Raw genomic sequence first — 576,716 nt, forward strand, 5'->3', positions numbered from 1 at the left:
GGTGCCTAGCAACCGGATGACGGTTGTTTTGTAATCAGATGATGCTCCTCTCGAATACAGTATGAACATTGATACGAGAAACGAACGGACCTCAATTGAAATACGTAATAGCCGGCGCCGGTGGTGTAGTGGTAAGCGTGACTGTTTTCTCACCCCAACAGCCGAGGTCGGTGAAATTTTTCTGAGGCATAAAAATCTCTGGTCATGTCTTCCTTCGGAAGGGAAGTAAAGCCGTTGGTCTCGGCCCATGTGTGTTGAAAATGGATGCGATATCCTACGCAGGTGTGGAAGAGCTGCCTTCCTGCACATTAGATTGCCGTAAATGGATGGCAATCGATGTCCGTCGGTGATTGGCACTAGATTGTGGAATAGAGACCGACGTTAAATAATAGAAATAAGAAGAAGAACTACGTAATACCAACAATCAATACGAAACTAACGATTTTAAATTGGCTCACTACTTGACTAGCCTATTGGTCCCAAGCAAACGATTAACGTACCCTATTCTAGTCGAAATTCTAGTACTACGCAATGTTTGTTTTGATTCGCTATGAAAGTTTGACAGATAAAATGAGGGGTTATTGGTTTTTCCTATGTTTCGAGGGGTGAATCATTAGCTTGGGACCGAAGAGAGTACCAGAGCTGAGCCAAAAAGTTGAGCACGTTATTTTGGGACCTTCTAGTCTTAGAGTTAACTCTATGGTAATACCATAGAGGTAACTCTAAGACCACTGGGTCCCGAAGAAAATCATTATTATTTTTGGCTCACTCAGTACCAGAACAACGGTCCCAAGCAGTCCCAAGCTATTTCACTCACCCCTGCATGTTCTGCATGAATCCACACACCCCTGATGTTATCTGTCAAACTTTCATAGCGAATCAAAACAAACATAGTGTAGTAATAGAATTTCAACTAGAATAGGGTACGTTAATCGTTTGCTTGGGACCAATAGGCTACTAAAGTGGTGAGCCAATTTAAAATCGTTAGTTTCGTATTGATTGTTGGTATAATTGCACTTGCCAGACAATAATACCAATGCAAAAATAGTACAGGCATCGAAAGCTCTCAATTAATAACTGTGGAAGTGCATGTAGAACACTAAGTTGAGAGCACCCAATAAGCTAATATGCGATATGCAATAAGCTTGACATGCGAAGAAGAAGAAGAAGAATTGAAAAAATTGATACCAAATTTTGTTTTCATTTTGCTGTACATTTGCTCTTCAGAAATATTTTGTTGCGGGTTTGTTTTCATTGCCTTAGCATAACAATAAATAGAATACTTGTTTTGTTATCAACAGGATAAATTGATATCAAATTTAGTTTTCAGTTAGCAGAAATAGTTTTCAATGTGATGTCACAAGAAGATGTTTTTGCTCTCAATTTTGATATTTTAACCGTTAAAACGACCAAAACGACAGCAACCTGAGTAATCATTAGCAGCGAAGTCACAACATCAAATTTAGATTTCAAATTCATCTCAGACTTCGCTCGGGTATTTATACCCTTTGTCAGTCAAAATTGGATTCCTAAGCAACAAAATTAAGCAATGACACCGATAATGACCATGCATCAGAATCCTAGTATTAACCACTTCAAACTATGGAACAACGAATAGAAGATTAGAAATCACATAGATGAAGACTAAAGGCCCAAACGCAATGTGGACGGAAGCGGAAAGGAAACGGAAAGTTTGACAGTTGTCACAAATGACTTCAAGATGCCTAACCGAAGTCGATTTTGTTCCAACAAGTTTTCAATCCGACAAGTTGGCTTACTCAGATCGGGCTTTTCCGCTGCCGTTGCCGTTCCGCTTCCGCTGTCATTGCGCTTGGGCCTTAACTAATTTTTCCTTGTTTCAAGATCATCCTCGGTGAACAAAGCCGATTCTTGTCACTATAAACAAGGCATACAAAGTATCAAGGACTAAGATGTGTTTCTTTGGTTGCTGAAAAATCCTGTCCCCCTAGTTTGAAGTAGTCAGGACAAGGAATCGGTGGTAGATCTTACATCCCGTAACGTACCACGAAATGGTGATCTACCCACGTTACGGGGTACCAAGTCTTACAATAGAAGGTTTTAAAATCCTAAAAAAATGCGTACATCATAATTACATGACCCCATACCGATAGAAAGACGTTGTAACTGATACATGAATCACGATAGCCTCACAATTTAAACTCGAAAGCTGAGCCTCATAATCAAAGGTATCAGTAGTCGTTATAAAAAAAGAAATTCAAGGAATTCACGTGAGAAAGGACAAAGTCATGTTAACCAAAAGAGTTGAATTCGACAGCGATGCGTATTTTCAAATGGATGACGCAGAAGATAATAATATTATTATTATTAACTGCGCTTAGGTTCCGGTAGTAAAGATTTGTTCAATGACTTACTCATCAACCAATCATTGCCTGTCTTCTAATGCAGTTTCTGGTTCATATCTGTATAGAAAATAAGTGAAAATTAAGTGAACAATCAACAAGGTATCGTTCATAGTCCGTAGAAGAGCCAATCTGCTACGCATAATAATTCTGTGCCTTAATGGCTCCATATTTCGCTATATTTTTAATATTGTTAATCTAAAAAAAGGCTGCTAAACATTGACGTTCGATTTACCGATTACAACCTACAGTTACAAAGAAGACCTAGAAAACACTATTCGCTAATCAGGTTTCTGTATCGATTCGCTAATTAAGTTCTAGGCAGTTCGTAATGTCGTTTTATGTTCAAATAAAGATAATTCACTCGGGACTCGGGATTTGAAACCATTGGAAGGAATATCCGCAACCTCGGTACAGTGTAGTCATTGGCAATAGGTTGACTCAAAGCAAACTTCCCACGTAGGCAAAGTCAGTTAAAGCTTCCTTTTTGTGTGTGTGTATGTGTGTTTCTTACGTTTGTCTAATTTCGATAAGATGGTGGAGGAACGAAGCATTGTGTGGTGCATGAGTTGGTGTGTGGACGATGTATGTGCGGACTAGATGTGAATGAGAAAAAGGGAAATAAAGAAAACTAAGCGGCTTAATAGTACGATAAAATTGCATTCCATTTTTATTAGTTCGAAAAAACATGAAATAATGATCACAAAACAAGTAGCAGTGTAGATGTATGCACTTTCTTAGCTGAACTCAAAGAACGCAGGAGTTGTACACCGAAAAGAATATGAAGTAAAATTTTGCTGATTTGCTTGCTTTCGCTTTTTAAAGTAGGAGGATAAATAAATAAATAAAAAATTTAATATCATAACCGTGGCCTGATTGAAACGCGAAAATACAGACTTAAACGTATGCGTTAAGGATGCTAGTTTGTGTTCGGTTGATCTTTTTTGAAAAGAGAACCCGATGGCTAGTTTGTGTAGATTTCTCTTTTTGTTCTGGTACGTTTTTTACGTTTTTTGCTTCAACGCGTGGGTGGAAGCAGATCGACAGATGTTACTTTTTTTTTGTTTTTGCTTGTTGTATGTAGAAGTAGTTGTTGTAGTAATAGTAGTAATAGTAGTAGTAGTTGGCGTCACTTAAGAAGAAAGTTATTCAAAATAAGGAGTACGTAGTTCGATTTTTTAAACCAAACATGTTTTCTTTTTTTAAAGGTGAACACTTTTTTGAAAAGCGATTACGTTACTTTTTTTTTCTATCTCTCTTTTCTCTTCTTGTATGTTACTTAAACATGCGCGTTTGCGTGTGTACCTAAATGAGTTTCGTTTCTAAACATAGTAAGAGGCATTTTGAATGCCAGTTGTTTTGTCGTGGCAAATAGATCAAGGAAACAAAAGTAAAAAGTAAAAAAAATGTACAATGTTGATGTCCTGCCTAATAATCTGCAGAAAACTGATGCGGGTGTGTTTGTATGAATAATTTATGCACAGAAAAAAAAATGATAATATGTACTTGGTATCGTTGAAGACATAACAGGTAGGAGGCAATTACATGAGTGTGTATGTAGTAGATGAGAGGTGAGTTTGACTGACCACTAGGAAAAAAAAAGTTGTTTGAAAAGAACACAAAACTTGCTTTCGACGGTAAGTTTTCTTTTTACTGCTGACTATTTACATTTAGAGTGGGGGCGTTTCGCTACTGGTAGAACGATCTGTTTAAAATAAAGTTAATCTTTATACAAGACACTACGCAAGACTTTGAAAACCACTTAGTGGTTAAGAATAATATTTTTGAGTTCTTCTTAATCGGTTCTTCTATCCATATAATTTCTTGCAAGTGTTATTTTTTCGTTTCGACATTGTGTTAGTTTTTTTGTTTCGCTTTGCTTTTTTTTCGACATGACTAACGTATGTTTGTTTTTGTTTATTTTTTTCTTAACACAATAGTCTTTCACTTTTAGCTCTTTTTGTTTGTTTTTGCTTATTTTTTGAGTTGGTTACCTTCTCAACGAACAACTACATTAAATTATGAATGTAAATCGATTTCTCAGCGAATAAGAATTTGTAAACCTCTTACATTTTGTTTTGCGTTTGCTCTTCAAATTTGTATCAGTTGCTTTTTTGCTTTGTAATTTCTTTGTTTGTTGGCTTACGGTATGGCCTTACGATCTAGTTTTATAATGGTTTGTTTTTCGCCTAAAAATAAACAAACAGAAATTATTTGGTGGGAAAAATATCGACAATGAAGCTTAAAAATTTCTACTTTACAATGCACGTTCGCGATCACCGGGAAGGTGATCGAACCTAAAACAAAGTTTGAGTACGGATTGAACTGGCGCTTTGATGCGTTTCACCGTCAGCGCCACAGTGCTCGGTATCTCGAAACATCAACCTGCGTGTTGGGAGACGACGTAGCACTGTTTCTCGACGTGATTGATCGCATCTCTGACGAAAACGAAACGCGAGAGAGTTTGTCCGTGCTCTCAATCTCTACGTATCACCCTTTTTATCAAAGGTAGATGATGAACTATCAGTTATTAGCACTTTTGATGATCTCCTTGCTGGTGGCGGCGATGCAGGCAGGCTTGCTACTGCCGGAGCCGTTTTCCAGCACCACTGAGCTGGCTGATGGCGAATTCGTAGACGCATTGGATGCCGTTGAAGCCGCTGACGCTGGTCTGGAAGGAGGTCGTGGCGATGGTGACGCTATCACTCCTGTGACGCCATTGGCCGACGGAGAATCTAGCGGTTGCTGCTGCAGTTTGTCATCATCTTCATCCATTGCGGATGGGTCCGATTTTATACTGGTAGCACTAATTGACAGACTGGCTGGAATCAACGAAGGAGGTGGCGGTGGAGGAGGTGGTGGTGAATGAAGCATCAGCACAGAATCATCCGGACTTCGGCGGAGGCATTTCTTCAATGGTTTCATGATGTAATCGGTTTTCTGCGGAAAACTGTTCCGCCGTTCGATTTTCTCAATCACGATTTGGCTGTTGCTGCTGTTGGAAGCTAACGAGAGAGGTGAGGGTGGTGTCGATGACGGAGCGGAACCGCTGGCCACGGCAGCCGCACTGGCAACAGCGGCCAGTTCCTGCTGGTGCTGCTGCTGCATCTGCAGGGCATTGGCCTCCGAGGTGGCTATTTTAATGAGAGATCGATTCAGCTGCTGCTGGAGGTGATGCACTTGCTGTTGCAAACTGTCTTTATCCCGCTGCAGCTCCACTATTAAGTCCTCCTTCTGTTTGTGATCCTGTAGTAACCGTATCTGGTCGTTTCGGATTTGTGCCGTTTCCTGAATGAGTAGTTTGAAAATGTGCAATATCTGGTCTCGCGTTTCATGTGCAACGTCTTTCATCACCTCTCCGATGATTTCCAGTGGAGGCATCGAGTTATTGCTACTGTCCGGTTCACCAGCTAAGCTGTCATCATCGGTATCGGTGGACAGCTCAAACTCGGGATTGCCTATGATGGGCGCACCTGGTAGCCCTAGCGGAATAGCTCCGTTCTTCAGGATAACGGCCGGCGGTGGATGAGATCGATGATGAAGCATATCCTCGTTCAGAATAGGCGTCCTTCGCGGCGATGGAGGACTGATCTGCTCTTTAACCAGCAGCTTTGGTTTCTCTGAGATGCAACCGTTCATAATGGTCATATTGACCGCAGGAGGTACAGGTGAGGTGGATGAAGTAATTTCGTTTGACCCGGAGTGGTGCACGTCCGTCACTGGACTGTATGGCATTGGAACGGATTTGATCGGTCCTCCCAGTAGAGGACCACCCACTGGCGGAAGCGATGGAGACCTCGACAAAGAAGGTACTCGAAGCCCAGGGGACATTTCAAGCGGTGGCGTCGAGGGTCGTTCCTGTTTGATCTTCACATCGCACTTTATCACCGACCGTGGTATCACTTCCGCTGGAGGTGTCGGAGGACTCTCCTGCTTAATTTGTACATCACACTTAATTACCGATCGTTCCTTCTCCCGTTCCCGTTCCCGTTCCCGATCTCTTTCCCGTTCCTTACAGAGTATCGTCTTCCGTGGCGCTAGTGCCACATTTGGCTGGAAACTTCTTTCGAATTTGTCGCTCTCCGATAACCGTACAACACTTTCCGGGTTCTGTAACACCGGAGGCTCCTGACTCAGTCCGAGAATTCCACCGGACGAGCCGGTTCCTCCGATCACCCCTCCACCGTTGAGCATTCCGTTTCCATTGAACGCCATGGCGTGCTGTAGTAGCAACTGCTGTTGTGCGTACTTTTGTGCTTTTTGCGTCCACGGCCGAAATGCTGAACTGGGCTGGCGGCTGCTGTGGTACAGACTGGCATCGTTGAGTAGCTTTGGTTTCTTGAGTGGAATGTCACTGAGCGGTTCCGTCTTGATCGTCACCAGTGGGTTGCCGTCGTCGATGCCCTGGAATAGGAGAAAGATATGGGTACGTTAGTTGGTTGAGGCTACAGGGTTGAAATATAGGTTGAAAAGGCATTAAATGTTGTTTGGAGTATTGACATAACAGTATACTGCCTATAAAAGCATAACTGTTCCATTTTTGCTTGAAATTTTTGTAAAAAAATAAAAATTGGAATTCATATGGGACAGTTATGCTTCTATGAGCAGTATTGGTACTTCATACATTGTTCGCTTTCATAAGGTTTAGGGCTTGAAGGTCTTTCTGCATTTGGATGGAACAGTACAATTAAGCATTTAGGAAGTCCGCCATGGATAAAGAAACCAGAGATCCTTCCATGGCACATCAAAAGAACACAGGTAACCGTAAATGATTTGAAAGATAGGCCATGACATGTCCAGAGAAACTCCAGGGTCAATGACCCTGAGGTCAGATCTAGTAAGTCTCGTGATTTAGTATTGTAGATTTGGAGGCAAATCCAGAGGTGCCCGAGAACTTCTAAGAAGATCAAGTGATTCGAATTATAAATCAAAATTGTTCCGATTTGCCTTTAAACAAACTGCATTACAGCGACTGCTCTTGATGTTTCCCAGATAATCTGCGTAGTACCGTGAACCCACCTCATATTACATCAAAGACGGTCTTCAGGCTCTCCAGTGTAATCATGCAACGACAGTAGCTACTAAATTCTCAAATCCATGCATGTATTCCATGATATCCAAAACAAACAGCATAAAAACTGATCAAAAGAGGTTCTGTTTATGTTGAGAGGGATATGCACAAAGAGAAGACAGAATGACTTTCAAACAGATTAGCTTGGGACCGAAGAGAGTACCAGAGCTGAGCCAAAAACTTGGGCACGTTTCTTCGGGACCTTCTGGTTTTAGAGTTACCACTATGATAATAGCATAGAGGTAACTCTAAGACCAGAAGGTCCCGAAGAAAGGTGCCCAACTTTTTGGCTCAGCTCTGGTACTCTCTGGGGATTATGAATAGAACCAGAGGCGAACCAGCCAAAGGCTAAAAGCCTCTTTAATAAAGAAAACTAAACTAAACTAAACTATTATGAATAGAATTACAAGGAACTCTAAAGCAAACTGGAAGGAATTTCAAGGAACATTCTAAGGGAATTCTGAGGAGGTTTTAATGTGAATCAACCCTACGGCAAACTTTATGATGATAGGGCTACAAAAAACTAAACCTCATGTTGTACGTTAGCACACTCAATAGTTGTCTTGAAGACCGATTCCAGTTTGACAGTATCTACATTTATTTTTATAAAGCGTTCAACAAGGTACCGCAAGAGTTGACTCTAAAAAAAGTTGGAACGATTAGGATTTCCTGGTTGGCTGGTGGACTGGTTCGCTCCTATTTCCACGGAAGATCTACCTACGTTAAGCTTGAATTCATGTGTTCAGGAAGCTACGAGATGCCATCTGGTGTACCGCAAGGAAGCCATCTTGGTCCGTTAATTTTTATTCACTTCGTTAATGATTTATGTCACCGGTTACAATCGCATTGGTTCATGTACGCCAAGAGTACCTTAGAGTTTTCAGAATCAACCGGTGTATGGCTGATTGCGTTGCTCTTCATCAAGACCTTTAAACTGTAACTGGTGCCTTTGAATGGGATGGAGATGAACGCTATAAAATCCAAAATTCAGTAGAGGCAGTAGGGTGGTTGTTGCGTGCTGTACCATCTTCAGCATTGTTGACGGTTACTTCTATTCAATTTTCATACTGTCGGACTCTAACGGAACTATCCACCTACCCTCTTCTAAAGATCATTCTCTAGCTAATAAATTATCACACTAAAGCTTCATGTTAGCATTTCCAACCAACTCTACTTTTATTTATTTTCTGTACTGCGCTAAATCAATCGAGTAGAAATAAGAAAGGATGTCGGTTCCGCGCTCGATTAATCGTTAATCGATTAATTTGACTTTTAGGCATCCCTAGAAAATAGTGTAATTTCATGTTTTTTTGGTGGTCCTTCGAAAATGTCGAACAGCAGAATGGCAACCAGCAAGTGTAACCCAAAAACCAAAAGCATGGCGATGCTTTTTTTCATTGCTGTGACGACGACTGAATTAAGGGGCTTAGAAGCAGAGGGGTGAAAGTCAATTCTTTTCATCGATTTTCTCTTTTGATGACCATGGCTTCACTAACCTATTTCGCACTATTTCTGCTATGCTCTTCTATCATCCAGAACAACAAACGTATCAATGAATGTGTTTGCCGTCGAGTTAGTAACGAAACAGAAAGTCGATGAAGAGAATCGATCAAAATCACTTGCACAGCTGCTTCCAAGTTTGGTTACAAGATTACAACTCTGGAGAGCATTTTGTGTAGACCTGTGCGCCGATCAAAATATTTTCGGTGGTGGCGTGATATGTTGTTTTCTGTCGGCGGCGGCGTGGCGGCGTTGGTCGGCGTGAGATTATTTTTAATGATTTAGAAAAAATACTATCCAAACCAATGGACGAAAAATGCTACCCACATTTAAGTTCAGATTACTCACAATCGCTAAAACGTAGGTCACTCATAGTATGAGTAAATTTTCCGACACTTTCCTGAGGAAAACTTCTCGAATATAGGGAAAATTTAAGAAAATTGTACACAGGTCAGAAGTGTAATAGTAGACAGACTAAAACCACAATCAGTTTTCCTCATATTCGAGAAGTTTGCCTTGGAAAAGCATCGGAAAATTTACTCGTTCTATGAGTGACCTACGTTTTCGCGAATTTGAGTAACCTGTACTCAAATATGAGTAACTCTTACTCAATTTTAAGCCGTTCTCATTGGGCGTGCATGCGGAATTTGTTAGGAAAGGATGTAAAGTGCTTGTTAACAGGGGGTGGAGTCGTATGGCAAAATGTGACAACCCTTTAATTAAGTATAAGAAAAGTACGTTATGTAGGGGTGGATAGTATTTAAAAGCAAGCAATCTGATCCAATACGCAAAATTTTATTGGGCCCTAGGAATTCTTCATTCAGCATTACACGTTATTAATATGTTGATAGCGATAAATTATATGCTTTTATTACTCTGATACATATTTGAATCTACAGGCTTGGTAGTCATATAACTTTTTGTTTAAGTACTTGAAGATGACGTCTTTCGGATATACGTAGAATCCCGCACAAGATTAAAAAAGGTCAAATATCAACGTGCTGTTAATAATAGTCACTTATTCACATTTATGTAAATCTGATCCTCGTCAGTAACCCACTGCTTACTGCAAAACTTTATTTTTGCAAATGCTGTTATTGTCATGAATAAAGATTGTTTTATCGACATTGTTAGGGTGGATGCTTGACCGACGTCCAGATACGGTCAGCCCAGCTATGTTAAAAACTCGTTCACTTGGCTGCCAACCAAGGATACTGCAGCTTTCTAATTTTCCAAAAGCATAGAATATCTCCATCTACAACGATGTTCGGGTATGACGTAATGTGCAGGATCTATAGGTGAGGCAGAAGGAAACTCTACTTCACTGTTTCATTCATCCGGTGTTTTCGTCGGATCGAGAGAAAGAAAAAGTCAGCTAGTTTCCTTCTGCCTCACCTAAAGGTCTCGCTCATCGAGACGAAACCACTAAACTGAGTTTTTTGACATTTGCTCAGCGCACCAAAACACTATCTCGAACAAGTGCGAAGAGGAGGAAAAATAATAATTCATCCACGGGACAGACGTCAAATGTTTCCTCTAAAGCTGGGTTTAGACAGGGCAACTCAATTTATCAAGTCAGTTGAATTCAACTGATTTGAACGCGAATTGAACCTGTAAACCATGATATTCAACTGACTTGATCAACTTACTTGAATTGAAAAAAAGTTTAACCAGGCTCAACTTTTCAAGCCAATTGAATTCAACTGAGTTGATCATTTGACTTGCCTAGTCCAAACCCAGCTTAAGGGATTTCACAAATTTACTTATTAACTGGTCTATAAATGTATAGCCCACAACATACTTGAACAACACATACGAACTTTTGCGGCTGTATTGCATATTTTATAGCTGTCACTTACACCGCATGTGTTTGTTTTGCGTTGGTTGTAAGTGTGTGAGTGAAACATAGTAGACAACAGAAAAATGCTGGCTCAGCAGCCACTTGGATACATCCCTGTGTGCTAGATAGAGAAAGTGCAACCAAACGTCAAAAAACTAAATGACAATCACTGCCTCATGCACGCTCCTTTGAAGTTACTCAAGAATGAGTCAGACGTACTCATTTTCATAACTCCTTTTGAAGTGTCAAGTCACGAGTAGTTGTGATTTGTGAATTTGAGTAACATTGACTCAACAATAAATACATAAAGGTGCATCTCAATTTTGAGTTTTCAGTCCATTTGTTGACTCAAAAAAAAAAAAAAAAATGTAAAATCACGAAGTTTGCCTTTCTGTCGTGGAAAATTGTTTCGAAAGAATTCATCCGAAAATGGAGCAAATTTCAGCCGCCGTGGATGCGGAAACGTACCGTACATTGAGAGGTAATTGTTTTGCATTGTGTTTGCTATAAAATAAAATGCTTGATTAAAATATTTTTCAGTTTTTGGTTTATTAATCCTAAAGAAAAAAAGAAAAGAAACGAAATGTTTGCCCATCTGTGTGTTTTTGACTCATTTCCCTATATTTTGGATATTATGGGAATAAGTAGAAATACCTCATCAACAAATACCTAGCCGTTTTACTCAAAATTCAGTTCTGGCTATTTAGAGTAGATCTGGTTTTAGTTAAATTGAGTGGTTTTTCACTCAATTTTGAGTAGCCACGAACGAGCGTGCACACAAGTTCTAATTTCAACGCGTTCAAGATGCAATTTACCTAAAAGATGTTAGGGATTCTTCATCGGCGTGACATAAATTTATTCGGCGGCGTGAACCGTTTTACTGCGGCAGCGCGCCGGCTCAATTTCATCGGCGGCGGCGGCGTATGAAAATCATCGGTGGCTGCGGCTCGGTGTACAGGTCTAATTTTGTGTGGTCTTTTGGAGCGTGTGCTTCTGAATATTGCGATGAGTGTGGAAAATGTTACGCAATTGAATCCTCCTTATTCGCACACGCCCGAAGATCGGAGGCGAATGCCACTTCGAATCGTTTCGTCTACTAACGACTCTCTGATGACAGTGTTGAAGAAGCTTGAATACTACATCGACATGTTTCGTCTAGAAACGATTGCAATGCTATCGATGCGTAGAAATATTTCTGATCGATTGGTGATAAAATTATTGAAATTGATCCAGGGGCAGCTGAGTTATTAACGTTAAAAATCTTTCATAATTTCGTTACATGTTCAATTTTCGGTTTTCACAAAGTGTACCCCATATAGAAATCACAGACGTAGACCTAAGTCAAAAAAAAAAATCCCGATTGTTTTCAAATCCCGGTTCATTCCCGGTGCTCCCTGTTTTCCCCAGTGGCCACCCTGCAAGAAGATCTGTAGCCCTCTAATCGGTATTGTTTTCAAAGAGTTTCCAGAACTGTCTTCAAAGACATTCAGAACCATACTCGGATTTCTTTTTATTTAGCCAGGAATTCCATTGGACGTTCTTTTGAAGTCTTCTGAACTCGTCGGTGTTTGAGTGGTAAGCGTGAAGGCTTTGTCAGCCCTGGTGGGTCTGAGTTCAAGCCCAGAAAAATCTCTGGGCACGTCATCCTTCGGAATATCCTACTCGGAAAAAAATCCGTTCCTATATTCTTGAACGGCAGCCGTGAACTATACTTCACGGTCCGCGCGTGAAAGGAAATGTACACCGTGAACTATAGTTCACGAATATGGGGACAGATTTTTTGCGAGTCTAAATAGCGTTGGCTTGAACAACACAATCAGTCAGCCGACGGAATCCGCTGATTAATTCCTGGCTAAAACGGATCCCATTTAGTGATAGAAAGGAAACGTTCCTGGTTTAGATAGTTTTACTATACTCAAGGCATCTAGTACTACACAAATTCCTGAGGGCACGTCCCTTCCTCCGGAACCCACACCACACCGAACTGCAGGGCAAACCTTCAACCGTATATCGTTGATAATGACCGTCCGATAGAACCAGTTCAATTATCGAGATCATTGCGCTCGTCCTCCTTCCTGATTATAAAAAAGCGATGACGAATGCTGAACGGGATGCTTCGTTCTGCTGTTGGTTGGGAATCCTCCTCGGATGCATCCATGGCGGATCACACATCATCACCATTCACCACAATGAGAGATGAAATAAATAAGACGTGCACACATCTACAGGGAACGGGAAGGCATTTCCCGTTGTTCATACCTACTGCCAAATGGCGGCGCGGGGCAATGATGTGCGAGTTGTGTATATTTGTATGATGGCCGGTGATAAATGGTTCAGTTCCCTTTCTTGCAGCAATCATCGCCACCGCCACCGTCGTCCGGTCCAACTATCCGCACTGCACATCACAGACAGAGAACTTGAACCGGCGCGGACAATCCATTCCGGATGATAATGGGTGCGCACATTTCTCGGTGCATCGAGTGTTCGTTTGAGGGAAAAATTGTGACCATTGCGCGCTTTTGAACCACATCTTATGGAAGCAGCAGCAGCATGATTGGCGTTGTCGTCGTCGTCGTCGTCGTCGTGATGTTGAGCAAGATGGCGATGGGTGATTACAGAAATACCTTCAGATGGATAACAAGAGAGGAAACTCGTTGTGATAACTCAATTTGTGAAATTACTGTTCCCTTTCCGGGGAACCGGGTACACTAAAGACCACAGGTGAGCGATTCGTTTCGCAGCTCTACATCGTGGTGGAAGGAGGTGTGCACCTGAAAAGATTCCCGGTTCGGCCGAGGTATTTCCTCCTTATTTGGCGCGAGTTGGCAATGACCGATAAATTAGCGGTGTCGATTGTGCTGTTGCACTCGGTCATATGGCCATTCGGAGCACATGTGAAGAATTTCACGGAATGATGACCGGTGATTGGACGAATGATATCTATTTATCTTGGTTCACTCAAATTGCAGGCTGGCCGGATTAAATTCAGGCATTGAATCTAATAAATGCACTAATCAACAACAAGCGTCTTCGTTAAAAACTAACATGATTGTACCGTTTAAATCAGAAATATTTAATAATTTTTAATTTGGTCGACACACACACACAAATTGTACAACTCAAATACTTGCAAATACTTTCTAAAGAAGCATAGACCATGAACCATATTGGTAACACTGTATCTCTTAAGAATCTTAAGCTATCATTAAATAAAAAAAAAATGCAAGCATGTTGCAACATCTAGCAAGGACACGCAAAACCAACATTACAAAACCATATCGCATACTAATCATTAGCAACAAACTTGTACAGAGCGGTTTCACCTCGCAAACACAAATAGATTCCAAAACAAATTGATAATCATCAAGATTTAAAAAGCACGATAATGATAACGAAATCAAAAATCCATAAGAAGTAAATCGACACGTATACATATTCCATCGGACGCTAATGATACAGTCCGTGTACCATTTTCGTATCGTTCCGACTTTTTCTCACGCAATACGATCGTAAAGACCGACACTACCCCTCCCCTCCTACTCGTTCTCTTCTATGCGGAATCATTATCCACGTCTTGAGCTTATACAAAGTTGCAAACGGTGCTGTCCCCGCTGATTAAAAGTGTCCATTATCAACCTGCACCTAATTGCCGTTGAATGTGTCGTCATTGGCGTGTGTTGCATCGCCTTTCTGCATCTCTTTTCATGTTCCTGCTCGGAGCCGACACCGTCCTTCCCTGCTGCAGCATATTATGGGCGCGTCAGTCACACGTGGATTCCGAACATGCCTCTCGATCTCCTGCTATAAAAGCTTCCTCCCTGCATTTTTATGAGAGGAAGGAATATTTGCATACAGCGCTTAAAGTGCGCTTTACCACCCCACCCATTCCAAGCGATAGTCCCTCAAACCAGTTGAAATGCAATTTAATTAACGACAGTGTAAAATGTGTTTAAAATTGATTCCGATGGACATAAGTTAACCGATTCGATTGGTGCTATTTTAAATTGCCACATTCAGCCTGGGCATAGGAGTCAGTGGGTGAGAATCAGTCGGTGGAGGGGTGGGGATAATTTGCAACATTTTATCGGTCGTATCACAGCTCGTTCAAGTGTCTCTGATGGGCTAGCGAGATGTTTGGTAGGTTTTTTATATTATTAAGCCGTTTCCGTTGTGGTTTTGTATGTTGAACATTCTTGTTTGCTGATTTAGGATAAAGAGAACACTGTTGCTCGGTGCGTCGTTGATCTCAATCTATCAAATTAGATCAGACTGATTCATGGATTGAGCTCACATCGATAGCTTTTAGTCGTGCTATTTAAACAAGTTACGCAAAAAAGAAGCTTATATTAAGTTAAGAAAGTTTGAATGGCTGCTCTATCAGGAAAATCAGCAACACCAGGAAAAAGTCAGGAATGGATCATATCATTCAAGTAGTTTGAAATGACGTTTCCCACCACTCGAACTTTATTGTGTAACAAAATTTTGATAGTTTTTCTTCTATTTACAACCTCGAGAAAATAAGGTCTTATTTATGCAAAGTTAGAAAAATCTGGAATTTATTGCTTAATTTCTCTAAATCGCTGGAAAAAGGTCGTCCCAAAACTGCTCGACAGTACATATTATTAATTTCAAAAATTCATAAAATATTTTAAATGGATTAAAAAGCTTTAAATGACGTTTCTTACCCCTTGAACTTAACCATGGAGCAATATGTAGAGACTTTTTCTTCTAGAACTTCAAGAGGGTTTTGTTAATGATAGGCCTAAACTTATAGCCTCATTTCCTTAAAATCACTGGAAGAAGAACGTGCAAGAACTGCTCGACTATATCAGGCGTAATATTTGAAAATGCTTTTGTAACCAAAACTTTTAAGGCAAGTTCCATACGAACCGAAAAACGCCCACGCAAACCAATACCACTATCGAAAAGGGGAGAATTTCCTCTAACTGATGAAGTTGTTGGTTTGTGTGGGCGTACTTCGGTGTAAAGGACATACAACTTTTGTTAACAAAAGGTTTTGTGCCGTTTTAAAATGTTATGCGAGGTATGATTAATTAGATTCGTTGAGACAGGTAGCATGACATCTCCAAAATAATTCCAATTTTCTAATTTGCGTTTTCAAAATGCAGAAAATGAAGATAAATTTTACATCTCAGCCATACATATTTACACCTTGTTGCAGCAAATTTGTTGTTAGATGCAATTCCCCCTTGAAACGAGAGTTAAATAATTGCATTATTTATAAATATTTTAATATCCAAGTTTCAAATAAATTTCGAAATATTCCTATTAACCCAAATGTACGCTTTATGTATAAATGTAGACCATTATCTTTTATGTATACCAGCGTCATGGTGCGGGTTTGAATCAAGCGCCAGGTTTCAAAATAGCGGCAGATAACGGCTCCCAGACATGTGACAGATTCTGACAGTGTCCTTATAGGCTCCCGGAGGAGACCGAAATTATTTGGCACCCTTGGGTCCAAGCCATAAACGACATAATGGGACAGGATACTACCATCGTATGGGTATCCGGCCATTGCAGAATAACAGGTAATGAAGAGGCTCACCAGCTTGCCAACCTGGGAAGAAACTCTTCATTGACCACTTGCAAAGTTCATGCTTCAGATAAAAAAAACTGTAGCTAAAGAATACTCTCTGGAATACATGGGCTATTGAATGGTAGCAGACGGGGCAATACTTCCTCTGCAAATAAAACCCGACCTGAATAACTGGAAGGACCAGAGAATTTTGTCCAGACTCAGACTCAGGACCGGACACACCAGAGCAACCCACGACTTGGCAGTACGAACCGACTACCACAAACAATGTGATTTTGGAAATCTTGGGTGCGTTACGCAAACATAGCTCATGACATCATGAATATTATTCATGGTGTATTTTCATAACATGAAAATACCATATTTTCATGAAATCATGAGTCAAAGGTATCAAAAGTTCTGAATTTTAACCATCGAGTAAATCTCCCCTCGTTTAATATTGAGCTATAATTGGCATAAAGAGCGATATTGTTTACAAGCCTGTATACAAGATGGCAGATTTATGCGATATTTTGCTTAAATCTACATTAAATATCGTGTAAATTTACGCCAAATCTAGCGTTAATTTCGTGTGCGTTATATATCGCAGTGATTTACATGAAATTTTCATACGGTGTAGCCCATCAAATGAGCAACAACCCCGTAATCTAAAATGCGTGCAAAATGTACAACATATCAGTAAAACCAAATAATGTATGCCAGAGACCTACACTTATATCACACGCGATGATATGATTGAAATCGTGTCACACGATCTTACACGCCTTTTCTCATGATATGAAATCCAGTCTACATACAGCTTTTATTGCTGATGTTAACTCTCCAGCAGGACTGTTTTCAATATTCTCGGCTTCAGCTCCAGATCATCAGCTCAGATCCGGATCTGGAGCTGAACCGTGAAGAATACAGGGGGCGACCCCGATGTAGTGGTAAGCATCCATACCATTCACGTCAAAGTCACGAGTTCAAATCTCACCCCCGGACAAGACACGAATGATCCAAGAGCGTTAAAGTGACTAAAATAATAAGATGTGAAGAGCTGGTAGGCTCCGAGAGCTGGACGGGTCCGAGAGCTGGATGGGTCCGAGAGCTATCATCCTAAACAGCTTCCAGTGAATCTTCCGGTCGATGATTCGGATCCGGAGCTGAGCTATGAGGTGGAGAGCTGCATTTCGTTTTTCGGTTGTTTGCTTATGTGCGGATCTTCCGCTACCCCAGAGAATGATGGGAGGAGAGTTGAGAGCACCTAGGCTGGAGAAATAACATCAGCAATAAGAGCCGGGTACGTAAATACATTGGATACTACCAGTAGAAATTTAACATCGTGTAACACATGTACGTATATGTCTCTCTCTCATATAGCCGCTTGGAAGTTTGCTTTTAGCGTGTATGCTATTGATCAGAAGGCACATCTTGTATTACGCACGCATCTTGGTTTAAGTGGTGGCTGGTCAACTAAGTATGTGGAGTAAGTGGAGTAAAGAGTTGTTTTTTTTTAAAGTTCCGCTATAAGTGATGCATTGAATGGTTTAGACTTGTGATATCAATGAGCTGATGAGCTGCGGTTTCTAAAAAATGAACCGCGGGTCATCTGCTCACTGTAGTGAATCGGGTCTTTAGAACAGCTTGGGAGCGGATCACCCATCTCTACTATGCGCCGCGGTTCACGGCAGTGCTCCCAGCGGCAACAGTATTGCTCACACTTAGAAAAATTGCTGTAAATTTAGGTGCTCTGAGACTGACGTATACGGGCGACATAAAATTGAGTCATAATAGACAGCTTAATCAAACGTACTTTCGAACTTTTCATCCTCGGAGCACTTAATTTTACATTACATGTTTGTTTACGTCTCATCCTTCATGTCAAAGATGTATTCCGTCACGTGTAAAATTAGTTATTTCTAAATGTGAGTCATAAGATTATCAATCTCTTAAACAATTAATAACTATTTAATTTGACGTTTGGCTGAAAACCGATCTTCCAAAAAGATGTAGCGTTATAATTTACCATAAGAATAGCTATAGAACCTGTTAACAGTACAATATGGAAAAAGGCTAGAAGACAATGAACAACAAGTTTGGATTTCCCATAGTAATTTCCATATACACTTCAAATAGTTTGTGTCAAGTCAGTTTCTTACCAAATTAGTTTCAATTTTTTGAGGCTAATCAGAACCCGATTTGGAACCGGTTAAGCACAGCTCCGAAAAAAAAAAATTACGTTTTGATTTTTCTAAAAATATTGAAAAAAAGTATCAAAAATCTAAAAAATCACATTTTTTCTAATTTTTTAAAGAAAATTCACGTGCAAAAACATGTTTTATAAGTCATTATGGCATAAAGTTGGACTCAAAAAACCACAAAACATCAACTTTTCGGTTTTTCTGAGAGTCCAATTTTTTTTCATGATGGGATAGAAAAAAAATTTTTGCATGTAATTTTTGACAAAAATCTAAGGAAGAAATTGATTTTCTTGGATTTTTGATAATTTTTCCCAATATTTTTAGAAAAATAAAAACGTACCGAAAATATTTTTTTATTTTTGGGCCGATGAGCTTCCCCTTAAAGGGCCAAGTCAAACCCTGGCACTATTTCGTCTCACAATTTCAACCCAATCCAGTACATTCCTCAAAGACATATTAAAAAAAAAATTCAAAACGATTGCAGACCTAACAAAGTGAACGTTATTGGTATTTATTGATCGTTTATTTTCCAAAAGTTACCTAGAACCGACAAACACTAAAACTTCTTTTAAATCAAAAAAAAATGAATTCAACATCGGTGAAATTTCAATAAAATATCTAAATGCCTAAATGTCCTACACTCGCCAAAATGTCTCATATACCTTTTATACGTTGAAATGATAAAAATGCCCTGGAATCGCTAACATGAATTTCAAAACGCTGCAATCGCCAATATGAACTTTTGAAAACTTCAAAATAGCGCGTAATTTAAAAAACGCCAAAAATAACCTACAAAACGCCAGTACATCAAAAAATTACGTTGTAATTAGTAAATCAAGTCATAAGCTTATGAATTTTGGTTCAAACCTTTGTATGACTAAGAGGTGGAACCATCATAATCGTAAATAATTTCGAAGCACGAATATTTAAGGTTAATCGAGAAACAATAATTACTCATCCCATTCCAAAAGCTCATTTTGAAGGATTCATTTTAAGAAAATTTAAATTGTTTCGATCAATTTTGTTGAAAATTTATTTTAACTTTTTTTTTTAAATCATATAGCCACTTTAAAGCTCTTGGGTCATTCGTGACTTATCAGGGAATTAGATTTGAACTCGCTACTTTTTTCATGCTACAGTAGTAACCCGATTGTGCCAGCCCTATTTTTGAAAATATTTTCCAATGTTCTACGAAATCCATGCGCGTTTCCAGTAGTTTGATTGCACCGAAGTATAACTTTAAAGTCCTTCTTGAAGATGAATGAGAAAGATTTAGAATTACGGTTATGTGAAATTATTGAAAAATAAAAATCTAATGAGCGGAGAGTCTAACAAAATCGGATCATTACTGTATTAAATTTAAATTGTTATAAACAAATAGGCATATTCTATATTAGATATTCTATGTAATATTATAGGCATACACTAAAAAATCAAAAAATCCAAAGATTAAATTAAAGATTGTACGTATGATTGGGGCCTTAGATAGCATAATCAGTGAAGGCACCCCGAGCAGGAGAAAATAACTAATGAATACCTAATTCTGATCTGATACCAAAATTTGGTATTGGCCAGCATGACAAAATACCAAAGAATAATACCAAAAAATTGCACGAAAAATACTTTATAAATAACAAAAATCGATATTTGAATACCAAAATAATAACTGTGTGGTATTGTTTTGGTATTGCATTATCATAATTTGGTATTGGAATGGTATTGTGGGAACATTTTTTTTGGTATTATTTTTTGGTATTTTACCTCTTATGTCAGGCTCATCCATACCAATTTAAGCTATCGAGATATTCGTTCCTGCTCGGGACGATATTACCATGCCATGTTCGATTCTCAGTCCAGTCTAGGACAACTTTCGGATTGGAAATGTACTCGATGCCCCTGGACATAGAATATAATTGTGCTTGCCACACAACGTACAAATTCATGCATTGATTGGCATAGAAACCTCTCAATTAATATCTGTGGAAGTACCACTATGTTGAGAGCTGCCAAAATGCTCGCTACAGAAACGTTAAAAGCCTAGAAGCAGAAGAAGAAGGCGCTAATATGCTGACTTAATTTTTTCCCTCAAATGATGAAGTTGCATTGAAATAGAGATGAACTAGCCAACGGCTAAAAATCGCTCTAATAAAGTTTAAAAAAAAAAGTTGCATTGAAAATGTATGAAAATTTTGTTCATCTACAACTTAAAAAAAAAACTTAAAACTAAAATCTAATATAGCATATCAAAATTCATCCCCTAATATCGATTTAACCGTTATGAGCATGACAGTTTACCCGGCAACCCAGCTCCTATTTGACGGTGCAGAAAAGTGATTCCTCACGCACATAATAGTTAAGGATAAACAAAAGTACGCAACAATGTCACACGACTGACAGTATTTGCGTCGCATCACTTTGGCATCATTGTACCCAAACAAGAAAGGGGAATATTTACCGCACAACGGATCATCCATCGAAGACATTGATTAATTCATATACATTAGAAAAATCTTTTATTCCTCATCGCTACAAGAAGGGTTTTGATGCTCAGTCTCATCAAGCAGCACAATATCTGCCTCGCTTCTTGGGGTGCACGTTTATCCTCGAATCTGCCAGTTTCAATTTACCTTATCCCTCTTTAGGGTTATGATGGGGAAAAGAACAGAAATCATTTGAACATTGTTGCTGCCCGGTGCTATTTTTATTTAATTCTATTCTTCTGGTGATCACAGGAATTATCGAAATTGGATAAGCTGCCGCTGGTCGTTGCTTTTTAGTTTCTTCAGACAAAAGACACAAGAACAATTTCTTCAGACAATATCGCTGTCGCCAGACGCTTCCCCCTTCCCTCCTCAAGAGATGATGTAAGTTATACCATTTTAAGATAACACAAAGAATAAGATCGTGCTCTTGTACCTTGTTCTGCGCACGGCATTCGCGGAGCTCATTTTGGGCTAGAAGGTAGGGTTGTTTACCAGTAAATTTCCTGCTGTTCGAACATTTTATTTTAAGATCAAATCTCAAATCTCTTCAACATCCAAATGTGTGATTGATATAAAAATAAAACTTCTGTTTTGCTTCAAATTCGAGAGCTCACGAACTCCATTTACGACCCAATTACCGACATTGCCGGATTCCGCATTCGCAAATTCGCAACTAACCTGACCCAATTTACATATAGCTTACTTTATCTATCACTTTAAACCACATTTGGACGAATAAAACTTTTCATATTTGTTTTTAAAATAAAAAAAATACCGGTAAGCAACCCTACTGGCAGGCAACCACAAAATACTACAACAGGTACGTGAAACCGAAGCATAATTAATGTCGAACATAACATTGGCCCTTCCTTACAATGTAATACAAAATTGCACAAAGGGCATGCTTCTCCTTCTTGAACTCACTGAAGAGGCTGCGACGCGTGAAAAGTAAAACGGGCGAAACGAAAACGGAAAAAAATATACATAGGTACCGGGGCAACATGTTCGATGTTCCTGGAGCCATGACTGAGCGGCGTAGGTCAACCCTGTGTTTGGAGCAGAAATTTTAACAAGACACATTGAAGCTGCTCTCCGTTCCGAATTCAAAAGTGTGCATTATTTAATGGGGGTTTGCAAGATAAATTGCATATTTATTGGCCGTACGCGGGTATTAGAAGAAGGGAGCCAAAGGAGTACGTAGCACACGGGTGCGAGAGCGATACAGTCAGACATGGGTTATTGGAACACGTTCCAAAACAGAAACAGAGCGAACGTGGCGACGGTTCGGTCTATATCAGTGCTTCGTATCTATCTACAACGACACGACCATTAGTAGTTCGGAGGGATCGCTGAACACATGTAACTTGAGCGCGATAAGAACCCTCAAGTCCGATCCGGACGTCGCAGGGAAGGAAGGCATATGGTTCCTATGTGTCCCGGGAGCTCGAGTCGTGGTGTCGCGGAAGAAAGACACCGATTATATCTATACTAAATCTTCCTAATTAGGGCTCGCCGATGCCACAGAGATCCCCATACTTTGGCGCGAGGGGTGGAGCGCTGGCTGAAGGGTATCGTTAATTTATCACTTTAATGTGAATTTTTCGCGACAAAATGTTGCCTGACTTTGCGTCGTGTGCCCACTAGAGGCGAAGAAATGGGATAGAAGAAGAACCGAAGGAAATTTTTGTCATTCTTGTCTTGCCGGTTCTGGCGGAACATGCGTTTTTATGAAGCTATTGTTAATCGGTTGACATTTGCGTTTGGTTTTATAATTTACCACGAATTTCAAAGACTTTGTTATTGAATTGGGTTTTGGAACTTTTTGACAATGGGCTTACTAGATAATTTACCGCTGTGGAGGAAGATGTTTTAAAAATGTCACGACATTTGGTAAGGTAAGGTAAGGTACATCTTCTGTAATGGTTTGGAGGACTTCAAGGTCTAGTGGACTTTAAGGACACACACTTAGAAATACCTAAATTTACACGTGACGGAATCTATCTTTGACATAAAGGATGAGACGTAAACAAACATGTCATGTAAAATTAAGTGCTCCAAGACTGAAAAGTTCGGTACTCGACGAAAAGAACGTTTGATTGAGCTGAGTTTTGCGTCTATTACGACTCAATTTTATGTCAAAAATGACGCTCGTATATGTCAGTCTCAGAGCACCTAAATTTACATGAATTTTTTTAAGTGTGCAGGAGCGGATAACTTTAGGATAACAAGGATAAGCTCAGTGTATTTCAACTATAGCACCAGAGAGCTGTTTCAGGGACTGGTCTGTTGAATTTTCTTGTTTTGCTTGACGGCGATTGCCATGCGTGTAGCCATCAGTCTTTTACATTAATAGCATACAAGCCACATGATTTGATCCATAACTTATGATCCATGTTTCACTGAAACAGTATCCCGAGCGTCGTTTCAGGAAACAGCAGAGCACGTAGATGTGATGAACTAGCCCACGCAGTTAAAATTATTTTGTAATTTTACACGAATTTCCATGCACATAAAAAGAGCATGCATATTCATGTAAAATTAAATTGGTTATTTAATTTACACGACTTAAAATTTATATGCATGTAAAATTAAACGTCACTTGAATTTTACATGGATGGCTTTAGATGGGCTCACTTTGTAACTCTACAGGACATTTAGAATTACTCGCATTCGGCTTTTTTAACGAATTTGCATAAAATCGAACTGACTGTCAAGTACGCGGAACAATCTTCCACGTAAAATAACCCGCCTTCACGGCACAGTACATACCCCACATTTCCACCGCTGCATCAAATCGATCAGTCAGGAGAAAAAGGAACCACGAGCGCATTTTTGAATGTTTTTCTTTTTTTTCCATATCCAAATTTTTGATTTTCTGCACGAACTAAAAGTGCTCTCTGTATAAAACCGCTTTAATCAATATTTTGTCTGTCATCCATTTTCTATTTGTGGACGAACGTATGCACGATAAATCGTTCCACATAACCAAAACTGAGCGCACAAAACAAAACAAACCGAGTGGAGAAAAAACTGATCGAATAATCGGTCCGTCCGCCATATTAGCTTTCTCAATGTTTGTTGATTTAAATTTACACGAGCATGTAAATTTATAGGTTTTATCGTTGAAAATCCGATGTTCTTTGATAAGTTTTTAAACCACGTGGTGATATTACACTGCAGGAGAAAATTAATCAAATAAACGTGTAATTTTATGAGTTTTAACATGATTTTATTATGTGCATAATTGTTAATGTAAAATTAAATTAAAACGTAGTTTAAAGCGATGTAATTTAAAAATGGTTTTGGTTTACATGTCATGCAATATTCCTTATTTTTTGCTGTGCACGGCTAAAAATCACGGTAATAATAAAGAAGAAAAAGCAGGGAGTCCTGCTACACGGCCAATGAGATCAACCCAAATTTGAGTACAGTTTACTCATAATCGCAAAAAGTGCAGGAACTCAGCGATGAGTAAATTGGTCTGATGTTTTCCTGTGGAAAACTTAAAAAATATGCCGGAAAATTAGGAAAATTGACGAAAATTTGTCTCAGTCTACATGGCGAATGAAAACGACCCAAATTTAAATTGAGTTCACTCATAATCGCCAAAAGTGCTGAAATTCAGCGATGAGAAAATTTACCTCATGGTTTCCTGTGGAAAAGCTTAAAAATCTGCCGAAAAATGAGGAAAATTAACGAACATTTAGGAGCAGTACCAATAGACTGAGTGAATCCAATCTTTACTTTTCTTATTTTCGGAAAGTTTTTCCTGGACAAACTTGGAAAAACCTGGAAAAACATGAGGCAAATTTACTCATCACTGAGTTCTTGCACATTTTGCGATTTATGATTATACTGAACTCAAATTTGGGCTGATCTCATTGGCCGTGTACATTGAACGGCCGTGGCATTTCTAAAGGCATAAGGTATTTCTTAAAAATCGTTCGAACACCCCAAACTTATCCCGTAAGGCCTGCAAAGTTGACCGAAACGAATTCTATACAGATAAAAAAGTGAATTTTATTTGTTGCGTAAAATCTTCCCTCGTTTAATGTTAAGGTTCCAGGTTATTTGTCCGAATGCCGTTTGATTGGATGCAAATTGATAAACAAAATTTAAATTAAATCTGGCCTGTAGTGCTGGGACAGTGTGGAACACTTAACCACTAAAAATTCCTTACTTGCCTCTAGCATTGCGTATTATGGACATCCCCAAAAGGCTACTCATATTTAAAAGAACAAAGAATCTCCGAAATTTATTAAATTTCAATTTTTGAAAATTTTATGGTAAGTTACATTTGCTGTGCTAAAAATAACTAGAACATCAAACTCCAAAGAACTGCACATGTATAAAACAAAGAAAATCTCTTAAAATTTTAAACCTTAATTTGTCTTAATTTGATCACACGCTGCATTTGCTGGGCACAAAAATAACTAAAACATCAAAACTACAGAGAACTACTTACGTTTAAAAGGGTGTCCGGGTAAAAATCATGCAAATTACATAATTAAAAATACCAGCTCATGGTTAAAAGTATAATGAATCCATCGAAAATATAAAATTTATATTTTATACAATATACAATTTTGAAAATTTTCATATTTTCATAAACTAAAAAAAGCTGAATTGTGGAGAGTCTTAAGACATAAGAATACCCGGCTTGTAAAATTATACTAAGCGTGAGATCTAGGAACATAAAATTAGAAGTTTACGATTTTCAGATTTAGGAGAAAATGCTATACTAATATCACCATAAAAAGTGCGATAATTTATTTCCTAGAGAAGTTCTGAAGAGGATAGATTGATAGTTACGCTAGAGTACGGCAGTGTGAAAATTGAACAGAAGATGAAATTGAGCGAAGGACCATTAATGCGACAATACTAATCAAACGCGTACATTTTTGTTTTTGAGTTTAATTTTTTAGAAGTTATCAAGTTTTGGGTTTTCGCTCAATACTCCTTTGCGACTAGATTACCATGAGTCTCCATTGATTTATACCGACTGTAACATGGTCACGACGCATGGTAGTCTAGTCGCATAGGAGTATTGAGCGAAAACCCAAAACTTGATAACTTCAAAGAGAATAACTCAAAAACGAAAAAAAAAACACATTGCTGATTTTTTTATATGTTGTGTAAAAAAGCTTGAATGTTAAAGGAAAAATACAAAAAAAAACATATTGCACCCTCTGTCTGCAAACCATGAAAACCATAAAAAAACAAATACAATAATTTTTATTCAATACAAAATCCCAATTTTTAACAAGATTATATTTTTTTCTAAAAAGTATTTTTAATAACCTTTCATTTGATACTTGAATCTTTGTAATCGGCCGAGTGATTCAAAAGTTATGAAAAAAGCCAGTTTGGAAAAAAATCGGTTTTTGGACCACCCTAACTTGGAAATGATCACCCCAAGACAACATAAAAAATACGGGTCTAATATTTGCGATAAGGTCCAAAACTACAAATTTTTACGAAATTCTGAAAACCACTAAATTGTTTTGCTATGGAATGGCCGAATACATCATTATTTAACAGTTATTTATATTATAGTGCATTGCGCTTTTGGTGTCTTAGTCGTACTTTTTCTTTGGGTCATAGAGAAAAAAGTGCACAGAAGATACGAATACGATACAGCATAAAAACGAGCCTTTGAGAAGTCCAGTTAGAAATACAAAATACAATATTTTTTTATGATATAGCTTGGGCTGAGCAAAGCTGAAGATCAAATTGAAATCAAGATTTGCTGTTATGATGTAACTTATTTTGAATACTCCAGTTGATATCATTTAGGTTGACTTAACGGTTAACACAGCAAACATGAGAGCAACATTTACACTGTCGAATCAAACGGAAAACTAATCCTGCTTTCAATTAAATCAATTTGATTACTGATTTTGCATTAATAATGTATAACTGAATACGAGCCTGGAGTAAATGGTTAGCATCCATGGTTCTCCCGCTGGAAGACTTGAGCTTAAATCTCACCCCGGGCAAGTCACGAATGACCTAAAATGTGTTAAACAAAATAAATGAACAGATGAACTTAATTTAAATGTTAAGCAAGACGTTAACAGCAGAACATCAAATTAAGTTTCTTTCATTTAAAAAGTCTTGACTGCATTATGAAAGCACACTATGATATCAGACTTCTGTTGCGACCATTTAAATCAAAATGAGTTTTCATTATGATAGGAACTGCAAAGTTTAATATCGATTTGCTTTAATTTTGTTAACCGACTTTGCTCGGGATAGCAACTGAGTACCAATTTTTGGCAACAATATTTGGTGAGATTAGCTGCTTGTTCATCCCATTTATTTATTTATTTATTTCGTCAAGCCAGTGTAGACTACATACAAAGATTATTACAATGTTTACTTACAATGCTATGCATTAATTCTATTCTTGTTCATACAAAACGGCATGTTAAGCTTTAAATTTGTAAATCTAATAAATCTTTTGCCCATGTCCATAACATTCACGTTTCATTTAATACTTTGCTTACAAATAGTTATTACACTTGGTAAGGTCTAAGCTACATCAACTGTTAAAACAATCAACCGAGAATCACAAATCTTGTTTTCATTGATGGCCATAGATTATGATATATTTTTTTTCTAAATCTACTTATTTCTTGTTTTCGAGTCTTGCTTCAGTAATGGAATCTTTTGTTTGACCATTTTTTGTTTTTTTGGCTATTTTTTTAATTAATTAACTTAATATTTTTATGAAATATAAAGTTAATATAAGGCATCCAAACATTTATATCATTTATATATCATGACTTGTGTTAATGACTTGGGATGTGCTATGATGACTCAATCATTGCGGATGCACAACTTATAGATGAAATATTGCACATTTCCTAATTATAAGTAGCATTTTACCAAAAAATACCCGGTAAATGACGACCGTAATTCCAATGTCCAAATCTCTCCATTTCATCACGATCTAGAACGTTTACCGTTGAACAGTCACAGCTCAATACATCCGTGATGTAATCATCCACCTTTCAGAGCAAATAAAAAACAGCTCCATCTGAAGTTCACGCTTCGGAAGGATGATTGGATTTCAAGTGTCTTGTTTGCATACGCCACTGACCTCATCCTGAATCTGCCGCCTTCCTCTTTAGGCTTTCGCGGGTCGGCGGTGAGATCCCAAGCGCGGTTACATCGCAGACTGAAACGATGTCTTTGTACAGGTACTGACTGCTGCTGCAGCAAGGGATTCCCCTGATCATTTGTAATAAATATTTGCATTATCATGACAATTAACACGTTTTTTTTATTAGATTAGAGCTGTCACTTGGTCGTGAGTTAGGTCGGTCGGTGGGTCGCTCGGTCTCGCTAGCTAGTGAGAGTGAGTACGCTCAACAAGCCGGAGCGTGCAGCGTAAATATGGTAATGATGGGGTTCTTTCAAGTCAACACCAACGGTTCTATTGGAAACAAAGAAGGCATTCACAGGTGAACTTAACAGACAAATGTAGATTTTTCATCTAGTCAGTGCAGTCATTGGTCGATACTGGGAGAGACAGCTGAATGACTGTGGTTGCCATCCATCAATCGAATCACAGACACACAGCAGAGGATTAGTGTGTGCAATTGATTCGTTTGAATAGTCAATGAGGGTTGTTTGTTGTGAAATTATTAATTATGCGGCGGGATGCAATTTGTTCCAATCATTAATCTTGCCATCATGCCACGCCGTGTCATCATGGGTGAAGGAAAAGCCAATGATGACGATAATGAAGCACAACCAGCAGAAACTAATTGCAATCGATTGCGGTGACAAAAAGCATGTTTATCTCTCGCTGACGGTAATTGGGATTGGTTCTTTGGTTTCCTGGAAGCATCTTCAATGAGATGGGGTCACATTATGAAAAAGGGACAAACGGGGAAGATGTAGAAAGGGGGTAAAAAAAATTAGAAATGGAGCAATTTCCTTCGCGTAGTGCAATCAACTGGGTGCAATACGACGCCAGTATAGTTATACTGTACATGATGCATCACATCACCATTAGCACATTAGCGCCAGAGAAAACAAACAGAGTGTGCCCTATTTAGTTCCACCCATTTGGCACATGGCTCTTTGTCGATTTTATCCATCCTTCAAATGGGAAAGGATTTGAACTATTTTGCGGTGGTTGAGTTGTTGGATTGAATTCAACAAAACTGAAATTGAACCTTTTCAAATTGATACTTGGATTTCCACTACAAGCGGTCTGCAAATTTTGTTTTGACTTGTCCGGGGATAAGATTTGAGGGCGTGACTTGACGTGAGAGGTTTGTTAAAATTAGCATGATGAGTCGGATGTTTTGGTGAGAAAGTCCACAGATGTCACGAATTCTTCCTCTCCTTCTTCTTTTTGGCTGGAGAAGCATTTACATTCATTTAGTGCATTCATTTACATTCATTTGCCTCTAACTTTTTTCATAAACAAAATTCCGTAAAATGAACTCAAATAACTCAAAAAATGAACGTGAATAACTCAAATTTATATCTCTAATGCATGGCAAACTAGAGCGGGCAGAACTTGTAATTGTTTTTCAGTGAATGTAATTTACATTCACTGAAATACAATGATCGGCTCTGTTCGCTCTGGTGCATCATGCATAAGAAATACGGGTTTTAGTATATAAAAGTTGTTGCTAATATCGAAACCTACAACATTTTAATAGGGGAATTTACGTATTCTCGGCAACCTAAGCAGCGACCTTCTTTCTATAGCCTTTTTCTCTAAGGAACGCACACATATGCAGTATTGGTTTGTTTACAATCTTTTGCTGTCAGCTGCTCTAACAATTTCAGTCGAAAGAATTGTCAAAAACTGTTTTGAAACGCTTTTACAAAGCTCCAATCTTCTCTAGTGAGAGCGAGTATTGTCGGCAACCAGTTTTTCTTCGGCAACCGTTCCATTTGAACTGCATGTAAATCTGCTGTTCTATTATCGGCAACTCGAAATCAGCTACAATTTGTAGTGCGTGTGTTGCATTTCAAGAAAACCTTGCTAGATTGCTTTTTCTCAGTGGTAAAAATATAATCAAATTGAAGCTGAAAGCCTAAAGAACCGTTCGAATGCATTCAGCAAAGTGTTTACGTAAAAAAATCCAGTGAAATTAGCGTTTCAATAAGGGTTGCCGAAAATAGTCTGTCATGCCGAAGCCGTCATTTCCCCTACATCATTTTACGGAATTCTGTTCATGACAAAAGTTAGAGGCAAATGAAGGTAAATGATGTTCCAGTCTGTAGTGGGGTACTTTGTGGCTGATGTGCTCATTAGGGTGGATAAAGTTTGCATTGTGGATCGCAACTCCCTGTTCTCTCTCGATTTGTATAGAGGTCACCAATAACTGTGCCAACTTTGAACAGATTCGATTACGATCTGAATGTGCGGTTTAATTTTAAAGTTAACATGGAGAAATGTATGGGAAACAGAACAAAACTATTGATTCAAAATTTCATACATTGCTAAATATTGCCCATACCTGAGACGTCGGCTGAACAAAATATGCAGAGCAACTTTGTCAAAGATCGCAAATCGATTTTACTTCTGTGCAAAAAGTAAGAGGTTGTATCCAAGACACGACCGTAGATTTGACGAAGGATTATGTGCTCGGTATCAATATTCTTCGACTGTGTACAGGAAACCACTTTTTCCCATCACGGAAACGCCTCGTTTTCTGATGACAAAATTACGTATTTTCGTGCACAAAACGCACGGAAATTTCGGTTTATTCAATTGATAATCAAAAACAGCAAACATTGATTGGAGGAACTTCTTGCTAAAATTTTCCAATCGCGAGATATTCGCGATCAACCATATAAATTCGAGATTTTTTTCCTTTTTATAGCGTCCTGGAGAAAACTTTACCTTAATTCGAAGTTTTTCAGGTTAATTGACAAGGTCATGTGGTATTCGGTCATTGCGAGAATTTTTATGTTGACGAACCAGCCTAAGGCACTGCTGCTGCTGCTTCTGCTGATGACGACCGACCATACACTACCACACATGGTGATTGAATAAGCACCGTTCGGTGAGATCGGGTGGGATTCGATTTTGAAATCTGTGTTAGGGAAAGCGCTTTTAACAGGAAATCGGTGATAATTTTGCACAGTTGGACTTTTGTTTAATTTTCAATAGTGACCTATTGAAAATTGATAAAGTGTTCATTTTTTTAATCTACTGGCTTGTTTAGAATTAAAATCCATCCGCTATTGACAGAGTTTTAGGTAGTCAAAACCTGACCACTTTTCGCAACGCGGCTGATTTTGGTTTTTTGAAATTGCACCTCCAATATGTTGCCGAAAGACGTAATCCTACGTCAAAAGTTAGTACCCCTTTACTGTAGATCAAGTGTAGACCCTAGTGCTCGTTATCATTGCTCAATCGGTTATGAATGTTTGGTATTTTCAGCATTCAGTCTTGCCTCTATTCGATCGTCACCGACTACGTTTCGGTTTTTTATGAGACCTTTCTCAGTACCGAAACGTCGGAGATGATTGAGTAGAAGTCAACGCAATTTATATAAGCCTGAATGCCAAAAATACCATGTTCATAATACCTATGCAAACTGCTAGTTCCTGAAGTTAACTTGTATTATTGGCTACCGGCGAATCGGCAAACATCTGTTGCCTTGGGAATTTCCAGGAAATATTCGGGAAATATTTCTAGCGTTAAGAATCATAATGGAACTGATTCGATTCGCTTAATCGAGTTTCTCTTTTGTTAATAACTCGGTTGGTTTAACATTTCTCGGTGCGTTTGATTTTGCTTTTGCTAGGTAATTTAACCTTCCACTACTCTGTATCGACAATCAAAAATTGGAAATTTTGTTCACCCAACTGTGCAAAGAGAAAATAGATTCATTGCCCTTATGATTCTGCATACATTTTAATGTTCAGCTATACATTTTAAATAATGTTCAATTCTTAACTTTTTTACTGTCCCTAGGCTAAACCATTGATTAGTTATAACTGGTTTTAAATACCTAACACTTCGGGATTTTTTCCCAGAGCAGAGAGGCTTTTGCATTTTCATATTTGAATTCCCGGTTTTCCCGGTACAAATCTAACAAATTACTCGGTTGACAATTTTTTGTAACAAATGAATGATTTCAAATGATTCCAGTATCACATTATTTTCGAGGTACGTACAATCAATTTGAATAACATTTTTAGACTCGTCTTCTGATTGTAAAGCACCAGAATATACAAAGTACCAGAGGTAAGAATTATTTTTACGGCTGCATAGCCGAACACCATCGAGCTGAATGGATCAATATACCGAATTTTAGAGGGAGAGATTAAATAGAGACATTGTTTTAGAAATCTTGAACTTAAAACAAAGATCTCGGAGTCAAACAATGTTTTACGCATCATGACCTGTACTAATAGAAATTAAAAAATTAAAATAAGAAAATTGCTGAGATTCTGAGGTTTTGCTTAGAGTCTTAGGATATGACATTTTTTGAGATTTGTAACTATCCTAGATTTAAACGAAAAAAAAACAGGATTAGATTTTTCCAACAATATGTGACTAAGAAATATAATCAAAATGTGGGATTTTGATAAATTTACTAGATCGTAAATATGAAAAAAAAACAAGATCCCAGATTTGGAAAAAATACAGTGCCAGGAAAATTTTGAATGCTTGGAAAAATGTTTAGGATTCTAATAATATTAAGATTTTGACAAGAATCCAAAATTAAATCTGATAAAGACTGGAACGCGCAAAAATTTGTCGACAAAAAATCGTTTCTTTCAGTCAAAATTCATATCACAAAAATATTCTTATTTTTCTTTTGGTAGTTCAATTCATATATTTAAAGGAAAAAATGTTCGTTTATTCTTTTGGTTTGCCAAATCCGAACTGCCGTGCCTTCCGCTTAACCCCTTCCATTAAATGTTGCACAGTGGTCTCATCGACCTTATTCGCCGCCGAACGCCAGTTAGATTTAAACTGAGCTTCCGTTTGACCAAGGCTAAATACCGTTCGATAGAGCGGAGTTCTGGGCTGTTGGGAGGGTTGTGGTCTTTGGGTACCACAACCACGTTGTTCGCATCGTACCACTCGATTGCCTTTTTCCCATAGTGGCAGCTCTCCAAGTCCGACCAGAAGAGCACAGGTCTATTATGTTGCTTTAGGAATGGTAGCAGTCACTTTTCCAGGCACTCCTGGACGTAGATCTCTTGATGGTTCCCGTAGTAATGAAAATGCCACTTTTTAGACCACACGTGCATATGCCCTGCCAGACGAGATATTTTTTCGGAAACTTTGATAGTTTGATGGTTTTGAAAATTTCAGCCACCTTCCCTTTTCCTGTTGCGGTATAAAACTCCTGTCCGGAAGCTGCTTGAAATCTGCCTTCACATAAGTTTCGTCGTCCATGGCGACACAGTCGAATTTTGGAGCAGATTCGTATACAGCTTTCGGGACCGCTGCTTTGCCGACGTGTTTTATTCGTAATCTCGGTTCGCCACCTTCACCTTCTTAAACGTCGACAACCCGGCTCGTTTCTTGGCCCGCTACACAGTAGTATGGGAGACATTTAGCTTGCCAGCGACGTCCCGGATGGAGAGGTTAGGATTCCGCTTATATTTCACCGCCACCTTCTTCGTCGTCGCTGCCGCGTTCTGAGATTAATTTTAAAATGACATTCATAAGAAAGTATCAAGAAAATTCAGAAGAGATTTCCAATGTATTCTGAGAGGATAATTCCACATTTCTAAGGAGAGTTTAGCGTAAGCCAAAACAAAATGAAAATAATGTCAATGGTTTAAGATGCTTAAGAGCTGAATAAGCCATTTGTAAGATGAAGATACATATGTTTGCTTAATCAAGCTCTTATTCAACTTTCAAATTGTATTGGAAGATGTTAAGGTTTAGTGGTTCTCCCGTCAAACTCCCGTATTTTTTCCGGTTTTCCCGGCTTCTTTTCAAATTCCCAATTTTCCAGGTTTTTCCGGTTCACTGGAAGACCCTGTTTCGTCGACCCAAAATTCTCACAGAAGTCTTTTCCAACTTTATAAGGAAGTTTCACCTGATTTTCGCCCGAAAGCTTCTTGCGACTTCCGCCGGATGCTGAAAATCTCCTTAATAAAGACAACCAACCAACCAACCTTCCGCCGGAAGTTTATGCCAATTTTCCCTGGATGTTTCTTTCGACTTCTCTCATAAGTCCTTTTGGCTTCCTCTGAAAATATATTCCTATTTCCCACGAAGGTATTTTTGGGCTCCATCAAAAAGTTTATCTGGCTCCCTCGGAAGATTTTTTCGACTGCTCCTTTCGATTTTCCTTAGAAAACCTTCTGGAAGTATCGTTCAAGATTTGGAAAGTGCGTTGAATTTCCTATAAGAATTGATCAAGAGTTTCTGATTTTAGTTGCTCAAAATGTTTTGGTGTGTAGTTGTTGAGCAGTGTAGTTGAGAAGTGCCAAACGTTGTAAATCATTTTAAGCTACTCAAATCATAAACTCTTGAAAAAATTTTTTATGGAATTTATCACTCTTTCCAAATTCGCAATTTTAATTTTTTTCAGTTACAATACAAAAACTGACAAAAATCGGGCAAAAACGTTGATACATTCTGGTACAATGTGTCATTGGTAATTATTTAAAGCATCTTTAGTCCGGGAGTTAGAAGGTGATAGATCTATTCATGGTGACCAACAAACCTCGCTTAAGAATTCCCCGTTTTTCCCCATTTTTTTTGCCGGAATTTCGGGGATTTTTCTAGTTATGCGATACCGTAATGCACTGAATACCGGACGGTTCATTAATCCGAAGATTTATTTGCAACTATGTGCAATGGTTCTTAATTATACTTAAAGTCAATGTTAAAATTTACGTGCTATTTTGAGCATAACTGACAGTGATAATCAACTATTAAAAGTTTGAGGATATAAGGACTGAGTGTCCGGATTTCGAGCCTTCATGGTATTCATTTAAATTAAGCATAACACCGAATGTAATTGAGCCGAAGGCATCACTAGGTTTATAACTAAGACAGCCAAATTTTTCCTGGATCTTTGGTTCTGCGTTTGAAGTCCTCAACATTAGTTTATGTGGGATAGGTGTTCCAGTAAAAGTGGTGTACCTATAGTTGCGATATGGGGGTTGCACCGGAATGGTGAGAAAAACCCGGATAAGATTATTAATATTTCAAATTTCAAATTAGCCCAAAAACGACGGACAACGATTAATGTTCCTTAATATTTTGACTCCTTTGCACCCATAGTTGCGGTAGTGTTCCTATAATAGTGGAATCTATAAGAAATGAATGCATTCCATTATTATAGGAACCAAAGTTAGCAACTACCACAACTACTGGAACAATGTTCCTATTAATGGAGAATGAGTTTGATAAAAATGTATGCAATTTTATTACATTGTAATATTTTTCTAGCAAAATAAAAAATATGAAAAAAATGCCTTAATTCCTCCACTACTGGCTCACCTACCCTATGTGAGTTTTGAAATGTTCCCAAGAATTTCCTATAGAATAATTTCCTTTAAAAAGTTATTTTCAAAATTCTTCTAAGATGCATTTTAGATTCTCTCTTAGAGTCCCTTATCAATTTTTTATAATATTCGAGAAACTCTTTTCAAAACATAGAAGTGAAGAACTTCTAAAATAGGAAGGCACCATCACCACCACCACCTGAGGAAGGAACTAAAAAGTGCTGAAACGTTGGGATGAATAACAGTCGTGTCATTCTAAATCAGAGAAATTAACTGCTAAGCGAAATACGATCATCTCAGAATTACTTTGTGATTGTATTCTCAAAATTCGATTCTCTTGGTATTTTTCACAAATCTTGAAGTCCTCTTCACAATCGTCATAAAAATTTACTCTGAATTGACACACAATTGAATTGGAATTCTAGTCAAAACTCTCTTAAAGTTCTTTACAACACTCCATAAAAAAAATTCTCTGAAATACCTTGATAGCATCTATAAAATTTATTCTAAAATCTTCTCAAAATTTTACTAGAAAAAATCTAATATTCTCTTTATATATCTTCGAAGTGGCTGTATCCTGAAAATCTAGTCCAGTCCAAGGATCTTGAAATTTGTACAATAAACTAAACCTATTTTTTTTCGACGAGAGGCAGAGGAAGAAGTATATGTTTCCCAATTTGTCATAAAAATTCACGGGTTCTTCCGATTAATTGGTCACCCTGTATATTGCAGAACGAGTTATTCATCCACTACCATAAACACAACGGATAAACTGACGCGATTGATCAAAGTGACGATGGATCGAGTGGTGTGCGTTGTTCGAGTACCGGGGACACTCTCGAGTCCCTTTGAATCTCGAAGGGGGTTACGGCAAGGTGATGGACTTTCGTGTCTGCTATTCAACATCGCGTTAGAAGGTGTGCTGGGATAGAAACGAATGGCACGATCTTCAGGAAGTCCATCCAGCTTCTTGGCTTCGCCGATGACATTGACATCATGGCACGGAACTTTGAGACGATGGCGGAAACGTACATCAGACTGAAGGCTGAAGCTAAGCGGATTGGACTTGCCATCAACGCATCAAAGACAAAATACATGAAAGGAAGAGGTTCTAGGGAAGACAATGTTAGCCTCCCACCCCTAGTTCAGATTGACGGTGACGAAATCGAGGTGGTCTATAAGTTCGTATATTTGGGCTCACAGGTGACCGCCGAAAATGATACCAGCAGAGAAATTCAAAGACGAATTATGGCAGGGAATCGTGTCTACTTTGGACTCCGGAGGACGCTCCGGTCGAATAAAATTCGCCGCCGCACGAAGTTGACTGTCTACAAGACGCTGATTAGGCCGGTGGTCCTCTACGGCCACGAGACCTGAACTATGCTCGTAGAGGACCAACGCGCCATTGGTGTTTTCGAGCGGAAGGTGTTGCGTACCATCTACGGTGGAGTGCAGATGAAAGACGGAACGTGGAGGAGGCGAATGAACCACGAATAGCACCAGCTGCTGGGAGAACCATCCATCGTCCATATTGCAAAAATTGGGCGACTACGGTGGGCACGTCTACGCTGGGCACGTTGTAAGAATGCCGCACGACGACCCAGTGAAAATGGTTCTAGAAAGCGACCCAACAGGAACAAGAAGAAGAGGCGTGCAGCGGGCAAGGTGGATCGACCAAGTAGAAGGCGACCTGTGGACCCTTCGCAGACTACGAGGCTGGCGAAGTGTGGCTATGGATCGAGTAGACTGGAGACGACTTCTTCAGAGCCTGATGGAATTGAAAAAAACCATAAACACAAAAAGAGGAAGCAAAATAATCTCAAATATACGGGCTCTGTGGAATCCAACGTTGTTATTTATGTAAACCATAAAAAATGTCCTTATAAGATTTACACTTAAGTAGTGGCAGGACCTCCACCCGAATTACCATGATGAATTAAAGTTATGACATCGAGTGCACATAAGACTATTAGCTACAAAACCCAGCGCGCGTCTTTCAATCAGAGAAGCACAAATAAAGATTTTATGTAATTTTTCATACTCTCCCGCAGTCTCATAAAAGTCAAAGCGTCATAATTTTCACGCTATGTCCGCGCCGGCGGGCAATAAATATGTCATAAGTGCATGCTGATGGTGTTTCGCCGGTCAATAAATTTTATAACGCGTTATAGTTTTCCTGCGGATGACCATACTACTAGGTCACCTAAGAAGATTCTTCCATGATCTGACGTCTTGCAATTAGTTATCGAAATTATAATAAAAATTTACCAACAATAATCTTGACATCATCGGCAGCATATAATACCAATTTCATCATGCAATTTGACCACCGTTGCACCGCAAGCGACGATCACGTCACGACAGATATGCGCCCTAGCCGTCGTACGGGTGTAAAAGTAGCTGATTAATCAGAGAATTTATTATTGTATGCGGATAGTGTAAAGTCATTCGCCATTAACCGCATCTCCTGCTGCCACGAAGTCATGTGCCGGTCCTCCATCGTCATCATCCTGACACACGGGACTGCGCTGCAGCAGTGGCATCGGTCGTGGTCGATCTCATTTCTGACGTCGACGTCGTCGTAGTCGACGTTGCATCCTCTTGTCTGCGCGCATAACGGAAATGGTTAATAGATTTTTTACTGCCGCAATCACCTTGCTCTCGAATGGTGGAAAAAATGGATGGATCAGAACAGGCCGGCCAGGCCCAGAGGAGATCCCTGAGGGGTTCGGCAGCAGCGGAAAGCGGTAGGGAACTAAATCATTTATTAACCATGTTTTTACGGCTCTCCAGTGCCGTGCCATGGGCGGAATGAGGTGGTAAAATTGCAACGTGTGTCCACCACCACTGCGCCACCTCCTGCTGCTGCAGAACACGATTCCCGGATGGTGGCGGTGGTGGTATAACTAATAGGTTTGAAAAGTGTGGCGCTCTGATCTTGTACGAATTGGCATATGAAAAGAAGGCAAACTCAGGGAAGATGTAGATTGCAGCGCGTGAGTCGGTCATCATCATAAAAAAAAAACCCAGCATGATGCTGGACATGGATGATGGTGAACCTTTTCTCGCTTCACAGGAATCTACAAGACTAGATTGGATCAACCCGGTTGAGTATGTCGTAAATTCCTGTTGAAATGTTTAATCAAGAGTAATCGCAGTTCGGTAGAAATTGAACAAAATCAAATCGTTGTATCTGTGATAGAGATACAAGCCTACATTTACCTAAGTCTCCTGGAATTGAGTGCCACTAGAATTAGAAACATCCGAACTCAATGTTTACCTGAAACGAGAAAAAGAGAAATGGTTTTTCATTAGATCGCTTGTCGTATTCCTCAAGAACAACAATTCTTATAATCCATCTCACACAAAATGTCAAACTGACCTTCAAATAAAAAAAACGTCCCACAAAGAACAGGGAAATCAAAACAAAAACTTGGATCAAAAACAACACTCCCATTTTTCCCACACAAACAGAACAAGTCCAACATTTCAGCGCAGCATCTTCCCGGTGATTTATTATCCTGGCGTCGCCGTCGTCGTCGGCGCTTCCGGCTACATGCTGACGGCGCGGCGCAACGTTGTTTTTTCATTGTTCTTCCATACTTTTCACTCCAACCTACCTAGAACTAGGACTGCACCGAAAAGTGGAAAACTTTTTCCCATGCACCAAGATGCACTTCTTTCTTTCAAAGAGTGAAAAAAAAAATCCCCCTAGTTTCCCAGTCTTGGATTGTGTAAAGTTTTCTGACGCGTACTATATTAATCACCGAGAAGGAGTAGTGTTTCTTCCTTCCGGAGTTGGGTTGGCGAAAAAAAAAACGTGTGCCAAAAACCAACTGGAAAAGGGGTGGTTGGTTTAAGTTGCATGGGGGAACAAAGTGCAATCGATTACCCCGTCGTCGTTAGATCTAGGGTAAGGAGTAGGGGGTTAGTTGAAAGCAGTTGCTGATCTTTTCCCCTTGGTGCTGCAGGTTGTTAAAAAGTTTTCCGACTGCGATGCAGGAGTTTTCTAAATGTGGAGTGATTGAATTGTAGAACTTGATCGAGAAAGTTTGGAACATCTCCAGGATTGAATGTTCAACTATGAATAAGCACTTCGTCACTTTATTCAATGATTTGATATATGGGATCACCAATTGAAAGCCAGTTCAATTAGTCTTTGAAATGGAAGTTATTGCAGCGTACTTCGTTTTAGAACTGGCAGACTTCCATTGTGACTTTTTTTTGGTTTTTAGATCTCTACGCGAGAGGGATGCAATCGAACCATTTCAACGACTTCAATTTGGCTAATTGTAATGCACTATAAGAACAATACTGCTCTGAGATCTAGTCGAACACTTCTCACCATCATTGACAACAAGTCCAAATTGTTGGAAGTCAAATTTTCAATTCCAACGTGAAATCTGTGCCTTAGGCGCCTGTCAAGTCAACCGGTGCGACAGGTCTTAATCAACCGGTGTCTGCTGTATATTATTCGTGTCTAACGGTCTAGAATCTGGAATGCTGAGCTCTACTGTCAATGTCATCAGAAGCTGATATAAACAGAAATGCGAGAACGTAAGTGGAGGTGGTGGATCCGACCTGGGCTCGCATCAAGGCGAAAACAAGCAATCTCAGAGCAGGGCAGAAGTTTTTTTTTTTTTTTTTTTTAATACTTTATTATAGAGATTTTTAGCCATAGGCTAGTTCATCTCTTAAAGGGCAGAAGTGCTCTGGATGAGTGAGTAAGATCTGGAGCTGGAAAACTAATTCTGCTTTCAATGAAATCAATTTGATTACTGATTTTGCATTCATACTATTAACAGAATACGGGCGTGGCGCAAATGGTTACCCGAGCAAAGTCTGTTAAAAAATTGAAAGCAAATCGATATTAAAGATTGCAGTTCCTTTCATAATGAAAACTCATTTTGATTTCAGTTGTCACGACATAAGTCTGATATTATATTGTGCTTTCATTATGCAGTAAAAGCATTTTAATTGAAAGCAACTTAACTTGAATTCTGCTGTTAAAGTCTTGTTTACATTTTAATTTAAGATCATCTGTTGTTGAACTAATCATTATTGATTATTTGTTTTCTTTAACACATTTTAGGCCATTCTTGACTTGTCCGGGGTGAGAGCTCAAGTCTTTCTGCGTGAGAAGCATGCATTCTAACCATTTACGTCAGGCCCGTATTCAGTTAAACAGTATGAATGCAAAATCAGTAATCAAATTGATTTCTTTGAAAGCAGGATTAGTTTTCCGTTTGATTCAACAGTGTAAAATTTTGCTCTCATTTTTGCTGTGTTAACCGTTAAGTCAACCAAAATAACATCAACTGGAGTATTCAAAATAAGTTACATCATAACAGCAAATTATGATTTCAATTTGATCTCCAGCTTTGCTCGGGTAGCATGTTTATCACGTTGAAAGACTTGAGTTCAAATCTCACCCCCGACTAGCCACGAATGACCGTTATCTTATTTCTTAATCTGGGGTCTTCTAATGCTTTTGCAAATCTAGGACACCAAACTACACTGGATTCGGATTTTACGCGGGAGACATATGCCGTGCAAAAAAAAAACACTGCGTCATTTCCAAAAACCGCGTAAATTTCGAAATCCGTGTAAAAAACGTGAAAAAAAACCTGGATGTTATTTAATAGACGTGTTTCTGATAAAATCTAAGCGAATAAAGACCCCACTAAAATTTCAAATCTGTGTAAATTCCAAGATTCGCGTGAAAAAAACATGTCAATCCCAAAAAAAAACCGCTATGACCTCACAGCAAAAAATTAATTTTGATATCACATCAAAGTGGATGCACTTCAATCGTGTCAAAACTATGGTGTAATGTTACTTGCCAACAAAATTATCATTAATAGAGTGCATAAACTGACATTAAATTGCTTTTACTGCATTTATTTATTTTTATGGCCATAAAAATTACATGAGATTTTCGACATGATTGAAGTGCATCCTCTTGGATGTAATATTAAAATTTATTTTTTGCTGTGCTGCGTAAAAAACCAGTGTAATGGCTTAGTCCAAAATCTCGCAAAATATCCTTAGACTAACGAAGTCCGGGAATAGTCAAATTGTTTGGAAGTATTTTTGTAAACAGTTACGTTAATTTTTCGGAACAACTAGCTCACCCACGCAAGCTAATCCCTCCATCAGGTTGGGTAAATTTGCGCTCTCATAATGTCAAAGAGATTTGAAATGCCAACTCGATCTGAAAACTGTCAAAACAGTGTAAACAATGTCAAAATAACCTTATAACCGTCAAAACAAATAAATTCCAAAATTATCTGATACTACCAAAATGGTTCGAAACGGTAATCCAGGCCTCCGTTGTTCGGACATTTTTGAACTACCACTGAATTCAAGAAATTAAATTCCCGGTTTTTTCGGGTGACCAACATACTTTGTCGGTTTCTTATAAACTGCTAAACATGATTAAAAAGGATTACCGGCATGATTTGTTTCAGAAATTTATGTCATGTCATTGGAAAAAAGTTACATATGAATTTTAGAGCTCTCAGTCAAAAAAAAACATTGGTTTGATTTTAGGATTCTGACAATGAAACATTGGCTAGAGAACTATGATGAGAATGCCAAATGAGTTACGAGGAGAATTGTTGAGGAATTCTATTGATTATAAGGATAGGAATTCTGGTGAGTGAAAATCTAACTAGAAATTTCAGATAATTTTGAGAAGTCTTTCAAGAAAATTTTAAGGAGAACTACAATAAGAAGATTCTCATGAAATTTTCAAAGGAATTCTAAGGAGAGATTCAAGAGAACTCTAAGAGATCTTTCTCAGCAGCATTTTGAGAAGCATTTCAAGGAATTTTCTAATGTATTCTGAGGGTAAATTTCTATGGCAATCCGAGGGAAATTTTGCGAAAATACTTTTTCAAATTCTAAATGGCATATCAAGAGATTTGTATGAAAATTGCAAGCGAATTTTAAAGAATACAATGCAGTGAAATTAGTGTTACTTCTTGTTAGAATTTTTAAGGAAGATAAATGTAAATATAGTGAATTTAGATACATGTATAGCAAATAAAGAGTGATCGAAGTAGGCCGCGCTGCGAAAATGACGTGTTTTTGTTTTGCTGCGTCGTTTTCCTTCTAGTGAAAATGTTATAAATTTACAATTTCATTTTAAAAAGTGTTAATTTGAAAGTACAGAAGTGATGTTGAAATGTGCATTAGGTGAAAATTTTCAAATTCCTATCTGTTGCATGTGGTGTCGACTGTTCTAACCTACGCGTAGCTACGCTCAGCTAAGTTTATTTACCTTTTCGTTCCTCTGTCCTCGATAGGAAATATCCATCTTATTCAAGACGATTATTTCAAAACTTACTAAATACGTGTCAATCAAGTATTGCACTACTGCCTGATTAAAAGTTTCAGTACATTTTCAATGGTTTATATTTGCATCGATAATGTATTGGAGCGGGGTTTATCATGTGTGAAATAGCTTCGGAATGCTTGCGTTCTTGAAATGGGCTATTGTAGCTGCGATAGAGTTGTCACCATCTAACTCCCGGTTTCAAGCTTCTTTGCATTCATAAGAAATGATTGCAAGCAGATTTTATCCATAATACCAGTGCCAGACAGTGGGAGTTAGGTCAAGGGCGAATCTTCATTCTAATCTACGATTCCACATACTATTAATAACCTTTTACACATCAGAATGAATTGTGCATATGTTTAGGATCAACAAACATTTTCAGGCGCAAAGGAGCAACATGATCGAGCTGATAACGTTTCTTAATTCCAAAATCTGAAGACTGTTTTGAATAATATGTTTAGGTAATGGGCAGCAACAACGGACAGATAAACTACTTACAGCTTCTATTTATTAAATGCTTGATATAACGATTGCCAGCAACGCTGGCTGGGCGTATCCTATGGCTTACCCTCCCTACTAACAAAAATCCATCCTTCCCGTGACACTTATGAGGGGTCATAGAGTTCTCTGCATCTCTCTGAAGCAAGTGTTGGACTAACATTCCTCCCCTTTCTCCACCAGATGCAACGACGTGGCCAGGACAGCTCTGGTCTGTTGGAGGGAGACACATCCTTTATCTAAGAGGTAGTAATTAATCACAAATTCAGTGGCGTCTCGTCCATATGTGCACCTCGTGCACTGCACAGTCTCAAATTTTCAAAAAGTAAAATTTATATTTCATAAAAATTAAGAGGCAAAAATTTAATACTCAATTAAAACCATTTTTGTCCGCCCTATTTATTGGTTTCATATGGATAGTAACTGAATTTTCCACCACATCACTGGATAGTAGCTGAATTGTTTACCACATCGCTGCTCAACCTCCGTTTTACCCACCACTGAAAGAAATGTACGTAAAACAGAAGCGAGACATAGCGATCTTGTTTTCACGTACGGGAACGCTGGGATTTTACCACGTGCAGACAACCAGTGGTGGCACAAGTCCTGGAGTTTAACATTTTTTCCTTAACATTTGATACTTTTTGCGATAACCATTGTGACGACACACAAAATCAAACTGGCAAGCGGCAAAAATGTCATGACATTTATAAACTGTTTTCTGCCAGCGACAGAACATTTTCGCACAAAGAAGCAGACAAGACCGGCGGCGCGCGCGACATAAATTTATGTCGTGTAGAATTTTGCTGATTTCTGGCTAATTACTGCATTTATTTGATGTTTATTGCATGGAATTAAAAGATAAGAATGAAGACTGACCACTCATAAGCATTGATGTTAAAATTATGCGTAAATAAGGGAGTTAGTAATTTACTGTCACACGCAAGCCTGCAGCTAAAATTTCATTACAATAAACAGTTTGGAAAAATCAGGCTGCGAGATTTTATTTATTCTCTATCTCCGCTGTTCGCTTGGAATGTAGTTATACACGGTCGCCCGTGTGCTGGCTGTTTTGTTTCGGTCTGGACGATGGTTTTTCAAAAAATGTACTGTTGCCACCTCTGCAGACAACACTCTTTTTGGGCTTCTATGGCGAATGAGCGACACAAAACAAGCAAGGAAAATATGCCTTCGTTCTACCAAAGCCACCGCATGCTAAGTTCTCCCAGTCTGAGCACTTATGCTTGTGCACCAGAAACGCTCGTATTTACAACCAGATCAGTTGTATATGTATTGAAGTCCCGTAAGCATAATTGCCGCTGTGTTAGTGTTTATTTTGTGCACTTCTATCTTTGCACAGTTTAAAGAGAAGAGAATAAATTGGCACGTATAGGCTACGTCGCATTTGAGTTTCTCTCTGAATTGATTGAATCTTGGAGAGCCGTCATTCGTTGTATGCCTACCTACACGCACACATCGAATTTTTAAATTTTTAAATTTTCTCACTACCATGTCTGCATTTCATTCAGTAGCCTCAGAGCATTGATGGAATATTGTTCATAGCATAGTGCAAAATTAAATAGGAATCATGGAACAGGATATTGTTGATGACCTCCTGAAAAGACCGTTTGCCAGAAGGTGAGTAACGATGACAAATATCATAAACATGAGACTTAAAAAGAAAATCAATGTTTCTATGCAAGAGTAAGCAAACTGGTAGCAGAACTGTTTCCCATCATCATTTCGTTTATTTTTTATGCAGGTACCCCCGTCGGAAGATTTGTATCCCATTTTTTTATTATGCATCAGAATTGGCTTCTACTGTTACAGACAAAATATAAATAAAATAGGTGCACAACTAGTCAATTTTCTCACGTGACGCCACTGCACAAATTATTATCTAACAGCAACGGATGAAGGTGGGTCTCCTTCTTAACAACAGTTTGGAGCTCGTACCACCTACGACATTGTGCAACCTGGTTTATGCTATGCTATGTATAGTGAATTAAGAGTCACAGAATTCGATTCCCGGGCCTGTCGGGGAATTTATCGGCTTGGAAAATTTCTCGACTTTTCTGGATGTAGAGTATATGATTGTACTTGCCACACAACAATTTTTACTAATGCAAAAATGGTACAGGCATCAAAAGCTCTCAATTAATAACTGTGGAAGTGAATCTAGAAAAATAAGTTGAGAGCATGCAATAAGTTTATATGCAATAAGCAATAAGCTTGAAATGCGTAAAAGAAAAGATGATCATATTCTGAGATTATTTAAAACAATGTTAAGTTAAAAAAAATCTTTGGAGAATTTGGAGAATTTTGAGGGAGTTCTGAAAAGACCTCCGAAATTTTTCTGAGAAGAATTTTGACTAGAATTCAATATTTAAGAGAATTTCAAAGCGATATACTCAGGATTTTTTCAAAGGAATTCTAAGAACGATTCCGTGGAAATTCTTAGGAGAATTTCAAGGGAATTCCAAAGCGAATTACAAGATATTACGAGAAGAGTTTTCTATTAGTTTAACAAGATCGTCATGATAATTATGAGCATAATTCACGGAAATTCTGGGATTAATACCATGGGAATTCTAATAGGAATACTGAAACCATAAAAAATCAACAACACGTATCTATTTTTCAAAGTCCTGCATCTTGAATATTTAACTTTAAGACTAATGCACATTATATCCAGATTGGAGTATGGACGAAAGATCAATTTGCAATATTATAATTAATAACTGATGCCAATTATGCAGCAAAATAACCAATTTATTATTTGGTAAAGACTAATTGTTTCTGAAAATCTGGCGTAAAAATTTGACCATATGTTAAGGTTTATTGATTTTTGCGGGTGTCCAATCAAAGTCCCGAGCTTTTCCCATATTTCCCAGCTAATTTTCAGTTTTCTGGTTTTCCCGGTTCGTTGGACACCCTGATATTACTGAAACTGCAATTGTTCAAGCTCGAACTCTAGAAAAAATTGATGTTCAAAAATCAGTATGCAGTGTAAGGAAAGTAATTTACAAATCACATTAACACACCGAACACGTTGCCTCTGGTAAAATGTGTAACGACAAACTAGTAATGTTTGAAAAATCAAATCACAGGTATTTACTGATGAATTTCAAATTTATTGGCACCATTTGAAACTACAGACTTTGAAGATTTATTCGGTATCAATGGATTTTTAATGTATCGATTAATTGCTGAGCAATGGTTTGTCAAACCAATTGCCAATTTTCCGTTACACATTTTACCGGAGGCATCGTATTCGGAGTGTTAATTGAGTTCTCCTGAGCAGGACTGCAAAATATTGACTATGCACGGCGATATTGACAAACAGATGTCGTCATTCACTCGAGCTGAAGAGCACCATCAAGGGGATCATGTCAATTGTCAGTGACAAAACAGTGACGAACATGCGCAGTTTTTTATCGCCTATATTTGTAACTAGGTATAAAAATCCACAGAACCATCAAAGCGAACTAGCATCTATGTTCAGAACTGTCTAGATAACAATAATATTAAAGAGATTGCACGAAATTACAATTATTGTTACGAGGTGAATCTTTGTCATTGACGCAAAAAATACTGATTTTTTGACTAAGGTTTATGACAGAGTGAGTTCTTCCAGTGACCATGTCAAAACTAACTCTGACAATATCGCGTGAAAATCATTCAATGAAAATGACAATTCTCAGCCCTGTTCCTGAGGAAAGATTACCTCACGTGCGAAACTGGAAATCTAACACTTGTCATGTTCTAATAGATTCTCATTCATTTAAGCGCATTCACAACTCAAAAAATATAGCAATTCCACAGTTGTTAATTGAGAGCTTTCTAAGTATGTACAATTTTTGCATTAATATATTGTGTGGAAAGTACAATCATACTTTATGACCAAGCATCGAACCCAGCCGCCTCCAGGCCCCAAATGCTATACCGCTAGAAAACGAAATTAAACGCTCATGTTTCTCGGAAACCTGCAGTGGACACAACAACCACCAAATAGAAGGTGGGTCTCATTGAATGCTATTACTTTTTTTAAATCGGTCGGCCGGTTCCGGAGGTAAGGCCGGAACAAATTCAGATGAATAGTGGTCTTAAGACTATAAGGGATCGGAATTGTGCCAAACCCATCATGCGACATATAATATCACCTGAAATTTTGGAACAAGTTCAATGAAAACCATAAAGAATATCCTGGACCATAATGGCCACATCCGGCCATATTCCGAGAAGCGACCAATTAAAAAAAAAATCCAGGTACAGTGCCTAGCCGTTTTTGACAACGAGATGAGGCCCTTGCATGGCAATTTTATCATCCTTAGAAGTTCTTTTCTAACTGTTTCCGAATTCAACGCTAGGGGCAGAAATTCGCCCAGTTCTCTTACATCTTACATATGAAGCACTTGTCTTTAATCCCATTATAATGTTATCTCTTGACCCACCTCCATAAGAATATTATTAAGCAACAATAATTCGCGACCGGAGAAATTCCTGTGGGAAATCGAAAAAATAGCGCTTTCACTTCCAAAATTCTGTATGTTAATTTCATCTCAACCCAAGTAGCCAATATGCCGAATAATTGCCCCTATTTGCCTTATACGAGCCTCATCATAACTTACAAACACTGGTATAGCCGTTGTTCTGCTGTATATAGTCAAAAAGGCGAAGTAACGTGATTGTTACTTGGAAATTGCAATAGCAGCAACATCACACTACTAAAACTACACTGACTAGCTAATTTTCCGAGCTATCCAGGTTGACAATGAAGACCAAGAATACTCTATATAGCCACTCTATGCTGTCAAGGCAATGCTTGTCCAGTACCAGCAGGACCAGTAGGAGCTGAATATATATTAGGCTCAGCATAATCGAAATGCCCTTTTATTTGAGTAATTTTTGCTCAACTAGCAAAAATAGTTTGCTCAACTAGCAAAAATAGTTACAACACAAGTTCGCAACTCTATTTAAAATTTGAAATGAACAACCAGCCTCAAAGTTCATCGGGTAATTAATTTGTTTGAAACTTACGAAGTCACTTATAAAAAAGTTTCTGTGATTAAGTAATATTTCCGTGAATTTGAATTAAATTACCCAAGATTTCTTGACTTTTCAGGTTCAAAAATGAATTCCCTGATATTCTATGATTTTCTAGGTTTTTACAGGTAGTCAACACCCTGTGTCGACACGCCTCTCCGCCCTCCATACATTACGTAATTTGTGCCCAAAGCCCGAGCTGTGTATCAAAATAAACCTTGACCGGACCGGGAATCAAACCCGCCTCATCCTGCAACCCGGCCACACATTTAATAGCCAAGCCAAGGAAGGGGCCCAATACCTTATTCCAAACGATTAAAAAATCAGCCCTGTCCGGCGCTCAGTATATTCAACCGACCTATCCCACACCACATCAAGGAACGAACACCTCATTCGTTCAATCCAAATGTGTAACTTCAGAAACGAACGAGCCAATGGCACATTTTTATTGTCCTTGTGCAAGTGGGATATCGAACTCGGCTAAGCACTCTCAACTTTTCCCGCATCCCTCCCCTCATAGTCGGATCAGAAAACCAAACACCGAAAAGTGTTTCTGGCTCCGACTGGAAAAGTGATGGGTCTTAAGAGGATTACCCGGCCCGAGACCGAGACCGATATGAGTCGAGTGAGTAGTGCAGCGCTAGAACTTGAAATGCTGGACGCGAACGGCATTGGACATGGACATCATTGTTAGCGAATCCCATGCGCTCCGTTTGTTCGTTCGTTAATGGCTCCAACAGACACAATGGGGAGTGACAAAAACGCATTTGGACTCTGGAGTATTGAATGTAGCTCACTTTATTACCAATCCAGGGTAGTAAAATTTCATTTCGCTCTGTTTGGTTATCTAAAGGCGAACAATATTGGAACCATTGTTCACAAGAACATTGTGGATCGAATAGAGAATCAAGTGAGTGCTGTACTGGCAGTTTGTTTCCAATGCTCTTTTAGTGACAGTATTTCGGAAATGACGTCACTTCGAGGTTATTATGGGTGGATTAAAGAGTATTTGATGTGTCAGTGATTAAAATTCAAGTAAAGGGAACTCAAAAATCATTCAATCCATGATGTAAAGCGGTAAACTTCGAATGAATGAGCCATATTTTACTTTGACAGTGGCTGCAAAATTTTATGAACTATTCGAAACAATACACATTGTCATACCAAAACGCAGGAGGATATCGACCCACACGTATAATCTAAATGGGCAGAGTTGTAGTTATAGTCTGCTCCTCAATTGGCGAACACAATTTCCTCCTGCCGGTAGCTTATGATTGACATCACCCATGTTCGTACACAAAGTGCACCCTGGTCACTTAGCTAACGACGCACAGCACAAATCCAGCAGAAATTTTTCATCGAACTATAAATAATGAGAAAATTTATGTGTCATCCAGGCCGCAAAGCGCTCCGCCACGATGTCGCGTCTGAACAAACACTGCTGCTGCTGACAACGACGGAACGAGACCAGCTCTCGTCACTTGCCATGCGAGTCCTCCCGGGTAGAGCAAAAACGGTTTCCATGCGGATCCACTCGAAACCGTCGCCTCCCAACGACCAAGCTAACGACAAACAAGACGCGGAAGATCATCGCCGGCAACAAAATTCTTAGCGGGAGACGAAATATGGCTTTCTAAAATTAATTTACTCTCCTCGTCGGTCCGTCGGTCGGTCGATTCCGTTCCAACTTTGAACGTAACTACGTCCGATTCCTCCTACATGGGCCGCGCATGTACGTGGATGCACATACATGCCACCACTTTTCCCAGCCAGTAAAATCTTGCCACTCGGTGGTCACCATCAGGCGAAAAAGATCAACGATTACCTACACAGAAATTGTTATTACAGCTGTCATTGATTTCCATCCGCGTACGATGACGACGACGATGGAAAGGATTTGCACCACCTTCGCGTCAAACTGCAGTTGCAGTTTGCAACCACAGCTCGTACGGTGGCGTGGTGGCGGCGGTTGTTGGTCGGTTGGTCACCATTTAGAGCCGGAATAATCCCGCGCAATGTACACGCGTTCGGTCGGTCGCACCATGGGGACAATCATAATTTATGAGACGATTCTTGAAAGAAACCAGCCAGTAATTGATGGACACAATTATCCTGCTCAATGGCGAATAAATTGTGGAATAATCTTCCACCAATGCACGCGGTCGTTCCGCGATACGTTGTGGGGGAAGTTCCAATGTCTTCGTTTGGCATTGCATTGTTGGCCCACGGGAGGATAACGGTCAGGGTTTTGATAGTTGCACAAACAGAATGACACATTGTTTAGCGTGAAAAATGTGCTTCAATTAGGATGCGACGATGAGCTGATTTGCGGTAATTGGTGCATAAAGCGTGTTTTAGATTTAATATGCATTCATATTACCAAGCAGGAAGATTATTTCTATACCACCTAAATTGATCACCTAATATACCGCTTCGCATCGACTTATAGTCGAATATAGCTGTTTTAGCTGGTCAGCATTGATTTAAAAAAAAATGGCTTTGAAAGGTCGGAATTATCATAAAAACGCTAAAACAGTTTTAAAACGTAAAAATGGTCCAAACCAGCGTTTCCCAATTTATTGGTCGCGACCCACCGTTGGGTTGCAGAAATTCAGATAATTCGATAATTTTTTAAAAATTTCGTGTTCTCTGGACTATCAATTTGGTTACCAATAATTTCAGGACTAGTCAATCGTTTTCAAGCTATTTTGGCGAAATCAGTATCATATAGCCAGTTTGGATATTCTAAGCCATATTTAACTTTTTTCGGGCCATTTTTGGCGTTTTAGGACTATTTTGACATTTAGGATATCATTTTAAAAATTGTTATAAGAGTTGTATGACCATTTTAGAGATATAAAGAACAAACTATTCTAGGCCATTTTATTGTTTTGATGCCATTTGGTTATTGAAGGCTAGTTTAGTTATTTTGTGGATTAATTCAGATCACCGAAGTCGGTTAAATTTTACCGGGTTTTGAACAGCTGAAAAAGTCGATAATATATCAAATTGCCATTGCACATAAGAAATCAAAAAAAAAATTATCATTAAATAAATGGGGTTAACTGTACAAAGTCTGTACAAGTTTTTTTTTACTGATTTTTAAACTTTTTCCAAAGGATTCAGTTCAAATTATCGAAAAGTGGAGACTTGGATTAGAGTGTAAAGTTATTTTAGCGTTTACGAGATTGTTTTCAGGACCAAAAACGCTTTGCGGCCATTAGGCTATGTTTTATCTTTGCAAGGTCATTTTGGCGTTAAAAGTTGGCCCGGAGTTAGTTTTCTCAACCCATTTCATTGATTTGAGATACTTTTCTATTTAGTTGTAATACTTCTTATCGCTTAGTTGTGTTCAAACCATTATGGCATTTTGGATTCAAAACAAGAAAGACTAGATTATTTAAACAAGGCTGACAGTATATGGGTCATTCCAGCTCAAGTGGGTACAAAATTAAAAAAAGTTGTGGTCGATGTCACCGATTTGAGCTAATCTAGGCCAAAACGCTTATTTTGGCATTTTGAACAAACGTTTTTTTTATTTTGCTCTAATGTGCCTAATCCTTCTGGGATACAACCCTGGATTTTCGAGATTTAAAAAAAAATTCAACTTTCAGAAGAGATTGCTCCACAACCAAATAAGCTATTCATGATCTTAGAACGTCAATTTGAGGGTTTTTTAACGTAGATTCTTATAAATGTACAAACATTTTGTTTTTTAATAGTAACTACAGTAAACAGACTGATTACCAGCAGGTATCAAAATTACTCAAATAAGAGTACTATTCTAGTAGCAGCTGTCATCCATAACTGAAATTTTGTATACCTACTAATCTATCTGTTTTCATAGTTTTGGCTGTATCCCATAGGAACGTATTTTTCATTTGTAGGACCACAATTAAATTATAGACAAAAGTAAATAAATGTGATAGTTATGATTTCATATAATAAGAATCCAGCCCATAACATGCGAAAAATAACATAAAAAATATTATTGTGCCATCAGCGTGAAGGAATTCAAGAAAAAATAAAAATATATTAACTAGCATTGATTTTTCATCAGAAAAGCTCAAAACTACCTCATCTGGTCATATCTAAAACACTATTTGTCCAAATCATTTGGAAACACATCAAGTACAAGAGTGGTGAAAATTTGAGCCCAAAATATTAAGAAATAAAAAATCCCGCCCATGGTGAAAATAGGCCATTTTTTGTCAATATTAATACCTGCCGGTAATCAGCTTGTTTACTGTAGTTACTATAACAAAAACAAAATGTGTGTACATTTATAAGAATCTACATTAAAAAACCTTCAAATCGACGTTCTAAGATTACGAATAGCTTATTTGGTTGTAGAGTAATCTCTTCTGAAAGTTGAAATTTAAAAAATCTTGAAAATCCAGGGTTGTAGCGCAGAAGGATCTAGGCACTTTAGAGCAAAAAAAAGTGTTTGTTCAGAATGCCAAAATAAGCGTTTTGGCCACGTTTTGCTCAAATCAGTGACATCGACCACAGGTGGTGTACCCACTTAAGCTGGACTGACCCATATTGAAATTAAAATTTAGTGAAACAACTTTTGAAATTTGGGTCAAAGTTTTAGCTGTTTTGAAAAAGTGGTAAAAAGTGACTGAAGTCGATAATATTTTTTAAGTGTGTAGCAAGTGAGTTTTACTGATAATTCCTAGAGAACTTTAACGAGAATTGAAAGAGACATTTGACGAGATTTCAAAAAGTTTCTTAAAACTTTCCCAAAATCTAATTTGCGCAAACATATTTTGAAGATTTAAAATTCATATAAATTGAAGATATAATTAGGGATCCTTAACCCTCTTCAACCCAGTTTTTTTTATTCTACTTGTATTGTATTGCTGTATGAAAAAATCTGGAGGTAATTATTTTGATTAGATAAAAAAAAATTGATTACCAACTAGACTACTAAAACTAGAACTCACGAGCAAATTCAGGCCCAAATTTCAGAAAAATCTGTTCAGATTAAAGTCGTTTCGATTGAATTTACTTTTGCATTTAAGCTCATTTATTCAATAAAATAATAATTTACTGAACATCATAGAAAATAGGGTTAAGATCTAATTTCCGTCAAACTCAGAAGGCAGACTTGGGAAGACGAAGTTTTTTTAGAATCAGAAGGAATTGCAATTTCACTCTTACTTTATACTACTATTTTTACTGTATCTATGACATCGTGCAAGCAATTACAAAACTATGTGTTTTGCAGAAGAAGCATTTTAACGTATTTTGAGTGAATTAGAGTGAATGCAGTGGCGTCCCGTAACCTTACTTTTTACCTGTGGAACAACTTTCAAAATCAGATTTATATCCATACTCGAATCGAATACACTTGATCTTCTAGTTTACTCGATATCTATCCATTGAAAGCAATATTTTGATAATTGTTTATGTTTTGAGAGTTGGTGCACAGGTAGATTGAGGTTAAGGAAACGCCACTGACTGAATGCAATTATGGGCAAATTGATTAACTCGGACGAGCAGCAAAATATATTATCAAGAAAGTTGAATATGTGTTAGTTCTACCAAGCAGATGCACATAGCCTGGGGGCTGACAACAGGTGAACGAAGTATGCGAGAAACTGAAAGAATTTGAAAAACTTTCTCAACGAGTGCAAACTCGAAAATTATAGTTTGAAGACTGAACGATATACATCAAATCAGCAAGTGACGTTCAGATTCTACCCATTTGGAATAATTTTATTTGCTTAATCATTTCTTATCTCCATAACACTCCATACCAATATCACAACTGTGTGCAGGATGAAATTTTTTTTATAAAGATTCGTTCTGCAAAGGCACATATTACAAATAAATGTACTAGCAAACGATTCAGCAATTAGTCACGACATACTCAGCCGTCAATGTTTGCTTTATTCTGTGATCAACGAGTCACGTTGCTACTATAGCTGAATCATACGTCCAATTGATTCGGAATAACGGTTGATACAACATATATTTCCTAATGCTAATGTTCAAACGAAATTATTAGTTTTAGTCTGCTAACATTTATAAACGATGACATCGGATTTATCAAAACATGTACCATCTATGTATGTGAAATGCAAACAGCATTGACACATCTTTTCTCGTTTTTCCCCGGTTTTTTCCGGGAGAAGCCACCCTGTTCTATGTCTACCAAGCACATTGACACTCTATGTCCAGGGAAGTCGAGGAAATTTCCAACCCGAAAGATTGTCTTGATCGAAGCGGGGAATCAACTTGGTAATACCGTGTCTCAGATAACTGTTCTGATAAATGTTACTATCCTGAGTCTTGGAGATCTCGAGATCCCAGCCTTAAAAAAAATGTCCAATAATGCTTGTCAAATTTGTTGTGATCTTGAAGCTTAAAAAAAAATAAGGCTTAAAAAACGATTCAACGAGTATCACCGTCAGATGCAAGCTGACTACAATGTCAAAAAATAACGCTTCCATTGCACCAAGTCACTGTTGCTGTGTAACATCCACCCCCGAAGGCGACAAATTCAACATTTTTCTGCATTTCCAGTTTTTAACCACTTCAAGTGACATGCACCGCACTCAGTGTAGTTCAGGCAAACGAATTTCAAACCAAACTATAAGTAGGTAGGCATCTGAGAAAATCAACCGGTTGAAATGGTAATCGGACGGACAGAAACGGACAGACTAAATAAAATATCCCTTCCGGGCATCATCATCATCATCTCCTCTCCGCACTACATTCAAAGTTACACGTATGGAATAAAGACCGCGATGGACGGACGAATTCATCTGGGTGCCTGAATCCGACGTCCCACCCGCGAGAAGCTACCCTGATTTGGTTCGCGATTCCGCGTGTTGGGTGTAATTTGTATCATTCTTGAAACGAGTCTACTGAACATGAACAAACTTTTCCGGGGGCCCTGATCTTTTCGGAGCTCCTGTCAGTCAGTTGCTGCAGTCTGAGACCACATGATCCCGGGAACTGGTTTCAAGGGTGGCGGACCAAGCGCGAGCAGAAAAGTCTGACGATTTTGCAACATTGTTGCAAGGTACTTACCTCAGATTAGCGCAGTACGACATCGAGCACCGAGTTCAGGGATCGTCTTATTCGCCCATTAATTTCGTGCTTTGTAATGTAAATTAAATCAAACGGAACGAGGGAACCTCGCGGAACGTGAAGCAAAAGGGTGAAGTTAATAGAAATGAAGCATTTGTTGAGGATTAAGATTTGGTTGAATTGCATTTATTTTGCAAAACACTGGCACATTATCTAGAAGTAATGATTTTAATATTACAACTTAGGTATTCGATTTAGAATAACTGATGAAAAAGCAATGTTTGAACCGGTATTTGCTCCAAGAAAATAATACTGAATTAGAATCTATAAAAACATGTTCAAAATTGTTAGACAAATCCACTCCACGAGTAGCCCTATCAAATGCTGCGTTATTCTCATTCTGAGTCAATGGCAAACTAAACATTGTTCGTTCCGTTCCGTGTACGGCACAGCTTCCCTTACTGCCTTCAGTGTCCACTTCAATGTCCATGTACCAGGACCGGTTCTACACTCTTTTCCACGTTCACGCCATTTATTTGTAAAAGAAATTACAATTTAAAATGTAGTACCCATTATTATCCCTCCACCTGGGGTATCATTTCGCCTCCCCTCCCGGAGAAGGTAAACGTAAAACGCCCATTTTCCAGGGTCTTTGAGTTGACTCGAAAGTGCGTGCAAATCTCGCGACCAATCGGACTGGTGGCATTCTGGTGTCTATCAAGTAGATACGACGTGCTCAGGCCGAGTGCTACCAACATCTGAATATGTGCGTGTGGAAAATTACACCACATTATGTGAACTTCGCGCGACCCACCTCTAGGACTGACAAAACGTCACCCTTTTCCATCGCGATTCAACAATAGCAACAACAACAAAATGACTGGTAACCAAATGCAAATAGTCGCGAATTGAGCCGTGAAAGGGGGAAGAATTGATCCCTTATAGCTGTCAATCTTGTACCTACCTATCGCGTACACGCAAACCAAATGGCAAATACTTTCAACAACGAACTGTACCAAACAAGCAACTTTTTTCGTAATAAATTAGCAAACAATAATTTTATAAAATTCATTGAAAGTTCAGAATATATGGTGCATTTTAATCATATCTTACATTTCCCGGATGGGTGTAGCGTAATATCTGGTGCTTTGTGGTCCACGACAACGACGAGAAGAAGATGTGACAATAAGTAGGACATCTCTTGAGAGTCCCGATTTAGGTGATTTCGCCGTCTTCTTCGTCTTCTTCTGCATACCTCCTCGCCGAGGAAGTGTCGGAAGAAAATTTATGCAGATATTTACATTGGGTCAGCAAACAAAAGGAAACATGATCTTCATTCATATGCCGGCGAACCGGTCCAGGACCGATATCGGAACCGCTTGTGAACGCAAATGATTTTTTTTTGTTTCGTTTCGCGGGTTCGGGACAACTTGAGGCTTCCGCAGGCCAAGATCGGCATAAACATAGATGTCGCCGTGGCGTGAGCAATTGCTAGTAGCCAGGCTTAAAATGCGCATAAATTAGCTCAACCGTCAATCAGCAGCTCTCGCCATTGTTCGTGCCAACAACAGAAGGTATACAGATGCGCGGTTGCTGCTTTGTTTGCTAATCCTGCTGGAATATGCTCAGGGACAACAGCCACAGTGACGACGGAGAGATGTTTGCTAAAAAAAATGTAAACAACGAGTGAGATGGGAACGATCTTGCGAAATGTTTGGCGTATTTTGTTGTTTGTCAAGGTCAGTACAATTTATGCGTTGGCATGTGGAAGGTAGCACAAAAGGATGAAATCGTGAGCGATTACGGTATCACGCATCGGAAGCCATATTGCATTCATACAGGAGACTGGCTACTAAATTGCAATTATAGATTTGTTGATACAATTTCATGAAATCTGATGACGTTTGCTACTTTCCACGACAAACATGCATTTCTGTGACTTCCTTAAAATTGCTTCTCTGTTCTTCATTTCAAGAATTCAAATTGCATTACGATTAAATTATCCCACTCCTAAACTATTTAAGCTTTAATCGGGCCACGAAACTAAACTATTTTGATGGATTCATGATGTTGAAAGTGTTTATCTTAATTTGAAATTTTGATGGAAAATTAATTAGTTTTTATTCATAGGTTTATTGATGTCACAAGGAGACAGGTTTTGCGTAGATTTCCGTAAATTTCATATTATTTTCAATTGAATCGGTCCCTGAAATCAGTATTATAAATGTCTGAAAGCCTATAAAATTTTTGATGGAGACCGAATTCCGAACTGACCTGTTCGCCATCCATTAGGCATTACCCATCTGAACAACTTTGTTGAAGACCACAACATCTGATACAAAATCTGACATATCTTCAATGGTGAAGCAATTGGCTATGTTGTGTGAGTGACACCATTGTACGATTTAAGCGATATCTCAAATACATACGCGCAGGGCTCCGTATGCTGCCCATGCTAATAGTGACGTCACTATTTGTGTTTACAATATTTTCGCGTTACTTATTCAAATGCATTTGACGATCTGCATCTTTCTGTACCTCCTCATTTCAAGACAACAACGATTAGGGTAAATTATGGCTTCGGCACCCATTGACTGTTTTCGGCAACCGAAATTGAAACTTTTATTTCACTGTATTTTCCCATCAAAACTCTTCGCTGAATGTATTAAGCCGATTCCTTACCTTTTCAGCTTCAATCTGATTACATTTTTACGACTGTGAATTCCTGTTATACCATATTTTTCTTTAAATGAAATATACATACTACAAAATACGGCTGATTTCGAGTTGCCGATAATAGAACAGCTGGTTAACACGCAGTTCAAATGGAAAGGGTGCCGAAGAAAAAGAGACTGCCGACAATAGTCACTCTCACCTGAGAAGTTTGGAGCGTTGTAAAAACATGTTCAACCCGTTTTGATCAATTCTGTCGATTGGAATTGGTAGAACAGCAAGCAGCAGATAAATGTCAACAAACAAACCTGTCATGTATGTGTGTGACGCTGAGAAATCGCTAATAGAAGTTCGGACGCTGCTTAGATTGACGAGAATACGTAAATTCCCCTATATAAATCACAGTAGGCACTTTGACCTTGCGTCTGAACTTAAGAGATAACATCATACGAAAAAATTGCTGATTTTTGTGGTTCTTTAGTCCAACGACATCTTGTTTCAATATTTTTTTTTTAAATCAAAACGTATTTTTACGTTTAAAAAAAAAACATGAAAAATGAAAAAAAAATCAAATTTTCACCGATGAAATATTTTAAATCTTACAGAATCTTACAGAAACTAGAGGTCCCAAACTATCATCTAGTGAAATAAAATTTTAGGTACATTCACTTTGAATAAAAGTCGCCTTTAAACATAGCGTGCAGCAGTTAGAAACCGAGAATGTTTTTGCATTTCCACATCATGTTTTCATGGGACGGGAATTTAAGTTAGTGGAAAAGGTAGCAAATCAGGATTCACCATGGTAAGTGACGTGATCGCCTGTTTGCATTACGATGCATAATACGAAAGAGCATGGGTGACCACTAGGCCACCGAGCACCTAATTATCGTTCAATGCTGGCAGTGGCTTCAACGTCGACGATAACGAATGTCATGCGAAATTAAACATTAGTAGGAAAACTACAGCATCCTTCCTGGAAGGATTCAATCATGATTTCAAAGCAGTACTCTTTCCATTGAACTGCGAATATCATTGTACCAGTTCCGACTGAACACTGTTAGGTTTTTTTTTATTTAATTTCCTTCCTATTAGAAGGAACCCGAAGTCAGACATCAAAATATTATCAAAATGATATTAAACTATGTGTTTGAAAACATGCTGATAACTTTTTTCGATATTATTTTATTTTTAACGAGTATGAAATCATACATATTTTGATATCATTTTGGTATTATTAAAAATGTGAATTGAAAACATAATATGATATTTGAGAAAAAAAGTGCAAGCAGCTAAAAGATCCTTTTTAAAATGAAATAGGGTGTCGCTAAATGGGATCCAATAAGCAGCCACAAATTGAGTTATTAATAATATAACTAAAAACTGATGGAAACAAATAATAATAAACCTACAGGCGATATTTTACTACAAACACACAGGCCAATACACTGAAGTCTTTTTTTACGCGGTTTTTTTACACGGTTAGTGCCGCTGAGTCACAATTTACGCGGTACGTTTTAACGATTTCTCGACAACGATACAACCTATCGACTTAATTCCAATCACGCTATCCGTTTCAAGCTATAGGTAAATGGCATACTTTAAAAAAAATCACAATTTTTGGTGTAAATACAGAATTTTTTAAATATGTCTATATGGACCATAGCATGCTACAATTACGAATGGCATCAAAATCCGATTTATAAAAAAATATTTAAGCATGTGAAAAATCAAAATCTCGGTAGTTTTTTTTTTACGCGGCACTGATCCCCCGCATAAAAAGCGACTCCAGTGTATAAGCTTAGCATTTGAACAACAATTGGGCACGATAAACAACTGATAAACTTACAATTATCACATGAGAACTTTACAGGTGAATGGATGTAATATCGACCTATGTATGGTCGATAAAGTCATTGATCTTTTCAAAATCACTTTGCTTCATTTGAATAGAAGCTTCATATGTTTTTAAATCGAAAATAGCAGGAAATGTACTGAATTCGTCTCATATATAAGTGATTCGATTGTGCATCCCAATTTTCAGTGAGCTGTTGAATAAAAATTGTGAATAATGGTTGAAAAATTATTTCCTGATGATCCTTAATAAGCCGACTTGAGGGGGTAGACCTAAAATACAACCTGTAACCTTACCTAGTGAATTCTAATATTCTAAAGATAATCTAGAGAATTTTAGTTAAATACTAATTGAGGGGTCAGAAGAAAAGGGTTTTAAGTGACAAACAGAACCTTTCTTCCCTTTTCTATGGACAGCCCTCAATGTGAAAGGCGGTTGTAACAAGTTGCTCAAAGTTGATTACTAAATTAGATATAAAACATTTTATATCGTGCTATATTTGAAATATTAAAGTGACAACAAACTTTGATTGTACCAAAAACTGAAATGTTTCTATCAAAGATGAGTTCTAGCTCATTCTAGATTATCTGGTCAAGCAAAATAAATTTAGAAAAACCAATGAAGTTTCAATGCGTTAGGACGGAATTGAAACACGTAGAACGAATTTGGTATCATATGTTAGATATATGTTAAATTTCTAACAATATCTCAATAATGTGTGACTCTTTATATTTTTCAAATCCAATGGTACTTATAAAAAGGTAAATAAATTTGGAAGTCATCTATGATAGAATCACACCAGTTTTGGGTTCATATTCGATCGAAAAAGAGAGGTTAAGTGCGGGTTGTGCATTCAAGTAGCACGGAAATTAGATTAAAAACCCTATATAAAGTGCTACAAATTGTTCTTATTTCATTAAAAACATATAACTGCTTCTTGATTCAAAACTCATCCTATGAATTGAAATTCCATCCTAACGCATTGAAAAATAATTTTCACGGCGAAGGTACAAGTAGGAAACATTGATTTGTTTGATATTTTCTAATCGATAGTACGGAAACAGGTAATTACACCGAAGTAGCGCTATACCCTATATATTATTTAATGTTAAGAAGAAAAGCGATGCAGTACAGATTCTATAATGCAAAGAATTGATCATGAACATGAGCATGATTGACCGCCAGCGGTTGCAATTTCGTTAGTTCCAGATCACCTGTAATTAACACAGGGATCCAATAGGTGATGCTTGGGACCTAGAATTCATCCTTAATGTGTAAAAACTGGTGATCTCATACCTTACTAAAAGTAATACCAGCGCCGACCGCGTCCGAATGCAGGTCAATTTAGGAATGGGTAGGAATATGATGACATGATACTCGCTTTGGTGAAAGCCAAAAAATCCCCTGCACTTGCATGAGAAATCACTGGGATGTTAGATAAAAAGGTTGGGTTTGCAGAGGAGATTTTGGTCATAAATGGTAGACTGAATTGAAGTAGTTTGTTATGAAACAACGTGATTTACGAATATTGAAAATGAAAGGCATGAGAATGAACTCACTGAGCAGAAGCCGTAAACAAAAGCGGTCGCTCTAAAGCCACCGAGCCCCTCATATTATAATACATTACTTATAACCGAGTTGTTGCTGTATCTATTCAATCCTGGTGACGGCGCCAACGACGGCAAGCAATGTGACTCTGAATCTCTTTAATTTGAAAGGGTTTGGGATTGAACTCAAGATTTTCTGCCACGTAAGCAAAAATAGCCGCTCTAAGGAAAACAATCCGCACAAAGAATCAAATTAACAGGGCTTGGGATTAGCAATGCACCCACAGTGCGCAAACTCCGGGGAATCAATACTTTTAAGATCAATGTGGGCGCTGCCCACGTTATTACGGACATCCGGACATAAAGAAGTCTGGGATTGAACCCACAATTTTCTGCTCAGCACTAGGCCTTAAGCCCCTCTTATCGCAGCACACTTCTTATGATCAAGTTGATGATATTATTATTTAGATCCGGCAGCGATGACGCTGGCGGTAACTGTTACACAACACGAAGTATCAACAATAAAGCTTCCTCGGATAAATAGAATCCGAGATAAATTATTTAAAAAAAAAAGCATCATTTCCAGTTTGAGTCCCGAAGAGTTGAGCTGCTGTGTAAACACATTACAGAGACAAATAACAAGCTAAATCTTGCAAGCTTTTAAGTCACAGATCAGCTTCTTTTAAAATTGCATTTAATCGTTAATCCATTGGAGCATGCAAGTGGCACGTAGATGACGCATATAAAATTTAACTGCTATTTTCTCACCGCCATTGTAATCAATTAAAGTCATTGATGGCTTTATTCAATTTGTGATCACGGTTTTCCGCGATTTACACGGTACGTTTTTAACGATTTCTCGACAACGATACAACCTATCGACTTGATTCCAAATACATTATCCGTTTCAAGCTATAGGTAATCGAATGGCATACTTAAAAATAAAATCACAATTTTTGGTGTGAATACAGAAATTTTTAAAATACGACTATATGGATCATAGCTTGCTATAATTACAAATGGCATCAATATCTGATTTTTTTTAAACATTTAAGCATGTGAAAAATCAAATTTCGGTAGGTTTTTTTTTTACACGGTACATATCCCCCGTGTAAAAAAAGACCTGAGTGTACTTCATAAAAAAAAAATTGTCTGGAAAGCACGAGAACAAATCTGGAGAATTTAACTGCTGATAAGGTCGTGTTGCCAACAACGGAAAGGCACTGTACCAGCTATATCTCAAAAATACTGATAGCAAAAATTCATGGGAGCGTTCCATCTTTACGACTGTTTCCTTTAGTGGTAGTTACCCACCCTGTATAGGTAATACGTTCGAAAAAAAAGGTTAAACATGTTTTCCAATAGGAAAACAAGATCAAAGTATTCTTTTCTGCGACGGTCTTTCCAACATTCCTCTGGCGATGTCCTCCATCGTGTAGTGGAAAATTATACACCTAACAGTATGTCATTGTAACAAGCTAGAAAGACGCTACCATCACAAACGCTTTTCCTTAGGGACGCTTATTGGAGTGTCGTGAAAATCAGCAAGAATGTAGCTCACAACCCTTGTCAAGTGTAGATTTTACGTTTCGTTTCGTTCACTGTCCGTTCAACTATATCGTTGTTAGCTTTTGAGAGCAACGGACGGTCCTCATGGTGTTGGCACCATTTCACCTAGTTAGTTCGTAATTGCTGTTATGAAACATTCCATGGAATACTTTTTTTTTGTTTAACTATGCTATTTTTTTTCATTTATTTTTTTCAAAGAATGAAAGTCTATGAAGAAAGGTATGGCGTATAACAGTCAACTCTACGGTTCTCATTAAAACGAAGGGGGTCGTTTTTAAAGTCCCTCCCCGCTCTTATTTTTGCTGATTTGGGGGAAAAAAATCAGTGCTCTGCAATCAAATGTCAACATTAATTGTGTTAGAAGAAAAGCCAGGGAACTTTGAAGGCCAGTGGAGAAATCAAAAGAATTTTGAAACATACCCATAAAAATTACACGTAATTTAAGATGACTGGAAAGTGATTTCTTGGCCTTTTTTCTTTAACAACATAATTGCTTGCACATTGCAAGATTGTATCCAATTCGATTAACCGTATTTTTAACCTATCTACACTTGAGTATATTCGTCAAAGTATTTTATATGCGACGATTTTAAAGGCATTAATTCATGAAATCTACCATAAACTGATGGTCCTCCGAGCAGCAGTAACTTCCTCCCTTTATGGGATATTTATTCGGATTGTTGGTGCTGTCGGGAATGAACAATCATGGTGGTGGTGGTGGCTAGCCGATGGACTTCCAATGGTAATAAAATCTGCAGTTCTCGACCATGTCACCATTGCACGCGAGTGCAACTCAACCAAGAAAGAGTAAAGCACCTATCCTGCCTCATCCGAACACCTACAAGTCAGCCACATGCAATCCTCAGTGAAATAAAAAATCTAAATAAATTTTTCATAAATTTTCCCGTAATTGCCATTTTATGGTTATTTTTTGTTTCATTCCACATCGTCACGGGCCAACCAACCAGTCAGCCAGCCGGCAGCAGTTTAAATCCCCATCTGGCCATGGTACGCTGCTGGTTGATCATCAAATTGAATTAAATCGGATCCTTTCGTCCCGTCCAGCCCAGCCCGTTGTTGCTCGATAGTAAGGGGTCGGTGATGGGGGTAGAAAGGGACATCGATGGATCACCGTAGTACTAACACCTCTCCCCAGTGGTGTCCCAGGTCTGGATCGGGAGCAATGGACAACCGCTGCGGAGCAAACCAGTCATCGCAATTGTCCATAAAAACGCATGCAACGTTTATGTGAAAATTTTATGTGACATTTTAACTCGCAGTTGGTTTTTGTATCGATTTTAGTGAGCTGTGGTTGGTTTGGGACGGTCATTGTGAGTCGAAGTGCTTTGAGGAGTGATACTTTCCAGGAACCGTGTGTTATTGTTTATGGATTTTTATAACAGTTGGAATAAGTTTCAAACAAAACTGAATGGAATAATCCATTGTGGAACTATATTTACTCAAAATAAAACAATTAATATTCACAGTTCGAAAAAGTAGTGTAAATTTCTGTTCAATATGATGCACATAAATAGAGCGTCACATATTATATATTATGTAAAGTTCTGACACATTTCATGCAATGTAGCAAATATTGTATACAAAAGCCCATCTTTGTAAACAACATTGTTTATTAGTTGCTAGAAATGAAATGAAATGAATGAATGTTTACATCACAAGTAAAATTCAGAATTTTTATCTGTGTTGCATCACATCTTTTATAATATTATTTCTTTTGCCATTCAGCTCTTGAATGCTATGCGAAATTTTAAATCTATTATCCCAGCATTACTTTTGGTATGTTTTATAATCCTTTCCAAATATTTTGAAACCGATATACTCAATTAGATTCAAATATTTGATTTATTTATTGTTTATGGGAAGCTTAAGAACTTCTATAAAAATGCTACATCAGGGTGATCAGACGAAGTTTTGAATCCACTCGGAATGTTCGTTGTTCGTTGAGTGTATATCAAAATGAAAAAAAATAATAACAGTGTCGAAAAGTACTACTTTTCAGCATCTCATTGCATTGTATGCAACTCGTTGCAAAATTCGTATTTTTTTCAGCACTCGTCGTAACTACCCAACTCGGCAAATCTCGTAGGATAAACTACGACTCGTATTGACAAAATCTTCTTGAAATAGCTATTTCTATCGCTTGTCTCTCTTTCACCCGTCGCGTCGCTTCATTGGTCTTTCGTTTAAGCTTCGGTGAAGATTACTTGACTTTGAGAGTTTCGTCTTTCATGAAACACATCAACAGAGGTTTCATGACGTGGCTCTAATATTGGCCTATGGATCTAAGATTGGGCCCATCGCTAAAAATATGCTATTTATCAATTTTATCTAGATGAACGCGTCATTGGGATGGTACTAATGGATATTTTTGGTCGCTATTGAAAATTTAGTCGATATCTAAATTTATGTATGCGCCCAAATTAGGAGCATTTAGGCCGACATTACATCCATTTCCCCTATATGACGGAAAAATATATTTTAAAGCTTTTCTCACGTGAAAACACTTAAAGATTACTCGTACTATGTTTGATTTATCTTCCATCCACATAGCGGAAATGGATGTAATGTCGGCCTATATGCCCCTAATTTGAGACCATGCATAAATTCAAAAATCGACTAAATTTTCAATAGCGACCAAAATATCCATTAGTACCGTCCCAATGACGCGTTCATCTAGATAAAATTGATAAATAGCAGATTTTTAGCGATGGGCCCAATCTTAGATCCATAGGCCAACATTAGAGCCATTTTCCCTATTTATCTAAAAAAAAGTAACGAAAACCGGACATAACGCATATGGCGGTGTGTCGGCGAAAGGGATTGAAAGCCATAAGAAGGTTTCGTTTCATCTCTATAATCGACGTTTCATTGAAAGTGATAAGCAAAACAACGACGAGAAAATCCAGAGCCAGCCTTTTGTTCTAAGCGTGCTTCTTTTTCATTTTCGTTTCGTGCTAATAATCTAGCTAGGTGTTATAGAAATGATGCGTTGAGGATACGTTGCAGGAAAGACTCGAGTTCATTTGGGAGCTTCGAAAATGCAGAGCCCTGATCACAAGGCTCTAGGACAGTTTGACCACTTTCACAGTCGTTCCGGATTGTACGGAGAACTAGGGTATGGCTAATTCAACCCAAAATATTGCTTCCATTGATTTTAAGCAAGTTAGGGGAAAAATTGGGGCTTTACAGTTTAGTATAACAGCTTTTACGATCAATAATTCTCTGGTAAATACACATTGATCTCGTGATTCTGAGCACTATAGACAAAAATCGCAAGGTGCTAGGACAACTTTTATGATTTTGCCACTTTCACGGTCATTACGGATTCTCCGTTGGGTCAGTGCCCGAGCAGGAGAAAATAACTTATGAATACTAAATTCAGGTATTAAAATAACATAACTGGCAACCTAAATATGGTATTGACGAACCTGACATAATAGGTGATGAGGTGAAAATGTTCTACGAATAACGAACTAATAAATAATTTAGTTATTATAATAGCTGACGGATAATCAACGCTCTTTTTGATGCCAGAAAACCATGAATAGTAATTTAAAAGGTCTTTTAAAATGGGTATATTTATTTTTCTCTTAAGGAATTATTGTCTAAAAACTGAAACATCACCTTTAGTTATTTTGGTATACAGGGGAAATGGATGTAATATCGGCCTAAATGCCCCTAATTTGTCCCATACATAAATTCAGCAATCGACAAAATTTTCAATAGCGACCAAAAATATCCATTGGTACCGCCCCAATGACGCGTTCATCTAGATAAATTGATAAATAGCATATTTTTAGCGATGGGCCCAATATTAGATCCATAGCCAACATTAGAGCCATTTCCCCTATTTGTTTTTTTATACCTCATTAAGATATTCATATGACATCAGTTTTTTTCTCGGGTAGAGGTTGCCTCAGGAACATACACTGCATATCCTTTGTATTATAGACTTTCTGTAAAATACTCAAAGTTACATGAACACTTGTCGCAAAACAGTTGAAGAAACTTCTATTTACTTATTTAAGTAGCAATCAAGTTGCTGCAACTGTTTGTGACTGCAGTGTGCTACTTAGGAGTAATGTTGTACATTCACTTGTCCACATCGGGCATTGCGTAAGGGGCACATTTGAGTTCCCTTGGGTGACGATATATTCCCAAATAGAATTTTTGCAGTGCTTTGTGGCCTATATGATGTGGTTTTCAATTTTGCGTGACAGTCGTTGTCACCGAATTTAACTAACGATCAAGTTTTCGAGCGGCCATAGTGATTTGTACGTAGTGATATGAGAGGCTCGGTGACCTAGTGACAACCATGTTGCTTACTGAGTAGAAGATCATAGATTCAATCTCAGGTTTTTTTTTACATCGACGAGGTGCTTCCTCTACTATTTCGAATGACGCGCACATGGATTAAACAAATCAATACCATTTGAATAGCTTCGTGTCACCGTCGTTCACAATAGTTTGTTGTTATGTAAGGAGCTCGGTAGGGTAGTAGTAACCATTTCCGCTTACTGAGTAAATGATCGGTGGTTAAATCCTGGGAGGGAGACACAGATAGCACACACGAAATGCATTTCATTGTTTGTTGTTCTTGTTAAGAAAACATTAGCCATATGAATTACATAAATAAAAATAAGCGTAGAAAGATTCACTGTTTTGCTTTGAATGTTTCGTGATCGTTTGACGTTGTTCGGTGTACCGTAAATGTATCTTTCTGTTTTGCAATTTATTATGCCACTAAAGACTATGACAAAAACTTAGATTAATGGTCTCTTTCTTGCAATGAATCAATGAATCTTAAAAATTGTGTTCCATTGATTAATATAGCTCAAAACGACAATATGCAATAAATTACTTTACAGAAGATACTAATACCTAATGAATTCTTATACAACTACACGGAAATAAATCTACTTCCATTTCCATGAATAAAAAATCACGAAATAAAAAAACTTTCCATCTCATGAAATTATGACCATGATTCACGATTTCATAATAGAATTTCATGATTTCACAATGCAGATAATTACCGCTACAAACGTTAAATGTACTGATAGTCTAGTGGTCAAAGTGTGCGTTTAATGATATCGAGGCTCTTGATTCGAATTCTGTCTGAAGCTTTATTTAATTGTATTTTATACATTTGGTTTAAAATCTAATAGCAAAATTAATTAATTAAGTCATGAATCATTTTTCTCATTGCGAAGATTGGATTTATTCCCGTGTATAAGAACAACATCATAAAACTGTTTGGCTCCCGATAACAGTTCATGATAATATGTTATTGGCTCCTTCTGACGTTTGTATATTTCGAGTCTGGATCTTCATCCCACGTTAAATTCCAGACTGCCTACTATAATGGATATTTATGTAGAAGGACATGCTGAGAATATCATTCCATTTTATTAGCTTCATGTCACCGGGCTTGAACAATCGTCGTTCGTAATGGCTTGTTGTGATGATCGGTTGCTTAGTGGTGATCGTTTTTGCTTACTAAGCATTAGATCACGGGTGATATTTTTATTGGGAAAACATAGTTAACTTTTTTATTTATATAGCCTAATCAGTGACATTAAGGATGATACTCTATACCGAGCGAAGTTTATAAACTAGCCGACTAGAAAAAAATCCTATACCCTCGCCAGCATGGTCTTAAAGCTGCGCTTTTACCACTGAACAGAATTGGGCACAAAAAACGCCAAATGAAAAGCACATAGAATGCTATTGGAAATTTTTAGAATCTATCAACTGATCCTAAGCCGAACTGAAACATGTCAAACACAAATGGAAGTCATGTTGAAAGCCTAAGGCCACATTGGCCACATCCGGACATGTTCCGCGCGCACCCGGGGAAGTGGACAGGTTCTGACTTGAAACAACACCCATCATGCAACCCTTCAAATCACATGAGACTTCAAAACCAAATTCAATGTGGCCATATTGGCCACACCTGGTCATGTTCCGGGTACCGCCGGAGAAGTGGCCAGTTTCTGAATGGGATAAAAACCATCATGCAATACATCAAATAACATGAGAATTCTAAAACAAATTCAACGGTAGTCATATCGAGCTCCCAGGACCACATTGGTCACATTTAGACATGTTCCAGATACCTCCAAGGAAGTGGCCTGTTTCTGACTTGTGTGTGTGTGTGTGTGTGTTCAATCTAACCCCCACTGGCCGGCAGTGGTATTATGGAAGAAATTTGCTTACAACAATCCTTGATGTAGTAATTTAAAGCAAGTTTAGTCCGGGAGTTAGAAGGCGATAGCTCTACTGCAGATTCAGCAACCCATTTCAGAATGCCTGGTAATTCACGTCCATTCCGAGGTTACTTTCACATACAGTAAGCCCCGCATGTAAACACTACCGTTATCATATGAATAATGGTACTGCAAACACACTTCCAGATTTCGAAATGTGATGTTTCGAAATCTGGCGCGTATTTAGTAATATATGGAAATATGCATTTATGATTGATTATAAATCAGATGGATCTCACCAAATTCTGCCACCGAAAAAGCACCGGTTTGTTCACTCGCGGTAATCGAAAAAATCTTCCGCGTTGTTTTTACAACCGAAGACGACATTTTGAATCACATGCGAAGTTTTTCATTTGCACCGAATTTTTGCCTGACACCTCATTCGCGTGCATCATCCGGAAGGCAGAACGCCATGACCAAGAAAAGAAAAAAAACCGGTAAAACTCTTCTTAGGAGGGAGGCAAAGCACCAAAAAGCAAGCGAAAAAAAACGACCAACGCGACACCACAGCAACACAGCTACTCGAAACAAAATCTTGTCCCAGATTTTTCACGTTAATTACAATATCACTAAAAAAAAACTAAAAAAAACTTCTTAAAATGTGATAGATCTTAATTTACACTTATCCACACGTGAAAACTAATACTTTTTTGATTTGGTACAATTAAAAAATATACGGAAAACAGGTGAAATCAGCGCCAGCGAAAACCTATAGGGCTTGAAACTATCTATTAGGTTAAACTCCGTTCAAATTTTCCTCTGAATTTGCTATCATTAGTGATTATTTTCTTAAGATATCAAATAGCCCCACTTTCCCCTAATAAGTGGCCTGTTTCTGACTTGGTCCAAAATCTATAATCCAGCACCTCATATCGCATGAGAATCCAACACATGGTGACAAGCAAATTCCCATCCAGTTCATGCACTGTATTAATGATAATTTTGTCCTTTTTGGTAAGTAATATTGCATGTATATCGTACAACTGGCATAATTAGAAAAAAAAATCGGGAAAAAAACCGTTTGTTTCTGCGTTTAAAGTCGTCAACATTTGTTTTCAAAACACAAATTCAATCGTAGTCATATCTAGTGCCCAGGGCTACATTGGACGTATCCAAGCATGTTCCGGGTATCCCAGGATAAGTGGCCAGTTTCTGATTAGCTCCAAAACCCGTCATACCATGAATCACATTAGAATTCATTTATCGCATCACATCACATTAGCATTTTTGTTGGAATTTTCTAGTAGTAAGATCTCACCATCTTCTGCTTCTTCTTCGCATTTCAAGGTTATTGCTTATAGCATATTAGCTTAAAGTCTGGAACGCGCAATTTGAAATTGGTGTATTTCTGTTAAAAATGCATTAAAAAAACTGAAATGCTGCATTTTAAAGTTGACGTTCTCACACGCTAAGTTGGAAAAATTGCTGGATGTGGCCAAATCGATCGTGACCAGCGAATCCAAACAGATAAAGTAACCAACGATATAGACAAAACGGTTGCTATGGCTACCATGACAATCTCGCTCTGTAACATAGCTCGATCGGAGTGATTGAAGGATAATGATATATTGCTTGCCTGCTTTGTTGCAATATACAAGAATCGAGAAGAGACATAACAAAAATAAAAAAAATCCCACTAACACACGTGTATCATCTTCGGTTGTAGTGAAGTAGCTTGCCAACAATTTGCTCGTTTCCTTCTACCGCCCCGAGTGATCTGAGTTGCACGGGCTGCTTGTCATGAAAAAAAGAAGGAGATTATATCATTATTGCTTTCTACTTCTGACATAGCGTTATCATTCGGTTCTTTGATCGCTTGTCATTTTGTCATTAGGATATATTTTTGATTCTTTGACCGTGACAAACGTTTTAAAAGTGTTCGGGGAGCGTCTGTCGACCGCCAGGAACCGTGGAAGAGGTTGCAATCGTAATCCGGAAGTGGCAGCTACGACAAAGAAGATCCTAATCTTTCCATCCAGGACGTCGCTGACAAGCTTAATATCTCCCATATTATTGTGCAGCGGGCCAAGAAACTCGCCGGGTTGTCGACGTTTAAGAAGGTGAAGGTGGCGAACCCAGATTACAAACAAAACACGTCGGCAAAGCAGCGGTCCCGAAAGCTGTATAAAAATCTGCTCACAAAGTTCAACTGTGTCGTCATGGACGACGAAACTTATGTGAAGGCGGATTTCAAGCAGCTTCCGGACAGGAGATTTATACCGCATCCGGAAAAAGGAAGGTGGCTGAAATTTTCAAAACCATCAAACTATCGAAGTTCCCGAAGAAATATCTCGTCTGACAGGCCATATGCACGTGTTTTCTAAAAATCGGTATTTTCATTACTACGGAATCATCAAGAGATCTACGTCCAGGAGTGCCTGGAAAAGCGGCTGCTACATTCCTAAGGCAACATAATAGACCTGTGCTGTTCTGACCGGACTTGGCAAGCTGCCACTATGGGAAAAAGGCAATCGAGTGGTACGATGCGAACAACGTGGTTGTGGTACCCAAAGACCACAACCCTCCCAACAGCCCAGAACTCCGCCCTATCGAACGGTATTGGGTCATACGGAATCTAAAAAAAAACTATTAAATCCATGGAGAACGAGCAGCAGTTTAAATCTAACTGGCGTTCGGCGGCGAATAAGGTCGATGAGACCACTGTGCAAAATTTAATGGAAGGGGTTAAGCGGAAGGCACGGCAGTTCGGATTTAGCATACCAAAAGAATAAACGAACATTTTTTCTTTTAAATATATGAATTGAACTACCAAAAGAAAAATAAGAAGATTTTTGTGATATGAACTTTGACTGAAAGATTTTTTTTGTCGACCAATTTTTGCGCGTTCCAGTCTTTATTGCGTGCTCTCAACTTAGTGTTCTAGATGTACTGCCACAGTTATTTATTGAGAGCTTTCGATGCCTGTACCATTTTCGAATTAGTATAATTGGGAGAGAAGTACAATCATACTCTATGCCCAGGGAAGTCGAGAAATTTTCCAATCCGAAAAATTCCTAGACCGGACCGGGAATCGAACCCAGCCATAGGTGCGTTAATTCAGGTTTTTTTTTTCAGGTAAACAAAAATCAAGCTCTGGAACTTCGTTTTCCAATGCCTAAGAACTTTGAGAATTTCCAAATTTAAGGGCTGTATTAGGCAATCAATTTGAAATATCTGCAAAACTTTCAGAGCTAAAAATGAAATTCCTAGAATTTCTAAAAGAAATCCCAGAACCTCTTTGAAAATTCTTCAGCTCTTGAAGCACTTCCCAAAACTTTTAAAGAATTCAATCGAAAGCATGAACCAATAACCGGAGGAAAATATCAGCTGCTGAATACCTTCTCCAAACACTCATTCCAGGATTCCATGAACTCAAAATCCTTTACCGTTGAATTATGCAATCATAAATACTTCGATTCACCACACAACCGGTCATCAACCCGACCCACGGCACATCGTACAGATAAATCTTCTCTAAATCACTTCATTCCACTCGCTTTCGGTCCCCAGGGGCGAAGACGATTCTCGCCGCAGCCGCCACCACCGCCATAACAACTGCGAATAGATTTCAATCGAAATATAGTCGTTAAATCGTGAATTTTATCGGCGACTAAATTGAACAATGGAATTGAACAAATGTCGTACCCTGCTCCTCCGGGCATAATCGTAACTAAAGTGTCATTTTTCGTTCATGTACCTACACCGAGCTTGTAAACAGTGTGTTCCCTTCCACCACCCGTTTTCCTCGCCTGGAAGTATCCATGAACTTGAACAGCCCCGTACCGATCAACGCGTTTGAACTCCAAAGTCCGACCGAGCAACATTTTTCACGCAAGTCGTGTGTCGGGGTGCTCCTGCTGCTTCTTGTTCCTTTCGAATCACACGCATCGGTGAACGCCTACGACAAGTGATTGCTGAATCGGCTTTCGAGAAGTCTTCAATATGCATACAGTATTACGGCTCGGACAGTGATTTTATTTTTGCGGCGACACTTCCTCGACACGATCACCAGGTGGCCTGGCCCGGCAGGCAGTTCGTCAGGTAATAAACTTCGATCTTCACGAGTATCGACAGCTCACTGACTCTAATTGAAGTTTAGCGCGTTCGATTCGGCGACCGGGCGAGCTCCCGCCGCGTGTGTAGGAGGCCTACATGACTACGCCAACGACGACGACGATGGAGGCAATGTTCATGCAGGTGGTGTTCGCGTTCGTTGAGCGAGATGTGTAAATTGCAATAAACGCTTCTACTGGTCTGAACTGGTTAGTTGGTTTATTTTCCCGTTTCACTATCGATTTGTTTTGGTTTTGCGGAAGCCCACCCTCAGTATAATTGGAATTTAAATCTACCAACGAAGTTCTAGTATTGTTCTTTATCTTAAGTGTAGTCCAGTATCATAATTTGAGGCCCATTTTGGGAACGGTGAGGGTATAAATGACCCCATTAAATAAAATAGTTGCATCCTTTTCAATTGAAATGTGCGTGGTCAATGGTCAAATTAAGACATCTATATTGAAACGCTTCTTGTTGGACTTGTGAGTCAGCAAATGGCCATAATAAATTTAGGATGCTTGCATTTCGACAGCAAACAATGAGTAGAGCAAAGTAGCTTCAACCGAGAACTGGTCAAATCCACCAGAACATCCGGAGCCAAACCGGACTCGAGGAGACTACACCTGAAAACTCCTATCTGGATTTCCAGTAAAACCTATGGCAGGCGCTGTGAGACAAATTCTAACAATAAGAATCAATTCTGCACAACACAGAAGCACCTTAATTGAACATTCCTGTCTGGATGTTTCCCCACCGTATGCCATCTTCACCCACATTCCATTATCCAACTTCGCCACCACCCGTGTTCGGTCGTTTGCGAAAAGGGTTCACCTCCACCATTCTTGCCAGTAATCGTCCCTGCACGGCTCGGTCCCGGTCGTCAACCAACCAGCCACAGCAGCCGGAGCCAGCTCGTGAGTCTTGCCTGCAGATGTATAACAATAATAAAATAAATTACACGATCAAGCATTCACCTGCACACCGCTCGACTTTTTCGGTACATATCTCCTTCTCTTTCTCCCCTGGCTCCCATTCTGGTTTATGTGTGTGCTGCTGTTGCTGCTGAGGCTGGTTCATGGTGCGGTTTGGTCCAAGCGAATGATGCTGATGCACCTCGCGCCATTTCACCACCAGATCCTACCCTGCTTTGAGGGATCTACATGTCAGTCAGTCAGTCAGTCAGGATCAGCAGCAACGAAGCTGCTGTTGCTGCTGCTGTTGCCGTTCCGTGAGGTGGCATTCAACTCGTTGGCCGTTGCTTCTGCTGCTGGTGCTGCTGCGTCAAGAGTTCAATGTGCCCCTCACTCATCAACTCCGATGGCAAGAATGCTGTAATCTGTTGGCGGCAAGTTATGTAACATGTGTGCGCACACAGCAGATCTACGGTCGACGGTGGTGAGCGGTTTTCAAATTTATGGTACCTGTCAGAGCGGGGAACTTGCAGATTTAAGACCTTCAAGGTTTCATAATAACCATCAAGTTGTTGGATTTGTTTACGTGCACAACGATGTGCACGTCTGTGTAACAACGGGGTTAGAAGGACGATCGTTTCAGTTCGATTCGATGGGAGACTGGCAACTGGCGACTCATCTCCCCAGCTAGAACAAACAAAATGTCATTACCGATAGTTTTCCATTTTGCGTTTGTTTTCGTTCATTCCCGGGTAGCCAGCGGCGGGGTGCGAAGCATCGGCGGAGATATCCGGCAGGCGGACGAACGGACGCAATTCCAGATGATCGATTGTTTGCATCGAGAATGTTATCAATTACACCCCTTCTTCCGATTGGGAGCTTCTTCCAGTGGAAAGTGCAATTTTATTGCCCTCCTCGTCAGCGGCGCCAGCAGTTGCTCCGGAATAACAAAGAACCAGAAGGAAGTTTGTGTTTGCATCTTTAGGACGGGATTGAATTTCGTTTCGAACAGAGCTTTTATGGCAGTAGCTTGCTAAGTGACATAACTATTTTCGGAGTCTTTCTCAAGGATTTGCTGGTAATTTCTAACCTTTTAGTGAAGACAACACATCAAGAAGACTGGTCATTTTCATGCTTTGTTACACAAGCTCTAAGATTCCGGACAAACAGAGAACTCTTCATCTTTGATAATCGTACACGTATTTGTTCAATTTAAACTATTCTTGTTCCGACATTTCTATAAAATCTATTTTCTTTAATTCAATCAAAGTGTGTTGTTACTTCGTACGTGAAGTTTACGGTTTCCAGAGTTGGGAGGAATGCTATACCGATATCAAAATGATGCTTTAGTGCGATAATTTATTAGCTAGAGAAAGTTCTGAAGAGGATAAATAGTTCTGTTAGAGTACGGCTGTGTGAAAATTGAACAGAAGTTGAAATTGAGCTAATGCGACAATATCAATCAAACGCGCACTCTCTTACCTAACTCATACATTGTTGGATGAGGGCATTTCCCGAGCAAAGCTGAAGATCAAATTGAAATCAAAATTTGCTGTTATGATGTAACTTATTTTGAATACTCCAGTTGATCTCATTTTGGTTGACTTAACGGTTAACACAGCAAAAATGAGAGCAAAATTTTACACTGTTGAAGCAAACGGAAAACTAATCCTGCTTTCAATGAAATCAATTTGATTACTGATTTTGCATTCATAATGTTTAACTGAATACGGGCCTAGAGTAAATGGTTACCATTCATGTTTCTCAAGCTGAAAGACTTAGGCTCCAATCTCACCGCGGGCAAGTCACGAATGACCTAAAATGTGTTAAACAAATCAGATAAACGATAATCATTAGTTCAACGACAGATGAATTTCAATTAAATTTTAAACAAGACGTAAACAGCAGAACTTCAAGTTAAGTTGCTTTCATTTAAAACGTCTTGACTACATAATGAAAGCACAATATGATATCAGACTTATGTCGCAACATTTGAAATCAAAATGAGTTTTCATTATGATAGGAACTGCACACTTTAATATCGATTTGCTTTCATTTTGTTAACCGACTTTGCTCGGGTTGGCTGCACGTTTGACTTGCTCATTTACGTCTGCGGCTGTGGAATAGTTTTAGCGATGTTTATCAATGTATGAGTTAGGTAAGAGAGTGCGCGGTTGCACGACAATTGCATAACAATCCGAACTCTCACTACAAACCAGTGGAAAGATTTAAAATTTGTCCATGAAAATTCACTCAAAAGGTAACAGGATTTTACTTGATTGTTCTCAAGCATTTCCTTTATAAGAATTTCCCTTCACAGATTTGTTTTCAGAATTCTTCCAAAGTAAATTTGAGATTCACTCTGGGAGTCCCTTGAAACTGACTTTCACAGTCCAGGCATTCTCTGCAAAACACTCCAAAAAGTTCATGAAATTCGTCCTTAGATTCTCTTTGAATTTTAAACTTATTCTAAAAGTTCACTTAATTTGCTTGAATCCTCCATAGAATTTTCCTGCGATTGACCTCAGAATGTCTTAAAATATTGCTCAGAATTATCTTGAAGCTCTCCTCTTAATTCTTCATAAAAATCACCAGGAATTTTCTATAAAATTATCTAGAAATTCCTTTCGAGATGCATTTGATATTATCCTCGGAATTTCCTTAAAACTTGTCGTATTGTTATTGTACCCTCAAATATTAAATAATTATACAATTTTTGTATTTTTCATGAATCAAGGAATTCTCTTCACAATCGTCATGTATTTTTTTATAGAGCTTAACTCACACAATTGCCATGGAATTCAATTCAAAACTCTCTTAGAGCTCATTTCAAAACTTCCTACACACTTAATTTTATTTTCCAAGATTTGGCAAATATATTTTGCCGAGATCTCAACAAAAGTGACGTTTGGCTGAGTCTCGGAATATGTTTGGCTGAATCTCAGCAAGCAAACATTATGTTTACTGAGATCTCAGTAAGACTGATTGCCGAGCACTCGGCTGTGCCAATCTCGACAAAAATTGCTGAGACTCGGCAAGTAAAACTAAGTGTGTAGGACATTTTCTCTGAAATGCCTCACAGTTATCACTAGAATTCATTCTAAAACCTGCTCAAAATAGGTTTAGAAAAAAAACTAGAATCCTCTATATAATTCTTCCAAGTGACTGTATCCTATCTATTAGTCCAGTTCAATGGTCTTGAATTGTATTTCAAGGTCCAACATTTTATTTTTTTTTAAGAGAGGATTAAGTACCTATATTTGTTCCCGATTTGTCATGGAAATTCCTGGCTTTGCCTGGTGACTTCAAATTCCCGTCTTTTTCCCGGTGCAATGGTCACCCTTGATTTTCCTCCACCGTGAAAAATATCGTTGAAAAAATTATATAATGTATAATGTCGCATGGCTGGTTTTAATTAAACCATTATTAAAATTTAATAAATAAAAGACTGGCCACTTTTTCTGAGGTTTCCTAAACATGTTACGACCAATCGGGTGACCATGGTTACTCCAATCAGTTGTCACATAGTCTTTAATGAATTATATAAGAAATTCAAAACACGTTTTCTGAACTGTCCAGGGGAAAATGGGTGCTCGATCTTGATATTTATTTCTCTTTTCTCGACCATCAACCGCCTACCTGTATCGTGGTAGTCATGGGTACTTTGGAACCCCGTCCTAGTTCATCGTTAAGTAGAACCATCGCGCACATCAAATGGTTAAGATTTTGTACCTGTGAAAGAAACAGAAATGGTGACCTTAATAAAAAATCATAATTTGAATACGTTCAAATTGTTTTAAACATCATGACTAATGAGATTTTTTAGTATTTTCATGTTAAGTGCAGAGTTTCTCAATCTATGGGACGCAAAACACTGGTGGGTCACAGGCACAGATGATTTTAAAATACAATGCATTTAATTATTGGAGGATTGAGCTGCTAGTTCAATTTATTTTCAATTAATAAAAAGTTGCTGAGAATTAAAGTAGGTTTACTTTGATTGTAAATATTACAATTTTCTTAAATTATTTAGTAGTTTAGAACGTTTAGTTTACGTGGAGCTTGTGGGAAAGACACTTCAGGATTTCAAGGGAATTTTGATAATTTTCAGAATTTCAGTTTATGTCAAGGTGGTTTTAGTTTTTGCATGGTTATGCTAAGATTTTTCGAAATGTTTTAGCAATTTCAAAAGGCATTTTGGCCGTTTCAAAGGTATTTTGACGTTTTAAAGTAATTTGTTCGTGTACCCCCATGTTCTTCTTTTGCATCAGTATGTCGCTTAGTTCAAGATCAAGAGCACATTGCTCTCCACATTGCTTGCTTGCTACTTTGAGTGTTTCCATGCCGTTTTGGCGATTTAATGGTTGTAATTATTATTTTTTAGAGCTATTTACGAGACTTAGTTTTCCCGGTTTGTTTTGGGAAGCTACAGGTATTTTTGGTGTTTTTTTTTAATATTTTCAGCGTGTTTATATTTTTAAATGAGGAGTACGGATTTCGAATCAATTTTCAGGTGTACGCACGGTACTGAAGTTTAACTTTTGATATAGAAAAATGATAAAAAATCATAACTACGTCATTTGTAAACCGGTTGTGGATTTTGACATCCATGTTTCGATGAGTTCCAGAAAAATTTAATGTAGACAGCTAGTCGCGCATAATGAACTGAATCTATTTATTTATGAAAAAAAAAATTACCTAGGGGCGAATATGACCATAACTTTTTCGATTTTCTAGAACCCCTTCCTCCGATGTTTCATGCTTTGCCCCATTGTATGAACTCGTGTAGCTCAAGAAAGTCTTTGAAAACATGTACATCATCGAATGCGGGAACGGCCCAGGCGTAGTGGTTACCTTCCATATCTCTCACGCCAAAGTCACGAGTTCAAATCTCATCCCAGACAAGTCATCAAAAAAATCATCTCATGGCATCAATAAGATATTTAAGGCTCTCCAAATTATTCTGGAGTCAAGATCTTGAAATTCTACAGGCTCAATGAAGTCACGCTTTGCCCCATTCCTATTACACGTATTGTCACACATTCTAGGACACCCTCCCGCCTCAAGAATCAGAACTTTCAACCACAACTCAGGTCACATTCTCTCTGATAGAACATGAGTATGTGACACTTCAATTGAAGCATATTTTCAATGGCGAGTACGTAGAAGTATCAGAAATCATCATCCGGATCTTCTGGAAACCGGTTTCGAGGATCTTGTTTTTCATATCATGGAACATGATCATCATCATCATCTTCTTCTTCTTCCTCCTCGCATTTCAAGCTTATTGCTTATCGCATATTAGCTGATTGCGTGCACTTTCACAGTTATTAATTGAAAGCTTTCGATGCCTGCACCATTTTTTGCATTAGTATAATTGTGTGGCAAGTACAATCATACTCTATGCCCAGGGAAGATGAGAAATTATCCAATCCGAAAAATTCCTACAACGAACCGGGAATCGAACCCAGCTACCTCCAGCATGGTCTTGCATTGTTGCTGCGCATTTACCGACTGAGCTAAGGGAGGCCCCATGAAACAAGGCCATGCGACAAACCAATTCAAACTAATTTTCAACGGTGAGCACGATCGAGTCCAAGAGATTTCTTTAAGTTTTAGGCTGAGCACAGTGGTCAGTATTAGTGCATATTGAATTACTGAAGCTTCATAGGAATTGCTTGTAATTTCAAATCCTATGTTGCTGGCAAGGGATCTTTCTTAAATATACAGTCACTCTATTTTTTTTACGTATATCTTGAACGCAAGACGTCAGAATGACAAAAGACAGCACACGTTCGAAATGTAATTTTAGTAAAAAAATTACCATGGACCACTACACACCGAAAGAACGCGATGAAATTCGAGAACTTTATTTCCAAAACAACTCTTCAATTATAAAAACGCAACGTGCGTACTGGAACAAATATCACGGTAGTAGAGTGCCAACGCCTAATACCATTCGTCGTCTATTGGCTAAATTTAGTGAAAGTAGGTGTTTGGCAACATCTAAGCTTAAGATTAAAACACGTCCGCGTCGAAGTGGTGAGGTTATTGATGCCGTAAGAACCAATGTTGACAAGAACCCCGGAACATCATATCGCCGACGAGCTCAGCAATTTGGCCTCTCTCAGTCGACCTTATGGACGATTTTAGAGGCTGATTTGCATCTTTTCCCTTACAAGATGCAACTGACACAACAACTGAAGCCAGAAGACAAGCCTCGTCGTATTCAATATGCCGTAAACACGCAGAACATTCCTGTTGGTGAACCAGATTTTTGGAGCCGTGCGATTATGACCAATGAAGCTCATTTTACGCTTTGTCATTTTACAAAATGTTCAATATTGTGGCCTGACAAATCCAGAATTGATCCATAAAGAGTCTTTATGCGGTATTTGCGCAGAAAGGGCCATTGGACCGTATTTTTTGAAGATGACGAAGGAAAGACAGTGACGTGAATGGAGAGCCATTTTTTTTTCCCTTGATTTGTTTTCCGTGCTGAGCACCAGTGCTAAGCCAGGGAGGCAGCTCCCACACCTGGACCCTACCTATCGACCCATCAACTCGTGAACCGGGGACCAACGGCTTTACTTCCCTTCCGAAGAAAGGCGTGATCAGAGATGTTATGCCTCAAAGCAGCCCGGCGGCGCCGACTGGGATTGAACCCAGGCCTGCTAGGATGAGAGGTAATTACGCTTACCACTACACCACCGGCGCCGCTAATGGAATGTGACATTGGGCAATGATTCGCGACTTTTTGGCAAATGAGGGGGCTAAAAATGGTATAGATGACTACTGGTTTCAGCAGGACGGCGCAACATGCCACACCGCACGCGAAACAATGGATTTGTTAAAGGAAATGTTTCCACAACGCTTGATCTCGAAAAACGGCGATTTTGACTAGCCACCACGTTCTCCGGATTTGTCGCCGCCTGACTTCTTCTTGTGGGGATCCTTAAAAAGCAAGGTTTATTCCAACAAACTAGACTCTCTCGAACAACTTAAGGGGAAGCTCACCAACCCAAAAATAAAAAATAAATTTCGGTACGTTTTTATTTTTCTAAAAATATTGGGAAAAATTATCAAAAATCCAAGAAAATCAGTTTCTTCCTTAGATTTTTGTCAAAAATTACATGCAAAATTTTTTTTTCTATCCCATCATGAAAAAAAATTGGACTCTCAGAAAAACCGAAAAGTTCATGTTTTGTGGTTTTTTGAGTCCAACTTTATGCCATAATGACTTATAAAACATGTTTTTGCACGTGAATTTTCTTTAAAAAATTAGAAAAAATGTGGTTTTTTTAGATTTTTGATACTTTTTTTCAATATTTTTAGAAAAATCAAAACGTAATTTTTTTTTCGGAGCGGTCTGCTTCCCCTTAAGGCCACCGTACGCCACGAAATCGCCCAATTTACACCTGAAATGCTTCATAGAGTGATAATAAATGCCGAAAAAAGGGCCGACCTGTTGATAGCAGCTGATGGCGGCCACTTGCCGGATATTTTTTTCAAGTAGTGACCAAGCAAATTGTTTAAGGCCAAACTTACCGATGATAAACGAATAGTAACACATTTAGCGTATTGTATTCATTTAATTAAAAAATAAATAGGGCACCACAAAAAAATTACCGTGTACAACCATTTCATAAAATCATTGAAAGTATGCATTCTACCAATCCGATTGGACTCTGACTCTCCATAACCATCCCGCCAATGACCGACCGCCCGGATCCCTGCGGTGATCTTGGGGCGAGGCAGATTTTTATCAACGCATACACGCGCGCCATTCCCGTTGACTGCTATCGCGCTGCCACACCAAAGTCCTTACGGCTGGCGAGGTGAGAAAAATAGACATCATAAATTTAGCGCTCATTGCACACTGCACAGTCTCTCTGGTTGGGTAGCCAGCCAGCATGTCAATAATGGTCTGGTGCCACACGCCATCATCCTGGAAGCCGTGTGCAGTAGCCAATCTTCGCGGCTTGTAAGTAACCAAGACCGGTAGTTTTCGGAAAAATTTATGATAAATATGCTTAATTGCACGCGGCTGATAAATGGAATTTTATTGGGAAATAAATTCACTAGTTGGTGCAAATCTTGCTCGACTGGAATTTGCATCTCTTAGGGGTGCTGCACCTGTCTCGAAACGTAAGGGGTGTGTTCGTGTGTATGGGACATGGGTTCAAGAAATAACGTTTCCCAATCGTAAATAGTGTTTGCATGGCAGCTCAGCTCCGGTGTTGCTTTGTGCTTTGGAAGGTGGAAATTAAGTTACAAATGAAAAAGAAATATCGTGAATTAAATTTATTGCTGCTAATTAGTGGGTATCACACGAGATAATTCCGTATGTAAATAGCCTCCGCATACGTATAGGATTAATTGGCTGGTAAGTACGAAGAATGGCCGGACATTAGATTGCCATTTGGACGTTCGATTCTTGAAGGTGTATTGAATGTTAGTTTCTGATTTTAACTCATGTAGTACAAAGTATGCATACTTGACATATTCGATTCCATTCCAAGCTACATTAATCGACTGACATTCATTCTTTCCAAACAAGCTCGTCGTTCACCGTCACCGATGAAGTCTCATAATTTTCCATTGTAATGTCAACGCGAGTGTCACACCTAATGCCACCGCAAACAATCAACAAACCCGACAGACACATATCTATTATGTCCCGATCGCGCGATCAACGTGACTTCAAGTCACACAGATTATAATCTCTGTCCCATAAATTACGAACCACTAATACCTATCTGTGGTAGCACTTTCCTTTCACATTTAAATGCTCTGTTGTGGGTACTACATTGTAGCGCTGCTGCCACCGAGTGACTTTCTTAGCTTAAGAACTCCCAGTAGGTGGCAGCATATATTTCGACGATGACTACGACACGGACGGGTTGGCGGGCAAATGAAAAGTATCAAATCTTAAATTGCATCACATAGATTTTTCCGTTCTTATCTCGTTCGGACTCGACCTGCACTACACTGCTGGGTCGGTAGTGAAATAATAAATAATTGTGTTTATCTCTACTGTGCACAGGCAAGCGAGTAAGGCGGATTTGAGCAATAATTTAGGGGAAGCAAAAACCAATATCGGAGGCGGTGACGGTCCTAGAGATGTTGGAGGGGAGGTTTTATGGTTGGTAATATGAAATTTCCAGACCAGTGGTCCTAAAGCCGAATTTAGGAAGACAACAATGTTTGCGCTTAAACCATTAATTTTAGGTAAATGGTTTCTCGGAAAAGTTTCTACAGGTTTTTAGCGAATCTTTTGACGTGATTGAAGATAGGGTGGTCCCTATGGTTAGTGAGTTCAAAATACCAACTTTGAGGTTAATCAGGGTGGTCAGTGGATTTTCATTTTGAAATTCCCGGTTTTCGTTCAAATCTCAAAAAATCCCGGGAATATTAATTCAGTAAAAAACGACAGTATTCAATGATTTTTTATTAAACGTGAACAAGTACAAATTTTCGATGATAATTGTAGGTGAATTCTAGACTAACATTTGAAACGGGCGTAGCTATAAAATGACCATATCGAGAAAATCGCATCCGAATTTTGATGACCTAAAAATTAATCCTATTTCACGACTTTCCATTTTCTGGATAATTTTAGATGCTTTACATATAATTAATAGTGTAATCTTTCATCATGCATTACTAAAAACCCAAGAAAAGTTTTCTTTGTCGTGAAATTGAGAATAAAACATCATACGCCTTGATAATTTCTTACATGTTGTTACCCCCGGATCTTCCACCTTTTGAACTGCCAACACTGGTGATACGCCGTGGAAATAAACCCTCGGGATTTTTTGTTTGTTGTTCCGCCTTGGTTCTTCGGTCGCAAATTTTGTGAGAGCAATTCCACCCGAAGATTTTGTGGTCTTCTTTTTGTTCGTTGTTTACACGTGAAATATCAATCGGATGCATTTCAAATGATTCGGGCGTGACTAGATACTACATAATAAGTACGTTTGGCATATTAAAACAATATAATTCGTAGTTCTGGTGCAAGGCGTAATAGCCAGATGCATCATAGAGTTGAAAGTTGGAAATACGTCATGTGAGAAGAAACGTTTTTGATGGGTTGAAGTGATATTTTCTTTTACTTTTTCGTGTTTATCGAGTAGTTTGTGAACTGTTCCCTCTATATGTAGCAAAATATTGTTTGTTTACATTTTGGAGTTAGGCCTTTTTCAAATGTTAGTCTAGAATTATCTTCAATAGCAAATCTACAGGAATAATTCTTCAAAGCTGAAAGTATAATTCAGTTAAGCCTTGCTTGATATATTAAAAAATAAACGATAATCTTTACGATGTTTTGATCCATTACACATCCGTTTTACAGTCATCCCACAATTATGGGGAAGTTAATACTTATTATGAATCTATCAATCCAGTGTGTAAGTCAACTGGAGGTGATCCTCAAATGTGGAGTGATTGAATGAAAAATATCAAGTATCAAGTTTAAGATTTCTTTCACAATTTCTTAATTCAATCTCTCACTCTTTACAATTCAATCAAATGATCATTCAGCTCACCAGAGTTCAGGCTAGCGACCATAAAAATATTATATGACTCAATTGCTTAGTATGTTTTCGGGCTTTGCATACATAAGAGGTCTCAAACTTAGAAAGTGCTGCAAATTGATTTTTCTTAGTAGGTATCTATCTCCATTCAGGTTCAGCTATAATTTTCAAGACACATACATTATTAAATTATTATATACTACATACGTAAGACCTATTCTGGAATCCGTACATTGCCGTACACGATGAACGAATAGAATCTGTCCAAAAACAATTCCTTTTATATGCCCTTCGCAAATTGAATTGGACCGCATTTCCTCTTCCATCATATGAAGCACGCTGCATGCTCATCAACTTACAAACACTCAAAGAACAGCGCGAATTTGCAATGCTTTTCTTCATCAACGACATTATTTCACATCGCATAGAATCATCAGAATTACTTTCACAGTTAAACTTCTACACACCCTGTTGGCATTTAAGAACACGAAAATTATTCTCAGAAAAATCTCACAGAACAAATTACGCAAAAAATGGCCCCTTCAATCGCATGATGCGACAGTAAAATCTACACTGTGAAGTCATTAGCACCACTATGTCAAAAGCAGAAATTAAAACCCGACTAAAACATAATAGAAGCCTGTGGACTTGGAGACATACTTCAAGTCCCCGCGTACATCGTACGGGTTAGGCAAAAATGTGCGTCTATCTTGAAAAACTGACGCATTAATGGCCCTTCGCTCATTTTCAACTTCTATTCAATTTTCATACTGCCGTACTCTAACGGAACTATCCACCTACCCTCTTCTAAAGATCATTCTCTAGCTAATAAATCATCACACTAAAGCTTCATGTTAGCATTTCCAACCAACTCTGATAATAGAAATACTGCATAGTAAGTAAAGCATTGTAACCATTGTATATAGTCTACTTTTGCTTGACTAAATTAATAAATATGTAAATTTGTTGAATGGGTCATTAGATATAATTGTAAAGAGTGTGGGATTGAAGTAAGAAATTGTTTAAGAAATCTTTAACTTGCTACAAACGTTTGTCTGTACTAACAGAAATCTTAAACAATAGGATTAAGATAATTTCCAAGTTGAAGCTCTGAAGCTTTGAGATTTGTTAGGAGCATTAAACTAGGATTGTTTTTTTAATTTGTTGGGTAATGGAAATTTTATTTTTGTTTAATGCATCCCCCCTGTAAAAAAAATACAAAATATTGAAGGGGCAAACACAAATTCAGCCCAATTCAAAATTATCATTCTCTCTGCTCTTTCCAAAAAAACTACCCAATTTTTTTTTTAAATATTTAATTAGTTATTAATTAAATACCTATTTATTTTTTTCCATCCATTGTTATTTAGTTTTTGCACTCTCCCTTCTCGACCTATTTGAGTGATATCGGACATAACATTAAAGTTTTTTTTTTAAATCTTTATTAACACTCCGAACACGATGCCTCCGGTAAAATGTGTAACGGCAAACTTGCAATGTTTGAAAAATGCGAGGGCCCGACGATGCAGGAAAAATGTGTTTTTCAGTAGTAAGCTACGCGCACCCTGAGTAGATAGAAAGAAGATTGATGGCGATTCTGAATATTTCTTACAAAAATGCAAGATAATGCACGATGCAAGTAGATGCGAGAAATTAATGAAGATTTTTCGAAGATTTATTTGCTAGTGTGAGATTTGTTGAGTGCCTAGAATTGAGATTTAGATGTGTCGCCCCCTCGGAAAAATCATAGCTCAGCCATTTATTGATGAAATTCGAATCTATTGGCACCATTTTAAACGACATACTTTAAAGATTTATTCGGTTTCAATAGATTTAAAATCTATAGATAAATTGCGGGGCAATGTTTTTTCAAACATTGCCAATTTGTCGTTACACATTTTACCGGAGGTATCGTGTTCGGAATGTCAAGGAGATTTTGTGTTAATAACATTAAAGTAATATTTGTATAAACCTTATTAATTTATATAAAACTTCAAAGTCTTACATCCAGAAAAAAAATATTATTTCTTTTAAAATATGGACAGGCCCTGCAACTTGGAAGAATTCTCAGGGTTCCAGCAAATAAAATATAAAATTCTGAGGAGACTGGGAGAAAATTTTTAGGAGAAAAACTGTGTTAATGCTGGGAATTAAGAGAAATACTGAGAATAATAACTACAAAACTCTGGTTAACATCCTAAGAGAGTTCTGACCAAGATTCGAAGATAATTCTGAGGTAAGGTCCTAAAGAATTCTGAGGTGAGTTACAAAGAATTTATGGGGAGAAAATTTTGAATATTATTCCTAGTTAGTTCATGGGAAATGCGAAAAAAAAAATCAAAAATCAGATTGACCGCCCACGGTTGCTGCTCTGTTATTACCAGATCAGCTGCAATTACACAGAGAACCAACAGATGATGTTTGGGACTAACATTCATCCTCAATGTGTAAGAACTGGAGATCTAATATTTAGCAATACCAGCGCCGGCCGTGTCCGAATGCAGGTCAACTAGGGAATGGGAAGGAATGTGTTGACGTGGTACTCGCTGTGAAGGAAACCGAGAAATCCTCTGCGCTTCCACGAGAAATCACTGGGATGTTGGATGTGGGGAAAGGTTGCACACGCACAACGCAGGGATCGTTTTTTGGTAGAGCGATTATAATACACAAACACACACACGCGCGCGCACTCATCCAATTTCTATTTTTAGATCAGGACCCACACTGTGGTAAGTGATGCAATCGGTGTTAAAGAAGAATTTGTTTTCATTAAAATCTAGTGGGTATAGAATAAGGCAAAGTGAAAAATTGCAAGGAAGGGGACGGGCCTGGGGATTGAACTCCCGACCTTCTGCTCAGTAAGCAGAAACGGTAACCACTGAGCTACCGAGCCTCGTCTGTTAGTTCATGGGAAATGCGAAAAGAAAATTAAGTAGAATTGCTAGATGATTCTGAGTAGAATTTTAGGGAGATCTTGAGGAGAATAGCAAGTGAATTTTAAGTATGAGTCCAAGAGAATTTTGGCGAGAATTCAAAGACAATTATTAACAAAACTTATAGGGTGTTCTGATGATAAATTCAAAATAAACAGACTCAGGATGATTGCTAAAGAGAGTTTTTTAGCCTGAGCCTAGTCTAGTATATTCTACACTACTGGGGTTCTCAAGGAGAGTTTTGATTAAAAGTTTGAGAATATTTTCAATGGAATTGAATTCTCAGTATAATATTAAAGCAATTAAATGGAGGATTTTTAAGGAATTTTCAAGGGAATTCCGAAAAGAATTCCAAGGACCGAGAAGAATTCGAAGGTTATTTTCTTGTTAGTTTAAGAAAAATCCCATGCGTATTCAGATTAGATTCAGAATAGGTCAATATTAAACCATTTTGGAAAGTAACACATAAGTTTATAAAGTTGAAATCTGCATGACTCAAAGATCATTTCGATTTCAGAATTTTATTATTCACAAACTTAAAATTTGAACAGATATATCACCAGGTACAATGAATTCCCGGGTTTTCCCAGGTATTTTTCAAATTTTCGGGTATTTACAGATTTTCCCAGATCGGTGGCCACCCTGTATGTTCTATAAAGTTAAATAACAATTTATGTTAAGCAACTGTTCTGAAGAAATAAATGTTGAATCTCTAATCTGAGGATGTAATCTAATATATAATTTTAACAAGCAAGCTAAGGTGGCTCGTACAAAATCTGTTTATAATAAATACAGTTTTACATATTAATTGCTCGGAAATCGTTTATTCATTTAGAACTTTTGATGGCACACATTTTTGCTCAAACAACCAAATTGTTATACCTTTCGGTTAAAACTACAAATACTCAGAGGGTTTCTAGTTGGAACGTTATAAATTGATTTGTATGATGTTTATTCATGATTTAAAAAAAATCTATGAAAGCCTTATTGTTTAACTCATTAACTTCTCCAAGAAAAAGTCACTCAATAAAATTGGAACGATTTCAATATCGTTGTCTGGGTATTGCTCTCGGCTGTATGCACTCAACGCATAATATGAGTCTCGAGGTTCTGACAGGAGTAACAGCTCTCCAGAACCGTTTCTGGGAGCTCTCTATCAGAATACTAATCAAATGCTGGGTTACGAACATGCCTATAATTGCAAACACACAATTTCGATTTATTAGAATTTACCACCACTACATATCGTCTTCCTTGTTATACTCCAGACCGCACTCACTTCTCCAATCGCAGTTTCTCAATTGAATATAGTCTGACCATGAATCAAGCAACACATGGGATTCCCGATCAACTTACAAACAATGAATAATGAATTATAGGCTCCGTAAAGCTAATGCGATTGAGCCTTAAAAATAAACAAACTAGGGGCTGTTCATTAACTACGTGGGAGTTTTTTAGGATACCCCCTGCCCCTGCGTAGACAATTGTCCATATTTCTCTCAAGGGCATTTTGAGAAGAAATGTAACAGAATCCGGATGCTCATAGAATTCTGAGGTTTAAGCCATAGAAATTTAGAAGAATACTTTCTGAATTCCTAAGAATATACCAAAATATTTTAGGAGAATATATTCCAAGGGGATTTTGAAGAAAATTATGGAGAGAAATTTAGGAAAATCTTTACAAGAACAATTAAAAATACGAAGATAAATATAGAGAAAAACTTCCAGAGTTTGGTGCACATAGTTCCAAGACTGTTATGGAGAAAAGCGGAGAGAATCCTGAAAGTAACTCTGATCATAACGATAATCCATAATACATTTCCAATTTTTTTTTTCAAAACAATCGTTTAGTTAAATTAGACATAGCTAATTTTTCATGTTTCCGTACACATAAATTAACGATCCAGGATTGAATTTTTTTTTTCGAGATTATGGTGCTAAAAATTTTTGAAACGTGTATTAATTAAATAGAACCATAGTCTGAAAAGTGTAACAGTGGGATGTGTGAGATGCCAAACTTGGAAAAATCCTCTGAACACGCACATTCAATATCCCAGATTATGTTACAAACATGTTCAAGGTTCTACAATAAAAAAAAAGATATTCAAAATGTCGGATATCGGACATCAAAAAAATTTTGAGACTGCAAAGTTAACAAAAACTTACTTTTCTAATTGTTAAGGAAAATTATCACGATTTGACAAATTTGCGAAACTCTGAGACATTGCTAATTTGTTCAAATCTCCGACTTAATCTTGTGTATTCCATACGACGGAAAAGATAAAAATTCTGAACTTGAGGAAATATTCAAGATTCTAAAATAAGTATTCGAGACATCAGGCATTCATTATTATAAACAGAATTGGATCAATATAGGTATAAATATGTTGAAGTTAATCAAATTCCTGGTTGTTTTCCGATTGTTTTAGATACCTGGTTACTTCCTGGTTCAACGACCACTCTGTTAAACGTAGTTCCCGTCCACCGACCGTTTCGATAAATCATCCTCCGAACGAGCACCATCCCGTTTCGGTTAAGACTGAATTTCATCATCGCCACGTGAGTCAACACTTGACCAGTTGGTCCGATTTGGAGCTCCCGATATTGGCCTAGACCAGGCATGGCAAATCATTTACATTCATTTACATTCATTTGCCTCTAACTTTTTTCATCAACAGAATTCCATGAAATGATGTATCAAGCTTTTGTAGGTTTTGATATAAGCTACAACCTTTTTCCATAACTCAAATCTGTATATCTTATGCATGATGAACTGGGGCGAACAGAACTTACCTATGTTTTTCAGTGAATGTTAATTGCATTCACTGAAAAATAGTAATAAGTTCTGCCCGCTCTAGTTCGTCATCCATAAGAGATACAGATTTGAGTATTTGACAAAAGTTGTAGTTAATATCTAAACCTACAAATGTTCCATACATCATTTAACGGAATTCTGTTGATGGAAAAAGTTAGAGTCAAATGAATACCTTATACCTTACCGAATACCTTACCAAACCTCGATAAATTCGCTGCAAATGAGGCCACCGGACATCTCAGTGCAAGCGTTGGTTTTAAATATATAATTCAGAACAAAAAAACACAAACTGTGGTAGGTTGCGTGTTTTGAAAATCCTGATTCTGGAGCTTTTCCAAAAGCGGACCTATTATCGGATTATGAACCCTTTACTGACTACTCCACTGGCAACCCATTCCGCTGCACCAACCAACAACTACCGGCGATCAACTGCGATGGAGGTAGATTAGCATTGAATTCATTTGCGCGGAAAACGACGAGATTTGCCCAAGAAAGCAGCAGCAGTAGTCGATTGTGAAACGCCCATTTGGCCGCAGGCAGACTCCTGGATTTACCCCTTATACTCTACATTCAGTTCAGTCAGACGCTTATTAGAATTTTAATCTCCGAATGCGATCTAAAAGGTAATTATCTCAGCGATTGGCTTTATTAACCCGAACAGGGTAACTTAATTAAGATGATTGAGAGATTCTTGTCCTAGTACTAGCGAGCGTGGGCTTGGCAACGACGACAACGACGACGACGACCACGACGGCGGCTTCGTAGCTCTCTTCTGGGAGGTCTCCCTAACTAATGAAATGCACGAAAAAGGTCGCTTCGAGGCGGTTGTTTGTTCCGTGCAAAAACCAAAACGTTTCAGGTGGGGTTACCGACATGATAAGTGACTCATTGAACTACCCTCCCTTCGCTGCTCGAGCGCTCTTGAAGGATGAAGCTGCGCTGTTGGAAAGTAATGCACTGCTTGTGCACCCTTGCGAGCCGAGACGGGGCGGTTCTCGTTTGCCGTTCCCGCCGTCTCCGCTGTGGTGGTACTGATGATGATTAAGTGCGAGGCGTGCTCGTCATCATCACTGGGCGACAGGCGGCGGGAGTGAACGAATTGTGTCGTCAGGGTCATTGGCCATTATTGGGTAAAGGGTTGCTGCTAGTGGGGGAAACCGCCCGGATTTGCAAAGCAATGCAAGACAGGTCAAGATGATGGATGATTGTTTGCATTACCTCGGCTGCAATTGCGATTTGCAGTAAATTATCTTGAGTGGGAGAAATTATTAGCGAGCTGGTTCTTGTTGGGTGGCGTGAAAAAGGAAAAATGCATTCTATTTGTCAACAGAATCGGTGAGTGATCGCACGGTGAAATGTTCAAACGCTTGCGGTCAGTGTATTTACCTTATACCTTTACATATAGGCCAGCCTCATGATGAACATACCTGTAATGAAAAAAAAAGTAAAGTCAGTAAAATTATTCCGAAACAAATCCATCCGAAAGTAACTCAAAGTGGGGGAGATTACCCTCAGAAACAGAGCTAATCCCCAACAGCAATAAATATCCATCATCACTACATCCACGGAAAAGTAAATGGCCACACGAAAAGGAAACCTCTGTGAGCTGCCCCCACATGAACTCCTTCCCTTGAGAAACATTTTTCCACAACCTTGAACTTTGCTACCGTTTGAGTGGGTAGTAACGATGACAGTCAGAGCGTTGAACCCATAGACAGCTACCCCATCATACGTTTGGTATTCGATGGTTTGGATAAGCTGATCGCAAAGTGAATGCAATTTTTTCTAATTAGTTGCCGCCTCAAACTATTTTCTCGTGAAAAGAGATTGAAGGAAACCAACTCCGATTCGTATTGCTGATGCCATATGACTTGAATTAGCAAGTAGCTATTGTCTTTGGCGTCCCTTGGCAACAACAACAACAGAGCAGCCAGTCAGTGACGATATGAACGGTAGTGGTGGTCCCGCCGTAATTTATGTTTTATGGAGCATTTAATGGCCAACTTTGGCACGGATTCCGGGCCAAGATAGTGCCAAACGAAACAAACCAAGGTGTGGCGTCCAACAACGACTATGACGACGACGACGACGACGTGCTCGCGATTTCGATACACAGAATGCAACTGCCGCTGACTGTTGGCGGTGGTGCGCTGCACAATGCTGCGCGGCAGGAGACAAAGTCATTATAAGTATATACGCAGTGTCCAATTTGCATGCTTAAGTACACACGGAACGGACGTAATCTTAACGATGCCCGGTGTGAAATGAGTGCGTTTAGAAGATGTAAATTTATAATGAAAGTTGAAGTAATGGCACTGTTACGGTAGTTTCTTTGTTCCAATGTTTGAACTGATCTGAAAAGTGACAGCGCTTGAACAGCATCCATAAATAAAAGATTGTATATTTTAATAAGAATTCTTAAACTATTTAAACTATCCCAGAATATGTATGCCAATGCACAGATACTTAGGTTGAATATAGTAGAAAACCAGAACAAAAGAATATCAAATTTTACCATCAATATCTTATTATGTTATTGATAAGTTCTGTGCCATAAAGGGTTGATAGCTTGTTCTGCTATCAAATCATAATTTGCTATTGTTATAATATTTTGGCATCATGAATTCAAGAGCTAATTGATATGTTATTAAATTGGTTAATTTAAATAACATACCAATAGTTTGATGAGAAATAATAGCAGATTGTGATTTTAATTTGTTATGATTATTGATATTCTTGAGGTATGGCTGCAACTGACTTTCTTATTAATCAGTCAATCCCATAGATTTTCAATCAAACTAATAGAAATTTTTGATTTTCTGTTTCCCAATTTGAATAGTTGCTATTGATTTGATATTCTCGTCTACACGGGAGAGGCGGAATAGTGATGTTTCAGTGCCATTAGTAAAATTTCGTCGAGTAGGTGTGATTGTATGTATCACACCTTATGGTATTGATAGATAGCGATTTTCACCATATGGAACCATATCTCAGTATTGGATTCAAAGTACCCACATGGATTTAAAACTTTTTGAGTTTCATTTGGCCATATTTTATCTAGCAGATGTGATTTGATGTGGTATGGTTATGATAGATAACCAATTTGGTTATCCGAAACTGATCCTTTATCTAAGAGGTAGTAATTTACCACAAATTACTATCTTACAGCAACGGATGAAGGTGGGTCTCCTTCTTATCAACAGTTTGGAGCTAGGACACCTAGGACATTGTGAAACCTGGTTTATGCTATCCTACGCTATGCTATGAGACCATTATCCGAAACATCCGGACCCAGATCTTCGATGTCCATATGACTCTATCGTTAATGTTTGAAGTGCCAATAGACTTATTTCGTCGAGTGTATGTGATTTGGATGTATCATGATCTAATTAAGATAGATGCCATTTCCTTATTACCTACAATTTCATCTCAGATATAATATTGATGAGATAAGAAAGATTTTCTGAAAAAAATAAATGGATACACCTTTATTATACTCTTGAGGAAAATAATGATATTTAAATGAAAAATGCAACCCTGGGTAGTTATCAACATATAAGCAAAAATTCACTTAAATCCGAAACAATCATATCCAATCGGTTTGCAATTTGGCAAGAAAATGCTCTATGGAGCCATTTGCCTTAGATTGTGGAACGAATATATTGTTGACAACAGTATGTTTTCCCTCCCTTAGACTTTCTGTTAGCAAGCATGGAAATTCTAAATAACTTTTTGGATTTTCAAGCAGAGTGTATACAATTTTCACAGCTCAAGTGTGAATAAGTAGAATCGAATCGGTGCTGTTTCTCTTGATTTTTTGTTCAGCTTGACATGAATTTGAGAACTCGCTTGATCCCCCAAGGTTTACACACACTTAAACCTGATATATGAATGTAAAAAATAAAACTCTGGCCGGCCTGATTCTCCAGAACTTTCACACATTCGACCTTAGGATGCATGTAAAGATTAATATTAAAAAATTATCGAGGGAAGACCTTTAGGTTCAATTTACTAAACTTGGTGAGTTCGTTCCATTTTTATCTTTTCAAACCAGTAACGCTGGTAGATAACCTTTTCGTGGTGCGTTATGATTTTTTTTTGTAAATTTTAAATCTTTTTCCATTTGTCTAATAGGGGACGTTTTTCCTCCACAATCAGACGTAATGCTACGTAGTATTCAAAAATAAAAAATCAAATTGATTCACATTCCTGGAATTTGGCTACTATTTATTGAAACGCAAGCAGCTTTTCTTCTGATCAAAAAGTCTTTTATAAACTAAACAATCTGAACCGCATTTAGCATGGTTGACATCCAAGTTCATTTTACGTTATTTATTCATTTTCAAACAATTAACACATTTCAATACAGTTGTTGGCTGCACCTAGAGCATCTCTCACTATTTTCCCAATCCATGCTCTTGTGACCAAATTCTCCACACTTGGAACATCTCTATACATTAATCGCGGGAACTATCGAGCATCGATCAAATCCTACATTTACTTGGATTTGCTTAGATTATATATTCAAATACATATAATAAAAGGGAGGATCAAGTGTATGTGTGTCCCCCATTCTCAAAATTGCGTTTTCTGAAAAATTTACATTTACGAGAATTGAAAAAAATCCTATGAAAAGACCCAGAGTCCGCTATCCTTTAAAACAATGCATGTCATCAAAGGGGGATCAAGTCTGCCCCGATTTTTCAAAATACGCTTTTAGACATTTTCAGAAAAAAACGTAGTATTGGGAATTTACACATAATTTTGGAGTATTTATAAACCTGTGAGCCTGTGCGAAAACCGTATCAAGTTTCGATTTTTTCGCTGAGATATATTCAAAATAAAAACAGGAGATCAAGTGTGTCCACTCTTAAGTGTGTAAAAAGTTAGAGCAATTTTATAAAAAAAAATTAAAAGCACATATTCTTAAAATAAAATGAACTAAATTTTTTGAAAATTTGCTCATTTTTAGTCATAAAATAGATCTTGAATATACCGCTAACTTTAATAAAATCCGTCCACTACGATAAACCATGCTTTGGTAGGGAACATAGGACTATGTGCGATTAAATTTCGATAAATTTTATTCAAGATCATTATGTGTTTTGGTTCCAAACCGGTTTTGGCCATTTACCCCTGGGAATCTGACTGGCTGGAACACATTTGAATGACACAAATAAAACTCGGAAAGTTGAGTATTATTGACTATTTGGATAGGATATCGTGAAATGTTTACTTTTTTGAAAGATTTGTTGTTCTATTAAGAACCGAAGATGTTCCAGCCAGATTTCCGGAACCGGTTGACCAATCCCTAAAAACAATCAATAGCGGTCTATGGGACCAAAGTCGTTTTCTTTTGGCGCTGGGTTTGTTAAATTTGGTGCACGGAAATTCCAGCACTGCAGACCTGCACCACGATCGATCTGCCCAATTGTGGCAAGTGAAGGAAGTGATTGACTTCCACATTACTAAACCCTGATGTTGAAATTGGCTGGGCCCATGCTGAAAAAATTATGGGATGCCACTGTATCGCTTTGTCGAAGTACTTAGCCCGTATCCTTACAGTAATTCCAGGATGATTAACACAAGTGATCTCCAGAATAGAGATTAACAACGAAATCGAACGGATTAATCATCTCTCATGTGCATCGCGGCTTTCAATCCAAAAATTATTATGGACGATTCTATGCACAGGGGAAGTAGGAGGGGACGAAGAACCTCTTTTAAATTGTCTACGTAGTTTGTGAGCAGACCGTAACCACGTTCGTTTCTAACTAGGTTTTCCGTAATTGAAGGTATTTAGGCGTACTGAATCTGTTATGGATTACGTCACCGGTTGGGATAAACCTATTCACGACAAAGTCTTAATGACAATTATTGACGGATTAAACAAAATGGTTCCGTTGGAATCCCGCAGGTCTGTGATTTGTTTGCACCTTTCATTGTAAATCAGCGGTTTAATTGGTATTTTAAATCACTAAGGGAGCATCCATTAAGTATGTTACGCTCTAAGGTGCAGAGGGGGAGTTTACAAATGTGACAATCAATGCATTAGGTATAGGAAAAATGAAATTTTCCCTCGACTTTCCGAGACGTACTTAAAGCACGCTCCTTAAATGAATATTAGGTTAGGCTTCTTTTTTATAGAGACTCCCTAAATATATTTAATACTGATTGATTAGTATCAAATCTCATAACTTTTTGAAATATAGCAATTGCAGAACTAGCTGCGTAGTTTGGGAGACTTCTGCCACTTTTGGATGGCCTTTAGTACCGAATTCTACCGTTTTACCGAGCTCAACTGTGAGAAGACAAAAAATTTCATAGAATTAGTAAAATAGCTTAATAACTCAGGAAGATGACAATATGAACTAAAAATACAAATAAATAAAGGATCGATGAACTGCCTATCCTATTATGTGCGACTCATTTTAATTTTGCAAACATGAAAACGCAGACTACGTACGCACTTAATTCAGATAACCCAAGTCGGTAGAATTTTACTTGATTTTTGAACATCAGTCGGTAAAAAAATCAAATGACCGTTTCACTTCTTTCTTCTTCTTCTTCGCATTTCAAGCTTATTGCATATCGCATATTAGCTTATTGCGTGCTCTCAACTTAGTGTTCTAGATGCACTTCCACAGTTATTAATTGAGAGCTTTCGATGTCTGTACCATTTTTGCATTGGTATTATTGTCTGGCAAGTGCAATTATACCCTATGCCCAGAGAAGTCGAGAAATTTTCCAACCCGAAAAATTCCTAGACCGGACCGGGAAATGAATCCAGCATGGTCTTGCTTTGCAGCTGCGCCTTTACCGACTGAGCTAAGGGAGGACCGTTTCACGTGAGGAATCAATAAAATTTACAAATTTATTTATTTTTTATAGATAAATGGAATAAACTGAAAAAAAAAGTCTGTACAACTTCGAAATAAATTAACTAGTTTCAATACAAACAGTTCTTGGTTCAACATTTACCGAATTGCCTCGATTAGTGTGTACCTTTGTTTTTCATTTCTTCTCCAATAAGTTTCATATCCATTTTTAGGCTCCAGAGGTTTTGCGAGTTGCTTCCAAAAGGAGACCAAACATCGCAGTAGTGCCCTTCAACCAGCCATGACTTGCTGTAGCTGCAATGATTCAGGCCACTGAAACACAAGGACAGCAACAATGTTTTAACGGCCAAAACATGCCTACATATTCAATAATGCTTATTACTACAGGACAAACATGCCTTGCGTGGGAACAAGACATGGCACGCGACAAGCCCGATTCCCAGTAGAGATTGCACAGACTGGCGCTCTACGAACGGAGTCGCATGCTGCGAAATCTTCGCTCCAAACTATATAATCGATTCCAATCTGATCGCTGTATTGTTGTAATTGCGTGTTCGCCCGTGGTCGGCAAAACCAAAAGCTCCACTTTTTAAAGCCCACAACTTCCCTAATCTGTCTGGTGACCTTTGTGCGGCGGCGGCAGTGACGACGCCGCTGGTACCTAGTGTGACACTCTGTTGCAACTTCCTGCCAATAATGGGTTTCCCTTTACTCTGCAGTGATGATTCAGACGACTGCCATTGCATTTAGAGCGCAAGCATTCAAATTGTTTTAATCGATTACAGCACACGCGACCCGATCGGGCGCAAGGGGCGCACACCAAAACCACTCCTCCGTTCTGTTCTCCGTTGCTCTGCGCGAATGACCTGCATTCGTGCTATGAATAATGCACTGGTCACAAATATCGCCATCGTTGCACAATTCCTATTAACATTCTAGCGTAATTCTTCGGCTAAACAGTTCGCATATCTGCCCCCTCATAGGTTGAGCCCTTCCTAGCGCGGTTTCTACCAACGATGCATAATGTGCTGTCGATTGTGGTAGGATAGAGTCAATATGGCAATCTTATGCATGCGCTCGGTGTGTGTCGTTGCAGCAGTAGCAGCAGCAGCCGTGGTGCAATGAAAATCACTCATTTCGACCAAAAGACCAGAAGACCAAAAGAGACGGTATGACACCAGGCCAACCCAGACCAGCTTAGACCAACCCAGTAGTGACCGGCGGCGGCGGCGAACGCGACGCGTTCGAGTCAAATCCCTTCCTGCATGCGAGATTAGGCTCGTGGAGTGCTTGAATGGATATCCGCATAGCGCCGCTGTTTTGGATTATATGTGCGAATGGAATGTGCAGTGGGCAGTGTTGCTGGTGCTTCTTAAGGGGACCGTGGGAACAAGCAATAAAAATTAATTAAGACCAGCAATCACGGGTCAAGGGACGAATTTTGATTTGATGTTATCGTGCGTGTGCCTACATTGTCTGATAAAATGTAATTTATATTTTTTTTTAAATAATTTATGATTAATGGATCTGGTGGAAGAGCCTCTCACACCCTAGAAGTGGCAACCTTAAAGAGTAGCGCTAGTATCCTGATTACATTGTTGAATGTAATAAAATTAGACAATTAATTTTGTTGATCAATGCCTAGTAATGTGGAAATAAATGCAACTTAGGGTGATTGAGAAACACGAACTGATTTCGTTTAATCTGTGTGGAAATGTTGTGGAGAAAATTTCAAGGGAATTCCAGAGGAATTTCTTGAACTTAATTTTTTGTTAACATCATGTCATCTTCTTACGTATTTTTTTCCCTTGAGGTTAGAGAGGTATACATTGTCGAAGGATAGGATCAGGAGAGGATCTTGGGGTGAGGTTTCGTTGTCTCATCAGAGCATTGTCGCTAGTATGAACGGTAATGCGGTTCTAGATTAATCTGGAGTTCATGATGACTCATCGAGACGGGGAGACAAGACAAACAAAAAAATAATAAATATAGACAAAATAAAAAGTAATTAACTTCTTAAACTAGACATTTGCAGGTACACATAAATATACTTCTAGGATATTCAAAAGTAGAATCAGATTTATTTTTTTAAGAAACTGGGGTTGAGAAAAATACTCAAAATGTGGCATTTTGGAAAAAAAAAATTCCTTGATTCTAAGATTAGAATAAAAAATACAATCCCTGATTCGAATTTACGATAACGATTAGGGATTCAAAACTTTAAGAAGTTCTGACCAGAATTCCAAGATAATTCTGAGATAGTCTTGAGAAATTTTTGCATAATATGTCGGGAGAAGAATAAAAGTTCTGAATGGAATCCCTAGGTTATTCTTAGAAGAATTCCACGGGAGCTGTGAGGATTTCAAGGAGAATTGTTTGTTGATTTTGAGAAGAATTGTATGTGGATCGTGAAGAGAATTGCTTGTTGATTTTGAGAAGAATTGTATGGGGATCGTGACGAGAATAACAGGCTAATTTTAATGAGCATTCCAAGAGTTATGCTGAGAATTGAAAAAAAATATTACACACCGAATTTAAAGAGTGTTAAAAAAATAATTTCATTAGAATAGTTTGGGAGATTCATAACTTCAAGTGTATTTCGAGAAAAAATACCCAAAGAATCGTATTCTGAGGTAAACTAAAAAAATGGAAAAAGTTCAAAACAAATTCTAAGGTATGTTTCAAGAAAATTCAGAAGAGAATTCCAACGATTTATGTGGAAAATTTTAAGGGATTTCTAATTAGAATTCAGAACAAACTCAGATCAGACATATGACTAGACTAAGAGTTCAAAGAAAATATTGAAAATTTAAATAATCGAGTTCTCAGGATAGTTCAAAAGGTTTCTAAAAGAGATTCCAAGAGTATTCTTAGCAGAGCTTTAAAGGAATTCCAAGAAGATTTCCAAGGTAACATCGAGGAGAGCTTTCTGGTATCATTAAAACATAGCATGATAGTTCTGAGCAGAAATCCAAGGTAGTTTTGGGTTTAATACTATGGGGAATCTGAAATTAACTGAAAAGAATTTTTAATTAAGATTTACTTAGTTTGCACATTTTTTTTTCAAATGTCCGACATCACGAATAGTTATCATGCCCATGACGTCAAAATTGGCACAGAGGCGAAAAATGAGTAATTAAATCAAAAAACAGATGACTAACAAACGGAAAATATGCACCAAAAAGAGAAAGTCTTTTTTTGGCAAAAACTCACTCTGTTTCACTAGTGGGTTTTAAAACTCTGGCGTATAAAAATCACCGCTAAGATTTATTGATTTATCCCGGTTCTTCTGTTGAATTCTCGAGTTTTTCCTGGTTTCGAATTCCCGGTTATTCCTAGGTTTACACGGTTTTTTCGGCTCGCTGGCCACTCTGTTTATGGTAACTTTAAGGAAAATTCTGTAATATTCTGAAAATGTAATATCAAATAATCATCGAAGATCAGACAATCATGCACATAAAAAAAATAAAATAAAAATACAACCTTGACCGTATGTTGGACTTATTGATTTTTCCCGGTTCTCCCAACGAATTCCCGGTAATTTTTCCAATTCCCGGAAATTTCCCGATTATATAGGTTTTTACTGTTCGCTGGTCACCCTGAATAATAAAATTTACCAGTAAGTAAGAATAAACCCTTTCAAACTGAAGTTAATAAAATCCTTCCAGCTGGGAAATGTAAGATTTGCATAAAAGGTATAAAGAATTTGTATTGTTTCACCGCATGAACAGTTTCTGTAATGTGGTCTTCGGTAGGTTTTTAATTTTTTTATTTAATGATAGCTAAATCTTACAGTAAAGCTTGTTTCCTCAAATGCACGAAGCTATTTATTCCGGAAAAACTTGCTTGTAAGCTACAGTCCATTGTAATAACCAGGCATGGACAATCATTTGCATTCATTTCATACATTCATTTACATTCATTCGCCTCTAACTTTTTTATTCAACAGCATTCCGCAAAATAATGTAAAAAGCTTTTGTAGGTTTTGTTATTAACTACAACTTTTGTTAACAAGTCAAATCCTTATCTCTTATTCATGACGAACTAGAGCGAACAGAAGCCACTACTGTTTTTCAGTGAATGTATTTTACATTCACTGAAAAACAGTAACAAGTTCTGCCCGCTATAGTTCGTGATGCATAAGAGATAAAGATTTGAGTTGACCAAAAGTTGTAGCTAATAACAAAACCTACAATTATTTTGCGGAATGCTGTTGGTGAAAAAAGTTAGAGGCAAATGAATGTAAATGAATGTATGAAATGAATGCAAATGATTGTCCATGCCTGGTAATAACTGCCATAATATTTGTTATAGAGGATATAAGAAATACACACATACATACAAATGAATTGGATAAGTGGCCAGAATATAACTTTGGCCAAAACCCATAAAATAACATAAGAAAATAAGGTAAGGTTTCTTTATCGAGGAGGCTATCAGCCATAAGAATTCAAGAAAAATATTAAGTATTAGAGGGTTTAATTTTCATCTCTTCTAATTTCCAGTTGTTATTCTCGGAAAAATGAGTTGTCCAAAAAGTTATCCACGTTGCTCTATTGGCATACTAAGACATCTACTCTGTTGACGCTATACAGTACCTCCCCAAACAGTCCAACCTAATGTATAATTCCCGTTGATGAATTATTGCCGGTGAGCTTTTCACAAACATGCGTTCACTGATGTAGTCTGCGGATAACCAGAGGAGAAAAAAAGCCAGCTGCATTTTGTAACAACATCTCCGGCGAATGTTGGACGTAGGACGGCACCTTACCGTCAACGATAGACGGCCCGCTTCCAGCCCAATGATGAATAATGGCTGTTATAATATACGCTAACAGATCAGGGGAAACATGTGAGAAGGGTCTAACTCGAAACGTAAACAATGACTTTGAACGTCCATTTCTCATGAATGACCACACACCAACGGAATCTAACTGCACCACATCATAGAACAAACATTGCTCTGGTGGTTTAGATGGTTTGAGTGGGTATGTTGTCATTCGTAAGAAACCGACGAGCCAAGTCATTGTTTACGTTTCGAGTTAGGCCCTTCTAAATTGTTTCCCCTGAGATTTAATAGGCAATATGTATTGCTTTTAGCTGGTCGACTATCTGTCTGTCTGCTGTGGTGGCACGAGAACCAAACCTGCTTCCTGTATATGTATGGCAAGCTGGTTGGGCTGCAGTACTTCAGGTCGATTAAAGAATACAAGGAAAAGTTGGCACAAGAACTCCATCACGTATCGATTTTCCTCTCCGCACACTTTTAGCGTGCGATGATAAATTACTATTGAAAGTGCATAAATAATCTATGGATAATATTTAATTTGTTGCTTTACTACCCTAACCTTATAATTCACATCCAATTACCTATTCTCTCTGGGCGCACGTCTCGATTCGGTTTGGTGGCAAATACACAACGACGATGACGGCGACAGCGGCAGCCACTCCAGACTCGAGGCCTTGGATCGTAATCGTGGAACCGACTGTACGGTTGATACGTAGGACATAACTGAGACGACGTTGGGGTGGAACAGATATTACCCAGCCCAGATTGGGTTTCATATTTCACCAGACTCCCAGTCGGCAGTCAATAGCGCGAACCGAGGAACCTGTAGGCAAATGCGGCATGTTCAAATCCTTCGGAACGCTTCACTTGGGACTACTCTCTCGGCCTAGCCACTTGGTGGAACCGTAATTTGTATGATTAATTATTTTCTGCTAAATTGTGTCTGAAATGATGCAACAAAGTCATGCCTTGCCCGTCGCTTAGTTAAGCTGCTGGAGCAGCTCGTTAATTGTAAGTTTACGCGAGCGTAACATAATTTGCAAACCTCCGCCATCGTCGTCGTCGTCGGCGTCAGAGTCACGGTTAAAGCGATACACCCACTCCGAAATTGGTCGTGTAATTCATGTAAATGAGCTTCTTAATAAGCGCACAGAATCTTTCGGAATAAAGACGCCATTCAGCCGTCACCGGAAAATAATACAGCACACAAATCTCCACTCCGCCGTATCGAAGAAGGTCATCGTTGCGCTGTTCAGTTTGACAGATTTTAAGGTTCAGTCAGGCATTCATCCACATACACACGACACACACGCGCTCGCCGTTGCACATCTTTTGCAATATCGAACGTTCGGTGTTCTCGACATCATTAGAAAACGAGCACTATTTTGCATCCCACCAGGTTAGTACCACCGTGCGGTGCGAGATCTTGACTTGAGATAGATTGAATTTACGCCGAGCTAATAAAGCTGCAGACATGTGTTCCTGGTGGCTGCATTCTGTGTGACGTCGACTGACTGCCGGCCTGGTTAGGCACACAGATCCGCCGAAATCAACCCCGCAACGACCACGCGCAACCGCAACGATCTCTGTGTCCAAAGGAAAGGAAAATTGACTTATGAATGCAATTATTTCAAACGCTCAACAACAATTATGTGCGGCGGTGCAGCAACGGCGACGCAGACGACGACGACGACGACGACGCCGAGAATGGGATAAAAACTATTATTGCTATCTTATTACTTTTTGGGTGTGCGCGCGTGATATTGTCCTGAATTATGGGTTCATTATATTGATCGCGGGAATGGTGACCGCGCTTGCCCGTAGGTTTATTTAAGTTTTTATAGCTTTCCAAATTGTTGAAGTCTATTATATTTATCTGAAGCACTTTGGTAGCGCAAATTGTTTGGATAATATTCCCAACGCTCGAAAGGGTGCGAATCGTTCCATTCGAACACGTAGGATTTTTTTATTCGTTTATTTTTTAAGGCTCAACAGTCTTAACCAAACTTTATGGAACCGACAGTTTTTAAAAAAACAAATCTAAAATCAATAACGAAACAATATTTCGAAGCATTGTCGTAGGGTACCCGTGATGAGTTCTAATGTTTTCTGATTGGTGACCAGGAATGAAAAATCATCAACAAAATTCCGAAAAATGATGTATGAACCACCACCTGGATCCTACCTATCGACCCATCAACTCATGGACAGGGGACCAACGGCTTTACTTCCCTTCCGAAGGAATGCGTGATCAGAAATTTTATGCCTCAGAAAATCCCGGCGGCGTCAACTGGGATTGAACCCAGGCCTTTTGGGGTGAGAGGCAATCACGCTTACCACTACACCACCGGCACCACTGTGTATGAAGTTTTAGTAGATTTTGATAGTAGTTACAGCTTTTGTGAATAACTCAAATCTGTATCTCTTATGCATGACGAACTAGAGCGGACAGAACTTATTATTGTTATTCAATCTACATTCACTGAAATACAATGGTTGGTTATGAACGCTCTAGTCATGCATAAGATTTACAGATTTGAGTTATTCGCAAAAGTTGCACAATATGCTCAATACATAATTTTATGGAATTCTATTGATAAAACAAGTTAGAAGCAAATCAATGTATATGAATGCACGAAATGAACGTAAATGATTTTCCAGGCATTTTGGTGACCTGGTGTCTGCATGTCCTTCAAATTCATTCAACCGTTGTTTCTTTATACTCTCCGTTCAATCTACTTCCAAGCCAAACTCGAAGAAGTATCCCGGTTCCTTGAATACCTGCTGGGCATCGTTTCCATTCTCTTCACAGTTTTCCTCGGTGTCCAAAGTCATCACGTTCATTTTCCCTGCATCCTCCCCAAGCACGGCCAGCTCCTTGTCCTACACCTTGTCACCCAACGATGTAACTCCCGTATGTACTGCCAAAGCTGTGCTCTTCGTTCTGTTTTTGTTTTAACTTTTCCGGCTGCTTCCGGATCAATCTTGTCCAAGAAACACTTGTTCTTGATCCTGTTTTACATCCGATTGAGGAAATGCTAGATCGTGATCCGGAACCTCAGACATATTAAATTTTGCCCTCCGCAGACGACATGCGTACATCCCCTGCATTTCCTTCAGCATAACGAAAATTAAATGAACCGGCAGCAATGATTGAATTGATTTTTCCGTTCTGAACTTAATGAAGATCGCCTTCTTCTCCGCAATCTCTTAAGATGCTTCCATCAAAAAGGGATTCGCATCCAGTATTTTCACAAAACTGTCAATTTCACCCTTGGTGGGCTACGCACTTCCATTGGGAAAGTCAAACCAATTGTGTCCTGACTCCTGACAATAAAAGGTACGGACCGAGACACGACACACAATAGTAAGCGATCAGGAAGCGTAGCCCCAAGCAAACACTACCGCACCCTTTGTTCTCCTGTAGGGAGCTGATCTAAAGATTGCTGTAGCTACAAATATTACTAGCGCTCTGAGAGTTCGTGCAAATTGTAATGTTCCGGGGGTGAAAAAGCTCTTTTAAATAATTGAAGAATATATGAAGTTCAAAAACAGGAATTTTTGAAGCTCCAAGAGTTTTAAGGATTGATGAAGATCTAAAATTCCGGATGTGTTCCCAGTTCAAAAAGTTGTAAAAGCTCTCGAAGCGGAATTCCAATGGTTTTCGGATCAGTAGATGTTTCGAGAGTCGTATTTTTTTTCCTTGATTTGTTTTTCGTCAATCTTGTTTTCCGTGCTGAGCACCAATGCTACCGATGCCAGGAAGGCAGCTCCCACACCTGGACCCTACCTATCCACAACAACTCATGTCTCGGGACCAACGGCTTTACTTCCCTTCCGAAGGAAGGCGTGATCAGAGATTTTATGCCTCAGAACATCCCGATGGCGCCGACTGGAATTGATCCCAGGCCTGCTGGGGTGAGAGGTAATGACGTTTACCACTACACCACCAGCGCCGCTTCGTATGAAGAGAGTGATTATATATAAAAGATACAAGAAGTAAATGTTATTTTCAAAATACTTAGAAAAGACAGTTTGTATCAATTTTTATAAGCTTCAGATCTCATAATTCAAAGGTCCAGAATTTACAGAGAATCAGAGACATTTTTTCAAACACTATCGGGTAGGGTGCCAATAAAATGTGTGGGAAAAAATAAACCATAGATTTTTTAAAAATCTAATAGAAAAATAAAAATAGAAATTGCCTCGATAAAAGACCCTATGCAAAATTTGAACACGATCGGAGATGATTTAGGGTACATGAATTTTCGAAAAATGGAAACTTTTTGTTTATGCAAAATAATTTAAAATTTCAAGAAGCGTCGAGATCTATTGTTAAATCGATTTTTATTGTTCGGAAATCGACTTTCTAGGAATTGATGAACTATCGGAAATTATTTTTTTTTATTTTTTTATGCCAAATTACTTAAAAATGCATGAATCGTCGAGTGTTATCTATAAAAAAAAACTCTTTTATCCTAAATTTACCTTCTGGAACATCGATTTCTTTCATGAATCTTCGAAAAAAAAGTGCATAGTTGCAGAAAGTTGATTTTTGCTAACATAACAAATTTCGAGTTAAAAATTTTCAGATGAAAAAAGTCATGTCCGATTGAGTCCAAATTTATCATAGGGGCTTTTTGCGAGGCAATGAACATTTTGTAAACGGTCCGTTAAAAAAAAATCATTCACCCCCTACTATCGGATCATTAGACCAAATTATAAGCAGTGAAACATTGGATTAAAAATTGTTTTAGAAATCTTGGATTTGCAGACCTCGAAGCATTTTGGAATTTAGGTAAATTTATAGATTATGAGGCCTTGACATTCGATTTAGAGTCTTTTGGCTATGACGTTTTTTTGAGATTTGTGACTCATCAAAATCTTGGTGATCCTACATTCAGAAAAAAATGGAAATGTTTTCATCAATCTAATGAACACTGAAAAAAGTACTGAAAATGTGAGGTTATTAAAAATTACCAAGGCTTTAGGATTTTGAAAAGTTTTCAAGGTTCTCAAACATTTAAGAACTATTTTATTGAATACTGCCGATAAAACATAATTATTAAAAAATATATATATAAAAATTTATAAGGAATCAAAGTGTTGATTCCAAAGGAATTCTGAGAAAGATTTCTCAAAAATATATGTGAAAAGTTCTTAAGGATTTGTCACCATCATTCCAAAGTCCTGATGAACTTCCGTCATATTGGATTTGAACAGAAAAACGTATTTTCCGGTATGAGGTCACCATCTGAAAGCTGAGAAAAAATGCTAAATGCGTGGAATATTGTGAACCTCAATATTGAAAAATTCTTGTTTCCTAGTGTTTATGTCATTGCTCACCTAATCTGTTGAGTGTATCAGATAGCATTTTTTCGCAGCTTTCTGATAGAGACCTCAAAATAAAAATCGGTGGTTGCAAACATAGTGAAAATACGTTTTTCTGATAAAATTCAATATGGCGGCCAATTCCAAGATGGCTGCCCTAAAATTTACATTCTGAATGAAAGCCCTATCCTTTCTTTTCATATTAAAATGTTGTTTGCAGAAGGGTTCCATATAAAATTTCAAAGATTTAACGTGATAAATATGTCAAGAATTGCAAGAAATTCAACTTTTTTGAAAACTGTAAGGACCCTTGGTGAACGAGGGGTCCATGAATTTGGGCTAAGGAAAGTGGCAATCTCATTGTTTCATCAGGTTCAACCAATCAAGCAGATATATTTAAATATTTAAAAACCATGTCCTTATCGCGCCGTGGTTTCAACGAGAGCTTAAGTAAACTTAACTGTCAAAATATCGAGTTCGATATTATGAAAGTCGTGTGCTGACTGTTCCGTTGTCAAAAGTTAGTTTGTTTGAATCAAATTCTTAATATAAGCGGGTTTGGCCGGTCATTTTTAGCATATTTACAAAGCAACTCTTGTTAGTGTTCCAGGAGAATCTGAAGAAATATAAAAAAATCTAATGAGAGAAATTCTCAAGGAAATGTTTATGTAATTCTGAACTCTCCAAGGAAATTTTGTGATAAAACTTTTCTGAATTCTAAATGGCATATCAAAAGATTTCCAGGAACATTTCAAGTGAATTGTAAATAATATAATGAAGAAAAACTAAAGCACATTTACGCGAGAATTTTCAATAACACAAAGATAAATGAAGAGTGAATTCCAATACTTTATTCTGGAGGGAATTCCTAAAGCGTTTTGCACAGAATTGCACGTCTTTTATGGAGAATAGGGGATATTCCCGATATTAAAAAAAAAATCATGAGATTATTGAGGGGAGTTTTGAAAGTAAAAGTAATTCTGATGACATTCTGAAATTATTTCAAGAAAATCCTTGATAAATTTGCAAAAATATCCTGAGATAAGTTCCAAAGAAATAATTAAGTTTAGTTTTAGATGCCGTGTACAGAAATTATAGATATAGCATTAACATAAATTTTCAATATTCAGATATTACGGAAGAGGACAAATTTCAAGATCCTGGTATTAGAAAAATGTTCAAGATTATAAGATTAGGTTCTCTTTATTAGCGAGACTTTCAGCCAGAGGCTGGTTCATCTCTTCCGAGATTATAAAAAAATATCACAAAATTTATTTTTTAAATACCCCAATACTATCCAGAAAAAAAGTATTTTCCCAGTTTTATCCTCAAATAACGCCATAGGCCATCTCAAGAAAAACATATGTTACTTCGGTTTTGGGATAGTGTAAAAAATTACGCCCATGTTCGTCCTATCGAGCAGAAAACATCAAATATATCTACGATTTCGGCGTTCACGATTGAATTATACGTTTGGTAGGATTTCTTTTCCTTAATGTGTTTTCCGTCGATCTTGTTTTCCGTGCTAAGCACCAATGCTACCGACGCCAGGGAGGCAGCTCACACACCTGCACCCTACCTATCGACCCATCAACTCATGAACCGGGGACCAACGACTTTACTTCCCTTCGAAGGAAGGCGTGATCAGAGATGTTAAGCCTCAAAACATCCCGGTGGCAACGACTGGGATTGAACCCAGGCCACGCTTACCACTACACCACCGGTGCCGCTTTGCTTGGTAAGATACTTTAGTTCAAAAGGAACAACACAAAGCCAGATTGCAAAGTAAAGTCCTGCTAATTTAGAATCGGTACGCTTTCCAATCGGATCTATCTCAGAATCAGTTTGGATTAGAATAAAACGTTATTAGATGAAAATGTTATGTATTTATTGTAGTTTAAAGATACAATAGCTTTGATGATACCACAATATATTTCGATTGGGCGGAAATCCGGACAGTTTAGGGGGTTCATCCGTTTCTCAATGACGTCTACTCCATTTTCGCGATACCACTGTTGCGCATTATTATATCAACTCGACAAGTCTGGCCAAAACTTGATGGGGCCCGATGGGACCTAATGAACGGCAATACACGTTTTTCAAGGCATTTTTTGATGTATAACTGTCCGTTATACATATGGGTTGTTATGGAAATCGAAGTCTTTTGGTCACAGCTGCAGATTCCCTGCCAGATCATCAGCTTACAAGAAAACTTGTCCGCAAAAACAAATTTATATTTCTTGGGAACATCATCTTTTGTCCCGGAAGTTGTTTGAAGTCCAATTTGACATACGTTTTTTCTTCCATGATGATGCATCCGTTGAATTTGGTTAGCACCTGATCATACAGCTTTCGGGCCCGCATTTTGAGCGTAATGTTTTGCTTTACGGTCCGGTTAGGTTGCTTAATAGCCCGATACTTGAAGAAACCTTCCCGAATGCGTATATTCTGAACTGTACGTACCCGACCATGTCGGATTTTCATATTGTGTGCAGAATTAATTATTTTGCTTTTTTTTTCATCGCGTGGCAATTCAAGAAAACATAAACTTAAAAAAAATTGCGCGTGATTTCAAGAGAAAGTTAACAAATTTCTGTCAAAAGATTCGAGAACCGACCACTAGGAGCGCTGTATCGGACAAAAAGAAGCGTACCGATACCAAATTGGCTGGGCTTAAAAACAAAAGAAGCATTCCAAGCGCATACATCATTCCGTATTTGCCTTCATCCATATGAAGAAGTCAATCCAATGATGTTCCTATGTTTTTGTATGAAATTGAAACCAGTAGACCGAATTTGAAATCAAGACGCAGTGTCGAATTTTTAACAAAATAAAAACAATCGAATTTTTAACAAAATAAACAAAGAAAGTGTCTCTTCAGCAAATGCATCGGTACATATGGAAAGATAAATACATTTAGAAGTCATTCTGCTCAGAAACATTCCATTTTGTGAAAATACACGTTCGAAAAAAAGAGGTAAAGTAGGGGAAATGTTGGCTTCAAGATTTCACCTATTATCGTCAGGGGGTAAAAAAAGTCCTAGAGCACTCAAATTTGGCCAATAGTTGCTCTGAAACACAATGCATCCACATGCCAAAATTGAGCTCTCAAGGACGTTGTTTACCCTCCTGACGATAATAGGTTAAGGTATTGCCGAAGCCAAATTTTCCCCTACGTATTTTGCTTAATACACATTTAAAAAAAATCATGTAAATTTAGGTGCTCTGAGACTGACATATACGAGCGTCATTTTTGACATAAAATTGAGTCGTAATAGACGCAAAACTCAGCTCAATCAAACGTACTTTTCGTCGAGTACCGAACTTTTCAGTCACGGAGCACTTAATTTTACATGATATGTTTGTTTACGTCTCATCCTTTATGTCAAAGATGGATTCCGTCACGTGTAAAATTAGGTATTTCTAAGTGTGTAGGTATAAAATTTGATCTAAACCCTTTTATCATTTAAAGACTACATTACATAATCTGTAAAAGCGATGATTTATTAAATATTTCGCATGGCTTTTATACAAAACTGTGAGAGAATGATCCATTTCCCTGTTGGGTGTAGAAGATAATCAAGCTGCACCCGTAAACATGACCCAGTTTTGCGCGCAAAACACCCGCAATCAACCGTTTACAGCTCTTTCAAAACTGCCTTGCTATGGCATAGCCAAATGGTGGCCTTTCTGGTGCAATTACTGCAACTCCTGTCCTAGGCACACCGAGTAACCAACCGAGATGGAGTGGTCCAGCACTTGTGATCGATCGATTGGTTGGAAAGATATTTTAATTATCCAGTAATAAATTCTAGTGTCACTATTTTATGACAGCGATCGGTTAATTTCAGCTCTCTTTGTGCGGACGCTTGCTCATTTCTCACTGTAGTATGGCCGTCCGGCGTCGGTCTGCTGGTCGGTTGTCGTCATAAACCGTTCAGATCTCGATAGTTCTTGACCAACAATAAACGATGAATGGGACAGATCACTGACGACGACGACGGTGTGGTTGGAGGGTGACTGACAGGAGTTCCTCTAGCATTTAGCTTCCAGCGGGTTCTCTGGCCAGGGTTATGCAACTCATTGTTCTATAGCGTGGGGTGTTTGTGGAGGATCTTTCGTAGCATGAAAGCAATAATCTAAAGGATTCTTCGATATTAATGTTAATGATCCAGTTAAAATGTATAGTTGTTGCACAAATGTATAACAATGTATACCATGAACATGAGTTCTATCAATTTCTAATTATATCTAATAGACGATTTATCACCTAATAGCACGCAAGCCTCAAGCATTCCAATTGGACACATTTGTTGCAAAGCTACTAGCATACATGCCGTTTTACGGATGTACCCGGTCAAATACCGATCTTGCTAAACACGCCGCCTAGAATTTCTGATCGGCTTGCTACATTCCCCTAGCTTGTTAGTGTACGAAGACAAGTTCCGTTCTGGCTCATTAAGCAGCGAATACATGTTCTGTGGTTTCCTGTGGTTTCCTGTGGTTAATGGCCCGTGTAACATTTGAGTCCAGGTTATCTGAACTGAAGAAAACTCGCTGACAAGTCCTGTTGTACCGAACCGCCCCCTAAAATGAAATTAAACCTTTTTTAATTGTTTAATCAGTTCTCTTTTCAACGGCACGCATCGCACCGTCCGCTGCCCGGTTGACTACTTCCCATATCTCCTAGCGGTCGCTGATTTAAAACGAAAAAAAAAATTTGCCGGTGCCGCAGGGCTCAACATAGCAAAAACGCGTCAGCGCGTAAAATTAGCCACGTGATATGCGCCGATCCACCAGCAGCATGCCGTAATTGCTTACCCAGTATGTGTGGGATTTTGCTGATAGGCTTTTGAGCGGGCCGCGGTGAGGCGGCCCGGAGGTTTTGATGAGAACCGAACATTAGAAATCAATTAATCGCTAATAAATCATGTTTTTAATATGTGATTAAACACCATTTACATCGGTTTCGATCAGATGAACCATGTGTGTGCTTGTGGTGAAGGATGGCAGGTAGCATTGGACAGCAAGGGGTGAAATCATGCACGGATGTACATTTGCCTCGATACGATGCGGTATGTTATAGATTGCACACCGGGTTGACGGGAGTGTCAAAATAGTTGTTTAGTTTAGTTTGGTTTCACACGAACAATTACGCCAGGCCAACTATCAACGGATGATGGATCGCTTGACGTTAAAGCGTTATTAGCGGTTAATGTTACGAAAACTGCCAGGGCGTATAAAATAGATACGGCATACTAATATAGTTTAACAAAGAATCAATTAAGTATACCAATCATGGGTCAAGGGATGCATGTTCTTCAGCTTTTATCGTGAGTGTGTATTATGAAAACATGTCGAATTGTTTAATTTATATATTGTTTAATTGCTTTTCATTTGTGGAAGACTACGGACAGTCAGTGCTGGTCAGAGGCTCACAACCTATAGGTTGCAACCTTCAAGAGTGACGCTAATATCCTGATCAAGTTTTTAAAAGCAATTAATAAAGACATTTCATTTAGCTAATAATGTGGATATGGATGCAAATATCAGAAACTTATAGTGCTTTTCAATGCTCTGATTGAGACAATCGAATGGATTCCTTGAACTGAACTTTCAAGATTTCTACGATACGATAAAAGGGAGTTACTAAACATTCAATGTAATTTTGATCCAAGCAGGTGAGGGTCAAGCAAGAGCTGATGAAATTGTCGAGTGTTGAAAAGAAGCTAATAAAAAGTTACAAGAACACCTGTTGAACTTTCACAAGTCATAGCAGATTCGTTCTGTATTATGCAAGGGTTTTTTTTCCAAAGGAAGTCCATAGTGTAATTCTAAAAATCGTCTGCTGGCACAATCAAAAGTCAGCAATGCATTCACTCGATTCCAAATCCAGCAATTCGGCAACAAATCTAACATTCAAGCTGCCACGATAGTCCCTGTTGTATAAAGCTGTTGAAAGACGAGTAAGCGCAGTGTCAATATTCCTGACACCATATCTCACACGTGAGGTACCATCTGAACAAGACTCCTGGTGTGTATGGGGAGAAGCACCCCTGGTGTGTCCTATGCGGATTCCTGTCCCTTTTGAAGTCAGTAGCGCAAGAAGCGAGATGATATTTTATGATTGCATATTGCAGCAGCCCATCAGTATTAGGTAGGTTCAGAGAATGTATGGCGGTCGCGGCGGCAACTCTGCGGTTACGCAACCTTGTCGATAGTCAATTTTCCACGCGAGTGATGTGTGAATCTCTGGTACTCTGGCACCCGCCGTAATAAAAGCTGCTCTGCCGTCGTCGTCGTCGCCATCGTTTGACAGCTACCGTGAGATGTGGGCAGAGCGCGTAGATTAATGCGGTTAGATTATACGGATTGGCTTGGGTGCAAATATGTACGGCCGGAGTGCAACGGAATTACGACACACCGTAATGCATTGCATCTCTTTATTGAAGTCAAGGTCTTCTGGTTTACTCCGGAGGGAGGGTTTTGTTTAGGATGATTTCATGTAAACTGTGGTAGCAACGATTATTACGTTGAATTTGCTTCCTGAAAACTCCTTCTTTTTATAACTCATTGCCTTCTTCCTCAACCACAAGAACTATTAGTAACACGTCCACAGCTCACTTTCAAATTCCACCATCGCCAGAACCGCACCGCCACATACGAGAGTGCAACTCGCATAAGTCATTATTTTTCCCAACACCCTTTCCAAAGCATTATTTATTATTCACCGCATAAAACTTTGCAATCCACTACTGACCGAGTTCAATATCGATTGCATCACATATTCTGCTTTGTGTGTTATATTGCCACCCCATTGTACCGTACACCACGTACCTACTACCTATGGCACCTATGACTTCAAGCAGTTGTGCCCATATCCATCGGGCGAACCCTCAAGTGAAGAATCGCACCACTGGTGCTGCTTCTGGTACAATCCTTCCTTTAAGGGTGCATGCATTTCTTCACGTCAAGCTCCCGTGGGCATTATTGACAATCGATTAGTTTGGTGGTGGCGCATTGTTGTGCCGCAATATCAGCAGCAGATCGAGCCGAGCGACGACGTCGGTCATATACATTACTCAGCTGTTGTAGCCCGAGTGAAGCAATCACCACCCAATCGACGGTCGCTTGTCGGGAAAGAGACCGGCGTGTTTACAGGACGAATTATGTCCCAACAGGTCACGTTTCTCCAATTTAAAGCCGGCTATGGTCATATTACTTAAATTGCACCGCACGCCGCTCTCTCTCTCTCTCTCTTCTCCTTTCAACAATCTCCAGCGACGACGATGGCCGGCTCTTGCGGAGCAATGCAATAGGCTGGTGACTGGCCAGCGATCTTGAAATCTTTCCGTATTGGCTCATATCATTCATTCGTCCATAAATATAAAACTGATTTGCATATTTTATGCCCTCTCGATTCAACCTCGTTGCCATTCTCAATCGCTTCCTTGGCTTGAGCAGGAATTGTGGTCCATGGAGGTTTCGTGTGCCGTTTGATAGATTTGCTTGGCGATGGCGACGAAGATTGTCAGGATCTTATGGGAATTGATTTTGTTAATACCGGTTTATGCGTTAATATAGCAAAAAATAGAGATTTCGGGCTGTACACAAACTACGTAGACAGTGAACATTGGTCCAAGATGGGAATGTAGTGGTTTTGTATTTTTCTCGAATTTCAAAAAACAAGATACAGTGGACTCTCCATAGCCAATGGCCAGTAAATTACTGGGCCGATTTCAAAGATCAAAATATCAAATGAGAGGTAATTAAAAATACTTTTTAGAAAAAAATACATATAAATATAAATATCTATAAAATGGGATTTTATATTGAAAAACATTGATTGTAGATAATATGTACAGATTATGTGACTATGTTAGCTATGTATCAAAGAAAACTCATGGTAGTCTAGTCGCATAGGAGTATTGAGCGAAACCCCAAAATTTGATAACTTCAAAAAAATATAACTCAGAAACGAAAAAAAAACACATCGCTGATTTTTGATATGTTGTGTTTTTTTTTCGTCATGGAACGTTTGCAGCCATTTCTGAACCAAGTGGGTGTAGAGGTGGTGCAGTTTGAATTCACTGGAAGTTTTAAAACACTCTTGTCCTGCGAGTTTAGCTAGCCCTCACCTCGAGTGAGTGGCGGCAGGAATATGGAAGAAGTAAACAAAAACTCCTCGAGAGAGAGAGGGAAAGTGAACTTCAGCGCGGGGATGATTTGACGTGAGGTGCGCTTTTCGAGACTCCGGATGATTTTTTTGTTCGACGCAAGAAGCTAAGAGTTCACCCAGAGTGAGAGTAAGAGCGTGTGATAGAAAACATGAACATGAATGTCAGCAAACCTCACTGTCATTTTATCCCCCTTCACTCACAACCTCTGAAGCTCAGTGGAATGATTTGGCAGTAGGCATTATACTTCTCAGAAAAATGCTACGCTCAGCTCATTTCAAACTCTCGAGTTAGGCTCCATCAAGCATGGTTTTGATTTATCTATGACGCGGGACATTCTGCAAAGTTTGGCCAAGTTGATTCCGCAAGATCGTTCTTCACAGATGGATCATTAATAGAGGCGTCCGCTGGCTTTGGTATTTATAACGAATTTTATAGCGCCTTTCGAATGCTTCAAGATCCCTGTTCCGTATATATTGCTGAGCTGGCGACAATATACTATACGCTAGAAACGATCGCCTCACTTCCACCAGATCACTATTTTATTTTTACGGATAGTCTCAGTTCTGTCGGGGCTATTCGCTCCATGAGGCCAATATCGTTCGGGATATTTTGGGTAGACGCGATTTGGAATTTATGAAACTTATATGTTTTCTTTAAGAATATTAACCTTAGATTGTAAGTTTGACTAACCTTGTGTTTAGTTTTTGTTTTGTTCGTGTGGGTTTTTTTAAATGTTTATTTCTGTAATAATTGTATAACGACACAACTGATACCAAATTGAATAGGAATAAGTTCATGTTTTAGGAATAATTAAATATTTGTATCGTAAATCATATCTCAGACCTCCTTCTCATGAAAATACGAGAGCTTCTAAGTGCTTTATCTTTAAGATCTTTTGTCATCACCTTTGCATGGGTTCCATCTCATTGCTCGATTCCGGGCAATGAGATGGCGGACGCACTTGCTAAGGAAGGCGATATTTACGAACGACAAATCGCCTATAATGATTTTTTCTTCATTTATCGTCAACAGTCACTCGTCAGCTGGCAAAATAAATGGAGCGAATGTAGTTTGGTACGATGGCTATATTCGATCATCCCTAAGGTGTCGAAGAGTCATTGGTTCAAGGGGTTGGATGTGGGTCGAGACTTCATTCATATCATGCCTCGCCTCATGTCCAATCACTACTCGTTAAACGCTCACTTGTTCCGTATTGGGCTGGGGGACAGCAATCTCTGTTACCAGGACAAGGTTACCAGGACGCAGATCACATTAGTTGGTCATGTGCTGAGCACCTTGGAGTCAGATCAGAGCTGTAAGATTCCCTTCGGGCTCGAGGTAGACAACCTAATGTTCCAGTTCGGGATATTTTGGGTAGACGCGATTTGGAATTTATGAAACTTATATGTTTTCTTTAAGAATATTAACCTTAGATTGTAAGTTTGAGTAACCTTGTGTTTAGTTTTTGTTTTGTTCGTGTGGGTTTTTTTAAATGTTTATTTCTGTAATAATTGTATAACGACACAACTGATACCAAATTGAATAGGAATAAGTTCATGTTTTAGGAATAATTAAATATTTGTATCGTAAATCATATCTCAGACCTCCTTCTCCCTCTCCCCATCCATAACACTGCAAATGTCTACTAACCTCGAGATGACCGCGAGTAATCGGTTCAATTCCTTTAACTCTAGATTTAAGACATGAATTATGTAAAACGCTAATGATAACTTGGCTCTGTAAAGTTTATTCGATTGAGCGTGTACAAATAAATTAATGCAAAAAAAAAATGGCGCAGTTAGTTTGCGTAGACGTATTGTGATTCATGAGCAATCGAGTAAAGTCATTATTTACATTCGGTTCATAGAACGTTATCACATGTTGCTCTAGAAGTAATAATCTGAAGGGCCTAATCGAAGGCCGTGTGCCTTATGAAGTTAAATAATATTTCTGAAACATAATGATTAATTCTAAATCTTATAAAATTTTGAAAATATCTTTCCTTTCGATTAATATTCATTTTTGAAACAAACATCAATGTTACTGTTACCCAGTGAGTGGCAATTATAAGAGGGAAATGGATTAGTATGTTTTAACAACAGGATAATGTTGATGTAAAAGTTCATTAATGAATTGAAAAAAAAATCAGTTCATCAGGAATGTCTCGTGAAATGATGTTTCTCCCCAAAACCTATTAACAGAATCATATTTCAGTTATTTAGCAAAACATTGCAACACTTCCTACAGTGTATTTTAGCAATTCTTAGTTAGCTTGTAGCATATACCAAAATTTCATTCATTAGTTGGTCATGTTTATTGTGTCGCCAGCTTCGGACGGAAGACTCGATCAGCTGCATGCATGCATACATGACGAGTGTAAACATTCGTGTTAGCTATAAATGGCAAAGTTTTTTACTAACTGAATGTTTTGTATTTCTAATCATGAGAAGCATTTCTTAATACTAATAAACAATAACTCAACTGTTGGGTAGTTTTGTTTTTTCGTGTACACCCTTTTAGAAAACTAGTTCACTTACGGACAAGGAATTTTCACGCAAAGATTGACACTTTGCGACCGAATAAGAAAAAAGGCGCCATGTTTCACGCATCCAGTGACGTTTGCTTATCGGATTTCCCCATATGAGTAAAGAGCTACAGAAGCTTTGTAGACGCGAATTTACGTACCGTTTCGACCCGTTTTGCCTTCGGGACTTTTCAGTGGAGTGAAAAGGTAAAAGGAAACGCTATGTTTCTCGAAACTGACATTTTCCTACAGAAGTAAGGAGTTGCAGACTCGTCGTCAACGGCAAATGGTTTCACCAATACCAATTTAAAGTCATCATATAAATTTCGTAGGCCATAATTAAAAACACGTCTCAAAATGACGTCCCTAAAGTTCGGCCCATAGTTTCTAAATTAACAATACAAGTGAAAAATGTGATAGTCATTTATTAGGCTAACATGTTAAAAAAAGGCAAGTCCTTTCAATTCAAGAAATTATCAAGTTTTTCGATGATCACCACAGTGTAAATTTTCGTTAGTGCAATAATGGCAGATCACGGCGCCTAGAAATCGAAAAATATAAAAAATTTACTCAATTTTTTCTTTAAAAAAAAGAGCAATAAATGCTCAAATTGTGTCCCAAACATAGGCAATTCATTTACGAATTACAATTTTACAGCAGATGTGATATTACTTTTCCATTAATATTCTGTATTATTGCTGAATAAATTAGTCATTTGCTTGATATGCCGAAGTGAGGGGCTAGGCTGACATTACATCCAGTAACCCTAGGGGAAATTGCTCTAATGTTGGCCTATGGATCTAATATTGGACCCATCGCTAAAAATCTGCTATTTATCAATTTTATCTAGATGAACGCGTCATTGGGACGGTACTAATGGATATTTTTGGACACTATTGAAAATTTAGTCGATTGTTGAATTTATGCATGGGCCCAAATTAGGAGCATTTAGTCCGACATTACATCCACTTCCCCTATTAATTGATTTCGAAGTTAATAACTTTCTGTTGTGATTAATCGACTGATTTCTGCAACACTGCATCTTGCACTTGTGACATACTAGCCTGGTTTTTTGCCCTTTGAGCAGTTGATGGAGCATGTCAAAAGAACATCATATTCGTAATCAATTAACAATTAATAACTCTGACGTTCAATTCAAATGCGGTCTTCAGCATAGTTGTAGCTGGAAGCATTTCACATTAGTACACATAGTAACCTTTTTCGTAAATCATTACAGCAAATGAATAGAACGATGAGAACATAAAGTGCACTTTTCCCATAGTAATTCTCCTATAAACTACTATGAGTGCAGCACGAGTTCACATCCAAACGAGCTCAATTTTGAGAGATTTACCAAGACCTGATTTGAAATCGCTTAAGCATGGTGGAAAAAATCGATATGTTGAACCACTCCAATAGCCACCCACCATGCAGTAGTGCTGCGAAGACTTATCCGCTCGTCTGTAACTATCGAATTACTATCAATTTAATATTCCAAGATCTACAGTTCCTAGGAAAAACGTGGAACGAGTCTGTACGTCTCGCACTCATACCTATCATACACAAGTACATTTGAGGGGGAGACACAGGATCAACGTACAAGTGAGCCCCGACTACGTACTAATCAAGACACCTATCATAAGCGTTAATTTGCCAGCGAGCAGTCAGTAGTAGCGGGCTATTCAGAACAGATATTGATTTAGCCGTCGTTTTTGTTAAATGCAGTTACCATGGACGAACGGGCCTCCCGCGTAGATGTGATCTATCTGAGAGCGTTCGTCGATGTATGCAGGCAAGTGATTGGTTTACTCATATTCCAGTTTTACCTGCCCGAAGGGATAATGAATGACGTCGCAGCAGTTGCTGCTCGGATCGAACAAAGCAATAATACGAGAAACGCTCCCGTGTACGGTAGGGCTTGCGATCGAAATAATTACTTCTCGATTGATTGTCTTACGCGCAGGGAACAACGTCTCTATAGAAGTTGCTAAAGATAGAGACTGCCGATGTGCGGAGTCCGACGACGGCGTGGCACTCAATCTGGATGCAGCATTTATTCGAACAAATTACAATTATAATTACAGTAATCGTCCGTTCCGTTCCGCGGATGAAATAATGAAAAATTAATATCAATCAATACCAGTTGACGGGTTTATCAAGATCCAACTTGAACTGGTTATGCGGAAATATTCATTTCCCGCACAGAACTAAATCGATCGTTGAAAGTAATAATCATTAATCAGAAATTCGACAGCGACTAAGGAGAATAGTTTCCCGGTATATCGTTCAGGAAACTAATTTCGAAAGAAAAACAGCGACTCTTTCCCGCCGATCTCCAGTGTGACAGAAGGGAAAAGTTTTCCCCAATCATATAGGTACTGCACTGTTTTAACGTGTGACCACCGTCGATGATTTATGAACCCCACACGTAAAGTGGTGAGACCACTGCTGCCGGCCACCGCCGCGATGTTGGGTGTGTCGTTTGCTAACCGCGGACAAGAAGTGTGTTGATATTGTACGCCCTGGAAACGATTGCGGTTTCTCGGTTGATGAATGATGAGAAACTATGGCAATGTAACTTTATAGGAATGCTATGCATATGGAAATGACTCGTGCTTATTCGAGTCGTTCTTTATAAACTTTAATGGTGGTTTTTAACATCGCTGGATATCAGTTAACGGTAATTCACATGATTTGATGAGGTCACACGAAGCTCTACGAAAATCAGTACTAAAGAGTTTATTAAGTTTGTATTAAGTCAAGATCTAGACTTCAGGATAATTACTTGAAATACTTTACATTAAAAGTAGTACCCCACATGATAATATGAGATGTCACGGAGCTGGGTTCATATAAAAAATCAGGACCTTTAACAAGATCTAGATGAACAAGAAGAACATCAAAATCCAAACTTCAGGATAATTTGGAGAACCTTATAAACTTTGTCATTTCATGTATAAGTATATATCACATAATAACTCCATTAGCTAACTGCACTCTCTAGAATTGCTCGTAACATCGCGGTGCTTACCGGATCCATAATCTCACTGGCATAGAGTCTATCCAGAGAAACCTTTTGGAAAATACGGTAGGATTATTCTCTTGTAGTAGACGCATACAGCGAACACAACCTTGCAGTTTCAACCTTGGAATGGACATCGGTTTAAGCGACGCCACCTTGGTTTAACCGAAAATCAAAGCTCATCCGGGTGCTCCATCTCCTACGGTTGTTCGACTGCACTTGAGTAAGCAAACTCGACTTCACGGTTAATATGAACTCGATCATCCTCGTCCAGCAATCGTAGTGTTAGAATTTTCTTCTTCTTTTTCATCGCATTTCAAGCTTATTTCGTGCTCTCGATTTAGTGTTCTAGATGCACTTCGACAGTTATTAATTGAGAGGTTTTGATGCTTGTACCATTTTTGCATTAGTATAATTGTGTCGCAAGTACGAGAAATTTTCCAACCCGAGAAATTCCTAGACAGGACCGGAAATCTAACCCAGGCACCTCCAGCATGGTCTTGTTGCATCTTTACCGGCTGAGCTAAGGGAGGCCCTTCGATTTGTTTTCCTATGTTCGGTACCTAACACCACTGCGACCAGTAATTTGATCAATTTTAGTACATCCCGTGTCCTTAGTTTAGTGCATGTCGTATTATTCCATCACTATTGAGAAATGATGAAGTATTCGATTTTTTTTACAGTTGCCACTCTTGCATTTATCGCAAGGATCCGACTCTAATTGAAAGGTTCCGCTATTTATACCCTTCGGAGTGTTGAAACAACCTCGAAAGGCGCGCCCCTTTGTCAGTCAAAATTGGATTCCGTAGCAACAAAATTAAGGTATGACACCGATAATGACCATGCATCAGAACCCTAGTCTTAACCACTTCAAACTAGGGAACAACGAATAGAAGATTAGGAATCACATAGATGAAGACCAGCTAACTCATTTTTTCTTTGTTTAAAGATCATCCTCGGTGCACAAAGCCGAGTCTTGTCAATATCAACAAGGCATAAAAAGTAACAAGGACTAAGATGTGTTCCTTTGATTACTGGAAAATTGTGTTCCCCTAGTTTGAAGTAGTCAGGACTAGGGATCTGTGGTAGAACTTACATCCCGTAACGTACCACGAAAAGATCTACCTACTTACGTTACGGGGCAGGCTTTTCGATTACTTATTTGCTCATAAAAGCATAACTTTCCCAGCTCTGCTTGATTTCCTATTCATATGGGACAGTTATGCTTTTATGCGCACTTATCACATTATCACCTTAACTAAGTGTGCCGATGCAAATAAAGATTTTTTTTAGCGGCTTCCCATTTAAAATTTTCCACAATATTTGTTCATTCATTATTTAAAAACTACCACCTCTCCGTGATAATCTACTCAGTACTCTGCTCGGATAATTTACGGACACACCCTGTGGCATTTCTCCTAGTATTCAACAGATTTGAACTCGTGACTTCAGCGTAAAAGGTATGGATGTTAACCACTATGCTACACTAAAGGGTGATACGGTCAAAATTTGGTCAATATCAACTTGACGTACATCTTTCAATTTTGCATTTAAAAAACCTGAACACCCCTCATTTTGAAGGTGTGTGTGTGTAGAATGTTGCTTCTATTTTGATTTTGGAATTCACTCTTCAGTTGTCAAAATGCCGTCCAAGCAAGAAGAGCAGCGTATCAAAATTTTGCTCGCGCATCGCGAAAATCCGAGCTACTCGCACGCAAAGTTGGCAAAATCGCTAAAAGTTGCCAAATCAACCGTTACAAATGTAATTAAAGTGTTTGGGGAACGTTTGTCGACAGCCAGGAAGTCTGGATCGGGGGGAAATCGAAAACCGGAAGCCGCTGAGACGACAAAGAGAGTTGCCGGTAGTTTCAAGCGAAACCCTAACCTCTCTCTCCGAGATGCCGCAAATAAGCTGGGTGTATCGTCTACAACCGTGCATCGAGCCAAAAAACGAGCCGGACTATCGACTTACAAGAAGGTAGTGACTCCAAATCGCGATGATAAACAAAATACGACGGCCAAAGCGCGATCCCGGAGGCTGTACACGACGATGCTGACGAAGTTTGACTGCGTGGTAATGGACGACGAAACCTACGTCAAAGCCGACTACAAGCAGCTTCCGGGACAGGAGTTTTATACGGCAAAAGGAAGGGGAAAGGTAGCAGATGTTTTCAAGCACATGAAACTGTCAAAGTTCGCAAAGAAATATCTGGTTTGGCAAGCCATCTGTACCTGTGGCTTGAAAAGCAGCATTATCATAGCTTCCGGGACTGTCAACCAAGAAATTTACGTGAAAGAGTGTTTGAATAAACGTCTGCTGCCTTTCCTGAAGAAACACGGTTGTTCCGTACTGTTTTGGCCGGATTTGGCATCTTGCCATTACGGTAAAAAGGCCATGGAGTGGTACGCCGCCAACAACGTGCAGGTGGTTCCCAAGGACAAGAACCCTCCCAACACGCCAGAGCTCCGCCCAATTGAGAAATACTGGGCTATTGTCAAGCGGAACCTAAAGAAGACCAAAAAAACTGCTAAGGGCGAGCAGCAGTTCAAGGCAAACTGGCTTTCTGCGGCGAAGAAGGTGGACAAGGTGGCTGTACAAAATCTGATGGCAGGGGTCAAGCGTAAGGCCCGGCAATTCGGATTTGGAAAAGCGGAAGCCTAACTGAATATTTTTCCTGAATTTTATACTAATTGAACTTGAAAAAGAAATTTAATTTGATTTTTTAAATAAACGATTTCACCGATTTACACGCGTTTTCCCTTGACCAAATTTTGACCGTATCACCCTTTACACTACACTTCCATATAGAATTATTATACTACAACCTACATTATAAACAACACCAGAAGTCTGGAAACAATATCTGCTGCCACTTCTCCGCCATTGTCGGGGCCGACATTAGTTGCCCTGTCACTCGACAGGGTTTACATGTTCTCGCCGCCACCGTCACCACATTGCATATCGTGTATTATTTTGAAAAACAACTTTCGTCGGTCGTCTGCTCGTTCCGCTTACATTTGCACATATGTATGTATGCCTGTAACGTTTGACCACCGCTGCCTGTGCACAGCCAGAGGAAAAAGCAGGGAATATGGGAATGTCCCCATTTTAAAACCACCACCAAGTGGAAATGTTTTTAATCACTTTGTCAACATGCTTGTTTGTGTTTAGAGCTTCGTTTACTTGTCGGTGGTCATGGACATTTTGCAATAAATAATCCACCGTTATTCCGCGACACTCGTTGATACTGCTTGATTGAACGGTTCCAGTAAGGTTTGAGGAATCTGGGTCCAATTTTAATTATTCACCACATTGAATCTGCCGGAGCGACATTCACGACGGAAACAAGTTTGCTGAAGTCCCTGTCTGATCCTTAGAAGTAGAAATGCAAAAGAAAGCGCGCCTCAAAGTATGCAGTTGACATTGTTTTCTACGTGACCCTCTCCTCCTCCACCACACACCTTACCAGAATAATCCCTTTGACATCATTCGCAGCCGCAGTTCTTGGAATCCGTCGCGACCTAGCTTTTTTCCGTACTTCAAGAGAAGTGTTACACCTTTCAAGAAGCACTGTTCTATCCAAACGTCGTGGTTGTAGCAGCCGTTCGCATTTGTTTTTTTTTTCATCCCCTAGCACCATCATTAGCAACTACATGTTCTGAAGGAATGCATCATGGAAGGCAACACAAAAGCAACTGCACATCCACTCCGTTTCCTTTGGGTTAGGTAATCTTCGAAGCTTTCGGTTGGTGTACTTCGCTCCTTTTGCCCCATTTTTCCCATCGTCCATTCTTCAAGCCTGCTAGAGGCGCTAGCACCCGTATGGCAGTTGGAAAAGTAAAAGGAAAATGAAAGAAACTTTCCGTTCCATTCGAGGGGGTGTCCGCCAAGAGGGCTCTAGCCAACCGACGATGACGACGACGACAGGGGCCAGCATTCCCATCGGCACATCTCTGGCGTGGCTTGAAAGGATCTCCTATGACTGTGTGATTTTGTGATATGCGATGCAATAGGCTACCAAGCTGAGCAAATTGCAAACGTCGAATGGATGCAGCGAGCGATACATTCTATATAGCTTTGAAGGGTTTTAGGTAAGCTTTCTAGAAGGAGAAAAAAACGGCGTCGATGACGACGTGTGGAATGTAACGAAAGGTTCTGGTGTTGTTTGGGTTGGTTTTTGACCTAGTTTTTTTTTGCGATGGAACACACCACATGTAGAAAAAATTTAGCTATCAAAGAGATAGACTAGTATTATTTGTAATTGGCTATTATATGCTACTATCTCATTTCATCGATACATCTACACGCAAACTAAATGGCATATGCAATTAATGTAATAATGGATTTCTTACATAATTTGTACATTACAAGGAATGTAGTGTTAGTTCTTATAGCAAATAAGCAACTATTTCAAAAATCAATATTTCCCTACAAAATTGTCACAAGATGAATCTTAAAGTTTAGTATATTTGTGGAATTCAAGTTGATTCGTGAAAATTAGTTAGCATAGCTAGGATAGTGAAATATGTTAATTTTCCACGAAGACCTTGTCCACCGGTACATCTTGGCTGAAGATATCCAAAGTCAAGGTCAGAATTTCGACTTATCAAATTAAATGGGATAAAATTACTGTTACTGTTACTGACTCCGCCTACCTCTCACAACCGTGATCATATCCATCGTAATTCTAGGCCATCCAAAATTCTACCATTTTGGATGTTGTCCTTTTTATTTTAAATGGCGTCTTTGTAAATTTTCAATAACGTTACTTCTGATCGAAATGACGTCCGAGACAAATTTGTGGAGAAAAATAAAGTCTTTCTGGGAAAAATATAAATGCTAAAATTTTGGAATTTTGAGTAACAATATTTGAGTATACCTTCAATATTTAAGTTTAAAAAAAAAGCTCACAAAAATGCAAACTTTTGGAATATTTAAAACCATGAAACTTGAATTGGTTTTAAATACTCCTAAAGTTTGCATTTACCATGAGCTTTATTTAAAATTGTAAATATTGAAGATATACTTTTTTGAGATATTTCAGTTGTTTTTTCGAATTTTTACTCAAAAATTACTGTATATACTTTGACTATATATTTTTAGTATTACTTCTACGTGAAGTCAACGATTTACATAGTTGAAGATGCTAATTTCAAATAACAGACTGTAGTGGTAATTTTTATACGATAGATGGAGTAGATAGACTCTATGCTTTCATCTACTCCATCTATCGTATAAAAATTACCACTACAGTCTGTTATTTGAAATTAGCATCTTCAACTATACCGTATATATTTTTTACCCGAAAGACTTTACTTTTGTTAACAACTTTGTCTCAGATGTCATTTCGATCAGAAGTGACGTTTTAGTGCTTTAATGTATTGAAAAAGGTCAAAGGCTATTTTGTAAATAATTACAAGAGCCGAATTTTAGCAAAAATTTGAATGATTGCCCATAACACATAATTAAGTCTTAATTTTTATTTTATTTACTATTTGGCCTGTAACTGGTCTAAAACAGCTCTGAGCATTTTCTCACCCTATGATACATACCCCATTATATTAATAACACCTAGATTTATCATTCAAGAGGTATCCTCATGAACATTGAATATTCTAAGTCTTATAGTTCATATAAGAGTTCAGATAACGTCATCTACAAGATCAATCAAGGGCTTGCACGATGTCCTCTGCAACTAAGCATACTCAAAGGCATTAAACGACAGCTTTCATGAATAAAAAAATCTAGAGTCTCCAAATCGTACTAGAGTTCACATCATTCGATCCACACGACCAACCAAGAGTGAGACAATGTTCATAGCAGCGTAACAAATTTAAACTGATTAATAGATTATATGCACATCAATTACGATCCATTTCTTTTGAATATAAGATAGAGAAACGTAGTTCTCCAAATTATCATGGAGTTCAGATATCATTACATGCATTACATCACTACATCAACCACGATTAGTACACTGTCATTAAAATCGAAACATTTTCCCATAGAGTCTACAAACGTAATTTACGATTTCGATATGCATATTATATGTTTAATTTTCTCGAAATCGTGATGGAAATGAGATCATTCGATCAAATAAATCAACCACATTTGGGATAATGTTTCTAGCAGCAAAATATATTCAAATAATTTTATAAAGTCTGTGCGTTTCAATTGAGAACCATTTCCATTTGTGAATTCTAGGTGTTGTTTTACCAATATAGTTAAAGATTTGCTCTCCAAGAGAGTTTGGATGGCCTAGCCAGAACATCCCGCATTTTTTGGTCAGTATTTTGATGATTTTAAATTTAAAAAAACACCGACAACGAATACGTATTCGAAATGTTTAAAATAAAAATTGACCTCGCAGGCGTTAAAGAGTTCTTAGATTGGGATTGGAAACTACATTTGTTTTTCAATATTGAAACAATGCTCCTTAACCTTCTTTGGGCGTTGACAATTTGTAACGGATAAGGTGTTAGCGGGTCATATTGACCCGGATTTAAAACTAAATATGAACAAGGTTTTCGTCATCAAACACATATTTTTTATATTCAAATCAAATTGTTTGACAGTCTTAGTTTTAATTTCTGGTATATAGAACAGGTTTTGACGCCATTAGCCATTAGGTGACAAATGAATTTTCATTTTAAATTCCCAGTTTTTTCCCGGTTTTCCCGGTTCAAATCTTAAAAAAAAACCGGGTTGTTAAATGATGATGATGATGGTCCCACCTCTTACCCCTACAAAGGTTTGAGCTGGACGAGTTATCTTTAAGATAATTAAATATAAACATTTTAACCAGGTTTGCAAACAAAATCGAGCTGGTTACAATTACAGATATAAATGTCCTGTTAAATATGCTATAGGCATCAACCAAAAACATTCAAAGGTGTAACTAGTTATCAAAAGTCCAAGTATAGTCCTCGACAATACTTCCATTTACACGTGACCTGGGATTTACACGTTTAAGCTTCCGCAGTGCCAGGACTATATCCAAGGAAACGACTTCCAGCCAACCCTTTACTAATTCAAGGCTTTTGCCACAATTTCCACGTATTAGTCATTTATACCTGTATTCCGCGCGCGAGGCTCAAACCATCGTAGACTACTCAAAGCTATTTTTACTATTACTACTACAAAATCAAAAAACTAAAAATCCATCATCACCATCGAGGCAAACAATGTAGTTTTTTGTATATGCTACACCAATTACTAAAATGTCTATATGACAGTCTCCATACAAAATAATCCGTTAGAGATAACTTTGTCAAGATACATTATTTATCCATTCATAAAAATTTAACTGCTCAATAAACAGCTTTTACATGTGAAATGCAGCGTCTCTTGAATTCTGTAAGTGTAGTTGCACGCTTGATGTGTCTAGGCATCGAATTGAAAACATTTATACCTTTGAAAAATAATGAATTTTGTGAAGCATTATTCAAAAGATGTGGTGTTCTTACTTCATCCGCGTTTCTAGTGTTATATCTATGAAAATCACTTCCTCTTTCAATCCGATCACACAAATATCGAGGCAGCAAACCGTTAACTACTTTAAAAATGAACACCATAGTCAAAAACACAATTCTTTGCTTCACTGACAGCCATTGCAAAGCGTCCAGCATAAAAGTTGAGGAAGTGAATCTATTACATCTTAAAATCAAACGCATTACTTTATTCTGCAAACGCTGTAATCTCGATATTTGTGTTTCATTGGCCAAAAATAAAATGGAAGGGCAAAAGTCTAGATGAGGGGAGATGATTGATTTGTATAACTGTATTTTACTACCAATAGTTAAATCGTTTTTCAAGCGACATAGGATTCCATACTTCTTGGCAATTTTCTTGATGACATTGTCAATATGAGAATTGAACTTGAGTTTGTCATCAATAATCACGCCAAGATATTTAATTTCCTGAACGCGATCAAGTGTCTCATCATCAATAACAACACAGACATCATCATCTACACGATTCCGCGAAATTACCATGAATTTAGTTTTACTTATATTCAATTTCAATTGTTTATACTTCAACCATCTACTTAGAGAACGCAAATCTTCATTCAAGCGTGAAACGGCTTCTTCTAAATCTTTAGCTGCAATGAATAACACAGTATCGTCAGCAAAAAGATTAATATCACAAAACCGTAAAACTCGTCGCATGTCATTAATATACATAATAAATAAAAGGGGCCCTAATACACTTCCCTGAGGCACTCCAAGGTCATTGTCAACGGGACAAGATACAAAATCATTAAAAACAGTCCTTTGTGTTCTGTCAGATAAATAGCTTTCAAACCATTTGTATGCAGAACCCGAAATTCCAAAGCGCTTGATTGTTCTCAACAATAAGGGCCTAGAAATTGTCTCAAAAGCGCGTTTTAGATCCAAAAACACAGCAACAATCGTATCTTTATGCTCCAAATTTTCTTTCCATTTAGCTAACACTAAGTTTAACGCGGTTTCACAAGAATGGCCTTCCCGGTATCCCGATTGTTCCGGTATCAACAAACAGTTACTATTTAAATATTCTAACAGCTGGCCTTTTACAACAAGTTCCAAAATTTTCTCTAATGTGTGCAACATGTTGATGGGACGAAACTCTTCGGCTTTAATCGTCCCAGCAACTTTTTGTATAGGAACAACTAAAGATTCTTTCCAAATATGCGGCACGTGCCCAGATTGCAATGATTGATTAATAAGGTCCCGCAGAGTGTGTCGAATGACATGAAAGCAATCTTGAATAACTCTAGCATTAACATTATCTACTCCAGCCGTTTTTCCTAATGAAAAGCAAATATTTTTAAGTTCATCTAATGTAATTGGGTGAAAACCATTAAATCTACAATTACTATTAATCGGCTGTTTTATTTCGTCCGGTTCATTGATCAGTTCAATAGATTGATTGATCAGTGAAACGCTCTCGACGAAATAGTCATTAAACTTAGAAGCAATTACTTGTTCTGACCGTTCTAATATGCCATCAAAAGTTATGGTCCGCGATTTACAATTACTAGGCTTCATCAAAGATTTCAAAATTTTCCATAACTCTTTGCTGTTGTTTTGATGCTGATCAATTTTCCTCTGAATATATTCACATCGAGTTTTCTTAATCGATTGTGAATATTTATTACGCACGACCGTGTACCTATTCCAATGATTATCACTATTAGATCTACAAAACTTGTTGTACCATTTGTCCCTCTTACGTTTAAGACGCAAAAGATCCAAATTGTACCAGCTGTTCGAGTTTTTCAAAGAAACAAACTTTTGTTCAACTAATTTATTGGTAAAAGTTTTCAAAACGTTAGTAAGAACAGCTGCATCTTCATCTAAAGTTCCGGTAACTAATGGAAAATCCACGCTTCTCTCAACAAGATTCGAAACAGCTTGCTTCGAATATTTCCTCCAGCACTTCAATTTTACAAAATTATCGTTATCGTTAACACTGTCTAAGAAATTAATTACTAAAGTTTCATGATCGGTTATTTTCAAATCAGCTTGAGTAACTGAACTGACAGAATCAAAATTAGAATAAACATGGTCAATCAAAGTTCTACTGTGCCGGGAAATACGCGTGCATTCACTTACTAATTGTTTTAAATTAAAGAAATCAGCTAATTGCTTCAGATGGATCGAATTGCTAGTATCATGCCAATTAATGTTAAAATCACCCGCAAGTATATTTAATTTACTAGAATCTAAAAATGTCTCGAACCAGTTCTCTAAAATTTCAATAAAACGCTGATTACTTGAACTGGGAGAATGATACAAAACACCATAATTACCCATCTTCATGCCACGTTCAACTGTAATGCCTAAGAACCAATTGCCATCAATAACTTCGTTTTGGCGAATATTGAATTGAACTGATTCTTTGACATAAATAGCAACACCGCCAGTGTGCTTCGAATGTGACAAACAAGCAGCAGCTTTATATCCCGGAATGCTATACTGATCAAAAGATTCAATTTCTACAATATGTGTTTCTGCTAACAAAACCAAAAGTGGACGATTTTCTTCTACAATCTGACGTAATGTTACGTAGTTTGTAGATAACCCCGCAATATTCAAATATAAAATCTCTAATTTACTCACATTACTACTGGAACTTGGTTGCTATTTATTGAAATGTAAGCTGCTTTTTTTCTGATCATATAGTTTTTTATAAACAAAACAATTAGAACTAAATGCTGCGTGGTTGACGTCCAGATTTAATTTACGCTCCTTATTTGTTTTTAAACAATTAACGCATTTCAATACAGTTGACGTACACTTAGAGGTGCTATGTTGTTTGCTGCATCTAGAGCATCGTTCGCAATTTTTGCAATCCGTGCTTTTGTGCCCAAATTCTCCACATCTGAAGCATCGCAAAACATTAATCGCGGGAACTATCGAGCACCGATCAAACCCTACATTTACTTTTTTCGCACATAACAAACATTTATACGTCTCGATATCGACTTCAATCACAACACTAAACTTGTTGTAAGTGAAGCGTGGATTTTCAAACATGTTAACTACTTTTACATCATTAATTGCGATGTCTTCATTTTGACTTTTTAAGAAGTCAATGAAGACATCGGAGGAATACTGATCGCTCATGCCCACCACTTTTAACATTGGCACCGATGTGGGAACAACAGCGTTGTAGTTTTCACCCAAATTGCTTTCAATGCCCTTTTTCACCTCATTTACATTGTATCCTGTTGCACACTCAACAATAATGGAGCCATCTTTCCCGTTTCTAAAGTTACTGATTTTGTGTGTTTTTGGATCCAGGTTTGTTTTCAAAAACTTGCGAGTTTCCTCGCAGTCTTGTTTGGACTCTTTAGGTTTAATCACAATGACCGGGCGAGCCTTACGGTTGTTCAGTTTTTTACTTTCAAACTTACTTTTATCATTTTCAACTTTATTTTTACTGATATCCTTACTTTTACTGTCCCCTTGTCCGTTTTTCAAAGCATCAGCGAAACTACATTTAACTTTATCATTAGTAGAATTCTCTTTGTCATGACTATTACTATTACCATCGGGGATTTGACCCGCTTCAGAGGGAATCGGTCCAGATCCACTGCTATTATTCATTGCAACTAAATTTTTGTCCGCAATAATTCTCGAAAATGAACTAGTCATATTTTCCAATTTTTCATTTAATAATATTTCAAGTCCGCCAACGGCTTCCTTCAGGGTACCATTTACATTTAAACGGATAGCTTCCATACCGGTCTTCAACGCTTTATCAATTTGAGCAGCAATCTGATCTCGCATGTTTGTGATCGAGGCCGAAATAGAAGATATTCTTTTCACTTCTTCCTCAATATTTCTAACATGCGAGATCGAATCACTCGGCTCGTCACAACTAGACAGACAATCGTCACACTTGTATAGGAGATTAACATTCTCCATGACAACCTTTGCCGTACTCCTAGTAAGTGTAGTGCATCTCATGTGGAACACACGAGAACACTTACCACTACAGGTTAACGGCAGATCGCTTGCCATTACCCCCGACTCGCATTTTGGACATTCCATTTCTACCTAAACACAGTCAACAGACGCTGCATGCAACAATACACAGGGTAAAGAAGAGACAATTAAATATCGATTTCACCGCCGCAGCTACTATAAGAAAGCAATTGCTTCCTTTCAGTGCGCCGGGGGGATCGAAGAATAAGCAATATTTTACGAGAACGGCTACTTTTGTAACCTGTTCTCCTACTTATCCTGTTATCAAATACAATTGGGCACGCGTTGTAATTAATCAATCGCGGCACACAACACAATTTCACACGTAATTAAAAATATTTTTTTCACTGCACAACAAATTGAACTACACTGTTTGCCATCACACAGAGCAATGATGACCTAATATTCAACAAAAAACGAAAATGAACGCATTTTTCAAAAGGCGGTCAACTGTAAATTTTCAGAGCTATTTTTGGGAAAAATAAAAGCAAAATTACAGAAAGTATTTTTTAAAGCTGAAAGTATAAATTGAGCTCTATGAGTCGCTTAATGTATTCAAAACAAATCATTGATCTTTCGAGATACTTTGAAAGCTCAGTTTCAATCACTTTTTTTTAATTTGATACATCTTATGATTTCAAAGCCCTAGAATTTATTGAGTAACAGAGATAAAGGTCACTAGGCCAAATGCTATCTGAATGAGTAGGTTATAAGACAGAATTGTGCAGAATAAAAGATTTAATTAAAACAATGTTTCAGAAAAAATGAACTTGATACAAATGAGAATTAGAAGAAATTGTTAGGGATATCTGATAAAGAAAATGTGTCTTCACTGCTGACTCGCGCTGATGTAAAAAGTTAAACACGAAAATAAATATGTAAAACCTACTGACGTTGGAACTCGCTCAACGTGAAACTAAACATGGTTCATGAAATTTAATACCCTTTACCCCCATGTTTGTCTTTTTCATCTGAGTGTCGCTTAGTTCGAGATCAAGAGAACATTGCTCTCCAAACCTTGTGTTCACAATCCCTACCTGCCATCCATTTGTTACAATTTGTTACCCATAACCTCGAGATAGCCGCGAGTAATCGGCCCCCGCTTTACTAACATTAGTTTTAAGTAATTTTGTAATCTAATCAATGAATATTGGCTCCGCAAAGCTACACCAAATAAGCCTGGAAAAATAAACGCATTATATGTATAAAAAAAAGAAATTTAATACCCACATCCAATAGACCAATACTTGAAGAATATTACTGAAAGGATAAAAAAAAAGTGATTTACGAAGATTCCCAAGATTCTGGGGCTTTGATATTTGTGTAGAGTCTGAAACTAGAACTTTTCTTTAAAAATTTTGTGATGCAAGATTTGGAGAAAAAATAATTAAAATGTGAGATTTTGCAAATTTTTCAAGACCGTAGATTTGAAAAAAAAAACATATTTATCATATTGAAGTCATAATTGTCAAGGCTCTGAGATTAGGAAGCATTTGAAGGGTTATAACAAATAAAAGAACAATGTATAGAATCTTGCGGACAAACCCCGGAATTTCTAGAAAAATTTAAAAATAGTCAAAGTATTGATTTCAAACAAATATTGAGGAGGAATCCCACATAATTTTCGAAGGAGAAGTTCTGAGCAGAATTCCAAAACTATTCTGACATGGGGGAGGTAGCTCATCGATTCTTCCGGTTCGCCTCCTAGCATCGTGCTATAAGGTACCAGGCGATAACCAGGGTAGTTGATCGATAGCTCGATGACGTCATTTCGTTGGCGTCTGCAATGGGAAATTTTCATAGCAGGCGTTGACGATGGGACGTTGTCGAGTTGTTGAATAGCAACTATCGTGGTAACTCACCGATTACCTGTCGATCTACCAAATTTGGAAAGACGTCTGCATTGAATTGTCTCATATAATAATATTCCGCCCACTATATCACAAGAAATTGCGAGTAGCTGAGTGGAATGGAGATAAGTTAAGCATTGGGTACAGGACCAAGTCTCCCCTGGGTGGTGCCAGAAGATGAGCGCAATAGAATCATCAAGTTGCCATAAGGCACGGAATGAGACTATTGCATGGCTGGGTAGTCAAAGTCTTCCATTCGTTAGTCATTTCAGGTGGATTAGAACAGGTTTAGGTTTAGGATGGGCGTTGGCCAGATTTGGATTTTTCAGATATAATCCTAAATAGAACCTAGATTATTTAATAAACTAGTAACCTAAACTTCTGTCACAATGTTTCATTGTGACTAATCAACACTCAATGGGTAGAATATCAAATTTGCGGTAAATTTGAAAAAAAATAGAACTTGGAGTGTATAGCGCACTGCCCACTGGACGATTCTGAAGCCTGACCAAGTGAGTGGGTTACGAGTTTATTTGATTGTACGTCATTTCCAAGTTATATATAGATACATTCATACCATTGGCATTTTGTATTTGAGATAAGACAGAGACAGGATGCGGAGGGCCCGCTTATGGGGAGCGTAACCCATGTTATGGCTTCCATTTATTAAATAGTTCAGATAGGCTGGAAATGATAGGTTCATGGTGAGAAAATGTACCATATGGTGCCCGTTCACTGATCAAAATTAAATTAGATTCAAATCGTCAGGCCCTGCCCTGGAATAAGGGGATTGACGATGATTTGTCAAGTTTCATTTTGCATTTGCATATAATTGTAAGTTTAGGTTTGCTTTTGTAATTGTAAGATAGATAGTTTGCCTCAATTGAAACATTTAGTTGTATAAACTTGACGAATCATACCTCTAAAATAGTAGTAGTTACAGTGCCGCATTATCTAACAACCACTGCCTGCAACTAATGTTGGAGGGGTCGGCAGGGCAGATTACGGATCAAAACTAACATAACTCTAACACTGAAATGATCCCGAAACTAACGCTCATTCATTGCACTTTGAGTCATAAAGTAGTTTTATTTATTTTCCTACTAATCTATCTACACACTTAGTTTTTTCTACCGAGCTCGGCTGTGCGGCTCTCGGCGGGGAGGGTTTCGCTGAGATCTCGGCGGAAGTGACATTTGATTGAGGTCTCGGATAATGCCTTTTCTAATAATCTGCCTACGTTTCTTTTCTTTGTTATCTACTTTATCCCCTTTTTATTTTTCTGCTCTTCTTTCCTCTTCTCTTCTTTTGTTTTGTTTGTTTACATATAACTAATACTAATACTCAAGTTATAAAAATGAACATCTTCTATTATACATTTATACATATTGTAAAATAAACGTATAAGATTAACACATTTATCACAAATTTAACACTAACTAGAATCACAACGTACTCCTCTTTTTATATATGGCTTTAAAATGCAGTATTGTATTCTCTATAAGGGTAAGTCAAATATATATATATATATATTCTATAAAATTACTCACTATAAATTTCATGCATTGTTTCTTCTCATTGTAGACAGCGAATAACGAATAGCGAGCAAGGGCGCTATAACCTAGGCGAATACAGCATTCCCTCCGTATAGGTTACGTCCGCACACCGCTCTCTGTTGTCCTTCGACTGAGGTCGGCTGGATCGATTGAGGGATGGCAGTGGGTGGGCGGTGCCGTCCACGCTTGTACGGAGGGAGGACTGTACGCTCGAACACAAGGGGTAAATACCTGTGTTCCATCCCAGGAGATCGGACAACCAAGGAGTGTACATTAACTTTCTTAGCTCTGTCACTCCCAGCGATTTATATAGCCTATTTTCAAATCCTGCATACGGAGCGGTTGGTACGGTATGTCCCCGCTCTTTGATTACCTGTGGATTAAATGTTAACCACTGTCTATACTTATTAAGTAGACATGGTAAACATTCACTTCCACAAAAATTAACTAAACGCTACACAGTAGGCCTGGCCGCTTTATTGTTTGTTTTACATCCTTGATGTGCAGCAGGCATTAATAATGACAAGAAAATGATAGATGTATTTCTATCATTTCCAGGATTCTTTCAAGTACTGGCTGTGTATGTGTAGACTAGACTAGACTAGACTAGACTAGAATTCCAAAACTATTCTGACATGAAGTCATTAGAAATTGTTAGATGAATTTGGAGGGATTTCTGTGGAGAAGGATGCAGATTCAAAATTCTTAGGTAATTTTGGAAGAAAGAAAACTTTAAGGAAAATTCCTACGTGATTCTGAGAAGATTTGTATGGGGATGGTGAGGAAAATGACAGATACATTTCAAGAAGAATTCCAATAGAATTATGATGAGAATTAAACAAGAAACAGAGTTCTAAGAGTGTTGTGGATAATTTCAACCCCAGTGCAAAAGATTTATCACAGAGCTCCAACAAAATTGATTGCAAAAAAAAATGCTGATAATTAGAAAGAAATTCTTTAAAATACTCCAAGGGGTTTCTAAATAAAATTTCGAAAGATTTCTGCTGTTTTGAAAAGAATTAAAATAAAATTTCGAAAAGAATTTCAAAGGAATCAAAGTCTCCGAATAGATTCAAGGGAATTCTAAGAAGGATTTCAATCAAATTCTTAGAAGGGCTTTCAAGAAAATTCCAAAAAGAATTCATCAAGAATTATTAAGCGGAGTGTTTTCTGGTTAATTTCAGAATTTGTTTTATGATATTTCAGGGTAGGATTTCAAGTTAATTCAATTCTGGAATTCATTTCATGAGAATCTGAATAAAATTGCATAGTTCTTTTGATTTCGAATTGAAAACGAAAAATTTAAATCTTGGAAAAGGATAGTTTAGATTCAGCTTTTACAAATATTTGTTTCCAAAGTCGAGCTTCTTCAATATTTTCTTTTAATGCCCATGCACTTTACATCTAAAATTGAAACGACAAAAATATATTTGAAATATAGCTGAGTGATTAAATTCTAAAAAACAATAAGGCGGGAAACTATGCAGCAAATAGAGCTAGACATTAATTTGGTAAAGAATCACTCTGTTTTAATGGTTTGTTCTGAAATTCTGGTATAAAAAAATTGTTCCTATGGTACGGTAAATTTATTTTTTCCGTTCTGCCGAATTCCCGGATTTTTCCCGGTTACTTTTCAAATTCCCGGATATTTCTCGGTATTCCCGGTTTTCCCAGTTCGCTGACCACCTTTCTGATCAATAATCTAAAATATTTTAGAAAATAGACCCTAGATGCATCAAAATAGTAAAATCAATACCTTACTGAGGACCATTGATGGTTTCTTGCTTCATGTAACCTAGTCCGGATGTTCCGGAATTCGGTTCCGGTGTCCACTATCAACTTTTTCGTAAGAATGGTCATGCGACACATCAAAACACATCAAATTGAGGTTTGGAAAAAAGTGGGACACCCTCGAAAGTCACAGCAGTTGAATGAAACATGCAAGAAACTGAAATAATATGAAAAACGATCTCTGCCGAGTGCAAACCCGAAAGAAAGCGTAAAACCGAAACAAAAAAGATCTAGGTATCAAAGAGTGAGTCGTTTTTGGCTCTGTAAAGCCACACAACATTTCGTGGCAGGATTGCGGAGCATCATTTTCGTAGCAGTTTTGGCTGCATTGGTTGTAATACCTGTAAATAGACAGAAAAAATAAATAAATAAGATTAGTTGTTGAATTAAAAACAAATTATGATAAAATCAATTCACAAACGATCAGGTTCTTATAACAATAGGGTGGGGCTTATTTTTAAAAATCGTTCGGGGACATGTTTTCCCATGTGGAAAATGATTATTGGGACTAATTATGTAACATATCAAAATTTGAGTTATTTTCGTTGACATTTAGAGTCTAAGGGGTTTAGGTCCAAAATAACGAACGGTGAGCTTATTAAAAAAAAACATATGCTTCTATAAGTAAACACGTTGTTTTTTTAACCTTAAGGTGAATCGCTGTGACATCCTTAGTCTCGGAGCCACGTCGAAACTGTAAGTGCACAAATATCAGTTTCTACGACACGTGCAACATTGAAATAGTTACTTCACGTTTACTGCACTGCAGCACATGAAGTAGCAATTGTATGTGAAATGGGGCTCAGATACTTTGTAAAATTAAAGACATTTTCCGACCTCGTCTAGCTGACCCAAATAATAAATGATCGCCGATTTGCTCATGAGCAATTCTCTACAGATTGACGAATTTTTTAATTTTTTTTTAATTTGTCGGCTCCGATTTTGATGAAAATTTGCACAGTTGTTCTTTTTTAGTAAAGATGCCAATTTGTGTTATCAGTTCTTCAAATTGAATCACCACTACTTTTCTAACAGGGCCTGTGTAAAAATAGTACTAATGAGTTAAAAAATTTATATTGCTGAATCGCTTTGTTCGATTAATTTGGTGTCTTGAGCAAAGTTGTAGATATTATTTTGGCAATAATGTTAAAAATATACACTGTAAAAAAATTTGTTTGTTTCAATGAAAAAAAAATATTTCTTATTAAAAAAATTAATTTCTCAAAAAGTACATTTTTGCTTCAATGAGGCTTAAAACGAAAATTTTCAAAAATGTACTTTTTAAGAAATTAACTTTTTTAATAATAAATATCATTTTTTTCAATGATACAAACGAAATTTTTTACAGTGTATATTTTTTACACAATTGCCAAAATAATATCTACAACTTTGCTCTAGACCCCAAATCAATCGAACAAAGCGTTTCGGCAATATATATTTTTAAACTCATTAGTACTATTTTTACACAGGCCCTTTTCAAAAAGTAGTCGTAATTCAATATGAAAAACTGAGAGCACAAAATGGCGCCTTTACTAAAAAGGAACAACTGTGCAAAGTTTCAGCGTAATTGTAAATGATCGGTCAGGTAGAGCTGGGAAAAGGGCCTTACAGTTTTTGTAAACAATGTCTTCACTCGATGGTTTCTAGGAATGCAAGACTTACCCACGTAAACCAACATCACCATCCGGTTGGGGAAGACTTCATCATCGAGAGAAGTCATTGTTTACAAAAGCTGTTAGACCCTTTTTACAGCTCTGTATTGATTTATCTAAACTCATCATATCACTTTGTATAGGCGTAACATAGTTTATGAATGTTGTAAATATATGCATATTCATGAAAAATCCCACACACAAAATTCCAAATTATGATGACATAAAATTGACATCGGGAAGACACTGATTAAATTTGAGTACAAAATTGGAGAATTCCTTAAAAAACATTGAAAAATTTACATTTTGATTAGATATTAAAATATATTGAGCTATTGAGATTTCTGCAAAGCATGGAACATTTCCTCAAGATTTGAAACTTTCTTAATTTCCCCAAAAATCCGTGGTCCACCCTAGTGTTCATATACCACCAGCACAACCGAAAACTTCAGACACCAAATCAGCAGTATCGTCTGCCATTGTAACTGCTCCATTTTCAACATCCCCTCTCCTCCTTCCTCTGATATGTCACTCCCCGAACTGAGGACACTAATGAAACGTTGTACCACCAAGCCAGTACAGAAACTATATTGTTCGAGACGTGTCTGTTCTTCCTCGAGGCGAGGCACTCTATTAGAGCTGACAGTTTTTGCTTTTGCTTCTGCTGCAAAGTTGTTGAGTGAAGTACCGTCGACTGCTGAATGGGAATGACAGAAAAACGCAGCTCCCTGCTGTTGCTGCACACTACCCTCTAGAGACAAAGGAGATCTTCAACTAGCATAGAATGTACTACTGACTGGAGGGGGATCTACAGGGAACCTGGTTGGATAATGGATAACAAGAAGTAAATAATGAATAAGGTCATCGTGAACGATTCTAGAGCGCGTCTAAAAATGCACGTGCACTAGGTACGTTCAATCAGTCACCGAATTTCCTGCTGATCGCTGGCAATCAAAATGCAAACATCTGTTTGATCTTGTCCGCCAACGACATCGTCTTCGTCTTCGCTAGCTAGCGACGACACCGGTAATTACGTATTCAACCATCGAAGAAGCGCATCGGAACACAATCGGTGGTTCTTTTCTAACGCCTGTTTAGTGCACTGCGTGGGTGGTACATGCCCGTTGCACCTGTCGGTGTCGTGTCCCTCAGCAACAGCCTGCCATCGGGAGTCGGAGCCGGATGGACGGCTTGTGTTGACGTTTGTCACCGTCGTCGTGGTCGTCGTCGCTGTCTGTCCGGCCTACATTTCATCACAGATCTATCATTTCACAGTTTGTTGCTATTTATGACTGTGAACTGAGGAGAAGAGTGAGGAACATGGGAATGAATGCATCACGATGAAGACGATGGCAAAAGTTGTAACCGTCGCATGTGGGTGGTCACGTACAAGTGCGGCTTCATTTAAGCCAAATTACGAGACGCGTCGTTGCAAGTGTTTTTTTTTTATAGAATTGAGCCAGGTAGTTAATTAAAGGGAATAATTATGTTGTAGTTGAACGTTTTTAAAATCGCAACAAAATATATTCAGTTTTGTCAAGCCAAAATCTAGACACTAATAAAATCTACAAATATTCAGTTGAGAGACTTACGTAATATTAAATTGCACTTCAACTATTTTTTATTTATTGCAAGTTCACAAGATTGTTTTAGAATTTTGGTATTGACTCATAACTTAGGGCGAAATGCAAATTTAAAATAAATTGAATTCTAAATATTTCAGATGCGTTTTTCAAGATCTGCCCTAAAATTGATTAACGATGTACTTAAATCTGGTCTTAACTTGAAGCTAACTTAAGGAGCTTTTACATTCCATGAACCGATCAAGCATGTGGCACATTTGTATGATTTCACATGGAGAACTTCCAATAGCAAACAACACCTTCATCTGGGTCAATTATGTCCATCCTTCCACCACATGCACTAGACGGGTTAGTGAGGTGAGGTGAATGCATATCGAGCTCCCAAGCAATAATGACCTTCGCTTTAAGCACGGTCTCATTTGCAATCGCTCCCTATGACTGGTGCATCGAGCGGTTGTCCGTTAAAAGGGAAATAATTCCTGCTTGGTTATGGTATCGTTGGGTCTATCGAAACGGTTGCTTCTCTTCGGTGCCAATCGTGGGGGAGGGGTTAAATACCTACTATGGGGAGTAAAGAAGGGAATCTACAAGGTCACCACCGCCCTGTACTCGAGTACAGTGTATCCTATGTACGTGTGGTTACTTTATCGGATTCCACCGTCGTTGTAAATAGCAACTATGTTACTCGTTTGAGGACTTAGAGTAGGGTAATTGGAATTGACGATGAAACGGAAAGTACATGTCGTTATGAAAGCATCATATGATAGCTTCCGAATGCATAATCTTCTATCCCCGGGTGATAAACCTCAGTCAATTTTAATTCATTCATTAAACGCACATCCAAGGCTTCCTTCATCCCCCCCCCCCATCCCACATATTGTTTACGTCTGATTTGCTGCATATCAGTGCTAAATCAATCATCCGTCCACAGCTCAAGTTACCCTCGAAACCACTCTACTAGCCATTGCAACCGCGCATACACATATTCAAGCACTCCACTCTACAAACCTCCGAAAAACACGATAAGTAAATCCGATTGCTTCCTTTCCCCTTCACACAGTTGCGGCCACCGTGTCCAGTCTCAAGTAGTAGTCAAGTGAATGACCACCCCACCCCGCGCAGCCCATCCAGCCAGCGTCGCCGTTTGTCACGATCAGACGCAACTCTCAGTTGTTACTGCCGCCGTTCGGAAAAGTGCGAAACGTGACCAAAGTTGAATGACTTCCAAAATGAAAACAGCCTCGCTCGTACAATATCCATCCGAAGTTCAGTCGGCCTGTGTTGATGATACCTTGCCACATTGTTGTGAGATTCGCGCACAAACATCGAGAAGCACCGCAGTAGCAAGCTTACGACCACTAGCAGTCAGTTCAGGTTCATGTGCTCGCTCGCGTCTCATTGAGTAGTGTTGTTGACGTTGAATCGCGCACGCACTGCTTGACGGACAGTAATTTGGGTGTCACACTCACACACAACGCGTTTCTTCAATGAAACTTGACGTCAAATTTTAGCATTCCTAGAGCCGTTCGGTGAGGTATGCAAAACGGATTTGTTTGTTTACATTTTCGTCGATTTCAAATTTAAAGCGGTAGGTGTGTGTGCGCAGATTGCTACTAAATCGGTGGAATCAAGACAGTAAAAAATCGAGGTCAAATTGGCGCAGAATAGTAAATGTTTCGCAAACTTTGATTTGTGCGCATTTTTTGCACATATTGGTACTGATTAATTAAAATTTAAACGGATGGATTAGCGGATTTCGTCAGAGTCAATGTAGTTAACAAAATGCACATCTGACACAATGACTTTCCGATTTTTTCAGACCTCTTTTCAAATACATTTTATTATCTTCTTACATGCGCTCATTCAGTGTTCTTATCGTCACATTAATCGTTGGTACTGATTAATTAAAATTTAAACGGATGGATTAGCGGATTTCGTCAGAGTCAATGTTGTTAACACAATGCACATCTGACACAATGACTTTTCGATTTTTTCAGACCTCTTATCAAATACATTTTTATTATCTTCTTACATGCGCTCATTCAGTGTTCTTATCGTCACAAGCCCTAGGTTCTGTAGAGTCGATCTTGATCATATTTTGAGTCCAAATGCGTGTGGAACTTCCGTTCAAAGAAGGGGTTGGGGGGGGGACGGTATAATCAGGGTGTCGACTTAATGAGGCTAACCAAATCCCCCAGTCGTTTCTAAAAAAAAAAATTCCAGGTAATTTCTTAATTCACAAGTGACAAGCGTCAGAAAATCAGTTCAAGCAGTCAGTGGCGTCGCGTAACCTCTCTTTTTACCTGTTCACCAACTTTCAAAAACAGATTTAATCCAATATTCATACTCGAATCCGTTGAAAACTACACTTTATCTTTTAGTTAACTCGATATCTATCCATTGCAAGCAATATTTTGATAATTGTTTATGTTTTGAGAGTTGGTGCACAGGTAGATTGAGGTTCAGGCAACGCCACTGCAAGCAGTAACTACTAACCAGTGTTACTATAATTCATAGCAATGTGTGAAAAAACTGTAACCATAACCATCTTGATATCAATAGGCAAAAACGACCGTAATGTTTTCATCATGTTCATGATCCGTTTCATAACTCGATTTACTCCATGTTACGAGGAGAGGTAGGGGTACTGGGGGTAAGACGGACACCCTAAGGATTTGCTCAGTTTTATCTACGCTGAATGCAATATTTTGCCTGCAATCTCAGTATTCTGTAGGTTAAACGTATGCTTTGAGAAACTACATGCCTTAATTTATTTGAAGTTACGAAATTTAATGATTAATTTTGAAATTAAAAATAGTGTAATAACTCATAATTTGAGTTAGGTGTGGGTAAAACGGACAGGTGGTGGGGGTAAAATGGACAGGTGGTGGGGGTAAAATGGACAGGTAGTGGGGGTAAAATGGACAGGTGGCGGGGGTAAAATGGACAGTCTTGTAAATTTAATTTTTCTCTATTTTAAAAATTATGCAATGCATTCTCTGAATGTGACACATTTAAAGAAAGATGGTTTTTACGATGATGGTGTTTATTGCTCTCCTTACAGTAATTATTCTTATGACATTACAGAACGGTAGTGCTCTAAAAATAGCGATAAAGTTAAATGCTTAGGTACAGGTATAATGGATTAATTTTCACATTGTATGTACATGTCATGTAAATATAACAATAACATACTAAAAAGGAACCTTATGAACTTGTTTAGGTGCAGGAGGGACAAATAGTATCAACCTTACTGTAGCATTGAGCATGGAACCACTTCAAGCACTTCAGGCATTTGTTCCAGCCTTGCCCTTCAACTGATCCAGAAAAACAAAACCCACATAGTTCGCATAGAACATCTTCAGGATGGCTGTCCACTTTTTGACGTTTAGTAGACGATTGTTTCTGGCCCTTTTTGATTGATTTAATTTCCTTCAAAGCCTCAGCTGTTGCTAGACCTTGGCGATAATGTCCAGAAGTGATTTCTACCGCTTTTTCTGATTTGCGTTTTCTCTTTGATGCTCTTGGTACTGCCATTTTTGGTAGCGGACGAATCTGCGACGGTGACACCTCGAACGAAGATTTCGGAGGAGTTTCAGAAACTTGACTCAGGGCGTTATTTCTGTTTTCGGGATTACCTGAAGAAGTACCAACTGTATATGGTTGTTCTTCGGCCGAGTCGTTCAACACGACGATAGCCGAGTTTTGCATAGGCGTACCACAATGTTGCACATCCGTTGAATCAGTTGCTTCAGGCTGGTCGGTCACTTCGGATGGCGCGAAGGCTTCGTCTGGAAATACTGTTCGATCTGCCGGCCATATTCCGGACTTTTTGAAACCGTTGATGGCCACGCTTGTAGTGGCGGCTTTTACAAACGCAGTGCCCATCAATTCGGCTACGTCATATTGACCGATGTTACGTCCCGGATATTTCCGCATGAAGGCTTCTGCTGCACTCGCGTAGTGGATTTTAAACGGCCCCATGAAAGAGATGTCGAGTGGCTGCATTTTATTGCTGCAGTGTGGTGGTAAAACCAACACTGTTACAAAATTCGCTCGAGCTCTTTCTGCGAACGCCAAGTTCTTCGTATGCGAACTATGACCGTCTATGATCAAAAGAACGGGATTGCTCACAGTTGGGTGCACATTTTCCAGGAAGTGCTCAAACCAATCCAGGAAGATATCTGCGGTCATGTATCCAGAAGGGTTACAAGAGAACTTGGTTCCACTTGGCGCTCCCTTTTTTAACGATTCGTGCATCCGTGCCCTAGCAAATATAACGTAGGGTGGCAGGTGATGACCAGCCGCAGACATGCACATAACTACTGATGTCGTGTCTCCTCTATCTGCCGACGTGATGGAACCCACCTGTTTCTTCCCCTTTTTTGCTGCTATTTTCTGTTTCTTGGGAGGGACCTAAAATATTACAGTAAGTGTAAGTTTCAATTATAAGAAAATTGTAAAAGAGCTTACGGTACTGATCCCGGTTTCATCTGCGTTGTATATACGCGAAGGCGGGAACCCTTTGTCGGTCAATGTTGCTTCCAGCATATCAAAAAAAGCATTCACAGAGGGTTTATTGAACCCTCTGGCACGTGCCGTAGATGTCGCTTCTGGTTTGCGGAAGGATAGAGTTGGATTCCGCTTTAAAAATCCGTGAAGTCAGTCTCGTCCCGCTAGCTGCTTCTTTCTGTTGAACGAATGGGGTATCCCATTCTTTTCCGCCAACTCATACGCGAGCTTCTGCACGTCCGTCATATTAATTCCGTAGAACCGCGATTCCAGATCATGCAGGTGCCGAACAAGTTCCTGTTCTTGCTCAAGCGTGAAAACAGTAGATTTCGGTCCCATCTTCTTGGGCACATCTGGTGAGGCGATCCGCCGGATGAGAGTACTTCGTGGAATCTGATACTTCGCAGAAGCTCCATACACGGACATGCCACAATCGATGGCATGCCTAGCTGTAGCTAATTGCGCTTCTGTCCAGGACTTCCGGCTTGTTTTACGCTTGTATACACGCGGCATCTATAAAAAAATTAAACCACTGTAATATAAACTGCGTATTATAAGATATCAGCACTGTTCGTCTTGCCCCGGGAGAGACTGTCCGAATCACCCCACTGGTAAGTTATTTATGAAAGTGCCAGTGCACGCACTCCAGATAACAAAATTTACCTACTTACTTCATCCAACAAAACAACCGGAATTGAACCAGGAACAGAATGACAACACGTTTTTTATGTATTTGACTGTTTATAAGCAGAAAAACCTTAAAAATTCAACACCGAAATTAACATCGCTGCGTTGCGCGAGCAAGCTAGATTTGTTTTTGTTTATATTTTTACATTTGACAGTTCCTGCACATAGCAGGGTGTCTCGAAAGGCATTCAATGTTGTGAATGAAGGGTGGGTGTGATAATTTTTCAAAAAATCAAAAGATTAACATGCAAACAAGCAACTGTCCGTCTTACCCCCACTGTCCGTCTTACCCCCAGTACCCCTACTTGGCATGGCAATTTTCTCATCCCTAGAAGTTACTTTTCTGACTGTTTCCGGACTTTAGGCTAAGGGCAGAAATTTATCTGGTTCCCCTCCATCTAGCATTTCTTTAATCTCGATATAAAATTTATTCCTTGAGCACATGTCGAGACCCAGCTCAGCAAGAAAATCCTTCGGGCTAGTACGCTAGTTCGCGACCAGGTTCCGCTGATTTAAAATCGTACACAGAAAATTGGTTCGCCGAATTTCGGCAAACCAATTGCCGATATTTTCACCGCCATGTGCTCAGCAACCATATCGGCAAAAGATAAGCTTGCTGGGGAATTCGATAATCCTAAAGCAGACAGTAGTAAATTTGTACAAATTATTGTTTTGCTTCTCTTGACAGACAGCATTCAAAGTTGATTGAAATTGCAGCTACGATTAACCCGTAAACCAAATTGTTGTATTGCAAGCACGCGATTTTAGAAACGGTTAACCAAGTGGTGAACATTATTTAGAGGAGAATAAAAGCTAGTAGATCGCCTATTTCTACTAAAATCATCAACTTATTCCGGGCAAGATATAATTCACCCTCCCGGAACTCATCTCCTACCATCACTATTTGTAAACTGAAAACATAATTAAAGGTATTTTCATATGAGAAATGGAACACTCCGGATTTTACATTGTTTGCCCCATGAACAGGACTAATTTTCTGTTCATCCTTATCGTTAATCATTTTATATCCGGAACAGATCTTTATTTGTAAAAAAATCATGACTGCGCAGCTCTAAGAAGTTCAAACTCGTCCATTATAGAAACATAATTAAATCCAAAAATCATCACAATGCAATGCAGACTTGCAATTAACTTCATGAACATTAAAGGAACTTAACAGAAATTCCAAAAATCCATACCTCTCACGATGAAGTTACAAGTTCAGATCTCACCCCGGACAAGTCACGAACGACCCAAGAGCGTTAAAGTGACTATAATAAAAAAAAAAGTTCCGAGAAACTCCGGGAATTTCCTGAAACATCAGCAAATTTCCAACAACTTCATGGAATGTCAGCGTTTAAATTTTTTTAAGCAGTTTCATTATTTTCACGGATGTTCCAAGTATTTCGAGGAAGATCAGAGATCTTCAGAGTAGTTCCATTAATTGATTGCTGGATCTTTTAAGAAGTTCCGAAGTATTATGGAATATTCCGACAATTTTAGGAATGTTCTGACAAATTCTGTAAATATGTGGGGTCTTCAGGTAAGTTCCATGAATATCAGAAAAACGGTTGAAACGCTAAAGAATACCCAACAAACAGTTTGAACTGATTAAAAGATGAATAAGCCATTTTCTAGCTCAAGAAGCATATTTTTGCCTGAATAAGTTCCTATTCAGCATGCAATGTTTGTTGAGTAGGCCTATTCTGAGCAGCGTCGAAAAGTTCTTTGAAATTTAGGAAACTTCAGGAAAGTTTAGCGATTTTAAAGGAAGTTCCGTGAGCTTCAAGGAATTTGATTGATTTATCTTTATTAGGGAGGCTTTCAGCCTGGGGCTGGTTTGCCTCCAATGCTTCAAGGAAGTACTGAAATATCAGAACAATTTTGGGAGCTTCAGGCTGGATCAAAGAACTTCAGGGCAGTTCAATTATCTCCAGGAAAATTTCGGAAACATGTCGAATATAAAACATCCTAGCGTATTGATCCACCGTTAAACTGAAACAACAGTTCTCAGAACTATAAAATGCACAACTTTGCCGAATAAACCATCTTTCAAGGACCTTTTGTTTAAAAAATATATTAACACCAAAAGTTGTCCCTGAGCAACTTTGTAGGTTCACTGCCCCACTGTCACAGTTTTAGGGACCTCAATACAAATCGAAACAGCAATGAAAACCAGTGGGTTGTAATCTTTCATAAAAATTTTACCCACCGTACTGTTCCCATCTGTGTACTTTGCATGTCTTTTGATTGCTCTCTCCATCCAAGTCAAATTTCAAAGTCTTGAGTTTAAGACCTTATTCATTCATTTTTAAATCGCTCCCAATTACATCGCTCAGTTATCAGTTGATATATTTCTTCGATAGAAAAAAAAAAACTATATGCTAACTGTACTATTTTCACCATTCCAATACTCCATTCGTTGCACACCAGCTGATACACAGAGGAAAACTGCTACCGGCAGCCGGCTTCTTCTGGTTTCGATCGGACACCTAAGTAGAGCCATTTTCCACGGAGACGCCCACAAGACATTTCCGACACACGACGTGCAAAAGAACGCAAGCAACGCATTTCGCGAGATGAGCCATCGTCCTCGCCCCAGCACCACCAGCAGCAGCAGCCCAACGGCACAAAACCTTAATTTATGCAAATGATTTACGCAGAAGATTGACTTTCGTGGAAGCATCCATCCCCCTGCGCCACTCATTCGTCCTGGTATTGTTCTACGGCAAATTGGAACGGTTCAACTTGTTTTGGTTGCCGTTTGCAAGTTTCGCGCTGGCAGTTTGATTGCAATTTAGAGTGTAGTGCAGTGAGAGGCAAGAAGACATCGAAGACCCGCTAGGAGGCAGTTAATGAGATTTTCATGGAAAGTGGTAATGATATATAAGTCGTTTCTTGGGACCGAAGGGCAAGACATTCTCGTTAGGCGAAGCTCTGTTCTGGTGCTAAGGGCTTTCCATCTTGGACCAAGGAATACGAAAATTCCGTTGGATCAGTAGAGCGGAAAATTTTGACGCAGGAGTTCCAGTTTAAGTAGGGGAATTATATTAAGCATTAACTGCAGTTAGTAGCAGAGGTAGTTGGTTGCGGAAAAAATGGCTTACCCATCGCCGTAAAGTGTTGCTGTACAAAGAGAATTTTTCGAGGCAACCTAAAGGGAAAAATGCAACTAGCCTGAACCGGTAGCATAAAGCAATTAAAATAGCTTTTGCAGAGGTGTTGAATGCAGCTCGAAATCGGACCACTTTGGTCTCAAAGTTCTTATGTAGTTCAAGACTTACGCGAGCGGTACATTCCGAATGCTCACCTCGACAGGAATCTGAAAAATTTCGTAATATCACCAACGGCTATCACTCTCTTGGCCTGGCTTTGTCCGGGGTGTCTTGTGAGCACTCCACCAGCAGCGCGCTACTGCACTTTGCACCATCAGGTTGAAATAGATTTGTTTAACTTTTTAATTGGATTGTTGCAGAACACGACTATGCCGGCCTACCGGCCTTTATAGTTATGGTGCGCAAACACAAGAGATAGAGACCCATAGACGAACGATAAATTCATCTGCATTACGCCTCTTACGCCCAGGCTGGGCTGGGCAAGGACCGACTCGGTGCATGGTGCACTTGTGCGATTCCAATCGAGAGCACCTTTCCCTGTTGCAGATCAAGTTCAATGCTGATGGCTCTGTAGACTCCTTTCGCTTCCTCTACACACCGATCGTCGTCGTCGTCGTCGTCGGTCTACTGGTCGCTATAGGCCCGGGGGCTTTTTTATGACGAGAGATTGAGACAGCAATCGCTGATTGGGCACACCGACCGGGTGCTACCAGCTAGATGGGGACGAAAATAGGCTAGTCACTGCACAGTGCTACCGAAGGCAAGATATTGGATCTCAAAGTGTAATGGATTGCAGGGGGAAAAATTGTACTTCTTGAAGGGTGCCCTCGGATGATGTAATTAGATGTTTTTCCTGGTCATCCTTTCATTTTTCATTTTGCAGCGTTTGGTGGGGCAATGGGAGCGCAAGTCAATCCAAAGCCGAGGATAAAGGACGGGTAATGGCTGAATAGTCTATGCGGACCACTTGAACGCCATGGGAAAAGGAAGAGATTGAAGAGGCCGGTTATTGGGGGGTTTTGAGGAAATGACACATAGTGATGCTAAATGTAAAGAAACCGAAAATCCATCTCCCACTGATTCATCCTTTCACATATATACCAAATTGATATTTTAAAGCAATAATCAAAATAAACAGACAATACATGAAAAGGCTAGTTGCCAGTTGCTTTAAAGGCTAGTTGCCTCCCTAAGCGAACCCTCCGCATCCTAACTCTTCTGTTAATCCACTTAATGCTACTAGGCTGTTTAAATTTTCTTATTTAAGTTCGTTTGATGATTATGATATCTCTAGTCTAATTTAATAAATAATTGAAATCTCTAATCTACCAACCATGCTTTATTAAGTACCTGCACTTGTGAATGTAATCTAAAATTTAACGTGTTTCAAGTTGTTTCTGACTTTGACCTATATTTAATATATATTAGTTCGTCCCAGGTGACACCTTCAAGTGACTCAAATGCTTCACTTTGAAGTTAGTTTCGTAGACGATTTCTAAATTACACAGGGTATATGCTCCAACTACACTCACACGTTTCCACTATGTCGCATCACAAAAATACGTATGGTTATGTCACAATAGAAGCACGGCACAGTGGAAATCCCGAGCCATAGTTCAAACACTTATCCCAAATCAGAATGAAGCACATATAAGATTAGTTGCAATACCATGTACAAAAATGGTGTTTAACATTGTTCCCTGAGTAATACCTCAATGAAAACAACAACGAAAGCTTGTCACGCAAGTAGAAGAAGCACTGTTGGACACTTTCTGAAATATTTCAATAGTATAATTTCCTTGCAAACCCAAATAAATCTATCTGCATAAAAATAAATAAAATAAGAGTGATTTGCGGCAAAACCCGCCAGTATCGCACCCAACGTCAGTGCCTATACGTAAGCGTACTACAACGCGGCTTTCAAATAAAGGAGTAACAAGTGTGATACTATCACTTCAGGCTAGATCTTTGGTTCTCTTATGCAATGGTTCATCAGAGAGGGGAAGCTCAGTAATCCTCATCGCATGCTCATGACGCTATTCTGTCACGGCATGAGCCAACGATGCCGGACCTTAACCAACCGTCTCCAATGCTCCACTATGAAGCATAAGATTAGGCCCGCCCACCAACGTCCAGGTTAAAAAACTAGCCAAGGGGAGGGAATTAGATGTTTTTCCTGGTCATCCTGGTCAATATTTAGAAAATTTCGCAGTTGTATAAATCATCTGATTATATAGCTATAGCCAACAATTGAAAATTTGTTATAGCAATCTTTGAATACTTATATCAAATTTGATTTTTAAATTTGATGGAATTTTAATAATAAGAGATAAACACAATTTTTTTTTTAGATTTAAAAAACAACGCTGAGCTGGTGTAATAAGCTTGACAAACCACGGCAATTTATAGAACCGCGTTAAATTTTGAAATTACTGTATGAATGTATTTATATAGCCATTCCATAGCAAAACGATATAGTGGTTCTCAGAATTTCGTAAAAATTTGTAGTTTTGTTCCTTATCGCAAAATATTAGTCCCTTATATTTTTATGTTGTCATTAGGGTGACCATTTTTTATGTTAAGGTGACCCTTTTTTTCAAAAATGACCTTTTATGAAATCATTATATTCATCCTGAAAATTATTATTGATATATTGATATATATTGATATTTGAAATTGGCCCAGGGGTTTAAAAGTTATGAATTTTTGAAAAAGTCATTGTTGAAAAACATCCATTTTTTGGACCACCCTAACATGGAAATAGTCAGCCGAAATTCAAAATAAAAATATGGATCTAATATTTTGCGATAAGGAACGAAACTACCAATTTTTACGAAATTCTGAGAACCACCATATCGTTTTGCTTTTTTTCAGTTAAGGGAAAGTACATTCATTATGTCACGCAAATTTGGCCCATTTTCAACCCCCCTCCCCCCTTTGTCACATTTTTTGTATGGACCTTAATTTTTTTTGTATGGCTCGTCACACTTTCCGAACACCCCCCCCCCCATTCCAATTAATGGATGACCCCTAATGTAATTTTCATTCATTGAAAAACAATGTTGGGTTCTGTTCCATCTGGTTCATCATGCATAAGAGATGCAGATTTGAGTTATTCACAAAAGTTGTAGCTAATTTCAAAACCTACAAAAGCTTCATGCATCATTTTACGGAATTTTGTTGATGATATCAGTTGTGAAGTCACGATCAGAGCTGGTAGCGGCTATGTGATGTAATAGTAGTGACTATATTGACTAAAATAACAAAAATAGTGACCAAATAGTGATTTTTAAACAATAAAAAAGTGACCAACAGTGACATTTTTTGATCGTAAAGATATATTTCCAATCTGATGGCGATTGCACTTCGACAAATTTGATAAACTCACAAACCCAGCATGCGCCGCTTTCATGCTTCTTAAAAATAAAACAAATGGTTTAAGGATCACATCATTTCTTCTCGAAAAATAATTATGAATTTAATAAAAATTTAATAATTTAATAATGATTCAATTTTTACTCTACATTTACTAGCTCTGTACTCTTTCTTCTACTTCAATTTTTTTAATGCACAATTCACGAAGTTGATATTAGATGCATATCGTGAATTGGTGATTAGATCGAAAAATTGAGGCACAGAGAATATATTCAAATTCCCGGATTTAGACTAAATTTGACAATTTTAGAACAGTCAGTTTAAAAGATCTAATATGTAGATGAAGCGACTGCAGTAATTTAGATCTGCCATAAGGGGCTGTCCATAAACTACGCAGACAGTTTGGGGGGGGGGGTTGACAATTATTCACGACCCATACAAATTTAAAAAAAAATGTATGGACAATTGTCTACGCAGGGGGAGGAGGGGGGTGTCAATCCCAAAAAACTGTCTACGTAGTTTATGAACAACCCCTAAGTATTTTAATAAAAAGATCGTTCTCTTCTTTGTAGTCTCTATAACGGACTGGTCGATCTTTTTACTTTGCTCCATTCTTCCAAAGAATAGCTTATTCTGTAGCACTTCAAATATAGCAAAATTTTCATAACTCTGGGACCTAGACAGCTTTTCTCCAATCTCATTATTATGGAACAAGGAAAATAAATAAATAAAAATTTGGATGCGTCTTGATCGTGAAAAAATTAGGTATTTATATAGGGAAAATTTTTAGGGTTTTGAACCATTTTGTTTTATTGCTGGGACTTCAAATTCGAGATTTCTAAGGCAAACCAATTAAGAAAACTGTGCAGAGTCTGAGAAATGCTCTATATTTTGAACATATAGAATATAAGTTCACAGTCGTTGAACAATTTAAATGCTCCTGAAAAATAGAAAACATTGTATAATCATGGACATATTTTTTTTTTCTAAGACTTTATCGTGAATTTTTTTGATTCCGTATTTCCGGATTATTAGTAAGGAAAAAATACCATTTAATGGACAGGAGCTCAAGATTCTGTGACATGATTTTTTTTTCGACACCTGGACCCATCAACTCATGAACTGGGGACCAACGACTTTACTTCCCTTCAGAGATGTTACTGGGATTGAACCCAGGCCTGCTGGGGTTTAAGAGTGTCTTGTTGTAGCTAATTTTAAAACACACGAAAGCTATATATATATATATCATTTTATGGAATTTTGTTGATGAAAAAAGTTAGAGGCAAATGAATGTAAATGAAGTCAAAAAATAATAATATGCAGATGATTTTCCACGCCTGCTTCACAATAGTTTGGAGGTCATAAAATATCTTATTTCATGATGTGCATGTTGTCAAATAGCTCCTGTGAACTTCCCGGACTCATAAAGGACATTGTTCAAGACTTCATTTAGCCTGTCAATCTTCAAAATCTGAAGTTCAGAATATAATATATTTTTTTAACACCGTCATGAGGCTCTATGAAACGGGTTGGGTTAAAAAAAGTTTGATGATACATCGTACAAGACACTGTTCAGCCTGTAGAACTTGAAGAGGTAAACTTCAGGATGATGTGTAGGACCAGAGATATGTTGTGAACATAACTATGGATCCTACAGATTTCTATTGGGTTCAATGAAGTTCAATGACATCATTTAATACTTTGTTGAACCTGTAGAACTTCAGGATCGAATCTCCAAGATGATCTGGATAACTTTTATTATCATGTTTCATGTTTTTTTTTTCCTTGATTTGTTTTCCGTCGATCTTGTTTTCCGTGCTGAGCACCAATGCTACCGACGCCAGGGAGGCAACTCCCACACCTGTACCCTACATATCGACTCATCAACTCATGAACCGGGGACCAACGGCTTTACTTCCCTTCCGAAGGAAGGCGTGATCAGAGATGTTATGCCTCAGAACATCCCGGCGGCGCCGACTGGGATTGAACCCAGACCTGCTGGGGTGAGAGGTATTCACGCTTACCACTACACCACCGGCGCAGCTATCATGTTTCATTGCCCTGCTTATGTTTCTTGTATTGAGATTTGTATTTTGTATCATACTGATACACAATATAGACACGTTATTTAAAGAAAACTGAAGAAAATGTGTGCAGGTTTATTATTTCATGAGGTTTTGAAGGTCCAGGTCATCAAAGCGTTCATGAAAATCCCATTTTGTGTTTTTTTTCTACATAATTGAAAAATTGTTGAACAATATCGTCGTTGGATCGAATCGGTTAGTAAAAAATTAACGACCAACTTTCTCCAAAAATAAAGAAGTTTCAAAGAGTTGATACCTGCAGGTGGGGAAACAATGGGGATACACTTCTTGCTACAATCAACAGAAGATGTTTCAATGTATATTTTATGGTGAAAATGATAGCGTAATAGTGCGAAGTAAATACATTTATATTTATGTTAATAAACAAAGCTTTTTTTTTTACGAAAATCGGTTATAGCTTTCCAACGAACAGAGATAGCGAACTGATTACACCAGCAAAAAAAAATCAAAATTTCTGAAAGAGTCTAGAATATATGATATTCTAAGACGTTACAAACTGCACATAAAAGTGACCTGCAAACTCAAAATTATCAGAATTCTCGCGTCACTTTTCAAAAGGTCCTAAGTAACAAATGTAAACAAATCGAGTTAAGCGATACAAACTATTGCTCTTCTATCATTGTATGTGATACAAAAACACCCATCCAAATTTACTTTCATTTAGTTAAGATAATCATAGGTCGAAAATTGTCCAATGTTGAGTTTGATATGACGGGTAGATGATTGTTACTTCGGTCATTCCGACTGCCTAACTTGATTGGTGCTCATTTTCCAAAGGCGGGGCCAATCTAAAGTTAGATACTCTACTTTGAAATCTGTGGAAGGGAATCTAGTATCATGTACACAAAACGTTCAATGTAACACTCATTTATTATGTCATTGAGAAAAATCGTCCAATGTAACAAGTCCGATGTATAACATGACTTGTCAAAACGTCCTATGTGTTTTTTTTTCTATATTGTAGCATGAAATTCAAAGTAAAATTGTGATTTAACCGTTTCTACTGAATTTTAAACGTTATTATTCACTGACTACACTAAACATAGTATTGCAAAATGTATTGTTTCTAAACAGTTAAAATAATAATCTGTCGAACTTCAACTTCGATTTTCTCAAAATGGTGGATATGTTACATTGGTCTATTTGAAAAGTGACGCGAGAATTAATAACACAGTTTAAATCGTTCCATATGGGGACTAATCAAATTGCGCTTGATCAAAATTGATAATCGTAATAAGCCTTTTCGAACACTCACAATTTATTATTCTCATTGCGAGAATTTCTTGGACTTTTGAATAATTATAAATAAATTAGGCCTGGAATAAAGAACACCCAAAAATCAATCACAATTTTCGCTCCCAAACCCAGCTCTGATTATTTTTAGAGCCCACAATCGCTCCCCCAGAAATACCGTTCACCAATTCTCACAAGGCTTCCGAAAAACAAAAAATCCATCCAAACAATGTCTACTGTGCGATTTATATCTCTCGCATCTCTCCATCATCGGATGGTCCTAGAAGAGTGGCCGGGGCCGGGGCCGTTCTGACTATCGTCTGCAACGAAGTGTGCGCGGCAAAACAATTGCCACGTTGAACAACGAAAACATTGTCTCTAGCAGCAGCAGTGTGGCACTACTGGGGAGAAGCAGACGGAAAACCAAGCCAAACACCAATACCAACGAACCCAATGCGGCGGGTGATGGCGTCGGCGGTGGATGACCGGGAGGGAGAATCGAGCGACTACCCTGGTTGTCCTAGTTTTTCCAACTCCCGTTCCCGGTTGCTTTCCTAGACACAGCGCACCACGTGTGGGGTGGTAGTGCAAGAACACGGAGAAAGTTCTACGCAATCTGGGTGGTAAGCGGTGGGTGGGTGGTCAGGCGGTTCGTTGTATAGGATGGGGTGGTAGACGGTGGTGGTTTGGTGCGACGTGGGTGTCTGGCTGGAGCGACAACGACGACGATCACGACGTCGACACCAACAACAACAACAACAACAACATACATAACAGCAGGGTGTATACAGGCGCCCAACACTCACACAGATACAGTGTATCCCAAAATTGAGCGTACAGCTATCTTTAAATTGTAGAAGAAAAACAAAACAGCTGTACGAGAACATTTAAAAAAGATAGATTTCTAAAAAATTTCTTTTTCGGTACAGTATTGGACTTATTTGGTTCAGTGTGTAGGAAGTAAGAGCTATTTTAGAAAAAAAACATATTTTGCTAAAAAACACACATTTTCAATTTGATGAACCAAACTTATTGACATTCTCCATATTTATAATTCACTAGAAAGAAAAGAGCATTTTACTAAAATTACTCAAACTTCATGAGGCTTAATAAATTCCATAACAATTCACCGGGGCTTCCCTTAGCTCAGTCGGTAAAGGCGCAGCTACGAAGCAAGACCTTGCTGGAGGTGTCTAGATTAGATTCCCGGTCCGGTCTAGGAATTTTTCGGATTGGAAAATTTCTCCACTTCCCTGGACATAGAATATGGTTGTACTTGCCACACAATTATACTAATGCATAAATGGTACAGGCATCAAAAGCTGTCAATTAAAAAGATGAAGAAGAAGAATAAATTCAATATAGTCCAAAACTATACCCATAAATCATCGAATAGATGTTGATCCATCAGCCACGATTTTAAAAATATATCTATTCACAGTGTTTCAAAAAATTGTCCATTCCGGTGTACGCTCAATTTTGAGACACACTGTAGATACCGAGTGATGCAATGTGCGCTGTTGATGATGGTCGGGCAAAGGAGAACGGGGACTGTTCCAGACTTCGTCAACATGAGCCACCATGCGGTGGTTGTGCGTCATAAGGGTGGAAAACGATTCCTATCGCGCTGTGATGTCGTAGGAGTATTTGGTGGGGCGTTGAGTGCGCGGTGCAAAGACAAATTTGTGTATGTGAGAGAGAAATGGCGAAATCGAGAGCGAGAGGGAGAAAATGCTTCTGTGTGTGGGAGACTGAGCGAGAGAAATGGGGGAGAGAGAGAGAGAGTTGGGAAACGGTAGTTCTAAATATAAGCTGTTTGTGAGTGGGCCAGTGTGGTGTGCCTCGCTTATAAGGGTGGAAAATTCGAGCGGGAAAGGGTGTGAAAAATCCGATTGCAGTCGAGATCGGGGGATTGCACGATGGTTGTTAAAATCTTATATTTTCAAAATTTTAGAGCGATGAAAAAAAAATCAATCGATCTTCTTTCTGGAACTTATATAAGTGAACTTGAACGGTTTCAAATCCGGTATGTTTGTAGCTTTTTATCAAATCCCAGATCCAGAAATCGCTAATAATGTAGTAAGAGTTCGTGAATAGGGTAAACAGAAAACATCAAAAATATCAATGGTTTCAACATAAACAATATGATATGAATGTTAACACACAACATCAAGAAGTTGTGCAGATCTTAAAATGGATCTTGGTGCATGATTCTCTGCAGCAAACACTTAGATACATTCTGAACTTTGTACATTAAGTTGATGTGGGCCCGTAGAAATGCGAAATTGTATGAAAAAATGATTCCGTCCTTGAATGCCAAAAAGAACATTAAATGGAATAAGCGAAAAACGTCAACTTAATTTTTTTAAATTTTTACTTTTTACAATTCTTACAATTCTTATTTTACAATCGTAAATCGTCTTGAAAAAAAAAAACGCTAAAATTGGCTTAACACGTTGACACGAAACGTGCTATGCAAACACAAAAATCCGGAGTGATTTGAGATTTGTGCGTAATTGCATTTGTAAACGAACACGTCAATCGGCGATTTCTCGCTCAAAAACTTGAAAAACTTAAAGGAGGAACTCCATAAAATAGCACGGGAAATGCTAAAATGGAGTAAAAAACACCAAACGAGCCTTAAGCCCGCTAAAGAGGACAAACGGCCATGAGACGCTAAAACTTTCATCAGTTGTAGATTTGAAGGTTTTCACCCAATTACATTAGATGAACTTATTTATAGTTTGCTTTTCATTAGGAAAATCGGGTGGAGTAGACAATGTTAATGCTAGAGTTATTCAAGATTGCTTTTATGCCATTGGCCACATCTTGCTGGATCTTATTAATGAATGATTGCAAACTAGACATGTGCCACAAATTTGGAAGGAATCCTTAGTGGTCCCTATTCAAAAACTTTCTGGAACGATTAAAGCCGACGTGTTTCGTCTCATCAACATGTTGCACACATCAGAGAAAATTTTAGAACTTGTTGTTAAAGGCCAGCTGTTGGAGTATTTAAATAGTAATAGTTGGTTGATACCAGAACAATCGGGATATCGGAAATATCATTCTTTTGAAACTGCGTTGAATTTGGTATTAGCGAGATGGAAAGATAAATAGGAGCGTAAAGATACTATTTTTGCTGTTTTGAAATATTTAAAACGCGCTTTTGAAACAATTTCCAATTATTGTTAAGATCAATCAAGCGCTTTGGAATTACGAGTATATGTGGTACGAAAGCTATTTGTCTGACAGAACTCAATGGAGTGTTTTTAATGATAATGTTTCCAGTCCCGTGGGGAATAACCTTGGAGTGCCCCAGGGAAGTGTATTAATCTATATTAATGACATGCGACGTGTTTTACGATTTTGCGACATTAATCTTTTTTACAGATTACACTGTGTTATTCCTTGCAGCTACGGATTTACATGATGCCGTTTTACACTTGAATGAAGATTTGCGTTCTCTAAGTAGATGGTTGAAGTATAAGCAGTTGAAATTGAGTACAAGTAAACCTAAATTTATGGTAATTTCGCGGAATCGAGAACGGCTCTGTTGTAATTGATAATGAGACCATTTATCGCGTTCGGGAGATTGAATATCTTGGCGTGATTATTGGTGACACACTTAAGTTCAACTCTCACATTGACAATGTCATCAAGAAAATTGCCAAGAAGTATGAAATTGAATGTCAATTGAAAAACAATTTAACTATTGCCAGTAAAATACAGCTATACAAATCAATTATCTCTCCTCACTTTTGCCCTTCCATTTTATGTCTAGCCAATGAAACACAAATATCGAGATTACAGCGCTTGCAGAATAAAATAATGCGTTTGATTTTGAGATGTAATAGATTCACTTCCTCAACTTTGATGCTAGACGCCTTACAATGGTTGTCGGTGAAGCAAAGAATTGTATATTTGATTATGGTGTTCATTTTTAAAGTAGTTAACGGTTTGCTGCCTCGATATTTGTGTGATTGAATTCAAAGAGGAAGTGACTTTCATAGATATAATACTAGAAACGCGGATGAAATAAGTACACCACATTTCATGACCTGTGCTTCACTGAATTCATTGTTTTTTAAAGGAACAACTGGTTTCAATTCGATGTCTAGACGTATAAAACGTTCAGCAACAGTGATTTTTTTTTATGAATTGACAGATTATGTATCTTGACAAAGTTTGTAAAGGATTATTTTGTATGGATAACTAACATCCTCACTCTTTAATAATAATTGTAGCACTGGAAAAACTTCGTTCACCATGATGGTATAGATCAGTACAATGTTCCTGGAGAAGTTGGATGGATCTCTCGAGAGAAGCTAGAATAAATTTCCCGAAGAGTTCAGAAAATTTCATGGAAATTCGGAAAAGATTTCCATTCTTCGTCTTCTTATTCGCATTTCAAGCTTATTGCTTAGTGCATATTAGCTTATTGCGTGCCCTCAACTTAGTGTTCTAAATGCAGTTCCACAGTTATTAATTGAGAGCTTTCGATGCCAATACCATTGCATGAATTTGTATATTGTGAAGCAAGCACAATGATACTCTATGTCCAGGGAAGTCGAGAAAATTTCCAACCCAAAAGATTCCCTCGACCGGACCGGGAATCGCCGCCTCCGGCTTGGAAATAGCGTGCCTTTACTGACTAGGCTATAAGACCCCAAAGAAAAGATTTCCAGGGAATGCCAGAATGCTCTACGTTGAATTTCCCACTAGATGTCAGGAAAAATCTTAGGGGAAAGTCAGGAGAAAATTCCAGAGGATATCTTTTAAAAAAATGGTGTGGAAATTAGAAGAATATTCCTTGCGAAGCTGGACAGCACTACTCGCGGTAGTTTGGAATATACTTCTGGAGATCTTCAGAAGAATCTTCCGGAAGGAAGTCAATATAAAGTTGGAAGATACTTCTGGGACAAGCCAGAATGATATCGATGTGATGTATAATGAAACTTCCGAGGGAAATAGGAAAGAATTTTCTGGACGAAGTCAGTAGAACTTTCCGGTAAAAGTCAGAAAGACCTCCGGGGGAAATGGGACATAACTGGTGGATGTTGGAAGAAACCTCCTGGATTAGTTCGAATCTTCCGCTGGATGCCAGAAAAGTTTCCGAAAAAACATCTAGGAGAAGTCGGAAGAACCTTACGAAAGAATGTGAAAACAAAGTTGGAACACAGCCACGTGGGTTTTTATAGAGATGTCGGACGAAACTTCCAGGGAAACGGAAGAATATTCCAAGGAAAATTGGAATACACTTCAGAGAGAAGGCGGAAGAATTTTCCGGGTGACGCACGAGGAACAAGAACAAAATCCTGGCTAAAAGTCAACTTTTTTTTTGATTTTCTATGTTACTTATACATGCAGTCAGGGCTGTCATCTGATCACTCAATGCGCGCAATGTACTGATTTTCTGAAATATACAAAATGAGAATCAATCAAACACAAAGTTGGCTTGTTTTTCACCGTGTGCAAGTGTAAAGCAGCGGAGAAGAGAAGACAGACACACACCCATAAATAACGAAAGCAATGTGTAGCCATCGCTCCGACAGGTCCGACGCAAAGAGCGCCACTGAGTGTACGGTTGCAAATGGGAAACCCAGCAAACAGACAATACTATGCATGCAGTCGTGGTACGCAAAGTCTGCAAAAAAATTAAAGAAGACATTAGCGCTTGTTGTATTATATTCGCTCCCTGCGCCGCACGGAGTGTACCGCTCATTGTGTGGATCGCTTTCTCACAGATTAGTTGGAAAAGAGTGTGTGAAGTAAATGGGAGAACCACACACTCTTTGTCGAGTGTTGTGAGATGTATGCACAAAGTTGCTTTGCTAACGCTCGGAGGTGCTTTTCAGCCCTGCATGCAGCACAAAGTGGCAACGGATAAAACACGTGATATTATGTTCACACATTTTTGGAAGAGCTTAAAAATTCGTATAATTTAGAGCTTTATTTAAAATTTAATGTTTTAGCTTGTTTTTAATGTATTTAAATGTGATTTTGCATGTATTTTTGTTATTTGTAGCTGGAAGACGATGCACTTCAACAGTTATTAATTGAGAGCTTTCGATGCCAGTACCATTTTTGCATTAGTATAATTGTGTGGCAAGTACAATCAATACAAAATGCTCCCACCCTAAAAATCCGTAAACCGAATCAGGAATCGAACCCAGCTTTGTAGCTGCGCCTTTACCGACTGCGCTAAGGGAGGCCCCAGGTGTCGAATCTTGCGAGATCCGATTATATAATATATGGACGAATGAAACTTCAAGTTGTTATGATCACATAAGTTGAGAGAACTCATCCGGAATCATCCGGACCGGCATTTGTGAGACTATTGAAAACTGTATGTTTTCCGTCATTTTAGAGCAAATTTTGGACCAAACATTTTCTTTTTTCATTTTGTTTAAATTTAATTCGAAGTCAATTATTACTTCTTTTTACATTATATCAATGCAAAATGTCATTCAAAATAGCAGTACAGATTAATTTTCTAGTTACTCCTCTGTGCGGAGTCAAACGACAGAATCCAGAAAGACTGCTCGTAGAAACTTGTGCAGGAAAATGGATGAAATTAAAAAAAAAAATAATCCGAAAAACCTTTGGGATGTAATATCCGGAGTAAGTTACACCAAAACTTCCGAAAGAAGTCGGAAGAAACCAAATAAATTCTGAAGAAATTTCTGAGCAAGACAATTCCAGGAGAAACTAGAAGTCGGAAGATATCTCCGACAAAAGCCACAGTGCCTTCTTGATGGAATTTCCGGGGAAATATGAAGAAGCTTCTGAGAGAGGTCTGAAGAATCTTCTATGAGAAGTGAAAATATTCAAACTACAACCATGCAAAAATGACCAAGAATTTCATCAAAACTCAAATCGATGCATCCCTCGTCCCGGCGTCAACAACGACGACGACGTCGACGGTAGCATGTGTCGCGTTTACGGCTCGTTACAGCAAATCTGCTGGTGGTGATGGGGGTGGGTGGTAGGAATGCCGAAAAAAAAAATCAAGTCGAGGTCACACGAGGGACTCGAACGCTAGACGCTCTCGCACACAACATGACGAGAAGGCAGTGCTGCGGCGCGGTCGGTGTGGCGCGTCGCCGTCGTCAACGGAAGGCTGACAAAATTTATATTTATACATATATGGCACAAAGTCACACGAGCGGGAGCAAGAGCACACTAACCTACCGAAGGATTACGTGAGCTCGAGAGAGATATGAACCACGCCACAGCCCAAGGCTCTTCGCTCACCGGCGCGGTGATGAATGAGTGAGAAGGAATTTCTACTCTGGCAGACAGGCAGAACCCGACGGCTACGAGACGACGACAAGTGGCGACGGTGGCGGCGGCGTCGAGAAACCTAAAACGATGTCGTCGGGACGAGCTGGCGCGATTATGTGTTTGCGCGTAAAATCAATATTCGACGACGACGACTCGCCCTCTAGGCGCCTGATGTACTATGGTTGCTGGTGGTGGCCTGTCTGTGATGGTCCTTGCGCTCGCTCACTCCGCTTTCTCTCGATTCCAACCCTAAATCATCTTTCTCTTTCACGTCCACTCTCGTCGTGATCTTGGTTAGGTACCAAAACACCCAGCTCAACCTCCAACCCTCCCGAGGCCGCCTCAAGTGCCCTTCCCTTCTGAGCTGCTATCGATAATGCGATGGAAATGGAAATGAAAAGCGCAGAGTCAGATACTTTGTAAATAAGGGAAAAATGTGGTTCACCTCCCAGAACAAGTGCAGGGAAAAAAATAACCCCAAAGAGATACCATAAAAATGTATTATTTTTCCTTCCTCCGCATTCTATCAACCACAACGGGTAGATTGGTGGAGGCATTTCATAATTACTCCGGGGAGTCCCACCCCCACCTGCTTCGGCCATGCGCCATTCAGGCATTGCGCGCATTTAGGAAACCCATTTCGAAAGTTGATTGAAACATCCCTAGCCCCGAAAGGCTAGTCGTTGGTGTAATAATAACTCACGCCAATTCATGACCCACCCCTACACGGAAGGTAACGAGTCACACATTTTACTATGCGGCAGGGGCTGACTTGCAATTTGACGTCCATCAAATGGGGTTAGGACTTTTGTTGTGAAGGATTCAATCAGGTGAAATTATTCCGGCCTGATTGGCAACAGGCAACCTGGCGGTAGGGGACTGCGGTGCTGAGGGAGTGTTGTTGATCAATTTTTAAACATGGTTTGTGAGCGGTATGGTATGGAACGGCGAGGTTCGCTGCTCCCTTCGTGGTTCTTAATTTCCAGGAAATGTGTGTCCCTGCTGTCGTTGGTGCTGCCGCAGCACTGTCAGGGTGTTTTGCAGTAAAACAGTTTGACCTATATTTTCGGACAGCAGCGTAGGGTTGTCGATTGTTTTTTATGTGTGCCAGTGGGACTTTTTCTTGCTGCCTGATGAATGGAATTACACGGAAACGAGAATAAAAATCGATATTCGAAACTTTGTATCGATACTGCTTGGGGGGTCAAATGTGTAATATTGAGCACTTGAGAAGATAAAACGACTAAAAAATATGGGTCATTAAGCAGAATGAGGGAAAGTGAAAGAGTGAACTTATAAATAGTTTCGATGAAAAAAAAAATCTGACAGATTTTGAAAAAGATTTTATTAGTACAAAGAAAAAAAAATCTGAATTTTAACTGTGGAGTAAAATCTCCTCTCGTTTCATTTTGAGCTATAGTTCGCGTAAACCTCAAAATTGTTGGAAATATGAAATATTGCGATTAAATTTAAATGAAATATCGTGTAAATTTACGCCAAATCTAGCGTTAATCACGTGTGCGCTATATATCGCAGAAATTTACATGAATTTTTCATACGGGCTAGGTAAGGATCTTTGCATCAGAATTCACCACGATAAGTGATGTGATGGTTGTGATATAATTTATTGTTTATCAAAATTCACGCGAATGTGGTATATTAGATCGTCTCTTGACTGATGACTTTCAATTCAGTAATGAGCAGTTTCACACCAAATAAAGAAATCGATCTGATACGACCATCTGCTATTTGCATGTAATATGGCATAATTGTTTGTTGAGATCAACCGTTCTCATTTGAACTAAAATTCGGACTTTTTTTTCGCAAAAAAAAAAAAACTTCAAAATAGCGTATCCGAAACTTTTCAACAAATCATAACTTGAAAACGACACTTCCAATCAAAATGACGTCTGAGACAAAGTTATAGGAAAAAAATAATTTCATCTCAGGAAAAAAAAATACAACTAAAATTCCCCCTCTTCAATTTTGATTTATATTTTTAATTGAACGGCTTATGAAACATGCTTTCTTCTGAAATTTTCCAGTTTCCAGTTCAATTTCATCTATTTCATAAGCTTTTTAATGAAACAAATTAAAACATATTGAAGATGGCAATTTTTTGTTGTATAAGTTTTAAATGCTTTTTGAATTGTATAACCAAAATTACTTGTATTTTTTACCGTGTAAATTTTTCTAGAAAAAGAATGGTCTTTTTCCTAAAACTTTATCTCAGATATCATTTCGATTAGAAGCGATGTTTCCGAGATATGATTTGTTGAAAAATATTGAATACGTCATTTTGAAGGTTTTTTTGAGAGATTCAAAATGGCCGAATTTTAGCTCAAATGTGAATTATTGACCATAACAAACAATTATGAAAATCGGAAAAGGTCGATTCAGAAATTGAATTTTTTACTATGTGACCTGGTAATGCTATAATGTAAAGGAGCCTGGAATAATGATCAGTAAGCAAAAATAAGGTCACTACTAAGCCTCCGAACCCCATACTTCAATACAAAGCATTACACAGGACAATCGATCAAGACCGTCGGATGAAGCTTATTATTCTTACATGAGCTTGTGCCTACTCTCAACTTTGTGATCTTTGAAGCCCTTCCACAGTTATTAATTGAGAGTTTTCTATGGCAATTTATGTATAAATTTTGTAGGAAAAATGGATGTAATGTCGGCCTAAATGCCCATAATTTTAGCCCATACATAAATTCAGCAATCGACTAAATTTTCAATAGCGACCAAAAATATCAATTAGTACCGTCCCAATGACGCGTTCATCTAGATAAAATTGACAAATAGCAGATTTTTAGAGATGGATCCATAGGCCAACATTAGAGCCATTTTCCCTACATCTATCGCAAGCACAATGATACTCTTCACCCAGGAAAGATGAGAAAATTAACCTATTCAAATGGAATGGTGTTCCCGGCAGAACTCAAATATGCTGGAAACTCGTATCAAGCATAATCATATTTTATCAAAAACACCACTTTGTACTCGAACAAGATTCTCTGTTCATGAGCATGAGCATGATTGACCACCCACGTTTGCTACTTTGTTATTGTCATATCATCACTTAAATGGAAGCCGAGATAACTCGAGCGGAATGGTACGGAAACAGTAATATGTTACGAAAAATATTACGCACCCTTGATCCGATTTGGAAAACATTGTGAATTGCTTTCGGGGACGTTATTTCATTTGAAAAGCTTCTTGTCCCGGGTATGAACGATAGTCGGTTGTGATGTAAGGGGCTCGATGGCCTTAAAGCGACCGTTTTTGTTTACTGAGCTAAAGATCGTGGATTAGAACCCAAGCCCCTTTACCAGTGCCGTTTCCTTAACCTCAATTTACCTGTACACCAACTCCCAAAACATAAATAATTATCAAAATATTGCTTGCAATGGATAGATATCGAGTAAACTAGAAGATAAAGAGTATTAAGGGTATCAAAATGAAAATGACGCAACGCGATTTCTAATTATTTGTATTTAGTTCACTTCAAGTCTAGTGAACTATGCAATCTTAAGGCCTTAGAAAAAGCTAGCCTTATACTTCATGTCCGAGTGAAATGGGAACACTTCAGGATGATTGGAGGAAATTTCCAATACCTCACCCACTGCCGCAAGTGCCAGGGATGGGGTCACGGAACAAAAAATTGCTACATGCCTGTTAAATGCATGAATTGTGATGATTTTACTCACGCAAGGACGACTGTCCTGTGAAGGATGATTCTAAGAAATTTAAATGTTCAAATTGTGGTGAAAACCACAAATCCAATTGTTGGGAATGTAAGACTCGCAAAGCGATCCTACAATCTCGTATTAAGCGACAAGTAGGAAACGCTCCTCGTTCCGACCGGGTACAAATTGCTCTGCCGTTAACAACGATCAGCGAGGATCAAATTCTACATTCGTACCCGTAGGTACAAATATCACCCCTATTTCAAATGATTCATCTATACCTGCTCCCCTAGCTGCGAAAAATGTTCAGCGACCTAAGCTGCTAACTGGTAGAAATCAAAATACTAACCAACGTAATTCTAATGGCAATTTTGAAAATTTTGACTTAGGAAGCATTACTGCTCCTAAAATGGATTTTATACAGAAATCATTAATTGAAATGATAACTGATATGCTAAAAACTAGCTCCATGTTTGATGCTATTCAAACTGGATTAAAATTTTCGAACAATATCGTCATAACTTTGAAATTCAGTAATGGATTTTAAATCATTAAATATTTTGAATTGGAATGCTCGATCTATTAAAGATTATGAAGACGAGCTATTTAACTTTTCGAGAGTTCATAACGTGCATATTGAAACGTTCCTTAAACCTGACCATAAGGTTAAAAGGGACGCAAATTATTTCATTTATAGAAATGATCGTCTTGATGGACCCTGTGGTGGCGTTGCCATCATTGTTCATAGACGTATCAACACAAAATTCTTTGTTCATTTGAAACCAAAGTTTTTGTAACTTTGGGAGTTTCTGTTGAAGCATAATTTTGACAACTTACGTTTATAGCTGCCTATTTACCATTCCAATGCGTAGGCCAGCAAAAGAATTTTCTCAAGGGTGACCTTCAGAAACTTACCCGTCATAGGTCTCAATTCTTCATTATTGGTGATTTTAGTGCTATGGAATAATGCTCAAAGCAATTCCAATGGTAATATTCTGTTTGATGATTGTTCTGCAGGTTATTAAACTATTTAATATCCAAACAGCCCAACATGATTTTCTTCAGCAAGAAATCCCTCAACTATTGATTTGGTCAACTTTGTAGCCAATTGGTTACCCATGCTGACTTCGGTTCTGATCACCTTCCAGTACCATTTGAAATACCCCAACAGCTCTACTTTCAATTGCCATAGAGCAATATCGAACATTTATGGAATATAAATTCGATCCAAACATTCCTTTGCAAACTAAAGATGAAATTAATTATGCTCTTGAATCTCTGACTACTTCGCAGTGCTGCAAAATTTCGACACTAAAAACTGATAATAACAAAACAACCCTGGTCACTCATTTCAGCAGAGAGTCACCATCAGTAGCAATCAATATCAATTGTCAGTGATATTACTATCAGTGACGACGATGTGCAGTTTTTTCATTTGCTGAATTACTATCGAAATCAAATTAATTTAGTAAAACAGTTACATAGAACCATCAAACTGAATACGAATCATCATCATTATCAGCCTGGAGAACAATAATGTGACACAGAATGCGCAAATTCACAGTTTTTTCACCAGGGGAATCTTTGTCACTGACAAAGAAAAGAGTGAGATTTTGACAAAGGAAATTTTGATTTTCAGTTCTATCAGTGAAATGAATTTTGTCTATATCCACTGAAGTTTTCTCAATGAAAATGACAAATCGCAGCACTGCTACTTCGATTTGCAAACACAAATTAAAAAGCGATTCTCTGCCCTGAGGAACAAAAGTTTTGAAAATATTTTTTTGAAATTAGACCCTGGTTCCAGACTCTTTTGGAAACTCACAAAAAATTTGAAAAAACCTCAAAAGCCAATTCCAGCGCTTAAAGAAGGTGCTAAAAATTTGCTAAGCAATTCGAGAGTTCCCATAATTTCAGCACTTATTAGTCCTATTGCGAATCTGGATGCTCAGGATTATCTGAATATTTTCTCTCGGGCAAATATTTTTGATGATTCCTGGGGGAATGATTTGGACGAATTAAGATCTATAAAAAAAAATCAAAATATGAAAGCTCCAGGTGATGATTGAATTTTCTATATCCTCATAAAAACAGGGAGTACCTTGTCTTTCTTTGTAAAATTATTTAACAGATGTTTCCATTTGGCATACTTTCCTGATAAATAGAAAATTCAAAAATTGTTCCTATTTTGAAATTGGATAAAAATCCAGCTAAATTTTCTAGCTACCGTCCAATAAGTTTGCTTTTATCAATAAGTAAACTGTTTGAAAAGATAACTTTAAATAGAATGATGCTTCACATCAATACGAACTCAATTTTTGCAGATGAGGCGTTTGGATTTCGCCATGGACATTCAACTACTCATCAACTCAAAATTCCAAATCTGATCGACTACCTGTTAGAGCTGGAGTAGCCTTCATGGGCCTATATACATTTTCACTTAGGACCTTCCTGATTTGCCTCAGGGTTGCCACAAATCTTTGTTCGCCAATGACACAGGCATTTCTCCTAAAGGAAGAAGTCTTCTTGTTATTTGGAGTCTGCAGAAAAGTTTAGATATTTTCTCTTCTTATTTACAAAAATGGAAGATTTCTCCCAACGCTTTCAAAACTCAACCTATAATAATTCCACATAAGCCAAGAGCTTCTTTTTTGAAACCTTGTAGTAGTCACTTAGTCACTATGAACGGAGTTCCTATTTAATGGTCAAACCAAGTGAAATATCTTGGATTAGTACTTGGATACTAGAATAAACTTCTAATATTTAAACAAATTTTGAGACCGGCCATGTTTTACGCTGTGCCAATATGGTCTAGTTGTTGCACGACCAGAAAACAAAACACTTCAAAGGATTCAGAACAAAGTTCTGAAGATGATTTTGATGTTTCCCCTTGGTACAGTACTACCGGGGTACATAGAGTTTTGAATGTTGAGACTTTAGAACAAATGTCCAATGAAATAATTAATAATTTCAGGCAAAAATCGTTGCAATCCTCAACTGCAACAATTAATTCCCATTATACTTAGATAATATTTAGCCTTTAGCCACACCTGGACCGTATCTATCTATCGACCCATCAGCTCATGAACCGGGGACCAACGGGTGTTCTTTCCTTCCGAAGGGAAGATGTTGTGTCTCAGAACATCCCAGCGGCGCCGACTGGGATTGAACCCAGGCCTGCTGGGGTGAGAGATAATCACGCTTACCACTGCACCACCAGCGCCGCTGATAATTTGGTACTGGAATGGTATTGTGGGAATATTTTTTTGGTTTTATTGTTTGGTATTTAACCTCCTATGTCAGGCTAATCCATACCAATTTAAGGTATCGAGATATTCGTTCCAGCTCGGGCTACGAAGTCTGCCAACGTACTTTAAAAGATAAAAATGCTCCTCAATTTCAATATTACTTTAAGATAAATAACATGGCTTTAAAAACCACAATTGAATCGTGCCACAGTTTTCCAAAATGGGTTAAACAATGAGAAGAATTATCCAAACTGACACACTTACCCTACGATAATTTCACGTGCAGAGTCCTGCATAACGGAGTGTTGTCCAACCCTATCCAGGTAGTAGCTGGCGGTCGTGAGCCAAGCCGGAGTAGCCTCTACAAATAAATCAAGCATGTCGACAGAACACCTGCATCCAAGAAATATTTCCCGTTGGCCATACGTATCATTGGAGGTGCTCAGGATACCTGAATGAAAGAGTTAATGACCATTTGCTGGCGTCTGAACCATAATTCAAATGGTCTTTAAGTTATCTAAATCATTGTATAGGAAAACTCGTAATAGACGACCGCTGAAACAGAATCTGAATGGTACATTCATTGGAAGTTTATTTACAATGTTGACAGCTACATTTCAAAATTATCTTGATCATTCTGTGGTTCTATGAAATCGACCTCCGCAAGTCAATGGAGACGCATGGTTAGCAACAACGTTCATTATTTGTGCAGGATCTCGCATTCATTAGTTGCTGTGCTGGTGAAGACAGTGGAAATTTTTTGATTGGAAGCTAATTGTCTGTTTTTGTTGGGAACATTGAAGATCTATGTATTTGCATTGAGCTACATTGCTTGCTATTTACCGAACCATACTTCTAGGAAACCTAAATGCTAAGGTTTACTTCCCCGTTTGTTGCAGAGGAAAGTAAACCAAAACACACAGGATTCCCTCGATTTTCCTGCAAACTTTTGTTTTTACTGAAAACAGAAGCCTACCATCGAATAAATATTGACATTTCGCCAAATTGAGAGCAGATCTGAGTGTGACATGGGAGAGAAAACGAAACTGGAACATGCTCCCAAACTGGTACAGTCCAAGTAACACACTGTTACATTGTGTAACAAAGGAAGCCGCCAGGATCATCATAAAGGCTGAGTATGAAACATGCTCTCGTTCTCTCTTTCTCTCTCTTTTGGCTAGTGCAGCGTTTTTCAACCGGTGGGGAATTCCCCCCTCCCCAAGTAGTGAGTAGATGCGAGCATTTTTGGTAAAGAGGGGGGGGGGATGGAATGGAAAAGGTTGAAAACCACTGGGCTAGTGAGTAAAATGTAATGCGCCATAGCGGGCGCACATGGGTTCACACAAATACATCCTCACCGATTCGGTGGAGTCTGGGAAAATTGGTTTGCGGTACGGTGGGGTCGGACGGGTGAGGAAAACAGCCTCGCCAGTCAGTCAACCAGTCAGTGGCACCAGCAACGACGAGCGATGCCCGGGAAATGGGCGATGGGGAAGAGGGTTGGGAAAATTCTCCGAAATTGGAGCTTCGCTAGACAGACCATCGTAAATATAGCACCACCATCAGGATACACGACGACGACGACGTCGACGTGGAGGACGTGCAATGGATGTGGTGGATGATGGGAATATTCAGAGAATTCAAGATACAAGACTGGCACGACGACGAGGACGACGGTCGGATTGGTTGTGGTGGAAAGCGAGCAAAAGTGCGTATCATCATGCGTTCTCGTAAGGGACGATCTATAAATGACGTAGTATTTTAAGAAGGGAGGGGGGGAAGAAGTCTTGACTCATAATATATTGATAATATAAAAAAATACGCTACGAGTGATGAGAGGGCGGGTCTAAACTAAGTCAAACATATACTACGTCATTTATGCACGATCTCCAAATGGAGAAAAGCTCTTGCCGTTGTAGGCCATTTCCCAGGAATTATGTTTCCCGTTTTTCGTTTAGGGCGGCGGCCACCGGTAGAAGGTTCTGGGTCGAGGTATCCGGGGAGTGTCTGGAAGCCAACCGACAACGACGACCGTCCAGAGAGCTGGAAAACATGAACGATGAGTGTTCGTGACTAACGCGCTCTGCTTGGATGGCTCGTAATTTATTGCGTAGTTTTGGTTTCGTTGTAAGGGAATGATGGGGGGGAAATGTGTATTTCACTGGACTGTGTGATGGGCTGCTGGTTGGCAGCGAAAGGAAAACTCCATAGGCACGTCCAAGGGCAAAGCTTAATGCGGATAGCAAACGACAGGCAGACCTGGACTGGTGTTGAGCCATTGCTGTTACTTTGTGTGTCGAAACGGAGAACGATGTTTCATTTCAGCAGAAATGGATGAGAAAAGGTGTATTCAGGGAGTTGGATGGAAATTTCCAATGTGGGTCAATTATCAGTACGTTGCTTAAATTATCAATTGAAATTAAGAACCACGGTTGTGATCTTACATGTTTAATTGTTTAACCAACATGAATAACGTTTTTTTGGAGTTGTGAGTCATAGTTTATTTTGAAACTTGATCATAAAACAACCAGAGTTTCTCAAAACAAAGTAATGGGCTGCAGCTGAACAGCTACCACACAGCAAAAAAATAATTTTGATATCACGTCAAAGTGGATGCACTACAATCATGTCGAAAATATGGTGTAATATTACTTGCTAAAAAGGACAAAATTATCATTAATACAATGCATGAACTGACATTACGCTGCTTTTACTGCATTTGTTTATTTATGTGGTCATACAAATTACATGAAATTTTCGACATGATTGTAGTGCATCCACTTTGATGTGATATCAAAATTATTTTTTTGCTGTGCAAGAATAAGATGAAAATACGAGTAAACTGTGTTACATGGGCGTAGCCCGGTTTAAAAATAGAGGGAGCAAAACATTGTTTTTCTTTAGCAATAATTAAGCCGACACAACTTTTTCAGAAAAAAAGGATCTCTAGGATTGGTTTTATTTATTGGACTCTTTCTGGATTCTGGATCTGGATCTGAGAACTGAAATATTTGAAATTTAATTTCTAGGATGAAAATCATGAACTCAGACTAGGATGAGAATCTCCAGACCCTTCCGGAATGTAAGGTAAAATAGGTGAAGGTATCAAAACTTCAGGATCAGAGATCAAAGCTCTTTAGAATTTCTCTGTGGGGTTTCGAAAGTTATTTTTGTTTCGAATGTTTCGAATTAATTTAGATCTGACACATTCAAAAGTTGTTGGTGTGACTGGCAATAACCACCATAACCACCAACCGAGAGACAGCAGGTTGAAAAGATAAAAGGTCGAAAAGTCAAAGGAAAAACATAATTTATTGGGTGTTTTCTTTTCTTTTAATGATGATGATTAGTTTAGCTACTGTGATTGAAATTTGCATTTAAGGCTCTGAGATTTTAAAATGTATACTTCGAACTTTGGAAAACTTGCGAGTTCTAGGATTTGCAAAATAGACGAGATATTAAAATCTAATATTTTTACTTGATTTTTCCTTCTTTTATACATGATCAGTTCTTTCGAGAAATTTAGAGAAAATAAGATGAGAAATGAGAAATTTAATATTTTTCAGAACTTTTTCCTTCTTTTATACGTGAGCAGTGCTTTAAATGCTATAAATAAATGTTTTGGGAAGACGATCTTTTGTATATTGGACTTTTTGACCCTATCGACCTTATATCCTTGCGACCTTTTGTCATTCAATCTTTTATTTTTCGACCTTTTGTCATATATTCATCGCCTCCTAGAACTTCCCGTAGAAATCTCATAGAACTACCTGCAGGAAGTTCCCGCAGGATGTTCCATGAACTTCCCGTAGGATGGTGGAAAAATTTCCCGTAGGGTGCTCGGAAAACTTCCCGTAGGATGCTCCTAGAACTTCCCGTACAATGTTCATAAATCTTCTCGTAGGAAGTTCATAAAGTTTCCCATAGGATGCTCCAAGAACTTTCCGTGGAGTGCTCAAAAAACCTCCCGTAGGATGCTCCATGAACTTCCCGCAGGATGCTCGAAAAACTTCCCAAAGGATGGTGGAGGAAGGGTTCTCGAAAAACTTCCCGTAGGATGCTCGATGAAGTTCCCGTGAGATTTTCCAAGAACTTCCCGTATGATGCTCGAAGAACTTTCCGTATGATGCTCGAAGAACTTCCCGTAGGATGCCCGAAGAACTTTTTATTTATTTATTTATTTATTTATTTGTAGTTTGTTACAGTCAACAGGTTAAAATACCCAAATGACAATTAAAACTTAGAACTATCGCACTATTGCTACTGTGACATAAATCTCAAGAAATTCTGCCTATTGGAAGCACGTGAAAAACTAAAGTCAAATACATGTTGACAATGATTGAACACACGGCACATGCTACGAACTGGCTCATTCAAACCATAATTTGTCCTGGAAGTATCGATGAACAAAAAGGCGTGTGTACGTAGCTGACGTCTCCTAATGTTTATGTTTAGCTGTGTAAGTAGCGAAGGGCAGTCGATGAGAGACGTTAACAGATCACTGACAAAGCAAGCTTTTGCAACATCACGTCTAACACTGAGTAGGTCCAGATGAATGAGTTTGCAACGACTCTCGTAACTAGGAAGATCCAGACGGTCAGTCCAGGGAAGGTGTCGTAGAGCATAACGGATGAATTTCCGTTGAATCTTCTCAACGCGTTGAATTCCATTTTGGTAGTATGGACTCCAAACAACGGAGGAGTATTCAAGTATGGGTCGCACCAAGCTGCAGTACAAGGCCTTTAAGCAGTATACATCTTTGAAGTGCTTGGCAAAGCGAAATATGAAGCCTAGCTGGGAAGATGCTTTCGAGATGATGTATGTCAGATGAGCGTTAAACGTTAGCTTCGAGTCCAAAAGCACTCCCAGGTCTTTAACCAAGGATTCTCGTGCTAGAGACACTCCGGACAAGCTGTAGTTATGGATGAGCGGTGAACGTTTGCGTAGGATGCTTCAATAACTTCCCGTAGGATGCTCGAATAACCTCCCGTAGGATGTTCGATGAATTTCCCATAGGATGCTCGAAGAACTTCCCTTGGAATACTCCAAGAACTTGCCGTAGGATGCTCGAAAAACCACCCGTAGGATGCACGAAGATCTTACCGTGGGGTGCTTCAAGAACTTCCCGTATGATGCTCGAAGAACGTCCCGTAGGAAGTTCCTAGGACATCCAGGTCAAGAAACTTCCTACCGGAAGTTCAAGAATTTCTCAGATAATTCCTGATATTCTTGTATTTTTTTCAGAAAAACAATTCACATTTTTCTAAATTCATAGGTTTAAGACATGGTATGAGCCAGGTAATCAGTTAAAGCAAGTAACCGAGATGTTAATTTGATTGATAACTATGAATGAAACTGCAACTAGTGCTTCCATTTCTTGGCCAACTATGAAAACCTGGGAATCAGAAAACAGCTGATGGCTATTCCCATATATAAGTTTTAATAGTTATTTATAAGAATTTTAACTTCTGCTGGTCGACTTATGAAACATTAAACATCTTACAATACATTTTGATATTTTGTTTTTACCAGGAGGATTTTTCCGACAACTTCTGGATGGGTCTCCCAACTACAACTTTGAAGATTTTGATCGGCTTAGTCGGAAAGTTACAATCAAAAACAAAAGAAGAATAATCCACCTTTTCCCGAAAGTTTCTTCCACATTTCTCCGAAAATTTCTTCCATCATTCTACGGAAGTTGCTTCAAACAATCCGTTTCAATCATATGTTCTGACTTCCTTCACAAATCCTACTGACTTCATTTGCTACTAATCCTGTGGAAGCGGGCATTATTCCACATTTCATCCTGACACTCCTGACTTCCCATGGAAAACTGTTCTGAATTTACCTGAAACTTTCTCTTTGACTGCCTTTGCTTGTGTCTTCGGGCTCCCAGAAATTCTTTCCATCTTTTCTTGGAAGTCTCTAACAATTTTGCTTGGAAGATTCTTCGCCCGGATTTTCCCCAAAAGTTTTTCCAAATTTTTCCGGAAGCTTCTTCCACCTTCCCCTTCGGTAGTGTATTTCTACATCTTCGGATTATTTTTTTACTTATTCTTCCTGCGGGACGGGAACTCTTTTAATTTTGATAAGTCTTTAGTGAGATTGACACTGATGAAGACTGCACATTGTACTCGAAATATCTGTAATGGATACACAAAATAATTGAGTGAAATTAAATGAAAGATAACCTCTGCTTACTGTTTTTTTTTTTAGCATTCCACTAACAACCCGACTTCATTACTTCATTGCTTCATTACGAAGTTTCTTCTGCCCCCGCACGACTCTTCCAACTTCACCTCGAAGATTCTGCCAAACTCCTTCTCCTGGTAGCCAATTCGGATTTACACAGGAAGTTTTTTCAGAGTTCCTCTTTAAATCGCTTTTGCATTTTTCCGGCAGTTTCTTCCAACGGCCTCCAAAAGTGTGCCCCAGTTTCTACTGCCTCCTGTGGTTAGGTTCTTGCAATCTCCACAAGTAAATTAAATTAGTAAATTTTCTGGGTTGTGTGGTCATTTTAAGTAAAAAATATGTTTATCGTTAGAAATAAATTCTTTAAAATACTCCTAAGGGTTTCTAAATAAAATGTCGAACAATTTCTGCTGTTTTGAATAGAGTTAAAATTAATTTTTGAACAGATTTTCAAAGGAATCGAAGTCTCCGGATAGGCTCAAGGGAATAGGCCTTTTTAATGCACCACCAATGTAGAGTGCGTCAAGCGAATTGGAGAGGAAACGTCAGCCAAACCGTTTTTACATCAGAATGAGGATTTTTCACAAAGCAAATAAGAGCATTTTTCATTCAACATCTTGCCAATTTCCATCAGTAATTTCCATATTTAACGATTTTTCACAGATCTGAACTGATTTGAGCCTGAACTATTCACACACATGCCCACTAAGGCACTTTTATAATTTTCCATTTTTCTCCCAAAAATATTCCTGGGCACTAGCAGGATCCTTGCAAAAACGATACAGAATTAAATTTTTCAACTGTAAATCAAGTTTTGGAGCATCTCAGATGAATCAATTTATCAGGAACAGTAAAAAATGTTCCGCTTTCTATGTCTCACGGCATATTTCTGCTCACAACACTCTTTTTGACGTTCTGAGTTCAATATTCAATCATAACCTGCTACTCCAAGCAACCAAAAATTCTTCCATACAAGCAGGATCATAATTATAAATTTCCATTGGAAAGCTTAATGTCTGAACATATCTGAAAATGAGGAACTAGAATTACAAGTATTCAGAAATTCAACGGCGCCGGTGATGTAGTGGTAAGCGTGATTACCTCTCACCCCAGCAGGCCTGGGTTCAATCAAAGTCGGCGCCGCCGGGATGTTCTGAGGCATAACATCTCTGATCACGCCTTCCTTCGGTTGGGAAGTAAAGCCGTTGGTCCCCGGTTCATGAGTTGATGGGTAGATAGGTAGGGTCCAGGTGTGGGAGCTGCCTTCCTGGCACGTCGGTAGCATTGGTGCTCAGCATGGGAAACAAGATCAACGGAAAAAATAAACCAAAGGAAAAAAAAAAGTATTCAGATATATGCTTTTACTATATATAAGCCTAGTGAGTAAATAAGAATGTCAAAAATGGTTTTCTCTGAAACATCTCTACAGATTGAAAAAATCTCTCGTCGTTCAGCGCGAAGTAACAAAAGGAAAACATCAAAGAGAGCTTTTTGCAATCTGATGTGATGTCTCAGAGAAAACCATTTTTGAAATTTGTTATTTCTGACTAGGTCACTTTCACCTAAAGGCTTATATTTCTGAATACTTGAAGTTCCAGTTCCGGCAACAACTCCTATTCGAGAGTCATGACTTGCAGAGCCATAATATATTAATTTGAAGCTTATGGTATCCGAGTACCGACATATTTTTCCCGCAAACAAAAAAGTAGTCTACCGCTCGAAACACAAGTTCATTTCACCGTACAGTACGCAGTTAGTAACAACCCATCCACTCGTTTCCCAGGTGCGATTTACACATCCCACCTTATTTATGGCGACAGAGCTGACACACCCAAAATGTGCCACCGAAAAGAAAGGCGCCATGTTTTTCGACCACCCACCCTCGCCTGCCTCTTTGCTTTTTTTTTCTCCACCGGGCTGGAATTTACCTTGATCGTTTGTGTAGATACACGTTGCTGTGCTGTGTTATCCTTGGAAAACAGCTCGAGATCAACTTTGAGCGCCGAATGTCGTACCTGCAACAACAAGAAAACAAACAAAAAACGTATGAATAAAACATCCTAAGCTTGCTGATTGAGAGGATGGTCTGGTAAATGGAAAATCTGAAAAGATAAAGGTGGTGTGGTTGGGTGTGCTTGTTTCCAAACCGTTAGCGAACAACAGCCGAAAATCAAACTTAATTATCGAAAATTGGATTAGCTACATTTCCCTTCTGTTTGACGCGGTAGGATTGTATTTTTCTTTTTGGTGCGAAGGATCCAAACATTTCAGCCTTTGGAGCCGTCAAATAACAAAGATCCAGGCGTTCGAATAAAGTGCTTGGAAATTCTGTTTCTGTACTTTTACCTATCGCACGTGCTACGTTTATTTTTGAATAACCTTTAATCCACTGATTCAATGCGCTTATTTTCCTGGGAATCAATGAACTCGAAAGCTGACTGGGACTCACATGAAGAGTACACTCTGCATGTCTAAACATCAAAATAAGCTAGAAAATATCACAGGTAAAGTGAAAATTCCCACTCATATCTGCTGCTATCTGAAATACGGCGCAGGTGGGCGAAACACGTGCGTGGTATGCTGGAAGTTTTATGATTTTGAAAGCGATTTACGTAGGAAGTAGAACCCCGGGTAGAGAGAAATAACAAAATCATAGCAAAATAAATCTCAAATTTAATGATCATATCTTTTCAAGTTATTGGTGAGTTGTGTGCTATTATCATGTTAATACAGTGCGAGAAATTCTTTAAGTGCGTATATTACGGGGATTATGAGTAGTAAATATTCAAGCAAACTCAAAAGCAAATTGGAAGGAATTTAAAGGAGCATTCCAAGAAAATTCGGAAGGAAATTCAACAAAGTGAAATAAGCATGATGATATGACTACAATCCTGAAACTTCTTTTTCTTCTTCTTCGCATTTCAAGCTTTAGCATTAGCTTATTGTGTGTTCTCAACTTAGTGTTCTAGATGCACTTCCGCAGTTATTAATTGAGAGCTTTCGATGCCTGTACCATTTCTGCATTAGTATAATCATACTCATTGTCCAGAGAAGTCGAGAAATTTCAAATCCGAAAAATTCCTCGGCCGGACCGGTAATTGAACCCAGCCACCTCCAGCATTGTCTTGCTATGTAGCTGCACCTTAATTGACTGAGCTAAGCGCATGAAACTACACCTAACGATCACCTACGGCTGAAAATTTCTTAAATGTTGATCGACCGATTAATCAAAGAGACATTCTGAAGAGAGCTGCACTGAAATTTGGATAATAATTCTAAGGGAATCTAACTCTTAATATAGCCAACAAAAAATCTTTGCAGTTTGAAGATAATTTCAAGAGCATTTCAAATGCAATTTATTATAATTTGGAATATATACGGTCAATTTCCCTAATGTCGGCCTAAGTTTCCCTAATATTGGGCCCATGCATACATTTCGGAGGAAAGCATTAGCAACCCATTATTTGTTGTGTCCAGATGATGCATTGTTCTAAGAAAATATAAAAACAAGAGATTTTTATCATTGCACACTGGGCCAGGAACCGAAATTAGCAAGACAAAACCTCTAGCGCATTGGGTTTGCATTATATTGCACTGGTGTCTTTGGCAAAGTTTCTCGGTTTAACATGCGCCTTCATCTGGTCATAAAAATTAGTTCAAATTTTCTCTGCATAGATGGTGCTGCGATACTAACTTTCTTATTTCGCATGATAGAGGTTTGCTGTCTTGGGCAAAGTTGTAGAACATAAAATAATGTATAAAAATGCCGAAGGACTCAAAGTCTTCAAATAACAAAAATATAGGGAATATTGTAAAATTTACCTGAAATTTACGTTTTTTGTACTATTTTCCATACAAACGAGAAATCCTTCATTTTTAACGCCGTGTATCTTTTAAGTCGAATAATTTGCAAGTTTTGAGAAAGAATTCCCAATACTTAGGGTCGATACAAGTGAAATATTAGCCAAAATAGTGAAAATTACCATGATTTTCATAATCCGGTTTCTCGAAAAGTAGCAAGTATTAGCAAAAAGTTGTTTACTTTCTGAAATGTACAATTTATCATCAATCAAAGGTGAAAGTTTGCCGGACATATAATTTTATATATTAGAGATATCTGAATTCATAGACTACAATGTTTATTCAAGCAGCGTTCGCCAACGCACGGCTTGCTGGTTGCATGCAATAGAAACGATGGAATATGTTTCTTATGCTTTGCTAGCTGCACCTTGACGAACGCTGTACTAATGTATTCACAAAGCTTCTTCATGTATATTCTCGAACATGTGTGCTTGTGACAAATGTTGATGAGATATCTAGATTCATAGTATTTTTTTTAATTCTTACAACTACCTGTTCTCTTGCAATGTCGATTATTGCAACAGCATTTGCAACCTCTATCATGCCATGCGAAATAAGAAAGTTAGTATCGCAGCACCATCTATGCGGAGAAAATTTGAACTAATTTTTATGACCAGATGAAGGCGCATGTTAAACCGAGAAACTATGCCAAAGGCACTAATTCAATATAATGCAAACCCAATGCGCTAGAGGTTTTGTCTTGCTAATTTCGGTTCCTGGCCCAGTGTACATTGGGCCCAATCTGAAGATCAATAGGCCAGCATTAGAGCCATTCGCTCTATTAAAAAGTTTGGAAGGATTAAGCTGGACATTTTAAGCATATTTCCAAGAAACTCTGAGGAATGTTCCAAGAGATTTTGAAGAAATTTCCAATGAAATTTTAAGGAGAGTTTTAAGAGAATTCCAAGAGATAAGGATCTCTTAGAGTGGGAACTAACCGGGAATCAAAAACAACCGTGAATTTGATTGGAACTGATTTGTTTTCCGTCAATCTTGTTTTCCATGCTGAGCACCAATGCTACCGACGCCAGGGAGGCAGCGCCCACAGCTGGACCCTACCTATCGACCCATTAACTCATGAACAGGGGACCAACGGCATTACGTCCCTTCCGGATGAAGACGTGATCAGAGATGTTATGCCTCAGAACATTCCGGTGGCACCGACTGCGATTGAACCCAGGCCTGCTGGGGTGAGCATCAACCAAACTTAAAACTAATTTCATCCGGATTCATTTTGATGTTCTGTTTTCCAATGTTAATAGTAAAATTTGCTTTTGATTTGATATTCTTGTCTAATCGGGCTGTGTTGACCAGTCCTTAAGAGCTTTTGGCCAATTATTCTGAATTTCAATGAAATGTGTGTGATCACAACACAACTATTTTTAATACGATTATACAGATTTCATCGTGGGCTTTCAGAGAATTCCTTCAATTTATATATGTGACAACAACGGTCCAACAGCTTCAACAACAATCAAGCGAAGAAAACACATCCTCCAGTTCTTCACGTCATTCACACGTCCATCAGTTGAATCATGCGATGTGCACCCAAGTCGACACAAAAAACCGACTTGCAACAACACCAAACTGACGTCTTCGTCTCCGCGGTCAGGTTTCAAGTGCTAATAATCAATTCGAGTGCCACCGGGTACTGGCAAATTCACGCTTTGAATGATAACCGGTAGGATACCGGTCCATTTTCATGGCTGGACGAGCTGGGTTGGATCCAGCTCATTTTCTCTGATGAAGCGCAACTTGATTGACAGAAGCAGATTGCTATCGACAGCGCTACATACGATGCACTGTACTGACGCCACTGCCGCGCCGACCGATACGAGACGATGATGTTAGAGAGGTGCGTGTTATAATTACGGACAATTAGGCTCGATAATTACTGGCTGTCAGTGTGGTTTGATGCGCTCAACAGGGGAAAATAGTGTGGTAGGACGTTTTGCAAAAGGTAGTGTTTCCAGCTGCAACACATGCTAGCAGTAATTTGCCTCCCATCGGTAAATATTTGATTTAGTGAATCTCGTTACTACGGCAATATTGGCGTTTCAGTGGGAAATTTTACGTGTAGGGTGCCTGACCTTGCACGCTTATTTTAGGTTTCTTAAACGTTATTAGTAGGACCTCCCGTTAGTCTACACACAACATGCAAATGAAAGATTTTATTCCAAATTCGTAAGATTCTGCTACCTTTTTTCCTATTGTTTTGCTTTTATTTAATGTAAGACTCTGTTCCGCAATCCAGTGCCAATTGGTGATTAATCACTGACGGAAATCAAGTGACAGGGAGGCTACTTCCACACCTCGGGCCTATCGAACCTATCAACACATGGACCGGGACCAATGGCTTTACTTCCCTTCCGAAGGAAGACGTGACCAGAGATTCTTTCGCCTCAGAAAAATCCCAACGACCTTGGCTTGGATTTGAACCCTAGACGGTTTTGGACGAGAAGAACGCAGCGCGGGCGAGGATGCTACACCAAGGAACCCGTCAAAATGTGGAGCGATGCAAACAGAAGTGAAGACAGCAAAACCATCTTTCCCGTGATAAGAAGCGCCGCCTGGAAGAGTTGGAGTGCGAAGAAATGCAGCAGCTGTATCGTTCTAACGAAACGCGTAAGTTCTACGAGAAACTACGTGCCGCGAGCCGAAATGTGTCGGGATATATTGACGGAAGAACGTGAGGTGATTGAAAGGTGGAAGCAGCACTACGATGAACATCTGAATGGTGCAGAGGCAGAGGACCAAGGCAGCAGGAGGAATGGCTTCGTCGGTACAGCGGATGAGGGGGGCATGCCAGCTCCCACGATAGGTGAAGTTAAGGATGCTATCCGAAAGCTTAAGAACAACAAAGCAGCTGGTAAAGATGGTATCGGAGCGGAACTTATTAAAATGGGCCCGGATAAGTTGGCCACTTGTCTGCAACGACTGATAGTCAGGATCTGGGATACAGAACAGCTACTGGAGGAGTGGAAGGAGGGAGGATACTATTGACCGTGAAGAGCTATGGGAGATTATAAACGAGAAAGGTTTTCCCGGGAAGCTGACCAGACTGATCAGGGCTACGAAGGATGGTACAGTGCTGCGTGAAGATATCGGGTGCGTTATCGGACCCTTTTGAAACTCGCAAAGGACTTAGACAAGGCCTCCTGTTCAACATTGCGCTAGAAGGTGTTATGAAACGTGCGGACTTTAACATGCGGGGCACGATCTACAATAAGTCCAGCCAATTCATCTGCTTCGCTGACGACGTGGACATTGTCGGAAGAACGTTTCGGGCCATGGCGGAGCAATACACCAGGCTGAAACGTGAAGCAGAGAAGGTTGGATTAAAGGTGAATACGTCAAAGACAAAGTATCTGTTAGCTGGAGGAACCGAACGCATTGGACTCGCATTGGCAGAAGCGTGACAATCGACGGAGATGAGTTCGAGATGGTGGATGAATGTGTGTACCTCAGATCATTGGTGACGTCAGATAACAACTGCATAAGAGAAATTCGTAGACGCATAATTGCCGGAAGCCGTGCTCACTACGGACTCCACAAGACCCTGAGGTCGGATAAACTTCACCCCCTTACTAAATGTACCATGTGCAAGACGCTGATAAGACCGGTAGTTCTTTACGGGCACGAGACGTGGACGATACTCGAGAAAGACCTTCAAGCACTGGGTATTTTCGAACGACGAGTGCTTAGGACCATCTTTGGCGGGGTATGTGAGAACGGTGTATGGAGGAGAAGGATGAACCCCAAGCTGGCGCAACTCTATGGCAAACCCAGTATCCAGAAAGTCACGAATGCTGGACGGGTACGATGAGTGGGACACGTTGTAAGAATGCCGCACAACAATCTCTTAAAAATGGTGTTTGCCTCGAATCCGGCCGGTACAAGACGCAGAGGAGCACAGCGAGCAAGGTGGTTAGACCAAGTGGAGCAAGATCTAGAAAGTGTGAGACAGTCAAGTAACATTGTGACGCAGGTGCAATCCTGAGGGATGTCGGACCAGGAAACGTAAGAAAGCATTTTTTGAGAAAATTCATTCTGATATACATGTATTTTTCAAATAGCACACAGCAAAAAAATAATTTTGATATCACGTCAAAGTGGATGCACTACAATCATGTCGAAAATATGGTGTAATATTACTTGCTAAAAAGAACAAAATTATCATTAATACAATGCATGAACCGACATTACGCTGCTTTTACTGCATTTGTTTATTTATGTGCTCATAAAAATTACATTAAATTTTCGACATGATTGTAGTGCATCCACTTTGATGTGATATCAAAATTATTTTTTTGCTGTGCATGTAATATTTGTTTTTAAGTATTCTAAAAATAATAGTTTTTCTTTTGAAAAACATTGAGTTGACCAGTACGGATCGACGAAAAATGATAAAAGTATTCTTTTGAAAGAATATCAAAATATATGTGTTTCTAAAAACGTAATTTTCTAACAATTTTTTACAAAACTTGTTAAACCCAGTTATTTGAAGATGTACAGTAGGGTGGGCAGCTTAACAACCCCTACTCCCTACAGCTCTTTCGATTCGTATTGAGGTCTCCAACAATTGTGCCAAATTTGAACGAATTTGGTTACGATCTGCACTTGCGGGAGAGCTTTATAATTTGTATTGGAAAACCTATGGAAAACGTTCCAAAACTGTTCAATTTCTTGTCAAACATTAAAAAATCACTCAATTTTACCAAACCTGGGCCTAAGATTAAGAAAACTAAATAAAACAACTTTGTTGAAGACCGTAAATTCATTCGACTTCTATGCAACAAGTTATTATTTTTAATTTAAGACCATTTATTCCGCGCATACCTACTGGGGTACATATACAGTGTATCTCAAAATTGAGCGTACATATGTCCTAATTTTTTTTTGGAAAAACAGCTTTAAAAGCACAATTTAAAGATACACGTTTCTGAATTTCTGGCTACTGAATCATCATAAATCTTTCAATTATTGGTACAGAGTTGGGCTGATTTGGTTGCGTTTATTAAAAGAAAGAGCTATTTGAGGAAAACGCCTTCTCCCTGAAAAACCATAATACATAGAATTATAATGAACTAAACTTCTTTTTTTTTTTAATTTGGCTCATTTTTAGTCATAATAAAGATCATTCATATTCCACTAATTGTACTACAATTCGTCAACAATTTGAAAATCGAGCGTTTTACTAAAATAAAGCAGGATCTTCCAATAAAATCTATAACTAAAGCGATAAATTAATAAACATATGTTTAACAACTAGCCAAGATTTTTTTAAATATATCTATTCACAATATTTCAAAAAATGTTCCACTATAGTGTACACACTTAATCTAGCTCGGTAAAATCTCCAACAGCCGATTACCTCGGCATTTACTTTTGCTGATATCTCTGCAAAATATCTGTTTGTTAGCTGATAACTCAGCAAATAGTTATTTGTCAGCTGAGTCTCGGCAATTGTTTTACTGAATCTCAGCAAAATAAATTGCAGAACTACTCGGCTGTTGGAATCTCGGTGAAAAAATTTAAGTGTGTATGCTCAATTTTGCGATACACTGTAAGTTTTAAAGTATGCGCGGAACACCAGGGCGAAAGTAAATAGGAGAAATGGCTCTAATGTTGGCCGACATTACATCCATTTTCCCTATATAATAACTTTTTGCACCGAAGTCTTCGAAGAAGTTAATCTGTATAGTTTTCTCAATATAACTCTCTGGTTTGGTAAAAATTGAGCGATTTTGTCAAACAAATAAATCGATTTATTCCGTTTCCCCTACATTTTCCCATGCACATTTTAAAGCTCTCCGACAAATCCAGATCATAACCGAATACATTTAAATTTGCCGTAGTTGCTGGGGATCCCAATATAAATCGATAGAGCCGGGGGTTGTGATCCGCCATATAAAGTTGACAAACTCTAATGTACAGCTTTCATGTCTTTTACAACTTTTTTTAAAATTTTACGTGCTACAACTTTGCCCAAGACAGCAAACCCTTGAAAAGTAAAAAAAAAATGTATCGCTGCGAAAATTACAACTATTTTTATCCACCAAATTGTAGTCCCAACTAAGCCAAGAAACTTTGCGGAAGTCAACCCAATCGGATGCGATCCCAGAGCATTATTTTGTTTATTCCCGGCCCACTAAGCATTGTGTTATATGTAAGTGAAACTTATTTTATGACGGCAATAAGTGCATCATATGTAAACTGCAGGATGGATTCCTACTACAAGAGGAAAAACCCGGCAACAACCATTTAAAACTTTCGGAGATAGTAGGTGGATGACCAAAGGTCCCTCCCATCTACCTTGATGGGGCTGCCATCTCACTAATCATCCTTCCCAAAATTTTCCATGTACCATGCCAACTCGGTCCTTTCATTCGATTTCATCAATATGTCATCCAAAAACCAGTTCCAATGAAAGTGCTATCCCACTGACTAACCGTAGGAAACACACACGCACACACACACACAGATCCTATACTAACTGTGTGATCGTGGGGTCACCGAAACCGAAAGTGAAACTCAACACAAAGGCAGTCAATCAGATAGATACCTACTGTCGTCTAACGTTTTTGTGTGTTCGGGAGCAACGCTCGATTTCTCAGTATCTCACATTATCACTGTATCAACGAATAAGTGCCATGCCGTCGTTCGAAAATGACACCGCATCCTTTCTCTTTATCATGCATCAGAAGATACGCGGAGATGACAATAGTAGTTGGGTAATATTCTGTGATCTGCTTTTCTCCTCGCTCAATGCTAATGGCACACATTTTGTACGGGGTTTGATGCGTATCACAGTTCAACGACGGATGACAACTCGGCAACAATGTCCGTCGTTGCTCAAAAGGGATAGATTTCCACATTCATGTAGCTTTTCCGCTTTTGTTGTGATAGCCCCAAAATCAAGGGAATGACGGACACTTGATGTTGAGTGCCAGCGCTGATGCCATCGGTCAGCTTTATGGTCGACAGGGTATAGGAAACTCACGTCCCAAACAAGTAGGGGAGAGTTGACACACTTGATTGCCTGTTTTTATTTTGGAAAAAATAAAATTTGATGCAGTTTTCACAGATTCTTTGAGAAATATCTTATGTAACTTTATGAATACTTTAAAACCTTCAAAGTGGCATATAAGTTTACAAAACAAAATATGAACGATGTCTAAAATGGCTTTTTGAAAAATTGGTAATGACTCAATCCCCTTTTGATGACATTTAATCCCTGGTATGCATTTGAATATTGATTTTTACACACATTCTGGGATGGAATGTGTGAAAACTCCGGGTGTTCAAGTATCCCCAGAAAGAGTTTTATTTGATTTACACTCATATTTTAGTGAGTGTGTACAATCCTTGGAGGATCAAATGTCCCTTAACTGAGTTTTCAACTTCAAATCAAACTGGTTAGAAGATCAAAAGAAACAGCACCAATCCAATGATTATAATTGATTCCACTTATTCAAATCTATTAGCTGTAAAAATTTGTAGCGTTTTAGATAAACATCAAAAAAGTTTTAAAATTTGTACACTGTCTAAAAAATAAGGTGTTAGGGAGTGAAAACATAAGAACTGTTTGGATTTCTAGAAAACAGTAGAGGGGGAACAAGTGTCCCCAAGAATGAAGTGTGTTCAATCTCCCCTACAGATTGTTATCACCATTTACATATTTCAAATCCTGATGGTCAAAGTATGAGATTCGGTCCTCGAACCACGTGACCGAATCAACGACTTGGCGCCGTAACAATGGGTAAATTATCCTATTATCCCAAGTTGTTATTTTCGATCAGTGATGGATTTCTACGAAAATCTAATAATGGTGGGCTACTGGATGGCTTCAAATGTTGTCATTTTGTTTTCAACTAGTCCGAAGGGTGGAAATGTACATTAAATGGCAATGCGCTGTAGTAGGCGGTGTGTCTTCATCGTAGTCTTCTTTTCAAGCTGTAGACCATTCTATTCCATTTACATGTAATTTAATGCAAAAGATTTACGGCCATCGTAGCAAGTTCGTTGCATTGTGATTGCTTCACCCAGAGAAATAAAAAAATAAAACTACCCACTTACCAGACTGATCCCAGACGAAGTCACGAATCGAAAAACGGGTAAAATCCTGTCCTGGAGAACAAAGAACCAGTATCGCGGCAACTTTCTGTTTCAAACTTGTAGCGGAGAAAGCAAACAAACACAGCAGTCAAACAGTCATACACCGAAAGAGGGTGAAATTTTATTACAATTTATACATGCATCCATGCAAGCAATATGCCACCAAACCCTCCTCCGATTGTCGTCGTCAACCCGAACCCTCGCAACTTGGGGTTGAAAATGTTGTCGTTGCACTTTTCATATTTCCCACCATCGTCGTCGTCGTCTTTAACCATATCCAAGTGATGGTGACTAAATTGTCCTTTGTTCGTGGCGAATATTTGATGCGTTCAACCAGCAGCATACGTACATAGTCGCTGCCTAGATTGCAGTAAAGTAGTACAGTCGCGCACGAGAGGACGCTTCAAGGACATACCACCCTATGATGTGCGGCGCGAGCGAACTGAAAAGTGGTGTAGCCCATTTTCCCCCTCATCCCACAGAGACGCGGAGACGAGGAGTTTGGACAGCTCCCTCAATCTCGCGCTTTGTCCTATGTTCACAATTAACTCAATTGAGTGTGAAAGTTATCCCATTTCAGGTTACTGGACCGGTCTTCGCGTGGCGAGGGTAATGGACGACGGCGCTAATACGAATAGAAGTTCAAATTGTTGAAAAACTGGAGGGTGGGAAGGGGTCATGGACATTCAATTTCATTTTGATTTCGGAGAATGGAGTCAAACAAGCGGAAAGCGTAGAAGAGGATTCAACTAGGAGGGTTTGTTTTCGGGATGGGCAACCCAAATGGATTGCGAATCTGACCCGTTCAGCTCACTAAGGTGAGCCGGTTATTATGAGCAGCTCTTCAGCTCATTTTAAATTAAAGAAGTACTGACACACTCAAAATCAAAAGTGAAAATTCAGAAAATAAATCTGTGGTTTTGGTTACCCTAGCTGGTTAAAACTGCATCAAAATGAGAGATTACATAGTCGAAACAATTAAACCATAAAATCCGTAGCTCACAGCGTGGCTCAACGACCACCGCGTAAACCAAAATGTGCGTGTAATACAAAACGTACCTACTGATCGATAGCATCATTTGTAAAAGCAAACTTCTAAAAGGCATGAAAACAGAGAGCAACTGGCAAGAACTGAATGCGAACGAGCTGTAGCTACGTTACACGATGTTGCACTTTTTCTCGTGCAGTTCAATCCAGCAGATTTGCTCTCGTTATTCTCTGAGATGTTGAAAATCCACTCAAAAGCAAACAGCCGATGGCCCGTACAAAAATTGAATTGCAGCTCCAGCTCACTAGCTTAGATCTAGAGTCGAATCGTACGAAGAATCAAGGGAAAAATATCCGATGAGCTTGACGAGTCTGAGAGCTGAAAGAATCGCTTGCTCTCACACCCAGTGAACCATTCGGGTCAACAATTTGGCTCCGAAGCAGAGCTGATGAGCTGGAGCTGGAGAGCGATAATTTGCTTTTCGTACGGGTCATAGGTTGTTTACTTTTGTGTGGATCTTCCCCTTCCCAGAGAATAGTGAGAGGTGATAGCACATATGCTGGAAGAATAATATCAGTAATACAAGCTACGTATGTAACTAGAACTAGATTGGATTGTACGAATATAAATTTAACGTTTGACCAGTTCCAGGCCAAATAGGATAACAACATACAAATTTTGACTCGACCTTCTCCGATTTGCATCTATCTTTGCATAATTGTGTGTTATGGGCAATCATTCACATTTTTGCAAAAGTTCGGCCATTTTTGATCTTCTATTTTTTTTATATGGCGATATTGACATTTTTGAATAAAGTGTAGCACGAAAACGTAATATCTGATAGAAATGACGTCTGAGACAAAGTTGAAAAATGTCTTTCTGAGAAAAACATACACGGTAATGTTTTTTAAGCAATTTTGAGTAAAAATTATAATTTTACAAATAGTATATCTTCAATATTTATAATTTATTAATTAAATAAAGCTCATAGAATATGCAGCTTTTGGAGTAATTAAAACCATGGACACTTAAAAATTAACAAAAATCGTAAAACATCATGTTTTGATCAGATTTTTAAACTTCTTGTTAACAAGCTTTTTTATATAATTTGTGCATGAATAACGATTTAAACTATCTCAATTATTTTTTTCTGTATATAAATTACATAAAACAGCATAATATCAAAAAGTTCAAAAATTTTACAAGAAGTTCTTGTTTATCGATTTGTGTCCATAGATTGTTTAAATTCCAACAGTTTGCATGTTTTATGAGCTTTTTTGAAAAATAAAAATAAATTTTCGCACGGGTCATCGGAAAGTTTGAGTTTTAAAAACTTTATTGGAATGTTTACCTAAAACTACAAAACAATATGTATGTGTAGATTTAATTTGTCTCTATAAATTTGTCTCAGACGTCATTTCTATCAGAAGTGACGTTTTTGTGGTACAATTTAGTGAAAATGGTAAAGACGCCATTTTGAAAAAAAATACAACATCCAATATGGCCGAATTTTTGAATTTTTTTAATGATTACCCATAACACAAAATTAGGCAAATTTTAATGCAAATCGGAGAAGGTTGAGTGTTTCCGATTAGCGGCGCCGGTGGTCTGCAGGCCTGGGTTCAATCCCAGTCGGTGCCACCGGGATGTTCTGGAGATAACATCTCTGATCACGTCTTTGGTCCCCGGTTCATGAGTTGATGGTTCAATAGGTAGGGTCCAGGTGTAGAAGCTGCCTTCCTGGCGTCGGTAGCATTGTTGCTCAGCACGGAAAACAAGATCGACGGAAAACAAATCAAGGAAAAAAAGTTTTTCCGATTCGTCATTCGGCGTGGAACCACCGACGAACCGACATGCCACAGGAGCATTTCGTTTTCCCACAATTCGAGGTGTCAAACGAGCGATTCGAACTTTCAAACGGGCGATCAGATCTGTCAAACGAGTTGAGACGCAAACCAAGGGAATATAAATTATCTTGCTCATGGTATGACTTAATCGGATGAGTAGATGTCGGTAGTGTTTAACGTATTTTAAATATGGTGTCTTGGGCACGAATTTAAAAGTAGCTTATATGAGCAGTCACGTCGGTTCGTCGGTGGTGGAACTGCTCATCTTGTGAGATACTTGAACTATCTCAGATACAGTTTTTCTCAGCCGCTCTCTGGTTCCATGCCGTTTGGAAGTATGCTTTTACTAATGATGCTATCGATTACTAGGCAATTTTGTATAACGCGCGCATTCTGGTTTACGTGGTGCCTGTTCAAAATGCGTCGGCGTCTTTCAAATGACGCATATAATGGCTTAAACTTGTGAGGGGCTGTTAATAAACTATGTAGACCCTTTGGGGTTGATCATATCTATGGTTCATACGAATTTCAAAAAAAAAAACAGTATGGACAATTGTCAACGCGGGGGAAGGGGGTGGTTCTAAAACCTCTAAAAATCGGTCTACGTAGTTTATGAACAGCGAGTGAGCTGATGAGCTGCAAATTCTACAAAATGAACCGTGGGTCGTATCTTTTGAACAGCTCGTGAGCGGATCGCCCATCTCTAGTTGGATTGTCGCGGATATTTGGTTGTTTTTGGGCATGAAATTTCCGTGTATATCTTTCAATCGCTTCAGGGTGAAAATGGAGTACAAACGGTTCTTGGGAAAAATAAAATCTTTCAGGGTAATTTTTTAAAACTTTTGAAGTATTGAAAACTGTGGACACTTAAAAATTGTCAAAAATCGAAAAATAATACTTTTTAGTAAAATTTTCGACCTTTTTTTCTGGATCGATTACTGCCATTTCTGAATCAAGAGCAATTTGAATTCATAATGTATAAATCCACACCATTGGACAACGATCATGGTTGGATTTGGCGAGTTTGGTGGTTTGAAATCTTAAAATTTCGATTTGAAGGGTGTTCAGGTTATCTCCTTAATTAAGGCCTAAATCGCGATTGTTTTTATATAGAAATAACGTCGCGATAAAGTTACATTTTTTAATATGTGTATATATATTTTTAGCGGTGAACTTGGAAGAGCGATTGATGTTAAGTTTATTAAACATGGAGGGCCGCTAATTACTGAACATTCAGATGAGATCCTTTCCAGTTATTTATATAAATTTAATTCAATCTTCACCAAAAAACGTCTCAAAAATTTATTAAGGAGCTCGGCTAGCTTGATGGCTGCGACTTTTGCTTACTGCACGTCTGTTCAAGACGTTTTGATCGGAAATCCTTATGAAATCCTTCTCAAGTTGTTGTCGTTGTCTGTGAGGTCTAGGGAAATCTAGTAACAGCAAGTTGAACGGGAACTTTATTGTTTTTTTTTTTTTTTTTTTTTTATTATAGTCACTTTAACACTCTTGGGTCATTCGTGACTTGTCCGGGGGTGAGATTTGAACTCGTGACTTTGGCGTGAGAGGTATGGATAGGAAACTTTATTGTAATTTTTTGTGATATAAGGAGTTCGGTGGCCTAGTGGCGACCGATTATGCGTATTGAGCAGTTGGGTTCAATCTCAAGCTCCTTCTTTTTTTTTTTTTTTTAAATGTGTTTATTTTTCCCGGCTCATTTGCCGTAGCTTTGCGGAGCCGATATTCATTGTTTGGATGACAAAATTTCTTAAAACTAACGTTAGTAAAGCGGGGGCCGATTACTCGCGGCTATCTCGAGGTTAGGGGTAACAAATTGTAACAAATGGATGGCAGGGTAGGGATTGAGAACACAAGGTTTGGAGAGCAATGTGCTTTTTATCTCGAACTAAGCGACCAACTGACGAAAAAGACAAACATGGGGGTACACCGATGGGCAGCTAACAACTTGGGGGAACACAAGATGACACTAACTACTAAATCCTCAGATCGATCCGTTTTAAAAACACATAAATTAAAATAAAATATTCGAGATCTCGGCTCGCCAAGATGTCTCTAACGGGCCGCATAGGTTGTTTTCCTCGGGCCCTGAGGGATGCGGATAACTCGGATCTAGCAACACAATGTAGGGTGCATGACCAAAGCACGTGGTCGATATCGTGATAGCCACTACCACAAGCGCACAAATTGCTGCCTGCGAGCCCGATTCGGAAGAAATGCGAGTCTAACGAGTAGTGATTGGACATGAGCCTTGATATGACACGTATAAAGTCACGGCTCATGTCCAATCCTTTGAACCATGGCTTGTTCGACACCTGTGGGAGAATAGAATGTAACCATCTTCCCAGATCACTCTCATTCCATTTTTGTTGCCAGTTGGTGAGGACGTGCTGACGGGTAATTGAGAAAAATTCCGCAAAGGCGATTTGTCGATCAAAAATATCGCCTTCCATAGCGCCCACCTTAGCTAGCGAGTCCGCTTTCTCATTACCCGGAATTGAGCAATGAGATGGGACCCAAGCTAAGGTGATAGTATAGGAGCAGTTAGATAAAGTACTCAATTTTGCTCGGATTTCGGTCAGGAAATACGAGGAGTGCTTCATCGGCCTCATTGATCGAATAGCCTCCAACGAGCTAAGGCTATCAGTAAAAATAAAATAGTGATCAGATGGTAGTGAGGCAATTTGCTCTACTGCGTAAAATATGGCTGCTAGTTCCGCAACGTATACGGAACAGGGTTTTTTCAGTTGATATGAGGCGCTATGAAATTCGTTGAATAAGCTCCTTCATATTGTAGAGTTTTAGTGTTAATCGGATTTATTCTTATTATAACATAAAGCGTATTGAAATTCGGTTGGAGGAACGAGTAAGCAAAAGAAATAATATTTAAGTTTTAGGAAAGACGGAAAGATCGGAATTCTAAAACAAATCCTTGTAAAGAGTAGTTTTTATCGTAATAACAGCAAATTGAACAGGAACTTGGTCGTAATTTTTATGTGAAATAAGGAGCTCGATGGTCTTGTGATGATGATGATGGGTCCACTTCTTACCCCTAAAAATGTTTGAGATGGACGATTTATCTTTAAGATAATTAAATGTAAACATTTTAACCAGGTTAGCAAAAAAAACGAACTAATTACAGTTACAGATATAAATTCCCTCTAGAGTTTACACTTGCTTCACAGCGATATAAATGTGAAAAAGCACAGAAAGCATGAAAAAGCTCGCCTTTTTGTTCACCTAAAATATTCATAAGTATTACATGCAATCAAGAGCTACTGAACAATCAACAAAGCATCCTATTACACTTGCAATCCCGCAATCTGATGCTATTTTAATTTTCAGCAATGTCAGGAATGCTCACGAGCCCCTGACATTCAGCGAGAAAACTTACTATTAACTCGAGGTATCTTCCAAATAAGCTTCAAAGTTGCATTTTATTACAAATATTATTATCCGTAATACGTGCGCGAGGCTCAAACCAACCTGTGCGACCGATTCTGCTTACTGAGTAGAAAATCATGGGTTCAATCCCAATCTCCTGGCTACGCAAAAAAAGTAATTTTTGAGTTTCATGAAAGACGTGTTAGCGTTAGCCTAAGCGTTGTTATGATATACTTCGTAGATTGAATACTAGCGACACTCACGATTCTTTTGAAATTCTCAGTCAGACTACTTTCAGGAATAATGCTGGGGAGTAAACATTAATTACAATCTAAACAAGAATTCCAGAAGCATGACTGTCGCTATTTCCGGTCATCTTTACCATAACTAGGGATTGGGAAGGAAATGTTGATGTATTTCTTACTTAACGAAAGGCCACCGACTTAGTGACACGCTCATAAGTGCTACGGAGTTGGAGGTTTGGGTAGACTATACAACCAAGAGTATATATTGTTTATGTGTTGCTCATTTAATCTCTCGATAGCCGACAATCGAAAGAAAATATTCATTTTCTTTAGTGATAATGCATTTTAAGAGTCATGGCGGAAATTCATATCAAATCCTTGTCAAGAGCAGTTGTTGTCGTCGTCGGTGAGGTTACCGCCGGGATAACAAGTTGAACGGAAACTTGATCGTAAGTGTTTTGTGATAAAGGCGCTCGGTGGCTTAGTGGCGACCAATTTTACTTACTGAGCAGAAGACCGTTCAATTGAAGATGATTGCTAGTCCCATACAACGTCTATTGGTTGTCTGTGTAATTACAGCTGATCTGGCAATAACGGAGTTGGGTAATAATGCTCATCCTCAGAATACGGTTTTAAAGATCTCAAATATTGTTTTCTGTCAAAAAAAATACCAAAAAAGCGTACCAACACAATGTTAAAAAAAAAGTACCAAATGTTCTTGGTTTACGGTTTTTCTCATTTTTTAAGTAGGTATCCAAGGTTTTAAATATTTGAAAATTAACCATTTTTCATAAGCTGTTCTAAAAACAAATATAAATATTGAACAGCGGCAACGGTGGTGTAGTGGTAAGCGTGATTGTCTCTCACGCTAAAGGGCCTGGGTTCAATCCCCGTGGGCACCGCCGGGATGTTCTGAGGCATAAAATCTCTGAACACGCCTTCCTTCGGAAGGGAAGTAAAGCCGTTGGTCCCCAGTCCATGAGTTGATGGGTCGATAGGTAGGGTTCAAGTGTGGGAGTTGCCTCCCTGGCGACGGTAGCATTGGTACTCAGTACGGAAACATGATCAACAGAAAACAAATCAAGAAAAAATAAATAAATATTTAGCACGAACACTTTGTCTTAGAAGTCATTTCGAATAGAAGTGTCATGTTCAACCAACGATTTATTGCGGGCATGAGATAGAACCCACGATCATCTGCTCAGAAAGCAAAAACGGTAGCCGGTTTATTGGCCAAGCCAATTCGTTTATTTTACAAAACTCAAGAAGACGTTCCTGATGTTACTGCTCGTTACTAGCTCCTCAATATACTAAAAAAGTAAAAGTTATTGAAAATCAATTTCCCGTTTTCAGGGAGACAACAAACATTCCAAGCGCACCCGAGAAAAACAACAGCTAAAATATACGATTCGTAATCCCAATTCGTTTTGCTCCAATTCAAACCGGGTGCTCATGAGTTATGACAAATAATCTGTGTGAATTTATTTATCAGGATAACAACGCCCCATTCTCGCTTCCCACGTCTACTATAAATCTGGTTCAACACCGAAGAAGACACCAACCAGCATTTTTGTTCCTCCGAATCGAATCGATGCCATCGATTCAAAGTTGTACGGATCCCGGGTATCGTGTTGATGATACGTTGAGGAGGTAACTATCACCCAACGAACCCCCAAAACACTCCGTGTCACAGAAAACCATCATCATCATTCTGCCGCAGCAGAACAACAAGACTCCTTTGGGAGAGAAAATATTTGCTTTGAACTGTCGAAGAAAAATAAAACCAAAAATGGACTTGAATGGGACATGAATCCCCATGAAAGCTGCCACTGTCACGCTGACGCGCTGCTTTTTATGTTTGTTGAAAGCCTTCCATCGGCTCCTGTGGGCTGGTACGTGGGCGTCGTTGTCGTCGTCGTCATCGTCGTAGTCAGTGTTAAAGGATGCGTTGCCGACGACTCTACCTACCTATTTTAGGACACGCATTCGCTATCAACTTGGGACCCCCAACACAAGCATCAAGGGAAAAGTGCGTAGGAACAGAAACCGAAAGCATGCTTTTCCGTCCGTGGGTTTATGTGCGAAGCGAAGCTCTGGTACATAATGTAGGTATATAGGAATTGGGAAATTTTCAGACAGTCTATCGTCAGGAGCTCTGCAAACATGGAAAGCTTAGGTCGTAGCTGCCGTCAGCTCCATTGTTACTTCCATGTTTTGTGCCCTCATTTTCCCTTGACTGCCTTCGCTCAGGGCTCACATTCAATATGGGCCAGATATTGATTTTTCCCTTTCGAGCATATCCCAAATCTCTACGTCGCAAATGTCGAACTTGAAACCGGGCGAACCAATCGAAAGCTCGTTGTGCTCAACCCGCCGTCGCCGTCGCCTCCCAAACGAACAACAAAAGCGGAGCTGCTGGAATAGGACATGGGGTTTGAACTATTTTGCTTTGTTCATTCGGGATGGGTGACGACGGCCTCGGTCGCGGAATCACGCTGCTAGTGTGGTAATATCCTAGTTGCTACAGCTAGACGCAACAACATTCACGCAGACGGCCGGCGCCGTGGATATCACCTTCTTGTTGCCAAGAATCCTGGCCCCTCGCAATGTGGTGCCACGTTTGCGGGAGATGAAGGATACGCACACTAAGATTTAATCGATTGAACGGAAATCGACAACATCGGCCAGCAATGGCGGCTGAGCAGCGCTGATGGTGTGAGAATGGCAATGGACTGGATGCCGGAGCGGAGCTTGCCACCGTCGTCGGTGGGAATTGGTTCAGAGTGACGACGCCGTTGAAGCCGAACAGCTAAATTTACGAAAGTTTTCGGTTCATCGAGCGTTATGTCGGTTCGAGTCCTAAACGATGGAAGGTGAAAGTACGTTCAAACTGCGTTGGATAAACAGTCCAACAGCAGAACAAACAAAAATATTAACGGGAAGTAGGCAATGCTGGGACAGCAAATTTCCAAAATGGTTTTCCGCAAACGGAAGGGAATCGAACTGAATGAAGCCAATTTCCGTAGAAAATTTATCTGTTTACAATATCCTTAGGGTTTCTTTTTCCGGGAGCCAGGAAGCAGCATCTAGTCATCGCGATAGAGAGCGGGAGGTCAATCCCTTCGCAGTAGGAAAAAGGAAGGACATTGTCTACGTTATTGCCACCGTTATCTCCGTCGCCACTGCTTCCGGTGACGTTGTCCGGCGCCGCCACCATGGATAACTCCAGCCAGCACCATAAATGCCGCCACGCATTTGGGTTTGACGAACACATTGGCGCCTAAATTTCTTATCGTCAAAAATTTCCGTATTTGCTTTTGCTGTTGAATTTTAGTTTTCCATTGTTTCCCGTTTTATTTGGATCACACAACAACAATAGTTCGTCAGTTGAGTTGAGCCGAAGAAGCCGGTAAGAATTTAGTCATTTTTCCTAGATGGCTCCGGCGACTTCTCCTTCCTCTAGGCAAATTTAGGACAGTAGAAACTGTAGATGGGTGATTTGGCGAGACAGACAGTTCATGCCATCAGTACCGTGGTGGGGTGCGTATTTCCCACCGCCCATTATGCTACCCTATCTGTAAGATGGAAACGGGTGGCGCCCGGATTGGCGGTGTGTTTTGTTGCGTATTTTTATGCAAACGATCGATGTGAGTAGCCCAAAATTGAGTCGAATTCAACTCAAAAATGAATAAAGTGGAGTTACTCAATGAGTTGATAAAATTTCTAACTTCTTGTATATGAAGAAAATCGAAAAATATATCAATCTACTCCAAGACTGGGTAAAATTTTCGATGATTGTCCTCATATTCAAGCAGTTTTTCCTAGAAAAGCGAGGAAAATTTTACCCGCTTACTGAGTAACCACGTTTTGCAATGTTGAGTCCAATTCACTGAGCTATTCTCATACGCTTTGTATTATTGTACACGTACATCAGTGGCACCACCATTGAATTGAGTGGTTTAAGTTGGCAATTGTTGGACAGATATATCTAGCCGCAACCGGATATGGATGAAAAAAAAAAACGAAAGATAAAAAATAAGGAAAAACGGAACGTCATCGCCACCAAAAAATGACGCAGTTTTCGATTTTTCTTTCGGAGCAGCATGAATGTTTGCTTGAAATGAATAATTTGTGCTTTTTCTTTAATGATAACGCAAAAGAGCAAAGGGGTGCTGCTAAGGAAATGCTCGGTATGTTACGAGATATTCAGGAGAAACTCATCTTCATGTACCGATTTTGCAACATAAATAGAATCTGGAAAATGTGACTAGTTCCAGGCCAAATAGGATAAAAAATAAAAGTTTAAGACCCGACCCGACAGATTTACATGAAACTTTTTGCATTATTATGTGTTACGGACTTTCAATCACATTTTTGCAAAGATTCGGCCATTTTGGATCTTTTTTTTCAAAATGGTGTCTTTGACATTTTTCAATAAATTGTAGCACTAAAATGGCACTTTTGATCAAAATGACGTCTGAAGTTGTTTATAAAGGTAAAGTAATTCTGAGCACGATATTTTTTTTTATCAATAAAGTAAAAATTCAAAAAAGCGTTAAAACTGAAATATTTTAAAAACACAAACTTCAATATTTATTATTAAAATAAAGCTAATGAAAAATTAAAACTTTAGCAGTATTTAAATCCATGGACACTTGAACATTGTCAAAAAACGTAATACATCAACTTTTGATCATATTTTAAACTTCTTGTTAACTAGCTACTATGCTATTTTGACACCGATAACGATTTAGAATGTCTCAAATAATTTTTCTGTGTAGAAATTATGTAAAAAAGCGTACTAATAAAAAGTTCAAATATTTGACCAAAAGTTTTTGTTACTTATTAAAAACCTTATTAATATATCGTTAAAAATAAATCTTCAGCAAATTTGTTTCAAATAACAAGTACTACAACTTTGTCGATCATCTATCTTGAATAACTAAAAAAACATATTAGTAATTTATTATAACTCATCAACCATAGGGGAATTTACGTATTCTCGTCAATCTAAGCAGCGTCCGAACTTCTATTAGCGATTTCTCAGCGTCACACACATGCATGACAGGTTTGTTTGTTGACATTTATCTGCTGCTTGCTGTTCTACCAATTCCAATCGACAGAATTGATCAAAACGGGTTGAACATGTTTTTACAACGATCCAAACTTCTCAGGTGAGTGTGACTATTGTCGGCAGTCTCTTTTTCTTCGGCACCCTTTCCATTTGAACTGCGTGTTAACCAGCTGTTCTATTATCGGCAACTCGAAATTAGCCGTATTTTGTAGTGTGTATGTTTAATTTAAAGAAAAATATGGCATAACAGGATTGCACAGTCGTAAAAATGTAATCAGATTGAAGCTGAAAAGGTAAGGAATCGGCTTAATACATTCAGCGAAGAGTTTTGATGGGAAAATACAGTGAAATTAACGTTTCAATTTCGGTTGCCGAAAATAGACAATGGGTGCCGAAGCCATAATTTACCCTATATAAAATATGAAACTAATGAGCAGTTCCAGGCAAAATAGCGAAAACAATTAAATATTGAATCGACCTTCTCAGATTTGTATGAAACTTTGCATAATTATTTGTTATGAGCAATGATTGACATTTTTGCTAACATTCAGCCATTTTGTTTCTTGTAGAATTTTCAAAATACCTACAAAATTAGAAATAATTATCGACTTCGGCCACTGCAACATATTGAAGCGATCTTAAATTTGGAAGAATCTCTTTAAATGTATTTATACATATTTCAGTATAAATTATTAATAGTTCCCTGACTTCTAGTTCGGTTAAACCAATTTTGGAAAAGTGCATTTAAGGACCTTTTGTGGCACTTACGGGGAAAATGAATGCTTTTCTGTTGATACAAATGACACCCAAATTCAAAATGCACCAATACCAACAAGTATTGCAAATTAGCAAAATGGGAAGTATTGAAATTTTGACCATGTTTGTAAATACAATATCATTGTATAAACATAATAATTCTACTACTGAAATGACAACTTCAATTCCCAGATTCCAATTTCAGGGAAGGCCTGCCGAAGGACAGAAAAGTCCTACTAAAGTTCAGGGAAGTCTTGCCATAGTTCAGGGAAGGCCTGTCGAACTTCAGGGAAGTCTTGATGAAGTTCAGGGAAGTACTGATGAAGTTCAGGGAAGTCCTGCTGAAAGTTCTGCCGAATTTCAGGGAAGTCCTGCCAAATTCAGGGAAGTCCTGCCAAATTCAGGGACGTCCTGCCAGAGTTTAGGAAAGTCCTACCGAAGTTCAGAGAAGTCCTGCCGTAGTTCAGGGAAGTCCTACCGAAGTACAGGGAAGTCTTGCGGTGGATAATGGAAGGCCTGCCGAAGTTCAGGAAAGTCCTGCCATTGCATTTATCCATATTTTTTTTATCAATGGAAATAGTTCAATTTATCTAAATATCTTTAAAAATACCAAGACATATCAGAATATTTTCATCAAAAAGGCTGAAATATTCGCAGAATATCCTCAAATACTTGTGAAACAACTTGTGAAATTGGGGATCAATTTGGTTTAAAAAATATTTGATTTATCAATGGCAAAGGTGAATGATTTCTACAATATTTGCATATATAGTTCAATTTATCTTATTACACTAAAGGGTGATACGGTCAAAATTTGGTCAAGGGAAAACGCGTGTAAATCGGTGAAATCGTTTATTTAAAAAATCAAATTAAATTTCTTTTTCAAGTTCAATTAGTATAAAATTCAGGAAAAATATTCAGTTAGGCTTCCACTTTTCCAAATCCGAATTGCCGGGCCTTACGCTTGACCCCTGCCATCAGATTTTGTACAGCCACCTTGTCCACCTTCTTCGCCGCAGAAAGCCAGTTTGCCTTGAACTGCTGCTCGGCCTTAGCAGTTTTTTTGGTCTTCTTTAGGTTCCGCTTGACAATAGCCCAGTATTTCTCAATTGGGCGGAGCTCTGGCGTGTTGGGAGGGTTCTTGTCCTTGGGAACCACCTGCACGTTGTTGGCGGCGTACCACTCCATGACCTTTTTACCGTAATGGCAAGATGCCAAATCCGGCCAAAACAGTACGGAACAACCGTGTTTCTTCAGGAAAGGCAGCAGACGTTTATTCAAACATTCTTTCACGTAAATTTCTTGGTTGACAGTCCCGGAAGCTATGAAAATGCTGCTTTTCAAGCCACAGGTACAGATGGCTTGCCAAACCTGATATTTCTTTGCGAACTTTGACAGTTTCATGTGCTTGAAAACATCTGCTACCTTTCCCCTTCCTTTTGCCGTATAAAACTCCTGTCCCGGAAGCTGCTTGTAGTCGGCTTTGACGTAGGTTTCGTCGTCCATTACCACGCAGTCAAACTTCGTCAGCATCGTCGTGTACAGCCTCCGGGATCGCGCTTTGGCCGTCGTATTTTGTTTATCATCGCGATTTGGAGTCACTACCTTCTTGTAAGTCGATAGTCCGGCTCGTTTTTTGGCTCGATGCACGGTTGTAGACGATACACCCAGCTTATTTGCGGCATCTCGGAGAGAGAGGTTAGGGTTTCGCTTGAAACTACCGGCAACTCTCTTTGTCGTCTCAGCGGCTTCCGGTTTTCGATTTCCCCCCGATCCAGACTTCCTGGCTGTCGACAAACGTTCCCCAAACACTTTAATTACATTTGTAACGGTTGATTTGGCAACTTTTAGCGATTTTGCCAACTTTGCGTGCGAGTAGCTCGGATTTTCGCGATGCGCGAGCAAAATTTTGATACGCTGCTCTTCTTGCTTGGACGGCATTTTGACAACTGAAGAGTGAATTCCAAAATCAAAATAGGAGCAACATTCTACACACACACACCTTCAAAATGAGGGGTGTTCAGGTTTTTTAAATGCAAAATTGAAAGAAATACGTCAAGTTGATATTGACCAAATTTTGACCGTATCACCCTTTAGTTAACAAATAAAAGTTTAAAAAAAATGAACTTCAATGTTTGATCTATGACAAGTGCGCAAAATAGTCAGGCTCAATGAGTAATTTTCATATGAATATGAACAGCTATCCGCCTCATAATTTACTCCTTCGTGAGAGTCTGAATGATTGGAAGGTAAACAAGTCACTGACAGACGAGCTCTCAGTCGGTAGCTCAGTCAGCACGTTTGTTCTTCAGTGCTTCAGCTCTGCCTATGACCTATGAATCCAAAAAAGTAGTCAAAACATCACAGTAGGATAATTTTCTAGAGACAGATAAAAAATGATGTTTCACTTAAAAAAAAGTATGCTTACTAAAATACGAATATCTCCGACTGTAATAAAGCACGGTTTTTTACACGGTTTTTTACGCGGATTTCGGAATTTATACGGTTTTTTTTTTACGTGGATTTCGGAATTTACACGGTTTTTTTACGCGGATTTCGGATTTTTTTACGGGGATTTCGGATTTTTTACGCGGGTTTCAGAATTTACGCGGTTTATCGTTATACACTGGAGTCGCTTTTTACGCGGTTTTTTACACAGTTTTTCACACGGTTTTTACGCAGATTTCGGAATTTACGCGGTTTTTTTACGCAGATTTCGGAATTTACGCGGTTTTTTTACGCTGCACGTATCACCCGCGTGAAAAGCGACTCCAGTGTATATCAATTATTTAACTGCCAAATTAAAGATGAACATCATCTCTCAGTTAGATCAGTGGTATTGTTGTAAATTATATATATATATATATAAATATTTTTTTAAATATTTTTTGCATATTTCCAAGAAAAAATTTATTTCAGCAAAGATTTTAAAGGGTGTCCACGATGAAATTGCCACACACAAAATTGATTCGCAAAATTCGAGTTTTCATCCGATTGCCATCAAATTTTCAGGGATTGAGAAATAACTATTAAACTTCATTTTACCATTTTACTCGTATTTTATTTACAGTCCATACGCAAATGCCCGCACCTTGGCCTTAACCCCGGCCATAAGATTCTGCACAACCTGTGAATCAACCGTTTTTTGCATGTAAACCCATACTTTCTTCAGTTCCTCGACTGTCTTCACTACCTTAGGTCGTTTAAGAAGGTGCTGCTTCATAATCGCCCAGTACTTCTCGATGGGGCGGAGCTCCGGAGTGTTGGGAGGGTTGAACATTTTCGGCACGAAATTGACCTTATTGTCCGCATACCACTTCAGCACGTCCTTGGAGTAGTGGCATGAGGCCAAATCCGGCCAGAAGATTGTTGGGACGTTGTGGGCCTTCAGGAGAGGAAGCAGCCGCTCCAGAAGGAGGCACTCTTTTATGTACACCTGTCCGTTCATCGTGTCCTGGGTCACGAAAGGTGCACTCCGCTTCCCGCACGTGCAGATGGCTTGCCAAACCAGGAATTTCTTAGCAAATTTGGACATCTTCTGAGTGCGGACATACTCCGGAACGCTAAACTTATCCTTGGCCGTGAAAAACAGGTTGCCGGGGATCTGTTTGAAGTCGGCCTTCACATATGTTTCGTCGTCCATGATGCAGCATTCAACTTTCGTCAGCATGTTGAGGTACAACTTCCTGGCACGGGTTTTGGCGGACTTGTTCTGCTTCTCGTCGCGATTAGGGGCCTTTTGTACCTTGAACGTTCGAAGCCCAGCCTTAGTTTTGGCCTTCTGGACAAAACTTCGGCTTAGGTGCAGCTTCTTAGCCACATCCCTAACGGAGGCGTTCGGATTTCGGTTGAAGGCCCCAACTACGCGGTTGTGATTTTTGGTGTTGTACGGAATACTTTTTCCTTCACTTCTGGGCTTCCGATCGGTGGTGAACCGTTCCTCGAACCGCTTAATCACTCGCGACACCGTGGAATTCGCGATTCCCAACGTTTTAGCGATGGAACGATGCGAGAGATCCTTGTTCTCGTGATGAATGCGCAAGATTTTATCACGCACGAGCTGTTCTTTCGACTCCATTTCCGCGAGTTTTGATCACAGGACTTTAAATAATGCACTATGAACTAAATCCACCCAAATTTTCATTAAATTCTACCCAACGGTTAAAAAGTTAGAGCAATTTCATAGTGTGGCAATTTCATCGTGGACACCCTTTAAGCAGGGTGATTTTTTTTGTAGTTGCTGTGTCAACAATACAACTAATCTAACTGGAAAATGATCTCCAGTTTTTCGCAAGCAAATTTTCTTACCTTTTTTTACCTGGCGTTAAAATAATGTATATATCTTCATTACATTATATTATTATATTTGTATTTTAGTAAACAAAACATTTTTGACTAGCTGTAGCTAGAAAACTATCCTACTGAGATTTTTTCTTATTACATTTTTGAATTGAGCAAATGATTTAAGCGGCTCCGGTGGTGTAGTGGTAAGCGTGATTACCTCTCACCCCAGCAGGCCAGTTCAATCCCAGTCGGCACCGCCGGGAAGTTTTGAGGCATAACATCTCTGATCACGCCTTCCTTCGGAAGGGAAGTAAAATCCGTTGGTCCCCCGATTCATGAGTTGATGGTTCGATAGGTAGGGTACTCGAGCAAAGTCCAGCATCAAAATGACAGCAAATTGAAATCAAGTTTTGATATCAACATCAAACTGAAATCCTAATTTGATTTCAGTTTATGCAATTGATAAATTTCGTTTTCATTTTGCTGTACATTTGCTCTACAAAAATATGTTGTTGTGGGTTTGTTTTCATTGCCTTAGCATAACATCAAATGTATTACTTGTTTTGTTATCAACAGGAAAAATTGATATCAAATTGAGTTTTCAGTTTGCTCTCACTGATAGCAGAAATAGTTTTCAATGTGATGTCACAGGAACATTTTTTTGCTCTCAATTTTGATATTTTAACCGTTAAAACGACCAAAACGACAGCAACCTGAGTAATCATTATCAGCGAAATCACAACATCAAATTTAGATTTCCATTTGATCTCAGACTTTGCTCGGGTAGGGTCTATGTGTGGGAGCTGCCTCCCTGGCGACGGTAGCATTGGTGCTCAGCACGGGAAACAAGATCAACGGAAAACAAATCAACAAAGTTCAAATATGCTGTAAACTAGTGTTATCTTTAAAAATACCAAGGTATACTAGAATACCTCCCATCCCCCATCCTCGAATACTTGTGAAACAACTTGTGACAATTGGGGGGAATACTCTCAATTTAGCATTATTTTTACTATTTATTTTCAAGCGAAGAATATTTCGAAATGAAATACCAAACGATATCTTACAATATTCATCAATTATTGCGAACGAAAAATGTCACGCACGAGCTTGATCATGCTCTCGGTTCTGATGGTTTTTCTTGCTTATCATTCATGGATCGCTCCATCGTGTGACTTTTTTTTTGTTCTTCCACCTGGCGACTGCTTACGCACAGATACATGCAAAAACCAGTTGATTACTAAGGGACACGAAATCTAATGCTCAAGGTGATACTCTAAGGAAGCCTTAGCGTGAAACTTTAAAGGCACAAATGTCAGCTTCCACAAAACATACACATTTGAAATTGCTACTCCATGTTTGCTGTGCTTCTACAAACAGAGAGTAGCAATGTCAAATTTGTATGTTTTGTGGAAGCTGACATTTGTGCCTTTAAAGTTTCACGCTAAGGCTTCCTTAGAGTATCACCTTAAGGTTACGTTACAAAAAAAATGGTTTGTATTGAAATTATGCATTTACAGGTACATTTTTTCCCTTGATTTGTTTTCATTCGATCTTGTTTTCCGTGCTGAGCACCAATGTCCTTTTTTTTTAGAAATCTCAACAGGTGTCCCCCCTTAATGGATTGAAAAGCTTTGTGAAATACTTTCTTTTCAATTCTTCAGTTTCAAAGTATTCAAAGCTTGTCGGCTAACGATTCTTTATAAAATGTCTCAAACTGAATTTTTCACGACGTTTTATAAAATATTTAAAAATCATTGCTCGTTGACAGTACTATTAAAAATGCATGAACAATGTATCACTTTTCAAATTACCAGTACTGAAAATATCGGTATTTTCCCATGTCAGTACCGGTATTTTGGTGCCAGAAAATCCAATCCGGTTCCACAACCCTACCAGCGGCCAGTGATACCACATATACAGATTTATCTGTAATCATACAGATTTTTTCAATATTAGAGATTTTTTTAAAATATACAGATTTTTTTTTCAAATAAAGGGAATATTTTTGATATTATTTTTTTATATTTATTAATTCCGACAAATAATCGTTTCTTCCTTTTGAGCAGTTTGAATTCAATCTGAGTATCAAACCAAAATCGCAAATTTTCACTAAATCTTTCGAATGGACTTCTGATGATCAGATGTTTTGATTTCTCGTTGGAAGAGATATCAGTTTTCCTTTCTTTTTGTTTAATTAACCTCGTAATTAGCTATGTCACATGATGACAGATACGAAGGTAATTACAGAAATAAAGAATATTGCATGCAATTCGACTAAACTTCCAGTAAAAGTTCTGTGTTACATACAATGTATAGAGTTTTCGTAACCTCAGACATAAAATAAATCAAATTCTAGGGAATAGTGACTGTAGAAGCGGTACAAAACACTTTGAAAAATCAAGATAGTAGGATTTCAAGATTTTTAAAATACCAAGATAAATTCTATAAAACACAAACTTTAGTCATTTTTCATGATTCTAAACTTTGAACAAACTCCTTCTGAATTTGCTTAATAGAGATTTACTTAAATCCGCACTGAGACCGTAATACAGCAATTATACAGACTTTTTTTTACAAATTTTTGTCAGCCAGATACAGATTAAAAAGTTTTTTTTGCGATGAAAACACAGATTTAAATACGAAAAAATGTGGCATCACTGCCAGCGCCATGCATAAAACGCTTTAGACGAAGATGGGTTTTGCACTACTGGACAACAATGTAGCAGAAATGTGAAAAACTACTTGCTAGTAGAGAGCCAGAGCAGAGCTGCAAAAGTCAGTATCGCTCGTGCAGCATCAGGTAGTGGGGAATTACATTAATTGATTTCTCATACCTATAGCTGCCGAGCGAGCTGCAGCACAACACAGCCGTTCGACGAGAGACGATCAGTCTAGTCGGTCCGACAAAGTTCCATCCCGTAGGCAGCTGAGCAGCAGACGCAACAGCAAGTGCAACTTTGTGCTGAGTCCATGCAGTTGTCTCCCGTGATTGATGGAATGGTTAAATATACAATCACGATTCCACTTTGACGAACCTAATTGGCTAATGCGTGTGTGTTGCAACGATCAATTCCAGATGGGGTGAGTAATAGTTGATGTCTTCGGGACGATTTGTGAAATAAAAATTCATAATCGTTTCCATGAGGTCTGATTTATGCAAACCCATTACGGAATTTAATTGCCATTCGTGTAAGAAATGAAATAAAGCCGAGCCCGGTACATGTTCCTCGGAGTTGCGTCGTGTGATTGTGTGAATGGAAATGTGACATTTTATTAGTTTCTATCATTTCTGGAGAAGCTATGCGTGCGTATACTTCCAGTCGATGATGGGTGCCTTGCTTTTTTTCATAAACATATTCAACAGAACGAAGTTATGAATTCTTCTTTTGTAATACAAATAGACACGCGTTAAAATTTCGCTGTCAGGCAGCTAATATCTTAATGCCCATGCTGGATCGTAAAAAAAGGTCGTTCTCTTCGCACAACTAGCAACTTGTGCGTGCGTCTACATATGAGCATCCGAGTTTGGGATAAATAGGATGAGCGTAGCAACCATCATCTAGCAACAGCAGCAGCAGCATCAGCCGAGGTGAAAGAAACATATTTTATGACTTTTTTGGATTCACCCTTCTGTCCCAGAACCGACGACGATGACGATCCATGACGATGAGTAGTTGAGCGTACACAAAGTGACGCTCAACTACGCATTAAAATTCAAACTTTGAAGCTTGGTTTTATTGGTGCGAATGAATACGTGTATTACCATAATGATGGGGTAATTTATGGGATCACTGCAGATGCCGATTTACCTACCCCGTGTGGAGTTTGCGCTCGCGCGCGCTGGCTTAGTGGCCCGATTAAAGTAGAAGCGGAAGGTCTTCGACGGGTTGTGACAGCACCCGACAGAGGCACCCCACAAGGGTTACCTCGAAAGTAAATATCATTCTTCGTCGAGGGACAATACGCCTGTTTGTATGTATTAGACTGGTGAGTGGCATCCATGATGTGCGGTGGGTAAATCCTGCATCAAGGACAATTGCTACCAAAGCAGTGACGTTCTTTGTATTCAAGTGCTATTTCGCGCATCGGCAGGGGATGTTTCACCGTAGGGGAGTTGCACTTGTGGAAAAGATTTTTTCATGACTCTTGAAACGGCGAGCGGATGCCAGCCTAAAGGAGCAACTAATTGTTGCCTGCAGCATGGAGTTCAAAGTTTAGCTACCAACTACGTCGTGGAAATAAGTGCTGGTTCCTTTGCTAAAAGTAAAGTAAAGTAGAAACATGCTGCTGGCGGCTTAAGCGCACACCACCTACATGTCCTAGGATCCCATGATTATAAACACTTTAAGCTAAAATTAAACATTTAAAATTTCAAAATTTATATAATGCATTTAAAGTTTAAAATTCCCGATTAGATTACTTTGACTATATGTTTTTAGTATTACTTCTACGTGAAGTCAACGATTTACATAGTTGAAGATGCTAATTTCAAATAACAGACTGTAGTGGTAATTTTTATACGATAGATGGAGTAGATGAAAGCATAGAGTTGATAGTTCCGTTAGAGTACGGCAGTGTGAAGATTGTATATAGATATTAGAATAGCGAACTAGGACAACTTTTAAGGAAGGTACAAATCGGTTTTTTCATCTCTCTTTACCAAACTCCCCCTTTGGAGAGGGATGGTGAGGGGTGTCCCCCCCCCCCGCCACCACTGGCAAAAAGAGATGAAAACCGACCCGTTCAAGTACCAACTCTCTTTTTGCCAGTGGTGGCGGGGGGGGGGGACACCCCTCACCATCCCTCTCCAAAGGGGGAGTTTGGTAAAGAGAGATGAAAAAACCGATTTGTACCTTCCTTAAAAGTTGTCCTAGTTCGCTATTCTAATATCTATATACAATCTTCACACTGCCGTACTCTAACGGAACTATCAACTCTATGCTTTCATCTACTCCATCTATCGTATAAAAATTACCACTACAGTCTGTTATTTGAAATTAGCATCTTCAACTATGTAAATCGTTGACTTCACGTAGAAGTAATACTAAAAACATATAGTCAAAGTAATCTAAATTTACCATTTAACATTATGTAAAGTTTGTGGTTGATTTGATTCTTCGTCTTCTTTACTCCGCCAAATGAGAAATTGTCTGAGGATCTGTAATAAAGTTTTCCTCAAAAATCTGCTCGAATTTGACGAAAATAGAGAAAAAAAATTACCCAGTCTTCACGGTCGCTAAAAGTAGTTCAATACTTATGTCGAATTTAACTCAAAATTGAATTCCATTGCGTATCCTCTTTTTTAATTGAAAATCGAGGAAAAACTTACTTATTCACTGTGTAACTCCATTGTTTGCTATTTTGAGTCAAATTCGACTCAATCGTTGAGTTACTCTCATTGGCCGTTTACTAATATCCTCATCGATTTAAAAGACCTAACATTATTATTATATTGCAGCAGATTTTTGAGGAAAAATTAGGACAATTCTACTCACTCAGTGATTAACTCCACTTTCTACTATTTCGAGAAAATTCCTTCTCAATTTTCAGTAAGGCTCATCGGCCGTGTACGACGTCTAACGATGTGACAACAACCGCCACATCCACAGATAAACTGAAACAAAACGCACAGGTAAGCAGGGTGCTTTCCATTCATTTTAACTAAACAAATGTTTTAGGAGAAATTGATGTAATGTCGGCCTAAATGCCGCTAATTTGGGCCCATACATAAATTCAGTAATCGACTAAATTTTCAATAGCGACCAGAAATATCCATTAGTAACGTCCCAATGACGCGTTCATCTAGATAAAATTAATAAATCCCAGATTTTTAGCGATGGGCTTAATCTTAGATCCATAGGCCAACATTAGAGCATGACATTATGGAATAATATGATATTATGATAGTATTTGGCTTGTGTAAGGAACAAGAAAAGATTTGCAGTTTTTGTTTGACGCATAATACCTGCCAATTTTGGTACATGCGAGTCGCAATAAGCGATTTTCGCTCATCGTGACTCTGTCAAAGCTAAATTTGCAGGTTTCAAAAATAATGTTGACCAAAAAATAATAAAACGTAGCAGACTGGAACAGAACCATGGACGTTGAAATTATGGGGTCTGTGTCGTGGCCACACGTTTGTCGATGCTAAAGAAGACGAAATGGCTTAAGTCGTGCTTATGAAATTTACAGGTGTGGTTCATAAGTCGAACCTTATGAAATTCTTAAGTTTATTTGCCTCAGTGTAGCAAGCTAGCACGTGATTGGTTGATGCGGCCAAAAAGTTTTATCAATTTTCAATACTTTATTAATGATAAATCTGAATCAAATGGTGTGAAAAGAATTGAAATCCATCGAAAAAATAAAAATATTTCCGCACACACACTAGTATTGTCTACAAAGACGAAGTCCTACATTAAAAGTTATCTGAAGTGTGTGATTTGAACAGTTTGTTCCAATTTTGAAGCTAACTAAATTAATAAAATCTTCCTCCGCTGCCCCTTCTGTCGATACGGTATGTTTTGGAAATTTTACATCATCAGTTTCATTAAAGGATCTTAGACACAAATATTTGGAAGAACCATGGAATAATTTATGAAATTTCAATCAAATGAAAGAAGATAAACTATATAAGGACTGTTCACATGACACTCGCCACCTTATCTTCTCTTAAACTATCCACGAAGTATATAGTAGTTCTACGTTAGCATGGCGACCGTGTTTCGAACACAACTACTGATTTTTTGACGTAGGATTACGTCTTTCGGCAACATATTGGGGCAATTTAAAAGAAAAACAAAATTGACCGGATTACGAAAAGTGGTCAGATTTTGACCACATATAACTCTGTCAGTAGCGGATGGATTTTAATTCTAAACAAACCAATCGATTAGAAATTTTCTACGACTCTTCTAAATTGAACACTATATTAATTTTCAATAGGTCACTATTCAAAATTACACAAATGTCTAACTGTTGCAATAGTGATCAAAATTATCACCGATTGCCTGCAAAAACCGCTTCCCCTAACACAGATTTCAAAATCGAATTCCATCCGGTCTCACTGAACGGTGCTTATTCAATCACCGTGTGTGGTTTCCGATCGGTCGTCAGGAGCAGCAGCAGTGCTTTCGGTACGTGGCGTTGAACATTGTACACAACGAAAGGCTGCCTGCAAGCAGCGAGCTGCAGCCCACATGAGCGTCCATTCAGGAGGAAGAAGCCTCACCGCTACTGATCGGAATCCATCTTTGTGAGTTGCTGTGGGCCATCTATGCCAAGCGCGTCACTATCGTTTCAAACAGCACACCAGCCTCATCTACGTTGAACATCCTAATAGCTCAACATTACTCAACCATCACGACAAAACGGTCCTTTTCAGGACCACCATAAATTTGTTAAATAGTATGTATGTCTAATGTATAATAGTATGTCTTTGGATGCAAATTTAATCTTGCTGAATTCTCTTATTAGAAGAGGCTTGAAATTTGCATCAAAAAGCATAAACGTAGGTACCGTCCGGTTTGCTCAGATTCTGTGATTGATGTATTTTTCCTAATACATATTTTATTTTCGCACTGCTATCATTTCCACAGCATTGTTTTCAACTGGTTTCCAAGCTTCCAACCCATCGGTCCTTTTCAGGACCACAAATGACTGATAAAAGAGTTAACTAAATAGTAAGAGCTTATATCCAAGACATATCGTCCAGGATTGGCTTGTACTACATGGACACAGGGCACCTCAAAAACAGAACTCTCAAATTGCTTCCGAATTTCAACCTAGTTAAGAAATCAATTAAATATTTATTATACTTTTGCTGCAACATCGAAACTACCTTTCGTAATACTACGTCAAATCTAAGGTCGTGTCTTGGATACAACCTCTTACTTTTGTCTGATTGGTACATCGACAGTTTATCAGAAGAATGGTTTGCTTATTCATGGGCGCATTTGAATAGTTCCACGCCAACTGATGAATCGATTTTATTTTTCCCTCTCCGAATTCCACGCAACTTCGCCTTATTGTTAAGTAGGGACAATAAACCAAGTTTGTGCTAGAGCTCGGCCATTTTGACTCATGCATAATTTTTCAAAATGGCGTTTTGGATATTTTTCAATAAATCATAGCACGAAAATGGCTCATCTAATCGAGGCAATCGGATTGCCTTGTTAGAAAAAATAACGCTTGAAATAAAAACACGAAGCTTCTTAAAAATGCTAACTTTTCTGTAATGGATACAATGGAGACTTCAAAAGCGTAGAATATTAACTATAAGTACACATTTTGAACTTTTTTCCACAAATAATTTTAATTATGTTTTTTATGCAGAAAACATATTGTTTAGTCCAGAAAATCGTTTCCTATGCACAAATCACATAAATTTGCGTTAGTTTGATAATCTTAAATTTTTTTTTGTTATTACAGTTTTTAGCAGTTTTGGTTATTTTTTGACGAAAAATTCTATTTTTTTTACATTGTGTATTTTTTATTTTTATGAAAAGGCAATCCAGTTTCCTACAACTTTGTCTCAGGCATCATTTCATTAGATGAGCCGTGTTCGTGCTATGGTTTAAACAAAAATATCGTAAACGTCATTTGGAAAAATTAACCATGAGTCAAAATGGCCGATTTCCAACACAAACTTGTTTCATTGCCCCAGCGAAAAATTATGCGCAATTTCACGAAATTCTGAACGGCATTTGTTTTTTTTTCGCCTGGAACTGCTTATTTCTATTTCCGTTGCTCCACACAAATGTGTCTGTTTTTAAGACAATGTTGATGGTATTTTGAATATTAATAACACACCTATCATGTTTAACGAAATCCCCACATTAATTCCCTCGTTTCATGCTGGCAACTTTTGGGCGATTTTTATCTAATTCCAAAATTTTCTCCATTTACACCGATGTCACACATTGTTGAAAACGGCGCCTATTCGTGATTCAATCGCAATTTCAGAAAACATTTACGGCAACCGGAAAGATGTCCTGGAAAGGCAAACACAATTTGCAGATGAATTGAAATAAATTGTTTTGCCCAGAACAAACTAATCAAGTTAGTTCTCATAATCCTGTATTGACATTCTTTCCTTGTCTGCCTAGCCGAGATTGAAATCCATGCAAACCCACAATCCAAATGTCTACAACTTTCAAGCTCACAGTAGCCGATCAACAGCTGTTATAATGCTTTCGAACTGACACGATGATGGAAATTCTCTTCCAAGCGCCAGGTTGTCTGCAATGATGAAATGCAATCTTTTACATGACGCAAGGTTGCCAGTTTCGTCCCAGCACCTGTGCACCGCAAAGAAAAAAAATCTACCCTTCTGCTAAGGTAAACCAACAAACGCTCCCTCCATCCAGTCAGCTCAGCTCAGCTATCCACTGAAAATGCTAATTGATTTACGATGCTAAAAATAATCCTGACCCAAGTCGTTGCTGTCTGCTGCTGCACCCCTGTGTTCTAGAGTGCAGTCGATGCAATGGTAGTTAGTCAGGTGAATCATCTTGCTCCTGATTCCCTAGCAACAACACAAATTGCCAAAGGGGAGCAGCTGTGCGGGAAGAAGAAGGTTCTAGTTCTACAACAGTAGCTCACCGTAGGCACCGTACCTGCAAGTAGAGAAACGAGAACGAGAAAATTCAATTAATATCTAGGTCAAAATGAGGCCAAATTTGATATTTTTTATGACAGAAGAAAGCATGAACTGATTGCTCCTGTTGCAGCACCGTCCATCCATTGTTCGCCACCACCCGGTGCGAGTTTTTTTCTTTGCTGAACATAAGCGATTTCGTTCGCTGTGGTGCTTTGCACTTTCGCTGGTCCGCTGAAAATGGCCGAAAGCAAACCTAGCCAATAGATATAGATAGAATTAAATTGATTCAATAAAACATACAGAATGGCAGCCTGTATGAAGGTAGGCTGGATCCGCAAAAAAAACAAGCAGGAGAAGAAAAACCACAAACCACTCAAAGACTGCGGTAAGCCAGCAGCAGCGGTGTATATCACACGAGGTAAATTAGCATAAATTTATGCACATATGAGAACGACGAACACGGGACTCGAAATTCGTTTTGACTGATTTTTTTTCCGCTGCGTGCGGGACCTTGAAGTGACTTTCTATATAGTGAATGTGTGAAGTGTGAAGAGGATGAAAAGCGAACTGAACTTTGCTGCTGCTGCTGATGTGACGGTTAAGGTCGTTAAAACTACTAACTACTAACTATTGCTCTGGGAATGCCATAGCCGCTTTTTCGGTGAACAAAAGATCAACTAAGTTCAATTGAGATCGGTATGCGATAGGCGACGGGATTTGATGGCACTGGAAGATGGGTTCAAAGTTTGTGGAACAGATTTGAGATGGAGATATTGATGCTGAGACGTGATTTTTTCGAAATGGATTGACCAACAGAGATGATGCAATCAGAAGGGCGATGTATTCGATCTTATTTCGAAGATAAAATGCAATAAAATCACGTCGAAATAACTCAAATTCATATATGTATACATCTAAATATGATATGAAAAGTTTGCACAACCAGTCTCGAACCTGGAATTTACACTATTCCTTACCAGCACCTTGACTGGTGCACAACTTTAGCCCACTTTTGCAAACTCGATCAAAAATATTGTTCAGCTGAACAGATTTATGGCTAAAAAAAATTTTAGCCACAAGGGATTTTTTTGTATTTCGGGGATTGCAGAAATTTCCGTATTTGGAAATTTTTTGAGGTCTCAGACGTGAAAAACTAATAAAAAACATCTACTTATTTATTATCTTATGCTAACGTAGAACATGTACTTTAAAAAATGTGTTAAATTCTGAGGCTCACAATTTTTTGAATATATTTAATTATGAAAAAAAAAATCCTATTCCTGAAACTATGAAATTTTTATTTATGATTCTAAGACTTCAAGATCTTAAGTAGGATAAGGTAATTTTGCTGAATTCCGGACTTAACACTGATTTAAATAATTTTCAAATTTCGAACAATGTTTTGCATGTTTTAGGTAGCAGTAGCACATGCATACTGTAAAACAAGAGAAAGTTAATTAGTCTAGTCTTTCTCACCGAGTGTCTGTCCACCATGGAGGTGCGGTTCATACAGCGTCTGACTGGCATCCAGCGATTGAAATAGAAATGCTTAACACCAGGCAGCGTTTCGCAATCTCACAGGTTGATCGCGGGCTAGGGGTTTCGGATAATTTGGCCGAATGCCATTTGGTCGAATGGGTCGTTTGGACGAATGCCGTTTTTCCGAATGCCGAACAACAAAACTCCAAAGACTGCTCATGCTTGAAAGAAATAAAAATATCATTTTTTTTAATTCTGATTTGCCTAAATTTTATGACTAGCTGCGTTTACTGTACAAATAATAACTACAACAAAAATCTCATGTTTGAAAGAAGGAAAAATATCTTAAAATAATAAGATCATCAAAGCTCCAAAGAACTGATGATGTTAAAAAGGGTGACTAAAAATACCAATAATATAACTAAAAGCTTATCTTTAAAAGAATAATGAATTCATCGACAATATAAAATTTCAGATTTATACAATACACAATTTAACAAAACATCCCATTTTATAATTTCAAAAAAACCAGAATTGTGGAAAGTAAAAAAAAAGTCTACAGGGCTGCCATTTATGAATCTGGTAGAGTTCAAAAGTTAGATATCGCTTTTCAAGTATTCGACCAAACGGCATTCGGTCAAATGACCGGACACACACTTCCATGGGTAGCATAAATGCATAAAACTTGTTCAACTGTTTTTAAACTTCCTAAAGCATAAAAAATAAAACAGCAAAAAAGGTTATCTTCCATTTAATTCCACTTAAAAAAAATTGTAGTCATGACACGTATATCATCAGTGTCCAAAATTAATTAAGAGGAATTAAATGGAAGATCGACCTTTTTTGCTGTTTTATTTAAGCATTCCACTAACAACCCAATTTCATTACTTTATTACTTCTCATGCATTAGGAAAAATTTACGCAGTGTTTTTTTTTTCAGGCCAAAAATGACCCCAATTCACAAGGATGGTTAAAATTGTGGAAAGTTTATCTGAATTTAGGATTATGTTAGGATAACCAAAATTGAGCTACAATAAGAACCCATTAGTATTCCCTTTTTTGATAGTTAAAACGACTTTGAATTTCTAATCATTCAAAATTTGTGAAAATTTCAACAAAATTGATAGCAGCACACAAATTTAAATCTCCTAACAGAATACTTTCTAAAACATTTTAATGTTTCAAAAATTGTTGCGTTGGTTGTAATTGCTATCTAACATGAAGCTTTAGTGTGATAATTTATTAACTAGGGAATGGTGTAAGAAGAGGGTAGGTAGATACCCAAACAACAATTTTTGTTTTATTGAAGTTTTATAGCAGTTGATATAACCAAATTATAAAACCTTCACTGACGACCACATTGCTTTAACAACCTCCTGACAACCGCTATAAAGTCATGTCATGGCCATTTGGCTCAGTTTTAATGCAATGTTGTAAATTGCTCCTGTAGAAGTTGATAGAACAAGTTACGCAAAACATTTTGACAACCTTGAAGGTTTTAAGTTGGGTTTTTTGGATGACAGTTAATATTGAGAAATATTTTATTGTGGTTTTATTCTTTCGATGTTTGATGTGAAATCATGATCCTTGTCAGTTTGTAATAATAGCTGATATTATTGTATATTGAAAATAAGACGAATTTACTACAATTTGGGACCAATCCGTATATGCTTCAGAGCATGCCGTGCAATATTTATGGTGATTATTATACCAAATAGGAGCATAAATTCAGTGCGCTATATGAATACTACAATAGAGGGATATTTTTAATATGTCTACTAGACTGGTCCACAAAAATAAAAGTTCTAATTTTCCACGGGCCAAACCCTAGATTTGTGCCATTAGGTGAGAAAACCACTATCTGAAAATTTCAGCTCATTCGGATGTAACACGAGCTGGCGCTTTTGATTTCAAATTTGTATGAACTGATGGAAATCTTCGTCAACATGACCGATGCTCTTCGTAAGTGCCGCAATAAGCCCGAGCAGATTCAAGTCCTCGGTAAGTTCCGCTAACTATCATCACCTGGAATGCTTGCTCTGTAAGAGCTAACCAGATTGAACTTGCCGACTTCCTCCGCAAGCACAGCATCGATGTGGGCCTTCTAACCGAGACCCATCTAAAGGCCGGCGACAGCTTCTGGTTGCCTGAACACAACATTATTCGGTTTGATCGCACTAGCTCCAGAGGGGGTGGTGTTGCGGTCGTCGTCAAGAAAGGGATAAAATACCACACTCTGTCCCATATCCGCACCTCTATCATCGAGGCCCTTGGTGTGGTTGTGGAGTCGTCGACTGGACACGTCCAGTTCATCGCCGTCTACTGCCCTCGACAGTGTGCCGCCAGCAGTGGACTAGCGGCTAAATTCAAGAAGGACCTGTCCGCCATCACCCAAAACCGTTTTCCGCTTCGTAGTTATTAAAAGTTCCCTAAATTCTAGTTCGGGTAGGTATATTTTGAAAGTTTAAATGCATATAAATTGAAGTCACAATGAGGTCATTTACGAGCCACTTCAGTAGAATGAGAAGGTATTATGACTTTCATTCTTACTTTAAATTATTAAATTAAAATTTTTACTGTTTCTATGACAGTTGTGACAACAATTGCAAAAAATTGTGTTTTAGCAGAAATAGCATGTTGACCATATTGGAGTGATTCAATTATAGGAAAATTAATTAATTCAAGCAAACAGTAAAATAGCCATGGTTGAAAGCTAAACAAAAGTTAAATAAGTGTTAATTCTACCAATCAGATTATTGCACATTAGACTGATGCAAAATTTGAAATTTTCGCTCCACAGTGCTCAAACGGTTCCAAATTGGGCCCTAATTAGCCTCCCAAAATTTGAACTCATTTAGTGAGAAACTGACTTAGCACAAACCAGTTGAAGTTTATATGGGAATTACTATGGAGAAACCATAATTTTGGTTCATATCTATCTCAAAATTCACCAGTTCACTCTACTTTAGAAAATGATAACTGAGCTTGTTTAAAATTTTCTCAGCTACAACTTTGTTGAAAGCTACTTTTCAATCAAATGTAAGGAACAAAAATTATAATGATTCAAATCACTGATGTCTTACGATTATGCTCAATCAACTGTTCAGCAGGTAACATTGGTGTTTATAGCGCGTAGAATAGAGGGAAAAAATCATGGCTACTATGTCACATTGCACAATACAGTGTTGCCCACAATACAGTTGCCCAATCTTGCCATAAGATTATTAATCTCTTAAACAATTAATAACTAAAGGGTGTCCACGATGAAATTGCCACACTATGAAATTGCTCTAACTTTTTAACCGTTGGGTAGAATTTAATGAAAATTTGGGTGGATTTAGTTCATAGTGCATTATTTACATCCTGCAAGTTTTAAAGTCCTGTGATCAAAACTCGCGGAAATGGAGTCGAAAGAACAGCTCGTGCGTGATAAAATCTTGCGCATTCATCACGAGAACAAGGATCTCTCGCATCGTTCCATCGCTAAAACGTTGGGAATCGCGAATTCCACGGTGTCGCGAGTGATTAAGCGGTTCGAGGAACGGTTGACCACCGATCGGAAGCCCAGAAGTGGAGGAAAAAGTATTCCGTACAACACCAAAAATCACAACCGCGTAGTTGGGGCCTTCAACCGAAATCCGAACGCCTCCGTTAGGGATGTGGCTAAGAAGCTGCACCTAAGCCGAAGTTTTGTCCAGAAGGCCAAAACTAAGGCTGGGCTTCGAACGTTCAAGGTACAAAAGGCCCCTAATCGCGACGAGAAGCAGAACAAGTCCGCCAAAACCCGTGCCAGGAAGTTGTACCTCAACATGCTGACGAAAGTTGAATGCTGCATCATGGACGACGAAACATATGTGAAGGCCGACTTCAAACAGATCCCCGGCAACCTGTTTTTCACGGCCAAGGATAAGTTCAGCGTTCCGGAGCATGTCCGCACTCAGAAGATGTCCAAATTTGCGAAGAAATTCCTGGTTTGGCAAGCCATCTGCACGTGCGGGAAGCGGAGTGCACCTTTCGTGACCCAGGACACGATGAACGGACAGGTGTACATAAAAGAGTGCCTCCAGAAGCGGCTGCTCCCTCTCCTGAAGGCCCACAACGTCCCAACAATCTTCTGGCCGGATTTGGCCTCATGCCACTACTCCAAGGACGTGCTGAAGTGGTATGCGGACAATAAGGTCAATTTCGTGCCGAAAATGTTCAACCCTCCCAACACTCCGGAGCTCCGCCCCATCGAGAAGTACTGGGCGATTATGAAGCAGCACCTTCTTAAACGACCTAAGGTAGTGAAGACAGTCGAGGAACTGAAGAAAGTATGGGTTTACATGCAAAAAACGGTTGATTCACAGGTTGTGCAGAATCTTATGGCCGGGGTTAAGGCCAAGGTGCGGGCATTTGCGTATGGACTGTAAATAAAATACGAGTAAAATGGTAAAATGAAGTTTAATAGTTATTTCTCAATCCCTGAAAATTTGATGGCAATCGGATGAAAACTCGAATTTTGCGAATCAATTTTGTGTGTGGCAATTTCATCGTGGACACCCTTTATTTAATTTGATGTTTGGCTGAACAATGAATTTCTACAAAGTTGTAGCTGTTAAAAATTAACATAAGAATAGCAATATAATTTGTTAACAGTACAATAAAAAAAAAGGCTAGAAGACCATGAACAAAAAGTTTGGTTTTCCCATAGTAATTTCCATTTTAACTTCAAATGGTTTGTGCCAAGTCAGTTGCTTATAAAATGAGTTTAAACTTTCGGAGGCTAATCAGGACCCCATTTGAAACCGTTTGAACACTGTGGAGCGAAAATTTCAAATTTTGCATCAGTCTATTGCACATAGGGTAACTGATGATGGTTGGACCTATTTAGGCCAGTTTCGCACGACGCCAACATTCATGTCGTATTTTTTTATGAAATCAACATATGATTATGAAAAATGCGTGATTAGGGGAAAAATCTACCTTTCTTTATTCTAATAATAACATAAAAAGTTAAATATTATGAACAAATGATTTTATAAAACGTTTTTATTCAGCAAAGAATTATGATGTTGGTTGGACTTATACTGATCTTGGTTGGACCTAAAAAATGATGATGGTTGGACCCTTTTTTTGCAAATGCTAGTTTAGCCCATATTTATTCAAAAACTTTGTTTAGAGCTTATTGACATCATGAAAAAAAACCCTTTTTATACAGTTTTTATGAGTTTACTATTTAAAAAAAATCAAGAAATTTGAGTTTAACTTCGTTTTTAAAAAAATTCACTTTCCACGCATTAGCTATTCATCATGGCTCATTTTCTCGGAAATCATTGACCCTATTTGGAAAATTTATAACGTCAAACTATAGGTATTGTGGTCCCATTGAAAGCTATCTAATATTTTTGGAATCGGTCAACTGGTTCCGAAGATATGGCCGGAACAAGTTCCAGGGTATATGGAACATGGACCTAATTGGAAGGAATAAAACCTATCATGCGACACTTCACATTACTTCCAAATTCGATAACACGATCAATAACAAAATTAAATGCCTTGGACCACATTGGCCACTTCCGGGCATGTTCTGGGTGCCCCGGGGAATTGAGGGACTTAAAATCACAGAATATCAGAACTTAATTCTGGTTTTATAGTTTTTTTTTCGGAAATAAGTTTCAGTTAGCAATTTTTAGTTTGCTAACATTTTATTTCAAGTTAATTCACACACAGAAGGTGTATGAGAAGTGCTTAATGTAAATTAATATCAACAGATTCTTTCGGCGCTTTCGTGGTAGTTCGGAAATCGGTGGTTACCCTTTCAGCCAACCTGACGATGGAATTCCTCCTTTAAATTTACGCCCAACTAGTGACGCAAGGTCTTTAGCAGCTTCCAAGATCTTTTTGGCCGTCTTGGGACTGCCAGAAGCAGCGCACATACAAACCCAATCCCCTAGCTGGTTCTCCAAATCAACACTCAACACTATTTCCTTTCCATCGTCGTTTTCGGAATATTGTACCTTTTCTGTGCCTGATACGCGGTAAGTGATTTATTTCTTACTAAAAGAACAGCCTCTTGAAGATTTTCGACCGTATAACTCTTTTCTTTAGCCATTTTTCAATCGAAGAAACTGATCACTCGGCCAAAACGAAATCGAATTTCAAATCAGCTGCGCATGAAGGATGTAGACAAACCGAAGCGCACCTAGCGGCCGTCTTAGGAAACACATACACACACACACACCATCATCATGCGTAGGTCCAACCATGATCATATTTATCTATTCGAATTTCGTCAATTATTCAAACATTTTAGTGAAACCAATGGATAAATGGCGTACTAACGTGTTGTTTACACCTTAAAGCAGTATTTTACTGCATGAAAATAAAAATAAATGTAAAAAAATTCCCTTTTTGTATATTTGAAAGTAAGGCATGATGACGAGCTAATGCGTGGAAAGTGAACTGTTTTGAAAACACAATTGTTTTGAAGTGTTTTCAATAAAACACCCATGCAAATTGAAGAAAAAGAATTTTTTATGATAGTAAAGTGATCTTTGAAAATAAAAAAATAGCGAAGATTGACTAAACTAGCGATTGAAAAAATAGGTCCAACCATCATCAGTTTTTCGATAGGTCCAACCAGAATCAATTACCCTATACTCATAATTGACAGCAAAAGAACGAATCATGCAAGGAACTGAAAGAATATGAAAAACATTCTCACCTAGTACAAAGTTGAAAATCATATATTAAGGGCTGAACTGAGCTGGATGTCCGACTGAAGGTATAAAATCAACGAGAAATAAATTTTGACTAAGAAAACATAGCTTAACTGGGAACTATTGTTGTCAAATCCAATTAATTACTTAACTTTTTTGTTCATCTTGCAGCAAATTTGAAGTTGTGTAGAAGTTTAAGCTTGAACGTAATGAGCAGTTACAGGCAAAACAGCGTAATGAAATTGAATTTTTTAATCGACCACCTTCGATTTGTATGAAACTTTGCATATTTTTCTTCTTCTTATGGGCAATGATTCACATTTTGGCTAAAATACTGCCATCTCGACCCGTGTAAACTTTTCAAAATGGTGCCTTTGAATATTTTTTAAAAAAATGTAAAAGACGCTACTTTTTAAAATTTTAGCAAAAATTTGAATTATTACCCACAACAAACAATTATCCACAGTTTCATGCAAATCGGAGACGGTCGATTTTTTCGTTATTTGGCGTTGAACTGCTCAGAAGACAAGAGGACAAAACGAAATGGACAAATGGTCGAATGAAATCAAACATAAATAAACAAAAGGTCAAATGAAACTTTAACTGTTCTTAATAACGCTTTGAAAACGTGTACCAATCAACTAGTTGAGCAAAAGTTTGTTTCTTTGAAAAACTCGAACAGCAACATGGTACAAAATGTTTTGTAGATCAAATAATGACAATCATTGGATTAGGTACACAATCGCGCGTAATAAGTATTCACAATCGATAAAGAAAACACGTTGTGAATATGTTTAAAGGAAGGATGATCAGCATCAAAACAACAGCAAAGAGTTATGGAAAATTTTGAAATTAATTTATTAAAACTTTATTAAAACCTAGTAATTGCAAACCGCGGTCCATAACTTTTAATGGCAAATTAGAACAGTCAGAACAAGTAATTGCAGTTAAGTTTAATGAAAATGACAGCTAAGTTTAATGAAAATAGACAGTGTTTCATTGATTAATCAATCCATTGAATTGGTCGATGAACCTGACGAAATAAAACAGCCAGTTAATAGTAGTTGTAGATTTGAAGTTTTTCACCCAATTACATTAGATGAACTTAGAGATATTTGTTTTTCATTAGGAAAATCGGCTGGAGTTGATAATTTTAATGCTAGAGTAATTCAAGATTGCTTTCATGTCATTGGCCACATCTTGCTGGACCTTATTAATGAATGATTGCAAACTGGACATGTGCCACAAATTTGGAAGGAATCCTTAGTGGTTCCTATTCAAAAAGTTGCTGGAACAATTAAAGCCGAAGAGTTTCGTCCATCAACATGTTGCACACATTATAGAAAATTTTAAAACTTTCCAGCTGTTGAAGGCCAGCTGTTGGAGTATTTAAATAGTAATAGTTTGTTGAAACCAGAACAATCGGGACCATCATCATCATCATCATCACTTCAAAAACACAACGTCAAAATCGATTATACATCGACCTTTCATCCATTCAACTTTTTGTCCATTTGACTTTTTGTACTTTCGACCAGTTGTCCCTCAACATTTTGTTCTACGCTCTTCTAAAAATTTTGCAATATTTTTATTTTACAACTCCATAGAATGAATCTCATTTCAAGACTCAGAATCGTTTTAAATCCCAGATCATCTTATAACATTCTTAGAGATCTCAAAAATGTTCAGGATGTACATGTTTTCTTAGTAAATTTCGTCCATTTTTTTGTCATTTTAAGAGCCACCCTTACTAGTATTGTTTAAAACCGACATGCTGTTTTGCCTTGGGTGGTGGTTCTCTTGTTATTCTAGAGGTGCTTCTTTTTTGCAAGGTACTAATATTTGCTATTTTTGGATGTTCTTTTTCAAAGAAAAAATCTCATATTACATGTGTGCGACGGACGGCAGCAGCAGCAGCAGCAGCAGCGAATTTGATTAAGGAATTTAGGTAGATCCTGTTTACATTAAGCGTTTTCGCTGTCATGTCTTTTTTCACTCCACTGTTGATGAGAGCCGGTCAATCGGTTATGAGGTCGTTTTGTTTTTTCCGGTGTTCTGGGAATTTTCTAATTTTGAACTTTTTATGTGCGAATACACCAGACTACTAGTGAGCATAAATAGAAACTGTTTCGGCTATTCTCTCGCCTAACATGTGACCTGAGCACGGAGAGACGCGTGATTACATGGAGCTTCAGTGAGTTTGTGAAGCTTGTGACGTCTGTCACTCGGGGAATGTTTCACCTAATCCCGAAATCTGCTGCACTTAACGTCAAAGCGAGTCGCGCCGGATCGCAGCCGTGAAACACGAAACCGTCTCCACCCGATGTTAATGGTCTTCGTCAAAATGCGTCGTAAATTGGTGGGAATTTAGTAGCTTCAAAGTCTCGTGTCAAACGTGGCGCGCTCGAGATGGGCAATTGCCAAACACGGCCCGCAAAGTCGGTTGCCTCTTGTTTGATGGTACCTACGCTGATGTTTCGACTTTGTCACGATGAAAATGAGCCATATAGATCCGAGCTTCGTTCAGAATGTTCGTTTCTCTGATGCGATTTTCCTTTCCAAATGTTAGGGACAAACTAAAAACTCAGTTAATGGTCGAAAACAAGGCCGAGTCGGTTCCGTGAAGTCGTCGCTTTGTTGTTGTTGTTTGGAACATCACCGATGGACAGACTTGGGAACACGCATATGGCGTGGCACTGTTGAAAGTAGAGTTCCACATCGTAGACGGTGCCAACCGCTTGACTACCTCACTTAATGGGAGGTTGATAAATCAATTAGCTCAATCGTTACTCGTGAAGCTATTTCAGAGCTAGGAAGAGAAATTGAGAACCTAACATTGTTGATTTCATGAGTGCGTGTTGACGGCTGTTTGATCCAATGGTAAAATTATCACGTGTCTGACTTTACTTCCAGGACATTGCAAGCGTCAAAAACATCTATCTTTATATCGCGTTCGGTGAAAACCTTGGACCATGTCGTCTTTAGTCCTAGCCGGCAACAGTGGCGGCGGCGACGCGTCGCCATCACGGTCACGCCGCAGGAGGAAACGAAAACGAGAGCAACAAAAATCCGCGCACCCGTTCCCCTGCGTGATTCCAAAGCCATCATCACCATCTTCAGCATCACCAGCAGCCCCACCTCGTCTTTTGTATCACAACATAACCACCAACCGATGAGCATGGGCACACATACGATCGTCGTTGCCAGCGCCGTTATTTCAAAATATCATAAATAAAATTTGCACTACACACACACACACATACCATCTCTGTAGCTCCAGCAGCGGCAGCATCGTCGTCGTCGTCGTCGTCGACGTTATGTATTGTATAGTGCTGCTTTCGTTGTCGCCATCGTCGTCAAACTGTTCACTATTGTCGCCGTCCCCGTGGCGCTGCAAGCATGCGAATCGGTCGCCAACTCCTCCTCCATACGGTCGGTGTGGTTTGCAATGGTGTAGGGAGCATTGCTAGGGTAGATAACCAAACTTTGAACTGATTGGAAAGGGATGCTAAGACGATAATATCAAGATCTCGGAAAGTTTTTATTTTCATCAGATACCTATAAAAATAACTATTTTGAGTAACTGGAGCAGAAATTATAGAAGTAACAGTCAGGAATAGTGAAGTGCGAGTGGTCTGACGTACATGTTACACTCACTCACTAATGTATATTGCACACCACCCCCTTTGCCAACGTGAAAGATCATCCTGGACAACTACTCGCTTTTGCCTTGACCTGGACCCAGGTCAGATTCCTGTCGAGTTTGTTTATTTCGTTGTTGAGGCTCTGCCACCATGAGCCCGTGGGTCTGTCTCTGCTGCAATATTCTGGCGGGTTCCAATCCAGTGCATGCTCACTTTTTTGTGATACCTCCGTTTCTTAATCATTGCGCAACAGAAACACTTGAGAAAACAACCACACATCCAAGCTCATGACGGGTTTGTAATATGTGTTGCTTTCGAGTGAAAGAGTTACCAATATCATCACCGGTATCAGTAAGATCCAAATCTCCAATAGTAATTGATGATTTGCGAAGTTGTTGCTCAAAATAATCTTTATAAGAATAGAAGTTATCATGGAAAAAATAATCCCTCTTGCTAAAGAATTAATCCAACACCTCAACCACTGAAAATGCAACGTATTGTAATCATTGCTAAAGAAACGTAATAAAATATCCCGTCTTGGTCAACGCAGCACGAATACTATTAAAAAAATTATGTTCGAATCATGATTACTTTCCTATTTTATAACGTAGGAAGGTAATTTGACAACACCGGTGAAAGCAAACGCAAACGGAAGCTGCCGAAGCTGAATGAAGACAATGAGTGATGACACCGCTTCGTGTTTTGATTTTTATTCCAACGCTGCAGTTCAACGTTGTCTCGTCACAAACCGTTTGGCGCTGTTAACTGTCTCTATAAATTCCAAACAGTGACGGGGGTCTGCTGCAACCCTTCATAGTGTGTGGCGGACCCACCTTCACTTACGTTCTCGAATTTCTATTGATATCGGCTTCTGATGACATCGACGATAGAGCTCAGCATTCGAGATCCAGTTGTGCAGCCACTATACACGAATTACATTCCGCAGGCATCGGTCGATGAAGACCTGCAGCTTTTGAGTGTTCTCTGGCAATAGTTAAATCGTTTTTCAGTCGACATTTTTTTTCCTTGATTTGTTTTCCGTCGATCTTGTTTTCCGTGCTGAGCACCAATGCTACCGACGCCAGGAAGGCAGCTTCCACAGCCAGACCCTTCTTATCGACCCATCAACTCATGAACCGGGGACCAACGGCTTTGCTTCCCTTCCGAAGGAAGGCGTGATAAGAGATGTTATGCCTAAGAACATCTCAGCGGCGCCGACTGGAATTGAACTCAGGCCTGCTGGGGTGAGAGGTTATCACGCTTACCACTACACCACCGGCACCGCTTTTTCAGTCGACATAGAATTCCATAATTCTTGGCAATTTTCTTGTTGACATTTTCAATGTGAGTGATGAACTTAAGTGTGTCATCAATAAACAATAAACAAATATCAATAAAGAAAAAAAAGAAAACTCATGGAATTCCATGGAGGTGAAGTGCATATAATTTGTTTATGAGAATACTTTCTAAATTCTAAGGGATATACCAAAAGATTTCGAGAATTTTGAAGAAAATTATGGAAAGCAATTTAAGTATATTCTTACGAGAATCATTAAGAATACGAAGATAAATATAGCATAAATTTCCAAAGTTTTCTGTAGGGAATTTAGATAGTATCCTGCAAATAGTTCCAAGACTGTCATGAAGAATAGTGGAGAGAATCATAAGGGAAGATACATAAAATACGTAGCAATTTAGTATGACCAACCATGTAGAAATATACGGGGCCAAAGTTGGCATTTCGGCTCCACAAAGCTACAGCAAATGAGCCTGGAAAAATAAACGCATTATATAAAAAAAAAGTTGGCATTGACGTAAATAAGGGAGGGGACCTTCTCCAGACCTAGAGCTGGCCCACCCCAGATGATTTAAGAAATAAATACCGGAGCAATCTATTTTTGCACTGCATGGTGGAAATGCGATATTTTTCCAGATTATCTAAAATAAACTCTGCTGCGACTCTGAATGTCTTAATTTATTGCCTATTCACGGCTGATGCTTTTGAAAACATTTGAAGTTCTGTTATCCACAGAATAATGCTGAATAAACCTTTTAATATTTCAAGTCTTTTAAAAACTTCCAACAAAATTGATTGAAATCATAAATACTTATACGAAGTTTCCTGTACTTCTACAAAATTTCTTTAATTCAATTTCATGGAATCAAATAAAGCTCCTTGAACTTTTTTCCAATCCATTTAACTTATCCCTGAGCTTCTATGAAGTTCCCTAAATTTGTGGAAAGTCATGCGACTTGCTGGAAAGTTATGTCCATTTCTACGAAGTTTTTTGAAGTTATTCTAAATGTTTATAGCTTGCACAAACTAAAACTAAATTTTTACAAACATTTCAGAACATGCAAATATTTCCTATGTCAGTTCCCGGACTTTGACAAAAATCTCAGAACATCAGGTTAAATTTCTACAATATTCCCAGCTACAAAACTCGCTGAATTCCTTGAAATTATTGAAAATCTAGCCAAAATGAAGTTCCCTGAATTTCTACATCATTCCTTGCTCCTCAGAGAAGTTCTGCGCAGTTACTCGATTTTCTATTTAATTTGCTCAACTTGAACAAAGATTGCTGAACAAGTATAAATTCACTGCCCTTCTACGAAGCTTTCCGAATGTTTTAAGAATTTCGTTTATTTTCTGTTTCCTATAGTTCTATAAAAAGAGGAAATTCTATGCCATTCCCTAAACCATTCCAATTTTTTAAAGAAGTGCTGAAGTCCTAAGTTTGATAAAACAATTTATAAATTTTCGAATTTTTGGCAAGGAAATGAATAGTTTTGTTCCGTTCCCCATGCATTTTCCCATACAAATTTTAAAGTTCTCCTGCTGTTTCTGATCATTGCCAAATTCATTCAAATTGGGCACAGTTGTTGGTGACCTTAATACCTTAATCAAAAATAGTATGGATTAAGGGGGTGTGATCCACCATATAAACTTGACATAACATAAACATAATTATATTATTGTTAAAATATTAATATATTGTTTGATTCAAATCCAGATGTCTCAAATATATCTCAATACAGCCCTGAGATATTTTGAGGAATAAAAGTTTATTTTATGTTCATTTTGAACAACTGATAACATTTTGCGCTCACTTGCGCTTTTTCGAGAAAAAATATTCAGAAAATCATGTATTTTTTTTTCAAATTTTATGCGATATTTACTTTTTAGTACTCTGAACATAAAAAAAATTATTGTTTTGGAAACTATTCACTGGATCAAAACCGATCGACAAAAAATAATAAAAGCATTCACTTGAAGATGTTTATAAAACTTAATACTATAAACGTGAATGTCAGAATTTTTTTACAAAACATTGTACATTTCGGTTGTTTGAAGATCTACAGCTTTTATGTCTTGAGTAAATTTTCATATAATATTACGCAATATTACGCTCTTCAACTTTGCTCAAGATAACCAACCTCTAACATGCGAAATAAAAAAGTTGGTATCGCTATGCCCTCTTTGCGGCAAAAACTTGAACTATTTCTATCCACCAACTCATAGTACTAGCTAACTCAAGAAACTTTGCTGAACTCAACTTAATTGGATGCAATCCCAAAGCGTTATTATTTTTTTCTTGCTAGATTTCATTCCTGGCACACTGTGAAATGAAGGTAAAGAAAAATGCCAAAACTTTATAACTTCCCCAAATTTCTACAAATTTCTATTAAGTTTGATGAAGTTCTACTAATTTCACGAAATTCACTGCAGTTTTACGAAGTTCACTGGATTGCTATGAAATTCGCTGAGCTTTAACACTGAACTCCAATACAATTTGTTGTAATTCTATAAAATCTTCAGAACTTCTATAATGTTGTGCTATACAATTTCTGAAGTTTCTTGAAGTTGTATAATATTCCCTACACTTCAAAAAAGTTTCCCCTAAATTTACGAAGTTCCGTGCAATCAATGTCTGAAGCCATAAAATCTTCAGATGATATCGAGGATTATGGCATCTTTAACGTCACAGCATATTTTACCAGCGTACCGGTCAAGGAAGCGATCAACCATTTGGAGGACTGGCTATTAACACACCTAGAGGATGCAGCATGGAGGAACAAGGTTCGGACGTACCTTAAGCTACAAAATTGATGAAAAAATGATTTTTTCAATGATTTTCTAGCAAAAATTGAAGCTAATCAGAAATTATTACAAATAATTTTGAGATACTGGAAAATGTATGAACAGAATTTGTAGAAGATCAACTTTCATTGAATTTTTCAAAGTCAATGTTTTAAAATTAGAAAATAAATTCTAAAAATATGATTTTTATCTCTCTACAAGCTATATGAAAACATGTTTGTCATGTTGTACTATCGGTGGATTATGTTTTTGAGCAAGGGAATTGAATTTATAACGATTTGTACCTTTGCACCTTCAACTTTTAATATGTAAAAAATTATGAACTGAATAAAAAAATCGCAACTCATGAATCTCTAAGCCATATCACCGTGGTCACTAGCACATGAACCGTGTTTGTGATTAATTCTTCAGTGATGTACCAGAGTCTAGCAAAAACAAAACATAATCAGAAGAATAGACATGCTTTTATCTCCCAGCAGCAGCAGCAGACGATGAGCAGACGAGGCAAGTTTTACAACCTTTGAAAAAAAAAATGTGATCTAACTGCTGGGTGCTCTCCTGCTTGGCGGTTGGTTTAAGGGTAGGAGGAATTGGTGAAAATAACATCGAGCGAAAGTGAAAAACAACATTTTATAAATAGCTACGCCGCAAAAAAAAAGAAGTTTCAATGAAAGACATGCTTGCAAGTGTGGTGTTTTTGTTCTACTGGGTGTTGTTGAAAGGAAGGATTGTCAGTGATGAATGTTTCGTTTCAATGTTCTTTAATATGTCATCAAAATCGCTAACAAAACTCTGCCACATCAAACGAACGCAAATACAAGCAGAAGTTTAAGTTTCCAGCAACGCGTTTCAAAACACTCTTTTCTAAAAATACATGAACCTGATTCAATCAACAGGCAACAACGTCCAGAAGTAAATAGGTATGCTCTTTCTGTCGCGTCGTTTAGTGCCGCTTGTAAACGTCTCAACTATTTAATGGATCATAAAAACGGAACTTCGCCTCCCACTGTCGTCGTCACGCGGGCTGAAGCAACCCGGCAAACAAATTTTTAATGGGAAACGAATTTGGATGCACTGGCGACGACGACAACGACGACCATATACCACATTTATGTGAGAAGTTCGTGGACTCTTATGATGCTGTTCTCCCACATCTTTTATTATTAGTGCGTTATCTATAGCTGAAGATCAAGATCTCCATCTTTTACCGAGTGTTGATTAATGTTTGTTGTTGTTGTTTTCTTCTAGGGAAGCACCCATAACATACACACTCGAACAAGTGAACGAAGACTAATGTGTTGGGGGTTTTACTTATAATTTAACGTTAATGGAAGCTTCCAGGCTGGTACCTTCGGTACCTATCAAGACATTCATCCAAAGCCACCTGAAATGCTTATATGAAGCAAATTGCGCATTTTCGCCTCATCGATCTCGTCTGTAGCGCTGACAACCGATACTTATCCTAAAAGTGTTGCACTCACGCTATCACACGCCAAAAGGCGCTTGTGCATAAGTACAAGCGGGATCAGTTTTAACTCGATTTCACAGCTATTTAGCCGCATGACTAGGAATCAAAAAGCGCGCCAACAAGAAACCGAATCTGAACTGAACGCTTTCAAGTTCGTACTAGGAGCCAGGTGGGTAGGTGGCCGCAGTCAGACACGAAAGCCTGCTAGTAGCTATACCGCTGTGCCGCATTGGAGGGTGCTTCATAAATTCACAGCTAACCTACGCTGGGCTGACTGCTAACTGCTGCTGGCTGGCATGGCACAGTGAAATGTGTGTATGTAAATAGTTTGCCATAATTAAACAATTATCACCACAAACGTTGATCGCGATGCAACGCCACGGAGCTGAGGGGATTCCCATGCGGGGTAGGGTTTTGCATTGGATCATAAAAATATCAAATGAAACTCAACATTGCGAGCAGCAGTTTCAGCAACTAGACCGAGAGTTGTTTTGCGATAGGCCTACCGAGAAAACGTCGTCGATAGAGTTGGCGGATTGTTATGGATTGGTCCAGATCATGCAATCCTCGGTCAGCGGCTGCTGACAGTTATTGAAGCTTACCTGCAAGAGGAAACAGAAAGATAAATCATTAGATGGATTCGAGAAAATACGATAAGATTTTGAATTATTTGGTAAATTGAATCTTCCTTGAACGGCTGATCATAAAAATATATCATTGCGAATAAAGTCTGGTACGAAACCTGCCCAGTCCTAGCAACCGCTTTACTTATGGCGAATTATTAATATGCAAATCAGAATGGGTTTCCTATGTCGGGTGCGGACGCGGATGGAAAAACCTATACCTGGGCACCTTTCGGCGCGGCAGAGTAGTCGTAAAATTTGTCCACACCAATAAAGAACCCTAATCGTTCCAGCAGTAACCAGTGGGCAGGCATTCCAATCTATATGAAAATTAATCGAGCCAGAACCGGCTGAACCGATGACTGCCTCGAGGCAGGGGGTTCTCTATATGGAGCTAGCAAGTCTACGGCCGTACCCAGAAGAGTCAGGCGCAGCTGTCCAGGTGATGATATACCTACGAAAGGTGTGTTTTTTCTAGTTTAATTTGCCGAAGACAAATCGATTTCAAACTTAGCAGCGATACTTCCTGCGTTTGTGATATAGCTTCTAATTTTAGGAAGGTATAGGAATGGCGCGACCAAACATCAACTATCAAGCAATTGATTCACTTGCAATTCAGGCATTTCACGGTCACAACATGATCGTAGCTGCTCTTCGGAGTTTTCACAGATATGATATAACTGACCCACTTAAAAAATCAATAACCCTGATCGGAAGGGCCCACAATAGTCGACATAGTTCTATCACAGGACAATACTTGCTACACACATGTTCTAAAATCGATCAACACAACACAACACAATCATACACAATATTTTTTTTATAGAAAATGAGAATAATTATTACACTTTTTCATATGCACAGAATGGGAATCAATTTCTGCGATTTTTGCTATGAACCACTTTTCGTTCAACCCTGTTGTATGAAAAATATTGATGACATGTTTTTATGTTCAAGATCCCCCATGAAAATTTTATGTAGAAGTAGGGGAATTTACGTATTCTCGTCAATCTAAGCAGCGTCCGAACTTCTATTAGCGATTTCTCAGCGTCACACACATACATGACAGGTTTGTTTGTTGAAATTTATCTGCTGTTTGCTGTTCTACCAATTCCAATCGACAGAATTGATCAAAACGGGTTGAACATGTTTTTACAACGCTCCAAACTTCTCAGGTGAGAGTGACTATTGTCGGCAGTCTCTTTTTCTTCGGCACCCTTTCCATTTGAACTGCGTGTTAACCAGCTGTTCTATTATCGGCAACTCGAAATCAGCCGTATTTTGTAGTATGTATATTTCATTTAAAGAAAAATATGGTATAACAGGAATTCACAGTCGTAAAAATGTAATCAGATTGAAGCTGAAAAAGTAAGGAATCGGCTTAATACATTCAGCGAAGAGTTTTGATGGGAAAATACAGTGAAATAAACGTTTCAATTTCGGTTGCCGAAAACAGTCAATGGGTGCCGAAGCCATAATTTACCCTATCAAATGCAGGGCAAAGTGTTTTCTTTTAAAACGTAGAGATTTTGGAATTCAAATATCTAGTATTTGATTCATTATAACGAGCGCCCGATGGGATGATTTTAGCCGAAGGAAAATCAACTGAGAAATAGTTTTCACCATCAAATCCCACAGATGTCGCCCCGCCAGTTTTGAGATATGGAGATTTTCTAAAAATCGTTGATCTCTTCAAACTTTGAGAAAATTTCTACATTTCATACATAGTGACTTGTAGAAATAATATATCGGACAAATTGCACCACTTATCATATTTTCAATTAAACGTGAATTTCAGCATACATTTTCAAGTCGATTTTCTATCAGCCCATGCGATTGAAGCCTGACCATCTTCTAATAATTAACTTCTGTACAACTAAATTCCCTCAAGTATTAAATAAATTTAACATTTTATTTTAATATTTCGATTTACCCTGGAAGCCCATTTGAATTCCCCTAAAAGTTTTGTCCAACATATCTGGAAGTCTACAAGTTTCATATGTTAAATCCAACTACACCAGGAAGTGTCATCCGACTTACCCAAGTAACCATAGGCATGTTATTTCGCCTTTTTGGCTATATACAGCTGAACAACGGCTATTCCAGTGTTTGAGGCCCGATGATCCGATTTCTTCAGGAGTTTAGTCTAAGTACTTCCAAAAGTTTCTTTTGATTTCTTTGAAGATTCTTCAGACGTCATAAGCATGTTTTTTTTTTTAACTTTCTCCGGAAGATTCTTCCAACTGATCCTGATAGTTTATTTTCTAAATTCCCCTAAAAGAATCCTAATTCTACTTCTGAAAATACATTCTACCTTTCTTGGAATGTTTACCTTAACTTTCCTCCGTCTTTCCGCTTGTTCCTGTTTTATTAACTTTCCGAATACGATGCCTCTGAAAAACGCGTAACGGCAAGTTTGCAATGGCATAGCTTAGCCATATCTTGATAAATTAAAAAAATTGTGGTGCTTATAGAATTCCTAGAATCTGTAGATTATTTTGATTGTAAAAAGATTGAAAATAGGGTCGTCTACTTTTCTTAAAAGCGAAAAGAGTCGTTACACATTTTCATGGTTTGTATATATGGATCCTGGAGACAACAGAACAATCCTCCGGAAGATCCGGAACATCCGAAAAAGTGGTCAATCCACGAAACTGATCCTAAAGCTCCGCGGATTTTTTGAAATCAGTAGGATCTGTGAAATAAAAAAGAATTTGGGGTCGTGACGAAACACGGACCCAGATGGCCATGGGACCGTCCTCGGGGAGATCCAGAACATCCCTAAAAGTGGTCAATCCATGAAACTGATCCTAGAGCTCCACGATTTATTTTCGAAAACACTTGGAACTGTGTTATAAGAAAGAATTTGGGATTGTGACATAAACATGGACTCGGATCTCTATGAAACCGTCATCCAGAAGACTCGGAGCATCCTTAAAAATGGTTTATCCATCAAACTTATACCACAGTTCCAAGATTTTTCGAAAAAAAACGCAGTTTTTTCACAGTTTCATAGATGAACCACTTTCACGGATGATCCAGATCTTCCAAAGGACGGTCCAATGGCCGTCCAGGTCTATGTTTATGTTGCGACCCAAGATTCTTTCATGTATCAGAGTTCGAAGTGTTTTCAAAAAAACCGCGGAGCTCTTGAATCAGTATCATGAATGGCCACTTTTACGGATCTCACGGAGAACGGTTCCTTGGTCATTAGGGTCCATGTTTATGTTACGCCCCAAATTCTAATATCACAGTTCCACGTGTTTTCGGAAAAGAGGTGGAACTCTTGGATCAGTTTCATATATTGACAAGTTTACGGATGTTCCAGATCATCCAGACGACGGTTCCATGTCCATACAGGTACATGTTTATGTTACGACCCAAAATTATTTTATATATAACAGTTCCAAGCGTTTTCGAAAAAAAAACCGCGGAGCTCTAGGATCAGTTTAATTCTATCATCATAGTTCGTAGTGTTTTTCAAAAACGGCGGAGCCCTAGGATCAGTTTAATGAATTGACCACTTTTACGAATGTTCTGGATATTTCGGAGGACAGTATCATGGCCATCCAGGTGCATGTGTATGTCACGACCCTAAATTCTTTCTTATATCACAGTTCCAAGTGTTTTTGAAAAAAAATCGCGGGACTCTAGAATCAGTTTCATGGATTGACCACTTTTAAGGATGCTCCAGATCTTTCGAGGACCATTCCGTTGTCCCCAGGATTCATATATAGGAACCATGGCTGCTCATTATGAACATTTGTGCCCATTAATCTAAATTATAGACCTTAAGCCTCTTACAAAACCCGTGAACACACCTTTGAAAAAAAACGCGGGACTCTAGAATCAGTTTCAGGGATTGACCACTTTTAAGGATGCTCCAGATCTTTCGAGGACCATTCCGTTGTCCCCAGGATTCATATATAGAAACCATGGCTGCTCATTATGAACATTTGTGCCCATCAATCTAAATTATAGACCTTAAGCCTTTTACAAAACCCGTGAACACACCTTTGGAAAAAAACGACTCTTTTCGCTTTTAAAAAAAAGCGTAAATTTGTTTACTCACCGTATTCGGAGTGTTAAGATGTTTGTTACGACTTCCACCACTGCAACTTCTCCTGGAAGATAATTCCGGTTTTTCAAGACTTGATTTGGAAGTTTCTTCTGACTGACATTGACCAATTTTAATGATTTATCTTGAAAGCCTGGAAATGTTTGCCGGCTTCTTCTGGAAGTTTCTCTAAACTTTTTCTGAAAGTTTCTTCCGACTTGGCCCGGAAACTTCTTCCATCTTGGATGCCGGGAGTCTGTCAGCATCCTCTGGAAGATTCTTCTAATTTTCTCCGTAAGTTTTTTCTGACTGCTCTGGATGCTCTTTCCATCCTCTCTAAAAAGTTTCCATCAGCATCCATTCGAAATTTCTGTTATTTTATTGATTGTTCTTCACATAGTTAATTTCCCGAGAATCTTATATTTATAACTTATCCCGAAAGAATGTATATTTAGCATGCTGTTTTAACGTAGACTGCGTCTTACGGGAAATTACAGGGGGTAAACCGAAAATCTAAAATTGCGGACGTCACGAAAATGCGTTAGGTTTTGAACGCTTATAACTTTGTCATTTATAGATATAATTAAAATCCAAATACAGCAATCGATAGGAAATACCTCTACAAATCTGCTAAAATAAATACTTTTCTAATACACAGTTCCACGTGTTTTCGGAAAAGAGGTGGAACTCTTGGATCAGTTTCATATATTGACAAGTTTACGGATGTTCCAGATCATCCAGACGACGGTTCCATGTCCATACAAGGTACATGTTTATGTTACGACCCAAAATTATTTTATATATAACAGTTCCAAGCGTTTTCGAAAAAAAAACCGCGGAGCTCTAGGATCAGTTTAATTCTATCATCATAGTTCGTAGTGTTTTTCAAAAACGGCGGAGCCCTAGGATCAATTTAATGAATTGACCACTTTTACGAATGTTCTGGATATTTCGGAGGACAGTATCATGGCCATCCAGGTGCATGTGTATGTCACGACCCTAAATTCTTTCTTATATCACAGTTCAAAGTGTTTTTGAAAAAAAATCGCGTGACTCTAGAATCAGTTTCATGGATTGACCACTTTTAAGGATGCTCCAGATCTTTCGAGGACCATTTCGTTGTCCCCAGGATTCATATATAGGAACCATGGCTGCTCATTATGAACATTTGTGCCCATTAATCTAAATTATAGACCTTAAGCCTCTTACAAAACCCGTGAACACACCTTTGAAAAAAAAAACGCGGGACTCTAGAATCAGTTTCATGGATTGACCACTTTTAAGGATGCTCCAGATCTTTCGAGGACCATTCCGTTGTCCCCAGGATTCATATATAGAAACCATGGCTGCTCATTATGAACATTTGTGCCCATTAATCTAAATTATAGACCTTAAGCCTCTTACAAAACCCGTGAACACACCTTTGAAAAAAAACGACTCTTTTCGCTTTTAAAAAAAGCGTAAATTTGTTTACTCACCGTATTCGGAGTGTTAAGATGTTTGTTACGACTTCCACCACTGCAACTTCTCCTGGAAGATAATTCCGGTTTTTCAAGACTTGATTTGGAAGTTTCTTCTGACTGACATTGACCAATTTTAATGATTTATCTAAAAAGCCTGGAAATGTTTGCCGACTTCTTTTGGAAGCTTCTCAATTTTTTTTTTTTTTTTTTTTTTATTCTAGTCACTTTAACACTCTTGGGTCATCCGTGACTTGTCCGGGGGTGAGACTTGAACTCGTGACTTTGGCGTGAGAGGTATGGATGTTAACCACTACGCCGGGGTCACGCCCATATTTCTCTAAACTTTTTCTGAAAGTTTCTTCCGACTTGGCCCGGAAATTTCTTCCATTTTGGATGCCGGGAGTCTGTCAGCATCCTCTGGAAGATTCTTCTAATTTTCTCCGTAAGTTTTTTCTGACTGCTCTGGATGCTCTTTCCATCCTCTCTAAAAAGTTTCCATCAGCATCCATTCGAAATTTCTGTTATTTTATTGATTGTTCTTCACATAGTTAATTTCCCGAGAATCTTATATTTATAACTTATCCCGAAAGAATGTATATTTAGCATGCTGTTTTAACGTAGACTGCGTCTTACGGGAAATTACAGGGGGTAAACCGAAAATCTAAAATTGCGGACGTCACGAAAATGCGTTAGGTTTTGAACGCTTATAACTTTGTCATTTATAGATATAATTAAAATCCAAATACAGCAATCGATAGGAAATACCTCTACAAATCTGCTAAAATAAATACTTTTCTAATTTTCCATAAAAACACTTTTGAAAAATGTATAAATAAAAAGTGATAATTTTATCACTGTTTTCATGAAATAAACCTTCTCCCCAAACCCAATCGTCAAAATCGAGTACCACTTGGATGCACATCGCTCTGTTTGAACCTGAAAAGTTTAAAAACCGCGCTGCTGTCGTGCCGCTCATTATCGCTCCGGACGTAACGTAACGTGGAATGTCATTTTTATAAAACACGCACTCTCCTACCTATTTTCACTTACAAATTATGAACTAACCCCCGCCCCCTCTTCACTGCTTTCTACCATTTCCATTTAGTGCTATATTACTCATATTGCCTTTACCTTTGTAGGGGTAAGAGGTGGGACGATCAGCATCATCATCAGGAGTGCTTGTGTGATCAATAAGTAAAATAAGAAGTAAAATAAGGGACAGTCCATAAATTACGTAGAATTTTGTTTACCAATTATTGACCCCCCTCCCACTTCAAATTCTTAGTCATTTATGCATGTTCCCTAAGCGATTACTGAGAAATTGTTCCTCAGTGAAAATCAATGCTATATCTCACCATTTATGATCCTGTTTTAATATTCAGGCAAGGCTTTCTTCAGAACGCTATAAAGAATACACAAAAAACACATTTTATGCGAAATTTTGTAATTGATCCAGTTTTTTTAGTGCTAGGTACTGGAATTTGTAATCAGGGAAATATTTTATTTTCCCACAGAAACGTTCCACATTCTATTCATAATGATGCATATGCGTCCACAAAACGCAAGAATCTAAAAAAACAGTAATATTTAGTAAATTTTGTTTGCTCAATCAGTAAGTAAAAGATGTACCGCGAATTGATTGTAGGATTTATGGCGAATCGAGATATTCGCCATCATTTACGATATGCCGCATAAAATAGATGCAAAATTGAGCACCCGTTTTAGTGTGTGCATATTTTTTAGCGTTCTAAAGGTGAATCGCTATGGAAACATTAGTTCTGATCAATCTCATTACCTCCTCAAAATTTTAATAGCACAAATATCAGCTCTCACAAAACATACACAAATGAAACTGGAACTGCAGTGCAGTGCACAAGGAGTTCCAATTTCATGAGTGATGTCACAACAGCTTCCAAACTTTTTGCTCTAGAAATCTTGAAGTGATAGGGAATATCAGCCATCATGACGGCCATTGTTGGACGCTTAAATGAATCACCTGAAGAAAACCCTACCTTCACATCTAAGTGCAATTTAGAAACCATATGTAATAGAATATGTATGCGCATTTTTATGAGGTCCTGAAATTAACCAAGTTTTACTAAGTATGAAATCCGAAATATGTATATAGGACTGAAATCATAGGTTACTTCTACTGTATTTTAAATCAATATCAAGAAAAATGCACGAGAATTTTACTAAACAGCTTCCATAGAATTTGATGAAATTAGTGGAAATTGATTCCCACTGGTACTTCAATAAAAATAGCTTTTTTTAACTATGTCATTTTTACAACCACCCAGACAGAAATCTTGAATGCTCCACTGTGAGGTTTTGCGATACACATTTAAATTAAGCATACAACCAAATGCGATTGAGCTGAAAAGATCACTGGGTTGAATGGGTAATACTAAGACAGCAGCATTTTTCCTAGAACTTGGTTCCTCGATCGGTTTTTAGACAGAATTAGTCAGCGAAAATTCCTTTAGAATTATTTCCCTTCACAGAGTTCTTTTCAGAATTCTTCTAAGATTAAATTGAGATTCTCGCTGGGAGTCCCTTGATTTTTTTTTAAACAGTACAGAAATTCTCTACAGAGCACTCCAAAAACATCATAAAATTCGTCCATATTCTCTTCGATTTTTATTTTGTTTTTCAGAGAATTCACTGAAGATTCCATAATATTTTTTTTTAATTTGCTTGATTTCTTCTTAGAATTCCCAACAGCATTGTCTTACAATTTTGTTCCGAATTATCTTGGAGTTCTCCTCTACATTCTTCTGAAAATTTACATAGAATTTTTCTGAAAATTATCTATAATTTATAGTCGATGTCAGTCGGAATAAAGTTAAAAATCTTCTCAACATTATTCTACACAATTGGGAATTGTATCTTAAAAATTCGATTCCCTTGGTACTTTTCACGGATATTAGAATCACCATGGAATTTTCCACAGAGCTACTTCAGAAATTTACTCAGAGCTCACACAATTGGCTTGGAGTTCTAGTCAAAACTCACTTGTAATACATCCCAAAGCACCCTATGAAAAAGCTTGGTCTTATCTTTGGAATTGATTCTAAAATCGGCTCAAAACTGCATTGGAAAAACATTCAAAATTATCTTAATAATTCTTCAAAGTGACTGTATCCTGAAAATCTAGGCCAGTCTAGGGTCTTGAAATTTTTCCAACGCCCAAAATCATATTTATAAGCTGCCAAGAGCATTTTTTATTGTGAATTTCCCGATCTTTCGGGAAAACAAATTGTTGGAACTGGAGAACCGCGAAATACATTCGAAAGTGGCCAAAAACTACCAACATTTAAAAAAAATCTACGTTCAAACCACTACATCTCTAAAACGATGCTACTTAGCAAAATTTTATCCAGATGGTTTTTTATTGAAAATTTCGTGTACTATCAATATATCAAGTCGAAAAAATAATTTGACCAAATTTTGGATATTTTTCTAAAAACTTGAGTTTTTTCAAAAATCATAACTTGTTTGTCCATCATTTCTCCATCATGACCTATAATGCAATAGGTGCCATTCATTGTCCCCTAAGACATGTAAAAAATAAACAAATACAAAAAAATAATTTTTGAGAAAAACGTTTTATAAGTTTTCATTTTAAATTTTTTTAAATAGTAAAACAAATTTTAGAACTCAATTTTTTTCAAATAATTTTTGGGGTTCCCTACAACATTGCCGAAGGTACCGATTAAACAAAAATCTTTCGAGTAAAAGTTTTCTGAAGATAAGCGTAAAACTTTCCTTAGACCCTTATCAAAATTAAGACTCGATTTAAAATGGTGATCTGAAGATGCAAAGTGGCATTTTTGGTCATGAGGAACGTTTCTGAAAATATTCAACAAAATAAAAAAATACGAGAATTTATGGATTTGCTAATTCGTCTGGAATCGCTCTAGTATATTCCATCCCTCCACCAGCGTCAATACGAATGTTTAAACGTTTGAATGAATTATAAACATTGTAACCGCCCTTCTTCTTCTTGTTCGCATTTCAAGCTTATTGCTTAGCGCATATTAGCTCATTGCGTGCTCTCAACTTAGTGTTTTAAATGCACTTCCGCAGTTATTAATTGAGAGCTTTCGATGCCAATACCAATGCATGAATTTGTATATTGTGTGGCAAGTAAAACGATACTCTATGCCCAGGGAAGTCGAGAAAATTTCCAACCCGAAAGATTCTCTCGACCGGACTGGGAATCGAACCCGCCGCCTCCGACTTGGTAATACCGTGCCTTTACTGACTAGGCTATGAGGCCCTCCGTACGAAATTTTAAGCACTCTTTAAACATACACACTTAGAAAAATTCATGTAAATTTAGGTGCTCTGAGACTGACATATACGAGCGTCAATTTTGACATAAAATTGAGTCATAATAGACGTGAAATTCAGCTGATTCAAACGTACTTTTCGTCGAGTAATGAACTTTTCAGTCTCGGAGCACTTAATTTTACATGACATCTTAATTTACGTCTCATCCTTTCTGTCAAAGATGGATTCCGTCACGTGTAAAATTAGGTATTTCTAAGTGTGTAGGAAATACCATACAAACATTCATCGCCATTGCGGCAGCGCTAATTATCAACCAATTTTGCAAATTTTCAAAGAAAACACTTTTTTCAGCCAGTTCAAGGATATTAGAATTGCATGCGTCCAGTCGACTGACTAGAACATTTTGCATCAATCTGCACGAAAGGTGATAATGTTGTCCTACTTTCCGGTATTCCGGTACACCTTAGGCTTTGCTCCCTAAGCATGCATAACACGCAAGGCTGCAAGCCACAAATCTCTACCCCCTTTTTACGAACAAATTGCTTCACGGTTCACAGCCATTGTTGTCGCATAAGCAGTATTTCTTTAAGTGCCTCCTCAGGAAAATAATCGTCGCCGTCGTCGTCAGCGTCGTATACTGCATCCCTTAACAAAATCCCTCTTGATGGGAGGTTAAACAATCGCTAAGAAGGCACGCACATTACGCAAAAATCTCCATACCATATTAGCACATCCGCACCTTCAAAGGAATGGGACCTCTGTAGCTGCTGCACGTGCTATGCGTGAACATACATACATTTTATGCGTGCTGCAGCAAACAATTGCACCTTTCACCACATACACATTCGTACACGCACTTGCCGGCATCGGTCGGACGGAAGCACTGAGGCGAATCTTGCGCCAATTGTCGACAAGGATCCACCTCCAGCGGTAGAACCGAAGCAGGAGGTGCACCTCGATGTTTCGCTCTCATCTAATAACTCATCCATCTTGGTGGAAACTTGCAGAAAGGGTACATCGTTGCAGAGTTGTTGTGAATGCATGCTCTACATAAAGATCGAGAAGGGACTCGCTTTTTTCTTTAACAGCATGTTCCTCACAAGCCCTGTGCTTCAGATTATTAAAAATTATTTATAACACTGCTAACATTCATAATATGCACTCACGGGCTCAGATTGATGCTGCATAGAGACTACTGCACATAGGCCTATTGTATGCACTTTCCGTGGCTCCGTGGAGATTGGAAGAACGTACAGAATAAACTATGACTATATATGTGAACATCTACAAAGGGAAGGAAAAAGTTGAGGGTTCTTTGGCGTAGACTTGGATATTTTTTTGTTTTTTTGTTCTTCGCGCTGAAACACATAGCGTTTGATGATGGGCATTTCTTTTCCCTTCTTCGGCGCCGGTACCTTCATTCTTGGAGTGCCCATATAGTTGCATTGTGTGTAAGTACCTACGGCAATCGTCCGCCTGGTGCAGTGCTCCATCCAAACGGTATGCTTACCTACAATATTTTCTCTCGCTGCTGCAGACAGCAGTGTGATTATTATCGTCGTCGCATCAGGCCATGAACAAGATGCATAAAATCAACGTGGTGAATGTGATGTTTTGAACCAAATTATGTGAATACGCTTGAGTGGAGAATCTGTCCGCTGCTGGGCTGGGTTTGGGTTTGGGTTACCACAGGAGGACGAGGAGGAGGTGGGGTTGTTAAACTTGTTCACGATGTGAGGTGACCGCTCTCCGCACCGTTGTTCTTATGCTGCAGCAATTTTTATTAGATATCATGCCAATGTGGTACACCTTACCAGTCATCGTAATAAGTTCCTCGATATTTAAAGTAAAATATACCTGAAACAAAATTTGCAAATTCAGCTGTATGTCATATAGAAAGTAAACAGAACTGAATTTTAAAACAGGGTGTCTACTCATTTTGCTAATTAAAATTCCTAGAGTTTTCCAGGCATTTACAGAACTATTTACGAAATTTTCAGGTTTATAAGAAAGCTATTTTAAATGCATTAAAAATATGCACTTCTTGGTAAATAAAAAACCAGTATAAGATCTCTAAGAAATTCAGGTTTAGAATTACAAGAATAAGTTCAAGATCAATGCTCATAAGTGCCAGAATTTAAAAAATAATGTCTCAGGCATTTGATTCATTTCATGTTTGCAATCCTTTTCACAAAACTTGTTGTGGTTCGGTATTTAGAATATTTTTTTAAAGGGTGTCCACAGTTAAATTGTATCACTTAGAAGTACCCGCAAAAAATAAGTCTCTCAACCGATTGTCATGAAATTTTCAGGGAATGTAATACTATGTACAAGCTTCGTTTACGTATCTTTATTTCACTCTATTTCTTCACCAAATCCAAAATACCCTAACTTTCTTCTTAATTCCACCCATAAGGTTTTGAACAACGGTTAAATCGACTATTTTCTGGTTTCAACCATGATTTCAACATTTCCTGCTCCGTAGTGACAACTTTAGGATGCTTAGGGAGTTCGTGCTTCGTTATAACCCAGTAACTCCGTTGTGTTTGGGGGATTGAGATCCTTCGGCACGAAATTGACCCCAATCGTCTTGTACCACTCCAGAACGTCCTTGGAGTCGTGACAAGAGGCTAGATCCGGCCAAAACATTGTAGGATCGTTGTGTGATTTGAGAAACGGAAGCAATCGTTTCTTCATTGACTCATTCATGTTGACTTGGTCATTTACGGTTATAGTTGTTACGAAAGGCTCCGTTACCAAATCGCCTGCCAAATCCCGAATTTCTTGGGGAACTTCGACACTTACTGTTTCCTGAGAAACTCTGAAACATCGAATTTGTCTTTCGCAGTCACATACTGGTTTCCCGGAATTTGGTTGAAGTCCACTTTTACGCATCATCGTCCGTGATACAGCAGTGTGGTTTTGTCAACATTTGTGTGTAAAGTCCAGAGCAAAGTCGGTTAGGGCCTGTTCATAAACTACGTAGACAGTTTTTTGGGATTCTTGATCCCCCCCTCCCCCTGCGTAGACAATTTTCCATACAAAATTTTTAAAATTTGTATGGGCCGTGGATAATTGTCAACCCCCCCCCCCCCCCCCTAAACTGTCTACGTAGTTTATGGACAGCCCCTTAACAAAATGAAAGCAAATCGATATTGAAGTTTGCAGTTCCTATCATAATGAAAACTCATTTTGATTTCAATAATCACAACATAAGTCTGATATCATATTGTGCTTTCATTATGCAGTCAAAAATTTTTAAATGAAAGCAACTTAACTTGAAGTTTTGCTGTTAACGTCTTATTTAAAATTTAATTTAAGTTCATCTGTCGTTGAACTAATGATTATTGTTTATTTGTTTTGTTTAACATATTTTAGGTCATTCATGACTTGCCCGGGGTGAGATTTGAGCTCAACTCTTTCAGCGTGATACTAACCATTTACGCCACGCCCGTATTCAGTTAATTTCATTGAAAGCAAGATTAGTTTTCCGTTTGATTGAACAGTGTAAAATTTTGCTGTCATTTTTGCTGTATTAACCGTTAAGTCAACAAAAATGAGATCAACTGTAGTATTCAAAATAAGTTCCATCATAACAGCAAATTTTGATTTCAATTTGATCTCCAGCTTTGCTCGGGTTACATACCCGCTTTCTAGCTGTCCTATTTTGTCGTTCATTGCGGTTTGGTGCTTTCTGAACATTGAATGAACGTAATCCTGCTTGTTTCTTGGATTTCTGCACGATTTTTTTATCAGGTACAGTATTTTCGCGACATCCATAACGTAATAGTTGGGTTTGCGTTTAAAGGCAGCAAACACTAGCTTGTGATCTTAAACGCAGTACGGAACACTTTTTCTTGAACTCACTTGTTTCCGATCGACAGTTAAACGTTCTCCGAAACGTGTTATGACACGAGAAACAGTAAGTTTTTGGATTCCCAACATCTTTCCGATGGCTGGGTGCAAAAGATGTGGGTTTTTGAGGTGAGTGTGCAAAATTTTCTCGCGCACGCGCTGTTCCTTCGACTCCATTCTCAAAACAGCTAGAAATTCACAATGAAACTCACGCAGTGTAAACAATACACGCTGAGGCCGTTTCCAACAAAATTCCATTAAAATTAACACAAAGGGCAAAATGTTACAGCTTTTTGAAAGTGATGCAATTTAAGTGTGGACACCTTTTAGTTTAGGATATTGCAAATTGCGCATGCTTTGAATCATGTGACACCCTTGGAACTATACATATTTTTTATAGTATCCTCTGAATTTTAAATCTTTCCATAATATCCTCAGAGCTCACCTTAGACCTCTTTCTCCTTATAATTTTCTGCCCAATACTACTGAAAATCTTCTTTAGAACACTATTCGAATTCACTCTGCAATGCTCTTAAAATAATTAATAATTCTTGCTGTTCTTCCTTGGCACGACTGAGGGAATCCCGACTGTCTAATTAAAACAAAGCATTGTGAATGGTGGTGACACAATGTGATTTCTGCCCAGTGCTCTGAATATCAACGGGAAGAAATTCAAGCAAGTGCGGGTAAGCGACTGAGCGCCGCCTACAAGGTACTCTCCCAAATTCTATGCCGCCGCCTGTCACCAGTTCGTGGGGCATTCATGGGTGCCCGCGCTACCACGGACCAAATTTTCGCGATTCAGCAGGTTCTGAAGAAATGCCGCGAATACAACGTGCCCACGCATCATTTGTTCATCGATTTCAAATCCGCATACGACACAATCGATCGAGATCAGCTATGGCAGATTATGCACGAGTACGGTTTTCCGGATAAACTGACGCGATTGGTCAAGGCGACGATGGATCGAGTGATGTGCGTTGTTCGATTATCGGGGACACTCTTGAGTCCCTTTGAATCTCGAAGAGGGTTACGGCAAGGTGACTTTCGTGTCTGCTATTCAACATCGCGTTAGAAGGTGTGATCAGAAGAGCTGGGATAGACCCGAGTGGCACGATGTTCAGGAAGTTCATCAAGCTTCTTGGCACATCATGGCACGATACTTCGAGACGATGGCGGAAACGTACATCAGACTCAAGGCTGAAGCTAGGCGGATTGGACTTGCCATCAACGCATCAAAGACAAAATACATGAAAGGAAGAGGTTCTAGGGAAGACAATGTTAGCCTCCCACCCCGAGTTCAGATTGACGATGACGAAATCGAGGTGGTCGATGAGTTCGTGTATTTGGGCTCACTGGTGACCGCCGAAAATGATACCAGCAGAGAAATTCAAAGACGCATTATGGCAGGGAAGCGTGCCTACTTTGGACTCCGGAGGACATTCCGGTCGAATAAAATTCACCGCCGCACGAAATAAACTGTCTACAAGACGCTGATTAGACCGGTGGTCCTATACGGCCACGAGACCTGGACTATGCTCGTAGAGGGCCAACGCGCCCTTGGTGTTTTCGAACGGAAAGTGTTGCGTACCATCTACGGTGGAGTGCAGATGGATGACGGAACGTGGAGGAGGCGAATGAACCACGAATTGCACCAGCTGCTGGGAGAACCATCCATCGTCCACATTGCAAAAATTGGGCGACTACGGTGGGCTGGGCACTTCTATAAAGCGATCAAACAGGAACAAGAAGAAGAGGTGCGCAGCGGGCAAGGTGGATCGACCAAGTAGAAGGCAACCTGCGGACCCTTTGCAGACTACGAGGCTGGTGAAGTGTGGCCATGGATCGAGTAAAGTGGAGACGACTTCTTCGGACAGCAGAGGACAACAAGGCCTTAGCCTTATTGGTAAGGTAAGTAATCGGGTAAGCGGCGGGAGTGACTATGACTCTTAGACAGTCCCCGAAGAATTCTCCTGATAACTCACTTGGAGTTCACCCCAGCATTCAGTTAGCAGTCTCCCGGAATTCACATGGAATTATTTTAGGAATTCCCGAAAATTCTTTGAAATGCTGCCTCAATGGAACTCTAATCTACGTTGAATTATCAAAACCATTATCACTGGAATACCCTTGAAATTTTCCTCGTAATTCTCAAGAAGTACTCATACCTTTCGAATTATTCTCGGAATTGTCATTGAATTTTGCTTCTTCCCTTGGAATTCAACTCACGACTTTGAAATTCACCTAAGAAATTACGTTCTCCTCACAAATTCTTTAGATTTCTACTCAAAATTTGTCAAAGTTCTCTTGAAATTCTTGCCCAAATTCCTTTGAGGTTCTCCAGGAATTATTCTCGGATTTCATTGCAATCCTTCTTAACATCCCCCTATGAGTTCTCCGATAATTCCCATAGATCCTTTTCTCCCAGAATGTTCTTGGAATTATCCTATGAATGTCCTTAGATTTCTCTTTTGTATAACCTTGTAGTTCTCCTCAGAATTATCATGGTATAATCTTCTTTTGAATCCTATTCAGAGTTGCCTTGGAATTTTACTTAAATCTACCTTGCTATCCTCCTCAGAATTCACATGGAATATGTAGTGAAAACTACAACGGAAGCCGATTTCACGTCATAGTTCCTTCCTTGGAATGCGTTCTTTAGAAATTCTCATCAAATTACATGAACCTTGAAAATTTGCCAAGATCCCTAATCTTGATTTTTAAATCTTTGATCCTCAAAAATGTTCTGATCGACACACAGTGAGACCATTCTGAAAAAAAGACGGTCCAAATCCTTTTATCGCTTTTCTTGACGCTAACCGCTTAAGGTTTAAATGTTGAAGTAATGAAATTGGGTTGTTAGCGGAATGCTTAAATAAATCAGCAAAAAAGGGTTATCTTCCATTTAATTCCACTTAATTAATGTTGGTATCCATGACACATACGTATTTCGACTACAATGTGCAGTCTTCATCAGTGTCATTCCCACAAAAGAACTTATCAAAATCTAACCCCCTTACACGGGAAAAAATCCGATCTCCGACAAATGACTCATGATTTCATGAACACAGCGTATTTTAATGTTATGAAAATACACCATGAATAATATTCATGATATCATGAGCAACTTTTGCGTAACGCAGCAAACATTCCCAAAATAATGAATCACCCGAGTTGAAATCATGAGCTAAATGGGTTTAACTTTTAACCAAAAAATGCAAAAAGAATAAAATAAAGCATCAGACTGGATTCGAACCAAGAACCTTGAGATCATTAAACCCATACTTTGACCACTAGACTATCAGTACTTGTATAAGATGGAAGACAAAAGGCGTATAACAGATACCTATGTAGTGCGGTTTATGAACACGGTTTGCCAAGTACGTGTAACGCTTGTAGCGGTCTTGATTCCACTGCATTATGAAATCATGAATTTCCTGGACGAAATCATGAATCATTGTTACAATTTCATTGGATGGCAAGTTTTTTCATTTCATGATTTTTTATTCATGAAAATGGAATCGGATTTGTTTTCGTGTAAGTACTCATCTCCTAGGTAAAAAAGTCAAGATCACAGGTATAAAAATGAAACTACAATGTGTTGAATCGGAACCTACCTAACTAATAAAAACCAAAGATTTAAGTAAAGTAAAGGAGAAAAAATCTATACAACAACAATCCCAAAGGCTTGGTAGCCATCATAATGAAGTAATGAAATTGGGTTGTTAGCGGAATGCTTAAATAAAACAGCAAAAAGGGTCATCTTCCATTTAATTCGACTACATTGTGCAGTCTTCATCAGTGTCATTCCCACTAAAGAACTTATCAAAATCTAACCCCCTTAAGATTTGACCCCCTGCACATTGTAGTCGAAATACGTATCTGTCATGGATAGCAACATTAATTAAGTGGAATTAAATGGAAGATAACCCTTTTTGCTGTTTTGTTTAAATGTTATTTGAATACCCATATACATTTTTATGAAGGTAGTATTACACTAAGAAAAACAAACTTTTTGTAATCACAAGATAATATGTTTATGTCTTCGGCAAAGTTGTAGAACAATGAATTTGTGCTCAAGGCATGTCGACGATAATGATTATATAGACGGCTGCTTATGACGTCGGATCCTTCATTGCAAGTATGAGACGACCAACTCTGAAAAAGACTATGCAAATGTTGCTAGCAGCCAGTGATGGTTCGCTCTTTTGTGACTTTTTCATTACTTTTCAATATACCCACCAAAAAAATCCATTTATATGTTTATATCTAAAAATGAGAAAATTTATTTGGAACTTGTATAGACTTGTTCTGTTGACTCCATTTAATGATAGAAAATAAAATTTGTCTACTTAATTGATTCCTTACGGATAACGGTCATTTGAATTTTTACCAACTTTTTCAGCAATTTAAAAACCTAGTAAAAAATACTGACTCCTGTAAAATAATCTAAGTGTGAAGCAACTTTGTGTCTTCAGAAAAGTTTCATGAAATGTATAGTTCCAAAACTTTGCTGAATTTATAATTGTAATTGTGATCACAAAAAAAAAGTTTATCTAAGTGTACCTTAATAAAATGTATATGAACAATTCAAAGATGCAGAATATCATTTCAAGAAACTTTCTAGAAGACACCTAGATGGTGAGAAAAGAGTTTCGACCTTCTTTTTTGGTCAGAATTACCCCACCGTGCGACATCATGAATATTTACCTTTGTTACTGTTTTTAAGTAAAGCCCGTTACTGTTTTAAGCAGTTGCACCAAATCACCGAAAAATTAGCGGTATATTTGTAAACGAATTTAAAAGAAAATTTTACTCGAATTGATTCGCGTTTTAATTATATTTCAATGTCAACTCTTTTTCTTTCTAAAGATTTTTTAAATATCCAAGGAAATTTTTGATAAAATTCATGCAAGCTGGAAGTTTAATGAAGATAAATCTACATCTGCTCTGGATCTATTATGTTCAATAAGTGAAAGAAAATAACGAGGAAAATAAAATGATTACATTATAACACTAATTATTAAAAAAAAAGTCTCCAGAAAGAAAAAATAAAAATTACCTAAGTAATGATGAACTTCCCTGAGAATTCTATTTTTATTCAGGAATAGTTAAATTCTCGGTTTTCCAGGTAGCAGATATACCCTGTTAGATAAGTGTTGATTTACGGGATGACTGATATATATTTGTCAAAGCTACACCCAACCGGGAAATGTAAGATTCTATTACAGATTTGCATGAAAAGATGTAGTTGCCGGAAAGTCTTTAAACTAATTTTGTAATCTTATTGATAGCTCTAATTTTTCGAACAAAGTTTGATTCGTCGAATACATTGCGTGTAGAAAATCATCTCGTGAAGGTTTTATACAAAAATATGCATTCTGGAAAAACTTTCTTATACGCTGCAGTCCATTGCAAGAACTGCCATTACATTTGTTGTATGACACGTATGCAGATGATGTAATAAATCCAACCTTACATTAGGTCTAAGAGAAATTTGTTTTGCGTGTATTTACAATTATTAAACATGCATTTTTTATAACTATTAACATACGAAATATTAAATTACTCTTATCAATAATATTTCATTGCTTTCTAAATCTGACGCTATTTCTTACCTACCTACTACTGCTTCATCATAATCCCTTGCCTATCATTTGAAAGACATGTATTGATGCCTTTGTTTTCTTTCGTACAGCGACGCATATATGTATTCGTCGCACAGAAGTCCACATTCAAGGATTTCAAGAGTACATAATTGCGATGCACGCCTGGAAGCGAAGGGGATGTAGCCTTCTAATTATCGACATCCAAGTCAAACCTTACGCAGCTGAAAATTAATCCAAGTTGTTTGGATTACACTTGAGAAGTACAGCAGAGGAGGGTTACACCAAGCGCATTTCTTACTATAACCCCTTTGATGGAATAACGCAACGCAAAAATCCTGCAGTTTCAAAGTTGATGAGCTCCTTTCATCATCGGAGTCTTCCGGGGTTGGTGAACCATGTGGAAGATGAATAAATTATGCGTATCGTCAGTCGTACATCTCAGAGTTAGCGAATACTCTCACCCAAGGGCTGTAATTTAAGATAAGGATATCTATTCAATAGAACGCGCTAACGAGTCCGAAAGCATAGGGGTTTGTACTATGCGAAAAAGGTGAATATGTTACTGTTTTAAGCTCGGGTTAGGTGAGACAAGTCAGTTACTCGAATTCAATTGCATGCACCACGATTTTATCACGTAGATCTTGCCATTCATTGATCCAGAACAGTTACAATTGTAAAAAAAAACGTTGTTGATTTATATTGAAACATTTATTTGGGGAACAGTTTCCAATTTTTTATAATAGAAATGGCTCTAATGTTGGCCTACGGAAGGCGTGATCAGAGATTGTATGCCTCAGAAAATCTCAGCGGCGCCGACTGGGATTGAACCCAGGCACTTTGGGGTGAAAGGGAATCACGCTTACCACTACACCACCGGTGCCACTGTCTCACTCTTCATTTCGATTGGAAATTATGTTTTCGAGTTATGATCTCGTTTTTGGCAACACGACACTAAGGTCTTCGAACTTAAAATACACAACGCTGTCTAATTCAATTTAGTGCCTCTTATTTTTGTAACTCCATAGCAGGCTAAGGCTTGAAAAATCCTAACAAATTTCTAGAAAATTTATAAGTTTGAAATTTTTTTGAAAATTTTGAACCAAAAATCTTCCAATTACATATTGTAGATATCTTAATTTTTCATACAAATTCAATTTCAAAGAGAATTGGTTGTAACCGCTGCATTATTTGCAAGTTCTGGCATGATGTAAACAAGAATGTGCTAAAGGCAAGCCTATCCAGCCTTTGTTGCTGTTGGAATAACACAAACTAAATCACCCGGAATCAGCGGCTTCCCTTTGATGATGTGATGCGTGTTCATGCTAAACGTTATGAATCCCTTGCAATGCAAAACCCACTGCGGTACCGCAAATGAATCTTAATGACAAACTGCAAAGAGGACATCATTCGCGCTACTAAAGCCAGTAAGCTGCGGTGATTCTAATTCTTCTTAGATCATTTCGACGACCACCTTCGTCGTCACAGCAGTCGATGTTGGGCAGCGACGACGTTGACACAGACATGACATCTGTAATGTTTGCATAGCGAACAATGCATGGCCGCACAGTTTTCGTTCGTCCATCTCTCGGCTGAAATCATCATACACATATCTCTTTTGTGTGCCGAAAGCGACGAGCGAGATCGGTGTTGCGAAGAATATGATTCCATTCGCATTTTGTTAGGGAGGTCGGGAACGGTGCCATTTAGGCATAGCTTCCCACACAACACGGGCGGCGGTAGTGAGGCAGAGAGATAACTTGAGGCTCGGTCGCCGGCCATCATCGTTGCTAGCAGCTGCCTCTAGTGTTCTGTCATGTTGAAGCTGACATGACTAACAGCCGGTCAGCGCGCGCAACTACCACAACAACGACGACGCCGACGACCCTACAAGTCAGAGCCACTAAATGCGCGGGAGGGGGAAGTGAAGGTTCGCGCGCGCACAAGACCGCATTGTGCACTATTTCAAATATGACAAATTGCATATGATGAACATGGACGTGAGGAGGCGTTGCTCCCCGTGAATGCTAATTGTTCATTTCCCAGAACTGGTGAACCATGTGGAATAAAACCCATCTTGGGCAGCCTCAAAGCAACATTTTTTTCTCTCTCTACTTGGCTCGCTCGACCTTGAATTCAAACTGCAACACAGACAATCTAACCTAACGTGATCTTTAGTCATTTTCGTCCAAACGACACCTGCTGTTGTATGACTGGGAGGAGATAGGCACGGAATGATCTTGATGACAGTGGCATAAATTTCCGTTCAATCGGAAACAGATGGTTAATAGTTGTTTGCGACAGCAATTTTTTTTTTTCGATTGCGGAATGTTCGAAATCAGCTTGGAATTCAAATGCGCTCAAGGGCGAGTTTCGAAACAGAGTGAACACAATTTGTTTGGAGATGGTTCCTTAGGTCGAATGCCATTAAGGCGAACGAATGGGTCATTTGGATGAGATTATAAAAAAAATCATGCATACATCGTCCTACATCAACATATTTAACTAAAAGAAAAGCAAGTCTTCTTTGAAAAATCATGTCCATGTGCCAGAATCTTGAAATACTTAAAATTGGGGCAATTTTTTTTTTAAGTCTGCGATCTCGAAAATCAGTCCTTGAAAGTCGAAATTTGTCCAAGTTCCAGAATTTGGAACGATTTTCTTAGTTCGCGATCTGGCAAGAATATCTTGGTCTGGGATCTTAAAAAATTAGCTTAGCTTGAAATCTCAAATGTATTTCACAGTGGCGTTTCCTTAACCTCAATCTACCTGTGCACCAACTTTCAAAACATAAACAATTATCAAAATATTGCTTTCAATGGATAGATATTGAGTAAACTAGAAAATTGAGTGTATTTTTCAACCGATTCGAGTATGAATATGGCATTAAATCTGGTTTTGGAAGTTGGTGCACAGGTAAAAAGTGAGGTTACCGGACGCCACTGGTATTTCAAAATCCCAGATTTTTAAAAAAAGACCTTGAATTTTCTAGTTGCTCCCCGTGATTGATCAGAGACAGGGTTACTTCCACTCACTTGCTATAAAAAAATGTTTTTCTGAATTTTGAAATCCTGATACAGTATAATACTAATTAGTACTTGTAAGTTACTAGATGAGGACATGAAATATGTGTTTGACGCATAAAATCTGTCAATATTGCTTTCAGTGCGTCACAATAAGTGATTTTACGACTCATATCATATCATATCATAAGATCGCTTATTGTGACGCTCTGAAAGCAAAATTGACAGGTTTTATGAGTCAAACACATTCTTTAAACCCTCTTCTCGTTAATTACAAGTACAACATATCATTTTATCATCTAATGATTGCATAATTCCGAAAAATATGTTTTTATAGCAAGTGAGTGGAAGCAACCCTGATCAGAGATGATGCACTTTTTTTTTTTTCCTCTGTTCGGGACATAAAACCACTGCGACAGATGATGCACTTGCACAGAAAACTATTTAGATGGAGCTTGGGATTAGCTTTCCATCTTTAGTGTTCATTTATAGACCAATAAAAGCGCCGGCCACGTGCTCATGGTCTTTTGGGAAAGAAAGGATCATCGTTGTTACTAGAAATCGAGTAAACCTCTACATTTCCACGGCGGTCATGGGAACGATATTTGTGTTAATTTTAGATCACGTTGTACTGCGCGATTAGATCAGTAAAGGTGAATCGCTGTGATATCTTTATTCTCGGAACCACTTCGAAACTTTAAGTGCACAAATTACAGCTTCTACGACACGTGCAACATTTAAATTATTACTCCACGTTTGCTGCACTACAGCATACATGAAGTAGCAGTTTCAGGTAAAATGGGGCACCGATTTCCGAGATTTGTGTAATTGAAAATTCGAAGTAGAAGTGTATGTATAGCCTACGTGGCGGCCATTTGTGGACTCTACAAGGAACACCCTTAAAGCAGATTATTGTTTTTGTCATTAAATCCATTGGTAACGAATAAGGCACAATGACAAATGTGAGGAAGGGGTCGGGCCTGGGATTGAACTCTCGACCTTATGCTCAGTAAGCAGAACCGGTAACTATTAAGCTACCGAGGCTCGTCTGTTTTTCTAATTCCCAGAACGTTGAGAATTGATTAACTTATTCACACTAAATTTATAGCCATAATTCTCTCAAACGTTCCATTGTAATATTAAACTTGAAACTGTCCTCAGACTATCCTAAGAAACCGATATGCATGTAATTGGATTCTGAATTTGCTTGGAATGCTTCTCAGAACTATTTTGCTCCTATCGTCACGAATCGATTCTTTTGAAATTCTCCCCGGTTTTCCTTGGAACACTCTTTAGAATTTCCCCGAAATTCCTTCAGAAAGCTAATTTAATATTACACTTTGATCACTCCTCAGAAATCCCTTGAAATGTTCCCAGAATTTACTTGGACATCAGAATTCTTTTGTAATTAAAATCAAAACTTCATCAGGAGCTTCTTAGAATTAATTTAAACCAGTGGTGCTCAGCTGCAGGCAAATGGCGGGCCATATTGCTAGTTTCTACGCAAAGTGTAGGCAACACTCAGTGTCGTAGTGAGGGGTGGCGACAACGGCCAAGGGTAACAAACTGGGGTCGAATTAAAAGACTTTCCACAAAATCAACTGCATCAAAAACAAAAAAAATAATTTTGAAAAAATATTTTAGATCCATGAATTATGAAAAATATGTTTGCAATAAAACTGCAACAAATTTACTGAGCGCTTAAATTAAGTTAATATTCTAAAGTTCGAGATCTCGTAATATTTCCAAAGTTATCGTATCAGGAAAATTTTCCGTTCAGCATAGCAGAGAATGCCATTGAGCTGAATGGCTAAAAAGGTCTAATTTAGGAAATTGAAAGATTGTAGTACAACATTCTTTTATAAATCATCAGGTTGAAAGAAAAGTTAAGATCTGAGATAGAAAAAAAACTTGGGATCTGTTTTGGACTTGGATAAACTTACAGGATAAATATATAATTGAAAGATTACCCATTTTTTTAATTTAGCCTTAGTTTGAATAATTTTTGTACATAGACCACGTTAGCCTTTGTTCAGCTTTTAAACATATAAATCTGTTGATTTCAATCAGCTGGAAGCTCAACAATATTATCAAAGCATTAAATAACAGTGTTTTCCAACCCTTGTTCAGCCTTCTAGTTTTATTTCAAAATATTTAATGGAAGACCGCTTCATATCTTATATTTTTATGGGACTGCTTTTATTCATTTTGTCGTTGAATTTCCGGATTCGAACCGGCAGTCACTTTTTCACATATTTGGGGCAAAAGGTGTGTTCATTAACTTGAAGCACGTCAAATTTAAATTAAATAATAGCAACCACAAGAGTATTATACAGAAATTGTAAAGAACAAATAGTGACAGTCAAACATTTCCCTCATTTTCAAGTGCTGTAAACACAATGTGGACACAAGTGCGCGATTTATTTCGATGGTCATTTGGATGCCATTTTAGTACCATAGTTGAGTTATATTTTAGGAATGGGGTCTGTAAATTCAGTGTAATATAGAGTGGTGAACAGTCAAAACACTGGAATACAAATGTTAATACCCAGACAACCAGAATACACATATATTCAAAGTTGTTTCTGTGATACAAACAATCAAGTCGTATATAATGCAAAAAAAGGGCTTATACCTACAAAAGTAGAGGCCATATACGTAAAAAAATGATTTCTTATAAAACGAGTTGATTTGACATCATATACGGTTTAATCTGACATAACAAATTCAATTTGAAAAGTCTTACGATGTAATTCGATACAGTTGTTTTGTGGTACAGTACGATGGAAAAATGATTCATCGCATATTAGTCGAAAATTTGTATTCTATACGATTTAACTTAAACATAATGCGGTGTATGTCATACTTATATGCGATGTTGACTTAAACTGTAGTTATTTACAGTGCTGTCTGTACATTGTTATACGACTTCTGCTTGTCCGGGTACTTCCCACGTAGTCGCAGTCCACTTTTACCTAAAGCTATTCCTAAAAAGCTCCTCTACCTGGTCTCTACAGCTGGCACTGCTTGGGATTAGAAAGGGAGGCAGTGAATTTTTAGATGAAATAAAATCTCGGAAATGCAACGAATAACACTGACGACATTTGACAAAAGTGTGCAGTAGATTCCTATTCAGGCTATCAACATATTTGTAGCGCATTGCTGATTTGTCGAGTAATTTTAAGCTTAAATAAGTCTTGTTCAATCTTTAGATCAGCTAACTTTCCTTTCCTTTTATTTAACGTCGGTCTCTGTTACGCAATCTAGTGCCAATCACCGACGGACATCGATTGCCATCCATTGACGGCAATCGAATGTGCAGGAAGGCAGCTTCCACACCTGCGTAGGATATCGCACCCATTCAACACACATACACATGGGCCGGGACCAACGGCTTTACTTCCCTTCCGAAGGAAGACGTGACCAGAGATTTTTATGCCTCAGAAAAATCCCACCGACCTCGGCTGGGATTGAACCCAGACCCATCGGGGTGTTAGAAAGCAGTCACGCTTACCACTACACTACCGGCGCCGGCTAGATCAGCTAACTGATTAAGGTTGAATTACTAATCAACTATATATTCAGCCTGGTGTTAATCAGCTTTGTAAACCCTAAATCAACCAATAATCAGCATCTGTTCTTACCATTCAGCGTAGATGGTTACTTTGGTATTCCGAAGAGAACTCTGACAAGAAATTCAAAGGCCTTGTGAGGAAATCTTTAGCTGAATTCTATGGATAATTTAGATGTAAGTAGAATTAAATGTTCATTCTGAAGAGAATTCCAAGGGGATTGTGAGGAAATTTTCAGGCGATTTTCAAAGAATCTTTGAGAGCAGAGGATAATACCCAAAAATATCCCACAACTCCACAATTCAAAGTAAATTCTGACAGGAGTTCAAAAGCGATGCTGACAACAACTTTCAAGGAATTCTGTCAAAAATTTCAAGAGAATTGTGATAAGAACTCGAAAGTAATCAGAATCTGAACTTGATTCGATTCCAAAGGATTTATATGAATTTAGTATGTTCAATAACGTCAAGGTGATGTAGTTTTGAGTCGAATTTTATGAAAGTTCGAACTCACAACATATGGTGTCATGGGAATATTGATGAGAATACAACAGAATTAAAAAAATGTTACAGAGGTGAGGAATTTTGAAAAATGTAAAGAGGATTCTGTAATTAATTCTGAGAATGGAAAAGAAAAAAGTTCTGAAGGAAATCCTGGCAAAAAAATCCAAGGGCATCCTGAAAAGAGTTCCAAAATAATGCTGATAAAAAATCTAATGGAACTTCAATCAGGTAATAGTTTCAAAGGAGATCTAAGGCGAATTTTCTCTACTTCCCTGGACATATTTTTAAGTCTGAAATTTGATAATCTGACACATGGGCTTTCCTGTTTTTCATAATATTCTTGGGTTTTGGTTTATTTTTACGATTTTGACGTTTCAAGGCCCTTTTGAAAATTCTAGTCCATTTTGTTCGTTCGTTTTTTTTTTTTGTTAAGCATTTATTACCAAGATTTTACTTTTTTTGGCTAGTAGTAGTCAAGGCTTTTCAAGTTTATTCAAGGATAAGGTTGATATAATCCACATAAAGACGGTGTCTTTACTGATTTTCCTTGTAAAATCAGCCATGATAGCGGCCATTTCAGGATTCTATCAATCTTGTATGTAAATCATATTTGGGACCATTTCAGCATTTTCAAGGTCAAGTTTGGCGATTTAATGCTATTTCGATGAATTAAAGAGATTTTGCTAACAGGGTAAGTGTGCCAGTATATGTATATATATACATACTTTAAATGCAAAGAGTAGGGATGAGACCACCAGGGCACCGGATTGAAGTGATTTGGATGGTGAGAGTGGAATTGCCAACTATCTGCCATTAACATTTCGTGAAGTGACGGCGGGCTCTTCTCCCCACTTATTGGGACATTCCCTCGTATGACGGTCTGTTCTACATTGGGTCGTAGGATTTTATCATTGGAAGGAGACTCTCCTGATCCCGCGGATTGCGCGTAAGTGTATCTGCTGACGGGTCCACCCCTCCATTTTGGCCCTTCATACAGTGTTATTTTGAATACAGGCAGGTGTAGAACTTGATCAAGTCATATTTGGATGACGATCCACTGTCTACCCGAGCAAAGTCGGTTAACAAAATGAAAGCAAATCGATATTAAAGTTTGCAGTTCCTATCATAATGAAAACTCATTTTGATTTCAATTGTCGCGACAGAAGTCTGATTTCATATAGGGCTTTCATTATGCAGTCAAGACGTTTGAAATCAAAGCAACTTAACTTGATGTTCTGCTGTTAATTTCTTGTTTAAAATATGATTTAAGTTCATCGGTCGTTGAACTAACGATTATTGTTTATTTGTTTTGTTTAACACATTTTAGGCCATTCTTGATTCAGCTGAGGTGAGATTTGAGATCAAGTCTTTCAGCGTGAAAAGCATTGATCTAACCAGGCCCGTATTCAGTTAAACATTATGAATCAGTAATCAAATTGATTTCTTTGAAAGCAGGATTAGTTTTCCGTTTGATTCAACAGTGTAAAATGTTGCTCTGATTTTTGCTGTGTTAACCGTTAAGTCAACCAAAATGAGATCAAATGAAGTATTCAAAATAAGTTACATCATAACAGCAAATTATGATTTCGATTTGATCGCTAACTTTGCACGGGTAATGGCTGTGACTTACATATAGCGTAAGTGTGCCAGTTTTTGGCCCTAGTGGTCCTCTAATTAATCCTTTAACATTTTTAATTCTTTATTAAATTTGTAAGTAAGGTAAGAATGTATATTTTGCGATGTATCTTATTACTAACTATTATGTTAAAGTGACTATAATAAAAAAAAAAACTATTATCGTTCGGGTTAAACAAAGTTCTAGAGCACTCGAATTTGGCCAAGAGAAGCTCTGAAACACAATGTATCCACATGCCAAAATTGGGCTCTCCAGGACTTTGTTCACCCCTTGACGATAGTAGAATAAGGTATTACCGAAGCCGTCATTTACCCTACATACATTTTATGTTATTAGGATTTTCAAAACACAAATAGCGAAACCGATTATTATCGGGGTTTAAACCAGTTCCATCCCAGTGTGCATCCGAATTTTTTATCAGTGCAAACTTTGGTGCAAACGATTAAACTGAAGTTTGTCAGACAACAAGCAGACTCAAGTTTGATACCCGACCCAGACTCCGCATCAATGGACGTCATGTGTCTCAAGAAGGAGCCGTAATCCAATTGATAAGAGCGCATCTATGACAAAATAAACCTCTAACCATAAAAGCCTCATTCCAAATGCATAAAACCTTGAACTCATTCGCGGCCAGTTCAAACGCATTCCCGTGAGCGTGCGATCCACATTTGAGGAGCCGAATAAGTGCAAAGCATCAACCTCGTACAGCAGACTGTCAACGTTTTTAAAATAGACCAAATGTCCCCATTTCTGCCGTCAACCGTACCGCGGGGTAGTCTCTGTGAGTATGTGTGTGTGTGTTACTCGTTGTGTCCGAATGTGCTTAAGCTTTATGAGATGCAGTACAATTCTTTCTACCCTCCGTCCGACTCGGTGTTCCATCCACTAAAACTGCAACCGCAGTGTCTAACTGGTAGTAGCAGTATAGTACGATTTTTTGGCAACCATTCGCTACATCAACAACCATCATGCTCACATACACCAGGTCGCATCCGCTGCAGCAGAAACTGCTTCACCGAAGGCTGATGGTGGAAAACGAGATCGCACGCTTTTCTGGTTTGCCAAAAAATATAGCACACAAACTGGTCCGGTATCGGTCGGTCAGCAGGGTTGTCACTCTTCTGATGATACGGTCCATCGAGAAAACAAATAATGCATTTTATTCGATGTGACAAACCTGTTCGTCTTTTGCGGATGACGATGGCGGTGGCGCTGCGACCAAACTTTGACCACGATACAAGACAAATCGTGGACACCGCAAATGTTTCGGTGTGTGGGATAAGAGAAGGAAAAACGAGAAGAAAACTTTTCGCTGAAAACCTTTCTGTCTCGTGAGTGACAGCAATTTTTCTTTACGTTCAACACATTTCGAATCGCGACTCACATGCCGCTGTCACAGCCGCCGCCGGCCGTGGGGACGATTTAGCGTTCCTCTATCTCACAATTAGCGCTGCACTAATATGTGCACCACTGCTTTGCGAGACAAATACATCGACCAGATCGTCGTTCATGTAAATTAGCCTGATGACGACCAAAGACGACGTCGGCGACGACGGTTGTCTGGTTGTCTCGCGTGGCACACTCCGAAGTGGCTTTAATTGTTGTTGATATTAATTGAAAATAATATTCTATTTAGACTCATTAATCTCGAGTAAGCAAGGGGGAAGACGCGTAAAGTGGGGCACAAGCACGTGTGCTCAGGAAGGCTAGAGTAGTGTAATACGCCTACGATTTTGGTTCGATCTTGGCGAGCTGACAGCAGGAAAACAACGTGGGGAAGGTTAAACGGCTTTCAGATCTATCGTTGTAGGATTATAATAATGGAAAGCTGTTGTTTGCATAATAGAACTAGCCCCTCAGGCATATATGCCTAATTCTAATGATTAGCTACTTCAAATATCGCATAACTAGGTCCTCAACCATGACTCCAATGTGCAACTTGCAACTAAATGTACGGACAGTAGCCACATTCCCAGTTCCCATATTACATAATCCTTCGTTCTCAACCACATCAATCAAGCTTCGCCGGCTGGAAAATGCAAATCAAATCGATTATCGCAATTCATTGATTAAAGAACAGCGATAGCCAGTCATCCCGCACACCCACCAAACATATTACGAAACAACCGCCAATGAGAGTGCTTCCATTCTCACCGCCCTAATTGTTCCCACCCAGTTCCGTTGCCATCCCCGGGACAGGTGCAAGGCAAAACAATATTCAATCCGTCGTCGTCAGCTGTTCCGTCCGTCGTGTTAGAACAAAGCGATGCATGCAGCAAACTGGTTCGATTTCGCTGTCAAGGTCTCCACAATCAGCAATATCTTCGCTTCGGAAAAGGGGATGTCATGCAAATTCTCGCCACCAGTTCTCCGATATAGATATTTGTAGCGGATAAATAGGTGGGTGGTGGAAACAGAGCAATACAGTATCACCATTGCCTCTCGTGTGGAGTACATATTTGCTTGTCTCGGGCTGGTGCGGCGGTGTGGTTGACGTCAAATTAAAAATAAATAATGACACAGAACAGCGCCCGACATTTATGAAACCCGGAATGCATAATATTTTGCAATTACTTGCAACTTGCTGGCTGGTAGAGAATAACACATCGGAGGTTTACTCTGTCTCCGATTTTCAATGTCTCGAAAAAAAAAACTTCTCAATGGATGTAATTTATTCCGTATAAAATTTATATTAATTACACGTCCCCTTTCCTCCACTACACTCTGTGGTCACCATCGTCGTCGTCGCTAAAATGGTGGAAAGTACAAGGTCTACTATTAACACTTCATCTTTTTTTTTCAAATGGCGCAAATGTGCACAATGGGAAATTACGTGCTAAAAAATAGAATTAAATTTATCTTGGCCTTTTAAAACCATTCAAAAAGGGCTTAATAGGATCATTACTACTATAGCACCAAAATCTTAAAAATTCGTCTATAAGACAAAGTCATTATTAATTATTATTACTATTATTTTTCGAATTAAAAGTTCTATAAAATTTTAGATGACAGGAGACGCGTCGTTAGACAACAATAAGGAAACACAAGCAGAAGTGAGATGTTCGAGAAAAGGTGATAGAAATGGAAGATATGTGACGACTCCGGCAGCCGAAGAAAACAGTGAGGAGAAGAGGATCCCGAGCGACTTTTTTTTCCTTGATCTGTTTTCCGTCGATTTTGTTTTCCATGCTGAGCACCAATGCTACCGACGCCAGGGAAGCAGCTCCCACACCTGAACCCTACCTATCGACCCATCAGCGGGGACCAGCGGCGATACTTTCCTTCCGAAGGAAGGCGTGATCAGAGATGTTTGCCTCAGAACATCCCGACGGCGTCGACTGGGATTGAACCCAGGTCTGCTGGGGAGAGAGCTAATCACGCTTATCACTACACCACCGGCACCGCTAATCTCGAGCGACTTGTGTTCAAGTATCGGAACAACGAGTACTATACCACTGACAAACCGACATGAATGATCATACAAATAACAAAGAAATTTCTGATCAAAGCACAAAACTTACATCTGCCGCCGTGTTCGCGGAAAATATTTATCCTAGCCACGAACACGCGTACTACTTTTATGAGTTGATTGGTGTGTAATCTATTTCGGACAAATCTAGATAGAGCTGGAATTAGGGCGTAACAACTTTTGTAAACCATAATTTCTCTCGATGATTTCTCGAAAGTCATGCCTCTCCCTGGCAAATCGACATCACCATCGAGTAGAGGAAGACTTCACCTACCCGATGGATGTATTGGTTTGTGTTGGCGTGCCTTCAATTCCTAGAAATCAACGAGAAAAGTAATTGTTTACAAAGGTTGTTACGCCCTAATTCCAGCTCTATCTGGACATTATTTTTATCTATAACAGATGGGATCGCTGCACATTTGAATCGGCCGTTATGGAATCTCGATCAAGAGTTAAGTTTAAGCTTCATGTCGGATTTTCGGTGATTATACTACAAACCAGGAACTACGGGAACAACAGCGAGCAGGAAGTCAAGCAAAATAGAATGCAAAAAAGGAAGCAGAACATAGCAGGACATAAGCAGAAGAACTCTTCATGATCTCACTGGCGGCACCGATGGTTGAGTGATAAGCGTGACTGCTTTTCATCCCAGTGAGTCTGGGTTCAATCCCAGTCGAGGTCGTTGTGATTTTCTATGGCGAGCAATCTCTGGTCACGTCTTCCTTCGGAAGGAAAGTAAAGCCGTTGGTCCCGGCCAATGTGTTGATAAGTACTACCTAAGAGTAACCTTTCATTTCATTAACTATACAATTATTCCGTACAATTTGAATTGAGAATTGAAGCCCCTGATCGTTGTGATACTTTCTATCTCTGAAAATGGTGCAACATATTTTCAAAATATGTGTTCTCTAAGGCTGGGGCATCGAAACAATTTCTAAAGGCGTCTTAAATTGCAACGACTGTTTATCTTCGACCTCATAACAGGCAACGTGGACTGTCCCGAGCTCCTGGAACTGATTCCGTGGTATACTCCTCCTCGACGATTCCGTAATTCCCCGTTGCTTGCAATTTCATTTCACAGAACGAATTTTGGATTCAATAGTTGTTTTAATTCTTGTTGAAAAAAACTTCGAATGTGATTCAAAATGTCGTGTTGGATTGTAAAAACAACGCGGAAGATTTTTTCGATTACCGCGAGTGAACAAACCGGTCCTTTTTTGGAGGCAGAATTTGGTGAGATCCATCTGATTTATAATCAATTATAAATGCATATTTCCATAGGGGAAACGCTCCTATAGTTGCGGTACGTTAGAAGCGTTAGGTTCCTATAGTTGTGTATTGAGTCTCCATAGACAACTATAGGAACCTAACGCTTCTAACGTACCGCAACTATAGGAGCGTTTACCCTATATTACTAAATACGCGCCAGATTTCGAAACATCACATTTCGAAATCTGGAAGTGTGTTATTCATATGACAACGGTAGTGTTTACATGCGGGGTTTATTGTATGTGAAAGTAACCTCGGAATAGCCGTGAACTACCAGGCATTCTGAAATGGGTTGCTGAATCTGCAGTAGAGCTATCGCTTTCTAACTCCCGGACTAAACTGGCTTCAAATTATAACATCAAGGATTGTTGTAAGCAAATTTCTTCCATAATACCACTGCCGGGTTAGTTTGAATACACACATACACACACACACAAAATAATTGTTTTAATTCTTGTTTGCGTTCCTTTAATGATGGTTGTAGCGAGTTTGATTTTATTTTGACCAAACATGTGTTTAGTGCTAGAATAAGGGGTTTAGATTAAATTAGGTTTTAAGTAATCAGTCTGTACGAAGATGGTGAGCAAATAAATTCAATTGTACTCTTAAAGTATGAAAATCTTTAAAATTGTTCGATTCTTGTCTTTATTGTTTCGTCATAGACCTGTGATTTAGGCTTTTTCTCAATTCCACATAAAAACCCAAGTTCAAAATTTTCTTAGTATCCGAAAATATCCTTGAAATTGCTATATGTCTAAGATTAAAAAAAAAACAAGTTCATCAACAAGACTAAATGTTGGATGAGCCGAATTTTGGAAAGTGAAATATTGAACTTAGAAATTATTATCATGGAGACAAATGTTGATATTAGAGGACCGGAAACGAACCAGCGTTCGGCTGAAAGTCTCCTTAATAACGATAACTAACTAACTAACTAACTAATTGATATTAGAGGCTCTCCATTACAACATACTATGAGAACAATTTAAGGGGGGAGGCTTCGTTAAGGTTGTTCAACTGAAACGGGAAGTCCCATGCAAAAAAATTACATGTTTTGATTTTTTTTGGAACAAGATAAAAAAAATCGAAGAAAATCAGTTTTTTCCTTGTAAAAACATTATTTATATCTCATTCTAAACTAAAGTTGAACTCTAAACAAAACCAAAAGGTCGATGTTTTTGCGCTTAAATTTTCTTTAGATCTAGAGAAAAAACTGATTGTTATCTACAGTTTTAAATAAAGTCAATGTACGTCACCATTTTGTAATTCAAGATGCCACCATCTTAAATTTATATCCATTATCTGCACACTACGGAAAAGTAATGTAAATTTTGGTTTCCTGAGACCGACACATGTAAGCGGCCCTTTTGACATAAGAATCAGTTGAAAGAAACGAGAAAATCAATTCAATAAAACGTTCTCTTCGTCGATTTGCATATGTTTCGGTTTGAGAACGCTTAATTTTACATGAAATGTTTGTTTACGTTCCATGATTTACGTCCAATATGGATTACGTCTAGCGTAAAAGTAGGTATTTCTAAGTGTGTGGGATTGAAATCCAACATCTTAACAAACGAGCTTGGATTCCGGAAATCTCTGATTCCAGATGTGAAGAAAACTGGCCACACGGTTTGGGCCAAATACCAGTCTAGTGATAACGCCATATCGCTATTAGGTAAACGGAGGAATTGAGTAGGAATACAGTAAACAAAAACAAATCGAAAATTACAGATACCGTAAACTAGTGACTAGAAAGGCGGACAAAGATCCTGACTAGAAAAGTAAGTTATCCAAGAAGTTATCTCAAGATTTGAATTATGTGCGATTGGGACTAATTATGTAATGATATCCAGACTAGTGTTGGAACAAAAGTAGAAGTAAAAGATATAAGGAAAAACTATCTATTGTAAGTTAATTTATTGATTTTATTATGTGAAACTAATGTAGGATTGAACTGTGCAGTTAAAACTGCGTAAATCGGCTGCTATAAAAAGTTGGTGCAATCTTTAAGTAGTATTCCCAACACCAGAAATTACCATAGCTGCGATGATAAGTCAGTAAAATGTCACTTATTCATAACATAAAATATTGAATACATTCCACGCAAACTCGACAACTGGTCGGCGGCACCCTCTCAGATTCCAATGAAACTTTGTGACTTCGTCTACTTAAGCAACTTTGCATACTAGTTTTCTTTGAAAAAGTGACGTACACCTCGAGCACTGCACAACTTATCCCAACACGGGCAGAATTAGATAGTTTTTTTTTTACGTAGGATTACGTCTTTCGGCAACATATTGGAAGTGGAATCTAAAAAAAAAACCAAAATCGACCGCGTTACGAAAAGTGATCAGGTTTTTACCACTTATAGCTCTGTCCATAGCGGATGGATATTAATTCTTAATAAGCCAATCGATTGTAATGTCATATACGAATCTGCTAATACTATTGAAAATTGCATGAATGTGCAACTCTTGCTATGATAATGAAAATTATCACCGATTTGCTGCAAAAAGCGCTTTTCCTAACACTGATTTAAAAATCGAATGCACTCCGGTCTAACTGGACGGTGTTTATTCAATCACCGCGTGTGGTGAGTGGTGGTGTCCAGGGGTCATCATCATCAGCAGCAGAGGCGTGTGGTGTTGTAGGTTGTTCTGCAGTACACGGCAAAAGGCTGCCAGCAAGCGCGAGCTGTAGCCCACTGAGCGGTCCATTCGCCCAAGAAGGAGGAAGAAGTTACACCGCTACTAATCGGATTTCAGTTCCCATAAGTTCAAATCTAACATACCATGTATTTTAAGGCAACATTGGGGGTGTACTTTCAAACCAAACCAAAGTCAGTCGCGGCATGGAAGTGGTCTGATTTTGATCCAGAGATGATGGATTTTAATTCTTAATACGCCAATCGATAGGTTTTTTTTTTCTACTAATCTGTTAAAATTAAGACTTTATCAATTTTCAAAAGGTCACCATTGAAAATTGCACGAATTTTCTTAATAAGAGGTGCTTAAAATTTGCATCAAAAAGCATAAACGAAGGTACAGTCCGTTATGCTCAGATTCTGTGATTGATGTGCTTTCCCTATCGCCGATTTAATTTCCGAATACCATTTCCGGTGTGAATTCCACAGCATTGTTCTAAACTGGATTCTAAACTTTCAACCCTTCGGCTCTTTTCAGGACCACAAATGACTGATAAAAGAGTTAACTAAAACTTAAAGTCAGAGCTTGTATCCAAGACTCATCATCAAGGATTGGCTACATGGACACCGACAGAACACCTCAAAAACAGTACTCTCAAACTGCTTCAGAATTTCAACCTATCGAACTTTTTCACTGATAACTAGTTAAGAAATCAATTTAATATTTACTATACTTTTGCTGCGACATCAAAACTACCTTTCGTAATTCTACGTCAAATCTACGATCGTGTCTTGCATACAACCTCTTACTTTTTTCTAGAAAAACATTTCAGCATGAACAGAAAATTTTAATTTTGAAAGTCTCACTTTTTTCGGTTTGTATCTCACAAATTTCCCAGTTTGTAATATTCAGCAAAAAAAATGAAAGCATTCAATGATTATTTTTTTAACCAAGTGTTTCGAAGTTAAATGGCTCGCTTGATATATTCAAAATGAACCATGGATCTATACTATGATTTGATCGATTATATACGTTACAGTCATCCCACAATTGTGGGTCAGCATTACTTTTCTTAACTCGAGAACTCTTATGTATGCAAAGCCCCAGAACTTACAGTGCTGCAAAATCTCGACACTACACGTTGATATTGAATATTCTGCTTTGGTCACTCATTTGAGCTAACAGTCATCGTCAAGAAAAACCATGTCAATTGTCAATGTCAATGCTGCCAGCGACGAACACATGTAGATTTTTGTATTAAAAGACGAGACTGTCAATGATAATGACAAATCTAAGCACTGTTTACTGAAAAGCTTCTTCTTTTTCTTCTTCTTCTCATTCGACGCTTATTGTTGATCGTGTAGTCGATTATTGCGTGCTCTCAACTTAATGTTGTAGATGCATTTCCACAGTTTCGATGCCCAGGGAAGTCGAAAAATTTTCCAACCCGAAAAATTCATAGACCGGACCGGAAATCGAACCCAGCCACCTCCAGAATGGTCTTCCTTGGTAGCTGCGCCTTTACCAACCGTTGCAGTCCATTGCAGAGGGAGATCGAATCAAGATTTTTTTTAGAAATATAAGTTCTAGCGAAAATTATTGGAGATACCGGATTAATACACCGGAATTTGTTCTAATAGAAATCTTAAAAAATGGGATTAAGATTATTTCTATACAGAACTGAAAAAAGGGCCTATCTGCTTTAATCTATTCCCTTCAGCGACTTTCTCTTTCGTTAATAACTCAGTTGCAACAACATTCCCTGTTGTATTTGATGGTTTTACGATAGATAAAAACCTCCTTTATCATGCTATGTGGCAACGTTAGCACGAAAACTGTTTGCATAGCCGTGGTTATCAAAAGAGAAAGTCGATGAAGAGAATCGATCAAAGCAGATAAGCCCTTATTCCAGCTATGTATAGATTTCTAAGATTCTGAGGCATCGGCATTTGTATGGACCATTAGGCTATGATTTATTTTTCAGAGATTTGTGATTATTCATAAAAATCTTCAAGCTAGGATCTTATAAAAAAGAAATTGAATTTTTATAAATATGAGATGGCAAAAAACTCAAAATTTGAAATTTTGGAGAAAAAAAAATCACTCAAACTCCAACCAAAACTCACTATTTTGGTCATGAAAAGTTGGTTCTGCATCTTGGAAGAATGTTCGAACAATATAAAAAATAAATCTATCCTAATCTGAGGTGAATAACTACTGAGTGTTTAGGATAATTAAAAAGGAATTAAAGTGTTAATTTAAGATAAATGATGAGAACAATTACCACAAAATTCTGGCAAATATCCTAAGGGAGTTCTAAGCAAGATTCCAAAATAATTGAACACAATGTCCTAAGAAATTCAGAACTCCAATGAATTTCTGGGGCACAAGCAAGGGAGGTCTGAATTGAATTCCTTGGAAATTTCCAAAATAATTCTACGGTAGTTGTGGAAATAACCTCAAGGCGAATTCCTAGGTGATTCTGGGCAGAATTTTAAGAATACAAGATAATTTTGGCATGAATTGAAGGGCAATCATAAACATAATTTAACGGGTGATTTGAGGATAATTTCAAACGAAATACTCTCCTGAGGAGAGGTTTTAGTCTACTTCTAGTTTGTAGATGAGTGTTTTGAATAAAAATAAAAAAAAATCTGAGCAATTTTATTTTCAAAATAATTTTAAATGAAATCTATGGAAGATTCCGAGGAAATTCTTAGAGGAGTTTCAAGGCAATTCCGAACAGAATTCCAAGATACAAGAAAACAAAACAAAACAAAAATGCATTCATAAAAATTAAAAATACAACAATGACTTAATCATTATTTTTCCAGGTTCTTCCGTCAAATTCCCGTTTTTCCGGTTTTTTTTTTCGGTTTCCCCGGTTAGTTAATTTTAAAATTCAATAGTCTGCAAGTCGCCCATACGTTGTAAGATAACCACTCTTATAGGAACACCGTTTTTCTAATAAAACCTTTTTCTTGTCTGCACTGAAAATAATCATTACCTCAAAAATAAAAAAATAAATAAACAGTATACAGAGAATGTAAAAAATCGAATCGTGTATTACAAGTATTTGCCGTTTTATAAGCGTTTAGTCGTCGATGAGGATTAGCTAAGGAATTCAACTCTTTCGTAGCACCAGCACGAACCAACTAGATCCGGATACCTTATAAGGATGGTTCAAAGAACCTGGACTAAGAGAAGTACGCACAGTAGACTGATGCAAAATTTGAAATTTTCGCTCCACAGTGCTCAAGCGGTTTCAAATCAGGTCCTGATTAACCTTCCAAAATTTAAAATCATTTGGCACAAACTATTCGAAGTTTATATGGAAATTACTATGGGAAAACCAAACTTTTTGTTCATTGTCTTCTACCCATTTTCCATATTGATTTTTCTAAAATTTCTTTAATTATTCCTACGGGAAATTTTCTAAGCTGCAACTTTGCGGAATATTGTTTTTTAGCCAAATGTCAAATTAAAATGATATTAATTGTTTAAGAGATGTATAATCTTATGGCATGATCAAGCAGCTGTCCTGTGGGCAACACTGCATTCTGTAGTGTGACATAGTAGCCATGATATTCGTTCTCTATTCTTCGCACCAGAAACACAAATGTTGCCTGCTGAACAGTTGAATGAGCATAATCATAAGACATCAGTGACTTGAATCATTAATAACTTTTGTTCCTTACATTTGATTGAAAAGTGGTTTTCAACAAAGTTGTAGCTGAAAAATTCTACAATTACTGCTATCATTTTTAAAAGCATAGTGATGTGTTGAATTGTTAGATCGATATGAACAAAAACATAAGTTTTTCCATAGTAATTCTCATATAAACTTGAAATGGTTTGTGCCAAGTCAGTTTCTAACTAAAGTAGTTCAAATTTTGGGAGGCTAAGCAGGACCCAATTTGGAACCGTTCAAGCACTGTGGACCGAAAATTTCAAATTTTGCATCAGTCTAACGCACAGGGTAATTACTTTAGGAACCTCTCAAAGCCACACAGAGAATTAGGTGTTTCGTACTGATTCTGACAGAACTAGCCGCTTTCGATACTACGGCCTGTTGGAAAGTCGACTTGAGAATGTATGGCGAAATTCACTTTTGATTAAAAATATCAATAATAGTGCAATTTGTTTGATACGTTATTTCTACATAATTTCGATATTAGTAAAAAGAACAAAATGAAGAAATTCTCTCACTGCAAGATGAAATATTTTTCGAGAAATCGATGATTTTTCGACTATCTCCATACCACTGCAGGGACGCCATCTGTCGGAATTGATGGTGGAAAGTAATACTCTACCCAACTAACAATTTTAGCTGCAGACTAGCTTATACAACCAAAATTTGCCTTATGCAGCTAGTTTTTGCCTGTACAAGCTAAGCTGCAGCTAAAATTGTTTGTTGGGTATTTCAAAACATCGTTTAGAAAACCTTCTTTGCCTGTATTTCAGTGATTCCCGGAAAAAAGACCCACTATCCAGCACAGAAGCAAAACATATTTTGCATGACGTGCCGTTTTTTCATGTTTTTTATTTCTCTCACTCTCTTGGCATTCCTCCGCGGGTCACCTTCTTTTTTCCCATCAGATTTGCATTTTCCCACCTGATAGTCCTATATTATTATTATTGTGATTATTTATTCGAAAATTCCGTGCACAAGTGCTGCCGTCCCTAAATACTCCCCAGTCCCGTCCATGTGGTTGAACGTCGTCGATAGAGGTGGTTGGTTGGAAAACTGAAAATATTGTATCATCTGTCGCAGTCGCCACCGCCGCCACCACCGCGAGAGTGTCGGTACCACGCACCAAGTACAGAGTAAATGTTTTCCCATGTGCGAAACGCGAATAATGTCATCGCGCGTTGTATTTGAATCAGCAAATATTGAATCAAGCGTAGCACGGCGACGACGTGCAGTAGTGCAGCGGCGGTTCGTATTGTTTGTTCGAAAACCGCCAAAGTCGTCGGTATTATTACAGTGCTGACAGAGAATAATTTGCAAAACCGGAGTTCGCAGGGTAGGGTTTGCTCATATGAATGCGTGCGGGGAGAGAGATGGCCGGATTACATAGTTCGGAATGCGAATGCTATGGAAAAGCATACGCGTAATGTAGGGGAAGGATATAGGTCACATGATTTCAATCAGTTGATTGATGCATAGGACCGTGCATTGCATGACGAATACTAATATTGAGCATTTGGAAATTGGACATCGGTCTCAAAGCCTTTGGCTTGGTTACTCTAAATCGGACACGTCACAAGTTGACGGTTTACCTGAATAAACAGAGTAAACACTCTGATTATATGAATTCAATCCAGCAATCCAGTTGTTTGTTGATAACAGTGGGAAGCATACCTGAAAGAAGAAGAAAGGAAAACACTCATTAAACATTGTGCGAATCGTAAGCCCCTTAAATTGTTGAAAGAAGGTGTTGAAAATTAGTGGAATTAACATTTTTAAGTCAAAAAATATTTACGTGGAAAGATACACATGTTTATATTTAGTGGTTTAGTAGTTTATCAATGTCACTTAAACACATTTCACAGGCCATTCGTAACTTTCCTGGAATGAAATATGAACTCGTGAACTTTAGCGTGAGTGGCATTAATAAAAGTAAGCTAACTCTACGCCAAGCCCGTGCTCTAGATACAAAGGTAAGTCTCCCAAATTCCGTTGAAATCTTCCAGTTTGATGATATGCAATAAAAAATGTTCATTTTAATCATGCAAACAATGTGGAAAACATCCAGTTTTTGACTGTTTTTTAAGCGAAATTATACAGTTTTCGGCCTTCCAGCAATTCCAGGCCAAATAGCGAAAAAAAAATCAAATTTTAAGTAGAAGTTCCAAAAAGAGCTCCAAGGGAACTCCAAGGGAATCTTAATTTGATAAAAGTTTCATACATTCCACAGACTGGAAGCATACACGATAATGTTTTGATAAATTTTTCAATCATACCACAATTAAGGGTCAACTAATAATAATTATGAATCCATCAGCCCAGTACGACAGCTAACTGGAAGTGATAATATAAGAGAATCAAAAAGTAAATTTTATTTTCGAGGCAGAGGAAACGCATCAGAATTGGTCATGTTCCTATTGTACCCACCTTTTGACGATATGTCAAGTTGTTTACAATTTATAGATGTTCAGTTGCGTTCAGTTTGTCGGTACAAATCATATTCATCGGTTTATTTAAACATGTCGACTACAAAATGCACGAATATTGTAATTTAATCGGTTTTCTGAGGTGTGGCTTAAATAGGAACCTATGGCCAATACTGGTGTGCTTCCCCTACTTAGACAAATCAGTTTGTATCATGTTTTAAAGCCTTGTGTTTCAAGCCAGCCCAGATCCCATGTTTTAAAAGTCTCACGATTTACTGTGAAATAGAGACATTTTTTGGGTCCTTAGACCAAATTCTAAAAATGGAATGAATGGATTAACAAAATTTAATAAAGAGAGAGAGAATGATTAGTAATTTCCATTTAATTCCACTACCTTATTTGTTTATCCTTGACAGATACGCGTATTTCGTCTACAATGTGCAGACTTCTAATAAACAAATAAGGTAGTGGAATTAAATGTAAATTACTAATCCTTCTCTCTCTCTCCCTTAATACAGGTATTCCACTAAGATGCCCACATTCATCAGGATTTAAAAAAAAAATGTTTTATACTTTAATTTGATAACGGATGAGATCTAGGGAAAAAAATTGGAGAACATTTCGGAATTTAAGAAAAACTCCAAGATTGTAAGGCTTAGATTCGAGATTTGTAACTTATAAAAATCTTTGTGGTCCTAGATTTAGAGGGAAAAATATGGGACTGAGAAAAAAAAAACTAAAATGATTTTGATGAAATTAAATGAGACTTTGCAATAAATTCCAAGGTTCTAGATGTTGTCCTGAAAAAAAAAAATCAAAGGCTTTGGGACTCAAAAGAGTTCTAAACTTTTAAGATTTTTTTTTATAGAACTCTGACAAGAATACCCATGAAGTTATGGGGGCGGACTTAACAGGAATTAAAGAAATGCTGAGGAGGATTTCTCAAAAAAAAAAAATGGGAAACATTCTAAGGGAGCTCTGATCAACATTCGAAGATTATGAGATAAAGTCCAAAGAAATTATAAGAAGAATCCCAAGGGATTTTTGTGGAGAAGAAAAGAAGTTTTGAATTGAATTCCTAAATGAATCTGAGGAAAAATTTATAGGCATCGCGAGGAGAACAGCAGGGGAATGTTAAGAAGAATTCCAAAAGAATTCCGATGAGAGTTTAACAACAATTATAAGTAGAATTAAAAAGGTATTCTGAGGATAATTTCAAAGGAATACTGAGAACGGTTCAGATAAGGAATTTAAAAAAAAACTAACGAATCGTATTCTAAGGATAATTCTTAAAACAAATCGGAGGAGAATTTGAAAGAAATTCTTAAGGAAAGCTTAAATAAAACTCAGCTAAGAATTCCAAGGGATTCCTGAGGAGAAATCAAACGGATTTATTATGAGAAATTTGAGTTCAAAGAAAATTTTGAGAACAATTTCAAAGGAATCTAATTCTCATAAAAGTTGCAAATGAACTTTAAGAAGAATTCCAAGGAAATTCTTAGAAGAGATCGAAAAAGAATTCTGAGTAGAGTTTCAAGAGATTTTTGTTTGCTAAATTGTCACACACTAAATTAACACATGTCAAGCTGTCTTTCGATTCAATTGGCTAAACTTGGTGAGTTCGTTCCTTTTTGTCCATTGTTATTTTTTCAAACCAGTAACGCTGCTGGATCACCTTTTCGTCGTGCGTTACTGGTATAAGATCTACCTCCGAACCCTAGGCCTGACAACTTCAAACTAGGGGAACAGGATTTTTCAGTAATCAAAGGAACACATTGCAGTCCTTGTTACTTTTCATACCTGGTTAATAGTGACAAGACTCGTTATGAATTTTTATATTGTAGGGGAAGTAGTCTTATTTTGGGGTGCGTTCGAAGCGTTGGGAGCCTGTTGTTGTGTATGAAGACCACAACAATAGGCTTCTAACGCTTCTTCTTGCGTCTCACTGCAATAGGATTGTTTACCCTATATTTCAAATCAAAGATATTGTTTATATCTATATATATATGTACAGTCCTTCTCATTTTCCTATCACTCTTCTATTTTCAGAAAGCGAATAGGACAGAGCTCCCAAACCGTCAGAGGAAAATGGAGCATCACTCAACCTTTCTAACTTAGATGCTTCCAACGACCAACCAATCATATAATCACCAAAAACGGGACGTACTGTACGAGATGTACCTGTTTCATCCATTAATTGGATTATTCAGCATGTTTTCTGAATCATCTTGCCCCTCAAATGCCTCACAGTAGGCCCGGCCGTTTTGGTATGTGTGATGCATCTTCGATGTGAAACATATTTCAAAGAGACAAGAAAAATGATGGAGGTATATCAATCATTTCCCAGGATGCTTTCAATAACTGGCTGTGTTGATGTTAGATTAAATATATTAGATTAGAATAGATTAGATTAGTTGCTATATTGTTCTGCATTCCTTAACTCTTTGAATCTATAATAAATCAAAATGTTTTCGCAAAAGTTAAGCATTTAATTACAGGCAAACAGCATGGTTTTGTTAAAAGACGTTCAACGACTACTAATCTGTTGAATTTTATAACATTTTCTATTAATGCAATGGATAAGGGACACTATGTTGAGGCACCATATACTGACTTCAGTAAAGCGTTTAATAGAGTTGATATCCCTCTTTTGCTATTCAAATTATCTAAGTTAGGTTTTAGTCGACAGTTATTAAAGTGGATTCAGTCATACTTGACCGGTAGGACACAAAGAGTTAGATTTGAAGGAGATTTATCGTCAGTAGTCAATGTAACATCTGGTGTGCCACAAGGTTTCCATCTTGGACCATTACTGTTTATTCTATTTGTTAATGATGTAAACCACATATTGAATATCCTGAATGTCTTAATGTATGCAGACGACATGAAACTTTTCCTGGAAATTCGTGAAGCGTCTGATCTTATAGTATTTCAACAAGAAATTGATAACTTTTACACTTGGTGCACAAAGAGTTTATTAAAGCTTATTGTGAAGAAATGTAATTCCATTTCATTAACAAGAAAGCAAATTGTTAGGCTAGAACATGTAACAATAGGTCAAAACAGAGTTGAAAGGTGCAATCAAGTTTGAGATTTAGGTGTTATACTGGATTCTAAATTAAGCTTTGTTGAACATTATAATAACATTATCTACAAGACAAGCAACATGCTAGGGTTTTTTAAAAGGTTTAGTTTTCATTTCAATGATCCATACACAATCAAAACATTATACGTAGCATATGTTTGGCCCCTCCTTGAATACTGTAGTATAGTCTGGGCTTCATATCAAGATACTCATATAAACCGCATTGAATCAGTTCAAAAACAGTTGCTATTATTTGCTCTAAGAAAGTTAGGCTAGACGAGTTTATCCTTACCATCTTATGAGTCTCGAAGTATGTTGATCAATTTGGATGCACTTGAAAAGCGAAGGCATGCAATGATAATTTTTATAAACGATGTTGTAGCACAAATAATCTAAATTTTTATGCACCCACTCGTTCCTTAAGAAACAGAAATATGTTTTATATTAACAAATTAAAAAAGATGTTAAGTGTTTTTGTTAACTTAAGCTAGTCTACATTTGATTGACGACGAATAAATAAAGATTATAATTCCGTGATAATTTTTAATATGTGATATTCTCATGTGAAAAGAACATTTATATTTGGCAATGTTGAAAAGCGGAACACTAATAAATATAAAACTCCAAGTTAATTATAAAAACTGGTTAATATTGATGCCATGTTTAGTCTACAGACCTGTAAAGTGTTATAAGCGGATTTCGTGATACAAGAGCAACACGTTACAACTGCTTAGTTCGAACATCATATTAGATTCACCGAAAGTTAATTTGTGTTTAGATTAAACAAATTTAGTTTTTTTTTAATTAAATTGTTTAATATCAAACCAATTGTAAAAGAAGCACATACGTTGGCAAAATTGAAATCTGTATGGCTCAGTAATTATAACTTATTTTACCCCGTTAACACCCAAGTAGTTTTTGACCTTCGGACAAACAGCGATTTTTGCAGGAATAACCAAAGGATTATTCTCACATTATTTGAAACGAAGATGTTAAGGATATTTCAAGGATCATTCTAGTGATATTAAAAACATAATTTACTTTCCCAATTTCTATAAAAACGTGATAAATAAAATAAAAATGCTGATCTATAAATTGATCACTGGACATTAATGGGTTGAAGTTAAATTTTCAAATAAAAAACATGAACATCCATAACAAAATGCAACCAATAATTTAACTGATCGTATTGATTTATCACGGTTCTTCTATTTAAGAAAAGAAAATCTGGATTCCCGATTGCACAATGGAATTTTCGACCTTTCCCGCATTTATCCCGGTGTTTTTAATCACCTACATTTTCCCGCATTTCCCGCTTTTCTGAAGATGAAAAACCGCAATTTCATATTTTTTTTTAAAAATTGGACAATCTTCAACGTATACAAAACATTCCTGGTGGAGGAAGCAAAGCGCAAGGACCGAATTCCACCGGCGGTCGATTACATTGTATAAATAACAAAAAGTCGTGGAATTCTGTTCGGTCGTGACGCGACGAGTAAGCTGACGTGACAATCAATTACTCGGTCGGGCGGCTTCCCTTATTTCTACCAACCAATAACCGACGGCGGTCGGTTCGGTGCCGCCTCGTGTCGACTTTACAGCTCAGCAGCAGCAGTAGCAGTCTCAGCAGGGAAGGAGGTGAAGGCCAGGGGAGTGTAATTTATTGTCTACCTCGTAGATCAATTGTCGCGACGACTTACCGACAGTAACAACAAGGACCGTCGATCAGCGAGACAGTTGAAAAGTGAAATCCGTTTGTTGATAGAAAGAGAGAGACAGAGAGAGATACTAGTAGTACCAAGTCCGGTTTATTTTTGGGGGGACCGTAGAGAATGGTGCATAGCTCTACTTTCAGCGGCAATTAGCATTCCAATGGCTTTGTTGGGTGTTTTAGCGTGGCAAAATAGTGCATTCTTGGGATTGTCCAACCAGCCACATCCGAACACGGTTCGCTCTGATGTATGTACGAGGATGTACCGATATGTTGACTCAAAGACTCAAGTAGCAATTGAATGTCCAAAGCATCAAAACTACTGACACGTTCGAGGCAGCTCACGCAACGTAGGAGACATGCAACACTGTCCTATCTCGGACGTCTCTAAGATTGGTGGCGATGCACCAGTGAATGTCACCTCTGAGCCGCCGGCTACCAACAGACTCCTCTGCCTAACCAAGATTTATGTGCACCCGCTCGAGAAATGTTAATTGTCAATATTAATTAATTGCAATTAACGTCTATAAATACGAGCGTTGGACCTCTCTTTTATGTGTCTCTTATTTGCCGCTGCTGCAGGGAACGCTACGCTGCTGTACCATCGCACAGTGGGCCAGAAATGCAATTTGGACGACAAACCCAATATTTCTCAAACGAAGCATTTCCGGGGGGGGGGGGGGGGGCTTGGTACCTTCGATATAACCACAACTGGCGTAAACAGATAGTTCGCAACTCAACCGCTCAACTCAACTCAAAATCTAACTTTTTACTCTTACCTTCTGGATGTCTTCAGAAGAGTTGTACATCTTTAAAAAAGAACAACTCTTGTGGCCTGACGCCATGGTATGAAAAATTCATGTAAATTTCTGCGAGATATAGCGCACATAAAATTAACGCTAGATTTGGCATAAATTTACGCGATATTTCGTGTAACTTTAAGCGCAACATCGCTTAAATTAGCAATATTGTATGCAAACTTGCAAATGATTTCGCTGTTTATGCCTGTTTATGTATAGCTCAAAATTAAACGAAGGGATATTATACGTGATAGTTAAAATTCAGAATTTGGTGAAATTGTAGAGAAAATTATGAAAAAAAGGCAAATGAAATGTTTTTCATTGACAACCATGCGAACTATTTTTTTTTTCATGATCTAGATGCAAGAAAATCAGAACTTTTGCTAAGGAAAAAAATGATTGAAAGCACAAATTTTGGAGAAAATGTTGAAAAACTTCAAAATATTACCATTAATTTTAAGTGGAACGTGTAAAAGTAATGTTTACAAGAAGAATAATGAAATTAGTAGCAGTATTAACAATTTTTCAAAACATAAATATTTTAAAACAAGGAATATTTACCCTCTACAAAACTGGTATACAAAACATTTTGATTGCAAAATTATTGGATCAGTTTGGGTCTACCCTCAAAAATAGTTTTAAAAATATGTTTAGCGAGCATCGCCATGTTGAAAAAAACACGTACACATGAATTTGGAAACCTATCAAGATTGAATGACTAGCATAAAAATGTCGATTGGTTCGAAAAAAAATATTTTTGGTTTTGTCGCGAATTTTTCATATCTGACCCATAGTGCATCGTGCTTTGCTACTGTGTATATCCCGTCACAAGTCACGCAAAGTTGCAACTTTTTCTCCACCGCCGCCGACCGCAGCAGCCTTCGTTTCAGACGGACGTGATAGAGATAGTACATCTCTATTTGCCATGCACTTATAAAAGTGCAACCGACGGGCGGCAGCATCCACTAGCCGAACCGACCGACCAGAGACTTTGTGCAAAGAAGATTAGCATCAGTTTCAGTAGCTCGGTAGCAATACGGCGCTCGGCGACGGTGACGACGCCACACAAAGCCCCCCCCCCCCCGGGGGAGATCCCGGCCCAGCTCAGTCCTAAGTCATGCCAAATGGAGTCTGCCTTCGACAGTCCCGAAGCCCCTATCTCTAGCCATATCGATTCGGGAGGAATGTGCACCACGAAGCGCATCCCTATGTTGCTAGTACTGGCTGTTGCAGTCTATAACAATTGATTTCACTTGTGCTTGCATGAACTGTTTCATTACTACCTGTTGGCGGCGGCGACGATAGAGAGCGCCAAGTTCAGGCTATCGCACCAAATGGATCTTGTGAACGGTTCGGATGGTTGGGGATCGAGAGAAGGGTTTCGGTGTAATTGGAATGCACGAGTTTCTCATGTTGATTTGCAGGAACGCTAGAGTGTTTAGAGTGTTGATGTTGGTGAATCAATGCAATGATGAATTCCTCAAAATACTCCAATTGTGAAAGACAGGTGCGCAGAGCTATTGGATTATTCAACAGATTTTTGAGTAGATTTTAAGAAAGTGATTCCGAAGGAATTTTGGTGGATTGATTTTGATTTACCATCTTATAACATCAAGATTCCTTCCCTATATTTTAGCATGAAGTCCTCTGAACCTAACAGAAATTTAACATTGACCTGTAGGTCCATTAAACTTGCACTGGAGACCTTTGACCTTGATTTCGGCATCCTCTGAACCTGTCCAATGAAATTGTTTAACGCCCTCGGATTTACCATGGCGGTCTTTTGAATATGTTCGCGAAGGTCTCTGGAGCTGTTCAGCTTATCGCTGGGAGTAAAGCCAAAAACCAGAGAAACTTTGGGAGCTAAAGTAGTTGTTTCCATTCAACATGATTACATAATCAGCTTATACGAGTCATCACTAGATGAGCCCATTTATCAACGCAGATTGCAATGCATATTTTTTAACTCTTTATAAATAAAGGAGAAACAGTACTCTTACGAGATTATATTTTATTCATGACCAGGTTTTATCGGTGTTAGAATCATCCGTGCAAACCGAAGTTTCAACTGAAACAATGCAAATACCACAGGGTATTGTACTTCGACATGCCCGCAGGATCCCATCGATTCTAGGTCGCAAACCAATTCGGAATAGAGCTGATAGCCAAACATCTTTAATTGCTCGGTGTGGCATGACGGCGGCGGCAGCGCACTGATTAAAGACTAGAGTGCGGCTGTTTTAGCTCCCTCTCTCTGTATTTAAATTAGTTGCAAACCACCGCACCCACCCGATCATGATGATTGATGAGCAATTCGACTCCAACAAGACCTAGACTCGGCACGTTTGTTGATTGCTGAGTAGCGGTTTCTATATGTACGTGAAGAAAGGCGGAGCTATTTAGTGCCGCTATTGCACCTAAGTGATCAATGATCGGATTTATATTCGACTAATTACTGCGAATTTAAATACTGAGTGTTAACTAGTGATAGGCGATGGTAGTTTGTTTTGCACAAAACCATCATTCTTTTCGATCTTAAATACACTAGGTAAATAAAGCATGAAGCTTGTAGAGTGACGGCTAAGGTTTTGTAAAGCGGGCTTACAGATCAGCTTCAGAAGAAAAACGAGCATTGTCTTGAGGCCTTACAGGTCCGATTTGCCAATTTAATAGGTTTTAGGGGTTAACTCCAGAAATCTTATGTTTCAACTACGGAGGTCTTGTGTTAAGCTCTGGATTAAGTCTAGATGTGTTAAGAGTCCATTTTACCGGACATACATCTGGAATTTGGTTCAAGTTATGCATCGATTGTGGGTTAAATTCAACTTGGATCAACTCCGGAGTTTCGATATGGTTAACTCTAAGGAACTCAACTTTGTCCAACTTTGGATGACACGAGCTTACGAAGAGCCATCTTCGGAGACATCACAGTCTAAGTCTAGAGCTCTTATAGATCAGCTAGAAATATTTTCACTCGAAGGACAACTAACAGACTCCGGAGTTTACTCTACACTCGTGATGCCTCCTGGTTAGATGTCGTATGCCTTCTTATTCAACTTTGGAAGCCTTTAGAGACCTATAACTTCAGCCTTCTGACATCACACTACTATGGCGGTAAGCTCCAACTCGGATTAACTTTTAATACCGTCCCTGTTTTGATGATCTGCAAAGTGTTTGCTTAGAGTCGTGTTAATTAACTCTGATGTCGACATCGAAGGAGCCTGACATTCTTGATCGGGATTTAATCCGAGAATAATACCGGTTGGAGCTTATCATCACGTATGCTTATAAGCTAACGCTAGAAACCTTCACAGGAACAAACCCGATTCCATTTTCATGAATAAAAAATCATTACATGAAAAAAATTGCCATCCCATGAAATCATAACAATCATTCATGATTTTGTGATGGAAATTCATGATTTCATAATTCAGCGGAATCCTGACCGCTACAAGCGTTACATGTACTACGCAAACCATGCAAACCGTGTTCATAAAACGCACTACAAAGGTATCTCTTATACACCTCTTGCCTCAGTTAACTTCCCTGGAATCTTCAGGGAATTTTATTCACATGGAATTCTCAAGGAATTTCAAAATTCCTTATCAAGCAAATTTTTAAGAATATAATATTATATAATATTATATAATGCAATACAACCAGTTTTATCTTCCTCGTTAGTTAGTTACTTTTTTAGTGCATATTTCTTCAGTAACAACACAAATCCTTAAGCTTAAATTGTGTTTTTTCAAGGTTCTGGAACATGGATAATTTCTGCAGGGTTTGAATGACTATTTTTGACAAATTGGACTCAATGATATCAAACTTGGATACATTTTGAAGAATATGGATCAAAAATTAATATTCAAGAATACGGACATAGAATAGATTCCAAGAACCAGATTTTAATTACATTAAGGGCGTTGCAGAAGTTTCAAAGCTTATGAACTTTAATTAATAAATTTGATGAACATTTACAAGGATCTCTAGAAATAATTTCAAGGGAATTCAGAGGAAAACACCAGAGGATGAATTTTTAGGAATTTGAAATCTGACGATTGTTTTCAAATTAGTTCTGAGGAACTCGACTCCAGGTGAAATGTAAGGAGAATTTCAAGGTAGTTCTGAGTAGAATTCAAAGGAAATTAGTAGGATTCTGTGGAGCATTCCAAGTAATTCAAAAAAAAAATCATAGAGTTCTGACTAAAACTGCAACGTAATTTTGAGGACTTTTCTAAGGAATTTGTAAGGAGAACTGAAAGTGAATTCTAAGGAGAGCTCAAAGGTACTGGTAAGTAAAATCCCAAGAGAAAAGGAGAATCCAAAGAAAATTCTGAAAATAATTCGCTGACAATTCTGAGGATAGTTCCATAAGTACTCTTAGGAGTACTTCAAAGACTTTTTGAGGAAAGTTTCAGTTAAATTTCCAACGAATTTTTGAGGTAAATTTCAAAGGAATACTATGGAAAGTTTCAAAATTGTTCCTGTAATCGTCTCTAGAGAACTTAAAGAAGAGTTCCTAGGGAATTCTGAGGACCATTTCAAGGAATTTACGGAACCACTCCAAGAGAATTCTGAGTAGAATATAGAGGGAATACTGGATACTGAGGTGAGGAGAGACATTTTGTTAAACAATAAAACCTCTAATCTAGCTAGCAGATCAGAATCATAAGGGCATAACAGCAATGATCAATTGTCTTCATCGATTTTCTCTTTTGATAATAACTCAACCAGATTGACATTTATCAATGTATTTAATAGTTAATACAACTGTTTACATCGCTGAACATGATGAAAATGTCGTATGTTTAAATTCGAGGTATACCTGTAATTAAAACAAATGGGAAAATTTGTTAGCTTTATTGTAGTAATTCGAAGGTAAAATTGATGAATAGAATCGATCATCGTACTTAGACCCTTACAATTCTGTACGCTTTTATCACCGAGCTCATAAGGTCTCTGTAGCTGGTCAAAATTGTGTGGAGTTGATTCGTACGGTACTTGAGTCATAAAGGAAGACTTAGTATGCCAGTGAAGCCACTGAATATGAGTTCTGAAATTAAATCATAAATATAAATAGGCCTACAAAGTTAACGCATTCATGTTCCAGAACCTTAAAAAACAATATAAGCTTAATAATTGCTGTTGTTACTGAAGAAAAGTCCACTCCGGAATTATTATGTTCATATAGTAAAAGTAACTCGCCAGTGGTGTAGTGGTAAGCGTGTTTGATTCTCACCCGAAAAGGCCTGGGTTAAATCCCAGTCGGCGCCGTTGGGATTTTCTGAGGCATAAAATCTCTGATCACGCCGAAGTAAGTAAAGCCGTTGGTCCCCGGTCCATGAGTTAATAGGTCGATACCTAGGATCCAGGTGTGGGAGCTGACTTCTGATATGTCAACAGAAAGCTGGAATTGTCTATAGTGGGGCTAAATTTCGACTAGAGTCCCAAACTCATATTATCATTCACAAATGTCTAAAACGCAGTTAAACTTTCATAAATGAAGCAGAATGTTAGTTCAAAGTTCTGTAAGAGAAAGTTGTAAACCTTGAATGAGGGATCCTGTGTATGGAATTAGTTTGATTCCAAATGCTTGGAGTTTTAATTTCCAATCACCAATGACAAGCTAAAAGATCTTCACAGCAAAAAAATAATTTTGATATCACGTCAAAGTGGATGCACTACAATCATGTCGAAAATATGGTGTAATATTACTTGCTAAAAAGGACCAAATTATCATTAATACAATGCATGAACTGACATTACGCTGCTTTTACTGCATTTGTTTATTTATGTGGTCATAAAAATTACATGAAATTTTCGAAATGATTGTAGTGCATCCACTTTGATGTGATATCTAAATTATTTTTTTGCTGTGTTCAAGAGCAGTTTCCAAATTCTGCAACAGCTATTTCAGTCAATCGAAGAATCTATTTAAATACTGCTAAGAACCGTCCAAGCTCTCGATTAACAAACGGGGAAGTAGCAAGCCGAGGACAGGCGCATAGTTTCTGTAGGGACGTAACAGCAGAAGAATACGAATATAACGATGTGTTAAATTGAAACGGTTTCCATCCCGAAATAGTGAACCTCACGCAATCATTACTGTTGTTAAGATGACACAGCTCAGACGCTCGGGATCGTAATTGAAATATCAAACAGCCGGTCTAGACCGGTGACAGACACATGGCACAAATCAATACATACTACTGACACTCCAGGCCTGCACCTGACGTCGAGCTAATGCGTCTACGTGCCGCATGCGAACCATCATCATAAGAAAAAAAAAGTGGTTTTCACCTTGACGACTCTATTGGACGGATTCGCGGTTCGAACAGTACCCGCTATCTGTGAACACATAGATATAGTGACATTTTCGCGTTATCTCGCGCGGCTCGCATTTGACGGGGGAAAGGAAGCAAGCTAGAAGAAAATGGTTGTGAGAATAGTAGGAACCGGTTTCCGTGGGCTGCATGCGTTGAATTTTAATGTCAATGAGAGGCAGTGAGATTATGTTGCTGCTGAGGCGTGACGAAACCGGTGGTGACGACCAAGACGACGGCGACTGGAGTCTATTTTTGGCTCTCTTGGCGAGGTCGTCCGTCGTTGGTTCGAGAAGGGAAGTCATAATTTCCCAGAGGTTGTTTGCTCTTCAAACGAAAGGTTTCTCGGGTGCGAGACCTGTCCGTATTAGAGAGAAACATCAGACGATCCGTCGCACAGATTCCCAAGAACCTACGAAAGTTGTTTGCCGATGCGATTATGATGACAGCGAGGGCATATGGATCGATGACGAAGAGAGTGCATTGGAGTGGATGCCGAAATAGATCGAGCAGGTCTGTATAAATCATGGTGAGCGGGTTGAAAAGCTCTAGTTCCGAGGAGTGGATACATGTGGTCGACGGGAAGGGACTGTGATCGGACACATCTGCCAGATAAGTAAACGTTGTTACAACGAAGCCCGTTGTACATTTTTAGTAAGGTGAAAACGGATTAATTCACATAAACCCCATTGCTTTGTTTCATATTTTAAACCGGATAACATCAAAGATTTTTAGTAGCCGCAATCTAAGAATCCTTTCCGACGAGGTAACTTGAAACTCTAGAACCTGTTTGTGGTTAGTAACACATAATGAATGGGTTTTCTAAGCTCAGAACAAACAACGGCAGACCAACTGACTCTGTCGTCACGTGCGTTGACAATCGTACCCCATCCGTGTATGTGTATATGTGTGGTTAAGTTGCGAACCCGATTAAAAGTTGCATCAGCACGTTTCGTCACAATTTAGTCTTGTCTTCTTTTTTTGCTCTAAATCCTCTTTTCTCCCCCTCAATGTTGTATGAATGCATCGACATGCAGCATTTGCATCGCTTTTCGGGCAACAGACTTTGATCACAGTGCAGAACCCGACCAATTGGCAGATAGATTCACCACCACCTACCTCCTTTCTACACCCACCTCACCGGAGCATGCTCCGATTGTACTAAACAACCATTTGTGTAGACAAAACACATTAAGTTAAATATCATGTGCATATGTGCCGATGCATGATGCTGATGATGATGATGATGATGCACCGACTGGTGCTGCAATGAAATCCCATAGGAGGAAGGGGAAGGAGGCGGTTGAAGAACTTTTGCCGACTGGAAAAGAAGGCAAAACATGACATGCACTAACTCCCATGGGACGACGGGACGGACGGACGGACGGGCGGGACGGCATTCGACGGCGCAAATGTGTCTATGTTTGTTCGGTTCGATCGCTCTTCTTTGCTATGTTTTTTCCTCGTCTCTTGTTGGTACTATGGAACTATTTATTTATTTATCGAAAGATAAATAGCAAGAAAGATTGTTACTAAGATGTCGGCAATTTTGCTTTTGCATGTGCTCGACTTGTTGTTGTTGTTGTTATTACAGCACCGTGTACGGAGAATTTCAAGCCAAAGCTACCAGCAATGTGTAGCTGGGGAAGCTCAATGTTCCGTGGTTGGATAGTTTTGTTTTATGTACTTTCTAACTCAGTTCAGTCGAGTGCGGTTGTCGATCATGTGTGCGGAATTGACATTGTCTCACTCTTGATTGAATATATAAAGTAATAACTACAAATCTCAAGAGCGGTGATTCATTGTCCTTGGTGTGTTTTGATCTTGACTAGCAAGAATACTATCTGTTTTCTTAATTTTCCCATAGTGTACTACCTTTTGAAGATCTCCAGACTGATCAAAGGTATTCTCTTGAATTGCGCTTGCCTTTTAAACCATATTAAATTGATATTGATCATAATTGACTAATGACTAATGAATGTGGGATATAGTGTTTCATATAGTCTAGTCAAGGCAACCGATTCGAGTACAAATATGGACAAACATCAGGTTTTCCATGTTGGTGCACAGTTAGGAAAGCTATAACACACCAGTGCCTGGAAATGCTTTTGGCAACGTTTTAGGTAGTGATAAACGTCGGTAAAACTATTTCACAGACGCAGCAAGTCAAAGGCGCATATTTTTTGTCTGTGGATTTAGGAAATACCTCCTTCTCATCAATCAATTTATGAGCTAGGTAAAGAAGTGCGCGTTTCATTAGTATTGTCGCCTTAGTGACCATTTCCATTTCTGTTCAATTTTCACACTGCCGTACTATCCGTACTATCGTACTATCCTCTTCAGGACTTTCTTTAGCTAATAAATTATAGCACTGCTTCACACAATGCTTCATGTTGATATTAGTATAGCATTTCCTCCCAACTCTAAAAAGTTAGGTAACGTGAAGAATGAATTATCTTCTGAAGTAATCCTTGTAAACATAACTAATATACGTTGCAAGTTAAACACATACCATAGATTTTTTTCTAAAATGCCTCAAAAACTCCTCTGGACTGTCCTCTGTACCGACCCTGGTAGTTCTCTGAACCTTATTTCGAAGATCTCCGATCTTGTTATAGATGTCCTTTAGATTAATACATAATCTTCCATTAGGAGATCACTAGGCATATTTTTGAACTTGCCCAATACATTTTCTACACCTTAGGATTTATCTTCGAAGACTTATGGAAGCCCTATTTAAGTTATCTGAACCTCCCTCGAAAAAAAAGCCATCCTCGATGTTGCATACATATGTACAACAGTACTAATCCGCATTGCCAGACCTTCTCTACAAAACATTACTGTGGGTATGAACCCTTGCAGACCTTTACGGTTGCTGTTGCTATTCTAAAAGCTCTCTGGCTTGTGCCTTAATTACCACTTTTGACTGATCTTATGTATTCTCGGATCTTACTTTTCAAGATCACAGAACTTACCGTGAAAAATCCCGAATCCCCATCGAGTCAAGAGTATTTTAATATATAATTCTTCTTCGAATGATTGACGAGTATTTGATTCGTTAATGAAATTTGTGGCGTCAAAATGCTAGTTTCTTGACGTCTGAAGGTGGTTTGAGCCTCTTTTTTTAAACAGAATTCCTTCCAAATTCATCAAAATGTTACAATACGGGTTAGAGCCAATAAACGAAAGACGCACTTTTGTTTTCACTTACGAATTTTTTTCATAACAACTATAAATCAAGTTCTGCTGAGTTACCTGATATTTAACAATGGATGGATTGACTGGAATGATGGAATAATTGGCTGGTTCTAGTTTACAAAAAAAAAAAAAGAAAATAAAAAAACAGAACTGTAATCTGATTTGCTCACTGACTTTCTATAAACAAAAACGATAAACAGCTGCAAAAATTAACAAGAACCACATCAATTTTCCGAAGACAAGTTATTGTTTGACGCTTTTTTTTTTTTTTTTCTTTTTTTTTTCGTAGTGATCCAGTGGCAGCACTTGCTTAAACTCTACACTGGACCCCTTTTATTGATAAATTTTGCTTCTATGAGCCTCTATTTTAAATCAACACACAGACGTTCCTAGGCTATGGTGCCCGTTTGGTCACTGTTGTTTTTGTGCTGATCCAAATAGTTTTGATAATATAATTACGTTTTTTTTTTTTTTTTTTTTTTAAGGTTGATTTTTGTCCCAGTCTTGTCTTCTGTCGTCACTTATTTTGTCATTTTGTCTTGTGTATTAACCCCGACTTGTCTTGTTTATTGTGTCAACTTGTGTCTATTGTCCTTCCCCATCTGTTACTCTGTCATGACTAATTTCATTCACGCTTAGATCAGATAACCCAAATATAGGTTTACTTTACCCAAATCAGGCGTAAACTGCACGAGCTCGGATATAGGTAAATTTTTTAACCCAAATATGGGTAAATTTAAATCAAATTTGCATAAAAATAAATCATTTATGGTTCACAAGAACCCATATTTGGGTTAAAAAAATTTACCCATATGTGAGTTTGTGCAATTTACGGCCAATCTCGGTAATCTCTTTGTACCGTCTAGGTAAACTAATCTTAGCGTGTTGATATATAAAAATAGTAATATCAATTACAGGATAATATGGTTATTTCTCGATTAATTTTTCAAAGGGAAGCACCAGCTCCTGCAAACAATGCATCCGAACGTCGATCCGGCGCAACCGGCAGCTTGCGCTCGCTTATCAACACCACCAGCAGGTAGAGGAAAATTTCCCCTATCTGATGATAGTGCCAGCCCGCGTGGGCGAGCCACCAGTTAAGCCAAATAAACGACCAAACGCACCGCCTACAAAAGCCAATACGCTCCCTTGAAAAAGTTATCGAGATTTCTACTAATTAATGAATTATTGACAATTACCTCTCATGATCCTTGGCTCTGATTTTAACTTACCACTTTTTGATTATTTATCAAATACCTCTCCCAGAATATATAACTCCCCGATGCCTTGTTGGTTTCTGGTCTCATTTGGATTGGTCCTGAATTTGTTTGACATCCTGTTCGAAGTAATTCTTTGAGTTCCAGCTTGTACGTGTCTCACGTCATATGATTCGCCATTCATAAAGATAATAGATTAAAAGGGAGTAAAACATACATAAAGGTAGATTAGTATTAGTTGTACTTGATCCAAACAATAGAAAGAAGCATAGATGACTTAGTAGAAAAATAAAACTAATATATAACTAAAAGTGCAATGGATAAGTGTTAGTTCCGGGATCATTTGAGTGTTAGTAGTTATATTAGTTTTGATCCGTATTCAGCCCTGCACTATTTGCAGCAATTGTGATAAGATTATGCGACACTGCTACTACTACTATGTTAGATGTATGACTTGTCAATTTTCGCAACGCAATGTCTTTCAATAAATCACTCAATCAATTTGATGTTTGAAAATTTGCTCAAAAAGGCTTTGTTGACACATCATACCTTACCGAAAACTAAAGCCAACAATCCTAATTCTTATTTCAAACCTATCAACATATTTAACACATCTTTCCTAAAACTTCACTTGTTCGTAAGCGCCTGGTTGAAGATATGACTTTCGCTATTGACATTGTCTGTAATTAACAAATACACTAAATAGGAAGATTTATTATACAACTTCATAGGCTAGTCGCCTCCCTAAGCGGACCCCCCGCGTCCTATCTTTTATGTTAATTAACTTTCTGAATTCTATAATTGAAGTTTATTTAATAAATAACTGAAATCTCTAATCTACCTACACAATCATAACCCATGCTTTTAAATTACAATTTAACGTGTTTCAAGTACTTCTGGCTTTTACATATATTAATTATATCTTTGTTCGTCCCAGATGACACCTTCTACTGACTCAAATGCTTCATTTTGAAGTTAGTTTCCAAGCTAATTTTAAATTGTATATTGTATAGGGTAAATGTTCCAACTACGCTCTCACGCTTCCACTATGTGGCACCACAAAAATACATATGGGTAGGTCACAATAGAAGCACACCACAGTGGAAATCCCGAGCCATAGTTCAAACACTTACCCCAAATCAAAATGAAGCACATATAAGATTAGTTACAATACCATGTACAAAAATGATGTTTAACATTGTTTCCTGAGTAATAATTCAATGAAAACAACAATGAAAGCTTGTCACGCAAATAGAAGGAGCACTGTTGGGCACTTTCTGAAATATTTCAATAGTATAATTCCCTTGCAAACCCAAATGAATCTATCTGCGTAAAAATAAATAAAATAAGAGTGATTTGCGGCAAAACCCGCCAGTATCACACCCAACGTCAGTGCCTATACGTAAGCGTACTACGACGCGGCTCTCAATTAAAGGAGTAACAAGTGTGATACTATCACTGCTAGACTAGATCTTTGGTTCTCTCATGCAGTGGTTTATCAGAGAGGGGAAGCTCAGTAATCTCCATTGCCTGCCCATGACGCCATTCTATCGCGGCATGAGCCAGCAACGCCGACCATAAACCCACCGTCTCCAACATTCCACTAGCATGAAATTAAGCCCGCCCACCAATAGCAAGGTGCAAAAACTAGCCAAGGGGAGGGAAGTTATTGTTTGACGCTGGAACTATATAAAATAATAGATGCAGTTCATTCAAAAAGAACTTTCTCTCTATGAGTTGATTGAGGGCTTGATACACGGTTTGAAAATTGAGTAAGCTGGTATGAAGCCAACGGATATTTAGTAAAAGAGTTTATTTTATAGGAATCCTCGAACATTTGCTTTAAAATGTCATCATCTTTCTCCGATGAAAGCAAAATTCAATTTTGCTTTTTTAAATCTTAATATAAGAAAATTGCCTACTAATACTGCAATATGTCCAATTTTGAAGTCTTAATACTTTTTCTCAAGCTTCGATATGGCATTATTTTTTGGGATCCCGGGATTTCAAAAAATAAAATCCTGAGATTTTTTTCAAACGCGGGAAACAGAACCCTCTACGGTAGAAGTCTTCAGTTTATCCGTCTGCAATCCGGATGGCAAAATAGACCAATGTCATACTCGTTTTGTTACATCTAGACCTAAATATTAGGAACCAGTTCTTCACATTGATGCAAACTTTGAAATTTGTTTTCAGCCTTCGAGCTTGAACACGTTTTAAACAGCTAATAAATTGGAAATAAATACGAAAGTGATATGTAGCAACTTATGCACATAAACCTAATTGACTACCATCTTATAATACTTAAATCGGATGTCAACGTTAGAGGCTTTTTGGGAAGCTCTAAGAATCCACTTTGGAATCTTTATACGTCATAACTCTAAATACCTTACTAGATGATTCCAAACTAAAAGGTCTACTTCACAGTGTGACCAGTGAATCAGGAAACCTGGAAAAAGCAGGGAATTCGAACTCATCGAGAATAGATCGGGAAAAGCCCGTGAATTTCAATGACAAATCGGGAATAAATATAATTCGTCCTCTCTTTGGAAAACATAAGATTCTGAACATTAAAAAAATGTTTAGAGCTTTGAGCTGGATTAGATTTTCAGAATATAGTAATTTCGAAGATCTGTAAAGGAAATTTTTATAACAAAAAAATTCCAAGGGAAAAAATTTTTTTTAAGGGTATTTGAGGAGATTTAAGAATGAATTCTAGAGATAACAACCAGGTATTTCAAAATAAAACTACAAAGGACCTTTGTAAAAAAAAAAACTCTAAGAGAGCTTTGACTAGAACTGTATGTCAATTGTGTCAGTTCAGAGTTATTTTTAGGTAGTTTTGTAGGAATTACTATGATGATTGTGAAAATTATTCCAGGTCCATTTCTAATGAATATTCCAAACAAGTTTTGAGACGAAATTTCAACACACAGTTTCATGAAAGAAGCTATTATTCAAGATCTGTCAAGAGGCAGGTTGATTTACACAGTTTGTGTACAAAAACAGCGCGGGGAGGAGGTAGCTTAAAAAGTATTGCGAATTGCGTTATTCAATTTGTTGGATCGCATCATTGGAAGGAGATTCTTAAATTCCCGTGAATTTCGCATAAGTGCCTCTGCTTACTGGTCCACCCCTCTGTTTTTGGCTTTTCATACAACGATATTGGGAATTCAGATCTGTAGCTCAAATTGATCTTGCTATTAAGTGAAGCTCCATACAAGACAAGAGCTTCGAAGGGATGGTGGCTGCCTTACATACATACACACAAAAGCAGCGCGGGGAGGAGGAAGGTAGAAATTCTCGTGATGGCAAATTTTTAATCAATCACTAAATGAATGATAGTTAATTTATTGCTGAATTTTAAATACTTTGATTTTGAACATAAATGCCGGGTATTATTTACAACAAAATATCTACGAATATATTAAGTTTTTCCATGTGATACTTATTTTTCATAGCAACATTTTAAGTAGAGGATAGGAGTGCAAAATTTTGAATAAACTGGTAATATTTCAAAACAAAATATCGATTTATCCCAAATTTTACAAAGTCTTTAAAGTCTTAGATACAAACATTTTCAAAACTTGTTGGTCTCAGAAATTACATTTTAAAAGTCTTGTAAATTAAAAAAAAATCGCATCTTCAAGGTTTTTCATAATCCAGAATCAAGAGAAATTTTCTAAGCAAGAGTTTTTAATTTTAATTACTTTAAGTCTCAGCTTTTTGTTTTCCTTCTGTGATCTCGATGATCGGAGTTCATCTTAGGTACTCCCTTACAATTTGCTCCATAATGCTCTAGAAATTCTCTATAGAACGCTCTTTTATTCAGCCTGCAATTCCAATAAAATTTAAAAACAAGTCTCGCTATAGTACTAAGGAGATTCCCAAAGAATTCTCCTGAAAATATCTCTCCTCATCTCAGTATTTACTAGGTATTTCACTAACATTCCCATGGAATAATCATTTGAATTCCCTCTATATTCTGCTCAGAATTATCTTGGAGTGGTTCCGTAAATTCCTTGAAATGGTCCTCCGATTTCCCTAGGAAATCTTCTTTGAGTTCTCTAAAGATGATTACAAGAACAATCTTCAAACTCTCCATAGTATCACTTTGAAATTTACCTCAAAACTTCGTTTAAAATTTCCTTGAAGTATTCCTCAAAATTTCTTTGAAATACTCCCAAGAGTACTTTTGGAATCATCCTCAGAATTTGCATTGAATTCTTTCCAGAATGCCCTTGGGATTATGTTTCTTCATATGGAATTCTAATTACAAGTACCATGGAGTTCTCCTTAGATTTCACCTTAAAGTTCTCCATACAAATTCCTAAAAAAAAACTCTCCTTAAAGTTAGTTTGCAGTTTTAGTCAGAAGTGCCTTGAAATGTTCCACAGAATTGAGCAGTTTAAGGCCAAATAGCAAAACAAAATTGTTTGACTCGACCCTTCAACGATTTGCATGAAACTTTGCATAATTGTTTTTTATGGACAATCATTCACTTTGTTGCTAATATTTTGGATGGCGTCTTTGATTGTTTACAATAAATTGTGGTACGAAAACGTCGAGCAGTTGGGTTCTTTTTTGACGCAGGACTACGTCTTTCGAAAATGCATTAATGTGAAATATGTAATGCAATATGCCATTCTACGGGGTATTTATTCAGCATTTTTGGTAAACAGTACAAATAGTGAAATTAGTTAAGCAATTAAGAAATTTAACGAAAATTGGAAGCAACTAAATTTCCCATACCTTTGCTTAGACCACAAGTAGTAAGTCTTTCCTAACAGAACCATCACATAGTTGGTACGAAACGAAACAAGCCGAAGCTGTATTTCCATTCATATCGTTCAGCACGCAGTAGCTCAACACAGACGATATATACAGACCAGAGGAAAGGCTCCCCGCAAGCAGCTTGCTACCAAAGCTGCCTGCAAGAGCGCTTCAGCCAGAGAAGTAGTGAGGAAGCAACACCGCCACTGTTTTGGTACAGTTGCTCGTAGTGCGAAGTGCGATACGCCGATGTTAGATCATTTTCACCAAACGCGTTATCATCATGCCAAAGAGCATCTAATTTGCTCACCATATCCGTGAAGAAAGCGCCTACAGATCTCAGTACTTCCCAATCACGACAAAGAACAATCCGAAACCGTGCACCAAACCCGCCGTACCAGCAAAATACGAACCTGTGTGTAATCCACGCTAAGTGTGTCATCATCATCCCAAAAGACCTCACGCTTGTTCCTTGTATTATCAGACTTCTCACTTAAGACCTGTATATAGATCGAAGCAAAGCGAAAATTTTATATAAAATACTCAATTTTTCACGATTCACGCATGCAGCTGCTCGTGAAAAGAACCGCAGCTAAGCGAAAAGTTGACGTTCCGAAATTTCGTTTCACGTGAACTGTGAACTGCGAAAAGAGGAAATTGGAAAATGTTCCACAACCATTTTTTCACAACCCTTTTCGCCTGCGAAATTTAATTATTTTTCACTTGCTGCAAATTTCACTTCGGTTCGATCTGTATGCTAGGCTTTAAATGCAACTAAACCAAACGACTCTGAGAGTAAATTTAAACTTCAATCTGAACAAAGCATTAGATCCTAAGTAACGTTGATAGATTGTTTTCGTCGGCTTTCTCTTTGCATCCTCATGGACATGTTAAGACACTGCCAGCTATGTTCAGCACGCAGATCGACGAGAGAAGCTATTATTTAGCTATTAATACGACAAACACAACAAGAAACGGTTCTGTACCCAAGTTATTAACGAAAGAGAAAGTCGATGAAGATAATCGATTAATGATACTTAGGACCTAATGTATTGTTCACCTTGAATTGTTAATAACGTCCGTCACCCTCGCTGCCAGACATACACGTCATTACGCCCAACGCTCGTAAGTAGTCAACCAAGGACCAAAACGTTTGTTGGCAAATGCCTCCAATAAATTTGCAACACATTGATTAAGCATAAGTAGGGTTTTTGATCTAATTTCCGTCCTACTAAGCACAACCCACGCTTTACTTCTCTTTATCGAACGGATTTTAACAATAAATGAAATGTTTCTACCAAAGATGACTACTAAATTTATTCCCCTTTCCATTAGTACCGTTGAGTTTGATAAAGAGCCACACATGATTGAGATATTGTTCAAAATCTAACACTACTTCTTGATTCGAAATTCGTCCTACGAGTTTCAATTCCGTCCAAACGCATTGAAACGCCACTGAATTTTCTTCGTCTTACGGATGAAGGTAGAAAAAGCGAGTTCGCTAGGAGCGCTTCTTTTGTTTTGAGAACAATGAGTGTAAATATGCTCACAATACGCTCTAATAGCCTTTGTGTTGTAGCTTGTGAACAAACCCATCGATACAAACGTATTATTGATTTGTGCACGGTGAAATCATTGATTATACTGATGTTTTCTGCTCGATAAAACGGAAATGGACGATTACGACGAAGTAGCGCTCTACCCTATTAGTAACATTTCGTTTATTTTCATTGACTGTGCATTTTAGCATGGATCTTATATTGCAGTTGATTTGCCTAATGGGATCTTTTTCTTTTATTGAATGGTTGATTTCATTTTAAATTAAATTTTGTTATTCACTTAGTTTACATTAGCTACCCATTTGGGGCGTATTTTCAATAATTTGAAAAATTTAGTATCCTACCGAGTAGGAGAAAATATCTCAGTCATACAAAATTATGACCGTGATACTACAACACGATATGGATGAGCATGACAGAAGAGATAAAATATCTCAAAATAATATCGAAAACTTGTTCCGGTGATTCCAATTTAATATCAAAGTAAGCAACAATTTTTCGATACATGTTTTATCTACCGATTGATCCAACCAAAATTGACAAAATATGCTGTTTTTTTTTCAATATTATGTCCGTTTTGTGGACGCATATCAGTCATTTTGCATACGAAAACGGTGCGTTTCTGTGGTGGGAAAAAGTAATTTCCCTATCACAGATTTCAGTGCCTAGTGTTAATGCTACGGACGCCAAGGAGGCAACTCCTACACCTGTACCCTACCTATCGACTCATCAACTAATGAACCGGGGATCAACAGCTTTATTTTCCTTTACAGGCGTGATCAGAGATGTTATGCCTCAGAACATCCCGGCGGCGCCGAGTGGGATTCAACCCAGGGCCAGGCCTGCTGGGGTGAGAGGGGTTATCACGCTTACCACTACACCACCGGCGCCGCTAAAAAATCATAGAGTTAAAGTTATTTTTTGTTGTTTATTAATTTATTTGATAAGGCTCAAACGAATTAACTTTACAGAGCCGAGGATTCTTGGTCACTACACAATACATCTTAAAACTATAGTCAAAAGGTACAACACAATAAACACTTTATCTTCCGCTATCCAAAAAGCCTCCTCCATCAGAACTGGAGCCGCTTCCAGTGGTTTCCTTGTATGGCAATTACGCCATCGGGGGGCAGAGCGCTTCCATTGCAGCAATGGACGCAAAACGTGGTCAGCACTCACACACTCATCACGAAACGGTTGCTTTCCAAAGTCGACGACGCATCGACCGAAAGAACTGCTGATGAAGAACAATGATGAGGACCACACAATGGTTGCTTCCGAGAAAACATACGATCGCGTGGCACACATCGAGAGTGGCCTGCTTTTGTGGACAGCCGAGTGAACACTGAGTTAAAGTTATAGATTTTTGAACAATTAAAAGAATCAAACCCAAAAACAAATGCACCGAGCAAACGCGGTCCTAAGTAAAGTTTCCGTTCGTGCCCCTAGGCAGGCATGGCAAATCATTTACATTAATTTCGTGCATTCTTTTGCAATCATTTTCCTCTAACTTTTTCCATCAAAAGAATTCCGTAAAATGATTCGGCAAACTTTTGTAGATTTTGATATCATCTAAAACTTTTGTAAGTAACTCAAATCTGTATCTCTTATGTATGACGAACTAGAGCGGACAGGACTTACTTTTCAGGGAATGTAATTTACATTCACTGAAAAACAATGCACTCTGGTTCATTATGCATAAGAGATACAAATTTGAGTTATTGACAAAGCTTGTAGCCAATAAAAAAGTTAGAGGCTAATGAATGTAAATGAATGTAAATGAATGCACGAATGTAAATGATTTGCCATGTCTGCACAGACTCTTCAACTTTTTCAATTCAATTTAAAATATGCATTAATAAAAATAGCCGACCCCGAACATTTCTTAAATGTTTGTGTAGTATTCATCATTTCAGTACCATTCGATAGTTTTGAAAATTTATTTTAGGATAAGATCCCTTTTTTCAAAGAGCCAGAATCCTAAAAACAATCAAAGACACTTGAATTATATCAGTCACAAAATCGTTAAAGATTTCCATGTAGGTTTTGAAATTTTGATTTCCAAGTCAACGTAACAACTTTTTTTTTTAAACTGAGATAATTATAAATCTAAGAATGTAGACATTTTTAGCAAGCTCCAGAAATTATATAATTATATAATAATAATAAATTAAATTATTTTTCTGTGTCCGATAACTTTGAAATGTGAGTAAATATGTCTGAGATTTGACAAACATCTTTCCCAGATTCAGCATTTTAATTTATGTTTGAATTCGATTTGTTTAAACAAAATTCAATTTCTAGCATTTTGAATATTGTTTTAGATTCCGAAACTTGAAATTTCTTTATGAATTAATTTTAAAATTCATTTTCTTGTTCCACGATCTGAAAAAAAAATCGGAAGTTTTATGCTTCAGAATCTTGAAAGCTTTTAATGTTTAACATTTTTTCTTAGTCCGTAGTCTTGAATTTTTTTTTTAATACCTTGTAAAAATATCTGAGTCCATGATCTCGATGAACAATTCCCAGAATATTGATCTTTTTTCAAATTTAAATTTTCTGAAACAACTTCTTAGTATTTCTGCAGAGGCCGACTGCCATGACATTATCGCAGACTCAAAGAAAGAGCTAACCTTCAAGTTTAGGACTAGCAGAAATTCAGTTTAGTCTAGAGAGTGGTTGCCATCCCTACTTTTGATATTGATATTGAAGTTTTTCGCGAGCTAACGAAATGGCAGCCTTCGATGCGTTAGCTGGATTCCCATAAAACAATCTTTTCGAAATCTGCACAATTCTTGGGGCCTCAGTTAGCCTAGTCAGTAAAGGCACGGTACCACCAGGCCGGAGGCGGCGGGCTCGATTTCTGGTCCAGTCGTGGAAAGCTTTCGGGTTGGAAATATTTCCTGGGCATAGAGTATTGTGCTTGCCACACAATATACAAATTCATCCAATATCAAGCTCTCAATTAATAACTGTGGAAATGCATCTAGAACACTTAGTTGAGAGTGAGCCGGCAAAACGCTGCCATAAGGAAGCGATAAAAGCCTTGAAGAAGACTTTTAGTCAGTTAGAATCTCAATTCATGCGAAACCACACATAAATCCTCCAGCGTTATCCGAGTTGACATATCACATCAGAAACGAAACCCAGAAGCCAACGACAATGCGGCGGCTCCCGAACGGACGGACAGGCTCTTCTGCGACATGTCTGAAAATATCATAAATTCGATGCTGTCTAAAGGCATGTAGTGTGCGGTGCTGCGGTGGTTACACATACTGCATGTGGTAGTTTTCTGCTACCGTTCGTTGTCGGTTATTGCCGCCTGTCCGGAGGAACCCCCGAGGGGATGATATGGTTGGCCTGACTACTGACTGACTGACTGACTGACTGACTGGATGGCGATGGTGGAATACTGAGCGTTTATTTTTTATTGTTATTAGAATAAATTTAATCACTTTCCGCTCAATATGGCAGCGCAAAGGGGGTAACAAGTCAGCTTCGCCGCTCGCCGAGTTAAGGGCTTTGGGTGGAATGGAATGGATGTATATGTAATTGATTTGAACTCGTCATTGCGTTGTTGTTATCGCTGCAAAACAGCGGTATGGTCACGTTTGATGAAAATTGATGGTGGCTTTTAGTTTAGATTATTTTTGTGCCACGAACAATTAATATTTGCATAAGTATTTTATTGAAGGTACCGACACACAAATAGTTTACGTTAAGTTTAGCTTTAGACATCATTCGATCATTTAAAGCTAGTCGGATCAATCAAATGTTAGAACTAGAATGATTTTTGTAGCATACGTACATACATACGCTTGAATAATAAGAGTAATAGATGCGTGACCAATTGGCGCGCCAAACTGCATCCGGTGCATCGTGGAATTGCAAGAGTGCACTTTTTCAGCTCTCTCTCTGACGAGTGCACAACTACACACTTATCAACTGCACCAGTGCGGTGGCAGAAGTAGCGTCTCCATCGTCGTCATCCACTGTCAATCCGTCACAAATCGTCGAGGCTGTATAGAATTTCCGTGAATTGCAAAACATTTGGACATTGGTGGATGGGCTCCGGAGAGCGAGCGGTTGTCATTGTCGTAGTGACTGTACTTAGCAAGGGCAAGGGAATACCGTTCTAATTTACATAATATTATGCATGCAGAGCAGACGCGCTGGTAAATATTGGAACAACCGGAACGCGGTCGGACTTTAAAGAACGGCCGCGCTGCAGAAAAGTGCAGCTTGTGGATGTACGTTTGCGGGAAATCGTGCGAGTGTGAACTATTTGTATGAGTGGCGCACTACTAGGTTAGATAGGGCAGAGGCAGAAGAGTAAAAAAGCCAGATTTAATCTGGTGAGGAAATGCGACGTAAATACAAATTAATCTTTAAAGCACTGAAATAGTAAGTGGTGTAGACGAGGCAACTGCGAATGCATTCAGAAGCTGATTAAATACCGTTGATAAGTTTCTGCACATTCTTCTCCTATTTGTCTATCTCGTTACAAATGGAACTCTAAGTCTGAATGAATGGACATGAAGCATCAGTATATGGTTTGGTTAAGGATAAATTTCTACTACCTTCCATTCCCAAGTAAATATTTTGGTTTTATTAGGGTTCTGTAGACATTGATATAGACTTGTATAATGCTTTAAAACCTCGATAAAACCTGCATTGATTTTGATGCAAGTGTAAGTTAGTAATAAATAATAAATTGCGTTGTTTTTAGGTGAAGAGTTTGGAATTTAACTTTGTCCAAATTTCTAGATTAGCCGGCGCCGATGGTGTAGTGGTAAGCGTGACTGCTTTCTAACACCCCAATGGGTCTGGGTTCAATCCCAGCCGAGGTCGGTGGGATTTTTCTGAGGCATAAAAATCTCTTGTCACGTCTTCCTTCGGAAGGGAAGTAAAGCCGTTGGTCCCGGCCCATGTGTGTTGTGAATGGGTGCGATATCCTACGCAGGTGTGGAAGCTGCCTTCCTGCACATTCGGTTGCCGTCAATGGATGACAATCGATGTCCGTCGATGATTGGCACTAGATTGCGGAACAGAGCGACGTTAAATAAAGGAAAAGAATCAAATTTCTAGACGAACATGTGAAAAGGGTCTATGAGCCAAATCCACGATTTCTCAAAAGAAATCCGCGACTTCAAATACGCGACAAATAAAAAACGGTTTTCATTGCTACTACATGGAATTTCAAGCTTATTGCTTATAGCATATTAGTTTTCATTACTACTACATGGTATTTCAAGCTTATTGCTTATAGCATATTAGTTTTTTGCCTGCTCTCAACTTAGTGTTCTGTGAAACACTTCCACATTTTAATTGAGAGCTTTCTATGCCTGTACCGTGTACCATCCTATGCCCAAAGAAGTCAAGAAATCTTTCACCCCGGAAAATCAATAGATCTGACAGGAATCGAACCCAGCCGCCTCCATCATGCACATGCTTCGTAGCTGCGCCTTTACCGAATGAGCTACCGGCTTGAACCATTTGAAAAAATAACAATGTATCATCTTCAGTTATTCATGCTCTTGATAGTATAAATTCTGAGTATTTAGTGAACATTATAAATTATTCTTACATTATGAAATTCTATTGAATAAAAGCGGCCTAACTTTTCTGAAACATTCTATCATGCTTTTCATTTGAAATGCAAATTTACATGAGAATGATTAAAACCCAAATCCAAATAAAAAAAAAGTGGAACAAATTACCATGCAATAAATTTAATTAGAGGTTTTCATTTTTAAGAACAATAACACTGAAAATAATTCTACTAGGAAGAGGCTTGCTTCCGCTCATTTGCTATAAAAATTATTTTCGGAATTTTCGCATTATTAGATGTTATAATGATATTTTGTACTTGTTAGATGCAAGAAGAGGTTGAAAGGTAAGTGTTTGACACATAAAACCTGTCAAATTCGCTTTCAGATAGTCACAATCAGCAATTTTACGATTCGTGAGCGCTCACTCTCAGGGAACGCTCACGAATCATAAAATCGCTGATTGTGACACTCTGAAATCGAAATTGACAACATCATAATAACATCTAATGCTTTTATAATTCCGAAAAACATTTTTTACAGCAAGTGAGTGGAAGCAACCCTGCTTAGGAGTATTCCAAAAGAGTTTCAAGGAAAATGTTAAGGTAATTAAAAGGGAATTAAATTCTGAATTCCGAGGATAGTTCCAACAAAATTTTGAACAAAATTTCTATTGAATTCTGAGGAGTATTCCAAGTATATTCCGGTGATGAAGTTTTAGAAAATTCAAAAGAGAGTTCCATGGAAGTTATGAGCAGCATTTCAAAGAAATAATAGAAATTCTGAGCAGAACTAAAAAGGAATTCCTATGGTAATTTCAGGATAATATATGAAGTATATGTTATATACACATTTTTGGTTATTGGTGACTTGTCCGGGGATGAGATTTGAACTCGTGACTTTTAGCGTGAGAAGTATGCATGCTAACCACTACGTCGGGCACATCTCCACGTACATTTATCGGTATTAACGGGTGTTCAATAAAAAAAATGAGATTTTTTTCAGTCATATAGCTAGTAAACAAAAAAAATACGAATTCAGTATTTTTTATTAAAACATAACGTTTATTCTTCAAAAAAACGTCAATGAATATTGGAGAAGGGGGCTTGGTCAGCCGTACGACGCAACTTAGTCGCGATGCGCTCACAAGAGCGCTGGACGGCACTGAAATCATTCTAATTTTTTATTGAACACCCGTTATATGAGTACTACAAAGTAGTACGATTTATTCGTCAAGACGAATAGAAGCGAATACATCATACCAAGAAGGTTGAAAATGTTATCCTTTTATCCTCTATCCAGATAAAGTAGCGCTGCGCAGTGGTCGAGGCAACACATAGAGAATGAACAAATACCTAAATCTCTCTTCTGAGGAGAGAACGGAGTTCGCATGAGCATGAGCATGATTGACCGCACACGGTTGCTACTCTGTTATTGCCAGATCAGCTGTAATTACACAGAGAACCAATATACGATGCTTGGGACTAGCATTCATCCTCAATATGTAAAAACTGGTGATGTCAAACTAGGCAACATCAGTGCCGGCCGCGCCCGAACGCAGGTCAAGAAAGGAATGGGTAGGAATGTGTTGACGTGACACTCGCTTTAATGGAAGCCGAGGAGTCCTCTACACTTCCACGAGGTATCACTGGGAGGGTGGCTAAGAGGCTGGGTTTTGCAGCAGGGTTCGTTTTGGTAAACGATAAGCTGAATTGATGTCCTAACGATCATATATCGCGAAGGAGCTTGGGATTGAACTCACGGTTTTCTGCTCATTAGGCAAAAACGTTTGCTACTAGGCAAACAAGCTCCTTTTTAATATTAAAATAAACAGATTGACTCATGATGTTCTGCTCAGTAAGAAAAACCGGTCACTCTAAGGCCATCGAGCCCCTCATATCACATCATACCGTTACTCGAGTTGTTGTAACCATTCAAACCCGGAACCGACGACGACGGCAAGTTTCGCAAAATACACCATAAACAAGCGATTTGACCATAAATTTCTTTAATATGAAAGGATCTGGGACTGCGTATTTCTGCTCAGTAAGCAAGCTACTGCAACCAGCGATCTTTCAAATCCGGAAACTAAAAGCTTCGAAAAAGTACTTAGGCCTTCACTAAGTTCCACTTGCACGGCACTTTCAATGTTTCGATTTACTCTTAGCGCTTTGTTCATAACAATTATAACAAGGTATTCAAATGAAATTACGTTCTCGAAAGCAGTCAATAATGTATACCAAACTAGATCAAGCGTGCGCCCTATTTTTCTAAACATTCCGAAGCATTCCGCCCAAGATCTAACAGTTACGAGTTTCTACAATGGTAGCATAGGATAAATCGTAATGTCTTTTCTCCCACAAGACTCAACTATGTTCTTGCATTCGGGTGCATACCTTACCGACAGTATAGCTATTATTATGTTCACGTCAAATACAATCACAGCAGTTGGCAGCACCAACACAACCTTAAACAAATTTTGGAAAATTTTGAAAAGAACGAAAAGGATAAAAAATATACACAACCCCATAAAAACAGATAAACAGTAAACATGGCACTCTTCCTAATGCGAAACCAACCACCATAAAATTTCCATCGAACTCTTTGAATCACAGCAAATTATAAGTGAAATTATCTGGAAGCATCAAGTTTATGAAACAACTTTTCTTTTTATTCAAGGTCGCGTACATAACATTTTATAAAATACGAACAGGCACAAGTCTATTTAATACGCAACTTGCCACCGAGTTCATTAAGAAATATTAGCAACTACTTTTACCTTGCACTATAGTCGGTAATCGCTGAGCAATTTATCCAGGGAATCTTATCCAAAGGTATTCCTCTTTCAAGAAATTTAAATTTTAATTTTAGTCAACTTCACAATTCAACAGGCATTACGACTACGATTCCTCCGGTAAAATGTGTAACGGCAAATTGGCAATGTTTGAAAAACCATTGCTAAGCAATTCATCGATAGATTTTAAATCTATTGATACAGAAAAAAAAAACTATAAAGTCTATAGTTTCAAATGGCAGCAATAGATTCGAAATTGGTAAATAAATGGCAGAGCTATGATTTTTCAAGTCTGCCGTTACACATTTTACCGGAGGCATCGTGTTCGGAGTGTTAACAAGGCATAAAAGGGACTAAAATATGTTCCTTTGATTACTGAAAAAGCCTGTTCCCCTAGTTTGACGTTGTCAGGACTAGGGCTCGGAGGCAGATCTTATACCAGTAACGCACCATGAAAAAGTGATCCACCAGCGTTATTGGTTCTGAGGAGAGAACGGAGTTCGTAGCATTTAGTCTCTTTAATTCATTATTAACAATAATTTACCAGTACAGATCATGTGATTATGCCTGTCTCTTAACGGTGAGAAAAAGTTGCAAGTCTTCTTGGTATGTTGTCTTTGATAAAAGGCTAAGTTAAGGGCTAGTAAGCATTTTGCAATGAACATCAAAGCTCGATAACTTAGTGGTAGAGCTCAAAGCCTCTTGAAACACTTACTTACTTGTATTTCTTTGAGTCCTTTTTCTAATAAAATCGCGTTATTTCAAGAGCACAAATCTCATGATTTACGAGGTTTTATAAATTTGTAAATTCTCCGCAGCACAAAAACAAATAGTAGTTACAGCTACATGCACTCACAAAAAAATAATCTTTAGACTTGTGGCATTGCGAATAAAGGACGCACCAGCACAGGAATAACTATAATAACGCTGGTTTAGTGTGAACTTTACGCCCTACACTTAGCGGGAAGCTTACCACCCCGAAAAAACACACGTTGATTTTTTTTTTAATATTGAGAAAAGACATGAAAAATCTAAAATAAAAGTATTTCCATTTTTTCTAAAAAAAAACATTAAGAAGAAAACAAATCCTTTCATCATGGCACAGAACGCAAAAATCGACCTCTCGTTTTTTTTTTTTAATATTTTTAAAATGATTTCAAAACGTGTCAGCGAGATGCGTCCCGTTAATAAAGTTTTAATTGAGTACTACTTCTAAAGTTGTTAATTAAGGCTATACTTTAAAAGTAACGATACTCTATGCCCAACGAAGTCAAAAAATATCCAATCCGAAAATTTCCGTGAAGCAGTTTAGTAATGCCAATTGTACATTGTCATACAATCATTTCAAATTGAACTAAATCTATTTGAAAAATCATTATAAAAATACACTCCGAACCACGTGCGACGATATTTGTTGTGGAAAATTAACTAACCGTAAATTATGAACCGTCATCGCATCCAAACATAAACAAGCGTCAACATCATGCTGCAAATTTAAATTATACAATTCTGTTATAGGAATGCGAGTGTGTGGTGTGTTGCACCACAACTACCACCAGCGCACTATGAGACGCTCAAAATCGGAACAGACGACGACTACATGATAGAGAAAGAGAGTAGATATATGTCAGTCGCCGTTTGCGATGGCAATTCGCGAAAATATTTGCATAATTTGCGAAATGTGAAAACGTCTTCTCCTTTTCACCGCTCCACCTTCGTTAAACCAGATCGTCTCGATTCCGTCGTACTCGTGAAATGAGAACGCTCCACTCCACCAGTGACGACTTCGAAAGCAGCGTTAATCCGAATGATGGAACTGCTGCTGCTGCTACCGCTGTTCCTGGTGCTAGGTGTGATATGCCTAGAACAAACGTGCTATAAATTAAGATTGATGGAAATTCATGAACAATTTAAACGAACTGGATTGAAAGAGCCTCTAGGCGCGGGCGCATTCATTCCACGTGACAAGGCAGCTAAATTGAGGCAGGGAGCCAGACATTCCTGGCGTTAATGGGACACCTCCACAAGTTCTATATTTGGACATGGAATGTCCATAAAAATGGGTCGATCCGTTTGCCAAAAATACTCCCAATGAGACAGTACGTATGTTAAGTGATTGATTTCCTCGGGGAGCATCGCGACTGGCAGGTTACGTGATAATTGAAAGTGCACCCGATGCTCTCAATATAAGGGGGAAGAACTTCATTCGTTCGAAAAATGGGAAGCAAGATAGACGCGGGGTTAGATCTAGGTTAACCTGTTGATCTTTCCGAGTAATACTCCCTAATGACTGCGCGCAAGAGTGACAGTCCAACCGCCGACCGACGACGACGTCCCGCGCATATTCTTTGGCTGCATGGCAGTTTAATGATCTCTCGACATCTCTTCTCGCTGTGAACGGACGGAAGCAAGCGGCGGTTGATCTCCTTCGCCTAGAGTGGAACCGAGAACTTGTCTCATTCACGTTGGCAGCATAGCGAGGGAAGGCACTACATGAAAACCTATATTTATTTAAACGACGCCGTGTACATATTCGTTATTATATTTATGATTAGTTGCAATTATTATAATTATTGTGTGTTGGTGGATTTTTAAGATCTGAGATAGCGAACTGCACCGTGCGGCCGGCTTGTCGCTGCTACAGCCGGGGATCAATGCGGAAAGGTTTGTATCTATTACTGGGGCAAGAGATAGGCACTGTGTGTGCTGTTGATGAGGTTGGGTCGCAAACTCTTGACAGCCGAGCGTGCCGAGCCGAGGCGATGAGGAGAACGCACAGAAGAGGTTGCTGAGTGGTGTGTCTGAATAAATAGGTATTATTCGATTGAATTCCGCGAAATCGTCATTCACATCTGTAATTGGAGTGCAGTGCACTCTGGAGGTTGGTTTCTTGTTGCACGCTTGTCGTGGCGACCGGACCAGCACTAATGAAGGGCATAGGATTGTGAAATGAGCTCCAGCTAGCAGTTTGAGGTTATGATCCGGTTGTCGGCGGTTCATGTGTCGGTATGTGGAAATCTCTTGAGTGTACTTAGAAAAGTAAAGACATTAATCGACGATGATTTACTGTGGTGTATTTAACCCAAATTAAGTCTGGGGCGTCCAACTTCTTTTTGCTTAGTTGTAGATCACACGAGTACAATTAGTGAACCTAAGTAACTCACTAGCACATTTTCACTTTAAAATTATTACCGACTTCGATAACATTTTTTTACAGAACTTTGGGCAACTGACATTTTGATAAGGTTTAAAGGTTCAAAGATAAGTGTGCGGACTCACTCGAAATGGTGGTTAAAAAAATCAAACCAGTGGGTGAAGACATGTGAAGACAGCACGTCAATCTGTTTGGGGAAGATCCAGAATTGACGTAGTATTTTAGGGTGAACAGTAGGGTGCTTCATTAAAAAAGTGATGAATTTCTGATGACTCACCCTCCAGTTCGTTTCATAACCCCAAAACATGAGCCTGTACAAAAAAATGGTAAAGATTGGTAAAGGTTTAGAGATCTTCACCTGATAGAGCAGCGTTTTCTGAGTACAACGATTTTTTTTTTCGATCTCACACTAAACTAACAAAGTCTCACCCGAAGGGCACAAAGATGGTGTTATTGCAAATGTATTCTAATTTATTTTAAAAAAAAGTACAACTTTGGATATCGGTTCCATTTTTAATGCAGATTACGAATGTGCATTTACCTCAACCCAACCTAAACAACCCAATTTATCAAGTGGATGAGCCTAGGATTGAACCCACGACCTTCTGCTCACTGAGCTCCACCGGTTCTTCAGGGGTATTTAGGTAAATGCATATTCGTAATCTGCATAAAAAATGGAACCGAAAACTCAAAGTTTCATCAATTTTGGTGCACTGAAACTATTTTATGATGAGTATAGTAACGGATATATTTTTCAAAATTAAAGAACCCAATTGATTGGTGTCGAATTTAAATTTATTTAAAGTCCTGAACTTTGAGAACTTTTTCGAAGTTTTTGATGTATGTGAACCAGAAAATTTTAGGAAAATCCGAATGATCCGAAACTATTATAAAGAGGCCAAAATATAGGATAGCTTCAGGAAGATTCCTATAAGTTAGCATATCTCAATCTGTGCTTCATGACCCATTTGTCGGTCCGGGGTTGCCCTTCGCAGATATTCTGACAATTTGGACAGAAGCATTAACATTTTCTTACACTAATTTAAAACTCTTATCGGAATTTTACTCCGTTATATAGTTTAGTGATTTAAGATCATGTAAGAATTGCAATTTAATGTGTGCGATTAATGGCTTAATTGTTTTGGTTTTCGAGACTACTATCATTTAATTTAAGGTCTATATATATTCAATGTGATTGTGAAAGTTTGGGCCATTTTTAGCGACCATTACAATGTTTCAAGGTTATTATTAGAGTTGACGTTTTCGAGATTATTATAAGAGTTTTCAGACCGGTTTACGTCTTTAGATGCTATTTTGGAGTTTTTAAATATATTCTAGGTCCTTTTTCCATTTGTAATACTATTTCTAAAGTATTCAGGACGTTTTAAAGATTTAATTCGTCATGAGTCAGGTAACGCAGTAAATACTTTGATGTTTTATCCTGCATGTTGATGACACTTTAAGTGATTCCAGATCAATTTTGAATATTTTAGGCCTTCTGATTTGGCGTTGTAGCACAATTATGTTATTTTCAAGTGATTTTACGCAGTTTATCAATAAGTGCTTTTTTTTACCTTTAAGACAATTTTGGTCTTTAACATCTGCATTCAAGGTTGGTAGGTCAAAAAATTGAGAACCACTACTATAGTTATTTTTCTTTGGAATTTTTACGTCCCTACTGGGACTTTGTGCTGCCCTCAACTTATTGCTATTTGAGCACTTCTACAGTTGTTAATTGAGAGCTTCTAAGCTTGTACCATTTTTGCATTAGAATATACTGTGTGCCAAGTACAATCGTCACCAGGGAACTCAAGCAATTTCCAACTCGAAAAATTCCTAGACTGGATCGAACTCGATCGAACCTAGCCGCCTCCAGCATGGTCTTGCCTCATAGTAGTGCCTGAAGTAAGGAATTCCCCCTACTATAAATCACTATTGAATATCTTTGGAATCGGTTTACTGGTTCCGATGATATGACTAGCACTTGATTCGATCGTGTGCTACCCATCATATGTCATACTCATCATGAAACACATCAATTCAGATGAGTAGGGTGCCAATTGATTTAAGACATTAAATACCCGGTTCTTTTTCTAGATTTTTCGCGGTTGTCTAACATAGTTTTCCCGGTTTAAGGAAAAAGCTAAACATGGTAAACATACCTCAAGTAACATTGCAAGTTTTATCGATGTTCGAGAGCGACGTCTATAATAGCATGGTAACTAGGAAATTCCGATTATTAATTTTCCGGTTTTTTTTTCCTGTTATTATCCCGGAATTTTGGCCATTTTACAGGTAAAAATCAAAGAGGCTACTGTGCCATATGGATCATGACAACGACAGCCACGTTTTACCTGGGGTTGTGTCGGGCGTAGTGCTATTCATCCATACCTCTGACGCTAAAAGTTAACTAATCTTATCCTAGACAAGTCACAAATGACATAAAATGTGTCTATATATAAAACAGTTTCCTTGATTTTTTTTTCTACGTTCCAAATCCTAAATTTCGCTAGGTTTTTATTTCCTTGATAGTTCACTCAGAACTCTTTATAGGATTTCTTTATACTAATGTTTTCAAGTTTGTCTTTAGAATAATTCCCCTTTACAGAGGTCTTTTCAGAACTTCCCTTAAATAAACATTAGATTCTCTTGTAATATTCTTTATAATAGTCCCAAAATTCTCTGTGGAGCAATTCAAAAAATTCTTGGAATACACCCTAAGACTTTCTTCAAATTTTCAATAATTCTTTCAACAATTTGCTCAAGTATTTTTAAAACTCTTCTTAGAATCCCCATGCGATTCATCTATGAAATATCTCGAAATTCTGCTTAGAATTATCTAAAAGAACTCTTAGATTCTTCTGAAAATGCATTTGAAATTCAGAATTCCATAGAAATTATTTCTGAATGCCCTTGCTATCATCGGCGGAATTACCTTGAAAATCTTCTCAGAATTCCTTGAGAATGTTGACCTTAAAGTTCGATTCCTTTAGTATTCTTCTCGAAATTGTTTGGAAATACTAATAAGAATTCAATTCAAACTATCCTCAAAATTTCCTTGAAATATACCTCAGATTTATTTAGGTACTGTCCTCTGAATTCAATAGCGTTAAAGATCTTATCGAAATTTTCTTTGAAACCTGAACAGAACTCTCTTGAATGTTTTCTTAGAACTTATTAATTTATATTAGCTTATTATTGTAAACTATTTTCATTATAATTATCCGTGTAATATTGCATCAAAATCAATGCACTTCACTCATGACATGAGGCACATCTATGACACGAACGTCATCCACGTACATCTTGTGTGAAGCCGGAAAACTAATTGTACGTTATTTTGTTGCATTAGAAGCTACTAACGCGACGAATCTATCCGGCACACATGAACGTAACCTAAATATATATTTTAGCTACTAATGCCACCTCGAACGGTGCCTGCTTGATGGAACAGTAGTCTTGACAGGGATCTGGCTATTATACATCGCTCCTACGTTCAAATGTAGCGAGTAATGTAACCATTCCCGATTGTTGGTCGATTTGGAAACGAAGTTTTTTTTTTTGATGATTTGTTTTCCGTACTAAGTACCAATGGTACCAACGCCAAGATGGCAACTCCCACACCTGAACCATACCACGAAGGACGAACCAACAGCATTACTTCCCTATCATATATTTATGCCTGTCGGCCAACGTCGCGAAGTTTACAATGTTTATTGGACAATCAAGATTTGCTCCTTTAATTTTGATGGCTGTGTTGGGGAAGTTTGTTATCACGGTACTTTAAATGAAGTCGCTGTTAGGAACATAACCACAAGACTACTGCTCTCTCATAACTATTGGGTCTCATTTTAATGATTTTTCGAGCTCATATCGGTTCAATTTGACAAATGTATGCTCATTTCGGACTCTTCATCTGAATGTGAAACTTGAAATGTTACATTTGGTGCTGTATATTTATGCATTTAAATCGATCGAGAGACAAAAACCATTGTTAACATTTTTTCATTACAGATGCAATATTCCTTCGTTTCGTTAACCTGGATAACGTACGGTAACTGGATGTAATTGCATCGAAGAACTCCAAGATTTGCTTTTTAGACACGGTTGCGATGAATACCTGGAATGATGGCGAAGACTTTACCTGTAAGTAAAAGAGAAAAAAAAACTTGGATTAATTTCATGTCATATATGTAAAATCTTGTTTCAATCAAGTTCATTTCCCGTACAAATACTCTATTTCCCAGATACACATACAGCCACATATGCAATCGAAACGTGCTAAACTTGCTCCCATTAAGCGGTGACACTTGTCAACACTTCTTGTGCAACAACAGCGGCAGCGCAAAACAAAAAAAAAGCAACGGAATTGCACTCCTCACGCTCTAAAAGTGATTCACAGTCATCGTGGTTCAGTGCACTTTCCCGGCTCAACAAAAATATTGACTCTTCGTCGTTCGAAGTTCACTACCTTCCATAATTTGCTACCCCGACATAGCCGCGTCGCGTCGTCGTCGAAGTTCATGAAAAGCATGAATTGAACACATCCACTCACTGCACTGCAGCTGCAACATAAGCCGAACAGTGCTGCACCGGCTTTTCGCTTGCAAATTTTGCAGTGATACGTTTTATGCATTTTAAACATAGTGTACAACACAATGTCCATTGTACACGATTTGCCAGCGTTTTTCTATAGGTCTGCTCCCTTCCTCTGTTCCATTTCCTTCCCACAGTGATCAAAACATCGAACTAAATGAGTGTTCCAAACGTTCCGGCCAATGTAAAATCAAGGTTTCCGCGTACAGAGACACCGCGCGCAATCGGACGAATTGGACCTCTACCGTGATATCGGTGAACACGGAGTCCGACAAAAGAGTGTAGGAACGCTGTTCAATGTTGAACCATTTCAATTATTTAATATGTAGTATGTGCGAACTGAAGCCCTAGCTGGGGACCCATGGGAGATCCGTAAACCGGAATTGCCTTTTTTCCTATCTCTACTACATCTACATACCGTGGGTGAGTTGGTCAAAGCAAAACACGGGCGGGCCTCCGCCAATTGGTAAATGCAAATCACGTTCACACTGCTGCTTTTTTTCGTTTCCCTGTTGCCACTTCTAACAACCGCAAATGTGAAGTGATTATGTGTGTGTGTGTGTGTATGTGCCACGCAGAACGTGTTCTTGTTCCGGTACATACTTCGTAGAGACCTACAGCTACGAAGAAGAAAAAAAATGCCATGGATCATCTGGCTTGTTTACGCTGCTACTAGTTCATCAGGCAATTGTTCTTATCGCACACGTGCTGCTCGCAGAAGAAATATAAAAAAAGATCCTTGAAGCTGCACGAGATTCCGATGCGCCACCATGTCAGCGACTATTATGGATTGCGATGAAAATGGTCTAGGTTCGAGTGTATTTGTTTGTGAACAACTACAGCGACCGAAAAGTTTCCGTGCTTTCAATTTCACGGTCAATTAAATATGAACCGAACGTGACAATGCTGGTCTGTGACTTTGCTTTTTTGAGGACGTTTTGATGATGTGGGATTTAGTAGGGTTAGTGTGCTTGTTTTGGAACTAGTGCTCCATTTGTTAGCCTAGGGCCTAAATCAAAATTTAAATAATGTTTGGGTTTGTTTTTGTAGATAGAGGAAATGGCTCTAATGTTGACCTATGGATCTAAGATTGGGCCTATCGCTAAAAATCTGCTATTTATCAATTTTATCTAGATGAAATCCAGTTCCGTTCCAATCCAATTGAAACGGTACTAATGTATATTTTTGGTCGCTATTGCAAATTTAGTCGATTGCTGAATTTATGTATAGGCCCAAATTGGGGGCATTTATTTAGGCCGACATTACATTCATTTCCCCTATATGACAAAATATATATTCAAACCTTGTAAAAATTGAAAAAAAAAAATTAAAATTATGGAATTTAAGAAAAGGTCATTTGGAGAACTATAAGGGCAAAAAACTGATACCCTCACCATAGTGTGGAAATGGAAATAAGCAGCAACTTGGTTTCATTTAATGGACTAGCCTAGTAATATTTATTATCAAATTTAATTGATAACAATTTACGAAAATTACAACAAAGACGATTCACTGCCAAAAGTATCATTCTCATTCAATTGATTTCTGTTTGCTAATTTATGCAGCGGAAAAATGTTGATTCAAGGTTTTTTCCTATCAAATACATGGACATATGTCTGTAAGTCCGTGATCTCAAAAAAGCCCAAGGGCTAAGAATTTTAACATTTTAATCGGGGCCGATCCCAGCGTAGTGGTTAGCATCCATATCTCTCACATCAAAGCCACGAGTTCAAATCTCACCCTGGACAAGGCACGAATTACTCAAGAGCGTTAAAGTGACTATAATAATAATAATAATAATAATAATAATAATAATAATAGTAATAATAATAATAATAAAAATAATAATAATAATAATAATAATAATAATAATAATAATAATAATAATAATAATAATAATAATAATAATTAAAAAAAAAACATTTTATTCGTCTCTATCAATCTTTCCTACTGTTTCAAATACCAGCATTTCCGATTGTTCTTAGTCTAGAAACTGAAACAAAAATCGTTATTTGCTTAGTTTTAAAATTAGAATCCAGAATCATGACAAAATTTAATTACAAATTCTAACTAATGACCCATTCATGACCCATTATTAGCATGTGACCTTTGAAAAAATATCAAGAATCTGGAACGTAGGAAAAAAACAGGGTCTTCTTATATTGCTAAATGAAATTCCCTGAGTTTTTCAGGTTTGCCCACGACTTATCCGAAACATTTCCAGGTGTTTAAATACATATTTCCTAAATATTATATTTAGGGTAAAACGTCCTTAGGTTCTCAGAATTTCTTCAGAGTTTATCTTGGACCTTTCTCTGATCTTTCCCTTAAAATTTGCTCTATAATGCAGTAGAAATTCTCTACAAAATACTCTTTAAATTCAACTGCAAGTATATTCGAATTCAAAATAATTTTTACAGTATTTATTAAATAAGAATTCCCCAAAGAATTCTACTGAAAATCCACTTGCAATTCTACTTAATATTCGGTAAGTATTCTCAATGGGCCTTCCTTAGCTCAGTCGGTAAAGGCGCAGCTATAAAACAAGACCATGCTGGAGGCGACTGAGTTATAAAATCGATTTTATTGATTGCCTACGTGCAACAGTCATTTGAAATTTTACTGCCTTTTTAAACTGTTCAAAAACTCGGTAAAATTATACCAACTTCGTCAATCTGAATTCAGTCTGAAAGAATACCCAAAATGGTCTTAAAAACGATGACATTACTAAAATCCAACGGAAACTGTATACAACTTCAAGATAGTGGTTAGAATGTCAAAGTGACCTTAGAAACACCAAAACAGCTTTAAAACAAAACAATAGCTCAGAAGCGCCATAAACAGCTTTGCAAACCTTTCAAAAAATAACATTTAAAGCGTCAAAAATGGCTTAAAACGTTAAACTTGGTTTAAAAACGCCAACATGATCTAAAAATACCAAAATAGGTTTTTTCATCAAGTGATGATTCAGCCCTCAAACGCCGAATATAACCCATAAATAGCATAATACAGACATTGACATATCTAAATTGTCAAAACGATGAGGCTATTTGAGAAATTACTTAACCCACTCCAAACGTCTTCACAAAGGATTCTGTTTAAGAGCTTTGATTTACTATGAGAAAATTAAAATGCGTTCTATCAATTTTTTAGGAAATTGGTTTTAATTTTCAGTAACTTTTCAATTGTTTATGTTTCAATTGTCTGATGAATTCAACAAAAATAGATTCTTAGTTTCACTCAACTATGATTATCACAAGATGATTTTAAATGGATATCCAGTTTCCATTAAATTATAATTACGTTTCATCAACCCGCAACTAACCGGTGGATCGGGGCCCTTAGACATGGTGGCAATTGAATTTTCATTTAGGAATTCCTAGTTTTCACCGGTTTCCATGATTAATGCTTCTTGAGTTTCGCAGTTTTCCCACTCATGTTATCAAGTGAAAATAATCGACAGTCTATTGAAACTTTGATCCTACCCTTCTTCCAATTTATTTCAGAATTGTTGTATGATTTCGAAAACTTCCGTGACAGAAAATGTTGGCGCTCAATTTGTTCAGTGGTTTCTGTATGTTAATGCATAAGACGATAGCTCTCTGGAGAGACAACGGTACCCCATTCCGATGATCGTCTCCTGATCCTTCCACCAAAAATGTTACCCTTTTTAAACTCTAGTAAACCGCGAGTAATCAGTCCACCCCTACTCGGCGTACTATTAAGGTTTTCTTGTTATACTAAAGACAAGGTGCTGTTCATTAACTACATAGACTACATAGGGTGGGTGAGGAGGGAGGAGTTTGGAAATTATCCACGGAAAATACAAATTTTAAAAATTGTGTATGGAAAATTGTCTACGCAGGGGGGGGGGGGCGTAGTTAATAAACAGCCCCCAATCAAATATCGGCTCCGTAAAGATACCGTGATTGAACCAGCCAAATTAATGAATTTAATAAAAGTAAACGCAGTAGAAGAGTAGAAACATAAGACCTCTAAGTTATGTGGATTTAACCTATAAGATCTTTGAAACTTACTTATAAGATTTCTGGATTATAATATCTGAATATTAGATTCACTCAAGGATCTGAAGACCTCTAAAATTGACTTATTACATGGATGAAACTAGAAACTGGGCTTAATAAATGTCCGGATTGTCACTGAAGCTAATGAAATTGACTGATTAAGCTTGAGGCATTAGTTCATAGGCGCTCTGCTATTATATGACATGGTGAGCAGTAAATTTCGATTAGCAATATCCCGCTTCTTCCCGGGATTTTAGAAATTTTCCCGGTTGTACTATAAACATTAAACTTAGGCATAAAACCGAAAGTCGAATGTATGAATATGTTAAAAGGGGCATTACTAAGACATCAGCATTTTTCCTTGGTCGAATTTGGTTCTGCGTTCGATTTCTTCAAAATTTATCTAACTACCTGGAAAATTTACTCAAAACTCTTAACAGGAAGTTATTAGAATATTATCAAGCATTTCCGTTGGAATCATTTTCCTTCATAGATTTTATTTCAAAATTCTTTTAAAATGGGTTTGAGATTCTCTCTGGGAGTCCCTTAAAAATGTATTAATAACAGTTTAGAAAATATCTGCAGTTCAATAAAAAAGCATGAAACTCATCCTTAAATTTTCTTCGAAGCTTCCTTCCATAATTCTTTGTAAAATTCTATTTATAATTCGCTTGAATTCTCTTAAAACTCTAGACCAGCAATTGAAATAGGCGAAACAACCAAACGTAAACAATGGATTTAAACGCAAATTCCTCGAGATTTCCCGGATTTCCCTGTGCGCTGGTTGCCCTAATTATATGATTTTACGATTTTCGAAGTCCTAATCCCAATGTGTCCATTGGTCTTTAGAATGCACATTTTCTAACTTCTTTTGAACGACCCACGAAGGAAGAATCAGGTCTAAAACCACATAATATTAGTATTTTAGCGTCCCCGGAAGATAATACCGAATTTCTTCATAAGTGTCTTGTGACTTCTCCTGAATGTTTCTTCCAACTTTCCCGGAAATTTTATTCCATTTTCTCCGTATGTTTTTTGTTGATTTCCCCCGGAAGTTTCATCTGACTTCCCATGCAAGATTCTTTCGTCTTCTTCTGGAAGTATCTTTAATTTATTCTCGGTAATTTTTTCCAACTTCCACCGAAAATTTCTTCACTCCTCTTCAATCCTTCTGACTTCATATGAAAGGGTCTTCTTTTTTTTATAAATTTATTTTAACATCATCGGGAAGGTTGTGTCTGGCAATTTGTTTCAACTTTCCCGGAAAGTTCGTGAGACATCTCTCGGAAGTGTTCAGTAGTTCTTGCTGACGTATCTCTTTCAAAATACTAAGCCGATTTTTAAGATCTCCTTCAAGAAGAAATTTTGTTCGACTGAGTCTGAACGCAATTTTTATTGCATCCAGTTGAATGAATCGACGTAAAAGAAGAAGATTAAGTAAATCCTCTAAGGCTTTAGATGGAGTAATGCGCATTGCTCCAGTTATAGAGGCAAGAGCCAGATTCTGCAAATTATCAAGCCACTGTTGAGCTGTTTTTTGTTTTGTTTTTGGTCATCAAATTAGTGAACCATCAATGATTCTTGGCTAAGCTATAGCGAAATATATCCAATGTAACATTTTCGGTTTGAGTCTCCATTTCTTATCAAGCGTCCTCTTACTAATCTAAAGAGCACTAGTTGCTTTCGTTATTACTTGCTCTAAGTGCTCATTCCAATAAAGTTTTCTATCTAAAGTTACTCGCAAATATTTAACTTCTATAAATTTAACTTAATTATATTCCTTCCATAGAATATTTTGAAAATAAGACTTTTCTCCTTTTTGTAAACGGTACGAAGGGTTTATTTTTAGTCCATCATTTTTGCACCACTAGGAACTTACATTTAATGCCGTCTGCATTCTGTTTGAAACGATTTCATCAAATTTTCTACGGACGATTTTAACTATATCACCCGCAAATCCAATAATTTCAAACCCTCGAGATTCAAGATAAGGACCAAAGAAAAAGAGGAGAGAGAACCCCTTCTCGAGGACAGACTTTTGCAGCAGATCTTGTTTTCCGTACTGAGTACCAATGCTACCGACGCAAGAGAGGCAGCTCCCACACCTGGACCCTGCCTATCGACCCATCAATTCATGGACCGGGGACCAACGGTATTACTTCCTTCCGAAGGAAGGCGTGATCAGAGAATGTATGCCTCAGAAAATCCCGATTGCGTCGGACTGGGATTGAACCCAGGATCGTTGGAGTGAGAGACAGTCACGCTTATCACTACACTACAACCGCTAACTTTCATTATTGACCCTCCAAGATTTGATGATATTTCTTGATTTATTTTATTAAACACGCGTTTGTTCATGGTATTTTTCATTGATTTTCATTCATTATCAAAGTCTCCTTCAATGTCAAGAAAGGCAGCCTTTAAAACTTCCTTTGCTTCAATGGATGTTTCGAATTTTATATCAATAATGTGTAATACCGTATTTGATGATTTGCTCGGTTGATATGCAAATTAAAGAACAATATGTGAAAAGAGCATACAAGCTTTTTGTAAACAACCCTTTTCTCGCCACCCAAATAACACCGACGCAAACTGTCAACATCAACGGGTAGGGGAAACTTTCCCCTTCCCGAGACGTTGTTGGTTTGCGTGGGCGACCCTCGGTTAGCGAGAAAAGGACCTACAAAGGTTTGTTTACCAAAAGCTTGTATGCCCTTTCCACATGTAGACTTGTTTTTTATTAGCCTTTGGTATACATCCTACTTGGACTAGTAAATATGTCAATATGTCTATCCAAAGGCTTCTTTTAATAATTTTACTACGGCCGAAATTATTACTATTTTACATTTTTGAATTACAATTGGATAAATTCCATCCAAACCTGGAGACTTGAATGGTTCAAAGAACCCATTTGTGAACACTATATTTTCCAGATTGTTCGCCTCTTCATTGAACTTTCTTGATCAATTTACTGAATCGAAATTTCTAGCAGAATTTACAAAAAATTAAGTTGAATGCGTGCTGCATGTGCACAACATTTGATCAATAGTAGGCAAAGAACCAAGGAAATGAGATTTCATCATTGCTTCCAATGTTTCCTCAGTAGTTAGGTAAAAGAGCCATCCTCTGTTCAAGGGCTCCTAAGCCTTTTGCATGACCCTTTGAAATAAATGTATGAAGTTTTGCAGTGACATGAGTGCTTTTGATGTTTTCACACATGTGTATCCAATCTTTACGTTTGGATCTTCTAATTTCTTAGTTATATTAAGTCGAAGCCACTTTATACTAAGAACCATTTGATTTTATTTTGGCTGGATTAAATAGTTTACGAGTCTTTATTCTTAGCCTATCTTATATGCTATTCCAACAGCATACATCACTATTGGTAGAGCGTTCCTGCATAGAGCAACATGCGTTGTAAGTATGTTTAATTTGTGAGCTATTTCCCCTATTATGTTAAAAAAAAATGTTTCCCATTTCGGGGTACGTGATTTTTGATAAATTTCTCGAGACCGGCTTCATCTGGAATTGATTCATATTATCACATTCGACCTGTGGATTTGATTTGAGATTATATGATGACTAAAAAGGTATCATGACATAGTTAGGACATCTGAACTTAACTCATTAAACTTCAAGTAATTGTTATCTAAGTGTATTGTGAACAGTGAACAGTGATAAAGGATGCCACAGACACAGAACAGGATATTCAACTCTAAATTTATATTTTCCACTATCTTCTCCTATTAATTTGGTAAATACTACTACGTGCAATGGGGGCTACTTGTATTTGCAATGTTTTGCTGCTAAGTTGACGCAAAAATGCCCCATCCGCAACAAAAGGTGGACACTCGTAGCAAAACAGAAACAAAAAACAATCAAGGTTCAGCGATCGTTTCCATCAATCAAATATCAATAAAGCAAGGTGGAAAAAGGCTTACCAAGTCATAAAAAGTAGTTCACTCAGCCGAGCCGAGCAAGCTCACATGTTTTGAAAATAAACACAATAACAGCAGAGACAATCCGCGTGCAAAGGCTTTTCCATGTAGGCAAGAAAAAACCAGTTTTCCTCTCTGCACGTCGCGTCGCATCGCCCTCCACCGTCGGGCCAGAGGTTCACGAAAGCGTGGTGTGGAAGATCCATTGTGTTCGATATTTTGACGCATTCGTGCGTGTGTTCGGCGTGGTGACTATCGAAATTTAAACCCCCTTGTCTGGCTGATGGATGGATGGATGGCACGCAGATCTTCCCATGCGTTTTATGGTGTAGACAGAGGCATTCACATCATTACATATTCTGCTCTCTGTGGGGATCACCACGTCTTTGACTACGTGCGCGAACGATCGCCGAGCTGGTGGTATAGTCTAGCTGTCATGCTGCATCAGAATGTTGGTTCTAGACTACGTGCCAGACATGTTCCCCGTACACATATACGTATGTTGGAAACTCCGACGATCGTGAGATCGAACAAAGGAATCTCGAGCTTTGCTTTTGGATTTAAGACACATCCATATGTCGTCTTCTCCTGCTTGGCTATGACGTCCCAACTGGAACTTTAATCAACAGTTTTGCTTTGCTTTACAGCCGCCTCTTTGAGTTTACAGCAAATATCTTAAATTTGAGAACCGCTGAACTGAAGACGATAATCGACGCATAACAAATTTACATTGTGCAACTTCACCAAACCGAATCGGCGAAAAATGGTGGAGTGGAACTGCTTACCATGGTAGGTTAGGAGAGTCAAGGCAGGGCTGCAGTCAGCAGAAAGCGAATCAAATTAAATGCTGAAAGCAGGAGACTATATACCTACCAACTTACCACCAAAAAAATCGACCGAACGTCTGCTGCCATCCACACAGAAGAAGCGAAAAAACGGCGGGGATCAAACTCCGTCTGGTCGTCGTCTTTGTACCTACACCTAAACGATCCACCGCGTTTGGATACATGTAGCGAGGGACAATACATCGAAAACAGTCTACAACTCTTTCTTGAGAGACTCGATCGCTTCGGAGTAGTCATTTTCTGCCATATGTACCTACTTAAGCAACACCGCTGCACGTGGCGTTTGGTGGTAGTGGTTGCAACCGGCACGGCGCGGTCGGTCGGTCGGTGGTGGTGCGCTGTTGTCGAAAAAGTCTTTGACCGCTAAGTTTTGTGTGTTTTGTTTTTGTTTCATTCTTCTTTTCCCCTCTGCGACTTCACGATCATCAGCCGCACGGTAGGCCAGAAGCAAAGACATCATATCAAGAAGACTGGCAAGTTTTCCAGAATCCAAGCGACAGTAGCGCTGCGCTTGAGCGAAAATGGACACAACGAATAGAATAATAAGCAAATACAAAAACCATTCTTCTGAAGTTGGAATCTTGCTACCAAATTCATTCGGAGTGGTTGTATGAGAAAACGAGAGAGTTGCCCGTCTTCTTGATATGTTGTCTTCGCCAGAAGCGAAGAGCATAAGCGAAAGCAAGTCGGCAAAAGCCAGTTCAGAACAGAAAGACACTAGCGCTCTGGTGGCATAAGGAGTTAGGGTTACAACCAGAGCTTTCCGCCAAGATGTCAAGATCGCCAGTTTGGCTTTGGTATCATGTTTGTAGTCTCTCTCTATCCTTTTCTATCTGTATCAGAGTGGTGTTTGATGGCTTTTATAGTTTTTGGTGGTAACATTTGATAAGGGGCTGTCCATAAACTACGTAGACAGTTTATTATTATTATTATTTAGCTTTATTAAGGAGGCTTTCAGCCTTGGGCTGGTTCGCCTCCAATGTAGACAGTTTAGTGGATGGGGGGGGGGGGGGGGTGTTGGAAATTATCCACTTTATTTTACGGAATAATTGAACGATATTTGGCCGGTTTGAATTTAGCGTGTTAGAGTAACTGAAACTGCCTACATGATTGACGATGAATAAATAAATAAGCTAACAGAAGTCGCTGCAGACTAAATATCTATATAAAATTACTAAGTAAATACGAAGATTCTTTACAAAAATAAATGATAAAAATGCCGAACAGTGGAATAAGTGGCTTAATCATTTTGGGATAGCGGGGTCATATATGGCTGCTTCCTATAATTGGTTGAATACAATTATAAGTTGTAGATAATTTTCTTCAGCAAAGAGTTATGTTAAGAGTTAAGAGTTATGAATATAGATTTTAAAAAGTAAGGAATTTAGAAAAAAAAAAATTGAAAGGACAGGCCCATTTGACGACCTAAAATGCCGAAACCATTTGTAAAATTGATGTCTGAAAAGCTTTTTTTTTCATTCAATAGAAATAAACGTTATGTCAAATGAGATCTAAGTAAGATTTGTAGATCCTCTTATCAAAACTCCACGACAATTTGGAGAACCTAGAGCCTTATTTTCATGGAAATAGATCATAATTGATGCGCATAAACTCAATGACTATGATTGGACATGTTTTGTTGAAGTCGTAGTTGGTATATTATTTTACCTGAAATCCAGAACAATGTGGAAAACCTGGAACATCCGATACACATGAGAATACATCGTGCATGGTGCACATTGGCTATATAAATCTGCTGTCGCATATTTAGTTACTACATATTCTATTCCGGTCTTGATTGATCTTTTTTTTCCCTTGATTTGTTTTCCGTCGATCTAGTTTTCCGTACTGATTACCAATGCTACCGACGCCAAGAAGGCAGCACCCACACCTGAATCCTACATATCGACCCTTCAACTCATAGACCGGGAACCAACGGCTTTACTTCCCTTCTGAAGGAAGGCGTGATCAGAGATTGTATGCCTCAGAACAGATTGAACCCAGGCATTTTGGGGTGAGAGGTAATCACGCTTACCACTACAACACCGACGCCATTGATTGATTGATCTAGCTAAGTTGATATGAACTCAAGGACGATTTGAAGTACCTGAACACCTTATATACGTGAGAATGGATCATGAATTTATTTTTGCATGTGTAGATACTACATAAAGGGTGTCCACGATGAAATTGCCACACTATGAAATTGCTCTAACTTTTTAACCGTTGGGTAGAATTTAATGAAAATTTGGGTGGATTTAGTTCATAGTGCATTATTAAAGTCCTGTGATCAAAACTCGCGGAAATGGAGTCGAAAGAACAGCTCGTGCGTGATAAAATCTTGCGCATTCATCACGAGAACAAGGATCTCTCGCATCGTTCCATCGCTAAAACGTTGGGAATCGCGAATTCCACGGTGTCGCGAGTGATTAAGCGGTTCGAGGAACGGTTGACCACCGATCGGAAGCCCAGAAGTGAAGGAAAAAGTATTCCGTACAACACCAAAAATCACAACCGCGTAGTTGGGGCCTTCAACCGAAATCCGAACGCCTCCGTTAGGGATGTGGCTAAGAAGCTGCACCTAAGCCGAAGTTTTGTCCAGAAGGCCAAAACTAAGGCTGAGCTTCAAACGTTCAAGGTACAAAAGGCCCCTAATCGCGACGAGAAGCAGAACAAGTCCGCCAAAACCCGTGCCAGGAAGTTGTACCTCAACATGCTGACGAAAGTTGAATGCTGCATCATGGACGACGAAACATATGTGAAGGCCGACTTCAAACAGATCCCCGGCAACCTGTTTTTCACGGCCAAGGATAAGTTCAGCGTTCCGGAGCATGTCCGCACTCAGAAGATGTCCAAATTTGCGAAGAAATTCCTGGTTTGGCAAGCCATCTGCACGTGCGGGAAGCGGAGTGCACCTTTCGTCACCCAGGACACGATGAACGGACAGGTGTACATAAAAGAGTGCCTCCAGAAGCGGCTGCTTCCTCTCCTGAAGGCCCACAACGTCCCAACAATCTTCTGGCCGGATTTGGCCTCATGCCACTACTCCAAGGACGTGCTGAAGTGGTATGCGGACAATAAGGTCAATTTCGTGCCGAAAATGTTCAACTCTCCCAACACTCCGGAGCTCCGCCCCATCGAGAAGTACTGGGCGATTATGAAGCAGCACCTTCTTAAACGACCTAAGGTAGTGAAGACAGTCGAGGAACTGAAGAAAGTATGGGTTTACATGCAAAAAACGGTTGATTCACAGGTTGTGCAGAATCTTATGGCCGGGGTTAAGGCCAAGGTGCGGGGATTTGCGTATGGACTGTAAATAAAATACGAGTAAAATGGTAAAATGAAGTTTAATAGTTATTCCTCAATCCCTGAAAATTTGATGGCAATCGGATGAAAACTCGAATTTTGCGAATCAATTTTGTGTGTGGCAATTTCATCGTGGACACCCTTTATGTATACTTTCCCAGTCATGTTTGATGAACTAGATCAGTTGATACGATCTCCAGGACTATTTGGAGAACCTAGAACACCTGGTATACATAAACAATGGATCGTGCGTAATGCAAATAATTACGATGAATCTTTTTGGGCATATTTCGACACTACATACATTGTCCCAGTCTTCGGTGATCTAGTAGATCAGATAATTTGAGCTCCAAGATGATTTGGAGAACCCACAGCACATGGTATACAAGAGAATGTATCACAAATGGTGGTTAATGGCAATTTACTTGGATATATTTGCTTGAGCCTTGGTTGATCTAGATCATGAATTTAACCTAATCTCTAGGACGATTTGGAGAACCTTCTTCTTTTTTTTTCGCATTTCGAGCTTATTGCTTGCGAATAATGCGCATCTTGTTATTTGTTTGTTCATATTTTAACACTACAGATACTGTCCTAGTCTTGGTTGATCTAGGAGATCAGTTGATGAGAACTCCAGGGTGATTTGGAGAACCTGCAACATCTCAACATCTCCGTGAATCAGTTTGATCATATTTTGGTTTCGGTTATTACTCCAGAGTTTTTTGTTACTCTCCAGAGTTTTTAACAAGGGGAAATGGATGTAATGTCGGCCTAATACATAAATTCAGCAATCGACTAAATTTTCAATAGTGATCAAAAATATCCACTAGTACCGTCCCAATGACGTGTTCATCTAGATAAAATTGATAAATAGCAGATTTTTAGCGATGGGCCCAATGTTAGATCCATAGACCAACATTAGAGCCATTTCCCCTACATATATAGTCAACAGAACAGCAGAAAAGTAAAATTCGAACTTCATTCAGTTTTTAATACCATGCGCTCTTCTCCACTGACTTTCCTCTTTTAAATCGAGGACGGCTGTTCGAATTGCCTCTTCAATTTGCAAAACAAACTAAGTAAACTACATTTTTTTCCTCTCTGAGAAACTTTTTGGCTTGATTGAATCAGTTGATGCGATGAGTCTTTTTACTTGGTTTTTATCTGAGTGTGCCAGCAAGCGTCGCTGGACTAACTGGTTAAATACTTGCCTTTGAATCCAGGAATCCTTGGTTCGAATACCGGTTTATTTTTTTTTTTGTATTTGTCTTTTGCTACTTTTCTACTTCATTTGCCACCGGGAGCAAATTCAAAAGCTTCTCTTTTAAAGAGCACATTGAGAAAAGTAACTTTTACCTAAGCGCACCTGTGCAATCGTTCTCCTCAATGTGATAAGCCGTAAAGTTTGCTCTTTGCCCTCAATGTATGAGGAAATAAGAAGCCAGTAGTCAATTACTAGTACTTAAATATATTTTGGATGGTCTAGAACATCCGTATTTTTCTTGCAGGTTGTTTGCTTTTTTGATTGTTTAGATCTCGATTTTGGCAACTTCGACTCACTTTCGGTACTGTAAAACGGAATGAAGTTGATCACTACACCGTTCAATTTTCGTTTCTCAACAGACACATTCTACCAGGATGTATCTTCGTTTTGACTGATTTTTTGACAGTTTTTTTGTACTATAACTGGAAAAAATAGTAAACCCAAAATATTATTGCAGATTTGGAAAGTTCATTAAATTATTATGAGTTTGTGATTTGAATAGCGCTAAATGATTTGGTGGGCAACTATGTTGCGTGACGTTACACTACTTAATAACTACTCACCAAAACGATTTGAGCTACTCAAATGAGAAGCTCTTGATCAATTCTTATAGGAAATTTAACGCAATTCTAAATATGCAATAATATTTAGGGGTTACTTTTCATTTTTTTTTTTCAGTTACAGTACAAAAACAGGCAAAACCGTTGTAAAGTCACGTAGAATGAATCAACAACTCTTTTTTCATGATATTGTTGTAAGATGATTTGTTTAGTATTTCATTAAGTAGCTTAAAATAGTGCTTTTGAAACTTTCGCCTTACAAGTGATGCATTCTACCACTCTAAATGCACAATTTTGTGGAAGTGATAAAATATGCAATATGCTGTTCCTAAACATCCTATCAGAATCAGCATTTATTCTTGTGCGGTGTTCGGTGAAATTACTTATTTTAATTAATTTTTTGGTCGCTGAATTCTAATCTGCAATTAGATTTTCTTAAAATAAACGATTTCGTATCATAAAAATGATTTCATGTATACTTTTGTACTACTATTGTATCACTTTCACTAATTTATTTTCACTATTTACTTTCACTATCACTTTGAACTATAACTGATACGTATTTCGTTTCCTACTTGCAAATTTCTTCAGTGTCTAGTGATAGACTTCTGATTTCTGGTCTATAACTAGACACTGAAGAAGTTTGAAAGTAGTAAACGAAATACGTATCTGTTATAGTTAAAAGTGAAAGTGAAAGTGAATTAGTGAAAGTGATACAATAGTGGTATACAATTATTCTACTAAAACGCTCATCAATTAAATTAGATTTCATGTGGAAAAGCGATGTTAATTGCCTGCAATTATAGGCATATTATTTTTAAAAATTTAACAACAAAATCTGCAGCTTTTCGTCAACCACAACTTTTATTGAAATTTTAAAACCAGATCCTTCTCCAGCAAAATATATATGAATGCTAAGGGCAGGTTCATTAACTACGTAGACAGTTTTTTAGGATTCTTGACCCCCACCTCTCCCTGCGTAGACAATTGTCCATACATTTAAAAAAAAATCGTATGGATTGTGAACAATTTCAAACCCCCCCCCCCCCCCCAATTGTCTACGTAGTTTATGAACAGCCCCTAACTTCTGAATATTGCCTTACATAAAAATCTGCATGATCAAGTTCACGCCATAATCTATAATTTGTATTTTTAATCTAATTTTATGATTCTAAAAAATAAACGATGCATTTTATTTCAAAAATTAATTCTTACATTAGAAAAGCATTTGCTAGTACAGGTCTGAAAGGTTGTGCGCCAAATATATGGTTGAAAAAATGTTCAGGTCTATCGGTAGAAAGTGATCACGTTTTACGGTACTTCAAAGCGAAATTTAGACTTATAAATACCCTGCGTGGACAATCAACCATACACATTTTACCAAAATGGGAAAACCTCACGCATTCTCTGGGAATAAAGTATCATATAGTACATACCACACAATATACGAAATGGAAAACTGGTGTATCCTTAAAAAGTTCTCAACTTTCACAACTATGACAATTGATACGAACACTAAGCTGCAGAATTTGTATATATCGATCGTGAATCATTCGAAGCTTCACCCGCATAGAACATAACCATAAGTTATTTATTTATTTATTTCGTCAACCAACGTAGACTAGTACAACTAATACAGTTTTGTTTTCTTAAATATATATTTATATAAAAAAAAAAAGTAGTGTCAGCTTTCTTGTCTTTTTTTTTTATGAGTTGTTATTTCTTATGGAATAAAAATATTGCTTTAGTTTATGCCGAGACATTGTAAAGTCAATGGTTTCGCAGTGTTTATTGTAAGAGGCCATCATGCGGTTTAATGGCCCATATTTTGCATAATTTGTGCGATGATGTTTTATGGCAAATAAATTTCGATGTCGGAGTTGCCGAGTGGGTGCATGGAAATTTAATTTTTATAAAAGTTCTGTTGAGTCAATTCGCTGCGAAACGATATCATTTACAAATGAAACCATTGCATATTCACGACGCTCTTTTAATGTTTGTATGTTTATAAGCATGCAACGTGCTTCATATGATGGAAGAGGAAATGAAGTCCAACCTAATTTACGAAGAGCGTATAATAGAAATTGTTTTTGTACTGATTCTAATCTTTCTTCGTGCGTGATTGAAAATGGAGACCATACAATGCTGCAATATTCCAGTATTGACCTCACATAGGTAATATATAGTGTTTTAATTGTGTAAGGGTCCTGAAAGTTATAGCAAAAGCGCTTGATGAAGCCTAGTATCATAAGAAGCGCCTAACCACCTATTCTGTAGTAAATCATCCTAACCTTATGTGATGTGGTTGCACCATTTATGATATTGTTATATTTGTTCGTGTATGATACCCGTTTATTACGGCGCATTTTATCTAAAATTCAATTTCAACTTCATGCGGTTCAGTAACATATACCAACTAAAAGTGCAACAAGAAACGATTCTATCAGCAGATTGCAATTTCGACATCTGGTAGTCTGAGTAGGTTTTATTGAGTTTCTAATATAAGGTAAATATTTGTTTGCGATAAGGAGCCATATCTGCGACTGTTATCTTTGAGTAAACAATTGAAGTTTCCTGATGATGCCGAATTTCGCGATGAATATGCAATTACTGCGCTCGCATAAAACGCGGCTTTGTTGCTATGTCAGCAATATATTGTAACTGTAACTGGTAATGTTCAACATACCAAAAATCACATGTAGGCCTAAATTGGCAACAGATTGCATTTAAAATTGTAACCTGCACCGCGTGCCTTGCCTTCTTTTGTTGTATGTTTGATCAACGACCCCATCCCCACCTGACGTTTTGCATCAGAAACTTCAACAAACCCACTGCTTTCAATGCCAAAATCCAAAAAGGCATATTTCGGTGTATTGCATCGGGACCGAAAACCACGGCATTTTTCATGCAGCGGAAAATATATTTCTGGCTCATGTTGGGGGCACTGATACCGAGCCGAGCCATAACCGTGCGCCCGTGTGTTGGTGTGCTGGTGGTGGTCTGCAAACTTTCCCATTGATGTGCTCTGTGCGTTCCACAATCGAAGTAAAAAAAGCAACGAAAATCATCCAAGAGCCAGACAACTTCGCCGAAGATGTCGGTATGCGCGTTTTGGTCTTCTGGCTTTTGTGTAGGTAATAGTTTCCGAGGAATTTTGGGTCTCTCCGCACAGCCACACACATCCACTCTGGCATGTTGGTGTCTGCTGCGTGCGCGAATCACCAATCCAATTCACTATGCTTCTCGCATTTACGGCTATCTTATACGTTTGGATATTTACGGCCACACGAGAGAAAAGGAAGAAACATGGTTGGAAGATAACGACCCACAAAAAAATCAAAATACACCAACGAGAATAAAATGCTGAAGATTTTTGCTACTCGCCTTTGGCTCCATGTACGGTGGACGACGGTTGTCATAGTTTCGGTGTGAGTTTCCAGTGACGGGCAGCTCACTCGAACGCATAGACTTTTATACACACTGACCCATCGAAGGAAAAGCATATCCAGCAGCAAAAGCAGAGACGGTGGTGCAGAACTATAAAAAGACACACGAAAAAAAAAACGCGGTTTCATCGACGCCAAAGTCACGCTTCAGCGAAAAAAACAAGAAGAAGGAATAAACGAATGTCGCGGGAAGCAATCCGACGAAAAGAGTTGCGGAGAAAGAAACACGCTGATGACGGACGTTGTGGGACGGACCAGGGAGAGGACGACGCGACGTTGACGGCGTCGTCGTCGTCGAAAACGACGGTCTGGTGCACTTGAAAACCATTCTCGACCGATTGGCTTCTCAGGCCCTCGGCCAAGATATCGTGGACTGGCACTGGTTGGTAGCAGCCATTTCTGAGAAAACGATGTGCGTTCTTTTGTCATCGCCGTATTCTCGTGATGGGAGCTGTGCGGTGGAGACGAATTTAAGATACGAAGTCAAATCAGGGAGACATGAAAATATTGCTAAATATATCGATTACTACTTCAATAGTCAAACATTTCAGGTTCGATGGATGGGTGATCTTAAGTTCATCAAAATGGAGTGGGTAAAAATAGATATAATATCTGACCGTCACGTTAAAAATAAAAACAAAACAAAGATACTGAAATTTCAAATAAACATTAAAAACGAAAATTCCTTAGATACATTATTTTTTATGGGCAATAAACGGCACCGCCACGTCCTTACGGCCATCGGGGAGGGGAACGATGGTTACTAGGATCAAACACTCCTCTGCATTTCCACGGCTATCACGGGAGGGACATTTTTGTTAGCAGGAAAGGTCCATTCAATCTGAATTCACTTTAAAATGTTATATGATCTTTATATAGGCCTCCCTTAGCTCAGTCGGTAAAGGCGCAGCTACAAAGCAAGACCATGCTGGAGGTGGCTGAGTTCAATTCCCGGTCCGGTCTAGGAATTTTTCGGGTTGGAACATTTCTCGACTTCCCTGGGCATAGAAGTATGATTGGACTTGCCACACAATTATACCAATGCAAAAATGGTACAGGCATCGAAAGCTCTCAATTAATACCTGTGGAAGTGCATCTAGAACACTAAGTTGAGAGCACGCAATAAGCTAATATGCGATATGCAATAAGCTTGAAATGCGAAGAAGAAGAAGAAGAAGAAGAATAAGAAGAAGAAAAAGATCTTTTAAAACCTTGTTAGCAACTGATGCGACCCTATCAACTCAGTAATGTGAAATATGCAAAACCGGTCAACTAGGCCACTGAGCCCCTTACATCACAGTAAACCACTGTGACCGACGATCGTTCAAGCCCGGCGACGCGACATGAAGCTCTTGTGAAAGAATAAAGCTCCTGTAAGAAGTTAGCAGGAGTTGGGGCCTCAGTTAGTTAAGGCACAGTATTTCCACAGACAAACAGATGTAGCCCTTTAAATATTATCGCCAACGCAAGTTACTAACGACATCTCACGAGCTTTCCGCGGAAAAAAATGCTTGATTGCCAAGTCTCAAACAATGTCGCATACAAGATACAAGTTCGATAGAATGTATAGAAACGTCAAAGTGATCCGATGCCAGTGCTGTGGTGGATTCGCGATGCTAAGAATATTTAAATTTAACGTGAACTGTGTGTACGACGATTGAGGAAAAAGAGTTACGTCTGTTTGTCTGTGGTATTACAAACCCGGCCGAAGCGCCGGGTTTGATTCCCGGTCCGATCTAAGAAATCTTTCGGGTTGGAAATTTACGCAACTTCCCTGGGAATAACTTCATGCAATTTATGGGTAACTCAAAGTTACAATAATAGAAAGCAAGATGTTCGCAACAGCGATTAAATTGGCACCGCTACCGATTCCGATTAAGTGACGTCGGCTCGCCGCTGGTGCAGCTGGATTTTGTCGTCGTCTGTCAGCAAGGCCCAACGAGCAGCCGCTTCAGTTCCAATCCGAACATCACGTTGGCAGTCGAACTAACACAAGTTGTTGCTTCCAAGATCCGAACAGTAGTCCATTATAGCATGATTGACTGGTGTCGACTATCGTTGGTCATCTGGTGGGGTCATCCGTGTGTGAACAGTAAGTAGGTCAAGTATCCTCGTTTCTGGGAGCAAGGCGAGCGTCAGTAAATATGCTAAGGTTCGGGTTGTGGTCAGAATTTGATTGGTTTTATTTATATTCAGAATTTGTATGAAGGAACTAGATCCTTTAAAAAAAGACCAGCCTCACCGAGGAAGCCAATCAGAACCGCGGTCCTGGGCGGATCCTGCCGAAGCATGTAGCTGATGCTTCCTGATATACCATAAAAAGTGCGGGAGCTCTCAAGCAATGGTGTGTTCTACAGAAGAGGAACTTGGCAGATTTCACAAGTTTTGTGAAAGGGTCCGTTCCCAGAAAAGTTGTGAGAGAATTTGGTATGCTTCGTTCTGAGGCGTGATAAAGCTTATTGAGTGCGGTGATCGGAAGGGTCCTCTCAGCAAGGAAAAATCGATAAATTTATTTTCAATGGAATCGGGTTGTTGTCCAATATTTTTGATTCAATTGATTCACGACTCTTTTTAGTTTTCAAACAAGTTTCACAAACGTATTTTTTATCACAATATTTAAAAAGAACCCAATATATATCATCAAGAGGCCTAACAACAAAAAAAAGGCGATTAAATAGCTTTTATAGCATTGGATTTGGATTGGCAAAAATGCTTTGTAATGCCAATAATGTAATTGCTAAATTATTAAAAAATATAAATTATTTACCATCAACAACATTAAAAAATTAAACTTTAAAACGCATAAATAATGTTAACGCTAATAAGCCTGAAAAACATCCAAAAGGTCATCAAAAACGCTTATTTCCGTGTGATTTTCATGGAATGCGGTGCAAAAGGAATCGTTCTGCAGAGCTTTTACTGGATTGACTTGGAGCCTAATAATGGGCCTGTATGAGCAGTAATTCTTGAAATGGGTCGCTGAATCTACACTAGAGCTATCACCATCTGTGACGTGTTGGAGACGGTAGGTTTAGGGCCGGCGTTGCTGGCTCATGCCGCGATAGAATGGCGTCATGAGCGGGCAATGGGGATTACTAAGCTTCCCCTCTCTGATAAACCACTGCATGAGAGAACCAAAGATCTAGTCTAGCAGTGATAGTATCACACTTGTTACTCCTTTGATTGCGAGCCGCGTCGTAGTACGCTTACGTATAGGCACTGACGTTGGGTGTGATACTGGCCGGTTTTGCCGCAAATCACTCTTATTTTATTTATTTTTACGCAGATAGATTTATTTGGGTTTGCAAGGGAATTATACTATTGAAATATTTCAGAAAGTGCCCAACGGTGCTCCTTCTACTTGCGTGACAAGCTTTCATTGTTGTTTTCATTGAAGTCTTACTCAGGAAACAATGTTAAACATCATTTTTGTACATGGTATTGTAACTAATCTTATATGTGCTTCATTTTGATTTGGGATAAGTGTTTGAACTATGGCTCGGGATTTCCACTGTGGCGTGCTTCTATTGTGACATACCCATACGTATTTTTGTGGTGCGACATAGTGGAAGCGTGTGAACATAGTTGGAGCATATACCCTATATAATTTAAAAATCAGCTAGGAAACTAACTTCAAAATGAATCATTTTAGTCACATGAAGGTGTTACCTGGGTCGAACTAAGATATAATAAATAGGTATAGGCTTAAATCAAAAGTACTTGAAACAAGTTTAATTTTAGATTACAAGCACAAGTGCAGGTACTTAATAAAGTATGGGTTATGATTGATTAGGTGAATTAAAGCTTTTAATAATTTATTAAATTAGACTAATGAGATATCATAATCATCAAATGAACTTAAATAAGAAACTTCAGAAAGTCTAATGACATTAAGTAGATTAACAAAAGAATTAGGATGCGGGGGGTCCGATTAGGGATGCAACTAACCTTTAAAGTTGTAGAATAAATCTTCTAATTTAGTCTTGAACTTTAAAAAGAAAACGCAGGCAGACCAAGAGCATTAAGCAGATTAACAAGGAGAGGAATAGTTTGGGAAATAAGTAAAAGTAGAGGTATGTGACAATTCATAACTTTTAAACTTTTGGAGGTATTGTATTCCCCTGAGTTTGTTGTACTCGATTACTATATTATTCTCTCAATACGTGAAATCTCTTATATATGCGGTTAAAGCATTTGAGTTAACTTATTTCTTAGTGTTCAAGTATTTACATTTTTAAACAGTAGTCAATGTTAATCTATGAACTAAACCATACGTAAAATCGATCTTTCCTTATGTGGTATTAATGCATGTTTAACTTTTCACGGCTGTCGGAATCAACGCGCCTACGTCTACGGAGCTTACGCAGAAGTGATTCACAATGCTGTAGAGCTTACCAAAAGTTTTTTTGAGCTTCTGTAGTATAGAATTTGTTCGGTACGGTTGCGAAATCTTGAAATGATTGATACGTGCGGTAAAATAACTTAATTTAAAACAAAACTCAACAGTAAAATAAGTGGAATATTTAGGGAGGAAACCAAAATTAATCAACTTGCCAATACAGGCTATCACATTTATTTTGGTGGCACTCTTTAAGTGATAATAAGCTGTTTTTTCTCTACGGTTGTCTCGTGTGGCGTTGAAAATTTGCGCGATTTTCGTATCTTACGTAATCTAGATGTTTAGCTCTAAACGGTTTACTGACTCGAGGTCGTTCCTTAAGCGGTGTTGGTACAGGTTAAACCTTTGCCGACTGTCGGATTCAACGCGCCTACGTCTACGGAGCTTACGCAGAAGTGATACGCAATTCGGTAGAGCTGTCAAACGCTTTTGAGCTTATGTAGTATAGAATTTGTTCGGTGCGGTCGCGAAATCTTGAAATGATTGATACGTTCTTTAAATTAACAAATTTGATACAAAGCTCAGTAGTAAATAAGTAGAATATCTAGGGAGGAAACCAAAATTAATCAACTTGTCAACATAGGCTATGACATTTATTTTGGTGGCACTCTTTAAATGATAATAAGCCTTCGTTGGTTCGGTTGTCTCGCACGGCTTTCGGAATTCGCGCGGTTTTCGTAACTTACATAATTTAGATATTTCGTTCGAGACGGATTTACTTATTCAATCGGTTTACTACGCGGATGTATCTACGCGCACACGTCACAGCATTTTTCTATAACTATCTTGAAACAATGCATACGGAGTCCAGTGTTCAAGCGGCCAACATAGGCTAGTCCTTCTGCTGTATTGTCAAAGATAGAAGCAAAATTTATTCAAATAGGTCAAGTCTTGAAAACTAAGCTGTCACGCAGCTCCAGCTTGATACCCAATAAAAAAAATTATTATTGTACCGTTCGGGACCGAAATTCGAACACCTAAACAATGAATCAAAATCCCTAAACCTCACGCAACATGCCTACATTTTTATGAGAAATACTGATTTCGGTACCTCATGTTATAACTTTTCTGAAACTCGATGGCCAGACTACAAATCGAACATTGATTCACATTTATTGTTCTAAATATAAAGCGTTCACCAAGGGTGTATCTATTTTTATCCTGTGGACATGTAACTTTTTCTGTCCTCTCACAACCCTACATCTCCAGCCAGCCGCTAATCTAATCTGCATCAACCCGCATTTGAATAGCCACGGAGAGACGGCGAGTGCGTCGTACACCCGATAATATGCGTTACTGACAATTCCAACCGTATATAATCTGTAAACATCTACAATAGAGGTTCAAGGTCTGTCACAATTGGTGTTACACGACGTTCATTAAAAGCTAGAGCTTATCTGTGTGCGGAGTCAATCGAAAAACATACTGTAGTAGTTGCCTCCGCCGCACTTGCACAAAACTGGTCCCGTCTAGTCCCGCCCCTCCACCATCAATTCGTGCCCCATTACCATCCTGCGATCAACAGCAACTCTCCAGAACTGGAACGACTCGGTGGCGTACGTCGTCGTGTAGGTACAATTAATGTTCACCCGTCTCGAGAGTAAGTCCCATAGACAAAACGCTTCAGGTCAAATAAGTACTCTCGCGCGTACACTGACTGAGAGCACACAAAGGCCCAGACGGGACAGCCGCCGCCACTCAGTTAGTCAGTAGCTTATCAGTGACACTACAAAACAGCAAATCACGACGCGGGAGCTTTCGTGTGGCTCTCGCATCGAATAGACTTGTAATTCAACCACACTATCAGCCGATGCAGGGCACTCTACGGCCTTAAAGCGGCGAAAACAACCCATTCCTAATGCATGCTGATATACGCTGATAGTGGGCCTCCCATCGGGGCGACGTCGCAAGCCACCCCCTTCTTCCTGACGGTGACGGACGGTCGATTCGGTGTGGAACGACGAAATTGATCATTTCCATCACTCTGACTATAACTTTGATTGTGTACAATGTTTTAAGTATGCTGAATAAACACATACACATCAGGAGGGAGACTTTTACGCCACCGGTGGCGGGGATAAGTATTGCGTCAATTTGCGTCAGTGGTGAGCAAAAGAAAACACACATTGCGAAGGTCGTGTAAATATGTTTGTTATTTCATTGGATCGACCGGATTTGCAAGCAAATTTCGACCCGTTGACGCGTAAGATGGTAGGGTGGATTACGTGTTCATCAATAGGACGACCCTGTTTCAAGTACGATAGAAATCATATTCTGATATGTGATGCATAATCGTGAACTAATGTAGATAATTTCAAAAATTGGAGAAACATGAAGTGTTGGATAAGAGTTGGATCAATCCTAGGTTTAAGAGTTTTGCTAGGAGGTACTTCTGCAGAAGGCTTTCCTTCTTCCAGACGGCTGTGGAGCTAGAAGTGGACGCATTTTTGAGCATAAGTAGTCGGAGTCGGAGTCGAAGGAAAAGTACCGACTCCGACTGTTATGAACAATAATTTTAAACTCAGAATTAAGTCGATTAAATATGAGTGCCTATCATGAAAACTAACATGAACTTCATTACAACTTTATGGTTTCGAAGTTTGCACTCTATTATTGTTTTAAGAGAAGTCTACCGCACCGAAAATATATATATTTTTTTTTCGGAATGTTTTTATTTTTTAAAAATATTGGGAAAATTTATCAAAAATCCAAGAAATCCCGTTTTTCCTAAGATTTTTCAAAAAATTTGTATGTATTTTTTTATATCTCATCATGAAAAAATTGGACTCTCAGCAAAACCGAAAGGTCGATGTTTTGTGGATTTTTATTCCAACTCTATGTCATCAAAAAGTAATAATTATTTTTGGAGTGATGAACTTTCCCTTAAGATTAAAATTATGCAGAACTATAACTATTGTATGTTATACGGAAACAAAAGAAGTTTACAGTTTTTGTCATGTTTAATTTGCTTAAAAGTTTGATTTTGGAAAAAAAATAAAAATCGATAACAGTTGGGTCCAACTCTGTTTAAGGATGTGGATAATTTCTTTAAAATACATTATGATTTTATTTGGAACCAGTTTCTACAAAAGTTGATAAAAATTGAAAAAAAACTTTCATTAGAACTTGCGCCAAATTTCCTTGAAAAATCGTGACTTTCATTAAAAATAGCAAAAATATTTGTTCAATATTTATTGGCAAGTCCATATTTATTGGCAAGTAAGATCAATTATGTGGAGTTTATTAATTTCAATGGAAGCTGTGATTAATTGTGATAAATTTCATTAGAAATTGTGGTCAATTTGATTTACAATTAAGTCCAATATTGTAAGATTTTTTTTCTAAATTTATTTATTTGTACAGGCTCAATCAAATATACTTTACAGAACCGAGTTATCATTTGCGTTATACATAATTAATGTCTTAAATCTAGAGTTAAAGGAATTGAACCGAATACTCGCGGTTGTCTAGAGGTTAGTGGAGATTTAAAATTATAACATCGCACAATCATATTTTTATGTTATTTTTCACATGTTCTGGGCAGGATTCTCATTATATGAAATCATAAGCAGCACTAGCAAGACTCGGATCTTCTCATAAGTTCAAAGGGCCAGAGCCCTTTTGTGGCTTATTGGCTGCATCACTTAGAATGGAGCTAAAAGCGTGGGAATCTTCAAAAGTGGAGGAAAACTGAAAGAACACTTCCATTGCTAGGCAGTCGAAGCGATTCATTAATCTAAACATTTCTGTAACCCACAAAATCCTGGAACTTTCTAAGAAAGATCTTAGCATATATACAGGTCTTATAACACATCATTGTCCGAGCCGTTATCACTTGAAACTGATTGGAAAACTTCAAGATCATGCATGTCGCTTCTGTGGCATAGAAAAGGAAGACTCGGAACCAAAGCTGGTAAATATAACGGCCGTCATGTGACAATGAGAAAACAGGTCCTCTCACTATCACGAGACGAAACGACCGATCATTAGCTTTCTTGTCATTTTCCAATGATCAAGCACTCATGAGAATAATTTTTATGCAGTATTGACATCAACATTTCTTACTGATTTAGATGAATTTAAGAAAGTAACCGTATGAATATATTTTTAAGATTTCCTTGATACAAGTAACTTTAATAGCAATACATGATCTAGTAATCACGATGATCACAGCACTGTCACGTTTTTTCATGACAAAAAATCGATGAAATTTTGAAGAAAATCTCTGTCATCGTTATCTCATCCGATGATAGTGACAGAAGTATCTCTGTAAATATCGCGTGAGATCTTTCATTGAAAATGCTATGCATTTGAATTAAGCATAAAAGTGAATGTGATTGAGCCGAATGTTGAATGGGTCATTTCTAAGACAGCAGCTCAGAATTATCTCCATTCTTTTGAAAATTGCATGGAATTCTCAATAAAATTCTCTAGAAATTCCATCCGAAATGCGTTTGGAATTAGCCTCGGAATTTTCTTATAGATCCTCGCAGAATTATTGTGTTATTGTTCTCTCAAAATTCGCTTCCCTTGGTATTTTTCACGAATCCTGGAATCCTCTTCACTCTTAAGAGTTCTAGTAAAAACTCTCTTAGAGCTAAAGTTCCTAGAAAATATTCTTTAAAATACCTTAGTTTTATCTCTAGAATTCATTCTAAAATCTGCTCAAATTTGTTTAGGAAAAAAAATTCTAAAATTCTCTTAATAGTTCTTCATAGGGTCTTGAAATCTTATTGTTTTCGAAGAGAGGACGAGGTATATTTTTCCAAATTTGAAATTTTTCGGTGAATTCAAATTCCCAGATTTTTTCCGGTTTTCCCGGTGCACTGGTCACTACATTTTACATATGAAACATTTGTTTTTAATCCCTTTTTTTTCATCGCGCACAGTTTGAGGCCTACTTTCACAAGGAATTCTGTAATTTTTTCCATAGTTCCATCTCATTGCAATTACAATACTAAAACTTCACTGAGAAGCTATTTTTACGAGCCAACCAGGTTTCCGATGAAGACCTAGAATACTCAATGAAGCCACTCTATGCTGTCAAGGTAATGCTTATCTATGTACATTTGAATCATTATTCAATCATAAAAGTTCTACTCCAAGTAATAAAAAAAATCCTCTCACCATCCCTCTCCAACTGCGGAGTTTGGTAAAGAGAGTTGATCAACCCGATTCGTACCTTCCTCAAAGTTGTCCTTGCTCGCTTTCTACTCTCTATATACAATTTTTACAATGCCGTACTCTAACGGAACTATCAACTCGATACTTTCATCTCCTCATCTATCGTATAAAAATTACCACTTTAGCCTGTTATGTAAAATTAGCATCTTCAACTATCAATAGTACTGTTTTTACACAGGCCCTGTTGGGAAAGTAGTCGTGACCCAATATGAAAAATTGATAACATAAAACGAGTTTTTTAGTAAAAAGGAACAACTGTGAAAAATTTCAGCTAAATTGGAAATGATCGTTCAGGATCGATTCGCGAGCCATCGTGGAATGCCACCACTGGATTTAAGAATTTACATTCCCGGTTTTTTCCGGTAGTCTGACATAGTTTTACCGGTTTGATTGAAACAGCTAAATGTGGTAAAAATATCTGAAAGTAACACCACAAGAGCAAGATCTATAAGAGCATGATAAAACCAAAACTGTTGCTTGGAACTATATGGTTAAATATCGTTCGCTAGATAATTGAAAACGATATAGATCGAAACAATTAATATCCTTTTTCAGTATTCTAAGTTTGGACTAAAACCATAGATCGGGATAAAGAGAGTTAGCTTTGAAAATGCCGTTAGAATTATCTCAGTTTTATGGAGCACTAATGGCAGTTATGAAAACGCACATGACTTCAAACATCTCTCCAAGCCATGCCTTACGTGATCTTACTCTTCTGACGTAAAATGATGACTTGCTTGGCTACAAAAAGTTCAGAGCTACCATTCTGCTCCGTCATTTATTGTCCCTTGCCATTTCCGTTGTGACAACGCTGCAGGTTTCCTTGTTGATAATATTATTGTTGTTATAATCATGCTATGATGGTACGAAGATCGTCCTTCATATTAAAGCACCAAGTTTAGCTTATTAATATTATTTCACGCCATTTTGACAAACAAGGAACACGTTATCTAACTTGTCTAACTCTTGTATCACCATTCATGAAAATTTTGTTATCCTACCGGCACGTCATATAACAATACAATCCAGCTGGTTAATATAAAACACTGGAGCTGAATGTACATAAACAAATCATAATGTTATATTTCCCTGGTGGCTTCAAACCACGTTGGTGATGTCTGTAAATTGTGAAGTATGCAAAATATTGCATTCAGCAGAGTCAACCTTAGAACATAAAAAATGAACACGCACCTGCGTGCAGTTTTCCTCAACTAGCTGTAATTCATAAATTGGTTCGACAGGTTAGTTTCGTGAATCATACACAATTTATTTCAAATTGCCAGCGACACCACGGTACCGGCGGACACCCTATTCCCTGCAGCACCCTGAGCTGAGCGCATGTGGTAAATAGAAGGCATCGCCGCCCCGTTGTTGCATGACACACCGGAGACACTTTTTAGCTGCCAGTGCTAAAATTAGAAAATTTTCGCAGTCGCCACCAGTCAAAGCTGATGATGGCAGGCCGTGTTGCAGAAATTTGCTTCATTTGACAAAATCGTCTCTTCCCGTTGCCAGCGCTGCGTCGTCGGCGCAAAGGTGTCATCCGAGCGCGGGTTCGAAGCAAGATCTACCTTGAGCGTTTTGTGCAAACCGTATCTACGGACGCATATCTCGCCGGCACATCGCAAAGTGCAGCATCCGCTCAGACGCTAGGTAGGACATTTGACGCACCTCGTGGACCGCGGTGTGTAACAGTGTGCAGCTTCACTTGTCGTTGTTGATTATTATTATTCTTTGAAACGAAGCGACAGCAAAAATAACAACCGCCAGAGGGATTCTTCTGTGCAGTGCGTCGGATTTTGCACGGATATACCAAGCCCAAAGTAAAGGGGAGAATTCATGTCGTCTCGGTGTCGGTCTCGGAATAATATGAGACAATGTGTCTATTAATCTCGATGTCAGAATGATTTACGGTCCGCGCGGTTGGCGGCAGTCTGTCAACCAGAACACGCCACAACGAGGAAAGCAATGCACGAAACAGCGTGCCCATGTCTCGATATTGCACTGCACGACGGCGCACACTGAGGAAAGTGTAATTAATGCGCGATCGTTGACTTCTACGCACTCGCTTTGTGTCTTTTCGGTTTGCTGCACGATTAAAGCCAATGAGTCAAAATACGTTCCGCAGTGGGGACAAATATTCCTGATAACGCCGAAAACTACTCCGCCCGAAAGCAAAACAGTTCGGTTGAGATAATCGGCTAAAAATATGGCTTGTTATTGTAAATTTAAACTGGAAGATAGTAGCCTCCAATCTGATCCGATGCTGGCAAATGACCACCAAACTGTAACAACAAAAAAACAAGTAACCCAGTTTGTGATCGACGGCGCCACGTGGTTGCTGATCCGAGAAATTAACGGTGGCTTGTCTCATTTCACGGTCTGCCGTCTGGTAACCATATAGGTTTTGTGGGAATTCGTTGCCAAAAATTGCCTTACTATTCACGAGATTGATTGGTGATGAAATGTTGGAACATTTTGTTTGGATTATGTAGCTTTCAATGCTCGTTAATGCCGGTCTGCATTGTTCTTCAAATGCACCCGTCACTGTAGCTTTTGACACTAATGGTGGTTAGCTACAACTGACTCGGATAAACTTATATACCGACCCTGATTGGAAGATCTGAACGATGTTTGTTAAGCATCGTATTGATTAACACCGATGTCGACATCAAAGCAGCTCAATATTCAAACCGAGGATAATACCAGTTGCAGCTTAAAGGGCTGGTAGTGGTACTGGATTTGGTAGCGATCTTTTCATGATAAAAACCAACTTTTTCTTTTCGTAATGTCATTCTCCAAACCAAAATACGTCGTAACGCTCGTTGACCTTAGAGTGACAATTTTTAGAGTCCTGAACCTAGTTTTATGAATTGACTACTTTTACGGATGTTCTGAATTTTGTGGTAGATCCCCCGGGGCCTGTATATCACAAATTTATACTGACGACAGATCTACAAATGTTTTTGAAAAATGCCTGATATATTTCAGAAACGAAAGATTGTTATTCACGCATTTAGTTTCAAGCAACCGTCTGGCCGTCTTACCCCGACACATGTCAAACTGTAACAGCTTCTGAAATACCTCATAATTTAATCAAATGGGGTAACATTGATAGTTTTTTAAAGTATATGCTAAATATTTTTTATAGCAATGACTGTTTTTCAAATTTTATATTTCTAAAACAAGTACTGAGGATCCAAGAGTTAGTTCGTTAGTTATATATTGAACGGAAATTAAAGCATTTGCACTATTGTTTTAGTTTTGTGACCGAACTTCAGTATTTTTATTTGGGGTTACTTTGATAATGCTCGATGAATGTAGAAACGAATTAGTGAAACTCAAACAATTTAGTTATTTAGATATGAAACCTTGAATGAGTATATAATCAGAAAACTTCATAAGCAATAAGAATACAACATTAAATTTGTGATGGCTGTTTCGGAAATACATTTCATAAGATATGGTTTGAGTGCTTTTTCAAAAAGGCGAAAAACACGAAAATGATCTTTTAATGAAGAGCTTTGAGTGGGTTGGTTTATTTCCTTTAAATTCCGTTATAATTGCTTATCTTTTGACAGATACGCGTATTTCGTCTACTACTTGCAGACTTCATCAGAGAGATGGATAAAGGACTTCATTATGAATTTAAATCCAAGGTTGCAGAACATATCGCTAAAAAGGGGCACAATTTGACTAAGGAAAACATTAATATCCTGCGGACTGTATCTTCACCTTGGAAACTAGACGTAGCCGAAAGTTTAGAAATATTTAAACATAATCCATCAACATTGCTTAATAGAGATCAAGGAAACGGATACTCGAGACTCTTTAGCATGCTACCTAAAATAACACATCGTAGCATGCATCTACCTGTTGGAGACTGAATTTAGGTACCTGTTTAGGTAAATTTTGACATGGCAGTAGATACCTGCTGATTTTTAGTACCTATTGATTAGTATATAATTCGTAGATTAAAGATGGATTCTTCAGTGGTGTTGAGTACTTGGCACTGATGAAGTCTGCAAGTAGTAGACGAAATACGCGTATCTGTCAAAAGATAAGCAATTATAACGGAATTTAAAGGAAATAAACCAACCCACTCAAAGCTCTTCATAAAGAGGTTCGACAAATTTAAAGGATTGATCTTTTAATATTTTTGTAAAATATGTAACATATACTATATAAAAACTATATACGATATCAACGGAAATACCTTAAGCTACAATATGGAACCAATGTTTCTTGTTTGAAAAAGCACAGCGAGTAAATTTATTCTTTATATTATACTATCAAAGTTACCCGCATTATCAAAGATACCCCGTTTTATGGTACATCGAACAGACATGTGTTTTCCTTATAGTAACGATACTTTTACATGATAAATTATATGATTGCTCTAAAACAATAAACTCCGTAAACAAAAATGTTGGCCGGCGTCATGCGCAATGTTTGTTTTTGTTGTTAACTCGGAAAAAAATCCGACCGTGAACTAAAAATCACAGCACAAAATTTTCTCAAATATACACCGTGAAGTATGGTTCACGGCTGTGGTTCACGAATATGGAAGCTCTTGTTTTTCCCGTGTAGTGTGACGTTTCACTTGTTATCAAGCTAGAATGTATTTTACAACACAAACTATACTATAGAGATTGCTAAAGTATGATTGTGTCAGTGATTTGTTTCGGGAAAATTTTCCGCTATGAGGTATTTTTTCCCGATGAAAAATTTTACATATAGGGTTACGGTATGTAATGTGGGTCTAGTCCTTTCATTCGGCCTATCACGCAAATAAATAATTAATTAAGGAATATTACACAAAAAATAAGGAAAATATTGATCACTGATGATTGATAAATGTGTACCACACACAAATCAATTTATATCACAACATTTCAATACATTTTCAGCTCTCGTAAGTAATAAAACTGGTTGAGAATATCACTCTGTTCGGAGTTTTTAGCCGCCATGACTTCTAAGGTTAAGATGGGAAGGTTGCACTGACGATCATCAAATGGCCTGATTATGGCATTTATTGAATGGAATTACCTGATAATACACACTAGACGTAAAACTCACAGTTACTGTTTGAATATTTTATGTTTATTTTAATTGTTTAACAACGTTTTCACAAGTAAATCATGGACCCAACTTTAGGGACACATTTCTTTTCTATGTTCCTAACTTTGGCCCATGAAATTCATTTGACAGCATATAGCAATAAGAGTAACGTCAACAATGTGGTTTGCATTTGGATGATAAGGAACGAACAGGAAGGGAGATTTTTTCTGCCAAATCTGTATAATGAACATCACAATGTTTTGATTTAGATATTCTGCGGTCGAAAGACGATAAGCGAAATTTTTAATTTTTAATTTTTAACTTGAGTGATTTAATGTAGTTTTCGTAAAATTTTCTCTAAGAAATGTTTTGAGGAATGAAGAGTATTAAGTTAACAGTGATAGTGATAAAAAAAAATACATAAGAAAACGTTACCAAGAGCGTTTTTTTTGAGAATCAAACAGGATAGGACGAAGTTGCATCCATAAATAGACCCAATTTGGGGACAATAGACCGATATTACATACATTTCCCTGGTGAGTTTTTGTCTTAAAAAAAGTAAGTTTTTCAACTTTTTGCGGTTCCTGATAGCAAACGACATGATAAGCATATCTAAGCATACCATTTAGCAGTAGAATATCGTTTGCAGGTAAATTAATTGATGAGTTATGATTAAAAACGTAATCTATGGCTGCATATTAGACCGAGGTTAGGGACGTATACCCTACATGTTTACGTATACGTGACGTAGTGTGCGTACGATAAACGTCAGCAATTTCTATAACAAAGAACTCTGCAGCATTATTTTTTTTCATGGGTTATATTCAGGAATCAGGAAGTTCAGGATGACAGCGATCAAATTGTGCTACAGCCTGATGACGAACCGGAGATTCAGTATGGGAAACTATATATCTCAATACGAAGTTTCCGGCCATTTCAGTGGGTCCCATACCAGACTGGCACGAAATGGCAACATGAGGAACTTTTCCTAGAGCCTGACCTTCGTTATAGCCATACGGTACGAATCTCAACATATTTTCAATTGTTAATATTAATGAAATAAAAACAAAAGTGTTGAAATAATGGCAATATTACGTTATTTTCGAGATGCTTAGAATCAATTTGAATAAGTTTTTACACTTGATTCCTCTTATGATTGTAAAACGCCCGAATTTTCGAAGTAGTAGAATCGTGGATTTTTGTAAGGTCACTTAACCGAACGTTATCGGGCTGAATGGATTATTATACCGAATTTTAGAGTGATATTAAATAAAGAAATTGTTTTACAGCTGTGATCTCGATCTAATAGCAGCGCATGCCGATTTCCATACAATATGGTCAACTTTGACAAGTTGTAACTTTGTTCTCTTAAGATCAATTGAGCTGAAACGTTCGCCAAAAAACTGCAAATATGTTCAATTTTACGATTACAAAATACCAAGCAACTGCCGGAAAGTGAGACACTAGGTAAAATTGTTCAAAATAATAGCAGTACTAATAATTTGCATTTCAGCTCAATTTTCATTTTGCAGCGTTTGGTGAGGCAATGAGAGCGCAAGTCAATCCAAAGCCGAGGATAAAGGACGGGTAATGGCTGAATAGTCTATGCGGACCACTTGAACGCCATGGGAAAAGGAAGGGATTGAAGAAGCCGGTTATTGGGGGGTTTTGAGGAAATGACACATAGTGATGCTAAATGTAAAGAAACCGAAAATCCATCTCCCACTGATTCATCCCTTCACATATATACCAAATTGATATTTTAAAGCAATAATCAAAATAAACAGAAAATACATGAAAAGGCTAGTTGCCAGTTGCTTTAAAGGCTAGTTGCCTCCCTAAGCGGACCCTCCGCATCCTAATTCTTCTGTTAATCCACTTAATGCTACTAGGCTGTCTAAATTTTCTTATTTAAGTTCGTTTGATGATTATGATATCTCTAGTCTAATTTAATAAATAATTGAAATCTCTAATCTACCTACCATGCTTTATTAAGTACCTGCACTTGCAAATGTAATCTAAAATTTAACGTGTTTCAAGTTGTTTTTGACTTTGACCTATATTTAATATATATTAGTTCGTCCCAGGTGACACCTTCATGTGACTAAAATGCTTCACTGTGAAGTTAGTTTCCTAGCTGATTTTTTAATTACATAGGGTTTATGCTTCAACTACGCTCACACGTTTCCGCTATGTCGCACCACAAAAATACGTATGGTTATGTCACAATAGAAGCACGCCACAGTGGAAATCCCGAACCATAGTTCAAACACTTATCCCAAATCAAAATGAAGCACATATAAGATTAGTTACAATACCATGTACAAAAATGATGTTTAACATTGTTTCCTGAGTAAGACTTCAATGAAAACAACAATGAAAGCTTGTCACGCAAGTAGAAGGAGCACCGTTGGGCACTTTCTGAAATATTTCAATAGTATAATTCCCTTGCAAACCCAAATAAATCTATCTGCGTAAAAATAAATAAAATAAGAGTGATTTGCGGCAAAACCGGCCAGTATCACACCCAACGTCAGTGCCTATACGTAAGCGTACTACAACGCGGCTTTCAAATAAAGGAGTAACAAGTGTGATACTATCACTTCAGGCTAGAACTTTGGTTCTCTTATGCAATGGTTCATCAGAGAGGGGAAGCTCAGTAATCCTCATCGCATGCTCATGACGCTATTCTGTCACGGCATGAGCCAACGATGCCGGACCTAAACCAACCGTCTCCAACGCTCCACTATGAAGCATAAGATTAGGCCCGCCCACCAACGTCCAGGTTAAAAAACTAGCCAAGGGGAGGGAATTTGCATTTCAGCTCAATTTTGAGATTTTAAATTTTACATTTCTCAAAATTCTAACAATCCCCACCCAATTAACAAATGTACATAATAGTTAAAAATATTTGCACTACATAAAAAATCAAATCAAAAACTGCTATTATTTTGAACAATTTTACCCAGTGTCTCACTTTCCAACAGGTGCTTCCAACAATTTGGTATTTTGTAATCGTAAAAATGAACATATTTGTAGTTCTGTGGCGAACGTTCCAGCTCAATTGATCATAAGTTAACAAAGTTACATCCAGATGAGTGTGCTGGTCGAAAGATTACCTTTGTATGGGTCCCTTCACATTGCTGACTCCCAGGCAATGAGAAGGCGGACTCTCTCGCAAAGGTGGGCGCGCACGATCACACGATGAATTTTACCATTTAGTGCGTCAGAGTACCCTTTCGAGTTGGTAAGCCGATTGGGACACTGGAAATCTTGGACGGTGGCTACATTCAATTATTCCTTATGTTTCTTCGAGAGCGTGGTTTGAAGGCTTGGGCTTAAGTCGTGACTTCATTCGCGCGATGAGTAGACTTATGTCCAACCACTACTCGCTAGATGCGCATCTCAATAGAATAAACCTCGTGGACAGCAACATATGTCGGTGTGGAAACGGTTACGACGACATCGATCACGCAGTTTGGCAATGTTCGGGTAATGACGCCGCCAGAGAGCCACTTTTGAATACCATCAAGGCCCAAGGAAGACAACCCTATATCCCTATCAGAGACGTGTTGGGTACCCGCGATCTCTGCTATATACAGTCGATTTATGTGTTTCTGCAAATGTCTAGTATAAGAATTCGTTTGTCTTTTGTATCTTGTATTTGTATTAGTTTTTGTTTGTCTTGTCCCCCGTCTCGATGAGTCTCATCGTCGCCCACTGGTCACCATAGCCGGTCAAACTCCAGACGAATCTAGAACCACACTACCGTTCATACTGGCGACATCGCTCTGATGAGGCAACGAAACCCTACCCCAAGCTCCTCCCCCTTTTCCTATCCTTCGACAATGTACCCCTCTAACCTCGAGTAAGCCCCGAATATTCGGCCCAACTTCTACTAGACATAGAATTAAGTGAATTTTGTTACAAAAAGTGAACAATGAATTATCGGCTCCGTAAAGCTAACGCGATTGAGCCTTACAAATAAACGAACTAGATAAAAAAAACAAAGTTACATCATGTCAAATATGATCATTTTGTATGGAAATCGGCATGCGTTGCTATTATATTGAACACAGCTGTATATAATGGAATTCCGACCATTCGATTCGTGCTTCCGGATTCTAACAGGACCGCACTTTTTTTGTATTAAAGTCAGTTTAACACATTTTTAGCACATTGCAGCGTAAGAGGCATGGATGCTAACCACAAAGCATGACCTGTCAGCAGGATCATACTTAATACACGGTCAAAATAATCAGCATGGTCAAACAAGTTCTGAGAAAATTCCAGTTTTTTTCTTTGATTTGTTTTCCATGCTGAGCACCAGGACCCTACATATCGACCCATCAACTCATAAACCGGGGACCAACGGCTTTACTTCCCTTCCGAAGAAAGGGTTGATCAGAAAAGTTCTGCCTCAGAGCATCCCGGCGGCGCCGACTGGGATTGAACCCAGGCCTGCTGGGGTGAGAGGTAATCACGCGGTGATCACTCAATTTTTCAAAAAAGTAGAAAACCAGGAAAAACTTCTCGAAGGTGAGGAAAATCCACGGAAATTTTTCTCAGTCTCGAACTATACTATTGAGCGTTATGAGCCAAATAATGTCACAAACATCTAACATTCTTCATTTTATGTGATAACCGACTACCTAACTTATTTACAATCATCAACCTTTCACCTCCTTTCGTTTTCCCCCTTTCGATCAACGCAACAAACACTCGCCTAAAGGTCTACAGCACTTACAGCACAGTCAACCCATCCAGTCAGTCAGTCATACATCGTCCGAACCACCGCACTACTCTATAGCGGAGCAACAAAAATGCATAATTTATATCTAGGTATGTTCGTACCTCTCTTCCACTGCTGCCATTTGGAGGCGGCGGTGGTTAGAACCGTGAACCGAAAAAAAAATACGCGTTCGTTCAAGCCCAAGTTTAAACCATCCGTGCGCGTCCGTTCATCCATCCTTGTGAACCTCGTCTTCCCTTAAGCCCCCTAACCTGAAACCCGTCCGTCCGTCCATCAGTGAACGAAAAAGCTCGTTATAATATGCGATAATGGCACTCGCCGTTTCGTTTTAGCCCCCGTTCTGCTGCTTCTTTTGGCCAGCTACTGTCAGTGTGTGTGTGTGTGCGTGTGTGTGTGTGTGTGTGTGTGTGTGTATGTCAGTGCTGATGGAAGTCTGTGTTTCACTCGTGTGGTTTGCGATTTTGTCGAGAGTCAACTTTGTTATTTTTTTATGATCCTACAGCACTTGTCCTCTTCATTATCGCCGGATAGGAGGTCGGAGCGAGGGGGAGGTGGATCTATGCGAAGTTGTATCACTAGCTGTTATAACTGGACAAAAGTTAATTGAGCGTAGGCATCTGCAGTCTAAGATCGTTTGTCTATTTGTGTTGTGCATAATTTGTACATCAACACGAAGGCTGTGTAACTTCTGAGCTATTCATCATGGTGCCGAGGACAATTGACACACCGTCAGAGATCAGAGGACTGAACTATTGACATTAAGACACTGGGCAACACTCACCAGACCAGTAGAGACATTTCGTTCCACGAAAAGTTTCTCCGGAAACAGCTGGAACCTCAGTCGGTCGAATGTTTGATGAAATTCTTACCAATAACATCTTCACTGAAATTTCTATTTAGTGGTTAGCATCCCCGGAGGACAAGTTACAAATGACCAAAAATTTCCGTAAGGGTACTCGTAAGATTTGAAAAGAGCCTATGATCTTTTGTAAACAAAGCTTGGTTAGCAGTTTTTGCATGAACCGAAGAACGCCCACGCAATCCAACAACACTATCGGGAAGGAGGAAATTTCCCCTACCCGATTGTGTTGTTGGATTGCGCGGGCGTTCTTCGGTTCACGCGAGAAGAACCTAAAAAGTTTTGTTTACAAAAGTCGATAGGCCCTTTTCAAGTGTTACGCGAGAATTGCTCGCTAGGGACATTTTTTTCCTTGATTTGTTTTCCGCTACCGACGCCAGGAAGGCAGCTTCCACACCTGAACCCTACCTATCGACCCAACCGGGGACCAACGGCTTTACTTCCCTTCCGAAGGAAGTCGTGATCAGAGATGTTATGCCACAGAACATCCCGGTGTCGCCGACTGGGATTGAACCCTGGCCTGCTGGGGTGAGAGGTAATCACACTTACCACTACACCACCGGCGCCGCTCGCTAGGGACAATGAACCAAGTTTGTGATGGAATTCGGCAAATTTAGCTCACACCTATTTTTTTTAAAATGACGTTTTCGATATTTATCAATAAATCATAGCAAGAAAACTGCTCATCTAATCGAAATGACGTCTGAGATAAAGTTGTAGAAAACTGGATTTTCTTTTCGGAAAAAAAAATACAGGCTTAAAAAAATTGCAAATGTTTACCAAAATTAAAAACAATTGTTGAAAACTACAATAACAATAACATTTTTAAACTTTGTTTAGATGAAACCTTATCAATAATTGAAGGAATTGATAGATTAAGCTTGGAAATTTCCCCGTAACGTGGGTAGATCACCTTTTCGTGGTACGTTACGGGATGTAAGATCTACCACCGATTCCTAGTCCTGACTACTTCAAACTAGGGGAACAGGATTTTTCAGTAATCCAAGGAACACATCTTAGTCCTTGTTACTTTTTATGCCTTGTTGATAGTGACAAGACTCGACTTTGTCTCCCGAGGATGATCTTGAAACAAGGAAAAAATGAGTTAGTTAGTCTTCATCTATGTGATTCCTAATCTTCTATTCGTTGTTCCCTAGTTTGAAGTGGTTAAGACTAGGGTTCTGATGCATGATCATTATGCGTGTCATACCTTAATTTTGTTGCTAAGGAATCCAATTTTGACTGACAGAGGGGCGCGCCTTTGGAGGGTGTTCCAACATTCCGAAGGGTATAAATAGCGGGACCTTTCAATTAGAGTCGGATCCTTGCGATAAATGCAAGAGTGGCAACTGTAAAAAAAATCGAATACTTCATCATTTCTCAGCAGTGATGGAGTAATACGACATGCACTAAACTAAGGACACGGGATATACTACAATAGATCAATTTACTGATCGCAGTAGTGTTAGGTCCCGAACAGAGCTTGGAAATTATTTTAGAAAACAATGTGACCTACGAACATTTTGCCGGCGCCGGTGGTGTAGTGGTAAGCGTGACTGCTTTCTAACACCCCGATGGGTCTGGGTTCAATCCCAGCCGAGGTCGGTGGGATTTTTCTGAGGCATAAAAATCTCTGGTCACGTCTTCCTTCGGAAGGGAAGTAAAGCCGTTGGTCCCGGCCCATGTGTGTTGAATGGGTGCGATATCCTACGCAGGTGTGGAAGCTGCCTTCCTGCACATTCGATTGCCGTCAATGGATGGCAATCGATGTCCGTCGGTGATTGGCACTAGATTGCGGAACAGAGACCGACGTTAAATAAATTTTTTGATTCTAAATTACATGCCAAAAGACAACTAATTCTATAGAAAATTATGGTGGGAAATTAAACAAATTCTCACCAAAATGCGAAGATAATTTAAGAATGAATATCAAGGGTTTCCTAAAGTGTTCTGTACAGAGTTCCGAAACTATGGAGAAAATTTCTAGAGAATATCGGACAAAATCTTAAGGTTTATAATCTTATCAAATTCTGAAAGTAAAAGTAATTCTGAAGACTTTTTGGGGTGATCCTAAGCTAACCCTTGAAAAATTTGCAAAGATATCCAGAGATGAGTTCCTAAGGGTTTCAATATTTCGTGCACATAAATTGACGATCCAGGATTAACAAAAAATCTTAAGATTCTAAGACTACGAAGGAGGACAAATTTCAAGATCCTGGGGCCTCAATGGGGAAGTCTAAACGAAGCGTTTTTTTCGTATTAACGCATGTATGAAAACAGTCGTTTCGACTTGGTTTCTCTGGTCTTTAAAAACTGTTTAAAACTATGGAGCTAAAAATTTCAGAAGTGAAATAGTAAGGTATGTCAGAAAAATCCTCTATCAGTCTGTCGACTCGATGAAGATAATCAAATTCCCTGAACCGATTTGGATGGGGCCCATGAACCTCTAACCCATGAAGAATGATCCAGTACAATCTCAAATTGAATAAAGCGTTCGATAAATGCAAAAAATCACGTGTAGCCAAAAACGGGAAAGCACCGCATTTTTCTAAATTCACAAATGTTAAACGTAGTAAGCGCCAGATTATAAGGTCAAGCAGTAACTATGATTGACAGCATTTTTTGAAGGAAACTGCAACCATCTCGATACCAATCTACAAAACATCCTTGCTTAATCGCAGAAAGTTTTCAGTAAGTTCCGTGATCCGTTTCTGACCTCGGTTTACTCCATGTTACAAGAAGAGGTCCCTGGTATGGGAATTTTCTCACCCTTATAAGTTCTTTTCTAACTGTTTTCTAAATTCCACGCTAGGGGCAGAAAATCACTCCTTTTCCCTACATCTTGCACATGAAACACATGTCTTTAATCCCATCATAATTTTATTTTTCTTTGAGCATTTTGAGACTCAGCTTCGCAAGCAAATTATTTCGGATTATACGCTTTACCAAACGGATTTATTCGCTCGGAAAGCGTAAACGCAGCATTCTATCTCAACAGGAATAGCAACAAAAGCACACTTTTAAAATTTGACAGAGAAGCTTATTTTCCCAGCTAACCAGGTTTACAAAATGCATAAATGACGTAGCATTTCAGGGTGACTTTCGTAAAGACTGATATTTGCGTTAATTATAGCTTACTTAGCCTCCGAAACGAGTTTGGTATGTTCAGTTAATGTTAATTTTCAATATTTAAAATCTTGGATACCTACTAGATCAGTAGCTGTTCAGTATATCTTCCAGGTATTCCATAACGTAACAAACCTTGTTCACTTCTATCGTTGATGTTAACCTTTCTATACATATTTATTACACTCATCCTGTTCCTTGGGGGTAGCCTAAAGGGTAGCTCTGTTTTAAAAAATCGACATTGAAAATCAAACGGCACAATTTTTGAAGATTCTGGGTGAAACATCTATCAAGAAACGCAACTCTAATTAAACATTTGAAATGAAGAACTATCCTCAAACTTAATTAAGTTATTTGAAACTAGCGATGTCATACTTAATAATAAGTTTCTGTGATTAAGAAATATTTCCCAGAATTTGAATGAAATTCCTTGAGATTCCCAGATTTTCCAGGTTTTTTATTTCAGGTGTCACCCTACCAGAAATGGAGAAGTTTTCTAAAACTTGTGATATGACACAATGTTCTAAAATTTTCAACAATATTCAAAATGTCAGACTCAGGGACATTGCTGACTTGAATATTCATAATTTTAATAGAAATATTCATGATTTTAATAGAAATATTCAAGATAATGGACTTAGCATGTTCATTAACATAATTTGATTAATATAGGTACAGCAACATATTATAAGGTTGCAATGAAATTCCCTATTATTTTCCGCATTTTCCAGATGTTTTCCATTCCAGGTTCTCTTGATTTTTTCGGTTCAATTGCCACCCTGCAAGTTGTGCCTACAAGTTGTGCCTAAAAGTTGTGCACCAATACTAATCAGCTGGTGAGAACAGTTTACATCAAGTCGATAATCATTTTTGTGAACGACAGGCTCACCAGCACTAGTGAATCAGCACAAGTATATACCGGGCATTAATCAATTGAAGCGATTTAGATGGGGAGAGTAAAAATGTCAACTCCCTGTTGCTAACATTTCGTGGATAAAGAGCAGGCTCTTCGCCCCATTCATTGGGACATCTTTTTAACTGTCCCAAGGAAATGAATAGGCGAATTGCCTGCCATTCCATCCATTCGTTTTTGGCCCTTCATACTTGGTGATTTGCTGATGACAATCAGAGGTTATCAAGCTTGATCAAGTTCAACAGTGAGGAGTGCCCACAGCTATCGGCCTAGTTTCCATGCTACAATGAGTGGTAGACCACTATCATCATCATCCCGGGCATCAAAGGAAAGTTCACTACACCGAAAAAAAAAATTATTTTTCGGCACGTTTTAATTTTTCTAAAAATTTTGGGAAAAATTATCAAAAATCAGTTTTTTCTTTAGACTTTTGAGAACATTGAGAACATGTAAAAATATGTTTTCAATCTCATAATGAAAAAATGGACCCTCAGCAAAACCGAAAGGTCGATAACTTGTGGATTTTTGAGTCCATCTTTATGCCAGGATGATTCACAGAAAAATGATTTTGTATGTGAATTTTCTTAAAAAAAATATAAATAATGTTATTTGTTTGGATTTTTGACATCTTTTTCCAATATCTTCATAAAAATCAGAACGTATTTATTGTTTTCGGAGCTTCCTCTTAAGGTAATTGTTTGCTGTTTTGGCGTACTTAACCTATATTTTACGATATTTAAGGGGTATTTTTTGCGGTTTTTAGGGTACTATCGATAAGCCACCAAAAGCTTATTTATTGTGAATTTCCAGATCATTCGGATTTTTTTTTAATGGAACTGGAGAACCGCGAAATACATTCGAAAATGACCAAAAAATACCAACATTAAAAAAAAAAATCTACGTTCAAACCACTACATCTCGAAAAGGGTGCGACTTAGCAAAATTTTATGCACGTGTTTTTTTATTGTTAATTTGGCGTACTTTCAATATATCAAGTCGAAAAAATAATTAAACCAAGTTTAGGATAGTTTTCCAAAAACTTGAATTTTTTTTAAAAATCATAACTTTTTTGTCCATAATTTCTCCATTTCAACCTATGGTGTAATAGGTGGCATTTATTATCCCCTAAAAATATACACTCTGGTCTTTTTTACACGGGGGATACGTACCGTGTAATAAAAAACGGTGTAAAAAAACCTACGAGATTTTTATTTTTCACATGTTTAAATGTTTTTAAAAAATCGGATTTTGATGCCATTTATAATTATAGTATGCTATGGTCCATATAGACATATTTTAAAAATGTCTGTATTTACACCAAAAATTGTGATTTTTTTAAAGTATGCCTTTCGATCACCTATAGCTTGAAACGGAAAATGTTATTGGAACCAAGTAGATAGGACGTATCGTTATCGAGAAATCGTTAAAAACGTACCGTGTAAATCGTGAAAAACCGTGTAAAAAAACCGCGTAAAAAAAACCGTGTAAAAGAGACTTCAGTGTATATATGTATATATATAAATTAAAAAATACAAAAAAAAAAGAATTTTTGAGAATAACGATTTTTAAGTTTTTATTTTAAATTTGAAAAAGAATAGTGATTTTTTTTTCTAATGATTCGAGATGTTGCCTATAACATTGCCGAAGGTACCAACCCGATTATACAAACATTTTTCGAGAAACAGTATTCTGAAGACAAGCTTAACATTTTTTATAGGCCCTTTTCAAAATTAAGGCTAGATTTAAAATGGTGATCTTAAGATGAAAAATGGTATTTTTGGTCATGAGGAACGTTTCTGAATATTTCCAGAAAAATAAAAAAAAACAAAAATTAATGATTTTGCGAATTTGTCTGGAATTGCTCAGCGGCTATAATACAAAAGGAAACTACGAAATTGACCCTTAATTATGAAAAAAGCATAAAAATTGCTTTGAAACGCTTAAGTTTTCAAAATAGCCCGAAAATGTTAAGGTTCTCACATGGCTCGGTAATGGCCTTAAAAAGTTCACAACCATCAACGCCCTTCAAACAATTAAAGTAGTATTAATTAGTCAAACTCAATATAATGAATATAATATTATAATAACATGCCCAAGTAACATTTTAAGTTTTATGAAATACTACAAAGCTACTATAAAACAACGTTCATAAAACCCTGGTCAAGACTGCTTTGCCATTGATGCATCCAACAAAACCTCATTGATACTAGAATATGTCTAGTTGGCCCACCCTGGAGAAGGTTCTGAGAGGTGTATTTTCGAAGCTCTTCAAGATTGATTTACTGCAAAATGGTTGTACGATAAACGCATTGAAATCCATTTCAAAACCATATTTAAGCTACAATAAAAGCTATTCGGCAACAATTAAAAGCATTATCCGAACCATTTACCCTAGCCACTTGCTAAGTTCACTAGAAAAAAGGATTCATAAATACCATCCGATCTTTTCAAAATAATTAAAAATTTGATCGTATAAAACTCCTACCGAATTTCCAAAATTATAAAATAGTTCTCATGAAGTGGCCTAGTTTTAGGTGCCATTTAAAATTTGATGTGAAATGTACGTGAAAACATCGAAAAACTTGAGTCCACACACGGAAAACATCGATTTTACTAATTATTTTACATTAAGAAAATAAAATATATTCTTCAGATCGATCATTAAGTTTAGCCGAGATTTTTGTTTCTCATGATTTTTGGATTCTAAATATTTCTCATGCTAAATTAACTAAAATAAAGTTATATCCAAGGAAATATAGATTGAAAATCGAAGATTGCAAAAAACAAACAAAATAATTGTAATATGGCGGAGGCATAAAAGTTGATTTTCATGGGCCATTTGTGACAAAGTTATTTTGCTTTCAAGAAATCCCTAACAAATTCATATGGTTTTGAATTGGCTTTTATGAAGAAAACTTGTAGACTGTATGGTATTTATCTAAAGCCATTTTGCTTGATCCCAATCCGTTCAGATTTATGGCAGCATTTATAGCGGCAATGTTGCCTACAAAATGTTAAACGTCAAAGTTTGTTTATTTTTCGATAGTTGCGCTATGCGAATCAGCGTTCTTCCAGGCGATTCTCTCCCGATGACTTGGAAGCAGTTACTCAGAAAGTGTTCACAACATTTCGCATTTTGCACAGCTGTAACCTCGATCATTCCCGAAAAGATCCCCTTCTTCCGGGTGGTTCTGGAAGTGCACCATCAAACGATATAGGACTGTTCGGTTGAATGTTTTTTTTTCCAAGTGATTTCGCCGAATAAAACCGCAGATATGGATCGGAAACCAACTAGTGTCCGCTAACTGATAGTTTCAGTGGTTTGCTGTCGGTAATGACGCAAGTTATTCCGATCTTCATCTATTCGCAAGGTCTGGAGAAGGCTGGTCTGTTCTCAGAATGTTTTGACAATGTTTTACGAATTTGAGGACCAAGCTCACTTCATTCTTCTCCACCAGATGCTCAGTTGTTGATGGTACCCATTCCGCCGGACGTGCTGGTTCTTCTACTAAACAAAATTTTACTGAAATCGAATTCCCTTCAGTCGTTAGCATCGCTTGAATTTTTCCTCCAACTTTGTTTATCCTTCGAGATATCCTTATCATAAATTTGGTTGTTATTCACTATGAGGATCCATCCTTTAAAGTTCAATTTATAAACAGAGGAGATTTTATGATACACTTTTAAAATCCTAAAAGGCAACAATATATGCCTTTTGCTCTCATTTAAAACATAATGGTTTTATGATTGCATCTATAATGATAGAACAGGTTTATAGAGTATTTTATCAAGACTTTAATAAAAAAATGCTAATGAAGTTTATGATTGATTTATAGAACAGTTTTATGGTGGGATTGAGAACTACTTTAAATTTAATTTAAAAACAAGACAATTTTTGACTTCTCACCAGAATGTAAATGGTTTTTATAACAGCGAAAAGGTGAACTACTAAGCAGGAACGTTTTACACTGTGAAAAGCTGTATTTAAACTAAATGGATTATTCAATGCCATTATAAAACCATCATAAATCAAAGTGGATGCCAAATGATTGCAGAATTGTTACTTGGGATGGTCTCGAGATGCATTAAGTACATGTTTTAGAAATAGTGAAATTTTTTAATCATAAATCATATTCCAAATATCTTTCTCCCTCTCCCGATCCATACAATTGTCATCCACTAACCTCGAGAAGACCGCGATTAATCGGTCAAATCCTTTAATTTCATTTTAGATTTAAGACATTTATAATGTACACGCTATTTTTAGGCTACTCAGTGACTGGGTGGATCGCACTTATTTTTGCATGCTGTATGGAGTTGTCAAAAAATGAGTAAACTGGTTTTGCTCCGATGAGTTGGATCCACCCAGATTCTGGGCAAATGGTTCTGATATCATTTTTCCCTTAGTTCAAAATGGCGCACTTTGAAGTTGTGAACAGGTGGTTTTTACGCAGTGAGTTTAAAATTAGTTTTCATAAGTGAAGCAGTTACGTAATGACCTGGATGGCAAAAACTATCAGCAGCTCGTTGGTAAGGTATACAACTCTCACAGTTCGTTGGTATCAATAAAATACAGAATTATCATATTCATAATGTTTTTTAATATTCTTCCTGGACGAAACAATTTATATATAAAGCATTCATAGGGAATTCATTCTTTTCTTCCGAAATGGGTGACGGTTACTCAGTTGACAAATGTCATAATCTGAGTAACCGTTACCCAGTTTCCTCCATAGGCACGTTTACTCAAATTTGAGTAAAAGCATGTTTACTCATTTTTGAGTAACTTCACTTTTGGCTGGACTGAGTGATTTTCGACTCAAAAATGAGTAGCCTCAAAATAGCGTGTATAACGAAAATGATAACTTGGCTCTGTAAAGTTTATTCGATTGAGCCTGTAAAACGCCAGAATGTAAAGGGTTTTAAACGTCAAAATGGACAAGTTAATTATCGGGGGATCTAGAGCAATTTCATTTCTATTTCGTAGTTTTCAGTGTAAATCACGTCAAAAAATTAACTCTCTCGACCATTGAAACCCAAAAAATGTTTGGAAAAATTACCCCCGATAGAAGATTTGGAAACTAGCCTCAAACGAAAGAGGGGCACCTAAGATTTCGTTTGGTGGATGTTTCAGTGATACTGATTTTTTTTTATAATGTTATCCTACCAGAGACACCGTGATGCATTGTAGAGGGAAGCAATTGTCCACGCAGGGGGGGGGAGTCTAAAACGCTGCTTCGTAGTTTATGAACAGCCCCTTATAAATAACCAAACTGGCCTTTAAAAATCCTCAAATCTCCAAAACGCAAAGGTCGTATTAAAACGCCTGAAATAGTCTTAGATAAACTAAATTATCTAAAACCAAGAAATGGCATTGTGAGATGTAATTTTTTTCCTTGATTTGTTTTCCGTCGATCTTGTTTTCCATGCTGAGCACCAATGCTACCGACGCCAGGGAGGTAGTTCCCACACCTGGACCCTAACATCCCATCAACTCATGAACCGGGGACCAACGGCTTTACTTCCCCGAATGAAGGCGTGATCCGAGATGTTATGCCTCAGGACACCCCGGCGGCGCCAACTGGGATTTAACCCAGGCCTGCTGGGGTGAGAGGTTATCACGCTTACCATGGGCGCCGCCATCTCACAATAGATGTCATGCATAGATTAAAAAATTTGGAATCTCAGATTTGAACGAATTTCCCAAACACGGAACAGGACAAAACTACCAGATGGCATGAGGCGCTTGCGTTCGCCAATTTTCGGTTTTTATACTTCCACGGAACGATCCTCAAATAATACGCGTAACATAAAATTTGCTAAGCCTTTTTCCCAGTAAAATTTCCGGCTATTCGCTGTAGACCAGGACATCCATCACTGTAATTACAAGTCTCGCAACCTGTTATCGGCTGACCGTTTTTGAGAGTGTATCCAAACTTTCCCCACACTACACGTCTGGCCACCGGATCGATGATATGCATCTCGGGACGATTATAATAACCAACATTACAGCTGGTGGAGCTCTTGCCACAGTGTATGACGTAACATATAATGATTCTCTGAACCAGAAAGCCTTTCCCAACCCCCAACTATCGAAAAGCAATCCAGCAGCAAGGTGAAACGCCTGAGGGGCCCAAATGCACACCAAAATTAAACCACCATCACCACCACGGAGAAACCGCATCTCTCAATGTGCAGACCAACACAACTACCGGACATCGAAGACGACAACGACGACGACGACGATGATGACGGTTTATTTGATGTCTTGGGTATTTGACGGAAACATAACCGGACCGGAGATGAAGCAAAAGAACACTCAAAAAGTATACAGAGAATAGCCGCATCAAAGCGACAACAACAGGCACAAGAAGGAACTACAATTATTATAAGACATGGCAAACCTGCTGTCGCCGTGTCCTCCCGCCTCGTTGAAGGTTAGCTGCGGTGTGTGTGGAAAAGTCTTCCGCTGCGCGAGTCCTCGTTACCTCTGCATCACACATCATCATCGGCATCATCATCATCATCATCATCAGCGATACGGTCGTTGGTCAGTCGCGAAAACGAGGAAACGCAGCATAGAGTCTGTATATGTATGTCTGTGTGATGTACATTGTTCCCATCCGGATAATCAGCACCAGCCAGAACTGGTCGCGGCGGTTGTTCACGCGACGGCGACGACCCTTGTTTGGCGGATTTTTCAAGTCTCCCGCGTTCTCAGGCAGTGGAGGAACCCTTCCTTTTGTGCTTCACTTTTTCTTCGGTTGCTTTTGATTCCTGTTCTCCAAAGACGACGACGACGACGACGATGGTGTCGTTTTCCCTTTCCATGTATATTCTCTGCGAGCTGATCGTTGTTGTGTGTGCAGATATCACCAGAAATGCTGGCTTTTTTGTGTATGGTTCTTTGATCGTTTTTTTGTTCGCTTGATTGAATTCGGTTTGATCTCACTACAATGTTGCTGCAAAGAATTGCGGAAATTTGTGCCGTCAAATTCGGGGCGTCGCACTTGAGTCAACCATGATCATCATGCAGTGCAGCAACGGAAAATCTTCATTGGTTATATTATTGGTTATTAAAGCATGGGCCATTCTTATGAACGAAAATTGAATGTTCATTTCTAAACTAAATGAAACCAATTCTTCTGCTTCTTCTTCACATTCATATTAGTTTATTGCGTGCTCTCAACTTAGTGTTTCGATGTCTGTACCATTTTTGCATTTGTATAATAGTGTAGCAAGTACAATCATACTCTATTGCCAAGGAAAGTTGAGAAAGCATCATATGGATATTACATTCCAACTGGAGCACTTCGACAGTTCATAAATGAGTGCGTAAAAACATAACTAACTAACAGAGGATTCTGATCAACCAAACCAACCAAATTTTTCTACAAGTGCAATAAAGTATTGTACGATGTCCTGATTTAGTATACGAATTCGTAGAGCTTTCTGGGAACTTATCACATAATGTAGGGCATAACTTTTATTAGCAACATATCTTGGGTTCTCCAAAGTGCCTAAAATTCAGATATTATAGTTCTAGATGCTCAATTAGGCATTGTACGATGCGCAAACTATTTGTTTTAACCAGTTGAGCTCCACGAAACCCCATAATATCATCCAAATTATCCTGTAGTTTCGATCTAGAAGTACAGCAAAGTCTTACTCGATGTCCTACGAATTTTTAGCGATTGTTGGAACCCAGAGTGGCCATAATTTACAAAGAAACAGAGTCATGGAAAGTAGGTGTTGTCGAACACAAGGGTGCCTGTTGGTTCGGTGCCGTGGAATAGTCCACTTGGCCACAAATACCGAAACGGATGCAAACGGACACTAGACGTTTCTTCAGATTCACTGAAACATAAACGGGAACGAGTGCATACTTTCACTTAGATTGAATTTATTTAACACGGAATACAGTACACTTACCTATCCGTAAGGTATGTTGCACTGATATTTAAAACAGTTACTAGATGGTCAACTTAAGACTATTGACTTCATACAAATTAATTATAGTGGGATTTAATAGTCTCTCGAGACCATTACACTTTCGCGAGAGAGCCGACTTTTGGTCAAAGCACAATAAAATGGCCTTTACGTACTTTTTTTAAACTACTTGTTCGGCAATTCGGAGCTGCTAGATCAGCGAATCACAACACATAAAGCAACCAACAATACATACAAAACGGTTGCTACGGCTACCATGACAAACTCACTCTGTAAAATAGCTCGAGTAGTAGTATGGTAGTATGATAATGATATATTGCTTGCCTGCTTTGTTGCAATATACATGGATAAGGACATAGCTTGATCTGAATCGAGAAAACTAGACCAACAATTGAAATAGGCGGAACAACCAAACGTAAACAATTGCTTTAAACACAAAATTCTCGAGAATCAAAACACTCCCACGCAAACTAACAATGCCATGCGATAAAGGAAGTTTGCTCTATCAGAAGATGGTGTTAGGTTGCATGGATGTGCTTTAATTCTCGAGGAATTTGCTTTTAAAGCCATTGTTTACGTTTGGTTGTTCCACCTATTTCAATTGTTGATCTAGAAAAGACATAACAAACAAATTCCCATTAACACACGTGCATCATCTTCGGCTTTACTTCGTGAAGCAGCTGGCCAACAATTTGCTCGTTTCCTTCTACCGCCCCGAGTGAGCTGTGTCACACGAGCTACTTGTCATGAACAAAAAGGAAGAAGATTATATCATTATTGCTTTCCGCTTCTGACATAGCGTTATCAATCGGTTTGTTGATCGCTTGTCATTTTGTCATTTGGATCTATTTTTGATTCCTTGTGCTTGATTAATGTTATCCACTTGAGAATTTTTATAATATTGGTCAGTCAGCCGAACGCTATCGGGCTGAATAGGTTAAGAAATTCGCGTTGATGCATGTTCGAACAATTCGAAAGCAGTTTTAATCGACGCATCATTTCAGATTGCACAATGCTCGCGTAATTTTGTGTAAAATAGGGAAAGAAATTGAATGACGGGAGATTGTTGCAATCTGAAACGATGTGTAGAAAAAGCATCAATAAAAAATTGAACCATAACATAATAATACATTGCTTTAAAAATCGTGAATTTGATACAAAAATTTCGAAGCAAGGAAATGTTTTAACCATATGTATTAACAAAAGTCTTATCCAATATCCCAGTTTTGAAAAAAAAATATTATGGTCCCTGGAAAAATTTGCTGGAAGGTTTTCAAAAATGTTTAGAGTTCTAATAAATTGTTGAAACTTTTAATAATTTTGAAAATTCCATAGAAATGCAGAATTATTTCAAACAAGGTCAGAAAATAAGTCCTATTATATTCAGAATCCTAACGGATTTGTGAAGAGGACTTTAAGATGAATTCCAGTGTAATTCTAAGGAGAATAGCTGGGTGGAACACTCTGTAGTCTATACTAACAGAAATGTTGAAAAATTGATTAAAATAAATTTCCAAGACTCTGAGGCTCCGACTTGGAATCCAGCAACTTAGGATGAAATTCTATAAAACTATGAGAAGAAAACCTACGAAATTTTTAAGGAGAATTGAAATGGAATAAAAATTATAATTCAAGAGAAATGCTAAGAAGAATGATTACAACAGTCTGGCAAACATCCTAATGGAAATCTGATCAGGATTCCAAGATAATTCCTAAGGAATTCTGATATCATTTCCAAAGAATTTCTGGAAAGAAGAAAGGAAGTTCTAAAAATTATTCTTACAATAATTTCATAAAAGCGAGCCGCTACGTGACAGTGAACTTTTATGGGGATCGTGATACGAATTGCTTGTGAATTTTAAGAATAATTCCTACATAATTTTGACGAGCATTCTAAGAGATTTATAAATGACTCAGTAAAATGTCTGAGGAAAATTTTTAATTCTGGTCTTCAGATACTACGATTTCTGAGGAGAGATTTTATAAAAAATATGAGAATATTTTCAAAGGAATTGCTTTCTCAGGATAGTATTAAAGTATTCTATGGAGGATTTCGAGGAAATTCTACGAGGAACTTCGAAGATAAGTACAAGGTACGAGAAGAGTTCCAAGGGTATTTTCTTGTGGGATCAAGGAAAATCCCATGATTATACGGAGAAAAATTCCATGGTAATTATAGAAAAACAAAAACTGTTTTTGTTTTGTTTTGAATAGATTATTATTGAATTATTGAACCTTTTGGAAAAGTAACACATAACGACGCAAGTTGTATCAGGAAAACATCTGAGACTCTCCAAAGTGCTTGAGTTCAGATCTTGAAGTTCTACACGCTCAATACAATCTTCCACGATGTTTCGATATACTGTACGAATCCGATTCACATAATTTAGGACAACAGTTGTAAAGATTTCATGCTAGCAATAAATAAGATACCGGTCTAAGAAAGCTCTTTAAAAGGGAAAGTCTGACTCACACGGCACGAGTCGGATCCATGGTAATGTAAGTCTGATTTATTTATTACAGACTAAGGAAAATGATGTCGATAAGTGTTTCAGTTCTGAAAAGTACAAGTCAGATTAGCAAAGCACAGAGGAAAAAATACGATTAGTTAACAGAATTCGATAAAGTCATTACTAGTGACTCTTTCTCACTGTCAGTAACCGTAATTCCAAATCTTTCTTATTCATCAAGATGGATTTTTAAGGTATATTTTAATTCCCGGGTATTTCTCGGTTTTTGCTAGTTGGTAAAGATTCCCGGTTCTTTCGGTTTTCCCGGTTGAGTGGACATCCTGTTAACTGATAAAAAAAATCAAGCAAAGTTCTTCAGATAACTTCTTTGTCTGAAAATATAAGGATGTTCAGAAATTATTCTGATGACCTTCAGATCATGAAATACTTTCTCATCATATTACGATGGCAAGAAATTGATCCGAAGAACTTCAGAACCTCAGATATTCTCTCATTATATTATGTTGTTTAGGAATTATTCTGAAGATCTACAACTAATCAAAATTAGAATCCTACAGACATTTTCAATAAATCAGAATCTATAAGCATTTACTTTTATTTACTTAGCAGTTATTATTATTCTTATTATTATTATTATTTGCTTACGACATTTCATCACGTGGCATTAATTTTAGTAGAATTATTCACTAATGATCAAAAATTCATACGAAGTCTTTCAGATATTATTTTTTCTTACTATATCAGGATGATCAGGAATGATTATAAAAACAAAATAGATCTTCAAATATTATTCTGAATAACTACAACTGAGGTCGGAAAATATCCGCCGAATGAAACATCTAAATAAACGAATCGAAAAAAAACTATAGCGTAAGTCCTACAGATATTCTCACATCATATCAGTAATTATTCTAAAAACCTTTAGATAGTGAAATATTCTATCATAATGTTACATTTTGTGGGAAATTATTCTGAAGACCATCAGGTTGCTTATTGCAATGAAAATGATTAAGAATTATTCTGAAGACCTTTAAACTCCAAATTAGTTATGAGAAGATGGGAATTATAAGGGGAAGTGCAGGAGTATTCCAATTAAAATTCTTAGGTGAAAAAAAAAATTGATGATAATTCTAAGATTCTGCTGACCACCATCCCAAAAAAAAAAAGAAAAAAAACTGACAAGAACTCCAAAGGCATTTCAACCATAGGTAGTAGGCTAGTAGGTTCCGAAGAAATGTGCTCAACTTTTTGGCTCAGCGCTGGTACTCTCTTCAGTCCCAAGCTAATCGAAACAGGAAAATCCACGAACCCTTCATTTTATCAAACTTTCATAGCGAAACAAAACAAACATAGTGTAGTACTAGAATTTCGACTAGAATGGAGTACGTTGATCGATTTGCTTGGGACCAATAGGCTAGTCAAGTAGTGAGCCAATTTAAAATCGTTAGTTTCCACTGGCTGTTTCAACTGAATTATAATAACAATTCAAACGAATCTGAGCATAGTTTTAAAGCAATTCTAAGACAAACACTAATTCTGAGGTTAGTTTTAAAAGACAGTGCGTGGAATAATCTAAGGATATTCTAATGATTACGTTAATCAAAGCACTTCTTGGAGCATTCCAATGGCATTTTTGGGAGAATACTGAAGAATATTTCTAATATTTTTTTAAAAGTATTCCAACGAAATTTTGTGGAGAATTCTACGCGATTAAATGAAGAATACCTAGAGAATGCTGATGACAGTTCGTATGAGATGAACTAGCCATATGGCTAAAAATCTCTATAATAAAGAAAAAAAAATGATGACAGTTCCAAGGCAATTCTACGAAAAAGAAGAGTTCCGAGGGTTAATAAGATCTGATTTGTAATTCTACTATACTTCTTCAATGAGTTTTTTGTAATTGAAAGAAAGTGGATAAGTGAATTCCAAGAGTTTTGTGGAGAGAATCGCTAAAGCATTATGGGGAAAATTTAAAAAGATTCCCTGATATAATCCAAACTATAAGATTTTTAAAATTCTGACATGAACATAATTGTTTACAATCTCCAACCTTGCCCAAAGTCCGGCATTTAGAAAAATGTTGGGGATTGCTAACTTTAAAAAAAGTGCTTGAGGCAGAACATTTTTAAGGTGCTCAAGATCTTGAGCTATTCACACTCTAGGACAAAACATATTTTTCGAAAAATTTGAATAAGAAAAAAATGATATCTTGGCCTTAGTTGGAATTTAGAATTCCAGACGTGAAGAAATACATATTAAAAACCCACAAAAATAATTGCCCACTCTATTTAGAAACCTGAAGCTTGATTTAATGGATTAGGATGGATCCATGGTTTACCAAAAGCGTGAATAGTCTTATGAAAAAATCAGACTTTTGTAAATTTTTAAGGTTCTAATATCGAAACAGATTGTCAAATTATGTCTCATAATTTAGATAATGTTTTGAAGCACGAAATTTGAAATATATAATAGTCTTAGTTACATAAAGACACTAGAATAAATGCTATTGGGCCGAGTAGGTCAGTGGACCGAATTTTATAAGGTGATAGATTGATAGAGAGAGTTTTTAGAAGCCTATCTGAGAAAATTTGAGGCTAGGTCAGTTTGTTTACATTCTTGCTAACTTTACGAGATTTTAGGCTTCATAAAACCTTATATTTTAAATATGACGTTATTTTCAAAATCACTCAAACCCCCAACGTCATAAAACTATCCTATTTCAATTCCAAATTCTTCAAGATCATCAAAACTTGAGGAGTTTGCGTTTTGTTTTTAGATGAAATAATCTGTTCAGAAATGACGGAGTTATATTTGTTTTAGCATTTTCCAGTATCAGACGTTGGAGGTGAGAATGCCAAATCACATGAGTTTTGATGGGAATTGTAGTCCTCTACAATTTACTTTCTTTAAGAATTCTGATGTCACTTATAAAGGAATGTGATTAGAAATTCCCATATGATAATTTTGAGAACCATTTAGAAAAAAATGTTTTAAGAACTAAACATGATTTCCAAGATAGTTCTGATGATACTATTATCGAGATTATGAGTAGAAATCAAGGGAATTCTGAAATCTGAAGGAATTTTGACAAACTGAATAATGATATGGATACAATTTTGACACTACCCTTAATGATGACCTACGGATGAAAATCTCTTGAAATTGAATATCAATAATAATTCTAGAAGAACTTGACTAAGCATATAATTTTTAAAAAACTTTACAAAATTTTAAGTTAGTTTCAATGATTATAAGACGGGGTCCCTAGAGTAAATTTTTAACATTATTTCCAAAAAAAAAGCAGAGTAGCGTCCTAAGAGATTCAAAATAAATTCCTAATTTTAAGGAGAGTTCCTTGATTGTTCTAACAAAAAAAATCCAAAAAATTCAAAGAGATCCTCTCAAAGCCATTTTTAGAAGAATTTCGAGGGAATTCTGAGTTAAAATCCGAAGACATTCTGGAAGAATACATTCTAAATTTTAAAGAGCCTACCAAGCGTCGCTTAATCTTAATTTTTACCTGTTCTCCCTATTAGAAAACGTAAACAAATAAAAAAAATTGCTTAAATAGATACAAATCAGTGAAACTAGAAAATTCTGTTCTAATTAGAACCGATTGAGATATAAATATGGCTATAAATTGCGTTTTTAAAGTCGGAGGGCAGGTGAAAAGTGAAATTGCGCGACGCCACTGATACCAAGGGATTTCTGAATACTTCAAGGGAATTTTATGTAAAACTATGGAGATAAATTAAAGCAAATTCTCGTGAGATTTATAAAGAATACGAAGATAAATGAAGAGTGTATTCCTAAACTGTCCTGCACAGAATTCCGAATTTGTTGTGGAGAAACTCTCTAGGGAATACCGAAGAATCATATTGAGGGGAATCCTGAAAATAACTCTCAAGCTAAAGGAAACGAGTTCAAATATCATACACGGACAAGCCACGAATCACCCAAAATGTATAAAAGTGGCATTAATACTAAACAAAATCGTTGAAGACATTTTTAAATTATCCTATGAATATATTTAAATTTTTCAAATCCTGAGATATGTTCCAAATAAATCACTTAGTTAATTCAGACATTTAAAATGATCCTAGTCTAACAAAATTGTTCCAGATTATGGAACCAGAAATTTCTGAAAAGATGTAACTGTGAGAGGTATGAGACCTCCAGGCCCCACTGACAGGGTCTATACCAACAACAAAGTTTGACAGTAGGCAGCATGTCCCGGGCCCAAATAATGTGTTTTGATATCAAGTATAAGTTGCCTACGCGATAATGACGTCCTAACATGTTGGAGATCTTAAACTCGTAAAAATCTTCCATACGCCGTACGGAAATTCAATATTCAATATGGATCAATTTTCTAGAATCTCTGTGACATGAAAAATTTCCCAAGGTTCTAAAATTATCAAAATCTTTCAAAATGTCGGACATCAGACATGGAAAAACGTTTTAAGATCGCAACAATTTTCAATTTTCGTAGCAATTGTGTAGGATTTGTATTGGAATCATTAAAGAAAATCTGGAATTGACAAATTTCCGAAACTCTGGAACTAAATTTGTGGTATCCCGTACTATGGAAAAAAGTTCAGAATTCCGAGCTTGAAGAAATATTCAAGATTCTAAATAAAATATTCGAGATATCTCGCATACATTTGAAAAGAGCCTATCAGCTTTTCTAAACAAAACAAAGACCCTTTTTCACGCAAACCAAAAATATTATTGGGAAGGGAAGAATTTCCCCAACCAGATGGCGTTATTGGTTTGCATAGACGAGTTTATATTCGCGCGAAAAGGGCCTTTGTTTTGTTTACAAAAGCTGATAGGTCGTTTTCAAATGGTATGCGAGATATCTCGATTATTTTAGTTGTAATCTTGAATATTTCTTCAAGCTCGGAATTCTGAACTTTTCCTTCTCAAATGTTACGCGGAGATAGATGTTACGATCTATTCGAAGATAAGGTTTAACGAACACATAAGCATCGTAACCGCTAAAGCATATATAGTGTGCTTGGTTTTATTCGTCGTCAAGCTTCTGGTTTCAACGATGTTTATTGTCTCAAAACGCTATTCTGCTCGCTGGTTCATAGCATCTTAAAATATCCTTCCCTGATTTAGACTCCATTTTACATTACGCATATCCTTGCGATTGAACGGATTCAGAAAAGTTTTATAAGGCTTGCCTTGCGTTACTGGCAATTCCATTTCACAGAACACAATAATTGTTTTAATTCTTGTTTGCGTTCCTTTAATGACGTTTGTAACTAATTTGACTTTAATTTGTCCAAAACTTTGTTTATTGCTAGAATATGAGGTTTCGATAACATTAGTTTTTAAGTAACCAGTCTGTACGACGTAGCCGAAGAATCGGATCTTTTCTACGCACTATTCATTGAGGAACACAAAACTCAACATCCAATTCATTTGATCAAACATATTACCCAGCGGTATGACGCACTCCCGTTATCAGCTCCATTGTATACCACAGCGCAAGGCAATTCCCAATTTATCCAGCGTGTGTTGTAGTCAGCCACCCGTCATAACCCACCTTATCTCGCGTGTTTTATCAACAACAATCTGCTCCCCAAAAATTAACCCCCACCTACCTTTCTTTTAACGATCCAGTATTCCCGCCCCTGCAGTTCGTCCTCCAGGTCCTGCTCCTGGTTCCAGATCTGCTCCAGAATCTTGGAAAACGCTTCCCGGTTTTCCTCGTCCAAAGCCACGTGGATGTACGCGTGCCAGTTGCTCGAATTGAAGCCCCAGTGGCAGGTACGGTTCTCCTGCCGGTCGTGTTGATGGCAAACAAACTTCTGTGGGGAAAACATTCCCAGGCACTCGCAGCACTCGATACAGGCCGGTTCCTTGAAGCTGTACAGTGCCGGCGTGAAAATGCCTTCGCACTTGCCGAAGCACCGGTGGTACACCCGGAACGTGGTCGCCCCCTTGATGTTCCGTGTATCGTCCGCTTGGTGCAGCATGTAGCTGCAGAGCCGTTCAGCATTGGTTCGGGTGATCAACCCGCACGTTTTGGCCGTGTCCGGGATGATATTGACCCGCTTGAATTCCTGCAGCTGCTGGTCCGTACAGTTGTACAGGTAGATCATCAGCTCCTGGATGCTTCGGTTGATCTGTTCGACGGAAAAGTCCATCAGGATGTTGTTGAATATTTGCGGCAGACAGAGTCGCATTTCGCCCCCCAGCAAGAAGCAACCGATCTTTTTCCCCTCCAGAATGGTCAACTGGACAATACCGCAGTCCGGATCTGGGGTGGTCATAATGGGGTGCGATGGCATCGGAAGAGGTCCCGTGATAGGCTGCATAATCAGGCATTCTTCCAGGGGATCCGGAGAGTCTGGACGCTGGCCCGGGGCACCACTGTTGGCGCCGCCGGCCTTACTCGGATGGACCAGGGATAGGCCCGGTCCGTGCAGACCTTTCGGTGCATTATCCTGGTAGGTTTTCAAAACCGTAATCAGCTGAGGCGGTACGTACTCTGTCATGGTTGTTTGTTGGTTTGTTGTTTGTTGCCACCAAGTAGATGTGCGAGCTCTCGCGCTCTTGAGGGGGCAGACCGAGTGAAAATAACAAGCTTCTTATAAATAGATTCTTCAATATGATCTTTTCGTTTAGCACAAACACAATCTTCTTATTTCTGATATTCCTGCTAGAGCTTCACGATTCAGCTTCTTCCATCATAGCTTTCGCGCTCTGTAAAACACACTTTCAACTCACACGGAAAACCCAAACACCAGGGTGGGATGTTCTATTCTCGCAGCAACATTCCGATTAGACAAAACATGCTAGGGATTTTTTTTTCTCCTCTCGAATGCTTCTTTTTCTTTTTCTTCGGGCCTGTCAGACAAAACCTTGGCCACCCTCAATTTTCCCGATGCGTAACACACTGGCTGTCGTTTCTTCTCACACGCGCAATCTTCACTTCCCTCCTACCGTGGGGTCTGGCATTTAACTGCACATTCGTAGGCACCTCCACCGAGACCTAGAACAATCACTTTTCCAATCGGAATCGCTTCGTTCCATACAGACCGAACTAATCGCCTACACCTGTTCACTGGTGCATCTTCCTCCTCCCGGCTTCTAGTCTAGCCGTGGAACATTCCGACACCACAGTCACCCGCGGTTCGGGCTAGTACGGGAGATGCATTCGCGGAAAATTTATCACCCTTTCTCTCTCTCTCTTCCTATAGACTGCCGCAGACTAAGATGGAAACCAAGTAATTCTGGGCAGCTGCAAGCGCGAGCCAGCGGAAACCATGTGCCAAGAATCTTTCCCTTTTACTCTACACGGTACACACGCTGGGTACACGCTTGGCTCACAAACTTTTAATTTTAATTGGCACTAAAATTACTTCAATTTTTGCTTTCTCCACTTTTCCGCGCGCGTCGTGTCTGGTGCTTTTCGGACTACGACGGCGACGACGACGACGAATACCACGGTTCTTGCGTTTCCGCTGCTGCTCTCGAACGACGGCGGCCGCAACGACGAAGACGACGGCGTAGTACCAAAGAAGAAAAAAAAAACGGCAAAACGACGGTGGTTCGAAATTCGATAAAAAGAAAACACACTAACGGGGCGCGGTGAAGAAGAGCTGCACTTACGCAACGTTTTATTTATATTTGTCACTCTCTTCTCCCCCTTGACGGTTCTCCCTCTGCTTCAACACACGCAGTATTTTGCGTTAAATTGACGACATGCCCGGAGACTGACCCCGCACGCACCAAGTTTCAGTGAATTCGGTCCGAGACATTCGTCGCAATCGAAGCCATTTTTTTCGGACCGTCAATTCGTCGGATTTCAATAAGCTTCGGCACACTACCCTTCTGATTCTGCTGGACTAGACTGGACGCCTTGTGACCTTGCTGCATTAATCAGCTCCCAGTCGCACAATGTGGAACATTTGATTCGGTCAATCCTCACCAAACCCAGTTAAAATTTTCGCTCCGGATACGACGAAAATCACTGCATTGAATCTATTTTCTGTTCATCCTGTCCTGTTTCGCGATTCTACTCCTTCCTCTCGCATCACTCTTCTTCTGTATGGTTACTGTTACTACAGACGGAACGGTTGGTTCCGATCCGACGACGGCACGTCTCCCCCAACTGGCACTATTCCTATATCCTCTGCCGCCACACGACCAGTCTCTCTAGTGACTTTCAGTAGGCCCTCCGCCGCCGCTGCTCTTCTTCTTCCGTTCCTTCTTCGGCAAATCTTCCAAATATCACACACTTTAATCCCACAACCAGTGAGAACAAGCTCGCGCGCGCGACACAAAACAGAACCTTCGCGTTTGTCTAGCAAAACATGTCTGCCAAGTGATGAACCTTTTCGAAAGAGAATTTTTCGCTATGTTATGCTAAGAAACCCACACCAACAGCCCACCGTGTACATACACAGGCTAGACACAACAAACTCACACCAGCCCGTTTCTTCGCTTCTCTCTCAACTCGCAACTGGCTAGTGTGAGTACCCGGACAAGCGCAAGCGAGACAGCTGTACATCTTTTGCAAATCGATATTTTTGCGCAATTCTATCCCCGTAAAAAAAAGAATTTATTCACGTCTTTTCCACCCTCTAATCGAGCACTTTCAACATAATTTCCCAAAGTCACACCACTTTTCCACCAGTCTCAACCCTCGTCCAGCGCAAGCTCCTCACAACCGATTCACTTTTCGCCGATCAACTTCCAGCACACAAAGTTCGCGAGTCCACGAGACAGACGATTCTGTCCTTTTCGCTGTCCCAAAAACATCCCGCGAGAGCGACGCTCATCTCCTTCACTCTCGCACACACGACCAAAGATTCATGAAAAATCGACCTGCAGATTGGTGCCTACACACAAACACATGCTTCCCGCGAGACGGATCGCGAAAGCCGTCGTCCGTCGCCGTCTCGATGCGCGACGCTGGCTAGCGGCGGCGGGCGGTGATGGTCGCGAAATGTGAGTGTATTGTGTGGTGACGGTGGTGACACCCATACAAACGTCGTTTTCTCTCGGTCGTCTCATCGTTCCGTTCCAGCCCAACGCTGTTCAATGTGTTTGAGAGATGGATCTCCTCCACTCGAATCTCGATGGGTTTTCATTTATAACCCAACAACAATACCCATTAGCGGGAGAGCATAAGCCAGTGGAAGAGACGAGGGTTGAATTAAAAATTCGTCTGGACGCGCGAATGCAGAGCGGCGACAGCGACAGACACATACACTCATGCAATGGCAATAATATCAATATCGCGGACTGACGGATGCATGGATGGATGAAGATCCGCGACCCACCAATCAAGACGAAGGGACGGCAGAGAGATTCAATGACAGCTCTATTGGCGTCTTGCAGTGAAACTTTTCCAAGCTTTCGCCACCTACATTTCGAAGTGAGAACTACTAGAAGGAGGATAGTTTCCAAATTTTCCAAGTAAAACAGACGCTTTTTGGGGCAAATCGGTCCATTAAGAAAAACTAATAATTTCCCGTGGAAACTTTTGCTTGAATCGTGTAAGAAAACGTGTTTGAAAACTATTTGTTATTATTTCGGTATGGATCGGAGATGTTTTCATGGCAAATTATGCATAACAAGTTTGCACCCACAGGGAGAGGTTACCTCCTGCGCAGCTGCATTTTTCAGAAAATGGTAAATATGTGAGATTTACACTAAGATGAAAGTGGAAATTAAGTTCATTTACTTATGAAAGGTTGTATCATGCTGGTGGTAATGGAGAATTGGTTGTATAGGACGCCAATATTAAATAAATGTTCATTTTGGCCTTTTCTAAGAAAACATATTGATACTCACAATTTTCGACGGAAAACGCAACGGAACTTGCTTTACTCAACACGCACCATACTATAAAATGGTGCTAGATGGTCTTCAAAGTGATAACAAGAATACAAATCATCTTTATTTTGAGTAATTGAGCAATTTACTTCTGTTTACATCATATTTACAATGCAGCATTGATGGAGCCGCGAAATGAAATGAATATATCTAATGAAAGTTCAACTGGAAAAGTCAAAGATGCATATCAGTCTGATCGTGAAAACGTTTTCTTCTTCAATTCGAATGTTATATTGGAAGGATTTTACACAGGCTTGATGAAAATTATGATTTAACGCTAATTTTTACGAATTTTATATGCAGTCTGTCAACATTATCATCATCATGCAGTGGCGACATCTGCGTTGAGATTTTACGGCAATCTTCCAATTATTTTCCACGATTTCTAAGCTGGAACGGGGTGCGAAAATACGAAAGATTATGAATTAGCATTAATAACACAGATGCCACAAAATATGCAAAATCCAAAACAGTAGATTCAATTTGTTGTTAACATCATGTTTTATTATTGCTGATCGCATCTGAAACTGTACTGATCCTAAATTGCAAAAAGTGTGATAAAAGAGCGAGTTTCCGTCAAATCGTGTTGGTGTCTTCGGAGCACTTATCACGGCAACTGATAACCCTGATAACTCACTCACTCAGTCGAATTCGCAAAAACGTACAGTCCAAGGTGACTACATATGGGTGTTATCTAGGCGAGTACACGTTTGTTTGTTTGTACACGACTAGTTTGTCTCATTTTCTCCTTCTAATGTTGTCATAAAAGAAGGAGCAAAAACAGGGGTAGTAAAGTGTGGGAACCCAACGTTGGGTATAATCATATTTACCTACTGTTGGGTACAACTAACTTACTTTTGGTTAAAAAGCTAGTGGAAAATTCCATACGAACTGCACACAAGTAAATCAAAATTACTTTGACCCGCTTTACCTACTTTTGGGTTCCTGCACTATAGTGCCGAGATGAGTGAAAAGAACTTAATTTTGGGTACTTTTTTCTAACCGTGTAAGAGAGGTGACACAGTCGGAAGAAGTGTTAGTTTGTTTACTAAAATGAACCGCCCATTTTGATATGGCAAGTTTTGCTATAAGAAATGCTCCTCGTGTTTATTGGCGAAATTCACATCAAAGATTGATTAATTGCGTTGGAAATCAGTTTGGCACAGCATTTGTGACCAGCATACACCTTCCGGTCGTATGAAACAGCTCAAAAACTGTCCAAATCCGCAGATAAAAATTTTTGTTTTAAATTTCTGTATGGCAAAATAGTGAACTTTTCGTGAACATTAACGGCAAAGAACTCACCAACTCTGGGAGACCGTGAGTTCCTGCCCACCTGTCTTAAAAACATCTCGGGGTGTTATAATCAAGAGGGGAGGTGGCTGTCAAATACGAACAATCGTCGCCTACCTCGCATGCCTCGCATAACTGGTTCCAAACGTAAACAAGCCATAAGAAACTTACAGCGTTTGTTTACGTTTGGAACCAGTTTCATACGAGAATGATCAGTAGGCTGATTTGACAGCACGCCCCCCCCCCTCCAGGTTATAATGTGTCAAATTTATGATTCAGCCATGTTGGATTTTTGTATAACGGGTGTTCAATCAAAAATGAGAATTTTTTCAGTCAGCTAGTGAAAAAAACATTTTTTTTTCAACACGAATTCAGTAATTTTTATTTAAAAAAACGTCAATGAATATTGGAGAAGGGGCCCTGGTCAGCCGTACGATGCAACTGAGTCGCGATGCTCTCACAAGAGCGCTGGACTGCACTGAAATCATTCTCATTTTTTATTGAACACTCGTTAGAACAGCGACCGAGTTTGTTTACAATTTGCTCTAAAACCACACATTTTCTCCCGCGATCTCCTCGTCCATATAGTGACCAAGCTGTATCACCATGGTGCACTCTAAGCTACGATAACCTAAAATTATTGGTATTTTTACCGATAAAAATCGTTACTTTTTACTTTATATATGCTTTTTTTTACTATAAATTAGGAAATGTCCATGATAAACGATAATTTAGGCACAGACAAACAGACATAACACATTGAATATTTCTCATTGTGAAACATCGTTGCTAAAACATTACCATTATCTGTTGAGTACACTGTGCACGGATACAAATTTTGTTCATTTAAAACAAAAATATAAATGTTTATACTCTAAGCATATGAATTATTCAAAGTAAATTGAAAGCATGTTTAAAACTAAAATATTTATGTTCGAATTAAATTCAAAAGCATGTTTATTTCAACAATATAGTGGATTTCTCTATGTTTCGAGGGGTGAATCGACTAGCTTGGGACCGAAGAGAGTACCAACATAGAGGTAACTCTAATACCCCGTTCACATTACAGCCTATATCACGTAATATAGGCGGTCTTGCAATGAGCACTCATACATAGGATTTCCAGTGAAAACTAGATGTATGAGTGCTCATTGCAAGACAGCGTATATCACGTGATATACGCTGTAATGTGAACGGGGTATAAGACTAGAAGGTCCAGAAATAACGTGCTCAACTTTTTGGCTCAGCTCTGGTACTCTCTTCGGTCCCAAGCTAATCGATTCACCCCTCAAAACATAGGAAAAACCACTAACCCCTCATTTTATCTGTCAAACTTTCATAGCGAATCAAAAAAAACATTGCGTAGTACTAGAATTTCAACTTGAATGGGGTACGTTAATCGTTTGCTTGGGACCAATAGGCTAGTCAAGTAGTGAGCCAATTTAAAAAACGTTAGTTTCGTATTGATTGTTGGTACCAGAGCTGAGCCAAAAAGTTGAGCACGTTATTTCGGGACCTTCTAGTCTTAGAGTTACCTCTATGCTTATACATTCCATAAGACAAACCGCAAAGGTCCTATAAGAATGCATAAAAGGTACGTGTGACCGCTTATACATTTTATTTGACACATGATCTTCATTAATATTTTGCAAGGCGTCTGCTTATTAGTTGACTTATACATTTTATGAATAATCTGCATACTGAGAACAGATAGAAATACGTCACTGCCAACAGCTGTTTCGTGTAAAAAGATAAACATTGCAATATATTTAATACGAACACCACTAACCATTTGCCTATTTCACTAACATCAATAAGCCCTTTGGCCCAAACCTTATATAAACGTCATTGGTATCACCTCTATACTAATCAGCAGATATCACATCACATGCTGTCTATGCAGAATTTGATTTTTTTTTGCGTTTTTTGATTATTTTATGTTATAATTTTATTAATCCTGCAACACTTTACGGTTTGGTTAACCTCCCTCCTGAATACACCTTGGATCACACACATGACATGACATTGTCTCTCTTTTTGGTGATCGCACATCACTGGCCATCTGTTGGTGCACGAATGAACTTGCTTAACTAAGCACGGTCGTTGAATTCAACTCAAGTGAGAGTTACGCTAATTCAAATTTGCAAAATAAAATTTCTAGAAAAAACATCTCAAAAAGTCCAATTTGCTTTGATCAATTCACTTCATCGATTTTCTCCTTCATTAACTCAGCTGAAAAACCTTTCATGTTGAATTTGACGTTTTGAACGCTAGATAAGAACCTCCTTTATCAATCTATGTGGTAAAAATAGCACAAAATCCGTTTGCATAGCAGAAAGTCGGACCTTTTGAAATGTTCATCGAGATTTGTATATTTTCTTCAAGACGACACACACTCAAAAAATCTCTTCAATGACATTCTTTTTACAGGCATTCACACTAAGATTACATAAAAACAGACGTAACTCTTCATTGTATATCTTCTTTCACACATTTAACGGTTGATTTGAATATTATCAGTTCCGCGAACTACTCGCTGTAGCGCTGGCATTGGATCACTTTGACGTTTCTATACATCCAATTGAACTTTCACGCAATATTGTTTGCGAGTTAGCGAGCAAGCTTGTTTTCCCCGAGAAGCCCGAGAGATGTCGTTACTTAGGTCATATGTTCTGAGATACTATGTTTTCAAGAAATACTTTTTCAAAGAGTTACGTCTGTTTGTCTGTGCTAGGATTATTGTACCGAAATCTGTGAAATTTTACCGAAATCACAACAGCTGAACATTCGATAAATAGTTCGGTGTTTTTTCACAGTTTTCCTGTAATTTTTAAACGAATATCGTGTGAAAAATTACAGAAAATCTGTGAAAAATTACAGATTTCGGTAAAATAATCTTAGTATGAAGCATGGTAAAATAAAATGCATCTGAGTGAGTGTCGTTTTCCCTGATTTACCTTTCCAATAAGGAGGAGCAGTAGTTCCAGCTAGAGCTCTTAACGTTCTGCTAGAGCAGCTTTACATCACATCCGGTACATACAAATCAAACCCGCTGATAGCGGTTGTCTACTTCCGGCATTCAGTGGATTCCAGTTTTGAGCTAGGTTTAATTTTGACTTATTTTTACAAAGTTCAATAGCAATTTACCCATTAAAATACAGACGATGTATCCTTTTCTGTGGTGCTTACACAGAAAAAAAGGTGGTTGAATATTACATCCAAACTGTTGCAACCAGATCAATTCATCGGTTGTGTAATATAACGTTGTACGATGTACATCGATTTTGCGAACAAATTTACATCCATTGATGTAATATTGTATCTGCTTTTTGCTATTACATCATTATTTCATACATCAGCTTGAATTACATTGATCGATACACAGCAAAAAAAATGTAATATCGATCAACGTAATTCAAGCTGATGTATGAAATAATGATGTAATAGCAAAAAGCAGATACAATATTACATCAATGGATGTAATTTTGTTCGCAAAATTGATGTACATCGTACAACGTAATATTACACAACCGGCGGAAGATCTCTGTGCAGCTGTTTGGCTGTAATATTCAACAACTTTTTTTTCTATGTATTACATTTTTTTTTGCTGTGTAGTGATACGCTAACCAACTACGTTACTGCACGGAAAGGAATTTTGTAGTAGCACTGAGTTCCTCGCAAATCACTCGCTCTGGGTTATTCTCATTAGCCGTGTGTACACGCGGGTAACCAATAAATCACGCGTAATTTTTCAAATAGACCAATCTACATTGATCGATTATCTTCATCGACACTCTATTTCATTAATAACGTCTTGGCTGCATTCATATTTCGTGTTAATTTTTCTAGATAGTCTGTTAAAAAAAGCATTATTTAGAGTATTGGACGATTATAACAGCTAAATATGTTTTTGGAGCCGAGTTATTAACGAAAGAGAGAGTCGATGAAGAGAATTGATCAATGCAGTTTGGTCTATTTGAAAAGTGACGCGATCTCGAGAAATAAAATAACACGAATAAACAGAGCTGCGCGCTATTGAGAGTTCACTCGTGGCGCGCGGGCAGGTGTTTCGCGCGGATTTGAAATTAAACGTCAGTTGTTCCAGTTATTTTTCTTATTTGCGTTGCATCGTCGTGCGGGTTGTGGCCGAATCGCGCTTAAATGTATTCTCTCGGATTGATCGTGGTTCTTTTCGTTTTCGTTGGACGTGTCTGCTGTTGATACAGGTTCCTGTCTTTCAAGGAAAGGACAAGAAAGTTTTTTTTTGCGGTTGTTGTGATAATTTCGAGTTGAAATGGATCCCAACAACGCTAGCCTATCCTGCGTTGCAACCATCGACTGGTTGAACACTCAGGGAACCACCATCAAGAAATTGGCCTACAAACAGGCCACCCTCCGTCTGGTCCGGAATACGTTAAAGGAAATGTTTTTGGAAATTTCCGCCGAAAAGATGAAGGCCATTAAATTAAAATTAAAAGGTAAGATTGACAGGAAAGTTTGACTCATTAATTTTAGTCGGATTATTGTTTATCTTCTTATTAGAATTGAAAAGTCAAAGTAACGGTACATTGAATTTAGCATAATCGATTTATGTTCTCCCACAGGAATTAATGTCCACTCTAAGTTCATGGCAGAAGGCAAGGCCTCTATTCGCTTTAATGACGAAAAATGCACCTTATTCTTATCTAACGCGCCACCGGGGCTGCTTGTTCAATTTTTGAAGGTGATATTCGTCAAGATTACCACGGGCCAGACGTCCAATGAAGAAACCAAAGAGGAAATGCTGAAGAAAACCCGTGCTCATTTGCTGTCGGAAAAAGCAAATCAGTTCGATGATATCAGTCCGGTTACGAATGCTGAGTTGGCCCGCGCGAAGAAGCTGGCAGTGGGTAATGGTTCCAGTACAACACCTTCGGCACAGCAAAAACGTAAACGTATTTCCGGTGAGGAGCAAAGACCTCCTCCAAAGAAGCTGTACGTTCCGTCTCCCCTGACCGGTAACATGGAAGTTGTAGAAGTACTGAACGAACAGCAGAAGATGGTGCTGGAAGCTTGCAATTCAGGACGTAGTGTATTCTTCACTGGATCTGCCGGCACAGGTAAAAGTTTTCTCTTAAGGAAGATCATTTCGACACTTCCACCGGATGGAACGGTGGCGACCGCTTCGACTGGTGTCGCTGCTTGCTTGATTGGTGGTACGACTTTGCATTCATTCGCCGGAATCGGAAGCGGTGAAGCTTCGCTTCAACGGTGCTATGAGATGGCCTCTAGGCCTAACAGTGCTCAGATCTGGAGGAAATGCAAACGATTGATTATCGATGAAATTTCCATGGTGGATGGAGACTATTTCGAGGTAGGTGTTGAGTAATATCCAATTAGTTATGTAAATATAAAGATTAAGCAACTCTTTTTGTCAACAGAAAATCGAAGCCGTTGCTCGTTATGTTCGTAAAACCGACAAACCGTTCGGAGGAATCCAGTTGATCCTGTGCGGGGATTTTTTTCAGTTGCCCCCAGTCGTAAAGCAGGATAAGTTCTCTCGAAATGCTATGTCGCAGGATGTTGCTGTGCCGTTGGTTCGATTCAGTTTTCAATCGAAAGCCTGGCGCGAGTGCATTCAGAATTCGTACGAGCTTTCCGTCGTTCACCGACAGAAGGATCCCGAATTTGTCTCCATTCTAAACAGTATTAGAATCGGTCGTGTAACACCGGAAATTCGCGATCGACTGGCGGCGACTTCCAAGCAGCAAATCGAAATGGAAGGCATTCTCGCCACGCAACTTTGTTCCCACACCAACGATGCAGATTTGATCAATCAATCGAAGCTTAACAATCTCTCGGGAGAGGAAAAGACTTTCCATGCAATCGATAGTGATGCCTACATGACGAGGCAATTGGATCAACAGGTCCAAGCGCCTGGTAAACTTACACTTAAGCTGGGTGCCCAAGTGATGCTATTAAAGAATCTCAACATTGCCGAAGGCCTGGTAAACGGTGCTCGTGGAGTTGTGATAAATTTCGTCCAAGGGTACCCGTTGGTGAAATTCAAGAAACGTGAACTGCTAGTCAAACCGGAAAAATGGTCCATCAAAACGGCGGGAGCCGTCATCATTAATCGTTGTCAACTGCCGCTGAAACTAGCTTGGGCTTTCTCAATCCATAAATCTCAAGGTCTGACGCTGGATTGCGTCGAGATGTCATTGTCCAAGGTGTTCGAAGCGGGACAAGCCTATGTGGCCCTGAGTCGAGCTCAGAGCCTGGAGAGCCTGCGGGTGCTGGACGGTAAACAAGTGTGGGCCAATCCAACCGTACTGGAGTATTATCGTGATTTGCGCCGGCAGATCCGTGACCGTGAGCTCATTACTCCGATGGCTGTGAAAAAGAAGGATGGTGGACTGAAGAAGTCTCTTTCCTCGATAGGATTGACCAAGTCGATGATGGCTAAACCACTTGTGACGATTAACTAGATGAATTTTGATTCTAAGCTTAGGCATAATTTTATTCATTTTGTTCATTTGATTTCAACTTTCATAGCTTTCGTACCTTAATTTTAAAGGAAATTCGCTTCGCGTAGCGTACAAGCAAGTGCATTCGACATATAACTAGAAGAATTTGTACTTAATGATAATTGACGGAATTAGTGATAAGTACCATCACCCTATTTAGATAAGAAGCAATCCTAACCTTGAACTTATAACGAAAATTAAAAGAGCAGTATATGACTAACTAAACTTAGATCAGTTTTGTTGATTGTTAGATATCTCACGATGACGTCCTCTGCCGAATGACCCAAATGATTATGCAGGGTGCGTGTGTGTGGTCGTAAAAGTTTTCCATAGCTTGACCAGGAATCAGGTTCATATTTTTACATGTGTGACCGAGGCACCTCCTCTTACGTTGTGGAATTTCGAAAGAAGCTCAACATTTGAGATACAGTGAACCACTTAGTCAAGCATTCTTTTTTCCTTGATTTGTTTTCCGTCGATCTTGTTTTCCGTGCTGAGCACCAATGCTACCGAAGCCAGGGAGGCAGCTCCCACACCTGGACCCTACCTATCGACCCATCAACTCATGAACCGGGGGCCAACGGCTTTACTTCCCTTCCGAAGGAAGGCGTGATCAGAGATGATTTACCTCAGAACATCCCGGCGACGCCGACTGGGATTGAACCCAGGCCTGCAAAACTGACATCTGCCGCCGTGTTTGCGGAGAATATTTATCCGCGCCACGAACATACATTTATGAGTTGGTTCGTGTCTTATCTATTTCAGTCAAATTATTTTTATCTAGATAAAACTTTTCTATGGTTGTGACAGATGGGATCGCTGCAGATTCGATTGACAATTTGTGCTTTACGGAATAATTCGATATAAAACCACCGACAAACCGACATGACACTTAATTTTGACTTATGCCCGAAAATCGTAAACGACCGATTTAAATGTGCAGTGATCCGAACTGTCAAAATCATAGGATTTTTTGATCTAGATAAAAATAGTTTGTCCAGAATAGATCAGACACGAACGAATTCATAACTTTTGTATGCGGGTTCATGGCTTAGCTAAATATTTCCCGCGAACACGGAGCCAGATGTCAGTAGTGTGCTTTGGTCAGAAATTTTATTGTTTTTACTATGGCAATTCATGTCGGTTTGTCGGTGATAAAACTACCGAACAGTTCGGTAAAATTATCGAACAGCTCGGTAATCTTGACACTTCATCGACTAAAACGTTCAGTAGTCATTTCGTTTACCGAACGTTCAGCTGTTGAAAGTTCGGTAAAAAATTGCCATGGATCCTAAGCGCCATCATCCAGGAAAAATTCTAGTAAACTTTCCCGGTTTAATGCCAACTCCCCCTATTGTGATAACCACTTCCGATTTCCATGCTCTTCGCATGGATCTTTTGAACTCAAGTTTTCACTGCAAATTGGCCGTCGGGGCGAATCCGTGTATTGGCTGACAACTTGTACCTTACTAAGAAGCAGCATCATTTTTTTTACTCCCGACATCAAAATTGAACGTGTGTTCAAGGTTGTCATGAAAAGTCTGCCCAGCAGTGAATCCCTGCATCAGATTAAAGATGAACTGACAAAATTACTTGGAGTTGTGCCACTCCAAGTAATCAAAAAAATGAAATCCCGTCCTGGCGATTCACGGAACGGGATTTCCAATGATTTTTATTTAGTTCACTTCAAGTCTAGTGAACTAAACAACCTTAAGGCCTTAGAAAAAGCTACCCTTATGCTCCATGTCCGAGTGAAGTGGGAACACTTAAGGAAGACTGGAGGAAATTTCCAAAACCTCGCCCAGTGCCGTAAGTGCCAGGGATGGGGTCACGGAACAAAACTACAAGGGACAACCCTATAGGATTGTACGCAATGGTGACGTAGGACTACGTGGTCTTATATAGTAAATCTTATTTGTTAAATGCAGCAGGAGCTTGTGTTTTGTGTAGGAATAGGAATTTGAGCGGGGTTCTCTCTTAGTATGACATGCTTGACATAGATGGCCCACAGCAACTCACAAAGAGCTACTGATTCCGATCAATAGCGGTGCAGCTTCTTCCTCTTTCTATGGATGCTCATGTGGACTGCAGCTCACTGCTTGCAGGCTGCCTTTCGTTGTGTACTGGCGAACAATGTTCAACGCTACGCGCCGAAAGCACTGTTGCTACTACAGCTGATGCCGACGACCGGACACCACCACACACGGTGTTTGGAACGGAATCCGATCAGCGGTTGAGGTCAGCCTTGATAGCTATCTGCTTGCCTTTCGTTATGTACTGGAGAACACCATCACTCACCACGCGGTGATTGAATAAACACCGTTTGGTGAGACCAGATGGAATTCAACTTTGAAATCTGTGTTAGGGAGATCGCTTTTCGCAGGCAATCGGTGATCATTCAGCTATACATTTGTGAAATTTTCAATAGTGACAAGTGATTTTCAATTTTGAAAAATTATAATGTCTTAAATTTAACAGATGCGTAGAAATGTATCTGATCGATTGGTTATAAAATTATTGAAATTGGTCCAGGGGCAGCTGAGTAATTAACGTTCAAAATCTTTCATAATTTCGTTACATGTTCCATTTTCGGTTTTCACAAAGTGTACCCCACATAGAAATCACAGACGTAGTCCTACACGCAGAAAAAAATATTTTAAACGTAATAATATTTGACGTAAATGCAATAAGAATTTCATGTTGTTTTGGCTGCAAAAAGAAATCATTATTGTTTCAACAATCCAGTATTGTTGTCCCTTAAACCCATGAATTGTTAAATCAAAAAGAAAATCTTTTCGAATTTACAAGAGCTTTCATGGTTTTGACGTAAGCTGTCAAATTTGGCAGCTGGGTCAACAAGAAAATATGTTTGTTTTTAAAAGAGATTTCTTGTTGATTCAATCAAATTTATTTTATGAAGGCTGACAATTCACGCAGTAGAAATAACAATATGTTTATTGATTCAAAAATAATGTCGATTTTTTTTTTGTGTTTTGTTTTCTTTTTGCAACAAACAGAATTGCAATTGAATTTTTGAGGCATAAAATCACTGATCACGCCTTCCTTCGGGAAGGGAAGTAAAGCCGTTAGTCACCGGTTCATGAGTTGATGGGTCGATATGTAGGGTCCAGGTGTGGGAGGTGTATTCCTGGCGTCGGGAGCATTGGTACTCAGTACGGAAAACAAGATCGACGGAAAAAAATCAAGGAAAAAAAAACTGAAAAATTGATTATATTTAACAACTGCAGCTTGAACTGCAGCTTACTTGCTTACCTCAAGTCTCAAGATTTTCGGAAATCTCGTACTTATTTCCCGAAATTCACAATTAAAAACAATACTTAATCAAATGAGAAAATTTTTGTTATTGTTTACATTTTTGTCCGGGTGAAAACGAGGGAATGGTTGGTAGTTATTTTTGTATTCATGGCCCGGGGAATGGACACAGCAAATAAATGCTAAATTAAAATTAACTATTGTTGGCTTAATAATAGAATATTGTTATTTTTACAATAGTTGCAATTGAAAAGTGGCTTATTAAAACAAAAAGAATCTTATGTTGAATTTATTTGAATAAGTTTTATAGAAACAATAAAATGCAATATAATTTCAACCGGAATTGTTTGTTTAAATACAACTAAAGTTTTGTTTGGTTCAATGCAAACAATTTTCTGTCCGTGTACGTCAAAGAAATGTTATATGCCAGCTAAATGCATGAATTGTGGTGATTCCTCTCACGCAAAGGACGACTGTCCTGTGAAGGAAGATCCTAAGAAATTTAAATGTTCAAATTGTGCTGAAAACCTCAAATCCAATTTTTGGGAATGTAAGACTCGCAAAGCGATCCTACAATCTCGTTCTAAGCGACAGGTAGGAAACGCTCCACGTTTCCGACCAGGTACAAATTTCTCTGCTGTTAACAACGGTCAGCGAGGAACAAATTCTACATTCGTACCCGTAGGTACAAATATCAACCCTGCTTCATATTCTTCATCTACACACCAAGTTGTTTTTACAGTTGTCGGTAAACATTTTACTGACTTTCAAACAGCTGCTGATTCGGTAATAAGTTCGGTAAAAGTTTGGTTTACTGAACGATCAGTAAACTTGCAATGTATACTCAACTGTCAAAAAATATCGACTAGCTCATCACTCAATACCGAAGTTCGGTAAAATTTACAAAATAATCGGTAAACATAGAAAGGTCGTCATCTGCCAAAAATTACAGTTCTTTCGCTAGTTTTTACTGAAAAACAGTGAAATATAGGGAATTATTCCGTTCAAATCATGCACAATATAAATTGTTGTTTATATCTTTTATTAAATGCAATTCGTCAATCTGTTTATCCAACGAGTCAGCGATCGCCAGCCATTTTATTTGAGTGCTAAAAAATGAAAACATTTAGATAATATAAATAGTACTTACTGAAAAGATCCCTTATTTCCGCATCCGGCCGTTAGCACATCTAATCTCATCAGACACGTCTTCAGTTTCAATGGTTTACAAGTTTTTTTTTCTGCTAATATGCGCACGATTTTCTTAAAATTTAATTACACTTGAATTTTACACCGCTTAACATGCGAAATTGACGAAGATTTGACAGGCGTGATTTTAACTGAAGCGTTCCGTAATAATTACTAAACTCCTGTATTGTTTACATTTTTCGTCAGTATTTATACATTGTTCACTGGAAATCGGTAAAACTTGTACTGAACAGTTTAGATTAAATGACATTTCATGGCTTACAAACTACATCGGTAAAATTTTCAGTAATATTTTCATGGGAATTACCGAAAACTTGTAGATATTTGACAGACAGAAGAAAATTAAAGCAGTTTTACAGATCACTCAGTAGAAATTAAATTTTACAGATCAAAACCGTAAAAAAATTTACTGAACATCAAAATTAGAATTTGGTGTGTATACCTGCTCCCCTCGCTGCTAATAATGTTCAGCGAGTAAATGGAGCAACCTATGCTGCTACTTCACTGCCCATAATCGCATATCAGTCCTATATGGATAGGAAATCAAGCAAAGATGGAACATGAAATGATTACTGATATGCTTAAAACTAACTCCATGTTTGATGCTATTCAAACTGGAGATAAATATGCGTACAATATCGTCATGACTTTGAAATTCAGTAATGGATTTTAAATCATCAAATATTTTAAATTGGAATTCTCGATCTCTTAAAGATAATGAAGACGAGCTGTTTAATTTTTTGAGAGTTCATAACGTGCATATTGCGTTATAACTGAAACGTTCATTAAACCTGACCATAAGGTTAAAAGGGACACAAATTATTATATTTATATAGAAATGATCGTCTTGATGGCAGTGTGGCCAGACCTACCGATTTATCGGTAATACTACCGATTTACAGACGAAAGGTTCAAAACTACCGATTTTTCACTTTTCCTACCGAGAATCACAGATTTTTAGATTATAATTATAAAAATTGATTTCGACACGTTTAAAGCAGAAAAACTGAAGGACAGTGTTGTGTTCTGGAGCAGAGTCATCCCCCTCCCCGCTCACAAAAGTTTCAAGTATCGGGAAAGCCTTCTTAAGTCGACCCAGTGGCGACGCGTGACAATTTCAGACACCTGTTCAACATTTTTACTAAAACAAGATTTTTGGTATATTTTCGAATTTATTCACAACGTTTTGGCCTATCTATACAAGAGTGGAATTCTCCTATTAATTTTGCCCGAAAATGCGTCAATGATGTCATCGTAAAATAATGGTCTTTTCATGATTTCATTCAGCAACTGTCCCTCTATAGCCATTATCATCAATCCAAACAGTCGCGTTTCACCCATTGTCGTTCTCAAATAATTTTTCAGACGCCGTAGAACTGAAAATTACCTCTCGACGGATGCTGTTGTGTTTGGCAACGTTAGTATTAATTTGGCAAGCCTTAGAGTTTCCGAAAAGGTTTGGTGGAGGTTTTTCTCAATAATGATTGCAACGATGTCTTTGATTTTTTTACCTCTGAACTCCTGGCGTGAGTACAACACATTTAGCTCGTTGCTTAGTTTAGCTTCATCGAACTTAGTATCAAATTTAATTAGAATTTTCAACAATTCAGTCGGGAAAGCAACGTTACAGCTTTCAAACTTATCGTGGTTTAATAGACCGATAAATTTGTAGTCATCGAGTTCTTTAAACCGTTTTGTCATTTCGTCGAGAATTTTATCAATAACGGAGTCATGAAGCTGCCGATGATTGATCTTGCTTCCTTTTGCGCTTGCGCCAGACATTTCAGTAGCCGCACCGAGCAGATTATCAAAATTAATATCTCTTTTTAATTCCTCTATGGAAGTATAGCACTCTTTAACGTTCCGTACACATTCTACTACGTCTAATTCTTTTGCTTGCAGGATTTGGTAAAGAACATCCGTATGTGCAAACATATTAGCAAACATTTTGAGCAGAAAGATAGTGTTGAACTCAAGTATGAATGCATGGAGACCTCTGGCAGTTGTGCAAGTCTCAGCGTCGAATTCACTGTCACCAAGATAAATTTCTCCTAAACACTCATTAATAGCAGCATAATTTAGATCGATAATGTTTATCATGCGCGAGCTGTACGACCATTTAGTTTTGCAAACGTTTGGAATTTTTGTGTTCATAAACTCCTTCAATTTCCCACAACGTTTCGGCGATTGCGAAAAAAATGATGCAAAGGAAGAGAGCGTATTGAAAAATCTTGAACACTTTTTGTTGTTTACACAAGAGTGTAGTAGCACCAAGTTCAGCACATGTGCGCGACAATGAATAAATCCAGCTTTTGGAAAGCGTTGCTTCACCAATGTTTGAACACCGGATGGTTCTCCCGACATTACAGCAGCACCGTCATAAGTTTGCGCTACTAACTTGTCAGCATTCAAACCAAAGATTGCTGCAATTTCTTCTACTTGTGCAGCCAACGCAACGGCGGTTTTGTCACTACTTACATTTACCAAACGAACAAGCCTTTCAACTGGTGTTCCTAAAATTGTAAAATATGAATCAGATTTTCGAAATCATATTCATTTGTTAAGTTGTTACCATCGGGTTTAACGTAACGTAGAGTACATGACAGTTGTGATAAGCGTGCCGAATCCGTCGATTCATCCAACAATATGGAGACGAACTCTGCTTCGTTAACTTCTCCTTTGATGATCTGCAACATGTACTCTCCAACACATTCAATCAACTCGTTCTGGATACCTCCGGACGTTCCACTAAACACCTTCTTTTCAATAAACTCTTGAAACGCGGGGTCCTTGGTGGCAACCACGATCCAAAAGTCCTCATAGTTTCCTCTATTGGTAGAGTCCGATTTCTCGTTATGGCCACGGAAGGCAAGTCCATGTGTCCCAAGGAAACAAGTGACTTCAATCAGATTTGTCATCCCGTTCCTATTTTTAGTCACCTCTGCATTGTGTTTGTTTCTGGCAACTTGCCGGCTGTGGTCTAGCGATTCATCAATTTGTAGCTGTCCGAATGTTGTCAATGCAAATGAATTATTTATGTGATCCTTCGAACTTGAATGCGTTTCTGTAGATGCCGAAAGGTGGTTCAGATTAGAGTCGGTGTATAATGAGTCACGCCAAGAGTGAAGCCAAGTCTACCTATTGAACTGTCAAACCGGCTACCTATCGTGCAAAGTAAATAAACATTACGATGTTATGAAAGGTCCACGAAAGGTATTGCAATAAAATATAAAATATAATCGAAGAAATGAGCATAAACACGCAGTGAGCGTTAAATTGTCATGGGATACGCTCGGTAATGATTAGTAATGAGAATTTCTACTATTTTTTGTTAAGATAATTTGACAAAATCACTTATATAATGATTTACTACAGCCGCAATATTTTTTCTCTAGCTAGAAGTCATTTGAAGTTGTTGTAGAAGTGCTCTGTTGCCAAGTGAAAATAATGGGAATCATCCAAAAACCGTGATGCGAGTTCGACTGTTTTTCTCTTGGCGTGACTCATTATACACCGACTCTAGTTCAGATCACTATATCCTTCCTTGGACCATACACTTTTTTCATTGGGGCTTCGGAACAACAAACATGGCCAGCAATAGAGTTTGTTCAATTTCGTGGAACCACAAAGCCATTGTTGATCATATGATGACATATTAAAGTTACGTGACATTATTTTTCCTTTCAATTTGTACGTAGATTTCAATTGCTCCATAGGTGGGCGAGGAACCGGACTTTTCACAAGTGCCATTTTGTCCTCTATTGTACGGGCGGAAAAAGGACATTTTAGGATTTGCTCGATTATGCAATTTTCAGCTTTATCCTCCATCTGAAAGATTCATTCAAAAGCAGTTTATTACGTTGTATTAAATTCTGCACTATGTAAATTTACTTACCACGTCGACCACAGTCAATGAATTTTATAGTCATGGAGCGTGAAGGCGGGAAACAATGAGTACAGAGAGAGGTAGCTCATACAGTGAAATGTGTTTGTATCAGTAAACCAAAAATCAACGCAAACGCAAATAGTGACGTCACTGCTTGCGTGTATCGTACAGTGGTTGTGTGAGTGATTGCTTTACCTCGGTAATCCTCGCGGAAGCACGAACGGAGAGGAAAACGAAACAAACGAACAAATTCATTCAACACGAAGACGTGGTTGTGTTTGCGTTTAGACATTTCCATCACTTTTGTTCAGCAGAAAACTTGAACCTCATCGAGACCACACACATCACCGCATCAAACTGCGTGAGCAGGACGCTTTGAAACTGATGTTCTCTGTCTACTCAGCTGTCAGGTCGACGGTATAGCATCGGGTTTAGCGTCGCGTAAAGCGCGAAATTCTTTACTTTCAATTACGCGCTGCACGCAACAATAAATGTCATCGAACTCAGTGTTTGTTTAACTGCAACAAGAGAGAGGCTATTCGTGTTAAAAGTTAGTAACCATGATTTCAATTCGGAAAATATGTTTGACGTTTTGTTCAGCAGAAACCGTGAACCAACGTGTATCGTGGTTCGCTGTAATCGATTGCAATAACGTCTTGGAAATAACATTAATGGATTGTTATTACTGATGCGTTTATGTTTTACTACAAAATATAGATAGAGTGTGTATTTTGATTTTCAATTGATAATTTGATAATTTATGGTATTTATCCTTTATTGTTTAGTATCAAATTGTATTGACAGACAAAAGTAATATAATGTGTTTAAAATTTTGATCAACCTGTCCTATGAACCGGTTGAACAGGCGGACGAGACGCCACTGAGTCGACCTACCAATAACTACCGATAAAAGTTTTGAGAAGCTACCGATAATGAAAAAAATAATCTGGCCACTCTGGTTGATGGAGCCTGTAGTGGCGTAGCCATTATTGTTCATAGCAGCGGAGTACCTGCCCCTACAGGAAATTTAATTTAAGTTTACCTAGCTTCAAAGTGAACATGTACCAGGGTTATTAGATATTCGGTAAATTGCGATGTTTTCTTCAGTCGAGTTTTAGTAAAGACACTGAAGAAGTCTGCACATTGTGGACGAAATACGCGTATCTGTCAAGGATAAGCAAATAAGGTAGTGGAATTTAATAGAAATTACTAATCCTTCTCTCTCTTTATATTTAACAGATGTTTCCATTTGGCATACTTTCCTGATAAATGGAAAAATGCTAAAATTGTTCCAATTTTGAAGCCGAATAAAAAATCCAGCTGAAGCTTCTAACTGCCGCCCAATAAGTTTGCTTTCTTCAATAAGTAAACTTTTTGAAAAGATAATTTTAAATTGGATGATGATTCACATCAATACGAACTCACTGTTTGCAGATGAACTGTTCGGATTTCGCCATGGGCATTCAACATTCAGCATTCAACTGAAAACTGCTCAACTGGAGTTGCTCTTCTAGACATAGAAAAAGAATTCGACAGTGTTTGGCATGAAGGATTGATTGCTAAATTGAAAAAAGTTTAATTTTCCACTGTATATTATGAAATTAGTTCAAAATTATTCAACTGTCAGAACTCTGCAGGTAAATTATCAAAATTCCAAATCTAATCGACTACCTGTTAGAGCAAGAGTTCCTCAGGGTAGTATTCTTGGGCCTATATTGTATAACATTTTCAGTTCGGACCTCCCTGATTTACCTCAGGGTTGCCACAAATCTTTGTTCGCCGATGATACAGGTATTTCTTCTAAAGGAAGAAGTCTTCGTGTTATTTGCAGCAGACTGCAGAAAAGTCTAGATACTTTCTCTTCATATTTACAAAAATGGAAGATTTCTCCCAATGCTTCCAAAACTCAACTTATAATGTTTCCACATAAGCCTAGAGCTTCGTTTTTGAAACCTAGTAGTAGTCACTATGAAAGGAGTTCATATTTCCTGGTCAAACCAAGTGAAATATCTTGGATTAGTACTTGACCAAAAATTAACCTTTAAAGATCAAATTGAGGACATTCAAGCCAAATGTAACATATATATAAAATGTTTGTTTCTTATAAACAGGGAATCCAAACTTTACCTCAAGAATAAACTCCTAATATTAAAACAAGTTTTTAGACCGGCCATGCTTTATGCTGTGCCAATATGGTCTAGTTGCTGCACTACCAGGAAAAAAGCACTTCAAAGGATTCAGAACCAAGTTCTGAAGATGATTTTGAAGTAGCCTCCCTGGTACAGTACTATCGAGGTACTAGAATTTCGAATGTTGAGACTTTAGAACAAATGTCCAACAAAATAATTAATAATTTCAGGCAAAAATCGTTGCAATCCTCAATTGCAACGATCAATTCCCTTTATACTTACATAAGCTTTATACTTCCGTTATACGCATAAGAGTCCCACGGTGCATAAGGATTGCATAAAACATGGGACAGTTATGCGTATAACGGCAGTTTAGTTTTCAGTTTTAAAATGTCAATTGTCATACTGACATGCAGGTTACGAAAACCTGTTTCAAATACTTAATTGCCAAGCCAGGAACAAAAGCAACACTTAGATATATATCATAACAATTAAGGCTGGCAAGTTACTGTAGTAACTGGAGTACCTAGGTTAAAATGAAATGTAATTTATTTTGAATTAGGAACAAATGAAGAGTTAAAAAAAAAGATGAAGATAGGATTTTAGAAGATTTTTAAAATATGAAAGACCCTAGTATATTTACATCAAATAATTACAAGATTAATCAGATATCAAAACTGTTTTTGAAGCTAGGATTTATTTTTAGATGAATAAGCGTTGATTCGAAAAATCAGCCAAATTGAAGATTTATGGGTGCCGTAACGACTATGAAGGTTCGCATGGAATCACTAAGGGGTCATCTACAAACCACGTGGACAGATTTTAGATACCCCCTCCCTCCTCCTGCTGCATGGACAATATACATTGAAAAAAGGGTAAAGTGGGGCAAGGTGCGTCACGGGCAAGATGGGTCAGCTAGTACATTTATTAATTTATTTGGTTGTCAAAATCAAAATGTTTAATGCGACGCCAATGATGGTTTGCTTTTTCAAAACCAGCATTGGGGCTACATTAAGCCAGTTGATGTTGATAATCAAAAAAGTAAATAAATCAAGTAGATGACCCATCTTGCCCCACCATACCCTAAGGACCGTGGGCACTCACAAAACCTCTACGCAAATCAAGCAACGATGGGACAATTATGCTTTTATGGGCAGTCTATCCCCCTGCGGACAGATATTTGGCATATGGACAGCTCAAGGTAGTTCAAGGAAAAAAGGAGCTTTTCTTTCAGTATCTACCGTTCAGGCATCCCAACTTTAGTTGTTCTTATATTTACACAATTTCATAAGAAATAACCAAATTTCCAACTACTTCGATGCGGCTCTTTAGTAGCAGCTGACCAAAAGTTAATTAGTGTTCTGTGTCAGCATCATCCGATTGCTTCATTCCCGAGCCGACTGGACCGTGGCGTCTTTCCCACACCATACGGTGCTTCTGCTTCATGTAGGCGGTCTTGGCGTTGGCATAACCTCCAAGATCACCATCTAGTACAGGTAAAAGCAAAATTATCACTCTAATTACAATCAATAAATAAATGTCACTATCATCTTACACTTGATGAACCAGTTTTCGGCAGCTTTCTCGTAACGTTCCAAGAACGGTTTGCACTTGCGCTCATGATCCGGTTGCTCATACATGACACAATCCTCAAAACGCTGGCGAATGATATTCAGGATCTCGTTGTCAACCATCCTGGAAAAAAAGAGAAAAATTTAAACATCAGTTCAATTGCCAACACCGTGCTCCGATGCACGCTTCTGTATCAATTTGAGTACGTTTGTTAATCCATCGTGACCATTAGACCGATAAAGAACATTAACTTGATCAGAAATATCAATTATAGGGCAATCAGCTGCCAATGTATCACCAATTCAATTTGAAATACGACGTCTGATGTATTGAACTACTCGTGGGAACGGTTGAGCACATTGCTTGTATCCACCATCAGGCCAGATGGTACCTCTTAATACTATAGAACGACGGATTGGAAAAGCAGGAACGTGAAGAGTGTAAATTTGTTATCCAGATAGATATAGGCACATGAACGTATTTTTAGCGAAATCAAACCAACTGGACGTGGTGGACCTTTCGTCTGCGGGCATCCTTCAACCGACTAGACGTGTAATCAATCAGACTTTTCTCATTTCCATCATCGAGGACAATCGGTGTAAACAAAAATGTGAGTCTATAATCAGTAGATCGATTTTATTTGCATCAGGAAACGATTTGCAAGTTGGGAAACACCCATAAATGACGTAGCATATTTTTGACAATTTTAGACCCTCCCTCCCCCTTCGTAGTGTATTTTGCTATACCTATTGCGATACATGGCCGGTTACAATTTCTGAAACCCCTCTCCCTCTCAAATGCTACGTCATCTGTGGATGGTCCCTTGGTGAAATTTTCCTTCACATTAGCACCTCGAACTCAATTTAAATAAATACAGCACTAGCCAGCCGACAATTGGATTGAGTTCGGCTTGAATCAAATTAATGATTAATGATGTGTGTATGGTTGTTTGGCTTGGATGAAGAAGAGCGACTTTTCAATTTCTGTTGTATGATGCGAAAATACAAAGTTTGAGGAACTGTTGGCACGAAATCCGGTTGGCTCATAAGTTATGTGACATGTTTGTTGAAAATAAAAAAAACGGCCTTTTCAGACTCGGGACGCCTAATTTGTCTCCAGCTTGGTTGGGTTTAATGAAATTAATTCATCAAATGTGTTGATGGTTTAAGGGTGCACAATGTTGATTGGAGTTATATAATCGGTGATGTCAAAAGTATTCAAGCAAACTACAGGCAACTCGACATTGAAGGGACTATCGAGTCACAGAACTATAAAACAATACACTGTGACAACAAATCCTAAGAACTCCATAAGACATGCCTTATGAACCTGGACAATTTTGTTTTCATAAGATACTTGTGAATTCCACAGGCATGAGTTATGCATTTCGTAAGCACGACTTATGAATGATTATCGTAATACATTATACACTCTTAACCTATTTTATTTCCCAAGCGTTGATAAACGTGGGAACTAATCACGGTGTCAATAATCTGACCGCTCAGGATTCGATTCCGGTCTGCTACATTTTATATTACTTTTTTTATGTCTCATAATCTAATTATGAATTCTGTTGTATATGCTAAAATTATGATTTCCATAAGAAATCCTTTTGTCGAAATGTCATATAAGTGGTTTTTATGGAATTCTAACGTTCCTTTGCCTCAGTGTAGGAAAACGTTTGAAGCGAACAACGTGTACTCATGAAATTCATCTATATCGACATAGCGATAGGTAGTGCAAGCTCGACTAGGGTTAGATCAAAGCTACCAAAAATAGTGATTTTAATTACCATGTTAAAGAAATAAGTGACCTAGTGACTTATAGTTGTAAAAAAAGTGACCTAAGACAAGAAAAGTAGTCGTTCTGATGGCACACCAAATAAATGTTTGATGATTCAGACTTATTCAATTAGTATCTCATAAACTCTAATGTACGATATGATCTTTAAAGCGAAAGATTCAATGGAAAGATTAAAATCAAACTAAAGGGTCACCCACATTACATCCGTTTGCGTTGCGTTGACGTTAATTTGACAGTTAGATAATAGATTTATCTGTCATTTGACCGCAACGTGTCCGATCCGGATCTAATGTGCGTGGGCCTTTACGGTATTCACCAGGGTGCAATCTAAAAAACCAGGAATCCTCAGGATTTTTTTTTATGAAAATACAGTGCCTTCCCGATTTTGTCACTCTCAAGCATTTCGCTCCAAATTACGCTTAATTGTTTTGTCGCAACAATAACAGAGGTAACTCAAATAAACCTTAATTATTGGGACACTGCACAGCTGTATCGAGTCCCTCCCGATAAAGGTAACTAGGTGGCGGATAGAGCTGGGATGGCTGCAATACAAGTTATGGGCAGATACGCCATTCAAGAAGAAGGTTTCGTGATGGCCAAAATTAACGGAATATTCATATGCAGTTTCTACGCACCCGATGGACGATGGAGCAATTCCACGAGACGCTGGTTGGACTTACCGAAGAGCTGATCGGACGGAGGAGACTTCAATGCTTAGGCAGTGTAGTGGGGAAACAGATGTACCAACGTAAGAGGACAAATTCTGCTGGAAGCTCTGGTGAAGCTGGAAATTAGGCTGTTCAATAAGGGTTGATGCATATATTATGTTACGCTCTAAGGGGGAGGGGGGGGGGTCTAAGATTTTGTGACAAGCAATACATTAGGTATAGGAAAAACGTCACGATAGGGGGGGGGGGGGTAGTTTTTTGCTCGATTTAGCGTGACATAATAAATACATGGGCCCTAAAGGCACCACCAGCACTTTTCGCAGAGATGGTCGGGAATCCATTATCGACGTCACTTTATGCGGACTGCAGTCCGTCGCTGGTGGAAAACATAAATTGGAGATATACCCATAGTGACCATCAGGCAATCCGATATAGCATCGGCCAACGGAATCCTGTGGCAGTAAAGAGGACGAGAACATGCGACCTGAAGTGGAACCTCCAGCTTACTGCTGCAACGAGGTAATTAGCACCCTCCGCGCTAGTTATCTTAGAGCCAGAAGACGTGTTCAGAGAGCAAGAACAGAAGCAGACAGAGAGGAACTTAGAGGAATGTTCCGAGCACCTAAACGAGAGTTAAAGCAGAGCAAGCCAAACTGTCAACTGGAGCTGGGTCGAGCCGCTGCTGCCAATGACGCACACCGTGTCGTGATGACGAAGATCAGATGTCAAGTCATACCCGCTGAAATGTGATTAGAGAACCTAAAAGTCATCGTCGAAACATAAGTGGAGAGGAGATCGATATTACGCTGTGATAACGATCGACGTCAAGAATGCGTTCAACAACTCCAACTGGGAGCCGACGCTACTTCCAGAACCGGGTTCTGATGCACGAGCCAAATATGGGACAGAGATCGACTAGGATCACGGTTGAAATTCCACAAGGCTCCATTCTTGTTCCAACACTCTGGAACGTGATTTAAAATGGCGGCCTAACGCTGAAGCTACCCAAACGAGTTGAGATCGTTGGCTTTGCGGACGACGTCATCTTACGCTAACAGGCAAGACGCTGGAATAGATGGAAATGCTGGCGACCGAGGCACAAATGCATGGAGCGAAGCTGTAGATAGTCACCAACAAAAGCGAGGTGGTATTGATCAGTAACTTTAAAGCGCTGCAGTGGTCAGAAATTACTGTTGGGGAGCACGCAATAAACTAGAAGTGCCTGTTGAAATGCCTGGGAGTGATGGTCGACGACCGTTTGGCTTCAATAGCCACGTAGAATACGCCTATGAGAAGGCAGTGAAGGCCATCAACGCGGTAGCCAAAATCATACCGAACATCTCGGGACGGCTCCTGGCTAGTGTATTTACGTTGATACTGATATATGAAGGTGCAGCCTTGTTTGGAGCGATAAAAACCAAGCGTAATTTAAGGAAACCGAATAGTACGTACGTATTACCCCCTCCCCCCACATTGGGAATGACACTGATGAAGACTGCACATTGTAGTCGAAATACGTATCTGTCATGGATACCAAAATTAATTAAGGGGAATTAAATTGAAGATAACCATTTAGACCAGAACTGTTGTATTTGGTGTTGGATTAAGGACTAACATTTTGATAGTCTTAAATATATATTTTCAATAGCAATTTAAATTAAATTCTGTTATATAAACATTCTAAGTTTGATAGCTAGAATATTTCACTCGGAATGCTGAACATTTCCTAAGTTGAAATACCAAAAATGAAGTCTGGGATTTAAAATAAATGGCAATGTCCCAGAGGTTCGGAAAGTTGTCAAGTCTAAGATCGTCCAAGATTTTTTTAAATGATTCCAGTGGAAATTCTTAACAGTTCCTAAACATCGGATGAGTGATTTTTTGTAATTTTTTGCAATCTTCGATGGCATTGAAGATTTTTTTTTTAATTTTAGTTTCGAACTTTGTTTTTTGTCCAAGCCCTTCAAATTTTGATCAATCAAAAACTCCTAATTTCGAACATGAATTAACTATATCATTTATTTGGAACTTATCTCAGAATACAAGGGCATTATGAGGATAATTTCATGAAGTTTGTGGGAGAAAACTAATCCGGCCGAAGCATAAGTCCTTGGAATTTTTTGACGAATACTTACGGGGTAAGGGGGATGCTTACAATCAAATCGGAGAATAACTCCAGGAGATCTCAAAGGAATTCGAAAAAAAAAAAATTCTGTAGAGTTTTCCAAACAAATTATGAGGAGAAATCTAAGGAATTTGTGAGGATAAATGCAAATGAATTCTTAGTAGACTTTCACTGTGAGTAGAATTCCAAGGGATGGAGTTAGATTTATAAGGACTATATAGGGTGTCCCAGAATGTCTAAGCACGACTTTGGAACACTCCTGCTTGTTTCAGATGACGTTTAAACAGCTGATTATCACGCTGAATCATGGTTTACATTTCGACTAACAGTTTCGTGTATCGCAAGTGTCGGTTATTTACTACATTTCCGTGACAATGAGTAACATTTCTACGGAAAAGCGCAAACAGATCGTGAACAAATGCAGGGCTGTTACAAAATTTTCTAAATATGATCCGCGAAATCCGCGATTTCTCAAAAGAAATCCGCGACTTCAAATACTAATCCGCGACAACAAAAAACTGTTTTCATTGCCTAAAAATACCATTGGTATACTACTACATGGTATTTCAAGCTTATTGCTTATAGCATATTAGATTTTTGCCTGCTCTCAACTTAGTGTTCTTTGAAGTACTTTCACATTTTAATTGAGAGCTTTCTATGCCTGTACTATCCTATGCCCAAGGAAGTAAAGAAATTTTCCAACCCGTAAAATTAATATACCGGACGGGAATCGAACTCAGTCACCTCCAGCATGGACTTGCTTTGTAGCTACGCCTTAACCGACTGAGCTAAAGGAGTATTGTTTGTAAGCTTTGAAAAAAATAACAATGTATCATCTTGGGTTATTTATGTATAGTTTAAATTCTGAGTAATTAGTGAACGTAATAAAACACCCTTACATTATGAGATTCTATTGAATAATTGAGAAATCCAACTTAAACTCATGCGCGCCTGGTGGCAGGAATAAGCACTAACCGACGGTGATAAGTCTGTGACAGCCCTTGAAAATTTCATTGATTGTTTGCAAAATTATTTAATTTCAATGTAATTTCATGAAAATTTCTTGTCAGCATGGATGAATCTTGTACAAAATCCATAAAACTATTTTGTAATGCATTGTTCTTAAATAAAAAGCTACTTCAAGACTTATAAATTACTGAAAACATGTTAAGGTTTGAAATCATCTGCCGATTAAACAACAGACAAAGTTGGCCGACTAAATCAATCGACGAAAAACTATTAAATAGGCCGATTGCTCGGTGTAGCACCAGACGAAAAACGATTTAATCTGCTGATTAATACACCGACTGAAATTAATTTTTAAGTGACAATAGATTTAGTCGGTGGACGATTCGGGTGATTTAGATGATGTTTGTTTATTTGGAAGATATTTTCGAAACAAAGCACGATAAAATTCAGCATTATGTACCATTATTACGAGTACTACTTTTTTTGCTCCGATCATGTTTTGACTTCCACAGAAACTCGCTAGAATAAATAGAAAATAATAGTTTTTTGATTGAAATTTCAAAAATGTATTCAGTTTGACACATTATTTCGAACTTATCACCGCTGCGATTGCAGCGTCACGGTGGTCGATTGAAACATGGATTTGTCAATACCGGCCTAGATTTGATGAAACATTATTAAAAAAATAATGCATTTTTATTTGAAATGCATTTTTTTTTTAAATTAACCTTTGCGTCTCTGACGTATTTTGCTGTCCTAAATGTTGTAGTTAATTTGGCTCTAGTTTTCTCAATTTTTTACTGATTCAAGCCAAACACCCTGCACATAATTGAGAAATTACCAGAGTTTCATAAGTCACACTTGTTGGTCATGTCGCGGTTATGTATTTACACGGATATTCCTTGGGGTCTGTCCAATGGTGAGACATTTTCATGATAGTTTTTATTTCGAATATGAACCTTTTCGATGTCAAATCATAACCGAATCGTATGTATGTGACTTTAAGGATCATGCACGACTTATAACTATGTATACCGGAAATGATAGGTTTTCCAAATCGTCCAGGACATCAGTTGATTTGTTCTACTAGATCAACCAAGACTGCAATAATGTCTGTAGTATCGACAAATTTCCAATCAGATTCAAAGTGTCTATGTGGATCATTTCATGATCTATTTCCGAGAAATCCAGATGTTGGCGGTTCTTCAAATCGTCCTGGAGTTCGGATAATTTGATCTACTAGATCAACCGAGATTGGGATAATGTCTTTAGTATCGAAATATTTCCAGACAGATGCACAGTGTCTATGTGGATCATACATGAACTATTGCTATGTATACTAGATGTTTTAGGATCTCTAAATCATTCTGGAGTTCAGATGATTTATTCTACTAGATCAACCATGACTGGAATAAAGTCTGTAGTATCAAAATATGTCCATACAGATTCATAGTGTCTATATGGATAAAATGTATGATTTATTTCCACGTATACCAGATGATCTAGGTTCTCCAAATCGTCCTGCAGTTCAGATGATTTGTTTTACTAGATCAACAAAGACTAGGATAATATCTGTAGTATCGAAATATCGATTTGTAAATCTTAGAACATTTGGCATACACGGAAATAGGTTGGCATGGTCCACATAGACACTGCAAATTTGTTTGGACATATTTCGATACTACAGATATTGAATTAGTCTTGGGTTAACTAGTAGAAAAATAATCTGATCTCCAGAATGATTTCAGAACCTATAACATCTTGTATACGTAGCAATAGGTCGGGCACGATCCACATATACACTTTGAATCTGTTAGGACATATTTCGATACTACAGACATTATTGCAGTCTTGGTTGATATAGTAGAACAAATCAACTAAACTTCAGGACGATTTGGAGAGCCTAGAATATCCGGTATACATGGCAATTACTCGCGAATATAAAAAATCATGAAAATGTCTCACGTTGGACAGACCAGGGATTTTTCCGTGTAAAACCGGTGTGACTTATGGAATTAAGATAATATCTCGATTATTTGCAGGGTGTTTGGTTTGAACCGGTAAAAAATTGAGAGTCAAATGAACAACAAAATTGATGACAACAAAATAATCCGGGACGGAAAGGTTACAATGAATTCCACAATTTTTGTGACAGCACATCAGTTCCTTCGCGATTTTCGCGACATCATTTAATGTTTCCGCGATTTTCGCGGCTGAAAGTTCAAATCCGCGACAAATCCGCGAAAATCGCGAAATCCGCGAAATTCGCGAAATCCGCGACTGTTGTAACAGCCCTGCAAATGGTGTACTATCTGAGTCAGTTAGCGAAACTGGAAGGTGTAAGCACAAACGAAGTCACAGACGACTTTCTCCTAAGAAATTAATTAAAATAATGTGGTTCTCTGTAATAGCATTTTAGTCCACCTACCACCCCTCACCGCCAGGTTCGCTAGTATTTTTGTTTTGTATTAATTCAAGTTCAAATAATATTTTTGCGCTATAATACGCTCTCAATATCACGCGTGATATTGGAACAAAATATCATGCTTGATATTGATTTTATACGCTCCTTTGATATTGCGAGACTACCCTAATAAAAATGTTATGGTTATTTTACTTAACGACGTGTTCGGGGTATCATCCAAACCATTTGTGCAAAAGTTCGACTATTTGGGTTATCGTTTGTTTATGGTATTTGTTTATTAGGGTATTCACAACGTGCTAAAATCAAGCTGAGAGCTGACTCGACACAAAAATGATTCCGTTACACATCGTTTTCTTAGAAAAGAAAAGTAAAGTTTGCTATCTCTTTTTACTCTTCACCGATGGCAGACACGAAGGGACTGCTGTCAGCCGTTATGGAAGTTTCGGTTGCATTCGGGTGTAGAGTAAAAATCGTTAAACTCGATCTCACCACAGTTTGGTGAAATTTGCAGTTGCTGAGTTTTGTTAGCTTGATATTCCGAGCTGCGATATCACAGCTTGCAAAATCAACCGCAGATGTTTGTTTGTTGATTTTTGTCTACGAAAATCAAGCGTGATCTTGGGCATTGGTGAGATTTGATTTTTTGATATTTATCCAACACTGATTACAATTGTGTGTAATGCTAAGAAGCAAATGATAGATTTGTTATACCTGGTACACATAAATTTACTTTAAAACTATTAAATTTTTGATTTATTCTGTGATCGACGAATCATATCGCTATTGTCACCGAATCATATGTGCAATTGATTTGAAATAACAGGAAAATAACGATAAATGAAAAATATGTTTTCTAAACCCTTACTTTAGGTAAATTTGCCGTTAACATAACCACCTACCGACATAATGTGGCGAGGTCCCACGAAGCCTTACATATTCGTACATGCATTAGGGACACCGTGAAAAACTTCGTTAAGCATATGTAACCCCAGAATCAATCTTACATCTTCTTTATGTTTAATATGATGCAACTTAGCTTGTCAATCATTATTGGATACCAATGCTTCAATTAACTTTTGTTGAGTCTGCAAATGCAAGCTTTCACTTGCAAGAAAAGTGCTTCGGTTCGAGGCGTGGCTAAAAAAGTGGGATCCTCGAAGAGTAACGTCCAGCGGGCCTATGCGAGGATGGGTTTTAAGACGTATAAGAAACTGAAGAAGCCAATGCTGAGTGAAAAACAAGCCGCATCCGTCAAACCGAGGGCTCGGAAGTTATACGACCAATTGCTGTGCGGAAAATCGGTGTGCGTGATTATGGACGATGAATCATACGTTAAATTTGATTACACAACTCTTGTTGGTGATCAGTACTGCACCGTTCGTGATGGCAGAAGTGTTGACTACGAGGATAAGTCGATTTTTACCGAAAAATTCGATAAAAAGGCTATGGTTTGGCAAGCCATTTAGGAGTGTGGTATGCTTTCCAAACCATTTGTGATAACGGATACAATGACAACCGATGTTTCCGTGCGATGTTTTTTTAAATTTATTTAAAGTAAAAAATCATATTATTTTTATAACCCAAATATCTCAGCATTCCATGCTCGATTTTGCATTTTTTTTCAATAAGTATTAGATCGCCTTTTTGAAAATTTTACAAGATCTAAAATGGCCGAATTGTAGTTAAACTGTGAATAACAAACAATTATGCATAGTTTCATGCAAATCGGAGAAGGTCTAATTTTCCCGATTCTTCTTTTGGCGTGAAACTGCTTATCTTCTTTGTATATTTATAAAAATGAATTTCTGTCTGTCTGTCTGTCTGACCCTTATAGACTCGGAAACTACTGAACCGATCGACGTATGCAGGGGTTTTTGGGGCCGGGAAAGGTTGGTTGATGGTTCGATATCCCCCCCTCTCTGTAATGGGGGGGCTCCCATACAAATGAAACAAAAATTTCTGCATAACTCGAGAACCAATCAAGCAAATGGAACCAAATTTGGTATGTGGAGGTATAAGGAGATGTTCATAGGGGGTAGCCCCTTAGATAAGAGGGGGGAGGGGCTACGTACAATATAGATTTTTTTAATTCGGAGCATACACTCAAGCTTATATTAAATCCCGAGCAAGACCGGGCACTCAGCTAGTGTTCTATATTTTGTAGTTTTGTGACATAAAATAAAATTAAACTAAAATGTGCATCAGCCTAATTGCACAGCAATACACGATAAAACAACACTCATAAAACCAAAACCATAAGACGCGCCTAACCACCAATTCGCGATATCATCCCAACTATATGCGGTTTGGTCGCACCATCATGATATCCTTTGTGTATGGTACCCGTTTATAAGGGCACTTGTTGATACTGGTGTCGATCTACGGCAGACCGTTACTGGCTTGTGTCGATACACATCTCCGTCGATCGAGACAAAACAATCCAGATGGCCAAATCGCCTGTTACCTATAGCTATATGTGGTGTGTTCGCGTATTCGATCTGGAGCCATTTATACTGTCAGCAGCCAATAAATAGCCCGGCACTTTTATCGGTGCTTTTCACGACGGTGGGGCCGCAGTGAGGGGTATTTCTTCAATCTAGCTGGCCAAAAGTCAGATTTTTCAAAATTAGAATTGGTTCTAAATTGTTACATTCTATCGAAGACAACATATCAAGAAGACTGGCAACTCTTCCATTTTCTCATACGAACGCTATGAGACAGGTACAATCGCGTCATCTGCCGCTCAAAGGTAAATGCTTCGAACGAATTTGATAGCAAAGATTACATCCTCAGAAGAAAGGTTTGTGTATTTGCTCATTTTTCTATGCGTTGCTTCCACTTCACTCAAGCGCAGCGCTACTGTACGTTTGCCAGTCTTTGTCAGAGAAACCTTATGACTGTTTTTCTATTGTGCATGTTCGCTCAAAGTGATCGTTGCAGTTTTCTGGCCTCTGTTTGTTGTTGGGATGATTGAATCTGTGTGCAAAAAATGTGCAGGAATTGACGTATTCATTTCACATGCAAAATTTTGGGATCGTTCGTGGGTAAAAATTGATGAAATTTTGTCTGAAACTAGCTAAGAGTGATCCGCCAAAAAATCTTATGCGCTGTCGTGGAAAACTAGACCGCGTCCCAAAGATGGATAGGGAAACACTTGGAAATCCATCATTCGACGATTTCCCGGGTGGTGAAGTTATGCAAATGTCATTTTCAATGAAAGATCTCACGCGATATTTACAGAGATACATTTGTCACTATCATCGGATGAGAAAACAATGATAGAGATTTTCTTCAAAATCTCATCGATTTTTTGTCATGACAGAACGTGATAGTGCGTGATCATCGTGATTACTAGCTCATGAATTGCTATTAACGTTACTTGTACCAAGGAAATCTTAAAAATATATTCACTCTACCGATTACATACGGTTACTTGCATAAATTCATCTAAATCAGTTAGAAAATTTCATTTAATGTTGATATCAAAACTGCATAAGAATTATTATCATGAGTGCTTGATCATTGGAAAATTATAAGAAAGCTAATGATCGGTCGTTTCGTCTCGTGATAGTGAGAGGACTTGTTTTCTCATTGTCACATGACGTGTGTGATATTTACCAGCTCTGCCCAGATGACCCAGCGGCAGCCAGGCTGCGGCAGAAAACCAAAAACAGCTGGCCCGGTGAAGGCCAGGAAGGTGTTGAGTCTGTTCAAACGTCGGTCGAATCATTCGATCAGGTTTGTCCACAAAACGACAAAACGTGCCGGCATCCACGTCTATAAGGTCCGGAAGGCACCGAACCGGAACGACAATCAAAACACAGTGGCCAAAACCCGCACCAGGAAGCTGTACCGGGAGTGGCTGACGAAACTGAGGTGCGTCGTGATAGACAACGAGACTTTCATCAAGGCGGACATAACGCAGTTACTGGGGCTGGAGTTATACGTTGCCACACTACGGTTGGCCGTTCCTGAGGATGTAAGGAAGAAGAAGGTGGACAATTTCGCCAAAAAAGTTCTTGGTTTGGCAGGTCATATGTGGGTGCGGCAAGATGAGCCAGCCGTACATCACGACGGGTACATTCAACGCGCATATCTACCGGAATGAGTGCCTCCAGAAGCGCCTCCGACCCTTTCTTCGGTCTCACGGAAGCGAGACGCTTTTTCGACTGGATTTGGCATCCAGCCACTACGCGCGGCCGGTTACACTGGCACAGAGACAACAATATTGTTTTTGTACCTTAAGATGTCAACCCACCGAACTCGCCGGTTCTTCACCCGATTGAGAAGTTTTGGGCCATCATGAAGGCCAGACTTCGTAAAACACCTAAGGCAGTGGCGTTTCCCTAATTTCAATCCTCGCCTCAATCTACCTGTGCACCAACCAGGGCTCTACATTTTCGAAGCTCTAAAATGAACTCGTGTTTTGTTTCTCTCATACATACGTGTTAAATGCTTCATTTCTATAACGCCTAGCTAGACTATCAGCAACAAACGAAAAAAAAGAAGCAGGACGCTTAGAAGGAAAGGCTGGCTGTGGAACTTCTCGTCGTTGCTTTGCTCATCGCTTTCAATGTAACTAACGTCGATTTTCTAGTTAAACGAAACCTCATTATGTGAAAGCCATTCCCCTTTCACGAACACTCTATCACCGCTCTTTCAATTTGTTTAAAATGCGTTATGTTCCGTTTTCGATTATTTTTTTAGATAAATATATGGATGGAAGATAAATTAAAAATATTACGTGTAATCTTCAAGTGTTTTAGCTGAGAAATGCTTTAAATATGTTATTTCATTTTCCGTCATATACGTCATGAAACCTCTGTTGATGTGTTTCATGAAAGAGAAAACTATCAAAGTCGAGCGCTCTTTCGCTCATCCGTTTCACCGAAGCTTGAAAGGAAGACCAATGGAGTGACGGGAGAAAGAGAGACAAGCGATTGAACATTTATTTGTGCACGCCGACTGAGGTTCTAGAATGCTGCGAAGCTGTTCGACTTTAACAGAAAAAGAAAGCCAGCGGTCTCTTCGTCGCATCGATTTGGTCGAATGAAGCTGATAGTGTGACGCCCTGGCACCAACTCTCAAAACGTAAACAATTATCAAAATATTGCTTGCAATTGGGTTGTTGAATTTTGAAAAACATGCCGGTTTTTATACATCATCTAAAGAGCTTCGTTTTCTGAGCACAAATATATTTTTATCGATCCCATAGACATTCATCTTGATTTGTAAACCAAGTTTTAAATTGTTTATAAATTGCATTCGATGGCATTAATATCCATTAAATGACAGTTCGCTCTATGGCGAGGGGCGCTAAAATGGTGATGCTTGAAAATGTAATCGCACTGATTTAACATAGTTCCTGTGCACCAAAATTTATGAAAGTTTGGATGTAGGTTCCATTTTTAATGTAGATTTCAAATATGCAAAAACATCAATACCCCTAAACAACCCCATTGATAGATTCGAGTAAACTAGAAGATTAAGTGTATTTTTCAACCGATTCGAGTATTAATATGACATTAAATCTGGTTTTGAAAGTTGGTGCACAGGTAAAAAGTGAGGTTACGGGACGCCACTGCTCTAAGGTGTTGGAGAACGAGCTGGTTTTGAAGAAACAGTGTGTAAAAGTTGCAAAAGAAGTCGGCCTCACCATTGCCTAAAACCTTTTAAATAGGGTCAAGGGCAAGGTGCGGGCATTCGGTTATGGAGCGGAGATCCAATAAAGCCCAATTCAATCCAATGTAGTTGAAACATAACCATAATGGCTGTCTTGCAATGAGCACTCATACTTTAAATTTTAACCGGAAATCATAGGTATAACTTTTGGTATCAAGATAGCCTATATTATGTGATTTTAGCTATAGTCTGACCGTAGACGGCAACTAAATCCGAAGAACGCTTTGCGATGTACAAATTTTCAGAAAGAGAAACTACAGAAAAAAAAATCTCCCTCCCCTCCCAAAACATGATCCTACCCCTGTTTTACCTAAAATAATTATAATTTTACAATAGAAGAGTGTTTTTGGCAAATGCAGGGCTGTTACAATATTTTCTAAATCGCGAAATCCGCGATTTCTCAAAAGAAATCCGCGACTTCAAATACTAATTCGCGACAAAAAAACTGTTTTCATTGCCTAAAAATACCATTTGTATACTACTACATGGCATTTCATGCTTATTGTTTATAGCATATTAGATTTTTTCCTGCGCTCAACTTAGTGTTCTTTGAAGTACCTTCACATTTTAATTGAGAGCTTTCTATGCCTGTATCATGCCCAAGGAAGTTTAGAAATTTGCCAACCCGAAAAATTAATAGACCGGACGGGAATCAAACTCAGTCGCCTCCAGCATGGACTTGCTTTGTAGCTGCGCCTTTACCGACTGAGCTAGAGGAGTATCGTTTGTAACCTTTGAAAAAAAAATCAGTTATATATGAATGATTTTATTGAATAATACAGGCCTAGATTTGATGAAGCATTATTTAAAAAAAATGCATTTTTATTTTAAATGCAAATTTTCTTGAAAGTTAACCTTTGCGTCTCTGATGTATTTTGCTGTCCTAAATGTTGTAGTTAATTTGGCTCTAGTTTTCTCAATTTTTGACCGATTCAAACCAAACACCCTGCACATAATCGAGAAATTACCAGAGTTTCATAAGTCACACTTGTTGGTCACGTCGTGGTTCTGTATTTACATGGATATTCCTTGGGGTCTGTCCAATGGTGAGACATTTTCATGATTTTTTTTATTTCTAATATGAACCTTTTCGTTATTAAATCATAACCGAACATGATTTTGTGGATCATGCACGACTTATTACTATGTGTACTGGAAATTATAGGTTTTCCAAATTGTTCAGGACGTCAGTTGATTTGTTCTACTAGATCAACCAAGACTGCAATAATGTCTGTAGTGACGAAAAATGTCCAATCAGATTTAAAGTGTCTATGTGGATCATGCATGATCTATTTCCGAGTAATCCAGATGTTGTAGGTGCTTCAAATCGTCCTGGAGTTCAGATTATTTGATCTACTAGATCAATCAACCGATATTGGGAAAATGTCTTTAGTATCGAAATATTTCCAGACAGATGCACAGTTTCTATGTGGATCATGCATGAACTATTGCTATATATACCAGATGTTTTAAGTTCTCCAAATCGCTCTGGAGTTCAGATGATTTTTTTCTACTAGATCAACCATGACTGGGATACAGTCCGTAGTATCGAAATATGTCCAAACAGATTCATAGTGGCTATATGGATAATGTTTAATTACACTAGTTTACAAAACAATATAAAAAGTGTGAACTTTAGTGGTTGACCAACGTTTCTAATGCAAAATCCTACGCTGAATTCAATGCCGTGGTGAGAAAAAATTAAAGTAGAGCCATTTTTGAGATACACAAAAATTTTGATTTTTTGAATTTTGGACAAAAGTACGATTACTAAAATGTCAATATCTTTGGAACTAGTGCACCAATTTTAAATCTTTTTTATGAAAATGAAGCTAAATAAATTTGCTATCGTTCACTAGAGTATTATGTCTTGATTAAAAATTTAATTTTGAAGTCATTTAAAAATTTACAGCATTTTTTTTTTATTTTTCCTGCGAATTTTCCATAAAAATCTTGTTTTAATCAACATTTTTAATGGGATACAAAGATTTAAAAAATCATTCCATAATTTATTCTTAAAGTCCATTAAAAACTGGAGAAAATGAGCCTTTAAGGGCAAAGGAAGTCGACCACCCGCATAACAACGTCCGATTTGAATTTTTTGGATGAACCGTTCGCAAGAATGAACCAATTACATACACATATCCAAAACAGCAGAATGAACACAAGCGTTTGACTGTTCTTATCCGAAAAAGTATTGTTATCTAAGGACTGATCTCATTCGGTAATAAGTTCCAGAAATAGAGCAAGACCATGTTGGTTCGATTCCCGATGCAGCCTTAGAATTTGATGTATTTCAAAATAGCTTGTCTTTCCTGATCATAAGATATCATTGTAAATGCCATAAAATATGAAACTAGCTGAGTGTGCCCGGCCTTGCTCGGAATTCCATATAAGATTGAGTTGCTTTATTGTAAGTAGCCCCCCCCCCCTCTTATCTAAGGCGCTACCCCCTATGACCATCTCCTTATGCCTTCATATGCCAAATTTGGTTCCATTTGCTTGATTAGTTCTCGAGTTATGCAGAATAGAGAATTATTTTCCATCATATTCTTGTTTTCGTAAGGGGTCATTCAAAAGTTACATAGTATTTAGAGGCGAGGGGTGGTTTGGTTTTTTTTTCGCGCCTTATCAACCGAGACAATTTTATAGCTTTTTTATAGGGTTTTTCTCCAAGTATAATAAGATATGGGTATTTCCGGATCCTGCATGACATCTAGAAGCCGGAAATGCATGTTTGGCGTCATTTTGACTTCCAATATGGTGACTTCCGGTTTGCTGAAAAGCTGCGAAAACTCGTCAAATACCATTCAATATGGGAGTTTCCGGAACGGTATGACATATAGAAGCCGGAAATGCATGTTTCGCCCCATGTTGAAATCCAAGATGGCAACTTCCGGTTTGTTTTAAAACTGCAAAAAATCATAAAGAAATAGGCCTGGATAATATAATTATCCGGATAGACCTATCCAGTGGATAGAAATAAACGGAGTCTATCCCTATCCACATTTCTTTCCCTCCGGATAATATCCAAGTTAAAATTATCTGGATAATTTTAACTTGGATATTATCCATTATTTTTCCCTCCGAATAGTATCCGGAGTACTCCAAGCAGTTTATGTTTAGAAAAGGGATGTTTGATATCAAATATGAACTCCTAAAAATGGGTATTTTTAGAATCGGGATGGGGCCACTTATTTTAAACCCAATGGCCATCATCTTGAATTCCAAAACGGCATAGGATATCATTTTCCGGCCTTTGGACATCACCCAGATTCCTAAAATGTCCATATTGATGGGTATTGACAGTATTTTCAATTTTATATAAAACCGGAAGCAGCCATTTTGGATTTCAAAATGGCAACGGATATCAATTTTGGGCCTCTGGACATAACCCCGATTTCAAAAATACCCATATAGAGGAGTATTTGACAGTATTATCCACTTTTCATGAAACCGGAAGCCGCCATTTTTATTTAAAAATGGTGTCGTATATCAATTTTCGGCTTCTGGACATCACCCCGATTTCAAAAATACCCATATTGATGGGATTTGTCAGTATTTCCAACTTTTTATGAAACCGGAAGCCACCATTTTGGATTTCAAAATGGCGTCGGATATCAATTTCTGGCCTCTGGACATCACCCCGATTCCAAAAATACCCATATTGATGGGTATTTGACAGAATTTTCCAATTTCTATGAAACCGGAAGCCGCCATTTTGGATTTCAAAATGGCGTCGGATATCATTTTCCGGCCTCTGGACATCTTTCCGATTCCAAAAATACCCATATTGATGAGAACATATTTCATATCAAACATCCCTATTCTAAACATAAACTGTTCGGAGTACTCCGGATACTATCCGGAGGGAAAAATAATGGATATTTTCCCTATCCACTTTTTCTTTCCTCCGGATAATTTTAACACTTTTCTATTCGGATAATTTTAACTTGACTATTATCCGTTTTAAAATTATCTGGATAGGGATAGGGATAATATCCAATGATAGATTGGATAATGGATAATGGATAGGGATAATTTTGATGCCTGCAAATACCATACAATTTGGGTATTTCTGAAACCAGTGTGACATGTAGAAGCCGGAAATGCATGTTTGGCCCCATATTGAAATCCAAGATGGTGACTTCTGGTTTCGTGTAAAACTTCGAAAACTCTTCAAATACCATCCAATATGGGAGTTTCCGGAACGGTATAACATGTAGAAGCTGGAAATGCATGTTTGGCACCATTTTGAAATCCAAAACTTCTGGGTCTGGCTTCTACATATCATCCTGGTTCTACATGTCAACCGGTTCTACATATCACACCGATTCTGGAAATACCCATATTACAGGTATACCTCGATATAACGTAACTGTAACTTTGATTTCGATCGTAAATTTTTGGCAAACGATCATTCAATCAAGCAAATTAACAACACCATCGGATATATGAGACAATTACCCATCTATTGGTAATGTTGATTTGTATGATTGAATTGTTATTTGCGAGATATCGACGATTGAAGTAAAAAGTAATAGCTACGTTATATTGAGGTATACCTGTATATGATATTTTACTAGTTTTAGCAGTTTCTCAACAAACCGGAAGTCTCCACCTTGGATTTCAAAATGACGCTAAACATGTATTTTTGGGTGCTACGTGTCACACCAGTTCCGGATATACCCATATTGTATGATATTTGACGAATTTAACAGTTTTCCAGCAAACCGGAAGTTGCCATATTGGATTTCAAAATGGCGCCAAACATGCATGTCCGACTTCCGTATGTCACACCAGTTCCGGAATTATCCATTTTGTATGGTATTTGACGAATTTTCGATGTTATCATATTATATGATATTTGACGATTTTTCGTGGTTTTTTTTCCAGTTTTCCCGGTTTCTCTAGATCAACTTTTTTTGCACGATTTCTCTATGCAACACTTTTGCACGACGTATCCTCGTGCAAAAACAGAATCGGGTCGCGCATCTACCAACTGAGTAAAAGAAGTTCCCTCATCTTATTTAAATTTTGATCATCACACAATTTCGCATTCTTAAAAGAAAAGAAAGATGCTTTTGAATTATGATTCGATGAGAGGTACCGCATAATGGGTTTTGATGAACGTTAGACACTGGTAGCTTACGCAGGGACACTCGGAACATGTCCAGGTGTTGCCAATGTGGTCCTGGGCTGTCGTTATAACCATCATCGATCTTCTTTTCAAATTGCGTTGCTTTTCAAATTTTATCAGTTTTCTAAGTTCTTAGAAGCGAAAGGTTCAAACGGTGCCACTGTCAAGACCCACCCTAATCATAAAATGAAATGAACTCCTACTTGTTATTTGCTGTACACATTTATCCTACGCCGCGCGCTTGTGTGTATGGGTAAGCATGATAGAAGTGATGATCTAGCACCTATGATTAGTTGGTTTTTTCATAAAGAAGTATGTAATTATTTTTATACCAAAACGTTCCTCGAATCATAAGGAATCTAATGGTACCAATAATAGCCCACAAGTAGAAAGTTTGTAGCATACTTTTTGAGTTTTCAAATCAAATGAAAACGATTCTCGCTATAGACCATCGTGATGTGGAAACCAAGAAACGAAAAAAAAGCAGCAGCTGCAGCACGTGTTCATCCGCGCGTTCAGTAAACATTTTATACAAACCCCAAAAGAAATCATCTGTGTCATTTTATTTACATTTTTTTATGGAATAGTTGTTTGATATGAATAGGGTAGAGGACTACTTCGGCCTAATCGCCCATTTTGGGCCTATCGTGCAGAAAACTTCAAATATATCCATGATTTCAAAGCTACCAAGTCAATTATGCGTTTGGTACGATACTTTAGCTAATAAGCTGCGGAACGAAGACAATGAGAACGCGTGATATGAAGGTTTGCGCCCATTATTCCCAAAAACAAAAGAAGCGCTCCGACCGAATCAATTTTTATCTTCATCCGATAGGCCGAAGTGAATTCATTGGCGTTTCAATGGCGTTTCAATGCGTTAGGCCGAGTTTAGAATCCGTAGGCCGAGTTTGGCGTCAAGAAGCAGTGTTAGACTTTTGACAATATCTCAACGATTGGTTCCTCTTTATCAAATCTTATGGTACGTACAGAAAGGTAAATAAATTTGGAAGCCATCAGTAATAATAACATTATGTTTGGTGCTAAATTGCGCTAGATTAAGAAAGACTAAGTGCGGATTGTGCTTAATAGGCCGAAAATGGGGTAGTTAACCCTACCTTTCTGAAATATTGATTCTACACACAGCTAAAGATATAATTGAGAATTTTTATAAACAAGTTAATTGCTCAATATAATCATAAATAATTATTTCATAACTTATACAACAATACTTTTTCTTCCTTTGATTTGTTTTCCGTACTAAGTATCAATGGTACCGACGCCAGGGAGGCACCTCCCACATCTGGATCGTACCAATCGACCCATCAACTCATGGATCGGCTTTGCTTTCCTTTCGAAGGAAGGTGTGATCGTAGATTGTATGCCTTAGAAAATCCCGGATTGAACCTAGGCCCTTTTGGGGTGAGCGATCAACAATACTTATATATGTTCAGAAATAGTTTAAAAAATAACTATCCTGAACTTGTGGGCACTAATCTTGGTTGTGGCTGCGAGCGTGTATGAGGCCAGCGATCTTGCGGCTTGGGAGTTGGTAAATTCTGAATTCCAAATTGTAAATAACTCTTTTCTAACAACTGAAATCAATATTCAGTACTCAACTAGTTTATTCTAGACAATTTACAAACGTTTCAAAACATATTCAAAATAAATATAAAATTATTTCAAGTTTCAGTAAGCAATGTCATAGTTACGATCCGCTTAGTCCTGAGGCGTGTATGATGTCAACAAGTTTGCGGCTGGAAAGCCGATAAATTCTGAATTTCAGAATGCTAACAACTTTTTACTAACAACTGAAATCAGTTAGCAGCACCGGTGGTAAAGTGGTGAGCGTGATTGCCTCTCATCCCAAAGGACCTGGGTTCAATCCCCGTCAGCGCCGCTGGGATATTCTGAGGCCTAAAATCTCTGATCACGCCTTCCTTGGGAAATAAAACCGTTGGTACCCGGATGCGTTGTGGGTCGATGGTGGGTCCAGGTGTGCGAGCCGATACATTCTGAATACAAAATTGTTTTACCAATTTTGTTGAAAACTTTAGTCTTATGTTAAAGTATAAATTTTTATTTTTTCAAGAGCATTGCCATTTTCTTTTAGATATACAGGCATGTTTTAGAATGGCAAGCTTGCGCCCTGGAAGGCTGGTGATACTGATTGCTAAATAATTAATGAATTTTAGCTTATATGCTAAATCAATATATAGCAATTCAAAAAAGTTATTTTTCCAATGTTGCTTAAAATTTCAGTTTTATTTTAAAGCACACATTTTATTTAACATGTGCATTTTCATTTATATCAACAGGCGTCTTTTAGAGTAGCGAGCTCTTGAAGGCTTGTGATAATGGTTGGTAAATAATTATACATTTTAGCAAATTCCATTCCTAACGATTAAAAAAACATGTTTGACAATGGTTTGTTTCAATATTATTTATACAGTTGTGTTCAGAATAACAGCATGCTGATTTTCTTACAAAACGGCCAACTTTGACATGCTGTAACTTTGTCCTCTTTTCACGCCAGAACAAAAAATATGCTCAACTTTGTATATATGAAACATAAAATTTTTCGTGGCCTTTGCCGGAAAGTTGGGGTCAAAGCAATTTTTTTTAAATAATAGCAGCTTTTGGTTTGCAAATATTTGCTCTGCGAAAATTTTATAATTTTACAACTATGCTGTGTATTTGTTGATTGGGTGACAATTGTTTAATCATGAGTACTGCAACAAATTATAAATTCAAATCTTAACAGAAATACAAAACATTGGAAATGCTGTTATTTCGAACAATTTACCTAGTATCTCACTTTCCGACCGATGTATATTTTTTTTATAATTCGTTTCTACCAAATTGAACTGTAGTTCTGCCGTGAAAGATTGAACTCGATTGATCAAAAGAGAACAAAGTTACAGCATTTCAAAGTTGGCCATTTTGTATGAAAATCGACATGCGCTGAATACAACTGTATATATCTAGGGCAGCTATATATTTGCAGAATCTTTTAAATTAAAATCTAGCTTCCACTAGGGCACCAGCTGGTCCTCTGGCAAAGCCGGGAGATCCGGAACTACCGTAAATTGGTGAATTCATGAAATTGGTCCTAGAGCTACGAATTTTCCGAAAGCACTTCTACTAGACTCATCAGATAGAACTTGGACTTGTGACCAGAAAATAGACCGTGGTGGCCATGAAGGGACATTTCGGAGGATCCGGAACAACCGTTAAAGTGGTCGATTCGTGAAATTGGTCCTAGAGCTCTGCGCTATTTTCGAAAGCACTTCTAGAATGCTCATAAGAATGAATTTAGACAGGTGACCCTAAAATTGACACTGGAGGCCACTGGGTGTCATTCCGCAAGATTTGGAACAACCGTAAAAGTGGTCAATTTATGAAACTTGCCCTAGAACTCGTTTTTTTAAAGCAGTTGTAGAAGACTCATTAGAATGGATTTGGACTTGTGAGCGAGAAATGGATACTGGCGACCACTGGATGACTTTCCGGATGATCATAAAATTGGTCCTTGAGCTCTGTGGTTATCTCGAAATCACTTATGGAAGACTCATTGGAATGAATTCAGAATTGTGACCGAAAAATGGACCCTGGGGCTGCAGGGTGACCTTCCAGAAGATCACGAACAACAGAAAAAATGGTCAATTCCTGAAACTGGTAGTAGTAGCTCGTGGATTTTTCTAAAGTATTCAGGGTCTATTTTATTTTATTTTATTTTACTAGTCTTCGAACTGATTTTACAGACAGATATTTCTATTCACTAATCCTATTTCTAAACATTGTCTTAGATACATTAAAATCAAAAAGGACAAATACTTCATTAAGACGACGACAACAAACATCAAACGGATGGTTCTGTCCATAAAGAGTGCGGTGCACAGGAAGGCGGAGAAAATCTGCAGGCCGGATCATTCTGGCCGGAATGTTTACATTTATATTGCTACGTATAGCAGTCTACGTTGCTCTTCAGGATGTCGAATATAAAAAGCCGCTGCAACAGGATCCTCCTACTAGCCAAGGTCGGTAGATGTATCAAGGCGCAGCGATGCTCGTAGGGTGGTAATCAAACCGGATCATTCCACGGAAGTAAACGAAGTGCAAATTGAAGAATGTTCCTTTGAATACGCTCGATCCGGTTAATCTGAACGACATGGTATGGCACCCACACCAGCACTCCATATTCAAGTATGCTGCGTACAGACTTTTCAATATAGACTTTTCAAGCAATGAATGTCTTCAAACTGCTGCGTGTTTCGTTTGATGAATCCAAGCACTGCGTACGCCTTGGCGGTCGATAGAAAGAAATTACATTACATTTTCGGGCATTTACATCCATTTCGTTTAGCCTGCACCAGTGTAGTAACGCGTCAATGTCAGCTTGTATGGCACAGAAATCAACTAACGATGAAACTACCCGAAAGAACTTCAAATCATCGACAAACATTACCTCCGGAGATTTAATATTTTCCGCTCGCAAATCCGAATTCCTTCTAAAAGGCATCACGTGGCTATCAGGGTCCAGTTTTCGGTCACAAGTTTGAGCTTTTTCTGATGAGTTTTATGTAGGTGCTTTTCAGGCTTTAAAATTATCCGGACAGGCATGGAGTAGATAATTATTTTGATACATATATAAAGTGGATAGAAATAGACAGGATCTTGGGTTCCAAAATAGCGCCAATCATTGATTTCCTTCCTGTACACGTTGTCCTTGTACCGGAAATACCCATATTGTGGGAGTACTTGACACTTTTCGTAACACCGATGGCCGGCATGTAAGGTTTAAAAATGACGTAGGACATCCTTTTTCGTCCTCTACACGTTGTCCCGTTTCAAAAAATATCTACACTAAGGCAAGTGAACATAAGAATTCCATCAAGTTCCACTTATGAACGACCCATATGAATTTCATAAACATGTCACAGTATAATTGGGAATGTACCCGCGTACCGAGGTGGCAGTTGTGGGTTCAAGTCCCACCGGTTTCCGGTAGCCGGGTTTTTCACAAAATTTTCTCCCATACGTGTGTTTCTGGCAATGTAATTTGCTTTTCAGTATCTCACTTTCCAATAAAACATAAAACAACATGACTTATGCAAGGTTTTCGTCTAACATGAGGTAGCTCTTATTCGCCTTTAGCCGTTCCATTCTTCTTAGCGTTGACAGATGAGTAGTCATGATACAGGCCCTGTAATCTCAACGTCCATGGTTCGGTTCCAGTCTGTTTATTATTTTTCATAAGGCATATCAGTTAAATTCATACCGATTTCTTGTGGTTAAAATTCATAAGTGGTTCTACTGGAATTCTTACTTTCTTTGGCTCAGTGTATATTGTGGTTTTTCGACATTTCTTCTCAAACCGTAATTTGCCATCGTGGATTCCTAAATGGCATCAATCATCGATTTTCGGCCTCTAAACGTCGTCCCCGTTCCAGAAATATCCATAATGTGGGGTATTTGACACTTTTTAACAACCCGGAAGTCGCCATCTTGGATTTCAAAATCACATGATATACAGTTCCGGAAATACCCACACTGTAGGTTAGAAACCACGGAGCTTTAGGACCAATTTTATTAAATGACCACTTTTACGGTTGTTCCGAAACTTCCGGAAGGTCACCCAGTGGCCTCCAGCGCCCATTTTCCGGTCTCAAGTCAGAGTTGAATTGACCACTTTTACGTTTGTTCCGGATCTTCCAGCTCTCCCAGAGGACCCTAGTGGCAGATAAATTTCACCATCTATTTGCTCAATAAGTTTCCCCAATACTCCAGGACATTATATTTCCAAATTGCTTCAAAATCAGAGTTCGGCCCCAATTAGGTCAAATTTCATATGGACCTGTATTCCCATAGCGTGGTTATACCGCACTATAGGAATCTTATTGTATCCGCGCTATAGGAATCCAGCATTAACGAATCCGCGCTTTGGGAATCTTGACTGTATGTGTTAAGAGGATGAAATCAGTTTTTTTTAATTATGCAGGAGAAGTTGGCAAAATTTTCGATGGAAGAATAATAGCGCCTGCTATAAGTTTATTTCGATTTAATTAAATATTTGCTAATAGCATCGAGATTCAAAAAATTTAAATACAATTTGGATTTGGATTTGGAAACGATGATAAAGAAAAAAAAAAGTCAGAAGATACTTGATCTGAAAGAATTCAATATACTATACTATACTATACTTATACTATACTAGATTTGACAGAAATATTTTTTAATACAAGCTGTTCAATAAAATATTTGTTAATAAAATCCGTAATACTGACTTCGATTTTATCCGCAAAAAAAGAATTATCCTTCGGAATTCTAGCAACCTCTATATCACTAGGATTTCCACCATTCACGAAGGCTATGTAGCACATTGTTGCCTTTGTCACAGTCATCGTGGCTTGAGCTTCCAAAACATGCTTGCTGTCTACGCAAATTTTATCATTTTTAGTCTTGAATCCAAATCCTGCTGTATTGTTCGCTGCTTCTCTTATATGAAGAAACTTCTTCTTCATGTGTTGCAGCTCTTTTCTCTTAACAATTATGACAGTTGTCCCATCTTCCGATAGACCTGTAAAAAAACGTTATGGACAAATATATGCTCTTATAAAAATATAAAATTAATGGTAAAATAAATTGTTGGAATATTTCGGCGTAAAATTTTATTAGTTGATTAGGAGCAGAGAGATATCATTTTTCTTGATGTGGAATCTGAAAGGCCACATATTATGCAACATTTGAGGATGAAATTGGAAGATTTTTTTTTTCTAAAAATCTAAAATTGAATTATATCTCATGATAATCAAGTCGAAACAACATACAAAATGTAGGTTTTCACTATATCTACAATTCTTTCATACACAGTTTTAGTGAGAAAATTTAAACAAAAGAGTTAGAGCATAAAATATGGTTATCTCACTGAAACTGTGTATGAGAGGCTTTTATATATATATATATATACAGTCATTCCAAAGCAAAACGATATAGTGGTTTTCAGAATTTCGATAATTTTTTTAGTTTTGTTCCTTATTGCAAAATATTAGACTACTGTTTTTTTGTTTTGTCATTAGGGTGACCATTTATTGTTAGGGTGGTCCAAAAAATCGTTTTTTTCGATATTTTTCTAAATCGCCATTTTCATATGTTCAGATCAAAATATTAAATGAAAGGTAATTAAAAGTTATTTTAAGAAAACGTACAATAATATTAAAAAAAAAATCGGATTTTGTACTGTAAACATTGATTATACTTGTTTTTTTATGGTTATCAGGGTTTGTAGACAGAGGGAGTAATATGTTTTTATATTCTTCCTTGAAAAGTTAGGCTTTTTTACATAACATATAAAAAAAATAAACGATGTGTTTTGTTTCGTTTTTGAGTTATATTTTATGAAGTTATCCAGTTTTGGCTTTTGGAGTATTGAATACTCCTTGCGACCAGGAAATCAAATCCACCGTTTCAGATAAAGATAATGTCATTCTCATTTTGGTTACACTCATGATCATTACAAACCCAAAATTCACAACGGACAGTTCTGGAGATATAATGCGATTATCATTTGTGTTACAGGTTATGATCATATGAAATAGCAATAACCTCCGTTCATCATTATCAACTGGAACTGAAAATTCCCCACGTAACACAAGAAAAACCAAATACTCTATAAAACGGGTAATTTCGAAACGGGATGACGTATATAGATCGAAAACCGAAGACCGCCATCATTTGGAAATCCAAGATGGTGGCTGTCAAAAAACTGTCAAACACCCTGCAATATGGGTATTTATTAGACCTGTTCATTTTAAACGAAATGTTCGGAATGTAACGGGTCAACCGTGATTACTGTTCGTCATGTTAATTTGAACTTTTGTGCAAATTTTCAGCAAAATCGGTGTTGATTTAGAGGTGCTTCTAGTTAATTTTATGTTTTCAAGGTAATTTACGGCTTATAATATTTGTATCTCGAGACTGAAACAACGAAAGCTGCTGTAACAACTTTCATAGCATAGTTTAATGTGTCATGTATCAACTTTGTAAACAAAGGTTGACTATTCGAAGTGATTTTATTGAAGTTTGACTAAGTTTCATGCTCGAAGATATCTTAAAATGTGAAGAATTTTAAAGTATTTGTTCTACGAATTTTCCACCCATATGATATAAAAATGTGTAGTGTACGGCATAATGTTCCTCATATTGTTCTAGAAGTTTCGTTCCAACATAGTTTTAGTGTATATTTCATAGATTGAGAGATAAAAATCAGAAAAGAGGCCGTTTAGCTAAAATTCACAAGACAACAGAACCAATAAAAGTCAATTAGATTGACAGAACATAGTTGCATTGCTTTTCAATGACGATCGATGACTGTTTCATTGATATATGATTTTTTCATAAATATGAATCCTCAGTAGACGTGTTTTTTTATCAAAGGCAAGTGTCACTCGAGCCATTCAAAATGTTCGTTATTTTATAAATTGCTGTTATGGTTCGAGTGACACTTGCCTTTGATAAAAAACACGTCTACTGAGGATTCATATTTATGAAAAAATCATATATCAATGAAACAGTCATCGGTCGTCATTGAAAAGCAATGCAACTATGTTCTGTCAATGAACACTGCATATGTATATAAAAAAGTTAGGTTATGCATTCATACTTAAATGAAAGCCACCCTAATCAGCTAAATATTGCATCAAAATAAGGACACATTTATTCCAAACAACTTCTAGAAGGACACTTATTACCAAAAATGAAGAAAAAAATGTGTCGAGATTTTTTTCTTGCTAAATGGTCGCTTCGGACCCTTCAGGCATGTTCCAAGTGCCCTTGGGGAATTGTCCAGAACCGAACTAGAGTCCACCATGCCTCCACCAGTCGGCGCCGCCGGGATGTTCTGAGGCATAACATCTTTGATCACGCCTTCCTTCGGAAGGGAAGTACAGCCGTTGGTCCCCGGTTAATGAGTTGATGGGTCGATAAGGAAAAGGCCCAGGTGTGGGAGCTGCCTCCCTGGCGGCGTCGGTAGCATTGGTGCTCAGCACGGAAAACAAGATCGACGTAAAACAAATCCAAAGAAAAAAAAAAAAAAAACGTTTGTTAGTCTGAAATATAATTGTAATTTTAAAATAAGGCAACTTTAAAAATTCGGTTGATTTATTATGCATCCAAAATTTTAGTAATTATTTTGCGAGGAATGCAACCGCTCTTCTTGTGCTTGAGCTCGCTTGTCTAGAAGACGTGTGTTAGTCTGAAATATAATTGTTATTTTAAAATAAGGTAACTTTAACAATTCAGCTGATTTATTATGCATCCAAAATTTTAGTAATTATTTTGCAAGCAATGCAACCGCCCTTCTTGTTTAGAAGACGTGTGTTAGTCTGAAATATAATTGTAATTTTAAAATAAGGCAACTTTAACAATTCAGCTGATTTATTATGCATCCAAAATTTTAGTAATTATTTTGCGAGGAATGCAACCGCCCTTCTTGTGCGTTTGCTTGCTTGTTTAGAAGGCGTTTGCAAGTCTAAAATTTAATTGTAATTTTAAAATAGGGCAATTTTAAAAAATCAGTGGATTTATTATGCATCCAAAATTTTAGTAATATTTTGCAATCAATGCAACCGCCCTCCTAGTGCGCGAGCTCACTTGCCCATTACACATTCCTTGCGAGCTTAGGTGTAGAAAGATGTATTATGTTTTAATATCTCCGTACAGCGGCGCCGGTGTTGTAGTGGTAAGCGTGATTACCTCTCACCCCAGCAGGCCTGGGTTCAATCCCAGTCGGCACCGTCGGGATGTTCTGAGGCATAACATCTCTGATCACGCCTTCCTTCGGAAGGGAAGTAAAGCCGTTGGTCCCCGGTTCATGAGGTGATGGGTCGATAAGGAAAGGGCCCAGGTGTGGGAGCTGCCTCCCTGACGGCGTCGGTAGCATTGGTGCTCAGCACGGAAAACTAGATCGACGTAAAAAAAATCCAAGGAAAAAAAAAATTCTCCGTACATAGAGACATTTTAAAATTTCTGAAATATGTAATATTTTTATGATTCAAAATGAAAATAATAATATTCGAAAGGATTATTTATGAAATTCTTAAAATAAGCTTAAAAGCTTAGCTTAAAATAAATCAGCTATCTGATGTGTCAATTTTTTTTAATTTTTGTTGCATTGGAAGTTTCAAAGCTGCATCTAATATCTCTTGTACTTGGACGTGAAGTTCAAAACATAATTCAGTGGATGAATTATTTTGCAGATATCTTCGTCTCAGTGTTAAATTATTTACTTTATAAACTAAATTTTTAATAAGATATGTGTCTAACAAACAACAGTTTTTAAAAGTTTTCGTTAAACCTCGAAATTTTTCAAAGAAAATCGTGAAAATCTGGAAAGCTCAAGGAAAATGTAAGTAAGTAAACATTAACTCTTCTAAATTATTGGCGCCCTCAAAGCTATGAAGCGCCCTATTTGGTAGGCGGCCCCCCCCCCCCCCCCCAAATGAAGAGGGCTGCGCACGCCTGTGCACGTAGCATATAGGATTAGAGCTAATTGGGGACAAACTCTCATGCCGATGCCACTCCAAAAATAAATGAATAGGTTATTTTTTAGCTAAAAATTAATAATTGTTACCCACATTCATCAGCGTTCCTTCGAGTAACTTATTGCGTTTTTGGGTAACAGTTGGTCATTTGTGCGTTAAAATCCATTACCCATCTATTGAACATTCAGAAAGAAAAAAAAAGGAAATGTAGACTTCTTTCCATACTAAATCTAGCCTCGCCGTTTTCATTCATTCGATGCATAAAAGTGGAATAGTAATGGCTTGTATAAATAAGAAAATTCTTTGGTTTTTATTTAAATACTTTATGAACATGATTTTTAGCCAAAAACTAGTTCATCATGGAGAGAATTTACACTGCTATGCATACTTTTTAGTCAAATGTATTTTAAGAGTATTATAATGTTCATCGTGAGTTTTGTCATACATATAATTTATTTTAAAGATTTTAAAGTAGGAAGGAATGGGTAGTTTCCCATAGAATAAGCAGAATTGTTGGGTACCGTAAAACGGGGTAACTTTGGTAATTTTTAAAGAATATTATAAATATTTTTTACCACAACTAATGTTTGCAAAACAATTTTTTTTTTTTAACAAGTACTGAGGATCGAGAAACGAAGTGCTCAATTTTGCACCTTATTTTTATATAACATAATATCCATTTAGCTAATGCGATCGTACAAATCATGGGGTAGCTATATTATGGTCAACCAATACATTTTGCAGATAATTTCAGATGTTACCGAGAAAAAGCACTTCGGGGCGATGATTTTTATTTATTTACTAATTCTTCACCAATCAAACGTCGACTATTTCAGTTATAATAAGTTTATAACGTCTGTTTTTTTATACCAACTTATCTGGCTCAACTCGAACATTTTTAGCATACTTTTGTTCATTGTCACGTCAATTGTTTCGCAATAATCGTTATTACAAAACATCATTTTATTGAACGTCCCATTTCTAGCAAAGTTCCTTCTTTGATTGTTGACATGAAAGAAATGTATGCTTCTTAGAGGACGAGTAGGAGCATAAATCTCTGTGGTGTTCACCCTTTGCACAATAACATCGTTTATCAAAAGCTATCATTGCAAGCTCTCTTCGCCTCTATATTAATTAACATACATCGCGATGGATGTTCCAGATCTTCCGGAGTACTGTCCCCTGGATCCCAGGGACAATGTTCTGCTCACATCTCCAAATTCATATTGATAAGACTTCCATACATAGTTTCAAAAAAAATCTAATTCTAGAATCAGTTTCTTGAATTGACCACACTGTTCCAGATCATCCAGAGGTCCATTCTGTGATACCCAGGGTCCATATTCCAGTCACATCTCCAAAATAATTCTGAAAAGACGTCTATGAGTGGTTTTGAAAAAAACACAGAGTTCTAGAATCAATTTCATAAATTGATCACTTTTACGGATGCTCCGGAAATTTCGTAGCTGCTTATTGTGTCTATCGCTACCCATAACGAAAATGAATGCAAAGTAGATGAACATACGCTGTGGGTTGTTTTTATTTCTCGGCTTTCCACTTCACACTGCGTGCTGCTGCTATAGCGGGGAATGTTTGCGCATGATTTGGAAATCCAAAAAGTATGCTATGAACTTATTATTTGTGTTCTATAATTGGCATCATTGGATTGCTTTTACTCTTAGTAATTATTTGATATAAAAAAATATACATAGTTCCATATAAAAATTTCAAGCAATCGTGGGCGTAATATGATCATGTCCATTTAGCGCACCTATACAAGCATATTCACCGCACGGGATAAATGCGTGCACCAAGAAGCAGTTCATTTTTACAATGATTAGGGTGGGTCTGTGCAATTATGTTGGTTGAAACTATCGTTTCAAAGACAAATCAAACTGAATAGTAGGCATTGTTAGAAATTGAGGTAATAAGAAGTTATGGTAGGGTTCCAATGTTTAGCAATTATCCATGTTCTACCCAGTTTTATCATAGCACTATTATAACACAGTGCAGCTCTCTTTGATGTAGTAACATTAGTGCAGCTCTATTTGACGCGGTATGCCATATGGAGCTTTTGTTGTCAGGAACATGTAAACTAATAACTTTTAAGCAATTCTTAAAAATTGAGGAATTTCAGGAAAATGCGAACAAATTCTGAGCATTCGATAAAATAAAATCGTCACCAGCCTGCAGTTCTAATTTTATGAAATGCCGCACAGTGGATTGCTCCGATGATTCATTTTGATCATTTTGGTTAATCTCGATAGGTTCATGAGTCGCCTCGTAAAGATGGTAGTATAGTGATGGCTAATTTTATGATAAATCTGGGATTTTTTGTATTGAATTAAAAATACATTCACTAATCCCAGTGAAAGTAATTGGGCAATATTATATTACCAAATTGTTCTTTTGGGAGTTGGCTATCGATGGATTGACATAAATATCCAAAAAATTGCCCTGGCCCGGTGTTGAAACTAGAAAACCAAAGTAATGTCGAGTACTTTTGACCATTTTTTTCAGTAAAAACACATTCCTGTAAAAACAAATAGATTTATCAGTATAGTTTGTTCCCAAAAAATGATCTCTAATCAGTTCCGGACAGACAAGTGGAAGAAAATCCCAAGAAAACTTGCTCAATTTCTTGAAATTAGTAAAACAGTTCTCCCGGGCGCCCCGCTTCCTTTGCCCTTAATGGATGAAATCGGTTGGAAATTGTCGAAGTTATGAAATTTTTTGTAAAATCATGGAAATTGAATGTTCCAAGATTGGCCGTTGTCCCGCTCCTAGGTTCATGCACCACTTCCAGTAAGCCTTTCTGCGGACGTGTACCCATACGGTGCATTTCACTAACACTACCAGCTGTCACGCAAAATTAAATGGGATATTTTCAACAATATAATTTACGCTAGTGTTTGTGAGACCGCTCGGCGAGAACCTAACGCAACCAACTCAATTTGACAGCTTTCTTTCTTTAACATTGCTTAACGATGTATACGACAAAACGTGAATTCAAGTGTAAAAATGATCCTCAAAAGTTTTGTTACGCGTGTGGCAACTATATATTTACAAAATCGGTCAATTTCACTGTTTCGTTGCAAACTGCATACAGGCTTTATTTTAAAATTGATCCTGGAGACTTTGACAAACCGTGGATTCCAAAAGTATTATGTAGTTCGTGCAAAACGTGCTTGGCTAGGTGGATGTCAGGCGCAAGGTAAATTGATTTTTTGAATAACTTCCATATAAACAATTTATGTACAGCATGGTAGTACTTTGTTCTTTCCTGATCGACATTATCTTACTTCGTCTATTTTTGATAAGTGTTAATGTCTTACTTACTAACTCACTTATTTGTTATCTGTCAGTCGCTATTTGTCCTTTGACATGCCCACCATATGGCGTCGACCGTTTTGTCATGCAACGGATTGTTATTTCTGCTTGACAAAAGTTAAGCAACAAGGACGTCACAAAACAGTTGAGTATCCACAAGTGGCTTCTATGACAAAACCTGTTCCACATTCAAGTTCGGTCCCGTATCCTGTTTATCCAAAGCGGAAACGAGCGCCCTCTGTTGAATCGACCGTTACAAAAAGTGAGGAGGAATTCAAGGAGGAATGCGAGGAAGACTTCGAGGTGGAATTGGAAAGAAACCCAATCCGAATTTAATGATTTGGTGCGAGATCTCGACTTATCGAAGGAGAAATCCGAATTGCTGGCATCACGCTTGAAAGAACACAACATGCTGAGCAAGGAGGTCAAAATTTCTTGTCACAGGAATCGTCACAAGAAATTTGACAAATATTATTCTACAAAGGACAAGGCATGTTTTTGTCATGACGTAAACGGCTTGTTTGAAGAATTTGGTGAGCCATATGATCCAGCTGAATGGCGTTTATTCATCGATAGCAGCAAGTTGAGCTTGAAAGCCGTTTTACTGCATCAAGGGAATGAGAAACCTTCTATTCCATTAGCTCATGCCGTTAATATGAAGGAAACGTATGAATCAATGGCTCTATTGCTCAATTTGATAAATTACAATCAACACAATTGGAAAATTTGTTCCGATCTTAAAGTGGTTGCCATGTTGACTGGATTGCAACAGGGATACACAAAATATATGTGTTTTTTTGTGTAAATGGGACAGTCGAGCTCGTAAGGAACACTACGTCCGAAAAGATTGGCCAAAACGGGATAATTTCACAATTGGTAAAGACAACGTTAAAAATGATCCTCTTGTGGTAAAAGAACGCATAATACTTCCACCACTACATATAAAACTTGGGCTATTCAAAAATTTCGTCAAAGCGTTGCAAAAAGAAGGGCCGGCATTCCAGTACTTGAAATCAGTATTTCCAAATTTATCTGACGCAAAGATAAAGGAAGGTGTATTTGTTGGCCCACAGATCAAAAAACTGCTCAATAATTCCGCATTCAATACAGTTTTGACACCAGATGAGGAAGAAGCGTGGAAATCGTTCCAGCGTGTTGTCACAACCTTTTTAGGAAATTCCAGAAGCCCAGATTATGAGGAAGCCGTCGATGAATTGCTCAAAAATTATGAGAAAATAGGTATAAATCAAAAATATTGTGTTTGTTACTTATAATTAATTTCAAATCCTTTTATTTCACTGAACACAGGTGTGAATATGTCTTTGAAGATACATTTCCTACATTCTCACATGGATTTTTTCCCGGAAAATCTTGGTGACGAGAGTGATGAGCACGGCGAACGTTTTCACCAACAAATGAAGATGATGGAACGTCGTTACCAAGGGTTTTGGGATGAAGCAATGATGGGTGACTATTGTTGGTTTCTGATTCGAGAAACAAGTTCAAAACATCGAAGACAAAGTCATTCGATTCTCAATCATTTTTAATAAAACCTAAATAAATTTCTTTTGTATCAACTCGGTTTTAAATCCTGATATGCCTTAATCAAATTGATATGTAGAGAAAAGAATCTCCCATGAAAACTTTACATGCGATTTGGATGCTTACAACGACACCTAGAAAAGGAACTCTAAAGCTGTTGTATTTCAGCAACATTTTAAGTGTTTTACAAAAATGCTCATAACTTCGACAATTTCCAACCGATTTCATCCATTAAAGGCTCATTTTCTCCAGTTTTTAATGGAATATAAGAATAAATTATGGAATGATTTTTTGAATCTTTTTATCCCATTAAAAATGTTGATTAAAACAAGATTTTTATGGAAAATTCGCAGGAAAAATAAAAAAAAAATGCTGTAAATTTTTAAATGATTTCAAAATTAAATTTTTAATCAAGACATAATATACTAGTGAACGATAGCAAATTTATTTAGCTTCATTTTCATAAAAAAAGATTTAAAATTGGTGCACTAGTTCCAAAGATATTGACATTTTAGTAATCGTACTTTTGTCCAAAATTAAAAAAAATCCAAATTTTTGTATATCTCAAAAATGGCTCTACTTTAATTTTTTCTGACCACGGCATTGAATTCAGCGTAGGATTTTGCATTGGAAATGATCATCACCTTACCGAGTTCAAAAATGCTGTAAACTAGTGTTATTTACACGTATAGCAGATGACCTAGGTTCTCCAAATCGTCCTGCAGTTCAGATGATTTGTTTTACTAGATAAACAAAGACTGAAATAATATCTGTAGTATCGAAATATCGAAATGGAAATACTTAGGAAATATTTGGCATACACGAATATAGGTTGGCATGATCCACATAGACACTGCAAATTTGTTTGGACACTTCGATACTACAGATATTGAATAAGGCTTGGGTGATCTAGTAGAAAAATAATCTGATCTCCAGAATGATTTCAGAACCTATAACATCTTGTATACGTAGCAATAGGTCGGGTACGATCCACATAGACACTTTGAATCTGTTTGGACATATTTCGATACTACAGACATTATTGCAGTCTTGGTTGATATAGTAGAACAAATCAACTGAACTCCAGGACGATTTGGAGAACCTAGAATATCCGGTATACATGGCAATTACCCGCATATATACGATTCGTTTATGATTTGACAACGAAAAATGGTATGTTCATATTGGAAATAAAAAACACATGAAAATGTCTTACATTGGACTTCTGGACTTGGAGATCACTTCTCGATTATTTGCAGGGTGTTTGAACAACAAAACTTATGACAGCAAAATAATCCAGGACGGAAAGGTTACAATGAATTCCACAATTTTTGTGGCAGCACATCAGTCCCTTCGCGATTTTCGCGACATCATTTAATATTTCCGCGATTTTAGCGACTGAAAGTTCAAATCCGCGAAAATCGCGAAATCCGCGAAATTCGCGAAATCCGCGCCTGTTGTAACAGCCCTGCAAATTGGGAGGGTTTAACATTTTTGGCCAGTTAAAATAGAAAATACCCCATTGTGCGGCGGTTGTAAATGTTTACACAGGAACGGTTAAGCAATGCGAATCGATTGGTAAAACATAAACGGAAAATTGAAATCCGCCTGCTTTCCCCGTTTTTCCAGTCGGGAAGCGTGGGCGGCATGTGGATAGATTGACCGACGCCGAAGAGTGAAATCGATCAAGGTTCTGTGTGGGAATGTTCGTGACGGGGTTTTTTTTTGTATGAATGAATGTGTCCTCTGATTTGAAGAAACAATACAGAATTGATGAGCAACATAAACATGCGTATGGGAATTTTCCCAGGAACAATCGGGAATTTCTAATTGTTTACAGATTGCGAACATATTATTTGCGTTAACGGTTGAAAATAAACCACAGGCGAGCGATGCCCGATTTGTGTACATTTGTATTTAATTCACTTGGACCATGGAATGTGCTGCCTTTTCAAAGAATTTGTGGCCAAGTGACCAAGTGTCGGAGTTTGTTCCTTATTAGATTGTAGCATAGCTTTTCAAAAGGACGTATCTAACATTTGAGAGAAAATGGGGTAGCAATATCCAGATGCTTTCATTCAATCCTATTTAACAGCATCGCTAATTTTGTACGATCTGTTCCTTCTATTAGTTAAGTACCGTTAGTTAGTTAGTTAAGTTGCATTTTTGTATTGTGTGGTGAATACCAATGATTCTCCATGTTAATAAAATCGCGAAAATGTCATACCCGAAAAATTTCGTCGACTGGACTGGCTTCCGGTGTCTGGATTATTTTCACCTCAACAGTGAATTCCGGCGAACTTTGAGATTTTGGCGTAATTGCTTTTTAAACAAACATGTCAATCGCTGATTTCTCACGAATAAAAGAACAATATCGTGAACGAACTATACCAAATGATAGAGGAACTATTCATCTACCTGTTTGTGTTGTTAGTCTTTGAGCTTTAATTCGTGAGAAATCGTCAAATGAAGTGTTTGTTAACAAAAGTAATTTCGCCCTAATCTCGAAGTTCTTCGGAATTTCACTCCCTTGTACGAGTTTTCGTTTCTTTCCCCTGCAGGTTTCTTTTAATTATGACCAAATATGTCATAATACTGAAACACGGTGCGGAAATCGATGCTATACATATTGTAAAGATATAGAACGCACCAATCGGACAACCCAGACCATTTCTCAAGGAACCGTATTGGAGAAGAACACCAGAGACTGGTGGAGAGAGAGTGGTCAGTTCAGTTCGGTCAGTCGATGGCAGACGCTTCTTCGCCGCAGATCAATCTGCTGGGAACACATTCGAACGTGAAAATAACATCCAAATACATCTTTACACCTGCAGCTGCTTCGGACGCTAGCTAATCATAATCACCATTGCTTGGCGCACTCTGAGTCGCGTGGCGAGTGAAAGAGACGGTTGGTAAGCTTTCGCGTTACCCATTCGTATGCCAATAGTGGCTTCAATCGATTTCATTCCTTTCAAGTGATTTGCAGAACTTGGCGACGGCCGTGGCCACTCCTGGAAGCAAATGGGCAATCAGAACAATCCGAAGCAGTACACCAAGTATAGCAAGAACACCTCCGAGTGCAAAGTTCGAAACAAGTGCCTGCCCGTCCAGCGAAGCATGTTCCGACTGGGATCGGGCAACCTATTCTACCTGATACTGATTAAAGTATTCACGATTTTAAACAACATAGCCAGCAAGTGCTTCTAAATTCCATACAGTTTAAAAATAAACGGCTTTTTTCGTTTTATTATCCCACTGGCGACATTCGAAAGATGAACGAATATCAGAAATTTCCACTAATTAATCAGAATTATTTTCGATTTCGATAGAAAAAGTTTAAGTTCACGTTAACTTGCATCCATGCTTGTAGCAATGTTCGTTGTTAGTGCAAGACGTGATCAGGAAGACGACGAAGAAGAAGATTGAGACGATCTAGTGCAAGTGTGACACTACCTGTGCTTCGGATTAATGACGCACAATTCCGATTCCGAAGGGGAGCGCTGGCGATGGACCAAAACAACTGAAGCACAGCGGCGCGGTCGATCGGTTGATTTTCGGCAGAGCGTCACCGCCGTCGATGGATTTTGATCGATGAACGGCGTGGATGGATTCATCAGTTGCGCGGCGGAGCAAGTCGTTAAATGTTTTACTACAAATCGAGTTGTTGGCTGTTGGTTGTTGATTGTTAAAAATAGTTTTCACTTGAGGAAGAGTGAAGTACACGACGGATCGTAGAAGGTACAAAAAGGAAGTGAGCTGTTACATGTGGAATATTCAATGTTTCATAGATGTTGATCATTAATGTGTTGCCGAACTGCAAAGACGAGATCGTGTATTAAAGCATGAACGAAAATCATAAATGTGTAATCATTGAAGTGTCGAAATCCTGCTTATTTATTTCATTGCTGTTGATGACAAAACGTAGAAGGTTGCAAGTTCCGGGTTGTTTCAAAAAGTTCTCAGTTTTCGAAATATGTGTCGTTAAGTTGTTTCCTAATACCTACACACCAAATTAGCATTAGCATTGACCAAGTTGCAGGTGATACAAATCCAGTTTTCTAATACACGCCAAATTTAGTTGAAATAAATAATATGCTGATACAGCATTGTCATTTTATGGAATGTATAAGGTACAGGGGCAAGTCGAAATGGTTTATTGAAAGTGGAGGTAACATAAACAAGATTTTTTTGTATCAAAAGTTTCGTACGTATTTCTATGATACGTATCGTATCATAGAAAAATATTGAATTGTAATTGAAAACGTATAAAGTTGCCTTTTTAAAAAGGATACAATTATGTAGTGTATCTGTTCATCTTACCCCATACAGCGCACAGTGCAACCCCCAGTGATGAGATCCAGTTCTTGTAGCTGCCGAATACATCAGCAGTGCTTCTTCTTCTTCTTCTTCTTCTTCTTCTTCTTCGCATTTCAAGCTTATTGCATATCGCATATTAGCTTATTTCGTTCTCTCAACTTAGTGTTCTAGATGCACTTCCACAGTTATTAATTGAGAGCTTTCGATGCCTGTACCATTTTTGCATTGGTATAATTGTGTGGAAAGTCCAATGTGCCAATTTCCAATCATAGTTCTATGCCAAAGTCGAGAAATTTTCCAACCCGAAAAATTCCTAGACCGGACCGGGAATTGAACCCAGCCACCACCACCTTGCTTTGTAGCTGCGCCTTTACCGACTGAGCTAAGGTGCTGCTGCTCCAAAACATATTTAAGCTCCCATCATTTAATGCGGCAAAGTGACAACAAATTTAATATCATCAAAATCAGTCTTATTTTCCCGTAATAATCAATTTAAAATTGATTTAGCTGTTTTCGTATTGACGAACACAAGTTGCGTGAATCATGCTCCAGTAGGGTAAGAGTACCAGTTTTAACCATAGTTTTCTATTTTGGCCATACCTTAGATAAACGGTTAAGTCACAATCTTTGTGTGTTTTGTGGGTGATATGTATATGTGCCCCGATGTATAAGATTTGAATGAACAATCTAACACAAATTAAGGTCTCAAACTTCTTCAAGACGTGAAATATTGTCAAAGCATGGTCAAAATGAATGTTATCTAAAAAAACATTCTGTATTTTACGCAACGCGGCGCGACATGTACAGTTCTGATTCGTATTTCGGACATTTATAGTGATATCTTGAAATCCTATATGATATAAACATTAAAAATATTTCACGCTTGTTCCTGTAGCGAGCCCGCGGTTTTACAATCATTTTTTATAGGTAGGGGAAATGTCTCTAATGTTGGCCTATGGATCTAAGATTGGGCCCATCGCTAAAAATCTGCTATTTATTAATTTTATCTAGATGAACGCGTTATTAGGACGTTACTAATGGATATTGTTGGTTGCCAGGCATGGAAAATCATTTGCATTCATTTCGTACATTCATTTACATTCATTTGCCCCTAACTTTTTTGATAAACAGATTTCTGCAAAATAGTGTATAAAGTTTTTGTAGGTTTTGTTATTAGCTACAACTTTTATTAACAACTCAAATCCGTATCTCTTATGTACGACGAACCAGAGCGAACAGAAGCCACTACTGTTTTTCAGTGAATGTATTTTACATTCACTGAAAAACAGTAACAAGTTCTGCCCGCTTTAATTCGTGATGCATAAGAGATACAGATTTGAGTTGTGGGCAAAAGTTGTAGTTAATAACAAAACCTACTAAAGCTCGATACATCATTTTGCGGAATGCTGTTGATGAAAAAAGTTAGAGGCAAATGAATGTAAATGATTGCATGAAATGAATGTAAATGATTTTCCATGCCTGTTGGTTGCTATTGAAAATTTATTCGATTGCTGAATTTATGTATGGGCCCAAATTAGGGACACTTAGACCGACATTACCTGCATTTCCCTTATCATCCCTGAATTGCTGGTGAAAATATTAACGCACTCCCTTCATTCTTAAAAAAATAAAGTGTCCGAAAAATGACGAATTTATTTAATAATTTCATAAGATAAAACGACTTTAAACATGAATTCAAATATAAGGTAGGTATAATAAACGAGTAAAATGCAGGGCTGTTACACGATCCTTGTCCTTGATCGCAAAATCCACAATTTCTTAAAAGAAATCCGCGACTTCAAATACTAATCCGTGACAGATAAGAAACTGTTTTCATTGCTTTTAACTACCTTTACTAACGGATGATAACTAAAAAAATGATAATAGCTTCAACTCTCTCATACCAAACCACAAATGTCTTCAAAAATTAGACAGGTTATGTAAATCAATGCTCTCTCTCTCTCCACAAAACTATAGAATTTTTCATTTTGTGTTCAAAATAGCATCAAAACAAAAAGCACTTCGTAAGCGCATTATCCAGTTCTTCAAAACACACGAAGATCGTGGGAAAAAGTTTACGGTGCTCATTTCAAATCAGAAAATGTACCAGTTTCAACACGGCGAATGAGAACGACCCAAATTTCAGTTTTGTTCACTCATAATTGCCAAAAGTGCAGGAACTTAGCGATGAGTAAATTTGCCTCATGTTTTCCTAGGTTTTTCCAGGGAAAAATTCCCGAATTTGAGAAAAGTAAAGATTTGACTCACTCAGTCAATTGGTACTACTCCGAGACTGCATAAAACTTTCGTGAATTTCCTCATTTTCCGGCAGATTTTTTTAGGTTTTCCACAGGAAACCATGAGGCAAATTTTACTCATCGCTGAGTTCCTACACTTTTGGCGATTATGAGTGAACTAAACTCAAATTTGGGTCGTTCTCATTCGCCGTGTACTGTTTATCGTATTCTGGCATCCTTGACAACAGTTCGGAAGAGGGATAGTGGAAAACCAGCCAAAGTAATGAGTCGCTTCACAATACGTTCAACAACAATGATTCGATAAGTCAGCGGGACGCCGCTAAAAAATTCAAGTTCACGCAACCTCACATCTGTAAAACGTTGAAAAGGATAGGAATAGTTTGTCGAAAGAAATCAAGGGCTCCAGAATACGCCGATCAAAAAATGTCTCGTTTTGGATGTTGAAAGTTACTTTCCTCTTTCAAAATCTCACATTCCTGGAAATGATCGATAAAGATTGTACTCGAAAAACAATGCAACAATTTGTTTTGTGTACAACTTTAAGCAAATAAGGATGGGTATAAATTGATGAAATTGAGTAAAACTACTTTAGAGTGTATTGTTTACATGTGACGTCACAATCTGTCAAGTGGTTACAGAGATGGCTTCCAAGCAAGTAGTGCTTCGACAACAAATGGAAAATCCAGGTCAGTCCCACAGGTGAATCGCGAAACCGTTTGAAATCGCCAATTCGACCGTGTCCCGTGTGGTAAAATCGTTCAAATAGAGACCCAGACGACCCAGCCGCGAGCTGGCAGCGGAAGAAAAGCGAAGACGACCGACCCCGTGAACGCAAGGAAGGTGAGGGATTACTTCAAGCGCAATCTGAACCTTTCGATTCGGGACGTGACCTAGAAGGTCAATTTCTGGTTTTCAAGGTAAGGAAGGCACCTAACCGAATCGATAAACAGAATACGGTGGCCAAATCCCGCGCCAGGAAGGTGTACCGCGAGTGGTTGGTGCAGCCGAAATGCATCGTAATAGACGTACACAGGGTGTCCATTCAAATTCCATTTTTCAACTCCTGGTTTTTTCCCGGTTATTAAAAAACTCTACCTTAAACAAAAAAGACGTTCAAAAATAACCCTTTAGAGATAATAATAAAATTTATTCAGCAGAATTCCTCTAGAATATACAGGGCTGGTAGTGGGTTATACAATAGTATTGACTACAATAACGAAAAAAGTTACCAAATAGTGACTTTAAAGCAATAAAAAAAAAGTGACCAATAGTAACATTTATTGATCGGAAAGATATTAAAGATATTAATCTAATCTGTCGTTGAATGCGATCCGCTGTGACAAATATTATAAATTCGTAAACCACCATGATCATTTCACAAGCTTTTTTTTTATTGAAGGATCTTATAAATTTGTTTTCGTAAAATCAGAATTAATTGGATAATCAATAGGTTAATTTGTAACCTCCATTTCCTCACACAGTAATCATTTTTCTGCCACGATTTTTTGAAACCAACCGTTGAATAAGTTGAATTAAGATTCAGATCGCGAATTGGTTGAATTTCGGGATGTGAAAGATTAAACATAGAAATTTATTAGGAAATCTTTAAATTGAAAAAAAATAAAGCGGAGGGAAAAATGTTCAACGTCTTGGACAAATTCGTCAAGCAATTTTAAAGATCTAGAATATAGAAACTTCTGTAAAACAAATTTTCATATCTCTGGAACCTAGACAAGTGTTCTGGATCGTATCAATAATTATCATTATGCTGGAACGAGAAAAAATTTCTCGAAAAATCTCGATCTTCTCGAAAAGTTGTAAGATTCTGGTATACATTTTAGAGATATTTGACATTTTTTTTCATTTAATTCTGGTACTTAGTAATTCGTTATCTTTAATTCAAACAAATTAAGAAAGCGTAAAATAATTTACGATACGTTAGAATGTAAGTTCACAGTCCAAGAAACATTTAATGATTCTAAAATATAGAAAATATTTCATGATTTTAAGCATGAAAATTTGTTGATTCCGTACTTGTATAAAATACAATTTGATGAGCTTGGAAAAGAATTTCTGAAAAAAAAAGAAGATTCTACTACATGATTTTCCGATGTTTGCCAATACTAAAGCTTCCGGCCTTCAAAGATTTATCGAAATTCAGGTCTTTGAAAAAATCTCTACCGCTTGGAAAGTTTCCTAGACCATTTTCCAACATATTAGGTTTGGAAAACTTTCAAGATAACGAAAAGATATCGGAACCAGAGTTTTTTTTTTCAAAACCTTAGAAAATGTGTGATATCTTGAGATCATAGACAATAGAAAAAATTGTATATCCTAATTTTTCTTGAAGATGACGGACTTTCTTTACAGGATTCCAAGAGGATGATTTGAGAATGCTTAGCAAAATTTCAAGGAATGTATTTTTTATTTATAGTAATTTTTACACTCTCGGATCATTCGTGCTTTATCCGGGTGAGATTTGAACTCATGATTTTGGAGTGAGCGGTATGGATTCAGATCTTTATGTTTTACAGACTAACCTCGGTATTCAAAGATGTCCTAATCTTGGTACCTGGTTAGCACAAAATGCAGAAATCAATGTTTAATTTATCTCTATGTCTGGCGTCGAACATTTGCATACCAAGCATGATCGGAGTTTGCAAGGAGTTTGAGATGGCATGAATCTGCTTCTCTATCTTGAAGTGGCTTCGTAACAGGGTATGTCTCGCTCAGTCTTTATACTAGAACTACTTCACATACCATATTAAATTCTATAAATTTAGCTATCGTAGAAGGAACAACGACAAAATCACCGCTTGATCCGGGCACGAACAAATTGTGAGTGAGAGAAAAGAATAATATGAAAGTTGTAAGCAAGAGAATATAATGATGTATGTGTTATAAAGTTGATTGATTCCAAGTAACATAATAAGTTTAAAGGTTTAAAGGATTCTTCAAGACCAAATGGCCTACAAGACTAATATAAAATCAAACTTGTTACTTGGGATGAGTATTTCCCGGTGCAATTTGGGTTTTCCCGCATTTTTCCCGGTAAATCCGAATTCCCGGTTTTTTCCCGGATTTCCCGGGTGGATGGACATCCTGCGTACATTAAAGCGGACGCCAAGCAGATCCCCGACCTTGAGTTTTTCGTCGACAAGTCCCGCCTGGATGTTCCAGAAGAAGAAGGTCGAAACAATTTGCGTGGCAGGTGATCTGTGGGTGCGGCAAATTCAGCAAGCCGTACATAACGACCGGCACCATCAACGACCAAATATATAAAGAAGAATGCCTCCAGAAGCGCCTCTGTTTTGGCCGGATCTGGCATCGTGCCAATACGCGAAACCGATGATGGAGTGGTACGAAGCCAACGATGTTGCTTTTGTGCCGAAAGAGGCAAATCTGTCAAACTCGCCAGAACATCGCCCAATAGAAAAATTCTGGGCGATTATTAAGGGCAAGCTCCGGAAAACAGGGAAGGTCTTCAAAAGCGGCAAGAATTTGATGGGTAGCGTTAAGTCCAAGGTGCGGAATTTAGCCTAAGAGAGGAGGTTGAATAAACCAACTTTGCAAAAACATAGCTAACATGTGTCTATTTATTCGCTCAGAGTTTCAAAAATATCCAACTTAAAATGGATTTTGGTGATCATTTTTGTCTGTTGTATTTTTTTTTCGAGGACAGTATTTATTATTCAGATAAAAGTTGGACAGCATCTCCAAATGTAAGATTCAAATTCAAACACAAGTTTAAGCAGAAAGTGATGCTGTATATCGTCATATCGGAGAGAGGAATTTCTAAGCCAAGAGGTTCAAGCCTAGCGGTTTGGCTATCAACCAAGCAGTGTACCAAAATCAATGTTTGAAGAAAACTACGTGTTTTGGCCGGATAAAGCATCATCTCATTATGCTAAGAATAACCTTCTTGGAAAATCAAAATATCCCGTATGTACCAAAAAAACCGCAATCCAACAAACTTGCCTCAGTGTCGCCCAATTAATGATTTTTTTTGAAATATGAGTTCGTTGGTGTACAAAAGCAATTGGAGGACCAATAATTGTAATCAGCTTATAACTGAATCGAAAGTTGCATTCATAAAATCGATTTAAATGCTGTACAACGCCCATGTTCTCACATCACGACAAAGCTACGTCAATAAGCTGATAACGGACAAATGTCATTGATTTTTTTTTTGTAGAAACGAATCGTAGAATAATTTGAAATAAATCACTATTTCTTTTTCCAAACATATGTTTTTTCGTATCACCCGTTACTACATGGCATTTCAAGCTTATTGCTTTTAGTATATTATCTGTTTGCTTGCTCTCAAATTAGTGTTTTTGAAGGGCTTCCACATTTTAATTGAGAGCTTCCCTAATAAAAATAACCATAAAAGAGAGCTTAACGACGTGTTCGGGGTATCATCCAAACCATTTGTGGGATAGTTTACCCATCCGGGATACAGTTCGTTTATGGTATTTATTCATTAGGGTTTCTATGCCTGTTTAATCCTATTCCCAAGAAAGTCAAGAAATTTTCCTTCCCGAAAATTTAATAGAACGTATGGGAATCGAGCCCAGCTTCCTCCAGCATAGACTTGCTTCGTAGCAGCACCTTTACCGACTCAGCTTATGGAGTATCGTTTGTACCCTTTGACAAAAAAAATAACAATATATAATCTTCAGTTATTCATGTTCTTGGTAGTACAAATGCTGACTATTTAATAAACATAATTAAACACATTACACACAGATTCTAATGAATTAAAGCGGAATAGGTATTCTGGAACATCACTTTAAAACATTATGCTTTTTCATTTGAAATGCAAAATAACTTGAAAATGAATAACATCCAAATCCCAACAAAAAATAGGGTGCAGAGCACTGAGGAGTATTCCAATGTAATAAATTTCAGTGAAATTTTTTTTAGAAAATTTAAAAGAAATTTACAAGGAAAATATGAGGAGCAGTTCAAAAAACTAATGGGAATTCTGAACCGGGGACGAGACCTACTGCGGTGAGAGGTAATCACGCTTACCACTACACCACCGGCGCTCCTAAAATGAACAATTTCGTATCATAAAAATGATTTTTGTGAAAAATTGGTGTTAATTACCTACATTTAGGCGCATTTTTAACTATTTTGCACAACATATGCAGTTTAGCGTAACCCACATTTTTTTAAATTTTAAACACCAGATTCTTCTACAGCGAACACAATTCAAGTATAAACGCTAACTTCTGAATATTCCATTGCATAAAAACCTACATAACCAACTTCACATCAAAATTCAAACATTGCATTTTAAATTAATTTTAAAACTTAGCCGAACATACAATTTAAAAACTAAATTTGCACATTAGAGAAGCATTTGCTAATACAGATTTCAGCGGTATTTAATTGTGTGCCAAACATATGGTTGGAAAAATATTCAGGTTTACCGGTAAAAAGTGATCAACTTCCCCCCGTTTTCCCGGAATTTTCCCGGATTTCCCGATTCGCTGGCTAAATATTTGTTTCCCACTTAAATCTAAGACGATCACGTTTTTGAGCGAGTAATATGGTGTAATTTTCAAGATCAAAGATTTAAAAAAAAAAAGCGTGGCTGTACATTCATGTGTACATACTTTCAATGATAATGCCTAATGAGTTTTGAGAAGAATTGTACACATAATTGAGGGGGTTAGAAGGAAAGGGATGTAAGAGACTTTGAGCGATTCTCTTCTTCGGCTTTCTCTTTCGTTAATAATTAAGCTGTTCCTTGCATGCTAGATGAGAACCTCCTTTATCAAACAAATAGCGCAAAATCTGTTTATAAAGCTGTGGCTATCAAAAAAAAGTCGATGAAGAGAATCGATCAAAGTTACTTACACCCCTTTCGTTCTAACCCCCTCAATTCTAAATGAGTAAAATTCCAAAGCAATTCGACTAGAAGTTATAGGTAATTTAGAGAAGCATTTCAAGGAAATTGTAAAGAGATCTAAAGGTGAAATCCTAGGAAGTTCTGAAGAGACTATTATGGGGATTGTGAGGAGAATTCCAGTGAGTTTTGTAAAAAAGTTCCCAGAAAAATCCAAGGGAATCGAATTCTCAGAATAGCTCCAAGGGAATTCTATGGAGAGTTTTAAAGAATTCTTAGGAATATCCAAGACATTATCTCAAAAACACGTTAAGAAGAATTTCAATGGAATTTTGAGAAAAAGTCATATGGAATTATGTAGTGAGTTGTGGACAATATTTTGGGCATCGTCATGGGTGAATTCCAGACGACCTGCGAGGCTGGTGACGTGCAGCCATGGATCGAGTATAATGGATACGGCGTTAGCCTGACTGGTATGGTATGTATGGGTGAATCCCAAGAGTAGGATAATTCCTAGATGATTGTGTTAAGAATTTCAAGAAAATTCTAGGGAACTCTGAGTTGAATTCCATGTTATCTAAATTCTAAAGGGCGTACCACGAGATTTCTGAAGAATATTCCATGGTAATTAAAAAAATATAATACACGGCGAATGAGAACGACTCAAATTTGAGTCGCCAAAAGTGCAGGAACTCAGCGATGAGTTAATTTGCCTCATGTTTTCCCAGGTTTTTCCAGGATTTTCTAGGGAAAAATTCGCGAATTTGAGAAAAGTAGAGATTGGATTCACTCAGTCTATTGGTACTACTCCTAGACTGAATAAAATTTTCGTCAATTTCCTCATTTTCCGGCAGATTTTTTAGGTTTTCCACAGGAAACCATGGGACAAATTTTACTCATCGCTGAGTTCCTGCACTTTTGGCGATTATGAGTGAACTAAACTCAAATTTGGGTTGTTCTCATTCGCCGTGTATAAAGATACAAAGGTAAATGCAATATGAATTTCTAGAGTTTCTTGATGGAATTTCTAGAATGTTTTTGTGGGGCCTCCTTTAGCTCAGTCGGTAAAGACGCAGCTCAAAGCAAGACCATCCTGGAGGTGGCTGGGTTTGATTCTCGGTCCGGTCTAGGAATTTTCGGGTTGGAAAATTTCACGACTTTCCTTCACGGCATAAAATATGATTGTACTTGCTACACAATTATACTAATGCAAAAATGGTAAAGGCCTCGAAAGCTCTCAACTAATAACTGTGGAATTGCATCTAGAACACTAAGTTGTGACCACGCCAAAGCTAAAATACGAAGAAGAACAAGAATACAGAATTTCGAGACTAATTTTAACGGTATACTGATGGAGAGTCACCTCACCCGAGGTGTCTATTGTCACTCCACCATCACTTCACTGTAACCTCACCTCACACGCCGCGCAGAATAGGCCCAACTCTAAAGTCATTTTTAGATGATTCTAAGGAAATCTCTAAGAAAGTTCAAAAGAAATAATTTAGTTAATCCAGACATTGAACATTTTTCATAGAAATTCAAGATCCAGGGTTAAGGAAATTGTTTCAAGATTCTAAGATTTCGACGTAACAACAAACATGTCTGAGGCTTGGAGTTTGTATAGCAATTCCACTAGCATCATTTAGAAAAATGGACTTGGACTTGACACATTTATAAATAGGCTATTCTGCGCGGCCTGTGAGGTGCGATGACTCGCTGTCACTAGTGCAATGAAAATTGTCACCTCGGGTGTGGTGACTCTCCATTTGATTTGCATGGAGACTCACCTCACCCGAGGTGACAATTGTCACTTCACCATCACTTCACTGTCACCTCACTTCACACGCCGCGCAGAATAGGCCTAAAGACTCTGGGACATTCCCCTTATTCTGCGAGTCACGTGACTCTCTGTCACCGGTGAGGTGACAATTGTCACCTCGTGTGAGGTGACCCTCCATGTAAATCAAATGGAGAGTCACCTCACACGAGGTGACTATTGTCACCTCACCGGTGAGAGAGAGTCACGTGACTCGCAGAATAAGGGGGATTGCTAATTTGTGTAGACCGCAAATATTAGGTATCTCGTAAGTAAAGAATTCCGATCTTGTAGAAATATTTGTCAGTCACAAAGCATGGATCAGAATGAGTGCGTAGTGAAGCAGCGTAAACACATCGTCTTTTTGTTGATTTCAAAGTAGCGTAAGCAAAGCTTAATTTTCACTGAATTGTATTAGATTGCGTATGAAATTTCGGCTTTATGCGGAACCTTAGACGAATAGAAGCAGCGTCTTAGGAGAATTGTTGTGCATATGATCCTTGTCGTTGCACAAGATGATTGTTTTTGTACTAATAATATAAATAAAAGTAAGTATATAAGACTGGATATTTGGCTGGTAATAATCATTTGGCATGGATTAATTTTGGAATTTATCAATATAAACACAGCAGACTGTAAAAATCCTTGCTCGAATAAACAAACTTTTTTTTCACACATCATGCATTCACTCGCATCGGAAAAACATTTCGCGCTTACGATCTCGGTTTACTGTAGTAAAATTCCATTTTCGTGATGTTTGGCTTTGTTTCACGTAAATAATGCCTTAAATTATGATTCTTTTACAGCTGGCAGCTCAAAAGTTTCGAAATACCACCAACAATGCTTCGGAACGGATACACCCGCTGGCGGCAGGAAGCATGCATCCGTGATGTGGTGTTTGCGTTTATCGCACTTATGTTTCTGCTTTGCTGGTGGCTTTGATTGCCGGATTAGGTTGATCTAAAATCGGTACTTACTTGTCCCGCTTGAACTGGTTGTTGGCTTCGAAGAAACACACCGCATCGTCGGTGTGGCACTGATCGATCGAGGGCACACGGTGGAATTTCTGGTGGTACCATGGGTAGGTTTTGCGGTTCGGTTCGACGACGGATTCTGGAGGTTTATAAAATAAATAAATTTATTAGTATGGTCGCATTATTTCATTTCTGTCTATTTGATGTATTTGTAATTTCATGCACCAAGGTTTAAATATTGATTGTAATGTAATATAATTGGTAAATAAATGACACTAGTTTTTTGCAGGAAAATTCTATTAAAAAACGTTGGGTTGGGGACTATTGTTTGCATTGAAATGAGACAATTTTTATTTTACTTCTACACAGCAGAGTATGTAATAAACAATCGAAACTATATTTTATTCACATTGCATTTAATCGCAGCTATCTAACCAGAAATCATCACATTTGCGATTTATAAGTAGCAAGTCAATCGCCACATCAGTTCCATTCTCCGTTTTGCCCCATGCTCTCGCATTTGTTTTGATTGCAAAGCCGACGAAGCTGATGGACATGCAAAAAGGTTATGAGAAATTATGTAACAAAACAAACTGAACGGTGTTATTTAGCCCGAATCCTTGATAAAAACCAATTTATCCTGCACAAGTACAATACTTAAGAGTAATACTAATTTTAATTGTAAATGAATAAATAAAATAATCTCCACAACTTGGGATATAATTGAAAACTCACCTCGGAACCAAGTAACCGGACCATCGATCAGAGAACCAACGGCGTTGGTAAAGCTCTCCAAAGGATTGCGTGCTGGTGCTTCCGGCATGGTCTGTTGGGAGATTTTAATAGATTAAACGTGAAGCATAGCGATTTACTTTACAAAATGCGGAAAATACCTATTTTCGTGATTTTCTCCGAGAAAAACTGCACCCAACTTGAAAGATGCCTTGAAAAACGAAACAACTGACAGCTGATGGATGAAAGTGAAGTTCCTCGAGAATGTTCGGGTGTGAATACACTTGACTGTGCTAGTACTTCGTGTAAATTGTGAAATATTTCATAAACAAGGCTACACGGTAGCACGCAACATCTCAACATTGAGTCGAATATCACGCTTACTTGAACTAACTCACCGGGTGAGTCTTTTTTTTTCTTTTCTTTTAGCGAATTCGTTTATTATCAATATTACCAGTTCCAACCCAGTGCGAATCCGAACTTTTTGTCAGTGCGAACCTCAACCTGCGCTAGGTTTTAAAAACAAACGAGCAAACTGACGTTTGTCAGAAAACAAGCAGACCCAATCCTGATACCCGATCCAGGTTGGAACTGAATAATAAACGAATTCGCTATTTATTTAACGTCGGTCTCTGTTCCGCAATCTAGTGCCAATCACCGACGGACATCGATTGCCATCCATTGACGGCAATCGAATGTGCAGGAAGGCAGCTTCCACACCTGCGTAGGATATCGCACCCATTCAAACACACATGGGCCGGGACCAACGGCTTTACTTCCCTTCCGAAGGAAGACGTGACCAGAGATTTTTATGCCTCAGAAAAATCCCACCGACCTCGGCTGGAATTGAACCCAGACCCATTGGGGTGAGAAAACAGTCACGCTTACCACTACACCACCGGCGCCGGCTTGATCCGGGTGAGTCGATCGTACTCAATTTTGTCAGGTTGTCAAAATCTGAGTATACGAGAAATGTCAAACTGAGTAAAAGTCAGTCAGCCAAATCCGGGACTTAGAGAAAATTGACAGCCGTATGGGGGAAAAAAGCTCTAAGAATCGGTGAAATTATTGTATAACACCGGCCGAAATGAATTAAGGTAAGTAGGAACTGCATGTGGAGACGATTTTCGGTCGTCTTCAGCTCCAGTTAAATGAATCTACAAAAATTGAGTTCGTATTGATGGGAAGCATCATTCTATTTAAAATTATCCTTTCAACAAGTTTACTTATTGAAGAAAGCAAACGCATTGGACGGTAGCTAGAAGTTTCAGCTGGATTTTTATCCGGCTTCAAAATTGGAACAACTTTTCCATTTTTCCATTTATCGGGAAAGTATGCCAGTATGATGAGAATATAGAAAATTCCATCATCACCTGGAGCTTTCATATTATGAAACTTTTTAGTTATAGATCTTACTTCGTCTAAATCTGTCCCCCAGGAATCATCAAAAATGTTTTCCCGAGAGAAAATATTCAGATAATCCCGAGCAACCTGATTCTCAATAGGACTAGTAAGACCAAAACTGAAATAATGGGAACTCTCGAATTGCTTATCAAGTTGCTGAGCTTTTTTCAAATTTGTTATCAAAATTTTACCACCTTTTATAAGCCTTTATAGGCTTTTGAGGTTTTTTTTCAAAATTTTTGTGAGTTCCCAAAAGGGTTTGGAACTCGGGTCTAATTTAGAAACATTATTTTTAAAAGGTTTGATGCTCAGGACAGAGAATCGCTTTTTAATTTGTTTTTGCTAATCCCACCAGATAACTTTCATGACAGGATCGCGTGTTCTTTGATATTGCCTCCTACGAACATTTTTAAGACGGATCAAGAGCTGAAGATCGTCGTCTATTATAATTGAATCGAATTTAACGTCGCATTTTGGTACTGCTCTTGCTTCAACTATAGAAATAGTCAGAGATTCTAGAGCATAATTAACATCATCTTTGGTTTGCAAAGGGATGTTTAGATCAAAGCTATATTCCATAAATGTTCGATATAGCTCCCAATCAGCTCTATGGTAATTTCAAGTAGAGCTGTTGGGATTAGAAAATATTTCTTGGTATATTTTAAAAGTTACTGGAAGGTGATCAGAACCTTATACCCCGGACAGACTATGGCTTATATCATGTAATATAGGCTGCCTTGCAATGAGCACTCATACATCTAGTTTTCACTGGAAATCCTATGTATGAGTGCTCATTGCAAGACAGCCTATATTGCATGATATAAGCCATAGTCTGTCCGGGGTGTATAAGTCAGCATGGGTAACCAATTGGCTACAAAGTTGACATGAATCAGTTAAGACCAAATCAATAGTTGAGGGATTTCTTGCTGAAGAAAAGCATGTTGGGCTGTTTGGATATTGGGTAGTGTAATAACCTGCAGAACAATCATCAAAGAGAATATTACCATTGGAATTGCTTTGAGCATTATTCCATGAGCGATATTTTGCATCAAAATCACCAATATTGAAGAATTTAGACCTATGACGGGTAAGTTTCTGGAGGTCACCCTTGAGAAAATTCTCTAGCTGGTCTACGCATTGGAATGGCAAATAGGCAGCTGTAAACGTAAGTTGTAGAAATTTTATGGTTGATTCGTCTATGATCAATAATGGCAACGCCACCACAGGGTCCATCAATCCATTTCGATAAATGAAATAATTTGCGTCCCTTTTAACCTTATAATCAGGTTTAAGGAACATTTTTGTAATAACGATAATATGCACGTTTTGATCTCTTAAAAAGTTAAATAGCTCGTCTTCATTATCTACATTATATTTACCAAAAATTGGATTTGTGGTTTTCACCATAATTTGACCATTTAAATTTCTTATGATCTTCCTTCACAGGACAGTCGTCCTTTGCGTGAGAGGAATCACCACAATTCATGCATTTAGCTGGCATGTAGATATATTTTGTTCCGTGACCCCATCCCTGGCATTTACGGCACTGGGTGAGGTTTTGGAAATCTCCTCCAATCTTCCTAAAGTGTTCCCACTTCACTCGGACATGGAGCATAAGGCTAGCTTTTCTAAGGCCTTAAGGGGGGAAATACAAGTAACACGTCAAAAACTCGACGATTTTCGAATTTTTTTTGTGAGCAAATGAAACAACGCAAACGTTTGGAGTTTTTTGTATTAAATTGCATAAATCTTCCTCTAGACCTGAAAAATCGGCAAAACTTACTTTTATCAATTGAACCTTATTAAGAAAATATTTTTGTTCAATGTGTACCTCTGAAACCCAAAAAAAGAAAAACAATTTAAAAATTTAGAAAAAAATATCTGAAAAAAAAAAAGTTGATTTTTCACTGTTTTTTCCACTTTAGGCAGACCTGAAAATTATTTATTGCTAATTGATATCAGTGGTTCACATAGAGTAAAAATCTATTTCCTTTAAGATGCGCCAGGTTTCAAGTCATTTGGATGAGAACTTTTTGAGTTATCTTTCCCGCCAATTTGGAAAACACCGTTTCGAGACAACCGCATTTAAAGTTTTGGGTTGTGTAAAAACATGATTTCTGGAACTTACGGTTAATCGGCGATACCGGGGCCATAGATCACTCCTTCCTCGTGCTCGTAAAATATAAAAAATCGATAATTTTTTTTTTATTTGTATTTCCCCCCTTAAGGGTGTTTAGTTCACTAGACTTGAAGTGAACTAAATAAAAATCATTAGAAATCCGTTGCGCGAATCGCCAGGACAGGATTTCATTTTCGTTGTGATTACTCGGACTGGCACAACTCCAAGTAATTTTGCCAGTTCATCTTTGATCTGCTCCAGGGATTCACCACTGGGCAGTTCTTTCATGACAACCTTGAACGCACGTTTAGTTTTGGTATCGTAAGTAAAAAAATAAGATACTTGAGAAGACATTTGAATTCGTCCAAGGTTTCAGTCAATAAACGGCATTCACCCCGACGACCAATTTGCAGTGAAAACTTGGCATTAAGCCGGGAAAGTTTACTAGAATTTTTCCTGGATGGTGGATCATTCTCATCATACCTGAGCAAATCAAATTGATTGCTCAAATTAATTTCATCAGAAGGGGGATCAAGAGATTGCCTCTTTCTTTTGCGCTTAGGCGCAGTAAAACCATAGAGGTAACTCTAAGACCACTGGGTCCCGAAGAAAATCATTATTATTTTTGGCTCACTCAGTACCAGAACAACGGTCCCAAGCAGTCCCAAGCTATTTCACTCACCCCTGCATGTTCTGCATGAATCCACACACCCCTGATGTTATCTGTCAAACTTTCATAGCGAATCAAAACAAACATAGTGTAGTAATAGAATTTCAACTAGAATAGGGTACGTTAATCGTTTGCTTGGGACCAATAGGCTACTAAAGTGGTGAGCCAATTTAAAATCGTTAGTTTCGTATTGATTGTTGGTAAAACGTTTATCCAAATCGACTTCCAAGCAGATTACTAAAGGGCGAACACGAAATTATTGCGACACATTCAACAGGGCATAACTTTTTTACCATTAGGTAAAAATCAACCAAATTTAGCACACTTTCTCATTGATGTGTATTGTGTACATGCTGTCAAACTTGAAGTCGTGTTTTTCGATTCAACGAAAATGGAGGTGAACCAACGCGAGTTGAGAGAACAAATTCTTTCCAAACACCTGGAATTTCCTGACCTGTCGCACCGGCAGTTGGGAAAAATGTTGAACATTCACCATTCAACCGTCTCCAGAGTGTTGAAGCGGTTCCAGGAGCGGTTGACGTTGGACCACGGCAAAGGAGCTGGAAGAAAACCGGGACCGGAGAACAAAAAGACGGAGGGAAAGGTGAAGCGGATGATTAAAGCAAATCCCAACGTCTCAAGCCGTGATTTGGCTAAAAAGATCGGCATGTCGCAGAGCTACGTCCAGAATGCAAAGAAGAGAGCTGGACTACATACATAAAAGGTACAGAACTTCCCAAACCGCGATGAGCGGCAACAATCGACGGCTAAAACTCGGGCACGGAAGCTCTACGAGAAGATGCTGACAAAATATGGCTGCTGTGTGATGGACGACGAAACGTATATAAAAGCCGATTTTAAGCAAATTCCGGGGTTGGAGTTTTTCACCGGCAAGAGCAAGTTCGATGTGGACGACAAATTTAAGAAGAAGAAAATGTCAAAGTTCGCCTCCAAATATCTCATTTGGCAGGCCATCTGCTCTTGCGGACTGAGGAGTGAGCCTTTCGTGACAAAGGGCACAGTAGATGGCGGGATCTACAAATCTGAGTGCCTCGAGAAGCGCCTTTTGCCGTTCTTGCAGCAGCACGACGAAGCTCCGCTATTTTGGCCAGATTTGGCATCATGCCACTATTCTAAATGTGTCCTGGAGTGGTATGAGGCCAATTCTGTCCATTTTGTTCCAAAGGACATGAATCCGCCAAACTGTCCGGAGCTGCGCCCGGTGGAGCAGTACTGGGCAATAGTGAAGCGGGAACTTCGGAAGAGCAAGAAGACAGTCAAAGACGAAAAGGACATGTTAAGAAAATGGAAAAAAAAAACTGAGAAACTGGTACCGGATGACACTGTAAAGACTTTGATGGAGGACATCAAGCGAAAATGCGTTCAATTTTACACTCAAGGCTCCATCGATTAACTTTTCTTTTGATTTTTGAAGTAAATATATGTATAAAACTACCCTAAAATTTTGGTTTGATTCTAAACATTATAAGAAAATTGGCATGACATTTTCGGTGTCGCAATAATTTCGTGTTCGCCCTTTATAAGAATCTGAAGGATCGAAGAGGAATTTTCCAAATCGATATCCAAGAAGGATTACCTCGGGTAGGGTCCAAACAAGGATCGAAGAGGAATAAGAGTCAAATTGAGCACTGAAAAGTGCTGTTTAAATTTGTTGTAGCTTTAGGTAGCAGTCAAACCGTCAAACTTCCTTCAGCAAACAGCAAATAGATCCGCACGGCAAGAGAGCACGATGCGGACTGAGGTAGCACTTGTGGTTCTTGCGATACAGTGCTATGTGACATAAGGTCAAAATTGTTAGTCTCTGGTAATGATATTTTAGGGGGTATTCGTAGTTTATGGACACCCAATGCAAAAGTTTCAATGTCTCGGGAACCTTCCCATATTGTCATTGGATTTCGGATAAGTGTTCAATAATTATAAATATCAATTCATATTTGTGTTTTTTATTATCTTGTTTAACTGTAATCAAGTAAAATATCATTGCATCGTGCTTTTAAAAAAGTGATTGAATTAGATTCAAACTGCATATGATCTTCTGTCGGCTGCTAGTAATAGTCATAGTAGTAGTAGAAGTAGTTGTAGCATTACAAATAGGATCATTTATTCAAATACATACAACAAAACATTTACATTAAAACAAAAGAAAAACAAACATCATCATGTTTCTATTCATACTTGTCACTTATTGCTATGTGATATCGTATAATGATTGACTTTGCAATTGCAGAGACAATTTTTACACCAATTGGTTATCATCTGTTACCATTACTCCTATAGCTTTATGAAACCTAATCTTCAAGTCGAAAAGCAACTATGTACCACCTAAATGAAATGGCTCAAGAAAAATGTGACAATTATTTTTGGAAGATGGTGTCAATTTCAATTCCACTCAAAATGGCTAACAGCTAATGTTGTATTTTCTGATACTTAAACGGTTTTGATTTTTGTTTTTCTCTTCTAAACCAATCTCTACTCCCTAGAAGATGGATGGTTGTTGATTCAGCCACCCAGTATCACAAACTTCCCGCACATGTTGGCCAGTGACAGCACGGCATGGCGCTGACAGGATTGACTGTCGTCGGGGGATACGCACGATTAGAAAGAATAGAATAAGTATTAACCTCTAATTCGACAAAACAGAATGACCTCTCACTCGAACGTGCACTCTTGCAAGGCGTCATAAGTACTCTGTCTTGCTTCTTGGGGTTGCCAGAGCTCACTATAAAGATGGATTTAGTAGCAGTCTTCGCACGTGGGCTTTATCATCGTTACGATGAATGCATTTTTGTTTCCCGTTTCCTCGAATCAGTGTGTTCTTTATAGGTGTGTTGCAAAGCTTTAACATTAATCTTACAAAGTAGGATAAACTTATAAAGTTTATATCGTGGATCAGCTTAACGTATAGAACTTGAATTATCCATTAGTAACAAAGAACCCCATCGATGGCGCAAAATCTACAGGTCCATGTCGAACTGCTCCTGATGCTCATCGAACTTGGGTACTGAGTTTGGCGGCTGCTGGGGTTGTGCCTTGGGCTTGCCAGTGACACCAGTCGGGCTGTTCCGCAGGATGTTGAGAGGTAGGTTGTTCAAGTTAGACGGTGGGGTGCGTGCCAGAGGGGAGTTTTTCAGATTCATCATGAAGGCACGTTCGTAGACGATGCGTGTACCTGAAAAAGCGAGAAGACGGAGCGTTGATTAGATTAGCGAACGTCAGATGAATGCTTGAAATTGAACTAAATCGAAGTGATAGGCGTTATCTGCTGAGGTCGTATAAAGCTTTACAATGGAATAATCGAGGCCACCGTAGATGATTCGTGCACAAACGTGCAGACTGAAGATTGCTTTGCCAGTTCTAGCCAGTCGCTTCTGGTTAAACGTGTTGACCTTGCGATAGGATGTTACTCTACGTCAATGGACGAGGTCTAGGAAATTTGCAAACTTCGCCATTACCATCAATCTATTTCAATGAAATATTTACAACAGCCCGTCGTGAAAGAACGAAGATGAAACCGAAAGCGGCCGATAAGATAAGGTGTGCCTACTGGACAAAATTTGAATTTGTGTTCGACTCAACGAATTCGCCACGTGATCAAATCAGACTTGAATCCACCACGCGGTCGTAGGAGGAAAACAGGAAAACCTCCATTATATGATTATGCACAAATTATCCGAAAAATGCGAAACTGTCGGAAAACGCTCTCCGTATTTGCGGTTCGAATGTGGCTAAATTTAATTTTGGTCGGGTGTTGCCTTTACATCATTGCCATTAAGTTGTTTGTAGTGTGTTTTTGAACGCTAATTAAACTGCCAAAGGCACCGAACAAGCAGCCGTCATCGCTACCGGGTGACGTGCGTCTATAACGAGATTCTGTTTACTTTCTTTGAATCGTAAGACAAACGGATTAACCGAGTCAAAGTGCAATGGAACCTTGTGCGATAATTTTAGCACCACGATCGGTGCCAAGTTTCGAAATGTCCTGCAACATTTTTCAACACGATTTTTTTTTCCATAAATTACTCTTCCCTTTTCCTAGTTACAAAAACAATCGATTTCTGTTTCAAGAACCTCTGAAGCCATAGAAATGCTTTCGGTTGACAGCTATGCGGTGAGGAGCAAAGCCGATATTAACCTTGTGTTGTGTGTTCCATTTCCACCCGCAGATGGTGCTATAATTAAACATGGGGCATTCTTCTTCACATTGGGGACAAGAGGACTGCACTGTTTACTTACATTTTACAGTGCGTTCCCTAATAAACAAGTACCATAAACGAACTGTCTCCCGGATGGGTAAACTATCACACAAATGGTTTGGATGATACCCCGAACACGTCGTTAAGCTCTCTTTTATGTTTTTTTTTGTCACTCACGTAACAGGAAGAACGAACACACCGATTGCGTACATTGCGTGAACAGGGCTGAATTATTTCACTGTAATTTTTGGCGTCAAATGTAGGCACGCGATATGATTTTTTGGGCTTGCCTATCTTTTCTAATGGTTCTATTTTAACCATGGTGAGCGAAACCACGCCCCAAGAAGTAAGAGACGCATCACAGTCTACTCTATTTAAGATATTCAAGGTACATTTGACACGATAAAATGTGCGTGAGATACGTTTTTTTCGGCGTAGTCGTAAGGTAGCTTATTTGACTAAAGCGAGATAAGATAAATGGTCCGTCATTGATGGTAGTAAATTTGCAACGTCGTAATTCGCTAACCACTGTTGCTCGGGGGCCGTTGACTGATTTCTTACGAGTATTAAGAAATTATGTAAACAAGGACTGCTCTAAATGTTGATCTCAATGCCATGTTTTTATATAGTAAACTTATGAAACAAAAACTACGTTGAACGAAATAAGATTTGAAGAATAGAAGCTTTCTACAATTTTCACTTATTAGTCTAGTGATTCAACACTAAATTAATGTACCTATAGTGTAATTTTTTTAATTGAATTACGAAGGGATTATCAGGCTAGCGAAAATATCGAATTACGTTAGATTTCCAACGATTTATTAAAAGCTAACTGAGTGACATCGTACATATACATTGCTCAGTTTACATCTATTTTTGTATCAAGATAGCGTAAGGCAATTGAAAATCATTGTAACTGTTTACTGTTTACTAGAAACTGCCTAAATTGAAATCGTTAAAAGCTATCTTACCGAGACATCGTCAACATGCGGTGAAATTATTACCACCACCATTGCGCAGGTAGCGGAAGCAAAACTGGTTTCATCGAGAAAATTAACCCAATTGTTCCTATGACGGCAGGATGATAGACGCTTTTAAAGAAGCGGTGAAATGTACAAGTTTTAAAATTTGAGCAGTCGCAAAAATAAATGGACACACCTCTTGTGCTATGTCACTCCGTTTGACACCAATCAGACTACTTCTTATCAGTGTGGTTTTTTTTACAGTTTGAGCTATAGTATATTTATAGTTTTACATCACAAGGAAAAAAAAGTTCTAGAAATCTATTTTAAGACTTCAGGAAACATTTCGTCCGAAAAAAATGAGAGCAAGGTAATGTTTGTTAAGTCTTCGTTCAAGGACGGAAGCTGATTAGTATATCTATTTAGAAGTGGTGCTTTCCGGACAAATTTCAAATTTACTTGGGATTGTTTGTCAACAAATAGCTGCCAAGTTACTTCGAGCTGATTTTCTCAATGAACACTCGATCTTGTCAACAAATCGAACATCGCCAAATCGACGATCAAATGCATTGTTTACAAAAACTGACACGTCCCTTTGAAAAAGTAATCGAGATTTCTATGAATAAAGCTTAATTCTCGATTAATTTTCCGAAGGGACGTATCAGCTTTTGTAAACAATACATTTGATCGTCGATTTGGATTAGCTGGTAGCTCGCCCACGTATACTAACACCACTATCAGGTAGTGGAGAATGACCTCTATCTGATGGTAGTGTTAGCATGCGTATTACCAGTTATACCAAATCGACGAACAAATGCATTGTTTACAAAAGCTGATACGTCCCTTTGAAAAAGTAACCGAGAATTGCTCAATGCTTGCATCAGCTGTCTTAGATTGAAAGATATTCGAACCAAAGAGCCAAAAACTTTGGCTTCAAGCAAAATGTTTGAGGATATCGTTTCTGCCACCGGAGTGGATTTTGAATGACAAAATGTACGGGAACAGACCTATTCAACGTTTTTTAAGTGGAGAACATGTTCACAATGTAAACAAAATACACCGGTTGCAATTTACAAGCAAACATGCATGTACTGATTCGTTCCAGTTTAAATGTACACATTTGATATTCGATGTCTTCACAACCATAGCAACCAATCGATGTGTTTATGTAAAAAAAGCAGGTGAGTTTTTAAATCTAACCTGCACTTTCTTTATTTTTGCAATACCGTAGACCCCGGTAATCTGACCGTTCTTAATCTGAATTTGTTTGAATTGTTCAAACGTCATCTGGCATATGACAGAATCAAAACACAACAACAAATAGGGCTACCAGAAACTCGCTTTTCTGTTGGTTATTTATGTTGCAATAACAAAAATTTGACAGCTCTCGTCTTCCGCTGGCTACAGTGTGTATTGGCACCATAAGACTAGAAAACGGACAACACACAACACCAAAAAGGCAGTAGGGAAATTTTTCTTTTACAAAAAATTCCACCGGCTGGGAGCGGGAATCGAATCCTCATTTTGTGGCACACACACACAATACGTCTGAACGAAGGGTGACGCCGCTCATCGCACGACCACGAAGCCACCTCAGGTTTCAGGCTTGCACTGACTGGCTCCAACTCCGATTGAAAAAAAAATCGCTATAATAGCCCGAAAAAAAATAACAACAAAAATACAATAAAAAACAATGTAACAATAAGACCAAAAATTATTGTCTTAACAATGATTTATATTGTTACGTCTACAATAAATTTACCTTGATTTATGTTGTACAAAACAGTAAATTTCATGGTAAATGGAAAATTTACAATAAAAAAGGGGGGTTGTTAAGTATCTTAACAATGAAATTTTCGTGATTTCCCCATATAATTTTTTTTCAATAACATTATATATTATTGTTATTTTACTGTTGGTTGGCGAATTTATTGATTAAAAAAAATAACAGTGTACTTTAGAGTGTATATGTTGGCTTGACAGATCTACTTTATCGACTTTAAAAATTAATCGAAAAAATAAAACATCGCTCCGGGGAGGGAAGGGGGTGGTAATGTCTGTTACGGGTGAGTCCTTTTTTTACTGGTTATGGATTGAGATTCGATCCGAAACTTGTGAGAAATGGAAGCCAACTCCCCTGCACTTTCCCAGGGTAATGGGGATGAAAAAACAAAACCGAAGGCTCCTGTTGATCCAATCCCTGGATGCAGCAAGAATTTTCCGCCATTGCCCAACAAAGATAAAAAAAATAAAAAAGCTGCTCCTCAAACTTCTCAAAAGAAATCCAAGTCCGAACGAGGTTTGCTAGCTTTTTCGGACATTGTGGAATTCATATTAAACATGTTCAACATACAAGACCCTCTAAGAAGCTTAGTTTCTGCCTTGCTTCCAACATTAGAATCATATCTTAAGCAATTGACTGTTTCATGGCCCCTCCTTGCATCAATCATATCTTTCGATGGATAATTCGTCGAACGAGGTTGAAGATATGATCACTGTGCTACAGTGGAACTGCCGTAGTCTAGTGCCTAAACTAGACTCGTTCAAATTTTTACTTCACAATTCTGATTGTGATATATTTGCTCTCTGTGAAACATGGCTTTCTTCCGATAAAGAACTCAACTTCCACGATTTTAACATTATTCGCCTGGATAGAGACGATTCTTATGGAGGAGTACTTTTAGGGATCAAAAAGTGCTACCCTTTCTACAAAATTTCCCTTCCTGCTCTATCAGGCGCCGAAATCGTCGCTTGCCAAATAAATGTGAAGAACAAAGATCTTTGCATAGCTTCAGTATACGTTCCACCAAGAACCTCCATTAGCCGTAGTCAACTCTGGAATCTAGTTTCGATTCTTCCATCCCCAGTATTAATTCTGGGTGATATGAACTCCCATGGTACTGGGTGGGGCGATCTATATGACGACAATAGAGCGGCTATTTTTTACGATTTATGTGACGATTTCAATTTGACTATTTTGAACACTGGTGAAGCGACACGTATAGCAAAACCTCCGGCTCGAGAAAGCCGACTCGACCTATCTTTGTGTTCAAGATCGCTATCATTGGATTGTCAGTGGAAGGTTATCAATGATCCCCATGGTAGCGATCATTTGCCAATCATCATTTCAATAAAGTGTGGCCCTCACTCTGCAGAACCATCTCGGGTTCCATTTGATCTTACAAGGAACATCGACTGGCAGAAATATGCAACGGCGGTGACAATCGGTGTCGAATCAATAGATGCGCTTCCACCATTGGAAGAATATCGATTCCTAGCCGATTTGATTTACAAAAGCTCACTGGAAGCACAAAAAAGAAAAGTTCCAAGTGCACCCTTTAAAAGGAGACCAGCCACACCTGGTTGGGACGAAGAATGCACAAAATTGTATGTAGAAAAATCTGATGCTTTCAAAGCTTTTCGTAGACACAAAACCTCCACTTACTTCGAGGAATATTCAAAGCTTGAGACAAAGCTGAAACAATTAATCAAAGCAAAAAAACGCGGTTATTGGCGCAATTTCGTCGAGGGACTCTCACGAGAAACCTCAATGAACACCTTGTGGAGGGTGGCTCGCAACATGCGTAACCGCTCATCTTTCAATGAGAGTGAAGAATACTCCAACCGATGGATATTCGATTTCGCTAAAAAGGTCTGTCCGGACTCAGTTCCAGCACAAAATATTCTTCGAGAAGCGTCTCCTAGCGGCGGCTCTCTGGATAGACCATTCTCAATGCTGGATTTCTCTATGGCTCTTCTTTCATCGAACAACTCCTCACCGGGAAGCGATATGATTAAATTCAATCTTCTGAAAAATCTCCCAGATATCGCTAAAAGACGCTTGCTAGATTTATTCAATTCCTTGCTAGAAAACAACATTGTACCGCCTGAATGGAGACAGGTCAAAGTAATAGCCATTAAAAAACCTGGCAAATCAGCGTCTGACCATAACTCATACCGTCCGATTGCTATGCTTTCGTGCATTAGGAAATTGTTGGAGAAAATGATCCTTCGGAGACTCGATCACTGGGTCGAATCAAATAACTTGCTATCAAATACACAGTTTGGGTTCCGCAAGAGCAAAGGAACAAACGATTGTCTAGCGCTGCTTTCCACAGATATTCAACTGGCCTTTGCACACAAGGAGCAATTGGCTTCAGTATTCTTGGACATTAAGGGGGCTTTTGATTCAGTTTCCATTGAAATTCTGTCAGACAATCTGCACAGATGTGGACTTTCTGGAATTTTGAATAATTTCTTGTACAATTTGTTGTCAGAAAAGCAAATGAACTTTTCTCTTGGAAAACTGACAACTTCCAGAATTAGTTACATGGGCCTGCCCCAAGGCTCATGTCTCAGCCCTCTTCTTTATAACTTTTATGTCAAAGATATCGACAACTGTTTGGCAGAACAATGCACGCTAAGACAACTTGCAGATGACGGTGTGGTTTCCGTAAGAGGTCCACATGCCGTGGACTTGCAAGGACCATTGCAAAATTCCTTAGATAACTTGTCTTCTTGGGCTATGAATCTAGGGATCGAATTCTCGCCGCAGAAAACTGAACTGGTAGTGTTTACTCGAAAGCGGTACCCAGCCCAAATGCATCTTAATCTTTTGGGCAGAAACATTACTCAATCATTGTCTTTCAAGTACCTTGGGGTCTGGTTTGATTCAAAGTGCACTTGGAATACCCATACTACGTATTTGAAGCGAAAATGTCAACAGAGGATCAACTTTCTCCGTTCAATTTGCGGCACATGGTGGGGTGCTCATCCGGGAGACCTCATAACGCTTTATAAAACAACAATTCTCTCTGTTCTAGAGTACGGCTCTTTCTGCTTTCTCTCGGCAAGAAAAAGTCACCTAATAAAATTGGAACGAATTCAATATCGTTGTCTGCGTATTGCTCTAGGCTGTATGCACTCAACGCATAACATGAGTCTCGAGGTTCTGGCAGGAGTAACACCCCTCCAGAACCGTTTCTGGGAGCTCTCTCTCAGAATACTAATCAAATGCGGAGTGACGAACACACTTATAATTGCTAATTTTGAAGAAATTCTTGGGTTGAACACACAATCTCGATTTATGAGAATCTACCACCACTACATATCATCAGATATGTGTCTTCCTTGTTATACTCCAGACCGTGTTCACTTCACCAATCGCAGTTCCTCAATTGAATATGATCTGACCATGAAACAAGCAACTCATGGGATTCCCGATCAACTTCGACCTATTATTATCCCACGTATTTTTACTGAAAAGTACCAACAAGTCAATTGCATGAAAAGATATTTTACAGACGGGTCCCGTCTCAATGGATCCACTGGCTTCGGTGTCTTCAATGAAAACTCTAGCGCCTTCCGCAAACTTCAGGAACCTTGTTCCGTTTTTGTTGCTGAGCTGGCAGCAATCAACTTCGCATTGGGGATGATTTCCAATATGCCCACAGACCATTACTTCATCTTCTCGGATAGTCTCAGTTCGATTGAGGCTATTCGGTCGATGAAACAAGGTAGGCACTCATCTTATTTCCTTTCAAAGCTAAGGGAGCAGATTTGTGTGCTGGTCGAAAGATCATATATGATTACCTTTGTATGGGTCCCCTCACATTGCTCAATCCCAGGCAATGAGAAGGCGGACTCTCTCGCAAAGGTGGGCGCGCAGGAAGGCGAATTGTATGACAGGCAAATTTCACACGATGAATTTTACCATTTAGTGCGTCAGAGTACCTTTTCGAGTTGGCAAACCGATTGGGACACTGGAAATCTTGGACGGTGGTTACATTCAATTATTCCTAATGTTTCTTCGAGAGCGTGGTTTAAAGGCTTGGGCTTAAGTCGTGACTTCATTCGCGTGATGAGTAGACTTATGTCCAACCACTACTCGCTAGATGCTCATCTCAATAGAATAAACCTCGTGGACAGCAACATCTGTCGGTGTGGAAACGGTTACGATGACATCGAACACGCAGTTTGGCAATGTACGGATAATGACGCCGCCAGAGAGCGACTTTTGAATACCCTCGAGGCCCAAGGAAGACAACCCTATGTTCCTATCAGAGACGTGTTGGCAACCCGTGATCTCTGCTATATGCAGTCCGTTTATGTTTTTCTTCAAATGTCTAGTATAAGAATTTAATTCCTTTTGTCTTTTGTCTCTCTTTATTAGTTTTTGTTTGTCTTGTCCCCCCGTCTCGATGAGTCTCATCGTCGCCCACTGGTCACCCACCATAGCCGGTCGAACTCCGGACGAAGCTAGAACAGCACTACCGTTCATACTGGCGACAACGCTCTGATGAGACAACGAAACCCTACCCCAAGCTCCTCCCCTGATCCTATCCTTCGAAAATGTACCCTTCTAACCTCGAGTAAGCCGCGAGTAATCGGCCCAACTCCTACTAGACATAGAATTAAGTGAATTTTGTTACACACAGTGAACAATGAATTATCGGCTCCGTAAAGCTAACGCGATTGAGCCTTCCAAATAAACGAACTAGATAAAAAAAAAACTCCCCTGCACTCGATCTCTCTAGGTCACGTCTCCTTGGTGGTTGAGCGTCGTTGATAAGTTAATGCATTCAACTGGAGAGAATCGCCCATGAAAATATGCTTCCACCTGAGAGTTAATTCCTGACATCTTCAAGTGGTGGATTTTTTTTTTATTATTATTGTATGATTATTGACTGTATACGGAAAAGGTCTGCATTAAGCGGGATTTAGATGAGGCAGGAGAGTTGAGTTCAACTCAAACCGATCTGGTCGTAGGCGTTCAATTGACTTGGCAACGAATAGAGCCAAACGAACTGTCAAAGCAAGAGCCATACGAGCAGCGCCTATCTTGATTACATTGGCAGTGTAGACCCTCTCATAGTCTGCATGCTTCAATCAGATTTATTTTTATTGTTCGTGAAGTAACCCACAATGAAAACACACCAATATTTAATGTAACAATATTTTTTATTGTAATAGAATTGTTCATTATTGTTCGTGATCGAATCATGTTAACAATAAAATAAATGAAAAATACAATAAAAACAACATTTTATTATGTACATTCATTGTACAGCTAGGTAGCAGTTTTGCCGTTTTCGGAAGGGTACAACATTATAACAATCATTTTTATTGTCGATAATAAATATTAATGTTAGAGCATTGTTTCCACTGAAAATTTCACTGTAATTTTTTTTTTCGGGCTAGGCGATGTATTCTTTATGTTCAAAATTGAATAAAAAGTAAAGCGTCAAAAACGAAAATATGCATCCAAGTGCAAGAAATCTCAATTTTCCCGCCGTTCTGTCAGGTTTGTTTTAATTCCCATTCGTTGTGGTCACTAGGAACATGAAGAAGATGAAGCGAAATAAAGGAGAAAAGTGAGGTTAGCTTTCGTGCAGACTGATCTAAACACGTGAGTGTTATTGATCCTCAAGTAATGAAAGTATTTAACAAATGAACGTTAAGGCTACAGTAATGATAACAACATTCATATATAAAAAGCTTTTACCAAGTGTGCGCATTAGAAACGTTAAAAAAGGCATTAGGTTAATCCTAGTAAAAATATGCTACGGTTCTAATACTTCTAAAATACAGATCTAGTACCTATAAGTCCCGATTTTTTTATTCTTTTACGTGTCATTTATTGTTTGCATTCGATGAACGCTAACCGTGTAAAAAAAGTACAAAATGAAAAACAATCTTCACTCAACTCACGTTTTTGACAATATTTGAAACTAAGTTGGAGGTAAACAACTCGAAAGACTCAAAGGACGCCCGGTAATCTGAACACTTTTTATTTTGAACCCCGCTAATATGCAAACTAAAACTTGCTCAAACGTCATCTAGCACATGGAATAGAGTTCAATGTTTGTTGGGTTGTATGGACCGTAGCCATTCGGACCCCTTAACTGTCTACGTAGTATATAGACAGCCCATGATTCTGAAATGTGGACACAATTAAATTATTGAGGCAACCCATGACGTTTTATTCATCATTGCAATTCAACAGCCACTCTAAAATTGGTCTTGTAGTTGCAGTTTGAAAATTCTACAATTAGCAGACCGAAATTGTCATTAGCTTTTCCGAGATTCACATTTTTTAAAATGAAAAACATTCATGGGTTGCATGTCAACCGATTAAGACGGGGAATTAATAGCCCGGTGCAGTTCAACGGTCAACCACTGAAGAAAGCTTCAAACATTAGCGATAGTCAAGGCGATCCAGAACGAAAACATCACTCCCAATCAGCTCGACAGGCATCCGCCTAAACATAACCCTCGGTGCGTACACGTGTGGTCTATTTTCAAAACAAAACAACCATTAATGTTGTACCCAGCCAAATGACCGATGATGATGAGCAGCTGAGCGGCAGTGCTCCAAACAGTAAATTTAATTTTATGACCGCTCTCGGTAGCAATCGCCTCCATCGCCAACGTCAGTCAGAGGTACAGTGGAGAAGCTTAAATTGTACTACCCTATAATAAAAAAAAAAACTCGATTGAATGATCGTGACCGACTATCTACAACACCTCAATACACCAGTCATATGAATACGGAAAGTATGCTGGTTGGTTGTGCAGGATTCGATGTCGGGCCCTATTTCGATCACAGATTGACGACGGATAGAACAGGTAAAACGAGTTCCGTGCGTACGGGCACTAGATTTGTCACGATGATGGTAATGAATATTTAGTAGTCTCACTCGATGGACAAAGAAGTCGTTCGAAAAGATCGTCCTCCTGCCGCATCGATTACAGCTTTCCCCCGAAGAACGCGTTAACCACTGAGTTCTACCCACCGCTTTGTCTCGGTGGGTTTTCAACCGAGCGCTCTGATTTTCTGCGAGTGACTAGTTCTCCATTGGCACTACTCACATGCAAAACACCAGACCGACTGGTTGAAACCCCGCCGAGAAAAAGCGGTGGGTGCAACTCAGTGGGTAACGCGTTCTTCGGGGGATAGCTGTAATGCGTTTTTCATGATTCGAAAAAGAGGTCTTTGTTCCAGACTGGCTGCGGCTGGATATTGAATTGCAGATTGATGATCAGGCCAAGTGCGGCGCTGACTGGTAAACGCTTTTCTTTTCGCGAGTTTCAAAACTCTAGCTCGCGAGAGACTATCAGCTCTGTGTGTGAAACATCGTTGGGTTGGTTAAGTCTGCTAAATATAGCTCCCACTGGTTGTGCCAATTAGCGACCAAGAGATGCTTCTACCATTGACTCGAGTATTCGAGGCGAGCACGTGGTTTTTGGGATATATCAGTAAGCACTTAATTTGCAAATTTTTCACAATACGGAAACCTACATAACCACCATTTGCACCATAATTTGCATTAATTTACATACATTTAGGACGAGCCTGCCGGTGTGATGGTTCACACTTTGCCTAACTGCGCCGTAACATTAGAGATACGCTCGAAGGACAAATGTGTGTATCTTCATCACTCGCACTACCTTAAGCTAGCAGCATGTACGTTCAGCAATTGATACAGTACGCTTTGGGCGCTGGCAGTGGTTGGTCAGGATAACGCGTACCTCTGTAGATGTAATTCCTGTGTTACTTGAAGATAACGCAGTAGGTACTTACCTCCTGGGGTCGTAGAATACAGGGTACCACCGGGTGTCGACGAGTAGAGATCCGGTAATTCGGAGGCGTCATGGATGAGAACTCTCTTCGATGGAATGGCCTGCATCTGGCTGCAAGCTTGGCGTGCGATTGGTGATGCAGACATCTTGTGGGCTGGTTGTTTTCGGGTTTTAAGCTTTGCTTATCAGGTACTTATTCTCAATGGAAAATTTGTACTAAATTCGACAATTCTTTCCTACACTACAATACACTGTACACACTTCAATCAGATCCGGCGCAAGCACTGCTCTGTAGAAATGCTGAGGGACACTTGGCAGTATACGTTTTTTTTTTTTACGAAACTAGGCGGGGGCAGTTTCGAACCAATATCAGCTTCCTGTTGCAGCGGGGGAAAGGACTAGTGGAAGTAGAATGTAGTAGCTCCTTCTGTGCTTCCTTTCTTTCTTTCCGTGAGGAACGTAAGCTGTCGTAACGGTTTGAAATGCTGGCACTGACTAAAGATTCGGCGTGGTTCGCTCTGCCATTTAAAGCCGCACGAAAACAACAACATCGACATCGCGAGTATACTGTGCGCTGGTCGTGGTTTGTGGAGACGTATGGCAAGGCAGTAGCCAGGGGGTTGCACATGGGAGGTGGAGTCGGACGAAGTGACCGGCTGTTTGGGATTGCGTCGTAGTATCCCACATATGCATCCAATGTGTATTAGTAATTGGGTGCTTATCTTCGTCCAACACTCGTAACGTTAACGAAGTGTGAAATGGTGAGATAAACAAACGGTTCCGAAAGGAAAAGGCATGCTGATAACACACGAGTGTGCCCTTCAAGAGATCCATCTACTCCGCAACCGGTTCTTCAGCAGCCAGTGTCACGCCTCTGCGGCGCCTGTTAATAAATCATTCCGGACTAAATTATAGCTCAGCATTTCAGCTAGTAGTGCAGCTCAGCATGGGCTGGGTCATTTATCAATTAAGATTCGTTTAAACGCGCAGTCAGTGAGCTCACTTTCATCCAATGAAATTGGCTCCACACCCTTTCCCTATCCCTTGCTCCATTTCTGGAGCCATTTTTTTTTGTGTTGGTGCCGTTCAAATATGACGTCCACAACTTTTACAAATTTCTTCCCCCCGGCGTCACAAATTTTCCCATATTACCCAAACTATCACAAACGCTACCCCCCTCAAGAGTGGACGTCATATTTGAATCACCCTTTTGAATCCAATCGGTCGGATCGTACGATACGGGGACCGAGATGCGATGCCACCACACAGAGAGCGAGAGATTCAACATTGTTTTCGCCTTTACCCAAAGCATTTTCTACGACGTAGTTTCTTGGTTTGCTCCGAGAACGAATACACACATTAGTGTGTGCAGTGAAAACGCCGGTAGGCTGAAGAAGAAGCTGTCGAGGGGGGCGGGAGGCACTTGCCGGTTGAAGAATATTGTGAGGAGTGGGTCTGGGTGGTGGATGGGTGTTTACTGTGAAACATGCTAGAAGAGAGGGATAGAGGAAGAGTGAATGTGTGGAAAAGGCGAGTAAAAGCAGGCACGTATCGAGCGAAAGAAACGAGATGCTGGTGCAAGAAAATGGGTGATATTGTTTTTAATGGTAACGGGTATTGTTATTCGTTGAAAAATCGGTCTTCAGTGAACTTATTTATACTACGCTGAAAAATACAACTCGCTTCCACCGATGGATGCTATGTTGAAGTTGGCAGATGTTAATTTATTACTCTAGGTATGGTAAATTCCTTCGAAGATACGATTAGGTGAAATTTTATATAAAATCTAAGTAATTTATTAATTTAAATGAACCGATGGCAACCGCTTCTGCCGACGGTCACATAGCCAATGTATGGCCTTGGTAGTCACAAACCTGAATAAGGACTGTTCAAGGTTGAAAACGGACATCAAAAATTGTTTGTAACTTATTTATTTTTCATTGTATCCGTATTGTTTATACAGGATTTGTATGGATTATGACCCAAACAAAAATATGAATTGCTTAAATTAATGGTAATCCAATACATATCTTCAGAATACACCATCACAGCAATCTTATCAAAAACACATATACAAATTACCAAAACAATAAAATTCAATATTTCCATCATTTTGCTTTCTCGCGTAAACAAACAAGGTTTTTTCAATTTTTTCTAAGGGATCCTCTTTATATACTTACGTAGCAATCTTAGAAAATCTTATCCTTTGCTGATACCTGAGGGGAGCGACACATCTGAATCTAAATTCTAGATGCTCAACAAATCCTAGGGGGGCGACACATCTAAATTTCAAGCTTAGATGCTCAACAAATCTCACACTAGCGAATCAATCTTCGAAAAATCTTCTTTCATTTGTCGCATCTACTTGCATCGCGCATCATCTTTTTGCAGGAAATCTTCAGAATCGTCATCAATCTTCTTTCTATCTACTCAGCGTGCGCGCAGCTACCAACAGCAAACCACAATATTTTCTGCATCGTAGATAGAGTCGTCCCCCTCGAAGAAAATCACACACTAGCGAATCAAGCTTTGAAAAATCTTCATTCATTTCTTGCATCTACTTGGATCGTGCATCATCTTTTTGCAGGAAATCTTCAGAATCGTCATTAATCTTCTTTCTATCTACACAGCGTGTGCGCAGCTAACACATATTTTTCTGCATCGTAGATAGAGTCGCCCCCCATCACTGATACCGTAAGTTTAAGCTATTCAGTGACAGTTTTCATTAAATTTGAATTGAATATGCACATTTGAAACACAAAATAATTTTCGTTCTGACTATTAACTATGGGCCGTATGAATAAAAAGAGTTGACTTTACTTTCCCGTGCTTTTCTTACGGGAAAAGTAAAGTAAATGCTTTTATTCATACGATCTTATGTCAACACATTTTTTATCAAATTTTGTTCTAGAAATAGGAGAAATTCACAGAAGCTCAGTCTTTTTGAGGGATTTGTTTTGATTAATTAGTGTAATTTTTGGAATGAGATTCTCATTTATCCCGTGGATGCACGTGGGCGATGTTGCCCACGGATTCACCCAAACCGTTGTTGGCCCTTCACACAATAGCAGGTTGAGTACAATTAGAGGTTATTAAACTTGATCAAGTCGAACAGCAAGGAAAGTCCACAGTCTACTGACAGATATCTTTTTTTTCCTCTGTTCGGGACCTAACACCACTGCAACCAGTCATTTGATCGATTGTAGTATGTATATTCCGTGTCCTTAGTTTAGTGTATGTCATATTACTCCATCACTATTGAGAAATGATGAAGTATTCATGCATTTATCGCAAGGATCGGACTCTAATTGAGGTCCCGCTATTTATAACCTTCGTAGTGTTGAAACACCCTTTGTCAGTCAAAATTGGATTCCTTAGCACCAAAACTAAGGAATGACACCGCCTATGACCATGCATCAGAACCCTAGTTTTAACCCCTTCAAACTAGGGGACAACGAATAGAAGATTATGAATCACATAGATGAAAACTAGCTAACTAATTTTTTCCTTGTTTCAAGATCATCCTCGGTCCAAGTAATCCGAGAACTTATCACTATTAACAAGGCATAAAAATTAACAAGGACTAAGATGTATTCCTTTGATTACTGAAAAATCCTGTTCCCCTAGTTTGAAGTAGTCAGGACTAGGAATCGGTGTTAGATTGTACATTCCGTAACGTACCACGAAAAGGTGATCTACCCACGTTACGGGGCGACAGTTGTCTTGCTACAGTGAGTGGTAGTTCCATATCATCATCATCACCTACACAGCAAAAAAATAATTTTGATATCACATCAAAGTGGATGCACTACATTCATGTCGAAAATTTCATGTAATTTTTATGACCACATAAATAAACAAATGCAGTAAAAGCAGCGTAATGTCAGTTCATGCATTGTATTAATGATAATTTTGTCCTTTTTAGCAAGTAATATTACACCATATTTTCGACATGATTGTAGTGCATCCACTTTGACGTGATATCAAAATTATTTTTTTGCTGTGTAGTACTTTAACGTGATCATGTGGATTACATGTATACATTTTAAAGGCTTTTCCAGCAGGCGTTTTTAGATTTTTGTTTGTGTTTGTTTAAATCATTATGACTTTACATCGACATTCTTTAAAATTGGTGGGTCACAAGCTTATGAAAAGTTTAAAAGTGGGTAGCATTCAACGAGAAATTGAGAACCACTATACTACAGTATCCTACCACTAATCCGACAGATTTGTGAACATCCTAAATTGTCTATCGAAAGAGTCAATTTGTCTCATAATAAGAAAGGAAAAAGAAAGGAAAATCCAAATGTTATGTGTTTCCATATTCAACAATTGCGGATATACTTCGTAGAAATCGAGAATCGTCACGAAGTACACCGTACTGTTTTTGAGACAAATCACGGATTCAGCACTCAGCATCTGACGCAGTGTTTGGAAAAGCAATCTCAAATCTCATTTATTGAGCTGCCCTGCGAGAATAAACTTGCGTGCTAATGTGGCAAACAAATCTCACCCTTGTATTTTCACGAACTCATACTCAGAACGCCAAAAAATCATTCCAGCTTAAAACTCATAAAATCCGCTCAATCGTCAATTGATAGCATGGTTATTAGAACCTGTTCATTCATAAAGGTGATCCGGACCTTGTGAACGGTTCTTCGTATCCTTTTAATCTACTTCAATGTGGAATTTCGTGAAGGTGTGCTGTTTAAGGCAGAATAATTTCATATCGAACTGGAGAACGGCCCTTATCAAAGGCAACTATTGTGTTACCTGACATAACAAATATACGTTGTATACGAGCACCCTGAGGGGTTCGTGGATTTTCCTATGTTTCGAGGGGTGCATCGATTAGCTTGGGACCGAAGAGAGTACCAGAGCTGAGCCAAAAAGTTGAGCACGTTTCTTCGGGACATTCTGCTCTTAGAGTTACCTCTATGGTACGGCAGTGTAAAAATTATAGAGAGCAGAAAGCGAACAAAGCACAATTGAGGAAGGTATCGGGTTGATCATCTATTTATTTATTTATTTATTTATTTGTCGTCAATCAGTGTAGACCGTTTTACAATAGTGCTGTTGCCTTACATGCTATTTTAAAACATACGTTTTATTTGAAATTGTCAGCAAATGTAGACTGCATATAGGGGAATTTACGTATTCTCGTCAATCTAAGCAGTGTCCACACTTCTATTAGCATTTTCTCAGCGTCACGCACATATATGACGTGTCTGTTGGTTTACATTCATCTGCTGCTTGCTGCTCTATCCATTTTAATCGACAGAATTCTTCAAAACTGTTTGAAAGCGTTTTTACAACGCTCCAAACTTCTCAGGTGAGTGTGACTATTGTCGGCAGCCTCGTTTTCTTCGGCAACCTTCCCATTAGAACTGCGTGTTAACCAGCTGTTCTATTATCGGCAACTTGAAATCAACCCCATTTTAGAGTACGTATGCTTCATTTGAAGAAAAATCTGCCATAACAGGACTGCTCAGACGTACACATACAATCAGATTGAAGCTGAAAGACTAAAGAATCGTTTGGATGCATTCAGGGAAGTGTGTTGATGGGAAAACATAGTGAAATTAACGTTTAAATTTTGGTTGCCGAAAACAGTCAATGAGTGCCGAAGCCGACATTTACCCTACAAATATCTAAAAAATAAAAATTGTTTTAAACTTAACGAGATGAAATCCTAGCAGTTAGTGTTCTCCTTACTGTATCTTTAGACATCGTTAGATCTATATGCTCACAATAATTATTATACACTCTCATCATTCTATTAATTGGTCCATTTTTACCATAATTCGTTCTGTGAGGTGACAGTTGAAATACATTTCGAGTTCTTAACATGCGTGATGGTACGTAAAAATTTAATCTTGCTAATATTTTTTCTGAATTTACGCGTTGTGAGATAATATCATTGACAAAGGAAATCATGGAAATTTCTCTTCGTTTCTTAAGTGTTTCAATGTTTATCAACATGCAACGGGACTCATAAGAAGGAAGGGGAAAAGAGGTCCAGCCTAGTTTCCTAAGAGCAAATAACAAAAACAGGCTTGCAATTGCTCATTACAGCTAAAATGCTATTTTTCGTAATTATGAAACAATGAGATACTATAATGATAATTTTTATTTGTAAGATGCAAGAAGAGGTGGTAAAGTTTGTGTATGACACATACAATTTGTCAATTTTGCTTTCAGAAGGTCACAACTAAATCTTTTTATGAATCCCAACATATTATTTGCTTTGTGAATTGTGGTATTCACATGATCTACAAATGTCAACTTCGAGTCAAGAATTACTCCTAAGTCCCTAATTTTATCGCACCTTACAACCAGCTGGTTTCCTAGAGTACATGTAAAATCTAGAGTAGTGTTTTTTCTGGAATATGATATAATATTGCATTTTTTAACATTAATATCCAGCAGACTTTTAACGCACCAGTTGTAGAAAACATCAATTTCATTTTTAAAATGTAGCAAATCAGAATTGTCAAAGATTTCCATGTACAGTTTCATATCGTCAGCATATATGAGCACATTTAAACGATTTAACACAAACTTCACGTCATCCACAAATAAAATAAATAATAAAGGACCTAAATGAGATCCCTGTGGAACTCCCGAGGTAACATTAACTGGCGAAGATATTTTTCCTTTAAAGCGGACCATCTGTGTTCTTTCTGTCAAGTATGATCCAATCCATTTTAAAAGTGTACTTGTCATACCTAAACGTTTTAATTTAAAAAGAAGTAAGGGAATGTCTACTCTGTCAAAGGCCTTACTAAAGTCAGTGTATAAGGTTTCAACGGTATTACCTCTACTCTTGAATTGTAATTCTCATATGCTGACGATATTTCTGCCTCAAGTGCTCCGCAAATTTCAACGTATTTTTCTAAATTTTGTGACGTTTTAAACTTTTTATACGCCTTGTGTGCTTGGTACTGTAACCGTTGTCGGAATTCATGTTTCGATGATTACGATGCTTTAAACTGTTGCTGTGTATGTTGTTCCTTACGTTAGAATAATTTCGTGCTGTATTTTGTTTCCTTTTCCTTCTAGCTTTTTCAGCATGTTTTTGTTGATTTAGCCGTCGTGATTTGCGCGCGTCGTAATCTGACCAGTCTGCCTTCCAGACCCTCCTCATGCCCAAAAGACGCCACCCTGAGTCATCAACGTTTTGCTCATTGTTTAACTCTTCCAGCAAACTGGGGAGAGGGTCAGGTGATGGTGATATCACTTCGTATGGGGAGTCTGGCATATTAAGTGTGACACAGTTAATTTGGGTTTCGATGTTGCCAATACCAGCCGATAACGATTTCAGCTCATCTAATACAATACCTAACCCTAGTATAGGGTTTTGTTGCATTGCAACAGTAGAGCACAGGTCAGAAGTTATATTGCTGATATTTTTCAGCTCGTCCTTGAGAAAGTTAAGGTCTTCGGAAATTCCTGCTGTCATTGTTGGCATTGAATTTGCAAAATTTTCTTGTGAAGCTTTCATCGCTATGTCAAAAAGCGAGGTAATGTGGTTTTTAATAGCACTAACGTTGTCAGTAGAACCACTGCTTCCAGTTGCCGTCAGCTGTTTTTTTATATCGACGAGTAAAGCATCGAGTCGGTCGATCGCTTCATGGACAATGTCAGCATTATTTGGGTGAACCGTGGAGCGATGAGTCACCTCCGTGTTTTTGTTGACTTGGTCGACCAGCCGCGCTTGTTGCTCCACAAGCGCGTTGAACTCAAAACTAGCCGTTATCATAGTTTGGCATGAGCTACAGCATGGTAATACATAAGACAAAATGTTGATTGTCTTGTCTCTCTTGCGAATTGAGCTCCTCTGAACAGGCACAGGTACAGATAATCCTAGGCAGGCTGCGTGGAATTGACGCGGGCATCCAGCACATTTCCACATGCCGGAGTCAGTGGAAGAATCCACAGCACAAATTTCACAGCTCATTTTAACGGCGTACAACAAAAAAAGTTAAAAAAAAAAAAAAAAAAAAAAAAAAAAAAAAAAAAAAAAAAACACACACACACGCAAAACGGCACCCGCACGCAAAAAAAATAAAATAAAATGAAAACGAAATTAAAGCGCACGCGGCTAGGAGCGACTGAAAAACGCGTCCACACTGATTGACGATTGACCAAACTCCCCTGTTGAGGAGTATCCATCGATGCATTGCTCATTCTGTATTAATTCATTCGTTTGCGTTTCCGATTGGAAAATTACTTGATTGTCTTATAGTGTACCTACCTCTTGGGTAGGAAAAGAATATTGACAAAGTGAAATGAAAATCAGTTTTTCATCAATTCTCGTTATCAATCCATCGTCATCAATATTACCTTTTCAATAATATTGTCAGTATATCAATTTACTGTCAATATATTGACCCGTGTAACGAGCGCTTTAGAGTGTTGTCATTAATGTTGTTAATATTTATGTATTGATAATATTGCAAGGAAAGTTGACAATACGATGTTTGGCAATATATTGAAATGTGTAATGGGCGCTAGAGATTGCTAAAGTATGATTGTGTCAGTGATTTGTTTTCATCGGGAAAATTTTCCGCTATGAAGTTTTTTTTCCCGATGAAAACATTTTGCGTATACGTATACGTGACGTAGTGTGCGTACGATAAACGTCAGCAATCTCTATAGTTGTGCAAAATTTCCGCTTCAAGAGCTTGTGGAATCCAGAGCGTCACATCTCATGCACACTCAGTACACTATACCAATTCAATAAGGTTTTAACTGTTGAGCTCTTCAATGGAGCATAATTATACAATTGATGATCATTAGATTTTAGTTTATTTATTTAAATTCAACATACTGATAAAAGATAAGGAAACCACCGACAGACGAACACAAACCTGTAAAACATACACATTGGTATATATGAGATTTGCCAGATTCAATTCCGGCGAAGTCATTCCCAACAGTGAAATTTTCCGAAACAAATCTAGCAGCTAGATCGAATTCAATTCCTTCATCAATAAATCGTCTTTGATATTTTACGGTTCCCTTCATTCAGGATAATTTAATTAAACGTCTGTCCATTTTTTTACCAGCCACTTCAAAGTATCGCACTATGGACACCTTGTATTTTTCCTCGATGTCTTCGCACCTGCACAGAAAAAAAAGTTGTTAAATATTACATCCAAACAGCTGCACAGAGATCATTCCGCCGGTTGTGTAATATTACGTTGTACGATGTACATCGATTTTGTGAACAAAATTACATCCATTGATGTAATATTGCATCTGCTTTTTGCTATTACATAATTATGTCATACATCAGCTTGAATTACGTTGATTGATATTACATTTTTTTTGCTGTGTGGCGATGGATGGACTTCTTCGTAAAGTAGAAAAGATTCGGATTCGTCTACCATGCATCGAATTGCATCATCTTCTCTTCCTTCAATATAACTCGAAAGCAAACCTTACAAATCATAGGTAGTGCCAAATCCACGTAACCAAATTGTCTAAAACCCTTTGCTGCTGGTGTCTTTCTGACACAACACCCAGGACAATGTATGCAGCCGGTGTCCACATGGAATTCTGATAGTTATTCTTCGTTTTTCGCGAAGAAATAGAAATGAGCTTTCTCCTGCAGAATCTCGGCAGTGGCGATACCTAAAGAATTCAGTGCCAACATTTCAAAGGGGCGTAATTTCATTTGTAAACAATGGCTTTAGCCGTCGATTTCTCGCGAATAAAAGCGAGAAATGAAAAATAATGACACCAGTAGGTAGCAGAATGTTTCCTCTACCAGCTAGCATTGTAATTTTGGAGAGGTAAGATTTCATTCGCGAGAAATTGACGGCTAAAATCATTGTTTACAAAAGCAATTACGCCCCTTTGAAATGTTGGCACTGAATTGTTAGAGCTGCAATCATACATAAAGAACATAAAATCAAATAATGCAGTATACCCAATAACTATGTGCCCTAATAAACAAATACCATAAACGAACTGTATCCCGGATGGGTAAACTATCCCACGAATGATTTTGATGATACCCCGAACACGTCGTTAAGCTCTCTTTTATGGTTATTTTTATTAGGGTACGAAACTGTTTGAAGCACTACATGCACATTTCTGTGAAACAACTGCACTAGCAACCGGTACATAAGGCTAGATTTATAATTCATAAAAATACTTACACAGCAAAAAAAATAATTTTGATATCACATCAAAGTGGATGCACTACATTCATGTCGAAAATTTCATGTAATTTTTATGACCACATAAATAAACAAATGCAGTAAAAGCAGCGTAATGTCAGTTCATGCATTGTATTAATGATAATTTTGTCCTTTTTAGCAAGTAATATTACACCATATTTTCGACATGATTGTAGTGCATCCACTTTGACGTGATATCAAAATTATGTTTTTGCTGTGAGGCTAGATTTATAATTCATAAAAATACAAGAATACTTTTGAGCTATTGGAAAATATTTGATGTACATGGGCAACTTCAATAACTCAGCGACTGAATTCAATTGACTTAGAGCATTTTTTTCAATACTAAACCAACTCATATTTGAAAAAAACTGCAATTACTCATAGCTAATGAGTAACTGCAGTTTTTTTTTTCAGATATGAGTAAATTTCGTATTGAAAAAATGCTCTGAGTCAATTGAATTCAGTCGCTGAGTTATTGGAGTTGGCCGTGTACGTCTATAAACAATGATGACAACGCTATCTCCATCAAGGATATAAATTAAATAATTTGCGTCCCTTTTAACCTTATGATCAGGTTTAAGTTATAACGTTTAAGGTTTCAGTTATAACGGCAATATGCACGTTATGAACTATCAAAAAATTAAATAGCTCGTCTTTATTATCTTTAAGTAATGGAGCATTCCAATTCAAAATATGTAATGATTTAAAATCTATTACACAGCAAAAAAATAATTTTGATATCACGTCAAAGTGGATGCACTACAATCATGTCGAAAATATGGTGTAATATTACTTGCTAAAAAGGACAAAATTATCATTAATACAATGCATGAACTGACATTACACTGCTTTTACTGCATTTGTTTATTTATGTGGTCATAAAAATTACATGAAATTTTCGACATGATTGTAGTGCATCCACTTTGATGTGAAATCAAAATTATTTTTTTGCTGTGTACTGAATTTCAAAGCAATGACGATATTGTTCGCAAATTTTACTCCAGTTGGACTTAGTTTTTAGCATATCATGTCTGTAAAAATGCTACCTAAGTCAAAATCATCATTAGAATTTTGATTTTGGTTTCTACCAGCTGCAATAGCAGCATAGGTAGCTCCATTTACTTGCTGAACATGGTTAGCAGCAGGAATACATGAAGAAATTGAAGCAGGAGAGCTGCTTGTACATACGGGTACGAATGTAGAATTTGTTCCTGGATGACCGCTGTTAACAGCAGAGAAATTAGTACCTGCTCGGAAACGTGGAGCCACAGACAAACAGTCATAACACTCGCAAGTTGTTCATCGAACAAGCATTTAACGGTCAATTTAAAAGTATCATAGTTGGTAGTACCACCACCTGTGGCACGCATAGTCAATTCCCTTGCGTTTGACGTTTGCACACTACCGTCATCTGTTCAGCGTACTATCCACCACAGTGTACTCAACAGATGGCGGTAATGTTTTAGCGATGATGTTTTACAGTGAGAAATATTCAATGTGTTATGTCTGTTTGTCTGTGGTGGAGCGTTTCCTACCTGTCGCTTAGAACGACGCTTTACGAGTCTTACATTCCCAAAAATTGGATTTATGGTTTTCGCCACAATTTGAACATTTAAACTTTTATGATCCTTCTTCACAGGACAGTCGTGCTTTGCGTGAGAGGAATCTCCGCAATTCGTGCATTAAGCTGGCATGTAGCATTTTTTTTTGTTCCGTGACCCTATCCCTGGCACTTTTGGCAATGGGTGAGGTTTTGGAAATTTCTTCCAGTGTTTCCATTTCACTCGGACATGGAGCATAAAGCTAGCTTTGTAAAAAGCCTTATGGTTGTTTAGTCCACTAGACTTGAAGTGAACTAAATAAAAATCATTGAAAATCCCGTTGCGTGAATCGCCAGGACGGGATTTCATTTTTTTATTACTTGGACTGGCACAACTCCAAGTAATTTTGTCAATTCATCTTTGATCTCATCCAGGGATTTACCACTGGGCAGACCTTTCATGACAACCTTGAAGTTCAAGGCTTGAACACACGTTCAGTTTTGGTGTCGTAAAAAAATTGTAATGCTTCTCAATAACATACTTCAGAAGACGTTTGAATTCCCCAAGGTTTCAGCTAATACACGGCATTCAACCCGACGGCCAATTTGAAGTGAAAACGTGAATTTAACGAAATTCAAATGTTCCGTGCGAAGAGTATAGAAATCAGAAGTGGTTATCATAATAGGGGCCATTAAGCCGGGAAAGATTACTTGGATTTTGCCTGGATGGTAAATCATTCTCATCATCCGTAAGCATATCAAATTGATTGGTCAAATAATTTTCATCTGAAGGGGGATCAAGAGATTACCCTTTTCGTTTTCCGTTTAGGCGCCATGGCGGCAGTAAAACATTTCTCGAAATCGACTTCCAAGCAGATTACTATAAGAATCTGAAGGATCGAAGAGGAGTTTTCCAAATCGATATCCAAGCAGGATTACCTCCGATAGGGTAGGCAGGAGAGCATGATGCAGACTCAATTTTCATCTCCTGGTCTATCATATAAAATGACCACTTTAAGTCTGATATTTGACGTTAAGCATCTCCAACTATGTAAACCATTAATTTCACGCATGAAGTAATTCAAACATGATAAGTTGAAGTCAATTAAATTAATAGATAATGCTTTACTCAGACCTTCTCAAAGTGTCAAGGAGGAAGTTGTTTCATTTTTCGAACTCAGTCCTCTTTTTCTTAATAAAAATTCGCAAAGCATAGTTTATACATACAATAATAGTGGCGTAAAAAACCTGCTTTTGCTTTGAACTCATTTTTGCACGTCCTCGAGTCACTTAATGATAGTGAGATTCCTTAAATGAAGTTCGCTCTTATCGAAAACAGTCCAACCACACAACTAGGCAGAATGCACAAAGAATTCCGGAATTATTTAAAACTAAACTAACCCATCACAATCGCTTATCACCAACCATAGCGAGTAAATTACATGCCATTTGTAGTCTGGAAGAGTCTGCTAGGTGAATAATCTTTTTCATTCCATAATAGCGAATGCTTACGCGCTTCTTTCTTCCCCTTGTATAACCTATAGGTATTTATTAATGCGGCCAAGCTTAACCCAATATGTAGGATGGATACGTGGCGCAGTGTGCGTACGGATTTTATTATATATTTTTTATTTTTGTTTTTATTTTGTTCCTTCTTTTTCTTCTTGTGGACTTTCATGGGCCCGACATTCTTCGTAAAAATACAAATTGCGATTGCCTCCGGAAACCGGTTCCCTATAATATTTTCCACTCACAACACTCCTATTATTATTATTCTTACTATTATTATTTCAACATAAGCATTCCTTGGTATGAATTGTTTTAAGATTTGAACCACGGGAGGGCTTATGTTTACAAACATAGGCATTAAGCACCAAAGGTTTGGCAATCGGTGGACTAGGTTAGAGAGTCTGGGGAGTTGGCTCAACATAAATTATGCTTCTATGTTGAGCATTGAATTAACAATCGTCCAATGAACTGAAAAGCAGAAAATGAAAATCAAGATTGGCTCCTCTAACGCGCCCATGTGGAGGACAGTAAAATACAGCAAAAAATATAATCACTCACACATTTGGTGGATGGTAGAATAATATAGTATACCTAGTAGCTGTTATTTATTCTGGTGTGACCAAATAGATACGGCCAGCAAGTAACACCCGGACTGCTGTCATTTACATATGTATATCGGTTCTCCGGTCCACGATAGAGCACAGTCAAACCAAGCAGTCAAACGTTTGTGCTAGAAAAATATATATGAGGAGGTAGGGTTTGACATAGGGAGGTTAGAATGTGTTGAATTTCAGTCGCGATTGTTTGATTAGTATTCTTTGTGCTGGCTGGAATGGTCTGGCCGTCTAGTTTGGAAGACGAATAGATCAATGTATGCAGTATACGATGAAGAAATATTATTTCAGCGGATGTTTTGGACTTTGGGCACACATCTCTTGGAGTGCTCAGCGAGTCCATTCAACTCTGACATGGATAGCGATTTGTTTTGATGAAAGTGGTGCAACCATTATTGAAATTCTTCTTCTTCTTTGTCTTTTCAAGGTTATATTGAATAAATTCTAAATCAGACTTCCGGTTCCGGAAACATGGATGGAACATGACTTGCCCATGGGGTTAGAACAGAAAAAAAAACTCAGAAATCTAATATGACGCAAATCAAACTTCATAATTTAACAAAACATCATTTGTGCTGTCATATTGGCCGTATCTGGAAATGATCTGGATGTTCCTGGGTAGAGCTGCAATTGCACTGTGGAGTATCAGTATTTTCATTTTGATATATAAAATAAACGCTAGTTGAATCTATTTTCAACCCCAATATGTTCGTACCCCAGAACTATACTCCATGTTGTGGAACCGGGTGCACGTCCCGGAGAATCTTCATATGAAGAGCTCAGCTTGGCTCAGCTATGGTACTCTCTTCGGTCCCAAGCTAATCGATGCACCCCTCGAAACATAGGAAAATCCACGAACCCCTCATTTCATCTGTCAAACTTTCATAGCGAATCAAAACTTACATAATGTGCTGCTGCTCCCCTAAATAACTGTGAATATTGACCGTAAAAGAGAATAAATGGGGCACTTCCAGTGGTTTGCACAGGACAGAACCAGTGACATTTGATTTCTCGAAATAATTTAAATATGCTTAGATTTCTCACACCTCCTGAATCCAGCGACACGCCATAAGTGTGGTTCTGAGAATGCCGTTTCGATCAAGTAATTTTTCGGGTTGGAATATTTCTCGACATTTCTGGGATTGACTTGACACACAATATATGCAGGCAACATTAGTAGGCTATGTAGGTGTCTATCGAATATTTAAGTTGTATAGTTCCATTTTAGTAAAAATGAGTAAAAGTGACTGTAAAAAAAATGAACACATAATTGACTGGTAAATTGAATCACACGTGTCAAATTTTGCAATGATGTCAAATATACCTAGTGGCACTCAAGAAAAGGCTAGTAGGGTAAACGCTCCTATAGTTGCGGTACGTTAGAAGCGTTAGGTTCCTATTGTTGTGTAATGAGTCTCCATGCATAACTACAGGAACCTAATACATCTAACGTACCGCAACTATAGGAGCGTTTCCCCTAGTTCATTTTATAAATTTATCTTTGTGGGAGGTGTTGTGTCTACTTGAGATTCCCAATGAATTTTCAATCAAAATGTAAAGTTATTCCACCTCTGCGCGCTTTGTTCATGAGTGTGGTATCGGTTACTAGGAACTGAATGTATGTAAGGGACACTGGGGGGAAGTGGGACCGGAAAAACAGTTATATTTAAAGCTCGCTTCACCAAAATTGTGTGTATCAAATTTAAATCTTGTGGTATGATTAAATTCGTTTGTCTGTCCAGAAAACAAGGGCAGCTTGGAAAAATAGAAAGTTTTGAAATAGTTTCAATCTCATCGTCGTAAATATAAATGTTACCGTGGTAAACATTCCTGTTGAAAAAATCAAATAATAATTATAATTTGTGTTTAATTAGATTATGCACATAATAATTACTATCCAAAGTTGGAGATAAGATTTATACATTTGGGCGTTTCATAACATTGATTTTATGTTTAATCCTTTAGTCCTTAGAATTGACAAAATGTTACTTTTGATTGAGTTTATGGCATTCTAAGTGTTAAACAATAGTCTTAATATCCATTACATTACAGCCATTATTCTTAAAAATTGCATCCATGCAATTTCATCTCCATTAGCATCTATATTTGATTCTTCGTTGGCTTCTGGTGTTCTTCCTAGCTGCTGGAAAAACTCATTCGTTTTCCCGGTTCATAAAAGAGGATGCAAGCGTACTGTTTCCAACTATCGAGGTATTGCTGCCTTGTGTGCGTCGTCAAAATTTTTTGAACTGATTGCCCTGGACTTCTTATCTCAGAAATGCTCACAATTTATCTCATCAGATCAACATGGATTTGTTCCCAAACGGTCGACTACTACCAACCTTGTGACATTTACTTCTTTCGTCGTTCGCCAAATGAAGAAAGGCTCGCAAGTACACACCAAAATTTTGCTGATTTTAGACTTGATGAAAGACCAGCAAACTTTCCAGCAAAATAATGCTGCTGTATCTTCCAGCAATTTCAACTTCTGTCAAAATTACAACATTTTACTGAAAATCAGTAAAGATTTCAGATTTCAGATTTCAGATCTGATTTTTTCAGCAATCCCAAATTCTATCATTTAGCAGCATTTTTCTGAATAGACTCAGTAAATCGATTTTTTTTAAACTAGGAGCATGCAGCTTCTGAAGAAAATTGTTGATACAAACACACAAATATTATAGAATCACCAACAAGATCACCAGGCTCTTTGCCATATATATTTTATTAGATATAACCAGTGTATTTACCAGCATAATTTTAATTATTTCCTCCTACTTCTACTCCTCCTCTTTCGATGTAGACGGTGGTGCGTACGTACTTGCTACTGTGACGTTAACAGTTTGACAGTTCATTACTGGGTGTTCAGCAAACCGTTTATGTTAGCTGTATTTTTCGGTAAAAATATCGTTTGCTGTCTTTCAGTAAAGCATTGTTCTGCTGATCATGATTCAGCAATCCGTTTTACTGAAATCTACATCTCAAATTTGGTGTGTAGATGCGATTTATACGGATCTGTGAGCTGCTTTCGATAAAATGGATCACGAAATTGCACTGGCCAAGTTTGACAGATTAGGAATTGACGGTAACCTTCACTGTTGGCTGCGCTCGTACCTGACTGGACGGAAAATGTCCGTCAAGCTTGGTGATCAAGTTTCGTCTTCTTTTCTTGTTAAGTTCGGAGTACCACAAGGCAGTCAGCATGGACAATACCTTTAACTGCAATATGCATCATTCATGATGTTAACAACGTTCCAGACCCCCTTCACTCTTTGGATTTTTTAGGGACAGATAACAGCGCCAAACGGTTTGTGACGAGACAACGTTGAACTGCAGCGTTGGAAGAAAAGACGCACACCAACATCTATACATGTACGAACCCACACAACTGAGCGGACGGTACAGCGCAAATCAAAACACAAAGTGGTGTCATCACTCATCGTCTTCATTCAGCTTCTGCTACTTCCGTTTGCGTTTGCTTTCACCGGCGTTGACAAATACTTCCTACGTTATAAAATAGGAAAGTAATGATTATTCCAATGTTTTTGAATAGAATGCGTGCTGCGTTGGCCAAAGAAGACGGCATATTTTATTACGTTTAGCAATGATTTCGATACGTTGCATTTCCAGTGACTGGGGTGTTGGAATAATTCTTTAGAGAGAGTGAATGCTTTTCCCATGTTTACTTCTATGCTTATTAAGATTCTTTTGAGCACCAGCTCCGCAAATCATCAATTACTATTAGAAATTTGCATTTTACGGATAACGGTGGTATATTGGAAACTCTTTCGCTTGAAAGCAAAACATATTACAAGCACATCATGATGCGTGCTTGGATGTGTGAGTGTTTTCTCAAGTGTTTTTGTTGCATATAAAGTGGTAATGATTGAAAATCGGAACAATCACAAACAAGTAAGAATCTTGCTATCGCAATATAATGATGATGACTTCGAGGATGATATCGTCCTAATTACTCGACTGATCATCAACGTCCGCATTGACATCTATCATGCTGACACCTGTCAGTTATTGAGCCCAGGTGGTGAAGTTGGCGGAGAACTCCCAACAGTTTCAATGTGCACTCAACAGATGGCACTGCGATCACATACGGGTGGAATTATATGCCTTGTATGAGGAATTGATTAGTGGGATATCTTGTTAATTAGATATCTTTGAACGTTCTTAAATGCCATAAAAAATCTTACGCTGACGACCTCAAGCTATATTATGTTATCAACAAACCAAGTGATGCTTTCTTTCTTCAAGAACAACTAGAGGCCATCGCAGCTTGGTGCAAGACGAATCGTATATTCTTAAATGCTTCTAAAAGCTGGCCACTGGCCTTCTACGACTACGTTTTGAGTGGTACCGCTCTAAAAGATGAGAGCATTGTGAAAGATCTTGGAGTACTTATTGAATCTTCACTGACGTTCAACGATCAAGTGTCATACGTCGTTTTAAAAGCCTCATCCTAATTGGGATTAATTTTCCGATTCGGCAAACATTTCAAGGACGTATATTGCTTGAAGGCATTATATTGTGCTTTAGTGCGTTCAACGCTCGAGCATTCTGCTGTGGTGTGAACGCAGTATTATCCAAACGGAATAAATAGAATTGATAGTCCAACGGAAGTTAGTACGCTACGCACCTCGTCACCTGCCGTGGAATGACCGTACTAATCTTCCCAACTCTGCTGATCGATGCAGGTTGATTCATCTTGATTCACTCAACGTTAGGAGAGATGTAGCCAAAGCTTCTTAGCGACTTACTAACCTCCAATATCGATTGTCCAGAGCTTCTTAGTCAACTGAACGTGAACATCCGCAGACGTGTCCTTCATTCCCATACGTTTCTCAATATAGCTAGATCTAGGATTAATTATGGAATGCACGAACCCGTCAAGAGTAGGGTAGAGCGCTAGCTCGTCGTAATCGCCCATTTCCGTTCTATCGATCAGAAAATATCAATAATATCAATGATTTCACCGTGCACAAATCAACAATAGGTTTGTTCCGATGCGTTAGTTCATAAGCTACAACATAAATCCTATTAGAGCGCATTGTGTGAATATTTACGCTCATTGTTCTCAAAACAAAAGAAGCGCTCCTAGTGAATTCCCTTTTTCTACGTTTATCCGTAGGACGAAGAAATTCCAATGGCGTTTCAAAGCGTTAGGACGGAATTGAAACTCATAGGGCGAATTTAGAATCAAGAAGCAGTATTCGATTTTTAATGTACTGTTGTGACTCTTTATCAAGTCCAACGGTACATATGGAAAGGTGAATAAACTTAGAAGTCATGTTTGACAGAAATATTCCTAATTTTGTTTAAACACTCTCAGAAAAGAGAGGAAAGCGTGGGTTGTGCTTAGTAGGACGGAAATTAGACGTATGATTACACATAATTTTGTGAGAGCCCTATCTGTTTGATGTTATTTTTACATGTTACTTAATTTAGGTTAGTCATTGGGGTTGTTCTAACCTGTTGATGTACAAATAAAATATAATAAATAAATTATAAAACGCGCACGAGGTGTATTTAGCACAATAAAGCTTCATTTATTTTGTGATTCCACTAAACCCACGGTCTCTAATTACGTGGGGTAAGTAGAAATGAAAACCTCTCAATGTCGTAGCTTTTCATCAAAAATATCAGGCATAACATTGGATAACAGCACAAAAGCATTTGAAAACAAACTTTCTAAGGCCCTTTACACGCGAACAAAAGTACGCCCACGCAAACCTATAGCGTACTTTGGTTCGCGTGTAAAGGGCCTTAGAAGGTTTGTATACAAATGCTTTTGTGCTGTTATCAAATGTTATGCCTGATATATGAAATTAATTATATTGATAGAAAAAAATGCAAAATTGATATTGCATTGCTGTCTTAGTCCACAAATCCGGAAACTTTTAAAAGTTGGTCAGCAGTATTCTTGAAATATTACATACATTTTATGATGATTTTCAAGTATCGTTCAGGATTATTACACCTATTTATTATGTGGCATAATATTTATACGTAATATTTAATAAAAACTGAAATGTCCGAACTGAAGAACCGTGCAGTATTTGGTGAATTACGATAATATTCAACGCAAACTTTCATATTCTAGTGGAAATAAGACAAAATTTATATAATCTCTGTCACACAAGCCAATGATCCCACTTACTCAAGTCTCACTTCCCCCAGTGTACCTTATTTTTATTTTAGTTGGAGTTGCTCATACCATTCAGTATCTTTGTTGTGAAACCCGATCACCATATGTGTCGTCCGTCTGGCATATGTCACCAACATAGTTAAACAACTGTGTAGTACGAGGAAAACATTTAAATAAGAATCTTCGACAAAGAGCGTAACGACCACGCGCCTCTACCAGAAGTTCTTCAGAACACGCTCATTAGTCATGCAATCAATTACATTTTGAACTAGCATCGAGCGACAGTAGTTACCGACGACCGAAGCGCAAACACTACACCAATCGACACATGTCCAGTCCATGGGATGTTGATAAGAAAATTGAAACTTTATTTTCATGCAGCTTGCCTATACTAAAAACTTATAATGAACTGAGAGATAAAGGCACAATTAGCTAGAAAATTGATTTTATCCGATACAACCTTGGGCTGGATTATTGTAACTCAGGCGAAAATTGAGAAAAATGTGTGCGAAAACCAACGATGATACGACACTAGGAAATTATATCCCGATTCGGCGCAATTTGTGTACGTCGAAGATGATTTGCAGTGGCGAAGATTTTTGCATTTTCAGTGTTCGATTTTTAGGTCACCGACCTTGAATAATAATGGTACATAGTGCAGACACAGACAAACAGACGTAATCTCTTTGAAAAAGTTTTTCTTGAAAAAAATAGGACCTCAGTAGCGACATTTCTCGAGCATCTCGCGGAAAAAAAGCTGGCTAGCTAAGTCGCCAACAATGTTGCATGGAAGGTAAACAGAATATATACAAACGCCAAAGTGTTGTTTTTTATATCTTTATTAAAGAGACTTTTAGCCTTGGGCTGGTTCGTTTCCGTGTTCAAAATGTTCAGATGCCAGCGCTACGGTGAATAGTTCGTGGAAATGATAATATTCAAATCAATCGTAAATTTCTTGAACGATTATCCAGAATGAAGTGTTACGTCTGTTTGTCTGTGGTTCAGGGAAAGAAAAGGAATTTGTTTACGCGATTGGAATATCAGTTTTAACCACAGTGCAGATGAAGGCGCACTTTGCAACTTGTACAAATGTTTTCATCATCTTCCCTGGACGACAACGACGGAGAATCTCTTAGTAATGAGGAAAGAATTCCGCAATGTAAGCAAGAAAATGTGGTACAAAGTAAAGCGATTGTGCTTTCGTTTGTTTCGAAGCACTTTGGCATTGATAACAGGTCTACGGAACAATTGTTTCAACATTGGGCCAATGTTGAAGCAAGACCATGCTATGGGTGATTAATATTTTTTATAGTTTGTTTCGATCAAATGTTTTGATTACAGAAGCATAGCTACATACTTGTTCAACCTGAAAATAACAGTAAAACGTGTACAGTGCCTTCCTGTTTTTGGAAGTTTGTTAGGGATCAGGGATGACTGATAATATATTAAAGAACATCCAGAATTATCTGGGAAAAAAATATACCTGATTTAAACATCATACCGAACGGGAAAGCACTGAATTATGTTTATTTGCATAAGGCTATAAATCACTGAAAGCAGTCCAAATCCGTCCGTATTTTTGTTAGTTTTGGCATTTCTTATGGAAAAACAGTGAACTTTTCATAAACATTAACGGCAAAGAACTCACCAACACTCCATGACCGTGAGTTCCAGCCCACTTGTAACTATCCGCCTTGCCTGGGGACCGAGGGGCACGCAATAGAAAGAATCGGTGCGTTGAAGTTAAAATGCAATCAAAAGTACTTAAAGTAATTAATGCGTTTTGAAGTAGAACTGACAGTAATTAAAATTATCTATCCGTAATTAATGTAATTAAAAGTATTGAAAATGTAATTAATGTACTTTAATTACGAAATTTCAACTGTAATTAATGGAGTTAAAAGTAGTTAATGTTCTACATTGTGTAATTAATGTAACTAAAGCAGTAGTTAATGGAATTAATTTAATTACAGCCGTTGCCTGCGTTGGAGTTAAAGGTTATTGGGTGCTGCTAGCTGGGGACTACTTCATTACCAATATCTGTAATTCACCCAATCAGCCAAGAGCCAAGCTCAAACACTGCTTGATGAACGTGATTTTGCGATGTTATGAACACACCACACTTGCGGAATAAACGCCAGGCTCATCATACAAACCGAACAGTACATCACGGACGATCGAGGTTATACCGGGAAACAACGGGAAATGAAAGAGCACACCATGCACCATCGCATCAGAAACTCGAGAATAAAACACTTCAAAATCTAAAGCTATCCAATTAATTGTTTGAAACTAATAAAATGCGATCAGACAAACGAATGAAAAAACTCAATTGCACTGCTTGCACTCGTACAACAATAGCGAAGCAATGGAATGGAAAAACTATAGTCTTTACTTAACGGCGGTTGTTCACAACTGTAACAGCTGGTGCAGGACACGGCTATTGATGACGATGATGAATGATGAATATTATCGAATCTTTCTTTTTCTAAACTGAAAAAATAGTCTTTTTTCTACACTGAACAAAATATTTTTGTATGCTTAAAATTGAGATTTATCAAAAATATTATTTTTTAAATCTGAATATTTTTTTTTCAGATAGACATACTATTTATCTACAACTCGTTCACACATCTCAACACTTTTAAAGGAAAAAAGTTATACAACAAAAACTTTATCCTTTTCACACTGAATAAAATCTATGATTTTTTTTCAGGGTTGGGAACGAGAAATTTCAAAAATGTTAAAGTCGTATTTCACGTCTGCCACTAAATAGGATTGCGTTCAACTCCAAATGAAAATAAAATAATATGGGTAAATATGGGTGTTGATATATCAAATCACATAAATCGCAAACAAGATATTTTTAACGAGTAGGAAAACCAGTTTCAATGTCACGAAATTTACCTAGAAAATATATTATTTCCCGTCTAAGATGTAGGTACAAATCAGGTACGATGTAGATACGACCCTATTGAATGTAGTGAAAAAACAGTGACAGTGAGCAAGTAAATTTCTTTATCGTTTAATAACAATTATTCACATGGATGTGTCTTTAAATGCAGCGCTGGTATTTCAAATCCCAAGTGCAACAGAAACAAACAACGTTACTTAACACCAGCATTAATTAAAAAATGCAATCTTAGGGTATATTCTCACCAACTGAATGTACAGATGCGCATTTGTGAGTCATTGGTTCAGCACAATAGATATACATCCAAAAAAACCGTGCTCGGATCTGTGCGATCCACAACTATCAACAAGTAGGTATGAACCACCAACAAGTGATAAATAACCACAAGTAGCCACCAACCTGATGAAATACCAGGTAAGAATACTTGGATCCATAATTTAAATTTACTTTTTTTTATTTGTAGGCTAAAAAAATACTTGTTTACACCTTACACACTTATTAATTCATGTTTTACTTTACAAAAGTTCCGTAGATTCCATCATTCGAATTAATTACATCAGCGGAACAGTTACAGGGACCATCTAATGTGGAAATATTCAATAACATCGTTCACACATTGAATGTTTCGCCAATTTCATGAAGGAACATGAGGACCATGCACCTGTAACAAAATCACACAAGCAGTACGATATTACTTTTTTTAAAGTGCCCATCTTGGCATATATGAACGAGTTGTAGATACATCGTCTGTCTATCTGTAGAAAAAATTATTCTCAGTTTTACGCTTTTATTTTTTTCAGTGTTGCAATAAAATTTTAATTTTTTTTTTATATATTATCATGGAAGCTCATTTATTTCTCCACAAATCATTCTTTGGCAATATTTCTGTAGGACTTGACATTATTGAGTAATAATTTTTTCAATAAAATGTTAATAAAAATAGTTCCGCCCTTTTTAAATGTTGGCCTGGCGTTTTTTAAAGAAAATAAGTATGCAAAGTTGCTTAAGTAGACGAAATCTACACACCCACAATTTCATTGAAATCTGAGAGGGGGCTGCCAATTTCTTTGTCGAGTTAGTGTGAAATTCGTCTATGACATAAACGCGTGTTGTGCTAGGCCTACGCCTATAAAACTTGGCCTCTCGCGGCCATCTTTAAAAACTTCATAATGATGCAGATTTCAAAATTTTGCACTGTGAGGTATGGGAGTGAAATTTTAAAATGCTTCAATTTCTCAAATAAAGGTTTTACTAAAGTTTTCGATGATTCAACAGGAGATTAAAACTAAAAAACTACTCTATAGACGCATAAGACAGCTTTTGATCAAGAGTTATGTTTGAGTTAATTTTGAGTAGCTCTGAGTAACTCAACTGCTTTTTGTGTTTATTCCTCAAGTGTTAAACACATACGTTCAACGGTGATAAATGTTTCTAAATTCCGCTGCTCCAATGCAACGGTGGTTTATACTGAATCATCATTCTTCAATCCCATGCCTTCTTCCTGCCAATCCTTATTTTCATCCAAATCTAGTGCAGCCCGGTCAACGGCGCCGGTGGTGTAGTGGTAAGCGTGATTACCTCTCACCCCAACAGGCCTGGGTTCAATCCCAGTCGGCGCCGCCGGGATGTTCTTGAGGCATAACATCTCTGATCACGCCTTCCTTCGGATGGGAAGTAAAGCCGATGGTCCCCGGTTCATGAGTTGATGGGTCGATAGGTAGGGTCCAGGTGTGGGAGCTGCCTTCCTGGCACGTCGGTAGCATTGGTGCTCAGCACGGAAAACAAGATCGACGGAAAAAACAAACCAAAGGAAAAAAAAAATAGTGCAGCCCGGTGGACGTTGACCATATCTTTTGCTGATTCAATATGTTAGTCATTCTAGCCACCTTCTGTGGTATTTGCTGAAGTAATTTTTTTTTCTTTTTTGTCTAATTCGTTTATTTCGAAGGCTCAATCGCGTTAGCTTTACGGAGCCGATAATTAATTGTTCTTTAATTCAAAGTATTTTTATGTTACTTCATACCCGATGTTTGCTGTTTTCAGAGTTAGAGGGTAGGTAGATAGTTCCGTTTGGGTACAACAGTATTGACTTATATTCAATTTTCATACTGCCGTATTCTAACGGAACTATCTAACTACCCTCTTCTAAGACCATTCTCCAGCTAATAAATTATCACACAACTCTAATTGTTCTTTGTTTGTAACAAAATTCACTTAATTCTATGTCTAGTACGAGTTGGACCGAATAATCACGGTTCACTCGAGGTTAGTCGAAGGATGTGCGGTTTGGTAGTCTCATCAGAGCGTTGTCACCATCATGAACGGCAGTGCGGTTCTAGATTCGTCTGGAGTTCGACCAGTTATGGTGACCAGTGGACGACAATGAGACTTATCGAGACGGGGGAACAAGACAAACGAAAACTAAAAAAGAGAGACAAAAGACAAAGGAATTAAATTCTTGTACTGCCAAATACAATACCTTCTTATCGTTTAGCCATATTTAAAATATTATTTCTCGATGAAACATAACTCCCATCCATTTTGAATTCCTAAGTCTTACTTACCTTACCAATCAGGCTAAGGCCTTGTTGTCCTCTGCTGTCCGAAGAAGTCGTCTCCACTCTACTCGATCCATGGCCACATTTCGCAAGCATCGTAGTCTGCGAAGGGTCCGCAGGTTGATCCACCTTGCTCGCTGCGCGCCTTTTCTTGTTGTTCCTGTTGGGTCGGTTTCGAGAACCATTTTCACTGGGTCGTCGTGCGGCATTTTTAAGACGTGGTCAGCTCACCGTAGTCGCCCAATTTTGCAATGTAGACGATGGATGGTTCTCCCTGCAGCTGGTGCAATTCGTGGTTCATTCGCCTCCTTCATATTCCTTCATCCATCTGCACTCTACCGTTGGTGGTACGCAATATACCTTCCGTTCGAAAACACCAAGGGCGCGTTAGTCCTCCACGAGCATAGTTCAGGTACCGTGGCCGTGAAGTAGATAGTTAACTTCGTGCGGTGGCGAATTTTATTCGACAGGAGCGTCCTCCGGAGTCCAAAATAGCTCCGATTTCCTGCCATAATGCGTCTTTGAATTTCTCTGCTGGTATCATTTTTGGTGATCACCAGTGAGCCCAAATACACGAACTCGTCGACCACCTCGATTTCGTCTTCGATGCGTTGATGGCAAGTCCAATCCGCCAGTCTGATGTACACTGAGTAACACTCCTTCTGTAAGATATCATCCTCCCAAGTCTTGGCAATTACCTAGTGCAGCGCTCTAGCTAGTGCTTCACAACCGTATTTTAATAACTCACTTGGTAGTTGATTTACACCAGTTGCTTTGTTGTTCTTCAGTCAACCGATCTCCTCCCCAACTTCTTCAGGGGCTTCAGGTGCCGGTAGCCTGTTCATAAATCATTCCTTCTTATTTGCGATGCTGCAATTTTCAATTGTAGACTTGCTGAACACGTTTAGTAAACTCTTATGAAGCACGGCTTGTTGGGTGTTACTGAAACGTTTTTCAAATGAAATTTTCTACATGGTTACTCTTCATAGCAAAATTCTTTGATACTGCTTATCAGGGTAATACATGCTATAATGAATTCAATTGATGTAATAAATATTTATCACAGAATATAATAATATGATCAATCTGCCCAGTGTTAGAAAACTTCACCAAAACTCACTATGACTTGTGAACTTTTTCTTTGGTGATCTAGGTATGTAAAATATCGGAAAAAGTAAAAAAGGAAAAAAAAAAAAATAAAAACTCTTACACAAAAATAAGAGCCAGTTTTTTTTTTCTTTGATTTGTTTTCCGTCGATCTCGTTTTTGGTACTGAGTATCAATGCTACCAAAGCCATGGAAGCAGCTCCCACACTTGGATCCTACATATCGACCCATTAACTCATGAACGGGGGACCAACGGCTTTACTTCCCTTGCGAAGGAAGGCGTGATCAGAGATTTTATACCTCAGAAAATCCCGGTGGCACCAACTGGGATTGAACCCTGGTCCCAAAGGGTGAGAGGTAATTACGCTTACTACTACACCACCGGTGCCACTGAGAGCCAGTTTTTATTTCTTGCCTAAATTTCTCTTGTAAGGGGATTCCCCGTTTTTTCTTCATTGTGTTAGATCTTTTCTTAAAAGAGAGTTATAAGGTGAAGATTGCCCAAGGTGTTTAATTGTTTATTATTTTGCTAAATATTATATTTCTATTCTATACTTTTGGATTTTTTTTTATCTATTTAGATGAGACACTTCTCGTTAAAGCTCAATCAGTTCTCATTCTACCTTGGAGAGAGAACGGAGAAAGAACCATGACGGTAGTTCTGGAAGACTACTTAGGTCTCACTACGATGTGCCGTGAGATGTATTCTGACTCTAATTTAATCCAGCTTGAGATTCATTTGAGACTTCACATTCACTTCTGAAGTTTCTAGAACGTGTCTTAGGTGCCTCAAACAAGTCCTCAAAACGCCACATGACTTGCTGTCAGGAGATTCATCAACATTTCTGTGTCACAGAACGTTTCTTGACAACAAGATGAAATTCTGCTAAATCCTACATGAAGAGATGCAAGAGTCTTAGATGATAAAAAAACAAGAAGGCAGAACTAGTTCCGAATCATCAACACCATCAGCAACAGCATCGACTGGTTTCCAGTCAATAAGCTGATATTCACCAGTTACCTAGTCGATTTTATCGTGTCAGAAGGCCACCGCAGTAGTGATTCAGTTTCTAGCAAAGGGCTTAAGGAGGGAGATGTTGGTGATATCTTTCCATTAGCATGCTTCATTCTGATAAAAGGATTTGAAATAATTAAGGCCACCCTCCAAATTAATTTATTACCTCAAAATATGAGTCAGTGCAAAAAATGGTAAAGATTGATGAAGGCTTAGAGGTCACACAAAACTACTAAGCCCATACATTTCAAGGTATTTGGCCCTCTAAATATGATTACAGGCAGAAGTGGCTTCCATGGGTTAAATGGGACACAGGCAAACTACCTCACTCCATTTGAACCAATGTAAAAAAGGAAATTTCCAATGGATCAAGCAACAGGTCTATGGAGATTCAATCAGCACTGCATAGCATCGTAAGTTCCTCATAATCACACTTACAAAAAGCAAGAATCATAACCACGCAATCACCGCAACCTTCCCACTGGAATTCAAATAGGTGGAGAAGTATTATTTGGTTGCAACAAAAATTTCAAAGCCGGCTCCAAGCGGCCAAGTTCTTCGGCCTCAATCCGAACTTGGATACCTGGTGCTTTCAGAGAGACATACGCTGTTTTTTTTTAATCTAAAAATTGGAAAGATCTTCTATATCAATTGAAACTTTTGAAATAGCATCCAATAGCGTTGGGATAAATGTAGTGGTTTCAAACGCTGGAATTTATTTAACGTGATTTTAAGAAACACGAACCAGTAGTCGTAAATCGCACAACTGACGGTACCCGTGCGAGATCCAAATCACACGTCGATTGTTATCTCGTTATCACATCGGTAGGCCATTAATAGCTATCTCTCAAATGATCACACTTTAAAAGTTCAATTGTTCGGCAATTCACAGCTTTATATTTGCATCTTTGAACCATCCAGTTTCCTCTGCCTCATTCAGTACGGTGTTTAAAGTGCTTCGGTGTTATCCAAGATGCTGGAGATCGATTCCGATTATACTTGGAAACAGAAAACTGTACTCAACCTCAACGAATTTATCAATTCCCTTGGTAAACTGGTGACAAAGATGTGCATATAGTCAGTTGCTTCGTCTTCCTCAAAGGAGGAGGAACGCCCGACTTATACTGACCTTACAGGTAGTGACAACATTGCACTGTAGGTACGTCCAAGTCATGAGGTACATGTCAAACTTTTTATTTTTTTTTTAATGTCCGGTAAAACAATCAATCTGTTACCTATCATATCGCCCATCCAGTGGAAACCCTCATAGTGGTGCATTTATTCCCGACTCTTTAGAAACTTTATTCTTCCTGATTCAGGTGGATAGTGTATTTTGGTCAGATACCAGCATTCCGAAAATTTGATCAAGTTTTTCAAATCTTGGTCTTAGAAGCTAAAAAATTTCAGGATTCGAGAATTAAAGATGAAAAAGTTAATGTCAGTATTAAGAAAATTTTCTCTGTGCAGGGACAGAAGCTGTTGCTTCAATAAATTACAATGAATTGAAACTTCTAAGTGAAATACGCGATGCAGCGATCCGTTATTCAGAAGGTACAGAAGATCTGTTTATTTTATTTTATAAAAATATGATACTATCAAATAGAGTCCCAAATATATACTCGTTAAGCGAGGTGTGAAAATTTCATATTATTAGCATGACAAATCATCTTTAGAAATACATATATCAACCAAAATTGGATAACGTATAGACAACTCGATATCACTAGTCTAGGGGGTTTGGTCCAAATTGCAATCCAATCCACCGATCTGACGTTCGAACCTTGTCTGAGCGGTCTCAAGTATTTGCATACAGCGTAGCTACCAAACTCCCAACGCCCAGCGGTCCCGGATAAATGGACGATATTGGTGTAGTAGTTATGTGGGACATTACTTTTTTTGAGGGATGTTGCCAATAATCACTACACCCAGAATTTATCAAGAACATGGAATGATAGTTATTATTCATTTTTGTGACAAACTACTCTATGCTTACATGCTTCCCGAAGATTGTAAACTTGTAATCAATTTGGTCAGTTCATATCTTACCACTGACTTTGATCTCTGGAATAAACTAGGAATATCAAATAGAAACCATTCCTGCGAACATTTTAGCTCATTAAGAGCTTAATCAGCCTTATTTTAGCATAAAGCTGTTTTAGTTTCTGATAACAAACTTACAAATGTTTGCTGTAAAAACTAAAGAAATTTATATACGAGATTTTGTTATTTACTGCATTCGTTCCGAATCTAGAGGTACGACAAATTCCATCCAAAAGTGGTCGTCTTACACCCGACATCAGTCAAGTTGTAACAGCTTCTGTAATACAAAATAATTTACGGATCAATTTACCCTTCAGAAGGGTTTAAATATCGCTTTTGGTGGTTTATATGTGTATGTGCAGCACTGTGTATCAGCAACCACTGCACCAAATTATGCTTTGATAAGATGCCATTACAGTGTTCACTCGGCTGTCGATAAAAGCAGGCCACTCTCTAAGTGTGCCACGCGGTCGTCTGTTTTCTTGGCAGCAACCATTGTGTGGTCCTCCTCATTGTTCTTCATCAGCAGTTCTTTCGGTCGATTCGTCGTTGGAAACCGTTGGAAAGCAACCGTTTAGTGATGACTGTGTGAGTGCTGACCACGTTTTGCGTCCATTGCTGCAATGGAAGCGCTCAGACCCCCGTTGATAATACTGCCATACAATGAAACCACTGGAAGCGATTCCCGTTCTGATGTAGGTGGCTTTTTGGTTAGCGGAAGATAAAGTGTTTATTGTGTTGTATTTTTTGACTATAGTTTTAAGATGTATTGTATAGTGACCAAGAATGCTCGGCTCTGTAAAGTTAATTCAATTGAGCCTTATCAAATAAATTAATAAACAACTAAAGATGCCATTGCAAAAAATTGTGCAAAAGTTTAAATAGTGTGGTTCGATCTTTCCTGCAAACCGATCAGAACGTCTATCGAAGACCATTACTTTCATTTTTATATATTTTTATTTTATTTTATCGGTATTTTGCCGATCGGTTCAGTAGTTTCCGAGTCTATAAGGGTCAGACAGACAGACAGAAATTGATTTTTTATATACATACCTAGATTAAAATAAGCAAAACCGAGGTTTGTCAACTCTTTTAGTTACTGAACACATCGAGGATGAGATTCCAGTCCACGTGGTACCTCAAACAGTTCAAAATCGATTTCATCAGCAAGGTTTTAAGGCCAGAGTGGTCCGGGAGTTAGTGTCTTCGTAGAAGTTGTTTATAATTAAATGAGCCTTCTTTTAATGTAAATGATCAGTACGCTCTTAGTATAAAGCTGACCATTTGATTCAGCTTCACAGCTACCAGTTCAAAGCACTCCATGGAAGAAATTACGAATTTTGTGAAATCGTTAGCTACATATCGCATAGCGGAGGAGAAATCTATGTTTATAAAGTTTAAATCAGAGGATGCGATGCTTCATTGTTTGCTACACAACCATGAGAAATTAAGTTTCCATTATGATGGGAAGTGAGTCAAGTTACGCATGTCATCTGCAGAGAGCACCGTTCAATATGTGAGAGTGTACTACCATAGAGGTAACTCTAAGACCAGAAGGTCCGGAAGAAACGTACTCAACTTTTTGGCTCAGCTCTGGTACTCTCTTCGGTCCCAAGCTAATCGATGCACCCATCGAACCCCTCATTTTATCTGTCAAACTTTCATAGCGAATCAAAACAAACAATGTGTAGTACTAGAATGTCGACTAGAATGGGGTACGCTTATATATGTACTTGGGACCAATAGGCTAGTCAAGTAATGAGCCAATTTAAAATCGTTAGTTTCCACCGGTTGGTACTACCTCCCATCAGAAGTCCCGGATATCGATCTAGCATCTAGCACACGGTAATGTAAAATGTGTAGCTCGGGAGAAATTTTCAGCTGCCTTGGGCTTCGACATGCACACAGGTGTGCGGAGTCTATATATGGATGTAAAAAAGAAGATTACCAACTCGTTGCAATACCTCGGGAACATATTCTATGAAGGAAACACAAATGTGTGCTTCCTTTGGAAAGCAGAGGGGCATCGGATTCCTGTCCCAAGCGCAAGGATCGAAAACAGTAAGTGCAGCAACAAACGGAAGAAGAAAACCAATAACGCAATAATGAAGAGAGCAGTATCAGTAGGCTGGTGTAGTGACTGGAGGTGCATCGCCAGGTAGAAAAGGTGGTGGTGATTGATGTGACATCCCCGGACGCCGAGAAGAACAGTGCTGAAAAACAGCAGCCACCTGTTTTCAGGTACAAAAAAGGTGCGTATAGAGATTGCTGAAGTATGATTGTGTCAGTGATTTGTATTCATCGGGAAAATTTTCCGCTATGAAGTTTTTTTCCCGATGAAAACATTTTGCGTCTACGTATACGTGACGTAGTGTGCGTACGATAATCGTCAGCAATCTCTATTATTACTACAAATTGGGGATAGTGGGCTCTTTTAATACGCCCGCTTGCGAGAATATTCTGCACGATGGCATGAGAAAGAGAGAGAAAGGGAAAAATTCCACCTTTAACCGCTGACTTGCTCCTGCTTGCACTCACCGCGCCATCCGAAACGAGAATGAACGGAGGCAGTACTAGGGGAAACAGCCCTATTGTTGCGGTACGTTAATAGCATTAGAAGCCTATTCATGTGTATGGAGACCTCCATACACAACAATAGGCTTCTAACGCTGCTAACGTACCGCAACAATAGGGCTGTTTCCCCTAGTAGTAGTAGTAAAATTACGTTTATTTCTTTTAATTCAAGAGCAAATTTTCATTATGTCGAAAGTAACATTCCCACCGATCCGAGAAAAATAAAGTGTTAACCGAAAAGTTATTCCTATTTCAAATTAACACATATTATCACTATGAGATTGCATTGTTGCATTGTTTAACATATTAAGAAGGGTTTTAATCATACAAAGCAGATCGCTAGCTTTCATGCTAAAAATTCTGATTTTTGAGTCAAAAATTATTATACGTCGTTTGGTGGCCCCATAATGTTACTTAAGGCAAAATGTATTTACCAGGATATTCGGGAGAATTATCAATCACGTCTCCTTACGTGCAGCCCATTCATCACTTTAGGACCACCGAAATCATCTATGCAAATAACCGTTCGATTTATTCACTTTAATAATGAGAAAGCGAAACTACGAATGTACACTTTTCACGGGTTTCTCTGGTCTGTTACTTAAGATAAACGGCATCTCCATAGAAATCGGGTGACTTAAGTTACATCGAAAAATATTTTGATCGAATGGTGATTACGTCAAAAAGCAATTTGACTGGTAAATAAATTTAAAAATAAGGTGTGATCCTATATTCTGACAGTACTGCGGAGATTCGTTCGTTAAGGGCTCGTTAGTTGGGTGTTCGCTATTAGGCATCTGGATGTTAAAATCTTATGTCAAAATAGATTTGACAATCAACCATAAACTCTTCCTAGGGTAAGCATATGCGTTTTGAACTGCGCATTCAATGTAATGTGTGGAAAAACATATGGTATTTGATCGAAACAGTTTAATGTATTTTGAAATTCCAGAAGAACTCTAAAACACTTAATAAGCATATCAGTATTTTGCTTTTCCACTCAGTTTCAAGCAATTAGCTTCAATCAGAATTGTTTTTTGTTAAATCTTCTTAACCACAACAAAGGATACGCATACCCCCCAACATATTTCATTTTATCTCTCAAACTTTCATAGCGAATCAAAACAAACATAGCGTAATACTAGAATTTCGACAAGAATGGGGTACGCTTATAGATGTACTTGGGACCAATAGGCTAGTTAAGTAGGGAGTCAATTTAAAATCGTTAGTTTCCACCGGTTGGTTAAACCATAGAGGTTACTTTAAGAAGGTCCCGAAATAACGTGCTCAACTTTTTGGCTCAGCTCTGGTACTCTCTTCGGTCCCAAGTTAATCGATGCACCCCTCGAAACATAGGAAAATCCAAGAACCCCTAATTTTATCTGTCAAACTTTCATAGCGAATCAAAACAAACATACTGTAGTACTGGAATTGCAACTAAAATGGGGTACGTTCATCGGTGTACTTGGGACCGATAGGCTAGTCCAGTGTGAGCCAATTTAAAATCGTTAGTTTCCACCGGTTAGATAAACGTTCTCCGAAACATTTTATGATACGAGAAACAGTAGATTGTTGGGTTTTATGACAAATGGCCGAATACGAATGGCCGAATGGGCGAATGGCCGAAGGGACGAATCGCCGAAAAGACGAATGGCCGAATAGACAAATGGCCGAATGGACAAATGATCGAATGGACAAATGACTTAATGGACAAATGGCCGAATGGACAAGACTGGACGAATGAAAAAAAAAACCATTTTTTGTTTTGATTCTACGTACTTTCTGGAATATGGCGTTCTGTATTATTATTTGATATTAGTAATACCATAACATAGAGGTAATTGGTTGGTAATACAATTTGAAAGAATAGCTCATGTTGAAAAAAGGAAATATCTCCATTAAAAATATTGTTTCTAATGCGCAAAAAATCAGTAAAAATAGTATTTTGGAAGAAAAACTCATGTTTAAAAGAAGGGAAAATCGCTATTAGCAATATTAATTTCCGAAGCGCCTAAACTCACTACAAAAATATGTTTCGGAAGAATATAAGATTCATCTATTTCTAACTCTTTCAACTAGAAGGTTGTTCTTCTCAGTTTTAACTGTTATGTGCGTGACGGGGTACCCGGGCTCCCAGCTTCCATTTGAATAACACGGTGTAGAAAAAAGCAAAAAATTCTTCACGCACAACAGGGTTAATGATGAAAAATCTCATGAATAACTGCAGTGTCAATAAATCTGCTACAATATAACTCGAAAGAACAGCTTATTTTTATTATTTCGAAAGCTCTAAAAATCACTACAAAAAATATTTCGGGAGAACAGTTCATGTTAAAAAGAAGGAATAATCTCTATTTAAAAATATATTTTAGTTATTTATTAAGATCTAAGATTATATCTTTCAGTTATTTTAAGACTGTTTCCTAATTTAATGATCTTATTGCTGATTTGTGCAACATTTAAATCAAATGTATCTTCAGCAATTTTCAAGTTGATTAAGGTATTAATTTAATTAATCCATCGTTCTGATAAATTAAAATTCGTCCTTTCAGCCATTCTTCCATTTGGCCATTCTTCCATTCGGCCATTCGTCATTCGGTCATTTGTCCTGAGATCGATTGTTGGAGTCCCAACATCTTTCTGTTGGCTTGGTGCGAAAGATGTTCCTTCGACTCCATTTTCAAAGCTACTAGAAATTTCACTATGAAACTCACGCAGTGCAAACAGTACACGCTGAGGCCATCTCACTAAAATTAACGCAAAGGGCAAAATGTTACAGCTTTTTGAAAGTGATCCAATCTAACTGTTGACACCCTTTATAAGCATATTTACCTACTTTTGGGTACAACTAACTTACTTTTGGGTTGAAAGCGAGTGGAAAAATCCATACGATTTGCACACAAGGGTTGATGCATATATTATGTCACGCTTTAAGGGGGAGGGTCTAAGATTTTGTAAGAAGCAATGCATTAGGTATAGGAAAAACGTGACGATAGGGGGAGGGGGTATTTTTTCTTGGTTTTAGCGTGACATAATTAATGCATGGCCTCAAGTAAATGAAAACTACTGTGACCAGCATTACCTACTTTTGGCTTCCCACACTATAGTGAAGAGAGGAAAGAAAAGAACTTACTTTTGGGGACTTTTTTCTTACCGTGTAGGTCATTTTGTATTTTGCATGCACATTAATGTTAAAGTTGTTTATAATTTTCCTCGGAAATTTACTTCAAAATGCATGGCGAGTACATTTAAGGGCAGTTTGTTGTGTATTTCCCTAGCATTTTCACTATAACATTCATACTTATATTCCTGATTCACAGTTAACTTCGGAGTAAATAAAAATAAAAAGTTAGTATCGCAGCTCCCAAACTTGTTGTACACTGTAAAAAATGTTGAAGCGGAAAAGTATATTTTAAATATTAATGCTGCATACATATTTTATATTAATACGTTAAATACAAGCGTGAATTAAAAAAAGTTGATGAAATTTTAAGACATAAAATTTAAACATAAACCTTAGAGGTTAATGCTCTTTTATTCCTCATACATAGCTCATATTTTATTCTCAAATGTTTATTATTCCCGCTTTATTTTCAGCAATCTATTTCGTCTATTCTCCGTTCCGTTTTCGTAAGTTTATGTTCAATTGGTACTGCTTTTGCCAATTTTCTTTTTTTTCTTTTCAAAAATGCTCGCCAGACTATATCAGCGGTACACGTACAAAGGTAAAATTAAATGTTCATGTCCAGTCGACTGGATAAGAATCAACGCTTCTAACGCCAGATGTTACCAGATATTCCTATTGCCCATTCCAATGGTAAATTCGTTTTCAGAGAATAATAAGGTGCAAATAAAAATCTCTGTTAGGTATACCCACCGTATCGCATTCGAATGAAGATACCTCAGCGTTCAGAACCTCGCACAACTCCCAGCCCAAGTGTGATGCAACATTTTACGTATTTTCATCACGGAAATAAACAACAACACCGGTGCGGTCATATTTACGAGGATTTACCGGCTCCCTCTCGGTACGAAGGAGAAGCGGAATGGATATATTATAGTCTCGGCTTGAAATTTCGGCTAGTTCTTATAAATAGGATCTGCGACGCGTAGAATGTTGACTTGGGAAAACAAAACAAACTATCGTCGTTGTACGCCATTACTGGCTGTGCAGAGCTAATGTATAAAATTCTGTGGAAACAATACAACACTAAGTCACTTAATCAGTTAGATGTCTTATAAATGGGCTCACTGTTCACTGATGTGAATGATACACATTCTAATTTTAACTGATTCTTCTTTGCTAGTAGGATCGAAAGTAAGAGTCAACATTTTTTATCTTCGAGGTTGTCATGTATATATATACACTCTCGCATGATGATGATGATGATGATATCGGACGTAGGAACAGTTTTCACCATGACCTAGTTCTTTCGGTCGTATCAGCTACATAGGTAGTATACATGCTAGTCTGCGCTCGTTTCGATTAATCGTTAAATGTGCTCCACACTAAATGCCATGAGGACGCGTGCCGAATGCGGTCGATAACCACAATAGGTTTAATGCGGATCTGAGTTTCGTTTTTGATAAAGAAGCAAAACCTTAAGTAGCACCGCCTCAAGCTGATAAGATGGTGCGTGATTGTTATATAATTCCACACGACTTACGAAGCATGTTACGATCAGGAAGTGTGAAACCAACTCTATTGGAATCCAAGCCGCACAGTACATCTTCTAGTCATCAGTGCACCCAGAGTCAGAAGATCAACGGCCTGCGGTATTTTTAGCAATGAGTATGTGTACACAAGGAATGTTTCCTCTACCAGCTGGCATCGTTAATTTGCAGGAGTGTGCTTTTATTTGCGAGAAATCGGTGGTTGGAGTCATTGTTTTTAAAAGCAGTTTCGCCCTAATGAAATGTAGGCACCGAAATGTGTTTACATAGTCGCCGGTAGATCCTTGGGCGATATACGTGATTACGGTCGTGTGACAGCATTGTGACGCAAATTACAAAATCAAAATTGTTCAAAAGAAACTTGTTTTTTGTTCAGGCAATTTGACATCTTCAGAAGATAATAGGAAAATTCGAATTTTTTTTTTTGATATTTTGTTCCTTGAATGTCACTTTACTGCATCAACGAGATATCAAATCCACATTATGCAACAAAGTGACGTTCGTAGAACAAATTTCCTTACGATCAATAATGATCCAAATTCAAGTTTATTGTCATCAATAGGTGGTGTTTATGCAATGGATATGAAAATACCAAAAAGGTGAAAATTGACCAGAATGGCGTATATACGCCACGTTTTGTCACATACCAGAGTAGTAAGATTAACTACCACCTTGGCGCAATAAGTTTTTTTTTAATACGCTCATTCAGTCACGTACGCATTCAAAGAAAATGCATCACATAAAACAGTGATTTGAGCTTATTTTCGCATCGGTACTGGCAACGTTCTAATTATTAGTTATGGTACAATTAACTTTTGCAACACGAGAAACGAATTTTTGGATCTCAAAACTGATTGAAACATGGCACGTTGAAAGTTAAACCTCAGCTTTTCATGTTGTTTATTTGCGCAAAAATGCGGTCAATATCACATGTGATTTATACATCTTTGGCGCAATAAAAAGATGATGTGAATTATATGTCATTATTTGTGAAATTTTGTTTTTGTCCATTGTTACACTCCAACAATGCCTAATAGTGAGTTCCACCTGGAAATGTATAAAATTTCAATTTCATAAACAAGTGTGATTCTTGATCTAATTCACAAACAACATTCGTATCCATTGGTGTAACTTTGGGCAAGAGTAAACACTTAGTTTTTCATCCTTGTATTGTTTCGATAAACTGTAATCTTACACAATCAGCCATATTCTCGTTTTCGTTCGTACAGAGCTTTCAATCCCAGCAGTATTGACCTGTTTACCATTGACCTACCATGTGGTCCAGTGCATGGTGGGTATATACATGGTGATACAGCTTTGTCACTATATAGGAGGTCGCGGGGGGGGGGGGGGGGGGTGGTTTTAGAGCAAATTGTAAACAAACTCGGAATCATGAATTTGACACATTAGAACATCTATATGTAGTCACCTTGGTCCAGTAGAGTAGACCCCTATAGAGATTAGTGACGTTTAACGTACGCATACCATCGGGTGCATCGCCGTTAAAAGTAACTCATTTTGACAGATCTAATTTCATGCAACTTTTAGGTTAGTCCGAGGAAAATAATAAACAACGGTTGTTTATTATTTTCCTCGGACTAACCTAAAAGTTGCATGAAATTATCTCTGTCAAAATAAGTTTGACAGCGATTTGTTATATATTTTCGTTGAATTTTCACTACCACGCTTTCACATATCGCCGGACAACTGGACGTTAAAATCTCTATAAGAGAGAGAGAGAGAGAGAGAAACGCGAAGACAATTAAAATAACTGGCAACATGATGATATATTATCTCACGAATTAGAAACCCTAATACCATAGAAGTAACTCGAAGACCAGAAGGTTCCGAAGAAACGTGCTCAACTTTTTGGCTCAGCTCTGGTACTATCTTCGGTCCCAAGCTAATCGATGCACCCCTCGTAACATAGGAAAATCATCAAACGCCTCATTTTATCTGTCAAACTTCCATAGCGAATCAAAACAAACATAGTGTAGTGCTAGAATTTCAACTAGAATGAGGTACGTCAATCGAATTGCTTGGGACCAATAGGCTATTCAAGTAGTGAGCCAATTTAAAATCGTTAGTTTCCACCGTTTGGCTCTACTACTCTACTTCTTTGACGATTTTCAATGAGCTGACCTCATTCTTGCACATTTATTGTTATCTTTATCTTATTTATACTTTATTAAAGAGATCACATTTATTGCACTCATCACACCAAAATACGCCATGGTGTCCAAGGAGCTCACTCCATTATTGTCCTCTTTCTTAAACATTTCACAAACGTCAGCAAAATCTATTGCCACATGTGCACTCTTGCCTCTGGCTTTAATGTTGACCTATGGATCTAAATATTGGGCCCATTGATAAAAATATCCTGATACTCATTTTATCGTTGAACAATTAATTAATTTATCTTTATTAGGGAGGCTTTCAGCCTTGGGCTGGTTCGCCTCCACGTATCGTTGAACAATGAGTCATCATGCACAATTCAAATGGATATTTTTGGTTGCTACATACTTAGAAAAATTCATGTAAATTTAGGTGCTCAGAGACTGACATATACGAGCGTCAATTTTGACATAAAATTGAGTCCAAATAGACGCAAAATTCAGCTCAATCAAACGTACTTTCCAGTTTTTCAGTCTCGGAGCACTTAATTTGACATTACATGTCTCTTTACGTTTCATCGTTTATGTCAAAGATGGATTCCGTCCCGTGTAAGATTAAGTATTTCTAAGTGTGTAGTGAAACAGTGTCAAAAAATAATTTTCTTCGAAACTTATGTATGGGCAGGGATATTTGGAACATAAAACCTATACATCATCTTAGTTTTACGATTCCTGTTTTTTCCCGTAATCTGCAAACTTTTGGAGTGTTGCTGAAATTTGTACTGGCTTACTCAGTCTTTTTAAAATTGAACCGGTTAATCTTTTTAGCTGTCCGACGTTTTAGCTCTTATTTATTTGGCCTTTTTTAAGGAAGTTCATAACTGGGCTTTCTCAGGCTTGTGGGAATTGCTGGAATTGTTCATCAATATTTTCGTCAATATTTGCATCAATATGATTGTCAATACTATTTTTGTCGATGCCATGTGAATGCCATATAATCTCAATGGAGATTTTTACATTCGTGATGAGAACTGCTGAACATAATTGGCGAATCAAAGCAAAGCCAAACCTGTTCATGCGGCACCTAGTTTATTACACAAATGATGATGTACAAAAAAAAATCATGCAATTTGATATCGAAACGTCATTATCATTTTTACTCCTAATTTCCTTGGTACACTCTTCAGAATGACCGTCACACTCTTCTCAGACTCATCCGATAATTCTCTTTGAACTGCTTTGTAGGTAAGGTTAGAATTGGTTTGAAATCCTTTTCAGTATTACCTAAGTTCTCCAGTACTTTGCCAAAATGTTTTTGAAAGTCTCCCAGAAATAGCGCTTAAAATTGTATTAAAATTAATCTCCATAGAAACATTGGACAGAGTTCCATTGAAATTATTCTCACGATTCATATCAGCATACTCTTTATGTTTCATCATAAGAATTTTCTATGATTTCTCTTCCGGATTGTATTTCCTTTATTGACAAAATCTCCATGCAATTGTCATCAGAGTTGACAAGACAATTGACACCATCTTCAACCAGAGGTTGCACAGACTGAACATTTAACACTAGACAACGGACAACACACCACACCCATTAGAACAGTAGGGAAATTTTCAGGTTGCCATAATTTGCCCCGGCTGGAGCGGGAATCGAACCCTCACTTCGTGGCACTCACAATACGCCTAAATGATGGGTGACACCGCACGACCCTGAAGCCCACAAAGATGGATGTAATTCTACTCAGAAGTAGCTTGAAATTCTCCTTTGATTTCACAAAGAATTCGCCTCACACTTAACTGTGAACTATTTTCACAATTACCTTAAAATTCCAATAATGTCCAACGTTGATGGCCTTTAATAATTAGAGTAGCAAGTTTGGCTTTTTATTTTTTTATTGGAGGGTAAATCAATTGCAGTGATTTTTTAAAGCAACATGTTTAAAACCTGGAACATTTTTTAAAAAATCTGGATATTTACGTGGTCTGTCTGTGTATCTGACAAAACGACTAAAAATCTGGAAAATCTAGATAAATCTGGAATACCGGCAACGCTAGTCACGGTATTCTTTTGATGCCTTTGTTGTTTGCTTTAGAAAGCAATAATTACGATGGAGCAAACATTTCAAGCTGGACATTGCATTAGGTCCTAAGTAACATTGATCATTCTCTTCGTCGATTTTCTCTTTCGTTAATAACTTGAGCACATAACCGTTTATTGTTGTGCTTGTAATATTAGATGCTAGATAAAAGCTTCTTTTATCGATCTTTGTGCTGAAAATGCCTTTACATGACCATTGGGATATAAAGAGAAAGTCGACGAAGAGAATCTGCCAATGTCTTTTAGAACCGAATGCAATGTTTAGCTTGATTTTAGAAAAAGATAAATGGGACAGTCCCAGGGTCCAGGGAAGTCGAAAAATATTTTAGTCCGAAAAATTTCTTGAAGAGACCGGGAAAAGATCGCACGCATGATCTGGCTTTATAGCTGTATCTTTACCGCATGCCTTAAGGGAGGCCCCAGAGTAGTTATATAACCGAAGCAAATTTAAACAAATTTTTCATCATTTATTCCACTTCTTCATCTTCTTCTTCTTCTTCTTCTTCTTCTTCTTCTTCTTCTTCTTCTTCTTCTTCTTCTTCTTCTTCTTCTTCTTCTTCTTATTCATTCCTTTATTTAACGTCGGTCTCTGTTCCGCAATCTAGTGCCAATCACTGACGGATATCGATTGCCATCCATTGACGGCTATCGAAAGTGCAGGAAGGCAGCTTCCACACCTGCGTAGGATATCGCACCCATTCAAACACACATGGGTCGGGACCAACGGCTTTACTTCCCTTCCAAAGGAAGACGTGACCAGAGATTTTTATGCCTCAGAAAAATCCCACCGACCTCGGCTGGGATTGAACCCAGACCCATTGGGGTGAGAAAGCAGTCACGCTAACCACTACACCACCGGCGCCGGCCATTTATTCCACAGCGCAGTTTGTGAATTTTTTAGATACCTTATCATGAAATGTAATACTCATTCATCACTCCTATGATCATGTCAGAGGCCGCAAGCTAGACATCTCGTTCATATCGGGAAGATGCTAATGCCATTCATGATTGTAGCAATTTTGTTTTCTGCTTGGTTTTCCAAAGTTGAACTACACTGAACCAACGAAAAACGTTAATTTCACCTGAAAATTCAGGTAACTTCTCAAGAATAGTAACACAATAATAATTATATGCTGCACATACAATTTAATGGTATTGTAATGTATTCCACTAGATTGACTGGTCGAATTGTTGTGTCATGGTGGTAAAAGATATGTGAAATTCACGTCAATTTTACGAGATTATGAGAGACGCCCACATTCATCAGGATTCATTACAATACCATTGAGTTTTATGTGCAGCATGTAACTTATATTGAATTACTATTCTTGAGAAGCTACCTGCAGTTTCAGGTGAAATTAACGTTTTTTGTTGGTTCAGTGTAACTCACCATGCATAACTCAAGTCAATATACTTAAGTGGACCCTACACGATTGCTTTTATTGACAATAATCGTATTGTCAATACATTCTATATTGACGTCAATATATTGAGATTGACAATATATCTGAATTCACATAATCAATATTATTGTCAATAATGCCCCTTCGCTTCAATATATTGCTGCGTGTGGGGTTTGCTTTAAGCGCCCATTACATTTGTCAATATATTGACAAACATCGTATTGTCAATTTTCCTTACAATATAATCAATATATAAATATTGACAACATTAATGACAATACACTAAAGCGTTTGTTACACAGGTCAATATATTGACAATAAATTGACATACTGACAATATTATTGAAAGATAATATTGATGACGATGGTTTGATGACGAGTATTGTTGAAAGCTGATTTTCATTTCACTTTCTCAATATTCTTCCCCTACCCAAGAAGAGGGAGAACGTACGTCATTTAGACCGACTGACACACAATGCACCTTCACCCATGCAGTGTTGGCATTTTGTTTAAATCTTCGTTTGTGATATAAAATGGATATCAAACTAAATAAGAAAGTATCCTTTTACAGTCGCCAATCACTACCCAGGATTCGTCTATATCGATGTTCATTTTCTACATCGTAACGCAAATTCAATAATATATGCAAGTTTTAGGAATGTTTACCAAAACATCAGCATAATAGTTTATTTATGGGAAACTGCATACCATAAACGTGGGTTATTCAACACGAGTGGTAATTCCGCGCAGTCGACAGTCGATTTGATTCAATTCCATTAGTTTGTTATCATGTTGTCCTATGTATTTTCTGTGTCCTGTCAAAAAGATACAACATTTGATATTGGCGTTGACGGAACCGTCGAGAAATCGTCTCTTCTAACAAATATTGACAGTTTCTTATTGGAACTTTCAGTGGAGTGAAAGGATAGTACCAACTAGAAATACTCAGAGGGTGAGATAGGTGGTAATTGATTGCATCACAATATTTTGCACATTTCTTGGTGCTATTCATTAACCAACGAAGATCAATTAATCAATAGAGTTTGAATATTGTTTTTGGTTCCAAAACCTAGTTGAATTTGAGAAGCATACAAAACATAAAAGGGATTGAATTTCTGTTCGATTGCAATACTCTCAAATTTTTTCTAGAAAGAATAAGAAATCCTCGGAAAAATTCTAATGGGAATTTGTTTGGCTCAGATTTTGACAGCTCATTTGGCTTAAAGCATTCTCTCTGCCCATCTCTGAGTATTTCTAGTACCAACCAATTCAACAATTTTGAAATTTATTACGAAATTGTACGGACCTATTTAAAACCGTTCAATGATAATGTGTCGATTTTATTGATTTCTTACGAGTGATGGTAATTTGAAATTTTACCGACTTTTTCAGTAGTTCAAAAACCGGGTAAAATCTGAATTTGATGTGTAGTTAGTATTTTCCACACTCAAAAAATAAATCACATTTCCAATGGAAAATATCCGTTAGAATTTCACTTAACTTTCATGTGATCTCATAATTGGGAATCGCATCACAAAATCACATGAACCATGTGTCCAATGAAGTTTATGTGATTTGTCATATACAATTCATGTGATCGTATGAACGTTATTTGAATTTCAGATATCATCATGTCATATCATATCATGTGCGTTCCCAATGAAAACTATATGAAAACTTTTTTCAGTGCATAGGTCCAGCAACGACGTTTATCTTTTGACCAGCTGATCCGTGTTTCTTGTGTGGGGAAATTGAGACAAGTAACATTGAGGTTAAAAGGCTTCAAACGTATTGCCATTGATGTTGTCAATATTCGTATATTGATGATATTGATAGAATTGACTGTTTTTTTTGTCAATATATTCTGAGTATTGACAAAGTGAAATGAAAATCAGCTTTTCGTCAATACTTGTCATCAATCATCATCATCAATATCACCTTTTCAATAATATTGTCAGTATGTCAATTTATTGTCAATATATTGACATGTGTAATGGGCGCTTTAGAAGGAGTGTCTCTGAACAGCAAGAGGGTTCAGTTCTTGATAGCCACATATTTGTTGTTGTTGTTGAGCTAAGTAGCCATCTGAACAGATTCAAAACAGCACTGGCTGCGGCAACGGCCGGGTGGAGCAGAATATGTTGCCTGTTCAGGTTACCGAATCAAAACAGGTAAATCGGCGAAATGCTGCACCGAAAATCAAACCGGTTCTGGGCAGATTCCGCTGCTGCCATACCATTGCGTTCGATGACTCAAAGATTTCGCCAATCAGTCCCGTATACCTATCTACACGATTTTCTGGACAAAACAATGATAGATAAGCGCGAAAGGAAGAAACCATTCAACGGGTGATGGGGAACGGTATATTGATTAGCGAACAGCCAGGCTGGCCGGTGTGGAGTGGGGAAGTATTTTGGGAAATGATACCTTATCGACATGATGGTGCAGCGTAATGGCCGTGAATGGCTGGTTTTGTTGGAATAGCTGTGGAAAATTTATGGAAAGGACATGTGAATAATAAATATGTTTAATAACTGGCAAAATAAATTATAGGTGAGAGGAAATGGTTTCGCCTTGAGTCGGAAGAGTAGACAAAAGTTGAGCATTGATCTGGTTTATTCGAAAATAGATTGGGGCCGATCAGCATAAACAAAGTATAGTGTTGTTGTTTTATAAAGTTCCGATGGAGTTGAGTGAATGTAGTTTTTACGAGTGTTAAAGGTTTTGTTTTTACAAATAAGTGGCCGTGCAACTTTGACATTTTGGGGAAGAATTTATTAAATTCTATGATTATCATGATGATCAGAGCCGTTTTTCAGCTTGAGCTTAAATGACCGTCGACAGTACATTTCGTATACTAGACGGTAGCTAAGCGATAGACTTTTAACTGAAAGTCAACTACCTGAAACTAGATTCAGTTAAAGGACATTTATCTATAAAATTAGTGTAATTCAAACTGTCAAGATGAACCAGATGAACACGACGACGATCATTGATGCATTTTAAATGCATTTGCCAACTGGTTTGACACTTTAAATGCATTTCAGTTAGCGAACGTCCAGTGTGAAATGAGAAGAAATCGATGCGACCTCGCTACTCTTTAATGTGGAGGATCTTGCGATTGAACCCACGCAGTACGCAAAAACGGTTGCCATTCGGCCACCGAGCCCCTTGGGGCTATCCATAAACTAAGTTATGGTCGCAGGGATGAATATACCCATCATGGAATAACCGTCCCCCCCCCCCTCGAGGTCGACATAGATTATGAACAGACCCTTATATAATTACAAACCACTACGACCGCTACAAACAGCTTGATCGAGTGCTGGTATCTATGACAGGACATCTGTCTTGTTATTATTCTTCTTCGCAGATTCTTCATTAGCTCCTGCAGTCCCTGTTGAACATTATCCGTGCTGAATCAATACAAACACTGATACAAACAGTTCTGACAGTAACTTTTTTACCATTTAGTGCGTCAGGGTACCCTTTCGAGTTGGCAAACCGATTGGATCACTGGACATCTTGGACGGTGGTTACGGTGGCTAACTTAAATTAATCCTAATGTTTATTCGAGAGCGTGGTTTAAAACCTTGGCCTTAGTTCGTGACTTCATTTGCGTGATGAGTAGACTTATGTCAACCACTACTCACTAGATGCGCATGCCCATATAATAAACCTTGCAACATCTGTCAGTGTGAAAACGGCTACGATGACATCGATCACGCAGTTTGGCAACGTACGGACAATCACGCCGCCAGAGAGCGACTTTTCAATACCTTCGAGGCCCAAGGAAGACAACCCTATATTCCTCTCAGAGACGTGTGTAAGTACTAGCCACCTCAGTTAGGAGCAATCCTGAGACTCCTTGACTACAATGGCTTCAGGGTCGGCACGCTTACCGAACTAGGTTTTCACGTGGCAGTAAAAACTCCTACAGTCAAAAATACCACTTTTACTGTCGGATTCTACTGATACTTGCATATGTACTACTCCCACTTTCTTATTTTCTATCTGACCTGTTTCTGTTGTCTTTTACTACTTCTTTGGGCCCCTCGCAGTTCCACCACCACGTTTCCTCGACGACTGCTTCGCTCGGCTCCACGTTCCACCTTCTTCCTTTTCTCTTTTGGCGGCGTCGGATACCTTTTTTGCGCGCTACTGAACTTCCCTCGACACTTCTGATGCTGGCTGGACCACCGAGTATGTTGACGGACTTGGCTTCGGCGGTTCGTGCCGGAATTATCCTTATTTGGCCGGCGCCGGTGGTGTAGTGGTAAGCGTGACTGCTTTCTAACACCCCAATGGGTCTGGGTTCAATCCCAGCCGAGGTCGGTGGGATTTTTCTGAGGCACAAAAATCTCGGGTCACGTCTTCCTTCGGAAGGGAAGTAAAGCCGTTGGTCCCGGCCCATGTGTGTTGAATGGGTGCGATATCCTACGCAGGTGTGGAAGAAGCTGCCTTCCTGCACATTCGATTGCCGTCAATGGATGGCAATCGATGTCCGTCGGTGATTGGCACTAGATTGCGGAACAGAGACCGACGTTAAATAAAGGAAAGAAGAAGAAGAAGAAGAAGAAGAAGAAGAAGAAGAAGATCCTTATTTGGCTGGGAACTGGCGTAGCCTACCGGTACGTCTACCATGTATACCTCAACGGTACTGTATAAAAATTATAGCGAGGTCCTAACAGACAAACGGTTCACATTAGGACTTTTGAACCAAAATGGTGATTCCGGGAATTTACCTGCTGTCCGTTTCTTCCACTCACTCTCCTTCACTTTCCTTTCACTTTCCTTTGTTTTAGTGAGTGGCTGCAAAATGGTCAATTGGTGGGTTGCAGAATGCATATTTTTGTATAAAACCTACACGGGATGATTTTCTAGACGCAATGCATTTAGGGCAACATAATTTTTTTTTTCGAAAAATAAACTAACATAAAAATTAAAAAAATATTTTAAAAACCTTTCTGCGGCCATATTGCAGAATCTGATCATGTCGCGAAGCATTGTAAATTCGACATACTTTTCATGCAAATTTGCAATAGAATCTTACATTTCCCGGTTGCGTGTAGCTTTTATTTTTACCGTTCTATTCTACCAAATATTGTGTATTATCTACTATCCTGAACAACGTCATTTCAATGGGGATGTGAGGCGTTTTACATTCTCCCTTGTTAGTTATTAAGAGTACATACTGTTACATCACATGATTATCGTGTTATATTTCATTTTTAGAACACATAATTTCAAACAACAAATCAAAAGTTGTCCCAATTAAACGTTGATTACGTAAATAATAACCACTTTGTGTGCAATGACATTGCCATAAATTCAATCACCTCTCGGGTTCGAATCCACCGAGTCGAATGAATGCCCTTTGAAATCGGCGAGGAATAAATATAAAGAAAACTTAATCACATTCAAGGTAAACAAATCCAAGTGACTCAACGAAATGTTATTCTGATGGTATCGAACGATCGGCTGCCTTTAAAAGCGTTAGTGATGACGCGAGACTGTTGATTATATATTTACGACATCTAATTAACCACGCATCGCCTGTCAAGTGTTGTTGTTGTTTACAACAGTTTTTCAAGCTTAAAATTCACATTCACTCAGGTTTTGCTGACGCGATTGCTCGGCAGACCCTTGCTCTTCTCAACGAATCAGACGGTGGGGGCACGGCTTGTTTACGTACCAATACTATACCTCACACCGCGATACCTATATATACACGAGATAGTAGTATGGTAGTACTACTCGGACTACAAATCTAATGTCGTATGACTGCATTCTTCTCTCGTATCGAGAAAAAAAAAAAGAATAAATTAAAACTGTTTTCTATTTGATTACCACTACTATCTACCCACTTAGTGCTAGTGTACTAAAGGCAGGATCGAGTGGAGGTTGTTTTGAATTTTGATTTTACATCGAACGATGGTGCCAACGAATATGAGTGAAGTCTTTTTCTCTATTAGTGAATCAATATCACAATTCTAAATAAAACGCCATACTTTTTACGTCCACAATATCTACAAAACTAAATAAATGCTAATCAATCAACGTTAGATTAGTGAAATACTTTGAACTGAAAGGTCGCTAACTGTAAACAGGTTTTAATTGAAGGACACACGTAAACATTAAACAAAGTCAACATATCAGACGGAGTAGGATGCACATCGCTCCATGTTTAATGCGTTTGTCATATGATAATGTTAAAATAATACCATTATTAAGTTACCAATCGTTTAGTGTACATACTTTTGCTGATTATATGTGCCTAACAGCGAAGACAAGGTATCATGATGACTGGCAGCTTTTCCAGAATCCAAGCGACAGATATAGTAGCGCTGCGCTCGAGCGAAGGTGGAAGCAACGCATAGAAAATTGAGTAAATAAATAAACCATTCTTCTGAGGAGGAAATCTTAGCTATCCAATTCGTGCGTGAAACATTAGATTACAGTATTGTATGGTTGAAAGGAGGACTGACTTTCATAGCGGGCTGTCTAGATTCTAGAAAGTATTTAATAACACACTTCGTATTCGTTTGATGGTTACAAGGTAAAGAGACAGAGCTAGCCATAAGCCTGTTTTGTGGATTCTTGGTAAATCTGGAAGAAATTCAATCTTCGGTACAAAACTCCAACGGTACACAATGGAACTGTCCATATATGATTATGAAATCTTGTATCGACCTTCAGAGCGTATGGGGAACCGCTGACTTTTGCTCTAGATAAGAGATGAACTAGCCTCAGGCTAAAAATCTCTAAAATAAAGAAAAAAAAAAAAAAAAAAATTTTGCTCTAGATTTTCTTTGAAAGATGAGGTTCCTAAAAAAAATTGAACGTTATTATGTAAAAAGTTTAAATTTTTCAGAAGACCTCCCTTTAGACCACAAATTGGTAGCTGCATTTCCTCGACAATTTTTTTTTTCTGAAGCTTGGATAGCCGAAACGGATAGATAAATGTTTTAATTTTTACAACGCAAGATTTTGAAAATGCTCCATGTAAATCGTGCAGAAATGATTAAAATGAAGCAAAAAGTTCGTAGAAAAGTATATTGGTTTGATATTAATACCGACATTGAAAAATATGTTAAGCAATGCAATATTTGTTTGAAAAGGAATACTTTAACCGGACAAAATATTTCCATCAAATGGTTTCCTGCAGATCGACCGTTTGGGAGAGTTTACGCTGTTTTTTTTTCATTTTAGAGAAGAAGACCTTGTTCTTAATTGTTGACAGTTATTCTAAGTGGATGGAAATTGAGTGGATGAGATTCGGTACAGACGCTTCAAAAGTCATTAAAAATGTCTCAAGTTTCTTTGTTAGATTTGGACTCCCTGACACTATTGTAACTGACAATGGTCATCTATTTAGCTCAAATCAATTTATAACTTTTTTTGAAAGGCACGGAGTTGAGGTTTTGAAGAGTCCTCCCCAGACAACCAGAAGTCGTATAAAAACGTACACACAGTATCGTAAATTGCTACAGTTTAAGTCAAAATCGCATATAAGAATGGCATACCTCGCATTATGTTTATGTTAAATCGCATAGAATGCAAATTCCCGACTTATATGCCATGACTCATTTTTCCGTCGTACTGTATCACAAATTAAATCGGATTTCATCGTAAGACTTTTTTAAATTGATTTGTTATTACAGATTAAATCGTATATGATGATACATCAACTCGTTTACAATTATACGAAAATATGCACGTATATGGCCTCCACTTTTGTACGTATAAGCAATTTCTTTGCATTCTATACGACTGGTTTGTTTGTATATATGTTTGTATATCACGAAAACAACTTTGAATATACGTGTATTCTGGTTGTCTGGGTCCATACCATCCTCAAAGCAATGGACAGGGTGAGAGATTGGTCAGGGTAGCAAAGGATTTAGGTCATTAGACTTTCTGGAAAAAATTGACTATTTTTAATTCAACTATTGCAATAGTTGTTTGACTTCTGAGTCAGGAATCCTTCGGATAGAGTTATCGCATATAATAGTACGTTCAGACTACAGAGTTATAACATGTTATAGTGCTATCTTGATGGTGGTTTCTGTGTTGCAATTATTTGACAACCGTTTTAACATGCTATAACTCTCCAGTCTGAACAAGGCATAAGCCAAAAACTTTAATCGATTTGGTCAACCGCCGCTTGGGAAAGAAGAAACATCACGTGGAGACAATTGAAAAAGGGTAGAAGTCAAGACCTAATACTGTTATTGATCATAAGAAAGATCCTCTTGAAAAATTAGTGCGAGGAGACAAGGTTTACTACAAGAATTATAACACTGATAGTATTGAAAAATGGATTGAGGGAATATTTATTAAACAAATCTCTCTCAATATTTTTTTCAGATAACGATCAGAGCAAAGCTTCTCTCGGCCCACAGGGAGCTGATAAAACTAGTCAATAAACCAAGGCGACATATTCAGCTTCGGTTGGCTGAAGGTGAAGGACGATGAGCGGGACGAAGAGGACATTCGGAGATCTGAAGGATTTTGAGGATTTGGGCCCAGAACCTCATAATCTACACGTGCCCGAGATCGAACAGCCATGCCCACCTAGAAGCGAGGTCCATCCGATCGTTCTATTTCGGACGTTGTCGAATGAGTCACGCCTACATTCTGATGTTAACCATTTCGTACCAAGAAGGTCCAGTAGAAAAAAAAAACTTAAAGTAGGGGAAATGGATGTAATGTCGGCCTAAATGCCCCTAATTTGGGCCCATACATAAATTCACATAAATAAAAAAACCGTCTAATGACGCGTTCATCTATATAAAATTGATAAATAGCAGATTTTTAGCGATGGGCCCAATCTTAGATCCATAGGCCAACCTTAGAGCCATTTCCCCTATGTGAAGATTTTGTTTATTATGATTAGATACGTTTAGCAATTAATTGCGTTCGAGTTAGCTTTGTTATGTAAGTAATTGAAGTTTTGGCAAAATACTTTGTTTTCGGAATTTTGGTAAAATTAAATGATTCAGATTTAATCAAAAGAATGGTTAATCGAGTTTCAAATTGATAGAATTCAAGCTGAACATTGCATTAAGTCCTAAATAACATTTTCAGATTCTTTTCGTCGACATGTAAAGACATCCCCAGGTATTTTCAGCACACAGATCGATAAAAAAAAGCTTTTATCTAGCATCTAATAGGACAAACACAACAAGAAACGGTTTTGTGCTCAAGTTATTAACGAAAGAGAAAGTCGACGAAAAGAATCGATCAATGTTCCTAATGGACCTAATGGACTTTCAGCTTGAAGTTTAGACTAAGCAACTCATTTGATCAACTCAGTTGAATTCAATTGGCTTGAAAAGTTGAGCCTGGTTCAACTTTTTTCAATTCAAGTGAGTTGATCAAGTCAGTTGAATGGCATGGTTTACACGTTCAATTCGCGTTCAAGTCAGTTGAATTCTACTGACTTGATCAATTGACTGTCCAAACCCAGATTAAAGGATGAGAAGTGTTGTATCCGTTCGAAATGAATATTATAGTGTACCCCTGAGTACTGCGGAGTAAATCGATTTCATTTTACAAGCCAATGGAAAACTGCTTGAAAATTTGTTCACGTTTAAAATTGTTTTGTTCTTTCTCAGTTGATTCCCGCTTAAAGCTCTGAGCCAGGAGAGCCCCCATGACTCTATCAAAGTTTGTTTACATACATGTTTCGCCAAAGTATGTTTTACTGCAATTGAAAACTCAGCGCAGTCATAAAAACTATGCTGGTTTTTACACTTTCATCATTGAGCCTGTTGGTTTCTGTCTTTGAACTTACAATTAAGAATGTGTTTTGAAAAAGTATGAATCATTTTTATGAGATTGCAATGCTTGACAAGAGGTAAGAACAGTAACTGAGTTTGTTGCTTCTGAGTGTTTGGCTCCCGTTTGACAGTTCTGACTGGCTCCCAAGTGACAAGCACATTGAGTGAGTCCGCAGTACACAGGTGTACACAAGGAGTGTACCCCATTAGGCATAAATACGTTAGGCATACGGACGTAAGGCATACGGACGTTAGGCATAATGGACGTTAGGCATAAAATCATTAGGCAAATGGACGTTAGGCATAATATACGTTAGGCATAATGGACGTTAGGCATAAAATATCTTGCTGCTGTGCAACTCTAGAAACCTGTTTCAAGCATGGTAAACAATGCTTAAATTAGGCTAAGCGTTGAATAAAAAATGATACATGTTAAACAAACATAGTTTATTTAATAAGCACAGTTTGGAATCCATTATTTATCATATCATAAGTGACGTAGCTACATATTTACTTAGATCCAAGATTAGTAGCGATAGCGGTTAAGTAATCTGGCAATGAAAATTCAGCATAGTTTTGAACTATATCTTGAAATCAATCGCATCTAGAAATAAAAAAAATCACACATTTGTTGTAATATATTCTTACACACATATTGCAATTGTCAAAGAAGAAAAGGTTTTCCTCAAAGAACAGCTCATGAGATGAAGAATGGTGAATTCTGTGGTTTTTCATTCAATAACAACAAAAAAACCTGCTGCTTCCAGGATTTCCTGCCATACTTTTCCATTCAACGATTCTGTTTTTGTAGTCATCATAATGAAAACTAGCGGAATCGTCTGCTGATGTGAGGGAGCGATACTTCCACGAACAGTGACGAGTTGCCTAAACAAACAAGGAACTGTGGCAAACGTACCATCTGTAACCCAATACTTTGCCTGTCCAAGACGTCGCAAGTTTTCATGAGTTCCAAAAAATTAAGGCTCTTTCATTATTGTCACCGAAGTCAGCAATCAATAGGCGGTCCCCATTATCCTCCTTCTGGAATTCATCGGGTAGATTATGCCTAACGTCCTTTATGCCCATCGTCCATTATGCCTATCGTACATTATGCCTAACGCCCGTATGCCTAACGTCCGCATGCCTAATGACCTTATGCCTAACGTCGTGTACCCGTACACCAGTGTAGTCGACATAGCCGATTAGTGACAGTTGTCAACGACAGGTAAATGTGTTGAGCAGCAATAAACTGAAGAGCTCTGTACCTAGAGGTGCGCAATAACCTTAAAATCCGATGCAGGCAACGGCTGCAATTAAGTTAATTCCAATAACTACTGCTTTAAACTCCGGACGAAGCTAGAACAGCACTACCGTTCATACTGGCGACAACGCTCTGATGAGACAACGAAACCCTACCCCAAGCTCCTCCCCTGATCCTATCCTTCGAAAATGTACCCTTCTAACCTCGAGTAAGCCGCGAGTAATCGGCCCAACTCCTACTAGACATAGAATTAAGTGAATTTTGTTACACACAGTGAACAATGAATTATCGGCTCCGTAAAGCTAATGCGATTGAGCCTTCCAAATAAACGTACTAGATAAAAAAAAAACTACTGCTTTAATTAAATTAATTACACAGTGTAGAATACTAACTACTTTTTATGTTTATTAATTACAGTCGAAATTTCGTAATTAAAGAACAATAATTATATTTTCAATACTTTTAATAATATAAAGTTCTGATAGTTAATTTTAATTACCTTCAGAACTACTTCAAAACGCATTAATTACTTTAAGTACTTTTGATTGTATTTTAACTTCAATGCACCGATTCTTTGTAATGTGTGCTGCTCGCCCTATGATTCATTTAGCCTAGCAACTTTCGGCCTAATGACCCTAAACAGATTAAAATAAAAAAAAATCAAGCCACGCCCTTGCAAGTGGTGGGGATAGGAAAGGAATGTTAGCCTCATTATGCTGGTGGCCACACAATATACAAATTCATGCAAAGCTCACAATCATCAACCCCAGAAGTGCTCAAAGAGCATTACGATGAGAGAAGGCATACATATCAGTAGAAATGTATAGACTCAAGAGTAAAAAAAAAGATGAAGACATTATTTTCTGGGAAAAATCTCAATTCATTCTCGAGACTGGCAATTAATTACAGCATCCCCATACTCATACCCATCGCTGCAAGCGGATGAGGGCGAGGGGAGCCTTTGTCTAGACGACAAGTGATGCGGGCGGGCGCAGATGGAGTGGTCAGCTCACGCGGATTGCAAAATCGACGCCAACGACTGTCATTTCAAGGTCTCTTCCGTCTTGGGATCTGGTTTTCTCGGTGCTACTAACGGTTTCGGAGCTGTATTCCATGCTGATGATATGATATGCAGCGTATTGAATAGTCTAGTTAAGTAAATATAAAAGTGTATGGAGAAGGAGGCGATGAAGTGATGCAAATCGATCCGCAGCGCAGGACCTCTCAGATGTGACACATGAAAGCTATTTATGTCTTGCACTTGGCGGTGGCGATAAGAGTCCAGTGTTATTGAAAATTATATTGTTTGGTGAGAGGGTGAGCTAGTAGTGGAGGCCCTAATAAATAAATACCATAAACAAACTGTATCCCGGATGGGTAAACTATCCCACAAATGGTTTGGATGATACCCCGAACACGTCGTTAAGCTCTCTTTTAAGGTTATTTTTATTAGGGGGTACTAAGACAATTTATTTATTAAAAATTAGCATATAATTTTTACACGTCAATTTTCAAACTTCAATTTGGTTATTTGTGTTGCTTTAGGAAAACTACCTCAATAAGATCGCAATTTGTGTGAAATTAATATTTTTTCTCTCCTCTGTTCGGGACATAAAACCACTGCAACCCAATTGCCACTAACAGTAACAGTAACCAGTAATTGCCACTAACGTGCCACTCGAGGTGCCACTAATAATTTAATGTTTTTTAATGAGTTCTTAAGCTCATAAGATTAGTTTAAGTTTGTAGTCTGTCAGCTCAAGACCAACAAATGAAATGGCCTTAACTCCATTTTGTAAACAAACCTTGTAAGACCATTTTCTCGCGAACCGAAGTCCGCCAAGGCAAATCAACTAAATGAACAGGTAGGGGAAATTCTCCTCTACCCGTTTATGGTTTAGGTTTGCGAATGAAGGTTTCGGTTCGCGAGAAAATCAAGAGCCACATGTGAAAAGGGCATACAAGCTTTTTGTAAACAAACCTTTGTATGCCCTTTTCTCGCCAACCGAGGGTCGCCCACGCAAACCAACAACATCATCGGGAAGGGGAAAGCTTCCCCTACCCGCTAATGTTAATGGTTTGCGTTGATGTCAAATGGGTGGCGAGAAAAGGGCATAAGAAGGTTTGTTCATAAAAAGCTTGTATGCCCTTTGCAGATGTTGTTTTTGAAATGGCCTTACAAGGTTTTTTTTTACAAAATGGAGTTAAGGCCATTTCAATTGTTGATCTTGAGTTGATAGTTGCATGTTATAGTTTTAAGAAAAAGTTGAATACATCTAATGATCTAATCGATAATACCGGAGAACTTCAAGATTAGGGCGTAATTGGTTTTGTAAACAAACACGTCATTTGACGATTTCTCGCGAATTAAAGCTCAATCTCAAAAACTAAGAACACAAACAGGTAGAGGAGTGGTTCCTCTATCATTTGGTATAATTTGTTCGCGAGATTCTTCTTTTATTCGCGCGAAATCGGTGATGGCCGTGTTTTCTTACAAAAGCAATTACGCCCAAATCTCAAAGTTTTCCGGAATTCTAGACCAACAATTGAAATAGGCGGAATAACCAAACGTAAACAATGGTTTTAAACGCAAATTCCTTGAGAATCAAAGCACATATAAGCAATCTAACACCATCATCTGATAGAGCAAATTTTCTTTATCGAATGGCATTGTTAGTTTGCGTGGGAGTGTTTTGATTCTCGAGAATTTTGTGTTTGATTTTTATTTGGGGAGTGAGTTTCACGTTTAGCGCTTCCTAGTGGTTCAGCTGGCTGGTTGGTAGCTCTTATGGTGAGCCCTTATGGTGACTGCCCAATTTCGTGGCAGTTTCTGCACTCTTGCGTTGGCTTCTAGATGTTACACTTATTTCCACAAAGGTATTCTATTATCACACAGTGATTTCCGATGTCAAGTGCGCAATCAATTCGAAACTAACGATTTTAAATTGGCTCACTAATTGACTAGCCTATGCCGGCGCCGGTGGTGTAGTGGTAAGCGTGACTGCTTTCTAACACCCCAATGGGTCTATGTTCAATCCCAGTCGAGGTCGCTGGGATTTTTCTGAGGCATAAAAACCTCTGGTCACGTCTTCCTTCGGAAGGGGGAAGTAAAGCCGTTGGTCCCGGCCCATGTGTGCTGATGAATGGGTGCGATATCCTACGCAGGTTTGGAAGCTGCCTTCCTGCACATTCGATTGCCGTCAATGGATGGCAATCTGCACATTCGATTGCCGTCAATGGATGGCAATCGATGTACGTCAGTGATTGGCACTAGATTGCGGAACAGAGACCGACGTTAAAAAAGGAAAAGAAGAAGAAGAAGAAGACTAGCCCATTGGTACCATGCAAATCGATTAACGTACCCCATTATTGTCGAAATTCTAGTACTACAAAATGTTTGTTTTGATTCGCTGTGAAAGTTTGACAGATAAAATGAGGGGTTCGTGGATTTTCCAATGTTTCGAGGGGTGCATCGATTAGCTTGTGACCGAAGATAGTACCAGAGCTGAGCCAAAAAGTTGAGCACGTTATTTCGGGACCTTCTAGTCTTAGAGTTACCTCTATGCTACTACCACAAACGAAGTGACAGACGACTTACTGGCGAAGAAATCCATTAAAATAATGTGGTTAACTGTAATAGAATTTTCTTGGAAGCTTGTGCCATCATTCACCAGATGGGTTAGTTTTTTTTGTTTTGATTTGAACAAAGTTGATTTTGTGTTCAATGATTCTTTGACAGTGTGCAAAGAGTGCGTATCATTTTGTCATTTTTTTTATGCATTTCAGTTTTGAATAGAGTGAAAGAGATAGAACCAAAACATTCTAATACATTTGGCGAAAATGCTAGTACAATCCAGTAGTAGGGTAGTAGTGTTGCCATGTGGTACAATCCAGTAGTAGTGGTGTTGCCATGTGGTACACTGAAAAATTGAAATAGCAGGTTAGTCACCAAAGTTTTCGAGCCGCTCCGTCTGTCACTTCGTTTGTGCTACTACTAGGTTTCAAAAACGAAGCTCTAGGCTTATGTGGAAATATTATAAGTTGAGTTTTGGAAGCGTTGGGAGAAATCTTCAATTTTTGTAAATAAGAAGAGAAAATAGGTCGTATGAATAAAAGCGTTTACTTTACTTTTCCCGTAAGAAAAGCACGGGAAAGTAAAGTAAACTCTTTTTATTCATACGGCCCAATATCTAAACTTTTCTGCAGTCTGCTGCAAATAACACGAAGACTTCTTCCTTTAGCGGAAATGCCTGTATCATCAGCGAACAAAGATTTGTGGCAGCCCTGAGGCAAATCAGGGAGGTCCGAAGTGAAAATGTTATACAATATAGGCCCAAGAATGCTACCAACCGGTGGAAACTAACGATTTTAAATTGATTCACTACTTGAATAGCCTATTGGTCCCAAGCAAACGATTAACGTACCCCATTCTAGTCGAAATTCTAGTACTACGCAATGTTTGTTTTGATTCGCTATGAAAGTTTGACAGATAAAATGAGGGGTTATTGGTTTTTCCTATGTTTCGAGGGGTGAATCGATTAGCTTGGGACCGAAGAGAGTACCAGAGCTGAGCCAAAAAGTTGAGCACGTTATTTCGGGACCTTCTAGTCTTAGAGTTACCTCTATGCTTCTGCTCTAACAGGTAATCGTTCAGATTTGGAATTTTGATAATTCACCTGCAGAGTTCTGTCAGTTGAATAATTTTGAACTAATTTCATAATATAAAGTGGAAAATTAAACTTTTTAAATTTAGCAATCAAACCTTCATGCCAAACACTGTCGAATGATTTTTTCTATGTCTAGAAGAGCAACTCCAGTTGAGTTACCTTCAGATTTATTTGAACGAATTAAATTGGTAACTCTTAAGAGTTGATGAGTAGTTGAATGCTCATGGCGAAATCCAAACTGCTCATTTGCAAAAATGGAGTTCGTATTGATGTGAAGCATCCGAGGGGCGATTCACTTGTGTATTTTCGATTCAGGCCAACGTATTGATGAACGTATTGAAGTATTTTTATCGAATAAACGTGTATTTTGTGTAATAATGTATTTTTTTTTGTATTTTTTGAATGTATGTAGTTTTTGTGTATTAGAAAAATAAAAGTGTATTTTTATGCATTAATGTATTGAAAATCAGATATACCTAAGTGTATTCTGTCATTTCAGTGTTCATGTTTACCACTCGAACCGAGGATCAAAGGGATCAAACGGATGAAACTCACAATGTTGACGTTTTGTTTGACAAATGCACAACACACGTTAACTTTAAAATACCCACTGATGAGTAGAATTTCACCCATTTTAAAGAAAAGAGGCTTAACTCATTAACTCATTAGGGACTGTTCATTAACTACGTAGCCAGTTTTTTGGGTTTCCTAGCCCACCCCTTATAAACCTGCGTAGACAATTGTCCAGACCAAATTTTTAAAATTTGTATGGGCCGCGGATAATTGCCCCCCCCCCTTAATTGTCTACGTAGTTTATGAACAGCCCCTTACCTCACTCATTACGCATTAATAAGCATTTGTTACGCATTAATGAATTATCCACAATTATCGTTACTTATTTGTGGCTCACAATTACTCAAAATGTTTTTTTATTTAATAAATGATTTAAGGCACTTTTCTTAAAAATGGGCGAAATTCTACTCATTAATGCATTGTTTTGCGCTGAGATGAGGTTTTGGTGTTTGTTGAAATATTTCACAGTAAACCTGCAGTTTCCCGACCAACCATTTCGTTAATTTTCTTTACACGGTAACCGCAAAATACCCAATAATGACTAAAAAGTAAGCATTTTCGAGGGAAACTGGGACTACCCATTAAATGAGTAAAATTTTACCCATATGTGAGTAATTACAACTACAAAAACAAGTTGTAAGGATTCATGTTTGAATAACAAATACTCATAAATGGGTAATATTTTTACTCATTTAATGGGTAGTCCCAGTCTCCCTCGAAAATGCTTACGTTGTTGTCTTTATTGGGTATTTTGGGGTTACCGTGTGAAGAAAATTAAAGAAAATTAACGAAATGGTTGGTCGGGAAACTGCAGGTTTACTGTGAAATATTTCAACAAACACCAAAACCTCATCTGTTATCCCCTCGGGCGCTTAATTAGTGTATATCGTGCTGAATAAATACTACGATGTACTAGATTACTTTGACAGTGAATCATCAACGTCACTAGAATATTTTTGTCCACGAACGTATTTTATTTAGCAGTAGTGATAGCAGAAATTTTTCTCTGAATATCTTTTAAAATATCGGAGTGAGACCAGAAGAAATACATTTTTTTAGTTAGCATTTCAATAGTTAAATCATCCAACACAATGTTGACCCTCAAGGACAGGCAAATAAGTAAGTTTTCTAGCGTAGTAAGTGTTCTTTTGCTAATGAAATTCCTCTCTTCTAGATGCAATCAAGCAGATGCTGAACATGAACCAGCCCCAAACCAAAGCACTGGCCGCGGAACCCGTTTGGAAGCTTTTGATCTACGATCGTGTGGGACAGGATATTATTTCGCCGTTAATTGCCATCAGAGAGCTACGTGAATTAGGTGTTACGCTACATATGTAAGCGCTGCTTGGAACTAAAAATAATCTTGCTTGAGCATTATTGAGTTCCTTATTTTCATTGTAGACAACTCCATTCGGATCGAGATTCGATTCCGGATGTTCCGGCGATATACTTTTGTGCACCGACAGAGGAAAACCTTGGACGTATTGCCCAGGACTTCCAGAACGGATTGTACGACGTTTACCATTTGAATTTTATTTCACCCATCTCCCGGCAACGATTGGAAGACCTGGCTGCTGCAGCACTGCAGGCCGGATGTGTGGCAAATATCCACAAAGTCTACGATCAGTACGTAAATTTTATTACACTGGAGGATGAAATGTTTGTTCTGAAGCACCAGAATAGTGATTCCCTGTCGTATTACGGTATGATTTTTGAATCGGTTTCATTAATAGAGAACTTCAAGCTTGGTTCAATTTTCAGCCATCAACCGAGCAAATACGCAGGATTTTGAAATGGAAGGTATCATGGACAGCATAGTAGATAGTTTATTTTCGGTTTTTGTGACACTGGGTAGCGTTCCAATTATTCGATGTCCGAAGAACACGGCTGCTGAAATGGTAGCTCGAAAGTTGGAGAAAAAATTACGAGAAAATCTATGGGATGCACGCAACAATCTATTCCACATGGATGCCACCCAGACGGGAACGTTCAGTTTTCAACGGCCGTTGCTAATCCTGATGGATCGAAATGTTGACATGGCCACTCCGCTGCATCATACGTGGACATACCAAGCGTTGGCGCACGATGTCCTGGAACTTTCCCTGAATCGGGTGATTGTGGAGGATGATAACGAAAAAGCAGCTTCGACGGGGGCAAAGTCCAAAATGAAGGCTTGCGATTTGGACTCGAGGGACAAGTTCTGGAGTTCGCATAAGGGAAGTCCATTCCCAACTGTAGCTGAAGCTATCCAGGAAGAGCTGGAACAGTATCGTTCATCGGAGGATGAAATCAAGAAGCTGAAATCAACGATGGGAATTGACGGAGAGTCGGATGTAGCTTTTTCGATGGTGAATGACAACACGGCCAAGCTGACGAGTGCAGTCAATTCCCTGCCTCAGTTGATGGAGAAGAAACGGCTGATCGATATGCACACGAAGATAGCAACGGCGGTTCTGAATTTTATCAAGGCCCGAAGGTTGGATTCGTACTTCGAATTCGAAGAGAAGATTATGTCCAAACAAGCGCTGGATCGACCGCTCGTTGATTTGATGAGGGATCCGGAATTCGGTACACCGGATGACAAGATGCGGCTGTTCATCATCTACTACATCTGTACGAATATGCCCGAATCGGAGTATCAGAAGCTGGAACAGGTGCTGAAGGAATGCGGCTGCGATTTGGCTCCGATGCCGTATCTGCAGCGGTGGAAGTGAGTATTCTTGGTTTAATTCTTTATTTCGTCACTCGTATATTAATTTTAGAGGGGAACAGAGTTCAAAAGGTAATTCTAGATAGAGCTGGAATTAAGGCGTAACAGCTTTTGTAAACAATGACTTCTACCGATGATTTCTAGAAATTCAAGGTACGTCCACGCAGACCAACCTAACCATCTGATAGGGAAAGTCATCAAGAGAAGTAATTGTTTACAAAATCTGTTAGGCCCTAAGTTCAGCTCTATCTAGAATTATTGTTTTATTCTGAATTTTGTGTGAGTGAATATTTATTTAAATTTATCATCACTTAAAATTGGGGATTTAAAAAAAATGGGGGTGATTAATTTTCACGGCGAATGAGAACGACCCAAATTTGAGTTTAGTTCACTCATAATCGCCAAAAGTGCAGGAACTCAGCGATGAGTAAATTTGTCTCATGGTTTCCTGTGGAGAACCTAGAAAATCTGCCGGAAAATGAGGAAATTGACGAAAATTTTATTCAGTCTCGGAGTAGTACCAATAGACTTAGTGAATCCAATCTTTACTTTTCTCAAATTCGGGAATTTTTCCCTGGAAAATTCTGGAAAAAACCTGGGAAAACATGAGACAAATTTTACTCATCGCTGAGTTCCTGCACTTTTGGCGATTATGAGTGAACTAAACTCAAATTTTGGGTCGTTCTCATTTGCCGTGTTCCCATTAATTTTAATTGAAGTTTTCCGCTCGATCGACTCAAAGTTGAGGTGAATTCAAGCAAATTTGCAAAAACTGGATGTGCTCATCAATTGAGTAACCTTTTCCGACCTTTTTTGAATTTTGTATTTCGTTCATATTCTGAGACCCTTTGGCCCATTTTGAACGATAAAAAAAAAACACCAATTGCAACTTGAGGCACAGAACAATAGCATTGTACAACGAAACCCCGAGTAAGTTATACGGCTGCTCGACTGAGACTACCTCACTTTTACTCAGTTGCATGGGGATTTCGTGAAAGAGTCTCGTCTTATCAGCGGCTGAAAGTACGTCACGCGAAATTTGGGGAAAATACGACGCTACTTACTGCTTTCCTTGTGTTCGCGGATAGAGTTTATCACAAATCACGTTCGAGTCAAAAACACGTCTATACAATTTATGAGCTGGTTCGTGTTTAATCTATTTCACAAATTATGTTTTTAGATAAAAAATTTCTATGGTTTGGATAGATGGGATCGCTGCACATTTGAACTGGCCGTTATGGATTCTCGATCAAGAGTTAAGTTTAAGTTTCATGTCGGTTTGTTGGTTTTGGTATGAAAGAGAAACTTTTTAAAACGTAGGTGACTCAGCGCTGAGCAGTGCTGATAAAAATCCTTTCTTCTACACTCAATTTAGCTGAATATGAAGAAAACCTTAACAGATAGACCAACTACCTGCATGAATTTGAATTTTGATATAAACAAATTCCCTTGATCTAGGCAACCCCTGAGTATCAAAAATAACATTTTTTGTTTTTCTTCATTCGTGGCTGGATTCTCATTATCGCCTCTGTTGTTGTAAATATTGATATTCGTCTTCATCTTGGGCGGGATGATATTGAGGATCAAATGCAAAATGATTATTTTCATTTTAAACAAATATAGCGCTGAAGAACGTGGTTTTTAGACATAAGTCGACGGCAAATTATTGCCTCAAGCTGAACTGATGATAATATCGATGATTAAGGCAGTGTGGTCGACAATATTCAAAATAATCATTTTGCCCAAAATTTCGTTGATTAGGGTTACGGTATGTAATGTGGGTCTAGTCCTTTCATTCGGCCTATCACGCAAATAAATAATTAATTAAGGAATATTACACAAAAAATAAGGAAAATATTGATCACTGATGGTTGATAAATGTGTACCACACACAAATCAATTTATATCACAACATTTCAATACATTTTCAGCTCTCGTAAGTAATAAAACTGGTTGAGAATATCACAATGTTCGGAGTTTTTAGCCGCCATGACTTATAAGGTTAAGATGGGAAGGTTGACTGACGATCATCAAATGGCCTGATTATGGCATTTATTGATTGGAATTACCTGATAATACACACTAGACGTAAAACTTACAGTTGCTGTTTGAATATTTTATGTTTATTTTAATTGTTTAACAACGTTTTCACAAGTAAAACATGGACCCAACTTTAGGGACACATTTCTTTTCTATGTTCCTAACTATGGCCCATGAAATTCATTTGACAGCATATAGCAATAAGAGTAACGTCAACAATGTTGTTTTGCATTTGGATGATAAGGAACGAACAGGAAGGGAGATTTTTTCTGCCAAACCTGTATAATGAACATCACAATGTTCTGATTTAGATATTCTGCGGTCAAAAGACGATAAGCGAAATTTTTAATTTTTAATTTTTAAATTGAGTGATTTAATGTAGTTTTCGTAAAATTTTCTCTAAGAAATGTTTTGAGGAATGAAGAGCATTAAGTTAACAGTGATAGTGATAAAAAAAATACATCAGAAAACGTTACCAAGAGCGTTTTTTTGAGGATCAAACAAGATAGGACGAAGTTGCATCCATAAATAGACCCAATTTGGGGACAATAGACCCATATTACATACATTTCCCTCGTGAGTTATTGTCTTAAAAAAAGTAAGTTTTTCAACTTTTCGTGGTTTCTGATAGCAAACGACATGATAAGCATATCTAAGCATACCATTTAGCAGTAGAATATCTCAGCTAATAAATCATCACACTAAAGCTTCATGTTAGCATTTCCAACCAAGTAGAATATCGTTTGCAGGTAAATTCATTGATGAGTTATGATTAAAAACGTAATCGATGGCTGCATATTAGACCGAGGTTAGGGACGTATACCCTATTTTGCTTTTGAGGATCACTTCTGATTTTGACAATTTTGGGTTTGATAATCGAGCACTGGTGAATATCAACAAACGCGTATTCGTTGATGTATAATAAACTCATTTGTTCATTTCGCTCGTTTCGTAACTACGAAGATGTTCAAAACAAACGCAATTCATCGACACTGGGTTGAAGCGCTACTCCTTGCGTGTGTGATAAAAACAGACACTGGCGCTGAGTAACCTACGTTTTTAGAAATTTTTCTTCCACCTGAGTAGAAGTTACTTTCTCTCTGAGTAAGATTGAACGGCCATGTGCGGTGTAGGGTTTATGGACAGCCCCTAACCTACGTTTTTAGAAATTTTTCTTCCACCTGAGTAGAAGTTACTCTCTCTCTCTCTGAGTAAGATTGAAGTGTGCGGCATGATTTTACGCCTTCAAGTATGCAAAAACCTAACGTGGACATTTTCATAAAAGAATGTCACCGGTTGTGTCTATCGTTAAGCTGGGTTTAGACAAAGCAAGTGATCAACTCAGTTGTATTAAATTGGCTTGAAAATGAGCTAGTTAAACTTTTTTCAATTCAAGTGAGTTGATCACGTCAGTTGAATGGCATGGTTTACACTTTCAATTCGCGTTCAAGTCAGTTGAATTCAACTTAGATGATCAATTTATTTGCATTGTCTACACCCAGCTTTAAGCAAGAAACGGATGCATATACATTTTGAAACGGGCAGATTTCTTCACCACTGCTTGTCTTAAATCAGGTTTCGAGCTAGGGAGGGGCGAAAAAAAAATTTACTATGGAAAATTTGGCCGAATGCCATTTCACCGAACGCCATTTCCCCGAAAGCCTTTGTGTTGCTGAGTTTAGGGGGGGGGGCGGTTGCCCCTCTCTAGCTACGTCTATGAGTTAGGGGCTGCACATATACTGCCCTTTTCAGCATAGTTGTCCCATTCGTTAAAACAGCAAGCTGCGAAAATGCTGTTGAAGTTATTTTTTCTTCATGGGCTCTTATGGATGGGACAACATAGTTTTGGTATTTTCGCGACATTTTCTGAACAAAGTAAGAAGCTTTGCGTGTACATTGTAAAATGATGGTACTTGACAACTGATTTCAATGTATAACTCATTTTCATCAAAAATTCTAATGGGACTGTTATGCCGCACAGGGCAGTATACCACGTGGAAAGTTTAAGGTTTTGTTCATAAACTACGTAGAACCTTTGGGTTGACAAATGTACACGGTCCATAACCATTTTTAAAAATTTGATGGATACTTATCCACGCAGGGGATGGGAAGGGGTGTCAAGAACCAATTGAATGTGGACATCTCAGTGCGTGAGTATTTTCTTCTCGATTTTCATCGAAAATCCAGTGAGTAAATTTTTTCCCGATTTTTTAAATTTAGAACACTGGTGCAACAGAGGAGAAGTACAACTTGATCTGAAGCAGACTTGCTTACACTCGCTTGTTATAAAATAAATGATTTTTGGAATTTTGGAATCATTAGATGTTATAATGATAGTTTGTACTTGTTGGATACAAGATGACGTTGAAAGGCAAGTGTTTGATACATAAACCAAGTCAAATTTGCTTTCAGAAAGTCACAACCAACGATTTTACGACTCGTGAGCGCTCACACTGAGTGAACGCTCACGAATCATAAAATCGCTGATTGTGGCACTCTGAAAGTGACATTGACAAGGTTCATGTGTTAAACACATACTTTATATCATAATAACATCTAATGATTTTATAATTCAGAAAAACATTTTTTTTATAGCAAGCGATTGGAAGCAACCCTGCATGTGTTTTATTCTTTTCCTTTAATACTGACATTAACTTTTTCTTAATTTATTGTCTCTTCCTTTATAACACGATCCTAACTAACCATTTATTTAAAAAGGGCCGGCGAGCCATTCAGATTTTTTTTTTTCTTTGGTTTGTTTTTTCCGTCGATCTTGTTTTCCGTGCTGAGCACCAATGCTACCGACGTGCCAGGAAGGCAGCTCCCACACCTGGACCCTACCTATCGACCCATCAACTCATGAACCAGGGACCAACGGCTTTACTTCCCATCCGAAGGAAGGCGTGATCAGAGATGTTATGCCTCAGAACATCCCGGCGGCGCCGACTGGGATTGAACCCAGGCCTGTTGGCCATTCAGATGATGCGGTTCATTAAATTGAACACATGGTTCTGAACCGCTCACTGTAATGAATCGGTTTACCCATCACTAATATATAATATTTCATGAAAATTAATAGAAAAATTAAGGAAAGATCTCACCCGATATGTTGCAAAAACGAGTCAGATCACACCATATGTGGATAAATTCAGGTTCTTATTTTTAGCATTTGATTTAGCCGGTTTAATTCCACGGGATTATCCGATCAAAATCAACTGTTAGCTATACAGTCCTGTTCAACTCCTACGGTAACGAGCTAACTAAGATAACTGAAGCTCTAAAGGTCTTATGAATATTAAAAATCCACCTGAAGCTCTTCCGACAAATTCCATACTCTGATAGTCTGGAGGTCTTCGGAATCAACCTTTGGTAACCTGTGCTTCCAATGGTTAAACATATTGAAATAAAACTATTTAGTTTTAGTAGCCGATAGATTAACAAATCAACTAATAAAATTTATAAATGTTAAAAGGTTGACATTGCCTCAAATTCATTATTACCATTATCATTATCATTTTGTCATCTTTATCCCCTAGGAGCATAATGAAGAGCACAGTGACAAACCCGAACCAATACGAGGGAAGTGGAACGAAGACAGTTTCGATGTTCTCCAAGTTGGTCACTCAAGGGTCGTCCTTTGTGATGGAAGGCGTTAAAAATTTGGTAGTCAAAAGACATGTAAGTCATTGAAAACCGTGTTTGAGCGAACTGCCATAGTAAATTTTAAACCCGCTTCCAGAACCTTCCCGTCACGAAAATCACCGAACAGCTGATGGAGTGCCGAGCCGGTGGAGAGGTGGACGACTATCTGTATTTAGATCCCAAGCTACTCAAGGGAGGTGACATTGTCCCGAAAAATCGCGCTCCATTCCAAGAAGCCATTGTATTCATGGTCGGCGGTGGCAACTACATCGAGTATCAGAATTTGGTAGATTTTATCAAAACGAAACAAACAGCCAACAGCAATCGCAGGATAATCTACGGTGCATCTACGTTGACCAATGCGAAGCAATTTTTGAAGCAGTTATCCCTTCTGGGACAGGAAATAGGCGGGACATAACCGAACCATACGGGTGGTTGAGGAGGAGTGGGGAAATTACTCTATTGCGACAGTTACATTTGTTAGCCTGTTTTTGTAGCTAAGAATAATTAGAATATGCAATAAATATCACGCTATCCTGCTATATAATATTGAAGGTAACATGAGCACATTTTGAATGGAAAGAAGAATCCCTGACCACCAAAGCGCGCCGTGCGGTCTCCCAGAGACGGAGAAGTGCAAATTAATCTTCTGCACGCGATTTCACCAATCGTTTTACTTCTGCACACTGCAGCATTCGGACCCCACGTGCGTACCAAACGAAAGAAGGAAAGAAACTATAACAGCATAATTATGATCAAATTGATTTGTTCTACCAAATTTGGATATAGGTACCAATGCCGGTGCTGCTCGTGGTGGTGGCTGCAAAGCTTGACGTAATTGAGCATAACCACCATATCCATCGCCGCTCCGGGTCGGTGCAGCAGAAGAACATGAAACAAAAACGCAAACTGCTCAACACCACTCCATAAAATGCAGGTACAGGGCAGACCGTGGTACAAATTATTCCTTTTTTGAAATCATCATGGAACAAAGCTGCAAATTGGAGCTGAAATGCAGAAACACGCTGACATGGAACGAATGGAGGAAAAAAGCAGAGCTGACGATTGAAGAGTGCGAGTGCGTTACAGAATAAGCACACGTTCTGTCACAATCAAACCAATTGATGAAACGTGATACGGCCGAAAACGGTAGCGCAAAGTGTGAGAAAAAGGCGATAAATAAGGAAATTCAACTCGGCCGGGGCGGTTGATCGACGGGTAATACGTGAAATTAACAGCGGATAACTCAATTAGTGGGCTCCTTTTGTGGAAGTGTGAACGGTTGCAGGAAATCACGCCCGGTAGGACATGGTTGGTGCTTCATGGTTGTAGCAAAGATTGGTATTGGCTCGGACGGTGAGTATTTTCTGGGCAATCTATAAGTTTTATAGCGACGTTCAGCCCATGGACCGATCAAATAATATTGGTTATTAGTAATTTGCTTTCATTGGTACTAATTTGTTCATTGGTTGGTTTCAATTGTTGAATATTGACGCTATGGTTAAAACATCGTGGAAAACATGGAATTGCATAGACTGTGCACCAAGCTAATGAAATTAAGTGTTCTACTATAATACGTAAACCGCCATAATTCTGCTTCTTCGCATTTTCAGTTTATTGCTTTTCGCATATTAGCTTATTACGTGCTCTCAAACTTAGTGTTCTAGATGTACTTCCACAGTTATCATTTGAGAGCTTTCGATGCCTGTACCATTTTTGCATTTTAGTATAATTGTGTGGCAATTTATACTCGGAAATAGACCAAACCGGGAATCTAATCTAGACACCTCAAGCAAGATCTTGCTTTGTAACTGCGCCTTTACCGACTGAGCTAAGGGAGGCCGCCACAATTCTGCACACTGTCTAATTCCATGTACAGGGAGCATACATTTAGGCTTTATCTACGTTCTTTCTCTATTAAATTTCAAAGGTACACGCCTGATGGTTATGCTTTCCACACTACAATTTGGGGAGCGCATTATACCCCACTTGTACCTAAAATGTTGCATCACTCAAGTCCTTAATTTTGGTAGTGTTCTATCAATAGATTTGTTTTAGAGTTATCTAACGAGAATTCCAAGCGTATTTTCTGAAGAACTCAGCAGAGATAATTTTAAATTTTCTAGGTAGTTAAAACATAGAAACATTTTGAAGATCGAACGCAGAAACAAATTCATCATCCAGGTAAAAATTTAGCTGCGTTTTTGTAATGCTCCATTTAACCAATCGTAATTGGTTTTATACATAATTTAAGGGGAGTTTTACTTGGATTTTTTCAAAAAAATTGATTTTTTTTGCATAAAATGAAAGCTTCAAGTGTGTAGAATATGTGGCCAAAAGGATTTTACGATCCGAAACATATTTAGCGAGTTATGGCGCTTTGAGTGAACCTTTGTCATGCGCGCTGAGGGACGCTACAAAAACTTTAAACGCGTTTTTCTCGAAACCATATTTTTTATAACAACATAGAGCATAGGGCTTGAACAAATGATCCGATTTACAATCGGAAAATTGCGCTTTGAAGGATACTATTTTTTGTATGGCTTATAATTAAAATGAAAAAAAATTGTTAGTTACTATTTTTTAAGCAAGGTCAAAGTGAGCAAAAAAGGGGTAAAAAAAGCACTAAATTTTCAAATGTCCATAATTTGGTCAATTTTTGTCGGATTTCGTTCTAGTTAGGTATAAGCCATAGGGAATATTATCAACTTTAACCACAATAAAAAAAATTCATTTCAGTTCACCACCAGAGGTTGTGCACTCGAATTTCTGCAGCAAAACCTGACTGACACTCCTCCACGCGAGCCGCCATTTTGTTTTTTTACCTTCAAAAAATTTCCAAGTATTCAGGAATAGTGGACAAATATAATTATCGAAACTGGAAGTTCGTATGTCTTTTCATTCTCCTGAAAAAAAATTCCAAAGTTCAACTGTTTTTCAGCCAAATCCAAGTAAACCTCCCCTTAAGGCCCCCGTCTGGAAGTATTATTGATATTATTCCCTTGCTGGAATTTTTTAGAACATCTAGGAAAACCCGCAAAAATGAGCTGGAAAAATAAGCTAATCGAAAAATCGAAGCACACTACGTTCTAGCATAACTTTCTGGCAACATGATAGTTGGAAAATTTTTGGGAAAATCCAACCCACAAAAAAACTGGGTTGTTTTTCCGACATGAAGACCACCCAATTCCGGCCACGTGATTGCATAGGTGTAGACACCATGTTCTATCTTTCCCCTCTGATAGCTCGTGATCTTTATTCTAAAGTACCAGATAATTATATACTAGAAGATTCGTGAGAATGTCAGGAATCTTTTGGTGTACTTCAAAGTACAATTTTCCGACTTTCCTCGCATCGTTTTTCCATTTTCATTTCATGCATACCATTTTCCCGATATACCGGTACATGGCGAACAAGGCATGGGAAAGAAAAAAAACTGTACTAAACACGAATGCGCGCGAGAAGCTTTCGGCTCACATGATTTTTGCGGACGGCTGACTGAAGCATGTGAATAGTGGTGTCGTATGTTTAGCAAAAAATAATTCAAGTTGTTGATAATGAAAAAGGTCATCAAGAAATAAAATGCCTTTCCCTACATCCTCCATTTCGCCCTGAATGACAATGGGTCCAAATATGCACTGGGAAACATAGTGTTCTCTGCAGGTCGATGAAACTAGCTAGGTTACTTGTGTTTTCTTTGTTTGGAGTAAACATATAAATATTGTTTGGGAAGCAATACAAGCAATAAGCAAAATATCCTCCCACTTTGATATTGACTATATAATCTACACAGCAGGTATTATTGATTTCCGTATCTAAGAATCACATTCAAAACTTCATATGGTATAATTGCCAATACCTCAAAAAGCTCCGCGATGCGGATAGAGTCCCTATTGACGGTGTGATTTGTTGTAAGATGTAGATCTCACCGAGCTGATTCAATTAAAAATTACGATATTACAGCCGATAATGACAAGACTTTGCTATGATGAGTTCTGAAACTTTTAATAACTTATATCAGCAGAAAAAAATGCATCAGTTAGTTACAACATAGGCAATTGCTTTATTCCAAATGTCAGTAGCATTTATTGATAAAGTGAAAACATTTCTCAACTGTTGTAAAAAGGTAATGCTTTGTTCAGAGTTGGGCACATTTTAGTTAATCCACAAGGAACATTTTTGATAGCGATTATCGCTTCCGCTAATTTTCTAACTGATATAAAAAATCAGAGCAACCTGTTTTTTGAGACATTCATGATTATAATTTATAATTTTTACACTAAAAGACTCCTGAAATAATGTTGTTTAGCTATTATCGAATTATACTGACGTATTATCTGTAATAGAAGTAATAGTAATAGTTTTTGGTTAGTTTGACAAACCTCGGCAACTTTATACAGATAGTCAAGTCAATTTCCGGCAGATATGAAAAGCCACAATTACTTGCGACTACGATACATATCATTCTCATTAGATGTGATCATCCCTACTTTCAGAAGAAGAAATATTTATTTGCTTCGCGAAGAACGTCGTCAGCTTAGCGTACACTACTGTTTATAAATGTGGGGTTCCCTAGATGTTTCACTATCATGTATCTCTCATATCTAACATCAGCGAAAAGGTACTTTACAAAATTATTCTAGAAAGTTTCAAAGAATATCAGGCGTAACATTTGATAACGGCACAAACACTTTTGTAAACAAAAGTTGTAAGGCCCTTTACACGCGAACCGAAGTACGCCCACGCAAACCAATACAATTATCGGAAAGGGGAAAGTGTCCCCCAGCCGATGATGTTGTTGGATTACGAGGGCGTACTTCGGTTCACGTGTAAAGGGCCTTACAAACTTGTGTTTACAAAACTTTTTGTGCCGTTATCAAATGTTACGCCTGATATCATCAACATTTATGCATCATATCATTTTATCCTTCATATCCAAATCAAGGTCGGATAGGCTAGGTGATGTAGAATTTAATTTTTCATTTATGTGCTCCCGAACTTATCCTTGGTAGTGTACGAACAGAAACAGTGCAATGACGTGTACTAAAACCGAATATGAGCAACAGTTGTTCGTATTTTCGATTTTCATAAACCGGACCGACGCATCGATCAGTTTCAGTCTACAGCATGATGTGCTCCTCTCTACACATGTCGGTCGGGACTGTCGGGAGTACGTAGACTTGGAAATATGATGGTCAGCATTCTTATGTTGAACCGGCCTTCCCCGATACTGCGCCTTGAAGGATGTTTCTTATGGCCATTTCTGAGATCAGAAAATATTTTCCAGGTTTCCGAGAACGCCAACTAACCAACTCCAGTGATATGTAAGAAAATAAAATCCGTGATTTCAGTACCTTCATGTGGTGTTCAGCATTTTCGCGGAGAAGCTACCTCCCCAATACTTGAAAAATTGTTCCTGTGAACATTCCATAGATTCAGATTTTTTTTTACGAGTTTTTCGAAATGCCAAGCAGGCTTGCTTCCACTCACTTGCTATAAAAAATTGTTTTTCGAAATTATGAAATCATTAGATATTATAATGATAGTAAATAGTTGTAAGTCACAAGATAAGGTTGTAAACTAGGTGTTTGAGACATAAAACCTGTCATTATTGCTTCCAGTGCGTCACAATCAGCGATTTTACGATTCGTGAGCGCTCACTCTGAGTGAACGCTCACGAGTCATAAATTCGCTGATTGTGACGCACTGAAAGCGAAATTGACAGGTTTTATGTGTCAAATACATACCTTCCAACCTCTTCTTGCTTCTGACAAGTACAAACTTTCATAAAAGCATCCAATGATTCCATAATTATGAAAAACATTTTTTATAGCGAAGTGAGTGGAAGTAACCATGGCCAAGTGACCATATTCTTTGATATTTATGTTCAACTGCCGGTGATTTCAGTGAGAGAAAATTAACCTCCATGTGGGTTCAGCATTTTTAACAGAGAACCAGCCTTCCCTGATAGTGAACCTTGAATAATAGGTCCTAAGGTCATTCATGAGATCCTGAAGTATTTTTCCGAGTTATCAAGGGACCAGTCAATGATATTTGAGTTCCCACACCGCTGTTTTCAATAAGAGGAAATTATCCTAAATGTGGGTTCAACTTTTTCATGGAAAACTGACCTTCTCCGATACTGAACCATGAAATAGTTGGCCATTTCTGAGATCCGGAAATATTTTTACAAGTTTCTTGAAATGCTAAGGAACCAACTTCATTGATATTTGACTTCAAATACCGGTGATTTTAGTAAGAGGAAATTTACCTATATTTGTATGGAGAATAAGTCTTCCCCTATACTGAACCTTATAGAAAAGTTCTTATGACCAGTCCTTGGATCCGCAAATATGTTTCCAAGATTTTTGAAATGACACCAATTGCAATGATATATAAGGTTAAATACCAGCTATTTCTACACAGGGGAATCAAATAAGTAGAGATCAATATTTTTATGAAAATCTTCCCTTGTGCACCTTGAAGTTATATTTCCTGTGGCCATTCCTGAGTGCTGGATTTTTTTTTTTTCAAGGTTATTGAAATGCCAAGGGACCAAGTTCAATGACACTTGAAATCAAATACCACTGATTTCAGTGAGAGGAATTAATCTAAATGTGGGTTCTGTATTTTCATGGTGAATAGGTCTTCCCCGATACTATACTTTGAAGGATAGTGCCTATGACTATTCCGGAGATCCGGAAATATTTTTCAGAGTTTTTTTTAATGTCAAGGGACTAACATCAATGCTAATTATATGAGTTCAAACACTGGTGTGTTCCGTAAGATAAAATCAACCAAAATGTGGGTTCTGCATTTTCATGGAATGCCGGCATTCCCTGATACTGTACCTTGACGAATAGTTTCTGGGATTCAGATATATTTTTTGAGTTTCTTGAAACACCAAGAGACCAATTGCAATGATATTTGAGCTCAAACACTGCTATTTGCAATAACAGGAAATCATCCTAATTTTGGGTGCAGCATTTTATGTAGGCCTCGCTTAACTCAGTCGGTAAAGGCGCAGCTACAAAGCAAGACCATGCCTGGACGTCACTGGGTTCGATTCTCGGTCTGGTCTAGGTTTTTTTAAGTTGGAAAATATATCGAGTACCCTGAGCATAGAGTATCATATTGTACTTCCTAGTAAATTATACAATGCAAAAATGGTACCGGCTTCGAAAGCTCTCAACTGTGGAAGTGCATATAGAAATCTAAGTTGAGAGCACGCAATAAGCTTGAAATGCGAACAATAAGAAGAAGATTTTCGTAGAGAACCGGCCTTTCCTGATACTGAACCTTGTAAAATAGTTTCAAGGCCATTTCTGAGATTTGAAAATATATTTTCGAGTGTTGTGAAATGACACGTGATAATCTGCAATGATGTATGAATTCAAATAAACACAAAAAAACATTCTGAATTTTACTGGTGATGTAAACTTCCATTTCACGTAAACTAGCTACTTGCAAGAAACGTTGCTTACAAATATGGACAGTTGCGTAGAACAAATGGAATATTTCATTTCATTTCTCATAAATTTACACGATCTATAATGTAAACTTGTATGATATATGACACTCCATTTATGTGCATCATAGTAACGGTTATTTACATACAATTTACATTTTACATACACGTGAATTTACCGAATTGTAGAGTTTAGCATATTCATGGAGATAATACTACGGAATCTTTCTTAGATCAGTCCGTTTTAGCATAGATCCATTCTGGAGGCGGCTGGGTCCGATTCCTAGTTCAGTTCGGTGGTTATTCATCTATGCAAACATTGTATACATTTACGATATTTGACAAATCTCAGCTAATCATGACATTCACTTATTGCAAACAAAATTAATGAAGAAAACAATAGTACTGCAGTCCTGATTATCAGAGTTTTGTCAAATAATGCAAATATAATTGACCTGTGCATCGAAGAACTGAGTATGATTGTACAGCTCCCGAAGAACGCATTGCCGACTACCACCGCTTTTTCTCGGCGGGTTTTCAACCAACCGCTCTGATTTTCTGCGAGTGGCTAGTTCTCTATTGACAACATGCATTAACTAACATGCAAAAAATCATACCAACTGGTTGAAAACCCTCCGAGAAAGACGTGACGTTTTTTCTCCATACCATTTCCATGACATTTACTCTGGTTAAGACACTATTTACTAACAAAATTGACTGACAATGTTTATAGTGTTTATCAAGTTTATCTAGTGAATATATCATGATCATCCATAATATAGTGAGTAGATGTACCTTGTCAACAACAGAAAATCACCTACTTGTTAAATAAAAGCTAATTATGATCCAAAACTGCAAAGCAGGGAAAAATATTATAAATAATTATTGATTTAAAATATAAACAACGACGGAATAGAATTGGTAATACGCCCAAGGACAGAATGTGATTTGTGGGCTCGAGTCCCGCCCAGGGGTTGAAACAGTTGACGTTTTTTACTACACTCGCTTCGTTGTCGTGCGCGACAGTCTGTTTGTATTCGAACATTCATGCTCTACCATCGTCTCTCTCACACAACACGAGCGGTAGAATAACATTCGAGCTAAAAGAAAATTTTCAAAATAGCTATCATATGACATGTGTGATTTCGTTGTAATTCCTCAATTTGGTGTAAATCAAACCATTTCTGATCAGAAATATTATTACTAGGACATCATTACTTGCTATTTTCAGAATCCACACAAGCACACCATCAGCAGCTCTTATTATGAGAAAAACTAAAATACATACATTCGTGACGGTCTTCGGCGACAGTGTCGTATGACAGAGCCTGTCATATGACATTTTAGTTTGGTACTGTACTATGATAGCTTGTTTTGCAAGTGTCTTAGGCAAAGGCAGTCAATTATCACAGAAAATGTTTCGACTACCGTGACCGCTTACAAGACTGGTCCCGCCAACAATACCGTTTTTTTTACTATTTTCTAATGCACACATTCATGCCCTGCTCATCATATGTTTCACACTGCCGTACTCTAACGGAACTATCAACTCTATGTTTTCATCTCCTCATCTATCGCATAAAAATTACAACTTTAGTCTGTTATTAGAAACTAGCATCTTCAACTATATGTAACATGTGTTTTATTATAATATGTAACAACAGCTATCAGGAAAATGTTTTATCTTTATATACGAGATTTGTTTGGAATAATTTCTTTTGTTCGATAACCATGAGAATTTGAAACACCATAATTTGAAAAATATGATATATTGGTAATTGATTGCTTATACTTAAAATATTTCAGTTATATAGTTCTTCTATGAAACACAGTGATAAATTATTCATTGACGAATCTCAATGATTATTGTTTACTAGGCATAAGGTCGTAAGTCCAATCGTAGGCCCGTACCGTACCTTTGTCATTATTTTCTATTAAATAAAAATAAAAAATCTACTGCTCTAGCGATTGCACAATTTCCATGTCTCTCAAGTGTATGATTATGATTATGATCAATCATTCTTCTAACGACAGTTGAAATAATGCTGTGGAGTAAGTCTAGGTATTTAGGGTATTTTAGGGGTATCAGAGCTTAGTCAGCAAAGGCACGATATTACCAAGCCGGAGGCGGAGGATTCGATTCCTGGTCCGGTCGAGGGAATCTTTCGGGTTGGAAATTTTCTCGACTTCCCTGGGCATAGAGTATCATTGTGCTTGCCACACAATATACAAATTCATGCATTGGTATTGGCATCGAAAGCTCTCAATTAATAACTGTAGAAGTGAATTTGAACACTAAGTTGAGAGCACGCAATAAGCTAATATGCGCTAAGCAATAAGCTTAAAAATGCGAATAAGAAGAAGAAGAAGTCAAGGTATTGGCTTTCAAGAGTCTTTCACAGACACATATGATGAGCATGGCATGAATGTCCCAAGTAGCCAAAAGTTCTGATAAAAGGCTATTTATGGCTTAAGCACCTCGGTTGAAGGTGGTCTATAGAATTCTAAGCAGCCTAATTTTTAAGTCGTTATAAGAACTTGAAAGTTCCGGTACCATAATTGAAGAGCATTCTAAGCAGCCTCTGGCGGAACTTGAACGGAACTTTTAGAAAATAAATTAAAAAAGTTTTTGTCCTGTACACTAATTCTTTATTTAGTTCGCACTTTTATGAAAGCTATTTCTAAAGGCAGGTTATTAATGTGTATTGATTAAGCATTAGTAGGAGTAATGGAGCTGTTTGTAGAATTTAAACCCAGTCCTTCTGCGTGAGAGTCTCAGCACGAACCACTACGTCATCTGAAATATATTAAAGTGAGCTGTTGTCCCGCCTATTGTTGAAGTTTTCTGAGCCAGCTGACTGACTTGAATACGAAACACAACACCTTGATGAATTTAAATTGGTGTTTGCCCGCATGTTCCATCACACTTGTGGCGCAGTGGTTAGCAATCGTAGATCACATGCCGAATACACGGGTTCGAATCCAGGAAATTACTTTTTAATTTATTTTTAATTTTTGGATAGAATGTTGCCTAAATATAAGAAATATGATTTATTCGGGCCACTGATTATTTCATATTTACGTACATTAAGTTTTGTTGCAAAAAAAGATTTGTGCGGATTGCTTCATGTGGCTTGAAAGTTCTTTTGGAACTTTATTTGAACTTTATGAAACTTGAAAGTTCTGTCGGAACTTTATTTGAACTTTATGGAACTTGGAAGTATTGAATGCGGAACTTTTGGTTACTTGGGGTGTGCATTAGAAAATAGTAAAAAAAACGGTATTGTTGGCGGGACTCGAGCCCACAAATCACATTCTGTCCTTGGGCGTATTACCAATCCGTCGTTGTTTATATTTTAAATCAATAATTATTTATAATATTTTTCCCTGCTTTGCAGTTTTGGATCATAATTAGCTTTTATTTAACAAGTAGGTGATTTTCTGTTGTTGACAAGGTACATCTACTCACTATATTATGGATGATCATGATATATTCACTAGATAAACTTGATAAACACTATAAACATTGTCAGTCAATTTTGTTAGTAAATAGTGTCTTAACCAGAGTAAATGTCATGGAAATGGTATGGAGAAAAAACGTCACGTCTTTCTCGGAGGGTTTTCAACCAGTTGGTATGATTTTTTGCATGTTAGTCAATGCATGTTGTCAATAGAGAACTAGCCACTCGCAGAAAATCAGAGCGGTTGGTTGAAAACCCGCCGAGAAAAAGCGGTGGTAGTCGGCAATGCGTTCTTCGGGAGCTGTACAATCATACTCAGTTCTTCGATGCACAGGTCAATTATATTTGCATTATTTGACAAAACTCTGATAATCAGGACTGCAGTGCTATTGTTTTCTTCATTAATTTTGTTTGCAATAAGTGAATGTCATGATTAGCTGTGATTTGTCAAATAACGTAAATATATACAATGTTTGCATAGATGAATAACCACCGAACTTAACTAGGAATCGGACCCAGCTGCCTCCAGAATGGAACTATGCTAAAATTGACTGAGCTAAGGAAGGCTCCGTACACAGTTCGAAAAGTAGTGTAAATTTCTGTTCAATATGATGCACACAAATGGAGCGTCATATATCATATAAGTTTACATTATATATCATGTAAAGTTCTAGCACAATTCATGCAATGTAGCAAATATTGTATACAAAAGCCCATCTTTGTAAACAACATTGTTTACAAGTTGCTAGATTGTGTGAAATTAAATTTAAGTTTACGTGAATGAATGTTTACATCACAATTAAAATTCAGAATTTTTATCTGTGTAGTCTTATCTCCATGAATATGCTAAACTCTATAATTTGGTAAATTCACGTGTATGTAAATTGCCTTCACAGTTTAAAAAAAGTAGTGTAAATTACCGTTACTATGATGCACATAAATGGAGATATATGTTTACATTAAAGATCGTGTAAATTTATGAGACATGCAATGAAATATTCCACTTGTTCTACGCAACTGTCCATATTTGTATACAACATTTTCTTGCAAGTTGCTAGTTTACGTGAAATTGAAGTTTACATGCATGAATGTTTGCATGCATGGATGTTTACAACACCAGTAAAATTCAGAATGTTTTCCTGTGTTTATTTGAATTCATATATCATTGAAGATTATCGCGTTTCATTTCACAACACTCGACATTATATTTTCGGATTTCAGAAATGGCCTTGAAACTATTTTTCAAGGTCCAGTATCAGGAAAGGCAGGTTCTCCATGAAAATCTTCTTCTTATTGTTCGCATTTCAAGCTTATTGCGTGCTCTCAACTTAGATTTCTATATGCACTTCCACAGTTCAGAGTTTTCGAAGAGGTACCATTTTTGCATTGTATAATTGAGTAGGAAGTACAATGATACTCTATGATCAGGGTACTCGATATATTTTCCAACTTAAAAAAAACTTAACCGGACAGAGAATCGAACCCAGTAACGTCCAGGCATGGTCTTGCTTTGTAGCTGCGCCTTTACTGACTGAGTTAAGCGAGATCTACATGAAAATGCTGCACCCAAATTTAGGATGATTTCCTGTTATTGCAAATAGCAGTGTTTGAGCTCAAATATCATTGCAATTGGTCTCTTGGTGTTTCAAGAAACTCAAAAAATATATCTGAATCCCAGGAACTATTCGTCAAGGTACAGTATCAGGGAATGCCGGCATTCCATGAAAATGCAGAACCCACATTTTGGTTGATTTTATCTTACGGAACACATCAGTGTTTGAACTCATATAATTAGCATTGATGTTAGTCGCTTGACATTAAAAAAAAAACTCTGAAAAATATTTCCGGATCTCCGGAATAGTCATAAGAACTATCCTTCAAAGTACAGTATCGGGGAAAGACCTATTCACCATGAAAATGCAGAACCCACATTTAGATTAACTTCCTTTCACTACTTAGTTGATTACCCTGTGTAGAAATAGCTGGTTTTTAACCTTATGTATCATTGCAATTGGTGACATTTAAAAAATCTTGGAAACATATTTGCGGATCCCAGGACTGGTCGTAGGAACTTTTCTTCAAGGTTCAGTATAGGGAAAGACCTTTTCTCCATACAAATATAGATCACCATATTTAGGTAAATTTTCTCCTTACTAAAATCACCATTAATTGAAGTCAAATATCAATGAAGTTGGTCCCTTAGCCTTTCAAGAAACTTGTAAAAATATTTCCGGATCTCAGGAACATAGTTAAAAATGCTGAACCCACATGGAGGTTAATTTCCTCTCACTGAAATCACCGGCAGTTGAACATAAATATCAATGAAGATGGTCACTTGGCATTTCGCAAAAACTCGTAAAAATATTACCGAATCTAAGGAATGTTCACAGGAACCACTTTTCAAGTATCGGGAAGGTAGCTTCTCCGCGAAAATGCTGAACACCACATGTAGTTACTGAAATCACAGGTTTTAGTTTCTTACATATCACTGGAGTTGGTTACTTGGCGTTCTCGGAAACCATAAGACACATCCTTCAAGGCGCAGTATCGGGGAAGGCCGGTTCAACATAAGAATGCTGACCATCATATTTCCAAGTCTACGTACTCCCGACTGACATGTGTAGAGAGGAGCACATCATGCTGTAGACTGAAACTGATCGATGCGTCGGTCCGGTTTATGAAAATCGAAAATACGAACAACTGTTGCTCATATTCGGTTTTAGTACACGTCATTGCACTGTTTCTGTTCGTACACTACCAAAGATAAGTTCGCGAACACATAAATGAAAAATTAAATTCTACATCACCTAGCCTATCTGACCTTGATGTGGAAATGAAGGATAAAATTATATGATGAATAAATGTTTATGATAATCTTTGCAACTTTTTAGAATAATGTTGTAAAGTACCTTTTCGCTGATGTTAGATATGAGAGATACATGATAGTGAAACATCTAGGGAACCCCACATTTATGAACATTAGTGTACGCTAAGCTGACCTCGTTCTTCGCGAAGCAAATAAATATTTCTTTCTTCTGAAAGTAGGGATGATCACATCTAATGAGAATGATATGTATCATAGTCGCAAGTAATTGTGGCTTTTAATATCTGCCGGAAATTGACTGTTACACTATCTATATAAAGTTACCGCGGTTTTTCAAACAAACTAAAAAACTATTACTATTACTATTACGTAATGTGATTATCGGGAGGTAATGATATCCGATAGCTGCTAACCAGTTTCATTCCAACCTTATTTCAGGAGTCTTTTAGTGTAAAATTTATAAATTATAATCATGAATGTCTCGAAATGCAGGTTGTGCTGATTTTTTATACCGGTTAAAAAAATAGCGGAAGCGATAATCCCTATCGAAAATGTTCCTAGTGGATTAACTCAGGCATAACATTTGATAACGGCACAAAAGCATTTGTAAACATACTTTCTAAGGCCCTTTAATCGCGAACCAAGTACGCCTACGCAAACCAACAACATCATCGGATAAGGGCAACTATCACCTTTCCGAAAGTGGTATTGGTTTGCGTGGGCGTACTTTGGTTCGCCTGAAAAGGGCCTTAGAAAATTTGTTTACAAATGCTTTTGTGCCGTTATCAAATGTTATGCCTTGAACTAAACTATGCCCAACTCTGAACGAAGCATTACATTTTTACAACAGTTGATAAATGTTATCACTTTATCAATAAATGCTACTGTCATTTGGAATAAAGCAATTCCCTATGTTGCAACTAACTTTCTGAATACATCATAGCAAAGTCTTGTCATTATCGGCTGTATTATCGTAATTATTAATTAAATCAGCTCGGTGATATCTACATCTTACAACAAATCACACCGTCAATAGGGACTCTATATAAGCTTTTTGAGGTATTGGCAATTATACCATATGACGTTTTGAATGTGATTCTTAGATACGGAAATCAATAATACCAGCTGTGTAGATTATATCGACAGTGAGCATTCATAAGGGCGAATACGAGATGATCGATTCTCTTCATCGATTTTCTCTTTGCATTGCCACAGCTAGGCGAAACAATTTTCTAGAATTTGTTCAATGCAGAGTAGTAACAGGTTGTATTGGCTATCGAAAGCAAACGCACCGATAAACGTTAAATTTAGCGAGTTATTATCAAAAGAGAAAATCGACGAAGAGAATCGATCATCGCGTATAGGCCCTTATGCATGCTCACTGTCGATATAGTCAATATCAAGGTGGGAGGATATTTTGCTTATTGCTTATATTGCTTCCCAAACAATATTTATATGTTTACTCCAAACAAAGAAAACACAAGTAACCTAGCTAGTTTCATCGACCTGCAGAGAACACTATGTTTCCCAGTGCATATTTGGACCCATTGTCATTCAGGGCGAAATGGAGGATGTAGGGAAAGGCATTTTATTTCTTGATGACCTTTTTCATTATCAACAACTTGAATTATTTTTTGCTAAACATACGACACCACTATTCACATGCTTCAGTCAGCCGTCCGCAAAAATCATGTGAGCCGAAAGCTTCTCGCGCGCATTCGTGTTTAGTACAGTTTTTTTTCTTTCCCATGCCTTGTTCGCCATGTACCGGTATATCGGGAAAATGGTATGCAAAAAAAATTCCAAAGTTCAACTGTTTTTCAGCCAAATCCAAGTAAACCTCCCCTTAAGGCCCCCGTCTGGAAGTATTATTGATATTATTCCCTTGCTGGGATTTTTTAGAACATCTGGGAAAACCCGCAAAAATGAGCTAGAAAAATAAGCTAATCGAAAAATCGAAGCACACTACGTTCTAGCATAACTTTCTGGCAACATGATAGTTGGAAAATTTTTGGGAAAATCCAACCCACAAAAAAACTGGGTTGTTTTTCCGACATGAAGACCACCCAATTCCGGCCACGTGATTGCATAGGTGTAGACACCATGTTCTATCTTTCCCCTCTGATAGCTCGTGATCTTTATTCTAAAGTACCAGATAATAATATACAAGAAGATTCGTGAGAATGTCAGGAATCTTTTGGTGTACTTCAAAGTACAATTTTCCGACTTTCCTCGCATCGTTTTTCCATTTTCATTTCATGCATACCATTTTCCCCGATATACCGGTACATGGCGAACAAGGCATGGGAAAGAAAAAAAACTGTACTAAACACGAATGCGCGCGAGGAGCTTTCGGCTCACATGATTTTTGCGGACGGCTGACTGAAGCATGCGAATAGTGGTGTCGTATGTTTAGCAAAATATAATTCAAGTTGTTGATAATGAAAAAGGTCATCAAGAAATAAAATGCCTTTCCCTACATCCTCCATTTCGCCCTGAATGACAATGGGTCCAAATATGCACTGGGAAACATAGTGTTCTCTGCAGGTCGATGAAACTAGCTAGGTTACTTGTGTTTTCTTTGTTTGGAGTAAACATATAAATATTGTTTGGGAAGCAATACAAGCAATAAGCAAAATATCCTCCCACTTTGATATTGACTATATAATCTACACAGAAGGTATTATTGATTTCCGTATCTAGGAATCACATTCAAAACTTCATATGGTATAATTGTCAATACCTCAAAAAGCTCCGCGATGCGGATAGAGTCCCTATTGACGGTGTGATTTGTTGTAAGATGTAGATCTCACCGAGCTGATTCAATTAAAATTACGATATTACAGCCGATAATGACAAGACTTTGCTATGATGAGTTCTGAAACTTTGCATAACTTATATCAGCAGAAAAAAAAATGCATCAGTTAGTTACAACATAGGCAATTGCTTTATTCCAAATGTCAGTAACATTTATTGATAAAGTGAAAACATTTCTCAACTGTTGTAAAAAGGTAATGCTTTGTTCAGAGTTGGGCACATTTGAGTTAATCCACAAGGAAGATTTTCGATAGCGATTATCGCTTCCGCTAATTTTCTAACTGATATAAAAAATCAGAGCAACCTGTTTTTTGAGATATTCATGATTATAATTTATAATTTTTACACTAAAAGACTCCTGAAATAATGTTGTTTAGCTATTATCGAATTATACTGACGTATTATCTGTAATAGAAGTAATAGTAATAGTTTTTGGTTAGTTTGACAAACCTCGGCAACTTTATATAGATAGTGTAACAGTCAATTTCCGGCAGATATGAAAAAGCCACAATTACTTGTGACTACGATACATATCATTCTCATTAGATGTGATCATCCCTACTTTCAGAAGAAAGAAATATTTATTTGCTTCGCGAAGAACGTCGTCAGCTTAGCGTACACTACTGTTTATAAATGTGGGGTTCCCTAGATGTTTCACTATCCTGTATCTCTCATATCTAACATCAGCAAAAAGGTACTTTACAAAATTATTCTAGAAAGTTGCAAAGAATATCAGGCGTAACATTTGATAACGGCACAAACACTTTTGTAAACAAAAGTTGTAAGGCCCTTTACACCCTACCGAAGTACGCCCACGCAAACCAATACAATTCTAGATAAACATTTCAAAAGGTCCTATCTGCATTGATCTCTTTCGTCAATAATTCAGCTGCAAAACCTTTCCCTAATAAAATTTGTATGGTTATTTTGCTTAACGACGTGTTTGGTGTATCATCCAAACCATTTGTGGAAAAGTTCGACAATTTGGGTTATCGTTCGTTTATGGTATTTTTTTATTAGGGTTCCCTGTTGTATTTGACGTTTTGGACGCTAGATAAGAACCTCTATTATCAAACTATGTGGTAGAATTAGCACAAAATCTGTTTGCATATCAGTGGTTATGAAAGGAGAAAGTCGATGAAGAAAATCGATCAAAGCAGATAGGACCATTTTAAATGTTCATCGATAATAATCGGAAAGGGGAAAGTGTCCCCCAGCCGATGATGTTGTTGGATTACGTGGGCGTACTTCGGTTCACGTGTAAAGGGCCTTACAAACTTGTGTTTACAAAAAATTTTGTGCCGTTATCAAATGTTACGCCTGATATCATCAACATTTATGCATCATATCATTTTATCCTTCATATCCAAATCAAGGTCAGATAGGCAAGGTGATGTAGAATTTAATTTTTCATTTATGTGTTCCCGAACTTATCCTTGGTAGTGTACGAACAGAAACAGTGCAATGACGTGTACTAAAACCGAATATGAGCAACAGTTGTTCGTATTTTCGATTTTCATAAACCGGACCGACGCATCGATCAGTTTCAGTCTACAGCATGATGTGCTCCTCTCTACACATGTCGGTCGGGAGTACGTAGACTTGGAAATATGATGGTCAGCATTCTTATGTTGAACCGGCCTTCCCCGATACTGCGCCTTGAAGGATGTTTCTTATGGCCATTTCTGGGATCAGAAAATATTTTTCTGGGTTTCCGAGAACGCCAAGTAACCAACTCCAGTGATATGTAAGGTAAATTACCCGTGACACAGACAAACAGACATAACACATTGAATATTTATCACTGTAAACATCGTCGTTACAACATTACCGCCATCTGTTGAATACACTGTGGTGGGTATTTGAGTAGTGTGGTAACGTCAAACGCAAGACAATAGACTATGCGCGCCACAGGTGGCGGTACTACCAACTACGATACTTTTAATTTGACCGTTAAATGCTTGTTCGATGAACAACTTGCGAGGGTTATGTCTGTTTGTCTGTGCCCGTGATTTCAGTATCTACTTTAGTGTTCAGCATTTTCGCGCTACCTCCCCGATACTTTTTTCCCTTGATTTGTTTTCCGTGCTGAGCACCAATGCTACCGACGCCAAGGAGGCAGCTCCCACACATGGACCCTACCCTATCGACCCATCAACTCATAATCCGAGGACCAACGGCTTTACTTCCCTTCCGAAGGAAAGGCGTGATCAGAGATGTTATACCTCAGAACATCCCGGCGGCGCCGACTGGATTGAACCCAGGCCTGCTGGGGTGAGAGGTAATCACGCTTACCACTACACCACCGGCACCGCTTTTTCCCCGATACTTGAAAAATTATTCCTGTGAACATTCCTTAGATTCGGTAATATTTTTAAATGCCAAGTGACCATCTTCATTGATATTTATGTTCAATTATCGGTGTTTTCAGTAAGAGGAAATTATCCTAAATGTGGGTTCAGCATTTTTATGGAGAACCGACCTTCCTAGATACTGAACCATGAAGTTCTTATGGCCATTCATGAGCTCCGGAAATATTTTTACAGGTTTCTTGAAATGCCAATGGACTAAGTGCATTAACATTTAACTTCATATACTGGTGGTTTTAGTGAGAGAAAATTTACCTAAATGTGGTGATCAATATTTGTATGGAGAATTATTCTTTCCTTATAATGAACCTTGAAGGATAGTTCCTGCGGCCATTCCTAAGATCCTGAAATATTTTCCCACACCGCTGTTTTCAGTAAAAGGAAATTATCCTAAATGTGGTTCAACTTTTTCATGGAAAACCGACCTTCTCCGATACTAAACCATGAAATACCTAGTTCCTACATGGCCATTCCTGAGATCTGGAAATATTTTTACAAGTTTTTAGAAATGCTAAGGGATCAACTTCATTGATATTTGACTTCAAATACCGGTGATTTCAGTGAGAGGAAATTTACCAAAATGTGGTGATCTATATTTGTATGCAGAATAGGTCTTCTCCTATACTGAACCTCGAAGAAAGTTCTTATGACCAGTCCTGGGATCCGCAAATATTTTTCTAAGATTCTTGGTCACCAATTACAATGATATATAAGGTTAAATACCAGCTATTTCTACACAGGGGAATCAAATAAGTAGAGATCAATATTCTTGTGCATAGTGCACCTTGAAGATATATTTACTGTGGCCATTCCTGAGTGCTGGATTTTTTTCAAGGTTATTGAAATGCCAAGGGACCAAGTTCAATGACACTTGAAATCAAATACCACTGGTTTCAGTGAGATTAAGTTAATCTGAATGTGTGTTCTGCATTTTCATGGAGGATAGTTCCTATGACTATTCCGGAGATCAGGAAATATTTTTCAGAGTTTTTTTTTTTAAATGTCAAGCTACTAACATCAATGCTAATTATATGAGTTCAAACACTGGTGTGTTCCGTAAGATAAAATCAACCAAAATGTGGGTTCTGCATTTTCATGGAATGCCGGCATTCCCTGATACTGTACCTTGACGAATAGTTCCTGGGATTCAGATATATTTTTTGAGTTTCTTGAAACACCAAGAGACCAATAATAAAAAAAAAATAATTTTGATATCACGTCAAAGTGGATGCACTACAATCATGTCGAAAATATGGTGTAATATTACTTGCTAAAAAGGACAAAATTATCATTAATACAATGCAAGAACTGACATTACGCTGCTTTTACTGCATTTGTTTATTTATGTGGTCATAAAAATTACATGAAATTTTCGACATGATTGTAGTGCATCCACTTTGATGTGATATCAAAATTATTTTTTTGCTGTGTACGGAGCCTTCTTTAGATCAGTCCGTTTTAGCATAGTTCCATTCTGGAGGCGGCTGGGTCCGATTCCTAGTTCAGTTCGGTGGTTATTCATCTATGCAAACATTGTATACATTTACGATATTTGACAAATCTCAGCTAATCATGACATTCACTTATTGCAAACAAAATTAATGAAGAAAACAATAGTACTGCAGTCCTGATTATCACCTGTGCATCGAATAACTGAGTATGATTGTACAGCTTTCCCCCGAAGAACGCATTGCCGACTGTGTTTTACCCACCGCTTTTACTCGGCGGATTTTCAACCAACCGCTCTGATTTTCTGTGAGTGGCTAGTTCTCTATTGACACTACTAACATGCAAAAAATCATACCAACTGGTTGAAAACCTGCAGAAAAAGACGTGACGTTTTTCCCCATATCATTTCCATGACATTTATTCTGGTTATGACACTATTTATTAACAAAATTGACAGACAATGTTTATAGTGTTTATCAAATTTATCTAGTGAATATATCATGATCATCTATAATATAGTGAGCAGATGTACCTTATCAACAACAGAAAATCACCTACTTGTAAAATAAAAGCTAATTATGATCCAAAACTGCAAAGCAGGGAAAAATATTTATAAATAATTATTGATTTAAATTATTAACAACGATGGAATAGAATTGGTAATACGCCCAAGGACAGAATGTGCTTTGTGGGCTCGAGTCCCGTCAACAATACCTTTTTTTTTACTATTGTCTTATGCACACATTCATGCCCTGCTCATCATATGTGTCTGCAAAAGACTCTTGAAAGCAAATACCTTGACTTACTCCGAAGTAATTGAACTATCGTTAGAATAATGATTGATCATAATCATAATCATTAACTTAAGAAACATGGAAATTATGCAATCGCTAGAGATTGATTCGATTTTTTATTTTTATTCAAGAGAAAATAGTGACAAAGGCACGGTACGGGCCTACGATTGAACTTACGACCTTATGCCTAGTAAACAATAACGTTTTGACAATTGAGATTCGTAAATGGATAATTTATCACAGTGTTTCATAGAAAAAAACTATATAACTGATATATTTTAAGTACTAACAATTAATTACCAATATATTATATTTTTCAAATTATTGATGGAATAAAAGTGTTTCAAATTCCCATAGTTATCGAACGAAAGAAATTATTCCAAACAAATCTCGTAACATTTTCCTGATTACTGTTGTTACATATTATATTAAAACACATGTTACATATACATAGTTGAACATGCTAGTTTCAAATAACAGACTAAAGTGCATTTTTTTATACGATAGATGAGAAGATGAAAACATAGAGTTGATAAATAGTTCTGTTAGAGTACGGCAGTGTGAAACATATGATGAGCAGGGCATGAATGTATGCATGAAAAAATAGTAAAAAAAAAAATATTGTTGGCGGGACTCGAGCCCACCATTCTATTCCATCGTTGTTAATAATTTAAATCAATAATTATTCATAACAGCGCCGGTGGTGTAGTGGTAAGCGTGATTACCTCTCACCCCAGCAGGCCTGGGTTCAATCCCAGTCGGCGCCGCCGGGATGTTCTGAGGCATCACATCTCTGATCACGATGAGAAGTAAAGCCGTTGGTCCCCCGGTTCATGAGTTGATGGGTCAATAGGTAGGGTCCAGGTGTGGGAGCTGCCTTCCTGGTACGTCGGTAGTATTGGTGCTCAGCACGGAAAACAAGATCGATATTTATAAATATGTTTCCCTGCTTTGCAGTTTTGGATCATAATTAGCTTTTGTTTAACAAGTAGGTGATTTTCTGTTGTTGAGAAGGTACATCTGCTCATTATATTATAGATGATCATGATATATTCATTAGATAAACTTGATAAACACTATAAACATTGTCTGTCAATTTTGTTAATAAATAGTGTCATAACCAGAGTAAATGTCATGGAAATGATACGGGGAAAAACGTCACGTCTTTTTCTGCAGGTTTTCAACCAGTTGGTATGATTTTTTGCATGTTAGTAGTGGTTAGTAGCAGGTTTTCAACCAGTTGGTATGATTTTTTTCATGTTAGTAGTGTCAATAGAGAACTAGCCACTCACAGAAAATCAGAGCGGTTGGTTGAAAATCCGCCGAGTAAAAGCGGTGGGTAAAACACAGTCGGCAATGCGTTCTTCGGGGGAAAACTGTACAATCATACTCAATTATTCGATGCACAGGTGATAATCAGGACTGCAGTACTATTGTTTTCTTCATTAATTTTGTTTGCAATAAGTGAATGTCATGATTAGCTGAGATTTGTCAAATATCGTAAATGTATACAATGTTTGCATAGATGAATAACCACCGAACTGAACTAGGAATCGGACCCAGCCGCCTCCAGAATATAAACTATGCTAAAACGGACTGATCTAAAGAAGGCTCCGTAGTATTATCTCTATGAATATGCTAAACTCTACAATTCGGTAAATTCACGTGTATGTAAATTGCCTTCACAGTTAAAAAAAGTAGTGAAAATAACCGTTACTATGATGCACATAAATGGAGTGTCACATATCATACAAGTTTACATTATAGATCGTGTAAATTTATGAGACATGCATGAGACATGAAATATTCCACTTGTTCTACGCAACTGTCCATATTTGTAAACAACATTTCTTGCAAGTTGCTAGTTTACGTGAAATGGAAGTTTACATGCATGAATGTTTGCATGCATGGATGTTTACATCACCAGTAAAATTCTGAATATTTTTCTGTGTTTATTTGAATTCATCTATCATTGAAGATTATCACGTGTCATTTCACAACACTCGAAAATCTCAGAAATGGCCTTGAAACTATTTTTCAAGATCCAGTATCAGGAAAGGCCGGTTCCCTATGAAAATCTTCTTCTTATTATTCGCATTTCAAGCTTATTGCGTACTCTCAACATAGATTTCTATATGCACATCCACAGTTGAGAGCTTTCAAAGCCGGTACCATTTTTGCATTGTATAATTGAGTAGGAAGTACAATGATACTCTATGCTCAGGGTACTCGATATATGTTCCAACTTAAAAAAAACTTATCCGGACCGAGTATCGAACCCAGTAACGTCCAGGCATGGTCTTGCTTTGTAGCTGCGCCTTTACCGACTGAGTTAAGTGAGGCCTACATGAAAATGCTGCACCCAAAATTAGGATGATTTCCTGTTATTGCAAATAGCAGTGTTTGAGCTTAAATATCATTGCAATTGGTCTCTTGGTGTTTCAAGAAACTCAAAAAATATATCTGAATCCCAGGAACTATTCGTCAAGGTACAGTATCAGGGAATGCCGGCATTCCATGAAAATGCAGAACCCACATTTAGATTGATTTTATCTTACGGAACACATCAGTGTATGAACTCATATAATTAGCATTGATGTTAGTCGCTTGACATTTAAAAAAAAACTCTGAAAATATTTCCGGATCTCCGGAATAGTCATAGGAACTATCCTTCAAAGTACAGTTTCGGGGAAGACCTATTCACCATGAAAATGCAGAACCTACATTTAGATTAACTTGGTCCTTGGAACTTGGTCCCATCGGGGAAGGGAGGAACTTCATAAAAATATTTAACTCTAATTATTTGATTCCCCGGTGTAGAAATAGCTGGTATTTAACCTTATATATCATTGCAATTGGTGACATTTCAAAAATCTTGGAAAAATATTTGCGGATCCCAGGACTGGTCATAGGAACTTTTCTTCAAGATTCAGTTTAGGGGAAGACCTATTTTCCATACAAATATAGATCACCACATATAGGTAAATTTCCTCTTACTAAAATCACCGGTATTTGAAGTCAAATATCAATTAAGGTGGTCCCTTAGCATTTCAAGAAACTTGTAAATATATTTCCGGATCATAGGAATGGCCATAGGAACTATTTCATGGTTCAGTATCGGAGAAGGTCGGTTTTCCATGAAAAAGTTGAACCCACATTTAGGATAATTTCCTCTTATTGAAAACAGCGGTGTGGGAACTCAAATCTCATTGAATGGTCCCCATGATAACTCGGAAAAATATTTCAGGATCTCATGAACGACATTAGGAACTATTATTCAAGGTTCACTATCAGAGAAGGCTGGTTCTCTTTTAAAAATTCTGAACCCACATGGAGGTTAATTTTCTCTCACTGAAATCACCGGCAGTTGAACATAAATATCAATGAAGCTGGTCACTTGGCATTTCGAAAAACTCATAAAAAAATTTCCGAATCTAAGGAATGTTCACAGGAACAATTTTTCAAATATCGGGGAGGTAGCTTCTCCGTGAAAATGCTGAACACCACATGTAGGTACTGAAATCAGGGATTTTTTTTTCTTACATATCACTGGAGTTGGTTACTTTGCGTTCTCGGAAACCCGGAAAATATTTTCGGATCTCAGAAATGGCCATAAGAAACAACCTTCAAGGCGCAGTATCGGGGGAGGCCGGTTCAACATAAGAATGCTGACCATCATATTTCCAAGTCTACGTACTCCCGACTGACATGTGTAGAGAGGAGCACATCATGCTGTAGACTGAAACTGATCGATGTGTCGGTCCGGTTTATGAAAATCGAAAATACGAACAACTGTTGCTCATATTCGGTTTTAGTACACGTCATTGCACTGTTTCTGTTCGTACACTACCAAGGATAAGTTCGGGAACACATAAATGAAAAATTAAGTTCTACATCACCTAGCCTATCTGACCTTGATTTGGATATGAAGGATAAAATGATTCGATGCATAAATGTTGATGATAATCTTTGCAACTTTCTCGAATAATGTTGTAAAGTACCTTTACGCTGATGTTAGATATGAGAGATATATGATAGTGAAACATCTAGGGAACCCCACATTTATGAAAAGTAGTGTACGCTAAGCTGACGACGTTCTTCGCGAAGTAAATAAATATTTCTTTCTTCTGAAAGTAGGGATGATCACTTCTAATGAGAATGATATGTATCGTAGTCGCAAGTAATTGTGGCTTTTCATATCTGCCGGAAATTGACTGTTACACTCAGGCATGGAAAATCATTTACATTCATTTCGTGCATTCATTTACATTCATTTGCCCCTAACTTTTTTTTATCAACAGAATTCCGCAAAATGATGTATAGAGTTTTTGTAGGTTTTGTTAGTAGCTACAACTTTTTTCCCTAACTCAAATCCGTATATCTTATGCATGACGAACCAGAGCGAACAGAAGCCACTACTGTTTTTCAGTGAATGTATTTTACATTCACTGAAAAACAGGAACATGATCTGCCCGCGCTAATTCGTGATGCATAAGAGATACAGATTTGAGTTATGGAGCTAATAACAAAACCTACTAAAGCTCTATACATCATTTTGTGGAATGCTGTTGATGAAAAAAGTTAGAGGCAAATGAATGTAAATGAATGCATGAAATGAATGTAAATGATTTTCCATGCCTGGTTACACTATCTATGTAAAGTTGTCGAGGTTTGTCAAACTAACCAAAAACTATTACTATTGCTTCTATTACAGATAATACGTCAGTATAATTCGATAATTGCTAAACAACCTTATTTCAGGAGTCTTTTAGTGTATAAATTATAAATTATAATCATTAATGTCTCAAAATACAGGTTACTCTGATTTTTTATATCGGTTAAAAAATTAGCGGAAGCGATAATCGCTATCGAAAATGTTCCTAGTGGATTAACTGAAATGTGCCCAACTCTGGACGAAGCATTAACTTTTTTCAACAGTTGAGAAATGTTTTCACTTTATCAATAAACGTTACTGTCATTTGCAATAAAGCAATTGCCTATGTTGTAACTAACTGATGCATTTTTTTCTGCTGATATAAGTTATGCAAAGTTTCAGAATACATCATAGCAAAGTCTTGTCATTTTCGGCTGTAATATCGTAATTATTAATTGAATCAGCTCGGTGATTCACACCGTCAATAGGGACTCTGTCCGCATCGCGGAGCTTTTTGAGGTATTGGCAATTATACCATATGACGTTTTGAATGTGATTCTTAGATACGGAAATCAATAATACCTGCTGTGTAGATTATATAGTCAATATCAAGGTGGGAGGATATTTTGCTTATTGCTTATATTGCTTCCCAAACAATATTTATATGTTCAATCCAAACAAAGAAAACACAAATAACCTAGCTAGTTTCATCGACCTGCAGAGAACACTTTGTCATTCAGGGCGAAATGGAGGATGTAGGGAAAGGCATTTTATTTCTTGATGACCTTTTTCATTATCAACAACTTGAATTATATTTTGCTAAACATACGACACCACTATTCGCATGCTTCAGTCAGCCATCCGCAAAAATCATGTGAGCCGAAAGCTCCTCGCGCGCATTCGTGTTTAGTACAGTTTTTTTTTCTTTCCCATGCCTTGTTCGCCATGTACCGGTATATCGGGAAAATGGTATGCATGAAATGAAAATGGAAAAACGATGCGAGGAAAGTCGGAAAATTGTACTTTGAAGTACACCAAAAGATTCCTGACATTCTCACGAATCTTTTAGTATATAATTATCTGGTACTTTAGAATAAAGATCACGACCTATCAGAGGGGAAAGATAGAACATGGTGTTTACACATTTGCAATCACGTGGCCGGAATTGGGTGGTCTTCATGTTGGAAAAACAACCCAGTTTTTTTGTGGGTTGGATTTTCCCAAAAATTTTCCAACTATCATGTTGCCAGAAAGTTATGCTACAACGTAGTGTGCTTCGATTTTTCGATTAGCTTATTTTTCTAGCTCATTTTTGCGGGTTTTCCCAGATGTTCTAAAAAATCCAAGCAAGGGAATAATATCAATAATACTTCCAGACGGGGGCCTTAAGGCCTTTCTGGCAACATGATAGTTGGAAATTTTTTGGGAAAATCCAACCCACAAAAAAACTGGGTTGTTTTTCCGACATGAAGACCACCCAATTCCGGCCACGTGATTGTATAGATGTAGACACCATGTGCTATCTTTCCCCTCTGATAGCTCGTGATCTTTATTCTAAAGTACATGATAATTATATACTAGAAGATTCGTGAGAATGTCAGAAATCTTGTGGTGTACTCCAAAGTACAATTTTCCGACTTTCCTCGCATCGTTTTTCCATTTTCATTTCATGCATACCATTTTCCCGTTGTACCGGTACATGGCGAACAAGGCATGGGAAAGAAAAAAAAATGTACTAAACACGAATTTCTCGCGAGGAGCTTTCGGCTCACATGATTTTTACGGACGGCTGACTGAAGCATGCGAATAGTGGTGTCGCATGTTTAGCAAAAAATAATTCAAGTTGTTGATAATGAAAAAGGTCAGCAAGAAATAAAATGCCTTTCCCTACATCCTCCATTTCGTCCTGAATGACAATGGGTCCAAATATGCACTGGGAAACATAGTGTTCTCGATGAAACTAATTAGTTTACTAGTGTTTTCTTTGTTTGGAGTAAACATATAAATATTGTTTGGAAAGCAATATAAGCTATAAGCAAAATATCCTCCCACTTTGATATTGGCTATATAATCTACACAGCAGGTATTATCGATTTCCGTATCTAAGAATCACATTCAAAACTTCATATGATATAATTGTCAATACCTCAAGAAGCTCCGCGATGCGGATAGAGTCACTATTGATGGTGTGATTTGTTGTAAGATGTAGATCTCACCGAGCTAATTCAATTAATAATTACGATATTACAGCCGATAATGACAAGACTTTGCTATGATGGATTCAGAAACTTTTAATAACTTTTATCAGCAGAAAAAAAATGCATCAGGTAGTTGCAACATAAGGAATTGCTTTCTTCCAAAATGACAGTAACATTTATTGATAATGTGAAAACGTGATAATTATAAACTATACTCAACTGTTGTAAAAAAATAATGCTTCGTTCAGAGTTGGGCACAGTTTAGCTAATCCACTAGGAACATTTTCGATAGCGATTATCGCTTCCGCTAATTTTTTAACCGATATAAAAAATCAGAGCAACCTGTATTTTGAGACATTCATGATTATAATTTATAAATTTTACACTAAAAGACTCCTGAAATAAGGTTGGAATGAAACTGGTTAGCAACTATCGGTTATCGTTACCTCCCGATAATCACATTATCATTTTATTGTTTAGCGATTATCGAATTATATTGACGCATTATCTGTAATAGAAGTAATAGTAATAGTTTTTGGTTTGTTTGACAAACCTCGGTAACTTTATATAGATAGTGTAACAGTCAACTTCCGGCAGATATGAAAAGCGACAATTACTTGCGACTACGATACATGTCATTCTCATGAGAAGTAATCATCCCTACTTCAGAAGAAAGAAATATTTATTTGCTTCGCGAAGAACGTCGTCAGCTTAGCGTACACTACTGTTCATAAATTTGGGGTTCCCTAGATGTTTCACTATCATGTATCTCGCATAATATCTCTAAAAATATCATAATATCAGGCATAACATTTGATAACGGCACAAAAGCATTTGTAAACAAACTTTCTAAGGCCCTTTACACGCGAACCAAAGTACGCCCACGCAAACCAATACCACTTTCGGAAAGGTGATAGTGGCCCCTATATGATGATGCTGTTTGTTTGCGTGGGCGTAGTTTGGTTTGCGTGTAAAGGGCCTTAGATAGTTTGTTTACAAATGCTTTTTTGCCGTTATCAAATGTTATGCCTGATATCATATTATCTAACATCAGCGTAAAGGTACTTTACAACATTACTCGAAAAAATTACAAAGATTATCATCAACATTTATTCATCATATCATTTTATCCTTCATTTCCACATCAAGGTCAGATAGGCTAGGTGATGTACAATTTAATTTTTCATTTATGTGTTCCCGAACTTATCCTTGGTAGTGTACGAACAGAAACAGTGCAATGACGTGTACTAAAACCGAATATGAGCAACAGTTGTTCGTATTTTCGATTTTCATAAACCGGACCGACGCATCGATCAGTTCCAGTCTACAGCATGATGTGCTCCTCTCTACACATATTAGTCGGGAGTACGTAGACTTGGAAGTATGATGGTCAGCATTCTTATGTTGAACCGGCCTTCCCCGATACTGTGCCTTGAAGGATATTGCTTATGGCCATTTCTGAGATCCGAAAATATTTTTCCAGGTTTCCGAGAACGCCAAGTAACCAACTCCAGTGATATGTAAGAAAAAAACCCGTGGTTTCAATACCTACATGTGGTGTTCAGCATTTTCCCGGAGAAGCTACCTCCTCGATACTTGAAAAATTGTTCCTGTGAACATTCCTTAGATTCGGTAATATTTTTACGAGTTTTTCGAAATGCCAAGTGACCATCTTCATTCATTCAACTACCGGTGTTTTCAGTAAGAGGAATTTATCCTAAATGTGGGTTCAGCATTTTTATGGAGAACCGACCTTCCTAGATACTGAACCATGAAGTTCTTATGGCCATTCCTGAGCTCAGGAAATATTTTTAAAAGTTTCTTGAAATGCTAAGGGGCCAACTTCATTGATATTTCATTTCAAATATCGGTGATTTCAGTGGGAGGAAGTTTACCTAAATGTGGTGATCTTGAAATGCCAAAGGACCAACTGCATTAATATTTGACTTCATATACCGGTGATTTTAGTGAGAGAAAATTAACCTAAATGTGGTGATCAATATTTGTATGGAGTATAATTCTTTCCTTATAATGGACCTTGAAGAATAGTTCCTGCGGCCATTCCTGAGATCCTGAAATATTTTTCCGAGTTGTCAAAGGACCATCTTCAATGATATTTGATTCCCCCACATCGCTGTTTTCAGTAAGAGGAAATTATCCTTTATGTGGGTTCAACTTTTTCATGGAAAACCGGAAATCCGGAAATATTTTTAGTTTTTTGAAATGCTAACGGATCAACTTTATTGATATTTGACTTCAAATACCGGTGATTTCAGTGAGAGGAAATTTACCTAAATGTGGTGATCTATATTTGTATGGAGAATAGGTCTTCCCCTATACTGAACCTTGAAGAAAAGTTCCTATGACCAGTCCTGGGATCCGCATTTTTTTTTCCAAGATTCTTGAAATGTCACCAATTGCAATGATTTATAAGGTTAAATACTAGCTATTTCTACACATGGTAATCAACTTATTTTTATGGAGTTCCTCCCTTACCCGATAGTGCAATTTGAAGTTATATTTCCTGTGACCATTCCTGAGTGCTGGATTTTTTTTTTTCAAAGTTTTTGAAATGCCAAGGGACCAAGTTCAATGCCACTTGAAATCAAATACCACTGATTTCAGTGAGAGAAAGTAAATCTAAGATCTAAATCTAGGATAGTTTCTATGACTATTCCGAAAATCCGGAAATATTCTTCAGAGTTTTTTTTTAAATGTCAAGGGAGTAAAATAGATCAGCGGGTTGAAATTGATTTCTGGGTTTTTTCGTAGTTTTTGTGATACAATACTTGCTGAAAGACATTAAAATGGGATGTATTCTATCCTCTTGAAACAACAAAAATATTAAACTTTATGAAAAATAATGAAGAATTCAGTGATCAAACACACACCGCAAACCAAATTGACACCGTTTTATGGTCCCTATTATATATAATTTGTTAATTATACTTTTGCAATAGGTGTTTCAAATGACGGGGATAATATTACATTAATTAAACGCAAAAGACAGTTGGACAGGCGCAATTAACCTACAACAGCTGAAATGGACACAAAAACCATGAATAAGGCACTAACAGTACTGCATTGTTCCAAAATACTAAAATGTATTTTGTACATTATTTTGTGGAAGATCCAACTATATACAACAAATATCTCGTCGAATATGATGATACTTATTGGTACAACAAAATTCTACCCAAGTTAGGGAAAGTGGATGTAATGTTGGCCTAAATGTTCATAATTTGGGCCCATACATAAATTCAGCAATTGACTAAATTTTCAATAACAACCAAAAATATCCATTAGTACCGTCCCAATAACGCTTTCATCTAGATAAAATTGATCAATATTAGATTTTTAGCGATGGGCCCAATCTTAGAGCCATAGGCCAACATTAGAGTCATTTTCCCTATATGGTTTACAAACAAGTGGTTCGAAAAGGTTATACTGTGCACAATTAAACCACCAACGCCACTGGTCAATGATTGAGTTGAGTATTTTATCAACGTACTAATATCCATCCTGGTAGGTGAATTTCTTTTCAACAAGTTTTCAAAGGCGTGACTCATTTTTCCTCGGACAAGATACCGACTTCTTATTGCGAACGACTTATGACATGAAAGTATTTATTCTTCAAACACATGAAAACACATGAAATGGTACGGTGTAGAATCAGCACAGTGGTTAATGCCACATCAGATGTCCTGTTTAGATGATTGGCTACTACTTGCTTGAATGACTGATTCTTGGCCAACTAATGCACTGTAGGAGCACATCAGGATGATGTTGGTTATTTTTCCTTGATGTCACAGCTATTTATCAAACCACAGCTTCCATATAATTTGAAGGCTCAAAATGTGGTGTTATGGACAAGTAAATCAATGGTTTTCCACTGATCCTTCAACGCTCACTGCCCAATTGTTGTTCGTCAAAGCTTCATGGATCGTAACATAATCCCAACAATTGCAATCATAGAAGAACTACAACGTCCAAATATGTATGAAGTATAACCGTGGACCGTATTTGAAGTCTTGTTCTCTATGGATCTTTAAGTTATTACGATTGACCTGATTACAATAATTATAAAATAAATAAATATTTAAAAATGTATTATTCAACTAAGCAAACTCAGCATTTCTTTTGTTAAACAATCAAGTAAAACACAATGGATCAATCTTATGAAATGGTGAATAGTGTAGAAATGAGGTTTTCTTGGGATGCGAATTAAAGCGATATTTTTGATTGTGTCATGTAAATTTTCATCAATTTTAGGGAAACTTGTACGAAATTTTATGTGTAAATGTCACGTTTACGCTATTGTTATCGATTCACCAGATTCACGCTTCTGTAGCGAACGATTTTCGACTCTCAACTAAGTGTTCTAAATGCATTGTCACAGTTATTAATTGAAATCTTTCTATGCCAATCAATGCATTCATTTGTATATTACATATATGGCAAGCGCAATAATACTCTATGCCCAGGGAAGTCGAGAAAATTTCCTATCCGAAAGATTCCCTCTACTAGACCGAGAATCAATCCTACCGCCATCGAATTAATAATACAGTGCATTTACCGACTAGGCTATCTCAGCCCCCAGGGGAACCAAGTTATATCCCGGAAGGTCTATGTGACCATATCTCAAGTAGCATTTCTTGTTTTATTGCACTCTATTAGTGGTTATTGAGATCAATTTTATAAAACCGTCAATAAAATTAATAGCTCCAGCATAACCTCTTGATAACCGCTATAAGATCGTCTTCCAGCTTAGTGGACCACTCTTTTTTAAGTTTTATAAAGCATGTTTGAGCTGTCTTAAAACCTTTTATCAGAAAGCCCCATACTCTACAAAAGGTTCTCATAGCCTCTATAAGAGTAATATTGTATCCAAGCAGTTTTATTACGCTTTGGTGAAAATCAGTTATAAGCCAATTTAATTTTTATTGGCTTCAAAGCAACCGCCATAAATTAGCTTGTTGTTGTTCTGTTCTGCTGAATTAGTGAAAATCTTAAAGAAAATATATGACTTTTTAAAAGTTCCAAAACATATGCGCTTGAAATGTTATCGTGTTGTTGGGATAATATGAGCGTTAAATAAATGCGCCTCCAAAATAATTCAAGTTAACAAAAAAGATTGTCTCAGAAATCGAATGAATTTTATGGAATCACCTTAATTTTACAGAAAACAGATCTCAATACCATACCAATGCACACTGGAAATCATTTCGGACCACTTATTTAGCCATTATTTTATTGAAATTTCTTGGATTTTATTCCAAGGCTAATGGCATTTTCATAATGACAATATGGCGACAGAGGACAGCAGGCAAGAAAAACACCAAGCGCAATTTCTTAAAATGACTAATGCTTACATTGAACACTGGGTCACGAATCCAACCTAGCGGAGCAAAATTAATAACTCCGAAACGAAACATTTCCGCGACTTGGTGTCTTGGGCAAAATTTCTCATCATAATAAGGACCATCTATTGACATAAACAAATAGTTCAAAGCTCTTCCGCAAAGATGGTGCCACAATCTAACTTCTTTCTCTGACGTTTTGGAGACTTGATGTCTTGCGCAAAGTTGTTTATCTTTCAAAGACGTTAAATTTCCACAGTCTACTAGTTCCAAGTTATATGGAGTTAAAGAAAAAAATGTCGAAAATATGGTTTTTTCTTTCTGTTTCGGTTTTCTTGCTTACACACCAAAAAATTTTGAATTTTACTGGCGATGTAAACATCCATGCATGCAAACATTCATACATGTAAACTTCCTTTTCACGTAAACTAGCAACTTGCAAGAAATGTTGCAAACAAAAGTGGACAGTTGCATACAATATATGGGATATTACATGACATGTCTCATAAATTACTAATACCTACCTAATACAACTATATAGGGTTATATTTTTCTCTTATGCAAATACATTAAATAAATAGCTTTTTTGAAGAAACATACTGTGCGATTTATGTCTTAACATGACCGTGGGGATGCAAAGAGAAAGTCGACGAAGAGAATCTGTCAATGTTACTTAGGACCTAATGCAATGTTCAGCTTGAATTCATTTTTTTATTTGAGGGCAAATGTATATTCCTATTCTACGGGTGCAACCGATGAATTTTACAAACATGTGGAAAAGTTTTGAATGGTACATTAACCTTTATGAAAAGTTATGCGTGATTTCAACCTTTTTGTCCTAGGACTGTCACCATTCCATGTATTTCGACCAAGATTTAACAGTGTCACCCCATGTATATGCGAGCGAGAACGAAAGAATTATAGAGATTGCTGACGTTTTTCTAACGCACACTACGTCGCGTATACGTATACACGAAATGTTTTCATGCTTATGCTAACAATTTTGTTGATTTTCTTTGCACTCCGCTTGGAAGTACCGGAAAGTTTTGATTTTTTTCTATGTTGTAAAAACAAACCGCCTATTTACATTTCTGACAAGTTGCAACTGAATGCTTATAATTGTTTTAAAATAACCGTTTCATGGCCAACTAGTTTTATTGCGCTTACTTATAAAGCAACAAAAGGATTTATTTTTGGGTTTTATAAGGGCAATTCATATTACTTTTTTTTATACTTCAAAGCAATCATAAAACCTTTCATAAGTCAAAATAGCATAAGCATCAGTTGGTTTTTTAATTAGCTTTATAGGGGTTTTGTAGATAGCTATAAGAATGTTTCATGACTTGCATTGTATATGACCGTCATAAAGCTGTAGGTAATGGTTGCAGCTGCAATAAAACCTTTATAAATTTTGAATATAGCCAAGCAGCTCTAGAATTGTTACTTGGGTAGACTTCGAATATGGTCACCATTGTTGGTCACTTAGCATTTCAAGGAACTTGAAAAATATTTCCGGATCCCAGGAATGGCCATTTTCCGTCAAAGTGAAGTATCTAGGAAGGTTGCATCTCCATAAAAATTCTTATGGCTACATTTTGTACTGAAATCAATGGTATTTGATCTCATATATCATTGAAATTGGTCACTTGGCTTTTCTAGAATCTTAGGGACATATTTTCAGTTCACAGAAATGCTCATAGAATACAATAGGTGCAGCATCGGGGAACGTTATCTTTCATATCGGTTAAGGTAGGTTTTTCATGAAAATACTGAAACCCACAATTAGCTAAATTCCCGTTTACTGGAATTATCCGGTATTTCGATTATCTTTCTTTAAAGTTAATCGCCTGGAATTTTCCAAACTTGAGAAAATATTAGCGGATCTCATGGATGGCCACAGGAAGTATTCTTCAAAGTGCAGTATCAGAGATTCGCTCCATTTATGTGCATCATATTGATAAGAAATTTACACTACTTTTTCTAACTGTGTACTGCGGTCTACCCACCGCTTTTCTCGGCGGTTTTAACAAGCCATTCGCTGAAAATCAGAGCGGTTGGTTGAAAACCCGTCAAGAAAAAGCGTCTCCGGGGGAAAGCTGTACATTCATACTCAATTCTTGGATGCAAAGGTCTATAATATTTACATTATTTAACTCTGATAATCAGGACTGCAGAACTATTCTTTTCTTCATTAATTTATAAGTGAATATCACACAGTTCGAAAAAGTAGTGTAAATTTCTGTCACTATGATGCACATAGATGGAGCGTCACATACCATACAAATTCACATTACAGATCGTGTAGATTTATGAGTAATTTCATGAAATATTCAAAATATTGCATGCAACCATCAATCTTTGTAAGCAATATTTCTTGCAAGTTGCTTGTTTACGTAAAAAGGAAGTTTACATGCTTCAATTTTAGCATGCATGGATATTTACATCACCATTAAAATTCATAATTTTTTTTGGTGTGCATGATTAGCTGAGATTTATCAAATAACGTAAATTTATACAATGTTTGCATAGTTGAATAACCACCAAACTGAACTAGTAATCGAACCCAGCCGCCTCCAAAATGGAACTATACTAAAACGGACTGAGCTAAGAAAGGCTCCGAAAATTCACGTGTATGTAAATTGCCTTCACAGTTAAAAAAAAGTAACGTAAATAACCGCACATAAATAGAGTGTGATATATTCTATACGTTTACATCATAGATCGTGTAAATTTATGAGACATGAAATGAAATATTCCATTTGTTCTATCCAACTGTCCATATTTGTAAGCAACATTTCTTGCAAGTTGCTAGTTTACAAAATTCAGAATGTTTTTCTGTGTTTATTTGAATTCATATATCATTGAAGATTATCACGTTTCATTTCACAACACTCGGAAATATATTTCCGGATCTCAAAAACGGCCTTGAAATTATTTTTCAAGGTCCAGTATCAGGAAAGGCCGGTTTCCAATGAAAATCTTCTTCTTATTGTTCGCATTTCAAGCTTATTGCGTGCTCTCAACTTAGTTTTCTATATGCACTTCCACAGTTGAGAGTTTCGATGCCTGTACTATTTTTGCATTGTATAATTGAGTAGCAAGTACACTCATACTCTATGCTCAGGGTACTCGATATATTTCCTAACCCAAATAACCTAGACCGGACCGAGAATCGAACCCAGTGACGTTCAGGAATGGTCTTACTTTGTAGCTGCGCCTTTACCGACTGAGCAAAGGGAGGCCTACATGAAAATGCTGCACCCATATTAAGGATGATTTCCTGTTATTGCAAATAGCGGTATTTGAGCTCAAATATCATCACAGTTTCATGGTGTTTAAAGAAACTCAAAAAATATATCTGAATCCCAGGAACTATTCGTCAAGGTACAGTATCGGAGAATGCCGGCATTCCATGAACATGCAAAACCCACATTTAGGTTGATTTTATCTTACGGAACACACCAGTATTTGAACTCATACAATTAGCATTAATGTTCGTCCCTTGACATTTCAAAACCTCTGAAAAATATTTCCGGATCTCAGGAATAGTCATAGGTCTATTCTATCTTTCAAAGTACAGTATCGGGGAAGACCTATTCGCCATGAAAATGCAGAACACACATTTAGATTAACTTCCTCTCACTGAAATCAATGGTATTTGATTTCAAATGTCATTGCACTTGGTCCCTTGGCATTTCAATAACCTTGAAAAAATCCAGCACTCAGGAATGGCCACAGGAAATATAACTTCAAGGTACAAGATAATGATCAACAACTTGAATTATTTTTTGCTAAACATGCGACACCACTATTCGCATGCTTCAGTCAGCCGTCCGTAAAAATCATGTGAGCCGAAAGCTCCTCGCGAGAAATTCGTGATTAGTACATTTTTTTTCTTTCCCATGCCTTGTTCGCCATGTACCGGTACAACGGGAAAATGGTATGCATGAAATGAAAATGGAAAAACGATGCGAGGAAAGTCGGAAAATTGTACTTTGGAGTACACCACAAGATTTCTGACATTCTCACGAATCTTCTAGTATATAATTATCATGTACTTTAGAATAAAGATCACGAGCTATCAGAGGGGAAAGATAGCACATGGTGTCTACATCTATACAATCACGTGGCCGGAATTGGGTGGTCTTCATGTCGGAAAAACAACCCAGTTTTTTTGTGGGTTGGATTTTCCCAAAAATTTTCCAACTATCATGTTGCCAGAAAGTTATGCTACAACGTAGTGTGCTTCGATTTTTCGATTTGCTTATTTTTCCAGCTCATTTTTGCGGGTTTTCCCAGATGTTCTAAAAACTTCCAGCAAGGGAATAATATCAATAATACTTCCAGACGGGGGCCAGACCGAATGCAATGTTCAGCCTGTATATTATCTGAAATTTGTTCATTGTAGTGCTGTAACAGGTTGTATTGGTTATCAAAAGCAAAACAGCAAACGCACCGAGAAATGTTAATCCAAGCTAGTTATTAACAAAAGAGAAAATCGATCACTGTTACGTCCTTATGTATGCACACTCTATACTTATACATGTGCGTCTACAAACGCAAACGAAATCTTAAAAAAAAAAAACAGCAATACATAGTAATCTTTTTGGCTCAATCGGTAGATAAAAGATGTAGCGAGAACTTATTGGAGGGATTTATGCCTAACCGAGATCATCCCGATCAACTCCGGAGTGATTTGAGATTTGGGCGCAATTGCTTTTGTAAACAAACACTTCAATCACCGATTTCTCGTGAATAAAAACTCAGCCTAGAAAACTAACAACACATTTATGTAGAGGAGTGTTTCCTCTGTCATTTGGAATAGTTTGTTCGCGAGATTGAGCTTTTATTCGCAAGAAATTAGCGATTGACATATTTGTTTACAATAGCAATTACGCCCAAATCTCGAAGTTCTCCGGAACTACGAAATGTTGCATAACATTGGTGTAAAATTGTGCACTCCGTTTTCGTGTGTGCAGTCTTTTTGAAGTTGAATCGCTGAGGAAACCTCATTTCTGATCAATCTCAGTACCACATAAGCATTTCAAGAGCACAAATATCAGCTCTCACGAAACTTATAACAAAGAAACTGGAACTTCACGTTTGCTGCAGTGCAGTACACAAGGAGTATCAATTTCATGAGTGAAGTCACCACTGTCCAAGATTTTTGCCCTCGAAATCTTGAAGTGATAGGGCATATCAGACGGTCATTGTTGGACGCTTCAATGAGTCACCTGAAGAAAGCCTTAGGTGGCGGCCAGGGTAGACGCGACACGCGATGCGACTCACGCAAGAAATAATAATAAATAAAAAGATTCTTTCGAATTGGTCGTGTCGCATCGCGAATCCCGTCTACCCTGGCCGCCACCTTACTCATATCTGATTGTAATTTAGGAACCAAATGTAATAGAATATGTATTCGCATTTTTATGAGGTCCTGAATTTAACCAAGTTTTTTTTTCTAAGTAGGACATCCAAAATATGTACATAGCACCGAAATCATAGGTTACTTCTACTGTATTTTAAATCAATATTTAGAAAAATGCACGAGAATTTAACTGCACAGCTTAACGTAGTCTACGTCAACCATGCGGTCGTGTCTTGTACAGTCGTCCCAAACGTTAAAAAAGACACCAGAAAAAAATTAACGGCCCTTCTCAGGGCCACCTTCTCAGGGCCACCATCGGCCCTTTTCAGGGCCAAGAATTCAAAAACGGAAAGAGTTAAAATCAAGAGCAAATTTTCATTATGTCGTAAGTAACATTCGCACCAATCCGAGAAAAATAAAGTTTTGTTTTGATGACCGAAAAGTTATTCCTATTTCCAAGTAAACACATATAATCTCATAGTGATAGCAATGTTTAACATATTTAGCAGGGTTTTAATCATACAAATGCAAATCGCTAGCTTTCATGCTAAAAAATACTGATTTTTGAGTCAAAAGTTATTACACGTCGTTTGGTGGCCCCTATTGTTACTTAAGTCAAAGTGTATTTACCAGGATATTCGGGAGAATTATCAATTACGTCTCCTTACGTGCAGCCCATTCATCATTTTAGGACCACCGAAATCATCTTAGCAACAAACAGTTCGAACGAACGTACACTTTTCACGGGTTTCTCAGCGCTGTTACTTAAGTCAAACGGCATCTCAATAGAAATTGGGTGACTTAAGTAACATCGAAAACTATTTTGATCGGAAGGTGATTACGTCAAAAAGCAATTTGACTGGTAAATAAATTTAAAAATGGGATTTGATCCTATATTTGGACAGCATATAGTGTAATAGCAGGAGAATCGATTGACATTGATAGCTCGACTTTGTTTACCTTTGTTACATTCGACGTAATGAAAATTTGCTCTTGAAATAATAGATTACACTAGTTTTCCAAAAAAAAAGTAAAAAAAAACTTGAATCTTTGACCAATGGTTCTTATGTAAAATTGCGCGCTGAATCCAAAAATGTAGTCAAAAAATCTCAGTAGGATAGTTTTCAAGATATAGTTAAGAAATTAAAATTCACTTTAAAAAAGAAACTTTTTTAATGTATGTTTTAGTAAGACTTCTTCTTCTTCTTCTTCTTCTTCGCATTTCAAGCTTATTGCATATCGCATATTAGCTTATTGCGTGCTCTCAACTTAGTGTTATTGATGCACTTCCACAGTTATTAATTAAGAGCTTTCGATGCCTGTACCATTTTTGCATTGATATGATTGTGTGGCAAGTATAATCATACTTCTATGCCAAGGGAAGTCAAGAAATTTTCCAACCCGAAAAATTCCTAGACCGGACCGGGAATCGAACCCAGCCACCTCCAGCATGGTCTTGCTTTGTAGCTGCGCCTTTCCCGACTGAGCTAAGGGAGGCTATATCAATTATTTTGTGCTAAGTGACACTATATCAATTATTTTAACGCCAAATTAAAGAGATATTTGTATTTTACTAACCACATGTTTTGGACTACAATTTTAGATTCAGCGCACGATTTTACATGGGAAATAACCATCAGCGTACAAAGTTCAAATATGTTGTAAACTAGTGCTATCAATCAATCAAAAGAACTAAAAGCTCAACATATTTGTTCCGTCCACTAGCGGTCCTACGTCAAGTTTTTGTTCGTGCCCCTAGGCACAGACCCTTCTACTTTTAGAAGCTGGATTTGAAACGAAATTAAATGACTTGAGCAACAAATACACCTCTATTCCCGGTTTCGTACGAACTGGATTCGTTCGAAACGAAAGCAATTTCCCATTCCCGTTTTCGTTCGAAGCAATTCTAACTTTCGAACATCGTTCGTTCGAACGATGTTGTGCTATTCCCATTTTCGTACGAATGCGTTTTTTTGTCCGCTTGTCAAACGTCACTCCAAACTCGCGAATCGCGAGACAGCCAGGGGATAAAAACTTTGAAATTTTTTGTAATCCCTAATAAAAATGTTATGGTTAATTTGCTTAACGACGTGTTCGGGGTTGATTGATTGATTTATCTTTATTAAGGAGGCTTTCAGCCTGAGGCTGGTTCGCCTCCAACGTGTTCGGGGTATCATCCAAACTATTTGTTGAATAGTTCAATCATTGGGTTATCGTTCGTGTATGGTATTTTTTTTATTAGGGATGGCCTTAGTGTACACAAAAAATCTACAACCCAATTTTTGGTGTTTGATTGTAATAATTTTACTTAAAATTACGTGAAGTTAAAGATCTCATATGGCAATTGATTGAAAAATCATGCAATAAAAATATAATTTAGAAATAAAAATTTTAAAACTCGAAATCTGAGAAATATGAAGGATCGAAACAATTAGAAAATGTTGGACAAAGGCATTTCTGTAACAGCTTACATAACAAATATTTATGTACAGTCAAGATTCCTATAGTGCGGATTCGTTCTTGCCGGATTCCTATAGTACTGATGCCACTGGATTCCTATAGTACGGTCGATCCGGCATTAACGAATACACGTAGCATATGGGATTAGAGCTCATTGGGACCAAACACTGATTGTACGGCAATTTGAAGAGATAACTTACTGATGTCTTTTGAGAAGTTGTTAAGCAGAAAGTTGGCCACTTTTTGGGACGATTCAGTTTCCGGTAGGACACAAGTCTGATTCTGTGGAAGATCCGGAATATCCGTAAAATTGGTCAATTCACGAAACTGATCCTAGAGCTCCGCGGATTTTTTGAAACCACTCATAAACGACTTATCAGAATTAATTCGGAGTTGTGACTGGAATATGGACTCTGGGGACCACGGGATTGTTAACCAGAAGATCTGGAATATCCATAAAAGTGGTTAATTCATGAAACTGATCCTACAGCTCCGCGGTTTTTTTTTAAACCACTCATAGACTTCTTATCAGAATTAATTCGGAGTTGTGACTGGAATATGGGCCCTGGGGACCACGGGATAGTTCATCGGAAGATCCGGAACATCCGTAAAAGTGGTCAATTCCTGAAACTGATCCTAGAGCTCTGTGTTTTTTTTCGAAACCGCTCATAGACGTATTATCACAATTAATTCGGAGTTTTGACTGGAATATGGACTCTGGGGACTACAAGATGGTCCACGGGATGATCCGGAACATCCGTAAAAGTTGGAAAGTCATGAAACTGATCCTAGAACTCCATGAATTTTCCGAAAACACTCATACACGTCTTATCAGAATGAATTCAGAGTTGTGACCTCAATATTGACTGTGGGGACCACAGGATGGTTCAAAAGAAGATCCGGAACATCCGTAAAAGTGGTCAATTCATGAAACTGATCCTAGAGCTCCATGTTTTTTTTTAAACCTTTCATAAACGTCTTAGTACAATTAATTCGGAGTTTTGACTAGAATTTGGACTCTGGGGACTACAGGATGGTCCACCAAAAGATCCGGAACATCCGCAAAAGTTGTCAATTCATGAGACTGATCCTAGAGCTCCATGAGTTTGCGAAATCACTCATAAACGTTTTATCAGAATGAATTTGGAGTTGTGACCGGAATAGGAACGCTTCACCAGAAAGATCCTGAACATCCATAAAAGCCGCATTTATGAAGACAAAAATATTAGCACCAAAACCATCACTCTTTGGTATCTGGTGTCTTGGGGAAAGCTTATTCGTATTTTTTAGCCGATTTGAAATTAGGGTGGTCCTTAAAATTGGTGAATTTAAAATTCAACCCTTTTTTATTACTTGAGATAGACTAATGCAGTTTTTTAAAAAGTTGTTGAACAATCAATTTGAAACAACTTTGCTCGTGGCATCAAATTTTTATCTCTTATGGTTCATTACTTATGGTTATTTTAAATAAGTAGGTTGGAGTGGCCCCTAGAAAATCTTTCTTTAAATATTTCTATTGGTGATCAACGTATAAACAATAATTAAAGAAAGCCGATTTTCTAGGGGCCACCCTTACCTCTCGTAAAAACATTGTTCTAAATACTTTTAGAACTTTTTATGACGCATATTTTTGCAGAAGTCACTAATTTGAATCTCCTTTATTTAAAAGTTATGGCTAGTTTTGGATTAAAAAAAAAAGATTTTTTAAATTAAATTAAATACTTTAAACAAAAAACGCTCTCACAGTTTTTCCACAAATACTGAAAAAAACACAATCTTTTAAATGAAATCATAAGTTTGAAAATCGGTTTGCTCTATTTAGAGACATTGTCATTTTAATAGAACCATTTTTTCGAAGAAAATCTCTATTAATTTTCTAATAATAAAAAAAGATAGCAGCCTGGTTGCTTCAGCAAAAATATGCGTCATCATAAGTTCTAAATGTAACCAAAACAAGGTTTTTACGAGAAATGAACTTATGAAAAGATATTCGAAGAAATCTGTTTTTTATGGTCCATTCTAACCTGCTTGTTTAAAAAATCATAACTCATGAACCATAAGTGATAGAAATTTGGTGTCTTGAGCAAAATTGCTTCGAATTGATTGTTCCACAACTTTTAGAACATTGCATTGGTCTATCTCAAATAATTAAAAAAGTATGTATTTTCAAATCTCCAATTTTGTGGACCACCCTAATTTCACTAACATAAAAAGTTCGGCAATATGAAGAAACTTTCCCGAAGACACTATATACCTAAAACTGACGGTTTGGGCGCAAACATTGTTGTCTTCCTAAATACGGCTTTGCGACCATTGTGCAGTGGATGGTCCTCCGAAAGATCCGCAACATCCGTAAAAAGGCTCAATCCATGGAACTGATCCAAGAACTCCGTTTTTTTCGTAATCTCTCATAGACGTCTTATAATTATGAATTCGGAGTTATGATCGGAAAACAGACCCTGGAGACCATGAACGCTCATCTGGAAAATAATAGACAACTCATCAGAATGAACTCGGAGTTGTGACTGGAAAAGGACCCCAGGGTCCATTGGATGGTCCTTCGGAATATCCGGAACATCCATTAAAGTGGATAGGTCAAGAAAACTGATCTAAGCACTATGGTTTTTAAGAACTGCTCATAGACACGTTTTTTTTTTATTTATTATCATGGATGATTTCTAGGTGGTATTTAAGTAATTAATAACTTCTAGACACTTTTAACGGAATTTTTGAATATTATTCCTTGGATTTCATGATATTATTTCCTTTGACTTCTTGGAGATGTTTCATTGGAGTTACAAACTAACAAGGGACTAGCTTCAATGTTTATATTTTTAATTCATCACATCAAAATTAAATGAATAAGCTATTTGAAAACATCGTCTTATTGAGTTATTATTAACTGACATAACCCCAAGCCATAAAAACTTCCTCAAAGCCCCAAGGCTGCAAAATGCGTGTCGATTCATGGTTGACATGGTTGGTTCTCAATAATGCGACGATCAATCTTTATGATTTAGCCACCATTCGAAAGGTATGGCTATCGTCTTTCATTTAATACAGGAAGATACCCGATTGGACTTGTGATTGGCCATCCGGAACGGAGAAACCCGAAAAAGTACCGAGCAAAATGCCTGTCGATTGAAGTTGACATGACTGGTTCTCGGTGATTTGGTTACCAAATTTCAATATTGAGCCACTATTTGAAAGGTATAACTATCTTCTTACGAACGAAACAGACAACGAACTGAATGCACTTGTGGTTGGCAAATCGGAACGGGAACACCCGCGAAAGGTGGCTCTGTGGAAATTCGGATTCACCGATAAAATGGTCAATTCCTGAAAGTAGACCTAGAGATCCGCGATTTTTTCTAAATTGCAAACAATTATTAGCAGAGAAGAAATATACCATCAACATATCGATTCTGCAACCAAGTGGCCAGAAAACGGTCCTCTGGATATCCGGAATCACCGGAAAAATAGTAAATTCTTGAAAGTAGACCTAGAGATCCGCGATTTTTTCTAAATTGCTTACAATCATGAGCATAGAAGAAATAAACCATCAACATATTGATTCTGCAACCAAGTGGCCAGAAAACGGTCCTCTGGATATCCGGAATCACCGGAAAAATAGTAAATTCTTGAAAGTAGACCTAGAGATCCGCGATTTTTTCTAAATTGCTTACAATCATGAGCATAGAAGAAATAAACCATCAACATATCGATTCTGCAACCAAGTGGCCAGAAAACGGTCCTCTGGATATCCGGAATCACCGGAAAAATAGTAAATTCTTGAAAGTAGACCTAGAGATCCGCGATTTTTTCTAAATTGCTTACAATCATGAGCATAGAAGAAATAAACCATCAACATATCGATTCTGCAACCAAGTGGCCAGAAAACGGTCCCCTGAATATCCGGAATCACCGGAAAAATAGTAAATTCTTGAAAGTAGACCTAGAGATCCGCGATTTTTTCTAAATTGCTTACAATCATGAGCATAGAAGAAATAAACCATCAAAATATCGATTCTGCAACCAAGTGGCCAGAAAACGGTCCTCTGGATATCCGGAATCACCGGAAAAATAGTAAATTCTTGAAAGTAGACCTAGAGATCCGCGATTTTTTCTAAATTGCTTACAATCATGAGCATAGAAGAAATAAACCATCAACATATCGATTCTGCAACCAAGTGGCCAGAAAACGGTCCTCTGGATATCCGGAATCACCGGAAAAATAGTAAA

The 576,716-nt window shown here is 38.1% G+C and overlaps 5 protein-coding genes across 5 annotated transcripts; 2 read left to right on the top strand and 3 right to left on the bottom strand.

Moving 5' to 3' along the window:
• Window positions 1–3,021: 3,021 nt before the first annotated feature.
• On the bottom strand, window positions 3,022–372,338 carry Snoo (Sno oncogene). The gene is made up of 2 exons (XM_065234703.1): window positions 370,819–372,338; window positions 3,022–6,785 (listed from the first exon to the last, which is right to left on the bottom strand). Exons 1-2 carry the CDS (start codon window positions 371,713–371,715, stop codon window positions 4,905–4,907), a joined length of 2,778 nt encoding a protein of 925 aa, XP_065090775.1. The 5' UTR covers window positions 371,716–372,338; the 3' UTR covers window positions 3,022–4,904.
• An 8,144-nt stretch (window positions 372,339–380,482) lies between these two features.
• On the top strand, window positions 380,483–383,074 carry Pif1 (Pif1 DNA helicase). The gene is made up of 3 exons (XM_065234389.1): window positions 380,483–380,835; window positions 380,962–381,710; window positions 381,778–383,074. The coding sequence occupies exons 1-3, from the start codon at window positions 380,652–380,654 to the stop codon at window positions 382,822–382,824; spliced, it is 1,980 nt and encodes a 659-aa protein (XP_065090461.1). The 5' UTR covers window positions 380,483–380,651; the 3' UTR covers window positions 382,825–383,074.
• Window positions 383,075–394,618: 11,544 nt separating this feature from the next.
• ND-PDSW (NADH dehydrogenase (ubiquinone) PDSW subunit) lies at window positions 394,619–445,357 on the bottom strand. Its single transcript, XM_065234882.1, has 5 exons — window positions 445,270–445,357; window positions 445,112–445,202; window positions 444,380–444,515; window positions 394,916–395,055; window positions 394,619–394,847 (listed from the first exon to the last, which is right to left on the bottom strand). Exons 2-5 carry the CDS (start codon window positions 445,197–445,199, stop codon window positions 394,714–394,716), a joined length of 498 nt encoding a protein of 165 aa, XP_065090954.1. The 5' UTR covers window positions 445,200–445,202; window positions 445,270–445,357; the 3' UTR covers window positions 394,619–394,713.
• Window positions 445,358–451,249: 5,892 nt separating this feature from the next.
• Thor (thor) lies at window positions 451,250–464,564 on the bottom strand. Its single transcript, XM_065234900.1, has 2 exons — window positions 464,061–464,564; window positions 451,250–452,491 (listed from the first exon to the last, which is right to left on the bottom strand). Exons 1-2 carry the CDS (start codon window positions 464,203–464,205, stop codon window positions 452,277–452,279), a joined length of 360 nt encoding a protein of 119 aa, XP_065090972.1. The 5' UTR covers window positions 464,206–464,564; the 3' UTR covers window positions 451,250–452,276.
• Window positions 464,565–523,837: 59,273 nt separating this feature from the next.
• Window positions 523,838–531,806, top strand: Slh (sec1 family domain containing Slh). The gene is made up of 6 exons (XM_065234399.1): window positions 523,838–523,979; window positions 524,035–524,194; window positions 524,262–524,563; window positions 524,622–525,570; window positions 531,147–531,288; window positions 531,350–531,806. Exons 1-6 carry the CDS (start codon window positions 523,952–523,954, stop codon window positions 531,668–531,670), a joined length of 1,902 nt encoding a protein of 633 aa, XP_065090471.1. The 5' UTR covers window positions 523,838–523,951; the 3' UTR covers window positions 531,671–531,806.
• Window positions 531,807–576,716: the final 44,910 nt, after the last annotated feature.

The sequence above is a fragment of the Ochlerotatus camptorhynchus genome, unplaced genomic scaffold, assembly GCF_037179485.1.
Source record: "Ochlerotatus camptorhynchus isolate MF236.1 unplaced genomic scaffold, CSIRO-AGI_Acam_v1.1 ptg000038l, whole genome shotgun sequence".
In the NCBI taxonomy this organism is placed as follows: Eukaryota; Metazoa; Arthropoda; class Insecta; order Diptera; family Culicidae; genus Ochlerotatus; species Ochlerotatus camptorhynchus.

Excerpts from the sequence above, each read along its gene's own strand:
- Snoo (XM_065234703.1), bottom strand. The coding sequence starts at position 371,715 with ATGACAGAGTACGTACCGCCTCAGCTGATTACGGTTTTGAAAACCTAC. Across the intron at positions 6,786-370,818 it reads ACTGGATCGTTAAAAGAAAG|GGCATCGACGACGGCAACCC; the intron begins GTAGGTGGGGGT and ends CTCCTATTCCAG.
- Pif1 (XM_065234389.1), top strand. The coding sequence starts at position 380,652 with ATGGATCCCAACAACGCTAGCCTATCCTGCGTTGCAACCATCGACTGG. Across the intron at positions 380,836-380,961 it reads CATTAAATTAAAATTAAAAG|GAATTAATGTCCACTCTAAG; the intron begins GTAAGATTGACA and ends GTTCTCCCACAG. Across the intron at positions 381,711-381,777 it reads TGGATGGAGACTATTTCGAG|AAAATCGAAGCCGTTGCTCG; the intron begins GTAGGTGTTGAG and ends TTTTGTCAACAG.
- ND-PDSW (XM_065234882.1), bottom strand. The coding sequence starts at position 445,199 with ATGCCGGAAGCACCAGCACGCAATCCTTTGGAGAGCTTTACCAACGCC. Across the intron at positions 444,516-445,111 it reads TCCGGTTACTTGGTTCCGAG|AATCCGTCGTCGAACCGAAC; the intron begins GTGAGTTTTCAA and ends ATAAACCTCCAG. Across the intron at positions 395,056-444,379 it reads AACCAGTTCAAGCGGGACAA|GATGGTTGACAACGAGATCC; the intron begins GTAAGTACCGAT and ends CTTTTTTTCCAG.
- Thor (XM_065234900.1), bottom strand. The coding sequence starts at position 464,205 with ATGTCTGCATCACCAATCGCACGCCAAGCTTGCAGCCAGATGCAGGCC. Across the intron at positions 452,492-464,060 it reads GTATTCTACGACCCCAGGAG|GTACACGCATCGTCTACGAA; the intron begins GTAAGTACCTAC and ends TCGCTTTTTCAG.
- Slh (XM_065234399.1), top strand. The coding sequence starts at position 523,952 with ATGTTGACCCTCAAGGACAGGCAAATAA. Across the intron at positions 523,980-524,034 it reads CCTCAAGGACAGGCAAATAA|ATGCAATCAAGCAGATGCTG; the intron begins GTAAGTTTTCTA and ends CCTCTCTTCTAG. Across the intron at positions 524,195-524,261 it reads TTAGGTGTTACGCTACATAT|ACAACTCCATTCGGATCGAG; the intron begins GTAAGCGCTGCT and ends TTTTCATTGTAG.